Raw genomic sequence first — 538,104 nt, forward strand, 5'->3', positions numbered from 1 at the left:
CAGCAAAAAGCCTTGCTGTTTTGCTAACAGAGAGGTCCTGGGGATATAAGACATATTCACAAACTTTTCTTCAAAAAATATGTGGCAGCCTCAAAAAGAACACTAGAGCACAGTGACGTTGAGCATGTCTTCTACTGAGGGCAAGTGTTATTGCCTGGGATTTAATGGCTCTTACAGATAAATAACAAGAATGTAGGAAAAGTGAAAATGACTGCCATGTGGAGAAAGAAACAGGCACCAAGCCCCAAGGGAATGAAGGCGAGGAAAGCTTGTTTAAAAAGACAGACATCAAACCTAGTGGGGGAGGTGGGGGAGGGCAGACAGAAATCACAGTAACTCTGGGTTTTCTCAGAAAACTGATGTAGCAATTAAAACAAGTAGGAATGGGTTGAAATAACAGCCTTGACAGCTAGAACTAAAGTAGAAATCAGGTGGAGGATGGGGGAGAGGAAAAAGGAAAAGGATCCATCTGAGACACAAAAGATAAAATAAAATGTGTTTGACCCCAAAGAAGAGCACGACAGATATTTTCCAATCAGTTGAGAAGATTCTGAATTTGACAAGATGAGAGACAAAGAGGGGGTGGTTTTTCAGGCTTTCCCCAGCCATCTCAAAGGGCTGGTGGGTGATCACCCAGGAGGATTCTGATCAGAGCCCGCTGTCCTTCGAGCAAGCAGGAGAGGTCTTCTGAGCGGATTCCCCGCTGTTCTCCTGGGTGTTCACAGCAAAATTTCCACCAGAGGCTACCCCTTCACAGAACATTCCTCCACTTCACGACCCACTGCTGGGAAACCACCTGTGTCTAAGTCAGTTCTTCTCTTTTGAAATCTAGAATCTTGCCATTCTTTGCCAATCCTCTGTTCACTCTCCTCCATATTGGATCATAGGATGACAGAATGTAAGGCTTTGTTGGGGGAGGGAGCCTTAAAAATTCATCTTCAGTTAGACACACAAATCCCCTAGGGACTCTTGATAAGATGCAGATTCTAAGTCACAGGTCTGAAGTGGGACCTGAATGGCTGCATTTTCTCTCAAGCTCCCAAGTGATGCCCGTGCTGCTGTTCCCCAAACCATGCTTAGAGAGCAAGACCCCAGACCTAGCTGTCCAATAGAGTCGACCAGCCAAATTAAGTGAAATTGAAGATTCAGCACCTCAACCATACCAGCTACACTTCAAGTGCCCAATAGCTACCACATTGGACAGAACAGAACATTTTCATCACCACAGAAAGCTCTACCAAGCAGCATGGACAGACCAATGGCCACTACAGTGGTCAAATGCTGGTATCCCCTCTCCCACGTTTATATGTTGAATCCTGACTCCCAACGTAATGGCATTAAAAGGCGGGGCCTTTGGGAGGTGATTAAGTCATGAGGGTGGAGCCTCCATGAATGGAATTAGTGCCTTTATGAAAAGAACCCTCAAGCACTCCCTTGCCCTCTTTTTACCATGTGAGGACACAATGAGAAGTTGCCGGTCTGCAACCGGGAAGAGAGTCATCACCAGAACCAACCACGCTGGTCCCCTGATCTCAGACTTACAACTCCCAGAACTGCGAGGAATGCATTTCTGTTGTTTATTAGCCACCCAGTCTACAGCACTTTGTTATAGCAGCCCAAACAAACGAAGACAGCCCCTCAGGAAGACATCCTTCCTCTGTATTGTTGGATAGGGATCCCCAAAGTTTCTGCCTGAGGGACCTGGGAGTTTTCACTTGCACAATATGTTACCACCTGGTTCAGCTTTCTGACCAGCTCATTTTCTGTCTTTGCTGCTCACAACAAGTCAGCCCCATTTTGAAGATGAAAAGGGGTCCAAGACATAACACATTATTTAATTTTAAGTAGCCACTAGCATAAAATAAACATGTCTCACAGACAGCCTGGCAAAGGGGCTCATGTATGGTCTAAGGCAGTTGTATTCCCAGCCTCTTCATCCCTCTCCTATTTGATTCATGGCTCTAGGAAAACCAAGAAATAAGGAGCTCTTGTCTTGTGCACCTCTGTATCCTTTCACTGGAGAAAATATAAAAAACAATCCCTTACTTGCACATGACGTTTGGCAGTTTATAGGCAAATAGAGATTAGCCTGCAGGGTGTTTGTTAGGGGGTGCTCTTGGGATCAAGTCCTGTGGAGGGCAGGAGATGGGAGGAGGATTGAACAGAGGGAGAAGCTGGGCTGCAATGCATTCTCAATGGAGACCTCAGCCAACCCCACACGTAACTCTGGAACTGGGACGGACTGTGGGGAAGGAAGGAAGATGAGGGGCCTTCCCTCTTTCTAAAGGGTGCGGAGAAGATCACCAGTCTTGTTATATCAGAATAACAGCTCGTATGGTTCTTTTCTGGAACTCATGGAATTCACATGTTGGAGGCATGAATCACAGTTCACAAATGTAGGTGGCAAGAAATGAAACTTTTTTCATCATTTTATGGTTCATCATAATTTTTATGATAAGTCCAGTGGTAGATACTGGAATGTGCTTCCAGATCTCCCTTTAAGAATAAAAAAAATTTTTCCTGGCTGCTGGGAGTGCTACTGGCAGTCAGCCCTCAGCTGTCAGACCCTTTGGGGATTGGCTTAGCCAAAGGGAGCCTCCTCACTTAAGGTCAGTTTCCCTTTCCCTGCGACTGCAACCAAGGCCTGATCAATGAAGGGGTGTTCTCTTCCTCCAATTCAGGACAACTCTGAAGGGCCGTCCCAGCTCCAGATCTACCTGAAGGGTTGGCTGAGCTCTCCATTGAGAATGTATTGCAGTCCAGCTTCTTCCTCTGCTCAGTCTTGCTTCCGTTTCCTCCCCTCCACAAGAATTTATCCCAAGAGCACACCCCAGCAAACATCCTGCAGGCTAATCTCTATCTCAGAATCTGCTGCCCAAGGAACCCAACCTGCAAAAAGTTCCATTCTGCTCTCTTGGGCTCTGTCTAATTTCCCAGGCCCTTCATAAACCCAAGGTATCAAGGTGAGGGTGTGATGGTGGGAGGTGAGGGGAGTAATGATGTAGTTTCTCACTATCATCCATCTACAAGGGCATGACTGACATGCCCAACATCCCATCTGACATTCTCTGCCAGCCTTTTGAGACCAACTCTTTATGTGTGTCTTCCATGCTCCTGAACATATGGGAGTAATTCCTCTATTCCCACACCATGCTGGGACTCAGGGAACTCTGTTAGACAAAGCCCCATTTTTCTGTGCACGTCACACAGCCATCTCTTCTCAGAGTCTATTCTCCCAGGCACAACCCCAGAAGTGGTACCCATCTGCTGTTATACCTTACAAGCCAATTTAGGGAGTCTGTTCTTCCTCCTCACCAGGGCTTGGTCTAGGGAAGGGGGCAGGGAAGAGAGCTTCTACCCTTTGTGGTAGATTATCATGGCTACAAATTCTTTTTATAAATACATTTTATTGTGCATACTTAAGGTATACAACATGATGTTATTAGATACATAGGTAGTATAATGGTTACTATATTGGAACAAATTAACACGTTCATCATCTCACATAGTTACCCATTTTCCCCTGTGGCAAGAGCAGCTATTATCTACATTTTTTTTTTACATTCCTCCTCTCAAGAGGTAAGATTTATGTCTCCTCCCCTTTAATGTGGGTGGGCTTTATGACGGCTTTGAACAGTAGAATACAGCAAAAGGAACACTGTGACTGTGACCTTGTATCTATTGCCTGACCCAGGCCTTAAGAATCTAGCAGTTTCCTGACTCTTGAAACAATCTCTGTGGAAGCACTGAGCCACCATATAAGAAGCCCAACCACTCTGAATTCCCCTTTACTGGAGAAGCCATGTTTAGGGACACCAGTCATGAGTCCCCAGCTGAGCCTTCCAGCCACACTGCTATGTGAGAGAAGCCACCTTGGATGAGCCATCCTCTCCAGCTGAATACTGCTGAGTATCCCCAGTTAATGCCACATGGAACAGAAGAATCACCCAGCTGAGCCCTGCCTGAATTCCTAGCCCACAAAATTGTGAAACATAATAAAATGGTGGTTGTTTTCAGCGCTGCCACCCTTTCTCACGGACATCACTGGCTCCTTTCTTCCTTTCCATCTCTATTCATACCCCATTCAATGAATCTTTTCAGGTTGAGGGGCAAGGCTGGACAGAGCAGGAAAATGGAATCTTTACTTTTATTCATCCTGTAGTCTTTCAAATTACTCAGCTCTGAGTTCTTCCCACTCCCTGCCAAAGGTTTGGCTTTTGGAACTCAAAAGCCAGGAGTCTGTCTTACCTACTTTTTGTTGTGTCTTCCCTTCCTGAGGCAAGGAATGATGTAGGGTCTTGCTGGCCCACCTGGGTGTGGGAATCAGAGATCATGAAAGGAAATACAGAGGAAACATGAGATAACATTTAACTATCATACTGCCACCCACAGAATTTTGCTAACTTTAGAGATCAGATCCAAGCCACTTATATTAGAGACAAACCAGGACATGGGAAAATTAGGTTATCAGCACAACATTCAGGGCTGGGAGGCAGGGCTTAAACTTTAGACTTAGGGATTCTGACTTTCAGCCCTCTGTTCATTTGGTAAGTCTTCCAGAAATGCAAGCGTCCAGGCATACTTACTTGATGCTGAATTATTTTTCTTAAAAATAGAATTTACCCTCATACACTGCCAGTGGAAGTATAAACTGGTACAATGACTTTAGTCTGCCACTCCACAAGCAGGCAGATATCTAAGAGAAATGAGTGCATGTCCAAAAAATGTATAAAAATGTTCATAACAAACTTATTCACAATAGCCAAAAACTGTAAAAAACCCAAATGTCCATCAACAGGAGAATGGATAAACAGACTGTGGCATATTTATATTGTGGAATACAATACGGCAATAAAAAAGGCCAAACTACTGAGTATGCAAAAAGATAGGTGAGTCTCACAAGCATTTTGCTAGGCAAAAGAAAAAACACACAAAAGAACACATGTTGAATAATTCCACTTAGAGGGAGTTCAAGAACAGGCAAAAGTAATCTATGGGGATAGAAGTCAGAATGGTGGTTACCCCTGGACTAGGAGGATTGCCTGGAAAGGGGCATGAAGGAACATTCTCACATGATAGAAATGTTCTGTGTCTTGGTGTATGCATATGTGAGAATTCATCAAGCTTAAGATTTGTAAATTTTACTGTATGTGACTTATACCTCAATTTTAAAAACACAAACTAGTGTGTTCGTATATGTATACACACACACACACACACACACACCATATATACACGTATATATACATATTAAAGTTTCCAAGACGAACTCAAGAAATTATTCTTTTGCCTACTTTTCTTTTACTCTCTAATAAAATTTGTTTGTTTTAAGAAATGGGGTCTTGCTATGCTGCTCAGGCTGGACTCAAACTCCTGGGGTCCTGAGTAGCTGGGACCACAGGTGCACCCAGCACGACAAAGTTTTCTTTTTTGTTTTCCTCAAAATCAATCTCCTTTCCTTCTCTCTAAATTTTAATTTTATTAATATCTTTCTATAATTTGCAAAAATGAATTTTAAGCTGTTTGTATTTTCTAAATGGCAGACACACCAGGGATTGTATATTTCTACTCTCAAAACAGCAGGGAATGAGCCTGTTCTGCCTAGACACACTGTACAACCCTCCTCTCTCTCAGATCTTGCTGCCTTCTCAGGATCCAACAGTAGTGGGAAAGATTCTCTTTGCTCTCAGACCTCCATGCTGATTCAGACCTTCATGTAATCATACACCCTGTTCCATCTTCCTGAAAGAACCTGTCTTCCTCCTCCATTTGTCTAACTTCTATACATCCTCCAAAACCCAGCTGTCTTTCCTTTTACTCTTTATCTGCTTTTCATAGCCTCTGTGATGGCATTCTCCCATTGAACTCTAACTGTTTTCACCTCTGTGAATTTCTCCAACTCATGTGAATTTCTCCAGACATGTCTGCATGGATTTCACATCCTCTTCCTAACACACCACCCAGCAAAGAGTGGGGGCTCATTTCATTAGGAGAGGACCCCAAAATGAATGGATAAATCCTTAGATTCAGTTGCAACACTGCTGTTTTACAGGACTTTCATAAATAAAAAAAAATCCAACATTGCAAAAATTAATCTGGAGATTGAGGAAATGAAAGGTTCATAAAAATAAAACTGCTGCGATTGCAACTCTGTAAATGGGAAGCCTCTCCTTTCTATGAAAACTAATTGCCCCCAGTGGGCTGATGGCAAATAATGAGTAATGAAGGATGCTAGAATTATTTATAAAGATTTGGCTCCTGTGGCTTTGATAAATTTATCATGAAATGCCCTTCAGAACCTCAGCCCCAGCAGGAGCTCATTGCTTCTGTGATCACAACTTGAGACACGTTCAAGGTTCTGCCTGGAGCTGGTTTTCAGAAACATCAAAGCTTGCATTTGTTTTACTGTTTTGGATAAGAAAAGTCATAAAATCTTTGAAAAAGTGGAGGACTGATTATTTGGAAGAATATCATATCAGGGACTGCAAATCTTTGAAGCTTTTATGCTAAATCCCCACTTAGTTTTCCTCCCTTCAACTGCTCCGTATGCTGGAAAGGCACGCGAAGACCTGCTTTTGTGAAATTAAGCCCAGGCTTCCAATCTAGGCTGAAATCAGATGGGTATTAGTGATTCTTGGGGATACACAGATAAAATCCCAGGTTAAATAAATTCAGTTCACCCAGGATTCATGATCCCAGAGACCTCTCCAAACTACCTGCCCTCCACCACGCCACTGCCTCCAGCCCCTGGGGCTTTCCTTAAATGTATAAAGTATTTTTAGTAAATAACTTGAAGGAGAAGGAAGTCAGTGAGGGCAATCACCATCTGAGAAGCTAGGACCCCCTCCAGGTAGCTCTGGATGGGCAAAGGTGTTAACCTGGAAATTAACATCTTCCCACAAATTCATGGAAAATGTTATCTTGCTAGCTTGTGAATCTATTCTACTCTGAAAAGTGGACCTCAGCTCTGTGAATCATGAAGCTCCTAATATCCAGGCAGTAGGAAAAGAGGAAACCCTGAGCAGTTGCATGATTGTGATGCCTATTTAGTAGGTTGTTAAAACAGACCTCCTCAGGCCTCGGTTTCAGAGGATGCTTCACCATGATAACTCTTAGGCAGCCAAGTGGGTTTGACTCACAGCTTCTCCATACACAGACCTACTAAGGAAGTAGCAACCCTCAGCTGGATCCAGATGTAGAATTAGATTGGAGTGGGGAATGAGGTAGGACTTGAGAGAAAATCCTTTGGAGGAAGCTGTGCTGAAGCCTCAAGAGCTTGGATGGGGTGTACCTCCACTGCTTCCGGCCTGGAAAGAGTGGGCCTCAATGGGAACACGCAGAGAGCTTCTTCAGGCACCATGGCCTAGAGTTTCACTCTTACCCGGGATATTAGGGGCATGTTTGTGTCTCTTGCGGACCAGATGTGGGCCACATTGAGTTCTGCTCACGGAGACAGCTAGGAGAGTAAGGGTCATAAAAAGTGGGCCAATAGAGCCATCCCAGGATTGTGGGGCACACTGACAGTACCATACTACTGCAGGTACTACACACTACTATGCAGGTCTGCACCTACTATCCTGCCTTCATCCACCTAACCCTGGTGGGGGTCTCCAGCAACAGCTTGCAAGTGGGGGAGAGGTGGGTATGGAAGAAGCAGAAGTCACCCCTCCTTCCTTGAGGAAGATGGCTGCCAACTATAGGCCTTAGCGTGGAGAGCAGTCTTACCTTCGAGTGATAGAGTAATCATGTCTTTTTAGTCTGTATTTTTGGTGCTTTGACTTCTTGGGGTCTTGCTGACCTTGAAGAGACTGTCCCTCTCAAGGATAGCCAATTCCCAGAGATAGTTAAAAAAAAAAAAAAAAAAGGCCAAGTTGGGTGGCTCACACCTGACACCTGTAATCCCAGCACTTTAGGAAGCCGAGATGGGTGGATCACTTGAGGCCTGGCCAACATGGCAAAATCCCATTTCTACTAAAAATACAAAAATTAACCAGGTGTGGTGTTGCACACCTGTAATCCCAGCTACTCGGGAAGCTGAGGCACGAGAATAGCTTGAGCTTGGGAGGCAGAGGTTGCAGTGAGCCGAGATCGTGCCACTCACTCCAGACTCCAGCCTGGGCGACAGAGCAAGAGAAAGACTCCATCTCAAAAAAAAAAAAAAAAAAAAAGATTCCACTCATCTTTGAGTGTGCCTTTCACATGCAAACCAACTCATCCATGGCCCATTTCCCTAGCCACCTCCTTTATTAGGCTTTTACACTGTGGGCCACTGATGACCTAAGGGCCAGGTACTAGGCAACTAGAGATAACCCCTATCCCCCAGAACCCCCTGAAATTACTCAATTCAGCCAACCCACCCTAAACCTACTTACCTGGCTTCATCCATTCCTTCCAGCATCAACTACAATAAAGCCTCTTGCCCACATTCCCCTCTGCTTGCTCTGCCTCCTGACTCACCTTGGTGCTTCCCTGTGTGGCCCTGAGTGACAGTGGAAATGCTCCCTCCTCTTGGGAACTGTGAGTAACAAACTATCTTTTCAGTGACAGTCATGTGATCTGTTGGCTTCACCATACCTAAATAATAATAAACCTACCCTTTAAAACAAGACCGAAGTGTTGATTAATACACTCAATTGGATGCATTCTCATTACTAATCCAAAATGACCATATGACATAAGACTGCATGGGAAACAAATCATTCATGTTTCTGTTCAGGGGCTGGGGAAATTTTCTCACCTGAGAAAAACTTAAAGGGACCATCTGGGACCAAAAACATTCTGTACAATGGAATGTTATTCAGCAATACAAAGGAACAAAGCACTGATACATGCTACACAGATGAACCTTGAAAACATGCTAAGAGAAAGAAGCTAGTCATGAAAGTCTGTATGTATGTTTCCATTTATATAAAATGTCCAGAATAGGCCAGGAGAGGTGGCTCACTGTCACCGTCACTTGCTTAAATACTGTGTTTCAAACCTCTGCCCACTCTATTCCCAGTGCTTTGGGAGGCCAAAGCGGGCAGATCACTTAAGCCCAGGAGTTCAAGACCAGCCTGGGCAACATGGCAAAACCTCATCACTACGAAAAAATGCAAAAATCAGCCAGGTGTGGGGGAAGACAGCTGTAGTCCCAGCTACTCAGGGGGCTGAGATGAAAGGATCGCTTGAGCTGAGGAAGCAGAGGTTGCAGTAAGCAGAGAAGGTGCCACTGTACTCCAGCCTGGATGACAGAGCAAAACCCTGTCTCAAAAAAAAAAAAAAAAAAAAAAAAAAAGGCCAGGTGCAGCGGCTCATGCCTGTAATCCCAGCACTTTGGGAGGCTGAGACAGGTGGATCACTTCAGGTCAGGAATTCAAGACCAGGCTGGCCAACATGTGAAACCCCATCTCTACTAAAAATACAAAAATTAGCTGGGTGTGGTGGGAGCCTGTAATCCCAGCTACTTGGGAGGCTGAGGCAGGGGAATCACCTGAACCCAGGAGGTGGAGCTTGCAGTGAGCCAAGATCGCGCCACTATACTCCAGCCTGGGCAACAAGGGCAAAACTCTGTCTCAAAAAAAAAAAAAGTCCAGAGTAGGCAAATCTATAGAGACAGAAAGTAGATTAGTTTAGTGAGCACCTAGGGATTGGGGAACTTGCTGGGGTGATGAGGAGTGACTGATAATGGTAAGGAGGTCAGTGGAGGATGAAGAAAATGTTCTAAAATTAATTGTCATGATGGTTGCACAACTCTATGACTATCCTAAAAACCACTGAATTGTATGGTATATAAATTACATACTAATTTAATTGAGAGAGAGAGAAGCAAGGTACTTCCCAGTCTTTGAGCCATGCAAGCCTGTGTTGAATACCAGCTTCGTCACTTACTGGTCCTGAGGTTTGGGGCATAGAACCTCTCTAAGGCTCTGTGTCCTTATCTATAAACTAGGGATCTACATACCTACTGTGCAGGGTTGTTGAATAAGATCATGTGTGCAAACTGCTTAATAAGTTTATTAGAGCATAGGAAAGACATTTGGCCTTAGATGCTAATAGTAATGCTAATAATAGTGGATGTGTCTTACACACCCCAGAAGGCTTTCCATTCGCCCATTCATTCAATAAATACAAGGCCCACCCTGTGTCTGACACTGCTCAAAGTGCTGGGGATACATCAGTGAACAAGTCAAAGTCTTGCTGGTATGAAACTGACACTCTAGCAGGGGGAGGAATAATTAACAAACAGGCAGATATGGCAAATACCAGATGGGGACAGAGAGCCACCTCCAGGCCTGCTCCTCAAAGCAGCTCACTTTCGTATTGTGCATATTTGGCTTTTAAATAAGGTTTTGTTTGAATCTACAATCCTCAAGGCTTAAACAATGCCTTTCAAAACCTCTGCCCACCCTATTCCCAAGAAATTGCATGCTCCACATTGGAACATACACGGTATCTCAGGCGTAACTGTTCTTTTCTAATTGATCCTAATGATGTAACTTCAAACAGGCCCCCCTCCCAAATCCTACGAAATTGAATTTTCTGTCACCTTCAGTGAAAATTATGCTTCCTAGCAAATGCAATTCCAACTAGTCATCGAGATTCGTGTCACTAATGGGGCCTCATGTCTTTCTGATTCAGTTTGAATCTTTTGAAAATGCCTTGATTAAATTTGGATCTTCCAAAAATGTCAGTGACTTTGATTCAGAAAGTGTGAATTCTCAGCAAGTTTGCCAAGTGTAGGACGCTTCTCTTCATCACACATTCACTTTCTTCAGTGACTAAGGCCTATGTCTTACACAAATGGGTACATTTTTAGCCTGATGGCTGAGGAGGAACACTCGCCAGAATTAGCTGCCCGTGTCCCTCTGTCTCGCTGGTTCACTGTGCCGTGTAGGTAACGTCATGCCCAGGTCTCCTCAGTCTCCTGAACACGTCTGCAGAGACATGTTCTAAGCTTACTGGGCAGATGCTCCATTAGGAAGAGATGCAGGGACATTGCAGCAACATCTGCCAGAAGTTGTGCTTGGCTGGAAGAAAGCACTTCTCAATTTCCAACAGTCCCTGAAGCCTCCTCTCCCTTCTCATCTCAGTCCTGATCACACGGCAGATGGATGGGCTGGGATTCTCTGCTGTGATGCATTTGGCATTGGCTGACAGAGCAGACACAATGGCAGTGCCCTCTGGGAAGCAACATAAAGAGCTGATTGTTGTATTTTCTGACAGATAATAGGGGAGAAAGATGTGAATAAACCAGGTGCACTTGTCCTTTAACAGACTGATAATGGTGACAGAAAACACCCTAGTGGCCATGGAAACAAAGAGTTGGGACAGGAATAAGAATGGAACTGTGGGGAGATTTCAACAAGTCCCTCTGTGTGTTGCTGGAAGATACTTGGAAATGTTTGCTGCATTTCCTCATGCATCCCAGTTCTTCCTCAGCCCCAACAGCAAAGACTTCCAGCAGGGAAGGGTTGATACAGCAGGGATGGGAGAAGAAGGGAGTCAAAATCTTGGCTTGGCTTTTGAATTTGGAAAGTCAACTTTGAGTTGTAAGAACCCAAAGGAAATTTACAGGTAACCTAGAAACTTCCAAGGCCTGAGATATAGATCAGGGCTAGTTTTGCCTGCTTCAGAAGAGAGGAAGTTTCTCAGGGCAGAGGTGGGGAGAGAATGATAAGGGGCAGCAAGAGAGAAAGAAAATAGGAGCTTCCCTGAAAATGGCCCTGCTCCCCAACCCACCCACCTGTCACCAATAGGGGATGAAGAATACAGCAGAGACCTCAGATGGGTGCAGAGTGGGGTGGGGGATCCTAGGGACCATGCCTAGAGCTGCCAGATAAAATGCAATGTTTGGGGCTGGGCAGGGTGGCTCACGCATGTATTCCCAGCAGTTTGGGAGGCTGAGGCAGATGGATCACTTGAGGTCAGGAGCTTGAGACCAGCCTGGCCAACATGGTGAAACGCCCCCTCTACTGAAAATACAAAAATTAGCTGGGCATTGTGGTGCATGCTTGTAATCCCAGCTACTTGGGAAGCTGAGGCAGGAGGATCGCTTGAACCTGGGAGGTGGAGGTTTCAGTTTGCCAAGATTTTGCCACTGCACTCCAGCCTGGGTGACAGAGCAAAACTCCGTCTCAAAAAAAAAAAAAAAAAAGCAATATTTGGGACATACTTACAATAAAAAACTACTTATCGTTTACCTGAAATTCAAATTTAACCGGGTGATATGTATTTTTATTTGCTAAATCTGGCATCCCGATTTGCACCTCCTTTCTAGGGGAAACCTAAAGAGCCTCCTCACCCCAGCAGGTGAGGAAGACAAAGACAAAGAAGCGATGCTGGGGAGAGAAACCATGGGGTGCCTGGCGGAGCCTGCAACAGGAGAAGGAAAAGCTCTGCCTCCGAGGAAGCATGAGACTCCACTTCTGGGTGAGGGCTTAGAAGTCGAAATGAGGAGGACGCAGTTGCCACCTGCAGGGAGCATTCCATGGGCGTCAGAGGGGTGACAGTTTCATCAGACAACACCAGTAGGGATTGATAGGGTCATGCAGACAAGATTGCACATGCATGCACACACACCATGTGCCTCCACACAAAAACAATAAAAGTCCATACTTACTGAGCACTTGCTATCCCAGGAACTGTTCACAGAACTTGATGCTTACTATTTTCTAAGTGCATTATATTCTCTTCTGTCAGCTCTTCTAATCCTTGCAACAGTCCTATGAGGTAGGCATTTTTATCTCCATTTTCCTCATGAGGGAACAGAAGCAAAGAAGTCATGTGAGTATCCCAGACTCACCTAGTTGGCAGGTGGCAAAACTGGAGTGTGAGCCCAGCAGTTTGGTTCCTGAATCTGTACCCTTAAACTTCCGTACTCTGCAATCTGTATCACTTGGGGTTGAGTGTGACCGCAAGTAACCAAAAACCCCAATTCACAGTGGCCAAAACACAGAATTTTATTTTATTTTGTTAAACAACAACAACAAAATTCCAGAGGCAGGCAGGTCAGGACTGTTGTAACAGTTCCATAAAGCTCCTTCTGGAATTCCCTCTGCGTTCACTGCAGGTGACTTTCAAACTTGTGGTCCAAGAGGGCTGCTGGAGCCTCAGCCATTATATATGTGTTCCAAGCAGCAAGAGGGAGGAAGGAGGAAAAAGAGCAGTTCTTTCCCTCTTCTGGAAAGTCACATATGCCATCTCTTAGTGACACAGTCTCATCTTGCTGCAAGAGAAGCTGGAGTAAGTAATCACTTGGCTGATTGGCAGTGTGCCCAGCTACAATCAGGAATAAAAGAAGAAAATGACTGTTGAGAATTGATAACATTCCCTGTTACACAGCCTCTGGAATTTTAAAGTCCCTGGAATTATAGGTCTGTAGTAGATTTTACCGCTGCCCAAATCTCTCCCCCAGCTCACCATGGATGGAGCCAACAAAGTAGGGTGTGCGGCATCTTAAGGTATCTGCAAAGGGCTGAGGAGGCTGGAGGCTGAGATACAGAGAAGTTCCCAGGAATCTGCCCCCAATTCCTCTACCTCCCATTTTGAAGCAAATCACTGTTCTGATTTCTATCACGATAGGTTAGTTTGCATTTTCTAGAGCTTCATATAAATGGGATCATAGAGCATAACCTCTTTTGTGTCTGGGTTCTCTCATTCAGCATTATGTCTGTGAGATTCATTCCTGTGGGGTGCATCAGTCATTCATTTCTTCTTATTGCTGTGAGGTGTATTCCATTACAGGAATACACCATAATTTGTCCATTCATCTGTTGAGGGACACCTAGTGTGTTTCCAGTCTTGAACTATTATGAATAAAATCTCACGAATATTTTTGCACAATACTGGATGCGGATATTGCTTTTCACTGCTGTTGATTAAATGCCTAGGAGGATAATTATAGGACAGATCGACCTAAGTTATAAGGCAAGTAAACACTTAACTTTTTACGTAACTGTCAAGTAATTTTCTGAAGTGGTTGTAGCATTTCACACTCCTCCAGGCGGTCTATGAGTGTTCCAGTTGCTCCACATGGTGAGTTCTCAGAGGAGTCCCAAGGGCTGGCACCATATCCTTACCTGGGCCTTGAGGGCCTGGTCCTGGCTAGGTCAGCACATGGAGCTCCAGCCTGGGAGGCTGTGGCAGCGTCTCCTGCAGGGCAACCACAGCAATGCATGGGCTGAGGGATTCCAGAGCAGGAGCCCGCTGCAGCAGCCTTGTGATGTGAGGGCAGTGCAAGGCAAAGACATTGCCAGTACCATGGAGATGGTGAGCCCACCACAGCGAGTGCTCAGGAGTCTCCTGCCATCATTGGCATCAGCAGTAGTCTGCCAGGAATGCAGGAACACATCAAGATGTGTGAAGGGGGATTAGGCGATGCATTTTGGACACTCAGGATGGGCACCAAAGGGAAGTAATGGCCCCAGAAGAGTGCCAGCAATGCCTCCCTCGCAAATCCCCACATATTCTAAGCAGCCAGGCTGCAGGACTGCTTCTCATTTGGAGTGGAAGTAATTTGCAAGAGTGGTGGGAGCTGTTTCTCCCAGCTGCAGAAAATATTAACGTCTTGTGGAAGACTCTTTCAGCAGAATCTTAGGTCCATGGGTCACGAAGTCTGGAAAGTTGACAAGGCTTTGGGGTGGTGTGATGAAGAAGCATCTCTCTTTGTATTTTTTCTGATTTTGCTGTCTTCCTTCTTCATCAGAAAACACGTACTCTGCCATGGGCTGTAGCTAGTGACAGCAACATGGGAGCCGACCAAAACACCCCCTGGTGTTAGATGTGGTATAGCCAAGCAGTTATACAAGAGAGCTCTGAAGCCGACTTACTGGGTTCAAATCCCAGCTCTGCCTTACATTATCTGCATGATGTTGGACAAGTTGCTGAGCCTCTATGTGCCTCAGTTTCCCCACCTAGAAAATGAGGATAACAGGGTATGTTTTGCAGGCTTTTCTGAGGAATAAATGAATTAATAGATGTAAAGATCTTACAGCAAGCCTAAACCTAAACATAACAAGCCTCAGTAAATTATGATTCTGGAAGATTGAAGCTTAGCTTGAAAGCTGCTACAATGACACAATTAGTTCTGACAACTACACAAATTTATCAGTATAGAGGAAGAATCTCAGGCACAAATCCAGCCCTTTACCCAAGGCCTACAACCACTAAGTGACAAAGCAGTAATTCCCATTTTACTGGGTAGCTCCAAAGCTTGGGCTCCATTCCTCATGCTCCTCTCCTTTTATTACACGGATTGCCTAAAGCCTTAGGAACGTGGCGCCACTGCCACCTACTGGTGATGCTGCCACATGGCCCATGGCTGGGGCTCTCACTGAAGCCAATGGGACAGAGATGGAAAGGGTGTGCTCAGAACAGAGGACTGCCACAGGGCAGCCTGATCAGTGGAATGCGACAGGGTCCCAAAGGCTCTCTGGAAACCTTGTACCCAGAGGGCTTGGATTCTAATCTGAATCTGATCGCGGGATCAATCTCTCCTTCAAATAAAGGCACTTTGAGATCAATGTTGGCCAAGGTTTGTATGTGTTGCTAACACATTGTAAATCAAAAAATATCTGATATAGTTTGGCTCTGTATCCTCACCCAAATCTCATCTCTAACCGTAATCCCCATATGTCAAGGGAGGGACCTAGTGGGAAGCGATTGGATCATGGGAACAGATTTTCCCTGTGCTGTTCTCGTGATAGTGAGTTCTCATGAGATCTAATGGTTTAAAACTGTGGTACTTCCCCCTTCTCTCTCTCTCTCCTGCCACCTTGTGAAGAAGGTGCTTGCTTCTCCTTCTTCTACCATGATTGTAAGTATCTTGAGGCCTCCTCAGCCATGAGGAACTGTAAGTCAATTAAACCTCATTTATTTATGAATTACCCAGTCTCCAGTAGTCCTTTATAGCAGCATGAAAACAAACTAATACAGAAAATTGGTACCGGAAGTAGGGTTGGAGCCCCCACACAAAGCCCTCACTGGGGCACTGCCCAGTGGAACTGTGAGAAGAGGGCCACCGTCCTCCAGACCCCAGAATGGTAGATCCACCAACAGCTTGGACCATGCCCTTGGAAAAGCCACAGGCACTCAAAACCAGCCCGCAAAAGCAGCCACAGGGGCTGTATCCTGCAGAGCCACAGAGGCAAAGCTGTCCAAAACCTTGGGAACCCACCCCTTGCCTCAGCGTGTCCTGGATGTGGAACATGGAGTCAAAGGAGATTATTTTGGAGTGTTAAGATTTAATGAGGCCAGTGCAGTGGCTCACGTCTGTAATCCCAGCACTTTGGGAGGCTGAGGTGGGCAGATCACTTAAGGCCAGGAGTTCAAAACCAGCCTGGCCAACATGGAGACACCGTTTCTACTAAAAATACAAAAATTAGCCGGTGTGGTGGTGCCCACCTGTAATCCCAACTACTCGAGTGGGTGGCTGAGGCATGAGAATCTGGGAGGCAGAGGTTGCAATGAGCCGAGATCATGTTACTGCATTCCAGCTTGGGTGACAGTGTGAGACTGTCTCTCTCTCTCTCTCTCTCTCTCTCTCTCTCACACACACACACACACACACACACACACACACATACACACACAGAGATTTAATGAGTGCCCTACCAGGTTTTAGACTTGCATGGGGTCTGTGGCCCCTAAGTTTTGGCCAATTTATTCCATTTGGAACAGGAACATTTACCCAATGCCTGTACCTCCATTGTATCTTGGAAGTAACTAACTTTGTTTTTATTTTATAGGCTCATAAGCAGAAGGGACTTGCTTTGTCTCAGATGAGACTTCGGACTTGAATGTTTGAGTTAGTGCTGGAATGAGTTAAGACTTTGGGTGACTATTGGGAAGGTATGATTGGTTTTGAAATGTGAGAGGGAGGTAAGACTGGGGAGGGACCATGGGCAGAATGATATGGTTTGGCTCTGTATTCCCACCCAAATCTCATCTCAAATTGTAAGCCTCATGTGTCAGGGGAGGGACCAGGTGATTGGATCACGGGGACAGATTTTCTCCATGCTGTTCTTGTGATAGTGAGTGAGTTCTCACAAGATCTGATTGTTTAAAAGTGTGCTGCCTCCCCCTTCTCCCTCTCTCCTGCCATCTTGTGAAGAAGGTGCCTGCTTCTCCTTTGCCTTCTGCCATGATTGCAAGTTTCCTGAGGCCTCCCCAGCCATGTGGAACTGTGAGTCAATTAAACCTCTTTCATTTATAAATTACCCCGTCTCAGGCAGTTTTTAATAGCAGTGTGAAAATGGACTCATATAGTATCTGAGACAGGTCTCAATCAATTTAGAGGTTTACTTTGCCAAGGTTAAGGACCATGGCCCGTGACACAACCTCAGGAGGTCCTGAGAACCTGTGCCCAAGGTGGTTGGGTTACACTTCGGTTTTATTACATTTTAGGGAGACAGAAGTTACAGGCAAGGCATAAATCAGAACATGGAAAGTATACATTGGTTCAGCCCAGAAAGCCAGACATCTTGAAGCAGGGGGCTTCCAGGTCATAGGTGGATTTGAAGATTTCTTGAGGTTAGATAAGGGAGGTTGTGAAAACCAAGGTTCTTATCATGTAGATGATGCTACCAGGTAGCAGGCTTCAGAGAGAATAGATAGCAAATGTCTCTTATCAGACCTTAAAAGGTGTCAGACTCTGGAAAAGACCTGGTAAGGGAAAGAGATTCTCTACAGAATGCAAATTTCCCCCACAAGAGACTGTTCAGCAGGGCCATTTTAAAACATATCAAAGAAATATATTTTGGGGTAAAATACTTTGCCTACTCTCTGTCATGTGTTACTATACTAGAGTCACATTGGAATGCTGTATCTTACTGCTACAAAGAGTCTGTTTTGCCATTATTAAGATCTCTGTTTTAATGTTAATTCTGGTCAGTTGTGCCTAAATTCCAAAGGGAGGAGGTTATAATGAGGCATGTTCAACCCTACATTCCCATCAAGACCTGAATCAGGGTTTCAGGTTTCTTTGAGATCCCCTTGGCCAAGAAGGGGTCCATTCAGTCCATTGTGGGGCTTAGAATTTTAATTTTGGTTTACAACATCAACGTGTTAGCTATTTACCAGATTACCCAGCTCTTGTGCAAGAGAAAGGTCAAGGAATTGGAACATGGGACAGGTGAGTTTTGATGAGGATGACACAGTTCAGCAGGGCTCAAAGTACAGGGCCTCACCCAGAAGGTCAGCTTTGGATGGGGGCCCTGAGGCGAAAGCCCCTTTTATAATTTTGCCTTTCTCCACGAACTTCCCCACTTGGGTGGAAGAATGGATAAAAACTCTTAATGAGACAGACAAAGCCCTCTGTGCTTTGGGTCTTGCTGATGTGTCCAGCCTCATTCCTCCCAGCCCCACCTCACACTCTAGGACAGTTCAGCACTTTGGGTGGATAGTTGTGACCTGGACTACTTTTTACAAACTCATTTTCTGGGAAATGCCCTTCACCCCCACTACTAAGGCCCCTATAGTACCTACTCCAAAGAACCTTACACATTGTATCCCATGTGAATGGCATCCTATGTGAGTGGCATCCCTGGGTCACAACCCCTTAGACTACAACAGGAATGGTGCCTCTGGGCCTTGTACAACTTGGCAAGATGTCTACTACTACCACTACCATTCACATGAGTGGACATGTGGACCTGGCCTCCAGACCATACATAGATGACAGGTTCAGTGTGAGCTTCAAAATCAAGTGGGCTGATCAGAGTGCTCTCACCCTCGAAATATGAAACTGATGTAAGAGATTCCAAGCTCAGATTGGCTGGAATCTCAAATAAAGGAGGTGTTGGTGGCAGCCCCAAACTGTATGTTGTGAGTGCCCTGGCCAGTACCACCTTTTCAGGGTGGTACACCCATCCCCCAGGTGCTTATTGGCTGCTAACATGTCAAAGCTGCCCCTGCTCTGGAAAATCTCCTACTGCACAGAGCCCACCCCACCCCAAGCCAATAGCCTCAGAGGTACACAAGGGCAGCCCTCAAGGCAGGACAACTCTGCAGCAAATTTACATCCCAAAGGCCCCTCCACCTGGGTCAGGCCACCGTCCTTGCTCAACTCTGCTCCTTCCCTATCCTCCTTCTTCCCTCCATTACAGGCTTCTCCTAAACACACTACCCCAACAGATGACCCAAATCCCTGTTAGGCTCTACCTCTAGGGAATTCACCCAAGGCAGACATATTCTATCACATAAACTAGAAACAAAGGAAGCCAGCCTGTGGGGAGAGAGTGACAAAGTCTCTCTTCTTTTTTATTTTTATTTACTTATTTTTTTTTGACAATTTCTTGCTCTGTCCCCAGGCTGGGCTGCACTGGTGTGATCACAGCTCACTGCAACCTCAACCTCCTGGGCTTAAGCAATACTCCTGCTTCAGCCTCCTTAGTAGCTGGGATCACAGATGCACACCACCAGGCCTGGCTACTTTTTAAATTTTTTATTGTGTAGAGACGAGGACTCACTATGTTGCTCAGGCTGGTCTCAAACTCCTGAACTCAAGGAGATCCTCCCACCTCAGCCTCCCAAAGTGCTGGGATTATAGGCGTGAGCCACCATGCCTGGCTGGGAGTCTCTTCCTGACCAAACTTTAGACAGGCTCCTCTGAGCCCTCTTTTCAACAAGACCTCAACTTTGGCCTTTGAAAAACTGCACACTCTCAGCACAAATACTTTCATCCACCTCCAAGCTATAAGATGTGCAAAAACACTAATATAGTTTCTAATAGCTCAAGACCACATCCATAGGATGACCCTAGACCTCTTAGTGTACTCACCTCAGAAACCTCAATGCTGCCAGAAGAACTTACTGTTTGCTCCAGACAAAACCTAGTAACAGACAGGCCCCTGAACCTCTCCCCACCTCCTCTGAGCAGTTACTTTAGAAAGCTGCTCACAGTTATGAATCCTTTCTCTTCCCCTTTAAAATGTAGATCTTCCACCACCCAGAACTGTCTTCCCAAAGACATGAGAGCCATCTCTTTGAAATGCAAATCTCAGCGCTCTCCCTCTCCCAACTCAGGGGGCACCTGGCTCTAACTTGTACTGCTGTGGCCTGTAGGAGGTACACATGAGATTAACAAACCCAGTCTCTGCTCCAGCCCCTGCTTGTTTCCCCTCTACTCCCTCATTCTCCCTTTAAAATGCCCAGGCGGCCGGGCGCGGTGGCTCACGCCTGTAATCCCAGCACTTTGGGAGGCCGAGGCGGGTGGATCATGAGGTCAGGAGATCGAGACCATCCTGGCTAACAAGGTGAAACCCCGTCTCTACTAAAAATACAAAAAATTAGCCGGGCGCGGTGGCGGGCGCCTGTAGTCCCAGCTACTCGGGAGGCTGAGGCAGGAGAATGGCGTGAACCCGGGAAGCGGAGCTTGCAGTGAGCCGAGATTGCGCCACTGCAGTCCGCAGTCCGGCCTGGGAAAACAGAGCGAGACTCCGTCTCAAAAAAAAAAAAAAAAAAAAAAAAAAATGCCCAGGCATCTCTGCACAAGTCAAAGCTGAGTTCACTTCACTTGGACCCTCTTCCCTATTGCAGTGAATAAGGTCTATTCTTACCACTCTAGCTAATGTAGTGCTTTGACAAGAGAAAGAAATGGCCATGCAATGAGGAGAAAAGGTGGGAAATGGGGAACAACATTTCCCTGCTTCTAGGTCATTCCAAGGCACTCCTTCATCCCTGCCTTTAAGCCCCATGAGACACTTTGTGACCACGTAATAAGTCCCCCATTTCTTGCTTAAGCAAACTTATGTCAGTTTCTATTACTTGTAACTAATTCAGACTTTATTCATACCTTCCCTCCTCCTGGTGTGCCCCTCTGCTCCCTGATGTCTGCCTGGTTTATACTTAAGGTCTTTCAACACAGCTCCAGCATCAACTCCTCCTTGAAGCCTGCCCTGATAACCTGCTGTGCAGCTCCTGGCATGTGCCTCCATCACACCAGAGCCCCACTAGCACTGTTGTGCACTTTTTGGTTTACAATTACAGAAGTTCTTTGAGATAATACAGAAAACCCACTCAGCCAATAGAACTGAAAAATGTGTGCTTTGATGAAAAACTATGCATTGCTTAGAACGCACTGGTCTGGGTTATCTAATTCTGATTCTATGGAAGATAATTTGCAACTCTGTATCTTATACATAACTGATAGCAATGCAAAATCATTCTTGCTCAGAGACATGTAAATAAATTCTGTGCAGAGGAGAGATGACCCTCCCCTCTATGGAAAAGCCAGTTTTGCATCCCTTTGAACATTCATTTCAATATTTCTAAAATGTATCTATAAATGTATCTGTTCTCCTTTTAACTGGTTGCCATTTTTATAGTTTTCTCATTAACTAGCTAAGTAAAATCTTTAAGATGTGTTCATTTTTATATCTGTATAAGAGTTTTTTTTTTTTTTAAACCAGTCTTTGAAAATTATCCTTTCACAGAATATTGGGGCCTCTGGTTTCAATTGTCATAATAAAAGCTACCGTGGGCCGGGCGCGGTGGCTTACGCCTGTAATCCCAGCACTTTGGGAGGCCGAGGCGGGCGGATCACGAGGTCAGGAGATCGAGACCATCCCGGCTAAAACGGTGAAACCCCGTCTCTACTAAAAATACAAAAAATTAGCCGGGCGTAGTGGCGGGCGCCTGTAGTCCCAGCTACTTGGGAGGCTGAGGCAGGAGAATGGCGTGAACCCGGGAGGCGGAGCTTGCAGTGAGCCGAGATCCCGCCACTGCACTCCAGCCTGGGCGACAGAGCGAGACTCCGTCTCAAAAAAAAAAAAAAAAAAAAAAAGCTACCGTGAACTGGATGCTGAGTGATGGGTTTTACTTTCCTCGTCTCATTTATAGTAGAGATGTCATCAATTTTGTTCACTAGTATATTCTTCAGCCCCTCAAACTGTCCCTGGCATAGAGCAAGCGCTCAAAATCTTACTGGTAACTAAATGAGGAAATCCTCTCAACCATGTCAGGCAAAGCTGCTATTGTCATCCCCATTTTAAAGATGAGGAAGCTGAGACACATAGCTGGCAGATGGCAGTGAGAATTTGAACTCTTGGGGTCTTCAGACAGAACTGAGACAAAAAAATAACCTCATTTAATTTCCTCTTACAGAAGTATGCAAATTGTCTCAAGAAGAATGCCCAACAGACTCCTCATTTCTTTCTGGCCCAAAATTATGTCACATGTCTTTCTGTGAACCAATCACCAGCAGGGGAATGAGACAAAGTTTAGACCATTAGGGTCATGCATGGAGTTGGTGCTGGGTCAAACCCTTGAGAGGGGTCTGAACAAACAGGTGGGTTCACAGCCAGCAGTGTCTACATTAGGCAGTTTGCAGAATGAGAATCTGCCCAGGCCCCACTGGGTTCACCAGCTTAGAATTCATTTTATTTTTGCCTTGTTAAATTATCTTTTGTCATAACTTTTTACAGACATGTCAATTACATCAATAAGATGAATCCATTTTAGGTTCATATAATTCAAAAAGTTTTGACCCATATACACATCCATGTATCCATCACGCCAATTGCAACATGGAGCATTCACATCCCTCCAGGAAGTGCCCTGGGCAACTTCCTTGCTAATCTCCACACCCACCACCAAGCAGTTGCCAACCAGGGTTGCCTGTTCACTTCACGTAAATGAAACCACAGTGTGTGCATTTTTTAAATGCCTGGATTCTTTCACTTAAATAATGCTTTTGAAATTTGTCCATGTTTTCATATGTATCAGTAGTTTTTTCTTTTTTTTAATCACTGAGTAGGATCTTATTGTATGAACATATACCACAAATTGTTTATCCATTTTCCTGTTATGAATATTTGTTATTTCCAGTTAGGGGTTCACAAATAAAGATGCTAAGAACATTCACATACAAGTCTTCTCAGAATCAGTTTTTAAATTGGTTTCATGGCTCAGGGATCCCAGATGATGGGTGAAATTAGTAATCTGGGCCCAATACACATGAGCAGCCCTGTCCCAGTGACTCGTGGAAGACTGTTTCCACCCAGGGACCATTTCTGGACAGGATCCTAGGCTGGCAGGCTGAAATACCATTCTATTTAGGGCATCTCAGGCAGGATAGCAACATCCCAGCTGTAAGTCTGACTCCCTGACATACTGTCGTAGGACTCTTTCCTTAGTTCAGCTAAAGGGGTCCTTATCACACAGCCATGAAAAATTAGGCTTGCTCACAGTTTGAGGGGTGAGAAGGGCAGGGTTTTAATGGATTTTGAAAGGAAAAGAAAGGGAAACAGGGACTTTCCACAAAGCCAGAGTTCTGCTAGTGTGCTTCCTGCCTGGCAGATTGAATCCCAGGTTCCATCCAGGAAGAGGGGGGACCAGGCTCCTCCCCACTGCAAATAGCAAGAGCTTCTGTGGCTCCACCCCAGTGCACACTCCTCCCAGTGAACAGGCTGGTTGGAGTTTTTCTGGGAACCCCTTTGCACTTGGCTGTCTCAATACCCAGGGAGAGCCCTGGGACCCTTCCCTGGAAAGAGATTATGCACCCTACCTCCTGAGGTAGGTATTCAGTGCACATCCACCCACCTCCTGGGGGTCACACACCTTCAACTCAGTTCACCACTGTGGCTGTGGATGCTAGGACCCAGTATTTTTTTCTTTTCTTGTTTTCCTTTACATTCAGCTAGAAAACCTTCACCTGTTTAGTCATTCATTCACTAAATATTTATTAACCACTTGCCAGGCATTGGGAATGTAAAAAAGGTAAAACATAAACAAAAACCAAATCCTGTGTTGAAGGTAGACTGAAGGGCTACTCTCTGGAATGCAACAAGGTAGATGATGTCTAGAGAAGACTGCATGACTGCATTTCTTTTTTTTTTTTTTTTTTTTTGAGGCAAAGCAATCTCAGCTCACTGCAATCTCCGCCTCCCAGGTTTAAGTGATTCTCCTGCCTCAGCCTCCCAAGTAGCTGGGATTGCAGATGTGTGCCACTATGTCTGGCTAATTTTTGTATTTTTAGTAGACACGGGGTTTCACCATGTTGGTGAGGCTGGTCTCAAACTCCGGACCTCAAGTGATCTGCCTACCTTGGCCTCCCAAAGTGCTGGGATTACAGGTGTGAGCCACCACACCCACTCAGAGAAGACTGCATTTCTCAGCCTCCTTGTAATTGTTTTGGGGTCATATGACTTAGTTCTGACTGATTAAATATGGGTACTGTGAAATATGAACAGAAGTGACGTGTAACGTTTCTGGGCTGAGACAATTAAAGTTCCATGCACAACTTTCCAGTCTCTCTTTTCTTGGCCATTGACCACCAGGCCCAGATATAGTAACTAAAAAATGGCGGTGCCTCAGTTAGCCTCAGTTTCTGAGTGACTGTGTAGCAGTTACTGCCAATATTGCACCTGTCACTGCATATTGGCAGATGGGATGCCAATTGGCATAGACTTTTGTTGGGTTAAATCACTGATATTTGAGGGATTTTTGTTACCACAGCATAACCCCCAGCCAGTCTTAATGTAGAAAATTAGTACCAGAAAAGGATACTGTTGCAATGTGCATGGTGCACCTGCCTCTATCATGGTGGCCAGTGTCTTCCTGCTAGTGTCTTCACCTGAGTTAAGCCAAGCCCTCCTTCCACGTCCCTCATTATGACTTCTCAGTCTTTGATTTGGTCAACCTGAGTCCCCTAAAAAAACAACAAAGCCACAAAAATGCTTTCTTTCCTTTCCTTTCCTTTTCTTTTTTTTTTAAACTACTCTGTAACCCAGCACCTAGGCTGGAGTCCAATGGCACAATCTTTGTTCACTGCAGCCTCAACCTTCCAGGCTCAAGCAACTCTTCCACCTCAGTCTCCCAGATAGCTGGGACTACAGGCACACACCACCATGCTTGGCTAATTTTTTTTTTTTTTTTTTTTTGTAGAAACGGGGTTTCACCATGTTGCCCAGGGTGGTCTCAAACTCTTGGACTCAAGCGATCTGCCTGCCTCAGCCTCCCAAAGTGCTAGAATTACAGGTGAGAGCCACCTCATCCAGCCAAAGGTTTCCTTTTGACATGGTACCACCAGCTGGATGTCAGTTTGAGATAACGCTATATAAAAACATTTAGGCCATTACATTCAAGGTTAATATTAATATATGAGCTTTTGTTCCTGTCATAGTGTTGTTAGCCTGTTGCTTTGTAGTCTTGATTGTGTAGTTGCTTTATAGGATTCATGGGATATGTGCTTATGTGTGCTTTTGCAGTAGTGAGTATCATATCATTCTTTTGTTTCCTGGTTTAGAACTCCCTTAAGCATCTCTTGTAGGGCTGGTCTGGTGATGATTAATTCACTCAGCAATTGCTTGTCTGGGAAATACTTTATTTCTTTTTTGTTTATGAAGCTAGTTTGGTCGGATATAAAATTCTTGGCTGGCACTCACACTTTACTTTGGACATAGACATTGGACCTGGACCTTGGACCTTGATTTATCCAATTCCTTTGACATACATAACCTTAGAGCTGGAACTTGGATCTACAACTAAACCTTGGATGTGAATTTGGATCTTAGTTCTGCTCCTTGAACCTCATCCTTGGGCCTGGATTGGGCCAGAACCTTAAACATGACCTTAGACCTGGACAGTGGTCATGGACTTGACCCATGGGCTGATAATATTAAGCATCTGTATTAGTCTATTCTCACACTGTATAAAGATACTACCCAAGACTGGGTAATTTATAAAGGAAAGAAATTTAATTGACTCACAGTTCTGCATGGCTAGGGAGGCCTCAGGAAACTTACAATCATGGTGGAAGGCAAAGGAGAAGCAAGCACCTTCTTCACAAGGTAGCAGGCAAGAGAGAGCATGTGTAAGGGGAAGAGCCCCTTATAAAACCATCAGATCTCACGAGAATTCACTCATTATCACAACAACAACATAGAGAAAACTGTCCCCATGATCCAATCACCTCTCTCCCTCAACACATGGTCCCACCCTCAACATGTGGGGATTAAAATTTGAGATGAGATTCGGGCAGGGACACAGAGCCAAACCATATCATTCCAACACTGCCCCTGCCCCAAATCTCATATCTTTTCACATTTCAAACCCAATCATGCCTTCCCAACAGTCCCCCAAAGTCTTAACTCATTTCAGCATGAACTCAAAAGTCCACAGTCCAAAGTCTCATCTGAGGCGAGGCTACAAGCCTGTAAAATCAAAAACAATTTCGTTCCTTCCAAGATACAATGGGGGTACAGGCACTGGGTAGGTACACCAATTCCAAATGGAAGAAATTGGCCAAAGCAAAGGGGCTACAGGCCCCATGCAAGCCCCAAATCCAGCGGGGCAGTCCTTAAATCTTAAAGCACCAAAAGGATCTCCTTTGTCTTCATGTCTCACACCCAGGGCACACTGATACAAGGGGTGGGCTCCCATGGCTTTGGGCAGCTCCTTCGCAGGCTGGCATTGAGTGCCTGTGGCTATTCTGGGCACACATTGCAAGCTGTCAGTGGATCTACAATTCCGGGGGCTGGAGGACAGTGGCCCTTTTCCCACAGCTCCACTAGGCAGTGCCCCAGTGGGGACTCTGTGTGGGGACTCCAACCCCACATTTCCCTTCCACACTACCCTAGCAGAGGTCCTCCATGACACCTTGATTTCAGATTTCTACCCTCCAGAACTATAAAAGAATAAATTTAAGCTACTCAGTTTGTGGTACTTTGTTACAACAGCACTAGGAAACTAATATAGTTTATTTTCTGAATTAATTGAAGTGATCATACGTTTGCTTTTGGCTAGTCTGTTAATAAGCTGAATTACATTGATCAGTAGAATTTGCAGCAATGTCACTTCTTTTATTCCTGATGTTGGTAATTTGTTATCTGCTATCTTTTTTTTTCAATCTGGTTAGAGAATTATTAATTTTATTGATCTTCTCAAAGAACCAGCTTTTGGTTTTGTTGATTTTCATTGCTGATTTCCTGACTTATATTTCATTTGTTTCTTCTCTGATATTTATTATTTTCTTTTTTTCTGCTTAAAGTTTAATTTTTTCCTTCTTCTTTTAGGTTATTAATGTGATATCTCAAGTAATTAACTGGAGACTTTCAAATTAATGAATTTAGGTGTTTTAGTGATATAAATTTCTCCCTAAATACTGCGTTAGCTGTATCTGACACACTTTGATATATTGTGCTTTCATTTTCATTTAGTTCTAACTATATTATAATTTTCTTTATGATTTCTTCTTTTCCCATGTTCTATTTAGGTTCCAAATATTTGGTATTTTTAAGACACCTTTTTGTTATTTATTTTAAATTTAATTCCAATGTGGTCAAAGAATATACTTTGTATGATTTAAATTATTCTGAATTTGTCTGGACTTGTTTTATAGCAGAGTGTGGTAGATCTTGGTAAATATTCCATGTGCACTAGTAAGAAATATGTATTTCTACTGTTTGGGGGGTGGAATGCCCTATTAATATGAATTACATCAAGTTGTTTGACAATGTTTTTCAAGTCTTCTATATCCCTGTTAATTTCTTTTATTGAGAGAAGGATGCTGTGATAGACAGAATAGTAGGCTCCAAACATGCCCATGCCCTGCTTCCCAGAACTTTTGAATGTATTACTTTACATGGCAAAAGTGACTTTGCAGATGTCATTAAGGTTACAGACCTTGAGATAGGGAGATTATCCTGGATTGTCCAGGTGGGCCCAGTGTAATCACATGAGCTCTGAGAAGAGCCCTTCTCAGATGTGGTCAGAGGAAAAGGTCAGAGAAATGCAACATTGCTGGCTTTGAAGATGGAGGAGGGGGAGCATGAGCCAAGGAATACTAATGGCCTCTATAAACTGGGAAAGACAAGGAAATAAATTCTCCCCCAGAGTCTCCAGAAGGTAATGAGGTCCAGAAAACTTTCATTTTAACCCAGAGAGACCTGTATCATACTTCTGACTTAAAGAACGTTATAAGATCAGTAAATATACGTTTTTTCAAGCCACTAAGTTTGTGGCGATTTGTTTCTGCAGCAATAGAAAACTAATACAGTTACAATCTCTATCGTTGTGGATTTGTCTATTTCTCTTTGCAGTTCTCTCAGTTTTTGCTTCATGCATTTTGAAGCTCTATTATTAGGAGTATAAATTCTTAGGATCATTTGACCTCTTTGTCATAAAAAAAGATCTTCCTTATCCCTGTTATTAGTCTTTGCTCTGAACTCAAATTCATCTGATATTACTTCAATTATTTAGCATGGTGTATCTTTTTCCATCTTTTAACTTTAAACCTATTTTTGTCTTTACATTTAAAGAAGTCTTTTGTAGGCAGATTTTTTTTAATTAATCCAGTTTGGCAATCTCTGCCTTCTAGTTGAGCTGCTTAGATAATTTACATTTAATGTGATTATATAGTTGGGCTTCTATTTGTTTCATCTGTGCCTTGTGACTCTTTTCTTCTTTTTCTACATTTTTAGATTAAGCGTTTTTATGGTTCGATAGTTATCTCCTTGGTTAGCTCATTGTTGTGTTACTTTATGTATGATTTGTGGTTTATATATATTTAATTTATCACAGAATAATTTCTGGTGATATTATACCACTTTGCATGCAGTATAGAACCTTACAATAGAATGCCAGTCTGAGGAACTTGGAAAACCACTCCCACAGAGAAACATCCATTAGATTGGTCAAGATTAGCAAATATAATCATTCAAAGTCTCTGAAGAGTGGCCAAAGGGCTTACAACAAATTGAGAAGCATTTATTTAACAAAATCAGTGGAAACATGGTAAATAATGTAATATAGTAAATAAGGTTTATGCTGCACAATGGGGGAAGAGGCTATTCCTAGAACCCAGGTAATTCCTACGGACCCTTCAGGGCCACCACGTACAGTGTAAAAGTTCAGAGAAGACTACAGTAACTCTATACAAGCAAGGCAATAAGGGTTCAACTCCCTCAGGATGAAGGCTGGACTACCCAACGAGTCAAAATCCATATAAAAGGCTGGTTAAGGCCATAAGAACATGGAATGGGTGCTAGAAGAAGAAATCCATAAGTGAAAACTATGGCCATTACAGAAACAGACACTGAACCTACCACATTTTCTTCCTAAGGGGCCATGTATTAATATATAATGATACAATTTAATTTATTTTCCTCATCCCCTCTTCCTTTACATCACTGTTGTATGGAGTCTGATGGTTGTAGATAATCCTACAATTCAGACCTTAGGTTGTGGAATATTGAAACAAAATAATGACAGAACTACAAGAACAAACATCCATCATGCAGAGATCCAGGATTTTGAAGGGATACAGTTACTGATGAAACACTAGGTTAAGCCTTCTTTGGAGGGGCATACAGTTGACCCTTGAACAATATGGAGGTTAGAGACGTTAACCACTTGCATAGTTGAAACTCCATATATAACTTTTGACTTCCCCAAAACTTAACTACTAATAGCCTACTATTGACTGGAAGACTTACCAATAACATAAACAGTTGATTAACACATATTCTGTATATGTATTATATACTGTATTTTTATAATACAGTAAGCTACAGAAAAATGTTATTAAGAAAATCATAAGGAAGAGAAAATATATTTGATATTCATTAAGTGGAAGTGGATCATCAGGAAGATCTTCATCCTTGTCATCTTCAGGTTGAGTAGGCTAAGGAGGAGGAAGAGAAGAGGTTGGTCTTGCTGTCTCAGGGAAGCAGGGGAGGAGGAGGTGGAAGGGGAGACAGTGGAGACAAGCACACTTGGTGTAACTTTGTGGAAATACATCATAATTTCTGTCTGACATTTTTGCTTTTTCATTTCTCTAAAGATGTTTCTATATAGTATCAATTCTTCTTCCATCATTTGCTTTGGTTTCAGTGCCCCATCATAGAAGGGTCTATGTCATCAAATAAGTCAAATGCCATCTTGTTTAATCAAAATCCTTCTGCCAGATCATCTATTGTCAATTTGTTTTCTGGCACTGCTTCTTCTATGTCTTCTTCCTCATCATCTGACACTGGTTCAGAAGCATTCATCTTCATTAGTCGTCTTCTGTTAATTCCTCTAGTGTAGTGTCTGTCAGCTCTTGAATTTCTCCAACAGCCATATCTCTAAACTCTTCATCCTCTACCTTCTTGCCATATCCACAATCTCTTTTATGATTTCCTTGATTGGCTCTGTCATAAATTCTGTGAAATCTTGCACATATGGACACAGATTTCTCTAGCAGGAATTTATTGTTTTGGGCTTGATAGATTTCACAGCTTTTACTATGACAACAATGACATTTTCAATGGTGTAATTAATCCGTCCAGATTTTCTTGAGGTTCTCTTCCATAGCATTGACAATCCTTCCCATAGAATACTATATGTAATGCAACTTAGTTGTCCTTATGCTTGTCTCATCTAGAAGCTGAATTAGAGACGTTGTGTTGGGGGCAAGTAGACCACTTGGACATCTTCAGTGTTGAACTCATGGGTTCACCCAGAGGTGGCCAAGGAGCATTGTCTGATAGTGAAATAACTTTAAAATGCAGTCTCTTAATGGCAAGGAACTTCCTGACTTTCAGGGACAAAGCATCAATGGAATCAATCCAGAAAAAGTGTTCTCATTGTCCAGGCCTTCTTGTTGTACAACCAAAAGACTGGCAGTTGGAGTTTATCTCTTCCCTTCAAGGCTCTAGGGTTAGCAGCTTTACAGATAAGAGCACTCCTAATCATAAACCTGATTGCATTTGCACAAAACAGTAGCATTAGCCTATCCCTTCCTGCCCTAAATCCTGGTGCCCACTTCTCTTTCTTACTAATAAATGCCCTTTGTGGCATTTTTTTTTGTTTTTACAGAATAGAGTACTTTCATCTGCATAAAAACCTATTCAGGCAGATATCCTTTCTCCTCAGTGCTTTTCGTGATGGTGCCTGGGAAGTTCTCTGCTGCCTCTAAGTTGGCAAAAGCTGCTATTCCTGTTATTTTGACATTTTAAAGGCCAAATCACTTTCTAAAATTATCAAATCATCCTTTTTTGCCATTAAATTCTCAGGCTTTAGATCCTTCCTTTTGCTTTAAGTTGTCATATAATGACTTGGTTTTTTCTTGAATCATATTAGAGTTTATAGGATATGCCTTTTTATAGCAATCCTGCACCCACACAAGAGCTGCATTTTCAACATGAGATAACAACCTGTTTCACAGTAAGTCCAAGGTTTTCACACCTGTTGGCACAGCTGGCACGATGACTTCACTATTTTTACAATAGTCCTTACACTGGATTCATTAATTTTAAAATGGTGGGCAGCCAGAGCTGCAGACCTCAATCCATGGTGCATATTTTTCGACTTTTTCAATTCAACTTTTTCTTGTAATGTCATGCCTTTTCTCTGCTTTTTAGGAGCACTTCCAGCGTCATTAGTGGTACTTTGTATGTGTCCCATGGTGTTATTCAAAGTTTATAATGTTGCACTAACCATGATGAAAAATACAGGAGAACTGCAGGAGATCACTTTTTACTGCAAAATGCAATTTGCTGGAGGGTTGGATTCTTCATGTGAAGGTGCTTAGCATCACACAGTGTTTTAAGCAGATCCTTACAACACTTGAGGTCACTGCAACAGCAACAGGAGGTGGTTACGAGATTACTACAGTAATACAGTATGTATCATGGTTAATTTTATGCAGTTATGATTTAATATTGCATCTTTACTTTTGAATTTATCCTGACTGTGAATAGCAACATGTGCAGTCTGTGTGTGTAAGTTTTAATAAATTTTAACTTTTTATAATAGATTTGTGTATATTTTATCGTAGTAAATGATAAAATAGATGACTATCTACATACTAGTCTTGAACCTTCAAATAAAACTTTGAAACTAGAATTAGGATATGGTCCTGGACTTTAAATCTTGGATATGGACCTCAGACATAAACCTTGAACCTGGACCCCAAGGATAAACTGTGGAACTTTTACCTAGAAATTGGACTATGGCATCAGATCTGGACCTCGGACATAAACCTGAACTGACCTTGAATGAAGGCCTTGGAAGTGAACATAAAATCTCCAACCACCATGACACTTGACTTGGATGTTGGAACTTAAGCTATGCTTAGATTTATCCAGGACCTCAAACCTGACTTTAGACCTACACCTGGGTATTAGACCTGAAACAATTGACTTGGAATTTGAACCTGTACTATAGATCTTGACCTGAACCTCAGACATAGACTTGTCCTTGATATCTGGACTTTATACTTTCACCTTAGACTGGGATTTGGCCAGATCATTGGACCTGACCATGGACCTGGACTTTAAAAACTGGACCTTAAACCTGGATCTCAGGCCTGAATATGAATCTTGGATCTGGATCTTGGACCTTGCTTTGAAATGCACATAGGACCCAACCTAAGGCATGAAACTTTGCTCTTAACTTAGACCATGAAAATGAATTTTGGACCTGGACCTAGACTTTGGCATTGGACCTGGACATTGCACCTAGAACTTACACCTGGCCCTCAAACCTGGGTAAGAATTTTGGACCTGGATCTTGGACCTTTCTTTGAACTCATATTAGACCTGATCTTGGGCCTGGAACCTGAACTTTGGATGTGGATCTAGACCATTGGATCCAGGGTACTGAATCTAGGTTTTGGACTTTAGAAATGGATTTTGGACCTTGAACCTAGACCTCAAAACATGGACCTCCCTATTGCTTTGTAGAAGAAATTATAATGAACATAAGCATTTATAAGCAAAATATCTAAAATTAAAAAAAAAGTCATTCCTCTCAATTACACTGTTGAATTCTAGCAGCATTTGTGAAAATCAGCTAAGACTCACATAGAGTTCACAAAAGTTCCTATTGCAAGTTAGAGTGAGTTAAAGTGAATCTAAACAATATTTGTGTGAAAAGGTCTATTATCACATACTATTATTATCAAAAGTACTTTCTTATTCAAGTTAGAGCCAATTAAGATGAATCAGATAAGTGTGAAAACAAGCAGTTTCCCCAAATATATAAACAAGCCCAGTCTTGTACATTCTTCTCAAAAGTATGTTCTTGCTGAAAATTAAATAAAATCAGGTGTACTTGCTCAATAAGAAAGAAAACAAGTTCAGAATCAGAATCAAAGTTAAAACTTTAGTTCCAACATCAAAATCATGGTCCAAAGTCAAAATAAAAGGTCTAGATCCATGTCCAATTTCTCGTGTATAAGGTCTGGTCTAACGTCCAATGCAAAGCCAAATCCAAAGTTCAAAGTCCTGGCTCACAGTCTAGATCCAGTTTGAAGTTCTAGGTGTGAGGTCCAAGTCCAAGGTCCACATCAAAGTTCTCATAGCCATATCCAGAGCCATGTCAGGTTCTGGTCAAGGTCCTATTCTAAGGTCCAGAGCTGAGTTTGGGTCCAAGTTTCCAGGTTGACTTTGAAGTCCTAATCCCAAGTCCAGTTCCAAGTTGGAGGTCCACATTCAAATGCAAGCTCAATGCAGGTCAAGGTTCATGTCCTGGTAGAAGGCCCAGATACATGTACAGGCCCATCATCCATGTGCAAGTCCAATTTCCATGTTTAAGCTCAGGTCCAATGTCTAGATCAAAACAAGGTCAAAGATCCAGGCCAAAGGTCTATATTCAGGTCTAATTTCCAGGTATAAGTTCAGGACAAAGAAGCAAATAAATGTCAAAGTCTGAGGTCAAGGTCCAAACTTTAGATCCAAGGTCTAAGTTCAAAGCCAAGGTTCAAGGTTCAGGTCTGAGGTTCTGGTCAAGGCCCAAGACTGATTTCCAAGATCCAAGTCCAGTTCCACATCTGAGGTCCAGATCCAAACGCAGGTTTACTGTAGAAGGGCAAGGACAAGGTCTAAACCTCAGGTCCTGGTCTAGGTTTAACTTAATATGTAAATATTAGATCTAGACTCAGGTCCAAGATCCAGGTCTACTGGCAAATCCAAGGATATGAAAAAATCCATGACTAAAATTCCAGATTCAAAATTCATATCCTAAGTCAGTTCCAGGTCCAGGTCAGAATTCCAGATCTGAGGTCCAAATCCAAGTTTAGAAGTCCAGATCTAAGATCCAAAATACAGCTCTAGGTTCCCAGTCTTAATCTAAGACCCAGGTCCAGTTCAAATCCACATTATAAATCCAAGTTCGTTCAACATCTGAGACCAGATCAAAGTCAGGGTCTAAGTCCAGGTCCAAGGCTCAGGCCCACAGTCTTGGTTGAGGATCAAGTTTTAGCACCAAGTTTTAAGCAAGATCATGTTCAGGTCCTCCAGGTCTGAGCTCAAAGATCCCAAGGTCAAATGTCAATGCCCAAGATTCAAGTCCCAAATCCAGGTTCATGACCAAGAATGAGATCTAAAATCAAGTCCCAGCTCATGGAAAAATTCAAATCTAAGTTGAGATCTTATGTTCAGTCCAAGATCTAAATCCATGTAAATAGTCTAGGCCAAGGCCTAAGGTTTGTGACCAGTTCAAAGTCTGAAGTCCAGACACAAGATTCAGATCCAACAATCAGGTCCTGATTCAAGATGCTGGCATAAGACCAATGTCTAGGTCTGAGACATATTTCCAGCACAAAGTCCAGGTCCATATTTCCAGTACAAAGTTCAGGTCCAGGACTTGGTTACTGATCCAAAGTCAGGGTCCATTGCAGAGGTACAAAGTCCAGGTCCAACATCCATATTGATAGTCATGCCCGGGTTTAGGTCTGATGTTTAGGTCTGAGGTTCAACTTAGAGTTTAGAGATTGAAGTCCAAGGACAAGTCAAGAGCTCATGTCCAGTTTCAAGGCACAGAACCAAATTCAGGTCATGATCAGATCAGAGGTATAGGTCCAAGATCCAGCTTCAAAATTAAAGATACTGATCCAATTTCTAAGTCCAAAGAAAATATTTGAATCTAGATCCAAGATTCATAAGGACTAGGACAATGCCCAAGGTCTAGGTCCAGTTCCAAGGTCCAGGTTCAAGATCCTGATACCAAAAACTGGTTAGATTCATCTTAATTTGGACAAATACTGTTTGGATTTGTTTTAATCTGCTTTAATTTACAATAGTAACTTTTAAGAACACTGTGACTTGGATCTAGTTTTCACAAATACTGCATGGATTCATCTTTTGTCTAACTCAAAATAAGAAGTTCCTTTTTAGAGTTATGTGTGATACTTAGCTCATTTTTGCATATTCTACTAAGATTCGTGTCACCAGAGATGAATCTGCTGAGAGGAATGCGTGCTTTTCAGATTTTGCTCAGGTAATGTTTAAGTGCCTCACAGATTATTTTACCAAGCAATAAGTTACTTTGGAGAAGAGTGTTTGAGACTTGTTTACACTAATAATGCTTCATTTTAAAACAACTATACAGTTTTCCAGTTCCACCCAAATGAATTGTCCCATTCTCCTTGGTCCTCTCTCTTACAACTAAAAATCTCTGGACACAAAACAACATAAGCATAAGAAGACTTTGGGCTGGGCATGGTAGCACATGCCTGTAATCTTAGAACTTTAGAAGGCCGAGGAAAGAGGATTGCTTAAGGCCAAGAGTTTGAGAGACCAGCCTGGCCAATATAGCAAAACCCCATCTCTATTTAAAAAAAAAAAAAGTTGGTTCTTCGAAAGATAAACAAAATTAATAAACTGCCAGCCAGACTAATGAAGAAAAAGAAAAGAAGAGAAAAAATCCAAATAAATAAGATCAGAACTGAAAAAGGAAATATTACAACCGATACCACAGAAACACAAAAGATCACAGACTATTATGAACAACTATATGCTCACTAACTAGAAAATCTATAGGATACGGATAAATTCCTGGAAACATACAATCTTCCTGATTGAACTAGGAGAAATAGAAACCTTGAACAGACCAATAACAAGATTGAATCAGTAATTTTAAAAATCTTCCCATAAAGAAAAGCCCAGGACCAGATGGATTAACAGCCAAATTCTACCAAACGTACAAAGAACTAATATCAATCCTCTAGAAACTATTCCCAAAAACGGAGGAGGGAGTTCTTCCTAACTCATTGTATGAGGCCAGCATCACCGTGATACCAAATCCAGACAAGGACACAACAAAAACAACAAAAAAGAAAACTACACAGATCAATATCCCTAATGAGCATAGATGTAAAAGTCCTCAAGAAAATACTAGCCAACTGAATCCAATAGCACATCAAAAAGATAATACACAGCCAGGTGTGGTGATGCACTCCTTTAGTCTTAGCTACTTGGGAGCCTGAGGCAGAAGGATTGCTTGAGCTCAGGAGTTTGATACCAGCCTAGGAAACATAGTGAGACCCTATCTCAACAAAAAATTTAAAAATGAGCTGAGCATGGTGGCATGTGCTTGTAGTCCCAGTTACTTCAGAGGCTGAGACAGGATTGCTTGAGCTCAGGAGGTTAAGGCTGCAGTGAGCCGTGATCATGCCACTATGCTCCAGTCTCAGGGACAGAGCGAGATCTTGTCTCAAAAAAAAAAAAAAAAGTTTTTGGCCGGGAGCAGTGGCTCATGCCTGTAATCCCAGCACGTTGGGAGGCCAGAGCAAGTGGATTGCTTGAGGCCAGGAGTTCAATACCAGTATGGCCAACATGGTGAAACCCTGTCTCTACTAAAAAATATAAAAATTAGCTGGATGTGGTGGTGCATGCCTGTAATCCTAGCTTCTTGGGAGGCTGAAGCATGAGAATTGCTTGAACCTAGCAGGCGGAGGTCACAGTGAGTTGAGATCACGCCACTGTACTCCAGCCTGGGCAACAGAGCAAAACTGTCTCAAAAAAAAAAAAAAAATTTAAAGGTGCACAAATCTCTCATACACTGTTGGTAGGAATGTAAATTAGCACAACCACTATGGAGAACAGTTTGGAGGTTCCACAAAAAACTACAAATAAAAATACCATATGATCCAGCAATCTCACTGCTGGGTATATACCCAATAGAAAGGAAATCAGTATATCAGAGAGATATCTGCACTCCCATGTTTGTTGCAGCTCTGTTCACAATAGCCAAGATTCAGAAGCAACCAAAATGTCCATAAACAGATGAATGGATAAAGAAAATGTGGTACTTATATACAATGGAGTACTATTCAGCCATAAAAAAGAATGAGATCCTGTCATTTGCGACAACATGGATAGAACTGAGGGTCATTATGCTAAGTGAAATAAGCCAAGCCAAGAAAGACAAACTTTGCATGTTCTCACTTATTTGTGGGATCTAAAAATAAAACAATTGAACTCATTGAGATAGAGAGCAGAAGGATGGTTACCAGAGGTTGGGAAGAATAGTGGAGGGTAGGGAGGAGATGTGGGGAATGGTTAATGGGTACAAAAATAGTAGTTAGAAAGAATGAATAAGGCCTAGTGTTTGATAGTGTAACAGGGTGACTATAGTCAATAATAATTGTACATTTTAAAATAACTAAAAGAGTATAAGTGGATTGTTTATAACACAAAAGATAAATGCTTAAGGGAATGGGTATCCCATTTTATATGATATGATTATTATGCATTGTATGCCTGTATCAAAACATCTCATGTATCCCATAAATATATACACCTACTGTGTACCCCCCAAAAGTGTGCAAAGGATATGAATAGTATATATATATATTTTTTGAGATAGTCTCGCTCTGTCACCCAGGCTGGAGTGCAGTGGTGCGATCTCAGCTCACTGCAAGCTCCGCCTCCCAGGTTCATGCTGTTCTCCTGCCTCAGCCTCCCGAGTAGCTGGGACTACAGGCGTCCGCCACCATGCCCAGCTAATTTTTTGTATTTTTAGTAGAGATGGGGTTTCACCATGTTAGTCAGGATGGTCTCGATCTCCTGACCCCGTGATTTGCCTGCCTCAGCCTCCCAAAGTGCTGGGATTACAGGCATGAGCCACCGTGCCCAGCCCCATGAATAGTCATTTTTTAAAAGAAGAATACAAATGGCCAGCAGGTATGTGAAAAAATACTCAACATCACTAAACATCAGAGAAATACAAATTAAAACCACAATGGGCTATCACCTTACCTCAGTCAGAATCACTATTATTAAAAAGTCAAAAAATAACAGATGTTGTCAAGGATGCAGAGAAAAGGGAACTCTTATATGCTGTTGGTGGGAATGAAAATTAGTACAATCTCTGTGGAAAACAGTGCAGAGAGTGCTCAAAGAACTAAAAATAGAACTACCATCTGATCCAGCAATCCCACTACTGGGTATCTACCCAAAGGAAAAGAAATCAACCCATCAGGCCTGCACAGTGACTCATGCCTATAATGTTAGCACTTTGGGAGGCCAAAGTGGGAGGATTGCTTGAGCCCAGGAGTTTGAGACCAACATAGTTAGACCTTGTCTCTACTAAAAATAAAGATTAAAAAATTTGCCAGGCATGGTGGTGTGCACCTGTAGTCCCAGCTACTTGGAAGGCTGAGGCAGGAGGATCTCTTGAGCCTGGGAGGTCGAGGCTGCAGTGAGCTATGATCAAGCCACCATACTCCCGCCTGGGCAACAGAGCAAGATCCTGTCTCAAAAAGAAAAAAATACAAATCAATACATCAAAAAGATACCTACACTCATATATTTATTGCAGCACTATTCACAATAGCAAAGTATGGAATCAACCTAAATATCCATCAACAGATAATTGGATAAAGAAAATGTGGTGTATATATACAACAGAATACCATTCACCATTAAAAAAAGAATAAAACCATGTCTTTTGCAGTAACATGGATGGAACTGGCGGTCATTATCTTAAGTGAAACAAGTCAGACATAGAAAAACAAATATTGAAGATTTTCACTCAGCAGTGGGAGCTAAATATGTGTATATATGGATGTAGAGAGGAGAATGATAGATAATGGAGACTCAGAAGGGTGAAGGAGTAGGAGAGCGATAGATGATGAGAAATTACTTAATGGGTGCAATGTATGTTATTTGAGTTATGGCTACCCTAAAAGCCCTGACTTGACCACTATGCAATCTATGCATGTAACAAAATTGCACTTATACCCCATAAATTTATACAAATAAACAAAAAGAAAAGAGAAATACAGAATGAGAATGATATGGTTTGGCTCTGTGTCCCTACCCAAATCTCATCTCAAATTTTGTAATTCCCAATATTGGGAGAGGGGTCTGATGGGAGGTGATTAGATCATGGGGGTGGATTTCCCCCTTACTGTTCTCATGATAGTGATTGAGTTCTCCTGAGATCTGGTTGTTTAAGAGTGTGTAGCACTTCCCCTTCACTCTCTCTCTCCTACTCCACTGTGGTAAGATGTGCTCGCTTCCCCTTCACCTTCTGCCATGATTGTAAGTTTCCTGAAGCATCCCAGCCATTCTTCCTGTACAGCCTGTGGAACTGTGAGTCAATTAAACCTCTTTTCTTCATAAATTACCCAATCTCAGGTAGTTCTTTATAGTAGTGTGAGAATGAACTAATACAGATAAGTAGATTAAACAAACAGAAAATGGCAAATCATCAATGAATATAAATATACCAATAAAACAACAGATATTGGCACAGTAGATTTTAAAGATGATACAATATACTGCCTACAAGAAATTCATTTCAAATATAAAGACACAGGTACGTTGAAAGTATAAAGGTGGAAAAAATACACCGTGCAAACTTTGAGCCCAATAAAAGGTATATTAATGTCAGATAAGGTAGACTTCAAAGCAAAGAAAATTACTAGATGCAAAGAAGGCCATTACATAATGATAAAAGAATCAATCCACCAGAAAGATATGGCAATGTTCAATGTGTAAATACCAAATAACAGAGCCTCAAAATACACGAGTGATCTGAAAGGAGAAATTGAAAACCCACAATTAGAGTTGAGAACTTTAGCACCCCACTCTCAGCATTTGTTAGAACTACTAGGAAAAAAAGTTAGCAAGAATATAAAAGAACTGAACCACACAACCAACCAAAAGAATCAAACTGACATATATAGAACACTCCACCTAACAAGAGCAGAATATGCATTATTTGTAAGTATTCATGGTACACGCACCAAGACAGACCATATCCAGGGGTGTCTAATTTTTTGGCTTCCCTGGGCCACGTTGGAAGAAGAATAATTGTCTTGGACCACACACAAAATACACTAACACTAATGATAGCTGATGAGGTAAAAAAAAAAAATCACAAGAAAATCTCATAATGTTTTAAGAAAGTTTATGAATCTGTATTAGGCCGCATTCAAAGCCATCCTGGGCTGCATGTAAAAAAAAGGTACAAAAATTAACCAGGTGTGGTGGCACATGCCTGTAGTCCCAGCTAATCAGGAGGCTGAGGTGGGAGGATCACTTGAGCCCAGGAGGTGCAAGTTGCAGTGAGCCAAGATTGTACCACTGTACTCCAGCCTGGGTGATAGAGTGAGACCCTGTCTTAAAAAAAAAAAAAATACATATACACACACACACACACACACACACACACACACACACATACATACATACATATGTTTACACACACAGAGATACACATATATACACACACATATATATGTATAGAACTAAATTAAAATGAAAATATAACATATCAAAATATGTGAGGTGCAGCTAAATGGTTGAGAGGGAAGTATAATACTAAAGGCTCACATTAGAAAAGAGAAAAAGTCTCGAATCAATAATGTAAGCACCCATCTGAAGAAACTTTAGAAAAAGAAAAGAAAAATAAACCCAAAGCAGGCAGAAGGGAGGAAATAATAAAGATAAGATTATAAATCAGTGAAATTAAAAATTAAAAAATAATAGAGAAAAATCAATGAAACAGCCTGCTTGTTTGAAAAATTTAAAAAAGATGATAAGCCCCTAACAAGACTCACAAAGATAAAAAGAGAAAACACAAATCACCAGTGTCATAAATGAAATACTACAATTTTATGCTGATAAATTTGACTCCCTTGCTCTTCCCCCCATCTTGGCTCCTGTGGAGGCCTGCTGGTAACAGGACTTATAAAAGGAAATATGTCTGGAAGACTGTGGTCCAAGGCCATTTTTGCTGGCTATAAACGGGGTCTCCAGAACCAAAGGGAGCACACAGCTCTTCTTAAAATTGAAGGTGTTTATGCCTGAGATGAAACAGAATTCTATTTGGGCAAAAAGGCCCACGGAAACAGTGGCATGGTTCATGCCAAATTCCAAAGCGATCTTCCTGCTAAGACTATTGGACACGGAATCTGAGTGATGCTGTACCCCTCAAGGATTTGAACTAATGAAAAGTCAATAAATAAACGTGGATTTAAAAAAAAATTTACTCCCTTGAAGAAATGGACCAATTCCTCCAAAATCACAAACTACTAAAATTTAACCAAGATGTAATGGGTAATCTGAATAGTCCTATAACCACTGAAGAAATTGAATTCGTAATTTTAAAACTCCTAAAAAAGAAATATCCAGGCTCAGGTAGTTTCAGTGGAGAATTCTACCAAATTTTTTTTTTTAACTTAACACCAACTTTACACAACATCCTCCAGAATAATAGAAGGGGAAGGAATACTTTCCAACTCACTTTATGAGACTGGTATTACCCTGATATAAAAACCAGACAGCAGGCTGGGCACAGTGGCTCACGCCTATAATCCCAGCACTTTGGGAGGCTGAGGCAGGCAGATCACATAAGACCAAGAATTCGAGACCAGCCTGTCCAACACGGCAAAACCCTGTCTCTACTAAAAATACAAGAATTAGCCAGGCATAATGGTGCATATCTGTAATCCCAGCTACTGGCACATCTGTAATCCCAGCTGAGGCAGGAGAATTGCTTGAACCCAGGAGGCAGAGGTTGCAGTGAGTTGAGATCGTTTCACTGCACTCCAGCCTGGGAGACAGAGCAAGACTCTGTCTCAAAAATAAAAAAAAATAAAAAAATAATAAAAAACCAGACTGCAATATTGCAAGAAAAGAAAACTACAAACCAATATCTCCCATGAACTTAGACACCAAAATCCTCAACAAAAATTAGTAAACTCAGTCTAGAAATGTATAAAAATAATTATGCAACAAGACCAAGTATGATTTATTCTAAGTATACAAGACTGATTCAATATTTAAAGAACAATCAGTGTAATTCACCACATAAACACCACGTAATATATATATATATAGAGAGAGAGAGTACTAGAATTTCTAACCACTGCAATAAAAGAAGAAAAATAAATAAAATGTTGCCCAGGCTGGTCTCAAGCGATCTGCCTGCCTCAGGCTCCCAAAGTGCTAGGATTACAGTGGACTGCACCATTGCACTCCAGCCTGGGTGACAGAGTGAGACTCTGTCTCAAAAAAAAAAAAAAAAAAAAAAAAAAAATATATATATATATATATACACACACATATATATACACATATATATACATATATACACATATATATATACACATATATATACATATATACACACATATATATATACACATATATATACATATATACACATATATACATATATATACACATATATATACATATATATACACACACATATATATATATAGTACTAGAATTTCTAACCCCTGCAATAAAAGAAGAAAAATAAATAGATTGAGAAGGAAAAAATAAAACTGTTTCTATCAGAAATGATACAACTGTCTATGTAGAAAATCACAAGCAATCTTTTTAAAAAATCCTCCAAATAAGAAGTGAGTCTAGCAAAGTAGCAGAACACAAGATCAACGAACAAAAATCAACCACATTTTTTTTTTTTTTTGAGACAGAGTCTCACACTGTCACCCAGGCTGGAGTGCAGTGGCGTGATCTCAGCTCACTGCAACCTCCATCTCCCGGGTTCAAGCGATTCTCCTGCCTCAGCCTCCTGAGTAGCTGGGACTACAAGTGTGCGCCACCATGCCCAGCTAATTTTTGTATTTTTAATAGAGACGGGGTTTCACAATGCTGGCCAGGATGGTCTCGATCTCTTGACTTCATGATCCACACACCTCGGCCTCCCTAAGTGCTGGGATTACAGTTGTGTAATGACATTACAGCTGGAAATGACAGTTGTGTCATTTCCAATAGGAACAGCCTGGGCAACGGAGTAAGACCCTTCCTTGAAAAAACGAAAAATAAACCAAAAACCCCCCGCAAATAACAAAGGGAAGAAAAGATAATTTTAAAGTGAAAAAATCTGGGAGATACTACCTTAGCCAAGTGATCAAAGTTAGTATTACCAGTAATGGGACAGTCCTGGCTCACTGCAGCCTTCATGTCCGGAAAGCAAGCATCAATCCTCCCACCTTAGCCCCCCCAAGTAGCTGGAACTACAGGAATGCACCACCACACCCAACTAATTATTGTATTTTTTGTAGAGGTGGGGTTTCACCATGTTGCCCAGGCTGGTCTCAAGCTATCTGCCCGCCTCAGCCTCCCAAAAGTGCTGGGATTACAGGCATGAGACAGGATGCCCGGCCTGCTTATGCTATTTTTAATGTCCGAATAATCCACATAATGGTTTTTGTTTTAGTGTACATGGTTATATGTTACTATTATGAATTAGGAAGAATTTTATATTTGAAACAATTTTTTTTATAGGATCTTGCTCTGCTGCCTAGGCTAGAGTGCAGTGGTGCAATCATAGCTCACTGCAGCCTCAGGGATCCTCCTACCTCAGCCTCCTAAGTATCTACAACTACAGGTGTGTGCCACTGTGCCTGGCTAATTTTTAAAAAATTTTTTTTGCAGAGACAGGATCTTGCCATATTGCCCAGGCTAGTCTTGAACTCCTGGCGTCAAGCAATTTCCCGAACTCAGCCTCCAAAACTGCTGGAATTACAGGTGTGAGCTGCCGTACCCAGCTCGAATTCTTAATTGAAAATGTTGCATAAGCCCACCAATAAAATAAAATAGTTTGTTAATGAATATGTAAATATTTGTGTAATATACATAATTTAAAGCATGTCCCGGTACTCTCTTAAAGTGTCTACATTTGGACACTTGAGGCTATGTGCCTGGGAATTCATTGCAAAATTGCCCTTGAGGTGGTTGAAGTCAGACATTCAGGCAGAGATGATAGTGATGGCTCCAGGGCAGCCTTCAGCCCTGCTTTCAGTCACCCTCCACCCACCACCCCTTCCCCCACATGCTCAACTCAGAGCCCTGGGTCCCAAAACAGATACACTCCATTAACAAGCAAGGGTATGCCCTCCCACTCCAAACGGCCAACAGGCAAAAGACCAGAACCAACAAATATCTGGAGGGATTTGGGTTCTTCTGAGCAGACTCATCACCCACCTCCCTTCTCTTTTCCCCCTGCCCTCCCTCTCTCCTCCTTCCCTTAAACACCTTCATTCCACGGGTGACAACACTGAGGTCCAGAAGGGGCAGAGGCTGAATTAATGGCATGGTCAAGATCACCACAGAGCCAGGACTCAACCTATCCTTCTGGTTTCAGGAGAGCCCTGCAATGGTGTAGGAGGCAGGAATCTTGGCTTAGGATTCACCTGCCCTGGCTTTCAACAGGCTGCTCACTCCAGCCTGGAGCAAGCCACTGTGCCCATCAGGACCCAGCCCATGTAGCTCCTGACTGGGCTTCCAGGAAGGGCTGCGTGGCACAGCCCGTGGTTCCCTGCCCCCTGCAACCTGCAGCACACCACCCTGTGCCCAGGGGTGAAGTGCTCTCAAACAACTGCTCTGGTCACCAATCCCCACCCCAACCCTCAAAGCAAAGTCTCCACCCTCCCTGTTCCTGGACGATTCATTTCATCCTGTTTCCTCCTCCAGGAGCCTGGTTAGAGGCGTCTGAAAGGCAGCTCATCCCTCCTTGGCAAACTCCCTCTCCCACTCTGGAAGACAAAGAGGCTGTTGACTCCTCCCTGGCAGTAAGGAGCACCCAGCCCTTGGGAACTAGGCTCCTGGGAAGGTGGGTTTGCCTCTCCTCCCTTCCCAATGGGTCTTTGGCAAAAAGAAGCAACTCTTCCTGTGACATACCTAAATCACTCCTGCTGCTTCCAGCCAGTTCCCTCCGGCTCCACGGAAAAGCCATTATGCAACTCCAGGCTTTGCGTGCATGTGAAGTGGCTGGTGCTGGTCAGGACATCTGTTCTTCAAGATGGAATGTGTGCCCATTGTCCAGTGCAGATAACCCAGACCCCAGCCTGTAACCCTGAGAGGAAGACGGAAGCTGGCTCCTCTCCAACACGTCACCGCACTGCATGCCTCACCAGAGCACAGATGGTGGCATTCCAAGTGCTGAGGAGCCCCTGACACTTACACAGAGTTTAGCTATCTTCCAGGGAAGCAGGATTTTGTGGGGGCTCTAAATTCATCTATGACTTAAGCAACAGTTCTCTGTTAACCAGACCTTGGGTTACCCAGAGCATGCTCTCCCCTGGCTTCAGCAGCCAGCAGGGAGAGCCTTCTTTGGGAGCCAGGGACGTGGGGGTGCTCCTGGGTTCCCAGACCTCCAGAGAGATCATAAGAAAGTGGGAAAAGAACCTCAAGCTCCAGCCCAGCCCCACACTGTGTGGTGTGTAGCTTGGAGCTCTTTGGATTTCAGCTTCCTCAGAGATGGGCAGACAATCTCTCAGACTGTCCAGCTTAGGGACTGTCTCTTGTTTCTAACACATATGTCATCTATTGGCTCCCCAAAACATACCCTGCTCTGTCCTCTGCCTCCATAGAATACGGGCTAGGAGGTTAAACCATCCTCCAAACCACCAGGGTCTGAAACTTCCAGCCCTTCCCCCAAAACAAAGATATATTGCAGTTCCAGAGGGGGACTATGCTTCTCAGTCCTGGGGCCACAAAGATCCCCCAGCCAAATCTCACCTCCCACATATGGTACAAAAAGGCAAAGTACACATACAGGGCCTAAAGACCGTGACATCAGAGCACAGGAGGGAGGCAGGATAGGAGCTGTGGGAACAGTCCATTCTTATTCACTATGTGAGCTTCCCCAGGTCCCTTAGCCTCTCCCAGCCTCAATTTCTTCAACAATATAATGGGCACAAGTATACACCCCAACAGAGCCCAGGGTGTGGCCCAGAGTCTCCTTAATACTTACTCAGTTCTGCTCCCTGCCCAACAGGTCACTGCTCTGCCCACCCTGTGCTTCTTCTCATGCCACAGGGAAAACTGGACCAGCCACCCCCTTCTCATAGGGAAATCCTGCAATCCCATCATTCGGAGTGATGATCAAGCCCGGACATAGCCTTCATTTATGAAGGCCTGGTCCAGCAGGAATTGTGCACTCCTTTCTCTGAGCCAAAAAGAGGAGTAGGATTGAGTAGCACCTGAATAAATAGAAATTTCTGCCTTTACCCCAGATAAGCAGAGTGGCTTTGCTGAGTATAAGAAACAAACTCTGGGTCCCCTTCATGCTGTTTTCTCCATCCCCCAGTGTAGTTACCTTATTTCATGAGGAGAACCCAGGGTCTTGATAGCTTTGGGCTCACTGTGGCTCCTGGAAAGGGCTGTGCTTGTTTCTGAAAACCAACTGATTGGTTCTCATTATCAATCTAACAAAATCCCAGTCCCTTTCTAGCATGTCCCTGGAGCTCTGTCCTCATGCCTGACCTGAGATCACACCCTGACCCTGACCCACACTCAGCCCTGACCTTGTAGAGGCTGGGACTTCAAAAGGAGTCTGAACCCAGCGAGACAGAAGTATCTACACAATACTGAAACGCTGTTACTAGAGCTTCTCTCTCCCTTACTGGCTTTGACGAAGCAAGCAACCATGTTGGGGAACCTCACATGTCAAGGAGCTCAGGCAGCCTCGAGAACCACGGGCAGCCTCCAGCTAACAGCCTTCAAGGACCTCCAGCAGCCAGCAAGAAAGTGAGGTCCTTGGTCCTATAGCCGCAAGAAACAATTCTGTCAACAACTACATGAGCTTGGAAGCAGACCCTTCCCCAGCTGGGCCTCAGGTAAAACCACAGCCTTGACTGATTCCTGCATTGCAGCCTTGTGAGACTCTGAATTACAGGACCCAGCTGAACTTAGCTGGGTTCTGAATTACAGAACCCAGCTAAGACTCCTGATCACGAAAACTGTGAGATAATAAGTATTCATTGTTTTATGCTGCTAAGTTTGGGGTCATTTGCTACACAATAGATAGCTAATATAGAGCTGTACTGGGAAGTCTTGACAGAACTTCAGGTCATTGAGATAGCTAAGGGTGGTCAAAATATTAGGCAGCCGTTGCGGCAGGGTAGTGTGAAATAGATAACAGCTACATTTTACTGAGCACTTACTATGTGCCATGCACTGTGCTAAATGCTTTCCGTGTGCTAACTCATTTAATCCTCACCAGGATTTAGGGACTAAATCCACATTTTACTGACAAGGAAATTGAGGTGCAGAGAAGTTAAACACCTTGCCCAAGGTCACACAGCTGATGAATAGTAGAGCCAGAAGTCACACCAGAAGTACTTTGCCATAACCCTTCAAGAGTAGGGGAGCTGGGATGTCAGTCTGAGAAATTTTGTTCTTCAGCCAATGGGAGCCCTTGAAAGTGGGGAATAGGAGAGTGGCACAGCCAATATGTGTTTTGGAAAGCCCTTTTTGGCAGGCCAGCAAGGAAGGTAGGGAGCCAGGCTGTGGGGAGACTTGGAGGCTGTGGGAGTTTGCAGAGGATGGAGAAGTCAGGAGGGAGACCCAAAGTGAGTCATGTGGGGATGGGCTGGAGGGAGTAGAGGACCACAGGGCAGAGCTGAGATGCTGACCAAAAGCCACCTAGGTCAGTAAGCATCTTCGGGGTCAGGGCTGGATTAAAGTGACCTAGTGGCCTCTGAGCCTTGCCACTTCCCCACTTCTGCTCAGCAGCCCTATAGCCTGTTCCTCCTCCTCCCAGGGTGTGGTGTGGCTGAGGGAAGCTGTGCCCCCCAGTCAGGCCCTAACCAATTGAATGGTGTCCTCGAATGCTCTTCCCTCCTTCTTCAAAGGCTCCTGGAAAGTGCACTCGAGGGTGAATGTTATTGCCTGGCACTCAGAGGCCAGGTAGGCATAGCTGAAGCCACCATGGAAGTCAGAGCCTGGCTCTCCCAGGGCAGAACACCCACCACGTCTTGAGGCTCAGGTTTGCCCAGGATTCTACTGAGCCCCTCTCTGCAGTTTCCGCACCCCCCACCAGAAATGAAACAAAACCAGTCATTGACAGGAATGAGCCAGGCTTAGGGCAAATGCTGCAATTAGTTTTTTAATCTGGTGATTTACAAACCTCTAAGACATCCGGAGCTCTGAGACTCAAAGCAGCTGATCTCATGCCAGCTAATGAGGGTGGTGGCTTCTAACTGGAGCGCCTGGCAGCTGGCACTGCTGGGTTGAACTGCCCTAAAGCCAAGACTGCATTAGTAGCTGGACCGGCTCTCCTGGTGGCCTCCACAGGAGGAAGTGCCTGAGGGCTCAGTAGGGTGGAGCTAGGCCCAGCCTGCCTGCCTTTTGAAGGCTCCACTCCTAGTCCTGCCCAGGCCTCCCTCCTTGCAGTCCTGTCCTCCCTGGACTCTCAAGCAGCAGCTCCTTTGCTTTTCCTGTGCCTTCTGCCAGGATGCCCTCACTCTCCTCCACCACCCTGCAAATCCCACCACACTTTCACAAGCCAGCATCTCCCTGACACTTTCCAGAATCCCAGCAGAGATGTTGCCTTCCTCCTCTAAGGGTCCCCAGCTGTCTTGCTCCCCTCTGGTGGCCCTGACAACATTTTGCCTCACATAAAAGTGCTATCTCAATGCAGTCTTATTTCTTTCTTGTCTGAGTCATGTAGGGCTGAGGCTCAGTCCAGTTCGTCTTTGCACTGTTCCCCATCCAGCCTACAGAGCTCCATCCAGGAGACCCCCTAAAACAGGCATGAGAGCACTACTGGTGGGGAAAGCAGCCTTGAAAGAAGCCAGTGCACAGGAGGGTATTTTTAACAAGTTAGCAGAGGTTTTCTCTCCTTCCCCTCAAACAACCTGTGGACCTGGATACATCACCCGGGGAAGAGAGGGTGGAGTGGATGGCGCCCTGCCCGTATCCCCTCCACATTCACCTCCCCTAGCAAAAGACACCTGTAACTTTTTACTGCAGGCACCTGCAATTCCCTATCTGAGGGCTTTTTTGGCCACAGGACATGAAAGGACCCACAACCTATGGGAGTTGATGGAGAGATGCCCCAGCTTCCTTGACCTACAGATGGGGATAGCACGACTCTGAGGTGTGTTCCATGCAGCCTCCCAGAGCTGGAGTTCCAGGCACCCATGGGGGTGACCTGGTCCTTAGCCACCCTGCATTGGCTGCCTTCCCTCTTCTGTCCCACTTCCTCATTTCCCTTGAGTGCTTCCTAGGATCACCTCCCGAATAAATTGCCTGTGCTCAAATTCTGCTCTTGGGGTCTATTGCTAAAGGAATCCAAAAGGAGGCAAGGAACACCTATGAGTCCCCCTGGATCACAGATGATCCCAGAGGTCTCTGAGGAAAGTCTCAAAACTGATCAGGACATGTTGACAGCAGAAAAATTTCATGAAACTCAAGAGCAAAGCTCCCTGGGCCCACTCCCCAGACAGAGCCTCAGCAGGGGCAGTAAGAACCCAAAGAGGAAATGGGCATGTGGGGTAGCCCAGAAGAGACTTTCTCTGTCTCCTGGAGAGCTGGCTCCCCAGGCATAGCCAGAAGCCTCAGTTTTCTGATCCCACAGGCACAGCAGGAAAATAGCAAAGAAACTCCAGGACTGAACCATTATGGAAACCCCTTAATAGCTGGACTTACATCAGCCCCCAGAGCTTTGACTCAACCCCCCAGAAAGGCAATAAGTCTAGAAAATCATTGGGATTTAATTTTCTGTCATCGTAGTAGAGCGGGAGCCCAGAATCAGAAATAATTTGGGTTACGGAACATGAAACAGTTTCTTACACACCTGAGTTTAAGGATACAGCAGTAGCTGCTGAACTAGCATTCCTTCCTCTTTCCCTCTTCGTGGTTCATACCTGGTTGTCTAGGACCACTTAGGATGCTGCAGAGTAAGCACTGGAGACAAAGCACTAGTTCCAGGACCCCCTTCCTGGAAGCCCCCACCCCTAATGCATGGGAAGAGCTCTAGAGTTCAGTGAGGTATCTTCCACATTTCTCACTCTCTTTGGGATCTCGTGGGGCTCATAGTTTCCCCAGCACCAAGCCCAAGCTATCCAGGGCCAGGCTCTGCCAGGAAGCAGTCAGGGGCTAGCCCTCTCCATCCATCTGTAGAAATGACTCTTTTGAGGGCAGAGTTGAGAGAGTGTTCCCCAGTCCCTCCTCAGGAGATGGCCAATACCTTCCAGTCCCAACCCTCCTTTCCACTTCTACCCCAGCCTCACCTGGAAGCCACGGTGGCCATGACTTGAGGCTGGAGTTACCCTCCTGTTCCCAAGGTCTGGATGCAGAACATCTGCATAGGCCACATATGCTGGCAGGGCCCCTGCCCTTGTTGGCTCAATCAAAACCAGCCAGGCAGGGAGAGTGTCCAGCTGGGGCCATGAGGCCTGAGAAGGCAACAGATCTGAGTTAAGGCTTCCCATAGAACAGATAATCTTAGCCCTGGGTCGAGTGACATCCAAGAAATGCATGAATAGAAATTTATGGAGTCCAAATACTTGGGTGGTAAAAAATGGCTACTTTATTCCATTTTAACTGAAGGTTAGCATTCTCTTCCATGATGAAAGTAGACAAATAGCACAGTGGTATCAGCAGGAGCTGTGACTTTATCACCAACAGAAATCCCAGCTACTTTAATCTCAAGTTACCATTAGTGGAGATGTCTCAAAATGTCATTTATTCTCATCACTACTTTAAAATCACTGGGGTTACTCAGCCTGCCACTAGATCTTGTTATTTGATACATTAATAAAGAAACACATGGATTACTGCGGCCAAAATATGTTTTTAATATTTTGATAACTGTATTTCAATTGATTTCCTATGTAATTATATGTTTTGTTTCTTGTGCATTTTAAAACATTATCTGGAGAAGATGGTAGATAGGAGACAGGGCTAACGTGCAGCTCCCACATGGACAGACAGAACACCATGATCTTTTGCTCCAAGAACTACTGCAGGAATGTGCAAGGAAAACCAAAATAATTCACAGATTCTTTGAAAGAAGTGGCATGCTGCTGCAAATTCTGTGAAACAGGCAAAAAACTGAGGCCCCAAAGTATGTTGGGGGGGATATCTGCCTCTGAACATACATCCCCACTGGAGAATCTGAAAATCCAGATCATGAGAGGAAGATTTAGCCTTGCCTAGAGCTGAAACAGAATTAGGAAGTTGCGTGAAATATAAAAAGTAGAGGTAGCAGTGGGATGGGCCTTCTAGGCACTCCCAGTCTCCAGCTTGAGCCCAGGGAAGCCATCTCTGACTATTTCTCACAGGGGCCCTTGGGGAAGGCAGCCAGCAGAATTGGGGAGGGATTGCAGGGTGAAGAAAACTCCCAATTGAAATTAGTAGTGGTTTCAACTGGGCACAAATTTTCTTAAGCAGAGTCCAGGGGACAAGCAGGAGCTGCTGCAGGTTTGAGTGTAGGAGCATGGGAGCTGGCTATGGAGTGGGCAGATGAGGAGGGGTGAGGTCTGAAAGCCTGCTTTCTCAGCAGGGTGGCTCACAGCCCGGGGCAAGTTCTGAGTGGGAATATTGCAAGAGTGAGAAAGGCCTCGCCAGCTGCATGGGAGCTGGGTGAGGCCTCTTGCTACCAGCTATCTCCCACTTCCCTGGCAAACTATATGACACAGCAGAGGTAGCCAAGATCCCCTCTGGAACATAGCCCCATAGGCCTGAGAAACACCCCTTATCCCCCCCAGTAGCCACAGCAAGTGCTGCCCAAGAAGAGTCTGAGCCCAGACGTGCCTGATCCTGCCCCCACCTGATGGTATTTCTCTACCCACCCTGGTAGCCAAACACAAAAGACAGAAACTCTTGGGAGCTTTATGGGCCCACCAATCACCTGAGAAATTGAAATACTTACCTTGGCCAATTTAGGGCAAGCTTAGATCCCCCTACTACTACCACAGCTGGTGCTCTCTTGAAAGTGCCACCTCCTGGCTGGAGGTCAACCAATTCAGGCCATTACAGCAACCCATGACAGAACAAACCTGATCCCAGGAAGGAGAAAAAACACCTAATTCCACTGCCTGCAACATCCTGGCTAACCAGAAATCCTGAGTTTGTCCATGTGACAACTTCACTGCTAGCATAATCAGCATTCAAGAAAGGCAGCACACTAAACATATCTATAACAAAAGACTCTCACAGAGTCTACTTCATTTCCCTGCCACCTCTACAAGAGCAGGTGCTGGTATCCATGGTTAGGAGACCTGAAGACAGATTACATCACAGGACTCTTTGCAGACATACTGCAGCACAAGCCTGGAGCCTGGTAGCCCACAGGGTGGCTAGACCCAGAAGAGCAGTAACAATCACTTCAGTCTGGCTCTCAGGAAGCCTCATCTCCAGGGAAGAGGGAGAGCACCACATCAAGAGATCACCCCATGAGACAAGAGAATCTGAACAGCAGGCCTTGAGTTTCAGACCTCTCCACTGAAATAGTCCACCCAAATGAGAAGGACCCAGAAAAGTCATTCTGGTAATATGACAAAACAGGGTTCTATAACACTCCCAAAAGATCACACGTGCTCCCCAGCAATGGACCCAAACCAAGAAGAAAGCTCTGAATTGCCAGATAAAGAATTCAGAAGGTTGTTTATTAAGCTACTCAAGGAGATAACAGAGAAAGGTGAAAACCAATTTAAAGAAATTTTTAAAAAATACAGGATATGGATAAAAAAATCCCCAGAGTAATAGATATCATTAAAAAAATCACAACTTCTGGAAATGAAAGACACACTTAGAAAAATACAAAATACCGTGGCAAGTTTCAACAATAAATTAGAACAAGTAGAAGAAAGAACTTCGGAGCTTGAAGACAAGGCTTTCAAATTAACCCAATCCAACACGGACAAAGAAAAAAGAATTTTTAAAAATACAAGACGCTCAAAGAACACCTGGGAAATTCATTGCAAAAAAAGATCATCACCTAGGCACATAGTCATCACATTATCTAAAGTCAAGACGAAGGAAAGAATCTTAAGAGCTGTGAGACAAAAGCATCAGAAAACCTGTAAAGGAAAACCTATCAAGGTTAACAGTGGGTTTCTCAGCAGAAACTTTACAAGCCAGAAGGGATTGGGGACTCATTTTTGGCCTCCTGAAAAACAAAAATAATTGTCAGCCAAGAATTTTGTATCCAGCAAAACTGAGTCTTTTTCAGACAAACAAACACTGAGAGAATTCACCACTAATAAGCCAGCCCTGCAAGAAATGCTAAAAGGAGTTCTAAATCTTGAAACAAAACCTTGAAATGCACCAAAATAGAATCTCCTTAAAGCATAAATCTCACAGGTCCTATAAAACAATAACACACCAAAAAACAAGGTATTAAGGCAACAACAAACATGATGAATAGAACAGTACCTCACATCTCAATACTAACGTTGAATGTAAATGGCCTAAATACTCCTCTTAGAAGATACAGAATGGCAGAATGAATAAAAATCCACCAACCAAGTGTCTGCTGTCTTCAAGAGACTCATCTAACACATAAGGACTCACATAAACTTAAGGTAAGGGGGTGAAAAAAGATATTCCATGCAAATGGAAACAAAAATGAGCAGGAGTAGCTATTCTTATATCAGACAAAACAGACTTTAAAACATCAACAGTAAAACAGAAAGACAAAGATGGACATTATATAATAATAAAAGGATTAGTCCAATAGGAAAATATCACAATCCTAAATATTTATGCACCTAACACTGGAGTTTCCAAATTTATAAAACGATTACTACTAGACCTAAGAAATGAGATAGACTGCAACGCAATAATAGTGGGAGATTTCAATACTCCACTGACAGCAATATACAGGTCATAAAGACAGAAAGATAACAAAGAAACAACGGAATTAAACTATACCCTAGAACAAATGGACTTAATGAATATTTACAGAACATTCTACCCAACAACTGCAGAATATACATTCTTTTCTTCAGCACATGGTACATTATCCAAGATAGACCATATGTTAGGTCACAAAACTAGTCTCAATAAATTTAAGAAAATCAAAATTATATCAAGTATCCTTTCAGATCACAGTGGAATAAAACTATAAATTAACTCCAAAGGGGATACTCAAAACTATTCAAATACATGGAAATTAAATGATCTGCTCTTGAATGATCTTTAGGTTAACAATGAAATCACAATGAAAATTTAAAAATTCTTTGTGCTGAACAATAATAGTGACACAACTTATGAAAACCTCTGAGGCTGGGTGGGGTGGCTCACACCTGTGATTCCAACACTTTGGGAGGCCAAGGCAGGCAAATCACTTGAGGTCAGGAGTTCAAGACCAGCCTGGCCAACATGACGAAACCCCGTCTCTACTAAAAATACAAAAATTAACAAGGCGTAGTGATGTGCACCTGTAATCACAGCTACTCAGGGGGCTGAGGCAGGAGAATCACTTGAACCTGGGAGACAGAGGTTGCAGTGAGCCAAGATTGTGCCACTGCATTCCAGCCTGGGCAGCAGAGCAAAACTCCATCTCAAAAAAAAAAAAAAAACTCTGGGATACAGCAAAAGCGATGCTGACAGGAACGTTTATAGCATTAAACGCCTACATCAAAAAGACTGAAAGAGTGCAAATAGACAATCTAAGGTCACAACTCAAGGAACTAGAGAAACAAGAACAAACCAACCCAATCAGCCGAAGAAAAGAAATAACAAAGATCAGAGAAGAACTAAACGAAATTGAAACAAACAAAAAAACCCAAAAGATAAATGAAACAAAAAGCTGGTTCTTTGAAAAGATAAACAAAATTGATGGACCGTTAGTGAGATTAGCCAAGAAAAGAAGAGAGAAGATCCAAATAAGCTCAATTAGATATGAAATAGGAGATATTTCAACAGATACCACAGAAATATGAAAGATCATTCAAGCCTACAATGAACACCTTTATGCACACAAACTAGAAAATCTAGAGGAGATGGATAAATTCCTGGAAACATACAACCCTCCTAGATTAAATGAGGAAGAAATAGAAACTCTGAATAGACCAATAACAAGTAGCAAGATTGAAACAGTAATTTTAAAAATTGCTACCAAAATAAAATCCAGGACCACATGGACTCACAGCTGAATTCTATCAGACATTCAAAGAAGAATTGGTACCAATGTTACTGAAACTATTCCAAAAGACAGAGAAAGAGGGAATCCTCCCTAAATCAGTCTGTGAAGCCAGTATCACCTAATACTAAAACCAGGAAAAGACATAGCAAAAAAAGAAAACTACAGACAAATATCCCTGATTAACTTAGATGCAAAAATTCTTAGCAAAATACTAGCTAACTGAATCCAACAGCATCGCAAAAAGATAACCCACCATGATTGAGTGGGTTTCACACCACGGACACAGAGATGATTTAACATATGCAAGCCAATAAATGTGATACACCACATAAACAGAATTTAAAGCAAAATCATATGATTATCTCAATAGATGCAGAAAAAGCATTTGACAAAATTCAGCATCCCTTTATGATTAAAACCCTCAGCAAAACTGGCATAGAAGGGCCAAACTTCAAGGTAATAAAAGCCATCTCTGACAAACCCACAGTCAACATTATACTGAACAGAGAAAAGTTGAAAGCATTCCCTCTGAGAATTGGAACAAGACAAGAATGCCCACTTTCACCACTTCTATTTAACATAGTATCAGAAGTCATAGCCAGAGCAATCAGACAAGAGAAAGAAATAAAAGGCTTTATTGTTTATTCAAAACAATAAAGAGGAAGTTAAACTGTCACTATTCACCAATGATATGATCATATACCTAGAAAACCCTAAAAACCAATTCAAAAAGCTCCTAGATCTGATAAATGAATTTAGTAAAGTTTTGGGATACAAAATTGATGTGCACAAATCAATAGCACTGCTCTACACCAACAACGACCAAGTTGAGAAGCAAATCAAGAACTCAATCCCTTTTATGACAGCTGCAAAAATAAAAATAAAAATAAAAATAAAATACTTAAGAATATACCTGACCAAGGAGGTGAAAGATCTCTACAAGGAAAACCACAAAATACTGCTGAAAGAAATCACCAATGACACAAACTAATTGGAAATATAACTAATGCTCATGGATGGGTAGAATCAATATTGTGAAAATGACCACACTGCCAAAAGCAATTTACAGATTCAGTGCAATTCCCATCAAAGTACCATCATTATTCTTCATAGAACTAGAAAAAAGCAATCCTAAAGTCCATATGGAACCAAGAAAAACCCCACATAGCCAAAGCAAAACTAAGCAAAAAGACCAAATTTGGAGGCATCATATTACCCAACTTCAAACTAAACTACAAGGCTATAGTTATCGAAATGGCATAAAATACTGGTATAAATATAGGCATGTAGACCAATGCAACAGAATAGAGAACCCAGAAATAAAGCCAAATACTGACAGCCAACTGATCTTCAACAAAGCAATGAAACATAAAGTGGAGAAAGGACACCCTATTCAACAAATGGTGCTGAGATAACTGACAAGCCACATGTAGAAGAATGAAACTGGATCCTCATCTCTCACATTATATGCAAATCAACTCAAGATGGATCAAAGTCTTAAATCTTAGACCTGAAACCTACAAATTCTAGAAGATAACATTGGAAAAACTCTTTTAAACGTTGGCTTAGGCAAAGAGTTCATGACCAAGAACCTAAAAGCAAATGCAACAAAAACAAAAACAAATAGATGGAACTTAATTAAACCGAAAAGCTTCTGCACAACAAAAGAAATAATCAGCTGTGTAAACAGACAACCCACAGAGTGGGAGAAAATATTCACAAACTATGCATCCAACAAGGGACTAATATCCAGAATCTACAAAGAACCAAAACAAATCAGCAAGAAATAAACAAATAATCCCAACAAAAAATGGGCAAAGGACATGTATAGACAACTCTCAAAAGAAGATATACAAATGGCCAACAAACATATGGAAAAAATGCTCAACATCACTAATTATCAGGGAAATGCAAATCAAAATCACAATACGATACCACCTTACTCCTTCAAGAATAACTGTAATTAAAAAATAAAAAAAAAAATAGATGTTGGAGTGGATGTGGTGAAAAGGGAACACTTTTACCCTGTTGGAGGGAATGTAAACTACTACAACTACTATGGAAAACAGTAAGAAGATTCCTTAAAGAACTAAAAGTAGAACTCCCATTTGATCCAGCAATTCCACTACTGGGTATCTACCCAAAGGAAAAAAAAAGTCATTACATGAAAAAGACACCTGTTCAGGAGACAGATGCACCAAAATCTCAGAAATTACCACTAAAAAACTTATCCATGTAACAAAAAACCACCTATTCCCCAAAACTATTGAAAAAAATAAATAACTAAAACATTGTCCTAATGAGGGTCCATAGGCTTCAAAAGAAGGTCCATGGCAGTAAAAAGGTTCAAACCCCTGCTGTGGACAGACCCCCATGAAAGAGGGAAGTGATGGCCTCCAGTTGGGAGGGGTCCTCATTCAATCCTTGCAGAGATGGGCCAGAAAATCTTAGAAACCAATGTTCTAGGGCAGGGGCTGGCAGCCAGACTGCCCAGAAAAGGACTTTACTCCATCTTATCTTCTTTCTACTTATTGTTTTAACTTGTACTTATGGATTCTGAACTTTTCCACTGTGCCCAGCAAGGAGCTTAGCAGGTGAGGGTTCCTGGCAGGGTGGAATAGAAACAAGAGCCTGACAGGCACTAGACTTAGCCCCTTGAATTGGGATTTTGGGTGGTGGCCAAGGACTGACAGGGCAGCCCTCAATTTCCCAGTAGGGGGTCCGGGAGTGATAGAGTCCACATTCCAGGACTTTCCTGGAGATGGACCATGTTGGGCTGTCACTGAAGGCTGGTATGGCAGAGCCGAGAAGTGAACTCCCAGGCACGAACTGAAGTGAGTCCACAGCACCTGCCCTGGGGAGTCAGTGGCTGACAGGAGGTCTTTAAGCTGCACAACCTGGACCCCTGTCCTCAGAAACTTTGAGTAGGGAGCAGGGCAGGCAAAACTGGCAAACTATATGAGAGATGCTAGGTTGGTTCCTGTCTGACCTCTGCTTCTTCCAGAGTGTAGCAGATATTTGGGGCCCCTCCTCTGATAACAGCTGCAGCTGCAGGGGCCAGCTCTATACCAGCCCTCAACATCCCACCTCAACAGTCATAGGTCTCTCCTTTTGCCTGTCTCAGGGCTATTTTTAAAAGTCACAGAGTCAGCTGGGGGATGAGTGGGAGATGCAGCCAGGAAGTGCAGGGGAGTTAATTCCCCAGAGTGGGACCCACAGATAAATGGCCCAGCTTCCCACTCACTCTGGGAGGCTTCTGAGGTTCTCGCTGAGTTGGGCCCCCATCTTCTGAAGCAGAGAGCTTGATGGCACACTCCCTGCTCCCTTCCTGCAGCCTGCTAGGGTCACCTCCCAAATAAACTACCTGGACCCAAGTACTTTGCTCCAGGTTCTGCTTCTAGGGAGACCCAAACTGAGATATAGTAATAGAGTTTTTAAGCTGGACACATGACTGCCTCTTATAAAGGCTATATTGCTCAGCTGTGTATTTTAGCCATGGGTGGCCATGTGATTAAGTTTTGGCCAATGGGATGTGAGAAGAGGTGACTGTGCAACTTCCAAATCACTCAGTTGCTAGGAAGGGGCATGCCATCTTCTTCCCCTTTGCCTCTCTTCACTGCCTGGAAAGCAGAAGCAGCAGTGGCCATGTGGACAAAGGTCTTTACCTCCTGATATTCACTCCCTTGTGTAGCCTCCTCCCACATTCAACCAAGAATGGCCTCTGTGATCAATAGAATACGGCAGAAGTGACAGTGTATGACTCTCACAGATAGTCATAAAAGGCACTCTATCTTCCATTTCAGTCCCTGGGGTCTGTCACTCAGGAGAACCAGCCGCCATGACATAAGGACACTCAAGTAGCCCTGTGGAAAGGTCTACATGGAGGAGGAACCAAGGCCTCCTTCCAATAGCCACGTGAGAGAGAAAATGGTTGGGAATAGATAGTACCCCAAATAAACCTTTAGATGACTACAGCCCTAGCTGACATCTGACTGCAAACTCATGACAGGTCTCAAGCCAAACCTGTCCAACCAAGTTTCTTACAAATTCCTGATCGACAGAAACCATAAGACATAATAAATAATTTATTAAAGCCACTAAGTTTTAGGTCAATTTCTTATATAATACTAAATAACTGCTATGGGTTGAATTGTGGCTCTCCTGTCAAAAATTTACATGTTGAAGTCCTAACCCCTAGTACCTCAAAATGTAGCATTATTTGAAGTAAATGTCTTTACAGAGGTAATCCAGTTAAAATAAACTTATTAGAGTGGGCCCTAGACCAGTATGACTGATGTCCTTATAAAAAGGGGAAATTTGGAGACACACAGGGAGAATGCCAACGTGAAAATGAAAGCAGAGATTGGGATGATGCTTCTTCGAGCCAAGGAGTGCCAAAGATTGCCAGCAACTACCAGAAGCTGGATGAGAGGCATGGGATTCTCCTAGTCCTTAGAAACCAACCCTACTAACACCCTATCCTTGGGCTTTCTGGCCTCCAGAACTACAAGAAAATAAGTTTCTGTTGTTTAATCCCCCAAACTTATGGTACTTGGCTACGGCAGCCAGAGCAAACCAGTACAATAACTGATACAGACAACATCCAAAGGATAGTGGAGTAGAAAGACCGAAGAACTCTGGGCCTTTCATGTCACAGCAAGAGCCTCCACACCAACTCTGGCTTCTCTATGCAAAAAAATAAATCCCTGTCTTATTTAAGCCGCTGTTCTTCCCATCTCTAGCCCACGTAGCTGAAGCTATATCCTCACAAATTCAGCATCTAAAACTTCCTCTCGACATGTGCTGTCCTGACTGATTTCACATGGAAATGAATCCCCAGAATAAAGAAATAAATTGAGATCAACACTGTCATCAAGATTGTAAAGACTGTCTTCCTTTCGCACACAGACACTGAGTGTTTCTTCCAGATGGAAAGCAGGTGGGGTTGGGTGGAAGGGGATGCAGGAAGCCCTTACTGTGAAGGAGCAGCACATCCTGGCAGGACTGAGGGGGAGGTCTGGAGGAACCACACTGGCTCTACTCACTCTATGGAGACAGAGCAGAACATCTCTCTAAGGAAAAAGAAAGGGCACCAGGTCCAGGAGAGACTGCCCAGGAGCGGAGGCCAACACAAAGATTCAAAAGAAGTGCTTCTTTCTGTCCTGGGCTAAAACGAACCACACGTACATTCCCATTCCTTCCCAAGATGGCCTCTTCCATTCTGCTGTCCCTGAACAACTTGAGGACTGGGGAGTTGGAGTTGGAACTTGCAGTATTAAAACTCTTTCTGTTTCACTTAACATGAAGCCAACGTATACTGGCCTAAGCAAAGAAGAGATTTATATAACAGAAACAGAAAAGTTCACAGGGCTTCCGGTGCAACTGGATTCAGGAACTCAAACAATGTCATCAGAAATCTGTCTATCTCTATCGCTTGGATCTGATTTCCTTGTGTTTGCTCAAATCTCAAGCAGGTAAATATGCCACAGCAGCAGCAAGCTTGCATTTTCCCAGCTTACTAGTGGAAAAGCAGCTTCTTTCCCACAGTTCCAGCAAAAGCCCCAGGGCTGATGCTCATTGGCCCAGGTTGGGGCATGTGACCATTGGCAAGACTCCCATTGGCCAGGCCTGGGGCAGGTGCTCACTACTGGAGCCAGAGCGGAGTATAAGCCCTACCCAATCACTGAACTACGTGGGTCAAGAGTAAAGGAGCTGTGGCTTCCCCCCAATCAGAAGGGCACTGGATGATGGATGAACTCTGTGTGGTGCGTCTTCACACTGACACCAGGAGGATAAGGAAGTGACTCCCTCAGCTGAGTGGCTGGCATGTGCCAGGCTAGAGCAGCTTGGCTATGGCAGAACATCCAGCCCCACCGTGTGGACGGTAGGGTAAGACCCAGCCCTAGTCTGGCCTCAGACTAAGGGCTCCTCATCCCCAGGCTTCCCCATGCATTGGCACTCCTCCAGACCAGGAGTAAGACATTTCTTTGTTACGCACAGTTCTGTACTTTCTTACTCCGCAGTATGGCCCTCCGCTGGTGGCCAGTTACCCTCAAATGTGGTCTTAGCTCCAGCAAGCCTTCTGCTTTCTACCTTCTCTCCACTCTCCCACCATAGGTTACACACACACACTCATTCTTCCACCACCAGTCCAAGACCTCTCCTCCGACCCTCCATTTCTTCAGAGCACAGTTCCCGCGAAGCCCTTCCTCTGATCTGCACCACCCAGAGAGGCTAAGCTCTGCCTGCAGTCTCCACTCACACCCTACCTCATTCCTACAAGAGACTCTGGTCTCCCTACTTAGCCTGGGAGCTCCCAGGGCAGGAGTTCAGCTTCCTCCTTGCTCCTTCCCCACCCCAATTCCTCCCCATGCAAGACAGAGGACAGACAGGCCTACCCCCAAAGAAGGGGTTAAATAATCTGAAAGTTAGGGTCACCACAAAGCAAAAGAAGCCAGCGGTCAATTCAGGGTGGCTTCCCAGAGTGGCAGCAGGCGTCAAGGTTCACACGAGCTGCAGCAGAGCTGCTAATGCTGTCAGGGTCCCTATCCTTATTCCTCTGGGCCTTATCCCATCTCAGGCAAGAATAGGCCTAGGGGCAAGCACAGCTGGCAAGTGACTCAGGCCTGGGCAGGATCTAGAATAAAGAGGAGGCGAGAGAGGCGTGCATAGCTGAGGCTATTTTTACCCAGACCTGTGCAAACAGAGGCATGAGCTGGTCTGGCCAGTTCCTCCCCTTCCTTGGCACCTGGCCTGGAAGTCCCTTACCAAGTAAGCAGTACCCACTGGGTTGGGAGCCAGAGGGGAGGAATGGGTGGGTAGAGAAAGGGCAGATGTAAGAACTGCCTCCAGGTACCCTAGAGACACAATACCTTGGAAGGTGATAAGTGTTATGAAGAAGAGTAGAGAGTAAAGAGGTTTAGGAGTTGGGGGGAAGGGAGCAGTTTGCAGTATTAAGGAGGGGGACTGGCATTGAGAAGAGAGGTGGGGAGCCATGGGAATACCGGGGAAGAGCATTCCAAGTAGAGGGAGCTGCCAGTACAGACTGAAAAGCAGCAGGGGTCTAGGAATAAATTTTTAAAATAGCAGGGAGGCTGGTATGCCTTCAGGGAGAGCAGAAGACCAGAAGAGAGGTGAAGGATTGTGATGGAGGCATCACTCAGGGCCTGGTAAGCGCTCGGAACTAAGGAGCCACAGGATCTCGCTGATGTTTTAAAATGTGTTCCACAATAGTCAGTCTGAGAGAAATGTGTTAAATAACACCACAGGGGCACAAGCAGCAAACTTTGACAGGAGGATGCCCGTGCGCAGAACCCACAACCCAGTTTCTTCAAAAGAGAGCCTGCAAGGAAAAGAGAAGCACAGGCAGAGAGATTGAGGGGAGTCTCTGTATGAAATTTGAATGTGTGAATCTCTGTATTTAAGCAAACAACTGGTAAAAATAAATAAATTATCAATCAAAGCACTTACAAGGCAAGGAATGAAAATTAAATAATGATTGGATATTGAATGCTATTAAGGAATTTTGGTATTTCTTAGTGTGAAAATTGTGTTGTGTATAATGGTATTGTGGTTATTTTTTAGAGTCCTTATCCTTTAGATGTACACACTCAAATATTTACAGATAAAATGGTAGATCTGTAATTGGATTCAAAATGATCATGGTTGAGGTAGAGGGACAGAGGAAATAAATTAAGTGATGGGTGCATGGAAGATCATTATAATACTTTATTCACTTCATGTATTTTGAAGCTTTCTTTCTTTATTTTTTGTTTGTTTGTTTGTTTTTTGTTTGTTTGACATGGAGTCTCACTGTGTCACCCAGGCTGGAGTGTAGTGGGGTGATCTCAGCTCACTGAAACCTCTACCTCCTGGGTTCAAGTGATTCTCCTGCTTCAGCCTCCCAAGTAGCTGGGGCTACAGGCGTGCACCACTACACCTGGCTAATTTTAGTATTTTTAGTAGAGCTGGGCTTTCGCCATGTTGGCCAGGCTGGTCTCGAACTCCTGACCTCAAGTGATCCACTGACATTGACTTCCCAAAGTGCTAGGATTATAGGTGTGAGCCACCGCACCTGGCCTGAAGCTCTTCTTAACAAACAATAATACTACTCAATCCGGATACTGAGATTGGAGAATGGGGTTCCAGAGATTCTGAGGAAGCAATTGTGGTGAACAGGTGAACAGGTGAGCAGGTGAGGGATAAGTTAAAGATGACCTGAGACTGCAAGCAAAGGGTGAGAGAAAGCAGTCAGGGATGCGCTTGCAAGAAAAGACTTCCCCTTCCTCCCCTGGCTCCAGCATTTGGCTTCCTCTTCCCTCCCAACTCCCTCCTCCCCTCTCATTTTTTTCTTCTCTCCCAACTTTCCATCCTCTGCCCACCCTCCTCATCCTTCCTTCCTTCCTCATCCCTCCTCCCCTATCTCTCCTTCCTCTTTTCTCTTCCTCCTGCCTCTCTATCTTCAGCAAACATCTTCCTGGCCTCCTTCCCAGCCCTGCGCAGGTGGTCCTACCCAGCTGGTTTTTCTCTGCAGCTAGGTTGCCAGGCAGCTCCAGTTTGGTTCCCCTGGTCACCACCACCCCCAGCTTCCCAGGCCTGCTCTCCTTGCTGAGTGCTGCCTTCACCAAGTTTCCTCAAAAGGAGAAAAGAGAGTGCTCCTGGGGCCTCTCCTCCCTCCACAGAGGAAGCACCACCACAGCCTGAGGTTGTCCTGGCCCAGCTTGGAAGGGAATGGAGGTGAGGACCTGGGGAAAGCGTTAGGGACCCAACCTGGCATTGACAGCATGAGATGGTCTTTGTTGTTCTTCTCCCGGAAATGATTCCCCTCACTGCAGAGGAGGGTGGAGGCTGGAAGAAAAGCAGAAGTGACCCTAAGACACTTCCTGTCCAGGCATTTGTTTTCAAGTGCCAAGCCTGGGGACCCAGGAGGAGAAGGGAAGGACTTCCCTGGGATTCCTCCAAACTGTCTCCCTTGAGCAGCACTAGACTCACTACCTGCTCCCCACCTCCCACCTCAGGAAGGGGACTGCAGGGTACACAGGAGGCTGCGCCCTGGACACCAGGCCCCAGCCCCACCAAACCCTCAGTCCCCAAAGCCCCAGACCCTGAACTTGCCAGGACCATGCAGGCTGGGCTACTGTGGGTCTTGGCAGAACCAGCAACCAATGGAGGGCGAGAAGGAAGGAGATCTCTAACATTTTCCCAGAACAAACCACGCAGGAACCCAAGAAAGGCTGAAGTTCTATTTTTTGCCAATCCGGTGTAATGAGAGTATAAAGCCAAAATTAACTTGAATTCTAGAAAATAAAGACAAGCCATATTTCCTGAACCTGAGTCAATGGACTGAGATTCCATCCAAATAAAGGAAAGGCTAGGAGGGAGACGGGTGGCTTCTGGCTCCAGTGAGACCCGAGGCTATCTGCTGCAGACCCCAGATTGCAGGCCACGGTCCCTGTCCAGTGGCAGGGCACCAGCCTACCTTGCCACTGTGGGCAGCCATCAGGGAGAGGGCAGCCACTCTCGAGAGGGCCTTGGGACCCTAAAATAGCCTTGTCTCCCCAGGGAGAGTAGACACACACTCCCACGGCCGAGCATGGGGCTGGCACTCTGGTAATCATCAAAGTAATAAAGATGATAAGAAGAAGCATTTAGTGAGCATGGCTGCTTGCCTGTGGGCACAGTTGGGCCTAGGGTCCCTAGAGGCCTTTATGCTGGATACCTGTGGCTGCAGTGGGGGACAGAGGAGGGATTAGAGCTGGGCTTCCCCAACCTAACTCAGATCTCTTGCTCTCTCTGCCTGGTCTTCAAGCCACAAGCTTGGCCCCAGTCCTAGAACCCATCCTTCAGTCAGGGGAATGACACAGTGGCTGTTGCAAAGGCCCCAGGTCAGAACCCAGGTCTGGCTGATGGGTCAAAAGAAAGTTAAATAGATACTCCCACCCCTGCTCTGCAAGGATCAGGATATGGCTGTACCTGGGTTTCTCTGGGCGTTTCTTCAGGGTCCTGAGGTCCTCGTCAGAGAGGCACAGACCTGGGCTGTGCTCTACCTTCTCAGCCAATGGGAGCCCAGACTCTGGGCCCATCCCTTTCTGGAAACATCTGGTTTATCAAGGGCAGCCACTCTGTGACCAGCCAGGGTCCTCTCCTCCAGTCTCAACTCCCACCTGGCAGGTGAGGCTGCCTCTGCCCACACCCGTCCTGGGCCCAGGTCCCCTCACCTCACCAGGCAGCAGCCAGCAGCATCCTGCCTAAGGCACAGCAGCTGACAACAGACCTGCCTCAAACCTTCCCCAGTGGGGCAGCCGTGGTTTGTCTCCCTTGTCTTAGCTCAGGAACTAGACAACTTTGTACTTTATTGACGCTGCTGTTTAATTTTTGCTTCTATGTTTATGTATGAACATGAATTAAACATTAGACGTTAAATATGTATTAAATTAATTCATAGATTTATATATTTATTGATATCCATGAAATTATAAAATGGAAATGCAGTTTTTTTTTACTTACCATATATTTGCTTTGTTTTAATATCAGCATTATGATACCTCGTAGAATATGTTGGAAAACATTTCATCTTCTTCACTGCTTTCAAACAGTTTGATTACATAGGAGTTATCTGTGCCTTAAAGGTTTATGTAACTCTCTTATAAAACTATCTGAGCTTGGTATTTTTTAGGGGTAAATTTAATGGTTTATATTTCTCTAGAAAAGCACCCATTTCACCTAGATGTTCAAATATATTGGCATTAAGATAGTATTCCCTCATAGCTTTCAAATATACTCTATTCTTGGAACTATGTCCTTTCTCTTGTATATTTCCACTTTCACTTGTGATCAGCCTTGCTAAACCTTTGTCTATTTACTGGTCTGCTCAAGAGGAAAGTTTACTTTATTAATCACTTTGATATTTTATTTTGATTTCATTGTTTTCTGTTTTTATAGTTACTAATTCCTTCTTTCTTTGGATTTAATTTATTATTTTTTTCTAGTATATTTAGCTGTTAACTTATTTCACTAATTTTATCTTTCTTGTTTATTATCAGTGCAATTAAGGCTACAAATTTTCCTCCAGTTACTAGAATGTTCATATCTCTTATTTTAATATTCATTGTTATTCACTTCTAAATAATGTATAATTCCAATTTTTACTTCCTTACCATAATAATTACTTAAAAGGGTGATTTCTGGTGTTTTAAAATTTATTAATTGTCTATGCGTGAAATATTTCCAAACATACAGGAGAAAAGAATAAGAAAATCAAACCCAAATATCCGTCACCCAGTTTTATTAGACCTTAATATAATGTCATATTTGCTGTAGTTTTTTAACATATTTTTTATTTTTTTGAGACAGAGTCTCACTCTGTCACCCAGGCTGGAGTGCAGTGGCATGATCTCGGCTCACTGCAACCTCTGCCTCCCGGGTTCAAGCGATTCTCCTGCCTCAGCCTCCCAAGTAGCTGGGACTATAGGCGCCCACCACCACTCCCGGCTAAATTTTTTTATTTTTAGTAGAGACGGGGTTTCACCATGTTAGCCAGGATGGTTTCCATCTCCTGACCTTGTGATCTGCCCTCCTTGGCCTCCCAAAGTGCTGGGATTACAGGCATGAGCCACTGTGCCTGGCCTGCTGTAGACATTTTTTAAAGAAATAAAATATTCAGTGCAGTTGAGAATCCCCTGTGTATCCCTCCTGTGGTTGGCAGAATTCTAAGATGGCACCCAAGATTCCTGCCTCCTGGTGTGCACACCCTGTATAATCCCCTCCCTGTGAGTGTGGGTGGGCCTGACTTAATCAGGTGAGCCCTTTAAAAGGAGGTTCTAGAGTTCAGAGACATAAGTCAGACAGCTTCAAAGCTGCAGCAGATACTCTCTTGCTGGCCTGTCAAAAAAAGCAAACCTCTATGTTGTGAACTGCCTACAGAGAGAGTCACATGGCTAGAACCTGAGGTCAACCTCTAGCAGCTGAGAATGACACCCAAGTCAATGGCCAGCAAAAAAGTAGGGAATCTTATAGCTGCAAAAAATTGAACCACCTGAAAGAACTTGGAATAACAATGAAAACTGAACAACCTGACTGAACTTGGAAGAAGACCCTGAGCTTCATATGAAAACACAGTCCTGGCTGACACTTTGATTTCAAGCAGAAGACCCAGCTAACCTTTATATGGACTTCTGACTCTAGAAAATGTGAGATAATAATGAGTGCTGTTTCAAGCAGCCACATTTGTGGTAGGAGTTCGAGACCAGCCTGGCCAACATGGCGAAATCCCGTCTCTACTAAAAATACAAAAATTAGCCAGGCGTGGTGGCGTGTGCCTGTAATCCCAGCTACTCGGGAGGCTGAAGCAGGAGAATGGCTTGAACCCGGGAGGCGGAGGTTGCAGTGAGCCAAGATTGTGCCACTGTACTCCAGCCTGGGGCAAGACTCCGTCTCAAAAAAAAAGCTAATACATCTCCCTTATTCCATTCCCCTCCCTCTCTTTGCAGAGGTAACTAATAACATGTCTTTGTGTTTATCATTCCTGGACATGATTTACACTTTTACTGCATAATTAGTATCCATAAAAGTTACATAGTATTGTTTGCAGATAGTATTGTTAACTCTATAAAAGTAACATTGTATCATACATATCATTCTGCAACTTGCTTTGGTTGCTGGACACCATATTTTTAGTTACATATACACATAGAGGGAGATGTGGCTCTCCTTATTCTGAGAACTGAAAAGAATTTCTGAGAGAAGGGTGTTAAACTCTTCCACTAGGACTGTAGATTTGACAGTCCCTCCCTTTTCTACATAACTTGAGGCTATAGCATTAGAGGCATAGACGTTTGGCATTTTTATATCTTCTTGAAAGACTGAGTGGTCTAACAATATGAATTATCCTCTTTGTGCCTTTTGTTTTCTATCTTAAATTCTCACCCATTCCCATTGACTATGATGATTCATTTTTGTAATTATTTCTAATACATGATTTGATGCTTCTATTTATCATATATTTTATTTTTAATCCTCTCATACGAGCAATCTTTATTTTTAATCTTCCCAAACAAACAATCTTTATTTTTAATCCTCCCAAACAAACAATCTTTTATTGGATACATGGAGTTTTCTTAGTTTCATTTTTCTTTTTTCTGGTTATTTGGGAGTTACATACTTTCTTTTTTCCCCAGTGGATACCCTCACATTTTTAACACACACACTAATCTCTGGTGGCATCAATTATGTTAAACTCCATGTTGTGTTTTGTCCTGCCTACAGTATCTCCCTTTTCCAGAATCTCTGCCGAAGGTCAGCTACACACAGGAACGCAGGACTGGGAAGAGGGAGGTTAGCGTGAGAACTTTGAGATCCCCTGTGGAGTTAGTCTGAGTTCTCCCTGGGCTAAGTGGCCTCACCCCCCTCAGGAATTCACTGCCTCAGAAATGAGCTCTGAGAGAGGATGCAGTGCTGTCTGTGGTTATGGGCACCCTCTGAAACTCAGCCCCTCTCTGCCCTTCCTACCTTGAACCTTGTCCCTAACTCTACTTCCTCCCTGCACACGCTGGCCAAGCCCTGCTCTCAGACCCCTGGCTGGAAGTAGATGTGTCTGTATGAACTCATGCCCACACACAAGGGCACACACTCACATGCTCTTACACGCGGACATACATGCACACACACACACGCACACACACACGCACACTGCAGCAAGCATTTGACCAGAAGCTGTGGCTGCTTTTGAAAACAGGGTGGAGCAGTCCTCCCCTTTAGAGTCTCCCACACTCCCAACACCATGACCCCTGATACGGTTTGGCTGTGTCGCCACCCAAATGTCATCTTGAATTGTAGCTCTCATAATTCCCATGTGTTGTGGGAGGGACCTGGTGGGAGATAATTGAATCATGGGGGCGGTTTCCCCGATACCGTTCTTGTGGTAGTGAATAACTCTCATGAGATCTGATGGTTTTATAAATGGGAGTTCCTCTGCACAACCCCTTTTTGCCTGCCTTCTGCCTTTCGCCTTCTGCCATGATTGTGAGGCCTCTCCAGCCACATGGAACTATGAGTCCACTAAACCTCTTTTTCTTTATAAACTTCCCAGTCTCAGGTATCTCTTTATCATCAGTGTGCAAACAGAATAATACAACCCCCTTGCTAAGCTGTCTGGTGACAGACTGCTGACCCCCTGGACAAAACTGAGTCCTGGGGTTTTGAGGGAAGGAGTTCTCAGGTTTTTCCTCTCTGCCCAGAGCAGGAGCTCCAAGGGTAGGACCTAGGTCCCCTCTTCCTCTATCCCCTGGAGCAGGAGCTCTCTCACATACTTCATTCTCCATGCCTCAGTTTCCCCTCTGTGGCAGCTGCAAAGGGGCATCACTTGGATCCACCTCTAGAAAGAGCTTGCCACTCAACTGTGAGGAGGGCAATGAGTTGGAGCCTCTAGCCACATTGCCTTCAGGCTCTTGTCAATAGGTCTATGACTGGGCCTGTCAATGCTCTTCCCAGACAGCCCCAGACATTGACAAAGCACAGTAGGGTTACTAAGGCTTCTATTCCAGCCTTTGCCCTGGAACTCGTTATCAAATTGGCAAAGACTTTTTCAGATCTGCAATGCAGTCTGAGTTTCTCTCTGCCCAATCCTACTTTCTCCTCTTTTGTCTCTCACAGGTCCCCCTGCCATCCAATAAACATTCACACTCCTAACTCCACCTTAGCATTTGCTCACTAGAGGACCTGAACTGACACACCTATAGTTAGCACCACCCTTCCCCGCAACAGAGCTCTAAGCCCCAGCCTCCAGGACCAGGAATAGCCATTTCAGAACTTGTCCTTGAGCTTCATTTCCAAATCTGTTATGTCAGGATGATTCTTTCTCCATCACCTGCTCTCCCGTGAACTTGGTTTTCTTCCTAGATGCAGGTGTAGCACCAACAGAAGATCCCCCACAATCCCACACCCAAGCAGTGCTAGGCTTCCCTGCAGAGGACAGCCCATGTCTAAGACACAGTCACGTCCCCAATCCCCAGATGAGTGCGGGTGTTGAGACGTGAAGGATGAATGAATGATATTCACTGCATGCTGTTATGGAAGGGAGGAAGGGAATATTTCTTCTTTAAATGCCTGCCCAGGCCTCTCCTGCCCTCCACCAAATTACAGCCTGGAGTTAAGGTGCATCTTCTCACAGGAAGAACTGGCCCCAAAAGAAGGTGCACCCTGGGGAGGTGGTGATCACTCCATGTTGCCAGAGCTACCAGCCCCGCTCTATGGATAAAGACCAAAAGTGTAGGTCCCTTCAACTCAGAAGCCCGGAGAAAGCAAATGTTGCCTGCATCCAGACAGCAACGTGGGTGGCTCTGGCAGGGGAATCCTAGAGCAGTGACTCCCCCAGCCAGGTGGTTTCCTCACCATCTCCTAGCCTGGCCTCCAGCGTACAGGTCAAGGCCACTCTGTGGCCCCCCCAGCCCCCTTCCCACTCCACCACAGAACCTCACCACCATGGAGCCCCTGAGCTGGAAGCCTTGAAGGCAGTGAGTGCACGATTCTGAGAGGAGGCGAGGGCGGCACACAGCGCATGGATGAGACAGGCAGGAAGCCAGGCAGGCTCAGAATGAGTAACTGCAGATTCTCTTTGTGCCATGCCTGTTGTCACGGGGGATGGCAAGTGACTCCACTTCTCTCTCTTTCCCGCCACCTCCCGTGTCCTTGGCACCCATGTGATTCTGACATCCAGAAGGGATATGAGATGGTGCTAGAGACTAGGGACAGGTTTTAGGGATCCCAGAGGGGAGACTTCAGAACAGACCCCCCCAGGGAGGAATCCATGCAAGAAGGACATGGGGGAACAGAGAGTAGGAGGCGACTATGGCTCTCCTCCTCAAGCCTGGACTGGGAAGGCAAGGCAGACTCCAGAGGGGCTTAGGCTTTGGACAGGGTGGGGAGATTGGGACCACAGGCTTCCCACTCCCTCAGGTAGTCCGTCGGCCCCCCCTCTGCTTCTGACATCCCTCTTCCTCCAAGAAGCCTTCCCAGATCAACTGGGTGCACAAAAGGATGGCTTCCTCAGCAGATTCTACAGGACTCCCCAAGAGTGGGCCCACGGTTGACCCCCTTCCCCCCAGTGCTTCAGAACACAGGACAGGACATTCGGGAGCAATTAGTTGAAACACAGTCACATTTAATGTTGGTTGAATTTTTTAGGTTTTTGTTTGGTTTTGCTATTTTCTTTCTGCTCTTTTCATTTCTGAATATGTTTTGTGCCCTTTGATAGGTAAGGAAGGGTGGATCCCCCAGGAGAACAATTCTGAAAGAACAAAGAAGTGATGTTTATTCCGAAGAATCTGCAAGGAAACAATTATTTCTGATTCACCTACTCCCTTCCGGGGAGCAAGGCCTGCAAAGGCATCAGATGCCTTCCCAGCCACTCACTGCCTCCAACCTGGCCATCCAGCCCTCCAACAGAGGAGAGGAAGGGTAGTGTGGGCCCCCCTCCAGAGCCAGGGGAAGGCAACCCATCCCCACTGGTAGCCAGTCCCTCTCCCTCCCTCCCCACCCTGCCCACCAGCCATTCACTGGTGGGTCACATGGCAAAGTGAGGTCTGCCTCTCCAATCCTCACACCCATCATATACCCTCAAGTGTCCAAGAACCTTGTCCTCCAGGAGAGCAGGAGAACTTCAACAACCCTGGGGGCATGACACATTAATGATAGGATTTCAGCATCCTGCAGCTGGCTAGGTGCTGTGTGTGTATGTATGTGTTGAGGAGTGAGGGCTGAGGATTCATGACACCCCAAACCCACAGGTTTGCTCTTCACATCTAGGGCTCCTAGGACACCATGCCAGCACAAGTAACTTCCCAGGAAAAAGACACAATTCCACTGTCCTGCCAGGGAACTGAGACCCGAGACGGGGTACACAGGGTCATAAGGAGAGACAAAGACCCCTGATTTCTGAGCTAACAGCAGCCGTCAGGGGTGTGGATAGCTGAGGAGATGGCTGAGGATGATTCAAACACTCCCGCCATTGGGAGATCGAGTACAAACCCAAGAAAGGCTAGGACAGAGGCATCTCCACAGCTCCCAAATCTAAGGAAAGGCCTGTGTCCAGCCTCACTGATTATATCGGGAAGGAGGTAGAAATTGCAGGGAGTACAGTAGCTCCCCAAGTTCCCCTCATGGCAAGGGGATGCTGCCCATCCACCTCTGTGCCCCCAGTGCACAGCACAGGGCCTGGCACACAGAAAGAGATTAATAAATGTGCATGGAAGAAAGGAGGGAGGGGCTCCATGGTGGCGAGGTTCCCTTTAATGAAGGGAAGGAGGAGAGGGAGGAAAGGGAAAAAGAGCAAGTGCAGGGGATGGAATGCTGGAAGGGAGGAAGAAAGAAGAGAAAGAAGAGAGAGTGGAAAGAAAGTGTAAGTACGCCCTGAAGAAAGGGCCAGGGCACTCATCCCTTCCCGGCTTTCCCCCACTCCCCTCAAGCCCACCCCATGGCAGCATCCCAACGTTCCCTCTCTGTAGGGAGGGAAGCCCTGGTGGGTCCTCAGGGAGCTCCTGCGCGCCTGCTGTTCAGCCAAAGCCTAGCGCGGGACCTCCTTCAGGTAGCCGCACATTCTGCTCAGGGCTCTGGGACCCGCTGCCCTCTCCGCCTCTCCACTGAACTCCGCCTCTCCTTCTGTCACACGGCTCCGCCAGCCACTCTATCCTGCCGCCGCGACCACATCTCCAGCCTCGATTGTGCAGGCTCGAGCCCGTAGAAAGAGGGCTAGCAGCCACCTGCGCTTGGTCCACAAGAAGACGCGCTCCCAGGGCGCAGAGCTGGTGACCCCGCTCCCCATGCCAGGGACGAATAAACGAGAAAAGGGGCTGACCCGGTGTCACCCAGCGGCCGAGCAGCCGCCCCTTGGAAGCTCAGCACCAAAGGCAGGCGGCCAGGGTCCTGGCCCCTCTCTGGACCCCAGTATCCCCAGCTGTAAAATAGGGAATGCAGGAGGAGGACGACGTCTGTGGATCGTTTTAGGTCAGCTGCGGAGTCGGCCTGCGGGCTGGGAGCAGACCTCGCTCCCCACGCGAGGGCGCTGGCACTTCAGCCCAGCCTCCCTGGGGAGGTGCCCTGGACGAGACCCGCGAGGGTGCGGACACCTCATCCTCCCTGGAGCAGGTCTCCCGAGGCTTGAAGGGCCAGGGCACCCAACAGGTGCTGAGCGCGCCCCACCAGGTCACCCGGGAGCAGGGAACACCAAGGAACCCAGAGTCGGGCCTCTTTCGAGCCCTCGCTTCCTCTCGCCTGGCTTCTTCGGCGCGAAGGATGAATTGGGGTTGTTGAAAATTGATCAAACAACCCGATCTCTGTCAGCGCCTGGACACTTGCTGGGCCCCAGCTCGCAGCCTGGGAAGATAAGTGGCACTTCCTGTCTCGTAATCGGATTTGCGCGCACGAACCCTCGGAGACGCACAGGTGGGAAATGGGGAGGCTGGCGGGGAGGCCTCCTGGAGGAGGTGGCTCCGAGGGTAGACATGAGGAGCGCCCTGGGATGGGGCTGAGGGTGGATACAGAGGTGGGAGCTTGCGAAGGTCGTGAGCTAAGCATGGAAGGATGGAATGTGTTCGGGTCTCGAGATTCCCGGGTGATGAGCCCGGAGGGGCGAAGGCCTATAAATGTCTCACGACGGAAGACCAAGGTGTGGGATTGGCAAAGAGAGAGCAGAGCTTCCTCACTGGCAGGGGCTCCCCAGCCCCGCCCCATACCTGCGCGGCGGCCCCGCCTCCACCCATCCATTGGCTAGATCCGCCGCCCGTCAGACGAGCCCCCGGGGCCCGCCCCCAGCCCTGAGCTGCGCCTCTTAGCTCTGGGGCCACAGCGCCAGCGCCACTCTGCCAGGCTCCCGGCCATCGCCCGCCTGGTGCGCCGCCCGCCAGCTCTTTGCCCGCGCGGGGCCGCCCGCCGCGGGCTCAGGGCAGACCATGCGCCCGCCAAGTCCGCTGCCCGCCCGCTGGCTATGCGTGCTGGCAGGCGCCCTCGCCTGGGCCCTTGGGCCGGCGGTGAGTGTTCGCCCGGCCGCCCAGAGTCCCGGCAGCCTGGGGGTTGCGGAGGGCGGGGGAGGTGGGGGATGGCGGGAGCCGGGCCGTCTGTGCGCGTGTCTGTGTAAGAGGAATAGGGGACATCAAGCATCTCGACTCGCCTCCTCCCACCGCTCCAGACCGAACCTAGACGCGAGGGCTGGGATATTGGTCGTGCCCAGTCCCTCCCAGCGCAGCCCGGAGCAGGCACAGCATCAGTGGAGGGGCAGCGGGGAAGAGTGGGCCCCAGACTTGCCTTCCTTGTCGTGGTTGTGGGTGCGCAGCGGGGTGGGGCGGCCAGTGGGTGCAGAGTCAGGTACTGCGGCCGATTGAGATGGAAGGTTTGGTACACCGTAGGTGAGAGGGAGGATGTGAGGGGCCGTTCTTGTGTGCTGTGACCGTCTGGAGGTGCCTGTGGGCTGTCAGCATCAGAACCAGTGCTGGGGGCCCCAGGACTTGAGAAGGGGTTCTTGGGATCAGGTGAGTGACAGGCACATCCCTCCGTGTGCCCTCCCACTGAGCAAAGCAAAAAGGTACCAGACCCCAAGGTGGAAGCTGGTGGGCAGTGAGGGGCTAAGGGTGGTGGTTAACAGGAGGGGCCAGGCCTGTACATGGAGAGAGCTGAGCAGGGAGCCAATGCCAACAAGCAGTGGCCTCCCTCTTCCTCCCACTTCTGCTTCCTCTCAACGTGGGTATGTGTATGCCCTTGATACATGTGTACTCGTGTGCCCCATGTGTGGGTGTGATATGTGTTCCTGTGGATGGCTTACCTGGGCTGGGAGGCAGATGCTGATTGAGGCAGGAGATGCATGGATCATCTCACTCTAGAACAGGGGAGACCTCAGCACTCATTGAGTCTACTGAAGCCCATTTTACAGATGGGCAAAGCGAGGTCCAGAGACACAAGAGCCACATCTGTCTCCCACCAGTTAGACCTAGACAAAGGTTGATTTTCTCCCTACCCCAGACTTTGAGTAATCTAGAGTTGCTGCTTAGGCAGGGCCTTAAATGCCCACTCCAAGTTGGCTGGGGGAGGGTGAGGAATCTTGATTATCTAGTTCATTCTCTCCCATGGTCACTTCCCTTACCATCACCTCCACCAGAGCAGGTATCTCTGTGTTTCCATCTAGCGGATGTCTTGAGCACCCTGGGAATGGGAAGCTCATTGCCTGTCCTAGGAGCGGACCTCTGACAATTGGCAGGAGCCTCACCTCCACCCATGACAGCCATGAGACCCACCTCCTGAGCACTCAAAATCTTACCAAGCTCTGTCCCAGAGGCCACAGCTCTGGCACAACTTGCATGAAGCCTTCAGGCCTCTCCAACCACCATCTGGCCCTCCCAACCCCAGGTTCAAGCCACTCAAACTCTTCTTGGATGAACCGGGGATCTTGGGACCACTGTTGTCACCCCATTCCTCCATCCCGAGAAGCTTCTGAGCCCAGGGGCAGAGTGGATTCAGAGAGGTCTCCTTTCACACCAGGCCACTTCTACTTCACACTTCCTGAGACAGCCCAAATCTGTCTCCTCCCTCCAATGCCTACCCTCCCCCTGTCTTTCCACATCTTATTCGTTTAGTGCCCAACTCTATCTCCTCCTCCAGACAGCCTTCCCTGATTGCTCCAGCCAACTCAACCCTTCCCCCTCTAACCCCACCCTTCAGCCCTACCCACCTCCCAGGCTGGGCTATTCTGGCCATCCTATAAGGTCAGGGGCTGGGGTCTCTTACATCCCCATGTTTCTTACAGCCCAGTGCAGGGGCTGGGTCCACAGAGAGAGGAGAAGGGACTCAACCAGGACTGGGTGAGGGCAGGCTGGAGTGAGGGGTCCCTATTTCCCTCCCTGATTCTCCCTCCTCCCCACCAGCTACCAATCGCTCCCTCATGGAATGGGGCAAACCTGCTCTAGCCGGACTCGGTGTGACGGCGGGGTGGGGGGGCGGGGTGACAGGAGTTATCAGAGTCATAAAATGGCAGCTGCAAAGTTCAAGTTGAAGGCCCAAGGCCTTATCACTCCTGTTTATGGTGCCCTGACTTCAGCCTGGGAAGGAGAAATCTCTGAAAAGGGAGGCAAAAAAAAAAAAAAAAAAAAAAAAGGAAAGAAAACCTCCAGTGTCTCAGAGGAGGAAGTCTGCCCCAAGGCCACCTGTCAAGCCTTCCACTGCCCCTGCCCCCCGGACAGCAGGCACAGGGACTCCTCATCCAGAAGCAGAGCTGCTCAGGGCAATGCCCAGTACGAGGCTGGGGGAGGAGGGTCACAGGCCTCCTCGTGGGAAATTCTCTATCTGGTGTGGGAGACCAGACCCAGTGACTTAGGAGAAAGAGTCCAGGTGGATGTGGGGTACAGCCTCCTAGAACTGGGGCAGGGGTTGCTGAGAGGAACAGTCAGGGGAGGCTCCTGGAAGAAGCAGGACTGTGCCCTAAAGAGTTTGACCAGATGGGCCAATCTTTCACCCTAAACCATAAAACAGCCTCTGTTGACAGGACCAATGGGCCTGCCCCCAGAAGGAGGAGTCCCAGGGACTGGGAGAGGCTCGACTTCTCCCCAACTCTGAGGTTGATCAGTGGCCACAAGCTCCTGAAGGCCTTGCCTTGCCACCGGCATCCTGCTGCCCCTGCCACCTGCCTCTAGCCTCTCCAGAGGCGGACCACAGCTGCCCAGGCCCTCTTGGCCCCCAGCAGGCCACCCTGTGAGCTTTGGGAAACATGGCTGCATCTGGGTCAGGCCTCCTCCTCAAGTGAGGTTACCACCTCAGTTAGGCCTGGCCAGGGCTCCCAGGGTACCATGCTGGAAAAGCGAGCCCTTTTGGAAGTTTCTACCCTCCTGTCCTGGTGCACTAAGACTATGCCTTCTCTGAGGTTTGTGGGACATCCTTGGGGAGCCCAGGCTGGAAACAGGAGAGCTGGTCCTCACTCCACTCCATGGCAATGGCTTGACCTTGGGAACATCTTTAACTTTTGTGGAAGGGCCTCGGGTTCCTCACCACAAAAGGGAAGGTGAGAGGCCTCCGCCCAGTGTGCAGGAGAAGTGGGAGGAGAGGGTTAGGCTGGAGCCAACTCTGCCTCCTGAGTGGGACATAATCTACCCCTGGAGCACCAGGGTCTCTGTGAAAGGGGGTTTGTCTTTCAAGCAGGACTTCTGTGAGCTTTGAAGGAGGTAAAGGTTGTGAAGGTGGCTATGTGAACTGTGTGACTGTCATCCCTTCTCCTACGTCCCCAGCTTGGGAGCCCTGTGCAAACTTATACAGCTATTTCTGGCCCCCATCTTCCCACAGGTTCCCAGGGCAGCAGGAGTCCTGGGGAATGGGGGACGTTTCCTCATTAGGTGGCCAAAACATTTTGGGGGTAAGGCTCCAGGCCTAGGTAGGCAATGGGGCCTCTCAGAGCAGATGGGCCTTCACAACGTGGGCAGCCTCAGTGGAAATCCAACATGGGCCATGAGACCAGGGTAGGGGCTCTAACCTGCCACGTGCCACAACTCTGCCATTGCTGGGCCCTTCACTGTGGCTCCTTTGGCCATGGAGCAGGGAATGGGGCCTGGGGACTATGTAAAGCCTAGTCCCTTTCTTAAATCCTTCTGTTCAACCCCCAGATTCTGCCTTCCCCTCTCTGACTTCTTAACACAAAATGATTTTTATTGTACCCATTGAAAATGTCAGTATGTACTCTCTCACATAACTTAGAAGTATTTCCTTTTTTTCTTTTTTTTCTTTTTGAGATGGAGTCTTGCTCTGTCACCCAGGCTGGAGTGTGGTGGTGTGATCTTGGCTCACTGCAACCTCCAGCTTCCAGGTTTAAGCGATTCTTCTGGCTCAGCCTCCCTAGGAGCTGAGATTACAGGCTCCCGCCACCATGCCTGGCTAAATTTTGTATTTTTAGTAGAGACAGGGTTTCGCCATGTTGGCCAGGCTGCTCTTGAACTCCTGGCTTCAGGTGATCCACCTGCCTCAGCCTCCCAAAGTGCTTGGAATTACAAGCATGAGTCACCACGCCTGGCCCCTTAGAAGTATTTCTGAAGAAGAAAAAAACAGTTTAATCTCTCCACCACGTGTATAGTGTTTTAAATTTTTACTTTTTTTGTGAAAATTTTTAAACAAGCAGAGACAACATTATAATGAACGTGCAAATACCCAATTCCGAGGTTTGACAATTGTTAACATCTAACAATTAATATATGCTTCATTTGCTTTTGGGCTGAAGTATTTTAAAGTAAATTATAAACCTCCTGACCTTTTACCCCAAATCATTTCAGAATGCATCTCTAAAACCAAAGGACACTCTTCTATATAACTATGATACTGTCATTACACACCTAACAAAATTGACAGGAATTGCTTAATATCTAATATTCAAATATCCCCAGCCGGAATGTAATGAAGTGCCACAGGATGAGTGGTGATATTATCCAGGGCTTGGTCTTCTCGCAGGAGTTTCATGTCTGTGTCTGACGGGACTGTCCAGCGAGCTGGCAGGGAGAAAGCAGGGTGCCTTGGCAGTGAGCCTCAGGCTAGCCTCCACTGGGAGGACCCAGTCTTTTCGTGCAGCCCCTCTCATGCGGCCCATTATCTCTCAGGAAGTGCCTCCTACTACCTAACTTCAAAACAAGTTCTTCCTGCACAGCAGGTCACCAGAGGAGGGGGAAGAGGCCACCAACCAATCTCCATGTACTAAGGACTCATAGCCTTGTGGCTGCCTGTGCTGGAGTCCAGCCCTCTGCAGGTGGCTCCAACACCAACGTCACCCACAGGCACTGTGTTTATAAGCTGAGTCCTGCAAACTCCAGTTCCCTAGGTGTGGCCAGGATCGTGAACAAGCAGCAGAGGATTTAAACTAAATGCTTAGCCTGTGTTCCTCTGCAAATAAAGGCTTCATGCCCCCAAAAGAAACCTTCCAAGAAGAACCCTTAGATGGGAACAAGCTAAGTGTCTGTGCTTGGGTTCTGCTAATTATGAGAGCCCTTGTCCTGATATCACTCTGAGATGTGGAAAGTTCTTCTTACCCAAAGCACAATCCTGTATCCTTATGTCTCCCCCTCTTCCTCCCCATCCCCATCAACACTCACACAGCAGTTCTCATTCTCTTCTTCTACCAGAGCTCAGCCTTCCCCAAGAGGAAGTGAGGCTGGCAAAAAAAAAAAAAAAAAAGAATTTGCAGCGGGGAGGCTTTGGGCTGTTGGCTAAGGGATGTAAAAATACAAGGAAGAGAAATCAGTACGGGGCGAAGGTAACTGGCAGACTTGAGACCTCTGGTGGGTACGGCTGGCACTTGTCAGTGGGTAGGACCTTCAGCCTACCTGGGGTTATGCAAGGCACTACGGCTGTGGCTAGGCTTGGATGTGGACAGCAGGGGCAGCCTGGCATGAGGACTGGACTAGAGCTTTGGCAGTCGCTGCTAACCCCCCTGGTGCCTGGCTGGTGTCTTTTACATGTGACCCTCAACCCCAATTCTAGAAGTAGGTGGTATTGTTATTGTCCCCATTTTATAGATGAAGTTGAGTAAATTGCCCAAGTCATCCAGCCAGGAAGCAGCAGACAGTCTCATTCTGGAACCTGTGGTCTGAACTAGGCTCTGCCACCTCGTGAAGAGGGGCTACTACTTCCAGGGTGGGCGACGGCGTGTCACATGCTGCGCTGGGACTTTAGATATTTTTAAAATTAGTAAAATATAGAAATCTGAATTGACAGCTCAGTGAATTGTCACATATGTGTACACCTGTGTCACCACTGCCCAGGTCAAACTATTATACATTCCCATCACCCTAGCAGGCTGCCCTGCAATGAGGGGAAGTCTTATTTTGATTTCCTTTAGTGCTCTCTGCAAAGCTGGGAGCATGTTTCTCCTTTCTTTTGTGACTCCTGGATCCCATGATCCAACTTATGTCCTTTACCCACTCCTTTTCTGCCCTTCCTCCTCCCACCTTTTCTCTCCTCTCTCCCCTCTTGCCTCCCAACTACAAGGGCTGCACGTTCTCGCCCACTCACGTGCAAAAGCCAGCAAGGATGGGAAGGTGAGCTGCTGTCCTGTGTGCCTGTGATCACACTGCTTTCTCTCTGGCTCCTCCATTCCCCCTGTGTCTCTTTTTTACCCCATGATTTCAGCAGGGGGCTGGCAGAGTAGAGTAAATAAGTCGTGAGATATGAGATGGTTTCTGTAAAGGGCTAGGGTCATGTGGGAGAGGGTAAATGAAACCACTCCTGAGCCCCCTGTCCTCTACTCCCCATTCCCCTGCCTCCATTAACAGTTGCAGGCTGGAAAAAAATAAAATAGCCCTCTTGACAAACCTCAGAAGCACAAATCATCCATGGAGGCTCTGCATGCTTGGCAATTTGCAGACAGTTCTTTCTCCTGCCTCACCTTATCCAGCCTGCTGCATTCTGTGCTCCTCTCAGAGACCAGCTTCTCCTCGGAGGGACTCATGCTTCCTGCTGTGCTACTTGGCTCCTCCTGCCCTAGTTCTCTGGCCCCAGATGATGAGGCTGGGGCTTCTGATTCGAGGCAGTAGCTGTGGTCTCAGGCTTCCCTTGAGGGGATTGAACATGGCCTACGAACCTGAGCATGGCCCACCCTGTCTTTCAGAGCCCCTTGCATCTAACAGCTACAACTCCCAGCATCTTCACCCATACCCCCATCACCACACCTAGCCTTTGCTCCAGATCTCAGAGAACCCCACATGGACAGGAAAAAGCAGGGCTTTCTCTCTAGCCCCTCACCAATTCCTATGCTTGACTGAGCTCCAAAAAGTAAGCTTAAAGGCAGCCTGACCCTGCCGTTGAGCTGAGGCTAGAGAGTTTTGGTCCAGGCTGGGCTCTCAGCACCTTCTTTGGGGCAGGAGTTCCTAAGCCCAGAAGGGACCCAGGCTGAAGAAGACTGAAGAAGTCCACAGCATCTTCTCCATCCTGGTCTTCTTCTGTCCTCTGCCATGGGGCTAGCGGGATGTGGGAGGTGAATGACAGGGAGTTGGCAGGAGAATCCTGAGTCTAGTTGGAGACAGGGACTAACCAAGTCTTGTTCATTCCACCTGCCCCCTCCTCTCTGTGCCCTCTCTTTATACCCACTGTCCTGCCCAGGCTTCATCAGTTCCTGCCTGGACTGGTGCAGTAGCTTTCAGCCCCACCACCTGCAACCTGAGGGATCTTTGTAAAATGTGTATCCCCCATCCTCAGTCTCCTGCTTCAAGTCTCTGTTGGCCCCCATGGCCTAGGAGTGAAAGCTCACACTTGAAAACTGGCATTCCAGGCCCTTCCCAATCCTACCCCAGTCTACATCTCTCAACTTGTCTCCTGATGCCCCCAGAACTCCTTGCTGCAGCTACACCAGGCTTCTCACAGCCTTGCATGTATTAGGCATTTTCATGCCTCCATGCCTGTGCACACGCTGCTCTACTTTCTGGGGTGCTCTTACTCCACTTCTAATTGTCTAACTTGCACATCCTCCATGACCTACCTCTACAGAATGAGTACAGCATACCCATTCTGTAGGAAGCCCAGACTCCAGCTATATCCCACCCTGGAACACTTCCCTGACATCAGTAGACTTGGCTATATTCAGCCAGGGAATTTTTCAACTCTCTCTGTGTTCCTGAAGTCCAGAGGGATAATGAGGATGTTTAGAATAGGGAAATAAATAAGTGGGAGAGGAAGTCCAAAGTCTGCCTGAATTCCTTAGTGATAAGGACTAGAGGGAGCTGCCCTGGCCCGGTCCCTCAAAGGGCAATGGTTGACCAGAGGGTCCAAGGCGAGGCTGTGTTGAAGGATTGATGCAGTCCAGACCAGCGGTCAGAGACTTAGGTCCCATCTGGGAATGCGCATTTGCTGGGTGACCTCAGGTCCCTCTTTGGGTCTCCATTTCCTCTACCCCTCCCCAGATAGGGCTCAACACTAAACTAAATTGTGACAAAGAGAGAGCTCATCTTCCAGACCACACCCACTGTTTCATAAACACCACAGGCTTCGGTACCCACCCCTCCTTTCTCTCCAAACTGCCTCTAAGGAAGGGCTGTGTGTCTGTGCTGCTGAGGGGGCAGAGTTGGCTGGAGAAGTTGACCCAACACTCTTCTACCCTCAGAGAGTCGCAAGCAGAAGCTGCCAGAAATCCTAGGCGCCCATGGTGATTGGGAAACAAATATTTCTTGGCAAACTATATGGCCACAGTCCTGGCTTAAGAAGGCCCAGAAAGTGAGGGCGTCCATTATCTTGTCCTCAGAGGGCAAGGCTGGACACTTTTGTTTACAGCGACCAACAGAAAACTCAACTGATCCAAGCCATAAAGGAAAGGCATCAGCTCATGTTGCTAGCAGTAGAGCTGGTTTCAGGCATGGCTGCATTCACAGACCCAGACAATATTAAGAGAACCTGATTTTTCTCCATCTCTCTATTCTGCCTTCAGCTGTATAGTTTTTATCCGTGTGTTCCACTTGTCAACAAGAAGACAGCAGAAGCTTGAGCCCTTGCTTCCTTTAAGGTTTCCAGTCCAGTGGGGAAAAACCAAATTCACTTTCTTAATCACTTAATCCAAAGTCCCAGGAGTGAGCCTCCTGGCTCTGAGTAGCCTGACTCAGGCCATGTGTCAGGCACTGTGGCCAGGAATGCTCTGATGGACTTAAGCCTTGGTCACATGTCAATCCCCTGGAAGAGGGTTCATCAGAACTCCATGAACTAGAGGTAGGGAAGGAGGTTGTTTCCCAGACACAGATGAGGACATGGCACCAGAAGAGAGTAAAGGATGGTGGAAGGCAGAAACAAGAGATATCTGCTACCATCCATCCTGTTTTGACGTTACAGTGTTATGAGAGATAAGAATGGACAGGAGAATCAGGAGACGCTGGGAAGGGGCCAGAAAGCAGAAAGAACCCTGTTGCTGGTGGGAGATGGGGTTGGGATGGTACCTTGGTGAGAAATGTGCTCCAAGACAGGCAAGACAGACCAATGATGGGACACAAGGCAGGGTAGCCAGTACCCAGATTCCTCTTCCAGAAGCCACCTCTGAGATCTTCCTGGCCACTATTCCCCCTATACTTGAGGATGAAACAGCCACAAATCCCTTGAGACAGAGTGTCTTGAGCATTTCAGCCTGAGTAACCCTTATGGGAAGGAGAGAAAGCACATGACCCCAAAGAGGAACCACAGACAGTTTCCTTGAAGTCTCCTATCTTTTAACAGTTATACGAGTAACTGTATCATGCTCCATCACACAACTGTGTTACTTTCAATAAGTTTTAAATGACTTACCAGCTAATGTCTTTACCCCCATTGGCTGGTAAAGGTGCAAGATGGAGCTCGTGCTCACTGTGGCTTCCAGGGCAACAGCACTTAGGCAGGTGAGGTCTGGATGCTGGGGAAATCTAAAGGAGTCCTGGAGAGGGAGGCCTTCCCTGGACCTGGACGAGGTCAACCATGGTGCTAGCTGCTTCTGGGAGTGTTGGCCTGCAGGTGACCTGTGAGACAGAGGCTCCACCAGAGAGCCCTCAACAGGAATGAGAGAGCTGTTTGGGGTGGAAAGGACTTGGCTGTGCAGCTTCTTAGGCACTGAGTTGTTCAGCTTCAGCTTGGACCCCTCTCCCTCCGCAGCAATGGATTGCTGGCTGCCAGCTGGGATGCACATCCCAGTAAATGGAGCTGATTTACTTAAAACAATGGTCAAAGTACTAAGCACTTTGGTGCCTGCAGGCCAGGAGGGACCCCCTTAAAGGAAGGTCCCCCACCTATGTTCTTCCCACGGACCCACTTCAAGAATCTCTAAGTCGGCAGGGGAGGTGGTTGAGGCCCACGTAGCCTACAGAGAAACTGAGGCCCAGGGAGGTAAGGACCCTGTCCCAGGGTGGGAGGGACAAGCTGGAGGAGACACTGAGAATGTCTGATTCTGGAGTGGTCTTGCTGGACTCTCTTCTATGGCCCTGGTGGAAACTGACATTCTTCTCCCAGGCAGAGATGAGGAAACTGGTGTGGGGTTGCCGGGGCCAGCAACCACTTTTCTAAAGCCAAAGACGCAGAAGGTGCTGCCAGTCCAACGCTTCCTCCATGGAGGCCTTCACCCACCCACACCCATCTAAGAGTTCCCAAGACCTGTTTTTTCTGGCTATTCCTAGACAGCCATCACCCCCACTCACATGTCTTCCACAAGGTCAGTGACCCCAGTCACACTGGTCTGGCCCACCCCTGATCCCTGGCCAGGGTACAGGGAGGGGAAGAGGAGAAGCTTGGACTTTTCCATCCCTTCTCTTCACCTTCCAGAAGCAGGGGAGGCCTGGTGGGATCCTAGAGGGGCTCTCTTACTTCCTTAAACCTCCCCACCCTCAGTAGATCTGGTATAGCTTGAATTATTTAGAAACTAAAAAGGAGGCAGGTGAGGTCTGGGCAAGGAAGGCCAGAGTCCCCTCCCTAGCCTGGTGACCCAGGGGACTGAGCACAGAATCCTGGAATGACAGAAGCTGGAAAATACAGCTAGACTCCTGGATTCTTCCCAGGGCTGGCCCTGGGAACCAGAGGCCAGGATCCAACTCCACATAACAGAGTAGTAGCACGAGCTGGCCCCACTCATCAGGGAGATCAAGACAGGGACAGACTCTCAAACCAAGCTGGAGAGTGGCAGAGTCCAGAGGGCCAGCTCAGGCCTCTAAGGGGAGGCCCTCTTGCCGCCATCTGGAGTTGTGCCACCCGCAAAGAGACAAAGCAGTTACAGCTGCAGCACTAATGGGGGAGCCATCAAGAAGCTGTGGCAGGGTCCTCGGGGCCGACCCAGGTTTGGGGGCAATGGACAACAGGTTGGGGTCAGGTTCAGGTTTCAGTCTTGGGTTGGTATTGGGGTTCCATCTGGAACTTGGATCTCTTCCAGGGAGAGGGCAGGTGCAGTCCAGAGACTGGGCCTGGTGCTCCTGAGTCTATGGACGAGGCTGATGGGCCCTCCCTGTCTTTGTTCTCAGGGCGGCCAGGCGGCCAGGCTGCAGGAGGAGTGTGACTATGTGCAGATGATCGAGGTGCAGCACAAGCAGTGCCTGGAGGAGGCCCAGCTGGAGAATGAGACAATAGGTGAGGCCCCCATGGGCAGAGAGGGGCTGCATGCCCCCAGGGAGCCCAAGATTCCTCATGTCTCAAGCTGAGATCCAAGTCACGTTCGTTCCACATTTATTGGATGATGGTGAGGAGCGGCTGGGGAGCCAGATGGAAGAAGAAAGGGGCTAACAGGCTTCCACATTCCCACCCCAGGTCTGGGGAGCTCCCAGCCGCAGCTAAGGAGGACATACTAAATTGGGGTTCTGAAAAGTACATGGAGCCAACTCTGCCTCTGGGGGTCCCTATCCCTCTTCTCCAGGAAAAGTGAAGATCTCCATGGCGGCCAGCCCACCCAGGACACAAGGCCCAGGGTGCTATGTGGTGGGGGATCTGTGACCAATGAGGGCAGGCAGGTTCCAGGACCCCCTGGAGCTGGCATGGGAGAATTAGCCCCATAACACCACACTCCAGGATTAGAACATTGTACTGTTAGCATCTCCAGAGGAAGAAGAGGCACATTCAGTCACAATATGTGACCCCCACAGGGACCACATGGAAGCTCAAAGCCATCTTAGTGGTCCCGAGCAAGAAGGGGCACAAGTTTTGTCTGGAAAGATGTGGAATACTCACCACAGCCAATATTCAGCCTGGAAACTGAGGCCCACTCCTCCCTCTCAACCCCAGGCTCTGCCTCTGCTACATCCAGAGGACCGATAGTGACACCACACACACACACACACACACACACACACACATACACACACGCCCAGCCCCTAAGCATACACATACAGGCAAACACACTGGCCTCTCCATCCCAACCCACCCTTAGTGGCCAGATGAACCATCAGCTCATTATTCGGCTGATGAGACAAGTCAAGGTCAGCCCCAGGGGCTGAGCACATGAGGGCCCCAGCCACTCCTCCTCAGGGGGCTGGGAGAGCCCCACCTGGCAGTGTGAAGGGTAGTGCCCAGCTACCAAGACTGGACAGCAGGGCTATCAGGACAGATGACAGCACCCTCCTTTTGACTCAGCAGCCCCAGGTAAGAATGGATGGAATTCTTTGGTACCACTTGAACCAGACTTGGAGGGGTGAGCAGGTTTGGAGAAACAGAGAGTCTGGGAAGGTGGGAGGCACTGAGGCAGACTTCCCATGGGGAGTGGGGCATGGTTGGCAGGTTCAAGTCTTACTGCCAGGGACACCAGCCTGGCATGTCTGGGCTGGAGGCATGAGATGGCTGGGCCCGTTCTGGGCCTCCATCCCAGGCCATCTCCCCGCGGCTGAGCTTACAGTTATGTAACAGCCTTGCTCAGGAGCAGGGAGCATCTTTACGTCTTCCTGGCTCCCTAGTTCCCCTTCCACCTCTCTAAAGCTGACAGTTATGTAACCCCTTCTGGGTCCCTCTTCTTGGCCCTGGTGCCCAGGCTGTCTGCCTCCTGTTCTGTAAGTGAGTATGTGTAGCCTCACAGATGGGCTTTGCCTACCCTTGTCTCAAAGCAGGACAACCCCTTGACTCTAGGGCCCAGAGACTGAGGCATGGGTCACGGGGTGGCTGGGCCTGCCCACTACCTACAGGCCCCACCCCACTCCACCAGTGCAGGGAGCCAGGACCAGGTGCAGACAGGCTTTGGCAGGCCCCAGCGGTGGGATCATAGGCAGCCCCAAGAGGCCCAGACTCTAGACTCCACTGCGCACCTCCCACGCCTGGGGACAGGCCACCCTCGTGATTCCAATGAGGTCACTGCTGGCACAGCGTTCCCGTCGGGTGCCAACACCCTGTCACCAGCAGCCAGGCTGGGATGCAGAGAAGGGCCAGCATAGGTTGTGGCCATGGGTCTGCCCGTGACCTTCTGTAGGGCTCTGTGCGTGTTCATGCACATCTAGGTATGCGCTCCTGGCCCATGTCTGTCTGGAGCTGCGTCTGTGCCTCTGGGGTCTATAGCTCTGTGTCTGACTCTGAGTATCTTTGTGAGTCAGAAGTGTGTGTCTATTTAAGCTTGGGCACATGCCATCTCGACATGCCTAGATGTGTCTGCCCAGTGTGCTGTGTCTCTGTGTGTTGGCTTGTATGTCTATCAGTGTGAATGTCAGTGATACACCCAGACATGTCTGTCTCTCTGAATGTATGTCTCTGTGAGTTGTGTGTCTCTCTGTGCCCATTTGCTTGTGTCTGTGGTCTGTGTTCAGGTAAGTGTACATGTGTGCATGTTTGCATGTGTGCCTGGTGTTCTGTGTACTGGCATGTACATGTCAGTGTGTGTATCTCTGTGTGCACACAAGTCTACAAAATGACACAGCAGAGGCCCCACCTCATCTTGCCTCACCATCCCTTACCCCAAGCTCTGGGTTGGGCTTTCCTGCTGAGGGCACAGCCCCACCTGTGGGCACACACAGCCAGCCTGGGCCCTGTATTTCTGTAGGCCTGGTGACATGTGTGATGGGACCTATGGGGCCTCATTAGGGCAGGCACACAGGAAATACTCCCGTTGCCTAGCCCAGGACAACAGGCCATTCCAGGTACCAAGTATATTCATGGCTGTCACCCCGTCCCCTGCTTCCCTGACCATGTCCCTCATATTGGCCTCTCATCCTGCTCCCCTGCCCTGCTGGCTGCCCTACACCCCAGCACCAGTTCACAGCCCAGCCTTGGTTATGCTGAGATTCCTTGAGGCCAAGTGTGGCCTCCCAAGGGCAGGGCCTGGTTTCCTCTCTTCTGTCCCACTGCAGTGAAGCAGAGCTCAGGGCCAGAGACCCAGCCCCGGATTCACTCCCTGGCCTGTGCTGGCAGCCGGAGGTTTAGAGAGCCCAAAGTCTGGCAGGGACTCAGACACAATAGCCGGCCTACAAAACAGGGCGTGCCCAGTGCTGTCAGAGAGGGGTAAACAAAGTCCAGCAGCAGCAAAATTCCCAGAGAAATGACAGGCCTTCCAACCAAGAGGAGTGGGAATAGACTGTACCGCTTACCAGCAACATGACCTTGAGCTGGTTTTCTAATCAGTCTGTGCCTCCATTTCCTCATCTGTGAAATGGAAGCATTAAATAAGTTATTCATCCAAAGAGGTTAGAACAGTGCCTGGCACATGCAAATGTTATATGAATGTTTGCTGATATTCTTAACAGGGTCTTGAACCCCCAGCAGGGTTTGACTGACCTGAAGTGCCCCTACTCAGCTTTCAGAGAAGCTGGCCCAGAATGGAAGAGGGACTGACAGCCAACATGAGGCCACAAGAGCCCTCAAGACAGGTTGGGGGAAAAGTGGTCAGGGTCCATGACCAAGGAAGGCTGCAATCTCTGGCCAAGCCCTAGGGATCCAGGTGTCCTCCTCAGCCTTCAGCTATAGATGTGGCCTGACTGCTGCAGCCCCAGAAAGTGCCCCTTGCTGCTGCCAGCCCACTCCAATGCACACAGTCCCGAGGCTCTTCCCCAAGTAAACACATCCCTCCACCTCCTCTTCCCAGACCCCCTTCTTGGGAACTTGTGAACCTTCGGACCTGAGCTGGGCTGGGCTGGGCTTGGCCCAGCTGGCGTTGACTTTGGCTCAGGGGTTGGGTTTTCTGAGCAAATCTATGGGACTGGCAGGATTGCAAAGAGACAATTAAGCCTCCTGCATGGGATGGGTCCAGAGCAGTCCTAGTCCCTCACGGGCATGAAGCTTCTGAACAGACTAAATGATGGCATTTGCATGTGCCTATTCAAGCAGACCCCTAGAGACCACACTGTGCATCTTTCACTGGCCAGGCTCTGCAAGGCTGTGGCGGAGAATGCAGCCACAATGCAGGGTTTTCGCTGCACTTGTTCCCTAACTATTCCCCTCCATCACAATTCACAATCCGACCACGTTGGGGGAATCTGTGTTGTTCAAGAACTAGGTGCGGGCTGGGCACGGTGGCTCATGCCTGTAATCCCAGCACTTTGGGAGGCTGAGAGGCAGGTGAATCACCTGGGGTCAGGAGTTCGAGACCAGCCTGGCCAACATGGCGAAACCCCGTCTCTACTAAAAATACAAAAATTAGCCGGGTGTGGTGGTGGGCTCCTGTAATCCCAGCTACTCAGAAGGCTGAGGCAGGAGAATCACTTTAACCTGGGAGGTGGAGGTTGCAGTGAGCCGAGATCATGCCATTGTACTCCAGCCTGGGCGACAGAGCAAGACTATGATGGGGTGATGAGTATATTGGGATGCATCTAGTTCTTTTTTTTTTGAGACAGAGTCTCAAAACATTTTCTAATGCCTCCTTCACTATCATAATATGAAATTCAGGACACGTACCCATCCACTTTATAAAAAATAATGTTCTAGCTATACTGTAAAATAAATATTAAAAGGAAAGTAATTTACAATAAAGTACCATGTACATATTCAAGCATAACCACACTAGATGTAGTCTGAAGGTTGTACCTACAAATATAAATCCTGGGAATGTGAGGCCTACAAATGCAGACTGATGGACACAGGTAGTTGTATCGGTGACTCAAGTATCACAGGCAGCACTGCTATGGGTATCATGATTTTCCAAAACATTGAACAACTCTTAGTGAAGTTCAGAACAAAACAAAATACAATCTTCCCTCCCTTTTCTCAGTGGCTGCATTCCTGGAAAACTCCATGTATGTTAAACTTGTGCAATAAACAGCTTGTGTTGGCCGGGCGCGGTGGCTCATACCTGTAATCCCAGCACTTTGGGAGGCCAAGGTGGGAGGATCACTTGAGGTCAGGAGTTCGAGATCAGCCTGGCCAACATGGTGAAACCCTGTCTCTACTAAAAATACAAAAATTAGCCGGGCGTGGCGGCATGGGCCTATAGTCCCAGCTACTCGGGAGGCTGAGGCAGGAGAATTGCTTGAACCCAGGAGGCAGAGGTTGCCAAGGTTGCACCACTGCACTCTAGCCTGGGTGACAGAGTGAGACTCCATCTCAAAAAATAAGTAAGTAAATGGCGTGTGTTTATACATAAAATGGTGTAAGAGTCTAGGCTCTGGTCATTATGAAAGGTTTTCACCTATACATATGCCCAGTGGCTCATCTGGAAGCCATGCAGAATGTGAGACAATTCATCATTGTGCAGGAGTTGTCTGTCTGGCATCCCTGGTGACTGCCCATCAAATGCCAGTGAGGCCCCCCTATTGCTGCAACAGTCAAAACCACCACTGGCATTGGAAACATCCCCAGGGGGCGCTCCATCCCTCACTAAGGACCAAGGAACTGTAGTCAGGCCTCCTTCCTGCCTCCCTGTCAGGACAGCCCCGTGCAACCTCCGCAGGGCTGTGCCTCCCCTCTCAGACTGGAGGCTCCTTGAGGTGGGAGCCTGGCAGAGGGAGGAAGAGAGTGGGTGCCTATGGCCTCAGGCCCCAGGGCTGGAGGCACCTGCACTGTGCTCACCCATGTGTCTTCTGCCTTACCCCCATAGGCTGCAGCAAGATGTGGGACAACCTCACCTGCTGGCCAGCCACCCCTCGGGGCCAGGTAGTTGTCTTGGCCTGTCCCCTCATCTTCAAGCTCTTCTCCTCCATTCAAGGTAAGACCCCTGGGTTGAAGAGGTGATGTGAGTGGGGCCGGCTGGAGTGGGGACTCACCTCTCAAGGAAGTGGAAAGGCAAAGGAAAGTGGTCAAAGAGGCTGGAGCAATCCGAGGGACTCCCTGGCAGAGGAGGCAATGGTGCTGGGTCTTTAAAGAACTCACAGGATTTGATTAGCTCTTCACATAAAGATAAGCATGTGGGAAAGGCTCACTAAATATTTGCTCAACAATTGATAACTGATTGACTGACAGGTACTTGATTAAATTATGACTCCCATAGTCCTGTTGTCTTGGGCTGGTCTTGATTCAGTCTTTCGATGCCTGGAGCCTATGACCTCTTGGGCTCCATGAAGCCACCACATGACTTTGCTTACACACCTTGTCATGTTCCACTTAAATGAATGTCCACAGAATGAGGCAGAAAAGAAAAGGGGGAGCCCCTTTAGGAGGTGGCTTTCTAGCTAGTGAGTCATTAAAGAGATTCACAATATAGATTCAGTCATTCTTTTGTGCAGTGAATGAAGCACTTACCAGTGTGCCAGGCACTGAGCTGGACAAACACAGTGGAGAGAGGATAAAACAGCCCCCGGGGCTGCTCTCCCAGAGCTAGCATTCTCATTGGAGAGACATTTAGTAAGGAAATAAACAGATGTATCATCAATAATAAAAAGTGCTGGACGAGAGAATAAGGAGAGTGGGGACTAACTTAAGGCAGAGGTTCACAAACAGCCCCTCTCTGAGGAGGTGACACTTCATCTGCAATCTGAAGACCTGGAGGTGAGAAAGAACCACCAGGCAAAGATCCCAGATTGGGGACAACTGAGAGAGAGAATCAACAGCCCGTGGAACAAGCATCCAAGGAAGTTCCGTGAAGGCCAGTGTGGCTGGAGCAGGGAAAGCACCAGGGATGAAGGGAGGGGAGGGACAGGTGCGCCGAGGCCAGACCATGCAGGGCCTTGAGGACAGAAGCGAAGACTTGAGTTTTTTCCTAAGTCCAGTTAGAAGTGGGGGGTTTTAAGCAGGGGACTGACAAAGTCCAATTTAGATTTTTAACGTCTAACTGGTTTCTGTGAGAAGGAAGAATTCTAGGAGTGTAAACAGGAAAACCCAATCACAAGGCAGGCAGGAAATGATGGCTTGAATTCAGGTAGTGAGCTCAGTGCGGGAGAGAAGTGGGAGAGTTGTTTATGGAGGGAATGGGAGTGAGTGAGGCGAGGGAGGAATCAAGCAGGCCCCACCCTAGGCTTAGGTTTAATGAGCCTTAGGGAAGAGAGTGGGACTGGGTGGGGAGCATGGAGGGAGGGGCAGGCCTAGAGTGGGGAGGACTCATGAGGAGCAGAACTTATATAATTATTCAGAGAGCGAACAGAACTCAGGCATCTCTCACTCCAGATGGCCTTTTCCTCCCTGGACCCCAGTTTCCCCGTTTGTAAAGTGGGGATAGGTGGTAGACCCCAGGGTCTCTTTGGGGTAAGCCAGTTTGCCCCCCAGTGCCTGCTGTTGTGACCTCAGTAGTGAAAGATAGAACTTGAAGCCCTCCTGAGGAGTCTGGGAGGGTCACAGCCATGCCATATTCCAGGCCAGTGCCCACCTAGCCTGGTCACCTCCTCCAGGGACACCCAGTGCCTGGGCAGATAAGAGATGAGTTCCTCTGGCAGGTTTCACAGTGCACGCCATCACCAAGCCTGGAAACTAGCCTTCTCTCTGATCCCTGGAAGCACCTGCTAATTGCCTTTCTCCCTGAGACTCTGCTAACTGCATTCCTCCCCATGGCTCTTCCTTCTGTCCCTGCTGGAATGTGTCAAGGCAACTCCTGCCCTTGAGAACCTGGACTCCAGCCCACCATCTAGCTAACCCTGAGGCTGCCGCCATCAATGGGGCCCATACGGTGCCTTTGGACTGACAAGAAAAAGGCAGTCCTTCCTCGGGCAGAGATGACCTCTCACTAGAGCCCACCTAGTGACAAGCAGAATATGCCTACCGGCCAGGTGCCCTTGTAGAGTGAACAACTTGCACAGCCATACTCTGTGGGCCTGGTCTCTGAAAATGGTGGAGAGAAATAAGAGACTGCGATTAGGGACTGAAAACAGAAAAAAGACAGTGTTCTCCTGAGCAAGTAGATGAAGAAGTTGTGGGCAACCGACCTGAAATTCCAAAGAGGGAAGTTTGCAAGTGTGAGGCAGGAATGATGGCATCACCAACTCACACAACAGGCCTGGGAAGAATTATATCCACGGGAAGGGACCTGGTTATACAGGGAAAGCTAAATAAACCTTATAGAAGATAAAAATTGTGGAGAGTTAGAAAAAAGTCATCTACCTAGACTGGATAAAATACCTGAAGGAGGGAGTTTGGCCAGGCAAGGAATTGCTCATTAAGACATCAAAATGTTCATGGTAGCTCACTTCTTTATTTTTATTTTATTAATGTTTTGAGATAGAGTCTTGCTCTGTCACCCAGGCTGCAGTGCAGTGGCACCATCTTGGCTCACTGCAACCTCCGTCTCCTGGGTTCAAGCAATTCTCCTGCCTCAGCCTCCCAAGAAGCTAAGATTGCAGGCACCAGCCACCACACCTGGCTAATTTTTGTATTTTTAGTAGAGACAGGGTTTCACTGTATTGGCCAGGCTGGTCTTGAACTCCTGACCTCATGATCCTCCCACCTCAGCCTCCCAAAGTGCTGGGATTACAGGTGCATACTTCTTTAATCTGTAGTCTGCATATCTTTCATCTGTGTTTCTACCTTCGAATATATATATATATATATATATTTTTTTTTTTTTTTTTTTTTTTTTTTTTAGACAGCGTCTCGCTCTGTCCCCCAGGCTGGAGTGCAGTGGCACTATCTCTGCTCACTGCAACCTCCGCCTTCCGGGTCCACACCATTCTCCTGCCTCAGCCTCCCCAGTAGCTGGGACTGCAGGCGCCCGCCACCACACCTAATTTTTTGTATTCTTAGTAGAGATGGGGTTTTACCATGTTAGCCAGGATGGTCTCGATCTCCTGACCTTGTGATCCACCTGCCTCGGCCTCCCAAAGTGCTGGGATTATAGGCATGAACCACCATGCCTGGCCTCTACTTTCAAATATTTGAAAAGATTTGTTTTAAAATAAATATGGGAGAGCCATTCTGGCTGAGAAAATTCGACATACAGTCTATGTTAACCATGTCTGTGGGGTCTATGGGATACCTCCCCTCCCCTACCACCTGCATCATGATGCTATAAATAAGAAAACCTTGCTGCCAGCCTAGGAAGCTCAAACTTGCTGGCTGGGATGGGACACCACGGCAGGGAATCAGCAGGAGAGTTCCATGGTCAGGTCTGGGTGTTAGCATGATCCTTCCAGCTGTCTCAGGGTGGGGAGCTGACAGGAAAGCAGGGGGCTCCTACCTAATCCAGGGGAGATGAGGTGGTGGTGGTGCTGGGGAAGAAGCTGGGACAGGACTGGTGACTGATGGGGGAGAGGAGGGAGAGGATTATTCCTCAATTCCTGGCTCCAGGCACTGAGTGGAGGATCCTAGCTAGGCACAAGCGGGGGCCATGACTGCTTTTTGAGACATAGTGAGTGGGAGGAGACTGGAAGAAAGGTGGCCCTTGCCACCCTTCTGGTCGTCATGGCTATCCTGAGCTTGTTCAGGTGAAGCCCAGCCCAAGTGACAGGCCTCAAAGCAGACCTGGCAAGTGTCCCTCCCACGGTGGAGCCCAGCCTGGCCCAGGCATGCCCTGACCCCTTCACTGTTGCATGCCCTGACCCCGCCCCCAGTGGAGTGTCCTTCCCAGCACAGGGTTAAAGTCCCTTGCTACCTCCCTCCTGCCCTTCATGTCCCCCTCTACAGATATTGGGCCTGCCGGTTTCCAGGCCCAGACTGGAGGGAGACTCTTGGCTGCTTCTTGGGATCCCATGGTGACTGCCATTTTGATATCCTTGAGAGCAGCTTGCTATGAGGCCTTGACCACAATCCCAGGGCTCTTCAAAGAGACCACCTGGCCCCAGAGATGACCCATTGTCCCCTCCCCTCCTCTCCTTCACCATCTATGGCAGCCAGGGCTCCAGAAAACAGAGTATCCCTTTGGCCGCTGCTGGGAGCCCAGAAAGATCTGGAGTCAGGCAGACCTTGGTCTGCATCCCACCTGCTGCTCCCTTGCTGTGTGACCATGGGCAAATGACTTAACCTCTCTTAGCCTTGGGATCCCCATTTTTTGATGGGATAACAAAAACTACCAATTCCTAGCCCTAACACATTAATGTTTACCCTAACACCTCCGCCACTACACACACACACACACACACACACACACACACACACGGCATGTGAAGCTGCTGTGTACATGCCAGAGTCACCCAGGTTTGCTGGCATAATTCATGATACCAGATGCTTGCCATGTCATTGGGCCTGGCCTCCTCAAGCCCCGGTCCCTCTGGTGAGTAGGGAGCCCAAAGCTCCAGTGTCCCAGCTTCAAGGCTGGGTGATTTTGGCCTTAATCCTCTTTTTTTTTTCCCTGAGTCGGAGTTTTACTCTGTCACCCAGGTGGGAGTGCAGTGGTGTGATCTCGGCTCACTGCAACCTCCACCTCCTGGGTTCAAGCGATTCTCCTGCCTCAGCCTCCTGAGTAGCTGGGACTACAGGTGTGTGCCACCACTCCCAGATAATTTTTGTATTTTTAGTAAAGACAGGGTTTCACTATGTTGGCCAGGCTGATCTTGAACTCTGACCTCGTGATCTGCCTGCCTTGGCCTACCAAACTGCTGGGATTACAGGCATGAGCCACCGCACCCAGCCCTTAACCCTGTTTTCTACCTGCCTGAGCCTTGTAGGGGGAAGTCCTCAAATGAATCAGATTGTGGGTGGGATCCAGGGCCTCAGAGCCTGCAGTTAGCTCCCTGGAACTGGGGCTGAGGAAGAGCCTACCCTTTGATGAGGGGCTGGGCTGAAGGCTCTGGGCCAGGCCCACCTCTGGCTGCAATGATGGGAAGCTGAGAGGGGCGCAGAAGGACAGCTGAAGGCTTTTCTGCTGTCCTAGGAGCCTCTTGCAACAGTGAGGTTGGGAGCCCAGGGCAGAAAAAGGGATGCCAAGGCAGGAAACTGGCCCAGTCCAATGCCCCCTCCTCAACCAAATCCATCCTGCCCTCCCTGGGCCATGCGGTGGAAATAGACCCAGCCCACGGCTGCTCTTTCCTGGCTGTCCCATCCCCACCCCTAGCTGTCCCTCAGTTCTTCATCCATGAAGTAGGGTGACAAGACCTCTTTCCAAGGGTTGCCAGGAGGATTTACAGAAATGGTGAATATGGAATCACCTGGTATATTCCGGGCATACGGCAAAGTTTGGAAATAAACACACGTGCCCAGTGACACTTCCTGAGCTCATAGAACAGCTTGACCCTCCTGCAGCTCTTTATCTGGTCACCGAAATAAGTCCTCAGGTCACCTCCATGCAGGTGAGAACCAAGCTTACCTGGGAAGACTCTGGAGACCAAATCAGCTCTATCCTGTCCTCTCTATGTAGCCTTGGGCAAGTAACCAACCTCTTGGGGCCTCCACTTCTTAACTGTGAAATGGAGTTAACTTCCTCACTGGATGATTGAGGAAATTAAACAGGATGTGCCTAAAGTGCTTGACCAGCACTGACATTTGAAAAGTACTCAAAACCTGTCATTGTGATGAGGCTGACAACAGTGATGCTGCTGATGCTGCTCATGGTGACTATGGCGGTGGTGGTGGTGGTGATGAACGGGTACTGAGATGGGGAAGCGTGATTCTTCTCTGGCTCATCTAATTTCTATTCAACCCATCCTCTCCCTCTCTGGGGAGAGGACACCTCCCCAGTGCTGGAGAGTGGGGAGCCTCAGTGGTACCCCTCACCTCACATACCCCCTAAGCGGTCCTGTCTCTTTGCTGCAGCTTCAAGCCTCTGAGGACAGTGGACAGTGCAGCTTGCCTGGAGCCTCAGCCTCTGCTTGTTTCAGCCCCAAGCTCCTGCCATGCTGTGCTGCCTGATTCCCCCTCACATGCCTTTGCCTGCACAGGTTCCCCAACCCCACCCCTCCTCACCCCCACACTCCTGCTCCCCCTCCAGCAGCACATCTAAGCCCTTCCAGGTGTGAGAAGAAACCCAGCCCCACAGGCCCAGGCAGGCTGACTGAGGAGGACCGGGCAGGCCTGGGCCCCTTCCCCCAGCCGTGGCCTTGTGACAAGGGTCAGCATTCTGCTCACGGCAAGGGTCAGGAATCATTCTGTGACAAGGATCCAGGCAGGGTCTGTGACAAGGATAAGAGTGTATGTTGTACTTGGGGTCAGGTTCAGACCATAACAAAAGGGCTGAGCCCAAGAATGTCTGCTCTGATTCTATCATCGGTGCGGGAGCCCTGAAGAGGCTTCTCCCTGCCCCAGGTGCCCCCACGGTGCCCTGGGTAACTGGGTCAGGGCAGCTGGAACCTGACAGCACCAGGGTTGGTGGGAGTAGGGCTGAATTCTCTGCCTTGTTCCAAGCAGAGACAGCCAGGTCCCCATGCTCCCGGCCTCAGCCTTTGTCCTTGCCCCTGCCCTCCACCCAGGCCGCAATGTAAGCCGCAGCTGCACCGACGAAGGCTGGACGCACCTGGAGCCTGGCCCGTACCCCATTGCCTGTGGTTTGGATGACAAGGCAGCGAGTTTGGATGAGGTGGGTCTCAGGGCACCCCCACCTCACCTGCAGAGCGCCGGGGCCCACCTAGGAGACTTTGATCTCTCCCACCGAGGGGTGTGGTTGCTGTCTGTGTGGGAACAGGACTCCTGGAGTCTGCCCTCCTCTAGCCTCCTCCAGGCCTGCCTTTCTGGGGTCCCAACCCTTGGCTCCCCCTGACAGGGTATGGGAGGAGGCTTTCCCACAGGAGGGGCCCCCAGAGCAGCAAAAGCTGAAGCAGCTCCCCCAGGCTGGGCCACCCTACTGCCTCATGGGAACCTCACTTCAGCCCGGGAGTTGGCAGGGCAGGCAGACACCAGCACCCCATCCCATCCAGAGGGGAAACCGAGTTGCTGCAGGTCCTGGAAGGAACCAGACTTGGCTACCAAATAGCCAGTCAGGAACAGGGACAGAGCCTGTCATTCTCAGTCCCAGGACAGATATCTTCCCCGGAGCAGTTAAAACATGGTCTCTGTAAAGACTGGGGAGCCTGGTAAGGACATTGATGGGGAGGCTGGAGTCCTCAGCTAGGAGCCCCTCACTGCTTTGGGGTGCAAATGCATGTGTGTGTGTCTGTCTGCGATGGCATCTGCCCCACCCTCAGGCGCCCTTCTCAGACCGGGCTTTCACTCCACCCACCCCCGAGGACAGCAATTTCTTCAGAGGCCTTTGAAGCCCACTGGAGCTATAGGCCCTCATTCCCCCTTAACCACTTGCCTCTCCTCAGGCAAGCGTGGGAGGCTGACAGGAAGGAGTGGCTTGCCTAGTGGCTGTCGTGCTGCACTGCACCTGTGTCCATGGGGAGGGCATCAGGAGAGGGGACCAAGCGAGACACCCTCGGGGCCTAGCTTTGCCCTCCTCCACCGGAAAGGCCAGACTGCCCTCATCCCACCGACCCCAACTCCCAAGGGCCCAAAATGGGACATACTAGTGCCAGTGTCTTCTTCGACATCCCGCAACCTCGCATACCTCTCCTCCCTATACAGAGACAGGGCCTCGAGGGGTGTCTGAAGGGCAAGCAGACCCCACCCCTAGGGTGCCCAGCTCAGAGCTGGCACAGAAGGGAAGCCGGGCACATGGCTGGAGACATGAAATTAACAAAAGGGACGTGCAAGGTCTTCATTCTCTCCCTCACCAACTTGTCCCTCGTAAAGAAGCAAAGACAGGAAGTACATTCAACCCCCACCCCACCCTAAGACACAGTCCTGCCCTGTCTGTAGAAACCAGGGCGTTAGGGGTCAGGGGCTCAGCTGCTCTTGGGAGCCCCAGACCTCAGCCTCCTCATTTGCTGAGGCAGGGTTGGGCAGGCAGAGTGTGTAGGGCACCCCACCCCTGCCAATACCCCCTAGATGAGCCTCCCACCCCACCACCCAAGAGCCTCTCCCTGTCCCTCCAACAGCAGCAGACCATGTTCTACGGTTCTGTGAAGACCGGCTACACCATTGGCTACGGCCTGTCCCTCGCCACCCTTCTGGTCGCCACAGCTATCCTGAGCCTGTTCAGGTGAGGCCCAGCCCAAGTCACAGGCCTCAAAGCAAACCTGGCAAGTGTCCCTCCCACAGTGGAGCCCAGCGTGGCCCAGGCGTGCCCCGACCCCTCCACTGTTGCCCCCCAGCAGCACATACTCCCCAGCTCCTGCCAGGCCAGCTTCCCCTGGAGAAGGCAGGTGGCTGAGCTCTTCCATGTGTTGCAGCCTAGTCTCCCCTAGGATGGCCCTGCACCTGGGGACAGGGCACCAGAGAGTGGGGCCTGCACACAGGAATGAGGCTTCTGGGGCCACACACGAGGTTGAGGCCCTTGGGAGCCCAGTTGCACAGGTGGATGGGGTACCTGGGGGTGGGGCTCGTATTTCAGGATGGGATCCCCTTTGAGGCGGGGCCTGCCCTCTGGAGGACACATGCTCCCCTGCCCCACCCTTGCTCAGCACATAGGACAGCATTGGCTGGGGTGGGGATCCAAGGCCCCTTTGGCCTCCCAGATCTGCCCACCCCACACAGGAAGCTCCACTGCACGCGGAACTACATCCACATGCACCTCTTCATATCCTTCATCCTGAGGGCTGCCGCTGTCTTCATCAAAGACTTGGCCCTCTTCGACAGCGGGGAGTCGGACCAGTGCTCCGAGGGCTCGGTGAGGATCCTGGCCCTGGCCCACCTCCCTCAGTCTCGCCGTTATCTTTAACCACTGTAATCTCCTCTTCTCCCCCTGCTTCTCCCTCTCCCTCCTCCCTCTTCCCTCCCACCCCACCCCTCAATCCAAGGATAGCCTAACCCCCACCCAACCCCACCTGGCAGTACTCAAATCACACTCCCCTCCGGCAACAGGAGATGTTGCTCACCCATCTGGGTGCTCACAGACCTGCCGCCGCCAGTGAGAAAAGCAGATGGGAAATGGGACACTTCATGGCCACAGCCCAGAGCACCTGTCCCACCTGTTGCTAACTTCCTATGTGGCCTTGGGGAACTTACAGCCTCAGTTTCCCCATCTGTGCAAGGAATTCCAAGATTCCTTCCAACTCTGCCATCTGCCACCTGCATAGCCAGGGCTCTGCTCACCATGCCACTTTTCCTACTCCCCCCGTCCCCGTGCCATCTGGAGTGGGTCCATACATATGCAGTCCTCCTCTTTTGTTCTGATCCTGACAGCAGGCTGGTTCTGGGCCTTCCTAGGGAAGAGAGGTAAAGGGATCATCTAAGGAATTCATTGCCAGTCACTAAGGGGGCCATCTCCAAGGGATTCTTAGGGACCCTCTCTGAGTGCCCCAAGCTTTGACAGAGAGCTTGAGATCAGCCCCAGCCCCCACTCATTCCTTGTGGTCAGTAACTCATTGCTTCATGCATGACCCCAGAGGCAGTGCATTATATCAGGGGTCAGCAGTACCTTCTCCCCAAAGAGTGAAATGATCATACTGGAATCTCAGGCATTTCAACAAGGGGGAGAGAAAACCTAGGGGACCCACTTTGGCCATTCCCAGAGCTTCTCAGAGGTTCTGTCCCAGGAGCTGTGAGGCCAAGTCAGACATGAGCATTGTGAGCCACAGGACCTGTGGAGGAACCTGCTGCCTCCTGTGCACATGTTACGGATAATTATGGAGACTGGCTTCCCAATTCATTACTGCGAAGCTTTTCTAAGACTAGGAAGAAGCACAGATAACTGTCCTGGTAAAGAGCTGAGTTATGGCCAGACGCGGATTATGGCTCACGCCTGTAATCCCAGCACTTCTGGAGGCTGAGTTGGGCGGATCATGAGGTCAGGAGTTCAAGACCAGCCTGACCAACATGGTGAAACCCAGTCTCTACTAAAAATACAAAAATAAAAAAAATTAGCTGAGTGTGGTGGTCAGCACCTGTAATCCCAGCTACTCAGAAGGCTGAGGCAGAATAATCGTTTGAACCAAGGAGGCAGAGGTTGCAATGAGCCGAGATCATGCCATTGCACTCCAGCCTAGGTGACAGAGCAAGACTCCATCTCAAAAAAAAAAAAAAAAAAAAGAGTTATTCTCCAAAAGCAAATGGGAGGAAGATGGGGAGGCAAGAACTCCTGTAACTGGAGGGACTGAAGCGAGACCTGAGGAAGGACTTTCCAACCAAAGGGAGTGGTGGGGGCAGGGGGAGGCTTCTCTCTGAGGATGTCGCAAACCAAGGGTACAGGAAGGAAGGGTGGGAACCAATGTTTTGGGTACAGGGGGAAGTGGAAGCCAGACAGTTTCCTGGTGGAGGGTGGCTTTAAGCCCTGGCTGACAGACATCTAGGCTTGATCTGAAATGGGGGACTTTCTGGGAGGGGACAGAAGGCCCAGAATACCTTCCAGTCATGCCAAGTGGGCCACCCAGAGCCCTGTGATTGCTCTACTCATGGGTCTCCCTAACTCCTTCATGGTCCTCGTCTGCCTAAGAAACCCATTCTTCCACTCGGTCCTCTGAACCCCAGGAGGAATGGCCACCCCTCCCCTCTTCTCTTCTTCTTCATTTCTACTTCCCCCTCTTCCACCCTCTTCTCAGTCCCAGTCTCCCTCCACACTTCCATCTGGGCCCCACTCCACAGTCCACAGCCCTCCACTCCCCCACATTGAGCAGACTCTTGAAACTCAAGCAAGAATTCTCCCTCATACCTTCCAGCTACCTTCAATACAAATTGGCATTAGATGAATGAGTGGGTGGGGTGGGAGTGTGGATGGGCAGGTTGGTGGATGGCTAAGTAGGCAGCAGGATAAATGGGTTAAGTAAGGAAGATTGGACAGATGATAGGCAGAGGGGCAGGTAGGTAGATATGTGGGTGGATGCACAAGTGGATTGATGGGTGGGTGCAGAGATGAATGGATGGGTAGATGACTGAGTGGGTTGGTAGAAGAATGGAGAGATAGGTGTGTGGGTGGATGGATTGATAGATGGGAAGATGATAGATGATGGATGGACACATGGATAAAAAATGGATAAATGAGTGAGTTGATAGTGAATGTCTAGTGGGTGAGTGGGTAAATAAATGGATACATGGATAGGTGGGTAGATGATTGAATGGGCAGATGGGTAGATATATAGATGGGAAGGTGAATAGATGAATTGATGGATGGATAATTAAAATCACCAGTTTATCCCGAAGTATCAGAGGATCTAAAATTAGGGAAAATGGGAAAACCAATGAGTACATTTTTAAGGGGATAATGCAAAACAACAAAGAGATTAAGTTGGCTGCACTGCAACTGTGTTTGTCCCCCCAGACACGAGTGTGGGCAGTCAAGGACCCTTGACAGCCCCAGTGAACCCCGTCTTTTCTCCTCCCCCTGCAGGTGGGCTGTAAGGCAGCCATGGTCTTTTTCCAATATTGTGTCATGGCTAACTTCTTCTGGCTGCTGGTGGAGGGCCTCTACCTGTACACCCTGCTTGCCGTCTCCTTCTTCTCTGAGCGGAAGTACTTCTGGGGGTACATACTCATCGGCTGGGGTATGGTACCAGGGAGGGCTTCCAGGCTGGGGACAGAGGGGGCAAGGCCTGGAGAACTCCCTAGGGGGAGGGTGCCAACCCAGCTTGCAGTCCTACGTCTTGCTTAGCTGCAGGTCCTGCCTGCAAGGATATCAGCCAAGGGTCAAGAAAGTCCTCAAAATGTCTGATCCCAGGACAAGTCCCTCAGGTTGCAGCTGCACCTAGGGCTGACCTGTGGGACAGATTTTGTGAACATCTTTCCATTTCCCTTTAGTTCCCGAAATACACAGGGCCACTGCTAATCTATAAAGGGCCTCTGTCACAATTAGAAAGAGAATGTCCGTCTAGGTAGACACAGCCCTTCAGGCATACAGCTTCACCCCCTCAGTGGAGCATCCCTCCGTGGTGAACAACCTATGCAACCAAAGACAGCAGACTGACAACCCACCCTTTTCTCTCTCCCTCCCTCTCCCTGCTTTTCTCCAAAATCTCTCCCTCATGCCCTCTACCCCTGCTTCCTGTGCCCTCTCTGCTCTTTCACTCTCCCTGGGCCTGACAGGGGTACCCAGCACATTCACCATGGTGTGGACCATCGCCAGGATCCATTTTGAGGATTATGGGTGAGCTGCTGCCCCACACACTCCCCCGGCCGCCATCACTTGGGCAGGCCCCCTGGGTGGGATGATAATGCCATCTGGCCTTGGTGAGTGGACAAAAACCACAGCTCTCGGGCCAGAGGGGAGGCTGGAGGAGGACCTGGGGAGCAACAGACTCTGGGCCCGGGGTTGCTAAAGTGCTCAGGAGCAGAGCTGGGGACAACTGGGGGAGGTGCTGCTGAGTCTCTCTCTGGCTGAGGACAATCCCTCTCATTCCTCCCCACGGTCTGCTCAGGTGCTGGGACACCATCAACTCCTCACTGTGGTGGATCATAAAGGGCCCCATCCTCACCTCCATCTTGGTAAGATACCCTCCCACCACCTAGAGATGGGGAAACAGGCCCAAAGGGCAGGCAACTTAGCCCAAGGTCACATGGGAAATTAGTATCTAGGTCAGAACTGAAACGTAGCTTCCTAATGCCCAATGCAGGATCATCCCCACCCCTGTCCTACCAGTTCTTCCTTGAGCGTAAGCGGATTGGGAGCACAGTCCTTAGGGATTTGAAGGAGGTAGAGTTCCCGGATGACCTGCCCAAAGGGGAAATGCCAGAGGAGAGGTAAGATAGAGAGAGGGGCAGCAGGACCCTGGGAAAGAAGACAGGCCAGCAGTCAAGGGGCCTGAACACCTCAGCCTTCCCGCTCTGACTGCCCGAACTCGGGTCCCCACCCACTAGGTAAACTTCATCCTGTTTATTTGCATCATCCGAATCCTGCTTCAGAAACTGCGGCCCCCAGATATCAGGAAGAGTGACAGCAGTCCATACTCGTGAGTGTGGGCCTAGTGCCTCAGCCCCCAGTACCTCCATCCCCAGTCCTCAAATCATCCCACATCTCCTTGAAGTCCTCCCACCCCAAACATCCAGAGTCACCAAAGAGCCACATTGTTCTTTCCCACCTCCACCATGGCCTGGCTCAGCCCACCACCATCCCCTGCTCCAGCCCCACCCTCACCAGGCTGCACTCAGAGCCCTGCATGCTTCTCCTGCCCACACTCACCTAGCATCCTTCCCAGGTATGCATCTGCTGCCAAGCCAGGGAGCTCAAGAGGACACCGATGACCTGTGTCTTGTTCATACCATGTGCCCAGTCCCTGGCATGTGCCTCACATGGAAAAAGGGTGCAATAAACACATAGTAGATGAATGCCCTGGGGGAGACCCCAGTCCACCAATGAGACAGCCATGTTCGGGACTCAGTATTCCTCAGTAATAATGATGACACCTGCAGTTTACATGCCAGGCACACGCTAAGGGATTTCCATGCATCATGTCATTTCATCCACACAGTCCCCTGCAAAATTATCTTTACTTTACAGGGAGGAAATGACATACACTCCCTTCTCCTTGAGGGTTTTGGAGCAGGTCACCATGGGCAGGGAGAAGGGGGCACAATGTCCATGGACCAGGGCTTGGAAAGGTGTCAGGACTGTTCCCCCTGCTTGGGAGGACTGGAGGAAGAGGCAGGTTTTTTTGCGGGAGCAACAAGGCTTGAAGACAGAGCTAAAGAAACATGAAAAATATGAAAAGGGAGGCTGTGGGAAGGCAAGTAGGGTCTGCATGCTCACAGATGGGAGTAGGAGATTGAGTATCAGTGCTATTGACACAAGACAAACCTGGGACGTCCCACAAGGCCTTCCAGTCCTGGGATTCTTCTTGGCCTGGCTTCTCTTTGGAGAGTCTGTGCTGTGGTTCTAAGATTCCTGGCTAGAATGTCACAGACTGCTGGATTTAGGATTCTATTCTGGAATCCTGTGATTCTCCCTGATGAGACTAAGACTCACATTCCTGGTGTGACTGCATTCTCTCCTGCCAGGTGTGTAGGCGGAGCTTCCCTTCCTGTCTGAGAAGGAAAGGCTGGGGGGGACGGGGGGGGCATCTGCAGTCTGCTGAGGGGCAGCACATCGGGCCTGTGCACCCTTATCCTCTCCTTTGCCGATGGGACCTTATTTCCCCCAACTTACAATGGTTCAAAAGGGCCTGAATCTGAGGCAAACAGAGCTGGCCATGGTCAGGGCCAGGTCTGTGTGGTGAGACAGAAAGGAAACAGTTGTCAGCAGGCAAAAGGGGTGGGGGCAGTTGGAGATGAAGCTCCTCAAGGAGAAGCTGTCAGCTCCCACTCTACACCTCCCCATAAGCCTTTGATTTAAAGAAAGCCTCCATCTGTTAGCCTCCGGTGTGTGGGATAGTTTTGCAGCCGAAGAGGGGTGGGCATTGCTCAGGATCTTGGCATGGCTGAGAACCAGGTCCAGGAAGGAGTGGGAGGGGCAAGGCCAGCTCCTCTGCCCCCAGCTTGCTGTGGGACCTCAGGCCTTGGGCTAGACTTCCTTGGACTGACTGCTAAGGCAGGAGAGACAGAGTCAGAGACCCTCCCTATCCACACCCCACCTCTCCTAGCCAGGGAGCAATGGGTTCACACTGCCTGGATCAGCTATGAGGTCAGGTGGCTGGGAGGCCTGAACCAGGAAGAGCTCTGGGCCATGGGAGGCGGGTGAGCATTTAGAATGAATGCTGACCCTACTGAGCACACAAAGCTGTGAAGAAGGAGCTGGTCCTTCAGAGCACGCTGGGAGTATATGCACTGGTGTGGGGAGGTAGGAGGAGGGGGATGCAACCCCAGAGAAGGTGGCAACTTCTGGAGAAGCAGACACAGCAGAAAAAACACAGATAGAGGGCGATACTGATTAATTTTGGGTTGTCCCTGGTGATCAGGTATGAACTTGGGTCCCCATCACCCTCCCAAGTGGCCCTGGGCATATGTGGTCAGCACCCAGTTAGAAAGACTTGTTTCCTAGTACGTCTTCTCTCATGGTCTCTCATGGATGCACTATACTTCATAGTACCCAAAACACTTCCAAGTTCATAGTGGGCCTCTGTTTCTATAATTTGACTATGTCGAGCATACACTTACTGCATTATACAAATTGGAAAAACTGAGACCAGGAGAGGAGGAACCAGAATCTCTTGTTGCCTAAGAGATTTTCTACTGCTCTTGATGGCTGAGAGCATCCTCTACTGCAATGATGAGGTAAGCCTCTCCTAGACCAGGGGGCCCAGGCAACAGAACTCCCAATAGTGGATTTCAGCTAACATGTCCCTGTTAGCATCATTCTCACTGGCCTCTCCTTTACCTCTTACCCTCTCTCCTCCAGAAGGGTGAGAATAGAGGGGGTTTCTTTCTCTCTCATGCTTCCCTCCAGGCCAGGAGGGCTGGGGGCAGAAGGGCAGAGGCACTGCAGCTGTGGAACAGGAGCAGACAAGGGCATAATATTCAGAGGAACCTACAGTCCATCCTCATACTTCCTGGTCATTGTCCCCATCTTCTGTGCCTCCAGCTGCCCCCATGCCACACCCTATCATATCCACATGTGTGGACACACATACCCATGGCCTGTCCCTCCCCTGTCTCCAGAAGGCTAGCCAGGTCCACACTCCTGCTGATCCCCCTGTTTGGAGTACACTACATCATGTTCGCCTTCTTTCCGGACAATTTTAAGCCTGAAGTGAAGATGGTCTTTGAGCTCGTCGTGGGGTCTTTCCAGGTATGGGCTGTTGACTTAAGGCTGCATTCTTCCCTGGCTTTTAAGGGAATTCAACCTGGAGTCTTGGCCCTTGCCACTGGATTCCAACCTTTTTACTGTAATAAGTATTAGATAAGCACCTACTTTGTGCTTAGCTCTTTCCTTAACCAGGGGAACACAGGGGCTGGAGCCAGGGGTGGGGCAGGGCTGGGGGCTTCTGGTCTGTCTACCTCACCTCTCCTGTCATCTTCCTTCTCAGGGTTTTGTGGTGGCTATCCTCTACTGCTTCCTCAATGGTGAGGTAAGCCCCTCCCAGTCCTTGGGGCTTAGGCAATGGAACTCCCAGGACCAGGGTCCGGAAACATTGGTGGGATATGTGCAGAGCAAGGACGGGTTAAACCTTGCTGCTCCAAGTATGGTCCTCAAACTAGTAGCACTGGTGTCACCTAGGCCCTTGTTAAAAATGCGCATCTCTGGGACCACCCCAGACCTGCTGGCTTAGAATCTGCATTTTAATAATTATTTTAAAAAACAAACAAACAGCTTTTTACTAAACCCCAGGGGGATTCCTGTGCACAACAGAGTTTGAGAAACACCTAGTTAAGTGGCTGTGTGCAGTGAGTGGGGAGGGATGAGGGCTTCCAATGAAGGTTGAGTTGCTGTGGAGCTCTGGTTACATTGCACAAAAAACCCACTCAAGTGAGCTGGAGACCCAGGATGGGAAGAATTGGAGTACAGTCACCCCTAGGCAGCATCCCTCCCTCTCCCTGGACTGTATTCTAGGATCCTCTCTGCCTCTTACCTCCTGCCATTCCAAGGCCTCCTTCTGAACCTGGCCTCAACCCAGTCCCAAGTTTGCACCGCCCGAGGCAGCATAGGGGTCCCTCCATTTTGATTTCCTAAAGAGAATAAGACTGGCTAGTTCAGAACCCTAAGTCCAGGGCAGCCCAATCAGCAGTGGAAGAGGCTCCACAGCAGTGGGCCTGACCACCTTCCCCTCTCCTAGGTGCAGGCGGAGCTGAGGCGGAAGTGGCGGCGCTGGCACCTGCAGGGCGTCCTGGGCTGGAACCCCAAATACCGGCACCCGTCGGGAGGCAGCAACGGCGCCACGTGCAGCACGCAGGTTTCCATGCTGACCCGCGTCAGCCCAGGTGCCCGCCGCTCCTCCAGCTTCCAAGCCGAAGTCTCCCTGGTCTGACCACCAGGATCCCAGGGGCCCAAGGCGGCCCCTCCCGCCCCTTCCCACTCACCCCGGCAGACGCCGGGGACAGAGGCCTGCCCGGGCGCGGCCAGCCCCGGCCCTGGGCTCGGAGGCTGCCCCCGGCCCCCTGGTCTCTGGTCCGGACACTCCTAGAGAACGCAGCCCTAGAGCCTGCCTGGAGCGTTTCTAGCAAGTGAGAGAGATGGGAGCTCCTCTCCTGGAGGATTGCAGGTGGAACTCAGTCATTAGACTCCTCCTCCAAAGGCCCCCTACGCCAATCAAGGGCAAAAAGTCTACATACTTTCATCCTGACTCTGCCCCCTGCTGGCTCTTCTGCCCAATTGGAGGAAAGCAACCGGTGGATCCTCAAACAACACTGGTGTGACCTGAGGGCAGAAAGGTTCTGCCCGGGAAGGTCACCAGCACCAACACCACGGTAGTGCCTGAAATTTCACCATTGCTGTCAAGTTCCTTTGGGTTAAGCATTACCACTCAGGCATTTGACTGAAGATGCAGCTCACTACCCTATTCTCTCTTTACGCTTAGTTATCAGCTTTTTAAAGTGGGTTATTCTGGAGTTTTTGTTTGGAGAGCACACCTATCTTAGTGGTTCCCCACCGAAGTGGACTGGCCCCTGGGTCAGTCTGGTGGGAGGACGGTGCAACCCAAGGACTGAGGGACTCTGAAGCCTCTGGGAAATGAGAAGGCAGCCACCAGCGAATGCTAGGTCTCGGACTAAGCCTACCTGCTCTCCAAGTCTCAGTGGCTTCATCTGTCAAGTGGGATCTGTCACACCAGCCATACTTATCTCTCTGTGCTGTGGAAGCAACAGGAATCAAGAGCTGCCCTCCTTGTCCACCCACCTATGTGCCAACTGTTGTAACTAGGCTCAGAGATGTGCACCCATGGGCTCTGACAGAAAGCAGATACCTCACCCTGCTACACATACAGGATTTGAACTCAGATCTGTCTGATAGGAATGTGAAAGCACGGACTCTTACTGCTAACTTTTGTGTATCGTAACCAGCCAGATCCTCTTGGTTATTTGTTTACCACTTGTATTATTAATGCCATTATCCCTGAATCCCCCTTGCCACCCCACCCTCCCTGGAGTGTGGCTGAGGAGGCCTCCATCTCATGTATCATCTGGATAGGAGCCTGCTGGTCACAGCCTCCTCTGTCTGCCCTTCACCCCAGTGGCCACTCAGCTTCCTACCCACACCTCTGCCAGAAGATCCCCTCAGGACTGCAACAGGCTTGTGCAACAATAAATGTTGGCTTGGATTGGCTTGGTTCCCCTGGTGGTTGATATTCTCATATGGCCTAAAATGGGACCAGCTTCCAACTTGGAGCCATCTTCCTCCACCCAAAGGATGGGTGATCTAATACATTACTGAAACCAGATGCCTCAACTCTTTTGGCTTTTGACAGAAATCCATATTTTCATATGAGGCATTCACAGTTCTGAGGGCCTTCAGCTCCCATCTTTTTGAGTGGTATCCTCTCTCCTCTGAGTGTGATGAAGACCAGGTCCCCATTGTGTCCCCCCACTCCTTAAATCCAGCCAAGAAAAGACCATTCTAATCTCAGATCAATACAAAACAGCTGGCAGAGCTGCCCAGGGTCCCAGAAATGGTTGAGTGTGAGTGTTTCACAGGCCGCAGACATTGCTGCAAACAAGGGTCTAGGATGACCATGTTGCAATTACCCAGGGCTCAGCTAAGAGGAGGTAGGTAGTGGACAAAACAAATGTCACCAACACAAGTTGAGTGAGCAGAGACAATATGGCACTAATAAAAAGGTTTAGACACAGAGGCAGTATGGCAAATATCATCAGTCAGCAAGAGATGTCTCCAAAGCCGTTCCCATGCTGACCTCCTTGGGTCCCACCTCCTGCAAACTTGCTAGAGGAGCAGGAGAGGGATGTCAAGCTGGTAAAATGTGGTCAGAATGGGCTGGCAAAGGCTCATATCTGCCTGCCCAGCTACTTCAATGCCTTGTCTGACCCAGTACCATTCCAGGACCCATCATCAATGACAGTTCCAACCCAGTATCCTCAGAGGCCAGAGTCAGGGGTGTTCAGGCCAGAATAGAAGTGACTGTGAGCCATGGGCAGAGGCACCCCCAGGGAAATGCCCTTTGATCAGTTGCCCAGCATATCCAGGAGTGGCACGGTCTCTCCATCTAGATTCACACTCCATGCCCTGCCCTGTGCATGGTCAGCCATAGGATCGAGAAGGAGGCGCTGTTCCTAACCTTGACCTCAGGTACCCCCAGGCCTGCTAGAGAGAACATTGTCAGTAGCCCCCACCCCTGCCCAGACCAACAGTGGTGACCACCAGTGAGGTACTGGTGGTGGAGAGCTGAGCTGGGGCATCTAGAACTTCTTTCATTCTTCCCTGAGCGTCTTTTTTTTTTTTTTTTTGAGATGGAGTCTCGCTCTGTCGCCCAGGCTGGAGTGCAAGTGGTGTGATCTTGGCTCACTGCGACCTCCACCTCTCAGGTTCAAGCAGTTCTCCTGCCTCAGCCTCCTGAGTAGCTGGGACTACAGGCATGCACCACCACGCCTGGCTCATTTTTGTATTTTTAGTAGAGATGAGGTTTTGCCATGTTGGCCAGGCTGGTCTTGAACTCCGGACCTCAGGTGATCCGCCCACCTCGGCCTCTCAAAGTGCTGGAATTACAGGTGTAAGCCACGGCACCCAGTCTACTGACCCTGGGCATCTTGCATTCCCGCCACTCCAAGGCATAGGAGTTGAGAGACAGGGGACAGACAGTCTGTCCATGTTCCCCTCATCCAATTGGGGCATGCCACTCTCTCTCTCTCTCTCTCTCCCTCTCTCTCTCTGGTTTCCCTCCTCCCACTCCCTACTTGGTGCCACTCTGAACTGCTTCCAGAGACCCTGTCCACCCCATACTTCTCAGTAAGGTCCAGAAGACCCAGCCCTTGTCATTTAATCCCAATTCTGCTTCAGACTTTCTCAGAGATCATGGGCAGGTCTCCTCCTGATTATGAATCTCTCCATCCACCTGCACAATAGGGAGTGTTCTAGATGACTTTGCTTAGTCCCTGGCTAAGGCACAGATGATTAATGACGAGGGGCTGCCCAGAGCCTTCTGCCACCCACTCTGCCCCCCTGGGCTCAGGGGAAGGACAGCAGCTGGTGGGAGGAGCCCCAAGAAGTTGGGGGCTAAGGCATACACAGAGGATGGAGGCTGTGCAGAGAACAAGGTCAGAGATCTGGCAGGACTCCTTGAGAGATTAACTCAGGCCAGTAGAAGAAAGGAGAAGGGAGAGGGGGACAGAAATGCAGAGGAAAGGGCAGCACCTTGCCTTCCAGGTTAGGACCCTATAGACTGCCTGGGCTGTGTGAAGGCTGGGAGGGGCCCCCACACCACACTGTATCTGCCCCACCCACCACAGTCCCTGATATCCCCCCGTATTCGTGTGTCATGGCTTTGGGGTAAGGCAGACAGCCTGGGTAGGGGACCAGTTGTCAGCCAAGAGGGTGGAGAGTGAATGAAGCAGAGATCCAAGATGTGGGCAACAAAAGGGAGGACATAGGTGGGGCCCTGCTCAGAGAGGTTACTGGGAAGGGCAAAGCTTAGTGATGGGCACTTAAGGATGGCGAGAAGCTGAAACAGTCTCCCAGGCCGGAAACAGCCGTGGAATAATGGGGTTGGCCACAAGCAGGACTTTTCCTGGTCCCCTCCTTCTCCCCCTGCCCCGCCCACTCCCAGGTCCCTTGCCAGGTACCTGTCCGGCCAGGCCAACTCATCTCTATCGCCCCCTGGTGGATGCTTCAAGGACTTCACTAAGATTGACCTTAGTGCCCAAACACCTGGGTGGAGGCCCATTCCTAGGAGGCCAAGTGATCCAGAGGGTGGGCCTCTCTCCTGAGCACCATGCAGAGTGAGATACAAGAGGGAGGAGGCGGTGAGGCAGTGAGGCCGCAGGACTGGTTATCAGGCTTTAGTCTGAAATTAAGGCGACCCGGGGCCTGGCCCTTAGACCCAGGCCACTGACCTCTGCTGCACACAAACCCTGCCTCAGACCCAGCTGTAACCCCCGATAGAGCCCAGCCTCTGACTGGCCACAGGCTGGACCCTAGCCACTGACTGAGCCCTAAGCCCAGTCCCTGAGGGCAAAGCCCAGTTGACTCATGTGGGTACCTCCTGGGAAGACAAGGACAAGGAGCACCCCACCATCCCTGTGCAGAGAGCCACCATCCCCTCCATGGCAGAGGTCACCATCTGGGCGATTCCTGCCACTCCAGGGCATGGGCTGCCCAAGGAGGGTGGCCAGTTTGCCAGCAGTATGGATAGGGGACGGTGTCTCAGGTGAGGGAACATCGAAGTGGTCTCTGAGGGCTAGGTAGGGGTCTCTGGGTCCCAAGAGAACATGATGGGTGCCAGGGATAACTGAATCCTAGAGGGCGGGCATCAGGGGTCCTTTGCAGCAGGAGCACAGTGGAGGCTTCCTAAGTGAGGCCGAGGGGATGATGGTGGGTTTGGGGCGGGCCACTCTGGCTACTGAGAAGGGCCCAAGGGGCAGGCTGGGAAAAGCTGCCAGTCCCCCATCCAGGTGGGGAGGAGGAGGGCTGGGGAAATGATGACCTGGTTTAGGACATGCTGAATGTAATGTCTGCAGGACATCTGAGGAGAAGCTCTAAGGCAATTGGAATCAGGACCCAAAGTGACAGAGCTCAGGTGGCAGGTGGGGACAGAGGGCAGCCCCCTTGGGGAGGGGTGTGTGGGGAGTGTATATCCCCAGGCAACCCCATCTGCTGTGCTGGCAGGAGTGGGGTGAAGAGTCAGAATCAGCCCCTCCATTCTCACCACTCACCCAGGGCCTATTTTAATGAACAATGACCCAGCCTCTCCCAATGTGGGAACAGGAACTGCTCTTATCTCTCCCAGGGGAGGGGGCCGGAGCCACAGCTGGCAGTCATTAAACACCCCAATCAGGCCAGGGATGGCCAAGATATTAATAGGCAGGAGCCAGTGACCCTGGAGACACAGCCTCCTAGGAAGAGGGACAGTAACCCCAGTAGGCTATGGGGATAAGGAAGACAGGTCAGAAGGCCACCCTGGCAATGCCCCAGCCTCTATACAGGACAGACGGGGTAACCAAAGGCCAGAGAAGGGAAAGGACATGCACGAGATCACCAGGAAAGTCACTGATAGAGCCTAGCCTTGAACCCAGTTCTCCAAACTTCAGAGCCCTGCCTCTTCCATTACACAGATCATCATAGGTGAGACCATTAGGGATGCCCTCTGTGGAAACACATGAAGAGCAGGCCTAATCAGTGACACTGATTCTTTGTTTAAAATCTTGATATTTTGCTGATTATATATGTTTTGCGTTAATTTTGATATTTTAAAAATATTAGATTAAAATATTATCTTGATCACTGAGGTTTTTTTGCCACCCCTTTCAATTTTGCACCTGAAGCAAGTATCTTGCTTGCCTCACTCTAATCCCAGCCCAGCTCCCGGGATCCCAGCATCCCCGTGTCCCAGGATATTAGCATGGAAGAAACTCTGGAGAGCTCCAGACTGGTCTTTACGTGTCTCAGAAGGAAAAGATCCTGTCAGGGTGATGTCTACTAGAAGGAGGCAGCTCCAGGGCAAATTCAGTGGCTCAGCAATATCACCGCAGATGTAGGTATTTTCTGTCTGTCCACTCTGCCATCTCAGTATGTGGACTTTCATCCTCAGACTTACCCCCTCATGACTGCACAATGACTGTTGCTGCCCAAGCATCATGTTCCCACAGAACCCCATCCACTGGCAGGGAGGAGAATTTCCTCTATATGTCTCCTTTTATCAGGGACAGTCATCTATCCCAGGACCCACCTTTCGCACACTCTCTTCAGGCCAGGATTAGGTCACATACCCAAACCACAGCTGCAAAGATTGGTGAGGGTTCTATAAGGGAAGTTGATCTACTGAGAAAGAAATGGGGATGGCTGCTGAGTAGGTAACCAACAGAGTCTGACTCTCAGTCTCTTTTTGGACATTTCTTGGGATAAATGTGTGATCTTTCATATTCCTCCACCTGAGCCTAGTGGTGCAGTATATGGGGGAGGGGAGAGATCCAAATCAGTCATGCTTCAGTGTAAGAGACAGAAAACGTTCCGGGTGTTTTGTACAGAAAGAGATTGAGTGTAGGGAATTAAATATAGGAAGGCTTGGAGGGCTGGAAGTTTGGGTGCACCTCTATCCATGGTCACACCATTGCAGCTGCCACCTTGCCGAACATTACTGCCAATATCTCGGTTGCACATCCATTAAAGCTAGTGACAAGAAAGCAGAAGGAACATAGTGTCCTGCTGCTGCAGAAAACTCAGGTCTGCCATATCCCACCCATCAGCCACCACGCTGCAGGAAACACAGCCTTTACTTTTCTCTGCTTCCCAACTGTCTTGGTGGTGCTTCCCTCTGGTAGAGCCTAAGTTGCATCAAATTCCTAGCAGTGAGAGAATTCCGGAAAGGAAGCCTTGAGCCTTCCAACCCCAACAAAGCAGGGGAACATGGAAGGGGCTAGAGAAGAGGCTGAATGCCAATAGATAATTTCTAGCACAGCGGCTCAGGTGGCATTGTAGCCCAAGTCCCAGAAAACAGAGCCTGAGACAAGGGCCTGTGACCAGGAAACAGAAGAGTGAAACGGGGAAGTGAGGAAAGCCAATATAAAGGTGAGTCATCAGCCCGGGCAACATGGTGAGACCCTATCTCTGCAAAAAAATTAAAAAATAAAAAAATAGACGGGTGTGGTGGTGCACGCCTGTAGTCCTAGCTACTTGGGAGGCTGAAGTGAGAGGAACACTTGAGCCCAGGAAGCTGAGGCTGTAGGGAGCCATGATTATGCCACCGCACTCCAGTCTGGTGACAGACCAAGACCCTGTCTCACGATAAAGGTGAGTTATTGCACTGGCCACTACTGGGGCAACAGGACTCAATTCACTGGGACCCTCTGCAGGGCTGGCAGAACACGCCCAAAATCGTCCTCCTGAGGGACAGAGAAGGAAAGCATTAACCACTGGCTCCCAGCCTCTGTTGCTCAAGGTTTGCCCACGTTAGCCCCCTCACTCTTCCAGGCTTGACAGGCATGAACAAGAAGCAGGTTCCTGCAGGCATCCCATCACATAGTCAGAGGAACTCCGGGGCAGAAAGGGCCAGCTATGTGGTAGAGATAGGGTGAGGAGCTGTCAGGATCCCCCACCAGGAAGCTGGCTAAGGTTGGCCAATAGGGAATGAGGCAGAGGACCCAACACAGGTGGCCTCCTGGGGCTGAGAAGAGGAGCCCCACACAAAGGTCCTCGTGCACTAAGGTCTGCATGGACACTCACTGGTCCTGCTGCCAAGGTCTTTGGCTGGGGTACTCATAGCTGCTCTCTTGGCTGCAGCCCCAGGGTCTACCCAGCTGACTTGGCCCCACTGAGGCTCACTCTGGCCCCTCACACCGCTCCAGGCTCAGCCATGCCATCACCCAGCCATGCCATCACCCAGCCTTGGGTGTGAGCTTCCCCCCGCCATGGCCTCTGTGGCACTCACTTCACCATTCACCATGGCAACACCATGACAGACCCACCAGTTCCAACTCCGCCACCTTTCTCATGCCCCAGGGAGCATGCAGGAACTTCTGAGTCCCTTCCAGGCCTCTGGGAGCTGAGGGTAGCTTGGTGGTGTTCACTCAGATCTACTTGGCGTTAAATTTATAGATCCACCATTTTATCTAGAAGGGCCACTTAAGGGGCACAGGTTGCTGGGAGGACTGACTTCCTAACACAGAGTGGGACACACACACCCTCTGTTTTCAGGTTTCAATGTGTCCCTTCAATATTTCCTAGGTAATGAGACCAGGTGGGCTTTCCTCCCTTCCTTCTATCCTCACTTTCTCCTTGCAGAGATGACATACCCCTCCTCCACATTTCCCCAGGTCATAATGGTGGAGGGCTTCAGAGGGATATAATCTCAGGGGCCAGGTAATGAGAACGGTATCTGTTTAATGTTTTCAAAGTATTACCATCATATTTTCATTCAGCAAATAATTACTGTGTGCACAGTTCTAGACACTGAGGATGCAGTGGTGAACATGGCAGAGCCCTTGCCCTCATGGAACTGACCCTCTAATGGTGGAGACAGATAGTAAAAGAGAAAAGTTACAGAAAAAGAAGGCAGGATGAGGGTTAGAGTGAGGGGGGTGCTCTGTTAGTTGGGGTGGCCAGAGGGAATGACAGTGGGGCAAGAGCAGGTCATTCCCCCTCCCTGATGATCAGAGGAATTTAAACCATATGCATCAGAGCTGGGGCTCAGAGATCTTGCAGTCCAGGTCAAAACATCCAGTTCCCTGCCTCTGCAGAAGCAGCCTGGACAGTAGCTAAGGAGAACCAGGTGGCCTGGGGCCTCAGCAGGGTCTGAACTCCCCTAGGCAGGGGCTCAGGGGCTGACCAAGCAGTAAGGAGAGGATGTCTGGCTGGATATGGTGAGGCTTGTTTCTTGGGTCCCTCATTGCAGCAGTGACCCAGGCCCACAGACTCCATCTGGATGTGGAGTGTCCCCCCCGGCTGCCTCCAGCTCAATGTCCTCGGTGCCAAGTGACACAGAACAAGCAGCTCTTGAAAAGACTAATATTTACTCTTCAAACGAGAGCTGGCACAGGCTGTTTCCTGCAACTGGCGTCTGACTCGCCCTGTGGGATGGACACAACAGGAGGCACTCCGGGAGATAGGCAAATGTCCCCTCGGACGCCAGCATTCTGTATGAGACGATGTCTGTGAGATGGGGACAGCATGTTCCAAGGTTCCATTAGACACATCTCATTTCTGCCCGCACACCTCACAGTGGAGAGCTCACTGCCTCTCCAGCCCCTGCTGGACAGCTCTGTGAGAAAGTTCATTCTAATGCTGGCCCTGTGTTCCTTGCCCCGGCCCTTGCTCTGATCCCTGGGGCCTCAGGAAAAGCGCCTGGAATAACCCCCAGGGCTGGGGGAATAAAGGTCCTGGTCACCTTTATTCCTCCCACCCCGACCCGCCTCTGGCTTCACTTCCCCAGGCCCACACTCTGGGCTCTGTGGCCAGAACAGGATATTTCTGGGTTAGGAGGAAGAAATTGCCTTGAGGGCACCTCTGTCCCCCTGCAGCTGTGTTCCTTGTCCTCATGAGAGCCCTTTAGCTGAGTGCCTCATATGGGAAAGTCTTGACCAGGAAACTGCTGGTCAGACGGCTCGAATATGGGAAGGAGAGTCCCTAGTGGCTTGGGGGTCAGAACCAGCTCCCCCTGCCCACTTTCCCCTCTGGAGTCTCTCCTCTATGCTCTTCCCCACCCAAGCCCCCCATGGCTTCCAGAGCCTTCCCTGACCAATATAACCCCAGGCTTGTTTCCCCGCCCCTTCCCCCACCACTGCAGCCCTGTGCAGGCTTAAACACTCTGGCAGCATATGGGGCTTTAGAGCCCCAAAGGCCAGCCTTCTTAACCTTGTCATGTCAACTGCAGGGCTGGGCAAGGCCAGGACAAGATCTCCCAGGGGAAATGCAGGCCCACCCCATTCTCCCAGAGCTCTCATAACTGACTGCTGACACAAGCAACCCTCTTTTTAAAACAATTCCTTATTATCCCTATACCTAACTCCCAAGCTCCTGGTCCCTTGTAAGCAGCCATTCAAGTGTATTTAACATGTATCTTTTCGCATATATCCTCACAAAATATTTTATGGTCTTGTATGCATATATTTCTTATCATATAACGGTGGTTTTTCACTCAGCTCTAAGTTTTGAGGATTCATCCATGTGATGTTACATCTAAATCTGGTACATCTGCCTGCATCGTGGTGCTCCGTGGTGAGCCTGCACACTTTCTTTCCATGATGGATACACAGATTGCTTTCCACCAACACCAGTAAGTCTTCAATGAACATGTCCCCTTGAGGATCTGTATAAGAATTTTCCTGGGACAAATAACCAGAAGTCAAATTTCCACTTCACAAGGTGTGCACTCTTAACTTGGGTAAGTAGGCTGTATTAGTTTGTTTAGGCTGCCCTAACAAAGTAGCACAGTCTGGGTGGTTTAAGCAGACATTTATTTTCTCATGGGTTGGGACTTCAACATGTGAATTTTGGGGGAACAGAATTCAGCTCTTAACAGTGGCATGGCTCTGCAGATTGGCCGTGCCTCTCTACTCACTGCCACCTCGCACGAAGTCCTGCATCTCCACACTCCCTCTTGCACTTAGTGCCATAGAGCTTTGCAAGATTTGCCAAACTCATAGGTGTGAGGTGGTCTTATTGTTGTTTGAATGTGTATTAATGATTTAAAATCTCTTCATATGCTTATTAGCTTTTTACGTTTTCTCTTCTGTTAATTGTCTGCACATTTTCTAGTGGGGTTGCTCTTACTTGCTGATTTACAGGAATTTCTTCTGTTATTAATCCCTTAGTGGTTTCTGGCATCATAAATATCTCCTCCCATTCTTTTAACTTTGCCCATGAAATCCTTATTTGTATATAGTCAAATTCATCAATCATTTTGCCTTAAGGCAGTCCTTTTCCGCCACAAGCCACAAAGATAATCTTCAAGTTCTGCAACATATTCCACAGATTTTGCCGTCCACATTTGACTTAAGAAGTCCTTTTCCACCACAAGCCACAAAGATAATCTTCAAGTTCTTCAATGTATTCCACAGAATTTGCCGACCACATTTGATCCCAGCAATGTCTTGGTGCTGACTCAGCAGAGCCAGGTGGGCTCCTTAGAGCCTCTCCTCCACTAGCACTGCCCAAAGATGCTTGGCAGCTGTCAGGTAGCACTTCTGCTACCTGGGCCCCTTCAAGGGGTAGGCCCCAAGAAAAAAGAAGGCAACTCACCAGCCAGAACTTCTCATCCAGCCCTCCTGGCATAGAAGGAACATCTTTTATTCTTTGTGGGTATTGCCAAGTGGGGGACAGCCACTTGTTTCCTCCTCAGGGGAAACAGAGCTCCAAACTTTACTGTCACTGGCTCCCTAGAACAAGCCTCAGCTTCTCAACCTGAGCAAAAAAGTGGTTAAAGCAGATGGTGTCTGAAAACTATCAACTACCAAATCCCAGCACCCAATAACTCAGATGTTTATTTTGGAAGTCACTGCCTTCCTCCAAAAGATTCTGATTCAGGACAGATGGTGCAGAGACTCTTGGAGAGTGAATTCCCCAATGTGTTTAGAGGATGGTCAGGAGAGGATAGTGCATTTGCTTTCTTTCTGGGAATTTTATTAGCTGCTATAGGAACAGCCTTTGCTAAAGGCCACCTTCCCTTGGCTGGAAACCTGAGGAGGTGGCCGGCAGCTGCGCCCCCTGGTGGCCATTCTGTGGTCAGGCTGGTCCTGGGAGATGAAACTTCACCTTCACAGTAGACAAGAGCCCAAAACGCGGAGCACGGAAAGTGCCTGCTGCACATAGCAGGGCAGGGGCAGAGCCTGCAAACTGGGGAGGCCTCCCAGCCCCCAGGGCATTGTTGTGACTGCTATTTTGGTTGGGGGTTAGTACTAAAGACTATTTGAGCCCTTGCGCCTGTCTAGGCCTCACTGGACAAGATGACCTGACTTTCACTTCTTTCAACAACCCCCTCCCATTATGTCAGGCCCACATCACACTGTCTAGCAAAGGATCCATAACTCGGAATTTTTCACATAAGTGCAAAGACACATGTTAATAAACACTTTAGATTTATTCTGCCATTTCTGAAGCCACCTCATTTAATTTATACATAGGATATAAATGGCTATACATTTTTACACACTTTTATACAAGTTTAGGTTGTACTACTGAGTTTGTTAAAATGTACCCATTATTTACTCAAAATATTTATTGTTACAAGAAAACCGTAAGAAGCTTGTGTAACATGAACAGCAAGTATTGAAAACGAATATGTAAAGTAAATGGTTTTGCCCTGACTAAATCAGCCTCAGTATTTTATGCTTTTAGTAGAAAAGCCCATTAAACAAAATAGAATCCTGGGGGATCAAATCATATGAATGATTCATGAAATAACACTTCTGAAGCAACCCCAGAATCATATAAATGTAAGGGTTAAAGGTCATATGTACTAAGCATGGGTCAGAGGAATAGAATGGATTTGTTAATTTTACCCTAAATAAAAGGCGCTTGTGGGCAACAGCTCTGCCATCAATACACATGGGCAGATGTTTCCGAATCCAGCCATTCCCAGATTTCACTGACATGCCCTTTTCCACAGGCTCCCTGCTGATGAGATTTCCCCAGCAGCAGAAGTTTGACATCACTGCTCCCGGATGGGAGAATCAGAGCTCTCCTCATTTGGGTCAGGGGTGGCTGGCTCACGAGGTTTGGTCCAACCAGCAGAACCAGCTCCTTGGATCCTGGAATAAACCAAACATCAATGGTACCATGCGCTCTGTGCCCAGGGAGTGAAAGGCAGGTCCAGGGTGGGAAGAAGAGGGGCTGCTACCTTTTGGAGTGAAAAAAATGAGGTTTACACTGTAGTATAACAAAATGCCTTTTTGTAAAGGCCAGAAGAAATGGCTGTGCTGTGCTGCCTGAAGCAGAAAAACCTTCATGTACCAGGTGAATGTAAAGCCTTTCTCCTCCCACACACAATGGACTCACCCAGTATTACCCTCCACTACCACTTTTGACCCTCATAACAGCACCCTGGCGGGGGGGCAGATTGATGTTATCACCATTTACCAGATGAGGAAACTGAGGCCTGATGGGCAGTGATTTGTGCACTGCGACATAGGACTCAGTGAAGAGCCTAGCCAGCTGACGGTCAGCTGACTGGTGCACTCTTTCCCTCACCTTCTCTCTCAAGGGCACAGCTACACTCTTTCTCCACCATTATTAACACTCACAGGGCACAGGTAGAGCGTCCCCAGACCTGTGCAATATTCTACACGAAAACATTTGGAATGTGAGCAATGTCTGAACAGGGGCTTGCCAGGCACATCTGATCACCATAAATGCTCCCACCCCTGCCTGTCCTCACTTGTGCTGCACTATGCAAGCAAGCAGCAGGTTCTCAGAAGGCCACTGTCCTGCATGTCACAATGAGTGGCCAACTCCTTCACAGAACAGCAAATAGCAGCCCTGGCTACAAGGTGCAGTGTGCAACCCCCATATGCCAAGGGGCAGCTGCTATCTTCCAGCAGAGAGAGAACCCCCAGCTCTGCTCCCTACCTATGCCCTGCTTCCTGTGCCTCACACAGCCAGCCTTGCTGGCCTGCTGGCTATTGTCTCTGACTCTGAGCTGTGCTGACCACCAAGTGTTACTCCTCTCCAAGACTTGACTCCCAGGCATGGGTGGGAGAGTTGAACCTCAATGCAATCTGCTCCCACTCTGAAGCTCGTCTACCCACCCCATTTGTTACAATTAAAGATGGTTTTCTCATCCCTCCAGAGACTCCAGTTTCAGACTCTGTCTCCAGAGCTGGAATGTATAGGGCAGAGGTAGAAAGAGGCAGGAGAGTTGGAGAACAAGAGCACCTAGAAAAGAACAGAGGAGCTCAAGCTCATTTAATCAAAATGCTTAAATGTTTTAATTCCAGCATTCTCCAGAGTTCACAGAAAAGAGGGATGCAAGCCCAAAAAGCAAAAGCAGGAGCTTATGGTCACATGCCTCCAGCTGCAGGCAGTGGGGCCTCTGGTACTGAGAGGGAATGCCACCCGAATATGCCCCAGCTGTCTCCACCCAGGAAAAGGAAAGCCAGGTACACTTCTCATCACAGTAAGACTAGCCTAACAGGGGAAAACAGATTTACATGTTTCGTTCATTAGCATATTAGGGAAGGGGAAACCTTTTGGGCTCTGGCCCCGTGGTTGGGAAACCCTTCCTAAGAGCATGGAGCCACACTCTGGCCTTGATACAGTAGATGGGACTTAACACACTCTGATGCTCAAGGCCTTGCAGCATCTGATACCAGAAGGCACCTCTAAAGTTTTGTTTTCAACATTATTTCATCTATTCCCAGATCTAGTCCAGTGATGTCAGCTGCACAGGTAGCATTTAACTACTGGGAAAACAAAAGTGCTACAACAACAGTGAGTCCATGGTGGAGTGAGGATAACTCCTGGGATTTGGAACCAGTTTGCTGGTATCAAGGATCACACAAGAGGCTATAAACCTCCAACCCTGAACCAAGTCAAACCTAAGCCTGGGGATTTCCCTCGGATGAAATCACCAGAACTTCTTTCCTATTTTCAGTCTCTTCCTTCAGTGAGCTGAGGATTCTTTTAGCTAGCTGGATTTCAGTCAAACAATGTTTTTGTGGTCATTACTTGTACTGTTTTTCTAGTGCATCTTTTCCCTTTTGTTTGCAAAAGTCAATCTCACCCCATGTAGATGTTAACTGATATCCACACATTCGACCTGGTGTGGATAACATCTCTGGTAGTGCCTCGGTGGTCAGGAAGCATTACCAGGAAGGACTCATCTTCAAGGACCGTTTCTTTACTGCCTGCTGAATATGGATCATAGGCTCAGATGCCCAAAGCACCTGGGGTACAGGTCTACATGGCAACCCAATGCCACATAGGAAAAGAAAACAGTCCATTTTTAAGCCGTTCTTACCGACTTTTTTTTTTTTTTTTTTTGAGACGGAGTCTTGCTTTGTCACCAGGCTGGAGTGCAGTGGCTCGATCTCGGCTCACTGCAACCTCCACCTCCCGGGTTCAAGAGATTCTCCTGCCTCAGCCTCCTGAGTAGCTGGGGCTACAGGCACAAGCCACCGTGCCCAGCTAATTTTTGTATTTTTAGTAGAGATGGGGTTTCACCATGTTAGCCAGGATGGTCTCGATCTCTTGACCTCGTGATCTGCCCACCTCAGCTTCCCAAAGTGTTATTGACTTTTAAAGCTTTTTTGTTCTTCTCATTTAAAACATTTTACCTCCCCTCCTTAACTTCCCATTCTATTTCACCATCTCTTCAAAATTGTCTCCCAGAAAAACTGAAAATTCACCTGCTGGGTATGCAGAAAATTATGCAGATGTGAAATCAGTGTAGAGACAACTTTGGAGTTTATGTCTGAGTATGCTGCCAATATAATTTTCATATTCAGACTTTTTAGAGACAGGGTTTCACTCTGTCATGCAGGCTGGGGTGCAGTGGTGTGATTATAGCTCATGGAAGCCTCAAACTCCTGGACTCAAGGGATCCTCCTGCCTCAGACTCCCAAAGTGCTGGGATTACAGGCATGTGCCATCACATCCGGCTAATTTTTTTTTTTGTAGAGATGAATCTTACTATGTTGTCCAGGCTGGTCTCAAACTACTGGCCTCAACCGAGTCTCCTGCTTTGGCCTTCCAAAGTGCTGGGAATACAGGCATGAGCCATCATGCCTGGCCCATATCCAAATATTTTATGTTTGGTCAAAAATAGAAAATTCTATTATAAAAAATAAAGTTACTATGGCAACATTTTCCCAACATAGTTCCCAGTATATAAACTTATTTTTCTTAAAATGATAACAAGGTAGCTCAATAACAATACAATACCAGTGATAACCAAATATAATTGAATTTTTCTAAAACTACATTCTTACATTCCCTATCCACTCAACTCTTGTAATGGTTTTCCACTTTTAAAAACTATCAAAATAGGATTTTTAAAAATTTATCAAGACCACATAATGCAGTTGAACACTCAAAGTGTTCCATGCAACTGTGGTTGAACTATTCAGATTCCAGACTTCTACCAAGAACAATCCAAAGAGCAAACTCCCAAAATGACCTCCTGCGTGGTACAAAACAAGCCAGGCTGAAATTTCGGGAAACCTAAGGGATCTTATCCAGAACCATATTTTGGAAAACTGTGATCAATCAATTTTTTGACAGTGAAAGAGAGTAACTTTCCAGAGTATGTGTTAATTATATCTCTATCAAGCTTTAAAAAGTTAACAGATACTTAACTCTTGTTCATAAAAAATGAGGCCCTCAAGCTAATTAAGATGACTGGGAAAGGTGCAGAGGAGTAATTAATTTTGGAGGCGCTCTGGGAACAGGTACACAGGGTACAGTAGTCATCATCATTAAAACAACAGGCACTCAGCTCTACTGAAAAGGCTGATGACAGCAGCCCCTCCCAAGCGGATCTGTAAAGTGCCACTGAATCCATGTTCATTCACCTACTCCAGGTTGTGGTCAATTGTAAGTAATCCTGAAATTCTCATTTCTGCTCATGCTGACAAACTTATCATCTAGAAGTACTGGTTATTCAATTAATTTTTAAAATATTCGGATATACCCTGCAAATAAATATAAAACATCTCTGTACCCAAACAGTCCCACCACTATAAAAGGTTACATATAAATTAAATAAACTCAGATTTCTTAACCATTTTCTCAGCTTAAGTTTGCCCTCACCCTAAATGAAGTCCAATTTATATCCAAAATATAATTAAATATTCCAAAGGTATATCGAACCTAAGATATTGAAAAAATGTAAACAAAATTTATCTAGCTTACATTTATGAACCATATTTTTAGGTTTTTAATTCATCCTGTACTGACCCTCTGAAAAAAAAAACTAATCAAGTTATGTTTAGACTGAAAGCTGATTTGGATTTTAAAGTGGTTCCTTGGAGACAACTCTCAATGACTAAAACCAGTGTTATTGAATCAAGTGGTTTACTGTATCATTCAACTTAAAAGACCAAAATATTTCCTTTCTCTCTTCCAATAAAGCTCTTTCTGGATGAGCCCCCAGATCCAGCTGTCCTAGGTAAACGTGCTGAACTGGCTGGAGATCCTGCAGTAATGCTTGGCACAGAACCAAGGCTGGGTATCAAGCAACCTCATGACTTCCACTGCAACTGTTTAACATCCCCAATTCCTGGTTTTTCAGTCCAGTTGGCTGAAAAGGATGGAAACTGGAGTGTAAAGTAGAGAAGCAGAAAGAGAAACATAGATTGATCCTCAAAAGAAAATCAAAGAATCCATTCATCACAGTGTCATCCTCATACTCCACAGTCAGACTGCTTCTCCTGAAGCTGCCTTGTTAGTATCTGATATGAAGACAGAAAAGCCACTCCTATGTGGAAAAGGATTTGCCAGAGGTTCCTCAGCCCGTGCAGGTACATGTTGCCCAGGCAAATAAAGAGCAGCATAAGCACCACCTTCATAGTCCTGGCTGGACTGTAGAACAGGTACAAATAACACTGAAATGAGACCAGAAGAGGAATTCCAATCAGAGATAAAATGGCCACTAGATCATATGCAAAATTCACCTCCCACAGCTTCCATGAAGAGTGTCATTTCTCTCACATTAGCTGATTAAACTGAATTCATTACAGTAAAGCGTGGACCCACTGGTTAGGCTGCTAATTATTGGACGAAAGTGAGGATTTGGAAGATTAAAGGAAAGTGAAATAGATGTCACAGGAAGAATCAGTGCATGGCACATCTGAAAGAAGTTAAAGAAATAGACAGAAATGACCAGGCTGTTGGCAGTAGAGAAAGAAGAGCTGCACATAAGCTGCAGACAGCCAGGCTGCAGACAGGGGACCCTAACGTGACTGACTGGCCCCCCAGTGAAGTTTTTCTTCAGGGAGCCAGGACAGGCAAGCAAGCTGGTGAGAGAAAGCCATGCTTTTACTATTTTGGTTTCTCCTGAGCCACGACTACATTGAGCACCACTCTTCCCTTGGGCACCCTCCTTATCATGTCTTCCAAAGCATCTCTGAGTCAGGGAAAGGTCTCACAGCAGGGAGAGTGACTGGTATTTTGTGTATGACTATCACACATAAAAGGGGCCATTCTTGTTCTGCAAAAGGTGGAAACGGCATTTTGGTTCAATGCTTTGTTTTTTTTTTTTAAAAAAAGGACATCACTGAACATGGATCAATCTGACAAAGGTTCAATCTACAGAGGGAGGGAGTGAGCTATCCAACCAGGAACACAGTTGAAGGAATGAGGTGGAACTGTACAATCCCTGCAGTCCTAAAACATAGCTCTAGGAAACTGCCACTGGCTATGTCCAAGGTCTTGGAGACTTGTTTTCTAAAAAATGAATGCATTTTCATGGGTTGAAAATTTCTTTTTGCATAATCAGGTAATGCTTTTTCATTTTTTTTAGGCAATGTCTTTCTCTGTTGCCCAGGCTGGAACACAGTGGCGTGATCTCAGCTCACCGCAACCTCCACCTCCAGGGTTCAAGCAATTCTCATGCCTAAGCCTCCCAAGTAGCTGGGACTACAGGTATGCACCACCATAATCAGCTGATTTTTGTATTTTTATTATAATAGAGATGGGGTTCCCTAGGCTGGTCTTGAACTCCTGGCCTCAAGTGATCCACACATCTTGGCCTCCCAAAGTGCTAGGATTACAGGCATGAGTCACCACACCTGGCCTGGGTAATTCTTAAGAATAAACCATTCTAGGATGTATGTGGAAGAGAAGGAAAGCGTCCTAAGAACAGAAATTTTAATTTTAAAAAAAGGGAGAAAAAATATGTATTCAGAGACAGTGCTAAAATCCTAGTCCATACGGAGGACAAGGAAGGAGAATTAGAGCCACGCTTTCACTAGAATTAACTCTGCCTATGAGGGACTCAAAATCGCCTCTTTATGCCACCCCTTAGTACACAGCTTATATGAAAATAACTAATCAAAACCCTCTAGTTAATGTTCTAATGTTTGCTTCAGTTCCTAAAGAACAGGTCTGAGTCAGAAGGTATTACTATTTAAAACAACAACAACAACAACAACAAAAAAATCAGCAGTTCTTTGACCTAGTCTTATATATGTATATATTTTTTAAAAAATTTTTTGCAGAGGTCGGGCGTGGTGGCTCATGCCTGTAATCCCAGCACTTTGGGCGGCCGAGGCGGGTGGATCACAAGGTCAGGAGATCGAGACCATCCTGGCTAACATGGTGAAACCCCGTCTCTACTAAAAGTACAAAAAAAATTAGCCAGGTGTGGTGGTGGGCACCTACAGTCCCAGCTACTTAGGAGGCTGAGGCAGGAGAATGGCGTGAACCCGGGAGGCAGAGCTTGCAGTGAGCCAAGATTGTGCCACTGCACTCCAGCCTGGGCAACAGTGCAAGACTCCGTCTCAAAAAAAAAAAAGAAAAAAAAAGTTCAGAGATGGGGTCTTGCTATGTTGCCCTGGTTGGTCTCAAACTCCAGGCCTAAAGTGATCCTCCCACCTTGGCCTTGAAAAGTACTGGGATTACAGGTGTGAGCCACAATGCCTGCCTAGACCTATATTTTAAAAACTACATGTACACAGATGCTACTTTTATAGAAGGACATTTCTGTGCTTGGACTGTCCTAATAATAAGCACAAGGCAATATCTTGCCACTCACTAGTCAGGCCTAATCCAATCCCTATGTAATCTCATCCCTCCCTTCTGGGAAGTCAAATCCAAACTGCTGGTTTCTGTTCTGCTGCTGTCAATAGCCCCTTGGCCTTGAACAAGGGGCTTTCCCTTTATGAGCACAAAGTTCTTCCTCTGTAAAATGAGAGGACTGGCCAGGATGGGCCTAAGGTCCTCCACTAAGGGCTTGGTATTGTCCATGATGTGAACCATGACCTTGGTGGAACAAAAATCACATCTAGAAACTTGCTGATAGATGAACAGAAGAACAAAGTAAGGTCATGGATTTAATCCACTGACCAAAATATCGTTTCACCCACCTGGAAAATGCAGGCTACGAAAGGAACAAGAAAAGCCAGAATGTTTCCAATTTCCTCATGGGCAACCTAAAACAAATACAAGGAACACAAGGAAAGGGATATTTAGATGAAAGGAAACACTGTGACATAAAGCACTTTACTCTGCCTTCTGTCTGGTATGGTTGACAGTACAAAATCCCTGGCTGGGTGAGACACAAGTTCCTGTTTATGCACCAGATCAGGGTTAGCATACAATCGTTTTCAACAGCTTGGTCACAGCATGTGCCTCCTGTCCCCATGTGACTGTGCTAAGTCTGCAACCTGGAATGGGCCGCCAATCCCTCCACCTCTCAGAAACCTAAGCATCTGTTAAGACCTAGCTTTCTCTAATTCCTCCCATCTCCAGGCACTGCCGCCTCTTTAGGATTGCCACCATACACTGTTTTGGGCCATGAGAGCCCCCAAGGCAGGGACTATGTCTTAACCATCTTGCTGGCCAGGTACTAATTCTAATGTATACAAACAAACAGACAGTTGGTAAGTATCTGGCTAAGAGCAATCATAAACAATAAGAGTAGAAACCACAACACACATTGATCAAAGACAGGATGTGGTAACAGGCAGTTACCACTCATAACACAGGCCTGCTGCCATTCTCCAAACAGGTCAGTCTACATCAGTCTCCTGAGGTTCAACAACAGTCATGCTTCAGACTTTACCCACTATATGCATGGGTGTGAGTATGGTGGCACTATCTTTAAAAGTAATATCTATTTGTTGATGCTAATAATGGTTTTATACCTCCTCTTTTTTGTTTTTGTTTTCTTTTTTTGAGACGGAGTTTTGCTTTTGTCGCCCAGGCTAGAGTGCAGTGGCGCAATTTTGGCTCACTGCAACCCCTGCCTCCCAGTTTCAAGCGACTCTCCCACCTCAGCCTCCTGAGTAGCTGGGATTACAGGCATGCGCCACCACGCCCAGCTAATTTTGTATTTTTAGTAGAGATGGGTTTTCACCATGTTGATCAGGCTGGTCTCAAACTCCTGACCTCATGTGATCCACCCACCTCAACCTCCCAGAAGTGCTGGAATTACAGGAGTGAGTCACCACACCCGGCCGATACCTTCTTGAAATACTTCTCAAAATACTTCAAAATTTTAAAACTGTTTTTAAAAAGCACTGAAATAGTAAGTTCCTTTGAAATGAGCAGACCAGTGAAGGAACTTCCTAGTGACATATAATTCTTCGACAAAGACACAAGGAAGGTGGCATCTGCATTATACAAATCAGATTATGGGACAACCTTTTCTCAGGAGAAAAAGAACCTGAACCTTAAAATCAGAGAATGAACCTTTTGTCCTGGGTAAATAATCCAGTCCCTGGAGTGACTCCTGGGGTCCCAAGAGCCACAGGGTGGTCTAATGTCCTTGTAGCAAATTCTCCATTTCTTACCAATATCTTGGCAGGCCCCTCCTGCTTCTTAGGACAATAGACATAAAAGAGCAACCTTCATATTCATTCACTTACTACAAAGAATAAAATTTATAATAAAATTCATATTAGTTTTGAAAAATTATAAAACCTCAGTTTTATAGATAAAATGTATCCCTATCACTTTCTTCTATCATATGTCCTTCAATTTAAACTGTTTTAAAAAAAAAAAAAAGGTTACCTGTAAAGAATGTTCTGCAAGGTGAACTCCTCGAATGAGATTCAGGGCAGCACACATGATGTTGAGAATGAGGGAGAGGATACCCAGGGCTGTCACTGGTTCCATTCGGAAATTAGGAGCTTCACAATGGAAAAAAAACAAGTGTCTAGTGTAAGTAATTTCTACATGAAAGAAAAATAAACGAAGACATTAACTAGACCTACACTAATGATAGGTTCACTATGTTAAACATAGAATTACAAACATATTAATTGTAAAAGCAGCAGAAGTTAGAGGGAAAAAAGCCAAGAAATGATGGACAGAATGGATGTGGGTATTTGAGTAAAGTTTCTTCCAGAAAAAGGCTCTTTTCCAGGCAAGCACAGGTTTTTCAAGTGCTTAATTTCCTTTCTATCTAAAGCAGTGGTTCTCAACCAGGGGCAATCTGCCCCCCAGTGGATATTTGGCCATGTCTGGAGTCATTTCTGGTTGTCACAACTAGAGACAGGCTGCTACTGGCATCTAGTGGATAGAGGCCAGGAATGCTTCTAAACATCCTACAATGAATGCACAGGACAGCCTCCAAAATAAAGAATTATCTGATGCAAAAATGTCAATAGGGATCAGGCTGAAAAATCCTAAAACAATTTTTGGCACACACCTGTAATGCCAGCACTCTGGGAGGCTGAGGCAGGCAGCAGATCACGTCAGCCCAGGAGTTCAAAACCAGCCTGGGCAACATAGTGAGACCCTGTCTCTACAAAAAAAAAAAATACAAAAACTTATCCAGGCATGGTGACGCATACCTGTAGTCCCAGCTACCTGGGAGGCTGAGGTGGGAGGATCACCTGAGCCTGGGAGGTTGAGGCTGCAGTGAGCCATGATTGCGCCCCTGCACTCAAGCCTAGGCAACATAGCGACCTTGTCTCAAAAAAAAAAAAAAAAAAAGTTCAGGCACAGTAGCTCATGCCTGTAATCCCAGCACTTTGGGAGGCTAAGGTGAGAGGATCACTTGAACTCAGGAGTTCAAGACCAGCCTGGGCAACATGGTGAAACCCCATCTCTATTAAAAAAAAAATACAAAAATTAGCCAGGTGTGGTGGTATGTGCCTGTAGTCCCCGCTACTCAGGAAGCTAAGGTGGGAGGATAGCTTGAGCCCTGGAGGTGGAGGTTGCAGTAAGCCAAGATTGCACCATGGTACTTCAGCCTGGGCGACAGAGCAAGAACCTGTCTCAAAAAAAAATTAAATAAGTAAGTAAATAAAACAGTTTCTTATACTACCAGAGAGGACCAAGGCTTTATTTGTAATTGGTTGTCAAATGTTTAAAGCATTTCTATTATATGCCTCAACATTCAACTTGTCCTCTTTCTCTGACAATAACAATATGCGATGTCACGTGCACTTCTAGAGCAATTCACAGCAAATGCAATTTTTAAAATTCTAAAATAATTGGAAAGAGGGAAACATTGATTATTCAGGTTACAAGCTGTTTCTAGAACTATAATTAGAACAAATGCTCATTTTCTCTGTAAAGATAACCACTGAAATTGATTTTGGTTCACACAATTAAATGGTGTCCCTCCCATTCTCTCGCTATACTCCTTTCTTACACTTATATTTCACACACACACAAATACCTCGCCACAATCCAACTTATGCCTATTGTTAGTGTGTTAGAGTTTCCACTGAGCAATTAAAAGTTACTGTTAGAACAGAATATGCTACCTGTAAAGATTCTAGCCTCAGGACAATAGGGTAAATCAAATCACAGTAAAATGTCCTAGAAAGACGGGCAAGGTGACACTTTCTGGATTTGCTCCTCTTGTCTAAGTGTTTAAAAAACAAAACATACATTACAAAGATATGCCTGCATTCATATATGGTAAGGGAAAATCTTGGAGCTCAATTACCCAGTCTTCCTTTTACAAAAATTAAGTTTATTCTCAACATAAACTAGAAACACTTATTGACTGGAATGAGAGCCAATCCAAGTATTGGTTGAAACACATTAAACTAAAACACAAAGTTAAGTCAAAACCATGAATATAATACATCACTTTTAAAATTCAAGAAATGAGTTTAGCATAAAACAGTTAAAAACAAAGTAATTAAGACTATTATAGTGTAGACACTTCTTTTAGCAAAGGATTCAGCTCTTATGCCATTATAGAATTCTTCGAATATAAATATCCAATTGAATTAAATATTAGTTTAATTGTATGTAACTATAAACAGGAATGCAAAAAATCATACTTTGTTATGTGATAAGCATTGAGTGGCTAATAACATTAATGACAAAGGCATGGAATATCAGCACACTGTGATCACGTTCATTAAGACCTCTTCCTTCACATGAGGTCTCTGAAATCCACAGGGATAGAGGGAGATCCCAGGTCTCAGAGACAGCCAGACAGTGAGAACGTTAGAAGCCCTGGCTCCAGCCCCCTGTCCAACGCTCTCATCCCCACTGTCCTCCCTCCAACAAGAAGAGTGGGGGTTTCAGATCTACAACATTTCAGTAAATAAGATGATAAGGATTCTCTCTCTCTCTCTCTCTCTCTCTATATATATATATATATAAATAATAATTGTTTTATATATATTATATATATTTTATATATAATATATATATTATATATATAATATATATAATACCAATCTATACAGTTCAATAAGTAACTTATAGAAAAAGAGAATGAATCTTCTTTATAACATTTAAACTTGTAGTTCTGTCAGAACAACTTGGACTTAAATAAATAAATAAATAAAAACATAAAATTTAAAAATAATAAACTTGTAGACTTCACCCTAATTAAGAAAATAACCTGCCAGCTAAGCGTGGTAGCTCACACCTGTAATCCCAGCACTCTGAAAGGCCGAGGCAGGAGGATGATGGCTTGAGCCCAGGAGTTCGAGACCAGCCTGGGCTGTAACATGGTGAAACCTTGTCTCTATTTGAAAAAAAAAAAAAGAAGAAGAAGAAGGAAAAGAAAAACAAAAGTAACCTGCCAAGTCACTCTTCGGCTCCTGAATTTCATCACAATAGTTTCCCCTCAAACCAATCCACTGTCATAATAGTCAATTTTTTTCTTTTTTGAGACAGGGTCTCATTCTGTCACCCAGGCTAGAGTGCAGTGGCTCACAATCATGGCTCGCTGCAGCCTCGACTTCCCGGGCTCAGGTGATTCCCCTACTTCAGTCTCTGCAGTAGCTGAGACTACAGGCACGAGCCACCACCTCTGGCTAATTTTTTGTATTTTTGATAGAGATGGGGTTTTGCCATGTTGCCCAGGCTGGTTTCAAACTCCTGGACTCAAGTGATCCGCCTGACTTGGCCTCCCAAAGTGCTGAGATTACAGGCATGAGCCTCCACGCCTGGCCTGTAGTCAAAGTTTTTATAACAGCCACCAAGAAACAGGATGGGCCCATATTTTTCTCAGCATATTTTATACTACTCCCTCTCCCCAAAAAATAGCTTTCTAGTGAAAAAAAAAATCAACGTCCATTTGAAATACACAATATCACTTCATCAACATCAGGGAACAACAAGCCACTTACCAGGCTCCAAGTGCATCGGTGTGTGACCATTCATCACCCCATTTGCCACATCTGTGTCCTCCAGAGTGAGAACCGCTGGAGGCTGCAACTTGAGCTCCTCCTGAATTTTTTCCAAGCTGCACTCCATCTGAGAGGAACTTACATAGTTAAAATGCCACTTCACTTTCTGAATGATGCTGTCTGCAAAAAGAGAGCAACACAAGTTAAGCATTTTCATCAGAATGGATATTATAAGACAATACGTACAAAATGAAGTTCACATTTCTTTTTTTTGAAGATAGGGTCTCACTGTCGCCCACTCTGGAGTGCAGTGCAGTGGTGCGATCACAACTCACTGCAGCCTTGACCTCCCAGGCTCAAGTGATTCTCCCACCTAAGCCTCCCAAGTAGCTGAGACCACAGATGTGTGCCACCACACCTGGCTAATTTTTTTCATTTTTAAATTGTTTTTCTGTAGAGACAAGGTCTCACTGTATTGCCCAGGCTGGTCTCAAACTCCTGAGCTCAAGGGATTCTCCTGCCTCAGCCTCCCAGAGTGCTGGGATAATAGGCGTGAACCATTGCACCCAGCTGAAGTTCACATTTCTAAGAGCTAATAAATCAGCCAGATTCTGAAAAGCGTCAAGTTAAACACAAAGGCCAAATGATTGCTAATATGAACACTGTCTGATCAATCACTTCAGAGCAGGATAATTAAAATGTGATTGACTAAAAAGGCAATAATGCATCACAGAACCTCAGTGATGAGAGAGTCGGGGGAAAGGGGCATGCGTCTTAGCCCCTTACCACTTCTGATAGTACGGTACAACCCTAGGCAATTTACAGAATATTTCTAAGCTTGAAAAATGGAGACAGTTATTCCTGACCTGATTAACTCAAAAAAAAAGGGCTTGTTTGAAAAAAAAATACAAATGAATACGTTGTGGAAACTAGGATTATATATTTGAAAAGTATTCATTTTAATTCTTAAATTTATGTTAGTATAAATCCATTATCACATCTGAACAGTTCTTGAAGTTTCATACAAACTGGCAAAGCAAAATCTGTATAATTCTACTCTCAGTGTACTTTGACTCATTCTACTCCCACTCAACAATGAGCAAACATGATGCTGGAAAAGGGGCTCCCATCAGATCAAGCACATGGCTTTAGAAGGAAGGCACATGCAGAGATAAGGGGAGAGAAGAACACAGGTCTACCGAGCTCCAAATCAACTCACAGCCCAGGGATGCTGCAGCTGTGGTCTGTTTTAGACTAGCAGCCCTCTTCAGAGAAAGAAGTGTGGCCCAGAGCACAAGCTTGACTAAGACCTCACAGGGAGACTCAGGGGCAGAACTTTACCAGGCTGGAGCCTGCCTACCAGGGTGACACCAAAAGAGGGTGCTAGCCCCATTCCTGATGGGCTAGCCAGTAGAACACATGAAGGAATGTGAGGGCTATGGCAGGAGTAGCCAGAAAGCCTAAGTGGCAACACTTCCAGGTGCTGGTTCTGCCCCCTGACCATTTATAACAAATGCTGCCAAACCTTTGTTTAAGAACATCACAGAGTCAGCAGCTGTTTACACGGAGAGCACAGACTGTCCCCCAACTGCCATCTCCATTCCTCTTCTCCCAAGAGCTCAAAATGACCCACACCTGACCAAAATAGGGCACACACTGATTATTATGCTGTGTTCCAAAGTCTCTAAGCCTCAACAAGGCCTTTCTGGCAGAGCCTAGAAAAGAAGTATCATTTTTCCAGAGCAAACTTCTGGGTCAAGGAACTGTTTTTTTCTTACTTCCAAACCACCGCAGACTGATATTTTGCTTTAAAAAAAGCAATAAAAAATAATCACAGGAATGTCAAATTACTGTAAGAATTTCTAAACACCAGTTCTCACTTTCTGTGCTTACCTCCTGATGGTAAACACCCTTTGAGCAGTAATGCTCTGGGGCAGGGGTCAACAAAAGTTTCTTACAATGCCAGTTAGTAAATATTTTAGGTTGGTGGCTACATGGTCTCTGTCACAACTCAACTCTGCTGTCGTGGGGCAAAAGCAGCCACAGACAACATGTAAAAGAATAAGCATAGCCACGTTCTGCTTTATTTATAAAACAGGCGGCTGGCCTATGGGCCATCATTTGCTGACCCCAGCTTCAGAGAGCTGTGGGTTATAACCTACACGTTTCACCCTTCCTCCACCCTGCCCCCAGGCTCTGTGGAGATGAAAAGCCAGAGTGTTAAACCTTGACGCTTTCCGGGACACTTCAATTGATATGAAATCTCATGGTACAAGTCTGTTCTTCAATGACATGTTTTTGCATCTCCAGTGGTTTTCCTTGATGGTCAAAGCCAAACCTAAACTGTAAATTCTACACATATAACACCATGGAAGAGAAAAATAAATATGAAAGAGGGTTACAAACCAAACTCAAGAAAAGCGTATGGCCTGGAGGCTAGGCCAATGCAGGTAGTGTCATAGGAAGCTGTGAATTCCCACCACAGGGTCTCCAGGAAGCAGAAGGCCATGGCTGCTGGACACTGGCAGGAGCAGATAGCCATGCAGGCCACGTCCCCGAAAGAAGAAAAACTGAAACAAAAGGGCAATATCTGTATTACCAGGAAACAGCCCCATGTATTCCCATCCCACACCCAGACACAACCTTACCTGAATTCTGCACTTGCTTGGCTTTAAACAGTCCTGTAGCTGTTTGCTGCAGGTATATTGTCTCTTCAGTTCGACCTATTCCTGAGACTGTCTTTCTTCCGCTTCCTTTAAAATGTCTAGTAGTCTTAATCAATGACAGCCTGTGATCACTCTTATTTATTCATGCATGAGGGATGCATATTCTATTGGGGGAATTAGCCTCAGACTTCTCCACATCTATTGAGAAAACGTTTTTCTTCTTTAATCTACATCAACAGATTTCCTAATGTTAAATGATCCTGGCATCCTAAAATAAGCCCTTGTTGGATCTAAGTTCCTACATATTCATAAACATACAACTGCTGGATTTAGTTTGCTAACATTTTAATTGGGACTTTTGTGTCTATGCAAATAAGACTGGCCTATAATTTTCCTTTCTTATACTGTCTTCATCTGATTGTGGTATTTAGGTTATTTTGGTCTCATAAAATAAATACAGGGCTTTTCTTCTTTTTCTACTCCCTTTTGGGCTGTCATGCAATCATTTCAAGTTCAGGGTACAGGGGTTCTAGGTCACCTATCTGTGTGTCTACTGACTCCCACTCACTGTGGAATGTCTCCTCTTGTGTTTTGTCCTTTTTGCTGAGAACTCATCCCTATGGGACTTTTTTTTGTAAGAATCCCCTGAAGCCCAAGTTGTGGCACACTTCTTCCAGTGTGGTTCTGCATTTGCTCTGGCTGGCTACCATAGCAGTGTCATCACTCTGGGACCAATACTGATGTTTCAACCTTGGCTTAGGAATTCCTAGACTTTGGGGAGTATACACTCCAACTTCAACCTTTTACGAGGCGCAAGAACAACATTTCAATTTCTTAGGTGAAATTTATTTTTCCTTCCCACACAAAGCCAAGTAGAGGTGAGTTACCCTGTATCAATGGGAAAATTATTTCCCTCACCTATCACCATTCCATTAGGTTGTGGCCTGACAAGAACTTTCCTTTATGCAAGAGTGTTTTGTTTTGTTTTGTTTTGACACAGGGTCTCACTCTGTCATCCATGCTAGAGTGCAATGGCACAATCTCAGCTCACTGCAGCCTCAACCTCCCAGGCTCAAGCCATCCTCCCACCTCAGCCTCCCGAGTAGCTGGGACTACAGGCGTGTGCCACCACACCTGGCTAATTTTCGTGTTTTTGTAGAGATGGGGGTCTCTCTATGTTGCCCAGGCTGGTCTCGAACCACTGGGCTCAAGCAATCTGCCTGCCTCAACCTCCCAAAGTGCTGGGATTACAGGCGTGAACCACTGCACCCAGCCACAAGGGTCTTGTTCTGACACTCCATCCTATGTAAGCCCAAACCAAGCTCCAATTTTATGGTGACTGAATGCCAGGAGCCTCACTGTCCGCTCACACACTTACTACCTTAATATTCTGCCCCCCTTTCATTTCTAGCATCTTAGGATTTCTTTCTTTCAAGATTAACTACACATTTAAAGTAATTGTCGATATATATTTACCCTCATTTCTGGATGTTTTCAGCAGGACGGTTTTTAGGTTATGTTGTTCTACCAACTTTTTGAAACTGTAACTCCCTATATAAAAACTTTTCCAATCTAAAAAAAAGGACAACTCTCCTCCTTATGGAAGAAATCCTTCAGAAGGGTCTAGGCCACTCTAGGATGGAGGTGTTTCTATTTGAAAGAGGACCCCTGGTGTGGGTTGAGTTTGTCCCCCCAAAAAGATTTACTGATGTCCTAACTCAAAGAAACAGAGTCTTTGAAGATGTAACCAAGATAAAATGAAGTCATACTGGATTAGGGTGGGCCCTCATCTAATGATCAGTATCCTTATATGAAAGGAAATTTGGACACAGAGACAGAAGGAAGAAGACCATGCAACCATGGAGACAGAGCCTGCAGTAACGCATCTACAAGCCAAGGAAAACCAAGGATTGCCAATGACTGCCAGAAAGTAGCAGAGGTTTAGGAAGGATTCTTCCTTAAAGTTTGTAGAGGGAACATGGCCCTGCGATACCTGTGAGAGAACGAATTCTGTTGTTTGAAGCCAGTTTGTGGTCATTTGTTATGGCAGCCTTAGGGAACTAACACACTCCTTACTATTAAAAGCTATGGTACTGCTCACCTGTAAGAAAAGAAAGTCTATTTCCTCTGCGAAAATAATGGTAAATATTTAATTCAAAATTACAAATGAGTAGAACATTTTTTATTCCTTTTTCCAAAATACTACTGAAGTATCCAGGATTTAAATCTGAAGTCTTAGACTTCTTTTTTCTGTGAAAAATAGCCTTTAACAGAGAAAAGCTTTCCTATTTGAAGTACAAATCAGTTAATCACAGCATAGTAAAGGAGAGACCATCAAGGACAGCATGTTCAGCATGTCCAGAGAAAGGGGCTGCACATGTGGGCAGGTGCAACTCAGTGTTTGCTCCTAAACATCCAGAGCCCACATCACCAGGTGACAGCTGCATGTGCCTATTATTTGTCACCCCCTTCAGGACATGGCCCTTCTAGCCTGACATTACCACCTAGCCTGGGGTCAGGCCTGGACTTTTCCTTTTGTTTTTATAATTCTGAGACTGAATTCCCCTAAAAGGACCTCAGCTTAGCAGGTCAACTAAAAATTTACTATTCAAGGCCGGGTGCGGTGGCTCACGCCTGTAATCCCAGCACTTTGGGAGGCCGAGGCAGGAGAATCACGAGGTTAGGAGCTCGAGACCATCCTGGCTAACACGGTGAAACGCCGTCTCTACTAAAAATACAAAAAAAAATTAGCCAGGCGTGGTGGTGGGCACCTGTAGTCCCAGCTACTCGGGAGGCTGAGGCAGAAGAATGGTGTGAACCCAAGAGGCAGAGCTTGCAGTGAGCCGAGATCGTGCCACTGCACTCCAGCCTGGGCGACAGAGCGAGACTCCGTCTCAAAAAAAAAAAAAAAAATTTACTATTCAAGGAGAACAAAAGGGTGCAAGGCAAGGTGGCTCATACCTATAATCCCAGGGCTTTGGAAGGCCAAGGCGGGAGGATCACTTGAGCCTAGGAGTTTAAGACCAGCCTGGGCAACATGGCAAGACCTTGTCTCTAAAAAATAAAAATAAATTAGCTGGGTATAGTGGTGTGTAGACTCAGCTACTTGGGAGGCTATCTATCAATCAATCAATCTATCCAATCTACCTATCTATCTGGAGACAGAGTTCCAGCTACTTTGGAGGCTGAGGTGTGAACATGGCTCACTGTGGCCTCGACCTCCTGGGCTTGAGCAATCCTCCCACCTCAGCCTCCCAAGTAGCTGGTACAGGTGCACCCTACCACACTTGGGTAATTTTTAATTTTTTTGTAGAGATGGGGTCTTATCATATTGCCCAGGCTGGTCTTGAACTTCGCGATCTTCCCGCCTCAGCCTCCCAAAGTGCTGGGATTACAGGCGTGAGCCACTGCACCCAGCTAAGACCCTGTCTCTAAAAAATAAAATAAAAAATAAAAATATAAGGAGAGCAAAAGAGACTTGCTAAGTAAAGGTCTAAAACGAGAAAATAGACGTAAAATCTAACAAGTCATTTTGATATTCTAAAATCTGCCTTGCCCCTGATGCCTCCATAGAATGACTGGCTTCTTGCTCTGAGTCCTAGAACAGGAAATTGTATAACCCATAAGAAGCAGACTTTGGTGCCTAACTGCCTGCATTCAAATCCTGGGCTGACCCATTACTAACAGTGTAAACTTAGTTAAGTTTTTTTTACCTCAGTTTCCTCCTCTGCAAAACAGGTGTAACACTATTACCTACATCATTAGCCACATAAAACACAGAATAGTGCCTGGCATATAGAAAACACTCAATAATATCAGTTATTGTAACCAGGATTATTGTAATCACTTGATTCCTACTTCCAATGGAACATTTTCCCCACTGTATTATAGTTAGTTATATATTTCTCTTGTTACCTTGTTAGACTTTAAGTTCCTTGAGAAAAGAGACCTACTCTCACTTATTTTTCACTCCCCTGCTCCTGTCACATAATAAAAATTTAAAAATGACCAGGCGCAGTGGCTCACGCCTGTAATCCCAGCACTTTGGGAGGCCAAGGTGGGCAGATCACCTGAGGTCAGGAGCTCAAGAGCAGCCTGGCCAACATGGTGAAACCCCGTCTCTACTAAAAAATTCAAAAATTAGCCGGGCGTGGTGGTAGGTGCCTATAATCCCAGCTGCTCAGGAGGCTGAAGCAGAAGAATCACTTGAACCCAGGAGGCAGAGGTTGCAGTGTGCAGAGAGTTTGCCACTGCACTCCAGCCTGGGCCACAAGGGCAAAACTGTGTCAAAAAAATAAATAAATAAAAATTAAAAAGTGAAAAATTAAAACATAAAAAAGTGAAAAAATTAAAAAGCAAAGGTATAAATAAAGTAAAAATGAAATTTTTTTCTTATTTCTTGGCTTTCTAACTCTCATTATTTTCCCTCCCCACATTATAATCTAGTATCTCCTCCCTCCTTACCTTTTCTCTTCCCCTGCATCTGAGTGAAGAAAAAACTACAAAACTAAAGACATGAACCCAGGTCTCCCAATGCTCATGGGCACTCCACTAACAGAAGTTAAGAGGTGGAGCAGCCACGGCTGGGTGCAGTGGCTCACACTTGTAATCCCAGTACTCTGACAGGTCGAGGCAGGTGGATCACCTGAGATCTGGAATTCGAGACCAGCCTGGGCAACATGGTGAAACCCCATCTCTACTAAAAATATAAAAATTAGCTGGGCATCGTGGCATGTGCCTATGATCCCAGCTACTCAGGAGGCTGAGGCACGAGAACTGCTTGAACCCAGGAGGCGGAGGTTGCAGTGAGCCAAGATGGTGCCACTGCACTCCAGCCTGGGTGACAGAGCAAAACTCTGCCTCAAAAGAAAAAAAAAAAAAAAAAAGTTGGAGCAGCCATTCCTGAGGCTCTAAGAAAACCCATTTCTTTTATGATTCTGTTGTAGACACACATGATCTCAGACCACTGATGCTAGATCTACTTTTAATACACAATGTGATCAGCATAAGATTATCACTACATGTAGTTAAAAGTAATCCAAATTTTGCTAATATTCTGAAAAAGTGAATATGATCACTTACTGTATACTAAAGTCACAACCTTCTGCAGAACCTCGACCTGGATACTGGGCCAGTCGCAAGGCTAAACTCTTGAGCCGTCTCCTCCATTCCAAAAAATCTTGGGTGTGGTAAAAATCAGTAGAGGCTGAGAGGGGCAGTCCATCCCTTACCCGTACCACGCAGGCAAAAAAGATCACGGACATGGTCCACAAGAGAAGTCATGAGGACACCTGAGGAAAGCAAGGTCACCTTGTTACTGAGGCTCAAATGACAGTGCCAGAAATACCCCCACCTGTGAAATGCCCACTCTAGGGTTTTTCACCCTCATTCTTACTATAATTGCAAATGTTGCTTTTATTGTTATTTCCCTGGCCTCTACTGCTATATCACTCCCAACTTTCCTCCCTTCATTATCCTCCCTGCCTTTTCTGCAGTTGTAATTCTCTTTTTCTTTTTCTCTAATGAGTCTCTCCCTTTCCAGAATTAAGCCAACTGGGATGATGGGGAAAGGAATAGAGAAGAACGGACGCAGGACCAGAGGGCTCAGGACCAACAGTAGTAATGGCAGGTAGCAGGACACAGAGCAAGACAGCCCTAAAGAGACAGGAAGCACCAGACACTGAAGCAGCGAGGATTGATGTCAGTGACCTGTGAACTTCAGGTCACCCATGGAGATAGGCACTAAGCAGTTTAGCTGCCATATCCTCACTTGCAAGGAGATAGAAGAAGGTGGAGAGATTCTGAGCATCTAACCTAATGCTGGTGACAAGGAAAGCAGAAGGCAAAAATGAAACCTCTAGATCATGTCCTTCTGAATTTCTGCAAATGTTTGATACAGAGTCAGTCTTCAAAGTGATGACTGAATCCCTACATATGGCTAAAGGCAATCATTTAGCAAATCATATTACAGTGATATGTGAATACCATTAAGAAACAGAAAGAAACAGATCTGAACCCTCGTGGTGCCTTGGGCAGATTAGGAAAGGATGCCTCTCTTGGTGGAAACAGGCCTGCACCATTTCTGCTAGCAGAGCCTGGCTGTGTTTTAGCCCTATCTGTTAACACTGCAGGGTGCTTGTTCAGGGCATAACCTGTACATCTGTGAGTGGCAGCCCTGCAATTAGGGATTAGTGAGGTGGCTATTACAGCTCAGATAAGTCTTTCCAATAGGATGTGTCCACACATCGTATTTCACAAATCCTCTACTTGACAGGATCCTCTACTATCAGGCCCTTTACTTGATAGGATGATAACAGGATACCAGTGGACCTCTCTTCCAAAGAACTCTAGGGATGCAACCTTATTTGGCATCTCAGTTCTTCATCTCAGAACCCCAAGATGCACACTACTCTTCATCTCTGTACCTCTATGCATTCTTCACTTGTGTCTGCAATGCCACTCCTTTCATCTCTCCATATCCAAATGCAAATCAAAGACTGTCTCAAATCCACCTTCTCAGACTTGTCCAGCTAGAAGTACTTTCTCCCTCTTTTAAATTCTTAGGAAACCTACCTCTTTGTTCTCTATTTTACTGATTTTGCATTTCCACTACCAAAATATAAGTTCTAAGAATAAAGACCATGTCTGGAATGGATGAATGAATGAATAATTATTACCACAATATACATGTAGAAACTGCAGTGATATAAAAACACAAAGGAGGCAAAAAGAAAAATTAGGCTACCAGCCAACAGATCCTACACAGTCCATTTGACCCATTTCTCCACACCTTCCATTGGGGAGTAAAAATGTGAAAAGCCCCAGGACCCACACATAAAAGCTACTAAGTTTGCAGCACCAACGGCAGGACCAGGTCAACTGCCAGAAGACACTGTGGGTTTTACAGCAGACGCCTAGCCAATGATGAGACCTCAAGGCACCACAAAAGGAATCAGGGGATTCCTTTTGTTCTATCTTCTATACTTTCGTAAGTATTTGAAATATTTAATTTTAAAACATTTTTTAAAAAGAGTTATAGGGCACAAAGCCCTGACAGACATAGGGAAAGGCTACAAGATCAATTTGAGACCAGGGCTTAGGCTCTCAACAATAACTCCAAAAAGAACCATAAGCCAAGATATGAAGACATTGAGGCCAAAAAGAGACAGTCAATGAGATACCAAAACAGTTAGAGACAGGACAGAAACACCCCAAAGCAAAATAAGAAAGGTACTTTTTTGGGAGCTGAGTAAATTGTATGCCCCTCTAAAGGAAAGCAGTGTGCACTGACTCCAACTGTCAATTCCAAACATCCTCTGTAGTTCTGTCTTTATGGAGCATCTACCTTATGCCAGGTATTATCTTAAGCCAATAAAAAAGAAAAGGGTGACATTTCCAAGCGATGGTAATCAGAAGAACTAGTTTTACCACTCTCTAAAGGACCCAAATGACCCCTCCAGGTTCTCTACTTCTCCATCCTATCCTTTGGTGATCAAACTTGCTTTTCCTCAAATATTAGTATTCAAGATAAATAAATACCCCTCTTGTTTTTCAGTTCTATCAAGTTACTAGTACTGCAAACTAGTGAAACTCACATCTATTTTTTAAAAGTCTTTTTTAAATATTTGTGATGGTTTAATGAAGATGACACTGTGATACTAACTTGTTTGTGTGTATTTGTGAGTGTATGTGAATGTACAGGATGGCAGCTGCCTGAAGGGTTAAAAGATTTTATAGGCTGCCACGGAAGAGTATAAGAATGAAGACAACATCCTTGACATTATTTTCCTTTGTAAAAATATACTTTGTATTCTAAAAGATGGAAAAATAATAATACAAAAAGGAAGGGGCTTATCTTTACAGGGATTTGATATTTGTGAATTCAGGTTATGAGCTATTATGAGACAGCCTGTACTCAAATAAGAGATCTGACCACTGCTCAAAACAGAATGAACTTCTGCTTCTGGAAAGATGAAGTAGAAGTACTTTTCCCTACTTCTCCCTTGAAATACCCTGGACATTATATATAAAATAAACATTTAAAAATTCTGACCAGCCTGGCCAACATGGCGAAACCCCGTCTCTACTAAAAATACAAAAATTAGCCGGGCGTGGTGGCACACACCTGTAATCCCAGCTACTCAGGAGGCTGAGGCACGAGAATCGCTTGAATCCGGGAGGGAGAGGTTACAGTGAGCTGAGATTGTGTCACTGCACTCCAACCTAGGTGACAGAGTGAGACCCTGTCTCAAAAATAAAAATAAAAATTCTGAAAGGTGGAGAAGGAAGAAGACTGGCTAGGGACCTTGGGGTCTGAGGAATGACACAGCTGTGAGTCTGCTGAGTTTGTTTTTTCTTATTTGTTTGTTTGTTTGTCTCACATATCACAGACTGAGTGGTGGAGAAGCTAGCAAGAAATGCCAATGGGTACAGACCAAAAAAAAAAAAAAAGCCAAAAAAACTTTGTTCTCTCCAGTCAAAAAAACTAGAAAAGGTAATGCATAGCAAAACAAAAAACTTGCAGGTAAAAAACTGCTCTACTCCAGCCAAACATCACAAAAAAACTGTAGCTACCACACACCTGCCAACGAAGGCCAAGTGAAGAGCCTAGACTTCCACCACTGCCCTACAGTAATGAAGTGCCCCATTCTCCACCTCCCATCCTGCCGGGGTAGCATCAGAGAAGGCCAAGTAGGGGGCTAGAGGGCAGTAATGAGCCATTCTCTCCCACTGTGTCACTGGGTAGACAGAATTCCTATCTCTCCCAGGCAATGATGAGCAGCCCCTTTCCCCCAGGGTGTTAACAGAGGCCACGTAGGGAACCTGGACTTCTACTTCCATTGGGCAGTAATAAGACAGTCCCTTGCTTCCCCTGCTGGAGTGGTGTTCAGAAGGGCCAGCTAAAACAGAAGATTTTAGTAAGATTCAGATCTCAAAACATCCAAAATGTAAGTTTCAATAGAAAATCACTGGCTATACTAAGAACCAGAAAAACCTCAGCTTCAATGAGAAGAGACATTAATTGATGGCAACATCAAGATGACAGAGATATTAGAATTATCTAACAAAGAGTTTAAAACAGCCACCATAAAAATGCTTCAATGGTCAATTATAAACTGTTTCCCAGGCTAGAATACAGCAGTGCAATCATGGCTCACTGCAGCCTCGATCTCCAGGGCTCAAGCAATCCTTCCACCTTAGCATTCTGAATAGCTGGGAATACAGGCACACACCACTACTTTTTTTTTCTGTAGACACAGGGTCTCGCTATGTTGCTCAGGCTCATCTTGAACTCTCAGGCTCATGTGATCCTCCCACCTCGGCCTCTCAAAGTGGCGGGATTATAGGGGTGAGCCACCACACCCAGCCACTTTTAAAAAATGAAAAATAAAAACTCTCAGTAAAGAAACAGAAGATATAAAAACTAAATGGAGATTCTAGAATTAAAAATAAACCGAGGAGGCCAGGCACGATGGCTCATGCCTGTAATCCTGGCACTTTGGTAGGCCAAGGCAGGTGGGTCACTTGAGGTCAGGAGTTCGAGACAGCCTGGCCAACACAGTAAAACCTCGTCTCTATTAAAAATACAAAAATTAGCCGGGCATGGTGGCACACACCTGTAGTCTCAGATACTTGGGAGGCTGAGGCAGGAGAATCGCTTGAATCCGGGAGGCTGAGATGGCAGTGAGCCAAGATCACACCACTGCACTCCATCCTGGGCTACAGAGCGAGACTCCGTCAAAAACAAAAAAACAAAAAACAAAACTGAGGCCAGGTGCAGTGGCTTACATCTATAATCCTAATGCTTTGGGAGGCCAAGGCAAGAGGATCACCTGAGACCAGGAGTTTGAGACCAGCCTGGGCAACATAATGAGACCCCCATCTGTATGAAAATAAATAAAGTAATTAATTAACTAAAGTAAAAAATGCAATGGATGGACTCAATAGAAATATGGGGGGGAGGAGAAGAATGAATGAGTAAACATTAAGACAGAACATAGAAATTACTCAATCTGAACAATATGAGAGGAACTAGATTGAAAAATATTTCACAGAGACTTGGAGACCTGTGAGACTCTAAAAAATGACCAACTATTCATGTTACTTGAGTCCTGGAGGACAAAAGAAAGAAGACAGGGCTGAAAAAGTATTCAAAGAAATAATTTCTGAATATTTCCCAAACTGTGCAAAAGACATAAGCCCAGAGATTCAAAGAAACTGAACAAATCCCAGAAAGGATAAACCCAGAAACCCATGCCAGCACACAGACAGAAGCCCAACTTATGAAAACTAAAGACAAAGAAAAAATCTTGAAAGCAGCAAGAGAAAAATAATAACCTTACCTATAAGGGGAAAACAATTCAAATGACAGCAAATTTCTCATAGAAAACATGGAGGCCAAAAGGAAGTAGCACATTTTTCAAATACTAAAAGAAAAGAACTGCCAACCCAGAATCCTGTATTCAGCAAAAATATCCTTCAAGCAGCCAGGTGCAGTGGCATGTGTCTGTAGTCCCAGCTATACTGCTTGAGCCCCAGGAGTTCAAGTCCAGCCTAGGCAACATAGCAAGACCCTGTCTCAAAAAAAAAAAAAAAAAAAGGAATAAAAGAAAAATTAAAGCATACTTAGATGAAGGAACATTAAAGGAATTTGTCAAGAAGTTCTCTAAACAGAAAGGAAATGATAAAAGAAGAAATCCTGGAATATCAGGAAGAAAGAAAGAACAACAGAAAGGGTAAAAACTTTTAAAAATATGACAGATTATTCTCTCATGAGTTTTCTAAATTATGTTCGGTGAATGAAGCAATAATTATGTCTCATGTGGTTCTCAACATACGTAAAGGAACTATTTAAGACAATTATAAATGGGAGGGTTCAAAGACATAAAAGGAGGTAAAGTTTCTACATTTCATTTGAAATAGTAAAACACATCAGGAGACCACAACAAGTCATACACATACTCACACACAAACACATATACACCCCACTAAAAACTATACAAAGAGATATACTAAAAAACACTATAGATTATAAAATGAAATTATTATTTTTTGAGACAGGGTCTCACTCTGTCACCCAGTCTGGAACGCAGTGACACAATCATGGCTCACTGCTGCCTCAACCTCAAGTCATCCTTCTGCCTCAGCCTCAAGACTCAAGTGATCCTTCTGCCTCAGCCTCCCAAGTAGCTGGGACTACAGACATGTACCGTTATACCCAGCTAATTTTTTAAAAGATATATTTTGTACAGACAGGATCTTGCTATGTTGCCACAGCTGGTCTTGAATTCCTGGTCTCAAGCAATCCTCCCATCTCAGCTTCCCAAAGTACTGGGATTACAGGCATGAGCCACTAGGCCTGGCCTAAAATGTAATTATTTTAAAATGTTCAAATTACCCACAAGAAGTCAAGGAAAAGAAAACAGAGAAATAACAACAATGGCAACAACAAACAGAACAAACACAAAACAAAAAAGGGCAGACTTATTCCCTAATATATATCAATGATTACATTAAATGTAAATGGTCTAAATATGACAATTGCCAAAACAGAGACTGACAGTAGATAAAAGACATGACCCAATTATATACTATCTACATGAAATTCACTTCCAGTATAACAATATAGGTAGGTTGAAAGTAAATGGATGGAAAAAATATAGCATGCAAACATTAATCAAAAGAAGCAAGAGTTATATTATCATCAGATAGACTTCAGAGTGAAGAAAATGTCCAGGAACAAAGAAGGATATTACATAATGATAAAAGAATAAGTCCACTAAGAAGGCATAATAATCCTGAATGTGTTTGCACCAAACTTCAAAGATGTAAATAAGTGAAGCAAAAACTCATAAAGTGAAAGGAGGAACAGACAAATCCATAGTTATAGCTGGAGACTTCAATCAACTGCACCTCAAAAATTGATAAGACAAGTAAACAGAAATCAGCAAAGATTTACAAAAAGAACTAGAAAACACTATCAACTAAAGGATATAATCATGATTTATAATATTGCATCCAACAACAGAAGAATTCCTTTGAAGACCCCACAGAATAGGCTGGACACAATGGCTCATACCTGTAATCTCAGCCCTCTGGGAGGCCGAGGTGGGAGGATTGCTGAGGACAGGAGTTTAAGTCAAGAAACCACAGAATGTCTACCAAGATAGACCATATCCTGGACTATAAGACAAAACTCAATAAATTTAAAATAATTTATACAAAGTGTGTTATATGACCACAGTGTAATCAAATTATAAATTAATAACAGAAAGGTAAAGAAAACCTCCAAACACTTGAAAATTAAACACACACTTTAAAACAATCCGTAAGTTAAAAAGGAAATATAAAGGAAATTAAAAAAATACATTGAACTAGATGAAAATGAAAATATATCAAAATTTGTGTCACACAGCTAAAACAGTACCGAGAGGGAAATCCATAGCACTAAATGCTTACATTCCAAAAGAAGAAAAGTCTCAAAACAGTAATTTAAGCTCACAAGTCAAGAAATTAGAAGAAGAGCAAAATAAACTTAAATCACAAACATGGAAGGAAATAATAGGATAGAAATCAATGAAATGGAAAATTTTAAAAACAGAGAAAAATCAATGAAACAAAAAGTTGGTCCTTTGGACAGAGTGATACTTCATCTAAAAAAAATTACATTTCTATATACGAACAATGAACATATAGAAACCAAAATTTAAATACCATTTATAATCACTCTAAAAAATAATATCAATAAAGCTATAATTTTTTAAATAAAATACTTAGATATAAATCTAACAAAACATATACAGAACTTGTATGCTGAAAACTACAAAATATTCCTGAAATCAAAGTGCTAAATAAATGGGGAGATATATCATGTTTTATGGATTGGAAGAGTCAACAAAGCAAAGATGTCAATTCTCCCCCAAACTGATATACAGGTTTAATACAACTACTGAAAAAAAAAAATAAGCAAGCGAGTTTGTGGCTATAGATAAGATTATTCTAAAATGCGTATGAAAAGGCAAAGAAACTAAAATAGCTAAAGCAATTCTGAAAAAAGAATAAAATAGGAAAAACCATGCTATCCTACTTCAAGACTTATTATATAGCTATAGTAATCAAGATTGTGTGGTATTGTTGGAGGAATAGACATAGATCAATGAAACAGAATACAGAACCCAAAAATATACTTACATAAGTATATCTAACTGATTTTTTACAAAGTGCAAAAGTAATTTAAGGGAGGAAGGGTAGTCTTTTCTATAAATAGTGCCGGGAGTAAAAAGAAAGAATCTTGACCTAAACCTCACATCTTACATAAAAATTAACTAAAAATTTATCATAGATATAAATATGAAAAATAAAACTATAAAACTGGAAGAAAACATAGGAGGAAATCTTCAGGACCTATGACTTGGTGAGGAGCTCTTAGATATGACACCAAAAGCATAATCCATAAGATAATTCGGAAAACTGGACTGCAACAAAATTGAACACTTTTCAATTTTGCTTCTCTAGGAAAGCCCATGTGAAGAGGATGAAAAGACAAGCTAGAAATTGGGAGAAAATATCTGTAAACCACATATCTGATAAGCAACTCAAATCTAGAATGTATAAAGAACTCTTGAAATTCAACAGTGAAAAAACACAAACAATCCAATTTTAAAATGGGAAAAACACACATACAGACATTTCACAAAGAGGATATATGGATGGCAAATCAGAGCATGAAAAGATATTGAGCTATTATGAAAATGCAACTTGAGACCCCAATGAGATAATACTACCTACCCATCAGAACAGCTAAAATGATAAATAGTGACAGTATCAAACACTGGCAAGCATGGAGACAAACTGGATCTCTCATGCATTACTGGACTGTAAAATGGTATACTCTAGAAAAGTCTGGGCCAGGCGCAGTGGCTCATGCCTGTAATCCCAGCACTTTGGCAGGCTGAGGTGAGTGGATCACCTGAGGTTAAGGGTTCGAGACCAGCCTGGCCAACACGGTGAAACCCCATCTCTACTAAAAATGCAAAAATTAGCTAGGCATGGTGGTGGGCACCTATAATCCCAGCTACTTGGGAGGCTGAGGCAGGAGAATCACTTGAACCTGGGAGGCGGAGGTTGCAGTGCGCCAAGACTGCACCATTGCACTCCAGCCTGGACAACAGAATGAAATTTCATCTCAAAAAAAAAAACAAAAACAAAACACAGTTTGGCAGTTTCTTTTAAAACTAAACATGCAATTATTGTACAATCTACCAATCACACTCCTGACATTTATCCCAGAGAAATAAAAATTTGTGTCTACACGAAAACCTCTGTACAATTGCTCATTGCAGCTTTATTTATAACAACCAAACCTGAAAACAACCAAAATGTCCTACAAATAGTGAATGGTTAAACAAACCGCAGTATATTCATTCCATGGAATACTACTCAGCAAAGAAGAAGAATAAACTATGGTCCTGGTACACAGAACAACTTGAATGGATCTCAAGTGCATTATGCTTGGTTATAAAAAGCCCGTATCAAAAGGTTATATACAATATGCATCCTTTTACGTAACATTCTTGAAATGACAAAATTATAGAAATGGAGGGCTGATAAACAGTTGTCAGAGGTTAGGGATGGTAGAGAGGAAGGGAATGGGTGTGACTATGAATGAACAGCCAAAGGCATCTGGTGATGGAATAATTCTGTATCTTGATTGCGGTGATGATTACAGGAATCTACACACGATAAAGTGACAGTACTACACACACACACACACACACACACACACACACTTTATACCAACATCAATTTCCTGGAGTTGCTGTTTACTAGAATTATATAATATGTAATCAATGGGGAAAACTAGGTGAAGGGTACATGAGACTTCTCTGTACTATATTTGCAAATTCCTGCAACTATAATTATCTTAAAATAAAAGCTGGAAAAAAGTATTAACTTAAGATCCTCATGTACTGGTTACTTAAATTATGCTAATACTTTTTTGTTTAAATATAATTTTTAAATATCCCCACCAATATCTTATCTGCTAATTAACTGTAATTTTGATGTTTTATGCATGAACACTGAAGGGCACACTTTATAGTGAATAGCTCCTTTACTACATCACATTTCTAAACTGGAAGGTACTATAATCTCAGGACTCTTTGAAATAAAGCTGCTCAAAGACAACTAGTATTCAACTTAAAACAGGAAAGCGGCTGGGTGCAGTGGCTCATGCCTGTAATCCCAGCACTTTGGGAGGCAGAGGCAGGTGGATCACCTGAGGTCGGGAGTTCGAGAACAGCCTGACCAACATGGAGAAACCCCGTCTCTACTAAAAATACAAAATTAGCTAGGTATGGTGGTACATGCCTGTAATCCCAGCTATTCAGAAGGCTGAGGCAGGAGAGTCACTTGAACCCAGGAGGCAGAGGTTGCAGTCAGCTGAGATTGTGCCATCACACTCCAGCCTGGGCAACAAGAGCAAAACTCCATCTCAAAACAAAACAAAACAAAACAAAACAAAAAACTAGGAAAGCAGGCTGAGCATGGTGGCTCATACCTGTCATCCCAGCATTTTGGGAGGCTGAGGCGGGAGGACTGCTTGAGTCCAAGAATTTGAGACCAGCCTGGGCAACACAATGACACCCCATCTCTACAAAAAAAAAAAAAAAAAGCCAGGCATGGTGGCACACACCTGTGGTCCCAGCTACTTGGGAGTCTGAAGTGGGAGGATCACTTGAGCTCAGGAGGTCAAGGCTGCGTGAGCTGCGACTGCATCACCGCACTCCAGCCTGGGCAACAAAGTGAGACCCTGTCTCAAAAAACAAAAAAAAAAAAAAGAAAAGAAAAAAGAAAAGAAAAGAAAATCAATTCCACAAGGACAAAGGCAGCTTCAGAATGTTCATACAAGAGACACTGGAATGTCTTCCAGATCTTACCAGATCCTTCCACAAGGCAGTGGATGTCATAACCTACCACCTTGCCTGGTACATATTAGGAAGCACTCAGTAAACACTGCTAAGTTAAATGAATGAATGACCTAAGGGCTGCCTTATTTTTGCTCACTGAAACAAGAAATGCAGGTTTACAGATCCCTTGCCATAGTTCTGATCTACAGTTTGAACACTTTTCCACAATAAATCTGTATTTGGAGAGAAAAAGAGAAAGGTTTATACAGATGAAATTTGTCTAAAAGTAGAGTGAAGTAGTAATCAAATACACAGCATCCGTGTTACTAGGTTTTATAAAAACATATTTTAATTTGCCTCCCTTATTTCCTAAATCTTCTTCCCAGCATCTGTTTATAAACTGCTCATGTCATAGATTATCTCTGTTCTATTAACAAAGACTTTATGCCTATGCTGCAGGCTACCCTTGATCCTGTTTTTTCTTCCACCTTTTACCCTTAACCCCTCCTCAAGCCCCTACCACATGCACTGAGAGAGAGAGAGGCTGAGAGAGACAGAAAGAAAGAGAAAAACAGAGAGAAAGAGAGAGATGACTGCACCTTGCAAAATAGGAATTTAGACAAAACAGGCTTCATTTGGCACACAAATATTCAAACACAAAGTGTTCACCATAAAGTATATACAGAATACAGAAGACTCAAATACACAATACAGAAGACAAAACTGAGTTGTGCCACCCTTACTGAATTCACCTTCAGCCACAGGACTTGAGAACTGGTTACCAAATCTGTAGATTCTATTAAGGCTCCAAGTTGCTTGGGGATGGAGTGAAGAGGAGGGTAGAGGTCAGTTTCGTCATTTGTTAGGAACTAAGAGGGGTAGGGAACTAAACTTGATAGGACCTTTTACACTGATAATGTTATTAAATGCTTGTAACTATAAGGTAGACATAATCTATACCGGATAGGTGGGAAAACTGCAGCTGTAAGGCTCAAGAGGTAAAGCTAGATTCAACCCAGACTTCCTTACTTCAAATATTCTAAAGCCTAGGATCTTTCCACCACATCCTTCTTCTACAAATCCAACTTTGGGAATTACAGCTACTCCCTTTCTCTAAAATAATTTCTTCTCCTTAGAGCACTAATAAGCTAATCAGAGACCTGTTGGTAGAGGAAGGAGCCTGAGATTACACTTGTTACAACTGCTCTTTATCCACTGTATTACCTTGAAGTCAGGTTGTCCTCTCTATGATCATGTTACTTTTTGAATTTAGTTGATTTCTAAGTTATTCTAAGAATAAAAAACACTGACTCCAAGATGGCTTCTGTTGCAAATGCAAACACTTAAATCAGAGCTATTAACATTGTCCAAAATGTACTTTCCAGAGGAAACACTATTTGTTTATTTAATTCTATCTGGCAACGTTAAACCATTTCCAGTTGCTTCCATTTTTCATTTTACTAAAATTATCTTTAGTGGGATCAACTCTTCTCTGCAAAATGTAATTAAATATTACCCTATATGTTGGTTCTGAGCTGTATTTTTTTCTGACCATGTCACAAATTTCACCAATTACTTTTCACACTGGCAATAGTCTTCCGTGGCTTTTATTTCTACAAACCTAATTTTTCCCCGAGTGCTTTATCCTTCTGGCTCTGGAGGTACATGTGTAAATCTGTAATGAACACAAAACCTGTAATGGAACGTCCTACACCTAGTGCTCTGAAAAGTTGGTTCAGTGTATCCAATATTTAAAGTCTAATAACACGGGCATGCTAAGGGAAGTTTGCTATTCAGATTAAACAATGCTCTGACGTGAGCTTCGTGAATGGTTAAAGAAACAATCGTCCCCTTTCTCACTCCCCATCTCTTCCAACTGGGAGAAGCCCTTGGCGCCCATCTGTCAGCCCAGGGTTCCTGCAGGCGCGTGCCTTGGGTGGCCCCGGGGTCCGGGAACAGGCTGACGGGAGAAAGGGGACAGAGGACTCCAAGAAGCCCAGTGAAGCCCCGTGGGGAGCCCCATGGTCAAGGCCGGGACTGAGGGCCGGGTGGGCCCTGGGCCGCCTCCACCTCTGGGCCCGCCCTGCGCCACACCCTAACCCGCCTGCTCTTGGCTAACGGGCCGCGGCACCCGCCTCCGCCCGCCAGCCCTCACCTCGCCCGGACGGCGGCCTTCGGAAGTCGGCGCCTGCCAGCTACCCGCCGCCTCCTCAGCAATCTTAGCCGACCGGGAGGGCTCGGCCCAGGTCACCGGCAGCCCAGGCGCAGGTAGGCCGTGGTGCGCGTGCGCGAGTCTTGAGCCACCCCACCTCCCCCCTACCCCGCATTCGCTGCTGCTAAGCGACACCCGCACCCAAACCGACCAATCCCGGCGCGCCTCCACAGCCCCCGTCCCGGCGAAGGCGCGAACGTAGTGGTTCTTAAAGGGCTGCGACCCAAACGGAGAGGGAGTGTGACGGGGGCGCGCGCCTCCCAACTTTCTTCCCACCTCCCGGCTCTCACCGCGGCGGTTTGAGATCCAAGCCTGTAATTCTCACGTCCGGAGGTGAGAAGGAGCCTTCGTGATCTAAGCTCGATTCCTGCCGGGGTAGCAACCGGACTGACGTCTGGAGGCGGGGAGGCTCCGCGTGACAGAGTGATAACGCCCGGGGCGTATGTTCTGCGGTCCGCGCGGCTGGGCGGGAGGCCCGAGATAGGCAAACCAAAGAGCACAACCTACTGCCAGCCTGGATGGGGCGCCAAAGTCCGACCCAGGGGGACACACCCCAAGCTGGGGACCGAGGCACCCACAGATGGATGACTGGCTGGAAGGAGATTAGGTAGGTAGCAGAGTCCGTCCATTTATTCATTTAGCAAGTATTGAGCACCTGCTATGTGCCAGGGGTTGTGGACAAAGCGAGGAATTCCTGACACGAAAAACTATGTTAAGAGAGGAGGCAGGGTGAGAGCACCCTTCAAACAATCAAACACCTGTATAAATACAAACTGCTCTTCAGGGAGGAGCAGGGGTTTTGGGAGAATTTACAGAAGCTTCTAGGCTGGTGTTGGGAATCACAGGAGGCTAACTAGGCAAAGGGGAGAGGAAGTGTGTTTCAGATGGAGAGATTAGCATGTATATAAGAACTCTGTGGAAGGCAGCAGAGCTCCTTTGAGGGATGAAAAGAAACCCAGAAAGGGGGAAATGGAAAGTTAGTGCTTAATAGGTACAGAATTTCAGCTGGAGAAGATGAAACAGTTCTGGAAATGGATAGTAGTGATGATCACACAACAATGTGAATGTACCAAATGCCACAGATCTGCACACTTAAAAATGGTTATGTACATTTTACCACAAAAAGAAAAGAAACTCAGAGTTTAGAGAATAAAGGAGTGGAGTGAGATCCACTAGAGCGAATAGAAGGGGCAGGACCATGTAGGATTTTATGGACCATAGTGGAAAGTTTAGGACCATAGAACACTGGTCAAAATTGCATTTTATAAAACTCACTTTGGCTGCTAAAGTGCAGATCAAAATGGAGAAGTCTCAACAGAGCTATGGTGGGACTGGCCTGGGAGCCAGTGCAGTCATCTGGGCAAGAGAGAATGGAGCTGGAGTGTGGACTAGGGTGAGAGTGAAGAAAAAGAGATCTAAGAAGGCTGCAGAGAAATGTAGGAGCAAAATCAATAGGACTTGGTGATGAGTTGGATGTGAAGGGGCGATGAAGCAGCTTCAAGGATGATGCCACTGTTCAGCCTTGGATAAATGGATGGATGGTGCAGGGATTCACAGATATGGAGAACACTGGAAGAGGAGATAAGATTGATCTTGAGCTCCATCTTAGACAAGTTGAATTTGAGGCACCTTTGAGACTTGGTTAGGATTTTGCGATGATTAGTTTTAGATGTCAACCTGACTAGGTTAAGGGATACTCAGGTAGCTGGGGGAACATTACTTCTGGGTATGTCTATGAGGGTGTTCCCAGAAGATATTGGCATTTAAGTCAATGGACTGAGTAAGGAAGATCTGTCCTCATCTAATATGCGCAGGCACCACATAATAGAACAAAAAGGCAGAGGAAAGGCAAATTCTCTACTCTGGAGTTGGGACACCCCTCTTCTGCCCTTGGCATCAGAATTCCCCGTTCCCCTAATCTCCTAACTCTAGGAGATTAGGTAGTAGAGTCCGTCCATTTATTCATTTAGCAAGTATTGAGCCTTTGGACTCCAAGACTTGTACCAGTGGTTCCCCAGGTTCTCCCGGCTTGGGCCTTGGACTGGGAGATACACCATTCAGCTTCCCTGGTTCTGAGGCCAAGTCTAAGACAGGGTAGTCTTGAACTGAAGCAGTCTACCAGCCTCCCTGGTTCTCCAGCTTGTAGATGGTCTATTGTGGGACTTCTCAGCCTCCATAACTATGTGAGCCAGTTCCCCTAATAAATCCCCTCCCATATATCTATAGATATAGATCTATATTGTAGATATATAGATATCACATTGGTTCTCTCTCTCTGGAGAACCTTGACTAATACAGATGTCAACACAGCAGGTGCATATACAGGTTGCAGGTCAATGTAGAGGTCTGGGCTGAACACAGACTTTTTTTGAGGCTGAGTCTCACTCTGTGGCCTAGGTTGGAGTTTAGTGGCACAATCTCGGCCCACTGCAACCTGCGCCTCCCAGGCTCAAGTGATTCTTCTGCCTCAGCCTCCCAAGTAGCTGGGATTACAAGCATCTGCCAACACGCCCAGCTAATTTTTGTATTTTTAGTAGAGATGGGGGTTTCACCATATTGGCCAGTTTGGTCTCGAAATCCTGGCCTCAAGTGATCTGCCCGCCTTGGCCTCCCTAAGTGCTGGGATTACAGGCGTGAGCCACCACGCCTAGCCGGGACATAGACTTTTGAAAGTCAGCATCATATGGGCGGAAATCGAAGTGGGGCTTACATAGCCAGAGAAAAATTACAAAATGAAAACTGAAGAGAATTGTGATACAGTCTAAGATAGCCTCCAGGGTTCACCACCTCCTGGGATTTATACCCTTGTGTAGTCCCCTCCCACAATGAGTCTCTGATAATGAGGGTAGGTCATAACAGGCACAAAGAAGGAGAAAAACCAGGAGATTCAGGGTTGGTAAAGGCAATTGAAAACCCTGTAGCATAAGTGCTCTTCAAATATGGGGAATTGGGGCCAGGTGTGGTGGCTCACACCTATAATCCCAGCACTTTGGGAGGCCAAGGTGGGTGGATCACGAGGTCAGGGACCAGCCTGTCCAACATGGCAAAACCCCGTCTCTATTGAAAAATTACAAAAATTAGCCGGGCGTGATGGTGGACATCTGTGATCCCAGCTACTTGGGAGGCTGAGGCAGGAGAATCACTTGAACCTGGGAGGAGGAGGCTGCAGTAAGCCGAGATCGCACCATTGCACTCCAGCCTGACCTACAAGAGCGAAACTCCATCTCAAAAAACAAACAAAACAAAACAAAACAAACAAACAAATATGGGGAATTGGGCTCTCAAAACTTGTGGTGCGAGTGCTTTAGAACAGGACCTTACACTCTCTGACTGGTGCAACTGGTGTGGTTCAGGCACCATGGTAGATTGGACAACAGGGGTGAGATGTAGTACCTAAAGTCCTAGCTCTCATCTCCAATCATTGTTCACTTTGGCTCCAGGTTCACAGTCAACTCCAGAGTCTTTCTCTTCCAGTCCTCTTCAGTCCTCCACTCCTAGGGTAACACCCTGGACCACAGAAGAGCTCCACCTCTGAAGTTATAAATGCAGACACCTGATCTTTCATCTGTCCTTCTGCTATTCTCTGAATTCCTTTCATGGTTTCTCTAGCCTGCAGAAACTTCCAGTTCATTTGTCCCTCTACTTTGTTTTATTTATAAGCTCCATCGAGTCTTCATTTCCTTCCCCATCAGCTGAGAGTTCAGGGTTTATCACCTCCATCACATTCTTCCCAATATACTTATATTCCTTGCACAGTTATCTTTCTGGCATAACTAGAAGGATAGTAACACCCATCTGGCAGCACTACAATCCTGGAAGAATCCAACCTTCTGTCTTCTCTGAATCTGCTTCTTGGCTCTAAGTGCTGCTGGACAAAATCTCACAACCACACAGATCAGTGCTACATACATTGTCAACTTCAACTAGGTCCTCAACACCTTTCAGCGCTCCTATTTGCCAAGGCAGCTCTCTCTCCAGCTCTCCCCCAAAATCAACTTCCAAATATCCTGCATGCTCCCCAGATCTCCCACTCTTCAACCCCCCCTCCCCCGCTTGCTCTCCCAGGAACCTCCGTTACTGAAGAAAGAGCAACCATCAAAGTGATGTCCCTTAGCTCCAGACAACTCCTCTCCTTCCAGCTACCACCTTCTTTCCCCTCTCCCCTTTACAACCAAACCTCATGGAAAAAGTGGTCTATATGTGAACACTCCATTGCTTCACCTTCACCTTTCATTATTTCTCAGTCCCCTGCAGTTCTGATACCTGTTTCACCATATCACTGAAAATGCCCTCCTCAAAGACCTAGTCTTTATTCTTCCTTGTTCTTTTGTTGTTGTTGTTGAGACAGAGTCTCGCTCTGTCACCCAGGCTGGAGTGCAATGGCACTGAGGCTTACTGCAACCTCTGCCTGCCGGATTCAAGTGATCCTCCAGCCTCAGCCTCCCAAGTAGCTGGGACTACAGGCCTGTGCCACCATGCCTGGCTAATTTTTGTATTTTTAGTAGAGACAGGGTTTCAACATGTTAGCCAGGCTGGTCTCAAACTCCTGACCTCAAGTGATCTGCCTACCTCGGCCTCCCAAAGTGCTGGCATTACAGGTGTGAGCCACTGCACCCACCCCTTCCTTGACCTTTCAACAGCATTTGTCATTGCTGTCCTGTATGTCCTTTTCAGTCACTGTTTAAAAAAAAAAAAAAAGCCATAACCCCCACTCTCCTGGTTTTCCTCTTCCTATATCTCTAGTCTCTTTCTCCCCTCAGTCTCCATTGCAGCTTCTTTTCCTCTGCCATAAGAGAAACTATCACATTCTCCTTAGGCAGTCTTATCCACTACATAGTTCCAGTCAGTTTCTACAAGTGATGTTTCTCAAAGCTGTATCTCCAACCTAGCCTTTGTCCCTGAGTTTCAGCCCCAAATAGCCACAAGCCTCAACATCGTTTGACATCACCTCACACTGTACATTTCCACAACTGAATATATCACCTTCATTTCCATTCCAGCATCTCCCCCACTGTTCCCTGCCTACATAAGGGGCATCACCAGTTTCTCAGTTGCTTAACCCAGAACCCCAGAAGGCATCCCTAATTTCCCTTTTCTTTCCCTCCCCACTTGATCACTAAGGCCTGCCAAATCTACTTCTAATGTCTTTCAAATGCACACACTTCTTTTCTCATTGCTCCCACTATCTCTGGCCTGCATGCTTGTAGCAGCCTTGTCACTGTTCTTTTTGTTTCTCATCTGGGCGTCTTCCCTAACTTTCACCATGTTACAGCCAATAAAACTCTAAATGCATCTCAGGCTTCATCATTCTTCTGCCTAAAACCATCCATGGCTCCCATTACTCCTAGGAGAGTACAGAATCTGGACACCTGTGTCCTGCTTAACCTCCACTTTGCCTTTATACTGCCTTTATAAACCTTTTCTTCTGGAGGTCTTTCCCTGTATGCTGGAACAGGTTGGTCCCCTATAACACCTGCCTCACCCTAACACCATCTCATTTTTTTTTACCTGATAGAAACTTTAATGATGTTAAAAAACCAATCAGTCCAGGTGCGGTGGCTCACGCCTGTAATCCCAGCACTTTGGGAGGCCGAGGCAGGCGGATCACGAGGTCAGGAAATCGAGACCATCCTGGCTAACACAGTGGAACCCCGTCTCTACTGAAAAAAAAAAAATACAAAAAATTAGCCGGGCGTGATGGCGAGCGCCTGTAGTCCCAGCTACTGGGGAAGCTGAGGCAGGAGAATGGCATGAACCTGGGAGGCGGAGCTTGCAGTGAGCCGAGATCGTGCCACAGCACTCCAGCCTGGGCGACAGAGCGAGACTCCGTCTCAAAAAAAAAAAAAATCAAATCCTTATATAAACCTCACTCAAAACCTTCGCTTTAGGCCAGGCTCTGTGGCTCACACCTGTAATCTTAGCATTTTGGGAGGCTGAGGTGGGTGGTTCACCTGAGGTCAGGAGTTCAAGACCAGCCTGACCAACATGGTAAAAACCCCCATCTCTACCAAAAACACAAAATTAGCTGGGCGTGGTGGTGCATGCCTGTAATCCTGGCCACTTGGGAGGCTGAGGCAGGAGAATTGCTGGAACCCCGGAGGTGGAGGTTGCAGTGAGCCGAGATTGCACCATTGCACTCCAGCCTGGGCAACAAGAGTGAAACTGTCTCAAAAAAACAAAAACAAAAACAACAATAACAACAACAACAACAAAAACCGGGGCCAGGCACGGTGGCTCACGCCTGTAATCCCAGCACTTTGGGAGGCCGAGGCAGACAGATCATGAGGTCAGGAGTTCAAGACCAGCCTGGCCAACATAGAGAAACCCCATCTCTACTAAAAATACAAAAAAATTAGCTGGGCATGGTGGCTTATGCCTGTAGTCCCAGACTACTCGGGAGGCTGAGGCAGGAGAATTGCTTGAACCTGGGAGGTGGAGGTTACAGTGAGCTGAGATTGCACCAATGCACTCCAGCTTGGGCAACAGAATAAGACTTTGTATCAAAAAACAACAACAACAAAAAAACCCCTTCACTTTATTCCTCAAAACATGTATGTCCCAGTTCCCTCCATTTCAGAGCCATAAACATAAAGCCTACAGGTAAGATACTTAATACCCAGGACAGATCTTTGTGTGTATATATACATACCATATGTAGCATTATGTTATATAGTATTATATAAATTACATGAAATTTTGCATAAGATTGGTAAGCAAGTCACTTAAACTTTATGAACAAAAGTATAGGCCGGGCATGGTGGTTCATGCCCATAATCCCAGGGAAGCTTTCACAGGTGGGAGGATTGTTGTCTGGACCATCTCATGTTATTGTCATTCCTCACTTGTCTAAACAGGAATAGGGCTGAGTGGAACTACGGAAGACCTGTATCCTGCTCCTGATGTTTCCTTTTCTGCCCACTCTGTGTCTCTGAAAGCTTTGGGGAATTTTCCTGAGGAGGAAGCCTGATGTGGAGTTAACAGTGCAGGCTTGGTAACCAGGAAGCCCTGAGTCCGCCCCAGCTCAGGTGTTACCTCACTTCTCTCACCGGGTTTACCTCTCTGTGAAATGGGATGAAAGCAGGCCGGGCACAGTAGCTCACACCTGTAATCCCAGCACTTTTGGAGGCCGAAGCGGGCGGATCACGAGGTCAGGAGTTCAAGACTAGCCTGACCAATATGGTGAAACCCCATGTCTACTAAAGATACAAAAAAAAAAATTAGCCGGGTGTGGTGGCAGGCACCTGTAATTCCAGCTACTCAGCAGGCTGAGGCAGGAGAATCGCTTGAACCCGGGAGGCAGAGGTTGCAGTGAGCCGAGATCACACCACTGCACTCCAGCCTGGGTGACAGAGCGAGACTCTGTCTCAAAAAAAAAAGAAAAAAGAAATGGGATGAAAGCTGCCTTTTCACAGGTTTGAATAAAGGGATTGTGGAGAGAAAGCCCAGTAAAGCAGATGAGCTTGCTCAGGATCAGGGCCACCACTCAGGGGAATAAAGCTCTAGGGACCTCCCCTTTTTAGGAGTGTAGGTTCCCAAGATCTCCCTCCTAAATGAAGTGGCCGCTGCTCACTCCAGGGAAAACGAATCTTGTTACCACATCCACCACGGATGGCTAGAACAGGGGACCGGTACCGCATAGCAGGAGGTGAGCAGAGGGCGGATAAGCATTACCGCCGAGCATTCTGCCCCCTCAGATCAGCGGGGGCATTAGGATCAGCGGGAGCATTAGATTCTCACAGGAGCGTGAACCCTATTGTGAACTGGACTTGCAAGAGATCTAGGTTGCGCGCTCCTAATGAGAATCTAATGCCTGCTGATGTGAGGTAAAAGAGTTTCATACCAAAACCACCCCCACCTCCGTGGAAGACAAGAAAAATTGTCTTCCACGAAACCAATTCCTGGTGCCAAAAAGGCTGGGGACCACTGGTCTAGAAGACTACAACCAATTCAGTTGCAGTGGTCACCAGGAGTAACCATGTGGCCCAAGAAGGTATGTCCAGCTTCCTCCTTGCATCTTGCGGCACAACACCTTTGCGGTATGGTGCCTGGGCAGTCCCGGGTTGTTAAGGGTGAGAGTTCTAAAGCCAGGCTGCCCGTATTCAGAGACTGGCTTTGCTAAGGAACCTTGGGCAAGTTACTTAACCTGTTTCGTCATCTGTAAAATGGAGAAAATACCAGTGCTTTTTAGGGTTGCCAACCTAATAAGCATTATTCCTGCCCCAAATAAGTCCAGGCTATGTGGAAAAACGCGAATTTCTCGTTCAGCAAAGAGTAAAGCTAATACCAGAGTTTTCCTGGCCTGCAGATTTGGCCTGGCAGGAGACAATGCCATAGCCAATGTTCATGCTCCAGATGCAGACCTGGAGGCACAGAGTGATGTAGAGAGGACAATGGATCTGAAGCCATGTATCTGGGTGCCAGACACGCTGGGTGAAGCCGAGCAAACCGCTCCTGCAGATAGATTGAGTATGCACACCCAGCACTTTGGGAGGCCGAGGCGGGCGGATCACGAGGTCAGGAGACCGAGACCATCCTGGCTAATATGGTGAAACCCCGTCTCTACTAATACAAAAAATTAGACGGGCGTGGTGGCGGGCGCCTGTAGTCCCAGGAGGCGGAGCTTGCAGTGAGCTGAGATGCGCCACTGCACTCCAGCCTGGGCGACAGAGCGAGACTCCATCTCAAAAAAAAAAAAAGCATGCACAGCCTAACACTGGAGGTGCTGACGCCAGGTAGGTCAGCAGTAGACCCAGCCCCAACCCACAAGTTTCGCTCTCCAGACTGCGCAAGCGCAAAGGATACGAAAACGCCCCCGGCGTTCTGGGGGCTGGGACCGAGGAAAGCGCTGAGTATAGCTCTTGCGCGTCCAGTCACAAATGACGTCCCTTCTGTACCCCGCCCTGTAGGCGGGAGCATCCAATCAACTTCGAGAGCGTAGGCCCCACCTATCGTGGGTCGAGTTGCTTGGCGGTCGTGGTTCCGGAGGTTCCTCGGGATGTCGGTGGCCTTCGTACCGGACTGGCTGAGGGGCAAGGCGGAAGTCAATCAAGAGACTATCCAGCGGGTGAGCATCCACGCGGGCGGGCGGGCGGGCGGAGAGAAGTCGGGATCCCGAGGGGCTGCGGGGTGCGAGAAGCATCCTGTAGTGAGCGGCCTCCCAGCTGACTGTGAAGGGTGCTGAGCAGCCGGGGTGCGGGGTGAGATGGGCACGAAATCAGCACAGGCGCCGGGGCAGGACCCCGGCATGGGGTTCGGTCCCCCGCCGTCCAGACGTCACACTGCACTAACCCTTTCTCTCCTTTTTTTTTTTTTTTTGAGACGGAGTCCCGCTCTGTCGCCCAGGCTGGAGTGCAGTGGTGCATCTTGGCTCACTGAAACCACCGCTTCCTGGCTTCAAGCGAGTCTCCTGCCTCAGCCTCCTGAGTAGCTGGGATTACAGGAGCGCGACGCCACTCCCGGCTAATTTTTGTATTTTTAGTATGGGGTTTCCCCATGTTGGCCAGGCTAGTCTCGAACTCCTGACCTCGTGATCCGCCTAGATCGGCCTCCCAAAGGGCCGGGGTTACAGGCGTGAGCCACTGCGCCCGGCCTGCACTGACCCTTTCTTTCTCTGATCTTTCAGCTCCTTGAGGAGAATGACCAGCTGATCCGCTGTATTGTGGAGTATCAGAACAAGGGCCGCGGGAACGAGTGCGTGCAGTAAGTACCCCCACCCCCGCGCCCCTGACCTGTGGGTAGAGGGGAAGCCTGTGTGATGCGGTGCTTTCTCGAACTAAGAGTCTTGGGTGATTGATCGCAGTTAAGCCCCTCTTTGAACTGAGGAAAGAGAGGCTCAAAGAGTTTGCCAACCTGCCCAAGACCATACAACGAGTACACTGCGGAGCCTGGAGTCAGACGTGGCTCTTTCTTCAAAATGTGAATTATTCTCACTGCAAAGCCTCCTTCACTCAAAGCTATGCCGGCTGATGACAACAGGGATGGGGGTGAGAGCACACAGAAAACTAAGCTCAGGAGATTAGAGCCATGGCCCCTTTCTCATCTTGGATCCCTGCCTCATCCTTTCTCTGTTAAGTGAAGGGGTCAGGCCATTTGACTGCTAAGCTTCCTCTCATTTCTAACTTCCCGTCAGTCTGTTAGTGACACACACACAAAGACAAACAAAGGATTTACAAGTTAAGTCAAAGGTAAATTGTGCATAATAATTTAATGCACTCCCTAAGTAGATACCAAAATGAGAGAAAATAGAGTCTGAGTCTCTTTTCCGAATCTAGTCCAGGTATTACGCCCATTTTTTTCTTTTCTTTTTTTTTTTCTTTTTGAGACAGTCTCCCTCTGTCACCCAGGCTGGAGTGCAGTGGTGCAATCTCGGCTCACTGCAACCTCCACCTCTGAGGTTCAAGCAATTCTCGTGCCTCAGCCTCTGAGTAGCTGGGACTACAGGCGTGTGCCACCACGCCCTGCTAATTTTTATATTTGTAGTAGAGACAGGGTTTCACCATGTTGGCCAGACTGGTCTCAAACTCCTGACCTCAGATGATCCACCCACCTCGACCTCCCAAAGTGTTGGAATTACAGGCATGAGCCACCACGGCCGACCTTATGCCCATTTCTTATAGAAAAATATATTATTTCATTGTTACTGAAGAAATGTTTCACAATCCCTACCCCCTAGAAAAATTACCTACAGTCCCTCACTGAATACCTTAATAGAATAGTAGAGATATCAGTTTTTGGGTAAATCTTTACATCTGACTCTGGCATTTGGTAATTTGATTTTTAAAAGTTTATGGTAAATACCTTCTCCTTTTTCTATATGAAAAATGGTTGCAAAACATTCCATTTGGTACAGTAATTCTCAACCCAAGGGTAAGAAAGTTATCAAAATCTCCTAGTGGGGTTTTTCAATTGCACAGGCCATGCTTTCTGAGCCCTTGTCTGATTTATTTTTTTGGGTGAAGAACTCTACCCCCCCCACCGTAAACTTATGTTGATCATGAAAATGTTTTGTCCCTTCTTGAAGTTGTTGAACAGATATTTTATAAGTACAGTTGGTCCTCTGTATCCATGGGTTCTGCATTGCATTTCAAAAATATTGGGGAGCACAAAACAATGAAAAATAGCAACACAACAATAAAAAAAATACAGTATAACAACTATTTATATGGCATTTAAGTTGTATTAGTTATTATAAGTAATCTAGAGATTATTTAAACTGTGAGCCAGGTGTGGTGGCTCATCCCTGTAATCCCAGTACTGTGGCATTACAGTGGGAGGCTGAGGCGGGCAGATCATCTGAGGTCAGGAGTTCAATACCAGCCTGGCCAACATGGCAAAACCCCATCTCTACTAAAAACTAAAAATACAAAAATTAGCCAGGCGTGGTGTGTGCCTGTAATCCCAGCTACTTGGGAGGCCGAGGCAGGAGAATTGCTTGAACCCAGGAGGTGGAGGTTGCAGTGAGCCAAGATCACGCCACTGCACTCTAGCCTGGGTGACAGAGCAAGACTCCGTCTCAATAAATAAATAAATTAAAGTATATGATATGGAAGGCTGTGTGTAGGTTATATACAAATACTATGCCATTTTTTATAAGGGACTTGAGCTCGAGCATCCTCAGATTTTGATATCTAAGGGGAGGAGGGAGGTGTCCTGGAACCAATCCTCTGTGGATACCAAGGGACAATTGTACTCCTGGTACCAGGCACTGTTTCAGACTCTGGGAAATCCATAGTAAAACAGATACCAGCTCTGCACTCACAGAGCTGACATTCTAGACTCTAGAATCTATAAGGAAATGTATAATTAGGCACATAATAATAAGTGCTTTGAATAAGAATAAAGCAGAGTAAGTGGGGGGAGGAGTGCTATTTTATACATGGTATGTCTGATAAGGTGATATTTGAGTAGAGACCTGGGGTAAGGGAGCCAGCTATGCAGTAGTAAGGCATAGTGAGATAAGTAAGACAGAGAAAGCATCAGGTGGAAAAGCCCCCTAGTAGGAGTGTGCCGGATATCTTCAAGTCACAGAAGGAGGCCACTGTGGCCAGTATTCAGTGAACAAAGGTATAGCCATAAGAGGTGAGATCAGAGGGGGACTGGAGGCCCCCATCATGTAGGGCCTTATTAGGACACAAGAACAGCTCACCTTTACCTGAATGAGATGGGAGCCTTTGGAAGGTTTTGAATAGACATATAACATGATTTTGATTTAAATTGTACAGTAATCTCTCAGGCTGTTATGTGGAGAATAAAGTAGGTGCGCAAAGATAGATCTGGGAGACTAGGTGTCTACTGCAATAGTTCAAGCAAGAAATGATAGTAGCTATGAAAGTAATCAGTAAGAATGGGTGAGAATCTGACTATATTTTCCTTAAATATGTTAAACAAGAAGGTTGATAACACTGAATCATCCAGTCAGTGGATGAGCCATTCCACTAGAGTGGGTAAATTATTTTCCAGTTTTTTGTTCATGGTCGGTAAAAACAAGCCTCTGATTTTTGCCTGTTTTTTTGCCCATAGGTACCAGCATGTGTTACATAGAAATCTCATTTATTTGGCTACCATTGCAGATGCCAGTCCAACCAGCACTTCAAAAGCAATGGAATAATCTTTCAAAAGCAATAGAATAATCTTCCATTTGGCTGTCGTGAGGAGTAATTGAATGTAATCCATCTCTTACAAAATGGAGACAGGGTCTTTACCAACTCAACTGGTTAAAACATGAATGAAACCTCTGTGGCTCTTTCGAAACGTGAAAATGTGAAGAAAGCTACTAACTTAGCTGTATTCTCATGTAAATATTTTTTAAATAATTAAGCAAATCCCTCAATAAGTTGAGCCCAGGTGTCCTCTTTCCTGAACTTGGAGCATGTTTGGATAACAAAGACATCACTGGGATGTTCAAGTCTACTTTTTAGTTTCAACCTGAAGAGGAAACTCAGTAGGTGTTGGGCAGGAATTGGTGAGATTCCTGACTTGATACCTTGCTAAATGGACATGTAACTGTGTGCTCCTTCCTATCAGTTTGTAAATGTGGTCCCCCTGACTGCTGTTTTCAGATTGCTTTGAAATAAAGCTTATTTTTCTATAAAATACTGATGTGGAGGTATAGAAGTTTTCATGTAATAAGTATTCCATTTGGTTTTCAAGAATAACTGTGAGGACTTAACCATAAAGTATATAAAAACAATACTATTATCATTGCCAACAAAATGAATAGTGATTTCTAATTATTATCTAATATCATCTGATAATAGATGATGTTTAATTTTCTTCAGTTATCAGATAGTCTTTTTGTTGATTTGTCTGAACCAGAATCCAAATAAGATTCACATGTTGTATTTTGTTGATGTTCCTTTAAGTCACTTAAAGAATACTTAATAGTTCCTTTTTTTCTTTATTTGTTGAAATAACTAGGTGTTTACCCTAGAATTCTCTCGTGTTCTACATACAGTTGTATCTCTGTAGTGTTGTTAATTATGTGCCACTATCATCCACTTTTCCTGTAAACTAGTAGATCTAGAGGCTCATGCAGACTCATGTTCTAATATTTTTAGCAGGAATATATTAGAAGGTGATAAGTACTTGCTTTTGCATCACATAAGGAGTGACCTGACTTTTAAGTTCCCAACCAGCCTTTCACTTAAATTATGATCCACCCAGCTTTGATGTGGTAATTCATTAGGGATTACATAATGAGGATTTTCTAATTTATCATTCTTTCTGACTTTATTAGCTGTATTCTATAAAAAACTTTCACTCTTGGAGATTTATCTGAAAGATGAGGCAAAGGGATTCTTGTAAGTATATCCAAAATTAGAAGCCCAGGTCCCTGCTCCTTTTTTTGGAGTCAAGGGTTGCAACCTAGGGCAACTGTAAAATACATGTAAATAGTGAAGAGATAACTCATTTTGAATCCCAGCTCTATCCCTTAACCTCTGAAAGCTCTGTTTCCTCACCTCTAAAGTGAGGATAATGAAAATAGCATCTGCCTCCTGAGGTTGTGAGACTGAGATAACGTGGTTGAGAACTGGGCACATGTTAATCTATGTTAGCACTAATGTGCTGAGGGCTCTGGCTCTTTCTTTTTTCTTTTTCTTCTTTTTTTTGGTTTTGTTTTGTTTTGTTTTTGTTTTTGTTTTTTTTTGAGACGGAATCTCGCTCTGTCGGAGTGCAGTGGTGCAATTTTGGCTCACTGCAACCTCTACCTCCTGGGTTCAAGTGATTCTCCTGCCTCAGCCTCCCAAGTAGCTGGGATTACAGGCATGTGGCACCATGCCTGGCTAATTTTGGTATTTTTAGTAGAGACGGGGTTTCTCCATGTTGGTCAGGCTGGTCTCGTACTCACGACCTCAGGTGATCCACCTGCCTCAGCCTCCTAGAGTGCTGGGATTACAGGCGTAAGCCACCGCGCCCAGCCGATCATTTCTGTTTTCTAGAAAATTATTTTGTCTGTTTCCCCACTAGCATTCCTGATGGTTTTCCAGAGTCCTATCCCCTGAAGTTCTAATTGCTGGCATAATCACACTCTAAAAGGCTGAACCCCAGAATCATTACCTGAAAATTCGTACTACCAGTGGTTCTTCTTCATGATAAATCATGGACAAATTAAGCCTGAGTTTGTAAACTCTTTGGATACCAACTTTCTACCACTCTTGGAAGAGATGGAGGAGGTGTCAGTCATTTTGGTTGATACTAGCCCTAGGCCTGCCTTGTCCCAGGAGTTTCTTCACCTTAATCACAGACCAAATTGCATACTTTTATCTTCGAATCATCTAAAATATAATTTCAAATCACAAGACAGAATAAAATAATCTTTGAGAGAGGCAGAACCTTAGAAAGGAGATATTTTATCTCATTTATTTTACAGATGAAGAAAGTAAACTTCAGAGAGATCAAAGTGATTTGTCTCAGGTCACATAACCAGTGGCAGAAAGAAGAGAATTGCTGGAATGTCAAGATAAGAATGAATTCTAGGTTTAAAGTTGTTTAAGTATATCCCAAATTAAATATTTCATTCCTGAGCTCTAAAACCTATTTACATTGAAGCCTGATGTCCTAAACACGGTAATTACAAAGCTGGGTAATGGTCTCCATCCTTTCCTTTCATGAATCCATGTATGAAAGTTAGCTTTATCAAACTATTTCATCTCCAGAAAGGCATGTACATTTCATACTGTTCAAGTCTGTAATTGTCAGCAAAATCAGACCCAAGACCGCTAGCTTCTCAATTCAGCCTACAGACTGCTCCTCTAATAGACACACTGGACTCTCAGGGAGGTAGAATGGGCAAGCTCTAACAAAGGACAGCACTTCTGTGATGGTGTGGAAGTACCAAAGGTTTGACTGTACTTTAAAAAGGTGACATGGACGGCTGGGTGCAGTGACTCATGCCTGTAATCCCAGCACTTTGGGAGGCCAACGCGGGCAGATCACAAGGTCAGGAGATCGAGACCAGCCTGACCAACATGGTGAAACCCTGTCTCTACTAAAAATACAAAAAAATTAGCCAGGTGTGGTGGCGTGTGCCTGTAGTCTCAGCTACACTGGAGGCTGAGGCAGGGGAATCGCTTGATCTCAGGAGGCAGAGGTTGCAGTGAGCCAAGATCGTGCCACTGCACTCCAACCTGGGCGACGGAGCGAGACTTTGTCTCAAAAAAAAAAAAAAAAAGGTGACATAGGTGCAGAAACAGGTCAGAAATGATCTAAGTCAAGCTTGTCCAACCCGCCACCCAGGGGCCACATGTGGCCCAGGACAACTTTGGGTGCAGCCCAACACAAACTCATAAACTTTCAAGAAATATGAGATTTTGTTGCAATTTTAAGCTCATTGGCTATTGTTAGTGTTAGTGTATTTTATGTATGGCTGAAGACAATTATTCTTCCAATGTGGCCCAGGTAAACCAAAAGATTGGACACCCAATCTAAGTGAGCCCAATTTCCAAATTTACTATAAAACTACATTAATTAAAACAGTGTGCCACTTCACATCCATTAGGATGGCAATAAAGAAAACCAAAAAATAACAAGTGTTGGTGATGATGTGGAAAAATTGGAAACTTTGTGCACTGCTGATGGAAATGTAAAATAGTGCAGCTATGGAAAACAGTATGGTAATTCCTGGAAAAATCTTAAATGGAATTAGCTTATGATCCAGTGATTCCATTTCTGGGCATATATCCAAAATAATTGAAAGCAGGTTTCAAAGAGGTATTTGTACACCCACATTCATAACAGTACTATTTACAACAGCCAAAAGGTAGAAGCAATCTAAATATCCACTGACATATGAATGGATAGACAAAATATGATATACACATACAATGGAATATTATTCAGCCTCAAAAAAGGAAATTCTGACATGCTACAACATGGATGAAATGGAAGACATGCTGAGTGAAATCACCCAGCTACAAAAGAACAAATTTTTTTTTTTTTTTTTTTGAGACAGAGTCTCGCACTGTCACCCAGGCTGGAGTGCAGTGGCGCAATCTCGGCTCACTGCAATCTCTGCCTCCCGGGTTCAAGTGATTCTCCTGCGTCAGCCTCCTGAGTAGCTGGGATTACAGGTGCCTGCCACCACGCCCTGCTAATTTTTTGTATTTTTAGTAGAGACGGCGTTTCATCATGTTGGCCAGGCTGGTCTCGAACTCCTGACCTCATGTGATCCACCCGCCTCAGCCTCCCAGAGTGCAGGGATTACAGGTGTGAGCCACCGCACCTAGCCTACAAGAACAAATATTACATGATTTTACTCACATATGAGTAGACAAATACTAGAGTAGACAAATTTACAGAGAGAAAGTAGAAGGGTGGCTGCCAGGAACTTGGGAAAAGAGGGAAATGGGGAGTTACTGTTTAATAATACAGAGTTTCAGTTTTGCAAGATGGAAAATGTTCTGTGGACGGATGGGAGGTACTGAGGGTTGTACAACCGTGTGAAATACAGTTAATGCCAGCGAACTGTACACTTAAAAATGGTTAAAATGGCAACTTTCACATAATGTGTATATATATCTATAGATCTATAGATATCTAGATATCTGTAGATCTATAGATCTATAGATAGATTTTTTTTGTTTGAGACGGAGTCTCGCTCTGTCACCCAGGCTGGAATGCAGTGGACCGATCTCGGCTCACTGCAAGCTCTGCCTCCCAGGTTCACGCCATTCTTCTGCCTCAGCCTCCCGAGTAGCTGGGACTACGGGCGACCGCCACCACGCCCGGCTAATTTTTTGTATTTTTAGTAGAGAAAGGGTTTCACCGTGTTAGCCAGGATGGTCTCGATCTCCTGACCTCGTGATCCGCCTGCCTCGGCCTCCCAAAGTGCTGGGATTACAGGCATGAGCCACCACGCCCGCCCATGTAATGTGTATTTTATAGTTTAAAAAAAAAACTTATAAAATAGTGTGGTACTCAGACACAGATCATTGGAACAAAAATCCAGAAACAGACCCACACATATATGGTCACAAGGCGAAGGTAATTCAATGTATAAGAGTCTTTTCAGGCCGGGCGCGGTGGCTCACGCCTGTAATCCCAGCACTTTGGGAGGCCGAGGCGGGCGGATCACGAGGTCAGGAGATCGAGACCATCCCGGCTAAAACGGTGAAACCCCGTCTCTACTAAAAATACAAAAAATTAGCCGGGCGTAGTGGCGGGCGCCTGTAGTCCCAGCTACTTGGGAGGCTGAGGCAGGAGAATGGCGTGAACCCGGGAGGCGGAGCTTGCAGTGAGCCGAGATCCCGCCACTGCACTCCAGCCTGGGCGACAGAGCGAGACTCCGTCTCAAAAAAAAAAAAAAGAGTCTTTTCAACAAACGGTAATGGAACGACTGTATATCCCAATAGGAAAATGTTGACACTTACTTGACAACATAAGCAAAAATTAATGATATTAGATCATATCATAGACTTACACGTTAAAGACTATGTAAAACATATATGAGAACACAGAATATCTTCAAGAACTTGAGGTAGGCAGAGATTTCCTAGCACAGGAAAAGCACAAACCATTAAAATATAAAACTGACCAATTGACTTAATCAGAATTAAAAACTTCTTTGCCAAAAACGTCAAAACAATGAAACGACAGGCCCAGATTGGGAAAAAGACTTCGCAATCATTTATGTAACAAAAGATTTTCATTCAGAGCATACATATATCTAACAAAACATTTGTATCCAGAACTGTTAAACACGAAGGACCAGATTTAAAAACGGGCAGAAGACTGGAACTGAAACTTCACAAAAGATGCAGAATGGTCAGTAAGCACAGGACAAAAACGGTGCCAGTGACGCTGGTGCCAAAGCGGGAAGGAACGCATTCTTCAGCCTAAAAGACCTAACAGTAGGACACGGACATAACCACTCCCGGCCAAAAAGAACACAGAGCAACACAACGTCTTGGCTAACGAAAACTCAAAGCCTCAATTCACTCAGTTCCTTCACAGCGCTCGGAAACAGAGAAGTCTCGCGGTATCGGAAAATGCGCGGCGCTCACAGCCACACCTGACGAGATGGAGGGCGCAGGCGCATCCACGGCTTTCAGATTGGGCGACTGACTTCAAAGGGGGGGGCAAACAGGGAACGCGCAGGTATAGGAGCGCTGGCTGGAGGCTCCTCGAGAGCTCCCCAGACACGCCCCCGTGCGTACGCCCCCGTGCGTACGCCCCCGCTGCCGCCACCTTCGGTTGACCACCCCCATCTAGACTGTACTCTCGCGGTATTTGTCCCGACTCTCGCGGGGTTTAGCGTGGCATTGGGAGGCCCGGCCTGGGGGAGGAGACGGCGTTCCGTTAGCGGCGTTGGGGTTTGGCTGCAGTGGCAGTGCTTTCTCTTCTGCTCACGGGGACCCGCTCAGGCTGGAGGCCAGCCAGGTGAAGAGCTCGCCCGCATGCGTGCGCGCTGCGTGGGAGCCGCGAGGCCCGGGGCGGGAGGGGGCCTCGTCTTGGCCTCCTGCGCTGTCGCGACGGGCCGGCGTGAGGCACCGTGGCGCGGACTTCGTCTCAGCCCCGCCCTCGCCCCTGCCCTCGCCCCCGCCCTCGCCCCTGCCCTGACCGCTTTTCTCCCCCTCTCTCCCAGCTCTTGCCGCCACCTCGGTCGCGATGGGGGCGCAGGACCGGCCGCAGTGCCACTTCGACATCGAGATCAACCGGGAGCCGGGTGAGCTGGAAACTGGGGAGCGCTGCTGGGGCCGAGGCCTGCCTTGGCGAAGGGGAGGGGTCTACCCTCAGCAACCCTCCCCCGGCCTTTTTGGGAGCGGGTAGGAGGCGCAGGCAACTTTCCGTTTTCTCTTGAGAGAAAATCAGTGGGAGAGGAAGGTGGCCTGGGCACACCCCTAACTCGCAGTCCGGGCCTCTTCCTGCCAAACCCCACACACCCCGCTGCATCTCCGGACTGAGTCCTCGTAGCCAGCCTGGCGCCAAGAAAAGGAGGTGCAGTTCTTTGAGGACTTTTTCTCTCCCAGTGTCTCCGTGAGGCAGACACTCCCGATCCGATTTCCGGTTATCTTGCTTGGTGCTATGAAGTTTCAACTAGTAGGAAATATTGTGTGTTTCCTAATCACGATATATCACTAATATGTTAATTTTGCCTCTATTTTTCCTTAAGAATCTTTAGCTAGAATTTCGTGGTTCCTGGGAAAATGGCTTAGTGAAGATCTTTTGTGATAAACCAGAGCATTTTGTACCAGCAGAATTGCAGCATGCATGCACTTAGCATTAATGTTTGTCTTTAGGGAATCCAGACATTTGTTAGTGTATTTTTTTTAAATGAAACATTTCCTTCTAAAGCATAGTTATTTCATTCTAAGTAGCAGAGCGTGCAGGGTTTCAAACTGTTTTCTTAGCTTTTTTTGTTATCCGTGACAAAAGTTTTAATTGGAGACATATATATATGTGTTGTCTTTGTGCAACATCTTGTTCTGCATATTCTTATGAGAGCCTGCTACTGTTCTAGGGTCTGGAGATAGAGCAGCGCATAAAACAAAGGCCTCTTCCTTTTATAGTTTATATTCTATTGGGGGGAAGACGGACAACTAGGAAAAAAATAACAGTGACTTGTAGTTGGGATACTATTTTAATAAGTTGGTCAGACAAGGCCATTTTGAGAAGATGAGATTTAAGCAGGTATCAGAAGGAGATGAAGTGAGCCGTATTTAAGAAGAGCATTCGTGGTAGAGGGAAACAGCACAGCCCTGAGGTGAGGAGTAGTATACAGTCAGGCGCCAAATGACATTTCTATCTTTAACAATGGTCTTATATATAATACCTTTTTTTGGTAACTTTTTAATGTTTAGCTGTGTTTAGATATACAAATACTTCATTGTGTTAAAGTTGCCTACGGTATTCAGTGGAGTAACATCCTGTACAGGTTTGTAGCCTAGGAGCAAATAGACTATATAGCTTAGGTGTGTAGTAGGCCGTACCATCTAGGTGTGTTTAAATACATTCCATGATGTTCACACAATGACGAAATTGCCTAATTACACATTTCTCAGAATCCGTCCTGGTTATTAAACAATGGAGGACTGTACTTGCATGTTTGAGGGACAGCAGGGTGCCCAGTGTGGCTGGAGTAGAAGAGGAAAGAGAATAGTAAGAAATGGCCTGTAGGACTGACTCAGTGAGGTAGGAAGATATTAAAGGGTTTCGAGCAAAGGGATGAGATAATCCTGGAAATTTGGTTGCCTTCTCTCTCTTTTTAATGTTTTTAGCCTTGATTGATCTTTTTTTTTTTTTTTTTTAAATAAGTGTTACTAGAAAGCCTTGATGGACCTTAATCTTTATTTTGTAGTGAATCCATGCTTTAGATAACAGGGTTATTTTCTATTAAGAATTAAAAATAGCTCACGCCTGTAATCCCAGCACTTTGGGAGGCAGACGCGGGTGTATCATTTTGAGGTCAGGAGTTCGAGACCAGCCTGGCCTACATGGCGAAACCCCATCTCTACAAAAAATAAAAAAATTAGCTGGGCATGGTGGCTCTCTTAGTTTTTGCCTGTAGTCCCAGCTATTTGGGAGGCTGAGACTGAAGGACTGCTTGAGCCTGGGAAGCAGAGGTTGCAGTGAGTAGAGATTATACCACTGCATGTCAGCCTGGGTGACGGAGTGAGACCCTGTCTCAAAAAAAAAAAAAAAGAAAAGAAAAGAAAAATAGTAGATTGCTGAAGAGTAGAAGTATGACCAAGCATGGTGGCTCATACCAGTAATCCCAGTACTTAGGGAGGCCCAGGCAGGAGGATTGCTTGAACCCAGGAGTTTGAGACCAGCCTGGGCAATATAGCAAGACCCTGTCTACAAAAAACAATTTTTTTTTAATTAGCCAGGCATGGTGGTGCTCACCTGTACTTGGAAGGGTGAGGTGGGAGGATGGCTTGAGCTCAGGAGTTTAAGGCTGCCATGAGCTATGATTGCACCACTGCACTCCAGCTTGGTCAACAGAGCAAGATCTTGTTTCTAAAAAAAAAAAAAAAAAAAAAAAAACAGCTTAAGAAAAAGTACAAATAAAAATTTCTGTAGTTAAGTACTCCTTTCCTAGTAAATGTTCAGATCCTAGATTTGCACATAACCTGTGTTGTGAAAAATCTCCAGAATATGTTTGACAAATGTTCAATGAACCTCATTCCTCAACATCCAAGGCAATTCATTGTGATAGATGTGTAGATGTGATTAGCACTCTTGAGAACGCCGAATCATATAAAACAAGGAAATGCAATGCTTACATTGTTCTAGGTTTAATCATTTGATAGTTGGAAATTTCATATGGTTCAGTCTTGTGAAATAACTAGCACTTTTTGAGTATATTAACTAAATAGTGGATTTTACACAACTTTTTTTTTTTTTTTTTTTTTGAGGCGAAGTCTCACTTTTTCACCCAGGCTGGAGTGCAGTGGTGCCATCTCGGCTCAGTGCAACCTCCGCCTCCCAGGTTCAAGCGATTCTCCTGCCTCAGCCTCCCTAGTAGCTGGGATTACAGGCATGTGCCACCACCCCTGGCTAATTTTTTTGTATTTTTATTAGAGACAGGGTTTCATCATGTTGGCCAGGCTGGTCTGAACTCCTGACCTCAAGTGATCCGCCCACCTCGGCCTCCGAAAGTGCTAGAATTACAGGTGTGAGCCACGGTGCCTAGCCTGTGGTTTTTATTAAAGAAATTGGTGCATTTTATCTAAGTTGTCAAGTTTATGTGCTTAGAGTTGTTTGTCACAGCCTCTTTTAATATCTGTGGGGTCTGTAGTGGTGTCTCTTTTCATTCCTGATATTGATAATTCTTCCTTTTGTCTTTTTCCTTTGTCAGTCTGACGAGAGGTTTATTCATTATACATTTTCAGAGAACCAGATTTTGATCTGATTGAATTTTGTTTCTATTTTTGTTTTCAATTTCATTGTTCTCTTTCTTTCTAATGCTTGCTTCAATTTTTATTTTGTTCTTTTTCTAGTTTCTTAATGTTGAAGCATAGATTGTTGATTTGATACCTTTTTTTTTTGAGACAGTCTCAAATGACTTTTAATTTAATTCCATTATGGCTAGAGAACACACATGATTTCCGTTCTTTGTGCACTTGAATGTACATTCTGCACTTGAATGTACATTTTTGTGTAGTGTGTTCTATAAATGTCAAATCCAGTTGGCTATTAGTGTTGGTCAATTCTTTTATATCTTTGCTGATTTTCTACTTGTTTATTGATTACCAGGAGAAGAGTATTGAAGTCTGCAACTATAACAACTGTAATTGTGGATTTATCTATTTCTCTCCTTTTTTTTTTTTTTTTTTTTTTTTTTTTTTTTTTTTTTTGAGACTGAGTCTTGCTCTGTCGCCCAGGCTGGAATGCTGGAGTGCAGTGGCATGATCTTGGCTCACCACACCCTCTGCCTTCCTGGTTCAAGTGATTCTCGTGCCTCTGCCTCCCCAGTAGCTGGGACTACAGGTGTGAGCTACCATGCCTGGCTAATTTTTTGTATTTTTAGTAGAGACAGGGTTTCTTCATGATGCCCAGGCTGGTCTTGAACTCCTGGGCCCAAGCAATCCACCTGCCTCGGCCTCTCGAAGTGCTGGGATTACAGGCATGAGCCATCATGCCCGGCCGTATTTCTCTTTTAAGTTCTCTTAGTTTTTGCATCATTCATTTTGAGGCTCTTAGGTGGGTACATACATATTTAGGATTGTTGTCTTCTTAGTGAACTCTTTTATTATTATGTAATGACACCTTATATTCCTAGTAACTTTCCTGGCTCTGAAGTTTCCTTTGCCTCAGATATGAATATAGTTACTTCCGTTTTATTAGTGTTTACATGGTATATCATTTTCAATCCTTTTACTTTTAACCTTTCTGTATAATATTTAAAGTGGATTTCTTCTGGATAGCAAATAGATGGGTCTTGTCCCACTCTGACAATGTCTTTTAGTCAGTATGTTTAACTGTATACATTTAATATAATTAGTTATGTTTAGATTTGCTTTACTGCTTAAGATTCATAAAAACAGACTGGAAAATGTGTTTTTAGCAAACATTGTAAAGTATTTAGAAGTGATACCAAGAAATTAGTCTTAAGAGGCGACAAAGGATTCAGGCAAATGTTTGAGTACTACTTGTGTCCTTGGTCAAGCCGTTTAACAACCTCTTTGTGAAATGGAACTACTATACAGTTTTGTTCTTAATTTGGTTCCAAAGCTAACAGGACAGGAAAATTTGCTTATATTCAAAATTAAACTAAACTTTAGACTCACATTCAAAATAGCTCATACTTCGAGTGAGGTATATGGGATCTGGTTTGTTCTGAGGGAATAGGAGAAATGCATCTCCGCTCTCAAGGTCACCCTGGGTCATAAGCTCATGAGTAGAGTGACTAGATGCAATGGCCTGAAATTTAAATGACTTGCACTGTATATGCTCATTAACCTGTTATATTATTAACCTAATAATAGGACTCCAGTGTAATAGTGCTTACATAACAAGATTGTTGAGAAGAGTAATTAAATAATGCCATCTTATAGATTGTATTAGAGTAACATGAACTTACTCTAATAGGGTGGATTAAGGAGCACAATTTTAATTAGGCACACTACTGTTTGGTATAACAATCGGATAAGCAGGTGGGGAAGAGTGGCGTGGGAGAGAACAGTTGGATAGCTCTGCTGCTCTGAGTCATTCTTGTTTGTCCTAACTGATTTGAAGGCCACTGTGCTAATGACAGTGCTGGGAATGGAGGCAGAAATGAGGTTTGGTCAGTTGTAGGGTTTCCTCAATGATGTTTAGATTTTATAACGTCCTCTTATAGCTAAAATTTATTATTGATACTCCTAAAGAAAAAAATATTTTTACTGCAACTGGAAACTCCCTTGTCCCCCCCAGTTCCCATTTTTATATGGAAATAGTTATTTTTATATGTGATTTTCGATAATGCAGTGTTTCTTAAAATTCTATCACTGTTCTTGTAGAGCAGTCTGTATTTGTTAAGTATATATAGCACAGTATCTGATTTTTTTTTTAAGTTGCTTTAAGTATTGCATGTGCAGGAGTATGGACACTAAGTCAAGTTAAGGGGCTTTCATATTTAGGTATTGTGCAGGTAGACCTTTGATTTTGGTCCCTTTTGTTCCCAGAGATTGTATCTTAAAGTCCGAGAGACAGTGCTGTAAAGTGAAATCCTGAATTCTTGCTTTCACTCCCTATGTATGTATACTTGTACAAAGAATTGAAGCCTGATTCTTAATTCAGCAATGTTTATTTTATTAAACACCAATTAATCTTTATGTAATCACTTTTTAACATTTTTTAATATTTTGTCTTTACTTTTATTTTAAATTTTTATTTTTTTCTTGGCCAGGCACAGTGGCTCATGCTTGTAATCCCAGCACTTTGGGAGGCCAAGGCAGGAGGATTGCTTGAGCATAGGAGTTAGAAACCTACCAGCCTGGGCAACATAGTGAGACACTATCCCTAAAAAAAAAAATTTCGTTTGGCTTTTTTTTTAGAGACAGAGTATCACTGCGTTGCTCATGCTGGAGTACTGTGGCTATTCACAGGCATGATCATAGTGTGGTGTAGCCTCAAATTCCTGGTCTCAAATGATCCTCCCACCTCAGCCTTCTGATACGTAATCACTTTTGGTGACTGTAGTTTACCCTCATATGAAGATACCTTGTATTAGTTAGGCTAAATGATAAGATTGGTTCTAACATAAAGGTTAAATAACAGTACTTACAACAATATAAAAGTTTTGCTTTTCTGTCACACAGCACTCAGAATCAGCAGATCAGGGCTGTCCATGTGAGGGATCCAGGCTCTTTTTGTGTCGATACTGTGTTACTTTTGACATGGGGTGGGTGCGTGCGGCTCTTAACAGAAAGATTCAAGTTTAATAGATACAGAAGAATTGATGGAATCAGAAGAATCATCATTTTGCAACCCCCATGGTAATAACTGGTTCAGAAAGTAGTCATCAGTGGCCAAACCATAGGTGAAAAGTTGTGCTGTGTGCAAAGTATCCAACAGATTATTTATTTAAAATGGAGGAAAATTCCTTTACAACTAAGATGTGGCTAATATCTCAGTTATAAAGGTACTTTAATGGGTCCGACTGACATGCTTTCTAATGGGGTGCAAAAAAAAAAAGATGGAGACTGTTTTAGATTAAAAGAGGCCAACAAATGAAAACCAAATGGGTATATAATGCTTGAATGAGATTCCTGGATTTTAAAAAATAGATGTATATTTGTCAGTAAACTAGAAGGAACTCAAATGCTAATCAGTTGAGGATTGGTTGAGTAAAATTTGATATAGCCAAACAACAGAATTCCATTCAGCCATTAAAAAGAATGAAAAGGGGGAAAAAACATGTAAAGGGCATTGTAGGGGTAGTTGGGTAAATTTGAATATGGATTATTATGAGGAGTTTTTTCCCACAGTAACAGATTCTTCAAAGCCAACTAAGTGTCCAACAATTCAATTTGATTCTGGACACTATCTACCTGGAGTTAGTGTCATATTCCACAAGTTAAGAGAAATCAGTTCCACAAGACTGCTCCCACTGCGGGCATGCCAATCGCAAGTCCTGAGTCGCTCTTTTTTTTTTTTTTTTTTTTTTTTTTTTTTTTTTTTTTTTTTTGAGTTTCCTTCTTGTCACCCAGGCTGGAGTGCAATGGCGCGATCTCAGCTCACTGCAACCTCCGCCTCCCGGGTTCAAGAGATTCTCGTGCCTCAGCCTCCCAAGTAGCTGCGATTACAGGTGCCCACCGCCACACCTGGCTACTTCTTGTATTTTTTATTAGATACAGGGTTTCACTATGTTGGTCAGGCTGGTCCTAAACTCCTGACCTCAGGTAATCCACCCACCTCGGCCTCCGTGAGCCACTGCGCCTGGCTTCTGAGTCACTCTTACTTCTGACCAACCAGCTGTAAATTAGGGATTCCTACAACCCCCTGCTCAGCTTCAGTAATTTGCTAGAGCAGCTCACAGAACTTAGGAAGCCAGTTTGCTTACTATTACTGGTTTATTATAAAGGATATATCTCAGGAACAACCAAACAGAAGAGATGCCTAGGGCAAGGTATTGTAGGTGCAGAGGGTGGGGAGATGCATGGGCCTTCTGGACATGTCGCCCTCCCTCATTGTGTTCACCAGTCTGGAAGCTCTCTCTAAACCCTGCCATTTAGGGGGTTTTGTGGCTAAAAATATATGTATGTATGATCAATTATTTCATCACGTATGATTGCATATGTGTGATCAATTATTAACTGAATCTCCAGCCCCTCTTCTCTCTCTGAAGGTTGGAAAGTGAGGCTGAAAGTTACAGACCTCTAACCAAGGCATGGTTTTTCTGGCAACCAGCCCTATCCTGAAGCTATCTGGGGGTCTGCCAAGAGTCTCTTCTTTGGATGCGAATGCTAAGGGATTTAAGTGTTCTCTGTCAAGAATCTGAGAGAAATATCAAATAGTAGGCTGGGTGTGGTGGCTCATGGCGGTAATCCCAGCACTTTGGGAGGCCGAGGCAGGCAGATCACTTGAGGTCAGGAGTTCCAGACAAGCCTGGCCAACGTGGTGAAACCCTGACCACTAAAAAGAAGTACAAAAATTAGCCGGGCATGGTGGCGAGCACCTGTAATCACAGCTACTCAGGAGGCTAAGGCAGGAGAATTGCTTGAACCTGGGAGGTGGAGGGTGCAGTGAGCAGAGATCATACCACTGCACTCCTGCCTGGGCAATAGAGCAAGACTCATATATCAAAAAAAAAAAAAGAAGAAAGATCAAATAGAACAAAAGATGCTCCTATCAGTCCTATCACTTAGAAAATTACAAGTTTTAGGAGCACTGTGCTAGAAACTGGGGACAGAGGTCAAATGTAGGAACTGGGGACAGAGGTCAAATGTAATGTTTCATGTTATGCCACAGCTATGGAGTAGATGATAATCACTATTAAATTTCTTTGGTGTAGTAATGGTTTTGGATTTAAGTAGCAGAATATCTTTATTCTTTAGGAATATAAGCTGAAGTATTAATAATTAGGGGTGAAGTGTCACAGTGTCTTTAACTTTCAGTTTGTTCCAGAAGATTGTGTGTTTAGAGAGGGATAAATATGGCAAAACATCTTTGTAGATTTGAAAATTTCAAAACAAAAGTTCAAGAAGGGGAATTGCACATTTATTCTTTCAGACAACCTTCAGGATCATTTTGTCAAGTTCCCTCAGAAATCTCACTGGTATTTTTGAAGGTTGCAATTAAGTTATTATAGGTTACTCTAGGGAATATTGGGCACATTTGCAATTTTGAGTCTTGTCTAAGAACAAGGTATCTCTCCCTTTATTCATGTTGGCATTATGCCTCTCAAAGTTGGAGTTTTGTTTTTATAGATCCTATACTCTTATGGTTATGTAGGTAGAATGTTTCTTGTTGTTTTTGAGAATGTGATTTTTACTGTATTTTGTTCTACTAGTTCTTGTTTGTCATAATATAAATATCAACAACTTCAGTATCTGTTGGTATTTCAGTTGGTTCTTTTGGGCTTTCTAGGTGTATAGCTAATGTTTCAAATGGTGATAAATATGCTCTTTTTTACTTGTAAATCTCTCCTATTGTCCTCTTATCTACTTACATTGACTAGAATTTCCTTTTTTTTTGAGACAGAGTTTCGCTCTTGTTGCCCAGGCTGGAGTGCAAAATGGTGCAATCTCGGCTCACTGCAACCTCTGCCTCCTGCGTTCAAGCGATTCTCCTGCCTCAGCCTCCCGAGTAGCTGGGATTACAGGAGTGAGCCACCACACCCGCTAATTTTGTATTTTTAGTAGAGACGGGGTTTCTCCATGTTGGTCAGGCTGGTCTCGAACTCCCGACCTCAGGTGATCCGCGCCCCCCACCGCCTCCCAAAGTGCTGGGATTATAGGCGTGAGCTACCACGCCTAGCCTACATTGACTAGAATTTCTGAAAGAGCATTAAACAGTAGTGATGCTAACAACTACTTTTGACTTGTTTCCTGCTTCACTGGAATTAATGCTACAGGAGTGTTTCACCATTAACGATAATGCTGATTGTTGATTTGAAAAATATCTGAGAATATGTGTGTCATATAAAGGAATGAATGTTGAATTTCTTTTTTTTAATTTATATTTTTCTTTTTTAAAATTTATTTTGTTGTTTCTGTAGTAGATATGAATGTTGAATTTCACCGTGCACTTTTGGTTTCTATCGTGGGATTTTTTTTTTCTATCATGGGATTTTTATAGGATTTTTCCTTCACTTCAATAAACTATATTAGTAGATTTCCTAATGTTGAATAGTGTCTCTTTTAAAATGAGATTGGCATATGGGGTTTTAAATTTGTTTTATATCATCTCTCCCAGGCTTTGGTTTCGATTTTATTTTGTTTCAAAAAAATTAAGCTTTTCATCTTTTGCTGTGCTCTAGAACAGTTGATATAGTGTTACACTTTAATGTTACTTGAAGATTAGAAGTAATTCATCTATATCTAAAGAATTAATAGCAGCACTCTTTTGGATAGTTAGCAGCATTTTAGTTTCTTTATTGGGCCTGTTTTTTATCTGTATACTATCTTATAATTCTTTTTTCTAAATTTTGGTATTCTTCCTTTTATCTTCCTAAGTGATTAATTTATCTTTAGTTTTATTCATTAATGAAAATATTTATGACTATATGCAGTGATCAGGATAAATAAGTGGTATTTAACACTTTTTGCATTGTCAGACCTGGCAGCTCTAACATCTGACCTCATTTCCTGACATCCTGGCCCTTTGATTCTCTGATCTGCACTAATATCCTCATCATAACTACATGAGCCAGTAAATATGTTCTCTTTTGAGTTTTTGCTTGTACTATCTGCAGGAAACCTTTAGCTGGGTGTTTATGGACATGTCATGGAAAAAGCTTCATGTGGCTAAATAATTAAGTTGTTTCGGCCTTATATTTTATGTTTTTCTGGCTATTTCCTTTGTTTTATATCTTTTACTAGGTTGCTGCCCCTCCCACCAAAGAAGCTTGAAAGATGTAAAATATTGTTAGTTCTACTTGTGAATACCTGTTTAAGTATGCTTAAACCCTTGGCTGGGCATGGTGGCCTGTAATCCCAGCACTCTGGGAGGTCGAGGCGGGCAAATCACAAGGTTAGGAGTTCAAGACAAGCCTGGCCAACATGGTGAAACCCCATCTCTACTAAAAATACAAAAAATTAGCTGGGCATAGTGGTAGGTGTCTATAATCCTAGCTACTCGGGAGGCTGAGGCAGGAGAATTGCTTGAACCCAGGAGGCGGAGATTGCAGTGAGCCAAGATCGTGCCACTGCACTCCAGCCTGGGTGACAGAGTGAGACTCTGTCTCAAAAAAAAAAAAAAAAATGTATGCCTAAACCCTTATTTCCTCTCTGCTTCAGAAAAGTCTACCTATTGATTCCCACTATGAAGTATGAGGATGCGTATTTTCTTTCACCAGTCCAAATCCTTGTTGGTTTTTATTGATTCTCCACTGCCTTCCTCCAACTGAAATTATTTTTACCCTGGGCAACATAGTGAGACCTTGTCTCAACAAAAAATACAAAAATTAGCCAAGCATGGTGGCATGCTCCTATGTTCCCATCTATTCAGGAGGCTGAGGCAGGAGGATTGCTTGAGCCCAAGAGGTTGAGGATGCAGTGAGCAGAGGTTGTGCCGTTGCACTACAACCTGGGGAACAGAGCGAGACTCTGTCTCTTAAAAAATAAAATACATTATTTTTATATCACAGGCATGAGAAAAGTTCATGATATGTTAGTAGAGCAAGGTGCAGTACAGTGTGCATAATCTACCATTTTTTAAAGGAAGAAAAATAAGAATTTATCAATATTTGCTTGTGTATGAAAAGAAACTGGAAAAATACACAGAAAATTAATGAAAGTGAGTACCTGTTGATAGGGTTGGGAAACAAGGCTTCTCATCCTGTACCTTTTTCCACTGATTTTTGAGTCATGAGAACATTTCCTATTCAAAAGAAAGAACATTTTCAGATGGTACATAAAAAAAATTTTGCCATTACATAACTTTGTTTCCTAATACTGATAACATTTAAAACCATAATTAACACTGTTTGCATTGTCATACCTGGCAGCTCTAACATCCGGCCTCATTTCCTTTTATTTTAAAACCATAATTATAGTGATTTAGGTTTAATTTTGTAATGTAATATATTCAGTGCCCAATGCCACTCTTCCTACTAGTTCTCATTCATTAATTTTTTGACTTATATCTCAGGGATATGTATTCAAATAGATATTTCAGGATAAAATGTATTTCCTTTGCTAGGTATAGAATTCTTGTTTCACAGCCTATTCCTTAAAAATGGTAGACTGTGCTCAGTTGTCTCCAGTTTGTAATATAAGGTGTCTGAAGCTGGTCTTCTTTCTTTTTTCTTTGTGAACGATATGATTCTACTGCCTGGATACTAGGAGGCTTTTTTTTCCATTTATGTCTCCAAAACTAAATAGCTTTATTAATTGATATCTTGGTGTTGCTCCACTTACATATTTTTTCCTGGTATGTAGTGAATAATTTTAATCTGTATATTTGGGTGTTCCTTCATTTATGAAAGTATTTTGTAAATCTGTCTTTGAATAATTTTGTTTTGAGTATTATTATTATTAAATATTTATTGAGCACCTAACTGTACCAGGCACTACGTAAGTCTCTGGGGATATAGTGGTAAGTAAAGCAGTCATGGTCCCTATCTCTCTGCGGTCACACACAACAGTCAGACCTAGGTTATATATAAGTGCCCTTAGTTCATACTAATGATAGCTCATATTGTGTAGCAGCTGCATTTCCATGTGTCATTCCTAGCCAAGATGTGAGCTTCTTGAAACTTAGGCACTACGTTCTTCTTGAAACTCAGGCACAACAGTATATAGTACTGTTGGATTCCCTGACATATGGGTAAGATCTCAGTAAATAATATTTGAGTAAATGGCCCGATGTTATGCTGCTCCTGTTTCTTAATCTTCTTCCTAGATTTTGCTCTTGGCCTACCTAGTGTGATCTGTTCTTAACCTTTGCTCTTTTCCTCACCCCTTGCTTGTAATTAATTGTTCTATGGGCTATTCTTTGCCTTCTGTAGTTTATCAACCTCTGCAACATTTTTCTAATTGATGCTCACTTTTCCAACTACCATATCATCTATGTACATAATACATGTCTCCTTTTTAAACCATTGAATCTGCAATTCCAGCGCAACTATTTCTGAAAACAAGGAACAGTATTGAAAGATGATGTTTGATTTTATTCCATCTGTGTACTTGGTGATTTTATTCCTTTCACCTAGTGGCCAAATCAGAATCTACACCATGACATAGACTTTTCCTGTCTGTAGTCAAAGCTTAACATGTGTTGATATTACCTGATTAATCTTAATATTGTTCCCCTGTCTTATTTTTAAGGATCTGCATGTTGGTATTTTCGGATTAAATTTAGAAACTAGTCCTGCTTTGTGTCATTTTTGTCCTTAGCCATGTATAAAAGCAACATACTAATGTTTACACTAACAGTAGATTTTAGTCTTATTATAGAGCTGTGTATCTATTGGCATAACATTAATTCTGTGGACGAAAACTATGTATAAGAATATTATCAATAGTATTGACTGATTCTTGAACTCCTGGTTTCAAGTGATCCTCCAGCCTCTGCCTCCCAAAGCACTGGTATTACAGTGCCCAGCCGGTATCAACTGATTCTAAAAGATTACTAAATTCCACTAAATTATAAATAGTATTTGTTGAGTAACAAATTTTTCTTAGATATTATTTATTTAGTCAGCAGCAGTTTCCAAAGAGGCATCATCAGCAGGTGTTCTTAACTCTTTACAGAGATGGGGTTACTGTCACACTTATTTTTCTCATCAGTTTGGGAGCCAGAGAGACTTACGCAAATTCATTCCAAGTCTGTCCTTTATTGTAACTACAGCTTAATTTTTTTATCTTCAATATGTTTTGTAATCATAGTTTATGCTTGCCATCACCGAAAATATTTACTAACTAAACTAGTGAACCACATTGACTTTTTTTTTTTTTTAAAGACCATACCTTTAGAATATTGTCTATTTTGAGTTTCAGAATAGAAGTATCATCACATGGTAGCCTGTTTTCTATAAAATCATACAATTCAATAAAAAATATTTGTTGAAAACCTGTTAATCTTGCTAATGAGCTTCAGTTCAAGTTAGTATTTGCTGATCTGTATCCTGTAGTGTTCAATCTCAGGATTTAATTTGAAGGGAATTAATACTAGGTTACCTCTTTATAGGTATAAATCATAATGCTGTTTTGTTTTTTTGACCTTGGTTTTTGTTTTTAAACCCTTCAAATTGCATATATACTAGCATTTTAACTTAAGAAAGTCTCAACTAATGTCTGAATATCCATAGTTCAGCCTTTGCCATGCTTTGCAAACCTAATTAGGTTAATGTGTTTTTTTCAGGATTTTAAAATTATTTTTCTTATGTGCCAGGTTTAATCTTGCACCTTGTTATTGAGGCAAAAACAATTCAGTTTTGTTGTATTTTTCCTCTTGCTCTTAACAACATAATGCCATAGAGGAGATAAAACCTCTACTCTATCCTTTGTGCCATGAGGTTCGGAGGGCAAAAGACTTTTTTTTTTGCTCCAGGCTAGAAGAGGGTAAGATATTAGAGGTGAGATTTGTTTTTTCTTTTTTTTTTTTTTAAGATGGAATCTTACTGTGTCGCGCAGGCTGGAGTGCAGTGATGCAACCTCAGCTCACTGCAACCTCCACCTCCCAGGTTCAAGCGATTCTTTTGCCTCAGCCTCCCGAGTAGCTAGGATTACAGGCGCCTGCCACCACACCTGGCTAATTTTTGTATTTTTAGTAGAGATGGGGTTTCATCATGTTGGCCAGGCTGATCTTGAACTCCTGACCTCAGGTGATCTGCCTGCCTTGGCCTCCCAAAGTGCTGGGATTACAGGCGTGAGCCACCATGCCTGGCCGAGATTTTTTTTTTTTTTTTTAAACCACTCTAGTTAGCTATCCCTCTCCGAATATTGGATAGGAATGTAATCACATTTTAACTGTTTTCAAGTGTGTGTTGTACTACTGGAGGGTACACAATTTCCAATTATCTGTTAAGGAGAAACTAAAAACATTTGAAACTTTGAACAGCTTTCATTTTGAGGCATTACAAGATTTTGAAAAAAACAAAACAAAAAACACCCTAATGTTGAAGTTACTGTGGCCCTAAGAAAAGCCCTATGTTTTGATTATTTCGATTATGTCTTCTATCCTGAAAAGTAGCCATCTTACAGGGATTGCAAAGATCTAAGTCTGTTCTGGTATGCAAAGCGGGATGATTTTGAACTTGACACCAGCTAAGCCATTTCCCAGAGATTTATGAGGACTGATCAAAATACATTTATTATACTGGTAAAATGTTTCTATATAAATACAGTGATAGTTACTATTACTGATATTATAGGGTTTTTTTTTAATTCTGAAATGACTTTAGATACACTGCTCCCTGCTTGAAAATCTTGAGTCCTCCTTTTTGCTTGCTTTCCGTCTTTTTCTTCATTCCCTTAGGTTTTAAGAACAGCTACAAAGTTTTGAAATTGCTTTATAGTTTGGCTCTTTTAAAGCTATAGGCTAAGAATGTTGACACAGGAAGGTCTTCCATCCTGCTTTACCCATTAACGATGTCTATAATGCAGTATCATTGTTTCCTCCTCACAGGAACTGACCGATATGGCCAGGAATACAATACAGTCTTAGTGATACAGAGTCATTTTGTGTCTGTTCTGAACATGATTTATGCTTGGTCCACAGTTAATTTTTATTTATTCTGTAAGTCCTTTTGAATAAATAAAAAGGTTTACAATGGAAAAGATCTTGTAGAATAAAGGGGAAAGGAACTGAAGAGTAATTAATTGCAAATCAGAATTACGTTTCTTATTTTATTGATACGCTTTCAACAGGTCCATAAAGTCACAATTATTTTTATAGTAATAGATTATGATTTGCCTTTTGTGCTCTCATTCTCTTGTGAATATACAGTCAGGTTTTCCAGAGATCATATATTAATATGTGATGATATCACTGCCCTGACACCTAATGGAATGTGTGCTTGTGTATTCTTGTGTTTTAAACATTTCTGAGTTTTAACATTTAATATGGTATATAGCAATAGATATGAACTACATAAACAAAAGCTCAGTAATGAGTTTAAAAGAGCCCTGAGACCAGAGTTTGAGAACCATTTTTCTCTGGCATAGTTAAATTGAAGTTGCTGACTTTTCCTTGTAATCTCGTGTTTGTTGTAGGGAAGCATAACCTCTTCTCTTTCTGCTCTCTCAGGGGATAGGATGGGGAGTATTATTTTAAGAGTCTTGCTCTGTCACCTAGGCTAGAGTGCAGTGGCACAATCAAAGCTCACTGCATGATCATAGCTCATTGCAGCCTTGAAATCCTGGGCTCAAGTGAACCTCCTACGTCAGCCTCCCCAATAACTACAGGCATGTGCCACCATCCCCCGCTAATTTTTAAAATTTTTTGTAGAGACAGGGGTCGTTCTGTGTTGCCCAGGCTGGTCTCAAACTCCTGACCTCAGGCAACCCTCCCTGCCTCAGCCTCCCAAAGTGCTGGGATTATAGGTGTGAGCCACCATGCCCAGCTTAAAATGTGAATTTTAAGTGTGATTGGTGCAATTCAGGAAGGTGGCTCTTAACAGTTCTTGCTTAAAGGAAGAAAGCTGAAAATAAAGAGACAGAGATGTTTCTTAACAATACTGGCCAGAATTACTGTCTTTTGATGTACTCTCATCACTGGAAGGGCCCAAGCATAAATCAAACAACTATTGAGAGTATTTTTAAAGAAGATTTATAGTTCAGATAGGGAACTATACTACGAGGAATCTAATAATACAAAGTTCCTTTAAAACACACTTAAAATCCTATAATTTTGGGGCTGGAACCAATTTGGCTGCATGTAAATTTTAACAATAACAAATAAAATGGTGTTCTTGTTCATAGGTATCACCCAGTTAAATGCTTTCCCATTACATCTTTTAAAAAATTAAAATGAATTACAAAAATAGACTTTCTAATTTGTTAGCCCTGTTTCTTTCTCCCATTTAAATGTGATATATTTAACTTGCTTACTATTTTTTTCCTATGTATTTTATTTCAGTTGGTCGCATTATGTTTCAGCTCTTCTCAGACATATGTCCAAAAACATGCAAAAACTTCCTTTGCTTGTGCTCAGGTAAGTGAATTATTATTTCCAATGAGAAGCTGTGGCTTACAGTTTTACCTTGCTGAACAGAATAGATATTTTCCTGGAAGAATAATGGACTCGTGAAATTAGTTTTGTGAATTAAAAAAAAAAAAGAGTTACTTATACTGACTTTTATATGAAATCAGGGAAGCATTTCTTAAGGGGAAGAGATTAGAAAGGAATGATCTCAAAAATGAAAAAGAGAGTAAGAATCTACGTTATATAATGGAATCTTCTCTATACATTTTAATTTATAAAATAATAGCACACATTCAAAACTGATTTGGTAGAATTTTATGAATTTCACTACTTTGAAAAAATTTAGTATTCCAAATTTTACAATAAATTTTAAATAAATAGAAAAAATGGGGAGGGAAACATCTATAATGTTACTTTAAAATTAGAACAAACTGGCCGGGTGCGGTGGCTCAAGCCTGTAATCCCAGCACTTTGGGAGGCCGAGGCAGGTGGATCACCTGAGGTCAGGAGTTCAAGACTAGCCTCGCCAACATGGTGAAACCCCGTCTCTACTAAAAATACAAAAATTAGCCGGGCGTAGTGGCAGGCGCCTGTAATCCCAGCTACTCAGGAGGCTGAGGCAAGAGAATCACTTGAACCCGGGAGGCGGAGCTTGCAATGAGCCAAGATTGCGCCATTGCACTCCAGCCTGGGGGACAAGAGCCAGACTTTGTCTCAAAAAAAAAAAAAAAAAAATTAGAACACACTGAAATTTTAAATTCTTACTTGGATACACATATGCAATTTTTGCACTAACTCCTTGATTTTGTTATTTATTTATTTGGGACGGAGTCTGACTCTTGTCTCAAAAACAGGCTGGAGTGCGGTAGTGTGATCTCAGCTCACTGCAACCTCCACCTCCCAGATTCAAGTGATTCTCCTGCCTCAGCCTCCTGAGTAGCTGGGACTACAGGCCTGTGCCACCACACCTGGCTAATTTTTGTATTTTTTTTTTTAGAGGCAGAATTTCACCCTGTTGGCCAAGCTGATTTCAAACTCCTGACCTCAAGTGATCTGCCTCGGCCTCCCAAAATGTTGGGATTACAGGCGTGTGCCATTGCGCCTGACCTCATTCTTTGACTAGAGTGATAAGTGTGTCTAGTATTATGTCCTATAGCATGTAGAGTCTGTACCACACAATTTTACATTTACATGCTGCTTTGGATTATTTATTTTGGTTTGCGTGCATGTGTGTATGTTAAATTATCATGTCATCTATTTCTTATATCTCTTCCAGTGCCTAGCACACAGGAAAGATTTGACACAGGATTAATTGGTTTGTTCTTTCCATGGAAGGATGTATAAATAATTAAACTTCATTTCTTTTTTTTTTTTTTTTTTCCAGGAGAGAAAGGCCTTGGGAAAACAACTGGGAAGAAGTTATGTTATAAAGGTTCTACGTTCCATCGTGTGGTTAAAAACTTTATGATTCAGGGTGGGGACTTCAGTGAAGGTAGAGCTAAAAGTTGTGTTCCTAATAACTCCATCTATCAGTTTTTAAAGTATTTCATTATTACTTTTAGTTCTAAATATTGTGTCAGTTACAGTATGATATAAAATGTGGTCAGTGAATACTTGTTGGATGAGTGAATATTATAGGTCCAGAATGTATGAAAAAGCAAAGTACCACGTAAGACATTTTATTTTGTTTTTATGCAGTTTATTTTATTAATATTATAGTTACTTAGTGAATTCCTTTACAATGAATGCCAAAGTACTGTCTGATTGCTTTTGTTCTGGAATGTTTTTGGTGTTATTACTGTTTGAAATAAGTAGGTTGTGAAGATGACTTTTTTGATGGTATTTCTTGTAATGGGACTTGACATATATTTTACAGATGAAGTTAATTGAGGACTCTGAGAATTTTGATTATTGCAGCAGTTATAACATTCCAAGGTTTCCTTCAGCGAATTGAAGCTATCAAAAATGATTTCTGTGTTAGTATATTTTTAATGTTCATTATGGCTTAAAGTAGGTGATTATTTGCAGGTAATGGAAAAGGTGGAGAATCAATTTATGGTGGATATTTTAAAGGTAAGGCTTAATATTTTACGGTCTTTTGTTTCAGTTCTGATATTAAAGCAAGTTTGATCATATACTTTTAATGAGAAGAGGTTTACTTATAGTTCACTTTTTGCATGAAACTAATGCTGCATGAAAATACTTTATTTGCATGAATTTGGGGATAAATTATATTGTAATATATAATTTTTAATTGACAAGATTAATTAAGGCTAACTTTATGGTTAAACATGACTTTCAGCATGGAGGTTAGGCAACTATATACATGAAAACTCCTATCTTCCTGCCTAAAACTGTCAACATATTCTTTTGTTTATAGAGAATGTGGTCTTTTGCAAAATGAAAAGGTAAGAGAACGAAGCTCAGTAACACAAACTCCAATTCTGTTCCCTTGCACCCTTCCTAATAAATTTATGGACAGTCTGGGTCAGGTTGTGGCTGGATTTCTATATTGCTTGAAGACTTGGAAAATTCTGTGTATTATTTCATACATGCTTCTGTATCTTTTTTCATTTCCCAATGGGTTATTAATTTCACATCAGAGAAAAGAGTCTAGTTGTGGGGTTTTTTTTCCCCTAAACCAAGCAATTTCTTTGAATAAAAGTTGAAATTTCGTTTTTCAAAGGTTTGTATGTTTTCTTTTGTATATTAGAACTATGACTGTGTTTATTCTCATAATAGTAGCATCTGCATAAATCTAACTATTGCACTTGCCCCAAAAAGCCTTAGAAAAGTCAGTTGCAGAGATTTGTAATGAAATCTAATATTACTAGGTTTTAACGCTATAATAGCTTCAGTGTTATAATAGTCTTTTATATTTCCTTTGGGGGAAAATGGATTACTACTCTTTTTCAGAAGCCTGTTCCCAAGGTAATCACTTTTTAAAGTTTTCTGTGTTTCTGTTTGTTCTGAAGAAGATTTGTTTGTATGAATGTTAAAAGGACATATAAGTTAGTTTTCAAGGATATTCCTGCTGGAATTAAAATAACTCTAAGTGATCTTTATCACAGATTTTTTTTTCCTTTGAACTAGTAGGAAACAGCTATTTAGCTGGTTCTGTTATGTAGCAATTTAAAACTAATGCTGTAGGCCACTTTGTGGTTGTTCCTTGTGGCAGATACTTTTGTACCTTAAAATTGTATTTTGCTATTTAAATTTTTGTTTCACAGGGCTTTCTTCCTTAGATAATTTTGTGATACAATTGAGTATACACATACTTAATTTAGATATGTTCCTGTAACTTAATATAACATAATTTTTTTGTCTTACAGTCTAGCTTCAATTAAGTTGAATAATAAATTTACCGTATAAAAATTAAACACCTAAAAAGATTATTGAACTTCTTCCATGTATAGCACATTAGGCAAGCTAATTGGAAATTTGGAGGAAGTAAGCTAGAGATTTTTCTAAAATTTTATTAGTTTTCCCTGAAAGTTAATAATTTAAATATCATTTAGCCAAAGTATGTTACTACTAAAAGTGACTGTTCTAAGGCTGTTTGTGTGAAGTATTAAATATATGTTCTTTTCCTCAAGGCTTTAATTAGTATCTTTTGGCCTTTTTATGCTTTTGTTATTTGATTAGCTTAAATTTTTCTTTTCTGAGTGTTCAGTCAAGTTATCTGTACTGACCAGAAGAGGAATTTCATCTTTTGCTTTCTATTTATTACTTGAACATTACTTTAAAGTGACTTATAATTGGAGACTGACAAATTTGTGTTTTCTTCAAACAGATGAAAACTTTATTCTCAAACATGACAGAGCGTTCCTTTTATCAATGGCAAATCGAGGGAAACATACCAATGGTTCCCAGTTTTTCATGTGAGTAGGCATAATTCAGAGATGAGCTTTTCTTAAACAGAGAAGCGCTGTTCATAAGAAAGATGGTATAGTTAAACCAAGTTTAATGCTAAAATTCTGTCAGCTTTATTTTTATTATTAATTTCTAATATCATAGTAACTTATAAGGTCTAACAACTGCCTCAGCATTCAGCATATATCCTGAATTGGAAGAATGGGACTTAAAAAATTTAAAACTTATACATTGTTTTCAAAATATGCCGTCATCTTCAGAAAAGATGACGGCATATTTAAGCCCCTGTCAAATTCGAGTGCTGACTTTACCAAAACTAGATTGGAACATAAACTATTGATGAACATGTAAAAATTGTTCATAGACGAGTATTCAGTTACTGTACCCCCTCAACAGGGAAAGCAGTTTGAGTAAACCATTGCATGGTTGTTTTTTCCTCTTACTGTTGCTCTTTGAGGCAATTTTGAGAGAGGTACTATTATTTTCTGATGTTGTATAGAGATAGGTGACCTGCTGTTGAGCGAGCATTTTAAAAAACTCATTTTATGAGGTCTCCATGCATAATTGAAATAACCCAATGTTGCTGTCATTTCCACCAAAATTTATGAGATTGTCACTCAGGAAACTTAAGAATACTAAATTTGCTTTTGAAAAAGCAAATATATTTACATGGATGTGCATTGCACAACCAAAAACTTACCTTTTTATTATCTGAAAATTCTAAATAAATCCTTTGGCATACTTTTAGTTATATTCTTATCTAAGGCTGCTTCAAAACCTATTTTTATCATAATTCTATCATATAAAATGTGAAAGATAACTGTCCAGCATGAGGGTTATTGCTTTTGATTGGAAGTGAATCTCAGTTGTCCTATGTATGTTGGAGAAATATTTCATTAATAATTTATTGAAAACATTTTCTTTGTCATCTTTCTGAATGAATGAGTATGAATGGCGCTTCCCTGTCTTTAAAGGAGTATATTACTGACATACAAAACTCAAATGTTAAATTTGTCTGAAAAATATATTTCTACATGATCTGATAAAGTTCAGATAAGGGGCATTCTGTTCCTAAGAATGTCCTAAAAATGGAAAGCTGATAAAAGATTATGCTTAGAATTATACAGGTAAAAGACCTACAACAGTTGTTCTCTTGTTTTGATCCCATAGGTTATTTGTTATTACTCTTCTTTAACAGAGTGATTTTCTATTCTTAACCTTCTTAAGAGCCAATACAGAGTAGAAAGAAATATTTTCAGAAAGCCTTTTTAATAGTAACTTAATGTAAAAATTGTTTATCCTTTGGTTGAGGTTTCCCATTTCCATTTTTAAGCTTATCTGAACTGTGAACATGAAAAACGTAATGATTCATTGGTCAAGAAGCTACCATTTGAGGGCTCTAAAGTTTCTTTTAGATTTCCTTTTTTATATCAGTACAATTAAAATTTGATTTATCAAGTAGCAGCAGCTTCTTGATATTGTTACATACATTAGCTTGTTCATAAAATGTTAGAGTTAAAACTCATTAAAAATGCTATCGTTAAACATAAACTAATTAAAATTCAGTATACGAGATTCTCCCTTCAAAAACATCTTATTTTTATTTTATTTAGTACTTGCTTCAGTGTTTTCTAGGAATATCTAGTAAAGGCCTTTACTGTTTTCCACATGGCCTAATTTTATATTGGACTACAATTTTTGAGAAGGAATGCCAAATACAAAATTTTGAATCAATAAATTACAATTATAATTTTTATACTTATTTTCAAAGTTAATTTACTTTAGATGGCAGTAAAATCACTGAACTTCTGATTGAAAGAAAATTTTTTAGTTTGAAATTTCCTTCTGGAAAGGGGTTTGCAGTCCCTTTGGAAAGGAGTAAGCAATCCTGGAAGTAATTGAGTATTTAATCCTCCTATATTTTTTCTGAAGATTTTTGTGTCAGTATACTTTCTTTATGCTGGCTAGAAAGATCAGTTCTCAAGAGTTGCAGGATAAAATCAAATTAACTTTCATGTTTCAGAACTAAAACATATCCTTGCATTTATGGGAAGGATAGGTAAAAATGGAGATGGTGGCTGATAAAATAAAAATCTTTGAAACTATGTTTTTACAAGCCCAAAGCCTTTTGGAGTTGAAAGTATTAAAAAAAAGTATGATATGCTATCTTCAGGTTATGTATATGATCACAGATAATAGCTCTGATGGTCACAGAGCTTGCTGATGGCTTCCAAAGGATGGCTCCTGCCTTTTACCTTGTTACCACAGCTCCTCATAGGGCACTTTGAGTGGCAGTTCTGGAATCTGAAAAAGAAAGGATAGTGTAAGAATGGTGGTAAAATAAAAAGAACTGTCTTTATAGTTCCTGCTTTATAGGCTCAATAAGGATTTTTAATACATCCTTGCAAAATTGTTTTTGTAGTTTTTGTTACAAATCTGTTACTTTGCAATTCCTAAGGAGTAGATTTGGTGCTGTTAGTATGGGTATTTGCAAGACATCCCTCAAGGATTCTTATGTTTTGTGCATTAACTACTGTCTTCATTACTTACACATCTAAAAACTCCCCCTTCCTTAGGCATATGTCATTTTTATTCAACATAATTTTGCATATATTGCTTTCTTTGGCTGGAACAATTATATACATGATGAAAATCAGATTTTCTTCTATAAATCTATTTGTAATTTTTACAGTAACTTTATTTCTAGTACTGTATTTGTCATAATGATTTTGCTCTCGGGGGTCTATATAGAAGAAAACTTGATTCTTTTTGGAATAGTACTGCTCAAGAAATGTGGAAGAAGTGATATATGGCACTATACCCATGAATCACTAAAGAAACAGTGGTTTTATTTTGAACATTTTTGAAGAAATTCAAAGATTTGGGACTAAAGTTACCAAGTTAATTTGGTATTTATTTTGTCCTTTGTATTCTTATTTTTTAGGTTAAAGAATAGGAAGAAACCACAATAAAAGCTGGAATTATAAAGTCATAGAGTGGAAAGGGATTTAGAGATTATCTAGTCCAACCTTTTCATTCTGTAGATTATGCTAAATTCTTGAAAAGTCATGTAAAGTCCAGGTTATAGAAATTTTATTTACAATCTGGAAGAAACTGATAGCTAGAAAAAGAATGCTGCATACTTATTCATATTATTAATGCCTTTACTATAAATTTAAGCTTATTTAAGCTCAAAATTTTATTAACCACTCTGCTCTGAATTTATTTTAGTTAAGGATTAGAAGCATCAAACATTTTGCTGGAAAACAAAATGACATTTGGGGAAACATTCTTTCCCCTTTTGCTGTTACTGATAGCTTATTAATTCTGGCTGTAATTTTTTTGTCTTTATATACATTAATCAAAAAGACAAAGATGTTGTATAAAATAGTCATGAAAAAGATTGAGTAAATAGTTTATAGCTTTGTAGTAACTTCTGGGATAGGACACTAATATAGCTGTCAGGAAACCTTGATTTTAGTTTCCTATGTACCTTCAGTTCGTTTTTCTTAAACATTGGTATAAAAATATGGATGTAAAAGGAAGAAGGTATTTTGTAGGGTAGTTGTAAGTTCCTGAATGTGTGGAATGATTTATGTGCAAACATTGTCTTGCCTAATGGAAATAGTCATAATTGCCTAGTTTTCATTAGTCTGAAAAATGTCTTAAAGAAGTATTGGGCTCATCTTAAATCAAGAGCAACAGAAGTCTCTTCATCAGCTGCTGTTAGAACATGAGTCTGCGCAGCCATAGAGTAGGGATCTGCAGACCCTGCAAGAACAGTTCCTGTCACTGGCCACTGTCAGTGGTCATTAATAATTATAACAATGTAAGAAAACAAGATAATATAGAAGAGTCAAACTTTGAACTTTAAACAAAACATGTTTGCTACATTTTAACAGTCATAAATAGGGCAATGGGGGGGCGGGGCATAAGTTTTAGAATATGTTTTATGTCATTTAAGAATCTGACTTGCAAGTACCTGAATGGGAGAGAAGTGCTGATTATTACAAAGTAGTGGAGCAAGGAGAGTTGAGGAGTAGTTGGTTTTAAGGGGTTTGTAAAGCTGTGTTGATGTTTTGGGTAATAAAACTAGATTCGGGGTAGAAATGCTTTTTCTACCCACGTATTCATAAATTTATGTAAGAAGAAATGCTAGTAAGTGTTAATAACCTGAGAAGCTCTAGCTTTTTCCTTCCTTTTTTTGGGGTAATACCTTCATATGTTAATTTCAGATTTTTTCATGAGCAAAGATGTTCGTGAAACTTAGCCATAAACCATATTCTCTGAATATCAAGTGTCATCCCTAACATTCAGGCTTAATAACTTAATGTTTATGTGACTTACGTGCTAGCAATGTGGAAGAAATTTTTTATCTAGTAATGTTTGGTGTGTATTATCTTAACATTAGTGCTGAATTTTAGAAAGCACTTCTATTTTGGTGACTTTTGGAACACATGGGTAGAGCATTGTCAAGTGGCTTGGTTAGTTTCCATTACCCTTATACAAGTGTTGTCATTCTGTACAATTTGGTGCCTCTTCCCTGACAGTGTGATAGTTTCAGGAGTTGAAGGGAAAGCATTGCATGTTAAAAGCTAAAGTGGACAGAAGTTATCTTTATTTCCCTCTTCTGTACTACTTTACACCTACAGTCACTTATTTTTTTTTTTTGCAACATTCATTGAAAACTCCACATTATTTCAAACATTATGTTCTTTTTTGACTTATTCATGTTGTCAATGCCTTTATGATAATTTTAAGCTTATTTTTAAATATTTCAAGATTTATTACATTCAAAACTCTTATAAAGCATTTTGTTCATGGTATAATAGTATTTTGATCTGAGTAGTAATAGATTTATTTGTTTAAATATAGATAAAAATTGGTCAGTGTGTGTTCTCCAAAAAAAAATCTTGATAATGGGGAAAATCAGAGATTAGACAGGAAAAGAAGATATTGTGGCTAAGATTTGACTGCACTTACGCTTTCATCTCTCTTGCCTTTTTATTCTCTGAGAAGGTCCCTAAAATTGTAGTTAATGCTGCTTTATTATTATGTTCAGTGACTTAACTTCAATGTGTATCTAATATCACTGAACAGTAACTAGGGTCCGAACATTTGCTCATTAACTCCTGAAAGTAGTCTGTTGTGATACGTCACCAAACAAAGGTTTCAAATGTAGAAGCATGAAAGGTTCTTTAATTATTTGATGTGAATTAGTTAAAAGTTCCTTGAAATTTTATTTTGGATGATCTTAACTCACTTTTTTCTAATGAAATTTTTGCTTTCAACTGGTAGTAACTGGTCCTGGGCATTCAGATTTTTATATTTATGTATGTATGCAAGATACACTATTCTCTTTTGAGAAAATGTTGTCTTAGCTAATTTCTGGGATTTGTGAAAGGAAATGTAATATGTTAATAGCTATTATTGGCACTCTATGTTACAATATTAAGGATCTAAATAGATTCCCACTTAGCCACGATGCTTTTCTTAAGCATAATTCATCTCTACGTAAATATCCCATATGAAAGAAAATTTAGAGCCCTCCATTTAAAAAAGCTTTCTTGCTCTGCATAAAACTTGAAAATAATTAATTTCAAAGTTATATTGATATTAAAACATAGATTCAGTCTTGTCTTAAAAGTGTATTACAATTTATTTCTTGCCATTTTTGTGTAAAATTTACAGAAAGAGTGTTACACCGTGCGCTCCAAAGGTAATGTCTCATTACTCTAAGGCTCTCTCTCTCTTTGCCTTTATCTCTTTAATTCTGTTGTTATGTGCATTGAAACATTTTAAGAAAAAAAAAAACTTTCTGCTTTATCTGTATAGCAGCAGTACATGTAAAACAAGTGCATTTTATTTTTCATGGTTAATCCTGGGAACTATATTTTAACTTCAGTGGCTTGTTTCCACCAAGTTCCTGTACATCTTCTGGTGGGGGAGTGGGGTTATTAGTTTATAGTATGGTTTTAGTTCTCATTTCAGTGTGGAATTAGTCATTTCTGTATAAGGGCAAAAGGTTCTCTGATAATGGTATAAAACTATAGATTGTTTTTGGAGTAGCAGTGACACTTGTCAATTTCTAAGATTTATAAGGCTTAAATACCTTGCACACATGTTTTTTAAAGTAGATTCAGGGGTCGGGAAAACTGAAAAATCACTGTCTTTAAGTACAAGAGAAAAATGGAAATGCATAAATATTGAAAGGTTTTACAATTTGAAATGTTCTTTGTGGTTTTTTCTTTTTTAGGTATGTTTTCATAAGCATATATAAATTTAAACATTTTTGATAGCCTCTGGCCTTAACTTACTGAGCATGTGTCACCATTGCACAGCTCTTTAAACAGCCGCTTTTAAGATCAATGCAATTTTTCTTTTAATTGAAGATTTTGAAAGATTAAGAGTTAGTGAGATGAGCTCTCTGCCTCTTTTAGTAGAATTGAATAGTCTGGATTGTGGATATTATTTCTCTCCGCCCTTTTGTAACCCTCTTTGGCTAATGTCCTCTGTTCATCCACGTATTAGCCAAGTGCCAGTAACCCTGCTTTACATTGGGATTTCTACTCCTGGAATGTAGGTTGAGAACCCCAGAGGGCTTCTTTTTGTTAAATACTTTTAGTATTCTTAATATGTAATCTAATCCAATTAAAGTGCAGACTTATATTTCTGTATCTTGAGTTGCAGATGCAAGTAATGGACTTTAATCATTCATATCAGGTTTAGGCACTATGGGCAGGCTGAGTTGTCCTTGAAATAGTCATTCGTGTCTTCATTTGTTTTCTGCACTACTGCTATAAAGGACCAAGTTTGCCTATTCTTGGCAGTTTTCATTTGAATTAAAAACTAAACTTGAATGTCATAAAGATAGCTATTCCATCCTCAAATTGAGTCTCAAGTAGTATGTTGCTGCATCGCTACACTACTCTGGAATGTTTTATTCCACCATTTTCTCCAAAGGTTTGCCATAAAGTGGTTTTTACAGCCTTTCTATCAGCCAAGATGGCAAATTGAATTGGGCTCTTTATGTTTTAAGAAAAATTTGCAGGCTTTCCCCAATACTGCAGGATCTGTGAGTCATGGGAGGAACGGATCAAAGAAGGAGAAGGAATGTATCTAATCAGGAAACCATACATCGTTTTTACTTCTAAATATTTGGGGCTGATCCCTTACACTGTAGAAAAATTTACTTTTTTAAAAGCCCTTTTGGCTGGGTGTGGTGGCTCATGCCTATAATCCCAGCACTTTGAGAGGCTGAGGCAGGTGGATCACCTGAGGTCAGGAGTTTGAGACCAGCTTGGCCAACATGGTGAAACCCCGTCTCTACTAAAATTACAGAAATTAGATGGGCCTGGTGGCGCATGCCTATAATCCCAGCTACTCAGGAGGCTGAGGCAGGAGAATCACTTGAATCCGGGAGGCAGAGGTTGCATTGAGCCGAGATCATGCCATCGCACTCTAGCCTGGGCAACAGAGTGAGACTCCATCTCAAAATAAACAAACAAATAAAAATAAAAGCACTCTTTACATCTTTCATATAATAGAGTCACTAGCTTCTGTACCAATTTCTTGTCTTTAGTGTACTTTGGTAAAGTTTTATAATTAAAGCACATTTCTATCTTGAAGTTACCATCCAAGGTGGTTTCTGGATGCTAGTTTAATGATTTAAACACTAGTGGCTCACTAATTCACTAGATAGTTTTTGTTCTGTTTTCTTTTTGCTGCCTGTTTTTATTTTTATAATTACATTGGCATGAATTTCCACTTTTCAATCTTCTAAGGAATATTTGAGATTTTTGCTTTTAAAACTTAATATTTCCTTTAAAATTCTGGAACTTCTTAAGTTGACATTTTAATTTTTTTAAATTAAATTCTGTAGTGCTCTTACAGAACCGAATATTCTTAATGTAAGTATAAGCATTACAAATCCTTGTAGAATAAATATTTTTAGCATTGTTACGAAGGTTAAAAACTGGGTTTTGTTCACTTACATGTCTTAAAATTGCCTTAAAATGAATACAGAAATTTATATGGCAGCTTCTAGTACAGTTGACTGCTTTAACATGGCCTGACATCTAGTGATATTTTTCTCTCTTTCAAATTTCTGTTTTCTAGCTCTTAAATATCTGTTTCTCATTCTTATAAATCAAGATGCTTGTAGTATATAATTCTGAGACTAATTATCTGCTTTTGAATTTTTTCCACTGCAATTCATATAATGTGAAGATCTGTGAAAATGCTATGGGAAAACTAGCTTGGGTTCAAAATATCTTAACCAAATATACCCTGTAGGCTTCCCAAGAGTGACTGTCTGACAGTTGGTGACTGTAGAAGAAGCTGGTTGGGTGTTTTCTGGGCCAAGGAAATTTAAAATGTCTGCAATGTTATCCATCATTACTTTTTGCTGTCAGAAGGGATGGCAGATTGAAGCTTTTCTCCCTATCGCATTTTCAGAGTTGCCGTGTCAGAGCTTCACCTTGGGTGAAGGAAGATGGGCAGGAATTCTGGAAACAGAACTCCTGAGACCTACCTCTGCCTGCCTAAAAATGTGGACTGACTCAGTATGAGAAATAACAAGAAAACATTTAAGTGTTTGGGGCAAATGTTAATCACTTTCTTTCCATAGGGCAAATAGGAGGTGCTTTTCTTATTTAATTACGCTGATAAATTTTGAGGGTTTTTTTTTTTAAGTGTTTTGTTTTGTTGTTTTGGAGTTGAGAGTAACTTTAATTTTTATGTGTATTCATGCTGTGTATTTATGGCTACAAGTCAAACTGATTTCATATGTATGCATACATATAGTCTAATAGAGATGATTGTAATTCATTATAATCTTGAGTTTTTTAAATTAGTAAGATGGCTACTATTGCTGTTTTGGGGTTTTTAAGGTTAGATATATATCATGTTTAACTTTTTCCCCTATCTTTTTATCTTTACTTCTTTGTTCTCTACATGCTGTGTTTAAACCTTTCTGCTCTCTTCACCTGAACACATCGTGTTTGACATCATCTTTGTGTTGATGTTTATTACATAGTACCACAAAGCCTGCTCCACACCTGGATGGGTAAGAGTTACATTCTTACTACATTGGGGAAGTGTTTGGGTGGCCAGCCATAAAGAGAGATTGGACCATGGTTGAGCCCTCAAGGGAGCGCTCTTGATGTCTGGCTTAATCTCATAGCAAAAGCTATTCCTTAGGATCACAGAATATACTTGTTTTGAGACCCCATGGCTCTCATGTGACTGAAGGAGTCAATCTGTGCTCATGGATGGGCTTCTCAGCAATATAATTCTTTTTATTTTTTATTTTTCTCTTCAGTTTTCCAAAATGGGTCGGATAGTAAGCAGTACAATATCATGTGTCCCTGTAAGGAAGGTTCCCAAGTACCAAGCGAAATCTGAATGTTACCAGACTCTTTACCCTAAAATGGTTAAGAACCATTGTTTTAAAGGCAGAAAACTGAGGCCCAGTTTGCATAATCGTTTCCTTTTATGAAGCAGATTTCAAGTTCTCATTCCATTCTAGTTGCTTCATACAACAAACAGTTTGGTTTTATTTTCAGGTCTGTGGACATGTCATTGATTACAGTTAATTGTCTTGATTACTGTTTATAGCTTAATTATCAAACCAGTTGTTTCTTGAATTTGTATTATGACAGGGTGCATGTAGTCTTTGGACTGGTTATTTCTGGTTTTGAAGTAATCGAACAAATTGAAAATCTGAAGACCGATGCTGCAAGCAGACCATATGCAGATGTGCGAGTTATTGACTGTGGAGTACTTGCCACAAAATCAATAAAAGATGGTAAGAACTTTTTTGACAGTAGATGAAGCTAAGATGCAGGTAAAGCATTGCTGAAGACTGTAACTAGATTTGATTAGTGGAACTAGTGGTATAGCAATAGCCCTTGGTGCCCCTGAATCATACCCTACATGTTTAATCTTTTAGCATATCTTGTCAGATCTTACTTTTTCTTATTTCCTTGCCACCAGCCTTATCCACACCACCAGTATTTTGTGTCTGGATTATTGCCGTAGCGTCGTAACTGTTTACCTTGCCTCCGTTCTATAATCTTTTGTCAGCAGCAATAGCCTCCTAACTGGTCTCATTGCTTATATCCTAGGCCCGCTGTGGTCTGTCCTTAACAGCAACCAGAGTGATCCCTTTGAACCATAGTTTGCATTCATGTCACGCCTGCACAGAACCCTCCAAGGACTCCCATCTTCAATCATCCAAAGCAGAAGTCTTTATGGTGGTCTCTAAGGCCCTGGCTGGTCTGGCTCTCTGCTGTCTCTCTAAACTCTTTTCCCTTATTCATTGCCTTCCAGGCACATTGACCTTTTTTCAGACATGCCAACCACTCAGGGATTTTGTGCTGCCTATTCTCTTTGTCTGGAACACCCTTTGTTAAGATATCTGCATGACACTGTCCCTTGCTCTTAAGTCTCTGTTCAAATGTTATGTTAAACTACCCCTAGTCTTCCTATTCCCTTTACACTGCTTTGTTTTTCTGTCTTAGCACTTAATCATTTGTCATATTATGCAATTCTTTTTTTTTTTTTTTTTTTTTTTTTGAGACAAGAGTCTTGCTCTGTCACCCAGGCTGGAGTGCAGTGGCACTATCTCGGCTCACTGCAACCTCTGCCTCCTGGGTTCAGGTGATTCTCCTGCCTCAGCCTCTGGAGTAGCTGGGATTATAGGGATGCACCACCATGCCTGGCTAATTTTTGTTATTTTTAGTAGAGACATGGTTTCACCATGTTGGCCAGGCTGGTCTTGTACTCCTGACCTCAAGTGATTTGCTCACCTTGGCCTCCCACAGTGTTAGGATTACAGATATGAGTCACTGCACCGGGCCTATTTCTTGTTACTTGACCCAACAAGAATATAGGCTTCATAAAGACAAGGGACTTACTACCTTACAATCTTGCCAGTAATTTTATTATAAACTTGAAAAAAACTGTCTACATTTCATTTTTTGTTTGCTGTATGTAAAGCATATTTTATGATATTCAGTAATCACATTTTTTACTCTGAAAGGTAGGCACTGAATTTAGTACTAATGTTTTTATTAATGTTTCTTAAAAGTTTTTGAGAAAAAAAGGAAGAAACCAACTCATTCAGAAGGCTCGGATTCCTCTTCCAATTCCTCCTCTTCTTCAGAATCATCTTCAGAAAGTGAACTTGAACATGAGAGAAGCAGAAGGAGGAAACATAAGAGGAGGCCAAAAGTTAAACGTTCTAAAAAGAGGCGAAAGGAAGCAAGCAGTTCAGAAGAGCCAAGGAATAAACATGCAATGAACCCAAAAGGGTACGTGTAAAACACCAATGTACTCTTACCTAAAAACAAACACTCTGGAATGGGAAAAGTATGTATAATTCTATAAACTCAATTTTATTACCTGTTATTGAAAAAGGATAGCACTTTTTAAACTTTAAATTGAAATCTGGCAAATCTAGGAGTAGGTAGCATAGGCATTTCATTTCAAAGATTTGTGTGTTTTCAGTTTTCGGGTGAAAATAGTCCTAAGAACTCTTTTTTTAAGAGATAGGGTCTTGCTCTGTTATCCAGGCTGGAATACAGTGGCACAATTATAGCTCACTGCATCCTCCACCTCCTGGGCTCAAGAGATCTTTCTGCATCAGCCTCCTGAGTAGCTAGGACTACGGGCGTATACCACTATGCTTGGCTAATTTTTAAATTTTTTGTAGAGACAGGGTCTTCCGCTATGTTGACCAGGCTGGTCTCTGACTCCTGTCCTCAAGCAATCCTCCCACCTAAGACCCCTAAAGTACTGGGATTACAGGTGTGAGCCACAATGCCTGGCCTCCTGGAACTCTTAAAATAAAAAAGTTAGGATCATTTAACAATTTTCCTATCAAAATTCTAGTCTTTGGGTTTTTCACTGGGTTGATATTGTTCTCTTTGTGAAAATCATATAACTCTTTTGAGTGAGACTTGTAAGCTATCGTTAATTATGCTGTTGTTTTAGTAACTAATTTTATGTGCTTTTATTATGAAATGCAAACATTATACATTTTAATCAGTGACTTGGTTTGTTCTAAGTCACTCTGAGAGGAGTGATACCAATGAAAAAAGGTCAGTTGATTCCAGTGCTAAAAGGGAAAAACCTGTGGTCCGCCCAGAAGAGATTCCTCCAGTGCCTGAGAACCGATTTTTACTGAGAAGAGATATGCCTGTTGTTACTGCAGAACCTGAACCGTAAGTAGGATGACTAAACTATTTATTTTTATTTCTCCGATAACACTGTTCCGTCAGCTCATTGCATTCCACACTCATGTATGGAACATGATCCATGTTTGAAGCACATTGAAAGATAGTATGGGAGTATTAGATTAATGAATGATACGTAGGAAATATGGGGGATACCAGATTATTGAGTGATATGTACCCTACCTTTCAGAATTCACATTCTAGCAGGGAGAGGAGGTTGGGCAAGTTGGTCAGGGAAGCCCTTATTGGGGATCTGGAAAGATTTTATTCCTGATCTTCTTGCCTTTGCCTTTTATTAGAGGGGTGAGGTTTTAGTTATCAGAATAGAGAGTTAGTTGAATTCTTTGGATCCATTTGAGTGATGAAGCATGGGTTCCAATTTGAATAGTGCATAATTAATTGCATGATGATTGGAGATACAATTTAGTATCATAAATAAGTTACTTTTGTTAACTTGTTCAACAATTACTTCCTGCATTGGAAAAGTGAATGTGTCGCTTTAGATTTGGTCTGAGAAAATAGTATTTAATGTATTTTGTGTGTTAGACTCAAGTTTAGAATTATTGAAAGAAAATGTTTCATGAACAGAAATATCATAATGGCTGGTGTCATTGATAAGTTCCCTATGAAGAGTTATTTTGAAAGCTGAAAAGTATAAGAGTCCTTATTTATAATTAGCTCTCTGCATAAAGTTATCATTTAGTTCATTAAATATTTTTTAAAGCCTGATATTGTCTTGTTTTAAAAAGCTATTGCAAAATGGCATGTATCTTTGAATTAATAGCTTAACATAATGTGTTTTCATTATTAAAAATTCTAGCTTCTTTGCTTATTTTTAATTTTCATCACAATCTTCTTTTCCTAGGAAGATTCCTGATGTTGCACCCATTGTAAGTGATCAGAAACCATCTGTATCAAAGTCTGGACGGAAGATTAAAGGAAGGGGCACAATTGTATGTGTGATAAGACTTTTTTTGATATTATGTATCTAATAAAAAATTTTTACCTATTTTCAAAGTCCTAGCGTTAATTTTAGATATAATACAAAATCTGTTCAAGGAACTAATTGTATTTTCCATGGTTATGGGAAGGTATTGCTGTTAGATCAAAGTATACTGCTGTGTTTGAATGGGTTTAATTGAGTATGAAAGGAGGAACATGTGAAACCATCAGTGAGTATGCTGAGAAATCATTAAGACTTTAAAAAGGAAAATTTTATGTGGATTACAGGTGAATCTCAGCCTTGCCCATCTCTTTTAATGCCTTGTTTGAAATAACTTCACCTGAACCTAAAATAAAAGTTAAAAACTAAAAAAAAAAAAAAAAAAAAAGAACTTTAGACCATCCTTTTGGTAACTTCAATCATTACCTTTGATGGGATGATCTGAGATTGGGTCTTTTACTTAACTCTGTCACATAGCAGACTGTCGTGGAGAGGCATTTTTTAAAATACTATTGTTTTTGTTTTTAAAGCGCTATCACACACCTCCAAGATCAAGATCCTGTTCTGAGTCAGATGATGATGACAGCAGTGAAACTCCTCCTCACTGGAAAGAGGAAATGCAGAGATTAAGAGCATATAGACCACCTAGTGGAGAAAAATGGAGTAAAGGAGATAAGTAAGAACTTTGAGTATAAGCACAATCCTGTGTCTGTTATATTTTAAATGTTAAAGGGATTGGATACAATTCTGGACTTTTCATTAAAGATTCAGTGAAAGATTCACAGTCAGACTGTGACCAAAGGAAATACATTTGGGACTACTTGATGAAAGTAGTACTGTTAACTAGTTGGGCTTTTAAATCAAAATCCTGTTTTCCTTAACAAAAACTATAAGCCTGTGTCTTTTAATGACCTCTTAGTCAATTTTAGAAATAATTAGGACTTAGAGGCCGGGCGTGGTGGCTCACGCTTGTCATCCCAGCACTTTGGGAGGCCGAGGCAGGCGGATCACGAGGTCAGGAGATTGGGACCACAGTGAAACCCCATCTCTACTAAAAATACAAAAAATTAGCCGGGCGTGGTGGCGGGTGCCTGTAGTCCCAGCTACTTAGAGAGGCTGAGGCAGGAGAATGGTGTGAACCCGGGAGGTGGAGCTTGCAGTGAGCTGAGATCGTGCCACTGCACTCCAGCCTGGGTGACAGAGCGAGACTCCGTCTCAAAAAAAAAAAAAAATAATTAGGACTTAGAAATTATATAGCAGATTCTTTCCTAGCCAGCCAGGTCACTGATGAGTTCATTGGTAAATAGGAAAACCTGCACTCGGTGTTCATGTTGACTGTTGATCGCAGAGACTTGCTTTTTTAGAAGTGTACACATCTCTTACCTTCAGTGATGTCCCACAGTTGAATATTTATTTTAGGAAGGGGATAGGCCCCAGAATAGCTAGTGAAAAATATACTAATGGGACCCTGTGTAATCTTCCATGGTAGTATTCTCTTTTTCTCTGGGGACATCCTGCAGAGTGGTTTGGAATTGTGAAAAGGAGGAAAAGGAATGCATCTGCTGTGTAGAAGCGGCTCAGACACAGTGGTGCTGAGGACTTTCAGTTCTGAGCCTTGACATTAACACTCAGATTGTAACCTGTATCTGTTTTTGTGTACTTTTTCCTCAATTTCTGTTTTAAGTAGTTTACAGTCTTAGGGGAAATCTGGATTACCTGTCTGAGGTGGAGAAAAAACAAGCTTCATGCTAGTTTCAAGCAGCTATCCTGCATCTTCAGAAAATCAACAAATTGTTTGAGACCTTGGTTTGACTCACCCTCAAAAACTGTCCTAGAGGCAGAGGGTTGTGAGCAGATAACAGCCAGGAACTCTTGTGATTTGAGTTCAGCAGTGTTCTTGTGATTAGTTGGTTTGCTTTTCAAAAACATTTTCCTAACAAATGTAAGGTTCTTTGCTTAGCTTAAAAAAAAAATCCTTTTGTAAGTGAATTTGTTAGTAGTTCTTAGTGTGTGTCTCTGAAAGTATAACAAGACCAGGCCTATAACTCTGATTCACGCTTCCTGCGTGTGCTTAAAGTGTTAATGGGGTCAAGAACTTTGTTGTTAACAAAGCTGTGTCTTAAGGTGTAGAAAACATGCTTATAAATCACCGCATGAATATTATGTCCTTTCTATAGGTTAAGTGACCCCTGTTCAAGCCGATGGGATGAAAGAAGCTTGTCTCAGAGATCCAGATCATGGTCCTATAATGGATATTATTCAGACCTTAGTACAGCAAGACACTCTGGCCACCATAAAAAACGCAGAAAAGAAAAAAAGGTTAAGCATAAAAAGAAAGGGAAAAAGCAGAAACACTGCAGAAGACACAAACAAACAAAGAAGAGAAGGATTCTTATACCGTCTGACATAGAATCCTCAAAATCTTCCACTCGAAGAATGAAATCCTCTTGTGATAGAGAAAGGAGTTCTCGTTCTTCCTCATTGTCATCTCATCACTCATCAAAGAGAGACTGGTCTAAATCTGATAAGGATGTCCAGAGCTCTTTAACCCATTCCAGCAGAGACTCATACAGATCAAAATCTCACTCACAGTCTTATTCTAGAGGAAGCTCAAGATCAAGGACTGCGTCAAAGTCCTCATCACATTCTCGAAGTAGATCAAAGTCCAGATCTAGTTCCAAGTCTGGGCACCGAAAGAGAGCATCAAAATCACCAAGAAAAACAGCTTCTCAGTTAAGTGAAAATAAACCAGTTAAAACAGAACCTTTAAGAGCAACCATGGCACAAAATGAAAATGTAGTAGTACAACCAGTTGTAGCAGAAAATATTCCTGTAATACCACTGAGTGACAGTCCCCCCCCTTCAAGATGGAAGCCTGGACAGAAACCTTGGAAGCCCTCTTATGAGCGAATTCAGGAAATGAAAGCTAAAACAACCCATTTGCTACCCATCCAAAGCACTTACAGTTTAGCAAATATTAAAGAGACTGGTAGCTCATCATCCTACCATAAAAGAGAAAAAAATTCGGAAAGTGATCAGAGCACTTATTCAAAATACAGTGATAGAAGTTCAGAAAGCTCACCAAGGTCAAGGAGCAGATCTTCTAGGAGTAGATCTTATTCCAGATCATATACAAGATCACGTAGTCTAGCTAGTTCACATTCAAGGTCTAGGTCTCCATCATCTAGATCTCATTCACGAAATAAATACAGTGATCATTCACAGTGTAGTAGATCATCTTCATATACTTCTATTAGCAGTGATGATGGAAGGCGAGCTAAGAGGAGACTTAGATCCAGTGGGAAAAAAAATAGCGTTTCACATAAAAAGCATAGCAGCAGCTCTGAAAAGACACTTCACAGTAAATATGTCAAAGGTAGAGACAGGTCTTCATGTGTGAGAAAGTATAGCGAGAGCAGATCATCTTTAGATTATTCTTCAGACAGTGAGCAGTCAAGTGTTCAGGCCACACAGTCAGCCCAGGAAAAAGAGAAGCAGGGCCAAATGGAAAGAACACATAATAAACAAGAAAAAAACAGAGGTGAAGAAAAATCCAAGTCTGAACGGGAATGCCCTCATTCAAAAAAAAGAACTTTGAAAGAGAATCTTTCTGATCACCTTAGAAATGGCAGTAAGCCCAAAAGGAAGAATTATGCTGGTAGTAAATGGGACTCTGAGTCAAATTCAGAACGAGATGTCACTAAAAACAGTAAAAATGACTCCCATCCATCCTCTGACAAGGAAGAAGGTGAGGCCACATCCGATTCTGAATCAGAGGTTAGTGAAATTCACATCAAAGTCAAACCCACAACCAAGTCGTCCACAAATACTTCACTGCCTGATGATAATGGTGCTTGGAAATCAAGCAAACAGCGCACATCAACTTCTGACTCTGAGGGGTCCTGTTCCAATTCGGAAAACAATAGGGGAAAGCCACAAAAGCACAAACATGGGTCAAAGGAAAATCTTAAAAGAGAACACACCAAAAAAGTGAAAGAGAAATTGAAAGGGAAAAAAGACAAAAAGCATAAGGCTCCAAAACGAAAGCAAGCATTTCACTGGCAGCCTCCACTAGAATTTGGTGAAGAGGAGGAGGAGGAGATTGATGACAAGCAAGTTACTCAGGAATCAAAAGAGAAAAAAGTTTCTGAAAACAATGAAACCATAAAAGATAATATTCTAAAAACTGAGAAATCCAGTGAAGAGGACCTTTCAGGTAAACATGATACAGTGACTGTTTCATCAGATCTTGATCAGTTTACTAAAGATGATAGTAAACTCAGTATTTCTCCCACAGCTTTAAATACTGAGGAAAATGTGGCCTGTTTACAAAACATTCAGCACGTTGAAGAAAGTGTTCCCAATGGAGTGGAAGATGTGCTTCAAACAGATGACAACATGGAGATCTGCACTCCTGATAGGAGTTCCCCAGCAAAAGTAGAGGAGACTTCCCCTCTAGGAAATGCACGGCTTGATACCCCAGATATAAACATTGTTTTGAAGCAGGATATGGCAACGGAACATCCTCAAGCAGAGGTAGTAAAACAGGAAAGCAGCATGTCCGAAAGTAAAGTGTTGGGTGAAGTGGGGAAACAGGACAGCAGCTCTGCTAGCTTGGCTAGTGCTGGAGAAAGTACCGGGAAGAAGGAGGTGGCTGAGAAGAGCCAGATCAACCTCATTGATAAGAAATGGAAGCCCCTGCAAGGTGTGGGGAACCTGGCAGCACCTAATGCTGCCACATCCAGTGCTGTGGAAGTTAAGGTGTTGACCACTGTGCCTGAAATGAAACCACAAGGCTTGAGAATAGAAATTAAAAGCAAAAATAAAGTTCGGCCTGGGTCTCTCTTTGATGAAGTAAGAAAGACAGCACGCTTAAACCGTAGACCAAGAAATCAGGAGAGTTCAAGTGATGAGCAGACGCCTAGTCGGGATGATGATAGCCAGTCCAGGAGTCCAAGTAGATCTCGAAGTAAATCTGAAACCAAATCAAGACACAGAACAAGGTCTGTCTCCTATAGTCACTCAAGAAGTCGATCGAGAAGTTCCACATCATCTTATCGGTGAGCAATATTCTCTTTCCTTTCTTCTCCCAAGGAGAGTCTGTTATTGTTTAGCTTGGAAGAATATCAGAATTAGGGACAGAATCACTATTTCCAAATATCTGAAAGGAATAAGAAGTCTTGTTTTGTGTGATTCAGAGAGTAGATTGAAAACTTAGGGAGAGGGAATTTCAGGAGGAGAAATTTGGGCTGGGTTTACAAAACTATTACTATCAGTTTAAAGCTCTCTGTCACTAGAAATGAGTTCCCATGATAGGTGGTAAATTCTCCATCTTTAAAGGTGTGAGGCTGCTTCTTGCCAGTCAAGTGATGCCTTAGAAGGGAATCCTGAATTGACAGAATATATAGAATTTGCAGATCATTAATCTAACCTTCCATTTTACACATGTGGAAGTTGAGGGCCAGAGAGACAAAGTTACCTGCCCAAGACATGCATCTTAGTTTAGATGGGGCATAGGGATAAAAATGATCATCTTTAGATTTTTGTTGTTGTTTGAAAAGCAATAAAAGAATTTAAAACACCTTTTTCTCATCTTTGTCACTCTGCACCTTCATGAAAAGGTTTTTTGTTATTGTTATAAATTGCATCATAACTTGTCAGCATAGAATGGATAACAGAGATGAGAATTAAAAACTAAAAATATTTGTGATGGTAATAGGAAGTTAGTAAGCAGTTGTGTTGCATTCTTTTTCTTGTAAATATTTTATGGTTTTACCTGTTTCTTAATTATTCATATCCCTTATTTTATTGTGCTTGATATTCATCATTTGAACTGAAAATACCATAAGAATCTTTGACGTTTGTTTCCTTTCTAGTTATTCATCAGTCTTTCTTCCCTTGCCTACCCAGACTTCCTAAAAAAGGAACCGCCACGTGCCATCTATACTCGGTCTCCCATTTTCTCCTCGGCTGTGTGCTTGCTGCCTTCTGTGCCTTCCCCTCCCCGCATCTCTTAGTTTACTGACTAAGACTTTCAGGTACTTCTGATGGCCAGTACCATGGCGTATTTTCAGCCTCACTTCTGGAGCCCTCTGCTAGCTCTCCTTTCTCCCACTCAGGCCATTTCGTCCCTGTGTTCTAGGCTTCTCTTCTTCCTCATGGCCTTTTCTCTCTGAGTTCCTGTTGATAGATGCAGTTGCCTATTGAGCGACTCCAGCTTCCTGTCTGCTTATGATCTGCCTTAACCATTTACACAGAGACAGCTCTGAGCTATTCGTGATGCTGGCCACTCTTCTCATTTACCTTCCCACCTCTGCCTTGGAGTGGGTGGTATTTCAGTTTGTAATGAAGACAGCAAGGCGTAGAAAGGCTAAGGGACTTGTTCTAGGCTATGCAGCTAACAGGTAGTAGACTGAGATGGATAAGCCTGGGTGCTGCCCTGCCTCCCTGTTTTGGTTACCTGCCTGGGCCTGACACCCCCATTAGGCTGTGAACTCCTTGAAGTCAGGAACTGTGTGTTACTCATCGTTCAGTCACCTCACAGGGTCTGGCTTTATTATTTTTGGTTGAATAAATGACTACAATCTTATTAGAACATAACGTATTCATTTTCTTGCAGATATACTGGAAGCAGGTCATGTCTTCCAAAACATAGTGCATACTGAATAAAACCTATGGTGATATTACATAATGTCACCTGTACACAGAGGTATTGTTCTGTTCCTGAATGACAGGCCTAAAGTAGGGGAGAAGGGTGGGGAGCCAAGTGAATGCAGAGGGGCAGAATTGTACTGCTTACATTTTTGCTTGTTTTATTAAGTATTAGACATAAAAAATGATAAAAGTATAAAAAGCTATATAATACATACTCATGTACCTGCCATCTAGCTTAAAAAATAGATCTTTGGGCCGGGTGTGGTGGCTCACACCTGTAATCCCAGTACTTTGGGAGGCCGAGGTGGGCAGATCACAAGGTCAGGAGTTCAACACCAGCCTAACCAACATGGTGAAACCCTGTCTCTACTAAAAATACAAAAATTAGCCGGGCGTGGTAGTGCGTGTCTGTAATCCCAGCTACTCAGGAGGCTGAGGCAGGAGAATTGCTTGAACCTGGGAAGCAGAGGTTGCAGTGAGCCAAGATCGCGCCACTGCACTCCAGCCTGGGCGACAGAGCAAGACTCCTCAAAAAAAAAAAAAAAATAGAGCTTTGATGTACCAGTGCCACCCCTAGGTGCATGCCTATGTCCCAAAGTTAACCATTATTCTAAACTTTGGTTATAATTTTGTTGTCTTTCTTTATAGCTTTACCCCAAGTGTTTCTATCTTTATACAATGTTATGTTTGCACTTTTTATTAAGTAAAATACTTTTATATATATAGATGTTCTACATTTGCCTTCTTCATTCAACATTGTGTTCTAGAGATATATCCTTGCTGAAACATGTAGCTGTAGTTCATTTTCTTCAGAATATTTCGTTATATATCTCTACCTTAATGTTTTTTTAACCCATTCTACCATTAGTGGAGATTTGGTTTATTTTCTTCTCAGTGTTATTGGTGTTATAAATCAGGCTTCTATGAACATACTTGTGCCAATCTTTTCTTGTTTTTCTTTATTTTCTTCTGTTTGATTTTAACCATGGTTGTTTTGAGAGTTCCTCATTAGCTGACACTGTCATATCCACTGTGAGGAGTTTGTGAGAGGCCTTTCTTCTTGTTGTGTTTTCCCCTTTCTGCCCTACCAGTAATTAATTTTAATATCATGATGAGTCAACATAATTATATATTTTTTCAATTGCTTTAATTGTAGATCAAGAAGCTACTCTAGAAGTCGGAGCAGAGGATGGTACAGCAGAGGCCGAACCAGAAGCCGGAGCAGTTCCTACCGGAGTTACAAAAGTCACAGGTGAGCTTGTGATCTCACCCTGTGATGTGGTCTCCATCATGTCCACTTTTTAAGGCTACATAGGCAGAGGGGGTAGTTGTTGAGAAGAATCATGTCATTACTGAATATACTACTGGCCTATTTTCTCATGTAGTTTTTTCTATGTAAGAGCTGTGGAATTCTTGACTATTCCTCTGTTGGGATCTTATCAGAGTGAGGCAAGAGGAGCAGTAGAAATATTTAAGAAGCCTTGACCCCTACCTCCACCTCCCCCACATGCATCTTCCTTAACCTAAGTTTTACATCTGCATTCACCTCTTGACATGGGTTAGAGATTGGGATAGGAAGATTGTAGAGAGGGGACCAAGAGGAAGAAGTATATATATGGTGGGAAGGGTGGCCCCAGATTTCTAGTTCTCCTAGCTTCTTTCCCTCTTTTGCATCTGAGGTATTTTCTACTGCTGTCACTTCACTTTACTTACAAAGGTCCTACCTGTACAGACCTTTCCCCTAACTCCACCCAGTTTAGAGCCTCCCTAGTGACTATATGCATCTCAGAGAAGAACTGCATAAAACTTGATCTTATGAAATCCAATAGGCTTTTTAAAAAATCCAATATACTTTTGATATGAAAACAAAACAAATGTAGCTGTGGGATTTCACTGTATTTTCACCTTGATGGGCAAATAAATGTCTAGATATTTGGTATAGCCTGTCCTGCCCTGATCTATAAGATGATGGTCCTTCATGTGATTAATATTAGGACGTCCAGCAGGAGCAGATCCAGGAGCAGCTCATATGATCCCCACAGTCGATCCAGGTATGAACAGGGATTGGGAAACCACCAGTGGGGCAGAACTGAAAGATCTTGTTTTGTAAACTGTTTGTTCAAAGTGGTATTTTATTGAGTAACTAAATGCATATATTTGTCTCCTGAAACCATACCTTTTCTAAATGAGGTCTGTTCGACAAGTTTTATCTGTTGGCCCATTGTACTCCAGTGTCAAAAATGACAATATCAAATTGTAATGGCAGGTGTTTATTGAATATAATTGCCTACAGAGATCCACCAGGTTCAAACTAACTCGTTAACTTTGTGATATTTTTCAATGCAGAAAAGAAATTAACATTTTTCTCTTTAATTATGGTAAGTCTCATTTGGGGCAATTGTTAAATGTTTCCAGTACTTGTTTTGGAAATATATCCTCATGCTGTCACCTAGTGCCCATGTTCTAAGCTAGAACACTCCTGAGATCCTAAAAAGAAATAGGAACATATGAGTATCTGAGTGGGAAAATTTAGTGTTTGTTGTTGCCGTTAAAGCAGGTCCTACACCTACGATAGCTACTATAGCAGGAGTCGGAGTCGAAGTAGAAGCCAGAGAAGTGACAGTTACCACCGAGGCAGAAGTTATAATCGGCGGTCCAGGTGGGTCTCTCTCCTTTATCGTCCTTTATCGCACTGTAGGCCACGGTGGGCACTTGATGTGGGAGGGTGATGGGCTGCTAGTGGAAGAGAAAGTGGTATAATCTTCCAAGGACAGAAATACTTCTTCCTTTAAATCTGAACAACCCACAAGCAGCCACTAAAAGTGGCTTTTATATTAAGAGTTGCCAGGTAATATTTGTTGGTTATTATTAATGTTTGAATCTAAAATGGGTTTCTAAATATTCACATATCTTGGACAGACCTTTCTTTTGGAAAGAAAGAAGGCCACCCAAACCATGGCCACTTGCTTAAATAGAACCACTTGCTAGCAGTAGCCAGTTTCTCATTTTTTTTAAATAAAAAAATACATAATATAATTTGCTTCAGCAGCAGGATTGAGGTTTATATGTTGTCAATTATTTAGTAAAATACATTTTTTATGTATTATATGTATTATGTTTAACATATTTTGGCTTCTGCAAAAGTCTTTATGTTAACTTTTGTACTGTCCTTTTCTGGTGGCTTCTGGTCTTGCCTTCCCCTGTCCATTGCAACTGCAATGATGCTTGTAAATATCAGTCTGATCTGGATACTCCCTTGCTTGAAACTCTTCAAGGACTCCCTGCTGCTTTCATGATCAGGTCCAGCCTCCTCAGCACCAACTCCAGCTCACACTCTTTCTGGCTTCCCTCCTTTAAAGTGTTGGGACTTTTCCTTCTGCCTGGAGACACACGTGTCCTCTTCACCATCTCCCCTTTTGCCACTTGAAATGGCCAGTTCCCATCTACCCTGCAGATCTCCACTGTCCCTGGGCAGCCCTCCCTGATGCCTAATCCTAGGATACAGTCCCTCCCATGTGCCTCTAAGACAGCCCTTTGCTCCTACTGTGGCTCCCCTTGCTCCTAAATTACTTGTCTTGCTGACTATTCTATTCTGTCCTTGAACCCCAGAGAACTATACTTGGTTTTGTGTCTTTGTGTGTGTGTGTGTGTGTTCCCAGCATCTTGCAAAATGCCTGGCTCACAGTGAATGTTTTTCAAAATAACTGAATGGGACCCATGACCAGGTCCTCTTGACTCAATATCCCAGTGGTCCTGTTCATGCCCAGGGCCACCCCCACCCCTCATTGGACCCCATTTTGGTTTCCATTCCTTGAGTGAAACTATTTGTGCACCTTTTCCCCATTACTTTTCTCAGGTAATCTATTCAAATATTGATACTCATTTTGGGTAATATGGGGAAACTATTCTGCTCATTGGTTTTTTGTTTTTGTGGTCCCAGCATTTGCATGAATGAATTTCACACAAATTTCCTAAGATGTGATGTTTCTTTATTTTATCTTAATCTTGACATTACTACAACTTGTCATTTAAAACAGCTTCAAAAAGTCCATAGTGTGAGTCGGGCACGGTGGCTCACGCCTGTAATCCCAGCACTTTGGGAGGCTGAGGCAGGTGGATCGTCTGAGGTCAGGAGTTGAAGACCAGCCTGGCCAACATAGTGAAACCCCGTCTCTACTAAATAAAAAAAATTAGCTGGGCGTGGTGGCGGGCACCTGTAATTGCAGCTACTAGGGAGGCTGAGGCAGGAGAATCACTTGAACCCGGGAGGTGGAGGTTGCAGTGAGTTGAGAGCATGCCGTTGCACTCCAACCTGGGCAAAAAGAGTGAAACTCCATCTCAAAAAGAAAAAGAAAAGTCCATGGTGTTGCCATAGTCAGTACCCTACCTCTGTGTTATGCTGCATCAATAGTGCATCAGTTATATGAGTGGCTTGAAAACACTATTGATGTTTTCAAGCCACTCATATAAAAAACAAGCTATAAGAGGAATTCAAAGATTTTACAGTTACAAGATTTTTATATATTTTGTTTTGTTATTACAGGAGTTGTAGATCTTATGGCTCTGACAGTGAAAGTGACCGAAGTTACTCTCATCACCGGAGCCCCAGTGAGAGCAGCAGATACAGTTGAAAACGTCCGGATACAAATTATATCTTATTTGTAAATATCTGGCAACTTAGCTTAAGAAATGTAATGACAGTCTGTTGTTCTATTTCAATATCAGAGGTGAATTTCAAAAATAGACACTTCTTAATTGTTACTGGTTCATTTACATGTGGGGAGAAGAATTTAAAATACAGATATGTCTCCTAAAAATATTTTTATGCCACATTTTACAGTAGCCAACTATGGAAATGAATTTCATTTTCTTGAATCAAGAAATCGTGAAATTTATCTATGTATAATTTGCAATATTATTTTAAGTCTATTTCACTCTATCTTACGTATCCCTTAGAATACAGATTCTTTTTGCCTGTTTTTCCAGTTTTAGCATATATGCTGCCAAGCATAGAACTGTGAAGGAGAACTGTTAAAGGCGGCCAAATATTTATATACTGATTACATAGAGTCTTGTACATATGTGCTCTAAAAACAAACCACCCAGAATTGATACTGTTGGTAACCAGGAGTATAAGGCAGTGGCTCTGGGGTTCTTAATTCATTCCTAACTTCTTTGATACTTCACAGGATTAGGAAAGTGGTCATCATACATCCCACACAGTCTGTATTACTTCAGGCTTGTGGGCAAGGTTAGGAAGAATCAATCAGCCTTAACTATAAATACCTGCACTGTCTCTGAGGACTTACTATTTTATGTTCTTTTTAATCAATACCGATCAGAAGTTTAGGTTATAAAAACAATTCTACTTCATGCTTTGGTGCTTGGTAATTTTTGGTGCGTCTTTAAGCATTACTCTTATATATCATATATTAAAATACCATAAAAATGAAATTCAGACAAAATCACTGGCACCAAAAATGGTTTATTCTGAGCTGTCTTCACTTTGACTATTTGGGGGGCTTCTCTCAAGTACAGATGTGGGTTGGGGTCCCCTGGAGCAGGCAGGATTGGCAGTAAGAGATATTGGCCACTCAAGTCTACTGTGTGTGTGTGCCTCTGGAAGAGTGAAGAATGGACTTCAAAAGTAACATCAAAAATCTAACTGCCACCATCCTGGAGACATTTTGCAGGGCTTTCCTTTCAAGTCTTTCAAGTACAGGATATTACCACAACAGCAGCTGAACTGTTGTAACCAGCATGTTTTTCCTATTTCCACTGTGACCTGCAGCTGACTCAAAGCCTTGCGTGACCTGACCCAGGTGCAAGAGACAGGGGAAGAGGGATAGAGGGTATAGCATAAATTACATATTTTCATGGCTTTGGGTGGTTCCTCCAAAAATAATTGGACCTGTAAAAACTAGTGTGTGTGTGTGTGTGTGTGTGTGTGTGTGTGTGGTTTTTTTTTTTAATCTTTACTTTGAATTTGTTCCCCAAGTGTACTTAATCACCTTAGTGCCAGTTTAATCCAGTTATGCAGAAGAAATTCATATTGGTTGCCTGATGTAGAGCTCAGCACCACCCTACCACAGGCCTTGTCTGGTGTATTTGGGAAGTGGAAAAGAGCCCTCAGTTGGAGGGAGCTGACAACCCTTGGTGGAGGGAGGGTGCCCTTGAATGTATTAAAACTATCACCCAAAGAAGGTATGAAAACAGGGTAAGGTGGTCAGTTGTTTGCCAGGTCAATAGACAGAAAGTACATTAGAAAACAGGACTTAGGCCAAACAAACAATACTGGATACTGAATACAAAACAGTATGATTTATATTAAAGGTTTCCAAAGGTTGCCTGCAAAGGAGAATATTACTACTAGTCAGCAGGAAAAAAATGCATTCAGAACCCAAGCAGAAACTGCCAAATGTAATTAGGTTAAGAAAAGTTACCCTTGGGCAGTGTATTAGTTTTCTATTGCTGTGTGACAAATTACCCCAAATTTAGCAGTTTAAAAAACAATACCCATAGCAGTTCTGTAGCTCATGAGTCTGGCACAGTGTGGCTGGATTCTCTGCTCAGGGTCTTAAAGGCTGAAATAAGGGTTGGCAGGACAACATTCCTTCATGGAGGCTCTGGGGAAGAATCTGCTTCTAAGTTCATTCAGGTTGTTGGCGGAATTCAGTTCTTTGCTGGCTCTCAGCTGGAGGCCCCTCTCTCACCTCAAGGCTGCCTGCATTCCTTCTTATGTGGTCCCCTCCAGCTTCAAACCAGCCTTCCTGCTCTTTCTCATGCTTCATATCTCTCTCCCGTCCTCCTGTTTTAGGGGCATATGATTAGCTCAAGCCCACAGATATATTTTAAGGTTGATTGTGCGATAGAACATAATTGCAGGAGTACTGTCTCATCTCATCATATTCACGGGTTCTGGAGATTAGCTCATTGAAAGTGGGAGGGGCATTTTCAAATTCTGCCTACCACAGGCAATAACTGCCCATCTCAGCTGTAGGTGGAATTTTTACCCAGAAAAGATAGGCCCTAGAAGCCTCATTTCTTTTCTCCATGGAAAAGGACAGCCCTCTGCTGCAGCGTTCAACTTGTGTGTTTACTGACAGAGTGAACTACAGAAATAGCTTTTCTTCCTAAAGGGGATTGTTCTACATTTTGAAGTTATTTTTTAATAAAATTGAATTATGTTGTGTATTGTGCTTCTTAATAGGAAATGCATTATTGGACTGTTTTTGTAACATCCTGTTTATTGCAAATAGCTAGTATCGTTCAAAAACTGTATAAAATACTTTTGTACATATTAGCAATGTCTAATTTGTATACACTTCAGTTAAATTTCCCTAAAACTTGAAAGGGGACCTTGTAGAAATTAAAATATATACTTAGTCTAAGTCTGAGTCTGTTCATGTTTTATCTTTCTGCTGACCCAGCCAGTGAAGACACCTCATCTCCTTTGGCAGCTCCTTTTCTTCTCCTAGCTGAGTGTTAGTGGTGGGTGTAGGAGGTGGAGCTAGAGAGAATGTCAGGCAGAGATTTTAACCTACACAGGTAAGCATTAATGATGTTTGGTCTTCCTCCCCTGGAAAATCCAGATTTCCTCTACACTTTGTTGTCATCTAGTTAAAATGACCTGCATAAAGATGTCTTTGCTGAGGGAGGAATATGTCACATCCCATGTGTGAGTTTCTACCTAGAGACAGTCCATTTACCTACAGCCTCTACATTTCCCTCCCTAACGGCAGCGCACTAGGCAGTGCAGCACATGTCACTCACTCCCAGAGAAAACATTCATGGTGATATTTTTAGTATACACATAAGAATTTGCAGGGGAAGTACAATTAACTTTTGTCTCCTCAGAACTGAAAGGAATGTCTATTTTCTTAGTGAATACAACATAACTTATTGTAGTTAACTTCTCACTGCAGATACTCAGTTTTTAAACTGAGTTAACAGTGGACTCCTTAGTTGGGCAACTCCTGAAATTTGTCAAATCTGGATGCATTCCTTTAAAATGTAAAGAAAATGCAGGATCAAGTTCTGATAGTGGTAAACTTGATAGTTGGGCAGTATTGGGGGGAAAATGTGCCAAGGACTTTGGTCTTGACTCTTCTGAATTAGCTGGGCATTAAATAGGCGGGAAGGTAATTCAAGGAAAATGCCCCTCTTGCAAGAGATTATGGACACTAACTGGGCATCACTGTTTAGAAGAGACGGGAGGTGGCCAGGCATGGTGGCTCACGCCTGTAATCCCAGCACTTTGGGAGGCCAAGGCGGGTGGATCACTTGAGGTCAGGAGTTTGAGACCAGCCTGGCCAACATGGTGAAATCCCGTCTCCACTGGAAAAAAAAAAAGAGGCTCTACTCAGTTTTTCAAGGCAAATGCTGAGCCTTGAAGGAGTGTTGCAAACTAATGTGGTCAGGTGAAAGGATGTGGAAGCCATGCCTCACAAGGTGAAACGGACTGGGTTCAGATTTCCGGAGAACTCTGGTTTTTGGAACAGAGAATCAAGTCTGCTGTTCCCCACAGTGAGGCAAGAGCCTGCAGGCCCATGAGGGCCTTGTGGTAGAATGAGCTGGGAAGACAGCAGGGAGAAGTTCTTTGATGCAGTAAAGGCCCCTCAGGAGTCCAGAGGTGTCAGGGGAGGACGCTGGGTACCCTGAAAGAACACCTGTTCATCTCAGGACAGACTGGGAAGCTTGTCGGGGCCTGGTAAGTGCAAGGCAAGGAGAGCCTGCCCTGGCCACATACACACAGGGCTAGGAGGCTTTAGTGGTCTGTTTTCTTTCAAAGTTTCAGTACAAGGTAGAGATAGTGCTCCCTTGCTGCTGCCTCCACTCCTCACTGTGAATCAGAAGGCCCCAGGTAGGCCTGCTGCCTCTTGGAGACCCCAGACCCACCACTTACTATAGCCCATCAAACTCCAGCTCCCTAGACTGAGCTGAGCTTCACAGCCTGCAGAACCCAGGCTAGCTTGGAGAGGGTTGCATCTCTTCAGCCCAGAGCCTTGAGGACATCAGGGTAAAAGGAGTGGCCACCTATATTTCTAGTGCTTTAGGAGGCCTAGGCAGGAGGATTGCTTGAGGCCAAGAGTTCAAGACCAGTCTGGACAACATAGCAAGACTATTAAGACAAGAACAGAACAAAAAGCAGCTGGGCATGCTGATGCACACCTGTAGTCCCAGCTACTCAGAGGGCTGAGGTGGGAGGATCACTTGAGCCTAGGAGGTGGAGACTACAGTGAGCCATGATTGCATCTCTGCCCAGCTTGGGCAACAAAGCAAGACCCTGTCTGAGAAACAACAAATGGAGTGACCTGAGGTCTCAGGACAAACACCTGCATTCTGCATCTTGAGCCCTGATCCTGGGCCTCCTATGGCTCATAAACCCCTGAAAGAGGGTATACATGACTGGCACACTCAGACATGAGAGACAACCAGGGGTGCTCATCCCTTCCCAGCCTGCAGACGAGTCTGCCTCCCAGTGGACCTGGCCCACAGGGGTTGGGTGTATAGGCTGGCACTTCACCAGCCTCTGGTCACCTAGGACCTCTAGCAACTAAAATCTCCCATCAGGCCAGGTTCCCAGAGAAAGCCTAAGAAGAGTCCCCACTGACCTCAATGCCTCCAGCCTAATTTGGTTTTATTTTGAAGAAGCAGGGGGACTTCTATGAGCAACTATGCTATGGTACAATCGTTAAGGTCTCTGGGCCAGAACCAGGCTGCTTGGGTTCAAGTTCAACTCTGCCACTTCCCAGTTGGGTAACTGGAAGGAGGACAATTTGCTTGACCTCTATAATTCAGCTCATCTGAAAAATGGATGCTAGGGATTCCTCCTCCTAGAACTGTGGTGTATTAAACGTTTAGAAAACCAAGCATACATCAGTGGTTCAGAGGTGGTGGCCCCTGAGGTGGTGACTCTAGGAGAAGTGAAGGAGTCCCAGAGGGTTCATGTGTGGAGCCAGGTTCACTCACTAGGGAGAGGCCCAAGGCCCCCAGAACCAACAGGGCAGGAGAGGATCCTAGAAGCTGCAAGAGAGACGTGAAATGCCAAAGCCATGATGTTTATGCTGTGAGGGAACCAGGCAACCTACCGGTTTGCATGAGGCCCCCAACCCAGGGCAGCTGTAGCCTATTAGTGCTGGGTTCAGTGGAGGCAGAATTCAGGTGTAAACTCCACCCTTAACCCACCCCACACCCTGGGGATTCATGTTTTCCCGCCCTACTAGAACTTTGGGCTTCGGATCAGCGCCTAGTGGGTAGCTTTGAACTTCCCTGCCAGCCCACTGGCCACATGCTGTGCGAGTTGAGTTGCATTGCCTGTATTTTTCTGGCATTGCCCACTCTGCTCTCCCTCTTCCCCAGGCTCAGCTACACACAGCTCCATGCCCTCCGGGCTGACTCAGTCCTGCATTGTTCCCACACACATACGCATACCCACAACCTGGGCTGTTCTTTCTAACTTCAGTGGGGTTGAATCTGGTTTCCCCAACTAAGCCTGGGGACACTCCAGCACTGAGGGTAGATACTTAGGGAAATTGAGAGAAAACCCATGAGCTGTCTTCTAGAGGCAGGGGCATAGCTTTGCTGACCTTGTCAGGACCCAATCCCAAATATGTGAAGGATCACTAAGCTCTGCCCTTGCTGGGTGAGCGTCTCCAGACTCCTGACTCACCCCTGGGGCATGCATTTCTGGCCCAGGAGTCAACTCCCCAATAACTCAGTCCCTCCCTCCAGAAAGCCTGCCTTGACCTCCCTGAAGTGAAGCTCCTACTGCATGCCCCTCATCAGGACCAAGAGAGAAATTCTGCCTCTGCCTAGCTCCACCTGTTCACTCCCACCAACCAGACAACTCCTGATCGATAGGAATCTTGACTCCACTACACCAAATCCCCTCTAGTTCCCTGCAGATGCTAAATTGTCTCCACCTCCTGGCCTTTGCAGGCTTTCTGTCTGGAAAGCCCTTTCACTCCCTCATTGCTCTAGTTAATGTTCAAGTTCAAGCCTCAGCTCTGAGCAGCCCTGTGGGCCCACCAGACAGCTCTTCAAACCACTCCTTCCTGCCAGGTCCAGTGTTGCCAGGTGCCCACAGCTGCTCACAGAGCTCAGGCTCTGCCCTGGGACTCCCCAGCTGATGAGCTGCAGGCCAGAGAAGCAAGAGGGGAACAGCCGAGGCCTTCAGGGAGACTGAGTGCCTCCCCACCACCTGTCCCCTCCCTTCTCACCCAACCTCCAGCCCTTTCTGCAGCTTGACTGCTGGAGCTAAGGCCCCAGCAAGGCCCCATAGGGCCAGCATCACTACCTCAGTCACGCTGGCCACACCCTCTGTCAAGCTTTGGCTTGGCAGTGGGCCTAGCAATGTCCCATGCAGCTCTCTCTGCCAGGCTTCTTCCAGCCCGTGGAGGGGTCCCTTCTCCCCACCTCCCCTTCCCCTGGCTCCTGATGCTGATGCCTAAGTGATTTGTCCCGCTCTGAGCCTCAGAGTCCTTATCCAACCAATGGGCACACAGCCCCTCCCTAACTAACTCCTGGGCCGGTGCTAGGATCCACTGTGAGTCAGATGAGGAAGTGGGCTGGGGAGGAAGAGGCAGAAGGCAGCCCTCAGCGGGCTAGCTGGTCAGAAGCATGTAAGCTGCTCTGGCCTGGCCTTAACCTGGGGCCTCTGGGAGCTGGGCCAGCTGTCTGTGCACCCATGCAGGTACAGGATGTCTGCAGCAGCTGCCAGGGGCTTCCAGATGCCCCAGGTTTGGCCCCTGAGACATTTTCTCCCTAGCTCTGGGATAGCCTTATCCTGAGGCCCTACGTATTCTGGCAGAGAGTGGGGGTGGGGGAGGAGGCCCTTGCAATCTTACAGGACAGACCATCAGGCTGTTTCACAGCACCTGCCTAATACCCTGGTCTCTCCTCCATTTCTCCTCTGGCACCTAGAACCAAGTCACCCTGAGCCAGCGCCAGAGTTCCTGCCCACTCGTGAGTAGGACAACATACCCAGGAGATACTGCTGCAGCTGGACATGGACTTGTATGTAAACACAAGCGCACATATGTGGGGAGGGGTGTGGAATATCAGGATGGGGGCAACATGAGAGTGACCCAGGATGGGCAGTAGTGAGCTTGGGGTAGGAGGAGGGGATGTCCACAGAGGCCTCTCCTCTACAATGGTGGCCCAGTCACCATCCAGACCTTGCCAGGTCTAGTGCCCCGTGGTCCCCACCCTGCTGCCTGCTCAGCCTGGCAGCCTTCCTTTACAGCCTCCTGCCAACAGAGCCAGCCCCCTGCCCCCACGGGTGTCCATGCCAGAGCAGCATTCCGCAAGCCTGGCTGCATCTCCCCAGCAGAGGCTGAGCAAGGGGGCCACTCAGCAGTGGTCAGGTCACACGGCTAGAGGGGCACAGTGGGGCCTGGGCCTCTGGTCCCTACTCCTCTGGTCCCTCTGTCTCCTGGCCCTGGGCCAGTCACCTTAGATGATTTGATCGCTGCGGTTGTAGTCCTGGGATTTAAATCTCCTGCCCTGGGTGGCCCTATGCAGCATGAGGCCGCCAGGTAGGTATGGGTCCACTGGAGCCAAGTCCTGGAGGCACAGAGCAAAATGAGCCCTGCGCCGCCCTGGGATAGGGATGGGGGACTGGACCAGTTGGGGACCCCAGACTCACCCCCAGGTCAGAGCAGCCCAGGCGAGAGGGTGGGGGTGGTGAGCGCGGCTGGGGTGCGGGGTTCAGTCCCTCAGCGTGGGATCCCTCAGGGGAGCGGGTGGAAGCCTTTTCTGTTCGGATCCGGGGCCCGGCGCGCTCAGCTTCCTGATTTCACGGCAGCTTCCTATCCTGGCTCCCCCTCCGTGGCGCAACCGGAGGGCAGCGATGTTTGACTCCCGGACGAACTTCCCGGCAGAAAGGAGGCTCAGCACGGGAGGGTGGGGCCGGGGTCTATCTGCTCGGATATGAGCAGTGGGGACGGGCTGGGGGCTGGAGCTGGGGCTGGGGGTGGAGGGCAGCCTGCGGCAGGGCGGGCTGCACGGGGACCGCGCACACCACGCGTGTCCGCGCCCCCCGCCGGCACGCAGGCGGCCTGGCCCTTTAAGCGTCCAGACGGCGGCCCCAGCTGACGCGCGGGCTCCAATCGGCGCCCCGCGCCCCCCGCCCGCCGCGCCCGAGGCTCTGGGGCCGCAGCTGCTTGGCGCTGGACTCGCCGCGGCCCTGCGCCTCCGCCTGCCTGGCCGCGCCCCCGGGGGCCATGGTCGCGGGGCCCTGCGCGGGGGCGGCCCCCAGCGCGGCGCTTCATGGAGCGGCCCTGGCCTGGCCGCCGGGGGCAGCGCGATCCCGCGGGGCCCTGTGAGCCCCCAGCGCCACGGCACCATGGTACGCAGGGCCCTGCCTGTCCCCCCGCTTATCCGCCCACCTGCCAGCTCTGACCTCCCAGGCACACGGCCCGCGGGCCCGGGTGGAGGGGCTGGAGGGATCTTCCCCCCTCCCCCGGTCTCCCGGCTCCATCTGCTGGGTCCCGCGGGCCGGGAATGCGGCGCTGTGGCGCTGCTCTCGGTGGGGAGGGGGTTAAATTCCTGTGGTGGGGGCGCCGGCGCGCGAGGCTGAGGTCTTGCTAGGCACCGGCGAAGGGGGGCGCTCCCCTGCGCCCGGACGGCGCCGCCCTCGGGCTGGGTAATGGGGGGAAGAGGGAGTCGGATTCCCGCCTGGGCCTTGGGCCACGTGGGCGCTGGAGCCGCCCTGCCTGGGGATTCGGGATGACCCGGGCCAAGGGGGTGTGGGAGGACACCCAGAGCTCCCGTACCAACTCCTGTGTGACCTTGGGCAGATCCCCCGCCCTCTCTGGGTCTATTTCCAAGGGAAAGAGGGGAGGTAAGTGCACAGAGGAGGCTGGCATGGACACTCCCTCACCAAAAGGAGGAGCCTAGAGGTCATGAGCCTGTGCCCCCTTGCTCAGTCTGGGCCCCCCCACTGCTGCCCAGCATAGAAAGAATTGACATGGGAGGGGGGCGCAGATGGACTCCCCAGGTTTCATCATGGGGCCTTCCAGGGAGGCTCTGAGGCAGGGTAGAGAGATGAGGCTTCTCATCAGTGAGGCAAGGTACCCCTCAGGTGTAGAAGGCTCTGACTTGGGTGAGCAGCCTGGAGAGATGTCTGGCACCTGGCCAATCCCCAGCCTGACTTGGGGCAAGGGTTTGAGGGCATGAAACCCCCTGGCAACCAGAGTGCCTGACCACCTCCCTGGTCCTGCATCTTAGCTAGGCTGGAGTGACCTGGACTGCAGCTGGCACAGCCGGATGGGGAGGGGCACGCATTGCTTCCGGGAACCAGCACATCTGGCTGTGGAGGCCAGCACAGCTGGTGGGCATTGTGTGGGAGGGGCCAGACATGGGGGTGGCTGAACCCTGCTGAGGGGCTGCCAATTGTGGACTCGGGCAGCATCTCTGTGCCCAGTCAAGAGAGTCCAATCAGGTCATGAGGTTTAGGGCCCCCCAAGGGCCAAGGATGGTGCTGCCTTGGCTGAGAGTACTACCTTAGCAATGGAGTGTTTGAGAAAGCACTCCCCTCCTTTCCTGCTGAGAGGCCAGAGGGCCAAAGTCAGGCCTCATTTGGCCTAGAGGCCAAAGTGCACATGGGAAGGTTGCCCTTTCCCTGTGGCAGGTGGGCACAGGTGGGCAGTGGAGGGCATTCCATAAAGGGAGAGCAGAGAGATCTGGGGCTCTGTTGCCTGGGGTGGACTTCCCCCAACAGGCCTGGCTTCAGCAAACCCTTATCCAAGCCACTTCTCCTGCCAGTCTTTGGCCCCTGGAGGCCCTAAGGAGCCCCTGTTGCAACCCAAGTTGTACCCTGATCCTTCACTGACCTGCAGGTGCAGTGGCTCTAGGGAGGAGGGAGCAGGTAGAGGGGATAGTGGTGAGTGTGGGGAAGCACGGCTGGTCTCCAGGTGGCGGGATGTTCTCGCTTTTTAAGTCATTAAAGGCTCAGAAATCCAGCCATGTGGGGTCTAGCAAGGAAGGGGTGGTCTTAGCGGAGCTGGGAGTCCAGGGGCTCTGGACTGTGGAACCCTCTCATTCTGAGCCTCGGTTTCTCCATCTGTGTAGTAGGGGTTGGTCCCAGAAGATGAATCAGAATGAGTCAGAGGAGGGAGATGGGAGGGGCTTGGTGCCACGTCCCAGTTAGATTGGCCAGGCCTGGACAGCCTGGGACAGAGGGAGATGGATGGCTTCTTGGCTGGGGTAAGGGGTGTAGTGGAGAACTCAAGGAAGATGGTAGCCTTGGCCAGGGGCCTGGCCAGACTGGGATGTGAGGGAACACAGGATGGCTGCTGCCCTGGCTGCTGGGTGTAGGGGGCAGGGTCCAGGGCAGGCCTGGAGACAGGTGGCCCCTGGTGGCTCAGGGAGGCTCCTGCTGAGGCCCACGGTAGGTTTCTCATTCAGGTGACTGAGAAGTGGAGCTCAACCACCACCACCCCTGCCCAATCCCAGCCTACCCACTGCTCTCCTGGCGATGGAAGGCCTGGCATGGGGAAGGGGGGCGGTAGGCTGTGGATGGATGGGGCCAGGATTCATCCCAGGGTCCCCAGGGAGGCACTGACAGCTATGGAGCTGATGGTTTTGTGGCCATCAAAATATTGTGGCAAGGTACCTCCCGAATGCAGGAGGCTCAGACCTGGTTGGGCAGGCCCTGAGGAGAGCCAGAACTTGGAACCAGTGGTGCTGGTCCAGCTGGGCTGGTGGTTGGTGGATATTAACAACATCTGCACATCACTGTGTGATGGTTCTCGTGCAGGGACTGGGCAGGCTGCCTGTCTGTGCTGCCCACCTTTTGGGGAGGCTGCTGTGGTAGAGCCGGGGTGACTGAGTTGGCTTCTATTCCAGGCAATTCACAGGTGCTGGATGTGGCCCACAGGCCTGATAGTCTGACCCATCAGACATTGAGGGCCTCCGCTAGGGCTCTGGAAGCCCCAGATGGTGTGGCCTCTAAGGCAGGGCTTTCCCAGAGCCTGTGGACATGGACCGTACCTGACCTGGGGTCTGGGGGTCTACCGGGAAAAGGATCTGGGGCAGGCCTTGGGGGCCTCCTGCCTGCAAGCATGGTAGGCAGGTTCCACAGCTGTGTCCTTCCACCCCTGCAGAGCCCCTGAGTGAGAGAGAGCTGCTGGGGGCTAGGCCTGAGGCTGCAGGCAGGGGTTGGGGGCAGCCTGGCCCAAGCCCTGGCTGTGATGAGGAGACCTCACCAGGCAGTGCAGCAGGACCAGAGTGGGGAGAAGGTATAGGCCCTGAGCCTGGATTTCTTCACAGGTTTCAACTTCTGCAGCAGCCACATGGCTGTTGCGATGAGGGGTTCCCTCAGGTGCTACCCCTTGGATTCTGTAGCCAGAGACTGGGCAGTGAGCAGTGAGCCCGGCTTCTGTTCTTGAGGTGTTTGGGGCTGGGCAAGCTTGCTTTTATTGGTATGTGTGAGTGAATATGTGGAGAGAATCCACGGGGCTGAGGAAATGCTGAAGGAATGCCTGTGGCCCTCCTGGGGTGACCACCTGGTCCCGGTGTGCCTGCGATGGTCCTGGTTCTAGCACTGAAAGCCCTGCACCCCAGAAAATGCCCAGGTCCCTGGCAAACCTGGATGGTTGGTCACTGTGGTCTCTCTTTCATCCCCTTTCCTTCCCTTTCCCTTCCTGGGATGACTTTTCCCATTTCCCAGGAGATGACCCAGAGGCCCAGAAAGTGACAGGACCTGATCTTCAGCCTCAGAGGGTCACGAGTGGAGCCTGAGCTCTGAGGCAGCTCACTCAGGCTTGAATCCCTTCCTTGCTAGTTTCGGCTCTGTTGCTGTAAAGTGGAGCCACGAGTGATGGGCTGCCTCCTGGATGGCTGGCAATGCTGGGAGTGGTGCTGGGGGAAGGGCGGGCAGGGGCCCACTGGCCTTGACCCACTCCTGTGCCCTCTGTCCCCGCAGTTGCTGGTTGAGAAGACAACTGACTCCCCGGCGGCTGAGTTCTCGCTGGTGGAGGACGTGGCGCTGCACTTTGCCTGCTTGATGGGCCGCCTGAACGAGCAGCGCCTCTTCCAGCCTGACCTCTGCGACGTGGACTTGGTGCTGGTGCCCCAGCGCAGCGTCTTTCCGGCACACAAGGGTGTGCTAGCCGCCTACAGCCAGTTCTTCCACTCACTCTTCACCCAGAACAAGCAGCTGCAGCGTGTGGAGCTGTCCCTGGAGGCACTGGCACCTGGTGGCCTGCAGCAGATCCTCAACTTCATCTATACGTCCAAGCTGCTGGTCAACGCGGCCAACGTCCACGAGGTGCTCAGCGCCGCCTCATTGCTGCAGATGGCTGACATCGCTGCGTCCTGCCAAGAGCTGCTGGACGCCCGCTCTCTAGGCCCACCAGGTCCGGGCACTGTGGCCCTGGCCCAGCCGGCTGCCAGCTGCACTCCAGCTGCGCCGCCCTACTACTGTGACATCAAGCAGGAGGCCGACACCCCAGGCCTGCCCAAGATCTATGCCCGCGAGGGCCCTGACCCTTACTCGGTGCGTGTTGAGGACGGGGCAGGGACTGCTGGTGGCACAGTGCCTGCCACCATTGGGCCAGCCCAGCCCTTCTTTAAGGAGGAGAAGGAGGGTGGTGTCGAGGAGGCCGGTGGGCCCCCAGCCAGCTTGTGCAAGCTGGAGGGTGGAGAAGAGTTGGAGGAAGAGCTTGGGGGTTCTGGCACCTACAGCCGCAGGGAGCAATCCCAGATCATCGTGGAGGTGAACCTCAACAACCAGACACTGCACGTGTCCACGGGGCCAGAGGGGAAGCCAGGTGCCGGGCCAAGCCCAGCCACCGTGGTTCTGGGCCGGGAGGACGGGCTGCAGAGACACTCGGACGAGGAGGAGGAGGACGACGAGGAGGAGGAGGAGGAAGAAGAGGAAGAGGAAGGTGGTGGCAGTGGACGGGAGGAGGAGGAGGAGGAAGAGGGTGGCAGTCAGGGAGAAGAGGAAGAAGAGGAGGAGGACGGGCACAGTGAGCAGGAAGAGGAAGAGGAGGAGGAAGAGGAGGAAGGGCCTAGTGAGCAGGATCAAGAGAGCTCTGAGGAGGAGGAGGGGGAGGAGGGGGAGGCTGGGGGCAAGCAGGGGCCACGGGGAAGCCGAAGCAGCCGGGCAGACCCCCCTCCCCACAGTCACATGGCCACACGGTCCCGGGAGAACGCCCGGCGCCGGGGTACCCCTGAACCTGAAGAAGCTGGGCGGCGGGGTGGGAAGAGGCCAAAGCCACCCCCTGGAGTGGCCTCTGCATCGGCCCGAGGGCCGCCAGCCACTGATGGGCTGGGGGCCAAGGTGAAGCTGGAGGAGAAGCAGCACCATCCATGCCAGAAGTGCCCACGAGTTTTCAACAACCGCTGGTACCTGGAGAAACACATGAATGTGACCCACAGCCGCATGCAGATCTGCGACCAGTGCGGCAAGCGCTTCCTGCTGGAGAGCGAGCTGCTGCTGCACAGGCAGACAGACTGCGAGCGCAACATCCAGGTGGGCCTCACGTGGCTGGGGGCAGGGCAGAGGCTGTCCAGGTGGGGCTAGGCCATAACTGGGCTCTGGGCACCTAGTGTCTTGCTGACTGCATTACCTAGGTGGTCTGCGGAGACCAGACTTAGCCCCCAGACAGGCTGGCCCAGGCCCAGTTCTCAGGGTGGTTAGAGCTCAGGGGTAACATCAAGCCGAGCTTCCTGGGAGAGGTGGATAGAGTTGGGCGCATGAAGAGATGTGCAGAGGATTGGAACAAACAGTACCCTTGGCCAGAGGGACAAAGGGGACACATGGACTTGGGAGGATGAGAGTGGAGAGTTGTCTGAGCAGACAAGGCCAGAAGACAGGCCACTCTGGGTGGGATGAGTCAGACGGGGTTTTAACAAACACGGGGGCTGTAGGAAGGCCAGCAGGGCCACTGTGTATAGTTTCACAGGTTGTGCACTGCAGCAAGTGAGCACACGATGGGAGGAGGGGTTTGCCCAGAGGGATGCCATCCTCCACTTCCCACAAAAGTGCTGTATGGAGGAGGGGGCAGCCCAGCAGGAGGCAGCCCCCACTTTCAGCTCTTTGGGGATGCCAGCTCCCATGGGCCTGGGAAAAAGGGATTGGGTGAGAAATTTGGGAAGAGCAGAGGCTGCTGGGGTAAGCAGGGGAGCTGAGCTGGCTGCTGGGCCTTGAGCCAGCCTGAGTCTGTTTGTGCCAGCCTCACTTCTCAGGGTGGGGTGGCACAGGGCCAGCCAGGCTCCCACGGGTGGTTTTCACCTCTTCTGGCCCAGGAGAAGGGGGAAAGGTAGCAGGTAGGTGGGTGCTAATTGCCTGCGCTAATTGCTAATTGCAGTGCCCTGTGGAGAAAGTGTTACCCGGGGGTCACCTGCTATCCTGCCCCACCCTTGTGTACCTGTGCCCACTTGCCCGCCTGCTGGGCTGCCCTTTGATGCTCTAACTGCTGCGCACCTGAGTCTCCCTCCTGAAGGAAAAAGAAGCTTCTGCCCCATCCAACCTGAGTACCCTGACCAATTTCTGCCCAAGCCTTGGCCTAGCCTCCATCCCTGTGGGGTGTCCTGCATAGATGGGCAGGACAAGGGTCCAGGAGAACAAATGGGGGGATATGGTCCCCAAGATCCCCCACCACTCTCTGTGCCTGATGGGACCTTGAGCCTCCTGCTGTCCTCCTCAGCCAACGCCTCTGGGACTCATCCTCTTGGCGATATTCATGGTGTCATGGCACAGGTCCCAGCAGGAGGAGGCAGCAGTGATAATGGCTCACTCTGTGGGACCTGTTATCTCTGCGTGTAGCCTCCATACCAGAGGGCGCCCTTCAGCTAGTTGTCTGCCTTACCTCTATAGACAGACAAAGGGTGATGCCTTTGGAAGCCCTTGTTGAAATGAGCCCAGAGTGGGGAATTTCCTGGAAGAGGTGACCCCTGACCCTAGTTAACTCAAGGATGAAGGAGGACACCAGGCTGTGTGTTTGGGGGTGTTTAAGGAGTTTTCATCCCCAACCTTAGAAACATCAGAGCTGGCTGGCTGTTGGCATCAAGGGCTCTCCAGCATATTTCAAGTGGGAAAACTGAGGCCAGACGGGGGCAGTAGCTTGCCCAAGTCCAAGACCCTGGGGACTCAGGACCCAGGGCCTCAAGTCCTCTTATTCTGCAGTGTGTGACATGTGGCAAAGCTTTCAAGAAGCTTTGGTCCCTCCATGAGCATAACAAGATTGTGCACGGCTACGCAGAGAAGAAGTTCTCATGCGAGATCTGTGAGAAGAAGTTCTACACCATGGCCCACGTGCGTAAGCACATGGTTGGTAAGTCTGGGCCACTGGGGGATGGAGCCAGAGGATAGAGATGGACCAGCTTCTGGCTGGTGGATGGGAAAGACTTCACATCCAAGGGCAATGTGAAGGGGTGAGGAGGCCCCTCTCAGCTAGGAGGCCTGGGGAGGTTGGTTCCAGTGGCAGGTGTAGCCTGGACAGGCTCTGGGGCCAGGGCTGGCATGTACAGTTGGGCAGGCTGCACATTGCACAAGGGTGCCTGGACAAGATGGCAGGTGGGAACCGGAATCAAGCTGGCACACTGCTAACCAGGCTGTGCATCCTGGCACGGGCTCGTGTCCACCCAGGGAAAAGAATACCTTTTCCTAATTATACAAAGTGCTGTATGGGCTGGTACAGGCCCTGTGTCAGTTTGATGACAGCTGTGCCTCTGATTCTTTCTTACCTTCTGGTCCTCATAGGGCTTCAGGCCTCTCTGAATGCAGCCTCCCCTCAGGGTTCATGCCTGGACACAGTAAGGAGGTCCCCCAATTGTGTGTTTTGGCCACGCCACTGCCCCAGGCAAGGCTGCCCACCTGCTGTATGTGGGCCTGGCAGAGCCTCATGTCCCTACAGCCCTGCCTTCCTTGCCCGCTCCAAGTCTGGGCCTTGAGGGGGAGGGGTAGCCAAGGCAGACAGTGAGCCCCTGGCCAGGTCCTAATCCCTTTCTCCATGAGACAGTGCTGGGGGCCCTCCAGCATGAACTGACTGGAAGCTGGGACCCTGCGGCCTAGGTCTCAGCCAGGAGCATGCTGGGTAAACCAGGACTGGTGTCTGTGAGCTTGAAGGTGAGCCTTCTGTCTCCAGTGGCCACCTACCAGATCCTTGAAGAGTTTGTTAGTCCTCACCCATCCGTGGGTGCTGGGAGGAGTGCAGCTAACTTCCTCCAGACTGCTGGCTAGGGCCTGAGACCAGGGCCTTTCTGCATATGTCCCCTCTAAAGCCCACCACCCCTGAAGCTCAGGACCACTATGAGTCCCTTTTTATAGGAGAGGAAGCGGAGGTCCAGAGAGACTGAGTGGGAAGCCAGTGGTCGGGCCGGGATTTGAGCTGAAGCCAGGTCCACCCAGGGTCCTTCCATCCTTCCCTGAAGCTTTGGGGGCAAGGCAGCCTTGGCCACTTCCCTTGACCAGAGGCTAAAGAACCACAGAGCCCCAGCATGTCTGAGGCAGACCTTCAGAGCAGATAGGAGACCCAGCCATGGAGGCAGGGGGCCTCTCCTGGGAATCAGCACAGGTCCTGGGACAGAGTATAAGGCCAGCCCCAGAGAAGGGTGGTGGCACAGGGCTGCCCCAGGAGGCAGGGTCTGGGCCCAACGTCGGGGTGCTTGGGCAGGCCCGTAAAACATGATGGCCCTGGTGCCCACCTCGTAGCCCACACCAAGGACATGCCCTTCACCTGCGAGACCTGCGGAAAGTCCTTCAAGCGCAGCATGTCCCTCAAGGTGCACTCACTGCAGCACTCAGGGGAGAAGCCGTTCAGATGTGAGGTGAGCTTCCATCTCCTGCCTGGCCTGCCCGAGGGGTCACCTGGGAGGGGCAGGAATCAGGGAGCGCAGCTGCTGAAAAACAAAGGGCTAGGGGGTGGAATGTAGTGTCCAGAAAGAGAGAGCCCTGCCCTCTGAGGTCTGCAGCCCCTGCCTCCCACTCCCACCCAGCCCCTACTCTTCTCTGGCCCACTCCCATCCTGCCCTTCCTTCCCCAACCCAGCCCCACACACTCAGGGTGGGAAGTGTGTGTGGGCTACAGCCCTAGGAGCAGGCTTTCTGGGGAGGCAGATTCAGGAGCATCCCAGGCCTGGAGCTCAGATGAGACAACAGAGCTGCAGGTGGGGAGGTGGGGGCAGGGGCTGGGCGTCTGATCAGGAGGAAGGATGAGGGACCTCGTGCCTTAAGCATGGGGCTCCCTCTACTCTCTGGCTTTTTCCCACTTCCGACCCCCATTCCCCACCTAAGCCTTGGGTGCTTGTGGCCTCTCCTCTTGTGCCCATGTACTGCCCACCCAGATGCACCTCGGCTTGCCCTCATGTCCCCATCTCCTTGCCCAGGAGCCCCTGAGTGTGTCCCTCCTTGGCCCTGTGGCCACAGGGGAGCTGTTCCCTCCACAAAGGCTGCTCTTCTGCTCTGTGCCTGGGCCTCACCCCCAAACCCCACCCCCAGAACTGCAATGAGCGCTTCCAGTACAAGTACCAGCTGCGGTCACACATGAGCATCCACATTGGCCACAAGCAGTTCATGTGCCAATGGTGCGGCAAGGACTTCAACATGAAGCAGTACTTCGATGAGCACATGAAGACCCACACAGGTGCGGCTGCCCCTGGGGACGGAGCTCGGTGCCGGGCCTGGGACCCCTTCTCAGCCCCGCTCAGGACACCTGGAATAATCTTGGCCACACCCCTTCTCAAGTCTGGGCCTCCGTTTACCCATGCTTCCTGCCTCCCAGGGTTGGGTGAGGCTGGCACAAAATGCCCCAGGGTCGGGGAGGATCTGAGAGCGCCGGGGCTGGGCCCCACTATGGCTCCATGGGAGACGGAGGCTGGCCCCAGACTGGGGTGTGGCGACCCCTCACTGACGCCCTGCTGCCCACCCCCAACCCCCAGGAGAGAAGCCGTACATCTGCGAGATCTGTGGCAAGAGCTTCACCAGCCGGCCCAACATGAAGCGGCACCGGCGCACGCACACGGGCGAGAAGCCGTACCCGTGCGACGTGTGTGGCCAGCGCTTCCGCTTCTCCAACATGCTCAAGGCCCACAAGGAGAAGTGCTTCCGCGTCAGCCACACCCTGGCCGGCGACGGCGTCCCCGCTGCCCCAGGCCTGCCCCCAACCCAGCCCCAGGCGCACGCACTGCCCCTGCTCCCGGGGCTGCCCCAGACCCTGCCGCCCCCGCCCCACCTGCCGCCCCCGCCTCCGCTCTTCCCCACCACTGCCAGCCCCGGCGGGAGGATGAACGCCAACAACTAGCTGCCGAGCTGCACCCGTGCACCCGCTGGGGCCTGGAGTCAGGGCCCACTCCAGGAGGGACCCACTGCCTTCCCGGGGAGCACAGTAGTGCGGGCCTGGGCCCTGCTCCACCTCCAGAAGTGGCTGGATGTACCCTGCCTGAGGCCCCGACGAGGAGGGGTATGCAGGCTGGCAGGCCCCAGAGCTGGTGGAGGGCATCTCACTCCCAAGTGCCCCCCCTTTCTGTGACTCCTTGAAGCCTTTACTTTTTTTTTTTTTTGGAAGTGAAGGAAAAAGAAACTATTTACAGCACTCCCCTCCAGGTGAGGGGGGTGCTGGGGGTCTGCAGCAGAAAGAAAGGGGCCTGGGCAGCAGGTGTGGCCAGTCCCTCTGCCAAGGCCTGTGCCAGAGGGGTTGGCCAGTTGGAGCCTGGGTCAGCCTCAGCAGCCTATCCCCATGTCCTCTATGCCCCTAATTTGCTTCCTCATCTTGGAGGGTTTGGGGAGAAGTTGGCGTGCCACCCCCACAACCCCTGAGGAGGTGTAGACCCAGTCTGAGAGCCGCAAGCACTGAGGCAGGGCCTGAGACTGGACCTGGGTGAGCGTGGGGGGTGGAGGGTGGCGAGGTGCGGAGACTGCAGACCAGTGCTTCACTGTGTGGAGTGGGGCAGGCAGGGGCTGGACCCCAGGGACTTGCCTTCCCCACCCACTCTGCTGCCAGCAGGCCCAGGGATCCCTGACCTGCACCAGGTGGCACCAAGGGTCCTGAGTCCTGGAGATGTCCCCAGAAGCTGCTGTGCCTCACAGCGCTGTGAGCCAGACCCTCCTTGGGCAGACAGGCTGACTGGCAGCACCAGCTTTGGGGGCAGAGTCCTAGGATGAGGCTTGGGCAGTGCTGGTAGGGTTTCAAGGTGCTATTAGTGGGGCAGGGGCAGGGCGGCTGCTCACAGAGCACCCCAGTTCCTCACCAGCTACTCTGGCCATATATCCCACACCAGAAGGAACAAGTGTGGCTGTGTCCATCTCTGCTCCCCCAAAGGCCCGCTCTAGGCCTTATCCTCCCTCTAGGTCCTGCCACAACCTGTCCCTGGCTGGCTCCAGCGTCCTCGTCCCTCCTGGGCCTGTGCACCGGTGGGTGGGGCGCCCATAGCACTGCCGGTAAAGGAGCCTGCATGTTCAGGCCCCTCGGGGGATTGGGGGGACTGGGGAGGCGCAGCCTAGACCCAATTGCTTGCCCCCATGAGGCTAGCACTAATAGGAAACCCTTTTTTGTTGTCATTTAATGTCTTTATTCCTGCCTTTAATATGGGGAGGAAGGTTCCATAAGCTACATGTTTCCTAGTTAAGCTCTTTCCTATTGTGTTTATACAGTTTTGTTTGTTATACTCTTTGCACCTTAAACCCCCACCACTCCCCGACACTATTGCCTTCCCAGCATGGCTGGAGTGGGAAGAGGCTTGGGCCCCGGGGGAATGGTTAGGGGGACTGAACCCCTCTGACCTTATGAGGCCCATGGCACTGGGGCAGGGAGCTGGGGACATTTTAATCATCAATAAACGAAGCACTTTATTCTGTACAGATTTGGGCAGGCCCAAGGTGCCCGAGTGATCTGAGGATTTATAATCCAAGCCACACCACCCTGGTTGTTCTCTGGGCTTGGAGGGTACAGTGCCAGCAGCTTCCTTGCCCAATTGATGTTGGAGCTGTAGACGTACGCTCAGGCGCTCCTGCTGTCCTGGGGGAGAGAAGGTTCGCCCCTCCCCGAGGAAGAAGGCTTCTGGTCAGGACCCCCACCCCAAGGCTGGGGACTCCAGGCTCCTGCTTTACTGTAGCTCTTTTTCTTCCTTGCACTCCTTGATCTTTGGGCTTCCGTGATGTCCTCAGGGTCCCCCCCTCCCTGTTGCTATTTTTAATCTCTAGTCCCAGTGCCTGGCAGCTCTTTGGAGCTGGCTCACATTTTCCCAAAAAAAGTTGATCTCTCCCAGTGGGCTGTAGGCAGGGTCCTCCATGGGTTTCCAACCCCCATCACTGGCACCAGGATCTCCCACAGGCACTGGTGGTGTCATCACCTGCTGGCCCCACTACAGCCTGAGTAGGCCTGAGTGGCCGTGGCCAGGCTGAGACCTGTCAGGCCATACTGACAAGCAGAGGTCAGAGACACTGGTGGGGAGCTGGCAATGAAACCCTGTCCTGGGACATGGGTTTCATGTTCTTGTACACTTCCCCTCTGGGATCAGGTGAGGGGTCCAGACAGCTGACCAGACAGCTTGACAGCTGGTCAAGACGGTCACGGGAGCTCTAGGTGGGCACAACCAACCCCTCTCCTGGGAGGCCCCTGCCCCACTGGGGATAGGAGCCTGTGTCCCTGGTGCTAAGCACTCTCTTCACTTGGGCCATTGTTGGTGGGGGCTCCTTTCCGGCCAGACCACAAGGCCAGAAGCAATAATGGCACCTCAGCAGTTCCAGTATGGATAGGGGTTCCTGTTTTACTAGCTTTTACATCTTTTTATTTAAAACAAAACAACACAAAAAAACAATGTGCCCCCAGATGTCAGAATGAGGCGACTAGGGCACCATACTCACTTTCCAGGGCTGGGGGAAGGGGGACGCAGGATCATCCCCTCCCAAGGAGATCTGTGGGGGTCCCACCGTCCATCTGGACTTCTCAGCCTGTTTGGCTAGAACTCAGGCCTGGAGTCTGGGTCTGCCCCCTCCCCGGCTCCTTGGGGCTCTCTGGTCTCAGGCCAGCTGGCGATGGGTGGCTAGAGTGATGAACTCAAGCCCTGTGGCCACAGTTCTGGGAGCCTTCAACCCTGGCTCATGCTGCCATAGTCTCCACGGTGCCCTTCACAGAGGGCTTGGTAGTGGCAGAATGGCCATGCCCAGGTGTGTGTTGAGACCATTGACAACTGCTCGTGTACAGGCACCCCACAGCCCCAGAGCATGGGGCACAGCAGGCATGCGAGTGAGAGGATGAAGGGGAATAAAGTCAGTACAACTCGTGTCCCTTGGCCCAGCCTCTTCTTTGCACTTGGCCTGCCTTGACTCTTGGACCAGAGCAAGGGGCTGGGCTTTGGGGACCACCCAGAGTCAGGAGATGAGGCAAGGGCAGCGGTGGGGGATGGGGGATGGGCAAATAGGTGGGTCTTGGGTCAGATGCAGAGGGGCATGAAAGAGGAGAAGTCCTGAAGGCAATGGCCACAAGAGGCCAGGGCCTGTGCAGGTGTGGTTTCCCATGAGCACCAGGCATGGAGCCACAGTAGCTCTGGGACAGCAGGGACCGGTGCTCCCACTTATGTGCTGAGCCCTGGGGATGCTGTGATGAGCAGTATGGACTCATTCCTCCCTCGGCAGGCAGGGGAGGTCAGAAGGGGCCAGATAACAGAGATGCTGACTCAGGCACCCGGGAAGACAAAAGCTCAGATGGAAGACAGGTGGTAGCCTCCAGAGGAGCAGATGGCTCTCCCTGGGGAACTCAGAATTGTTTCATGGCACAAGTAGTATATACAGAGAGCACTCACTCCATGCCAAATGGAATTCTAGGCCCCGGGGACACGTGCAGAATGAGCCTCCTTGTGGCACTTAACTCTGTATATGTAGAAAAGGGTCAGACAGGACTGGGAGGGACTGGGAGAGAAGTCTCATGGGTGGATTTGTTGACTGGCCAGAAAGGAGGTGCAGGTTCCTAGGATGTTGGCACTGCCTTTCTGCACAGTCCTGCTATGAATGGAAGAAACACAGGCTTGCTCAAGAGACCCTGAAACAAGGCTGGCTGACAGGCCTGGGGGCCTGGCTGCTCCCCCAACTCTTGTGCAGATTCCACTCATCTCTGTGTTTCCACTCTGTTGACCTCCTCCTATATCAGGTTGCATGACACCTCTTTTTCCTCCAGCCCTCCCCCCACCTCCCTCATTCTCACAGCATTTCCACCTTCACACTCCAGAGTCTTGGACACTGTCATCCTAGGCTCTGGGGCAGAGGCCTCTGGGTGGCTGTGGGATGGTGGGCACCACGATTGGTGTCTCTGGAGCACTCACTTTCCCTGATCTTGCTCTTTGGGACCAAGCAGCTCACTAACATCTCATGTCCTGAAGCATGCATAGGTCAGAGCAGCACTGCCTTGCTGGGGAAGGCCGGACTTTCCTTCTTTCTAAAGGATCAATGAGGGGAGGTGAGGCACCCTGGCTTAGTGGTGCTTTTGGGCCTACCTACCCCCTGATTATGTAGCTTTCTAGAACCAGGACTGGTGAATAAGTCAGGTTAGGCTGAGTTCTGCTGCAGTAACAAACCACCTCCTAACCTCAGTGACTCAACATCTGTGGCTCTGAGGGGATGTTCCAGGGCAGTCATTCTCTATTTGGTGGCCCAGAATTCCAGGCTTTGACCTTGGGGCACCTCCATATCAACATGGGCCTCTAGACTGAACAGAGCCAGGGAAAAGACAGGTTGGAGAATCACACCTTGGCTCTTCAGTGCTGCCATCCAGAAGTGGTGTATCACTGCTGTTTCTGTGTCATCATCCAAAGCAAGTTCTGGCATCATGCCTTACTTCAGGGGGGTGTGGACACGCAACCCTCCTGTGTGGCCGGAAGGAGAGGAGAGCTGGAAAGATCGTTGAGTAGCTGCCAGGCACGGTGGCTCACGCCTGTAATCCCAGCACTTTGGGAGGCTGAGGCGAGCAGATCACTCAAAGTCAGGAGTTCAAGACCTTCCTGGCCAACATGGTGAAACCCCATCTCTAATGAAAAAAAAAAATTAGCCAGGCATGGTGGCATGCATCTGTAATCCCAGCTACTCAGGAGGCTGAGGCAAAAGGATCATTACGATCATTAGAACCTGGGAGGCGGAGGTTGCAGTGAGCCGAGATCACGCCACTGCACTCCAGCCTAGGTGACAGAGCAAGATTCTGTCTCAAAGAAAAAAAAAAGATAGGTGAGTAGCCATATCCTTTCCTACACTTGGGCCTTGCAGTCTCCAGAGGTCAGGTTGAGAGGTATCCAGCCTGTAGAGCTGCTTTCTAAAGTCTCTGGAGGGTCAGCAATAAAATAGAGGAGCACTGCCTCCTAAGGTTCCACTGGCTGCAGATGGGATGAACCTCCTGCCACCACAGATGACAGCCTTGGGACCTGTGGAGAATGGAGAAGAGAATGGGATCCCACACAGGGAAGGAAAAGCAGCTCCAAAGGACCCCACCTTGAACTTCCCCATCACTCCCGCCTCTCTCCAGCTAGAGATAGGGCTTCTGGAAACCCCTGTGGCCAAAACTATGCCTGTGTACCTGGGAAGCTGTGGCCTAAGACTATAACTCTCATGTGTTGGGGACACTTTGTGGTCACTCTTCACCATAACCTTCTGAGACTGCTGATAACCTAAGCAAAGGAGCTCAGAGAGGTAAAGCCACTTGCACACAGCCAGAAAGTGGTGGAGCCAGATGCGAACCCAAGTCTGTCCGATCCCAAAGCCACGTTCTCTAAGCTCTGAACAATGCCACGTCCCCTTCATTCAGCACAGTACTTGGTACACAGTGGCATTCAGGAGAGCATGGCAGTGGGTGGTGAACCAGGGCTATTGGTTGCAAACAGAAGAACCAATTAAATCTCTAGGAGAACCAGAGACTCAGCCTTTGGGGTTATGCAGCCAAAAACAAACCCAAACCACCCTGCACCACTTGCCCTAGGGGAGGCGTGACTGTCATCCCAGCTTGGAACTAACAATGCTGAAGGCTACTCATAAGAAGCTCTGTCTCGACTGCCCCTCCCACCAAAACTAAACCCCTCTCTGCCCCACCCTCAGAGAACACAAGTCTGCAGTATATTTCATTGCTTTCCTCTTACCTGAATCAGTCTTATGTGGGTGTGTCTAAGTGTCAGATCTGTCACGTTTATGCCCTAGTGATGCAGGACAGGCGAGTCTCAAAATTGGGGCTTAGCCTGGGAGAGTTCTTGGCTTCACCTAGGAAAGAATTCAAGGGTGAGCCGGAGGTGTTAGCGACTTTTAGTGAAGCAGCAGCAGAGGTACTGGTACTGTGGAACAGCGCTACCCTATAGGCAGTGTTCCCAGAATAGCAGCTCCGAGGCAGGACTGCAGTCATACTTATACCCACTTTGACTTACATGCAAATTAAGGGGGGATTATGCAGAAATTTCTAGGAAAAGGTTGGTATCTTCCATAGAAAGGGGCAGTAACTTTCAGGTGTTGCCATGGCAATGGTAAACTGACATGGCACACTTGTGGGCATGTCTTATGCAAAGCTGCTGCTTCCACTCCATCCCTGTTTCAGCTAGTCCTCATTAGGTCTGGTGTCCAAGCCCCGCCTCCAGAGTTGAGTCCAACCTCCTACTTCACTAGCTGCAAGGGAGGCTGGGGAAGCAAGTTGTGTTTTCTATGTTGGGTAGGTGGAATGCCCTATGTACTTCATTCCCAATCAGAAAAAGGCTTTGCAAACATGCTGGGTGGCCACAAAGTATAACAAACATGCCCCACAATCTAGCCCTTCACAGCCCAACAACAGCATACACCCTCTTCCATACAACAGGAACAACAAAATGCTATTGATTAACAACCTTCCTCATAATAAATAAAAACGTATTCATCCTCTTCCCAAAAGGGGACACTGTAATTTCTCATCACTGACTGCATCTGGCTCCAAATCCAGGATCTGCTGGTAATTGCCGCTCCTTTCCTGTGATCCCATTTGGTGTTCTGAAATGTGGGGACTGTATTGTTAAATGGAACCATCAGCAACCAGGCTCTTTATAAAACAGAAGGAGACTATGAGGGGAAAAAATTAATATATATACATACATCTTTTCCAGTGTGATGGTTAGTTTTAGGTGTACTCTTAACTGAATGAAGGGACACCGAGATAGCTGGTAAGGGCATGATTTTTGGGTGTGTCTGTGAGGGTGTTTTGGGAAGAGATCACCATTTGAATCAGTAGACTGAGTAAAGATGATCCCCCCTCATCCAATATAAGTGGACACCATCCAGTCTATTGAGGGCCTGGATGGAACAAAAAGGCAGAAGAAAAGTGAATTCACTCTCTCTTCTGGAGCCAGGACATCCATCATCTCCTGCCCTCAGACATCAGAACTCCAGGTTCCCCTGCGTTTCGCCTTGGACTGGGAGTTACATCATCACCTCCTCTTGATCTCAGGCCTTCAGATTCAAACTGAATTACATCACCAGCTTTCCTGGGTCTCCAACCTGCAGAGGACAGATTGTGGAACTTTTCGGCCTCCATAATCACATGAGCCAATGCCCATAATACACCCCCTCTTATATCTCTTTATTCTATTGATTCTGTTTCTCTGCAGAGCCCTGACTTATTAATATACACATCAAGGAAGACAAAACAGGAAGATGTTCCATCCTACTTAGCCACAGGTCATGAGGTCAAGATGGTGCTATTGTCTGAATGCTGGTGTCCCCCCACCAAACCCCAAATTCACCTGTTGGAACCTAAAACACGATGCCACAGTATAAAGAGGTGAGGTTTTTGGGGGAGTGATTAAGTCAGGAAGCTCTGCCTCATGAGTGGGATTACTGGCCCTTATAGAAGAGGTTGAAGGGAGCTACCTGTCCTTTCACCTTGCAAAGACACTGAATTGGCTCCTTCTGCCATATGCGGACAATAGAAGGTGCCATCTATGAAGAAGACAAAACTCTCACCAGATACTGAATCTCCTGGTGCCTTGATCTTGGACTCTCAGCTTTCAGAACTGTGAACAATAAATTTCTATTGTTTATAAACTACCCAGTTAAAGGTATTTTGTTATAGCAGCCTGAGCAGACTAAGACAGAAATTGGTACTTAGTGGGGATGTTGCTATAACGAATAGTTTAAAATGTGAAAGCAGCTTTGGAGCTGGGAAGAGTTGAGTTTGGAGGAACAGGTTAGGAAAAAACCCTATATTGTCATGAATGGACCATGAAGGCTATTCTGGTGAGGGCTCAGAAGAGAACTGTAAAGAAAGCCTCAGTTTTCTCAGAGATTACCTAAGTAGTCATAATCAGAATGTTCACAGACATGTGTATGGTAAAGGCCATTCTGATGAGGTCTCAGATGGAAATGAGGAACATGTTATTAGAAACTGGAGGAAAGGCTATCCTTGTCATAAAGTGGCAAAGAACTTGGCTGAATCGTGTTTGTTTCCTAGTGTTTTGTGGAAGGAGGAACTTATGAGTGATGACATAAGATATTTAGCAGAAGAAATCTCTAAACAAAGTGTTGAGCATGTGGCATGGCTTCTCTTGACTGCTTACAGCAAAATACAAGAAGAGAGAAATGAATTAAAGATAGATTTTATAATCAAAAGTGAAGCAGAACTTAGATTTAGAAAATTATCAGCCTGGCCATGTTGTAAAGAATGAAACAGTGGGTCTGAGAAAGAACACCAAGGGTGTGCCCAAGCAACAGTTTGATAAGGAGAGTAACATGGATTAGTGGAAGCCTATTTGTCAAGGGGACAATGGAGGAATGACCCTGAAGGCATTTTGGAGATCATCAGGGCTGCCTTTCTTCTTATAACAGGCCTAGAGTGCCAAGGCCTGGAGGGCAGAACTGTGTCAGAAGAGGGGCCTTGGGTGCCTAAGGGACCTCATCCCTCACTGCCCTGTGCCAACCCAGACCTCTGCTCCCTGAGGCTGGTATAGCACTCCTCAGCTGTCCAAGATGAAGCTCCAGTGGGCCCAGGTGTGATGTATGCCATAGTGGCTGTCTCTCCAGAGGTCACAGGTGGTAAACCTTGGTAGCATCTGTGAGGTGCCATCTCCACCAGGAAGCACAGTACACAGGCTCTGGAGGCATGGTTTCCTCCACCTGGATTTCAAAGGATGCCCCAAAGAGCCTCAGAGCCACCACAGAGAGCCCCCACTAGGGCACTGGCCAGTGGAGCTGTGGGATCTGGTGAGGATCTTCTTCCTTTGCCCTCACATGGCAGAAGGCCAAAGGGCAAGAGAGCTGAACACTGTGTAAAGCCTCTTTTGTAAGGGCCTTCATCCCTACTCATAAGGGGAGAATCCCCCATGACCTAGTCAGCTCTTACAGGCCCTACCTCCTAATACTATCACACAGGCAACATCTGAATTTTGGAGGGGACACATTCAAACCATAGCAGTAACAACTTGCAAAATTCTAGTGCAGATCACAACCAGGACATTGCCATTGACACAATCCACTTATCTTTCCCCAAATTTTACTTGTATTCATTTGTGTGTGTGTGTGTGTGTGTGTGTGTGTGTGTGTATGTGTGTGCGTGTATGTAGTTCAATACAATATTATCACAGGTGCAGGTTCATATATTCACAACCATAATCAAGACACAGAACAATTCCACCCCACAAAGATACCTGTTACCATCTTATAACTAACTACACACCACAATCCCTTCTGCCACCACCCATTCCATCCCTAGCCACTGACAACCACCAATCCATTCTCCATTAAAATTTTTGTCATGACAAAAATGTTTTATTAATGGAATCATATAGTATGTAACTTTTTGGGGCTGACATTTTTCACTCAGTCTAATTCCCTGAAGATTGATCCAAGTCATTGTGTGTACCAAGAGTTCATTCTTTTTTTTTTAATTGCTGAGTAGTATTCCATGGCTGGTATGTACTCTTTTTTTTAACCATTCGCCCATGAAAGGTGAGAAGGGATGTTTCTACTTTCTTAGTATTACAAATATAACTGCTATGAGCAGTTATATACATGTATGGGTTTTATGTGAACAGAAGTTTTCATTTTTCTGGGATACATGCCAAGGAGGGCAATTGCTAGGTCATATGGTATAGTTGCATATTTAGTCTTTTAAGAAGCTGCCAAAGTGTCTTCTACCGTGGCTGTACTATTTTACCTTCCCAGTAGCAATGTGAGTGATCTGATTTCTTCGTATTCTCACAAGTATTTTGGTGTTGTCATTATTTTTTAAATCTTAGCAACTCTGAGAGGTATGTAGTGATATCTCATTTTGGTTTTAATTTGTATTTCCCTGATGACTAATGATACTGAACATCCTTTCATTAAATTATTTCCCATCTGTATATCCCTTTTGGTGGAATATTGGTTCATGCCTTTTGCCTATTTTCTCATTGGATTGTTTGTATGTTTTAGAATTTGGGAGATCTTTGTATGTCTAGATATTGCAAATATTTTTCTCAATCTGTAGCTTGTCTTTTTATTCTCTTCACATGATCTTTTGCTGAGCAAAAGATTTTTATTTTGGTAAGATCTAGATGATCACATTTTCCTTTTATATGTCATGCTTTTGGTGTTAAGTGTAAAAACTTATTCCATAGCCCTAAATGCTGAAATATTCTCCTGTGTTTTTTTCCTAGAAGTTTTATACTTTGGTTTTAAATATTGTTTAGAAGATGCTCAGTTACTTATTCTCTGAGTCATGTCCAGTACAGGGATTGCCAAGGGTCTCTGTGTTCTTTTTTAAAAAATTATGGTAAAATACATATAACATAAAATTTACTTTCTTAACCATTTTTAAGTGTACAGTTCAATGGGATTAAGTACATTCTCACTGTTGTGCAGCCATCACCACCATCCATCCACAGAGCTCTTCTGATCGTTCCAAACTGAAACTCTGTACATATTGAACAGTAGCTCCCTCCTCCCTCTTGCCCACAGCCCTTAGCAACCACCATTCTACTTTCTATCTCTATGCATTTAACACATAAGCGGAATAATACAATATTTGTCTTTTTTGACTGGTTTATTTCATTTAGCATAATGTCTTCACACTTCATCCATGTTGTAGCGTGTGTCAGAATTTCCGTCCTCTTTAAGGCTGAATAATATATATACCACATTTAGCTTATTAATTAATTCATCAGTGGACACTTGGGTTGCTTCCACCTTTTGGGCATTGCAAATAATGCTGCTATGAACATGGGTATATAAATATCTCTTCAAGGCCCTGCTTTCAGTTCTTTTGGGTATATACTCAAATGTGGAATTGCTAGATCACATGGTAATTTGATTTTTAATTTTTTTTTTTTTTTGAGACAGAGTCTCGCTCTGTCGCCCAGGCTGGAGTGCAGTGGCGTGATCTCGGCTCACTGCAGGCTCCGCCTCCCGGGTTCATGCCATTCTCCTGCCTCAGTCTCCCGTAGCTGGAATTACAGGTGCCCGCCACCATGCCTGGCTAGTTTTTTGTGTTTTTAGTAGAGATGGGATTTCACCATGTTAGCCAGGATGGTTTCGATCTCCTGACCTCGTGATCCAGCTGCCTTGGCCTCCCAAAGTGCTGGGATTACAGGCATGAGCCACTGTGCCTGGCCGATTTTTAATTTTTTAAGGAACTGCCATACTGTTTTCCACAGCACCTATACTGTTTTACATTCCCATCAACAATGCACAACTGATTGAAATGCTCATCTATTCCAGAGACACCCTCATAGACACACTGGAAATAATGTTATATCAGGTATCTGGACATCCCTTAGTCCAGTCAAACTGACACCTAAAATTAACTATCACCATCTATTATCTGCCTTTATGCCAGTGCCACACTGTTTTGATTATTGTCGCTTTGTAGTAAGTTTTGAAATCAGGACGTGGGAGACCATTAACTTTCTTCTTTTTCAAGTTTTTTTTTTTGAGACAATAGTCTTGCTGTGTTGCCCAGGCTGGAGTATAGTGGTTATTTACAGGTGCAATCCCACTACTGATCAGCATGGGAGTTTTGGCCTGCTCCATCTGCAACCTGTGTTAGTTCACTTCTCCTTAGGCAACTTGGTGGTCTCCCACTTCCAGGGGGTCACCATATTGATGCTGAACTTACTGTGGACACCCAATCAGCACTGTGCACTACAGCCCAGAACTCCTGGGCTCAAGCAATCCTCCTCCTGTCTCACCCTCCCGAGGAGCTGGGACTATAGGCACGAGCCACCACACCTGGCTCAAAGTCATTTTAGATGTTTTACATCTTAAGTCCACGATCCATTTCAAGTTAATTTTTGTGTAAGTTGTGAGATTTAGGTTGAGGTTATTATTTCCGCTATGGATGTCTAATTGCTCCAGCACTATTTGTTGAAAAGTTTTGAATTGCTTTTGCATCTTTGTCAAAAATCGGTTGAGCCTATTTGGATCTATTTCTGGGTCCTCTGTTCGGGTCTATTGATCTATATGTTTATCCCTTTGCCAATACCATATGATCTTGCCTACTGTAGCTATATCAGGTAGAGTGATTCCTCCCACTTTATTCTTCTTTGTCAAGATTATTCTAACTATTCGAGGGTCTTTAACTTTCCATATAAATTTTAGAATATGCTTGTCTAAATCTATTAAAAACTTTGCTGGAATTTTGATAGGCATTGAATGAAACTTATAATTCAGTTTGAGGAGAATTGACATCTTTACTATGTTGTCTCCCAACACATGAACACACTCTGTCTCTCCATTTGTTTAGCTCTTCCATTATTTCTTTAATCAGCATTTTGTAGTTTTTGGCATACATATCCTCTATGTGTTTTGCCTAAATATTTCATTTTCTTTTGAGTGACTGTACATGGTATTAAGTTTTAAATTTCATTTTCTTCATGTTCATTGTTAGTAAATAGAAATGCAATTAATGTTTGTGTGTTAATCTTATATCCTCCAACTTTGCTGAACTCATTGATTAGTTCCTGTAAGCATTTTATGGGGATTTTCTGGGATTACTTCCCCTTCATTCCTGAAAGATACTTTCATTGGATATAAAATTCACAGCTGATAGCTCCCCCAGCACTTGAAATATGTTGTACCACTTCCTTCTGGCCTCCATAGTTTTGCTTTTTTTTAGAGATGGAGTCTCACTGTGTCCAGCGAGTGTTAGAGTCCAGGCTGGAGTGCAGTGGCATGATCTTAGCTCACTGCAACCTCTGCTTCCTGAGTTAAACAATTCTCCTGCCTTGGTCTCCCGAGTAGCTGGGACTACCAGCGTGTGCCACCACACCCAGCTAATTTTTGTATTTTTAGTAGAGATGGGTTTTCACCATGTCGGCCAGGCTGGTCTTGAACTCCTGATCTCAAGTGATCTGCTCGCGTAGGCCTCCCAAATGGCCTCCATAGTTTTGGATGATAAATCCACTGTCATTTGAATTGGTGTTTAACTACAGGTGATGTATTGTTTCTCTCTGTCTGCTTTTGATATTTTTTTCTTTGTCTTTAGTTTTCAAAAGTTTAATTATGATGTGTCTTGGCATGGATTTATTTGGGTTTATTCTGTTTGGGGTTTTCTCAGCTTCTTGGATGTGCTGGTTTGTGTCTTAACCAAATTTTGGAAGTCTTCAGGCATTATTACTTTAGTTATTCTCTCAGCCTCATTCTTTCTCCTCTCCTTCTGAGACTGCAATGATATGCAGTGATACAAACACTGATTTTTTTGTTATTGTCCTATGGGCCCCTGAGACTGACTCTCTCTCTCTATGTGTATATATATATGTATACACACACACACACACACATACACACACACACATATATATATATCATTTCTTCCCACAATATTATGTCTTTGTTGTTTAGACTGGGTAAATTCTATTGATCTGTCCTCAATCAAGCACTGATTTTATCTTCTGTCATCTCTCCCCTATTGAGGCCATCTAGTAGGCTTTTATTTCTGTGGTTGTATTTTTCAGTTCTATAATTTCCATTTGGTTCTTCTATATAACTTCTTTTTTGGTGAGATTTTAAATTTTTTTATTCATTCCAATAAAATTTGAATCAATTGTTGAAGCATTATTATGATGGCCACTTTAAAATCCTTGCCAGATAATCCTAACAACTGGTTAATCTCAGTGTTGGTGCCAGTTGATTCTTTTCACATTCAGGTTGTGATATTCCTCATTCTTGGTATGACAGGTGAGTTTCAGTTGTGTCTTAGATATTTTGGCCATCATGTTAGGAGACTCTGGGTCCTACTTAGTTCATTGGTTGCAACATCAGTCACCTTGTTTACATTTATCATGCATATCTCGGTCTGAGGACTGAGGTTCCAGTGGGCTGAGGTTCCAATGACAATTTAATTTTCAGATGCTTTGTGGTGTTCTTTTCATATGCTTGGTTTCTTTGGTGCTGCTGGAGCTCCTGCTGGTTCCTGCTGGTGCTGCCTGAGAGGGCAGAAGGGGTGTTCCCAGGTCAGGCTGCCCAGCTCTCTTGGCAGGGGAGGTGAGTTTCGGGCCCAGTGTGAAAGGAGAGTGCTTCCCCTGGTTGCTAATTGTTAGTGGGGCACCTGAGTAATCTCCCCTCTGGTGGTGCTGGGCTCATGTGGAGTTGTCAGAGGGACTCCTCTTCAAATTGTAAGAGGGCTGAGCCTGTTTTGGCTGCCTTCTGTTGATAGGCTGGGTGTCTGGAAACACCAGGCCTGGGTCATCTTCTTCCACTGAGTGGGGGCACATAAGATATCCTGCCACTGAGTTGTTCCTTTATTCTTAGGGTCCCAAACTAATGCATAATTCCCTTGCCAGCTTTCAGTGTTATCTTCTGATTGCCTCTTGCATTGTTTTCACAGTTCATAGTTGTACTTGACAGGAAGGAGCAGGGGGAAACAAGTTTACACCATTTTGTCCAGGCCAGAAGTCGTCTTTTCAAACATTTAAAAAAGTAGATCACTGTATTAGTCCGTTTTCACACTGCTGACAAAAACATACCTGAGACTGGGTAATTTAGAAAGGAAAGAGGTTTAATTGACTCACAGTTCCACATGGTTGGGGAGGGCTCACAATCATGGCAGAAGGCAAGGAGGAGCCAAGTCCTGTCTTACATGGATGGCAGCAGGCAGAGAGAGAACTTGTGCAGGGCAACTCCTCTTTATAAAACCATCAGCTCTTGTGAGACTTATTCATTATGAGAACAGCAAGGGAAAGACCCGCCCCCATGATTCAATTCCCTCCCACGACACGTGGGAATCGTGGGAGCCACAATTCAAGATGAAATTTGGGTGGGGACATGGCCAAACCATATCAATCGCCAAAGAGCTCATTGGAAACTCAGCATGTGTGAAGGGCCTTGTTAATTAGAGGGCTTCACTGTAGGATGATTTGACCAGGCTTACTGATATCTTTTTGTTTCCTCTTGGGCTGTCAGATCCCTCAATTTCAATTCTCTATTTGGAGGTCATAGCTGACCTGCCAGCTTTCTGGGAGCTGAGTGGGAATAGGGTTTTCCATTTAGAACATGGAGTTTCTTTTAATTACCCAGTGTTCACACTGCACCACTGCCTTCACCTCTGCTGAGTGTCTTAGTCAAGAGCCCTCTGGTTTACCTTCTTTGGAAATGAAACACCTGGCTTCTACCAGGTGGTGGTTGATTCTCCTGTATGTTTAAAGGTACCTGGTGTTGCCAATTCTGGACCTTCTCTGTGGATTCTGAGGTATAGAAGAGTTGCATCTGGGCTTCCCACTGCTGACTTAGAGTCAGGACTGCTACGCTGCTCATCACACATCACCTGCTTTCCAGAATCCGTGGTGGTATTGTTATGTCCCTGTAGAGTATGTTGTATACTATGTTCCTGAGAGTTTATGCTATATATTTTTTTCTCTTTACCATCTACTTTAATTGTAGTGAGCTTTCAAAAGGAAGCAAAATTAAAATGTGTATTTTATCTGCCACCATTAACTGGAAGGCTTGCCTCACTTCTCCTGCTACAAAATGAGATCTTCGATCAGAAGCAGGCTTGAATTTGGTTCCATGAAAATGAGTAAGGCGTGAAGTCTATGGATAGAGGGATTAGCAGAAATGTGGCAGGCAGAGAAGGCAAATCCAGATTCAGAATACATATCAGTAAAACTTTAGTAGAATGACCAATTTCAATTCTTAGGAAACCCACAATCCATTAGTCACTCCCAAGGATCTCTGTAGGTCAAACCATCTGATTACCACCCACTCCAGCCCTGCTGCTTATTACAGTAACCATGCCCATTTTGCCTTTGGTGCTTATGAGCCATTCCTTGGCCATTGTCAACCCTAAGATCCCATTATCCTCCCTGAAAGCAGGAAGGCCACTTCATAGGCAAAGGCTCCCACCCACACCCTTGACAGGCCAAAGTTGCCAGCATTTCTCACCAACAAGTTCCTCAGTGATGGGCAAAAGTGTCCTCTAAGCCCTCTCAGCAAACACAGGTGGGGATGGATGACATACCTAATAAATCCACTCCAACATTCTGGGCTGCCTGTTTTTGGATCCTTTTATGTAATGTAAGAGCATTTCCAGCATCTCAACTTCTTGCATCATAGGCCACCTTTAACCCAGAAGTCAGTGAAGAAGCAAGCAGGCCATTAGAAATTCTCTCGACTTCTCAAGCTCACCCTTGAGCACCTGTTGCTGGTATACTCCTGAAATGATTTTCAACATCACACAGCCCTCTTAGCAGTAGATCACAGAATCTTCACTGGCTAGTGTGGTATCAGACAGATTACAGAAACTTCAGGAATGCTCGAGTCAGGATTGCAGGATACATAGCCCAGACAATGGCCAAACCACAGCCAGTAGGGACAGATCCCTCAGCTTGTATGGTGGACAGTGGAAAGTAGACTCCAGAAGTTCCAACACTGCTGTCCATCAGCCCTTCGCCAAAATATGGATGCTGCAGGTTCCTGCTTCCTGTTCCAAACTGAAGTTTTGGGATGGGCGCATACAATGGGTTGAGCTCAGTGGCATGTCTGTGTTCCTGGGGAAGCTGGGAAAATAAATTCTGGTTTCTACCACAGGGAAGAAGGACTACTTATGTGGGAACTGTCCAAAACATAGGAAGACTATTTAGGAGATGCAGGAAGGCCACCAAGTGTGACAAATATCTGCCACCCAAATATCCTGAGTTCAAGCAATTCTCCTGTCTCAGCCTCCCGAGTAGCTGGGACTATAGGCACACGCCACCATACCCAGCTAATTTTTGTATTTTAGTAGGCACGGGGTTTCACCATATTGATCAGGCTGGTCTCGAACTCCTGACCTCAGGTGATCCACCCACTGCCCTGGCCTCCCAAAGTGTTAGGATTACAGGCGTGAGCCACTGCGCCCGGCCCCATTTTGTGTTTCTCTTAAATGACCCTGTGATATACTAAGATTCCTAATGAAGGCAGAAGCTATCAGTTAAAAATATGAGTAGACAACCTGGATGAAGCTTAAAATAATTATACTAAGTGAACGATGTCAGACAAAAAAAGTACATACTGTATGATTCCTCTTACATAAAACTTTAGGAAATGCAAATGAATTATAGTGACAGAAAGCAGATCAGTGATTGGGCTGGGGTGTGTGGGAAGAGATGGAGGAGAGATTTTAAAAGGGGATGAGGAATAGTTCGTGGGTGACAGATGTGCTCCCTGTCTTGATTGTGGTGGTGGTGGTTTCACGGATGTGTATACATATGTCAAAACTTATCCAATTGTACACTTTAAATATGTGCAGTTTATCACATGCCACTTATGCCTCATTAAAGTTATTTTCAAAATATTAGACTGCTTCCTATTTGCTGGCCATCTAAATTTCAATTTCTGTAAAATGGGAAAAATAATACCTACCTTATAATTTTGGTGTGAAGATTAAATGAGTAAAAATTAAAAGGATGAAATGAGATGACATCTTCCCTTGGATTCCACTAAAAGTCTTGGAGTCACCCTTTCTCCCCTCTTTTTCTACACCCACATGCAACCTCTGGGTTGATTAGAGTGGGTGGAGATAGAGATGAAACAGGGTTGGCCGTGACTTGAAGACTTGACAGTTACTGAAGTGGGGAGATGGGTACATGAGAGGTCAGAATATGATCCTCTCTACTTTTGTATGTATTTGTATTTTCCACAATAATAATTTAAAAATAAACAGTGAGGCTGGGCATGGTGGCTCACACTTGTAATCCCAACACTTTGGGAGGCCAAGGTGGGAGGATCATTTAAGGCCCGGAGTTTGAGACCAGGCTGGGCAAAATAGTGAGATTCCATCTCCACAAAAATTTTAAAAATTAGCTGGGTGTGGTGGTAGGTGCCTGTAGTCCCAGCCACTCAGGAGACTGAGGTAGAAGGATCATTTGAGCCCAGGAGATCCAGGCTGCAGTGAATTGTGATCACACCACTGCACTCCAGGCTGGGCAACAGAGCGAGACCCTGCCTCAAAAAAATAAAAATAAAAAATAAAACACAGTGTTTCCCGGTTTCAACTCAGAGGAAAACCCAAGTCCTGATGCTGGCCCACGGGGGTCAGCATGATCCCCTACCCTAACCTCTCCCCTTACCTCCTCCTACTCACCTCCTCGTTCACTGCTCCAGCCCTATTGGCCTCCGTGCTGTTTTGGGAACGTGCCAGGCACTCTCTTGCCTCAGGACCTTTGCTCCAGCTGTTCCCCCACTGGGAATCCTCCACGGTTTGACCCCTCTCAAATGTGATCCTCTCGGTGAGTCCATCCTGACTACTCCATTTAAAATCGTTACCACCTCCTCCTCCCACTTCCCATGCGCCTTCCGTTTCACTTGTCTCCACAGCCATAACCATCATCTGATGCCCCGTATAACTATTTATTTATTTCTGTCTCCCCTACCAACCTTGCCCCGACCTCCTGACGAATGTAAGCTCCATGAAGACCGGAATTCCTGCCTGATTTGCTCACTGCTGACTCTTCAGCATTTAAAGCAGTGCACAGGTTCTTGATGAATGAATGAGCCACATACACATGTTCTACTTGAATGCCTGGTAGGCAGTGAGCACTATGGGATCCATCATAATCTAAAAATATTTCATTAAGTCATTTGATAAATCTAAGTAAATTGTTCAGTCAGTATCTTCTGGCCTGGTCTTTGAAAATGAGACTACGATTGATGAACGTTTTTGTTAATTCACGAGAGGCAGCAAGGTAGGGAAGGGTTCCCACAGTCTTTGTAAGAGGGCAGATCTGCTTCAAATCCTGGCGCAGCCCATGTCCGCTGTGTGACTTGGCCAAGGTGCCTAGCCTCTCAAGCCTCGTCTCCTCACTGGCTGTGCTTGCTAGCAATGCCCTGCAGTCCAGGGCTGGGCTGGAAGCTCACCACCTGCCCTCCCTGAGTGAGCCCTTGCCTTTTCAGCAAGAGGGACAGGACCACCTCCAGAGCTTGCTCAGGTGCTGTGTCCCTCTGGGACCTGCTGGTGGGGTGAGCAAGTGATGATCAGATGCACCATTTAAAAGGGACAGAGGCCAGGCGCGGTGGCTCACGCCTGTAATCCCAGCACTTTGGGAGGCCGAGGCGGGCGGATCACCTGAGGTCGGAAGTTTAAGACCAGCCTGGCCAACATGGTGAAACCTCGTCTCTACTAAAAATCCAAAAAAAAAAAAAAAAAAAAAAAATTAGCCGGGAGTGGTGGTCAGCGCCTGTAATCCTAGCTACTAGGAAGGCTTAGGCAGGAGAATTGCTTGAACCCTGGAGGCGGAGGTTGCAGTGAGCTGAGATTGCGCCATTGCACTCCAGCCTGAGCAACAAGAGCGAAACTCCGTCTAAAAACAAAAGGGACAGAGAGTGATATTGCTGAGATCACAAAAGGGAGGTGACTCAGTCCTAGCCCAGCCTGCTGTCATCTCTCCTATACCCACCCCCTCCCCCACTCCCCCGCCTGACGTTATAAACAAGTGACTCAGAGGAATGATGGGGGTGTGTCTCATAATAGTTCATTCCAATGTCCTGGGGGCTAAATTTAACACACAGCTGCAGCCTCTGGCACTTTGGGAACAAGTTAATCTTGGTGACTGAGGCTGATGTGTGTGTGTGTGTGTGTGTGTGTGTGTCTGGTGGTGGGGCGGGGTGGGGAGGGTGTGGGGAGGGGTGTCAGTAGTCTAGAACAAGGTAGGCATCAAGACTGGCTGTCCTGGGCTTCAACCCTGGTCCCTCAGACCATAGACAAGGTGCAGGGGCCCCATGGCCAGGCAGTCTCAGGTCTGGCCTAATATGCACCAAGAATAGTGAGTATAGATAGCTAAAGTCCTGAAATATTAAACTTGTAGTGTTACTTTTTGAACACTAGAATTCAGAATGTCACTCCCTAGAATGTTAAAACCCCGGGGGTTTAAAAACCTAGAATAGTAGAATCCTAAGAAATTAATTTGCTAGCACATCTGACACCTTAGAAGTGTTAAAACTAATAGTGTACTCCCAGGACACAGTACCTTGGTGCTTCTAAACTTCCAGCAGAGTTGAACTGAGGTCCTTAGCATCTAACTTTGCCACCTCCTCATTGTGTAGGAAGGGAAACTGTGGCTTAACAGAGCGACATGCCCTGCCCCAGGCCTCATAGGAAAGTGGCAACCTTGTTTACCTAAGGTACCTTCTTGCTTTCTTGCAAGGAGGAGGGACAGAAAGAGGAAAAGCTCTTCCCATTTTAAAGGTGAGGCAACGGGGGTGGTGTCTTATGTCTGTAATCTCAGCTACGAGGGAGGCTGAGGCAGAAGAATGGCTTGATCCCAGGAGTTCAAGTCCAGGCTGGACAACATAGTGAGACCCTGCCTCTTAAAATAAAGGCAGGGCAACAGGGCCGCCAAAAAGTGAACACCATGTCCAACTTCTGACCAGAAAACCCAAGCACCCTGTATCCAGGGGTAGCTGGAGTGAGACATATTCCGGGGGGGAAGATGGAGGCACCAGGACAGAAGTTCCCAGAAAGCATGAAGGAAGGGAGACCCTGGAAGAGAGGCTCCAGTGCTTTCCCGTCTCTGGACTGAGGGTCAGAGCTTAGGCCACCTTCTCCCCTAGGGGCATCTCCTGACCAAAGAATCCAGAGTCAAGACCTCTCCGTGCTCCATTTAGAAATGAGGCAGCCAGGCCCTCATCTTTCAGAAGGGCCCAGACACCCCACCCCCGTCCCATAAGCCCCCGGGGCTGAGTCAAGTCTTTCTCTGGGAGGGGGCCTCTGCCCAGCTGTCCCCTGTGCGTCATGTGCAGGAGGCCAGGCGGCTCGCCTTACAGGGACCCGGCCACCTCTATATATAGCCCCTCGAAGACAGCTGCTCAGTCTAAGCAAACCCCAGCAGGAAAGCAGGGGTACAGAGAGGAGCCCCCTTGGCACCGCCACCGCACCCTAGGCCACCCACCATGGCGCTGGGCTTGGAGCAGGCGGAGGAGCAGCGGTTGTACCAGCAGACGCTCCTGCAAGACGGGCTCAAAGACATGCTGGACCATGGCAAGTTCCTCGACTGTGTGGTGCGGGCGGGCGAGCGCGAGTTCCCGTGCCATCGCCTGGTGCTGGCCGCCTGCAGCCCCTACTTCCGGGCGCGCTTTCTAGCCGAGCCGGAGCGCGCGGGCGAGCTGCACCTGGAGGAGGTGTCCCCGGACGTGGTGGCCCAGGTGCTGCACTACCTGTACACATCAGAGATCGCGCTGGATGAGGCGAGCGTGCAGGATTTGTTCGCCGCGGCACACCGCTTCCAGATCCCTTCCATCTTCACCATCTGCGTGTCCTTCCTGCAGAAGCGCCTGTGCCTCTCCAACTGCTTGGCCGTCTTCCGTCTCGGCCTCCTGCTCGACTGCGCGCGTCTCGCCGTGGCTGCCCGCGACTTCATCTGCGCTCACTTCACGCTGGTGGCGCGCGACGCTGACTTCCTCGGACTCTCGGCCGACGAGCTCATCGCCATCATCTCCAGCGACGGCCTTAACGTGGAGAAGGAGGAGGCAGTGTTCGAGGCGGTGATGCGGTGGGCGGGTAGCGGCGACGCCGAGGCGCAGGCTGAGCGCCAGCGCGCGCTGCCCACCGTCTTCGAGAGCGTGCGCTGCCGCTTGCTGCCGCGCGCCTTTCTGGAAAGCCGCGTGGAGCGCCACCCTCTCGTGCGTGCCCAGCCCGAGTTGCTGCGCAAGGTGCAGATGGTGAAGGATGCACACGAGGGCCGCATCACCACGCTGCGGAAGAAAAAGAAGGGGAAGGATGGAGCCGGGGCCAAGGAGGCTGATAAGGGCACAAGCAAAGCCAAAGCAGAGGAGGATGAGGAGGCCGAACGTATCCTTCCTGGGATCCTCAATGACACCCTGCGCTTCGGCATGTTCCTGCAGGATCTCATCTTCATGATCAGTGAGGAGGGCGCTGTGGCCTACGATCCAGCAGCCAACGAGTGCTACTGTGCTTCCCTCTCCAACCAGGTCCCCAAGAACCACGTCAGCCTGGTTACCAAGGAGAACCAGGTCTTCGTGGCTGGAGGCCTCTTCTACAACGAAGACAACAAAGAGGACCCCATGAGCGCATACTTCCTGCAGGTGCCTGACCAGCCTTGGGAGCCGCCAGCTAATGCTGGGCTCTAGGCACTGTGGACAGTCTTGGGGCCCAGAAGGGGCTTGTGTCTACACAAGTGAATGCCACTGGGTCTAGGGTGAGATGTAGACTGGGGAGGTTGACTGATAGCCACCTACTTGAAGGTTGAAGACAGTCAATAGGCAGCTGCCAAAAAGCAGCATAACTTTGGTATCTTAATTTCAGGGGTGTGGTAGCCCCAAGTTGGCATATGTTGGAGGCCCTGGCCCTGCACAGGGGTTGGGGTGGGGCACAGTAAGGAGCAGCAAGGTCGGTGTGAGGATCCTGGGCAGGGCCTCTGCGTGAAGGCCAGGCCCGGAGCTCACAGCAGTGTCCCAGACAAAGGAACAATCCTGTATGGTCCTCCCATTGTACAGATGAGGAAACTGAGGCCCAGGAGGTATCAGCAGAGTGGAGTGCCAGGTCTGAGTTGGGGTGTGACTGTGAGATCTCAAAGGGCAGAGACAGTTTCCTGGAGACTGGCCATATAAGTTTGAGCCTTGCCAGTGGGGTGGGATTTGGAGATGTGAAGGGGAAGATGGCAGTGTTTCCGGCCAAGGAACGGTAAGCAAGGGATAGAACTGGGGCTGAGCCTGGTGAGTGGTGTGCTCAGGGAGGCCTGATCAGCAAGAGGGGTGACAGGCGCTTGGTGCCAGGGTTAAGCTCACAGGCCTTACGGTTGCACTGGGGGATGAGGGCAGCTTCACCAGCTACTAGCTCAGCAGTGTGGGCACATTGTTTATTCTCTCTGGGCCTCTGTTTGTAACTGGGGATATTCTCCTTCCTGCATGATAAGGTTGTTGGAAGGTTAAATGATGCTTATAAAGTGCTCATCAGCAAGGTGCTCAGCCCTCAGAAAACTTTCCAAAAAGATGAACCCCTAGTATTAATATCTTAATTATAAAGCTGTGGAGGTGGACAAGGCTGTGGACTGTAGATTTTACAGGGCGAAAAGGCAGGGCCGTATTTGGAAGTTTCCTGAACAGTGGGATGGGGTGGAGAGGAGGGGGCAGGCAGGCCTCAGTTGGGAGTTGTTCAGCCTGGGAAAGCAAGGCCATAGCTGGACCTCCCTCACAGAGCTCCCCCTCATTTCTGTGCTGTGGTGCCCTACCGCCTGCTATAATGGTGGTTGCCAGGAGCCTGCCTGGGTGTGGGGGACGCTCATCTGCTCTCAGCCTGATGGTAGGAGGGGCACTGTTTCTCAGGGCACCTCCAGGCTGTATTGGCCCTACCTGGGTTCCCGACCTCCTCCGTGATCTGGGGCAGTGGGACTGAGTGGGGCTGGGCTGAGGCTGGGGGAGTGGGGGGCGGTAGCTGACTGGACACCTGGCCTGCAGTTTGACCATCTGGACTCAGAGTGGCTGGGGATGCCACCGCTGCCCTCGCCCCGCTGCCTCTTTGGCCTGGGAGAAGCTCTCAACTCCATCTACGTGGTCGGTGGCAGAGAGATCAAGGACGGCGAGCGCTGCCTGGACTCGGTCATGTGCTACGACAGGCTGTGAGCATGGCTGGGGTGGGGCTGAGCTCCGTGGGGGTGAGTGGGGCATGGAGGCCGCAGCTGGTCTAGGGCCTGGGGTGGGATTTGGAGCTAGAGCCTTGTGCTTAGAGTGAAGGTGGGCTTGGGTAAGGGCGGGGAGGTTGGGGGGCAGGGTGGGATCAAAGAACTGAGAGGCCTCGGAAGTTCCAGCAATGGATCTGACGCATCTCGAATATGTGTTAGGTGGATGGGCGGATGGGTGCAGAGACAGGGACTGAGCCGAGCCTGGATGGGTGCCCTCCCCCACCCCCACTCCCGTCTCCTCCAGGTCATTCAAATGGGGTGAATCGGACCCGCTGCCTTACGTGGTGTATGGCCACACAGTGCTCTCCCACATGGACCTTGTCTACGTAATTGGCGGCAAAGGCAGTGACAGGTGAGGCTGGGCCTGGAGTGAGTCTGTGGAGCAGAGGTAGAATCTCCCAGAGGCTGTCAGGGGTTTGTCCTGGCTGCCCCGGCAGGTGATTGCAGGGAGGCGTGGCTGGGCTCCTGCTTCTCTCCACCCATCCCCACCCTCCACCCCACAGGAAGTGCCTGAACAAGATGTGCGTCTATGACCCCAAGAAGTTTGAGTGGAAGGAGCTGGCACCCATGCAGACCGCCCGCTCACTCTTTGGGGCCACTGTCCATGATGGCCGCATTATCGTGGCAGCTGGGGTCACCGACACAGGGCTGACCAGTTCTGCCGAAGTGTACAGCATCACAGACAACAAGTATGAAAGCTTGTCCCTTCCGCCAAGGACAACTGCATGGCTTTGGGCTTCTGTCAGCCCCAGCAGGAGCTGCAGTCCCTGTCTTGGGTCTCCAGTGTTGACTTTGGACATCAGTATAGAAATAGGCTTTCTCTCCTGATCAGCAGTGAGGTGGGGAGGCGGGGCAAGGGTTATGGCCAGCCTGGTCTGCAGGAGGGGGCTCCCAGGGCTGGGGGAGGGGATGCCAGGTTCCTCATTCAGGGACTCATACCAGGCAATGGCCTGGTGCAAGGGATATAGCAGTGAACAAGACAGAAGCTGCCCTGCCTGGGACATCAGAAAAGAGAAAACTGAACTGAGAGACAGTTGGACTCAGCTCGCAAAAGGGGTGAGGGTGGTGGGAGGAGGTTGCCCCAGACTAAGGAAAGGTGGTGCTGAGGCAGTTTGGAGAAAAAACTCAAGGCCTATAGGAGGGAAGGTGTTGCTCCAGCTGGGTGGAGGTGGGTGGGTGATGGAGTTGGGATGGCGGTGCTGGGGCTGGAGCGGGGGCCAGCAGGAGAGGGACTGTATCTCATCTGTGTTCTACTAAAGTACTTCATGGCAACTGATATAGAGAGCAGATTAGGGATTTCCCAGGGGTCAGGAAGGTCAGGGGTGATAAAGGCCTGGAGCTGGGGGCACAGCGGAGATGGGGTTGAGGGGATGCACCGGACAAAGACAGGCCAGGGCTTCTTACACTGTGATGGGCATGCAAATCTCCTGGGGATCGCCTTAAAGTGCAGATTCTGATTCTCGGTATGCGGAGGGCTGAAAGCCTGTAAGTCTGCATTTCTAACGCACCCCCAGGAGATGCTGACGCTGCTGGGCCATGAACCACACTTTGAGTAGCAAGAGTCTAGGAGGTGGGAGAAACAGGGCTTAGCTATTGATTGGATGTGGGGGTGAGAGGGGGAGAAGTACATGCTTCTGAGTGAGGGTGGGAGGCCATTTACTGGATAATCATTGGGATTGGGTAGGGAAAGTGAGGGTCCAGTTAGGACATGTGGACTTGAAGTACCTGGGGGTGTCCAAAAGGACCCCACCCGGGAGAGAGAGGGCTGAGCTGGAGGGAGAGATCTGGGGGTCAGTAGCACACGGAGGGGCCAAGCTCCCTCAGGAGAGAGAGTGTAAATGGGAGGAGCTGAGGTCCAAGCCCTGATGGTGGAGGCAGCTGCATTATCCAGGAAGGAGGCCACGAAGGTGAGGCCGAAGAGATGGGTGAGGAAAGTCACGTCAGCAGGGCTGTGTGCTGTAGGACCTCAGTGCGTGTGCAGTGACTGTGGACCTCAGGAAGGTCAGTTTTGGAGGATGGGACTAAGGCCCAAGGCAGGAGCCAGGGTAGCGAAGATACATTGAGAACAACTGGGCTGTGAAGGGAGAAGAAGGATAGAGCAGGTGTGCAAGGTGGGTGGGGCTGCAGGGGCCGCTGAGGGGCAAAAGGACTGCGTCCAGGGCAAGGCTGGGGGCCTGCTAGGGGCTGGGGTTGTGAGTTGGAGGGTGGAGTTAGTTCAGGAGAGGAGTAGGGGCAGTGGGGAGATCCATGGTGGACTTTGCTGGACAGGTTGGATAGAATGGCAAGAGGACAAGGAAAGGAAAGTGGAGGAGCAAGAGAATGGGGAAGGAAGGGAAGACCAGAGGGACAGGGAAGGGGAATGGGGTTGGGGGCATGGGTGCCTGGGACTTGGATTGCAAAGGGTTGCAGTTGGAGCTGTGGGTGCTGGGTGGCAGGGACAGTCACTGGGCTTGCCGAGGCATCCCAATGATGCACCTTCTCACACACCCCCAGGTGGGCACCCTTCGAGGCCTTCCCACAGGAGCGTAGCTCACTCAGCCTGGTCAGCCTGGTGGGTACCCTCTATGCCATTGGTGGCTTTGCCACACTGGAGACGGAGTCTGGAGAGCTGGTTCCCACAGAGCTCAATGACATCTGGAGGTGAGTCCCACCCTGGGGAGGCAAGGGGGCATCATGAGCAAGGCTGACACCCCATAGCACCATGGTGGGGTACCAAGGCACTGGGCAAGCTCCTCTGGGGGCAAAGCGGATCCCTCTTCTAGGGAGTCCTGTAGGGAGGAATAGCCAACATACCCTGCTTGGCCGTTTCTCACCAGTTTGTTGGGAAAGTCTGGGCTTGCACAGATGACACCATGCCCCACTGTGGAGCAGCAACAGTGTTGCAGATGGGAGCAGACCCAAGCTTAGGTCATAGACTCACAGAAACAGGGCCCAAATAGCAGCCGGATTTTCTTCTCTCCTGCCTTCCGGGTGCTTGGTCTGGAGGGAGGGCTGCCACTAGGGCTGGGAAACAGTTGGAGCCCTGGCCTTTCAGAACCATTGCTCTCTATGGCTGGTCCTTTGTGGGGGTGGGAGAAGGAAACTTTAGCCTCTGGGGCATCTCCTTCCTGAACCTGCAGCCATCTGCACTGCTGCAGGCAGCCCCTGGGGAGCAGTGCTGCCGGAGGCTGAGACGTGAGACTTAGTAGAAATGGAGCATGGAAATTCTCAAGGAGAGGACATTGATGGGGTGGTGTGGGCAGTGTAGACCTTCCTGGAGGGGAACTTTGAGGAATATGGGAACACCCCTTGAGAGGTGATCTTTCCTGGGGAGAAAGACCCTTCCTGGAGTGTGGGGTGGGTGTTCCTTGGGGTGGGTCTTGTGGGGGGTCTCCTTTCCCAGAGCCTGGGGATTTTCAGGAGCAGATCTCCCTAGAGATGGGCCAAGTGCCCTCAGCCACCCCTCTCTGCTGCGTTCCACTCTGGACTCAGCTGACCAAGCTCTCCATCCTTGTCCCCACTCTCTCTCATCCCCAGGTATAACGAGGAGGAGAAGAAATGGGAGGGTGTCCTGCGGGAGATCGCCTATGCAGCAGGTGCCACCTTCCTACCAGTGCGGCTCAATGTGCTGTGCCTGACTAAGATGTGACCAGCTCAGGCAGACTGAACTAAGCACCCCTCCCATCCTGCGACCCTCACTGGCCTGGCCTTGTGGGGGCTCCAGAAAAGAGGCTAGGAGAGGCCAGAGTCTACCTGGATCCAGTTATGGTGCCTCAGGGGCTGCGTCAGCCAAGGAAAGGGAAGTGCTGCTTAGTCCTGGACTTTTGGGCAAGGGTGAGAAACTAGAGGCTTCTCCAGTGTTGCCATATCCCCCTAGGTTGTCTTGATCCATGAACCAGAACCACAGGGCGGTATCCCAGGCCGTGTGCTGGCCCTGCCCCAGCCTAGCTGAGTGTGCTGGCAAAGTTCCCCACAGGACTCAGCCTTCTCGTCTGTCCGATGGGAGCATCCCCATCAAGTGCAGTGTACAGTGCAGATATGTCTCCTTCTTTAGGAAGAATAAAGTGCCTTCTGAGCAAGCAGCTCAGGGTCTGCATCAGTGCTCCAAGAGTCAGTGAGCAGGTGTGTTGAAGACTTGGGGCTTCAGTGTTCTGCTGTTGGGCTGCCAAGGTCGATGGTCTCTGCTCTCCATCTGGTGTCCCCTCCACCCTATGGGTGGGAACCCTCCCCTGCCTGAGGCCTAGAGCCTCCAGCTCCTCAGCCACTATGGACGTGGAGCCAGGGGACTGTGGGAAGAAGGGTCAGGGAACAGCCAAGCTGTTGTAGAAAAGTCTTTTATTCTATCGGTCAGGCCCCATCTGGCCCAAGAATAGCTGAGCAGAGCCCATCCCTCTACCCGCTCCCTCCTACTCCGGCTTCTCTTTGTCCTGCTTCTGCTCCTCCTCCAGTGCCAAGGTTCGCTCACGCTCCTTTACCAGCTGGACGCCACAGTAGGTGACAAACAGGATGGACAGCGTGGTCTGGGGGAACCCTGTGTGGGGAGGGAGTCATAGATGCTCAGGAGCAGCACTGCATCCTCAGCGACTTTTGTCTTCCCACCCCTCTCCCCGCTTGATGGGCCCTCCCTTCTGAGTCCCAGGGGTGATGAGGGAGATAGGAGGCATTTTGGAAGGTCACGGTCCTTGAGGCTGATGCCTGGCACCTTCTGTATCCCCACACCCCTGTCCCTCACCTGTGAGTAGCAGGCGCCGGGCAACCAGCTCTGTGAATTTGAGGCTGTTCAGGCTCACAAGGTTGTACATGATGATGGCCCAGAAGTTCATGGCTCCAAACAGGGCCCGGACCCTACGGGACATCTGCACTGACAGAGAGGCCTATCCGGTCCAGGAAAGCATGGGCAGCGGGACAAGAGGCCAAAGGAAAGAGGACATGGTGGGTCAGCAGCCTTACCCACCTGGCCAGTCAGGTCTTGGGGCTATGTCTGGGTCTCGGAGAGCCCCAGGTCAGCTCTCCCTCCTTGTTAAACATGGGGAAACAGGTCCAGAGAGAGGACAAGGCCTGACCAACATGGCAAGGCCCAGGTGCTCCATTCCTCATAGAAGGGAGGGAGGGGCAGATTCCTACAGAGTGAGCCATTGCTCTGACAACTAAGAGGGTGGTGGTGAGAAAGTTCTGGATTAGGGGCCAGGTGTTTGGACAACTCCAGAAAGCAGCAGTGCCCCCCCGCCCTCTATGACCCAGCCAGTCCCAGCCCCAGGTCTTCCCTGCTCACCTCAATTCGTGCTAGGGGCCCCCACTCTGCCAGTTTTTGCATCCAGAGCTCAAAGTTGAGGCCAAAGCAGTTAAGGAATGACCACAGGTAGACAATGTCACAAGGCCCAAGCCACAGTGTGGTGATGGCAAATGTGGCCACTGTGGCTGCCAGCTCTGGGATCACAGCGGAATGCTCCCCACCAATGTGGTTATACACATATCTGCAGGAAAGATGGGAGAAGGGCCACTGGGAGTGTGGGAAAGGGCAGGGATGAGATGGGAGAGGACACACAACAGGGCGTCCTCCTCAACACTGTCACCCTGGGTGCATTCAACATTCCTGACCTCACGTAGCAGCTCCTCCTCCAACCAACTTCAAATTGTGGCAGGCTCAGCCTGGGACATTATAGCTTCTCTATCTCTGTTCGTTTACTTCCCAAATGATCTCATCCAGACCCAAGATTTCAAGTACTAGCTCTATGACGATGACCCCTAAATCTGTGTCTTTAGCCCAGTCTCTCCTGATTTGTATATGCAATTGCTACTAGCCATGTCACTTGATTGACAGATTCCCCTATCCCTGCTCAAACCCAGCTCCGTCCTCATCTCAGTGAATGGCACCACCATCCATTCAGTTGCTCAGGGTATAAGCCTTGGTGCCATCTTGGATTCTCAGTTTGCCTCATCACCCACATCCAAGCAAGCCAGCAAATTCTGTTGGCTCCTCTCAGTCCTGACCACCACTCACCTCCTCTACCACCACCACCCTAGTCAAGATGATCACTCTTCTCACATAAATTATTGCAAGAGCCTCTTAAGTGGTCTTCTTGTTTCTGCTTTTGCCCCCATGGTTCATTCTCCACACAGCAGCCAGAGGCATCTTTTAAGAGTGTAGCTCAGGTCACATCACTTCCATGATTAACCTCTCTGAATAGCTCCCCATTACAATAGGAATAAACTCAGTCTCTTTACTCTGGCTAGAAGATCCCAAGTGGTCTGGTTTCTGTTCCCTTCCTGACCAAATCAGCCACCATGCTCCCCCAGTTCATCATGCTGGCCTCACTGGCCTTTCTTACCTTTACACCCACACAGTTGGTTTGTGTCTCAAGGCCTTTGCCCTTGTTGTTCCCTCTACCTGGTATTCTCTGCTCCACATCTCCTTATCACTCAAATCTCAATTCAAATATCATCTCCTCAGAGAAGCCTGCCTAGACCCCGACTAAAGAAGCTTCTACCCTGTTGTCAACTTCTATCCCATTGCAATTTTATTTTCTTCATAACACTTACCACTCTCTAAAATTATCTTATTTATGTTTGTTTACCTGTTTATGGTCTGTTTCTCCCCACTAGACTGTAAGCTCCATGAGTTCAGGGTCTTTGCCATGTTCACTGCTGTATCCCCAGTGCCTAGAACAATGCCTGGCACATAGGTGCTCAATAAATATTTGTTAAATAAGTTCTGTGGAAGACCCAGGAATAACCAGCCTCTCCATTCCTCGACCTCCTCATTTCCAATGGCTTTTTCTCCACTCCACCTCAGCCACCCACACCCATGGCCATGCCCCAACTTTGTCACCACTTGAAAGTTCACTCCTTTCTAATTCCCATTCTTTGCCCAACTCCTCTTGACCTCCTGGCCCCCCAGCTTCAGTTCTTCAATCCCATTGATCTTGTGACCCTCCCACCTTCACCACCGTCCTTAGCAGGCTTATATCCAATGAGTCATGACTATAAATAATCTAAAAACCCTTATTCCTGACTTCTTCCTTGTCATCCATCTGGGAGAGCCCAATCACTTACTTTCTCCTCAGCTACACCCAGGCAGCTAAGCCCCATGGGGGAAATCTCACATCTTCACATGCTGGAGTTCATAAGCCCACCACCTCCAATACCACCTGGGTACTCAGTGCCAAGATTTCTCTAGTCAGCTGCTTCTCCCTTGCTCTGCAAGGGCCACTGTATTCTTATCTCCCCACAAGTATGAGTGGAGAGATAGTATGAGTGGGGGGATCCAGGCTGGGTTGTGGGGGTAAGCATATATGTTGCCTCTCTCCACGTCCCTGTCCTGGCTTTCTCAGCTGATGGCCGTGCCTCCTGCTTCATGGACAAGGCTGAAGCCTTCAGGTGGAATCCCTTACTTGTCTACATTAACCTGCTTTCCTCTGCATCCACACTGGCTTCTCTTCCTCCTCCTCCCACTGAAGCCAGGCCTCCGCCTGGAACTAGACACCCTCACCTCCTTCCTCTTCAGGGACCTCACTCCATCAATCACCCCTGTATCCTGCATCCCCAGCTTCTCTGTTGAATAATTCTTCTTAGCATGTCCCATTCTCTCCTATCTTTAACACATCCCTCTTCTCCCTCAGCCACTCCTGTCTTCCCCCTGCAGTCCCAGGCTTCTTCCAGGAGTCATCACACACTTCTCTACTCCTCAGTTGACTTTCCCTCCTTACCTGCTCCTGCCTTGCCCATGAAAGGCTGAAAACCTCCATGTCACCAGCACTAATCCTCGGTCTCCAGCTTCCTTGAGGCTCAGTGGCATCTGACCAAGCTGTCCCCACCATGCCTGGATGGTCTTCCCTTGGCTTCCAGGGTGGCACATGACCTTGATTCTTCTCCTGCCCCTCCAACTACTCTTTCCAGTCCTTTCTGCTGGCTCCTTTTCCTTCCAAGCAGAGCTCTTGCAGGCTGAATCTCGGCCATCCCCGTCTCTCCTCTTCTCACACCACTCCCTCTCCTGAGGACTTACCCACTCCCAAAGCCTAAAAACCACCTGCCCACACTCAGGACGCTCTGAGTTCCATCAGTCCTCTGGACCCTCAGAAACCCAGACCCTCAGACCCAACCACCTCCCTGAACCTCCACAGGGATGTCTCCTAGATTGCGACTATACATTTCTTAAACTGAAGCCCTCTCTGGAAACTGCCCTCCATCCTCCCAGGCTGCAGACAGCAATTTGAGCGTCATCTCCTTCTCCTTCCCAACACCCACAGTTCATGGCCACGTCCTGTTCAGGCTGCTGACTGTGTGACCCTCCTCCCACCACCTCTCTCCACCTCGAGGGCCCTCACTTAAATCCTAACTTCTATATCTTTCACCCAGACCTCTGCCAATACCTCCTCACTGCCCTCTTTGCTTCCCCTGGCCCAGGGGTGATCTTTTAAAATGTGGACCCATCTTGGCACTGCCCTGCTCAGACACCTGGCAGGATGGCTGTGACCACCCCCACCCCACTCCTACTCACTTGCAAAGCCAGTCGTTGATGCCACGGTCAAAGTGCCTGTAAGAGGAAAGCAGATGGGCATGTTGCCATCAGGCGCAGAGCTCCCCAGGCATGGGGGAAGAGGCTAGGGGAAGGTGTGGTCCCAGGGGGTGAGCCTCCCCCGTCCTGGCCAGCACTCACGTTTCCGCAAAGACGTAGAGTGCGGTGATGCACTTGGGAGGCTGGGGTGGGTCCAGGTGGTCGAGGCATGCCACAGTGTTGACAACACCAAAGAGGACGGCCGCCTTCACCCAGTCATACACCAGGTTTGAATAGGCTAGGCCAGCTGGGGGCAGGGCACTGTCACTGCCTGGGGTCCAATCGCCTGGGGCCTGCCCCCATGAAGACCCTGTCCCACCACTTCCTTGGGGAGACACCAGGCTCTGCCCGCCCCACGGAGACCCCCCCATATTGTGGAAATCAGTCATGCCTGGTGAAGTGGGTGGGGTCCGTGGGATGCTGCTCTGGCCCCACAGGATGAAGCTAATGCCAAGACCCATGCATTAGAAAGAATAAGCCCCTGCTCCCACGCCCTCAGGTGCTGTGCCCTGCGTGCCTCAGCTCCCCTGACTGTGGCACCGTGGGGGTGCAGAGGGTCTGTTTTCCTGGGGCGGCAGCCCTGCCCCCATTTCTCTTCTGTGGACCCACCGAGGGCACTGTCTGGGAGGCGGTTGGCGAACTTGAGGTCGCTGGGGATAGTGAGGATGTAGAAGAAGTGAAAGAAGATGTCGACGGCCATGATGGCCACCACGCTTAGGCCTGCCTGGGCTCGGATGTGCCACAGCTCACCCTCGCGTCTCACTGGCTCCACCTGGCTCACCTGGGGGGATGCGAAGGGTCTGAGGGAAGAGGCAAGCCCTGCCTGGGGAGCCCTGTCTGAGGGGGGCTCACCAACTACTTGGGGCAGGAGGAGCCATGGCTTTATCCAGGAGTCCTGCCTGAGGGTGGAGACAGAGGTCACCCTGGAGTCTGAGGAGGATTCACAGCCAGCCATGGGAGACCCAGTTCTGTCCTGGGAGCCCCATTTGAGTGGGAAGGGAACATTCGTGGCCTGGGAGTCCTGTCTGAGAAAAGAGACATGTCTCCACCCTGGGGTCCCTGCTGGAGGGGAAAGGTGGCCCCATCCTGGGGTCTGAGGAGGGAGGGGAGACACGGCTTCATCCTGGAATCATGCCTGAGGATGGGGATACAGCCTGCTTGGGGAATTCTATCTGAGATGGAAACCCCAATCTGAAAAGGGAGATTCAGCCCTGTTCTAGAAGCCCACAGGGTGTCCCCTCACCTGAGCATGGAAGCGATCAAAGGTCATGATGGGCCCGAAGAAGAAGAAGGGCAGGTAGAAGTTGTACTTGAGCAGGTCAGCTAAGGAGTAGTGGCGGTCAGGGTGGGCACAGCTCTCCAGTGCAAAGCTGGTGCAACGCAGCACTGTGAAGCTGCTGCCCCCATGAAACAGCACCTCTTGAAGATCAAAAGTGCCTGTTACAAACCCGCTCTGGAGGGGGAAAGAACAGGCCACCAGCTCACTAGGGTGCCTCCTGTCTCTGGAAAACCTATTCCCCACTCCCTAGCTTCCCACAGGGGCCCAGCCTGGTCCTGTCCCTTCCTCTCTTCCAGAGCCAGTTAACTTTGGCCACTGCTCTATCCCAGCAATGCGAGGAGCAGGGGATGATCTGGATAGTTCCTCCTGTGATGCAGGTGCTCACCTTGTGGCCAGGACATACCCAAAGGCTTGAAGACAGGTGGAAAGTGAAGGGAATACTTGGGGATACTTGGGGTGCAAGGACTTTGGATGAAGTGAGAGGTTTGGGATCTTATCCCTACACCCTCTACCCCTGCACCAGTTCACACCTGCCAAGAGATTAGGGGGTCCATCTTGAAGGAGGCCAGGCTGGCCAAGCCAAGGCCAAGACAGAGCCAGGGCTGGCCCAAAAGCGAGGCCACATAGAGGCCCACACAGTGACCAAGCAGCAGCAGCAGGTACCAAGGGCCCATTGTGCCCATCACAGCCAAGGCCCCGTACACAGCATACATCCAGGAGCGGAGCTGTGGGCAGGGAGAAGGCTTCAGTTTCGCCATATAAATGGGGGCGTGACCCCAGGAGGGGGTTCCCACAACCCTTGTGGTGAAAGAGGAGCTGGCAGGGAGAGGCTGGGTGGCCCAGGTCCAGCTCACCTTTGGGGCAACCATCGTGCAGAGTTTAGCAAACAGCACATGTCCGGAGAGGGCAAAGATGATGACGTTGCGAAAGGAGGTGAACCACATCACCCACTCGAAGTCAGCCACATCCTGGGGCAGTCCGGGGCAGAAGGAGGTGGGGCAGGTGAGGGTGGGAGAGGGGACAGGACGAGCTGGAACCTGGGCTGGTCAGAGCCCCAGCACCTTTCCCAGCCTTCATGTTCTTCTTTTATTATTATCATTTTTAAATTTAATAATAATAATTATTTTTTACCACTAGCCAAACCCAACGTGTCCTCTTTATGCAAACACAAGAGCAGTGCCTGCAGGTCTCCACACTCCTCTGTGAAGGAAGTACCGAGGCAGGAGGGTAGAGAGGAGTGAAGGGCACCATGGGGGCTGCCGGGTCGCTTGAAGCTCCCCCTCTCCTCCGCACGTTGCCTGCCATTCCCCCTTTACTGCTTTGTTTCTGGGAAGGAGGTGCTGGAGGCTCCACTGAAGCACACTCCACTAATGCGACCTATTTCCCAAGTGAGCAGGGCCCGGGCAAACTTGATGTCCCAGGAGGATACAGGAGGGGCCAGTAAAGAAGCTGAAGGCACTGAAGCTCAAGCCAGAGGCCCCAGAGCTGTGAGAAGCTCTCTGTTACTTGCCAACATCTGGAACAGCAGAGAGCAGAGAAGGGTTCGGGATGGGAGGGACCCTGGGATGTGGGGGACCTACCATCTTCCGGCCAATGTACTCCCAGCCAGGTCGCACAGACTCCCGGAAGGCCTTCCTGTGGGCCCCATCTGAGAACAGAGTGTGGCCTCAGGGAGAGGGGCCTTCACATCCCCTGCCCCACCTTCCCCCGTGGACAAGGCTGCCCCACCCTGGGGAGCGAGGGCATCAGGAACGGGGCACGGGTCTGAGTCTCTTTGGTGCTGCATCTGCTTCTTTCTGGGTCTCGCTGTGTGTCTGGGTCCAGGACTCTGTGTGTGTGTGTGTGTGTTGGGGTGTGTGTGTATATGTCTGTGTGTTTGTGTGTGTGTCGGGGTCCAGGTCTCTGTGTGTGTGTGTGTGTGTCGGGATGTGTGTGTGTGTATGTCTGGGTCTAGGTCTCTGTGTGTGTGTGTCTGGGTCCAGGACTCTGTGTGTGTGTGTGTGTGTGTGTGTGTTGGGGTGTGTGTGTATATGTCTGTGTGTTTGTGTGTGTGTCTGCATCCAGGTCTCTCTCTGTGTGTGTGTGTCTGGGTCCAGGTCTCTGTGTGTGTATGTGTGTGTGTGTGTGTTGGGGGGTGTGTGTATATGTCTGTGTGTTTGTGTGTGTGTCTGGGTCTAGGTCTCTGTGTGTGTGTGTGTGTGTCGGGATGTGTGTGTGTGTATGTCTGGGTCTAGGTCTCTGTGTGTGTGTGTCTGGGTCCAGGCCTCTGTGTGTGTGTGTGTGTGTGTCTATGTGTGTGACTCTGTGTCCATCTCTCTGTCAGTGTCTCTGCATCTCTGTGTTCCTGTGACTGAACCTGGCTCCACCCAGCCTCCAGTGACTATCTGAGATGGGAACCCCGGGCTGAAAAGGGAGATCCAGCCGTGTTCTAGAAGGAGTACCCTAGGTCTGGAGCCTGTAACTTTCTGGCTTTGCTGGTTGGAACCCTGAGGCCTCCAGGGGAAGAAGGGTCCTGTCCACCTGCCCCGGGGCACAGCCATTACCTTGTGAAGCCTCAAGGAGGCCCCGGCCAGCATAGGCCAGGGCCCCACTCAGCACCAGAGAGTAGAGGCCCAGCTCAGCCGCCGGCAATGCTGTCTTGATGCCCATAGCCTGGACAGGGCTGGGGAGACAGGTTGGGTGAGGGAATTACAGTCTCCAGCCAAGCCTAGCCCCACCTCATGGTCCCACCACCCCAGTGGGGACCCACTCTGAAGAGAGATTGCCCCTCCAGCCCCTTGGGGACCTTGTACCATCACTCTGCCTGCCCCTGTGCCCCCCACAGTTCACAGGCCACCGAACACCAGTGCCCCATCCCAGCTGCTGCTCTTGCCCCCACCCCACCCATCAAGGCTCTTGCCCGCAGAGCCCTCACTCGCAGCCTGCCTCCCTCACCTTCATTTACATCTTCATACCTTCCAGAGGCACCGGCCCCACCCTCTGCCAAAACCGCTCCTGCCAAGGCCCCCATGACCTGCGTGCGGAGAAACCCCACCTCTATCACTACAGTCAGGTTTCTGCCTGCAGGGTCCCCACCTCGATCAGTGAGTCTCCCTTAGCTCCTCACAAAGCCCCAGCTTCTCTAAGACCCTTTCTCTGACTCCCACTCCCCTCCCTGAGATCCCATGACCACCCCAGGTGCTGCCCCTAGAGCCAAGCCTCCATCCTCGCATTAAGCCTCCAGCCTGTCACTGACCCCCATTCCCCCAACAAGTCCCTGAGCTCCAGCCTGTCACATCCCAGTCCCTGCCTGTGTCCGTGACCACACTGCCCCACTCTCTCAGCGCTCTGTGTATTCAGGCCCTGGGCACCAGCTGGAGGCTGTGCTATTTGAGGAGGTGCCCAGGAGTAGCGGATGTGGGGCCAGGCGGGGCCAGGCGGGGCCAGGGAGGGCACTGGCTGCTGTCCAAGGTGCTGACCAGAATCAGGCCCCGGCTGAGTCTCACCACTCCCTCCAGCGGGGGCCTAGCTTGTCCCCTGGAGAACTGCTGGGCCGTACTACGGCTCAGCTAGCACCTTTACCCTTCCTATCCCGCTTCAGCCTGGCTCAGGGGCTTCCCAAGGACTCCATGGATACAGACATAGGACCCAAATTAAAGGGAGGAAGCAGGGAACATGTCCAGGCAACTCTTGGGCTGACGGGGCCAAGAGGTGGCTGATGTGGCCCTTTTGCCCACCCTTGATCCTCCCCTAAATCTTCATCCCCAGCCCTGTAGCCATCTCCCCTGGGCCCCCCAGCAGCCGACGGTCTCCTCGTACAGATGGAGGGGTCATGGGCCAGATAGGGGCAGGGACCTGTCAAGGTCACATGGCAGACCTGGGACAGACTTCTGCCTGCCTCCCTTCAGGATTGGGTTTCTCAGTGACCCCCCTCTGGAATCTGGGGTAAGAGAAGACCACCACTGCCCCTGCCCACAGCAGAGGCTGCCAGCCTGATGGCTGTGCTGTCGGCCTGAGGGTGGAGGCACCTCCTCATCAGTTGGGTGGGGGTGGAGAGGCCCTGGGGATCAGGTTAATGGAGCAGGAGCTTGAAACCGGAGCATGGTGAAGAGCCCGTGAAATAGCTTTGTCAGCTGCCTCCCACTCGCCACTTTCCAATTTTAGCTCCCCATGGCCGGTGCGGGGTGTCCCCAGTGAGGCCTCTGCAAGGAGCTGGCCCCCAGCCTGGGGCCTCTCCTGATAGACCCCCAGACCAGGGCTGGCCTGTGGACACGGGGGCATACCCTTTCCCCTGGTCCTGCCTGCCCCAGATGCCCCGGGGGTAAAGCCCCTTTTGGGGCCTGTGATTTGGGATGAGGGCCTGGGGTGTGCCCCACAAGTCTCAAGAGCCCCAGAGTAGCTGCATCCCCAGCTGGCACTGACCTTGAGGAGGCCGCAAGGGACCCTGGCACACTGCCCACCTCAGGCTCTGGGGTCCGGCTTCCAACTGTCCGTCCGTGCGACCGGCTGAGCTCTGGGGCCACGGTGGGGTGTGTCCAGCCCTGGGGTCCCCACCCCCTTGAGGTTATGAGCGGTGAGTGGTGACAGCGGGAGGAGGAGGGGGAGGAGGAGGTGGCCTTCCTGGAGCGGAGCTGAGCAGAGTGGAGCAGAGCCGAGTGCTGCAGAGCTGCTGGCCACAGGGAGCCGCAGGGAGGATCCTTGAAGGGGGGCGGGTGCTGGGTGGGGGGAGGGTGTCCAGTAGCATAGGCTCAGACAGGGACACCTGGGCCTCTCTTCAGCCTGCCTCCCCTGGCTCCTAGAGAGCCTGTGCCTCTCTCTCACTGCTACCCAGGACTTCCCTCTTCCAGGAAGACTCCTGGTGGTCCCACCAGCCTCTCCAGGCTTGTAAGCCCTGCCCCCACCACAGACACACACAGTCACAACATGCAAACACTTTCATGCTTGGGCTCCAGGGACTCCAGCTCCTACCTTTACATATGACCTCCTAAGGGCTATCCCAGGGCAGACTTGTCTCGCCCCATGACCTGGTCCTTTTCATTATGCCGTGAGTCCTGGCTGGCCATGCATCAGTGCCTGAGGGAGGGCTGACTTGCCTGATGGGACTGGAACTGGCATGGGACATGTGGCTGAGAGGGATCCCCATAAGTCAGCCCTGTCCCATAGGGAGTGTCCTGGATGGAGGGGTGCTAGCAGGGTCACTTGGCAAGGCTTGTGGGTACTTGGAATGGCTGGTATCCTCTCGGTGGCAGAGTGGAGGCAGACAGGAAGACAGGTGTGTTCCTAACCAACTGGGAGTCCTGGTAGGACAGGGCCCTCATTCTGGAAGGGAGCATCCAAGGCCTCAGCCCTGGATACCTGAGGGGAGGGGCATCCTGAAGGTGCCCCTGAGATTAAGAACCTCTGACAGTGCCCCTTCGGTTGAGGCCAAGTCTCGGGCAGCTGTATGTGTCTGTGCTATCTAGGGGGACCTGTTCACCTGTGTGCTTGTGGGGAGGCTCTCGGGGGTAGAAGGAGCTTTGTGGCTGTGATCAGTCACAGGACAGCTCCTGGAGCCCCTGCTGATCCTATGACCCCAGCTTCAGGCTCAGTTGAGGAGGCAGGAGGGAGGTGCTGCTCCCCACCCATCAGGGCCCAGGAAGGGGAGAGACTGCACTTAGGCAGGGAGCTGCCTCCCGAGCACATAGACACGCTGGCCTGGAGAACAGCAAGGAGACGCCCAACCTACACACTCCACACAGGACACAGAGGCCCGTGTCTGTGGTCCCCGACCCTGAGAAGCATGAATGGTGACTACTGCACAGTGTGGGTGCTGGGTTAGAGCTGTGGTGGGTAATGGGCACTAGAGAGGCCAGCATCAGGAAGGGAAGGATACCTGAGCCAGACTTCAGGGTTAAGGAGGGCTTCCTCAGGGAGGGGTAGTCAAAGGTTGTTAGGAGTAAGTTAATCATAGTAGCCAGGATGTACATGGATTAACTTTTTAATGTCACCACAGCCCATAGGGAAGATGTTGCCACTGTACGCAGTTGGGAGAAGAAGGACCTGGCACATGAGGAAGCCAAGTAGTTGGATCAGCCCTGTAAGCTCCTGGCACTGACTGCCCTGCAGGGGCGACAACCCCGTGCACCCACACTGGGGCCCTCACGAGGCTCCAAGAAAATGGCTCAAGGGAGCAGACAGGGTGGTTTGACCCCAGAGTTAAGAACACAGGTTCAGCCAATTTACTTGACCCTGAGCTGGTGTGACCCACTTCTTAGGGCCTCAGATCCTCAGTTGTAAAATGGGCATACCGCTGGCCCTGGCCCTCACTGGGGTGGCAGGGGGCATCCGGTGATTCACTCCATGACAAGAGCCTTGCTCATAAACAGAGGCTATTAGAGAGCCACAGACACCCTGACCCCCAGAGGCCCAGAAAGGCTGGATTCACACTCAGAAGTGAGGCCTTCCCTGGGTGACCCACACACAGCAGGGTCTGCAGGGAGTGTGGTGTGCGGAAATGGCAAGAGGGGTGGAGGGCTAGGGAAGTCCCATGGATCTGTGGTTGGACAGCCTGAGGCCAGCTCCACTGTGTCTGAGGGGGGTGGCAGGGGAGGGCACCTGGCAAGGCCAGCCCACGTGAGGGACAGGAAGCTGACTGAGCTAAGACCAGCACTTGGCCCTGGGGCCAGCTTCCCAAATGCCACAAGGGCCACTAGGAAAGATATGGTGGGGAGTGGGGACAATTCTCTCAAATCTGAGTCCCTTTTCAATTTTCAGACTTTTTTTGTTTGGTTGTTGCTCAAAGTAAAAATGCGAGGAAAGTATCCTGTGTGTTTGCATGTACGTGTGCAACTGTGTTTTGTATCAGTTGTGTGTGGGTCTGTGTGTACGTTTTGTGTTGTAGGTTGTTCATGGCATGTGTTTGCTGTGTATGTGTATCCTGTGTATTGTGTGTGCACATGTATCGTACATACGTGTGTATATGTGTGTTGTGTGTGTGCAAGGCTCACAGATATAGGAGAGTCAGTGTACGTAAAGGCACACCTGTGGGGAGAAGGTGGGCAGGCCGACTTCTTTGTGCTCAGGGCTGGCTGTGGGCTGGCTGGGGGTGGGGAGGAGAAGCTTGTTCTGGCCCCTGGGTGTGGGGGTGCAGAGGAGCACACCCACTGGAGGTCACCCTGCCCTGGGCTCCTGGGAGCAGGGGAGGGGCCCAGTGACAATGTAGTGTGTTTAAGCCTGAGCCAGGCTGCAACCTTGCCCAGCTCAGCTGTGGTGCCCCAGAGGCCCCTGTGGGGACAGTGGCCAAACTACGTCCACAGCTCAGCCAGGTCTCACCTGTCAGTGCTGGAACCTGAGCACCAAGACCTGCAGCACCTGCCTGGGGTGTGGCAGGGAGAGCCCTCACTTGAGGCAACTTCACCACTTAACTCTTTACTTGCCCCTGCCCCTCAACCCGCCAGGGCACCTGCACCCTCCCCTCCAACTACCTCCTCGTGGATCTGGCCAGGGCCCTTGGTGTCTTATCCAGCACACCTGTTGCCCACCTGCCTGAGGGACAGGGAGGTCATCCTCAGGGTGCCCAGGACAGATGGTGCTACCCAGGAGAGGCACTGGTACTAACCTGGACAGACCAGCTGCCTGGCTGTGCACCTGGCCCACCTAAGTTAGGTTTCTCAGGGTCCCTATCTTTGACCCCTTTGATGACCTCCTTCCCTTGAAAATCCTTCTCCCAGGCTCTCCCCACCTTCCCTTTACTCCTCCTTGCTCCTTTGCCTCAGGGAGATGTGAAGCCCCCTCTCTACCCAGATCTGATCAAGGAGGTTGGGAACTTGGGAACTGCCACAGGGATGGGGTGGGGATGGTGGGGGAAGCCCTGTGGTGCTGCAGCCCGGTCCTGCATCCTTCCCCACCCAGCTCCATCATGGCGTTTCCCACACCTCTGATTGGACTGGAAACTCCCTGAAAGGAGGAAGCAAGTCAGATTCACCTCTAGGTCCCTCCCAGGCCTGGAGAGGCTGGCATGCTGTTGGCACTCACTGACTGCCTGGTGGCCGACTGGCTGGATGGAATGGTGACCTGTGACCAGTCTGTCTCTCTCCTCAGCTGATCTGAGAGTTCCTGGAGGCCAGGGACTGTGTTTGCCTCACCTCGGCACCTCTGTGCCTGGGGCAGAGGAACTGCTCAACAAGTTCTGGTTGAACAAATGGAGGGAACACTAAGAGCGAATAATTATTAAGCGCTTACTGTGTGCGAGCAGCTGCTGTAAGCAATGGACACTTTATCTCAGTGAACCCTGCAGAGGGTTCCAATGAGGGAATGGAGCAGACCTGATCTAACCAAGCTAGGGGTGGGGAGGTGCCCGGTGGTAGGTGCCAGCAGACATGACAGGCACTCCCGCACATGGCACCACAGCAATGCTGTCAAGGTTGCCCGTGGAATCTGAAAGCTGAAACACTCATCTTTATATACAGAGTTGGCCAAAGCAAGACACCAGCAAATCAGTTTACCCAAAAATGTGCAAACAAGATTTCCTGTGCCTGCCTGTCTGCAGTTTTTCTTTCCCCTCTCTCTTATATAACTCTTGTTGAAATCAGTCTATAGATACATGTTCCTTGTACAGAAATAAACAGAGAGCTAATAATTAGTGAAACGTCTTTGGGTTATTCTTTGACATACATATTAATAACAGCCCCCTGAGGGAGGATTCTATTATTGTCTGCATTTTATAGATGAGAATGTGGAGGATCAGAGAGGTTAAATAACTTGCCCAAGGCCACACAGCTGGTAAGTGGGGAGAGAAGTATGCCCCAGGCAGCCCCACCTGTCCAGACTCCATGACCTAATGCTCCTTCCTTTCTCAGGCATAGCCCAGGAAGGGCAGCAGAACCACCCTGAAGTGGCTGGAGTGTGGGTCACACCATCTCTGCACTTCCCTGAGGTGATCTTGAGGAAGGATGGCTGATCCTATGCCTGCTTCTCACTCCCTGGGACTGCACTGAGGCCAGAGCCTGTACCCCTCATACTCAGATCACCCTCTGGAGCTCCTCAGGGCCTGCAGGAGAAGGTGCTGACTCCTCTGTGTTCAGACTCTACATCCAGCCCACCCCTCGCTGTCACACACTGTCCCCTCCAAGCACAGACCCTCTCTCTCCTGGCTCTCTGCCTGGCCGTTTTCCTTCACAAGGAACCAGAGAAAAACTCTTCCTTCCCAGAGACCCTTAGGACCCCACCAGAATCATCAGTTCATCCCGGTGGCCTTTGCTCTAACTTGCTGTGGGATCTCTAGATCCGTGTGACCCCATGCAGGGTCAGGGGCTCCCTGAGGAGTGGGGGCCAGCTAGGGTCCCTCCATAGCCCCATCCCCAAGGAAGGGGCTGAGAAGACAGGGTCCCAGGAGCCGCAGTGGCTTTTCCAAGGAAGGAGCTGACAAGATGCTCGCAGGAGCCCCAGTGGCTTTTCCTGGGGAAGGGGGTGTTTTCACAGTATGTGCACCTGCATTTGTGCATCACTGCACAAGCAACACACAAGTGGCTATGTCTTCACGTGTGGGAATGTGTGTCCACATCCACATGTGTGTGCTCATCTGCACCTGTGTGTCCATGAGTGTGCACACATGGAGGTGCCTGTGTGCACGTACAGTTGCATGCTCCTGAATTGAGGTATGTGTGTGCATCTGCATCTTTGTGTGGGGCTGTGGGTGCACCTGTGTGGCCAGGGTGTCGGAGTTGGGGTGTGTGGCTATGAGTGACCCTCCTTGGGGCCACTCCTTCCTGTAGCTATAAGTGCATAGTTACAGCTGAGAAAGGGCAACACTGACAGTCATAGAGGCCTGCGGATCTTAGGGTGCCCCTGCAGCATCCCTCCAAGTTCACCATGGCGAGGGAGGTGCACTGTACCTTTGACTGGAGCCACTACCTCAAAACCCTTCTGCCTGAAGCTCCAGCTGAGCCCCACCTCGGCCCTCTGCCACCAGCATCCATCAGCAGTCTTGGTGAGCAAACAAAGATGCCTCTTGGAGCTGCTGCCTAGGGGTGGGGTTGTTCAGTGGTGGGTGGGTGCGCCTACCCTGGGTAATCTCTGAACGGCAAGACCCTGGTTTTGGGGTCAGGCAGACTGCAGTTAAATATTAGCTCAGCTTCTTTCTGTGAACCTCAGTTTCTTCATCTGTCAAATAAGACAACAAACCCCTGGGTCATTAGAGGACTGAATGGGGTCAGGTTGCCACAGTAGATGCTCACTCACTGGGAGCTGCAGTGATTATGAAAATACTTATTATTATTACAAGTCCAAGGGTCTGCACCTGAGGAAGTGTCCTGAGGAGTGGGCTGACAAACTGGTTGAGAGCATAGTGCCCCAAGTCTGTGTAGGGTGTGGACGGCTACAGATGGAGCCGGGATGGGGGTGAGGGGATAGGGCAGGGCTGAGTGGCATGGGGGATATGCCCACTTAGGGTAACCAAGGGCTCTTCTGTGTGTGAAGCCATGGGGACATCCAGGGCTAGTACCTAGGATGAGGGCGATGAACACCTGCCCGAGGGACTGCATCTGTCCATTCACAGCCGCCTTGCCATCCCAGAGCTCTCGCCTCTGCCAGTGGGCTGCTGGGCCTCCCTGCTGCTGTAACCCAGCCAGCCCAGGGTCTCCTGCAGTGTCCCACCAGGGCTTCTCTTCTGCCTTCCTGGCCTGAGACATTGGTTTTGGTCATCCTTAAGGAGCCTCTTCTGGTAGAAGTGGTTGAGCTGGCTGCCCTGGGCTGGCTTCCCGGAGCAGATGGAGTCCTCAGACAGAGTCTTATCCTCTCAAGACCTGAGGCTGCCCACCCGGCCAGGCCGACACTGGGCTGTCATCCTATTGCTTGCCTGTCTTCTGCTGCCGCAGGGCCTGCAGGAAGACACTTTTCACCTGGCCCAGGATCTCATGGTACATCCGGAAGTCCTCCTCCTTTCCCCGCAGGGCACTGCCCAGGGCAGCCTTTAGCATTTCATTCTCCTCCACCTGGATGGCCAGCCTGGACCACAGGAGACAGTGCTCAGTGTGGCTGGAGCTGCACACAGGTGTGCGTGGGTGACAGAGGGCCCTGGGAATGTGGTTGCCAGCATGGCTGCTCTTCAGGCTCAGGCTTCCCTCTGACCCATCCCCTCCTCTCACTGACTCTTGTGGGTACCATGGATTCCTCTCTATGGGCCTGGCTCCCTGCAATGTAAGCTACCTCAAGGCCCCTTACAAATTGAGTTCCAATTTGTAGAGGTTCCCGTCTTTCCCTTCCCATGGCTGCGTGGGGTCTTAAAAGGTTTAACGTAGTGAGAAACTGGTTCAGTGATCCATGCTTGATAAAATTTCTCTTGGACTATGGGTCATTGGGGTTTGGGCCGGGCCCTCTGTCCTCTGAAGGCCAGTCCCTGAATTGCAGGCCTAGAACCCAGGACCAAACAGGACAAGCCTTCTGGGCAAATGAGTCAAAAGTGCAAGGGGAGGGACACAGTCCCTCTGCCCATGGAGGCACCTCTGCTCAGACAACCCTACCCTTTCAGGAAGGCGGGGCAGGGGAGCACCTGGTTGTCAGCTCTTCCATTTGGGATTCCACGGGCACATCGGAGAGCTGGGCAAAGGATGGGTCCTTCTTCTCGCTCCCGGTTGGGTTGTGCCTGTTGTTAGAGGTGGGCAGACCTGTGGGGCAGCAGCAACCACTTTCTGTGAGGAGGCCACAGCCCTGTGCTAGCACCCTGCTTCTCCTCCCGCCATTGCCCACTGCCTGCTCTTCCACATGGTGAAACGCTACACCGCCTTCGGGGTGCAGGGCAACTCTGAGCTCTGCCTCCCTCCGAAGCCCTCCCTGATGCCTCCTCTGCATGCCTCTGCCCCTGGCTTTGGCCTCTGCTACAGCCCTGACTCTGCTCGCTTTGTACCAGGGTGGTTCCTCACCACCCTGTCTCCATCTTTATACTTTACAAGTTTCTGGTAATTTGTTTTCTTTTTTTTTTCTTTTTTTTTTTTTTGAGACAGAGTCTTGCTCTGTCACCCAGACTGGAGTGCAGTAGCGTGATCTCAGCTCACAGCAATCTGCGCCTCCAGGGTTCAAGCGATTCTTGTGCCTCCCGAGTAGCTGGGACAACAGGTGCCTGTCACCATGCCCAGCTAATTATTGTATTTTTTGCAGAGACAGGGTTTTATCATGTTGGCTAGGCCTCCCAAAGTGCCAGGATTACAGGCGTAAACCACCATGCCCAGCCTGGTAATTTGTTTTCAAAAAGAGAAACCAGCTGAGCCTGAGGTCTGGCCTGCAGGCTGAGCCCGAGTCTAGACTGTCACTGTACCTGATGCCCTCATACCAGTGGTCCCCATCCAGGCCATCAGCTTCATACTAGGAAGCAGGGGATCCAGGGTCCTGGAGTTGAAGGGTACAGAATGTTCACAAAAAGGAGACAAAGTGGCCCACGGTGGGGTGGTCCCAGAACTTTGGGAGGCCAAGTGGGGGCAGATTGCTTGAGGTCAGGAGTTCAAGACCAGTCTGGCCAACACGGTGAAACCCTGTCTCTACTAAAAATACATAAAAATTAGCCAGGCATGGAGGCATGCACCTCAAGACTAGTCTTGTGTAAACCTGTCTCATTGCTGGGGAGGCAGCAGAGTGGCTCTGCCCTCTACAGGGGCTGGACTGAGTGTTCTTCAGGGCCTTTCCTGGCTCCAGGGGACACTGCTAAGCTGCCCTTGGCTTATTCCACGCATTGAGCACCTCCACATCCCCAACTAGAGCTGCCCTGGATGGGAAACTGCTTGTTCAGCCTGATGGAATTTTCTAAGCCCTGTGACACAGGGAATCAAAAAGAGCCTCAGCCGGGTGCGGTGGCTCATGCCTATAATCCCAGCACTTTGGGAGGTCTAGGGGGGTGGATAATTTGAGGTCAGGAGTTCAAGACCAGCCCGGCCAACATGGTAAAACACCATCATTACTAAAAATACATAAATTAGCAGGGTGTGGTGGCGAACCCCTGTAATCCTAGCTACTTGGGAGGCTGAGGCAGGGGAATTGCTTGAACCAGGGAGGTGGAGGTTGCAGTGAGCTGAGATCGCACCGCTGCATTCCAGCCTGAGGGACAGAGTGAGACTCTGTCTCCAAAAAAAAAAAAAAAAAAAAGACAAAGCTCAACTGGTGGTGGCGAACTTGGGCAAAATCACAGCATCAGAAAACCTCGGGACTGAAAAGGCCCTCAGAGGTGGTGTGACCCACAGTAAATTACTTGGTATCAGAAGACCTGGCTTTCGCCCTCTGCTGAGAGGCCTCAGGCAAACTATCAGCCTCTCTGAGCTGGTTTCCTTAGCTGAAAAAAAGGATAATAGTTTATGCCTCTAGAGCTTTGGCAGCCTCAGTGAATTCTATTTGGCTCTCAAGGCCCTGTGTGATTGGACCACTCCAGCCTCCCTGCCTCCTCCCTGTTCCTCCAAGCATCCAGCTAAGCTTCCAAGCACCGACACTTGTCTTTCCCTCAGGGATCGGCAGGCCACATCCCCTCCCAGTTCCTCCATCTCTGCTCAGATGTCTAGCTCCCCTACTGGAGTGAGACTGCCATGGGGGACTGAATTATAAATCTAGCCTCCTCATTTTACGGATGGGCCAGGGGGAGGCGGGTAAGTGGTGCTCTGCTCACCAGAGGGGCAGGATTTTGCCCATGTTAAAAGCCAGTAGGCAGCAGAGGCCACCTGGACACTTTCCCTCAGGCAGCTGCCCTCACTGTCCAGCAGGGAACAAAGTGACTTGCCTGCTGTGGCTTAGCTCTCCCTGGTTGGAAGTCCTGCTGCCCTACAGGAGGTAAGCCCCAGCCTGGAGAAGCCACACTCCTAGGGAACATATTCCTGAGAGTCCAAGAGGGTCAGCAAGGCTAAGCCCCAGAGACCCTTCCTTCCCGGCCTGGATTCTCAGAAGCTCCTGGCCCTGCTGGTGGGAGAAGAGAAAGCAAGTGGCCCCAACACCCTCTTTATGCCCTACTTCTGGCACACCCTTCTGAAACGTTCTGACCTCATCTGGGCTGAGGACTGAGACCAAGGGTCTGACCATCCTTGGCTGGGGAGGGGTTGGGGGGCTACTGGGGTGTTGAAAGAGGGTGCAGTGGGGGCAGCAGCACCTCCAGCATTCCAGCCTGGAGGGGGCTGGGATGGGTGGGATGGGAGGTCAGACAGAGGCAGGCCCAGCCCCTCCACATTGGAGACCCTTCCTCCCTGGGAGTCAGCCATCCCAGAAATGGCTTCTGGCTCTGGCATCCTCCAGCTCGCCCCAGCCCCACAGGATGCTGATGCTGCTCATCTGAATACTGCACCTTGAGAACCACTGTGTTCGAGCGATAGACTTTTCAGTTAAGGATAGCATTTCCCAGCTTCCCTCTGCACCTGGCTATGCCCAACTGTCTGGCTGATGGGATGAGAGCAGAAGTGACATATGCAACCGTAAAAGGTAAGGAGAAGTTTGTCTCCTTCCCTTCTCCCCTTCCTGCTGCTGATGGGAAAGCTCAGGCAGTCATTGTAGACCAGAAGATGGAAGCTGCATGTTGAGAACAGTGGAGCCACAAAACAGAGGGAGCTTGGGTCCCCAAACCTCTGGTGAGGCTACTTCCTGCTTATATCAACTTGACCATTGCAGGAGGCACAAAGGGACTCCTCCCCTGCTTCAGCCACTGTTGCTTGGGCTTCCCCAGCAGACCAGCTGTGCCCCATGACCACTTTGAATGAAGTCAGCTTAGGATAGAGGGTTGAGGGCTAGGGTGGCTGGGGGCATTCAGCACTGCCACCTCATGCTGAGGGCTTACAGGTGGCCAGGCCAGGGCCACACGAGGCAATGGAGCTCTGGGGCTCCTGCTTCTGACTGAGAGGCCTGGGGAAAAGAACACCCCACAGTGGAGGCAGGCAGAGCTCCACCCTGATGGAAGCTCTGCTTCCCACATGCTCACTGATGGGCTGAACAGTGCAGCTGCCTGGCTCCTCTGTTAGCAGCAACACTGCCTCCACCCCCTGCACTGAGACTACTGCCCTGGCCCCTACCTGTTTTGGTCCTGGGAGCTGCTCTCTGGGAGGCTGATGCCTTCCCTGGCTCCAGGCGTATCTTCTCCAGATGTTGCTCCAGCACCACGGTGCGGTGTCGCTCCTCCTGCAGCTTCCTCTCTGACTCCAGGAGCTTGCTGTTGCTCTCCTCCACCCTGGTGATTAGAGAGGAGGGGATGCTACATGCCCTGGCAGGCAGGGGCAGGCCCTACCCCACTTGCTCAGGCCCTTAGAGAGATGGGCACATCTTACATTGGTAGTGATGGGACCTCTTCATTTTCATTGCAGTAACACAGGAACATGCATTTAAACACCATATGGTTCTCTCCAAGGTTAAAATTTAAAAATTATCAGCCCACTCCCAGCCCCATCATTCCCAATTCCTGCTCTCTAAAAGCAATCACTTATAACACTTCTAGCTGTTTCTTTTAATATTTACTGCCATATTTCTACAGATGCTTATGTTGCTATTTTTAGGTTTATATAAGGTTTAAATATAATCTTTTGACTTCCTGTCATGCAAAATAAGAATTTAGTTTTATTTTAGTACTCTCCTCCTACGAAACAGAATCACCTGTATACGTTTTTGGATGAATTGATATTAGGTATCAGTTTTCTATCACAGCTATAACAAATTACCATAAATTTAGCAGCTTAAAACAACACAAATCTATTATCTCACAGTTCTGTAAGTCAGAGGCCTGGCAAGCTCAGTGGGTTTCTCTGCTTCTGGTTTCACAAGCCGAAATCAAGGGGTTGGCTGACCTGGGCTCTTATCTGGAGGTTCCGGGGGAAAATCCACTTTCAGGCCCATTCAGAGTGTTGACAGAATCCAGTTCCAGGTAGTTGAAGGACTGAGGTCCCTGTTCCCTGCAGGCTGCTGGTCAATTTCACCTTCTAGGAGCCACCTTGCCCCCTCCATCTTTAAAGCCAGCTAGATACCCTTAACACACTTTGAATCTCACTACCCTCTCTGACTTCCTCCACAGCAACTCTCTGAATAATCCCAGACGGAGATATTTCTCTGCTTTTAAGGGCTCAAAAGATTACATTGAGCCCACCAGATAATCCAGGATAATCTTTCCATTTTAGGGTCCATAACAATAATCATATCTGCAAAATCTCTTTTTCATGTAACATAAAGCACTCACAGGCATAACAGCAGGGAGCAAAGGGCATAGACACCAAAAGCCTGTCTACGTTAGGACAATTAGTTAGAGCCATGACGCACAGTGTCATATGTCCTTTCTCATTTAATTGTTCGCTTTTCTTGGAGTTAGTGATTATCTTAAGCTTATTGTTTTGTTTTCTACATGCCTGTCATAAATGTTATTTCACATGAAGCACTTGTTTAATCCCACTGGAGCTTGAGCTTAGGTCCTTCCTGTGGCTAGGTGTGCCATTTCAGACTTCTATGATACTAAAGGTTCATTTAGTGAGAAAGCCAGAACTCCCTGAGATCTAACCCAAGCCAAGAGTTACATGCACACCTGAAAATTAGAGGGGCAGCCTTGAAACTGACAGTGTTGGAGGAAGTGATCTTTCCACCTTGGTGAAGGGTCAAAAGGAACAGAATGACAACAATTTTGAACAGTATACAACTACTAATAAAAAGCTGTATAGTAACACAGTAAACAGCTACTAACACATATTTAAGCATATTCCTTGAGATTTTATTTGCAAAAGCAAAAACCCAAAACAACCTAAAGGCCCATCATCAGGGGACAAACAAGTAAGTGGTAACATATTCATACTATAGAACGTGATAGAATATGATAGAGCTGTGCTGCCCAACACAGTGACTGCGAGGTTCATGTCCACATGTAGCCATTAAAATTAAAGTTCAGGGGCTGGGCCCGGGGTCCCACACCTGTAATCCCAGCACTTTGGGTGGCCGAGGTGGGTGGATCACCTGAGGTCAGAAGTCTGAGACCAGACCAGCCTGGCCAACATGGTGAAACCTCGTCTCTACTAAAAATACAAAAAAAAAAAAAAAAATTAGCTAGGTGTGGTGGCATGCTCCTGTAATCCCGGCTATTTGGGAGGCTGAGGCAGGAGAATCACTTGAACCAGGGAGGTGGAGGTTACAGTGAGCTGAGATTGTGCCATTGTACTCCAGCCTGGGCAACAGGAGCGAAACTCTGTCTCAAAAAAAAAAAAAAAATTAAATTTCAGGCCACGCACGATGGCTCACGCCTGTGCTTTGGGAGGCATAGGTGGGTGGATCACTTGAGTCCAGGAGTTCAAGACCAGTCTAGACAACATGGTAAAACCCCATATCTACAACAAAAAATACAAAAATAAGCCTGGCACGGTGGCGTGTGCTTGTAGTCCCAGTTACTTGGAAGGCTGAGGTAGGAGGACCACTTGAGCCTGGGAGGCAGAGGTTGCAGTGAGCCGAGATCGCACCACTGCACTCTGGCCTGGGCAACAGAGCGAGGCTCTGTTGTAACAAAAAGAAAAAAAAATAAAGTTTATGAAAATTAAATTAAAAATTCATTTCCTCAGTCACACTAGTGACATTTCAAGTTCTTAAACTGTATTGGTCAGTGCAGATACTGAACAACTCCATCATCACAGAAAGTTCCACTGGTCAGTAGTGGAGTGTGTTAGTTATCATGAGAGTGGGTTTCTGATAAAGGATAACTTTGTCCCCACTTCAACTTTCCCCATGCCATTTCCCTTCTGCCTTCCACCACGGGATGCGGCAAGAAGGCCCTTGTCAGACGCTGGCACCTTGATATTGGACTTCCCAGCCACCAGAGCTGTGAGAAATAAATTTCTTTTCTTTATAAATTACTCAGTCTGTGGTATTCTGTTATAGCAACACAAAATGGACTAAGACACATCCTTGGACCCAGCTGGGTAACATACCTGAACTCCAGGACAAGGAGAAAAATCTTATAACAACAGCACAGCTAATACTTTTTTTGAGTGCTTTCCACATACCAACTACTGTGTTAAGGCACTGCATAAGCATTATTATGTTTAATTCTGTAAGTAAACAAGATGTACTAATATTACTTCAAGAAGACACAGAAAATCTAAATTTGAAAAAAGGTTGTCAAAGATCTACCTCCAAAAAAAAAAAAATCAGGTCAAGCCAGGTTCTCAAGAAAGTTCTATCTAACCTCCAAGGAACCAATGATTTTTGCTATTCTGACAATTCCACAATATAGAAGAAATAGATGGCTTCCTATAAGTTTACAAAAAACTTGATTTCCCAGTTAATAATAGGGTAAATGTATTAGTACTGCTGCATAACAAGTTACCACAAATAGTGGCTTGAAACAATAAAAAATTTCCAAAAAACATAAAGAGCTACTACAACTCAACAACAGGACAAACAACCCAATTAAAAAGTAGGCAAAAGACTTGTGTTTCTCCAAAGAAAATATACAAATGTCCAATAAGCACATAAATAGATGCTCAACATCATTAGCCATTAGGGAAATGCAAATCCAAACCACAAAGAGATATCACTTCAAACCTACTAGGATGGCTATTATTGAAAAAAAGGAAAATAAGTGTTGGTGAGGATATAGAAAAATTAGAACCCTTGTACACTGCTGGTGGGACTATAAAGTGGTGCAGCCATTGTGGAAAAGTTTGGTGGCTCCTTAAAAAGCTAACCATAAAATTACCCTATGATCAAACAATTCCACTTCTCAAATTGAAAACGGGGACTCAAACAGGTACTTGTACAGCAATGTTCTTGTAGCATTATTCACAATAGCCAAAAAGGTGGAAACAATCCAAGTGTCCATCAACAGATGAATAGATTGACAAAATGTGGTACATGCACACAATAAAATATTATTCAGTCATAAAAAGGAATGAAGTTCTGACATATGCTACCATACGGATGAACCTTGGAAACACTGTGCCAAGTAAAATAAGCCAGACACGAAAGGGTAAATATTGCATGACTCCACTTATACAAAATATCTAGAATAGGCAAATTCATAGAAAAGAGGTTACTGGCTGGGCATGGTGGCTCATGCATGTAATCCCGACACTTTGGGAGGCTGAAGCGGGTGGATCACCAGAGGTCAGGAGTTCAAGACCAGCCTGGCCAACATGGCGAAACCCCATCTCTACTAAAAATACAAAAATTAGCTGGGCATGGTGGTGGGTGCTTGTAGTCCCAACTATTTGGGAGGCTGAGACAGAAGAATTGCTTGAATCCGGGAGGCAGAGGTTGCAGTGAGCCGAGATCATGCCATTGCACTCAAGACTCGGCAACAAGCGAGAATCCATCTCAAAAAAAAAAAAAATAAGTAAAGAGGTTACTAGATGCTGGGCTTAGTGGGTGGCGTATGAGGAGCTATTGCTTAATAGTAATAGAGTTTCTGTTTGTGGTTATGAAAAAGTTTGGAAATAGAGATAACGGTTGCACAGTATTGTTAATGTAATCAGTGCCACTGAATTGTATACTTTTAATGGTTAAAATGACAAATGTTTGGTGTATATAGCTTACCACAATTAAAACATACATATACCACACAAATTTATTATTTCACAGTTTCTGTAGGTTAGAAGTCCAAGGTTGGCCTAGCTAATTTGTCAGTGTCTTACATGGCTGAAGTCAAGGTGTCAGAAGGAGTTGCTATCTCATCTGATGCATGGGATCCTTTTCCAAGCTCACTCAGGTTGTTAGCAGAAGTTAGTCCCCTGTAGTTCTAGGACTGTGGTCTCCATTTTCTTGCTGGCTAATGACTTGGTTGGTTGTCAGCTCCTAGATTTTTCTCCCTATTCTGGAGTTCAGGTATGTTACCCAGCTGGGTCTAACGATGTGTCTTCGTCCATTTTGTGTTGTTATTGCATAATACCACAACCATCCACCGCCATGTTGTTCTCTCCAAAGCACAGTGGTTTTGTCAGAGGCGTTTGAACAAGAGCAACTCCATCTTAAATAGGAGCTGGGTGAAATAAGGCTGAAACCAACTGCTGCATTCCCAGATGGTTAAGGCATTCTAAGTCACAGGATGAGATAGGAGGTCAGCACAAGATACAGGGTCATAAAGACCCTGCTGATAGAACAGGTTACAGTAAAAAAGGTGGTCCAAACCCACCAAAACCAAGATGATGATGAAAGTGACCTCTGGATGTCCTCACTGCTACACTCCCACCAGCGCCATGACAGTTTACAGATGCCACGGCAATGCCAGGAAGTTACCCTATATGGCCTAGAAAGGGGAGGCATAAATAACCCACCCCTTGTTTAGCACATCATCAAGAAATAACCATAAAAACGGGCAACCAGCAGCCCTGGGGACTGCTGTGTCTGTGGAGTAGCCATTCTTTTATTCCTTTACTTTCTTAATAAACTTGCTTTTGCTTTGTGCTGTGGACTCGCCCTGAATTCTTTCTTGCATGAGATCCAAGAACCCTCTCTTGGGGTCTGGATCGGGACCCTTTCCTGTAACATCTTTCTGGTGGCCACTGAAGGGACTAAAGTGAGGAAACCCCCAACTCAAAGGTTAACTTTGCATAAGTGTTGGGGTCCTGTAACATCTTTCTGGTGACCACGGAAGCGACTATAGTGAGGAAACCCCTGACCCAAAGGCTAACTTTGGGTAAGTGGTGGGATCCAGTAACATCTTTCTGGTGAACCACAGAAGGGATGATACTGAGGAGAACCCCCCAACCCAAAGGAAATAGACTTCAGCACTGATTGGATGACTTTGGGTAAGTGGGGTACATAAACCCAGGTAAAGGATGGGATTGGGTTAGAGGCCCAACTTAGGGGAGTTAGCATCTCTCCTAAGACAAAGTGGGTCAGAGGCCCCTCTTAATAAAAAACAAAGATGCTTGACTGACCTTGGGTTAGAGGCCCAACTTAGGAGGGTTAGAGTCCCTTCTAAGATGTAGGGAGTTAGTGGTCCTCTCAGTAAAGTTCCTCTCGGTAAAGTCCCTTTCAGCTAAAAATGGGTTTGGCACTCCGGGATGTTAACTGCTATTCTCTTTGGATTAATCTGTCTTGCACTCTTCGCTGATGGCTGTGGGTGACAAGATTAGGCACGTACAGGACTGTGGGACATGGGGAGCTTTTTCTTCCCTAAAAGGGAAAGCTGAGAGCAGATGGGACTGCTGGAAAAGATCCCTTCACTTACTGACAAGCAGCCGCCTGAACTTTTCAGTGTCGCTGCAATGGGTGGGTCTTTCTCTGGCCTCTCTGAGCACCTCACCTTCCCCACTCTGCCTCAGGCAGTGCTTTCCTCTCTCTCTCTCTCTCTCTCTCTCTCTCTCTCTCTCTCTCTCTGTGCAGACTGGTAAAAATCATTGTTTATCTCCTGTAAAGTTTTAATTAATTAGAAAAAGGATTTGTGAGGCTAGTCTTAAGCTGCAGCGAATCTGGTGTGCTTTACGTGTTTTTCTGTATTGTTCCATCATAAAGAGGGGTACCTTATGATGGAACACAGGCTTAGGACACCCATAAGCCTGCTTTTCAAGACGGCCCAGCAAACTGGTCAGTTACAAACTTTGCTGCAGATCCCTGAAAAACCTGGATGAGGTTTCCTTCTTGTCTTGTAAATCCTTGGGAGCTTGACCTTGTAACCATGTGGCCATGCTTTCTCTTTTCACAATGGCAGCCTGGGTTCAGGGTTCCATTCCCAGCTTAGGGGATGACTCCTTTATCTTCTGTCTATATGTATATGTATTATGTGTGTGATGTTTATACATGAAAGAACTTTAATTGGTTTGAAAATAATAAGAGCTTAAATATTTTATCAGAAAAATAAAAAGCATAATGTCTTTTAGTTCCTGTGACTTAAGTAATTTTTGGGAAATAGAGTTTTAAAGATTATTGGTAAAATAAAAATATCTTCAAAAATGTAAACATTTAGTCTAAATTATGCAGGTCAGATATTACATTTACTAAATTCTTTAAGATCATAAACTGCTTCTTTGACTTTTGAAAATTGTTCAATTTACCTACTTTGGAGCATTAGATTCTACATAAGGCCTGGGGACATGTGGAATTAGCCATGCCCCCTAGCTATGCAAAGATGGTTATAAAGAAAAGAGATTTTATGTAAGAAAGGATGTTGTATGGTAAATTCTCGTCCTAAAGTAAAATGACTAGTTGTTTAAAAAAAGGGAATTTACGCAAGAAATGTTGTGTAATTTGAAGGTTGTTAGGCCTCCTAAATGCCTCGTAAAATGCCATTATGACTCTTAACTGTATGACTTACCTGCTTTACAGCTAGGTAAGGCCTGGGACACATTAGAAGTTAGACGCTGGAAAGAGTCAGACCTTATCTGCACTTCTGTTTGCTGTCCTAGGCTCCATACTAGTACATAATTAAAATCCCAAACTTACCAAGGTTTTCACCAAAAGTAAAAGTTGCTAAGAGTTAACACTGTAACATGTAATTGAGACTACTGAAGAAACAGTTTTACATGCGAGGTGTGTAAAGAAAGTGAAATGTGTTTTTGGTGAAAAATTATAAGAAGTCATGGGAATGTGGATTTTTCTTGCCTAGATTAAAGGTTAAAGGATTGTTTTAAGTTAGAATAAAACTAAAGGTTTAAGCAAGGGGTGGAAGGTTTGTGAAAAATTAATTGTAAAAGACATTCTGTGTGTGAACATACTGACTAAAGTTAAAGGGGTATTATTCAGCTTTTCCGTCAATTAAACATTGGAATAAAAGCACAACAGGTTTTTCTTAGAGCAAAAACCTGCCTATGATCTCTTTAACAAAAATTTGTAAAGGGTTATACAAAGTTTGTAAGAATCTCACCTTATGTTCAAACTGATTAAGATTAAATAAATTTATCTATAAGGTTTTATTAAGAATTGGATTTGACATCAATAACGCACTAATGCTACAGTAACATTTGGCTTATCGGGTATAAAAATCATATAGAAAGCATTGTCAAATATGAAATAGTGTTTGGCTTTCGTCAGGCTATATTTGTATAAATGTGTTACTGGTATATGTTCCAAAATTATTTTTAAAACTCCTATAATTCTGATATGACTTAATGTGTTATTAATAATTATTACATAAAATCATTGTGTGCCACAGAGGCAACCAAAATTTCCTAGTCAATTGTGGATTTAATAGTGGCTGTCCTAAGACTTTTTATCATCTACAATTGTTGTCCTGTTTTAATCCTCTTTAGAAGGTGGTTTATAATCAACTACAGGACTTTGACAGATGTTCTTGAATGCAAGTTTCTGATAACTTTGGAAATTGTAACATTAGAATAGAGGAAAACACTTTCAGGACTCATAGAGAGCTGAAATGTTCCTGAATATCAAACAGAAGTTAACTGCATGTACTAAACTGAAGAAGTCTAAAGTAATCTTTTTAATTTTGTTTCAAACGTTGCTGATCCTTTGTTTTGTTTTTCAGAGTCAAGGAAACTTTTCAGCTATTTACAGCTTTTAACAATTGAGTAAAGCATACTCCTGTGAACAAAATTTGGAACATATTTGTTTCTCTCTACCTGATTTCTCCACAATTTGGAAACTATGTGTGAGTATTCTTAACTTATGGCAACGTAGTTATTTGCATAATTGCAATACAAATCTGTTTTCTTTTGCAACAGGACACAATTGGAGAAATTGGTTATTTTACCAAAACTTTGACTTGAATGGTGTGCTTTCCTTTAAGGAATCAAATTTGACTTGTAGAGCCAATAAAAACCCCTTGGGCAACTGACCTTGTTTATTCCTGTGAGCCAGCCAGTGATCTCTGACTGCTGTCCAGAAGAAACACGAGGGATGGGTCATGTGAAAATCTGGAACAGTATTCTAATTCTGGGCATGTATTGGAATTGGCTAGCAACCCCATATCAGCTTGGTTCCAACAGTTGGCCAGTTCATGGAAAGCCTTCTAATTTAGTTTACTTGGGATAATTTTACTTACCTTGCTTTACTGTTGTGGAATATATTGCTGTTGTACTCTTTGTATAGGAATGCAGGATAAGCTTACTGAATACTTTCTTAAATTGAACACTTATTAATCTTCCAGATATCACCTTTTGTTGGACTCAAGAGTTATGAATGGCCCTCACCATACTGATGCTTTCTGACTGAGCTCCTCACTACCCTGAACACAAGAGGGAGGAATATCATCGCCCCTATTCAGCCTGGAGAAGTTACAAAAGATGGATCTTCGTCCCTCTGCAACCCTTAGGATTAATGGTTCTCCTATAAAAGGGATGGGGGGAAAATGTCAGAGGCATTTGAACAAGAGCAACTCCATCTTAAAGAGGAGCTGGGTAAAATAAGGCTGAAACCTACTGGGCTGCATTCCCAGATGGTTAAGGCATTCTAAGTCACAGGATGAGATGGGAGGTTGGCACAAAATACAGGTCATAAAGACCCTGCTGATAAAACAGGTTGCAGTAAAGAAGCTGGCCAAAACCCACCAAAACCAAGATGGCAATGAGACTGACCTCTGGTCGTCCTCACTGCTACACTCCCATCAGTGCCATGACAGTTTACAGATGCCATGGCAACATCAGGAAGTTACCCTATATGGCCTAGAAAGGGGAGGCATGAATAATCCACCTCTTGTTTAGCATATCATCAAGAAATAACCATAAAAATGGACAACCAGCAGCCCTGGGGACTGCTGTGCCTGTGGAGTAGCCATTCTTTTATTCCTTTACTTTTTTTTTTTTTTTTTTTTTTTGGAGACGAGTCTCGCTCAGTCACCCAGGCTGGAGTGCAGTGGCACTATCTCGGCTCATTGCAAGCTCCGCCTCCCAGGTTCACGCCATTCTCCTGCCTCAGCCTCCCGTGTAGCTGGGACTACAGGTGCCCACCACTACGCCCAGCTAATTTTCTTGTATTTTTAGTAGAGACGGGGTTTCACCCTGTTAGCCAGGATGGTCTCGATCTCCTGACCTCGTGACCTGCCCATCTCGGCCTCCCAAAGTGCTGGGATTACAGGCGTGAGCCACCGCACCTGGCCTATTCCTTTACTTTCTTAATAAACTTGCGTTTACTTTGCACTGTGGACTCCGCCTGAATTCTTTCTTGCAGGAGATCCAAGAACCCTCTCTTGGGGTCTGGATCAAAACTCCCTTTCCTGTAACAGTTTGCAGGAGAATGTCTTCAAGGCCAGCAAGAAAATACTGCTTCCACTCTGGCTTCCTCTGTCTCTGACAGCTAGACTCAGACTAAAAGGACTCATATGATTAGGTCAGGCCCACTCAGAGAGCCTCCTGTTTGATTAACACAAAGTCATCTGATGAGTAACCTTAAATAGCTCTGCAAAATCCCCTTGGCCATGTAAGTTAACATAATTGTGGCAATAATATCCTACCATATTCACAGGTTCTGCCCACGCTCAAGGGAAGAGAAGTTTATAAGGCATGTATATCGGGGGTGGGAATGTTAGAATTCTGCCTACCACAGTAAAAATAGAGGAAAAAAGAAAGAACATTAAATTCAATGGCATTGTAAGAGAGTAACACAACATAGTTCCAAGAACACTAGAGCTGTAAGATTCAACATCGGAATTAGGTTAAAGGAAAAAATCAGGTAATCCTTCCAATAGATACTGAAGAAGCACTGGTAAAATCAGTAGCTATTCCTGACTTTAAAAACTCAAAGTAAAATGAGAATAGAAGGAAACAACACAATAAAGTATTTTAAAATCAGAAACTAATAACCCATCAATAGAAGAATGGTAAATAAATAACAGTGGATTTATACAATAAAATATTCTGTAACCATAAAAGGAAAACGTACTGACATGAAAATGCAATATACTAAGTAAAATAAGTAGCAGAAGATTATGCATACTATATGATCTAATTAAAAAATTTACAACAAATTAAAAATTTAAAAACAAATAAATATAAGGTTAATATAATTCAGCCACTTGACTGAAAACAAAAAGGAATATGTGGCAGCTATTGACTCAACTGTGGGGGAGGGGCTTTCACTTTTCTGTTATGAATTTCAATAATGTATGCATTTTGTTTAACTCCATTTATAATAGGGGAAATAATAAACCAACAGCAAAACATCATATAAAATAGCAAACCACATTGTGAATTCCCACAAAATTTTAGGAATAAGCAAACTCTTGATTTCTCTCCTTCTCCCCTATAACGTGCCTTCCACATCTCAATAAATATTATCCTCACTCATGCAGTTGCTCAGCCCAGATACCCGGGGGTCACCCTTGCCTTCTCTTTCTTCCTCATCTTCAGCTTCCAATCTATCAGCAGGCTCTACAACTTTTCCTGCAAATATGCACCAAAACCAGCTCTTTCTCTGTCCTCGCCCCCTCTCCAGACCTGAGGCTGCTCCTCCTGCCTGGGATCTACAGATGTCCGTAAGCTTCAAGACCTCTTGCACACTTTGGTATTCTGATTATTCTCTTTTGACCAATCTCTGGTCTCACTGATTTTCTTCAGTTGTTAACAGGCCTAACTCAGCTAGATCCTAATTTGTCAATGTATTTGATTGCGATTCTAATAGTTCTCCAAACTCATGTTCATCAATCTCATGAAATTCCAAATATTTTGAAAGATTTACCTTTTTGCTTCATAATTGATTTTCATTGTATTTCAAGAGTCTGACCAAAGTGACCCAATGCCAATGTGAAGTGAAGAATATTAAATAGTCAAATGATGACTGTTTTAATATTAAAAATTTTGCTTTCATGGGGACTGTAACTGTGGGGGTGCTGGTAAAAAATACTCAGATAAGGAGGTTTCCCCCTACCTAAGAATGCTAAGAATGAATTTAGCATAATGACACAAAATCTTCATGAAGACAAACATACATAATATTACACATTATATACATAATACCATATATATGATACATAAAGTGTTCTTTTATAAGTCAAATAAAAATATAAACAACTCTAAAACATGTGCAATGGCATGAATAGGTAGTTAAAAGAAAAAAACATAAAAGTTATGTGGAAAATATACTTATCCTCACTTTTGGTCATAGCAAAGCAGATAAAAACAAGGAGATATTAGCATTTCCTTGTTAGTTTGGCAAAAATGTTAAAGATTAATAAAACATAGTAACTGTGAGGGTATGGGGAAAACAGTTCACATTATTGGTAAGAATGTAAATTGATTCATTTTAAAAGGCAATTTGTCATGATTTGTGAACATTTTAAATGTGCATATTCTTTGATTCAGCCATTTCTTTTTTAGGAATTTGTGATACAGATATACTCCCATAAAAATGTAAAGATGCATTTAATGTAAGTCTATAAAAATATAAAAATTAGCCAGGCATGTTGGCATGTGCCTGTGGTCCCAGCTACTCCAGAGGCTGAGGTGGGAGGATCACTGGAGCCCGGGAAGTTGAGGCTGCAGTGAGCTGTGATCACACCACTGCACTCCAGCCTGGGTGACAGAGTGAGACCCTGTCTCAAAAAAAAAAAAAAAGAGGACTAAGATAATATCCATCTACAAGTTCAGGAAAGTAGTAAGGAAGCCTGCAGTCTATCAGGGCCTTGGGAAATGGGGAGGAGGGGAGGAAGCACCAATCATGTGAAACTGAAACACAAGGGCAGCATTCATGTGTTCAGGGAATCTAAGCCAATAAATTCACATAAAGTACCAATCAGAGACCACTGAAACCCTAAAAGCTTCACAGAGACAAATGCAGAACACCTCCACAGAAACACGGTCATCACCTAAGAACTCCTACAAGGAAAAAAGCCCCACTGAAGATAAGCTCATAAAATCACAAAAATTGAAACCACACAAGGAAATAATTTACTACAAGGGGAGAGCCGACAGACATTACTTAGGATCCTAATTAATGAAGATGGTAGAAAACTCTAAAGGGAATAAGTTCAAAATTATTTAAAGGAGAAAGGCAAAAATTGTAATGAAAGAACAAATGCTATAAGAAAGAGAACAAGAGGGTTTTGTTGTTGTTGTTTTGTTTTTGAGACGGGGGTGTTTTGCTCTTTTTGCCCAGGCTGGAGTGGAGTGGCGTGATCTTGGCTCACTGCAACCTCCGCCTCCCAGGTTCAAGCAATTCTGCTTCAGCCTCCCAAGTTGCTGGGATTACAGGTGCCTGCCACCACACCTGGCTAATTTTTGGATTCTTAGTAGAGATGGGGTTTCACCACGTTGGCCAGGGTGGTCTTGAATTCCTGACCTCAGGTGATTCACCCACCTCGGCCTCCCAAAGTGCTGGGATTACAGGCATGAGCCACTGTGCCTGGCTGAGAACAGGAGCTTTTACCGAAAAATACAGTTATCAAAATAGGTTTCATGGTAGATGAAGCACAACTGAAGATATTTAGTGATCTAGAAAGCTGATTTGAAGAAATCACCCAGAATTCAGCCCAAAATAGTAAGGGTAAAGAGATGTGGAGGAAAGAATAAGTCTAACATATATGGACTAGGAATTTTAGATTAAAAGAATAGGGAGAGTGAGGAAGAGGCAATATATGGACAGCAGTCCTTGGGAATATATAAAGTCCTTGGATTGAAAAAGAACACTAACTTCTGAGTAGATAAAATTACGTATAACATATTTACATATATTTACATATGTATACTTTACATATACATACATACAAATATACACACATATTTACATGTATATATAAAATATATATTTACATATATGTAAAGTCACACATATATACATATATACATATATGGGCATATTACATATATACATATGTGTGTGTGTATACGTATATGTATATACGTATCACAGTGAAATTTCAAAGCTTCAAAGACAAAGAGAATAATCTGAAGAAGCATCGGAGAGAAAGGACAAATCTATTAAGGAATGACAATAAAACTGATAGCAGATTTCTTTTTAGCAATAGTAGATGATAAAAAACAATAGGATAGCCTGAAAGTGCTGAGAAAAAAATACCCATCTATTTAGAATTCTATGCCCAAATTTCTCTTAAATTCTCATTCAAGACAGGCAAAATAAAGACATTTAAAAATAAACAGGCCAGGCGTGGTGGCTCATGCCCTTACTCCCAGCACTTTGGGAGGCTGAGGCAGGCAGATCACCTGAGGTCAGGAGTTCGAAATCAGCCTGGCCAACATGGTGAAACCCCATCTCTACTAAAAATACAAAAATTAGCTGGGCGTAGTGGCTCACACCTGTAGTCCCAGCTACTCGGGAGGCTGAGGCACTAGAACCACTTGAACCTGGGAGGCGGAGGTTGCAGTAAGCTGAGATCATGCCACTGCACGCCAGCCTGGGTGACAGAGAGAGACTCGGTCTCAAAAAAAGAAAAGAAAAATAAATAAATAAATAAATAAAATAAAAATAAACAAATACTCAGAGAGTTTACTATTTACATGGCCTCACTGAACTAAAGGGCATCTCAGTAAGAAGGAAAGTGAACCTAGAAGGAAGATTGAGATACAAGAAGTAACAGTGAGTGAAGACATTTTCAAACATGTTGGCAAAAGGAAACGAATATTCACTATTCAGTATTCAAGACTTACTTTGGAGGGTTTAATTTCAGGGTTTAAAAAAAGAATGTGGAAGAGAAATATTAGGAAACAGTAACATGAAAGGCACAAACGGAGAAATCAAAGTTAAAACATTCTAAATGTATTCTTTTGCTTAAAGTGATAGTAGCAAAACCAACTAACTTTAGATTGCTGAGTTTGATGTTAAAAGTTAAGGGTGACCACTAAAAGAACAGAGATAGAATATCTAACTTCCAAACTTGCAAAGAAGTAAGAGAAATAAAACTTGATCAGTCCAATATAAGGGAAGAAAGGAGAAAAAAAGGAACAAAGAAAAATCATGGCAAATAGAAAATATTAATTAAAGTGATTAAATATTACCAAAATCAAAGTGGATTAAACGATACTGTTCAAACACAGAAATTCCCAGATTAAATTTAAGAACAAAGCCGACTACGTGCTTTTTAAAAAAGAGACATATTTAGTGACTTTTGTCATGGTGGACTAACCAACTCCTATTGTAAGTAACTAGAAAAATTGATAAAATGTAAGAAAGAACTTGTTTTCAGACAATGGACAACAGGACGACACACACTGGATACAAGACTTGAGGAAAGGAAGGACTTGAGCTTGGCTCGCCCTTGGCCTTGGCTTTCTGCCTGAGGCACTTTCCACTGCAGGGTGGGGTGGGGGCAGCCACGCAGAGCACCCTGGGATGCTGGGATGAGCACACAGGATTAGGGAACTGGGTGGGGGAGGGCAACTGAGGCAGCTGGAAATTGTAGGGCAGAGTAGAGGAGAAGGGAAGCTAGGCAGAGAAAGACTCCCCCCCACCCTCCCCTGTGCAAGGCTGGGACAGACTCTGCAGATAAAGAAAGGAGTAGATATTGAGGATCTCTGAGAAACGAAGGTCCTGTACTTTGGGATAGTTAAAACATTAGTTAAAACGTTTAGTTTTACTTTAAAATAGTTCCTTTGGTTTAATTGGCCAATCATCAGTTTTGAAAGGAATCATCATTTTTGATGATTGGCCAATTTAGTTATAACAAAATGGTTTTAGTTTAAAACATTTAGTTTTAAACCAAATAGATTTGAGGGAATTTGAGTGCAGAAGGTACCTGGGTTCCCTTTTCTTGTTACAGCCCAGGGACTTAGCAATAACCTCAAGGAAAAAAGGCAACAGGTGTTGGTTGATGGGCCTGGCACAGCCTCACAGAGCCCCAACACCCCAGGATGACACAGAGTAGCAGGAGGAACCCAAGGACCCAAAAAGGGCCAGCATATTCGCAGACAGAGAGTTGCATGTATGTGACTGGGTGTGAGCACCTCTTTACATTTCATACCCCAGGTGCCCTGCTTGCCTCACCCAATCCTAGCCCTGTGTGGAGAGGCCCTGAAAATGAGATCTCACATGGAGACAGAAGCCACATGAAGGAGAACTGAGGCATCCCTGCTGAAGTGCCAGCTGCATGAGACCAGTGAGTGACCCCAGCTGACATTATGTGGGGTAGAATTACCCAGCCAAGCCACAGAATCGTGAGAAAGCACAAACCATTGTGTTTGAAGCCACTAGGTTTGGGATGGTTTGTTATGCAGCAATAGCTAACTGAGTCACCTTTTTCACACACCCCCAAACTCGGATGTAACTCAAGAGAAATGAGAGAGAAAGCCTGCATTGAGTATGTTTCTACTACTTGATAGACTAAAGACTTGTACTATCCATTACATTCCAATTATAGAAAAAGAATCAATGTTGCTTTTCTCATATACTTGAGTATGTCTGAAATTCACATCATCTCTATGTACTATGTGAAAGCAAAGCTGACCACTCACTATTTAGGTAGCAGGCATCCTTTGTTTTGTCCTTCCCTGCACCCCTAGCTCCTTCTTTTGCTATCAGTACCCCCATTTTCCCTTTGGCAAACTACCTTTCCTGCATTCTGTGAGCACCCGGAGGAACTTCAGTCAGAGTGCCCTCACATGTGGGGTGGATACGGGCGCAGCACTGGCCAGTTCAACCTTCTCTCCCAGAACCCATGGGCACAAGAGCTAAAAGCCATTTGGCCATGCCATTTCAGTGGCCCAGGGAACTGCCTAGGGTTTCCTGCTACCAAAGATGCCTGCACCTTCTCAGGCTCCTCTCCTGCTCTCTGCATTGGAGTCTGCCAGTACCTTCCAAAAATCTGCCTTTCACTGAATTCAGCCAGAATTGCTTTCTATTGTCTGTCATCAAAGAGCCTTGACTGATACATGATATAGCCTGTTAGGGCAGAAACTCAGTGGTGTGCTTAATATTTTTCAGTGTGGAGGTCACATGGTTGAGCCATGTGTTGGCCTGGACACCTGCAATTCTTGCCAAAAGGATCATTTGAGCGAGGAGCACTGATTTATCTGAACGGAAGTCTGTCAACAACCCTTTAGAGAAAACCATACCTCCTGGTCCAGTGCCTCAGGCCTCGTGCTTCCCTCCCTGCCTCCCCAGCTATCAGCACCTCTCTTGTTCTTTCCAATTCCAGATGTCAGTCTAGCTTGTGTTTTCTTCCCACCAAACCCTCCAGCAGCACCAAGCACAGTGCCAGGCTCATCACAGATTTTAATTATTGATGGATTGATTTGACTGATTTACTTCTGGGTGTCTCTCCCCCGAGACTCCCAGCAATGTCCACATGCCATACAACAGTCCCATTGGGTGCATGTAGAATGGGGCTGTTCCTAAGGGCAAAACACAGTGTGACGACAAGGCCCCAAGGTTGTGGGGCGCATGAGTTGTGGCTAGGAATGCCCTGGACCAACACTGGGAGCCGAGCTCTCAGGTGAGGAGGACCCAGTCATAAATGAGGCCTGGCCCCAGTCCCCACCACATGCAGGCCTATGGGAGAGATCCCTGGGTGCCATGTGTTACCGTTTCTGCAGGACAGTGACAAACTCGGTGAGCCGGTCACGCTCCACCTCGGCAGCCTGCCAGAGGGCCTTGATCTCTGACACTTGTGCCTGCCAGCCTTTTTGTTCTGGGGAGTCCGAGAACCTGGGACCAGGGTGGAGGGCAGAGGGCAGAGGTCATCCGAGGCCTAGAAATAACACTTACCCCTGTGATGGTTGGAGGGACTAGAAGGACATTCAGGGCGAATGTCAGCCAGAGCAAAGGAAGCAAACCCAGTCCCTCTAGGTCCTCCCCTGCTGGCTTCTTTGCCCACCATTCCTGGTCCTGCTGAAGTCCCTAGGCTCCAAAGCTGAACCTACCAGAACTAGAGTTACACTGGTACCTCTGTCCATCCAAGCCCTGTGGGGGCCTGGAATTAGTCTGGTGCTGTGGCAGGTGGCTCTTGGGGACCTGGGGTGCCCTGGGTATCTGTGTGGCCTTTGGGGCCTGGCTGCCCTACCCAGTGTCAGGTGTGCCCAGTCTCTGTGTCCCTGCCAGTCTCTCCCAGCCCTCCTGCATCTTCTGGCTTGGTCCCCAAGCCCAGCCCACTTTCCTGGAGCCTGTGCATTTGGCTTTGTGACTTGTTCAATTTTCTCCAGCCCTAAGCCAACCCATCACTGCTTCCCTCTTACCTGCTGGCTGGAGCCAGGACAGAAGGTAAACTCTGCCCCCCAACTTCAACCCCCCAGAGCCCACATGTGAGTTCCAAGCTGCTCTCCGCTGTGCCCCCACTTTTCCCAGTGAGACCCTGAGCTTACTTTTCTAGCAGTACAGGGCATAGGGAAGGCTGCAGAGCTGGGCAGTGTACTGAAAACTGGGCTGGGGCATGTGATCCTGAGGGCTGACTTCTCGGTGGTCTTGGGCAGGTCTCTTCCTCTCTCTTGGCCCCAGTTCCCCCACTAAACATTGAGAGGGGTGGTTTAGATGGGCTCCGAGAACTGCAGACCCCTCTGTGACTCCTAAATATGCTCTAAGGCCTTGCTACTACAAGTGGTCTCTGAATCGGTGGCTCTGGCATCTCCTAGCAGCTTGTTAGAAATGCAGAATCCCAGGCTTTACCCCAGACCTGCTGAATCAGAACCCACACTTGACCTGGCTGATCAGCAGGGGCTCTGTGTGTGCACTGCAGTTTGGAAAGCCCCATTCATTTCCCCAGTTCTAGAATGTGGGAAGAGGAGGAGCAGGAGCAAAGGGCCGATTCTTCACTCTGCCCTCCTCCCAGGCACCCCACCAGAGTCACCTGAAGGGAATGGGTTCAAACCATGCCAGCCCGAATAGACATACTCTCTGGGATCACTCTGCCCTGTGAATTCCTGTCCTGTCACCTGTGGGAGGGGACTGTAAGCTCCATGAGGGTAGGGCCCACACATGGTCGAGTTTAGTAAGTATTTGTGTGTTGTGGAAGAAACAAGCCTGACAACCAGCAGTCTGGGCAGCCAAGGCACAGAGCAGCTCCTGTATTTCTGTGTGGCACAGAGGTCACAGCCACACAGGCCTGGAAGGGGCTCGAAGGGGTCATCTTGTCCATCTTCCTGCTCTCTTTACTGTGACTAAAACCTCAGAGAGGCAGAGCCTCCCCAATCTCCCTGTGCTGTGACAAGACCTCCCACCCTAAGGAGCGTGGCACATGCCTTGTGGCTCAGTGTCAGCCCACTCTCCCCAAGTGCCTTTATGACCCCAGCCTGATGGGTGGGGCAGCTTTGGCCCACAGACCCTATGCTGCCAAGTGTCAGCAGCATGCTGTCCCCCACTTTTCGGGGATAGCAGCCCAGAGAAGGACCAGTTTGCCTGGAGCCACAGAGATGAGGGACTGGGGCCACTTGGAGGCTTTGCCTGGAACCTGAGCTGACCTGCCTGAGGGGTCAGGGTGGGGAGTGTTGACAGCAGGAGCATGGCTCCAGTGGACAGTGGGCAGGGCTCGGGACAGGGCTTAGAGGCAGGACAACGCTGTCCTTTGTCTATGGGCTGGCAGTAGGAACAAAGGGCCCATTTACACCCTCTGGCTTGATTCTGTCAACAAAGAGGGGGCCCAAGGTCTGAGGGGATATCAGTGGGAACCCATATCATGTGAAATTCTCCCCTTAGAGGCTGATTCTCAATGAGCAAGAGAAGATGAGGGAAGGTGCTAGAAGCCAGGCCCAGGAAGGTTCCTCAGGTTAATTCTCACGTAGCAGGTAGGAACCCTAGCCTGGGAGTCAGAGGCCAAGATTCTAGTTCTGAAGCTGCTTACTCTATCATCTTGGACAGGACTTCCCTGATCCTCCCTGTCTTTATGTAACCTTGGAAGAGTCCCTGGACTTTGCCTGGCCTCAGTTTCCCCTCCTTTTAATGGGATGGCAATACTGGTTGAGCAATCAAGAATGGGAAAAAACTGTGAGAGTCCGGGGGTCGGGGGTCCATACCTAGGTGAGGTCCTGTGGGGACTGGGCAGGGAAGGCCTCGTGAGAGCAGATTCCACCAGTGTGTGGCCCAGGCTGGTCACAGAGCTGTGTAAAGGCGGAAGGGGCCCATCAGCCTGGGAAGGCAGACCAGGCCCTACTGGGCCTCACCTCTGCATGTGAGGTGGAGCAGTGGCCAGCAGGGGTCCAGGAAACCCTTGCAGCAGTCCTGTGGATTTGCTGCCCTTCTTTCCAGAACTCTTGTTTGCTCAAAATGAGACAGAACAGGAGACACCAGAGCCTTGAACAACCCAACACGGGTCTGTTTGAAGGCCCCAGGGGCAGAAAACTTTTGAGGCCAGCTCAGAAAGGCTCTTACAGAGAGCTGCAACCAGCATGCTCTTGAAGTGATAAAATCTGGGCCTAACCGGCTCATTTCTGCAGACGCAGAGCTAATGTCATAGGAGAGGCCCACGTATTGGAAGAACAACAGCATAGTCATCTTAAAATTGCACCTGTGGCTTCCCATCAGAGGTAGCAAGAAACAACCTTTCTTCCGAATAATTAATGTTCACTTTCCAACCCCTCCCTCCCATTGTTTTCTTACCGAGAAGATCCAAGCCTGCCAACATGATCGCCTGCTGAGGCCGGGGACTTGGTCAGGCCTGGGTCCTCCAGGAACTGGGTATAGGCAGGGCTGACCTCGCGGCCACTGGACCCCTCACCCACTCCTTTATTCCGAAGATACTGTAGGAACAGATGTGGGTTCCATCCTCAGGGCTTTGGCTCAGAGGCCTAGAGAAGGCAGGAGGGGATCTTGGCTTGATTTCGGGGCTTTCAGAGGATATGAAAGAGGCTTCTTTTCAGGAGTGAAAAGCGAGGCCTGTTTGGTGAAGGCACTACTTGCATGATAATGACATCTAATAATGCCTCTCTTCAGAAAGAAAGCTACATGGTGTGAGGACGGTGACTGGGCCAGGAAGCTGTTCTACATTCAGGTTCCAGAGGGAGGTGCACGGCCCTGCATGCGGGGCAGGTCAGAGACTGACGTCTCTGAGTGGGTCCGCTTCTCCAGGCGGCCCCACCCACATGTGGTTGAACACCAGGTGTGACTTGAGGCCAGCTGCCTTCCTCAGCTGGAACACCTGGACCTTCCAGACACCTGCAGCCAGAGAGGCTGGCAGGGACTCAGTGAGGGCAGGCAGCCTTGGGTGGAGGCTAAGCCTGCCAGGCCCCCACCCCTCCCTCAACCCCTTCCTCTTCTGGATACCTGCTGGGGCTGGACTGGACAGGAACATTAGAGGACCCCCAGCAGGAGGTCAGGCCACCAGAGTGGACAACCGGTGTAAGCCCCTAACAACCTGGCTTGTCCCCCAGCCCCACCCATTTTGAGAAAACTCGAAACGTGTGCCGACTTAAGTCTGGTGGGTAATGCTTGGCCCCCATTCAGCTGGTGACCTCGGAGGTAGGAACAGTCTTCTCCTGTGTGCCTGGAGAAAGGACAGTGGTGAGGTGAAGATGCTGGAATCTTCCCCTTCAGACTTCCCTCCCCAGTGAGCCAGGATGGGGAGCAGGGTGAGTCCCCATTCACTGCCGTATGTGCTCTGTTCCCAGACTTCCTTGTGCCCCCAGGCTCCCCTTCAGCCTCACAGCACTATGTCACAGCCAGTCCTGGGGCCCCAGGCTACCCTGGCCTGTGGGAATAGAGGCTACAGGACAAACCAGGCTGGTCAGCCAATGCCAGACTGAGGCAGGGCCGAGGGGCTCTTGGGCTCTCACCTCTGAACAAACCACGGATCCCCAGAAACAAAGAGCAGGGCTGCTTTGCAACATGCCTTTGGCTGAGCCAGTCAATTTCCCAGTGGGCCAGAGGCTGCAAGGCTCCTTTGTCACTGGGAGACCTGCATGCCTGTCAAGAAATTCTCCCCAAGGACACCACCCAGCCCCACCACCACCCCAGGGAGGTGAAGGTGCCTGACTCCTAGCAGCCCCAAGCTGTGCCCTCAAGGCACCTGCCAAGACAAAATATCTTTACAAGCTCATGCCTTAGACAAGCATTTATTGAGCATCTACTGTGTGCTTGCTCCAGTGCCAGGCACTGAGGCACCACGGTCTGTGCTCCCTTACAGAGAGTGCAGGGGAGAAAACAGGAAAATGACTACACAGCGTGAGAGAAGTTTGGTTTGGGGATGCATAGGGAGTTAGGAGAGTGCCTAGGAGGGGAACACAACACAGAACAGGGGTCCTGGGGCTTCCTGGAGGAGCTCCTGACTAGGTAAGACCTAAAGGCTGAGGGGCAGCCGGCCAGACCGAGGCCGTGGGGGAGGAGGGGAGGGAGTGTGCTTCACGCTGCGCGTAGCCCTGGAGTGCGGAGCAAGCAGGAGCTGAATGGTGCCTGGGTAGCAGAGTGTAGGGAAAGGGGAGGGGTGAAGAGAAGATGCAGGAGGGGTGGCAGCAAGAGTTAGTCACATGGTGCCTAGAAGCTGAATGAAGTGTGGCTTTCCTTCTCTCATCCTGCTGCTGGAGCTACTGCCACCATCTTGAATCCTGAGGATAAGGCCACAGCTGGGGATGGGAGAGGGTAAACTGGAAGGTGCCTGGGTCCTTGAGAACCAGGTGAGGTCGAGGGTGACAGTAAGCCATGAACAGATTTTAAGTAGAGCAAGGACACAATCAGGTTTGTGTGCAGAATGGGTTGGGGAGCCAGATAGAAGCAGGTGGCCAAAGTGGAGCCAGGAAGGATGAAGTCTGGCCTGAGCTAAGGCAAGTGGAAAGAAGTGGAAGGAGCTGGATGGACTTGCCCGGCTTGAAAATGGGTTTGGGCGCTGCCAGTGCCCTACTCACGTGCACATTGAGTTGTCCGATCTCCATCTCCAGCTGTCGCACTTTGGCCTCCCGCTCAGCTACCATGGCCTGCAGCTGGGCGACTAGGCTGTTGCTCCGCTGAGCCTCGCTGTTCAGTTGCTGGTCCAGGTGGTGCTGGGACACTCGCGTTTTCTCCTCCTGCAGACTCAGGCTGCCTAGGATCTCCTGTAGCTGCTTCAGCTGGTCCTGGGGGGCCAGGCAGGAGGGCAGGTGGAGTCAGTCATGGCCCTTTGGGCCGGGGAGGACAAGAACAGACTGCCTCCCTCACCCCAAAGCAGGCTGCAGGAACCTAACAGTGGGATCCTGTTCCCTCGAGAGGCAGGAACACCTTCCTTGCCTGCCATCAGGGGATGTTGAATCAGGCAGGTGGGGACCATGTTCTTTTCCTGTCCTCAACTTCCTTCTCTGAGTTTGGGGCCAAGAAGATCCAAGGGGCTCTCAGACAACAGAAAGTAGATCAGATGGTGACTCCTCACCCGGTGGGGGAGATATTTAGCTAAAAGAAAAGCCTGATCCTGCTTGGCTGGGAGACTGCCCTTGGAGGCAGTACCTGGACCCCTGCCAGGGATCCATTAGCACCTGACTGAAGCCTCATCCCAAGGAAAAGCCCTCAAGGAGACTCCTGGGCAAAGGCTTCCTGCCTAGGGCCAACAGAAAGGACAATGTCAGTGATTTGGAACAGGTGGGGGCTGTTGTCTTCACCTCAGAGTGGAGGAAACTGAGGCCCAGAGAGTCCAAGGGCATATTGCTGGTGAATAGCATGACTGGGACTAGTTTGCAGCTCTCATCATGCCACTTTCAATGACAAAGAATGGTGACATGCAGGGACCTCAGAGGACATCCAGCCCTGCGACTTATTTTTAAAACTGGCTGCTGAGCCTCAGAGGGGATGCGACTGGCCTATGGTCACACAGTGAGATACTGACAGAGGCAGGCCTAGATTTCTGGTCTTCTGTGCCCCGCTCACCACCCTATCATGTAAAGTGATCATGAACTAAGGTAGGTGCCTGAGCCAGCACCCCCCAAACACCCCAGCCAAGCCAGACATGATCACCCGCCCCGGGCCTGCAGGCACAACTTGGAATCTGACACCAAACTTTGGTGCCTCGGGTCCCACAGAGAAAAGTCCAAGCTGTAGGGTTAGGAAAGCAGTATGGCCTTACTAATCAAGGAAGTTTTTGTTTTTGTTGTTGTTGTTGTTTTATACATAAGTTGTAGGGTACATGTGCACAACGTGCAGGTTTGATACATAGGTATACATATGCCATGTTGGTTTGCTGCACCCATCAACTCATCATTTACATTAGGTATTTCTCCTAATGCTATCCCTCCCCCAGCCCCCCACCCACCGACAGGCCCTGGTGTGTGATGTTCCCCGCCCTGTGTCCAAGTGATCTCATTGTTCAATTCCCACCTATGAGTGAGAACATGCGGTGTTTGGTTTTCTGTCCTTGTGATAGTTTGCTGAGAATGATGGTTTCCAGCTTCATCCATATCCCTGCAAAGGACATGAACTCATCCTTTTTTATGGCTGCATATTATTCCATGGTGTACATGTGCCACATTTTCTTAATCCAGTCTATTACTGATGGACATTTGGGTTGGTTCCAAGTCTTTGCTATTGTGGATAGTGCCGCAGTAAACATACGTGTGCATGCGTCTTTATAGTAGCATGATTTATAATCCTTTGGGTATATACCCAGTAATGGGATTGCTGGATCAAATGGTATTTCTAGTTCTAGATCCTTGAGGAATCGCCACACTGTCTTCCACAATGGTTGAACTAATTCACAGTCCCACCAACAGTGTAAAAGCATTCCTATTTCTCCACATCCTCTCCAGCACCTGTTGTTTCCTGACTTTTTAATGATTGCCCTTCTAACTGGTGTGAGATGGTATCTCATTGTGGTTTTGATTTGCATTTCTCTGATGGCCAGTGATGATGAGCATTTTTTCAAGTGTCTGTTGGCTGCACAGATGTCTTCTTTTGAGAAGCGTCTGTTCATATCCTTCGCCCACTTTTTGATGGGGTTGTTTTTTTCTTGTAAATTTGTTTGAGTTCTTTGTAGATTCTGGATATTAGCCCTTTGTCAGATGGGTAGATTGCAAAAATTTTATCCCATTCTTTAGGTTGCCTGTTCACTCTGATGGTAGTTTCTTTTGCCATGCAGAAGCTCTTTAGTTTAATTAGATCCCATTTGTCTATTTTGGCTTTTGCTGCCATTGCTTTTGGTGTTTTAGTCATGAAGTCCTTGCCCATGCCTATGTCCTGAATGGTATTTCCTAGCTTTTCTTCTAGGGTTTTTATGGTCTTAGGTCTAACATTTAAATCTTTAATCCATCTTGAATTAATTTTTGTATAAGGTGTAAGGAAGGGATCCAGTTTCAGCTTTCTACATATGGCTAGCCAGTTTTCCCAGCACCACTTATTAAATAGGGAATCCTTCCCCCATTTCTTGTTTTTGTCAGGTTTGTCAAAGATCAGATGGTTGTAGATGTGTGGTGTTATTTCTGAGGCCTCTGTTCTGTTCCATTGGTCTATATATCTGTTTTGGTACCAGTACCATGCTGTTTTGGTTACTGTAGCCTTGTAGTATAGTTTGAAGTCAGGTACTATGATCCCTCCAGCTTTGTTCTTTTTGCTTAGGATTGTCTTGGCAATGTGGGCTCTTTTTTGATTCCATATGAACTTTAAAGTAGTTTTTTCCAATTCTGTGAAGAAAGTCATTGGTAGCTTGATGGGGATGGCACTGAATCTATAAATTACTTTGGGCAGTATGGCCATTTTCATGATATTGACTCTTCCTACCCATGAGCATGGAATATTCTTCCATTTGTTTGTGTCCTCTTTTATTTCATTGAGCAGTGGTTTGTAGTTCTTCTTGAAGAGGTTCTTCACATCCCTTTTAAGTTGGATTCCTAGGTATTTTATTCTCTTTGAAGCAGTTGTGAATGGGAGTTCACTCATGATTTGACTCTCTGTTTGTCTGTTACTGGTGTATAGGAATGCTTGGGATTTTTGCACATTGATTTTGTATCCTGAGACTCCTGAAGTTGCTTATCAGCTTAAGGAGATTTTGGGCTGAGATGATGGGGTTTTCTAAATATACAATCATGTCATCTGCAAACAGGAACAATTTGACTTCCTCATTTCCTATTTGAATACCCTTTATTTCTTTCTCTTGCCTGATCGCCCTGGCCAGAACTTCCAACACTATGTTGAATAGGAGTGGTGAGAGAGGGCATCCTTGTCCTGTGCTGGTTTTCAAAGGGAATGCTTCCAGTTTTTGCCCATTCAGTATGATATTGGCTGTGGGTTTGTCATAAATAGCTCTTATTATTTTGAGATACGTTTAATCCAGGAAGTTTTTATAGTCAGATAAACCTGCTTTGAACTCAGTTGTATGGTCTTAGATGAGTTATCTAATGAATTTGAGTCTTAGTTTCCCCATCTGTGAAGTGGGATTAAAATATATGATCCTAGAAGTTATCTTAGGGACTAAGCATTATAACATGCCCAGAAGAGGAAGGGTTCTGTGCCACTGCAGAGATAAGAACTGGTACTGGCTCCTCTTGTCCCTTTCATTCCTTGCTGAAAAATAACCCAGGGTATAATCCCACCTCCTTCCCCCAATACATTTCTGTCTCTTTTGGGGTCCATAGGCCCAGTGCCTTGTGCCTGGTGCTGCTCCATCACAGCCCCCTACCTGCCCTCAGGCAGCCTCCCTGAGCTGCTCCTGTCCCTGGGGCAGGGCTTTGGTACTGGGGGCCATCTGGAGGCAACGGGCTTTGGGGTTACACAGGTGGCATTGAGGGGTGAGTGAGGGCTCACTCTGGCCATGGCTGGGGCCCATCCTTTGAGGAACCACCCCTGGCTCTCGCCCTGCCTGAGTGGTGGGGCCATACCATGAGGGCGTCGATGAGCTCGTCATCATGCCGGCCCTTCTCCACCAGGGTTCCCATCTGACTCTTGAGGGTCTTCATCTCACTTGACAGCAGCTTGTTCCGAGACCTCATGCCCTCGAACTTCTTTTTTAGCTCTTCAAGCTCTCTCTGGAGGACATCCCGTTCACTGGCAAGTTTCTGTAATTAGAAAGTGAGGGCATGGGCAGCAGGGCTGTGTGGGACCTTGGCCACATCTGCTCCCTGGCTCCTACTCAATGGCAAGGCCCGGGGCTGGGGGTGGGGGTGCTTGTTGAATGCCACAGAGCAAGTCACTAGAGCCAGGGCCCTGACTCCCAGCCCAGGCCTCTCAGGGATATCAGGTGGCCAGCAGCCTCCCACCCTTCCCCTAGCACATGACAGCACTAACCCATGACAGCACTCCTAACCTCAGCCTGAGACACAGACTTCCTAGCACATGAGAGGAAAGCCGCCAGCCAACTGCGTGTGTCCTCCAGAGAGCACAGCCAGTCCTACCCCTAAGCCCCTCCCCAAGCAGGGGAAAAGAGAAAAGCCATACTTTAGAAAAAGAGTGCTGGGCTAGGTTCCAACTGCAGCACCTTGCACCACCAGGAGCTAGAATGAGAAAGGAGGGTCTTTTCTCCCACTTCCTCCATGATTATTTGGCACAACCCCTGACAGCACCTTGCTTTGTCAGCTACCAACTGGAAACTCACATGCAGCACACATCTTCGGAGTCTCTCATTCAATCATCCCTTCATTCTCGAGGGTTTCCTGAGGGCCTACTATGGGTTTCCTGAGGTTTCCTACTATGGTTTCCTGAGGGCCTACTATGGGCTTAGTATTGTTATAGATGCTGGGGGACAGCAAAAAGCAAAACAGTCCTTGTCCTCAAGGAGCTGATAATCCTAATGGAGGAGACAGATAATGTCAAATAGTGACAAATGCTAATTTGAAAGTAGGAAACAGGAATAGCGAGAAGGATATGGTCAGGTAAGGCCTTTCTGAAAAGGTGGCATCTGAGCAGAGACTGAAGGAGATGAAGGGAAGAGCAAAGGCCCTGGGGTAGAAGGTGTGTGGCTGGAGCACAGTGAGTGAAGGGGCAGAGGTTAGATTAGGCAAACCCATAAAGACAAGATGGAGACATTGGGGAGGAGCTTGGGCAGTGGGTGACATCACCTGCTTGATCCTGAGGGTGAATTGTTGCTGGAAAAGTATTTTCATATCCTTGATGAAGTGAATTATAGAAATGCAAAACAAGTAAAACATGAATCTATAGGACACAAGCCCTTTGCAGGGAGGCAGCCATTACTCACCTGTTGCTCTCCTGCCTACACACTCCAGGCTCTTATGGGTGCCTGCCAGAGGGAATGCATGCAGGAAGCTGTTTCCTTCCACCCGCTATTGCAGCTTATGGTCAGCCCAACTGTTCAACATAATCTGTTCTGCACTAACATGTAAGTTCAAGCTAGGTGCATTTCAAACCCAGCATTTCCAAATCTCAACTCCCTTTCTCTTCTTGAACCCACCCTGTCTCCCTTACCCACCCACTATACTCCCTAGAAGTCCTTTATAACTCTTCCTCCTCATCTCTCTTCCAAGTCCAATCAGTCCTTGAGCCCTAGAAAGTCTGTCCTCACTGTCCCAGGTGTCTGGCCCTTCCATGACAGTCCACTATCTTGGCAAAGATCTTTGGTCATGTCTCCAGGATTACTATTCTGCCTTCCATTCCTCTTCCAACCCATTCCTCCTCTTGCTCCAACCATGTGACCTTTCCAAAATGCACAGCTGACCACCTCCCTCCACAAATTAAAACCCTGTCGTGGGCTCGGCGAATGGCTCACACCTGTAATCCCAGCACTTTGTGAGGCCGAGGCAGGTGGATCACCTGACGTTAGGAATTTGAGACCAGCCTGACCAACACAGTGAAACCCTGTCTCTACTAAATATATAAAAATTAGCCGGGCATGGTGGCAGGTGCCTGTAATCCCAGCTACTTGGGAGGCTGAGGCAGGAGAATCACTTGAACCCCGGAGGCGGAGGTTGCAGTAAGCCAAGATCACACCATTGCACTCCAGCCTGGGCAACAGAGCGAGACTCTATCTAAAAAAAAACAAAAACCGTTTGGTGGTTCTCCACAGCCTTCAAGATACAGGCCAAAAGTCCTGGCTGGCATACAAAGCCCAGCAGGCCCTGTCCACTTCTGTGGTCTCACTGTTTCCCTCCTCACAGCTGATGGTCTACAGCGCTGGGAGGTGCAATGTGGTCATGGTTACAGCATTCCTAACACAGGGCCTAACCCAGCGTTGGTGCTCACAGGCAAAAGTCTCCAGATGAAAAGGCAAGTCCTCACTGTTAGGTAGCTCACTGCCAGGGCCACTACGTGGGCCTGTTGTATGGCCTGCCTGCACCTCTTCATGCTGCTTCTGTTACCTTCTTTAAAGTGGCCCCTACTCCCTACTCTCATTGCAAGTTTGGGGAGGCTAACTCATCCCCTCAAACCTTGGGGCAGGTGTCTGAAGCTTGACCAATCAAAACACCCTGTACTCTTGGCTACAGTGATGGGCTCAAGGATGGTCACATAACCCAGGCTAGACCAAAGACACTCAATTCTGGGACTTTGTTGGAACTATTGGGAAAGAGAAACCCTTTGTCTGTAGAGGCTGCATTGGAGGAGAGAAGCTGGGACTACCCAGGGTCCTTGTGGAAGAGAGTGAAGCCAACCCAGGAGAAGGTGCTGAGAGCAAGGCCCCGATCTGCACCTGAAGCTAGGCCACCTCTGGATTGTTCGTTTACATGGGCCAATGACTTCCCTTTGTTGCTTAAACCTGGTAGAGTTAGAGTTCTGACACTCCCAACGCAGCCAGTGAGATGCGGCCCCTGGTGTTGAGTCCAGCCTGCCTACCTCTTTCATCAGCCTGGAACTTTCCCCCTTTAAGCCCCATCTAACCCTATCATACTTCTGGGGCCATGACCCTCCCCCTCTCCCTTTTACAATGAGAATTTCAGGTATAGCACCTCCAAAACAGCCAGGATGGGGCCACGAAAAGTTCATTAAATGGGCTCACAGTGAGGTCCCAGTCAGGCAGCTCAAGTTGGTTTGACAGGACATGAGGAACATGCAGAGGTGACCCAGGTCCCCAGGTGTCTCCTGCCTAGAAGGGGTGGCTCAGACTTCTGACCACATGTGCCTCAGAGCCCTTGCAGGCACCATCATGATCTCTCGTTCCCACATGCCCAGCTGACCTCCTCAGGCACGCGTTACCTCCAAGCCTTCCTGTTTTTCCCTTTCCAGGCTGCGGATCCTCAGCAGGTTTTTCTCCTGTGCCGACAGCTTCCTTGGGTCTGGATAGACAGACAACTCATCACTGGCTGTTCCCGCAGACTGGCTCCGGGCCTGGCCCAATTGCTTCTCAAGCTCTTGAACCTGAGGATGGTAAAACTCGTCGTTCCACAATGGGTCTTCTGCCAGCCTCTTCTACTCAGAAGTGTGATAGGAGACCCCACAGACTGAAGATGGAACCACCTCTCTAGATGGCTGTGGTAGCCCCATCTGAGGAGGACTAGGGGTGGGGGACAATCTGAGCTGGCATCTTGAGCAACACATTGGAAGACACCAGGAAAGTTCAGCTTAGAAAAATGGTGAATGAGAAAAATCACCCTATCTCTGAGGGGCTGTTTGAGGCTGGAAAGCAGACCTATGGCCCCAGGAACCAGGGATGGATAGGATGGCAGGTCTCAGTTCAAGAAAGAATATTTATTTATTTATTTATTTATTTATTTATTTATTTATTTATTTATTTTAGAGACAGGGTCTTGCTCTGTTGCCCCGACTGGAGTGCAGTGGTGCAATCATGGCTCACTGTAACCTCTGCCTCCCGGGCTCAAGCAATCCTCCCAGCTCAGCCTCCTAAGCAGCTGGGACCACAGGCACAGGCAACTGTGCCTGGATAATTTTATATATATATATACACACACACATATATATATACACATATACACACACACACATAAATATATAAATATAAATATATATATATATAAAATTTGGTAGAGACGGGGTTTCACCATGTTGCCCAGGCTGGTCTTGAACTTGAACTCCTGGGCTCGAGAGATCTGCCCACCTCAGCCTCCCAAAGTGCTGGGCAAGGAGGAACTTTCTAACAGACAGACCACCTAAGACTGGGTGGGCTTCTCGGAAGATGGCAGTCACTTACAGGAGATACTGAAGAGGGGAAGGCAGGGTTTGGAAACAGACTGCCTCAAAGCCTCACAGATTGTGTGACTGCGCACAGGTAACTCTCTGAATCTCAGTTCCCTCATCTGTAAGATGGGCCTAAGAGTAACACTGCCCTGCGTAACACTGTTATGAGGATTCAGTATTGTGAAGTTGTCTGAGCCTGGGAATCCTCTGAGGTTCTTCTTGGACTGAAATCTTGGTGCTTACTCCAGATCAACAAACTACAGTTCTAGCGGAAGGGACATGGAATCTGCATTTTAAATGCTACAGGTTATTTTTAGGATTAGGTAACTTTGCAAAATCCCAAGATGGTCTAGGTGAAGCTGTCAACACAGCCTGGCACATGTGGGCCTTCAGCAAGTGGCAGGTAGATGTCATCCCACAGAACAATGCCCTTATCACCCTTATAACGCTAGGGTAGAAGCAGACAACTCCTAGGGTCCTTCTGACCCTGGTTTCCCTATCAACACAACCAAATGACAAAACAATGTTGGTAAACTTGAGCCAGGAAAGGAAGCACAATTCGCTAGGCTCCCTGGCAAAGGGCAGGAGCACAGCTTTGAAGGCACCCACCAGTGCCCTCGTGTGGCGCTGTGAGGCAATTCCATTTAATCATTAAAGAATACTGTTACCTTTAAGAATTTGACATACAGGGCCGGGCGTGGTGGCTCATGCCTGTAATCCCAGCACTTTGGCAAGCCGAGGTGGGCGGATCACGAGGTCAGGAGATCGAGACCATCCTGGCTAACACAGTGAAACCTCGTCTCTACTAAAAATACAAAAAATTAGCCGGGCGTGGTGGCGGGCAAATGTAGTCTCAGCTACTCAGGAGGCTGAGGCAGGAGAATGGCGTGAACCCGGGAGGCGGAGCTTGCAGTGAGCCGAGATCGCACCACTGCACTCCAGCCTGGGTGATAGAGCGAGACTCCGTCTCAAAAAAAAAAAAAAAAAAAAAAAAAGAATTTGACATGTAACTTAATGACAATAAGAAGTAAGTTGTTTTGTGCTTATTATGGTCAGGCACTGTCCTAGGTGCTTTACAAATGTTATTTTATGTTACCCCATTTCACAGGTGTGAAGATGAAGACATAGGAAGATGAAGGGGTTTGCCCAAGGTCAGAGTTGGCAGACCGGTGGCCAAACGTAAACTCAGGTCTCTTGAACCCCAAGGCCATGCACTATCATCTATTAGCTTCTTGGAGTTTTTCCCCCTTTATATTGGCTTCAAGGATCCCATGGGAGACACTGAAGATAAAAGCCACTGTGACCCTCGAAGTCCCTGGGAACAAGGGTGATATGCTTGGCAAATGGTGGAAGTCATACACCTTCTCACATGTTTCTCAGTTTGAAGGGACAAAGGGAAAAGAACCACACCTAACTTTTATACAGTGCTTCCTCCATGCCAGGCCCTGTGCTGAGCATTTTACAAGTATTGACTCAATTCTCCCAACAATCCTGTGGGGTAGGCATCGTTATTATCCCCATTATACAGATGAGGAAACTGAGGCACAGAGCTAAAGGAACTTGCTTAAGGTCACACAGCTGGTGAGTGGAGAGCTGGGATTTGAATCTGAGCAGTGTGGCTCCAGAGCCCCTGCTGTTAGCTGCTTTTGGTATGCTCCAAAATATTCAGACAATAAAGAGGGAGACAAGGCTAAATTTTTATTGGGTAATTAAACTTTCAAAAGACTACAAGCATCTGGACAAAACTGGAAAAAGCTTACAATTACAACAGTCACGCAAATCTACATAAACTAAGAAAAAAAAAAGATGCCTGGAGTAAAATAAATCAAACCAAAGGCGTTGGCATTTGTTAAGCTCCAGTGCCTGGCATGTGCTAAGTGTTATATAAGAGCTTGTTCATTAAATAACAAATTAAAATCAGGCTGGTTGGCGAGAAGGTAAAACAACAACCCCGCACGAGTGCACTGTGAGACCTAAAGGCCTTTTTTGGGTACTGTGTGCTTAGGTCTCTAAGGGGGTCAGGGCAGCTCTTTCTGGGGTGTTTTAAATCCTTTGTTCAGGCCAGGAGAAGTCTGATGACTCACTCACCTTGCTCTGCAAAACAAGAATTTGTTGAGCCCGACCCCTCCAGGTCCCTGGCGAAGATAGGAGCTGCTGAACGTTGATGTCTTCCCCAACCTCTCTGGCCAAAACCTGAAATAAGGCAGGGCCTTCAATGTGGCCAAAAGAGAGGGCTCCACCAGACCCTGATGCTGCTACGTATTTAGAAGCATATTCAGAAGCAGTCTTCACCTACACGATCTTCTTCCCATCTCAGAGCATAGCCCTCAAAGGTCAGTTTTCCATGTCCCAAGGGCAGCTCTCCCTGGGAAAGTAGTAAACCCATCATCCCTGGCATTTCTTGGCAATGCTTAGAGCAGCCAAGAAACTGCCAGCAATGCCCAGATAGGGCCCCTTGCTCTTGACATATTCTGGGATGACTGAACCACAAAGCTGACCAACTCCTGCTTCCTTAACCCACTCACCTGTCACCTAGTGCTGAGCTAATTCTGGCTATAGGAAGTACATCACCACAGGACCCTAGCCTTTGTGAAAACCCACGGACAAGTGGACCTCTGAGTGCAGCAAAAGGTGGGCTACTGAATGTCAGTTGGGGTGCTGTGGTCCAAGAAGGACCCAGCTTTGCGGTTGTTGAAGTGCAGCACTCAGGCCCAACCTCAAGGCTTTGAGGCAGAAACAATACGCTCCAGCTTGTGACCTGGGCCCCTCTGAAGCCTGTCACAGAAACCCGATCCAGCGTACCAAGTCTCTGGCACTTGTTTCCACAATAGAACACTGTTTTGGAAATCTTGGCCAGTCTGAGTGGTTCCAGCAGGGAAGACAAATGCCAGAGAATTCGCTATGTAAATAAAAATAAATAACGAACCAGCTGGGCCTGTGTCCCAAGTCTGAGCATTTTCCTTTGAAAGGGTCCTTTAATACACAAGTAACCTATTCATTTTCTGTTACAGATAGCAGAGAAGAAGGCAGGTGTTGGCAGGCTTTCAAGTTAAGTAAGGGTGACATTAAGGGGAGACCCAGGATCTACTGGGGCACAAGTAGTGCAGGGAAGGCTTAATGGACTCTCCCTGGGTGGACAGTGCTGTCCTCCTCAGTCTAGAGCTGGGCAGGCACCACAAGGGCAGGTATGCTGCGGGGGTGGGGGTGGCAGGCTCAGGTAGCCAGCGACTCTGCCCACCAAATGGTTATGGACCAAGGGCTGGTGGGAGGAAGGACTGGAACTGGAGCCTGACCCAGAGCAAGCAGTGTGCTCAAGGGACTGAGCACTCATGGCTCCAGAAAGGAATCCACTGTGCCAGCCGTGCTCTTCCCAAGTCCAGCCCCAGCCACACAAGAAGCCCCAAGCCCTGGCTCTGAAAGACCTTCTGTGCCATCCGCAGCTCCTGCTTCACAGACTGGATCTGGTTTCGGAGGTCACTCATCTTCAAGTTGGTGGCCACCAGCCTGTCCTGCAGGGCCTTCACCTCTGGGGTCTCCAGCTGGTTGGGAAGGACAGGAGAGAAAGTAGTCATTTATTGCCTACATGGGAATAGTAATCATAGCCCCCATTTATCCAAGTCTGTGCCAGGCACTGTGCTAAGTGTTTGACATGGAAGAACTCATTTAATCCTCATAAACCCCTGTGAGGTAGGTTCTCTTGTAAGCCCCTTATAGATGCAAAATGGAGGGTGGTGGAAGGTAAGTCCTCTACTTGAGCTACCTGGTTAATAAAGGTGGAACCTGGATTTGAATCCTGGCAGCTTAACTTTGGGACTGAGCTTTTTGCAGAGTGTTGCACACACACATGTGGGTGTATGCCTTACCCTAGAGGTGAAGCATCTGGAGGAAGCGGCAGGCTCCACGCCTCCCAGACACTTCCTGGGTGTGGACCCACTGCTGTGCTCAGAGACTGGCATCACAGCTAATCCATCTTCACTCAGAATAAAGAGGAAACCACGTTATTCCCCGAAGGCAAGCCCAGCGTGGCAGGAGAGCCATGGCATCCTAATTCAGGATCTGCCTCTCCCAGAATCGTCAGCTTGGGCCTTGGTCTTTTGACAGCTGAGGGGCCTTGGGCTCTCTTTCCTAGCAGTGACCACTGAATAGAAATAAGGACCCATTTTAATTTCCAAATGCTCATCTCTGTGGCTTGAAGAACTACAGCAACCATGAAAACTGCCTGCTGAAACTCTTAGCAATGTCTTTTTTTTTTTTAACCCAATGTTTTATTTAAACTATCTGGATGGAAATTTTTCTTAAATGGGCTGACTACTTCTCTGTCTTCAATAGACACTCCTGTGACTCATAGATATTTGACAAAGGGACCTTCAAGGTCAGCCCATTTAAACCCCTTCCATAATGATGAAAATAAGGCCCAGAGAGGGGAGGTAATTTGCCTTCAGGCATACAGCTGGTTGGGGTGACACAGGTGGGATGAGAAAGAATACTTGTCCTTCCCCTGCCCTGGCTGACTCTTCCAATTTAAGCTGCTGTTAATGCTGGGCATTGTGGCCACAGGAACGTTGGTTGTCAGGCTGAGCATCCCATCAGGCAATGACGCTGAGGCCCTCTGCTGCTGCCCCAACAGGGCAAAGCAGCTGAACTTCAGGAAGCAGGGCTGGTACTACAGTGGCTTTCTGACCTTTCTCTAGCAGGCACAAACAAAATCTCCTCTGAATGCTAGTGTGAAAGACAGATCCAAGTATACTGGGTCCGGGAAGTTCCATGGACCCCAGAGGCTCTGGGCAGCCCAGCTGAAAACCACTGGCCAAAGAAACTAGACATGAACACCTGGTCCAGAAACTCTGGCCTCATCCAGTGTCCTCATCTATGGAATGAGTATACAAATACTTTCCTGCTCCGCTTCCTCAGAGCACCACCATCAGGCTAAAGAGAACAGCCAACGTGAACAGAATGTGCCAACTCGGAACTTATATGAAACATAATCTCAGCTCACTGCAACCTCCGCCCCCCCGGGTTGAAGCGATTCTCCTGCCTCAGCCTCCCGAGTAGCTGGGATTACAGGTGCCCACCACCATGCCTGGCTAATTTTTGTATATTTTTTAGTAGAGATGGGGTTTCACCATGTTAGCCAGGCTGGTCTTGAACTCCAGACCTCAGGTGATCCACCTGCCTTGGCCTCCCAAAGTGCTGGGATTACAGATGTGAGCCACCGTGCCCGGCCATCCTTTTTTTTAAAGTATATTTTCTTCTGTGTTCTTCCTCCTGTCTGGCCGCCTGCCATCCCTGCATACTCTGTTGGGTGCCTGCCTCTTCTCCTGTTGAATGTGTGGCTTTGAATCTGCCCTGGGTTGGGAAGCAACACCCCTCCACCCCCTGCCACGCCCCGCCCTGCCTGTCAGATCTCTAGCGCCATGAGCCCCAGTGGCCCTGACAGTGGGGGTGCTGAGAGCTGTGGGAGTACATGTGCTTCCATATGGCTGCAGTGACCCTGCAGCATCTCTTTGATCTGCTCAGAGCATGGAAAAAGCATACAGATTGGATCTGGCTCTAGAACCTGGGCAGTGATGCCCTGTCCAAGCCTCATTTTCTCATCTGTAAAATGGGGATATGTAATGCCAATCTCCAGGGAACCTGAGAGGGTTGCTAGGACAACGCATGTCAAGGGTGCTGTCTGGGGCAGGTCCTGATGGAGGGCAATGCTGGCAGGCCTAGCCTGGCTTGAGTGGGCAGCTGACAAGTGGGCTGAGGGCTAGATGGTGTTCTGGAGAGGGCTGGATCAGGCCCCGTCCTCCTAGCTTAGGCAGTTGAGCTAATCCTACCTCTAAGCCATTTCAGAGTTCTTTCTTCCCAGAGTGAAATTCCACAGGCTTTGTGGGGGACCTGGGTATGGGTACGCTCCCTCCCCTACCCGAGGCTGTTTTCTTTGAGAAAATAACTAAAGCGCAGTACATGGGGAGCAGATGATGCCAACGCTACTCACATCACGGCCTCCTGAAGCCCCAAGCAGAGGGAAGGGTGTTCAGCTCCACTCTGGAATGTGCTTTGGAGGCCTAGGGTTGGAATGTGGATTGAGCCTGCAGGCCTCTGGAGTGTGGCTCGGGCTTGGGCCGCCCTGAGCAGCCTATGAGGGGAAACATTGCTTTTGCTCTCGCTCTGATCAGGAGATGCCAGGGAGAACACGTGGTGCTGATGAATTGAGACCTGCGGCCCATCACACACTCTTCTCTCAGAACCTGGAACCTCCCAGGCTCCCTGTGGCCACAGAATAAAGTCAAAACTCCTGCTCCAGCTGCCATTCAAGGGCTCCCTCTATGGGTGACTTCACCCCAGCTTTTTTGGCTTTCGTTCCCCTTTTCTCCCGTGTGAGCTCTGGGCTGCAGTCAAATGTTATCCAGCTGACACTCAGTTCACCTTCCCCATCTTCCTTCTCCAGTAAGGCCAGCTCAGGGACGCCCTCCTCCGTCCCACCTTCCAGCTGCAACCTTAATGGAGGGTGGACTCCCCTGTGAGCTTAGAGCACCGGGGCCATCTCTGAAGGCCCTGTCCACATCCTGCCTTCGAATGACTTCTCATTCCTCCTCTGGGATTCTCCATAGACAGAGCCTCTGTTTTTTTGGTGGTTGTTGTAGTTGTTTGTTTGTTTGTTTTGAGACACAGTCTCACTCTGTCACCCAGGCTGGAGTGCAGTGGCGCTATCTCAGCTCACTGCAACCTCTGCCTCCCAGGTTCAAGCGATTCTCATGCCTCAGCCTCCTGAGTAGCTGGGATTACAGGCGTTCGCCACCATGCCTGGCTAATTGTTGTATTTTTACTAGAGATGGTGTTTCACCATGTTGGCCAGGCTGGTCTCGAACTCCTGGCCTCAAGTGATCCATCAGCCTCAGCCTCCCAAAGTGCTGGGATTACGGGCATGAGCCACCTCACCCGGTCAAGGCTCTATTTTTGATTCTCTGTGCCACAGGGCTTAGAAAATCCCATCAGGCTGAACAAGCAGTTTCCTATCCAGGGCAGCCCTAGTTCGGAATGTGGAGGTGCTCAATGCGTGGAATAAACCAGGGGCAGCTTAGCAGTGTCCCCTGAAGCCAGGAAAGGCCCTGAAGAATACTCAGCCCCTGTAGAGGGCAGAGCCCCTCTTCTACTTCCCCAGCAATGAGACAGGTTTACACAAGACTACTCTTGAGGAGGCACATTCACCTCGGAACCTGAGGGCCCATCCCCGCCGGAACCTGAGGGGCCCATCACTGCACAGCGAGGACTGAATTATCCTCAAGGAAGGCACAGGGCAGTCTGATCCTGAGGTGCAGGCAGCAGGGAAGATGGGGCTAGAAAACAAGCACCAAATTGGGAGTCCCGGGGCTTGGCTGCCTCTCTCACCAACTGGCCTGGCTTCCCAAGAAAACCCTTGGTGAAGCCTCCTGGAATGTTAGACTCTGATGATATTTACTATCTGATTTGGGGATAAACCAACCCACTAGGTCAGACTGACTTCCTTTCATGGAGCTGCAATTCCCACCTCTTGAGTTTCATGAACTGTCACTGGTTTAGTAAAATGGGCTCTGGGGAATAAGTCCCCATTTCCAATAGCCACTTTTACTCTGTAGATTTGGAGCCCCACGAAAGGGAAAGTGTTCATAATATGAACTGCCCCATAAAGAACAGGATTCCACTGGGCAGTAGTGAGCTCCCTGTCCCTGGAGTAAGGTGGAGTCTGGATGTGTCCCCAGTGAGGATGCTGTACAGGAGATGGCTGGGCTGACAGTGGGAGGTCAGTTGGACCAGGCCTTCCCTCTTGATCCTCAGGCTCTAGTGTTCCAGGGTTCTCAGGCTCCTCCCAGCCTTCCTTTCTGGAGACAGAGTTGGAGCTACACCCTCCATAGCTTCCGACACGACATTCTTGGCCTCAGGCCATACACTCGGTACTGTTCTCTGATGTCTGCTCTGAGGATGCAGCAATGGTAGACAATGGGCACCTGGCTCGGCAGCGGGGTTGGGGGTTGGGGGTGGACCTCGGGTAGAGGTACCTACACACCTGTGGAGGAGGGGAGGCCCAGGCCCATGGCTGCCTCACAGACTTCCCAGCACAGAAGAGAATTCATACCAATGCTCTGTCTCCCATCTGGGCCCTCGGTGGCTTGGCTCCTGCGTCGGTGGCCCCCTTGGCTGACAGCCTGGTCAGGGCTGTCTGCAGCTGAAAAAGCAAACCTCGTGCTTAATACTCTGCTCAGCGATTGTGCAGCCCAAGGAAAGCACTCTGGTGCCATTGTGTGTGTGGTTACCTATCTTGGTGGTGTGTCCTTTTAGCTCACTTTAGGATCATTAATGGCAGCATTCTCCTTTAGAAACCGCTCTGGAATGGAGAGGGTTTAATTGATTGTCTGACCCATTCCCTAATCGTACTATAAAAGTAGCCCAAGGGTTTACTAACAGCTTAATAAATAATAATGGTACACTTATAATCTGTCTCCTGAAGTTCCAACAATAGTCTAGGAGGCGGGGCAAAAAAGAATGATGGATTTCAGGTTACAGATGAACAGATGAGGCCAGAGACACCAAGAAGCCTGTTGGAGGGCAACAGAATTGGATTTAAAATGCAGCACCACCATATACTGCGTGACTTGAGAAAGCCTCTTAACCTTCCAACTTCAGCTCTCCCGGCTACATATGGAGAAGCTAGGGAGGTTCCCTCTTGCCCATGCTAGGAGTCCCCTCCAGAGGGAGAATGACCAAGGCCCCTCACTTCCCGCTCCAGCTCCTGGATGCGATTGGTCAGCTGCTTCACCCTGGTTTTTGCACCCTCTGATTCTGCCATCAACAGCCGGTTCTTTTTTGATAGCTCCACAATTTTGGTGGCGACCACGTCTCCGGCTACACCGGCTGTCCCTAAAATGAAAGGAATGGTGAGGTCAATTAAAAACACAGGCATACACATCAAACTCATGCTCCACCACTAACAGCACCAGGGTCTTAAAAGCTAAAGCTGCTTGGCATGAATGCTCATAAAGGGGCACTAACTTAGGAGGGTCACCATATACCTAGCAGCCCTGGGACCCAACTCCAATGAGTGGAAATGCAGCCACTCAGAGGTTCAGTATGTTCTAGGAAAATGATAAAAACAGAAAGCAGAGTTTTAATTCTGTGAGACTCAGGTTTATCACTCCGATGCTTCATGTAATCCTCAGTGATAGGATTACATCCATATCCCAGTAATTTTGCTGTGCCCTCTAATGAGCAGGATGTAGTCCCCTTGGGCCTTCTATGACTCTGGGCTCAACCATTTGGCTTGCTTTGGCCAATAGCATGTTAACAGATAAGGTGCAGATAAGGTAGAGGCTTGAAAAGCACTCGTGCAGTTAAATTCGCTGTGTTTGCTTATGCCCTCTCCACAGGAAGAACATACCTGGCTGGCTGGTCTCAAGAATAGAAGAGAGACATGTTGAACAAAGTGGAACCAATCTAGCCAAGCCTGGCCTAGATCGGCCAATCCCCAACCAACCCCCAGATGTTTAAGCTAAATAAATGCTTACTGCTGCTGAGATTATGTGGTTGTTTCTTAGAATTTGGTGGTAACGCCTACCCAATAGAAAGGCATACATTCATTTAGCAAATATTTATTTTCTACCAAGTGCTGGGTCCTCTTGGTGTTAGGGATTCAGTGGTGGATAAAAAAGACTTATGGGGTTTACATTCAAGTAGGGAAGACAGATAATTTAAAACATCAAAGAAATAAATATGTATTCTAATATGTAGCAGGAATAAGTGCTAGGAAATACACTGGAGCTGGGCAAGGGGGTAAGAACGAGGGAGATGATGCTATTTTAGATGGAGTGGCCAGGAAAGGCTCTCTGAGGAGGTGATGTGTGAAGAGAGACCTGAGTGAATGAACTGAGGGCTCAAACCATGAAGAGTGCTCTCACCTAGGAAGAACATTCTAAGCAGAGGAAATGGCAAGTACAGAGGTCTGGAGGTGGAATGTGCTTAGAGTATCTGAGGACCATCAAGGACTCCAGAGTAGCTGGAAGGCTACTTGCAGTGGGCAAAGGAAGGAGGCTGTGGAAGGTGGCTGGAGGATGTGAATGGGGAAGTTGTATGGTATGGGAGCTGTGTGGAAGGCAGGCACCGGGAGCTAGTCCAGCATCGTCATCGACTAGGTGGGTAGCCCTGACAGTCCCTTGCCCTCTCTGGAGTGCAGCTCCCCTATCTGTGCAATGGCAGAGGTGGTCAGATGGTCTGCAAGTTTCCTGAACACTTCTGACACCATAGCAGGGAGTAACTGGCAGTCCTATTTTTTAGTCCTGCTTTTTAACATGACCATCATATGCCTCAGAACAAGAAGAAGGGTGACAACTGGTGGAAAGCAAACAGGCACTTTATGGCTTTCAAATCACCTCAGCCCAGGCTTGCTCCTGCCAGCCTGGGCGAGGCAGTGAGTGGGGCAACTAGGAGTAGCTGCCCTTGGAATCTCATGTCTGCTGAAGAAGACAAGGACACACCAAGAGAAAAGGCTCAGAGCAGACCTGGAGCCCTGGAGTATCTAGAGGGAGACAGGCCCCATTCAGCACCAAGATGGCACACTTTGCTCCCTGGCTCCTTTAATAGGTTGTGTGTCAGGAGGGTAACGGGGGTGGTGATAATAAAGGATCACTGTGAAAATCATGAACTCTAGCAGTTAAAGAAATGCAGTTTCAGCAGAGGTCTGGTTCTGGTTAAGATGGAGTAAGCGCACTCTACCCTGTCTCTTTTGCTGAATACAACCAAAAGCCCTGGATAGGATGTGTGAAGCAGCTACCTGAGGGTTCCGGACATAAATGGTAGCAAGCATATTGGGGAAGGAAACCGGACCTAGAATTACAAATGGTCCAGTGGTACGTTTCCTCCCAGGACTCAAATCAGCACAAATTCTGGAACTGGCTATCAGAAAGAGGTTCAAGAGAAGGTCTTTCTAGTCCAAAGAGCAGGAAGTGGGGCTCAGACAGAATGGAAAAAATCCTCTGGGTATTTTTTTTTCCTATTCTTTCCCAACCCTGTCTCCAGGCAAGCTCTACTGTTGAAGCTGCAACCCCTTGATAAATGGGGGCGGCAGTGGATGGGCAAACACAGAAATGCTAACTATCTGGCTAAATAGAATAGTTTTCCCTTTGGGTTCTTTAAAATACATATAATAGTTGAGCAAAAAGTATAACATTGACTGATGGGATTTTCAATATATATAGATATAATACATATAAAAACTGCAATAGAAAGGGAGAGGTAAAGGGACCTGAATGGTGGTAAAGTTTCTACATTCCATTTGAAGTGGTAAAATATTAGTTCTACGTAGACTATGAAAAGGTAATAAATATTTTGTAATCACTAGATCACTAAAAAACTGTACGAAAAATATAGTAAGCAAACAAAACCCAAAGGAATCACTAAAAATCCAGCCAAAAGAAACCGATCTATCAACTCTCAGTAGCCTGTCACTTGCAGCTCAGTTTAAAAACATAAATGGAGGCCAGTCGCGGTGGCTCACACCTGTAATCCCAGGACTTTGGGAGTCCGAGGCGGGCAGATCACAAGGTCAGCAGTTCGAGACCAGACTAGCCAACATGGTGAAACCCTGTCTCTACTAAAAATACAAAAATTAGCTGGGTGTGGTGGCACACACCTGTAATCCCAGCTACTCAGGAGGCTGAGGCAGGAGAATCACTTGAACCCAGGAAGTGGAGGTTGTGGTGAGCCAAGATCGTGCCACTGCACTCTAATCTGGGCAACAGAGCAAGACTCTGTCTCAAAAAGAAAAAAATTAAAAACATAAATGGGCTTGTCAGATTTTCTCTCCAAAACGTGAGAATGAAAATCAGAAATGGTGACTTCAGAGTGAAGACTGGATTTAAGTGGTTTTCAGGGACGCTTAGGGCTGGCAGTCAGATGAGGCCACAACCAAGTCTGGGCTTTGGCAAAGCTTGCAAGAGACAGTTAACAATGAGAGGGGCTGGGGAAGAGGGAGTAACCCCAGATCTGCTTCCCAGGTCTGCTGGGTGGAGATGTATCTCCTGCTCCCCCTGGAGCCCATCAGCTTCTCTACAGCCTTGCAAAAGTGCAAGTGGCCCCTTCCACAGCTGAATCTGTAACCAGGCTGAGTGTAGGCTTCCTTAGCCAGGCTTTGTGTTTTTTGTTTCAGACAGAAAAGGCCAAAGAATGGAGGGAGGTGCATTAGGCTACCATGAGTCTTTAGGATACCAAATTCCCCTTGCTTTGTAATTCAGCATTGACTGACCAGAGCTTTGGTCCTATGAACGTACCTATCCTCAAACGCATTTACTCTCAAAGGCAAGGACAATAGTCTGGTAGATGCTGAGTCAGCCCTGTTGCTCTCCGTGATTGGTGACATCTATAATACTTTCTTATTTATTAGCCATCTGCGAATTGCTCAATGGGTATATACATAACACAGGACAATCAAGTCCAAAGTCCTCACTACATCAGCAGGGCAAAAGTCAAACTCATAACCACAGAGCCAATGTCCAGCTCACAACCATGATCAAAGGTCATTCCCAGACCTGCAAAGCCAAGGTCCTCACCAGACTCATGGGGCCACCATGAGGTCTCCACCAACACAGCCAAGGTCTAGCCCAGACTTACAGGGCCAAGACCCAGCCCACACCTTGTTGGTGGTTGGGTCCCATGATATCCTCCTAGAACAGGTGACTCATCTACCTTTCTGGAGCAGCAACAGCAGGTGCTGTAGAGTTCATACCTGGCTCTACTGGGGCTTTTTTTTTTTTCAAGACAGGATCTCTGTTGCCCAGGGTTCAGTGCAGTGGGGGTGATCATAGCTCACTGCAGGCTGCTGGGCCTTTTTTATGTTCACAACATAACATGTGAGCCAGTGCACCAAGGAGAAATGGATCCTGCCAGCCCCTTTACATGCTGCGAGCATGATGGCAAACCCTTGTCATGAGTCCCAGCTGGATCACCAACATTGCCTATGATGCTTGCCTGCTGGCCCTTCTGGCCCATTTTTAAATCCCTCATTGCTCCCTGTGCTCCCATTTTCTGGTGGGCTGGCCTCCCTGGGGCTGCTCTTTTCCTCTACCCTCTCCCTCACTTCCAGGACTCCTCTGGACAAGCTTGATCACAACTGACCCTTGGCACTCTCTTGGGAATCTGCTCTCTGGAACCTGCTGTCTGCCCTATCTGAAGTCCCTGGACTGCAGGGCAAGGACTATCACAACAATGGTGGAGCTACCTGTGAAGGCAAATCTGTCCTCTTCTATTTTCTTTTTGAGGTGTTTGATTTCAAAGTCCCTTTCCTTCAGCAGCTTATACAATCGCCCGTTCTCGTCCACCGTTTCCCTGAGCTCATTTCGAAGGTGTTCAATCTCATCTTCAAGCACCCTACAAGGCAAAGGCAGAATTAATGCTCCTCCAAGGCAAAGGCCCTGGTGGGCAGGGGTCAGGCCTCCACTGCCTAGGTGGACAGATGGACACGCAGATGCAGACACACTGACGTGAAAGAAGAAAGATTTCAATGTCGTTCATTAGCTGGCTTAAATAGGGAGTTATAAAAAAACCCACTCATAATTCATATTTCTTTTAAGCATCCATGGAACATGCATAAAAATATATTACAGGGCTGGGTGTGGTGGCTCATGCCTCTAATCCCAGCACTTTGGGAAGCCAAGGCAGGAGTTTGTGACTAGCCTAGGCAACAAAGAAAGACCCTGTCTCTAAAAATAAAAGAAAACAAAATTAGCCAGGCATGGTGGTGTACACGTGTAATCCCAGTGACTCTAGAAGCTGAGGTGGAAGGATTGCTTGAACCCAGGAGCTTGAGGCTGCAGTGAGCTATCATCCTGCATTCCAGCCCGGGTGACAGTACAAGACTCTGTCTCTTAAAAAAAAGTATTATAGGTTATAAAGGGAATCTTAGCAAATTCTAAATAATAACATTATACAGACTATTTTCTCTAATGGCAAGTGACTGTTTTAGAAATCAATAATAAAAAATAGAAATAAAACAAGAAAACCCAAAACTCATCATATGCTTGGAACTAGAAAAACACCCTATACTCCTAAATTATTTATGGGTTAAGAAGAAATCATAATATGTATTATAAAGCATTTAGAATGGATTGACCACAGAAGCTGTATCAAAACTTGTTAAATGCAGCTATAATTAAGGCTCTAAGCTTCCTTCTATCACTTTAGCTGCATTTTACAAGTTTTGCTATAGCTCCGGTGGTACACACACACACACACACACACACACACACACACCCCTGAGAGATTTCAAACTTGCATTTACCTCTTCTCAAAGCTATTTTTCGAGTTTGGCTCCCCTGCGTGGAGAAGGCTGAGGCCATCTGAAACCTCCAAGGGCTCCTCTTGGTCGTCAGCTCTGCTTTTGAGGCTCAGTTCTTTTTCCCTCTTTTTCTCCATCTGCTTCTGTAACCGTTTGTGCTGCATCTCCTGCATTGCCTTGAACTGGAGCCGCAAAGTGTTCTGTGAGCTTTCATCTGCTGCCATCCTGCCCTAGGCATCAGAAATGAAGCCTCAGCTGAAGCAAACTCCACACCGAGCGCTCAGCACACAGTCCGCCCTGTCTGCAGCCCCAGCCTTGGAGTTTACTGCTTCGCGTTGCATGTATGTCCACGCAGAAGCTTGGAAGCTCCACCCTCACCTCAGATCACTAGAAACCCAAGGTTGAACTGAGCATCCTCCCCAGTTCCTGAACATGCCACCAGATTGCACATGGCATCAGAATAGTCTCCATCACTCAGACTCAACACTTGACTCTTGCCTGTCCCTTAAATCAATGGTTCTCAACTCTGGTTGAACATTGAAATCCCCTAGGAACTCCTAAATAACAATGCCTGGGACCATTTCCAGACCAGCTAAATCCCAGTTTCTAGGAACAGGGCTTGGCCATCATTTCTTCTTTTTCTTTTTAAATTCAGGTATAATTCACATGCAATAAAGTACATAAATCCTGACCATACGGCTCAGTGAATCTTTCCATAGACATATACCTCTGTGGTGACCACCCAGATCAAGGTACAGGGCACTTACGGTCCCTGAGCAGGCTACTTTGTGCCCCTTCCAGTGAATCATCCCCCAAGGTAACCATTATTCTGACCGCTACCACCTAAGATTAATTTTGTCTGGTTTCTTTTTAGTCAGTCTATCAAAGAATAATTTATGTACAATAAAATCCACCAGGTTGGGTGCAGTGGCTCATGCCTTGCAATCACAGCACTTTGGGAGGCCAAGGTGAGTAGACTGCTTGAGACCAGGAGTTTGAGACCAGCCTGTATAACATGGCAAAACCCCATCTCTACAAAAAATTGGTTGTGGTGGTGCATGCCTGTAGTCCCAGCTACTTAGGAGGCTGAGGTGGCAAGATCGCTTGAGCCCAGGAAGTGGAGGCTGCAGTGAGCCATGATTGTGCCACTATATTCCATTGTGAGTAACAGTGAGACCCTGTCTCCAAAAAAAAAAAAAACACAAATTTTATGTGTACAAATGAGTTTTGACAAATATATTCACTTGTGTAAACCACCTCCACCATCGTGAAAGAACATTTTCATCACCCCAAAATCCTCCTTTGTGCCCTTTTGCAGTCAATTTCCAGCCAATCCCAATCCCAATCCCAGGCAAACTCTGGTCTGCTTTTGTTCACTACAGTTTTGCCTTTTCTGGAATTTCATATAACTAGAATCATACAGTCGTTAGCCTTTTGTGTCTGGCTTCTTTTTTGCTCAGCACTACCTTTTTGAGATTCATCAATGTCATTGCACACATTATAAGCTCATTCGTTTTTATTACTGAGTAATATTACCTTGTTTAAATAAACAAGAATTTGATTATACATTCACTTGTTATTGGACATCTGAGCTGTTTCCAGTTTTGGCTATTATGAATAAAGCCGTTATGAACATTCATGTATAAGAAGGTATTTGTGTGAATGTATGTTTTTATTTCTCTTGGGTAAATACATAGAAGTGAAAATTCTGGCTTATATGGTAATTTATGTTTAACTTCATAAGAAACTGCTAAACTGTTTGCCAGAGTGGTTGTACCATTTTACATTCTTACTAGCAATGGGAGTCCCAGTTGCGCCATCCTCGTCAGCATTTAGGCTAGTCAGTCTAAATTTTAGACTTTCTCATTAGTATGTAAAATGGTATCTCAGCCGGGCATGGTGGCTCATCCCTGTAATCCCATCCCTCTAGGAGGCCGAGGTGGGTGGATAAACTGAGGTCAGGAATTCGAGACTAGCCTGACCAACATGATGAAACCCCATCTCTACTAAAAATACAAAATTAGCCAGGCGTGGTGACATGTGCCTGTAATCCCTGCTACTCGGGAGGTTGAGTCAGGAGAATTGCTTGAACCCAGGAGGCAGAGGTTGCAGTGAGCTGAGATCATGCCATTGCACTCCAGCCTGGGCAACAAGAGCAAAATTCTTGTCTCTAAATAAATAAATAAATAAATAAATAAATAAATAAATAAATAGGCAGGGCACAGTGGCTCATGCCTGTAATCCCAACACTTTGGGAGGCTGAGGTGGGTGGATCACCGGAGTTCAGAAGTTTGAGACAAGTCTGGCCAAAATGGAGAAACCCCATCTCTACTAAAAATACAAAAATTAGCTGGGTGTGGTGACACAGGCCTGTAATCCCAGTTACTCAGGAGGCTAAGGCAGGAGAATCACTTGAACCTGGGAGGCAGAGGTTGCAGTGAGTCAAGATTGAGCCATTGCACTCCAGCCTGGGCGAGGTTGCAGTGAGCCAAGATTGCGCCATGGCACTCCAGCCTGGGCGAGGTTGCAGTGAGCCAAGATTGCGCCATGGCACTCCAGCCTGGCCGAGGTTGCAGTGAGCCAAGATTGCGCCATTGCATTCCAACCTGGGTGACAGAGCAAGACTCTGTCTCAAAATAAATAAATAAATAAAATATAAATAAATTAATTAATTAAAATAAAATAAAAATAAAATGGTATCTCAATGTGTTTTTAATTTGTATTTCTCTGTTGACTAGTTATGTTGAGCATCTTTTCATGTGCTTGTTGACCATGTGTATATCTTCTTTTGTGATGTGTCTATTCACATTTTTTGCCCATTTTTAAATTGTATTAGACAATACAATTTACAGTCACAATACAATCACTCACTGTTACTGAATGATCAGTTTCTTGTACATTCTTGATACTTTGTCTGTTTGAACTTCACATAAATGAAATAATAGAGCACAGACACTGGAATTATTAAATGCTCCCCTCACGATTTTAAAGTGTAGCCAGTGGTAAGCATCCCTGCCTTAAACCAACCTCAAGCCACATCATCTACCTATCATCCAATTAATCATAAATCTTGTTTATTTTCCATAAATGTCCTAAAATCTGCCCCCATGTCTCCATTCCCACTGATACCAGGCTCATAACCACCTTGGGGTATCTGCACTTGCTGTTACCTCTCCAGGAATGTCCTTCCCCCAGACATCTACCTTACCTACTTCCTCTCAAATGTCACCTTATCACAGAGGTCTCCTCATATCCTATTGTAGAAGGCATCCCTGCCCTCGCTCCCCATGCCCTTGCCCTGTTTTGTCTTCCTCCATGGCACTGAGAGTCATCTGACACATTATATTTTGATTTGTTTACTTGTTGACTGCCTCTCTCCCTCCCCACCAGCTTCACAATGGCAGGCACTGTGTTGTTCATTGCTGTATCCTCAGTGCCTGTAGCAGGGCCTGGTATATGGCAGGCATGGAATGAATACTTGCTGAACAAATGAATAACATTTGCTGAGGGACAAGTTTCTCTAAACCACAGCTCTGAGCCTGACAGACTCCTGTGCAAAAAGCTTCAGCAGATGCCCCTTAGCCACAAAGCCAAGTCCAATGGCATTAAGCGCTTTGGATTTGGCCTCTGTGTCCTTCTAGCCTGTTTTCCCTTTCATAATGCTAACTTCTAGCTAGTTGTGTTGACTTGCTCCTCTGTTCCTATACCTCCTTCTCCCCCCAAGGCTTAAATCTTGCTGGTCCTCCTACACCCAGCATGAATACCATGGTCCTTTTCTGACCCGCCAGGAGGAATACTCTACCTACCCAAACAGCTTCAACTGCTCTATCTGTACCTTCTTAATATACTTATCTCCATCTCACACACAGGGGTGGTCCCAGAGCCTGTACCCAGTTACTCTTAAACTTGCTTCAATACCAAATCCCCAGGATACAATCTAAAAATGCTGATAACCAGGCCCACCCCTAGAGAATCTGATTTAAATTAGTCTGGAGTGGAGACCAAGCATGGGATGGTTTAACTGCTGCCCAGCTGGTTTTAATGTGCTGTGGGCTGAGCCCAGGGTTTGGCAAAGGTCAAACAAAAGCAGAAGCTGGTGTTATGTTGAAATTCCTTACCAGGCAGCTCTGCCCAGTAAGAGGAACTATAAAGAATTAACTCTGAAAACCTGTATTGTGCACACCCGCACATTCCAAAAAACATGTTTGGCCTTTGACCCGCTCCTAAGAGAGAATCTCTGAGCCCTTGGACCATCCTTCCTGATGAGAGTGTTTTTCTTCACCTGGGGACCTTGGGCCATTCCAGTCCATGTTAATTAACAATGTGATTCATTGCCAGGTGCAGGGTAGGCTGGAGGGGGCTGGAGATCGAGTGACTAAGGTCAACTGTACCTACGTAACCATCTCCTAATAAAAACCCTGGACACCAAGACTCAGGGGAGCTTCCCTGGCTGGCAGTACTCCATGTAAGTTGCCACGAATTGTTTCTGGGAGAAGTAAGTACTGTCAACATGACTCCACTGGGAGAAGACAACTGGAAGCTTGCACCTGGTGTCTCCTGGACTCTGCCCTATGTGTCTCTTTGCTGATTTTGACCCGTATTCTTTCATTGTAATAAACAATACATGTGAGTATAATAGCTGGCCCAAAGGCTATATCCTTTGTTAAAAGATAAACGTTAGGCCAGGCATGATGGCTCACACCTGTAATCCCAGCACTTTGGAAGGCCAAGGTGGAAGCACAGCTTGAGCCCAGGAGGTTGAGACTACAATGAGCTGTGATCGCGCCACTGCACTCTAACCTGGGTGACAGTCAGACCCTGTCTCCAAAATAAAAAAAGAAAAACTTTAAACAAATCAAATTTAACAGAATTCAACTGAGCAAAGAATGATTCACAAATCTAGCAGCCCCCAGAACCAGAACAGATTCAGAGTGACTCCAGGGCTGCCACCTAGTCGAAAAAGATTTATGAACAGAAAAAGGAAAGTGATGAACAGAAAGCACAAGTGAGGTACAGAAACAGCTAGACTGATTACAGCTGGCTGTTTGCCTTTTTTGAATACAATTTGAATAGCTGGCTGCCTGTGATTGGCTGAAACTCTGTGACTGGTACAAGAGTAGATTGCAGTCTGTTTAAATTCCTAGTCAGGTTACAGTTTACTACGTACAGAGAAACCTTTAGGCTGAACTTAGAATATATAAGAAGGCAGCTTTAGGCTACAGTTAGTTTAACACATCCCACAGACATTTTTGTTTGGCTCTTACAGAACACTATGTTAGGATTTGAATTTGTTGCCAACATTCAAAGAATTGTAGTTTCAATATCAGATTTCCAGTGTCAACAAAAACAGTCAAACTCTGTAAAATATTTGAAGAGATGTACTTTTTTTTTTTTTTTTTTTTAGATGAAGTCTCGCTCTGTCACCCAGGCTGGAGCGCAGTGGCACAATCTTGGCTCACTGCAACCTCTGCCTCCTGGGCTCAAGCAATTCTCCTGCCTCAGCCTTCTGAGTTGCTGGGACTACAGGCATGCACCACCACACCCAGATAATTTTTGTATGTTTTTGTAGAGACATGGTTTCACCATGTTGGCCAGGCTGGTCTTGAACTCCTGATCTCAAGTGATCCACCCACCTCAGCCTCCCAAAGTGCTGGGATCACAGGTGTGAGCCACTGCACCCAGTCTGAAGAGATTTATTCTGAGCCAAATGTGAGTGATCATGGCCTGTGACACAGCCCTCAGGAGATCCTGAGACCACGTGCCCAAGGTGGTCAGGGCACAGCTTGGTTTTATACATTTCAGGCAGACCTGAGACATCAATCAAATACATTTAAGATATATACCGATTTGGTCCAGAAAAGCAGGACAACTCCAAGGTTGGGAGGGGGGAGCTTCCAGGTGATAAGTAGATTTAAAATTTTTCTGATTGGTAATTGGTTAAAAGAGTTACTATAAATAGAAAGGAATATCTGGGTTAGAATAAAAGAGATAAAAGTTTTGATCATGCAAATGAAGCCTCCAGGTAGCAGGCTTCAGAGAGAATAGATTGTAAATGTTTCTTATCAGACTTAAGGTCTGTGTTGATGTTAAATGTTGGTCAACTTTTCCTGAATTCCAAAAGGGAGGAGGGTATAATGAGGCGTGTCCAACCCTTGCTTCCCATCAAGGCCTGAACTGGTCTTTCAGGTTAACTTTGGAGTGCCCTGGCTGAGAAGGAAGTCCATTCAGATGGATGGGGGGCCTCTGAATTTTATGTTTAGTTTACACCAGCTTCTTTTATAAAAGTTTACAGATCTGGCAATGCTGGGCCCATCGTCCCACACGGACAGCAGCTGCTATGCAGAGAGTTCCTTTGGTGCATAATAGGTTCTTTCCATTAAACCACTGTCCCTGCCACCTCCAGATGCTGCAGCTGGCACATCAGCTGCCCATTATCACTGCACATAAATGTTGTTCTTTCTCTTAAACCTGCTGGATTCACTTTTATTTCCCATCAGCCACAGCAGATGTTTTGGGTTTGTGGCTCCTGCTGTGGATTAAGCCCAGTGGCATCTCAGAGGCTGGCTTCAGCCACTCCTCTACCTGGGAGGCCTTCCTCCCAGGCCTCCCCATCCCAGCCCTTTACCTTCCCACTAACTCCCAGTTAGCCTCTAGGATTCCCCTCAGGGCACTCTGTGGACTCCCAGAATCCCTAGGGCACCCCTTGATCACTAAACTTAACCTCAGTGTATTATAATTATCTATTATTTTATTTACATTACTTCCCTTTACAAAGAGACCTCTTAAGGGCAGGGGTCCTAATACCTTATTCATTTGCTAAATCTCAACATCTTGCCCAGAACAGGCCTTCAACTGTCATTTGTAGAATTGTCACTGAATGAATGAACACAGTAACTTGTAAAGCTTTTCTCCTTTTCTACTCCCAATTTGCACTTGAAGTCACTGAGGAACTGGTACTCATTGAATGTACACTGTGCCCCAGGCAAATTACTTAACCTCTTTGCTTTCGTTTCCCATTTGTAAAATGGGACTCTGATACTTACGAACTTCACAGGGAGTTTGTGAGATTAAGTGGAAGAATGCATGGAAATAATTATCATTATCACTGTATGAAAAGTGGTGCTCTTGGCCCAACGGAGCCTCTGGGATAGACAGTAATGCCTGCACTGAGAGGACACCTGTGGTCCAGACCGGCCCCCAGAGTATTAGTATCTAATCTGTGCTATTCATGAGGCCAGTGGAGATTTGAAATTAATTATCTGGGCTGTGGCCAGGGTGTCTATTTTTATTTTTATTTTTTTGAGATGGAGTTTCACTCTCGTTGCCCAGGCTGGAGTGCAATGGCACGATCTCGGCTCACAGCAACCTCCATCTCCTGGGTTCAAGCGATTCTCCTGCCTCAGCCTCCCGAGTAGCTGGGACTACAGGCATGCACCACTACGCCCAGCTAACATTTTTGTATTTTTAAAGCTTCCCAGGTGAGCCTAACGTTCAGCTGGTTTGAGAATGAGAGGTGTTAAGCACTCTGAGAGGCTGTCTGGGGAGAGAGAAGCTGCAGGAGAGACAGGCATCTCAGTCAATTTGAAGCTGAATGCAGAAGAAATTCACCTGGGTGGGGAAGGGACGGTGCCTGAGTGGGGGGCAACGGGCTCTCCTGCCAGAACAGCATGTGCAGAGAATGTGATGAGTGTGGGGAACTATGAAAGGTTCAGAATGGCCAGAGGGCAGGGCACATTTGGGGAGGCACCAGAAGAAGGGTCTGATCTGCCCAGCTAAGGAGCCTGGACTTTATCCTGAGGCGCTGGAGATGTTCAGAGGGTGCACACAGGATCAGCTTTGCCTTCTGCAGAGCTGGAGGCAAAGGGCCTAGCTAGGAGGGGGTCTCTGGGAAGCCATGTGGGCCTAAATCAAAACTGTAGCAGTGGAGATGGAGGAGGGGGAAGAGGAATTGCTGCCAAATGGAAGGGACTGAAGGCAACTATGCAGAGAAGGAGAGGGGAGAAACCTAGGCGGTTTGGGTTTGAGTGACTGGGGAGACAGCAGGCCCTGACAGAGGAGCAGTTTTCCACGCTGCAGACAAGGTGGTGGACTTTGAGATGCTGGGTGGGCAGCTGGCTGGCTGAGATGCTGGGTGGGTCTGGGGTTCAGAAGGGAAGTCTGAGCTGGAGCCTCAGGTAGTTGAGACCTAGAGTATGAACAAAGCAGCATGAGGAGAAGGTGTAGAGTGAGGAGGTGGGAGAGAGGGAAGGAGAGGGAAGAGGAAGAAGAGACAGCTGGAAGCAAGTAACAGCCTGACGGGTTCATCTTGCCTGCTGTTCAGAAAACCAATGCACTAAAAACAGCGAGTTTTGCAGCAAAGAAAGAGTTTGATGGGCCAGTCAAGTGAAAGGAGGGGAGGTAATTCTCAGATCTTCCTCTCACTGCAGTGAGCCATGATTGCACCACTGCACTCCAGACCGGGGAAAAGAGCGAGATCCTGTCTCAAAGAAAAAAAAAAAAAAACAACCAACCAACCAAACAAACAAACTTCCTCTCCAAGAATATTAGCAAATTGAATCCAATGATGTATTTGAAAAATTATACCACATGACCAAATAGGAGTTACTTTAGGTATGCAAGGCTGGTTTAACATTAGAAAATCAATTAACATAAACCTATCACATCAACAGGCTAAAGGAGAAAAGTCACACAATCATATTAGTAGACACAGAAAAAGCATTTGACAAAATCCAATGCTCATTCATGATAAAAGCTCTAAGTAAACTAGGAATAGAGGGGAACTTCTTCAATTTGATTAAGAACATCTACAAAAAACATACAGCTACCACCATACTTAGCAGTGAGAAACTACACGCTTTACCCCTAAGACTGGGAACATGACAAGATGTCCCTTCTCTCTACTCTCTTTCAACATCATACTAGAAGTTCTACCTAATGGAATAAGCCAAGAAAAGGAAATAAAAGATATATATTTTGGAAAGGAAGAAATAAAATTGCCTTGGTTGCAGATGACTGATTGTCTATGCAGAAAATCTCAAAGAATCTATTAAAAAAAAAAAGAACAAAAAAACTCCTGGAACTTATAAGTGATTGCAGCAAGGTTGCAAGAAGTAAGGTTAATACACAGAAGTCAAATGTTTTCCCACATACTAGCAATAAGCAATGGAAAGCTCAAGTTAAAAATGCAATGCCATTTATATTAACACAAACATTGAAATACTTAGGTATAAATCTTACAAAATATGTGTAAGATCTATATTAGGAGAAATATAAAACTCTGGGAAAAGACTATAAACTATAAAACTCTGATAAAATCAAGAACTAAACAAATAGTTATCTCATGCACATGAATAGGAAGAATGAATATTGTTAAGATGTCAGTTCTTCCCAACTTGATCTATAGATTCAATGCAATTGCAATAAAGAAATCCCAGCAAATTACTGTATGGATATCGACAAATTGATTCCAAAGTTTATGTGGAGAGGCAAAAGATCCAGAATATCCAACACAATATTAAAAAAGAACAAAGGTGGAAAACTGACACTACCTGACCTTAAGACTTACTAGGCTAGGCGTGGTGGCTCACACCTGTAATCCCAGCACTTTGGGAGGCCGAGGCGGGTGGGTGGATCACCTGAGGTCAGGAGTTCAAGACCACCCTGGCAAATGTGGTAAAACCCCGTCTCTACTAAAAATACAAAAATTGCCAGGTGTGGTGGTGGGCACCTGTAATCCCAGCTACCTGGGAGGCTGAGGCAGGAGAATCGCTTGAACCCAGGAGGCAGAGGTTGCAGTGAGCTGAGATCGTGACATTGCACTCCAGCCTGGCCAACAGGAGCAAAACTCCATCTCAAAAAAAAAAAAAGACTTACTATAAAATGATAGTAATTAAGACAGTGTGGTATTGGTGAAGAAACAGACAAATGAATCAATGAAACCAAATAAAGAGCCCAGAAATAGATCCACATAAATAGAGTCAACTGATCCTTGACAAAGAAACAAAGGCAATGGTGCTGGAACAACGAATATCCATATGTAAAAAAGTGAATCTAGACACAGACCTCATCCCTGTCACAAATATTAACTCAAAATGGGTTATATACTGAAATGTAAACTGCAAAACTTCTAGAAGGTAATACAGGAGAAAATCTAGCTGACCTTGGGTTTGGCTATGAGTTTTCATATATAATACCAAAAGCATGATACATGAAACAAAAAAAATTGATAAATTCAACTTCATTAAAATTATAAACTTCTACTCTGTGAAAGATACTGTTAAGAAAATGAAAAGAGGCCGGGAATGGTGGCTCATGCCTGTAATCCCAGCACTTTAGGAGGCTGAGGCAGGCGGATCACCTGAGGTCAGGAGTTTGAGACCAGCCTGGCCAACATGGTGAAACCCTGTCTCTACTGAAAATAAAAAAATTAGCTGGGCATGTTGGTGTGCACCTGCAGTCCCAGCTACTCGGAAGGCTGAGGCAGGAGAATCGCTTGAACCCGGGAGGTGGAGGTTGCAGTAAGCTGAGATCACTCCACTGCACTCCAGCCTGGGCTACAGAGAAAGACTCAAAAAATAAAAAAAAATAAAAAACAAGAAAATGAAAGAAAAGAGAAGCCATAGAGACTGGAAGAAAACCTGCCAGACACATATTTGACAAAGGACTACATCCAACATATACAAAGAATTCTGATAACTTAATAATAAGAAAATACCCCAGTTAAAAAGTGGGCAAGGCCGGGCATGGTGGCTCATGCCTGTAATCCCAGCACTTTGGGAGGCTGAGGTGGGTGGATCACCTGAGGTTGGGAGTTCCAGACCAGTCTGGCCAACATGGTTAAACCCTGTGTCGACTAAAAATATAAAAATTAGCTGGGCGTGGTGGCAGGAGCCTGTAATCCCAGCTACTCAGGAGGCTGAGGCAGGAGAATTGCTTGAACCTGGGAGGTGGAGGTTGCAGTGAGCCGAGATCATGCCATTGCACTCCAGTCTGGGCAACAAGAGTGAAACGCCGTTTCAAAAAAAGAAAAAAAAGAAAAGTGGGCAAAAGATCTGAACAAACTCCTCAACAAAAAAGAAATATGGATGGCAAATAGACATATGAAAAGATGTTCAGCATCATATGTAATCAGGAAATTGCAAATTAAAACAAAAATGAGATACCATTACATACCTATTAGAATGGCTAGAATCCAAAACATTGACAACATCAAATGATGGCAAGAATGTGAAGCAACAAGAATTTCTATTTATTGCTGGTGGGGATGCAAAATGGAAAAGCCACTTTGCAAGACAATTGGGTAGTCTTTTTCAAAGCTAAACAGTCTTGCCATATGATCCAGTGATCATATTTACCTAAATGAGTTTAACAATATATCCACACAAAAACCTGCACATGAAATGTTCATAGTGAGAGGTGACAGCATGCTGGCAGCCCTCGCAGCCCTCGCTCACTCTGGGCACCTCCTCGGCCTTGGCGCCCACTCTGGCGGTGCTTGAGGAGCCCTTCAGCCTGCTGCTGCACTGTGGGAGACCCTCTCTGGGCTGGCCAAGGCCGGAGCTGGCTCCCTCAGCTTGCAGGCAGGTGTGGAGTGAGAGGTGCCGGTGAGAACTGGGGCTGCGCGCAGCGCTTGCCGGCCAGTGAGGGTTCTGGGTGGGTGTGGGCTCCGCAGGCCCACACTCCAAGCAGCCGGCTGGCCGCAAGCCCCTGGCAGTGAGGAGCTTAGCACCTGGGCCAGCAGCTGCTGTGCTCAATTTCTCACGGGGCCTTAGCTGCCTCCCCGCAGGGCAGGGCTGGGGACCGGCAGCCCGCCATGCCTGAGCCTCCCCCTGCCACCGTGGGCTCCTGCGCGCCCCAGCCTCCCCAACGAGCGCCACCCCCTGCTCCGCAGCACCTGGTCCCATCAAAAGCCCAAGGGCTGAGGAGTGCGGGCACACAGCGGGACTGGCCGGCACCTCCGCCTGGGGCCCTGGTGCAGGATCCACTGGGTGAACCTAGCTGGGCTCCTGAGTCTAGTGGGGACTTGGAGAACCTTTGTGTCTAGCTAAGGGATTGTGAGTGCACCAATCAGCACTCTGTATCTAGCTCAAGGTTTGTAAACACACCAATCAGCACCCTATGTCTAGCTCAGGGTTTGTGAATGCACCAATCGGCACTCTGTATCTAGCTAATCTGGTGGGGACTTTGAGAATCTTTATGTCTAGCTAAGGGATTGTGAATACACCAATCGGCACTCTGTATCTAGCTCAAGGTTTGTAAATGCACCAATTGACATTCTGTATCTAGTTGATCTAGTGGGGAAGTGGAAAACTTTTGTGTCTAGCTCAGCAATTGTAAATGCACCAATCAGCACCCTGTCAAAACGGACCAATCAGCTCTCTGTAAAACAGACCAATGGGCTCTCTGTAAAATGGACCAATCAGCAGGATGTGGGTGGGGCCAGATAAGAGAATAAAAGCAGGCTGCCCCAGGCAGCAGTGGCAACCTGCTGAGGTCCCCTTCCACACTGTTGAAGCTTTGTTCTTTTGCTCTTTGCACTAAATCTTGCTACTGCTCACTCTTTGGGTCCACACTGCTTTTATGAGCTGTAACACTCACCGTGAAGGTCTGCAGCTTCACTCCTGAAGCCAGCAAGACCACGAACCCACCAGGAGGAATGAACAACTCCAGACGCACCACCCTAAGAGCTGTAACACTCACCGCGAAGGTCTGCAGCTTCACTCCTGAGCCAGCGAGACCATGAACCCACCAAAAGGAAGAAACTCTGAACACATCTTGACATCAGAAGGAAGAAACAAACTCCAGACACGCCACCTTTAAGAACTGTAATAACACTCACCGCGAGGGTCTGCGGCTTTGTTCTTGAAGTCAGTGAGACCAAGAACCCACAATTCTGGACTCAATAACTTTATTCATAATTACCAAAAATGAGAAAAAAACAAGATGTACTTCAATAGGTGAGTAGATAACCTGGTACACTCATACCGGTGAATATTATTCAGTGATGAAAAGAAATGAGCTATCACGCCACGAAAAGACATGAAAGAAACCTAAATGTGTATTGTTAAGTGAAGAAGCCGGTCTGAAAAGGCTACATGCTGTATAATTGCAAACTGTATAATATTCTGAAAAAGGCAAAATTACAGAGAAGTAAAAGATACCAGTGATTGTAAATCCCTTCTAAATGAAAAATATCAGTGGTTTCCAGGGGTTGGTGGGAAGGAACAATGAACAGTAAAGCCTAGGGGGTTTTTGGGGAGGTGAAACTGTTCTGTATACTTTACTGGTGGATACACAGCATTACACATTTAGCAAAACTTGTAGACCTGTGCAACCTTAAGCAATGAACACTGGCCAGGTGTGATGACTCACACCTGTAATCTCAACACTCTACGAAGCCAAGGTGGGAGGACCACTTGAGGCCAGGAGTTTGAGACCAGCTTGGGCAACATAGCAAGACCATAGCTTTACAAAAAATAAAAAAATTAGCTGGGCATGGTGGCATGTGCCTGTGTTCCCAGTTACTCAGGAGGCTGAGGTGGGAGGATTGCTTGAGCCCAGGGGTTGGAGGCTACTGTGAGCCATGATCATGCCACCGCACTCCAGCCTGGGTGACAAAGTGAGACCCTGTCTCAATACAGCAGCAGCAACAACAACAACAGATGAACTCTAATGTAAACTATGGACTTTAGTTAGTAATAACATACCAGTATAGTTGTATCAATGATAACAAATGTACCACACCAATGCAATGTGTAAGATGTTAACAACAGAGGAAATGGGAATACGGAATACATAAAGGAACTGTTTTTTGTTTAATGCTTCTAAAAATCTGCTTTAAGTCTATTTTCTTTTAAAAGTAAAGGCTAAGCCGGGCGTGGTGGCTCATGCGTGTAATCCCAAAACTTTGGGAGGCTGAGGTGGGTGGATCACCTGAGGTCAGGAGTTTGAGACCAGCCTGGCCAACATGGTGAAACCCCATCTCTACTAAAAATACCAAAATTAGCCAGGCATGGTGGCGGGCGCCTGTAATCCCAGCTACTCGAGCCCAAGGCAGGAGAATCGCTTGAACCTGGGAGGCAGAGGTTGCAATGAGCCAAGATCGCGCTACTGCACTCCAGCCTGGGCGATAGAGCGAGACTCCGTCAAAAAAAAAAAAAAAAAAAAAAAGTAATAATAAAAAAAATAAAGTAAAGGCTAGAGCTGCATGGAAAGAACTCTTGGCTCAGGTAGGACTTAGAGCCAGGGAGTAGGAAGAGTGGCATGCACTCTGGAGTCCTATGAGGAAGCAAGATCCCACAGGATATGGGACCATAGGTGACAGGGACCAGTGAGGAAGGATTGAGACCCCTTGCCCCATCGGCCTGCCACTTTTTTCATTGTTTTTCTCTTCCCCTCTCCTTCTCTTTCTTCTTTTCTTTTACTGTGTTCTTTTCGAGTATTCTCAACAACAGTCTAGGGGCCTGGAGGTGTGGGGAGGCCGCCCACGGATGCCTAGTTTGGCGCTCTGTGCACTGCTAGCATCTTCGTAGGGATGGGTTTGGGATGGGAGCGGGGTGATGCTCTGGTTCTCAGGGCTGGACTCCGGGCTTGGAGGGGAACTCCCTCTTGCGAGTCCCCAGTCCTGTGGGGGCTGGGCCTGGAAGGGGAACTGGGAGATGCGGAAGTGCACGCCGTCGGGTCGCATCTTTCAGTGCGGTGCGAGAGGGCCCAGTGGCAGAGGCCCAGCAAACAGCGCTTGTCAGGCGGACCTGAGTTCGAGTTCTGACTGTGCCATCTACGCTATGACTTTGGGGCAGGCGACCCACCCTCTGCGCCTCATTAACCCATGTACTGCATGGAAAATAAGCGTCTGCCTGGGTTAGAAGAGGGCTGTGTGTGAAGATTCAAAGGACGAAGGGGAAGAGTCCTCGCTGGGCGCCCAGCACGCGGTGAGCGCCCGGCCAGTGGCAGCGCGCTCGGGCTGGGGTTGCGCTCGGGCTCGGTTCCGCGCCCCCGGCAGCTGCGGGCTTTCCCAGCTCCGGCCCGGGCCCTTCCGCTCTCCCCGGCACTTACAGCGGTCTCTCTCCACTTCTCCCTTCTAGGACCGCGGCGGCTAGGTCACCTCCTCCGGACGCCGACACGCGCTGCCCTGGCAACCGTCACCAGGGAAACAAGCGACGTCACTTGCGCGTTTTCAACGCTACTCTACGGGGGCCGAGGGGGCGCCAAGAGTTCTGAAAGTGACAGAGGCGCTGATGGCGCGCTGGGCTGGATCCAAGCGAGCACGATCTCGAGTGCGCTGGAGATTTTAAATCTTCTGGAGTATATTTTTAAAAAAGTTTTGTGGACCAAACGTTCTGCACAGAGATGCCCATTCCGCTCTCCTGTTGGGGAGTTAAAAAGCGAACGATCTCACCATGAAATTTAAAGTAGCCATTCAGATATATTTGAAAAATGTAAAACAGTGTGGGGAAAGGCCATGTTATGATGGTGAGTGAAGGAAGCAGGACGCAATATAGCAATGCTAAATAAATAAAGTTGTGTTTATTTCAAACTAGGCACTAAAACAAGACCGAAATAGAAATATTAAAAGTGGTTATATTTGGGTGGTGGAATAGCAGTGCTGTGTTTTTATTTTTACACTTTAGAGAATTTTTAAAATAATGAACATCGTTTATTTTCATAAAGGAAAATACTTGTTTTTTTTTTTTTAAATGGCACCTTCCAATGTAAGACACTACTATATTTCAGGGCAATATGGGGGTGGGAGGCAAATTTCTAGGAAAGATGATTCAAGGGAGATTTCTTTCTATCTATCTATCTATCTAATCTATCTATCTATCTATGATAGAGTCTCGCTGTGTCGCCCAGGCTGGAGTGCAGTGGTGCGATCTCAGCTCATTGCAACCTCCATTTCCCAGGTTCAAGCGATTCTCCTGCCTCAGCCTCCTGAGTAGCTGGGATTACAGGCACCCGCCACCACACCTGGCTAATTTTTTTATTTTTAGTGGAGACGGGGTTTCACCATGTTGACCAGGCTGGTCTTGAACTCCTGACCTCAGGTGATCCGCCCACCTTGGCCTCCTAAAGTGCCGGGATTACAGGCGTGAGCCACAGCTCCTGCCCAAATATTTATCCAGGACTTCATAATTTGAAAACCTTGGCAGTTGTTTTTCTATTTTTTTTCCTCATAAGGTGAATGAATACCCATCCCATAGACATGCATACATAAGATACGGCACTAGACTGCCATCAGCACTGCAGGTATAAACCCGAAGTTTCCTGATAAAGGAAAAATGGATCTTTCCCGTTGGTCTCCAATTGCTGCCTGGTGAGCTGAGGGTGGGAGACGTATAATATACAGGTGGCAGCAAAGAGAGACAGGATAAAGAGTAGGATTCAGGTAGATGTGAGCCTCAAAGGATTAGGGTTTTTTTTAAATGGTGTGTGTAGTGGGGAGTATCATTCGTTTGCCTCATGACCACGATGGGACTATGTGGCATAGGAAAAGGAATAGCCAGGTCTACTTAGAGGGCTTCTGGAAAGCATGGATCCTAGCAGAAAGCCAGGTTTTCATTAAAATAAGAACATGCTGTGAGAAAATTAAGGATGCAAGAGAATTTCAGAACCGACATTCTAGAATGTATGTATTAGAAAGTTTGGGAAAGGGGTAACATTTGCTCCAGCAATCCAAGGATTATTTTTGACGAGGATATCATTTTTGCAGTAACCCATTTTTTAAAAAGCAGGGATGATTTTCCTCTAGGTTTGTTACTTTTCCACGGTCACCACTAAGGCTCTCATGCCATTTTTTTTTTCTGCCCAAAATTCTTTTGAGAATTTTCTTTAGTTTATAAGCTTGACATTTTATCATCCAAGAAGCTGGCGAATCCAATCTGGGTCACCAGTATTTCCTCATGTACAGTATACAGATGTTTGTTAATTCCAGCCCACTTTGTTTCTCTAGCCAGAAGTATCTGTAGGACACTGCCCTTTGTTTTTTGCTTTTTAATTTGAAATTATATTGAGATTTTTATAGAATCACATGCAGTTGTAAAAAATAATAGAGATCCCCTGTATACTTTTCCAGTTCTCCACAATGATATTTTGCAGAACTTTAGTATAATATTACAACCAGGATATTGACATCGATACAACCTACTCCTCTTAGATTTCTCCAATTTAACTGTACTTTTCTTTTGATTTATCACGTGTCAGTTTGTGTATCCATGACCATCAAGATATCAAATACTAGCCGGGCATGGTGACTCATGCACGCCTATAATCCCAGCATTTTGGGATGCTGAGGCAGGCAGATCACTTGAGGCCAGGAGTTCAAGACCAGCCTGGTCAACATGGCAAAATCCTATATCTACTAAAAATAACAAAAATTAGCCAGGCATAGTGGTGCTTGCCTGTAATCCCAGCTACTTGGGAGGCTGAGGCATGAGAATCGCTTGAACTCAGGAAGTGGAGGTTGCAGTGAGCTGAGATCGCGCCATTACACTCCAGCCTGGGCGACAAGAGTGAGACTCTGTCTCAAAAAAAAAAAAAGATACCAAATACTATCACAAGGATCTCTCTGTTGTGATTTTATGACTATGTACACTTCCCTCCCTCCTCCTGCCCTAGTCCCTAACCCTTTACAACCACCAGTCTGCCCTCCATTTCTAAAATTTTGTCATTTCAAAAATGTTATATAAATGAAATAACTCAGCATGTACACTTTTTAGGATGGATTTTTTTTTTTTTTTACTCAGAACAATTCCTTGGAGATTCATCCAAGTTGTTGTGTGTATCAATAATCCATTCCTTTTTATTGCTGAGTAGTTCTAGTATGAATGTACCAGTTTGTTTAACCATTTACCCACTGAAAGACATCTGGGTTGTTTCCAGTTAGGAGCAATTATGATTCAGCTGCTATAAACATTCATGTATAGGTTTTTGTGTGAACATAAGTTTTCATTCCTATGGAATAAATGCCCAAGAGTGCAATTGCTGTGTAGTATGGTAACTGCATATCTAGTTTTAGAAGAAATTGCCAAACCTGTTTTCCAGAGTGACTGTTCCACTTTACATTCTTACCAGAAATGTTTAAGTGACACAGTTTCTTCACATCCTTGCCAGCATTTGATGTCACTATTTTTATTTTAGTCATTTTAATAGGTGTGTAGTGATATCATTGTGGTTCTAATGTACGTGACGGATAATGATATTGAACATCTTTTTCATGTGCTTATTTGTCATCTGTATATTTTCTTTGGTGAAGTGTCTGTTCATGTCTTTTGCCCAATTTCTAACTGTCGAGTTTTGAGAATTCTTTATATATTCTATATACTAGTCCGTTGTTGGATACGTAGTTTGCAAATACTTTCTCCGAATCTGTAGTTCATCTTTTAATCCTCTTCACTTGGGCTTTCACAGAACAAAAGGCTTTGATTTTGACAAGGTCCAATTTATCAATTCCTTCTTTAATGGATTGTGCTTTTGATTTCAAGTCTAAGAAAGAACTCTTTGCCTAGCCCTGGGTCCCAAAGATTTCCCCCCATTTTTATAAAAGTGTTAGAGTTTTATGCCCATGATTTATTTTGATGTAATTTTTATATAAAGGTATGAAATTTAGATCAAGGTTCTTTTTTGCTTTTTTGCCTATGGTGTCCAGTTGTTCCAGCACCATTTGTTGGAAAGCTATGCTTCCTCCATTGAATTGCTTTTGCACCTTTGTCAAAAATCAGGTTAGCTATCTCAACAACAAAACCCAATTCAAAAATGGGCAAAGGACTTCAATAGACATTAATCCAAAGAAGATATACAAATGGCAAATAAGCACATGAAAACATGCCCAACATCACTAACCATTAGAGAAATGCAAACCAAAACCACGAGATACCATTTCACACCCATTAGGATGGATATTATCCAAAAAATGGAAAATAACAAGTGTTTGCCAGGATGTGAAGAATTTGGAACCCTTATGTAGAGCTAGTGGGAATGTAAAATGGTATATCCACTGTAGAAAACAGTTTGGTGGTTCCTCAAAAAGTTAAACATTGAATTACCGTATGATTTACAATTCCACTTCTAAATATATGCCCGAAAGATTTGAAAGAAGGGACTTGGCCAGACACAGTGTCTCATGCCTGTAATCCCAGCCCTTTGGGAGGCTGAGGTAGAGGACTGCTTGAGGCCAGGAACTCGAGACCAGCCTGGTCACCATAGCGAGACCTTGTCTCTACAAAAAAAGTAATAATAAAAAATAAAGAAGGGACTCAAACAGGTAATTGTATGCCAGTGTTCATAGCAGCATTATTCACGATAGCCAGAAGGTAGAAACAACCCAAGCAACCTTCAACAGATGAATGAGTAAACAAAAGGTGGTATATATACTCCACAGAATATTCAGCCTTAGAAAAGAATGAAATTCTGAATTCTGGATGAACCTTGAAAACATTATGCTAAGTGAAATAAGCCAGACACAAAATGGCAAATATTGTACGATTCCATGTATATTAGGTACCTAGAATGAACAAATTCATAGAGACAGAAAGTAGAATAGAGGATGCTAGGGAGTGGAAGAACGGGGCAAGTAGAGAGGTTTGGGGGTTTTTGTTTGTTTTTGAGACAGGGTCTCGCTCTATCGCCCAGGCTGGAATGCAGTCGTGCAATGACAGCTCACTACAGCCTCAACCACCTGGGCTCAGGTTATCTTCCCACCTTAGCATCCCAAGTAGTTGGGACCACAGGCTCGCACCACCACACCGAGCTAATTTTTGTATTTTTTGTAGAGATGGTGTTTCGCCATGTTGCCCAGGTTGATCTCGAACTCCTGGGCTCAAGCGATCTGCCTTGACCTCCCAAAGTGCTAGGATTATAGGTGTGAGCCACCACATCCAACCAGAAGTTATTCTTAAAGGGCATGGAGTTTCTGTTTGGGCTGATGAAAAGACTTTAGAGGTGGATGGTGGTGATGGTTACATAGCATTTTGAATATACTTAGTTCCACTGTATTGTACACTTAAAAATGGTTAAAATGGTAATTTTTATATGTATATTTACCACAATAAAGGTTTTAAAAATCAGCTGTGCATACTTGTGTGGGTGTAATGGCTTTTTTTCCTAATCCCTAAATTAGGTTCTCCCCACAGTTCCATGTAGTTCCAACTTTAAAGTGGGACTTTTACCCATGCTTATTTATCTTAATGATAATAGTCACCAAATATATTTCCCATCACTGAAATTCTCTCTCCCACCAATAAGTAAACATAACATAAACAGTGGCCCTACTCTTACTATGAGAAACAAAAATGAATTGAACAAAGTCAGAAGTGGGAATACCTGAGTTTTGACCTCATTAGTCAAGTCACAAACCTCAACTTTCTTCTTAAAACGGTAATAGTACCTTTATTATCATGATAATCAAATAGGTCATGAAAGTGCTTTGTAAAATGTGAAATTCTCTTCAGTTATCTTTATTATTTTAGTAGTCACATATATTAATTACTACAGATTTAGCTGTTTTGCCTGGTAATGGAAGTAAGTTCTGCTACAGCTTAAAACCAAGGCCTCATTTGGCTCTCTCCATTTCACAGCTCTCATTCTAGACCTCAGCTTTGCAGGCCCCAAATCCAATTTAGTTATTATACCATGAGTATCTCTTGGGGCTAGACTTACACCAGTCACGTGTAACTGACATACAAACCAGGAACACTAAGTCTCTCGTTTATATCTGTGGGTTGTGACCCATGTCCAGAGACTCTCCCTTCCCAGCATCAGGCACCCACAAAGCCAAAAGAGTCATCAGAAAGATATTGTGAGCATGGATTCAGAACAAACAGAAACAAACTGCCTAGAGGGTATTTTTGGCCCAGGGTTAAGCCTTATTAAATTATTCCACTTCACAATCAGGAGCCCTACATAGATAAAAATTGTTCATTTTCTACAAAAAATTAGCCGGGCGTAGTGGCGGGCGCCTGTAGTCCCAGCTACTTGGGAGGCTGAGGCAGGAGAATGGCGTGAACCCGGGAGGCGGAGCTTGCAGTGAGCCGAGATCCCGCCACTGCACTCCAGCCTGGGCGACAGAGCGAGACTCGGTCTCAAAAAAAAAAAAAAAAAAAAAATTGTTCATTTTCTCCAGGTTCAAGCCCCTTTGTGCTGGAAGTTCTGCCTGTACAACTTGCCATGGATTTGGGCTTTGGTAGCTACTAGCCTCCCAGAGTCCTCCAGCACATTTTGTGTTTAGCTTAACACCATTTGGCTACAGTCAATCTTATTTTATCCACGGAACTATTTTGTCTAAGATGTGTTTGTATAGATGTGGTCCCACTCATCATATGTTGACTTTATTAGAAAACTCAATGTTCTGCCAAGATTCGTCAATCCTTAGCTCCAAGGGACCTCTCTGATAGATGAGATCTACCCTGGCTCTCCACCAAGCCTTCAGCACAAGGTTGCTAATATATTTATTTTATCCTCAAATTTCTCATTTCCATTCTTGGCTCACATCATAGTCTTTCAAAACATTTGGGTGAGTCACCTGATCCTAGTAATTATTCATTTCTCTCATTAACTAGGTCCGCAATGCCTTGTGCACTTAATAGTATTTAATTTACCACTTCCACAGTAAAGACCATTTGTATGTGGGAATCTCTTCAGCTTCCTTTCTATAAAGGCTGAAACAATTAGCTAGGTGTGGTGGTGTGCACCTATAGTTCCAGCTACTCAGGAGGCTGAGGCAGAATTGCTTGAGCTCAGGAGACAGAGCTGCAGTGAGTTATGATCATGCCACTGCACTCCAGCCTGGGCGACAGAGCAAGACCCAGTCTCAATTAAAAAACACATATATATAAGCCAGGCACAGTGGCTCATGCCTGTAACCCCAGCACTTTGGGAGGCTGAGGCAGGCAGATCACTTGGGCTCAGGAGGTTGAGACCAGCCTGACCAACATGGTGAAATCCCATCTCTACAAAAAATACAAATATCAGCTGGGTGTGGCGGCCCATGCCCGTAGTCCAACTACCTGGGGAGCTGTGGTGGGAAGATCACTTGAGCCCAGGAGGTTTGAGCTCAGGGGATGACAGCGGGAGATGGGGTTATCATTGACAGAAATGAGTGAGCTAGGAAGAGGCACTGTGGGGAAGACAACAGATAGGGTTGTAGACAAGGTGAGATTAGGTAAGGACCATAACTCAAAGATGTGATGGCAAAATTTTAGTCAGTCCTAACACTTCAGAGTTGCATTCAGGATAGGAAAAGACCTAACACCAACGTTGTAAGAAGCTCAGAATACTACTGCAAGGACCTGTTCTTAGGTTTCTCTGAGGGGATCAACTGGACACCGGCCTCCACCGTAGACTCACTTATTACTGCTGAATTCAGGGGGAAATTTTTCTAACTTTTGTCTTGCTACAAACAAATTCTTTCTTTTGCTTCGTTCAGTGACTAAGGGGGAAGTAGGCAAGGAAACTAGATTGTATGAGCAGTGTTAGTTCTTCCATGAACTCATATCAGGTAAATCATTCACTGATAAAAGTAGCAAACCAGTCAGGGTGCATGTCCCAGCTGCCTCTCTCAAATTTCCCTATTCTATTCAAACAGCTTTCAAATGGGACCAAGTGTATAAATAATATTTGGCAGTTCCACTCTGACATGAGAACTTTAAAATACTTTATGTTCATTCAGTGTTGTTCTGGTCTGGTAGTTATGATGTGATAAAACTATAGATGTACATGGGGATACAACCTAAATTTCAAGTCCCTGAAACTGAGCAGCAGTTCCTCATCTCTGAGGCAAGAGACATGGCCTACATGACCAATACTCCTTCCACTCCAAAAATCTGTCTGTGATTCAGAAGTCGAGTGTTATTTAGGGGGCTTTTAAGTGTGGAGTCAAATTCCAACTCTTACCACCAGATGTCACTGTTGTTCAGTAACTAGAAATACATACCTTCTAGGGACAGTAGGATCCTGAATGTAGAAGCCCCAAACCTTTTAATTCTAATTAATTCAACAAACGCTGAACACTTATGTGTGCCACGTGCTTTGGATGAGAAAGGCCATCATGCCCTCAGACAACTGGAGGAGAGGCATGGAAGCAATCACACACACCAACACTCCAATAACATCCAACATTAAGCCATGGACTCTAACTCTCAATGAAAAATCAACATACTATCTCCGTAAAGTAGAACATTGTTTCCTCAGGGAGAATTTCTCCAACCCCAACCCTGGGTTAGGTTCCCCCAGCCGGATGTTCCTGTTGCATCCTCTACCTAATAATTATCATCCTTTATTGTGTTGGGACTCAGAAACAAATACCCCAAAATACGATGCTTTGACATGCTGGACTGAAGATGCAGCCTCAAGGTCTCTCTGACCTCCTACCCCCTCCCCGCCATGAAGCTGTTCTGTGAAGTTTCCTTATCTGCTTAAAGTCTAGACCTGCCAAAGGCGGGGGGAAAATTACTCCTGGTCCTTTCCGTTTTTTGTTTTTTTTTTTTTTTGAGATGGAGTCTCGCTCTGTTGCTCAAACTGGAGTGCAGTGGCGTGATCTCCTAGGTTCAAGCAATTCTCCCACCTCAGCCTCATGAGTAGCTGGGACTACAGGTGCATGCCACCATGCCCGGCTAATTTTTGTATTTTTTTTAGTAGAGAGGGGGTTTCACCATGTTGGCCAGGCTGGTCTCAAACTCCTGACCTCAAGTGATCCGCCTGCCTCGGCCTCCCGAAGTGCTGGGATTACAGGTGTGAGCCACTGCACCGGCACGGAGTTTTCATTAGTTTAATTCATATTGCAGGAAGAGAGACAAATCTGTCAACATATCTGGACAGACTTGTCACAAACTATTATCTGCCCTGTAGGCCAAACAGACTTTGTCTTAGGCCATCGTATGTTCTTTAAGTCCACTGAATCCCCCTAAAAATAACTCATTATCCCTCAAATTGCCACATTTCCTCCATCTCCCCTTCCCCTATGAAGAAGGATATATAAACATCTGTACCCTATTGGGTTACTGAGTAGTCATTATGCCATTCCCCTGTGATATACACATTAAAATAATTGCATGTTTTTTCTCCTAATAATCTGCCTTTTGTCAGTTGATTTTTCAGTAAACCTTCAGAGGGTGAAGGTAAAGTTTTCCCTTGGCCCCTACAATTGTAATCACTTATTTAATGCCAGCCTTCCCTGCTAGACTATAAATTCTGAAAGCAAGGCTCATGTGTCTCCTGTGCTACTGCATTCCCACAGTTAACACAGTAATAATGGAAACAGCAACCATTTATTGAGCTTACTAATGCACTGGGTGCTATGCTAAGTAAGCCCTTTATAGTCAGTATTGTATTTAATCCCAACAACCCTACGCCACTGATACTGTCCCCATTTTATAGATAAGAAACCATGGCTGCTTGGTTAGGAGTGGCAGAACCATGAACCCAGCTCTCATTCAATAAAAAATAGTATCACATCCACTTGAACCACCTAATGTACCATTTACCATTCTTTTCAGGCACACAATCCCACAAATTTCTCATGAACACTCATTAACATCTTAACCCTTCACTTGTTCTTCTCCCCCTATCCTCTGCCATTTGTCTAGATCAATGACTCTCAAATTAGTTATTTAAACAAAACCAAGAGTATTCATCTATTAAATAGAATGAAAATTTTCTGAAAATGTAGTGAAAACTGACCCAGAAAGGTCAATACCAAGACCTGTTAGAGTTATTGGACTTGATAAAGGAATAATTTGAGCAGCCAAGCAAAAAATCAAATCACTTATGTAAGAAAAATGTCACATGACTTTAGGCTTCTCTATAGCAATACTTTAATATTCCAAAGAAAAATATGAACTGAGAATTGTATTATCTAGCCAAATTGTTTTTACTGTGTAAAGGCTACAGATAAACATATTTGACATGGCAAAAATTTAGGGAAATTGTTCCATGAGTCTTTTTTAAGGAAACTATTAAATCATTAATTTCAGCTGACCAAGAGATTAATGGGAATGTTTTGAGTTTCAAATACATTTAAACTGTGGAACTAAGAAATGTGAGGATGACAACAGAATGTAAATATTATATGTCCTCACAAGGTAGGAATGATACAACAAAAATTGAGAGAAAAGGAAAAGAAAGTGGAAGTTCACTGATACAATAATAGTTGGGCACCAGAGTGTATCAGCTAAAGCTAAGCTGACAAGTCAAAGAGAAGTATAATCACATTTAACATACAAAAGTAGGTCAGGTGTGGTGGATTATGCTTGTAATCCCAGCACTTTGGGAGGCTGAGGCAGATAGATCTCTTGAAGCCAGGAGTTCAAGATCATCCAACATGGTGAAACCTCGCCTTTACTAAAAACACAAAAATTAGCCCGACATGGTGGCGCATGCCTGTAATCCCAGCTACTCGGAAGGTTGAAGCATCAGAATCGCACGAAGCTAGGAGGTGGAGGGTGCCGTGAGCTCAGATCACACCACTGTACTCCAGCCTCAGCAACAGAGCAAGACTCTGTCTCAAAATAAACAAACAAACAAACAAACAAACAGTATAAGAGTAAAATCCAATAATATATCGACCAGAACTGGTTAGTAGAGGAGGAGGGAAGGAAGAAATATGCTAGGCTTAAATATTGCTCAAAAGGAATTATTGGTGACTGAAAATAAATAGAAGAGTGTTATAATTATATGGATAATCAGCTGGGCGTGGTGGCTCACGCCTGTAATCCTAGCACTTTGGGAGGCCGAGGCAGGTGGATAACCTGAGGTCAGGAATTCAAGATCAGCCTGGCCAACATGGTGAAACCTCGTCTCTACTAAATATACAAAAATTAGCCAGGCATGTTGGTGCATGCCTGTAATCACAGCTACTCAGGAGGCTGAGGCAAGAGAATCACTTGAACCTGGGGGATGGAAGTTGCAGTGAGCCAAGATCGTGCCACTGCACGCCAGCCAAGATGACAGAGAATAACTCCGTCTCAAAAAAAAAAAAAAAAAATTTATATGGATAATCAATAGAACAAAAATTACCCACAAAAGGAAAAAAAATAAAACATACCATAAAGTAAAATATTTTTAAAATCGTTGAAACAGAAAGGAGAACATGATTAGAGAACAACAACAAAAAAGACAATTTCCTGAAACTTGTTCTCAAATTTGTTCCTCTACAGAAAGCTTTTCCTCATGAAATAAATAAAAGACATTTGACATGGGTCACTTACTTTAATAACAATACATATACCATGTTAACACCATGGAATGCAAATTCAGATTAGACAAGAGAATTTCACAAGTGTGATAGCCTTCTGTATATTATATAAAAGTTTGGGTATACTGTCTGGCCAAACCAGCTTGCTCATAAGTCATTAACCAAATCCATTATAGGTAATTTGTTCAGTTCAATGTTTACAATTCTTATGGAAAAAATTAGCAACACACACATTTAAAACGTGTTCATTTACCTTTGCGTGAGTGCTTAAAATACATATTTCTATTTCAAGATGACATTTAAAAATTATTCTAATATATCAGCAGCAAAAATATAATTTGCAATTACAAAAAACTAAACTAGAATCCTTAAATTATTCTCATGTTTACAGTTGTGATTCTTTAATAAATACTATTATGCAGCTCTATTGTTTAAGCTTTCTGGATTTGGTTTAAACACATGCATATATATTGTCAATTGTGGGAAGCTTTACAAGTTATATTCCATGCACTTTTTGGACAGAGTTCTAACAGAGCCAGCCAGTCCACAAAACAGGCAGACAAAAGTTGAATTAACTGGGGCAAATAGGACTCTTATGCAACATCCAAAATATCTGACATTCTGCAGCAAACAGGGAGTACCTTCAGGATTGGCCTGTTATCTTCTTTAGAACTAAGTTCATCTTAAAAATTTAAGAAGGTGGACATTTCAACACCATCAAGTGCATTTAGGTGACATGTTTAAGTTAACTTGACTTCCTTGAATGACCTAGTTAGTAAACTAGTCACTAGTAATTCGGTCACCAAGCAAATCAAGCCTGCAAGAAAGGAAGCCAATATTCAAAATGCCATGTTACCATCTAAACCCATACAAATTAGTTTATTTCCAACAATAATAGGTAACTTTAATAATAAGACATCTAACTAAAGCAAGCTCCTCCAACAAGACCAAGACAGCATCTCTTCTTCTAAGGCTTAGGTTTTGCCCAGAATTCCCGATACATGGAATAGCCCATACCTAAAGAAAAAGAATGCTAGTTAAGCATTTCAGTATTTTCTTAAATATTCAAAAATAAAAACCAGTTCATAAAATAGCTGAAAGTAGCACCACTGCTAGCATGGAATATTTACAAGGGGAATAAGACCCTAGGAAGCTTATACTCTTGCCTTCTTAAACATCTTAAATCTCTAAAACTCTTGTTACATACAGTAGTTTCCCAAGTAGCAAAGGGCTGGTATGGCTACTTCACATGTTACAATATTTCTTTGAAAGAACAATCAATATTTATCTGGTAACTTTGAAAGGAATCACTCTTGCTACATAATACCAGATAAAGTCAATGAATTATAAAGCCAATAGAAGAAGCATGTAATACCTAAACTTTAAGAATCTCTCCTTTAAAAACACAATAAAATAGCAATTGTATGTCTCTCCCAGATAACAGATGTTACTATCAACCCCAATTACATGTCTAGGCTCTTCAATGAAATTATAAACTCAGTGATTGACAGGATTTTTTTTTTCTTTAAAATCTTAGTAGGATATATCATAGAAAAACTATGTCACTACTTGAATTATCTTCATTAATTCATTTTTTACATGAAAATGAGTATAAGTGATATTCTCCAACTGCTAAAAGGTCAGCTAAAAATATTTACCTATTTTGTTTGTAAAGAAATACCTTAATGAGAAACGAAAATTTGAAATTTCCTATAGGAACCTACCAACAGTCATTGCTCCTACAACAAAGCCTTGGGCTGCCACACGCATGTGGATCAGATGAATGGACATTTTAGTATTTCCCCTGCTCTTCAGTTTATATAATCCATATGCAACAATTGCTGCAAAACCCGCTATTCCTGTAAAACAAAGTAACAAGTATGTCAGATGCATGAGAAGGGACCAAGATGACTTTACCATCAGTCAATGTACATTCTATTATTTTTATGAGGATTCTTTATCAGATCATTAATTAGCTAACATACAAATTGAGTTTTTCATGTTTTCCCCTATCAAAACCAAAAATCTTTAAGCAAACAACAACAGATCCAGAAAGTCAGGATTATCTTTAAAAACATGGGTTTGTGGGGCCAGTAGATAAACTCCTTTAAAAAACTGCTAGGGAATTAACAGGAACCTAGATTATGATTATCAGAACGAAAGTGTGCCAAAGGTCTTGACTTAGAGAATGAATTTATTCCATTTCCTCTCTGTCCTATTTCCCTCCCTCAAGGTAATCAGTTAATATACCAGAGACAATCCTACACACTACTACCACTGAGAAACATTGCCTGAATATTTCAAACTTTGGGATATTGTACTGGGAAGAAGTAAATAAAGGAAAAGAATAGAGCAATATTAGTTTCAGTTAAAAGGATTATGATCCTAGAGTTCTATACAGAGCCAAACTCTCATTCATTTTGAGGGCAAAAGCATTCAGGACATGACCTTCCATGTTTTCTTTTTAAGATTTATTATTTTATTTTTTAAGAGATGGGGTCTTGCTCTGTTGCCCAGGCTGGAGTGCAGCCGCACAATCATAGCTCACTGCAGCCTTGTTCTCCCAGGCTCAGGTGATCCTCTTCGCTCAGCCTCCCTAATAACTGGGACTACAGGAGGGCTGTCTTTCCCAAGCTGCCACCCAGGTACTGATACAAAAACCTAGAGGAAAATATCCAGTCAAATAAAAACAGTGAGTCAAAATGGACAGTTCAAGAAATAAAGACATAATGGTTAAGATATAATGGTGAGCAATAAAGACAGAAAAATCTGTACTGGTTCCTTGAAAATGACTGGTATAATATAGCAAAATTAAGAATCTGAAATTAGGCTATGATTATCACAACAAAACGTGTGCTAAAGGTCTTAGGGAATAAATTTATATTCATTTTAATACAGGAAATAGATGAAAAAAACACATCCTAGTTTGACAATGTAAAGATAACCACCAGCAAGCAGTGTAAGAATAGCCGCAGAACTTCCAAATCATAAGGAGGAAAAAAAAATTAGGGCTGGGAGCAGTAGCTCACACCCATCATCCCAGCACTTTGGGAGGTTGAGGCAGGTGGATCACCTGAGATCAGGGGTTTGAGACCAGCCTGGCCAACAGCCTGGTCATCTCTACTAAAAATACAAAAAATTAGCCGGGCATGGTGGCATGCGCCTGTAATCCCAGCTACTTGGGAGGCTGAGGCAGGAGAATGCTTGAACCTGGGAGGCGGAGGTTGCAGTGAGCCGAGATCACACCACTGCACTCCAGCCTGGGCGACAGAGCGAGACTCCATCTCAAAAATATATATATATATATATATATATATAAATTTTTAAAGTCATAAAACTTTAAAATAATCTAATATAGCAGCAAAATAAATAAATGGAGCAAAAATTGTTAGGAACACAAGATTAGCTCTATTAGAAGACAACAAAATGGGAAAATCTGTCTCTTTCAGAAAACAACAGAATAAGAAGCCCCAAACTAAAGCTACAGAATTGCACGGCACCATTAAATAAACTTACTTAAATTCTTAAAAATAAATAAAATTTAATATTTTAATTTAAAACAGAGATCCCACATTCTTTAAAATGTCTATGAAGCTTTGACAAAACCAATCATTTATTAGGCCACAAAGAAAATTCCAACTTCCAAAAAGTCCTTCTTCCTGGATGACTACCATAAGGCCAAAACTTAGCAATCAAAACGTAAAACAACCACACACATACCCCCACCTCTAACCACTGAGAAGCTGAGCACCAATAACTAGATTTGGAGGTTAAAGTAAAAACTGAGAGATTAGGAAGCTATCAAACATTATTTGAAAAATAAAAACAGTACTGGTTCTTAGAACAAATAAAATTGTAAAACCTCTAGGAAGTCTGATCAAAGAGAAAATAAACATACGACATTAGGAATGAGGAAGTGGATATAATCACAAGTGATAAAGAGATTTTTAAAAATAAGAGATGATTGCTCTTTGCCAATTAAATTTGAAAATCTAGGTGAAATGAATGATTTCTGAGGAGAATACAAATTCCTAAATTTGATTCAAGAAGTTGTAGAAAACCTTTCTATACCAATAACCATAGAAAGAATTAAATGGGCAATCCATGCTTTATCCCCAAAAGATAAAGACCCCAATAGTTTCATTAACAAGGTCTAATAAAAATTATAAGGGCATTCTCAATTCATGTTATTTAAAGTATTCCAGGGCATTAAAAACATAGCAATACATTTTTTTCCAATATATTTTCCAAGAAAACAAATCCCTGATACCAAAACAAAATTAAGATAACATAAGAGGCTGGGTGCAGTGGCTCACACCTGTAATCCAAGCACTTTGGGAGGCCGAGGCAGGTGAATCACTTGAAAACAGGAGTTCGAGACTAGCCTGGCCAAAATGGTGAAACCCCGTCTCTACTAAAAACACAAAAATCAGCCTGGTGTGGTGGCGGGAGTAGTCCCAGCTACTCAGGAAGCTGAGGTAGGAGAATCACTTGAACCCAGGAGGCAGAGGCTGCAGTGAGCCGAGATCCTGCCACTGCACTCCAGCCTGGGCGACAGAGCGGGACTGTCTCCAAAAACTAAAAAATAAAAAAAAAAGCCATGAGAAGAGAATTACAAAGCAATATAAATTATAAACATAGATATAAAATTCCTAAACCAAATACTAGCTTATCAACTTTAAAATGTATTAGAATAATATTATCAACCATGATCATTAGGTTTTTACTTTGGGAATTTTTTTTTTTTTTTTTTTTGAGACGGAGTCTTGTTCTGTCACCCAGGCTGGAGTGCAGTGGTGCAATCTCCGCTCACTGCAACCTCCGACTCCTGAGTTCAAGTGATTCTCCTGCCCCAGCTTCCCGAGTAGCTGGGATTACAGGAATGTGCCAACCACACCCGGCTAATTTTTGTATTTTTAGTAGAGATGGGGTTTCCCCACATTGGTCAGGCTGGTCTCGAACTCCTGACCTCATGATCTGCCTGCCTCAGCCTCCCAAAAAAGTGCTGGGATTATAGGTGTGAACCACTGTGCCTGGCCTACTTTGGGAATTAACCATTGCTTTTACATAAGAAAATCTTGGCCAGGAGCAGTGGCTCATCCCTGTAATCCTAGCACTTTGGGAGGCTGAGGTAGGAGGATTGCTTGAGGCCAAGGGTTTGAGACCAGCATGGGCAACAGAGTGAGACCTGTGTCTACAAAAAAAAAAAATTTTAATAAAAAATAAATTAAAAAAAAGAATTCACTGGAAGAACATCCAAGAACAAAAAAAAAAACGAAAAATCTCTTAAGATTCACGAAAGATGAAACTATGTGAACATCTGAATAGTAAAAGTAAATTAGAATATAGTTCAGACACCAAAAGCAAATACAAATTGTACTTAGTGTTAAAACACTATAAATATTCCATTTTTAATTTTTATCTATTTATTTATTTATTTAGAGACAGGGTCTTGCTCTGTCACCCAGGCTGTAGTGGCATGATCATGGTTCACCACAGCTTCGACCTCCCAGGCTCAAGCAAACTCCCATCTCAGCCTCCCAAGTAGCTGGGACTACAGGCGTGTGGCACCATGCCCAGCTAATTTTTAAATTTTTTTTGTAGAGACAGGGTCTCACTGTGTTGCCCAGGCTGTCTTGAACTCCTAGGCTCAAGTGATCCTCCTGCCTCAGCCCCGCAAAGCACTGGGATTACAGGAATGAGCCAAAGTGCTCAGCCTTATTTTTTATTAAAAAACGAAAAAGAGATAAGAAAAAAAAGTTCCCTTTAAAGATCAGAATAAGACAGGGATACATGTGAATACTGCTGTTGTTGCCTGGATATCCTAAACAATTTTAAATCACATAAAAAAAACTATACGCATAATTAGGAAGAAACTCTACTGGTTTGCAGATCATCTAACTGTGTGTATAGGAAATCCAAGAGAATCAAATGAAACACAACTAGAGGCCAGGTGCAGTGGCTCACGCCTGTAATCCCAGTACTTTGGGAGGCTGAGGCAGGTGGATCATTTGAGGTCAGGAATTCGAGACCAACCTGGCCAACATGGCAAAACCCTGTCTCTACTAAAACTACAAAAATTAGCCAGGTATGGTGGCAGGCGCCTGTAATACCAGCTACTCGGGAGGCTGAGGCACAAGAATTGCTTGAACCCGGGAGGCGGAGGTTGCAGTAAGCTGAGATTGTGCCACTGCACTCCAGCCTGAGCGACAGAGCAAGACTCCGTCTCGAAAGAAAGAAAGAAAAACAACTAGAACCAATAAGAAAAAAGATTACTTTGATGAATACATTAAAAAGCATATCTAGAGAAATTAAATTTCTAGACCTAGAGAAAACAATAAAATCATATTTAAGGACACAAAAGGTTTGAATGAAAATCAGTAGATGCACCACATTCTAAAATTTCCATTCTCTCCAAATTTATAAATTCAATGTAATCCAAATGTAAAAATGAGACATTTTTCCCGTTTTGGACTGGGCAAGCCAGTTTCTTTTTCTTTTCTCTCTTTTTTTCAGACACGGCGTCTTCCTATGTTTCCCAGACTAGAGTTCAGTGGGTATTCGCAGGCATGATCATTATACACTACAGCCCTGAACTCCTGGGCTCAAGTGACGCTCCTGCCTTGGCCTGCTGAGTAGCTGCAATTAACAAGCTAATTTCAAAGTAAACAGGCAAGCTCTTTTTAAGAAGGTAGAATAGTGAAAGTGTACTGGCTTATGAGGTATCTAAACATACCACTAAGTTTCTGGCAGACAGATCAAAGCAACAAAATACATACAGTAGTTGAGTAACAAATCTCTCATATGTTTAGTATATGACATAGTTCACATTTCAAATAAGTGGAAAAAGAATGCAAAACAGATACCCAAATCACTGTGATAGAAAATTAAAGTATCCATACGGAAAATAAGTTAGATTTTGCCTCATGTCATACCTACAAATAAATTCCAGATAGATTAGTATCTCAATGATAAATGCACAACATAAGGAAATACAGGAACCTAAGTAATCCCAGGATCATGAAGGCCTTGCAACATATTAAGAAAACATTAATACCTAAAATACATAATTATAATTTAATTAGAAAAAGACATCCTAGTTAAAACAGAAACAAAAGCAAAAACAAAAAAGCTAATTCACAGAAGAGAAGCCTGAATGACCAATACATATGAAAAGATGCTCAAAGAATGATAATATCTAGTGCTACTGAGAGTATGGGAAAACCAGCCCATCACAGCCTATTGGTGTAAATCATTGTTTTGGTACAATTAAGTATATAAGGATATTTAATTTTTACACACACAGTCTTCCAACAGTTTGTAAAATCAACATAATGGGAACAACTCCTATGTCGTCAATACAGCAATGGTTAAATCAATGTAGGGTTTATGTACTCCCAAGAAGGGATATGTATAAATGACAACCCATTAAAGAGCAGAAAATTTTATATTTGTATCTTATCCTTTTGAAATGTCTTTCTGCGTATTTCATAATGACTTAAATGACTTAAAAGTCATAAATGACTTAAAAATAGGTAAACACACAACACACTGGCAGGAAGTACGTGCTCAAATTATTTTTTACTGAGGGAATATACAACCAAAAAATTTTATAGATCACTGTTACAAAACATTGTATATCTACAAAATTAATGATTCAATTATTAAAAATATAAATGTTCCTATATGCATTGTTATAAAAAGATAATGAACAAGGCTAAAGAAAAATATTTCATCTAAAAATAATTATAAATAATAGTTTATGGTAGTACACAGAGAAGAAAACACTGACAGACTGTGCAGACTGCTGTTGTCTTTCAGAGTCGGGATCATAGGACATGGTACCTTTCTGTTTTATGTACTTTTGCAACTAACTTATTAATTATATGGTCAGAAGAAAAATTCCTTCAAGAGACTTCAAAGTCCTTTAACTTCTTGGAGAGCCATCTAAAAGGATGCTCAGTAGTTTAATTGTTAATAATGAAAAATTAGAAATCACATAAATTTCTACCAAGAGGATTATAATAATGTTATATACAACAGTAATTTATATCATATAAATTAAGTCATTCTTAAAAGTGGAGTTTTGGCCGGGCGCGGTGGCTCACGCCTATAATTCCAGCACTTTGGGAGGCCGAGGCGGGCGGATCACAAGATCAGGAGATCGAGATCATCCTGGCTAACACGGTGAAACCCTGTCTCTACTAAAAGATAGAAAAAATTAGCCAGGCGTGGTGGCGAGCACCTGTAGTCCCAGCTACTCGGGAGGCTGAGGCAGGAGAATGGCGTGAACTCGGGAGGCGGAGCTTGCAGTGAGCCAAGATCCTGCCACTGCACTCCAGCCTGGGCGACAGAGCAAGACTCCGTTTCAAAAAAAAAAAAAGTAGAGTTTTAGGCCAGGCACGGTGGCTCACACCTGTAATCCCAGCACTTTGGGAGGCCGAGGCAGGTGGATCACCTGAGATCAGGAGTTCGAGACCAGCCTGGCCAACATGATGAAACCCCCATCTCTACTAAAAATACAAAGAAATTAGCTGGCGTGGCGGCGGGCACCTATAATTCTAGCTACTCAGGAGGCTGAGGCAGAAGAATCGCTTGAACCCAAGAGGTGGAGGTTGCAGTGAGCCGATATCGCGCCACTGCACTCCAGCCTGGGCAACAAGAGTGAAACTCCTTCTCGGAAAAAAAAAAAAAAGTCGAGTTTCGAATAACATAGTTAAAAACATGAGATAAAAATTATAATACATATATGCATCTTAGTATGATCCTGAATTTGTGAAGATAAAAAAAGAAAAAACAACTGGAGAAATATGTACATCAAAATGGTAACAACAGTTATATCTAAATGGTGGCATTAAAGGTAATTTTAAAATTCTCTGTAAGATTAAAAATTTTTAAACTTTTTCTTAAGATTAATTTATATACTATAAATTTCACCTTTCATCTGTTTTAACTGCATATTAAATGAATTTTAATATGCCTGCGAGTCCGACCTCTGGGGGATAGGAGACTGAATAGCTAATTTCAGTCACAGCTGACACCTCAATAAAACCTGGTTACCAAGGCTTGGTGGGCTTCCCTAGATGGCAAGACTTAGCATGTATTGCCACATATCACATCAGTACTGAAGAATTAAATGCACCCCCTCTCCCCCTGTGGGACTCCCTGGGAAGGGGACACCTAGAATTTTGTGTCTGGTTTATCCTACACTTCATTCTATATGTCTTTGTTGACTTTAACCTATATCCCATTGCTGTAATAAACTATGACTGTAACAAGCATTTTTGAGTCTTATGAGTCTTGGCCCAATCATCTAACCTGAGGATGGTCTTGGGGTCCCCCAATACAACATTATGCACTGAAATAAGACTCAATAAAATAAGAAGTCTCAGCTGGAGTGGCAGCTCACGCCTATAATCCTAGCACTAGGCTGAGGGCAGGCGGATTGCTTGAGCCCAGGAGTTCAAGACTAGCCTAGGCAGTATCGCAAAACCCCGTGTCTATACAAAACTACAAAAATTCGCTGGGCGTGGTGGTGCACACCTGTGGTCCCAGCTACTTAGGAGGCTGAGGTGGGAGGATCAAGAACCTGAGAGGTCGAGGGATGGGGGCAGTGAGCTATGATCAAGCCACTGCACTTCAGTCTAGGTGAAAGAGACCCTGTCTCCAAAAAGAAAAAAAAAGTCTGAATACATACAGAAGAATCTTTATGATGAGATTTATATCATGCCAATCTCAGCATATTTCAACATAAGAAAAAAATGGAAAATACATTCTTTCAGGATATTGCTAAATGAACAAATTATCACGGCTCTACCATATTCAAGACTACTAAAATGTCAGTCAAACTTACCAACGGGTACGAATGGTGCCTCTTTAGCTTTTCGAATGAGTTTTGATCCCTGATCTTCCTCATATGAAGGAAGGGAAACACCTGTGTCTGTTGACATAGTGATTGCTTGAAGAATCTCCCTGAGAAAGAATTTCTATGAGGTTCTGTAATTAAAAGCATCTGAACATTATTAAATATCTGGATGTATTTAAAATATTCCTAACTTCCATGAGAATCTTAGTATATGTTATCCATAATCCTAAAGTTAAAAAATATTTTTAGAAATTAACTGTATTTTTAATGTACAGTCACTCTCAAGGGAGAGTTGTATACACTTATTCCCCCTATTATTTTGCCGTTTCCCCTGTACAACCCATTCATTTTTAGCACCATGTTAATTAAAAATAGTGAAAAATTTTAAATTGATGTTACTTTTATCAATTAAAATAGTAGCTACTAATTTTCTGGCTATCTTCATCCTTAATCAACTATTTAACTTGACAATTTTAAGTTACTCAAACCAAACTGACAACTCCTATTGAACCTTCAATATCATGTTGGAAATCCTACTTAGCACTTTTCGGTGTAGTTAAATGCAGTCTTTATTGCTTTCAACTGCTGATTTATTTATTCCAATGTGCTTCCTTGCTTCAATTTTCACTTCAGATTAGTTTCCAGTCTATTACAGTAATCTGTTATCCATGGTGGTTGCCTCTGGGGAAAAGATTATTCTGAATAGCCAAAGTTTCTACCTAGCTCATTATTTACTCATTTTAAGAACAAAGCTTTTATTTTAAATATTGGTAGAAATGTCTCCTTCATAGCCTTTTAGATTTTTTTAATGACCTATGATTAGTTTTTTTTCTTTTTTGAGACTGAGTCTTGCTCTGTTGCCCAGGGTGGAGTGCAGTGGCACGATCTCGGCTCACTGCAACCTCCATTTGGCACACACCACCGTGCCTAATTTTTTTGTATTCTTTAGTAGAGACAGGGTTTCACTCCTGACCTCACGTGATCCACCCACCTCAGCCTCCCAAACTGCTGGGATTACAGGTGTGAGCCACTGTGCCAGCTTATGATTAGCTTTTTTTTTTTTTTTTGAGATGGAGTTTCGTTCTTGTTGCCCAGGCTGGAGTGCAATGGCGTAGTCTTGGTTCACTGCAACCTCTGCCTCCCAGGTTCAAGTGATTCTCCTGCCTCAGCCTCCCAAATACCTGGGATTAGAAGTGCCTGCCACCATGCCTGGCTAATTTTTTTTGTATTTTTAGTAGAGATGGGGTTTCACCATCTTGACCAGGCTGGTCTCGAACTCCTGACCTCAGGTGATCCACCTGCCTCCCAGTGTTGGGATTACAGGCATGAGCTACCACACCTGGCCCTATGATTAGCACCTTTTAACATCACTGCAGCACAAAACTGAATTACCCTCAGGGTCTTCTTAATATCTTCTAAGCTTCAGATCTGCCTTCATTTACATACCTTATATCCCCTAGGCTTCCTTTTAAAACTCTACCCTCTTTTTATAATTCCTTTAAATGGTATCCCAAAGGCAAGATCTAGCCTGATAGTGTATGAGTAAGGGGATAGGAAAAAAAAAAAAAGGATTCATTTTCATTATCACAGGGATCAAAGGCTCCTTTCCTCCTTTTCAGTCATCTCCGTGAATAGCCCTTTTATCACAATGAGGCATTAACAAATGCTATTTCATTTTAGCCACAATAACAAAGTATACTTTCTTCACTGAACTATTTTGAATTGCAATAAACTTTACTCACAGATAAAATAAGGGCCTGAAGCATAGTGTAAGCATACAAGTCTCTAATTAGTGTCAATTACAATAAACTTAAAAGTCTATGCCCATCCTAACACCCATATAAAATCTTACTTTCACTTCTGGGTTTTTCATGTGCATTATGCTCCCTTTGATAAAAGTACCTCTCATTCAACACCTTGCTACTCAAGGGGAGTCAGTGGCAGTTAAGGTCCTCAACAAAAATGCAACTCCGGAGGGGGTGGTGTGCTTAGTTTAGAAAGTGAATTCATCCCTATAAGCCTCACCTTCATTGAGAAGACTCAACTGTCATCTGACATAGAAGAAAATCTTAGCTAAATAAAAGAAAATTTAGATTGGACTTAAACCTTCTTTTTGTACTCCATTACTTCTTAACTGAATAAACTCCTAAGTAATGAGCTTTATTATATATAAGGTTCAATAAGCTCAAGGTTCAAGATACTCACTATATATCTGAATAATACAATATAAACACTAAAGTAATTAATCGTTCAAAAATTAGTTGTTGTTTTTTTTTTTAAAAAAAAAAGAGAAATCATGTAACCGCCAAACAGGTTCACCTTGCCCGCTGGCTAGACAGAGCTGATTTACCAAGACAGGGGAATTGCAATAGAGAAAGAGCAATTCACCCAAAGCCAGCTGTGTGGGAGACCAGGATTTTTATTATTAGTCAAATCAGTCTCTTGGAGCATTCAGGGATCAGTTTTTAAGGATAATTTGGTGGGTGGGGGAAGGCCAGAGAACAGAGTGCTGATTGGTTGGGTTGGAGATGAAATGGGAAGTTGAAGCTGTCCTCTTGTGCTGAGTCAGTTCCTAGGTAGGGGACATAAGATCAGACGAGCCAGTTTATTGATCTGGGTGGTGCCAGTTGGTCTATCAAGTGCAGGGTCTGCAAAATATCTCAAGCACTGATCTTAGGAGCATTTTAGGGAGGGTTAGAATCTTATAACTTCCGTCCCTCTCCCTCTCCCTCTCCCTCTCCGTCTCCCTCTCCGTCTCCCTCTCCCTCTCCCTCCTTCTCCGTCTCCGTCTCCGTCTCCGTCTCCGTCTCCCTCTCCCCACGGTCTCCCTCTCATGCGGAGCCGAAGCTGGACTGTACTGCTGCCATCTCGGCTCACTGCAACCTCCCTGCCTGATTCTCCTGCCTCAGCCTGCCGAGTGCCTGCGATTGCAGGCACGCGCCGCCACGCCTGACTGGTTTTGGTGGAGACGGGGTTTCGCTGTGTTGGCCGGGCCGGTCTCCAGCCCCTAACCGCGAGTGATCCGCCAACCTCGGCCTCCCGAGGTGCCGGGATTGCAGACGGAGTCTCGTTCACTCAGTGCTCAGTGGTGCCCAGGCTGGAGTGCAGTGGCGTGATCTCGGCTCACTACAACCTCCACCTCCCAGCCGCCTGCCTTGGCCTCCCAAAGTGCCGAGATTGCAGCCTCTGCCCGGCCGCCACCCCGTCTGGGAAGTGAGGAGTGTCTCTGCCTGGCCGCCCATCGTCTGGGATGTGAGGAGCCCCTCTGCCCGGCCGCCCAGTCTGGGAAGTGAGGAGCGTCTCCGCCCGGCCGCCATCCCATCTAGGAAGTGAGGAGCGCCTCTTCCCAGCCGCCATCACATCTAGGAAGTGAGGAGCGTCTCTGCCCGGCCGCCCATCGTCTGAGATGTGGGGAGCGCCTCTGCCCCACCGCCCCATCTGGGATGTGAGGAGCGCCTCTGCCCGGCCGAGACCCCGTCTGGGAGGTGAGGAGCGTCTCTGCCCGGCCGCCCCGTCTGAGAAGTGAGGAGACCCTCTGCCTGGCAACCACCCCGTCTGAGAAGTGAGGAGCCCCTCCGCCCGGCAGCTGCCCCGTCTGAGAAGTGAGGAGCCTCTCCGCCCAGCAGCCACCCCATCTGGGAAGTGAGGAGCATCTCCGCCCGGCAGCCACCCCGTCCGGGAGGGAGGTGAGGGGGGGTCAGCCCCCCGCCCGGCCAGCCGCCCCATCCGGGAGGGAGGTGGGGGGTCAGCCCCCCGCCCGGCCAGCCGTGCCATCCGGGAGGGAGGTGGGGGGGTCAGCCCCCCGCCCGGCCAGCCGCCCGGTCCGGGAGGTGAGGGGCGCCTCTGCCCGGCCGCCCCTACTGGGAAGTGAGGAGCCCCTCTGCCCGGCCAGCCGCCCCGTCCGGGAGGGAGGTGGGGGGGTCAGCCCTCCGCCCGGCCAGCCGCCCCGTCTGGGAGGTGAGGGGCGCCTCTGCCCGGCCGCCCCTACTGGGAAGTGAGGAGCCCCTCTGCCCGGCCAGCCGCCCCGTCCGGGAGGGAGGTGGGGGGGTCGGCCCCCCGCCCGGCCAGCCGCCCCGTCCGGGAGGGAGGTGGGGGTGTCGGCCCCCCGCCCGGCCAGCCGCCCCGTCCGGGAGGGAGGTGGGGGGGGTCAGCTCCCCTGCCCGGCCAGCCGCCCCGTCCGGGAGGTGAGGGGCGCCTCTGCCCGGCCACCCCTACTGGGAAGTGAGGAGCCCCTCTGCCCGGCCAGCCGCCCCGTCCGCGAGGGAGGTGGGGGGGTCAGCCCCCCGCCCGGCCAGCCGCCCCGTCCGGGAGGGAGGTGGGGGGGGTCAGCCCCCCTGCCCGGCCAGCCGCCCCGTCTGGGAGGTGAGGGGCGCCTCTGCCCGGCCGCCCCTACTGGGAAGTGAGGAGCCCCTCTGGCTGGCCAGCCGCCCCGTCCGGGAGGGAGGTGGGGGGTCAGCCCCCCGACCGGCCAGCCGCCCCGTCCGGGAGGGAGGTGGGGGGGGTCAGCCCCCCGCCCGGCCAGCCGCCCCGCCCGGGAGGTGAGGGGCGCCTCTGCCCGGCCGCCCCTACTGGGAAGTGAGGAGCCCCTCTGCCCGGCCACCACCCCGTCTGGGAGGTGTGCCCAACAGCTCATTGAGAACGGGCCAGGATGACAATGGCGGCTTTGTGGAATAGAAAGGCGGGAAAGGTGGGGAAAAGATTGAGAAATCGGATGGTTGCCGTGTCTGTGTAGAAAGAAGTAGACATGGGAGACTTTTCATTTTGTTCTGCACTAAGAAAAATTCCTCTGCCTTGGGATCCTGTTGATCTGTGACCTTACCCCCAACCCTGTGCTCTCTGAAACATGTGCTGTGTCCACTCAGGGTTAAATGGATTAAGGGCGGTGCAAGATGTGCTTTGTTAAACAGATGCTTGAAGGCAGCATGCTCGTTAAGAGTCATCACCAATCCCTAATCTCAAGTAATCAGGGACACAAACACTGCGGAAGGCCGCAGGGTCCTCTGCCTAGGAAAACCAGAGACCTTTGTTCACTTGTTTATCTGCTGACCTTCCCTCCACTATTGTCCCATGACCCTGCCAAATCCCCCTCTGTGAGAAACACCCAAGAATTATCAATAAAAAAATAAATTAAAAAAAAAAAAAAAAAAAAAAGAATCTTATAACTTCCAGCTGCACGACTCCTAAACCATAATTTCTAATCTGTGGCTAATTCATTAAACCTACAAAGGCAGTCTAGTCCCCAGGCAAGAAGGGGGTTTGTTTTAGGAAAGGGCTGTTACCATCTTTGCTTTATTTTTCTATTTTTGTTTTATGAGACAGGGTCTAGTTGCCACGCAGGCTGGAGCACGATCTCGATCTTTGCTCACCGCAACCTCTGCCTCCGAGGTTTGAGTGATTTGTGCCTTAGCCTAACAGCTGGGATAACAGGTGTGCACCACCATGCCTGGTTTTTTTTTTTTGTATTTTTAGTATAGATGGGGTTTTGCCATGTTGGCCAGCCTGGTCTCAAACTCCTGGCCCCAAGTGATTTGCCCGCCTCAGCCTCCCAAAGTGCTAGGATTATAGACGTGAACCATCATGCCTGGCTCCATCTTTTTTTGGCTAGGTCAGATCTCTTTCACTGTCTCAGTTATAATTTTGCAATGGTGGTTTCAATCACAGTGTAATTAGTTGTCAAAAGCCTAACACAGACAAGGTCTGAATTTAGAGAGAGTGATGTATTTTAGCTAAAGGAGGTTTGGCACGTTTCACAGAGAAACACTTGAGACTGGCTTTGAAGAAACTGCATAAATGGACTGGATAGAGAGATTAAACACTGTATTTATTTTAGGCCAGTATGTTTACTAGTTGCCTTCATATCTAATCATGAACTTCTCGGGCAGGTGCGGTGGCTCATGCCTGTAATCCCAGCACTTTGGGGCACCAAGGTGGGCAATCACTTGAGGTCAGGAGTTCGAAACCAGCCTGGTCAACATGGTGAAACCCCCATCTCTACTAAAAATACAAAAATTAGCTGGGCATAGTGGTGTGCATGCCTGAAATCCCAGCTACTTGGGAAGCTGAGGCAGGAGGATCGCTTGAACCCGGGAGGCAGAGGTTGCAGTGCGCTGAAATTGTGCAACTGCACTCCAGCCTGGGCCACAGAGAGACTCTGTCTCAAATTTTAAAAAATAAAAGAAAAAGAAAAAGAAAAAGAAAAAAAAAACATGACCTTCTCAAAGGGGAAGTTTATCACAAATCCTTTCATTTCCCTTCCCAACCCCACATTCTGACCACATTAAATATTTTTAAGATGCTCTCTATACCTCTAAGCCTTTGCACAAGCTGATTCCTCTACTTGTGAGAGTTTCCCTCCCTTTCCATCCCCTTCAGATACTCTTTCCTAGCTAACTCCTCCCATTTTTTTTTTCAGGTTTGGTTTTTCTTTTTTTACACTGAGTCAGAACATTATTTTAATAGTTACAAAACTTTTTTTTTAACAGAATCAGTATAAAATAGCAGTTGATTTCTCCATAATTATCAGAATTATTTATATTTGAGGTCTTGCCTAAGTGGGGCTGAAATCAACAAAAGGTCTTGGACTACTGGCTCAGAAATCATCCTAGGAAGCCCGCCCTGTTGACATTTGTCATGCTTAGCTCTTATGAGATGACCCGGTCCTTTAAAAAAAAAAAAAGTATCTCCGTTTATTCTGTTTATTTGGAGGTTTGAAGTGAATTCGGCAGCATTCATTAAACTCCTTCCAGCTCCTGTCATTTATCATTCTGACTACATCCATTTCAACTTTGCCTGCTCTGTTCTGAGTTGCTTTAACAATATTAAATCGTCCAAATTCTTTTCTCTCTCTTCTCAGAGGTTTTTTACTACTGCTGAGGTCTGGGCTATATAGTTTTTTATGACTCTGTCCCTACTGGCATGAGCTGCCATCAAAGACTCAAAGTTGTTTACAGGTTTGGCTGGCATCAATCTTCCCTGCAAAGGAAGCTGTTGGAACTGTAGTGTTTAATTAATGTACTAGTCTGTATCAACTGTCCACATCACCTTGAGTAATTCCTGGAACTCGGCGAACTCCTCACAGTTCACACTGCCACTGGGTGCCACCATACTGGACTCAGGTTCACATCTTAATTGACCTCCTCTCAGAAATTTTTGTCTCTTTAAGTTCGTAAGTGCTTTGGTTATGCAGTCCCATAGGACCTTGTACTTTCCTTATAACCCTTATAAGCACCAGTTTGTCTGTTTCTTTTGCTAGAATCCTTCAAGTCAGGGACCAATACCTGCTCTGCTTGTATCCAACTCCACTGCCTGGTGCAATACCCTATATATAATATGTACACTACAAATGTTTCTTGAATACATTTAAAAGTTACATTTCTCAACAACTGAAAGCATTCTTAGGTTATTCAGTAATATTGAGTACAAAAAAATAACAATCATACAGATTTGTAGAGTTTAATCAGTAAGAAAAATGCCTAACTGTATGTACCTAAGTGCTTATTTCTTTTATGTTTCTTATATTGTACCTATGAAAAGAGAAATAACCTGAGGTCTTAGTTCCTTGCAACACAGGGGACAAAACTATTATATACCATAATCCACTTTTAAAAACTAAAAACTTCTGCAGATATAAAAGCATGTTTTCCCCTTTTTTGCCTGAATCATTTCTAAACTAAAAAATCATTTGGGAATTGTCTTTAAAAGCAAGAAAGTTGGTAGCCGGGCATGGTGGTGCACACCTGTAGTCCCAGCTCCTCAGGAGGCTGAGGCAGGAGGGCTGCTTGAGCCTGGAAAGTGGAGGTTGCGGTGAGCCATGATCCAGCCACTGCACTCCAGCCGGGGCAACAGGCAAGACCCTTGCTGAGGGACCCAACAAACAAACAAAAACAGGACATAAATCGTTTTTTAAAAATAGCAAGAAAGTTGGTAGTTTTTCTTATAATTATCTCACATCTGGCTGACTCTAATTCTCCAACAGGTCAATGGAGCAAAAGGTTTTTTTTTTTTTCTCCTTTCAGGAGGGAGGGGGTTAGTTGTCTCTTTCCTGTATATAAATCAAGAACAGAAGAAAACCTATTTCTCCGTTCTTCATCTATGATACAGACTCTGAAGCTTGTATGGATAGGGCATTTGACCTGGGTTTCAGAAAGTAGCCCCTGCGGTAAGCATCAGGGTGTGGGGAACAAAATGGTCATTATTTGCTTGAAACGACAGATGATAATCTGTCTGTGATTCCAGAATACCTTATGTGTACATTTCAGAATAAAATTAGTAAGGATTAATATTTAAAAATCCAACACATATCAGTTATTTGTTATTCTGTAGTCAAAATATTATAATTCCCATATAGTACATATCTAAAATACTCTCTGAATACAAAATTTTGATAACTGTCTAATTACCACGTAGAAGTTTCCAAAGTATTCATGGTTTATAGCCACCTGAATTGAAAACTGGTTAAGTATCAGGAACAATAAGTTCTAATCATATAATTTGAGAGTAACAAATCAGATGAATAATCCAAGCCAATAGCCTTATTTTACAGGTGGGGAAAGGGTTGTGAGAGGGTTATACGAATTGCTCAGTACAAGGAATACATGTCTGGTGGGGTAGGATTAGAATCCAGCTCTTCTGATAGAGAGTCCTGGGTTCTTTTGATTGACGATATATTGCCAAAGCATCAATCTTACGCTGCTGATGTAAATTAGATTAAATTGGCAGATAAGAATTCTGATTAGAAAATTTAAGAATCCATTACTCAACAGAAGCCCACGTTGTTCTCTTTGAATGATATATATAAAAAAATCATGCCTAAGGTAAACGGAATCTTCTTCAGTGACTTAACTCATCTAACAATTTCAATTGTGATTTGAAAAGACTTTTTTCACTACACCACTGCCAGACTTTCCTTCATTATCGTTTTCTCATCCACCCACAGTAGTTGTCCCAGATTTCTGTCAGAAAGTTGAATAGACGCTAAAAAAGGCACCAGTAACCAGATATTTAAAGTCAGTTTGGAGAGCACAAATTAATTCTGTACGCTTAGTAAGACACGACTGAAGACCTTTCCACAGGGAACCTAAAGAGGCATTAAGGGAAGATGAGCCGTCCAGCATCAGGAGACGTAACAGGTTGAATGAAGGATCTTTCTTCACAGTCATTTTGTCACGGGAATTACTATCTAAAGCAACGCTGGCTTCAAACTGATTTTGCATCAGTCGCCCATCAGCTTGTTTAAAATGGCTGCCAAGGCCCCAGCATGGAGATCCGGATTCAGGTGGTCTGGGGCAGAGCTCAAGGAATCTTTAAGAAGCCCCTTCAAGTGACTCTGGTGCACAAAGAGAACTCCTAGTATACAGGACTCCAAATATGTGTGTCATGCTGGAGCTTCATGACCAGGTTGTCACCGCTTCAACCTGTTAGAACTTTCCATCCAAACCTGTCTTACTCCAAAGTGCCTTTGTACTTCCGGAAGCAGGGATCCCTGTCGTGGGGATTACTCCGAAGAGGGAAATAGCTGCTTCCCACTCCGGGAATTTAAGACAAAGGCGAATATCACTGCTGCATCATGTCGGCTGCTCCTAATTCTGCCCTTACGCTGTGCTTTGTAATCTCTAACCCGCCGACTCGGCAGGAGAAAAATTTAATTCGGTCACAGAAGCACTACACAGGACCCTAGGCCTTATCACTTTCCCAGGGTGGAGGAAACACCAGGTCGGGGAGAAAAGCAAGACCAGGACTGGAAGGTCCTCTGCTAGTACGCCCTCCCCTCAACCTCCCGACCTTCCTCGCCGCCTCTCTTCCTGTGACCTTGTCGTGACTCCGTGACCGGAGCGCTCGCTCTCCTATCCCGCCTCGCCTGCCGCTTAGCCCGCTCTTCAGAATGTTCCAAGCTCCGGGGAAGCTCCCGCTCCTCGCTCCCCGCCGTCGGGCCCAGTCAACACCCTCCTGGCCCCCGTCTCTCATTACCACCCCATCAGCGAGTCTTCCCCGCTCGGCAACTCACTCCACAAGCTTCTGCTCCATCTCCTCGCTGGCTCCGTCTCCCCTCACCCGAAGGACCCTAGGCCTCGGCTCCCGACTCCTCTCATCCGCCCATGCTCGAGGCCGGGCCTGAGCCCCGGCAACTCCACCTCTCCTCCCTCATTCGAGACACGGACTCCCAGCCCCCACCCCCAAAGTCCTTTCGGCCTGGCCAAGCGCTGCCCCACTTCTTCCCGCCCCGCGGCCCGAGTCCCTGGCTCGCAGTCCCCCGGCTTGTTTCGCTTACCTAGAGCGAGAAAACCTCTCACACCCCAACCGGCTTCCGATCCCTGCAGGCGCACCCAGTCCTCCCGGCTTCTCCCCACCCACAGCCGTCCCAGCCAATCAGAGGCCAGCGGCCGCAAAAGGACGCGTGCGTGTGCGCGGCGGGTGGGGCAGTGCAGAGCGGGTCCTGGATTGGCTGGGCCGGTGAGTGCTGGCCCACTACCCCGGCTCTAGCGTACTGGCGGAGACAGACGTGAGAGCTCGGCGCCTGGGGTTCGCGCCCGGGCACTTGAGGGGCTTTGGCTCCTGGCCCAAGGACTCCTCAGATTTCTCCTGCCCTTTTCCCCTCGGGCAGCGGAGGCGAGCACCGCGAACGCCGTGTCCCGAGCGCCGCCGCCTGCGGACGCCTCACGGGCCGGGAAGGGATGCGGGTGAGGGGTTTCGGCTGCGGGTGAGGTTGTGTTCCCCGACCCACCCGGGTCCGACTGCTTGTTCTCGCCGTTCAGTAACGAGATGCAGACAGACTGGGAAAGAACGGAGTTTATTTCTGCAACAGGTTACAGGGAGAAGGTCGGAGTAACTCACCAGACCAACTCAAAATTATTAATACAAGTTTTTCTAGTGCTTAAATACATTCAGTGCATTTACAAGTCGAAAGCCAAAGTGTTTCACTCAAGCCAATCTTTAACGGTAATAGGGTCAGGTGTCTAGACAATTGCTTCAGAGCCTTGGAAATAATCTAAAGTGGGTCCTGGTACAAGGTGTGCAAGAACAACTCCATTATTTTAATTAAACTCTAGGGGTTGAAAAAGCTCAGGCGGGATCCTAATGGACTTGTCTTTACATTCTAGCCTTTCTCCTAAGGCACCAGTTTCTCCAATGTTTAACTTATACATGCATCAGAATGACAGTGAGGCGTTGGTGAGAGCTGCTCTGGTTGCTAATGGAGATCTGGCCTGCCACAGTGGGAGCAGAGCTTGCCCAGTGCGCCGGGACGACTGCGGGCTCCATCCATTCCGCTCCCAGGGCGGTTGTCGGCCAGGACCGTGAGCTGTCAGGTCCCCCGCGGGATCCTTCCTGGAGCTTACACTATAGTAGGAGGCAGCCAGTACTTGCAAGCACGGGGTCGCGGGAACTACGACCTCACCCAGGCCAGGCGACCTTTCTCTCAAGAAGGAGATGTCAGAGGCCCCTCGTGACAGCGAGCTTCCGGGGACAGGGCTCCTAATGTGTTTGTCAAGTAAATAATGAGTAATAATCCGGCCAATTGGTGGGTCAACGAAAAAAGTCAAACTCTAAGATATTTGAAGAGATTTATTCTGAACCAAATGTGAGTGACCGTGGCCCCTGACACAGCCCTCAGGAGGTCCTGAGAACATGTGCCCAAGGTGGTCCAGGCACACTTGGTTTTATACATTTTAGAGAGGCATGAGACATCAATCAAATACATTTAAGAAATACATTGGTTTGGTCCAGAAACGGGGGACAACTCAAAGGCGAGAGGGGAGGGGGCTTCCAGGCTATAGGTAAATTTAAACATTTTCTGGTTGATAATTGGTTGAGTTTGTCTGAAGACCTGGGATCAACAGAAAGGGAATGTTCAAGTTAAGATAAAAGATTGTGGAGACCAAGGTTCTTTTGAAGTCTTGTAGTGGCTGCCTTTAGAGACAATAGATGACAAATGTTTCCTATTCAGATGTTTGAAAGGTGCTAGACTTTTAATCTCTTTAGGATTGGGGGGCCTGGAAGAAAAAGATCTAGCTATGTTATAGGGATTCTTTACAGATGAGAATTTTTCCCCGCAAAGGACAGCTTTGTATGGCCATTTCAAGATATGGCAAAGAAATATGTTTTGGGGTAAAATATTTTTATTTTCTTCCTTGTCTTATAATGTTATGCCAGAGTCAAGTTGGAAAGTAAGTCACGATATATAGAGTTAAATAAAACCCATTTGATGATAACTTATTATTTGTGGGGCATGACTCCCCAGACCCCTTAGATAGGAATTTGGGCATGATAAAAAAAATCAGAGCTTAGTCCTCAGATGCAAAGCATCTACAACTGCACCATGGAGAAATCTGTGATTAAGTTAGAGTTTCTTGATATAACCACAAAACAAGGCAGACTACCAAGTGCTCGTCATACAGATAGGAACTAAATGTCATGGGCTCAGGATTTTGAAAATCGTTCATCTCATAATTAAGATACATGTAAGAAACATTTCATGCTATGGATGATTAAGAACTTCATACTTCGCTGGGCACGGTGGCTCACGCCTGTAATCCAAGCACTTTGGGAGGCTGAGGCAGGCGGATCACCAGGTCAGGAGATCGAGACCATACTGGCTAACACAGTGAAACCCCGTCTCTACTAAAAATACAAAAAATTAGCCGGGTGTGGTGGCGTGCACCTGTAGTCCCAGCTACTGGAGAGACTGAGGCAGGAGAATGGCGTGAACCCGGGAATCGGAGCTTGTAGTGAGCCAAGATCGCACCACTGCACTCCAGCCTGGGTGACAGAGAGAGATTCTGTCAAAAAAAAAAAAAAAAAAAAAAGAGAGAACTTCATACTTTGATTATATGGTAGCTTTCAGCTCCTTGAAGGCACATATTTTGTCTGGATGATCCTGGTATCTCCTTGAATGCTGCCTGTGTGCTCAATAGAAATTCAATAATGGTAAATGAAGAAAGATGTAAATGCTGCAATAACTGGAGGGTTTAAAAGATAAGTAGGGATAGTCAGGAACTATAGGATAAACCCCACTGCCTTCAATATGAAGGTCAACCGGAAGTCATTAGTCTCTTGATTCTGTAAACACAAAGGCTAATGGCAGCAGTGACCAAAGCATATTCATTTCTGAAGGCAATGTATATGCCTCAAACTAACATCAGCTAACTTGTTAATTTCCAGAGAATAAGATATACTGCCCCATCAGCGGAGAGCAACTAGTTGGCAACATACTAGCCGTGACCTTGGATTTGATTTCTCAAAGTGTCACTTTTTTCACTTGTAAAATGGGGGGTAACATGAATGATGGTTAAAGAGGAAATATATGTAGCATGTTAGCCCCATGCTTGGCATGAAAAATGTTAGCTATTGCTTTAAAAATTCCTTGCTGTGTACTGTGCAAAAAGAGTCAGACCTTGCCCTTGAAGCTGTAAGTATAAGCACCTTTTAAACCAATTACTATTAGGGCTCCCAATCCAGACCCCAAGAGAGGGTTCTTGGATCTCCTGCAAGAAGTAATTCTAGACGAATCCATAGAGTACAGTGAAGGCAAGCTTATTAGAAAAGTAAAGGAATAAAAGAATGGCTACTCTATAGGCAGAATACCCCCAAGGGCTGCTGGTTGCCTATTTTTATGGTTATTTCTTGATTGTATGCTAAACAAAGGGTGGATTATTCATGCCTCCCCTTTTTAGACCATATAGGGTAACTTCCTGATGTTGCCATGGCATTTGTAAAATGTCATGGTGCTGGTGGGAGTGTAGCAGTGAGGATGACCAGAGGTCACTCTCGTCGCCATGTTGGTTTTGGTGGGTTTTAGCTGGCTTCTTTACTGCAACCTGTTTTATCAGCAAGGTCTTTATGACCTGTACCTTGTGCCAATCTCCCATGTCATCCTATGACTTAGAATGCCTAACCTCCTATCTCATCCTGTGACTTAGAATGCCTAACTGTCTGGGAATGTAGCCCAGTAGGTCTCAGCCTTATCTTACCTAGCCCCTATTCAAGATGGAGTTGCTCTGGTTCAATCATCTCTGATGATTGATTGGTATAAAGGTCAAATAGCTAGTAAGTAATAGAGGTAGAGGACTGTAAACTAGGAATTTTGATTCCGCTATATTTTAGGAATATAGTATCGCTCAACAGCAAGTAATTTTTAAGACATAGAAAGGAAATACATTTTTATATATAAGCTGGACTCTATTCATAATATTAAAAAATAAGGATTTAGACAAATTATAGGATGACAGATCCACATAGATAATTTAAGGAAGTTAGATATGCACTCTATGGCTACAACTGTGTGGAAGATGCACATTTGTCCCCCAAAATCTCTTTATTGAGGCTACTGGTATACACTACTTGGTAGAATTGTCATTAGTCTGACCCAGTTTGAATGACGGTTGAATTTAGGAGAAAAAAGTCCCATCTTTCGACAAAAGTGTACCAGCCCTGTCAGTTTAAGGGAGAAAACATAAACAGAGGCAGTGTAGGGGTGGAAAGGGGATGATCCCTTTCTTTCCCATCATAAGCGTTACAGCTAACACTCCTATAACAAAAGACAGGTTAACAAGAGAAAATTACTAGCCTGGACAACATGGCAAAACCCCGTCTCTACAGAAAATACAAAAATTTGCTGGGTGTGATGGTGTGCCTCTGTAGTCCCAGCTACTCAGGAGGCTGAGGTGAGCAGATCACTTGAGCCTGGGAGGTCAAGGCTGCAGTGAGCCAAGATTGTGCCACTGCACTCAGCCTAGGCCATAGAGTGAGACCCTGTCTCAAAAAAGAAAAGATAAAAACAAAACAAAAACAAGAGAAAAACATTATAAATGTACTGTATTTGATCAAGGTTTGTTTTGTTTGTTTGTTTTTGAGACAGAGTCTTGCTCTGTCGCCAGGCTGGAGTGGAGTAGCGTGATCTTGTCTCACTACAACCTCCGCCTTCCGGGTTCAAGCAATTCTCCTGCCTCAGCCTCTCAAGTACCTGGGACTACAGGTGTGTGCCACCACACCTGGCTAATTTGTTGTATTTTAGTAGAGATGGGGTTTCACCACGTTGGCCAGGATGGTCTTGATCTCCTGACCTCATGATCTGCCTTCCTCAGCCTCCTATTGATCAAAGTTTTACATGATGCAGGAGCCTTCAGAGTGAAGACCCAAAGATACAGGTGACTCTGTCTCATTATATGCTTAGGTTTGATGAAACAGGGACAGTCGTGTAGAAATGTGATTGGACAACAAAGGATATGAGCTAATGGTAATAGAAAACCTAGCAAGACCTGTCTGTTCAGATTCTTGAACTTTCTTTCGATTGTAGCATTTCTCCTTTCAGGATACAGTACGGGATCCTTTCTGGAATGGAGGTCTTATGAGCTGCTATTGAACACGGCAGGTGAGAGAATTTCTTTATGGCCAATTCTTAGACAAAAAGTAGGGGAAGCGGTTGGGCACAGTGGCTCACGCCTGTAATCCTAGCACTTTGGGAGGCCAAGGCGGGTGGATCACGAGCTCAGGAGTTTGAGACCAGCCTGACCAACATGGTGATACCCCATCTCTACTAAAAATACAAAAATTAGCCAGGCGTGGTGGCGTGCACCTGTAATCTCAGCTACTCAGGAGGCTAAGGCAGGAGAATTGTGTGAACCTGGGAGGCAGAGGTTGCAGTGACCCGAGATCGCGCCACTGTACTCCAGCCTGGGCAACAAAGCTAGACTCCGTCTCAAAAAAAAAAAAAAAGTTGGGGAAGCTTAGAGGTTCTGGTTTCTGTAATCAGCCTTGGGGAAGAGGAATTCTATTTTCTATGACTTGCTTCAGGAGAGAATGAGGGTATGACAGATAGACAGGAGGGTAAGACAGGTTGGTTAGAAACTTTGCTTCTGAGGCTGCTTCTGAGGCCTTCACTTTGGGGTATCATTTTCTGAGCCCCAACAGCAGGAAAGAATAAATAATAGGAAATTAGAAAACAGTATTGACATAGATATTTCCTGAATTCTAAAGTGATTCATTGTTTAAAAAATAACATTTTATTGGAATTAATTGCAGAATATCTTTCAGTCTGTTGGTAATGCGATTAAGTTGCAGAATATCTTTCAATCTGTTGGTAATGTGATTGGAATGATGAGTTAGGAGTCAACTAACCATTTCAAACAAATTAACTTTTTGTTGAAATTGTTTAAAAAGACTGGGTGTATTGATAAACTGATGTGGGATATGATAAGATTTCTCTTCAAATAATCTGATCAATCTTTTATTCTTTAATTCATAGTACCCCCCCCCAATTTTTCTCCTTTTTCGCCTTTTTTCCTCTTTGCCTTTGTTAAATGCCCAGGCACGCCACAATACCACGTTTTATCAATACCAACTTACATTCCTTTCCTTATTAAAAAAAAGACTAACTTTCTAGCTCATTACAAACACCCTTTCCCCTTTCCCTCCACTTTTTCTTTTACATGCTCACCCTATCTAAAAAAAATCGAATGTTTAGCCAACCAAAATTAGTTTAAATTGTACGACCCGACCACTACCAATAAAAAAAGAATACAAAGGCAAGACTTGCGTCAAAAATAAAGGCCCTCGTGCCCCTTTGTTCAAGTGCGCTCTCATGGCAACTGGCCGAAGAGACACCCCTCTGCGCAAAAGTAAAATTGCTTCATTAAAAATCCTTTGTTCGAGTGTTCAATTTCCTTAAAATTGTAAGGGTGATTCCTAACACCGACTTCATTTCCTCATTCCTTTTTTGAGATAGAGTCTCGCTCTGTTGCCCAGGCTGGAATGCAGTGGTGCAACCTTGGCTCACTGCAGCCTCCACTTCCCAGGCTCAAGCGATTCTCATGTGAGTAGCCGGGATTACAGGCATCTGCCACCACACCCGGCTAACTTTTGTATATTTAGTAGAGATGGGGTTTCACCATGTTGGCCAGGCTGGTCTTGAACTCCTGACCTGAAGTGATCTGCCCACCTCAGCCTCCCAAAGTGCCTGGATTACAGGTGTGAGCCACAGTGGCAGGCCCTCATTTCCTCATTGTTTTGAAACAAGGCACATACATTTTCTGTAGGGAAAAGAAAGATCAGACTGTTACTGTGTCTATGTAGAAAAGGAAGACATAAGAAACTCCATTTTGATCTGTACTAAGAAAAATTGTTTTGCCTTGAGATGCTGTTAATCTATAACTTTAGCCCCAACCCTGTGCTCACAGAAACATGTGCTGTATGGAATCAAGGTTTAAGGGATCTAGGGCTGTGCAGGGTGTGCCTTGTTAACAATATGTTTACAGGCTGTATGCTTGGTAAAAGTCATCGCCATTCTCCATTCTCGATTAACCAGGGGCATAACGAACTGCGGAAAGCCGCAGGGACCTCTGCCCAAGAAAGCCTGGGTATTGTCCAAGGTTTCCCCCAACTGACACAGCCTGAGATATGGCCTTGTGGGAAGGGAAAGACCCAGCCGTCCTCCCCAGCCTGTCACCCGTAAAGGGTCTGTGCTGAGGAGGATTAGTAAAAGAGGAAGGTCTCTTGCGGTTGAGATAAGAGGAAGGCCTCCATCTCCTGCATGTCCCTGGGAATGGAATGTCTCGGTGTAAAACCCGATCGTAAATTCCTCCTATTCTGAGGTAGGAGAAAACCGCCCTGTGGCTGGAGGCGAGATATGCTGGCAGCAATGCTGCTCTGTTACTCTTTGCTACACTGAGATGTTTGGGTGGAGAGAAGCAAAAATCTGGCCTACGTGCACATCCGGGCACAGTACCTTCCCTTAAACTTATTTGTGACACAGATTCCTTTGCTCACATGTTTTCCTGCTGACCTTCTCCCCATTATCACCCTGTTCTCCTGCCGCATTCCCCTAGCCGAGATAGTGAAAATAGTAATCAATAAATGCTGAAGGAACTCAGAGACCGGGGCCTGTGCAGGTCCTCCATATGCTGAGCGCCGGTCCCCTGGGACCACTGTTCTTTCTCTATACTTTGTCTCTGTGTCTTATTCCTTTTCTCAGTCTCTCGTTCCACCTGACGAGGAATACCCAGAGGTGTGGAGGGGCTGGCCCCCTTCAGTTTTCTTTCCCTCAGGGTTGTATAGTGCATAACGGCCCTTGTTTGGCTAGGAGTATTGTAATGGGACTGCATTTGTTGTGCCAAGCCCTTACTGAAACTAATGTGATGGATACAATTTATTTCCTAGATAGTCATACTTTCTAATATTGCTTTATGAGAGAGACAAAGTATAAATGTTTAGGAAAGGTTTAAAGCAATGCATTCTAAATTTTTTTCTGAAGATTGAGTCTCAGTGTTAGGTATTAAAAGGGGCCTTAAAGCTCATCTAGTCCATTTCCTTTCTTTTAATGAAAATACAGTTTTTGAGAATGTAAGTGGATGTTTTAGATGACACACTTACAGGCAGAATCTGAATAACTCTGCCTTCCTGAGAACTAGCCCAGTGCTCTGTTTGCTTGCTTACCTCTCCAGGTCATGGAATCAGACCTCTTAGTATTCCATGCAGCTTAAAACTGAAAACCTTTAATAAAAGTGGTTGGGCAATTTTCAGCCTTTTTTTTTTTTTTTTTTTTTTTTGAGATGGAGTCTGACTCTGTTGCTCAGGCTGGAGTGCACTGGCATAATCTCATCTGACTTCAACCTCCACCTCCCAGGCTCAAGTGATCCTCTTGCCTCAGCCTCCTGAGTAGCTGGGACTACAGGCATGTGCCACCACATCCGGCTAATTTTTTTGTATTTTTAGTAGAGACAGGGTTTCACCTTTTTGGCCAAGCTGGTCTCAAAGTCCTGACCTCAAGTGATCCACCTGCCTCAGCCTCCCAAAGTGCTGGGATTACAGGCATGAGCCACTATGCCCGGCCTTCAGCTTTCTTTTGGTTCTAATCATATATGTGGTAAAGTGATTGATTTAGACAGTTATGTTAATGTGAACAGTGCTGTTAATGTTATTGAATTTGATTAAAATAAAGCTCCATAATTTATTTTATTTTATTTAGCATTAGGGCCTTTGGGACAAAATATGAATAACGAAAGCAAGATAATTTGCAAATAAGAATTAGTCCAAGAGCTATAGTATGTTTTGGGTTTGTTTTTGGGTTTGATTTTGATCTGTTTTTAAATAAGTATGTTATAGTATCTAATATTAACTTAAAATCTTGGTTCAGTTTGCCCTACATAATCTATTCTAAAAATATATGTATTGGTCTGTTCTCGCAATGCTAGAAAGAACTACCTGAGACTGGGTAATTTATAAAGAAAAGAGGTTTAATTGACTCACAGTTCTGCAAGTTGTATAGGAAGCATGGCTAAGGAGGCCTCAGGAAACTTAACAATCATGGTGGAAGATGAAGGGGAAGCAAACCTGTCTTATATGGTGGGATCAGGAGAAAGCAAGTGAAGGAAGAAGTGCTACACACTTTTAAACAACCAGGTCTTGTGAGAACTACTATAAGAGAACAGCAAGGAGAAAGTCCACCCCCGTGATCTAATCACCTCCTACCAGGCCCCTCCTCCAACACTGAGAATGACAATTTGACTTGAGATTTGGGTGGGGACACAAACCATATCATACAAATTCAAGAGTTTGTAACTTGGTACAATGTGCCTTTATTATTTTCTGCATCATGTGCATACTTCACTGGTTCACAGCATAAAGACTGAAAACTGCCATATTTATTAGGAAGTTGTATTTTGTTTTTCAAGCTCTGTTGAGGAATAGATGGAATTTGTTCCATGGTGAGCTGTTTTTAAGTTTTCGCAGTATCATTAATGACCCCAGTCTCATTCTGGGAAACTTGAATTCTCCTTGCAAATTCTAAGAAGTTCACACTTTACCCAAACTTAATGTAATAACGAGAGACAACATCTGTTTATGCCTAGTTATTTGAGGTTTTGTTGCCTGTTTGTGGGAGAAATTCTCTCCTTCTGATTAGTATGCAGAAACTAAAATCTTGGTGAATGATGGTGATAAATATCTGAAACATAATCAGATGATTCAGTCAATTTTTGGTGAAGATTATTCTGCTACACTTTATACCATATCATGTTACAAGAAAATGACAATGACACACTTACATCTTTCATAATACAGACATTATAATTGGTAACAAACATGCAACATCTATTATTCCATTCTTCGTATTGGGCGTCATTTTGAAGTATAATTGATGCAGAAGACTTAACACATTATTTGGGTTTTCAGGTATTAAACCAACCCACCTGTAATTTATAGAAAGAAAGGCAGCACAAAAAGTGTCTGCCAGCTTTGCTATTTTCCCCTCTTCAGAGAGCCTCTGTGACTTTTCATGCTGCAAATAGCTGTCTACACATGATCGTATCTTCCATAGGAGAAACAGGCTTCTAAATTCAGATGTCTGTTTATGCTGAGGCCCAACTAAAAGCTACATTACCTTGTTCTTGACATCCTTTTTAAAAAGTACTGTGTGATCTTTGTCGAACTTTGTTTAAACAAAGGTTAAACCTTTTGAGAAAATTGGTAATAATTACCGGTGTTTTTATACCAGATTTGGGAGTCACCATCAGCAATTATTGAATACGTACATTGTGCCAAGTACCTGTACTAGATTCTGAACTTAAAGACTCAGTCCCTGCCATGAAATAATTTATAATCTAAGTAGGTAGAAGGAACAAGTATATAGAAATAACAAAGACAGTTTATAAGTACTTTGAATGAAATTTCAGGTAGATATCACAGTAAGTGGAGCAGTTTCAAAGGCTTCTTGGGACTGGGGCTTAAGTGGGCCTTGAAGGATGACTAGGATGTAAATAAATTGGGAGGATATTTCAGAAACAGCAAACAGAGGGCAGAAGAATAGAGGCAGACTCTGGGATTGTAGCTGTGTCACAGAGGACAGCAAGTGTGAAAAGGCAAACATTTGTGACTAGAGCAGAGTCAGAGAGAATAATGAAAAGTGAGTCACTGTGGGGAGGACCTTCCATGTTAATTAAAGAACCTGGACAATGTTCTATTAGGTGCCGCCTGAAGACGTTGGAGCAGGATGTTGACAAGAGCAGAGGGCATTTGAGGTTATTGGAAGTGAAATAGAATGGATTAGAAAGGGAGTGTCAGCCTTAGCCAGAAAATTTAAAACTATTCAGTAATAACCCATTACATACTGTGTATTGAGACCATTTTCCCCTTGGTCTTAAGGATGTAGAGGTAGTTACATGCAGTAGTGTTATCTCTACTTCTTGACAAGGACTGCCACTTTGAGGCAGCAATAATCTTTAAAGACCAGTCCCCAGGGAGAATTGGCTAGGGGCCAGGCCATCAGAAGATTCCATGTCAGAAAATTGCCCTAACAGGCTATTCATAATGTGTTCCAATTTAGTACCCTTTACACTGCAGAGTCATGGAATAGTACTTAAGCTGTTCATTTTAGACAAAAATACACTTCCCAGACACATTAATTGCATGTTTCAAAGTTGTATTTAAAACTTGCCTAAAAGGTAGGAGCTTTTAAGTAAACAAAAAATTTTCTCTTGGCAAAAAGTAACCAGACTCTTCCTTGATCTGCTTATTCAAATCTATCAGGTGTTTTATAAGAAACACTAATATTTTTCCAGAAGGACCAGCTGGCATCATATCCGACCATGTTCTGCTAAGGTGACAATTTTTCTTTCTCACACTTTATGCATTCCAGAACATTAATTCTCAAGGGAGGTACCTGGTTCATTCCTCTACCCTTTAGGAAGAACAGCTCTAAAATGAAAGCTCAAAACTCTCCAGAGGGAGAAAAGTCACAGCCACTTTTAATTTGGTATGAGTCAGGCTCCACAGGCTCTGGGGTTTGCTTTGCTGCTTACTAGTTATGTGACACTGAGCAAGTTAATTAATCATCTTGTACCTCTGTTTCTTCATTTGTACAATAATAGGTCCTACTTAGTAGGACTCTGGGGAGTGTTAAATGATATATAAAACCCCAACATTAACTGGCATATAGTAAGTGTTATATGTGTTAATTGTTACGACATTCTGTGGGTTTTTTTGTGTGTTCCTGTAGATACTACTCAGCTAACCTATAAACACAATTGATAGTTTCGTGTGTGTGTGTGTGTGTGTGTGTGTGTGTGTACTTTGCATTTTAAAATGTCTTTTGGTTACTGAGGGTTTCCATAAAAATCATAAATATAAGATGCTCACCATCAATATGGTGTACTTCAGCAAAGAAGAAGCTAGGAGCTAGAAACCACCTTTGATCTCTTTAGTTTACATAGTGTCTTACCTTTTATATTGCTGGTTTCATCAACTGGTTCCCATTAGCAACCAAAGTGGCAGCAGGATTTGTGTGTTTATGTAGTGATAATTTTTGTAGTGAACAAAAATATTATACTTTAAATATTTTAGTCTTGAATTGACTTTTCCGCTGAGGAAACTCAGTGGAAAAAGTCAATGAACTGAGGCACTCAGTTCATTTTTTTTTTTTTTAAGGTAGAGTCTTGCTTTGTCACCCAGGCTGGAGTGCAGTGTGCAATCTCAGCTCACTGAAACCTCTGCCTCATGGGTTCAAGTAATTCTCATGCCTCAGCCTCCCGAGTAGCTGGGATTACAGGTGTTTGCCACCACACCTGGCTATTTTTTTCTATTTTTAGTAGAGACAGGGTTTCACCACGTTGGCCAGGCTGGTCTCAAACTCCTTACCTCAGGTGATCTGCCCACCTCAGCCTCCCAAAGTGCTGGGATTACAGACGTGAGCCACCATGCCTGTCTAGCACTCAGTATTTTTTATTGCTGTTGGGGACAGCAGGACACTTAACAAGTACTAATGAAAAAAAAATTTGGTAGAGTGGAAAAGGCACTGGCTTTGGGCCCCTGGATTGCTACCAGGCCTGAAGTCAAAAGACACGGCTTTGAATAACAGCTTAAATGCTTATGGACATTATGACCTTGAACACGTTATTTAGCCTCACATTTTTCATCAACACAATGGGGATACTAGTAAGTATATGCCTTATAGGATAGCATTGTGTGATCTAAGTGACCATACATAAGGCACCAAGAAGAGTGCTTGGGATGTAATAGAGCCTCAGTACATGTTAGATCCTCTCACCAAACCAGGCCCCTTCCTCTTGCTGCTATCTTCTTAAGCATTAACCAGCAATGCAACCTCAAGCAAGTCACTTTTCTTTTTTAGACCGTGAAGTTTTCTGACCCCTTCTCTAAATCAATTCTCTCATTTATTCTTGTTCAGCCTCGACTTCCATTCCCCTGATATCCCCACTAACCGTTTTCACAGAGAGCATTGAAAAATTCTCTCAGCTTCCTCCTCTCTTACCCTACCTGCGTCTCCATCAGTCGTTTCTTCTGGTTTTGGGTACCCTCCTCCCACTGAACACCCATCAAACCCTATGCTCTGGATTCCATCATTTTTTGCCATTGAATCTGTCAGCTTTTTGCTCTCTCACCTGTAATTTCAGCCTCTCCTCGCCCCTGCATCCAGGCTTCTCATACTCTTCCATTTAAAAAAGATTCCTTCCTAGATTCTTCATCCTTTCTCCAGCTATTGCTCTCTTTTCTTTCTCCTCAGTTTAGGAGAAAAAAGTGTACATATCATCCCACATCTTCCCCCCAACCCAGCTCTCTCAACCCACTGGTTTCCATTCTTGTCACGCTACTGAAACAACAATAGTAAAGGACATAATTCAATGGACATATTTCAGTTTCTCAGCCCATATCTTACTTGACTCTTCTATCATATTTGACATTATGAATCTTCCATTGACACTCTTCTTCTCATTCTCCTTCCAGTCTGGTCATTCTTTCTTAGTTACAGTGACTGAATTTATTTCCTGTGTCCCTTAAATATTGGTGTGCTCTAGGGTTCTGTGCTCTCTTTCCTTCTTACTCTCTGCCCTTCTCTTAGAGTAATCTCATGTACTTTTATGGTTTTTTATTCTCATCTGTATGCTGATGTTCTTTTCTCTCCTCTGTCTGCCACACTTCTTGCCTGTGTTCCAGAGCTATCTATTCAACTGTGTTGGACGTCTTCACTTTGGTATTCCACAGACTCCATGTGTCCATAAATGAGCCGTGTTAACCATCTCTCTCCTCCCCTCTTCTCTGCTCTCTACATCTCTCTCCGCACAAGCCTGCACTTTCTCCTAAATTCCCTGACGTGTTTGATGGAACAACTGTCCATCCCATTCACCAAACATGAAAGCTGGGTCAATCCCTGATGCCACTTCCTCCTTTCTTCACATCCAGCCAGTGACATCTGAGCAGAGAACTGAATGACCAGGGGTCAGCTCTATGAAGATCTAGGGGAAGAGCTACAGCAGACATGAGACTGAGTTTTCACTTTCATAGTGATGTGCTCTGAGCAAACTGGCCCAGAATTGGCTGCTTCCTACAAGCAGTAATGTTGAGAGGATCATTTACACAGGAAAGCACTTAAACAGATCAAATAAGGAAAGACATTGGCATAATTTTTTTGAGACGGAGTCTCACTCTGTCACCCAGGCTAGAGTGCAGTGGCGCGATCTCGGCTCACTGCAACCTCCATCTCTCGGGTTCAAGCAATTCTCCTGTCTCTGCCTCCAGAGTAGCTGTGATTACAGGCAAGTGCCACCACACCCAGCTAATTTTTGTATTTTTAGTAGCGACAAGGTTTCGCCATGTTGATCAGACTGGTCTTGAACTCCTGACCTCAGGTGATCTGCCCGGCTCGGCCTCCTAAAGTGTTGGGATTACAGATGTGAGCCACCATACCTGGCCCATAGATTGTTTTTACTGACAACATTTTCAAACAAAATGCTGTCAGGTTGTCACTAAAAAATGGATCTTGGATTCTTTGCAGCTCCTCAAATTCCTTTTTGTTCTTTCTGTTAGTTCTTTGCTGGGGTGTTGGTGGGGGAAATGGGGGGCAGGTGGGATGGTGGGCACAGAATTTTCCTGACTAAGCCGAAGCTCTCCTGCCTCTTTTACTTGTTCTGAAGACTTTTGAATTTGAGATTAACAACACAACCATCACCTCTTAAAAGTCTGTATAACTTTATCTTGCATATATTTTGTTATTAAATATGTCTTTTAGTAGAGAATGAGTAGGAAGACTTTGGTCTTTATAATATTCAGTTTTATGTGGGTTATATCCTGATTTTTAAAGTTAGAAACTCATAATTTTATGTAATTCTATGTAACTAAAAAGATTGATTTGTTTTTATAATCTATATTTGTATAAGTATGGGACTAGATTACACAAAACAACATTGATCACTGGAACTAAGAGCTTTCTTTTGACCACAGGCAAACAGCTCTTTCCAGTAGAAAAGAGCTGGGCTCCCTCACTGTTTCCTGGCTCTTTCCAGTAGAAAAGAGCTGGGCTCCCTCACTGTTTCCTGGCTCTTTCCAGTAGAAAAGAGCTGGGCTCCCTCACTGTTTCCTGGCACACGGTATGATATTGAGTTCCATGATTATGCATGTACCTTGGGTTACAACCCCCCTGGCGGCAGAACCTCTATTGTGTCCTTCTTTGTATTGCCCACAGAGCCTGTTGGTGACCTGCACACAGGAGCCCTCCAGTCAGTACTGATTGAATTACTCAAGGCTGCCTCTCTGCAAAGTTGAGGTAAGCAGCTGAGTTCAATGATGCTGGCTGCATTTTCAGCTATTGGGGCTGCAGTAGCTAGGCAGGGGCTGCAGGCCCTTCTGGCTTTTTAGCCCTCCTGCTCACCCACCATTTACACAGTCTTCCTTTCAGAGCCCCCCTTTCTCCTCCTGCACTTCCTTGAATATTGACTGCCTCTCTGATTTCCCTCACTTTGTCTCTCCCAAATATTAGGGCTGTTTTTATGGTCTGCTAATTCTGTGAGAATGAGGTACCTCTTCTGGGAGGCACTGCCACACTCAATGGCACTGCAAACAGGTTTTTATTGGCTCATCTCCAAGCTCTCCAAGTCATTCTGCCCTCATACTGATTATGAGACACCATCTGTTTATCTTGATTGCATAATAAATTGAGGACTCATAAATGTAGTTGACATCTAAATTAGATCCAAATCACAGTAAGAACAGGATAATGGTCTCCTTTGTCAGAGATGGATGAATAATTACTTTTATAGCTCTGGAAGAAAAATGGGTTATGCAAACAGATACTTCACCCAAATTGGTTTCCTGAGTGACTCTCCGTATGTTGATGTTTTTGCTCAGGGACAGGAACCTGCCTACCCTGTTTCAGGGAAAACCAGAAAAGAAATATAATCTGCTTTGGGAGTCTGAGGCGGATGGATCACGAGGTCAGGAGATCGAGACCATCCTGGCTAACATGGTGAAACCCCATCTCTACTAAAAATACAAAAAATTAGCCAGATGTGGTGGTGGGCGCCTGTAGTCCCAGCTATTCTGGAGGCTGAGGCAGGAGAATGGCATGAACCTGGGAGGCGGAGCTTGCAGTGAGCCCAGATCACGCCACTGCACTCCAGCCTGGGCAACAGAGCAAGACTCTGTCTCAAAAAAAAAAAAAAAAAAGAAATATAATCTGCCCAACCCAACAGTCAAATGTTAGCCACCAATGTCCTTGTGTTACCCTGCTTTCTGAGGGCCAGAAGAGATTTTCAAAGATTATGAGCACTAAAATAACAGTAAAAAAAAAAAAAAAAAAAGCTAGTAACCTTGGCCTGTTGCCTAGTACAATATAGCTGATGAGAAGGAAATCACAAGGCAGTGGGACTGGGCTAAGGTGCAGCTTGTGAGTTCTCTAGGAATTGGGTGGGTTATTGCTTAAGGACAGTTCATCAATAGTTTTTTTTTTTTTTTCTTTGAGATGGAGTCTCACACTGTTGCCTGGGCTAAAGTGCAGCGGTGCGATCTCGGCTCACTGCCATGTCCGCCTCCCAGGTTCAAGTGATTCTCCTGACTCAGCCTCCCGAGTAGCTGGGATTACAGGTGGCTGCCACCATGCCCGGCTAATTTTTTAAATTTTTAGTAGAGACGAGGTTTCACTATGTTTGCCAGGCTAGTCTCGAACGCCTGACCTCGTGATCCACCCGCCTCGGCACCCCAAAGTGCTGGTGCTAAGATTACAGGCGTGAGCCACCATGCCTGGCCTCATCAATAGTTTTAAAAGACCTGTTACGATTTCTGGCTAATTTGCTTTTACCGTTAATTCAGAATGCTTGTGATCCACAGGCTATAGTGAGTGAGTTGTCCCTGGCATCCCTTTTCCTTACATACGTGTTCCACTAGAAGCAAGAAAAACCACATACAGCTGCTCAGTCTGCAATACGCCAACAGCACACGCACACAGGAGTCCTGTTTAGCTCACTTCCATTTCCTACGTGCACTGCTGCACACTTGACCTACACACTTGACATACGAAAGTGTCTCTGATCATTTAAACAACTCTACAAGTGTGTATTATTACCCCCATTTTATACAGGAGGAAACTGAGGTTCCGTGTGGTTAGGTAACTTGCTTGGGTTTCCATAGAGGCAGAGGTAGAATTTGAACCCAGTACTGTTTAGCTCATGCCCTTTCTGGAACACTCTCTTGCCTCTCTATCTTTTCTTTTTGCTGCCTATGCTCAGATTGTTCTCTCTCTTATAGAATATATATATGTTTTTGTTTTTTTTTTAGAGAGAGTCTCGTTCTGTCGCCCAGGCTGGAGTGCAGTGGCGCTATCTCGGCTCACTGCAAGCTCCGATTCCCGGGTTCACGCCATTCTCCTGCCTCAGCCTCCCGAGTAGCTGGGACTACAGGGGCCCACTACCACGCCCGGCTAATATTTTGTATTTTTAGTAGAGACGGGGTTTCACTGTGTTAGCCAGGATGGTCTCGATCTCCTGACCTCGTGATCCGCCCGCCTCGGCCTCTCAAAGTGCTGGGATTACAGGCGTGAGCCACCACGCCCAGCCAGAATATACTTTTCAATCTTCTCTTTCCCCTGTCAGAATCTTTATCAATCAAAACTTTTGTTTTGAAATACATATATGTATATATTTACAAACACATACAACTTAGGTTTACATCTATATTTATTTATATGCATTGACTTCTAGGTATTTATAGATAGATAGAGACAGATATAAATAAATAAATAAATAAATAAATAAATAAAATATGGAAAGATATACTCCTCAAATAGTAATGGTGGCTTTATCTGAACAGTAGAATACTTCGTGATTTTTATTTCCGTTTTTAAAAATATATTTATGAAACTAAATTTATATTATTGCTATAATCACAAAACAATTTTTAAAACCTTTCACATCCTTTTAAGTTCACATGTCACTACCTGAATAGAATCTCTTCCCAGTCTCTAAATTAAAGCTCTCTGTCCCTCTTTTGAAACACACTCCCTTTTCCTAGTACTTGTATTTTCTTGAGTCACTTCTAGCATTTTGCTTTGTATTCTGTGTAGCCTCAACTTCCCAGGGCCCACTAACTCAGAGAGGGAAGAATACAACAGGCACAGTTAAAAATAAAAACAGGCTGGGTGCGGTGGCTCACACCTGTAATCCCAGCACTTTGGGAGGCCAAGGCAGGTGGACTACTTGAGGTCAGGAGTTCGAGACCAGCCTTGCCAACATGGTGAAACCCTGTCTCTACTGAAATGCAAAAATTACCCAGGCGTGGTGGTGCACGCCTGTAATCCCAGCCCAGCTACTTGGGAGGTGGAGGCAGGATTGCATCACTGCACTGCAGCCTGGGTGACAGAGCAAGACTCCAGCTCAAAAAAAAAAAAAAAAAAAAAAGAATAAAACCAGTAACAGAATAATTGTTATTCCAATCTGCCCCCCTTCCCCAGTCATGAAAGCTAGGATCTTTTTGCTGTATCCACCAGATCTCAGGCTTGTGTCTCTTCCCCTCTCTGTAGTCTTGGCTGTGTGTCCACCACAACACTGTTCCTTTGATGTGAGTCAATCATTACGCTCACTCCAGTGTTTGTTTTTGCATGATGCTGTCCCCTTCCTTTCACTTGGTTCTAGGCTAAGCCCCATTATTCCACCAGGCCCCACATGGTCTAGGCTGTGCCTCCTGTCTTCACTTTGCTGAAGTGGCGGGACAGTCTTCTCCTATCCAGGTTTCACTTTTAAAAAGTTATCCCTTCCTCTTGTTTTCTTCATCTCCGATAAAGCCTAGCATGGAGTGACTTTTGCGTTTGAGTTTTTCCTTTTGTTTCTTACAGCATCCCCTCCCCTGCCACCTTGCCTAGGGGAATTTGTACTGAACTTGGTCAGGAGTCAGAGTAATCTGTCTCAATATCTCCCTCTCCTCAATCAGGGGCTCCAGACAAAAGGATGCTCAACTGCTTTCTCTCCTGTCTGGGAGATCAGGGTGTGACCTTCATTCTATAATTTATTCAAGTGTCTCTCTCCTGTGTAGCCTGTCAGCCTTCGTGTCTCCAGTCATTCTCTTCCTAGACAGACTTGTCTGGGATGTTCAGAACTGGAAGTTTGGTGGCTTGCCCTGACATGTCCAATACTCAGTAAGCAAGCAGAACTTACCCTCTTTGGGCTCTCTGCACTGTGTGCTCTTCTAAGCCATGCAATCAACTTCTAAGACCATAAGAGGGGAGCTAAGCACCATTCAGCTTTGTATATGCCCTGAGGGAACTAACACAGTTGCATAGGATGGCAAGAAACCTATACATTTTTGCGGAATGAATTAATAAAATCTATTGACTTTTGTGCTCTGCTTTTCTCCCTTAACTTTATTGCAGCAAGCAATCAAATAAAGGTAATTAGTCCTAGTTTGTTCTACACTAAGTATATCACACTGTGATTCTGATTTCATAACTTAGATCTGAGTTTTAGAACACTGAGACAATCACAGTCGTCCCTTCGTATCCACAGGGGATTGGTTTCACATCTGACCTCATGTGATAGGTTGCAGTCAAAACCCAGTCAAAACTTTGTTTCATGCACAAAATTATTGTATGAAGTTAACTTCAGACTATGTGTATGAGGTGTATATGAAGCATAAATAAATGTGTTTAAACTTGGGTCTCATCCCATAGATATCTCATTATTTATATTTTGAAATATTTCAAAATCCAGGAAATTCCGAAATCCAAAACACTTCTGGTGCCAAGCATTTTGAATAAGGGATACTCAACCTATAATACCTAATATAATGTAAATGCTATGTAAATAGTTGTTATACTGTATTTTAAAAAATTTGTATTTTTTTATTGCTGTATTGTTATTTTTAAATTTTTTTAAAAAATATTTTCAGTCCTTTGTTGGTTGAATCCATGGATTTGGAACCCATATGAATACAGAGGGCTGACTATATACATAAAATTTGGCCTCTTAAATTATGCAATTTAATATAACCACAAAGTTGCACACTCATCACACTGTCTAAAATCAGAACATTTTTCATCATGCCAAACATGAGTGACACACATTAGCTGTCACTTCCATCTCCACACCTTCCCCCTGCCCCATGAATCTATTTTGGGTATTTGCCTATTCTGGACATTTCATATAAATGGAATCGTACAATATATGGACTTTTGTATCAGATTTCTTTTACATTGTATAATGTTTTCAAGGTTCATCCATGTCATAGCATGTATCGATACTTTATTCCTTTTAAATGGCTGAATAATATTTCACTGCATGGATATACCACACTTTGCTTATCCATTCATCCATTGGTAGACATTTGGGTTGTTTCCAATTTTGGGCCATCATGAATAATGTTGGGAACATTTGTGTATATGTGTTTTCCTAGGGACATATGATTTCAATTTTCTTGGGCATATACCAGACCATATGTTTAAGTTCTTAAGGAATTACCAAAATTGTTTTCCAATGTGGCTGTGCCATTTTACATTCACAGCAGCAATGTATGAGGGTTCCAGTTTCTCCATGTTTCTCTTTTTGAATTATAGCCATCCCAATGGATGTGAAGTGGAAAATCAATTGGCCATGGATACCTGGGTTTATTTATGGACTCTCAGTTCTATTCGATTGATCTATATGACTATTCTGATATCAGTACTACACAGTCTTGATTACTGTGACTTTGTAGTAAGTTTTGAAAAAAGAAGTGTGAGTCCAACTTTGTCCTTTTTCAAAGTTGTTTTGGCTATTCTGGGTTCCTTGCATTTCCATGCGAATTTTATAATAAGCATGTCTGTTTCTGTAAAAAATGCAGTTGCAACTTTGATTGGGATTGTGTTGAATCTGTAGATCAATGAAGGGAGTACATCCCTCTTAACAACCTTTAGTCTTCCAATCCGTGAACATGAAATGTAATTCCACTTACTTAGGTCTACTTTAATTTCTTTCCATGATGTTTTACAGTTTTTAGTGTATAGGCCTTGCACTTCATTTGTTAAATTTATTCCTAGGTATCTTATTTTTTCTGATGTTATCGTAGATATAATAGTTTTCTTAATTTCTTTTTAGTTTATAGAAATACAGTTGCTTTTTGTATATTGATCTTGTATCCTGAATGTTGCTGAGATAACTTGTTAGCTCTGATGTGTGTGTGTGTGTGTGTGTGTGCGTGTGTGTGTGTGTATTTCTTAGGATTTTCTATATACAAAATCATGTAATCTGCCAATAGAGGAAATTTCAGTGCTTCCTTTCCAGTGCAAATGCTTTTTATTTTTCTTGCACAACTGCTCTGACTAGAAATGCCAGTACAATGTCAAATAAAAGTGGTGAAAGTGGGCATCTTTGTTTTGTTTGTGATCTGAGGTAGGGAGGGGGAAGATTTCAGTCTTTTACCATTAAGTGTGATGTTAGCTCTGGGTTTTTTTTTTTTTGTTTTTTTTTTTTGTAGATACCATTAATCAGGTTGAGGATGTTCCCTAGTTTATTGAATTTTTTTTTTTTTTCAATCAGGAAAGGTGGTGAAGATTACCAAATGTTCTTTCTGCATCTGTTAAGGTGATCATGTGGTTTTTGTCCTTTATTCTTTTCATATGTTGTCTTACATTGTTTGAGTTTCGGATGTTGAACGGTTTAACCTTGCATGCCTGGCAAATAGCTTAACTAGTCATGGTGTATAACCCGTTATATCTGTAGTTGGATTTGGGTTGTTAGTATGTTGTTTAGGGAGTTGTGTGTGTCTGAGAATCTATATATGGTCCATAAGGGATATTGGTGTGTAGTGTTCTTTTCTTGTGATGTCTTTGTTGGGTTTTTGTATCAGAGTAATACTGGACTCATAGAATGAGTTGGGAAATGTTTCTTCCCCTTCTGTTTTTTGAAAGAGTTTGAGAGGATTAGTGGTAATTCTTTAAACATTTGGTAGAATTTACCAGTGAAGTCATCTGGTTCTGGGCTTTTCTTTGTGGGACATTTTTTGATTACTAATGAAATTCCTTTCTTTGTTATAGGTCTATTCAGATTTTCTTTTTCCTCTTGAGAGAGTTTTGGTAGTTTATGTCTTTCTAGAAATTTGTTCATATGAATTATCTAATTTATTGGCATACAGATGTTCATAGTATTTTCTTATAATCTTTTTTTCTATAGTGATTCTCTCTCTTTTATTTCTGATTTTAGCAATTAGAGTCTTCTCCCTTTTTTCTTAGTCAATTAGTTAAAAGTTTGTCAGTTTTGCTGATGTTTTCCAAGAACAACCTTTGGTTTTGTTGATTTTCTCTATTGTATTCATATTCTCTCATTCATTTGTACTCCAATATTTATTTTGTCTTTATTTTTGCTTGCTTTCAGTTTAGTTTGCCCTTCTTTTTCCAGAATCATAGGCGAAAAGTTAGTTTACTGAATTGGGGTCTCTTTTTAAAAATATCTGTATTCACATTTCTCTCTAAGCATTGCTTTTACTATGTCCCATAAGTTTGGTACATTTTATTTTTGTTTTCATTCATCTCAAAGTATTTTCTAATCTCCCTTGTGATTTCTTCTTTGACCCATTGGTTATTTAGGAGTGTGTTGTTTAATTTCCACATGGTTTTGAATTCCCCAAATTTTTCCTTCTGTTATTGATTGAGTTTAATTCCATTATGGTTGGAGAAGATATTATATATGGTTTCAGTTCTTCTGAATGCATTGAGACTTGTTATATGGCCTAACATATTCTCTGTCCTGGAGAATGCTGTATGTGCACCTGAGAAGAACATGTATTTTGCAGTTGTTGGGTGGAGTGTCTTACTTATATCAGTTTTAGGTATTCACTTTTCACCTGGTTAAACATTATTCATTCTTTGAGTCACAGGTCCAAAGGATTTCTTGTGTCAAATATTTCTTAATCCATCTCCCTAAGTAAAATGTAGTTTCTTCATTTGAATTTCTATAATTCTGCCAACACCTATAACTGTATTATAACTTTTATTCCAATTCAGTCTTTCTAAATTCTGATGTTATGGGTTTCTTTGTGCAGAGCCATGTTGTAACTGTATCTCCATATCACTGAAACCTTACTTCTAGTGGTAACTTTAAAGCATGTCATCGAAAGGCTGAAAGAATCTGCTGGTTATTGAGCACTTTGTCAATCCAGAGCCATAAACTACCTACAATGGATTATGGATAAGGAGAAGCAAGGCAGTGTACTCTGCCTCTGGGGAACCTACATTTTAGTTAAGAGATCTACGAGATACCAATGTAGGAAACCTTTAAGACAAGATTTGACCAAGTGCCAAGATGAAGGCACTAGGGGATTGGACTTGTTCACTTTGTCTCTCTCCCCATGCGTGGGAAAGAGGCTTGTGGAATTGTGAGGCTGGAACAGCCCTCAGGGTTTCTGATTTCTAGTCATCATCCAGCCTGTGCGTGGACACTCTCACCCACAGGGAGACGCCCCCACACTCCCATTTAGGACTTGTTGATGGTTGTTTGCTAACTTTGGGCAGAGCAAGAAAAATGAATTGCCCTTTAGCTACCACACACCCTTCAGTCTTCTCCATAAAATAAACCATAAGCCTGCAAAATCATGTGTAAAGTCAACAGGGAAAGGAAAGAGCTGTAGTCATAAATTCTAATCCCAGGAGGATATGTCAAAGGATGCTTGCATTATATATATATATATATATTTTTTTTTTTTTCTTTTCTTTTCTTTTCTTTTCTGAGACAGAGTCTTGCTCTGTCACCCAGGCTGGAGTGCAGTGGTGCAATCTCTGCTCACTGCAATCTCTGCCTCCAGGGTTCAAGTGATTCTCCTGCCTCAGCCTCCCAAGTAGCTGGGATTACAGATGCCTGCCACCACGCCCAGCTGATTTTTGTATTTTTTAGTAGAGATGGGGTTTCACTATGTTGGTCAGGCTAGCCTTGAACTCCTGACCTCAGGTGATCCACCTGCCTTGGCCTCCCAAAGTGTTAGGATTACAGGCGTGAGCCACCGCGCCTGGCCAGCTTGCATTATATTTTGATTTCAGATAAGGAAAGTCAGATCAAGTGACTGTGAGAAGGTCACTTCTTTCTTCTCCCTTCCTTCCTTCCACAATGCAGCCCCTAAAAGTGGCAACATCTTGTTTTAAGGGGAACCAAAAGGAATGTTTTCTGAGACTTATTATTCTCCTAGTGCCTACCTGTCTGTGAATGTTCTGGGAAGGTCTGAGGATGAGATTTGGAGATATGGAGATTTGGAGCGGCGAATTTATCTCACATGCCAGTTAGACACTTTATTCTGTCTAATTCAGGACAAAGACTGATGATTTGGGGGGCTAATCAGGGGATTCTTTTCAAGAATACAGTGTGATGAAGAAGGTTATCAAGACAGACTGCAAACTCTTTTCTCTAGTAACCTCTGAAAATAGAATCATAATGTGAAGTACAATACCTGCAATTATGGTAGCACACATTAAATGAAATAGGAGGATAATATAAGAGCAGGCCCATAGTTGTATATATTAGTGGACTAAATGAGTGATATCTTTATTGTGATCATCATGGTCACATTTATTGACAGTCAGTTTAGGGCAAAACACTCCTGGGAGAGGGGAGCATCAAGCCATCTGAAATTGGACGGAATTAAAGAGTTAGAAAAGGAACAGAGCAGGTGTCCTGGTATAGAGTGGACTTGAACAGGGTGAAAGAATGGGCGATCTTTGGATGGAGAGAAGGGGAGAAGAAAATGAGGGTGAGTAAAAGGCCACAGAGGTTGGAATGTGTAAGATACACATTTCATCAATGCAAAAATACCAGAAGGTGGCAAACGTGGACTTTGGTAGAGGCATGGCACAGGAAAATTGCTGTTCATAAGTCCACATAGGTGTGTCAGCTTCCAAACAATATTAGCTCACTAGATGCAAATGAATTATCCACATTACTCTGTTCCAGGCAATAGCCCCTATTGAGCTAGTGACAAAGGTAAACCATCTCTGACTCATCAGAAATTCTCTTCCCAAAGAAGTGAAGGGAGAAAATGGGAGTGGTAGGCCAGGAATGAGGGGCAATTCTGGTTGGCCCAGGGTGAGTCACTTTCCCTAATGTTCCTACCAGGAGATCAGGCCATGAGCTCTTGGCTCTGCTGCTCATTCTTGTCACCTTTCCCCCATATTCTAGCTCCCTCGGGTCACTCATCCTATCACTTTTCCGATAGGGCCGTGGAGTTGTACCCTCTCTAATTTTATAGATAGGGACCCTGTGGCCTAAAGAGGATTGGGGCTTGCCCTTCTTCCTATAGCACAGTTGGGACTAGGAGAGGGACCTCTTGACCATCAACCCCTTGCATCTGCACTCTGTCCTCTGCCATGTGACGTAACTCTTTTAGTCTTCATGCCAACTGAGAGGCAAATGAGACACAAAACAGAACATGGGAAAACTTGAAGGGGCTGTACCTTGACTGCAAAGGGCACCGGGGTACATGCGTAGAGGCAAGAAGAGTTTAGGGGCAGCAGGTCATCCTACATGACCCTATTCTCAAAAGAAAATCAGCCCCCATAATCCAGTTTCAGGTCTCATATTCCAAAACCTAAACTCTGAACTAACAAACATTGTGATTCTTTCATAGATGTCTAATATTTACTAAACAAATATTGGGACTTGTTTTCAATACCCTCTTTCAAATACCCCTTATAACAGGGTTCATATTTCTCTTCCTGAATGTTATGAGGCTTCCTCTTTCCTGCCTAACTGTCCCAAGGCCTCTCCTCCTCCAATGACCATGTGGCAATCATAGAGGGGGTCTTAGATAGTATTCCTGTATCAAAGGAAGTATGTCTAAGGAATTGGAGGATGCTGGTCGTTAGCCTCTGATTGATAAGCACTTCTTATTTATTTAATTTTTTTTTAAAATAGAGATGGGGGTTTCACCCTCTTGGTCAGGTTGGTCTTGAACTCCTGGCCTCAAGTTATCTCCCTGCCTCAGCCTCCCAAAGGGCTGGGATTACAGGCATGAGCCACCACGCCCAGCCTTTGATTGATAAACTCTTCTTTCCTCTTCCTTCATTCTGTAATGCAACCCCTAAAAGTGGCAAAATCTTGTTTTAAAATTTTGTCTGTCCCCTCCCCCAAATTTGGCATATTGAAAACAAGATATGGAGCAATAGTGACTCTGAGAGGAGAAGAGGTGTAGTGCAGGACACAAGAAGCTCCCCGCTGGTGAAATCCTGTAATGTGTTTCTTTCAAGTCCCCCTCCCTGCCTTTGTCTCCTGGTGATGAGGTGTAAGTTCTGCCTTTTTTCTTTTCTTTTTTTTTTTATTTTCAGAAAGTCTTTGTTGCTTCAGGCAAGCATCAGAAACTGAATCTGCTGGGGTGTTGGTTGGACTGTGTGGCCTCTCTTTATCCCTCTCTTCCCAGACCCCTCAAAATCAGGTGCATTCTATATCCCCTTAGGCTAGATAGACATTCTATGGATGCTCCGGTCTGCATGAGGAAGGGAACTCCAACCTCCCCCAAGTCAGTTAATTTTAAACATTTTGGTCTTTTTTCTGTATAATTTGGGATTGGTGTACCAGAAATGACTAAAAACCTGTGGTTTTCTGAGAGTGATCCTGGGACTATAATTTTCTGAAATTAAACTTCAGGCAAAAAAAATAAAAAAAAAGAGAAGAAAAGAAAAAGAAAAACAGAAACTCTCATCGTGGCCAGATGGAGCCAGAGATTTGTGAGAAGACGAGGCTTAAAGAGTAAAAGGCTATCAGTGTGCGAGATGGGTTGAAAAACAAAAAATAAAAGGTGAAATCCGAGACTGCCACGCTCACCTAGGAGAAGTTGCAAAACCTCCTTAGTGATGTTGGGAAAATTCTTTTCAGTGAAAAGTCTCTTATGGACCTGTTAAAAATATCCCAAGAGCAAAACAGCAGACCCCCCACCTTTAAAGGAGGTGTACCTTTTGTCACTTAATGCCTGCCTGTTTCAAATCCAACCTTCATTGCTTTGTGACGTTAAAACATTTCTTCTTTGCCAGCTGGCATGATGCTAAACTTTATCAGCAGGGGGCGCTGGAGGGCTAATTTCATTGGCCAATGGCAGTGGTTTCTTGCCCTCCAGCTTCAGTTGCCCAGGATGCTGCTTGCCAGTTTTGACCCATAGTTTCCTGCCTGCTAGCCCCAGCTGCTGAGTGTGGATGAGCTCCATCTAGGGCAACCCAGTTGAACATCTGTGCCATCCAGTAGCTGCAATCGCACCCTCTCAAAGGAGGTCTGCATCCTAGCTTTGGGGCAGGGCTCCCTTCTCTTCCAAATTAGTACTTTTGTAAGTAGTCTCCCTCTGCCTAGGATGTTCTTTAGAGTTCTCTTCAATTCTCTTGTAGTAGTTACTTCTCTTCAAATAGTCAATACATCTTTATATTAAACTTTCCCTGTTCAACTTACTGTGGTTACTGTCTCCTGACTCTCCTTTCATGGACCATGATGCCAAAAATGCAATTACTAGTAGGTGAAAGGTTTGATAGTTTCAAAATCAAGTGAACATAGGGAAATACATGGGCCTTAATATCACTAGAAATTTAAAGAGGCAGAACCAATTTATTCAGCCAGAAATTATGTCTATGAATTTTGTACTTAGAATTGGTATTAAATCATTGTATGGTTTAATGGTAGTGAAATGAAACACAAAACTTTGGAGACTGAGATTTTTGGAAAGATAGAGATGACCCTCCCCTTTCCTCTAGTGGCAACTGCACCAAGAACAGCCTAATACCAGAAAGCCTCCATCTCTTAAGATGTCATGACCCTTAATTGTTAGAAATTCATTGCCATCAGGCTAGGCGTGGTGGCTCATGCCTGTAATCCCAGCACTTTGGGAGGCTGAGGTGGGCAGATCACTTGAGTCCAGGAATTTGAGACCAGCTAGGCCAACACAGTGAGGACCTGTCTCTAATAAAAATACAAAAATTGGCTGGGTATAGTGGTGGGCACCTGTAATCCCAGCTACTCAGGAGGCTGAGGCATAAGAATCACTTGAACTGGGGAGGCAGAGGTTGCAGTGAGCTGAGATTGCGCCACTGCACTCCAGCCTGGGTGACTGGGCAACAGAGCAATACTCTGTCTCAAAAAAAGAATAAAAAAAAAAGAAAGAAAAAGAAAAAGAAAATGTAGTGCTATCAAATTAAGAAAATGCAAAAACCTGCACCAGTTCATCTATCAGATTAGGGCACTCCATCACCGCATACGGAACGCACAGCAATGAAATACTCTAGACCAGTGCTGTCCAATAAAAACAGGTGAGCCACCATATGATCCGTATGTGTCATTTTAATTTTTTTTTTGAGACAGAGTCTCACTGTCGACCAGGCTGGAGTGTAGTGGCATGATCATGGCTCACTGCAGCCTCAACTTCCTAGGCTCAAGCGATTCTCCCACCTTAGCCTCCTGAGTAGCTGGGACTACAGGCACATGCCACCACACCTGGCTAATTTTTCTATTTTTATTTTTTTGAGATAGGGTCTGACTCTGTTGCCCAGGCTGGAGTACAGTGGCACAATCTCAGCTCACTACAACCTCTGCCTCCTGGGCTTAAGTGATCCTCCCACCTCAGCCTCCCGAGTAGCTGGGACTACAGGCATGTGCCACCACACCCAGCTAATTTTTGTGTTTTTTGTAGAGATGAGGTTTCTCCACATTGCCTAGGCTAGTCTTGAACTCCTGGGCTCAAGCGATCTGCCCGCCTTGGCCTCCCAAAGTGCTGGGATTACAGGCATGAGCTACTGTGCTTGGGTTAATTTATAAATTTTTTTGTAGAGATGAGGGCTCACTAAGTTGCCCAGCCTTAAATTTTCTAATAGTCAACATTAAAGCCCTAAAGAGAAACAAGTGAAATTAATTTGAATGATGTATTTATTTAACCCAAAATATAAACAAATTATCTCAAGATGTAATCAACATAACAATGAGATATTTTGTTTATTTTTATTTTTTATTTTTTAAAGTATTTTTTATTTCAATAGGTTTTGGGGGAACAGATAGTGTTTGATTACATGCATAAGTTCTTTAGTGGTGATTTCTGAGATTTTGGTGCACCCATCACCCAAGCAGTGTACACTATACAATTATTAATTATTAATGAGATATTTTACATTCCGTTATTTGTACTGTCTTTGAAATCTGACATGTGCTTTATGCTTGTACTTCTCAGTTCAGACTAGTCACATTTCAGGTGCTTCATGGCCAAATATGGCTAGTGACTACTGTACTGCCCAGTTCTAGAATAGGATTTGACCACACATACTACTTAGTGGGAATGACGATTTGAGAGATCATTTAAAAAAAAAACTGCATTACAAAACCAGACTTCTGTGGCTTTATTGATCATATTAATATTGTATTTTAAGGCCATTTTCTTTTATTGGATACAGATAAACATATTAGTGATTATGTGTGTTTTTTTAGAAACCCAGATTTTCAACCCTGTGTTGAGCAAGTCTTACAAGAGCCATTTTTTCAACAGGATGTGTTCACTTTGTGTCTCTGTGTCACATTTTGGTAATTCATGCAATATTTCAAACATTTTCATTATTTTTATTTTTATTTTTTTTGAGACAGAGTTTCGCTCTTGTTGCCCAGGCTGGAGTGCAGTGGTGCGATCTTGGCTCACCATAACCTCCACCTTCTAGGTTCAAGCAATTCAGCTCAGCCTCCCGAGTAGCTGGGATTACAGGCATGCGCCTCCACGCCCGGCTAATTTTGTATTTTTAGTAGAGATGGGGTTTTGCCATGTTGGTCAGGCTGGTCTCGAACTCCTGACCTCAGGTGATCCACCTGCCTCGGCCTCCCAAAGTACCGGGATTACAGGCGTGAGCCACTGTGCCCAGCCACATTATCATTATTATACCGCTATGGTGATCTGTGATCAATGATCTTTGATGTTACTATGCAATTGTTTTGGGTGTCCATATAAGACGAGAACCTAATGGATAAATGTTGTGTGTTTTCTTTTTTTTCGGTAGGGAAGACAGGGTCTCACTCTGTTGCTTAGACTACAGTACAGTCACACGATCATGCCTCACTGCATCCTTGACATCCTGGGCTCAAGTGATCCACCCACCTCAGCCCCACAAATATGTAGGACTATAGACTCGAGCCACTATGTCTGGGTAATTTTTTTTATTTTAATTTTTTAATTAATTAATTAATTTATTTATTTACTTATTTTGAGATGGAGTCTCACTCTGTCGCCAGGCTGCAGTACAATGGTGTGATCTCGGCTCACTGCAACCTCCACCTCTCGGGTTCAAGTGATTCTTCTGCCTCAGCCTCCTGAGTAGCTGGGACTACAGGTGCGCACCACCATGCCCAGCTAATTTTTTGTATTTTTAGTAGAGATGGGGTTTCACCATGTTGGCCAGGATGGTCTCGATCTCTTGACCTCGTGATCCACCTGCCTTGGCCTCCCAAAGTGCTGGGATTACAGGCATGAGCCACTGTGCCCGGGCAAATTTTTTTTTTATTATTATTTTTTGAGACAGTTTCTCACTCTGCTACCCAGGCTGGAGTGCCAGTGGCCCGATCTCGGCTCACTGCAGCCTCTGCCTCCCAGGTTGAAGTGATCCTCCTGCCTCAGCTTCCCGAGTAGCTGGAACTGCAGGCACGCACCACCACCCTTGGCTAATTTTTGCACTTTTTTGGTAGAGATGGGGTTTTGCCTTGTTGGTCTTGAACTCCTAGGCTCAAGCGATCCACCCAACTCGGTCTCCCAAAGTGCTGGGATTACAAGCATGAGCCAGCACGATCGGCCTGAATTTCTTAATGTTTTCCTTCACTGGGCATTTAGGACCTTGTTAAAGAAGGCCTTTCATCTCCAGAGCCCATGAAGATGCTCTCCCATAGCATCTTCTAGGCTTTAAAACATTCAGAGCTTATTTGCTGTGTGGTGTTGGTGAGGGCTCTAATTTTTCTCCCCGCAACCCAGATAACCAGGGTCACCCAGTTAACAGAGCTTTAGAGTCCACGTTGCTTTCCGTTGCTCACGTCTTCACTGACTGCTCTGTTCATCTGCCTATCTCAGAATCACACCCTTTCTCCAGGACCACTCTCCTTCTGCTGGAAGTACGTTCTTCAGTGAGTTCCTTGAGTCTCACTCTCCTGAGTTTCGTGTTGTGATAAATTCTGTTTCCCATCTGGAAATGCCCTTTACCGTGAGCAGATTCTTGAACAACCATCAATTTCAACTCCTGATTCTAATTTGATGGTGAAGAGTCCCAAGTCACACTCACTGTATCCCATGGCTTCCGGCTCCCACTGTGGCCACTACGAAGTCTACTCTCAGTCTCAGCGTCTGCTCTCTGTAATCTGTGCTTTTTCCTTGGCTGCATTAAAGATCTTCTCTTTGCCTTTGGTGTGCTGCAATTTCATTATGATATGGGTGTGGATTTCTGTGCTTCCTGATTCTGCGTATTCAACCTCCACTGAAATGGGTGACTCGTGGTTCCCAGGTCCCTCCTTCCTCCTTCTGCCCACCCGAGCCTGGGCATCTTACTATGGGGTACAGTTGGGTGAAGGAGCATCATAGAAGCACCCTAGAAGAGATGATTGGTGCATTAGAAGCTGTCTGCCAGGTCTGAGTTGTGTTATGCTTATTCTCTGGGTAGTCTGAGGCAACCCCTGAGAAAGGCAGGTATTACTACAGTCAGAAGAACTGCTCCAGGAATGCATTCCTCCCCAGAAAAATCTCATATCTAAACTGAGAGTAATTCACGTATTATGGAACAATTTTCCAAACATATATATAAATTACAAACCACACCTCTCTCCCACCTCCAAAGTTGTGATGAGATAAAAGCAAAACTGTAGCACCAGCAAAACTAAATAAAACTTTGTAATAAGGCTTTAAGTGCCCTGAATCTCTTCCAAGGATCAAGATGAACCCTAGAGCTGCAATTCCACAATCCACCAGATCCTGGGACTCAGGCCATATCAACATGGTTATCTAGCTGGCATTCCAACCCCAAGAGGTTTCTTACTTGTCTGTTGCTTTCTTATTATCAAGTCCTCACTTAGGTTCTGTGTTCCTTTGCAGCCCAGACCACCCTAGACTCCATACGGCACCTCTATTCCAGCAGTATACCAGGGTCTATTAAAAGAAATCCAGAGAAACAACTCAGATGGAAAGGGCCCTGTGGCGTTCTGTTGACCATTGTCATGACTCTGTGGGGCTCTAGACCATTCTTGAGGATAGGAGGGTGACAAGCCACAAGGTGCACAACCAGCAGTGCACAAGGTGAACTTGAATACAATTCAGAGTCTGCCAAAGCCCTGCGACAGTTTTAGCCAAGAAAGGAAAGGGAGTTACTGTGTGGCATTCAAGATGGACTGAGTGAAGACTACAGATAAGTTTCCTAGGACTGTGTGGAGATGCCAGATAAATAACCTCAGGACTAGTGTATGAAATGGGCTGGGCTAATACTGACTGCTGGACTCTTAAGTCATCATCTTGCTTACTGTCATAGTTTACTGGTGCCTACCAGGAAGGTCCTTCTTCCCCACCTCTGATCACCGTGTTTCTCTTTCAAATGTCTTTTGCAGTGGTTGTCTGACAACTCAATGGTTGGTGTAACACAGGATTTGGCATCTTCCTTAAAGTTATCTGATTGTGTTTATTTCACCCTTGGGACATAATGTGCAAGACCCTAGGATGCTGGAAACATGGCTCTATCCAAGCCCCGAAGGCCTGAGAACCAGGGAAACGGATGGTGTAACTGTCAGTCTAAGGCCAAAGGCCTGAGAAGCAGGGGGGCCACTGGTATTAAGTCCTGGAGTCCAGGGGCTGGGGAGCCTGAAGTTTTTTTTTTTGGAAGATTGGGTTTCACTCTGTCGCCTAGGCTGGAGTGTAGTGGTGCAATCTCAGCTCACTGCAGCTTCACCCTCACAGGCTCAAGTGATCCTCCCACCTCAACCTCCGGAGTAGCTGGGACTACAGGTGCATGCCACCATGCCTGACTAATTTTTGAATATATATATATTTAGAGATGGGGTCTCACTGTGTTGCCCAGGCTGTTCTCAAACTCCTGGGCTTAAGAAGTCCTCTCTTCTCAGCCTCCCAAAGTGTTGGGATTAGAGGCATGAGCCACTGCGACCAGCTGGGAGCCTGCAGTTCTGACAGGAGACTAAGAGTGTATTCCAGCTCCAGCAGATAGATGGATGCAGATCACCTTTTCTCTGTTTTTGTTATCTCCAGGTCCCTGGCAGATTGGATGGTGCCCGCCCACATTAGTCCACTCATACTCTCATGCTGATCACCTCCGGAAACACCTTCACAAACACACCCCACAATAATGCTTTATGAGGTTTCTAGGTATTCCTTAACTCAGTCAAGTTGACATCTAAAATTAACTGTCACACTATTAAATATACGCTGTAGGCAATACATCTATAAAAGGGAGTATACAAAGAGGAAATCAGCCCCCATCTCCCTGGACTTCCATGCCATTTATTTTGAAAGTTAAATTCTGAATTAGCAGAAATCCTTAACATTTGACTTTATGTACAGAAATATGACCCTCTTTATGTATTTTCAGTGTTTACTGGACACTGAAGATACATAAATTTATATTATCAGAAACCTCTTTCAAATAGCCTTCCAAGGTTTGCTAATACAGACTCATCAATCATAGGCCTAAAAGTAAAACCTAAAATTATAAAATTTCTAGGAGAAAACATAAGAGAAAAAAAATCTTTATGACATTAGGGTAAGCAAAGATTTCTTAGTTAAGACACCAAAAGCATAATCCATAAAAGAAAAAGTCAATTACTTGGACTTCACCAAAATTAAGAATGTGTGCTCTTCAAAAGACACTAAGAGAATAAAACACAAGACACAGACTAGGAGAAAATATTTGCAAATCATATATCTGATAAAAGACTTTTTATAAAGGATATGGAAATAATCCTCTGAACTCAATAGTAAGAAAACACACAGCCCAATTTTGTAAAAAATGGGCAAAATATGTGAAAAAACACTTTCATTGAAGAAGATATAGGGATGTCAAGGAAGCATATGAAAATACGTTCAATGTCATTAGTTCATAAGGAAATGCAAACTGAAACCACAATGAGATACTACTTCACATTCATTATAATGGCTAAAAGTAAAAAGACTGACCATACCAAGAACTTAGGAGAATGTGAAACAATTGTAACTCTCATATTTTGTGGGTGGAAATGCAAAAATGGTATGGTCACTTTTGGAAAAACAGTTTGACTGGTTTCTTACACAGTTAAGTATACGCTTACCATTCAACATAGTCACTCTATTCCTAAGTATTTACCCAAGTGAAATGAAAACCTATGTTCACACAAAGATCTGCACGTGAATGTTTGTGGCAGATTTATTTGTTGATTACAAAAAAACTGGAGACAAACCAAATGTCCCTCAGCTACAGAATGGATTAAACTGTGGTGCATCTGTAAATGTTGCTAGAGGGAATGTAATTTGCTGCAGACACTTTGAAAAACTGTTTGGTAGTATTTGCCAAAGTCAAACGTCCTCGAAACATACCCAACAGAAAAGACTTGAATAAGAATGCTCATAGCAGCACATTTGTAATAACTCTGGAATAAAGAGTCTGACTCAATTTTTGATGTTTTACTATGACAGCTTTCAAGCCCCATCACTCCCCTTTCTCATTTTCTCCACACCTGGACATGCCTACAGGTAGCTCATGGTGCTCCCTTCCTTGGTGCAGACGGGCAGTTCAAACCACACAAACTCCAGCCTGTGGGAGAGGGATCCTTCATCCTGGACGCACCTGCCCTCTGCCCAGCCACTATAAAAACCAGAGCCACGTGCCCCTTCTTTTGCTTGAGTGTGGGCCCTGCTGTCCCCAGAAAGCCTCATTACGTGAGTAGTAACTCTTTTCAAATCCTCCTGATGAGTGTGTGGCATCATCAGTCTGGAGCTCCGAATCAATCTTGGGTGGTTTGAAGGGCTGATAACTCCCATCAACAGTGCAGCAGCAAAGCAAACCCCAAATTGGAAACTACTCAAATGCCAAGGCAATAGATGAGGATACAAATACATTTTTTGCATATTTGCCCAATGGAGCCTTTGAAGCAATGAGAATGAATGAACTGCAACTGCACGTCATCTCGCAAACATAATGTTGAACAAATGAAACCAACACAAAAGAATATGTTCTATACGACCGGTTAGCATTTTTAGAAGCTAACTTGTAATGTTAGAAGTCAGGAGAGTTGCTACCATACTTAGGGTGGTAGGTTACTGGAAAGGCGCACAAAGTGAGAACTTTTTGGTACATCAGGCTGTATTTGAAAAGATAAAAATAAATCTGAGTGAGATGGGAGAGGCAGGAGAGGATGATCGGATGCTCCAGCTCTCTGAGTGAAGTTCTGACTCTGCCCTGTTGGGCTGCGGTGTTTAGAATGTGAACCAGTCCCATCCAGTGGACAAATGTAGAAGTGCATGTAAAGGCTTAAAATATAATAGCAAGATGTCTGGTCTGTCTTGGGAGTCTCTGATAGTCGCAGCTAATTTTGGGTGTGGGTGCAGATCCTGGGCTCAGAAATGAAATAGAGCAGGCCGGGCGCAGTGGCTCACGCCTGTAATCCCAGCACTTTGGGAAGCCGAGGCGGGTGGATCACGAGGTCAAGAGATTGAGACCATCCTGGCCAACATGGTGAAACCTCGTCTCTACTAAAAATACAAAAAAAATTAGCCGGGCGTGGTAGCTGGCGCCTGTAGTCCCAGCTACTCGGGAGACTGAGGCAGGAGAATGGCGTGAACCCGGGAGGCGGAGCTTGCAGTGAGCTGAGATCGCGCCAATGCACACCAGCTTGGGCGACAGAGCGAGACTCCGTCTCAAAAAAAAAAAAAAAAAAAAAAAAAAGGAAATGAAATAGAGTATCCAAGAAGAGTCTGAGGCCAGACTTTCTGTCCTGCTACAGAGAGCTGGGTTCGCCAGGCTGAGGGAGACAAATGACTTCTCTGGTGGGAGGGATAGGAAGCAGAGAGAAAGGTGGACCCTATCCCAGCTGAGGGCTCCACTATCCCCACGCATTGTTTGCCTCACTAGGAAGTCCAGCTGGGTTAGGAAATCACCTTTACTCAGGTGCTAAATGCTAATCTCATAAGGTAGGTAGTAATGCCCATTTTTCAGATGAGGGAACTGAGGCCTGGGTAACTTGACTTGTAAGTGGCAAAACTAACGTTTGAATTCCAGTCCGTCTGGGTCCAAAACCCATTTCTAAATTATGATACTCTATGTTGAGTGTCTTAACCTTTTTTTTGTTTTGTTTTGTTTTTTGTTGAGACGGAGTCTCGCTCTGTCGCCCAGGCTGGAGTGCAATGGCGCAATCTCGGCTCATTGCAACCTCCACCTCTCTGGTTCAAGCAATTCCCCTGCCTCAGCCTCCTGAGTAGCTGGGATTACAGGCGCATGCCACCACGTCTGGCTAATTTTTTTGTATTTTTAGTAGAGACAGGGTTTCATCATGTTGGCCAGACTGGTCTCGAACTCCTGACCTCAGGCAATCCGCCCACCTCGGCCTCCCAAAGTGCTGGGATTACAGGTGTGAGTCAAGGAGCCTGGCCAAGTGTCTTAACCTTTTTTGTGCCATGGCCCCCACCCCTACCCCCAGCAGTCTGGTGAAGCCTATGGGGCCCCTCTCAGAATCATGTTTTAAAATGCATAAAATAAAACACATATGATTATCAATTCTACTGAAGTTTCTAAGAATGTCAATCCCATTGAAATAGTTACCAAGTTTTAAAAAAATTATAGTATAGCGTGTGCTATTTATGTGTATCTTTATTAATGCCTTAAATACAAGATCTAGCAGTGGGTCTGAATTTCCAGGAAGTAATGAATGTAAATATTTTTAGATGTCTGTTCTGATGGTAATGTGAAATGAAACTATCAGGGATTTCACTGGTGACAAAGTCATGGGTGACATTCCAATGAAAGAAAATACTGAATTTCCATTAGAGGTTAGTGAAAATAAGGATGTAATCTTATTCTCATGTAAGCTCAGATCTCTTGCATACCAGGTATGGGTCCTTTGGGGATCCATGGACCTTAGATTAAGACTCCTTTAATTGTTGCCTCTGACTCCTCTCCCTTTGCCCCTGACTATTCCCAGGGCTTTGCTGGAAACCTGCCTGTGAGCTGACAACTAGCAAAGAGTGCTAAGTGTTTGTTAAACAAGGCAAGATCACAGTGTTCAGCAGACACGAAAGGCCTCAGATGGGCTGTTGGACCCAGAAATACACACAGGAATAAGATGCAGCCTTGCCTTCAAGAAGTCCCCAGCCTAGTAGAGGCAATGTCTCTATAGGTTATGATTTACCTCCAGATGAATTAAACAGGCAAGAAGTGAGTGCTTTGGGAACATACGAAGAGTAATCCAATGGGCTGGGTAGTCCAGGAACGTGTCCTCTACGGGATGATACTAGGGTTGAGACTGGGATGGGCAGCTTTAGAAGGGGCCAGGAACACCTAGTAGTTAGGCACACAGGCTCTCTCATCAGCCTGGATTCAAAACCTGGCTCCATCACTCCCTAGCATTGGGATTTTGGGCAAGTCTTCCTGATCTCTCTGTGCCTCAGTTCCTCATTTGTAAAATGGAAATGACCCTACCGCTTCATAGGGTTGGTTGGTGTGAAGATTAGATGAGTTTAGGTGTTGTCGGCCACAGTGATGGCACTGATTGTCATTGGAGAGGTAGACAGAGGTTGAGGCCTTTCTGGGCATTAGAAACAGCACAAACTGTGCAGAGACAGGATGGTTTTCTTGTGAAAGGAACTGGGCAGAGAAAGTCATGGGTTTGATGAGTTAAGGTGGAATGGACAAACATGTTTTATTTTTCTAGTTATGTTTTTATTTGTTTGCCTTGGGAAATAACATCAAATGTGTGATTTTACTGATAATATTCCATAAAACAGGACTAGAGTGAGTATTTAAGTTTTAAAGAGTGGTGAGTTGATTTATAGAAGATATATTTATACAATAATACATAGTATAGGTGGTAGAGGGATGTGGCAAAAAATATGAAGGTGACAGCAATGCCTCATTTTAATCACTGGATTAGGAGATAGGAACCCTCTTCACCTTATGAATTTTTCAAAGTTCCTCTGGCTCAGTCCAGCAATTCCTGAATCCCTGAATGGGACAGAGGCTGACAGCAAATGCACAGTGTTTGGGAAAAGCCCAGAAATTCTGTCCACACCCAATTCATTTCTGAATACACTCAAGGGCAATATTTGAAATTGAAGGTCACCACCCAGAAGCAGGTTATGAAATCAGTTAATTACATGGTGGCTCACACCTGTAATCCCAACACTTTTGGAGGTCGAGGCAGGTGGATCATTTGAGATCAGGAGTTTGAGACCAGCTTGGCCAACATGGTGAGACTCCATCTCTACTAAAAATACAAAAATTAGCCAGGTGTGGTGGTGGACACCTGTAATCCCAGCTACTCGGGAGGCTGAGGCATGAGAATTGCTCAAACCTGGGAAGTGGAGGTTGCAGTGAGCCCCAAGATTGCACCATTGCCCTCCAGCCTGGGTGACAGAGTAAGACTCTGTCTCCAAAAAAAAAAAAAAAAAAGAAAGAAATCAGTTAATGAGTCATGTCTAGCTATTTATTTATTTATTTATTTATTTATTTATTTATTTATTATTCATTATTTTTTGAGATGGAGTCTCTCTCTCTCTGTTGTCCAGGCTGGAGTGCAGTGGCACAATCACGGCTCACTGCAACCTCTGCCTCCCAGGCTCAAGCGATTCTCCTGCCTCCCGAGAGTAGCTGGGATTACAGGTGCCCACCACCATGCCCAGCTAATTTTTGTATTTTTAGTAGAGACGGGATTTCACCATGTTGGCCAAGCTGGTCTCGAACTCCTGACCTCAAGTGATCTGCCCCCCCAGCCTCCCAAAGTGCTGGGATTGCAGGCATGAGCCACCATACCCAGCTCATGTTCAGCTTTTAAAAACTATGAAACAGAAAGGAATAGAAACTATCCTTTTCATTGGTAGTTGGGTAATATTATTTTGTGAAACTTTTTTTTTCAGGTGTGTGTATGTGTACAATAGACTGCCTGGTAAAATGCATTTCCTATTGTGGGATACAGACAAAAATAACTGCTTAGATGGAAACAGGCCTGGATTCTCATCCAAATTCTCCTCCTCCCCTGCTGTCTAGCAGGGTGGTCTCCATACTCTGTGAGCCACAGAAACAGGTTAATTTTGCTGGGTGGCTAACTGAGATGGCAAAGTGCTATGTTTATGCCTGGTGTTCTGATTTAGCCAAAGTGTTCCTGAGCCTATTTATATGCCCAGAACTCTCCATTTAGAGGGAATTGAGTTCTTTAGGAGAGAGGACTGGGATCAGGCCAAACAGGCCATGAACCCATGTTCCCTTTTCCAGATTCCAAGCCCACACCCAGAGCTTCTGCTTCCAAACATTCCATCACTTTTCCAGTTACAACATTTCCATATCTTTCATGACTTCCTCATTTTGTAGCCACACTTCCCACTCTGATATGTGATGTGGGTGGGGCACGTGCTCATTCCTGGAGCCGCCTCCCTGTTGTCCCACCTCTACCTCTCCGGGAACCCGCTGTGCTGTGGGACAGGAGGAGACCTAGCGGACAGCCTTTGGATAAAGCAGGTAGATAAGCATTGGAGGGGAAATAGCCCTGGAGCAGACTCTGAGACAAAGATTTGAGTGTAAATTTTAGGTTGAACTATATGAAATTGCCATTTTTATAGGTCAAAAATCTCAAATATTGGCAATGTCATATGGTCCCACTAACAGTTTATCTGGAAGTTGGAGACATGGGCAGGAGAGTGGGGAGGTGAGGCAGAGGAAGGAAGGCAGCCAGTGAAGAGTGTGTTAGCAAACCAGCTTCCCCTGTGGGTGGTTGGACTTAATCCCCCAGGAGAAACTCGGGGAGACAGTGCAGTGCACACACCTTGGAGTTATTCCACCCAAGGGCAAGGGAGGTGGGGTATTTAGGCACCAACTGACCTCAGTCATTGGTTGAGGGTTCTTGGTGGGGGGCAGGGAACATTATGTCCTGGAATTTCTGGCATGCTGCACTGGTGGGCAGGGGCAAGACAGGCTTTGTTAGCCAGAGCAAGGCCACAGACAGAGCAGTGTGGGTACTCACAGCTGGAAGTCAGCCAGTGTGTGCCCAGCAGGTGGGAGCTCTGGTAGACGAGGGCCACCAATGGTGCCTGCTACAGGAGCTCTGCCAGGGGATTCCAAAGGTGCCTTCAGTGAGCACCTCTGGCCACACACTCATGTAGATGAGAAAATATGATTGTAGTTTTCTAGAAGAAGCTATTTTCTATTTTGAGACCCCCATTCTACAGGATATGGAAACTTAATTGCAGTCACTGTGAGGGTCACCACTCGCCCAGAATTACATCAGTTCCAGGAAACTGGTTACTGCCCAGGTGCAGGGGAGCATGGTGCCACCTGGTTCTTGGTGGCACCTGTCCACACGGGCCTCCACTTAGACATCAGCATCCTGCCTCCCTGTTGGACATCAGCCTATGTGTCCACACTCAGGGTAGTCCACTAGCACCTTCAGGCCTGGCAGCCCATTGAAGACTTCATTTGATTGCTTCAGGCTAGGGCATGGGATGGGGCTACCTGTGGCCCTGTTCACCTTGGACTCCCCATGTGCCATGTCCCTGTGCCCCCTAAGTCCCGCAAACACCAGGACCGTGGCCATAAGACAGGGCACGGTGTCCCTCTAATGTTTAGACTGACCTGCTTCCCTGCTGCCTCTTACCTTCTCAGCCTGGGGAATGCTTTTTTAGTTTGGTATAGAATAGAAAGAGAACCTTAATTTTCTCAAACTCCTGTACTCAAAGACCAAGAAAAAATTCAAAGACCCTTCCTGAGTCTCACTGTTTGAGCAGAAGAAAAGTGAATGGTGGGAAAACACCAATTAACACTTGATTGATTGATTGATTGAGACAGAGTCTCATTCTGTCACCTAGGTTGGTGCAGTGGCATGATCTCGGCTCACTGTAACCTCCACCTCCTGGGCTCAGGCAATTCTTGTGCCTCAGCCTCCTGAACAGCTGGAACTACAGGTGCATGGGACCATATCTGGCTAATTTTTTTGTATTTTTGGTGGAGACGGGGTTTCACTGTGTTAGCCAAGCTGGTCTTGAACTCCTGACCTCAGGTGATCCACCCACCTCAGCCTCCGACTGACATTTTAAAAAACGTAATAGTGCCTTAACCCCTAGGGAAACCCTGGCCCCACCCTTAACCATAAAAAGAAATTGGTCAGGCATGGTGGCGCATGCCTGTCATCCCAGCTACTTGGGAGGCTGAGGCACGAGAATCACTTGAACCTGGAAGGCGGAGGCTGCAGTGAACTGAGATCGTGCCACTGCACTCCAGCCTGGGCGACAGAGCAAGACTCCGTCTCAAAAAAAAAAAAAAAAAGAAAAAAGAAAAAAAGAAAACAAAAGAAAAGAGAAAAACAACATCATAAAACTACAAAATGTATCTGGGGAGAGGGGAAAATATCTGATTCAGAAGGGAAAATCCTGTAAACTAACTGGGTGGAGGCTGAGGGTGGGGGTGGAGGTAGTCTGGTCCAAATCCCAGTGCTGCAATTTGGAAAAGTTACCTAACTCTCTGTGCCTGATTTTCCTCATTATAACATCGGGTTCGTGGGAGGATTAGACAAATTAATACATGTAATGCACTTGAAACAGTGTCCTGTCCAGCCCAAGTGCCATGTAAGCATCAGCATTATTGTTCGGCCCCTAGTGCCCTGTCTGGAATGAAACCCAGGACAGGCCCTCAGGAAGGGCTTCCTGGATGGACAGATGGGGTGATAAAGTGAAGGGGTGGTCAGGCAAGGTCCCCAGTTCTCAACTGTTGATTAGCTGTCAGCTTTCTCAGTTTCCAGAGACCTTGAAAATATTTAAAAGAAAATAGTTCCCAAGAAATGAAACTGGCTCCAGAAAGCTGACAGCTCATCCTGTCCATGACACTTACCCACTTCCAGGGTCACCTGCAAACACCAACTTCCTAGCCTTACAGTATGTGATCTTCTTTGCCTGGAACCCGAGGGTGCATCCAGCTGCTGCTATTTTTGTCCCTGGCTTTGGGCTGAACTAATAATGTTATGAGAAATTTTAAGAATTTGTGTTGGGCTGCATTCAAAGCTGTCCTGGGCTGCATGCGGCCTGTTGGTTGGATAAGCTTGCTCTATAGTCACTTTACAGACAGGGAAACTGAGTCCCAGAAAGCCTCAGGTGGTGGAGTCTTTGTATAAGAAGCGGTAAGACCACTGTTAGGTAAGAGCAAGTAATTCTAGGAAGGCTTTCTACATCAAAGCCTGCATTCTCCCAACAAACATTTACTGAGTGTCTACTGTGTGTCCAGTGCTGGCTGGGCTATGCAGTGGGGGATGTTCAGATGAGCAAGCAATAATTCTGTCCTGGAATCACTAACCAGATCTGAGGTGGAGGGGCTGGGGAGCAAAAAGGAGCAAATAATTACACAGAATATTCACAAAGACAATGAGCAAAAGAGCACCGGAGTAGGAGTCAGAAAGTCCATGTGGCTGCTATCAACTGTGTTTCTGGGCAAGTGACGGGGTTTCTGAATCCTGGCAACCCTGTCTGCAAAATGGATGTGATAACTTCAGCCTGGCCTAACCCACAAAGCAGATGTCTGGAGAACCACTCTGTAATTCTAACATGTAGTAAATATGTAAGTGAAGATATTTTGATAAATGAATACATATATTGATTTCAAACAAATGCATTTGTAGCAAGGCAAGGGACTGGCAGTTGGGGAAAGGATTATACATAACCCCTTAGCTGAAGGGTGCCTTGGGCAGATGTACAAAAGAGGAGATAACACAGTCTGAGTGGCCAGCGGGGGCCAGGCTGGGGACAGCACAGAAAGAGGAAGTGGAAGAGGTGAGAGGAGCATCATTTCCTTCCTTTTGTGCCGTCAATGGAGCATGTTAGGAAGATCTGAGGTTCTGGCATAACAGCAAATAAAAGTGAGTAAATGTGGGCTCTAACCAGGCTTCTAAATTGGAGGGCAAGTTTGTAGCCTAGGAATTCAAAGTTTTAAGGCCCTAGAGAAGGACTGGACTGACTCTCTCATGAGTTAAGCCAGAATGGGGTGAATTTTGCCCAAGGAAGACAGAGAAATAAAAGAAAAAGAAACAGTGAGACAGAGGATGAGGCAGGGCCAACCCAGGGCTCTCCCATCAAAAACCAGGCTGTCAAGAGCTGCCAGACTCAAGAAGGGGCAATCAGAGCATGAGCTTGGTGGTGCTGGAGGGAGGATGCCTGATGGAGAGCAGGGGTGGGGGTGGGGGATCTGGGGCTACCTGGCCAGGCTCAGCCCTTCCTGGAACTCTTTGCCTGTGGAATTAGGACTGACTCCTCCGACTGCAACCTGCCCATTCCAGGAAAAAGCCCAGCCCTTGTTGGGAAGATGCCTCAGTGAGTTTCAGGGAAACGGGAAACCTAGTTGCTCACACAAAGGCTCAGAGGTCTCCCAACCACCTGCCCTGCATACCAGGGAGTGTCTGACGTGCTATGGCTGGGGGGTGACACTGAGGGAGTGACTTAGCCGTGGGCCACATCTCATTAGGAAAAGCAGCTTAACAGGAAACAGATGGGTTGAAATATTTTAAAAGAGGATGAGACAATTTGAACAGCAAGATAAATAATGAGAGTAACAGGATAAAATAAATACCCATGAGTTCATACTAATATAAATACTTAAGAAGAAAGGCTAACTCTTTTAAAAAAAAAAAATTTTTTTTTTTTTTTTTTTTTTTGAGATGGGGTCTCCCTCTGTTGCCCATGCTGGAGTGCACGGCACAATCTTGTCTCACTGCAGCCTCCACTTCCCGGGCTCAAACAATCCTCTCAACTCAGCCTCCCAAGTAGCTAAGACTACAGATGCATGCCACCACACCTGGCTAATTTTTGTGTTTTTTGCAGAGATGAGGTTTCGCCATGTTGCCCAGGCTAGTCTCGAACTCTGAGACTCAAGCCATCTACCTGCCTTGGCCTCCCAAACTGCTGGGATTACAGGCAAGAGACACTGTGCCAGGCCCAGCTCTTTCTTATAATAGAATTCTAATTAATACATGTAGAAAGAATTCTAATTAATATATGATGGAAATAGAATATCACCATTTGGAAAAAACCACAGTAATAATTACTGTTGGAAAGTATAAATGGATGCAAAAATTAGTGGACAAAAGCATGATGAGAAATAGGATATTTGTGTAGTCTCAAAGTAGCAAGATACTTACTAATTACAAAAGGTAAATAGTAATTTCACAGTGGAAGAACTTGTTAGATACCACATTTTTCAAGTGATCAAAGTTAACATTGCCAGGAAAGAGACATCTTTAAATTATGTACCTCTGATACGTATACTGAGGACATAAGATCACTTCTGTGTTGTTCCTGCCCAAAATACACAACCTCAGTCTAATCCTGAAGAAACACCACACTGAAATTTAGGGACATTCTACAAATGAACTGGCCAGTACTCTTCAAAACTGTCAAGGTCATGAAAGACAAAGCAAGACTGAGGAACTGCCCCAGAATGAAGAGACAAAGGAGACATAAGAACCAAGCGCATTCTGGTTTAGATCCTGGGCCAGAGAAAGGACATTAGTGGGACAACTGTTGAAATTTGAATAAGGTGTGTAGATTACTCAATAGTATCATGTCAATGTTAATTTCCTTGTTTAGATTCTTAGTCAGTACTGTGATTATGTAGATGTGTTAAAAGTAAAACCTTAGAGGCCGGCTGCTGTGGCTCGTGGCTAGAATCCCAGCACGTTGGGAGGCTGAGGCAGGTGGATCACTTGAGCTCTGGAGTGGGAGACCAGCTTGACCAACATGGTGAAACCTTGCCTCTATTAAAAATACAAAGATTAGCCGGGCATGGTGGTGGGCACCTGTAATCCCAGCCACCGGGCCGAGGTAGGAGAGTTTATTGAACCTGGGAGGCACAGGTTGCAGTGAGCCGAGGCCGAGCTCACACCATTGCACTCCAGCCTGGGCAACAGAGTGAGACTCTGTCAAAAAAAAAAAGCAAAACCTTAGGCAAAGTAAATGGAGTTTAATTGAGCAAAGAACAATTTGAGAATCAAACTAGATTAGGTTCAGAGAAACTTGGGTGCTGCTGCATGTGGAAGAAGACTTATGGACAGAAAAGGAAAGTGATGGACAGAAAATGGAAGTGAGGGACAAACAGCTGGATTGGTTACAGCTTGGCGTTTGCCTTATTTGAACACCATTTGAATGGTTGGCCACATGCGATTGGCTGAAACTCTGTAATTGGCACAAGAATAGGTTATAGCCTGTTTATACATTCAGTTTGGTTACAGTTCATTATGTGTGGAGAAATCTTTACGCCAAATTTAAAATATGTAAGTTTTATATATTAAATGTATAAAATACATGTCTTATATATTAAAAGTATATAAAAATATATGTTTAGCCTTAGGCTAAATGCAATTTAACTGATGTTAATATTAGGGGAAGCTGGCAGACAGGTATCCAGGAATCTCGTGCTTTATTTTGCAAGTCTAAAAATTATTTTAAAATAAGGATGTACAAAAGGGGGGAGGTGAGGGAGAATAAAAAAGGAGCCCAGGTCCTAGAACTTAGCTGTTCTGTGGGAGGGACCGAGGACCCTGTGGCTCTTGTTGGGCAGCTCCTTGGGTCTCTCTATTGGAAACTAGTGTTTGGCCTAGAGAAACTTGGAGGCCTCACTTGAAAGGTCCCCTGCTTCCTTCTGCCTGAGTAAAAACCCATCATAGTCTTAATGTCCATTCTTGGTAGCCTGTGGACCCCAGAGAAAGGCAAATGTCTAAGTCCATATCCATCTTCTTGGGACATTCCGTTCTCTGACGCCTGTCTGAGGGACTATCTGTACCCCCAATAAACTTGCAAAAACCGAGGCCCAGAGAGGTGAAGCCACCATCTCTAGGTCACACAGCCAGTAAATGCAGAGCCAGGTCCAAGCCCAGCTGTGTGTGACTCCAATGCCATGCCTTTAACCACCTGACATTACTACTCTATTATTGCTCAGTCCAGGTGGAGACAACAGGCATTCACCAAGCACTTGCTGTGTGTCAAGGGGGCAGTGGGACTGGAGGTGAGGGTGGCTGAGGTACTGATCCTGGACCACAGGTGCTGTCCTGGGAAGGCAGACCCTCATACTGCTAAGCATATGTCAGGTAATGCATCATATATCCACAGTCATTCATTCATTCAGTCTCTGCTCTTGCCTGTCCCTGGGCTCTGGGTGGTGGGTCAGATATGGTCCTTCCCCTGAGAGCTCCTGACCCAGCAGGGGAACAGATAGTTAAATAGGCAGCTAATCATACAGAGATGCCATGAAGGGGAGTCGGGGAGAAGGGAAAGAAAGAGGGAAGATGATTTGGAAAGTCTGGGAGATGAAACTATTGGTGACACAGTGGGTGTAGCAGACACAGCCCTGCTCAGTGGGAGTTATGGCCAGAAAAAGAGATTGGGTGGAGTTTAGAATTGGGGCAGAATGGGACTGAGATCTTGCTGAGAAGGTATCCAGGATGAAGAAGCTGAAGGTGATGTTGGGAAGGCCCTTCAGGTAGACACAGGGTAAACAAAGGCCTGGACCTCTGGGATGGGCTGTTAGTGTACTTGACCCAGCTACTAGGGAATCATTCCAGAGAGGGGATACATGCTTTCCAAACACTATCTTTGGGGGATGCTCTTTTATGGGGTGGGAGTCATCTGAGCTTGACTCTTATCAATGAGAGAAATAGCTCATGGCTATGCAGCTGAGATGAGGGCTGGGGCAAGGGCAAAGGGATTTTTTTTATTCCAGTTGAAAGCAGGATATACATAGGCTGCTGTCCAGAGAGGGGATGAGCGCATGGAAAGGAATTACACTCTGTCTGCACTTCCCTGAGGAAGAGGCACCTGGCGCTGCCGCTCTCCTCCCAGGCTTGTGGTGGACATTCTCAAGCAAGTCATTCTGGCTCCGGTAGGTTATAGCCATACTCGGGGTGTGGGGTGGGGGTGAGACTTCCCAGGGGACACAGGGAGAGACTGAACCCAGTGGCTTGGGGAGTGGGCACAGGTGCTGGGAAGAGGGAGGTGCTAAGTCAGTGCAGAGCTTTCTCTCCAGGGCAGCTGTTGGAGCAATTGCTTCCAGCACCTGGAGAGTGATGGGTCTTCTGACCTCTTTCCCTTCCTTGACTCTGGCTCTGAGAATCTGCTTTGCAGATTCTGAAAACCCCTGAGAGTTGGTTCTCCAACCTGGCTGGGGGAGCTCAGGCATTCCTTTCCATCTCTGGGCCTCAGTGTTCCCGGCTGTAAGATAATGGGGCAGATGAGATGGTCTTTAAGGGCCTCTCTCCCAGGGCCAAAGTTTCACAGCTCTGTGGTCTCTTCTTTTGCACATGTCCACCCTCTCCCCATCCTGCTCCTTTCCCAAATTCTTGGCCCCCTTCCTTCTGCCCAAAACAGTTCCAGATTCAAATAGTCCCTGGATCTCCTCCCATGCATCCCAGCCTGAATCAAATGTCATTTAATCAGCGAGTTTATTCATTTTAGGGGCTGGAAGAGAACCAATAGTATATGCCAGGCCCTTAGTTTACCATAATAACCCTGCAAGGGAGGCAGATTATAGGTGAGAAAGCTAAGTATCAGAGAGGTTAAATAATGAGCTCGGAGTTGCACAGCCATTAAGAAGTGAGTTAAGCTATATTCTGTCTGTTCTACCCTGCCTATTCTGTCTATTCTACCATGCTGAGTGTCCTGCCTTTCCTGGGGATAGTGGGGTTTCATTTTCATGCTGAAATACACACGCAAGGAGTTCTCATGGGAACATTACAGGCAACAAGTACAGAGGCAAAAAACAAAACATCAAAAAACATTCTGGGAAAGACATGAAAGTCTCACCTTCTGCAGCAGCAGCTCCTTGAAGGGTCGGGCTCTGAAAGTGCTTACTTTTTGTTAGCTGAAATAAGTTTTGGGAGGAGGGTTACTCTTGTGATTTTATATATGTCACAAACATCTCTATCTCCTGACCAGGCCAGGAAACATTGAGTGATGTGGGGTCCCAGGGAGCGTGGGGAGCAGGCAGGCCTCACATATCTCAGGAGAAGCAGACAGCTATGTCTAGCTGGAAGCTGCAAGGGGACTCCTGCCCTGCTGAGGAATGGACAAGGCCACTCCCTTCCAGCCAGACTTTGTGTAATCTGGTGTACCAGACGTGGCTCTGGGCATGAAAACAGACAAACAGGATACACTAAGATGTTCCTGTGGGTTATTTTTGCAGTGGTAGCATCTCAGGGGACTTTTGTTTTTGTTTTTTGGCCTCTTTTCTATTTTTCCACTGTATTTCCACATTTTACATTGAATATATATTATTATGGCAATCAGGAAAAAATAACATGTTAAAAAAGTAAGGAGAGAGAGTGTGCCGTGATCTGGAATCAGAGGCCAGCTGATTCCTCTGGCCAGCTGTGCCTGGCTTACAGTGTGGCCCTGGATTTCCTGGGAAACTAGAGAGGCGATACCTGTTCACCCCTTCACGAGGGAGCCAGGAAGACACAGCAATGACTGGGATAAAAAAAGGTATCTGGAAACACAAAGCCCTGTGTAAGTGTCAGGGCTGGTTTCTATTATCTTCATTGTGTTTTATAAATCACAATCTGAATATGCTTCCCATGCAGACCATCCAGAAGGCAGCTGTTCATCCTGCAAGCCCGAGGAAGGGGTGCACACAGGCTGAACTCCCAGTGTGTGATTTGGGGCTCCAGCTCTGGAGCCAGCTGCAGGAACTTGGTTTCCAGTTCTGCCATATACTTGCTGTGTGTCCTTGGGCACTTTACTCCCCTTCTCTGAGTCTCAGTTCCTCATCTGTAAAATGGGGCCCATTTTATAAGGTTATTGTGAGAAGTCAGTGCATTATTACATATAAAGCTCAGGGAAGGGGATCTACAACCTAGTTGTTATTATTGTTATTTTTTTGAGACAGGGTCTCGCTATGTTGCCCATGCTGGTCTCAAACTCCTAGGCTCAAGGAATCTACCAATCTCAGCCTCCCAAGTAGCTGGGACTATAGGTGCATGCCACTGCACCTGGCTGTGCTTACTATTTTCTTTGAGTGGTATTGTAACCTAGCATTTAAGAGCATGGACACCCATTTCAAATCCTGGCTCTACTACTCAATTGCTCTGTGATCTTGGACCAGTTCTCTAACTTCCCTGTGTTTTAGCATCCTCAGCTCTAAAACAGGGCTAATAATAGTATTTACTTCTATCAGGTAAATGTGAGGATTAAATAAATTAATATATTTAAAGCCCTTACCCTAGATTGTATTTTAAAGGAGGATATGATTTCCACATTCAAAGGAAGCCAGCAAAAGTATTTTCCACTAGAAGTGATCTCAAACGGTGTCCTTGGCTTCATATTTCAAAGGCTGGTGTGGCCTCTGGAGATCACATTCAGTCTTGTTTATTTGATCAGTTTGCATGTTGAATCAGCTGCACTGTGAACAGTACACTCAGGATGGGTGTGCTTTCAGCCCCTGAGGGACCTACACATGACCCTGTCCATAGGCTTCTTGGCTGTAGGTAGGGCGGCCGTGAAATTGATGTCTAAGATGGAAGAGGGGAGATGGTGGGAGACACAAAAGAGGGTTCGCTGAGTCAAGCAGGGTTTGGTCAAGCTCTGTGGGGGCCTGATCAGGGGAATGCTGGTGAAGGTTTGACAAGAAGCTCTGGGCTGGGGGCACAGGGGAGGTAGGATGGCAGAGGAGAGGAAAGCCTTGATTTATAGCATTTGCCATGGTGTAAATATTCCCAGTTTCAGGTTACCAACTTAACATCACTGAACGCAGAGTTGGTTAATTCCATGATCATTTGTTTAATGCCTCCCAGATGCCATATGACTGGCTCTCAGCACACCACTGGCTTTGAACCTTCCTGCCACTAGTTGCCGAGGCCAGAAGTCCCACTGTCGGAACCTCAACCTTCGAATTTAAGTTTGATCCATTTTGAAAGGGAGTGTGGGGGGGAAGGGGTCGTCACTTCCACCTCACGTTGTGAGGGCCATCCAATCCCCGGCCCCCCATTTGCTAATCTGAGGCTGTGGACAATTGGGCTTCACCTATCCACACCTGTTTCTTTATCTGGAAAGTGGGGATTATAATCACTTTGCTTCCCAGGACTATGGTGAAGATAGGATGAGAAAATTACATGTTAGTGTTCAACTCATAGAAGGAGCCCAACTAACATGCTGCATCCTCATCACAATATCTTTCCTCTTGTTGCCTCAACTGCGACTTTCCTGAGAGACCTAAGGGAGGTGAGCCCTGGATATCTCCCAGTGAGGGTAAGATCCTGGGCAACCAGCAAAGACTGAATCATACCTTTCTTTTTTTTTTTTTTTTTTGAGATGGAGTTTCACTCTTGTTGCCCAGGCTGTAGTGCAATGGTGTGATCTCAGCTCACTGCAACCTCTGCCTCCTGGGTTCAAGTGATTCTCCTACCTCAGCCTCCCAAGTAGCTGGGATTACAGGTGTGCACTACCATGCCCGGCTATTTTTTGTATTTTTAGTAGAGATGGGGTTTCGCCACGTTGACCAGGCTGGTCTCAAACTCCTGACCTCAGGTGATCCACCCACCTTGGCCTCCCAAAGTGCTGGAATTACAAGCATGAGCCACCACACCCAGCCTTCAATCACACCTTTCTCAGTGACTCCTTTTTGTAACTGCTAGGTAGAGCAGAACAGAGGCTAAGGATGAGGTGGGACCAGGGACAAGGTACCATGTGCCTGGAGTCTGAAGACTTGGATTTCAGATGCAACTTGACTAGTGACCCTGGTAAAGTTGCTTTGCTCCTGGGTTAAATGGGACTGATGGTTCCTTCCCAATTTGCCTTATAAGGCTGCTGCAGTGCATATGAAGGTGTCTGGCCAGCTGTAACATGCATATGGGAGTGCTGACTGCTGCTGTCATTGTTGGCATTATTGATGAAAGTGATAGGAGGGAATGGTTGCTCCAGAGGTGAGGGAGACCTGGAAAGATTCCCAGAGTGAAAGATCAGGGGTAAAGGCCTGATTGCTGTTGCCACTGTTGTTGGCATTATTGATGAAAGTGATAGGAGGATGGTTGCTCCATAGGTGAGGATGACCTGGAAAGATTCCCAGAGTGAGAGATCAGGAGGGCAAAGGCCTGATGGCTGTGGTCATTCTTGTTGGCTTTACTGATGAAAGTGATAGGAGGATGGTTGCTCCAGAAGTGAGGATGACCAGAAAAGATTCCCAGAGTGAAAGATCAGGAGGCTAAAGACCTCGAGTGGGAAGGGAATAGAGTGTTCCATGTAGAGAGAGAACAAAGGTGGCCTGGACTAGCAGGTTCTGCTGACTCTGACCTCTGGCTTTGATTGAAACATTCATCAGACTTGGTTGTTTGCTGAAACAAAAGTCAGGGGACTTCGAGAAATCAAGTCAAGATCAAGGTCCATGTCAGCAGCTCAGAAGAGCTGGTGTTTAATCAATGTCAACTCCTGAGTAATAAGCCCTGATAAGACCCGAGTATACTCCTCACATCCTCCTTCTGCAGCAGCTCACAGGCTCCCAGCACCAGCCATGTGCTAGGAGTGTCCTTACTGCTGCCCAGAAAAGGGAGGAGTTGAAGGCCAGGAGGCCCCTGGTGCAGAGGAGAGGACAGGAAGACCAGCAGAAAAAGGCACTGGGTAAAGTTCCTAAGGTTGATCAGGAACAGAGTTGGGCCTTAGATAAAGCCACTCAGGCTGAGCTCCTGGGGTGGGGGCAGGTCATGTGTGGTTTCCACAGCATCTGGTCCAGATGCCATCGGATAGGAGCCCAAGGGTGGGGCAGAAGCTCACAGAGTGGGAGGACTCCAGGGCTCCCTCAGGAGAGGTTCTGTTTCAGCAGCACTGAATAGTTCCATCAGCCATGAGATCATGGTATCATAGATACTTTGGGTCAACTGAGGACCCGAGTCAACATTTCTTTCGAAGTCTGCCTGAAAAAAGGGGATAAAACTTTTATCAGAAAGGGCTAAGGAAAATGTTTGCAATACATATGAAAAAAGCTAACATCCTCACTATTATAAGACCTCATAAAATGAGCATCCCACCCATTAAAAGAATAAATAATTTACAGAAGAAATACAAGGGGGTATTGAACATATTAAAAAGTTCAAGCTCATGCAAGTAAAATATTAAAAAGTAAAATTCAGAAGTACGGGGTAGAGCTGATTTGCATTTCTCAGTTTGTGGCCCGTGACCATCAGCAGTCTACAGGCCTCTCTTCAGTGGCTCTTCACGATTGCCTGCTTGGACCACAAATTCCTTTTTATCTCCTTCCTCTCTCCTCCTCAAGCCCCCTTCCCCATTGGTGAATGCTCTTTGTTCAATATGAAGTCTCTCTCTCTCCCTGTCTTTCTCCTGGAACACACTACAGGTTTGAGCCTAATTCTTAGTTCATGACATACTTGTATCACTGGTTTATGTGAAGCTCTCATCAAAAAATTATTTTAAATAATGCAATAAAATCCTGGGATGTCACTGCCTTAGAGGACACTTAACCGTGGACAGTGACTTGTCCCATCTCCATGGTCCACCCCAATCCCATGCTGCTGGCTTCTGCCCAGGCACCTGCCGTCTTGAATTTGGTGCCTCTCATTCCTATGCCTTCCTGTCATCTATTTGTACTCCTTCAAAGTATATATGTTTTGTTTCATTTGTCTTAATTTTATTAAAAGAGTATCTTGTACATATTTTTATGGGACTTAGAGATAAGTGGGCTGATTCAAGAGGAGAGACTCACAGGGTGGTGGTGGTGAGGATGATGGGGAAAGAATCTGCAAGGTATCCCATATTTCAGTCTTAGGTGACTGAGTAGTTGGTGGAGTCATTCAGTTAGATAGGCCTAGGAAAGAAGAAAGGGGCTGGTGGGGAGATGATGAACTCAGTTCTGGGCAAAGCAATAATTTAGGCTCGCATTTATTGAATGTCTGCTGTGTTCCAGTCAGTTTTGTAGAACTTAAAGTGCTCTGCATGTATTATTACATTTAAGCATAACAAGAACCTCACAAGACAGGCACTGTTATTATTTTCATTTTAAAGATAAGGAAACTAAGAGGGAGAAAAGTTTAGTAGGTTCTGAGCCCATCAACATGATGGATCACACCTTTCTGCTGCGAACAGAAATATTGGATAAAATGTTTAAAATATTAAATATTTGTCATTAAAAATATTGATATGAAACTATTTACAAATAAAATATTTAAAAATTCTCAAAAAGCAAGGGAAATCCTCAGGTGACAGGAGTAAAGAAAACCCAAAGCCAGGGTGGATGCATTGGACATTTATGGATAAAACAAGCCCCACTGGCATCTGCCATTACTGAGGCTTGAGTAGGCGGTTTTCCCCTCGCAGTGTAAACAAAGCCACTGGGAAGTTCGAACTGGGCAGAGCCCACCGTAGCTTGGCAAAGCCACTGTAGCCAGACTGCCTCTCTAGATTCCTCCTCTCCGGGCAGGGCATCTCTGAAAGAAAGGCAGCAGCCCCAGTCAGGGGCTTATAGATAAAACTCGCATTTCCCTGGGCCAGAGCACCTGGGGGAAGGGGCAGCTATGGGCGCAGCTTTGGCAGACTTAAATGTTCCTGCCTGCCGGCTCTGAAGAGAGCAGTGGATCTCCCAGCACAGCACTTGAGCTCTGCTAAGGGACAGACTGCCTCCTCAAGTGGGTCCCTGACCCCTTTGCCTCCTGACTGGGAGACACCTCCCAGCAGGGGTTGACAGATACCTCATACAGGAGAGCTCTGGCTAGCATCTGGCGGTGCCCCTCTGGGACGAAGCTTCCAGAGGAAGAAACAGGCAGCAATATTTGCTGTTTTGCAGCCTCTGCTAGTGATACCCAGGCAAACAGGTCTGGAGTGGACCTCCAGCAAACTCCAGCAGACCTGCAGCAGAGGGGCCTGACTGTTAGAAGGAAAACTAACAAACAGAAAGGAATAGCATCAACATCAACAAAAGAGACATCCACACAGAAACCCCATCTGAAGGCCACCAACATCAAAGACCAAAGGTAGATAAATCCATGAAGATGAGGAAAAACCAGTGCAAAAAGGCTGAAAATTCCAAAAACCAGAACACCTCTTCTCCTCCAAATGATCACAACTCCTTGCAGGCAAGGGAACAAAACTGGATGGAGAATGAGTTTGATGAATTGACAGAACTAGGCTTCAGAAGGTGGGTAATAACAAACTCCTCTGAGCTAAAGGAGCATGTTCTAACCCAATGCAAGGAAGCTAAGAACCTTGAAAAAAGGTTAGAGGAATTGCTAACTAGCAAAACCAGTTTAGAGAAGAATATAAATGACCTGATGGAGCTGAAAAACACAGCATGAGAACTTTGTGAAGCATACACAAGGATCAATAGCTGAATCAATCAAGCAGAAGAAAGGATATCAGAGATTGAAGATCAACTTAATGAAATAAAGTGTGAAGACACAATTAGAGAAAAAAGAATATAAAGGAACGAACAAAGCCTCCAAGAAATATGAGACTATGTGAAAAGACCAAGCCTACGTTTGATTGGTGTACCTGAAAGTGACGGAGGGAATGGAACCAAGTTGGAAAACACTCTTCAGGATATTATCCAGGAGAACTTCCCCAACCTAGCAAGACAGGCCAACATTCAAATTCAGGAAATACAGAGAACACCACAAAGATACTCCTCGAGAAGAACAACCCCAAGATACATAATTTTCAGATTCACCAATGTTGAAATGAAGGAAAAAATGTTAAGGGCAGCCAGAGAGAAAGGTCAGGTTACCTACAGAGGGAAGCCCATCAGACTAACAGCTGATCTCTCTGCAGAAACTCTACAAGCCAGAAGAGAGTGGGGGTCCAATATTCAACATTCATTTTTTTTTTTTTTTGAGACAGAGTCTCACTCTGTTGCCCAGGCTGGAGTGCAGTGGCGCGGTCTTGGCTCACTGCAAGCTCCACCTCCTGGGTTCACGCCATTCTCCTGCCTCAGCCTCCTGAGTGGCTGGGACTAGAGGCGCCCGCCACCATGCCCAGCTAATTTTTTTTTGTATTTTTAGTAGAGATGGGGTTTCACCGTGTTAGCCAGGATGGTCTCGATCTCCTGACCTTGTGATCTGCTCACCTCGGCCTCCCAAAGTGCTGGGATCACAGACGTGAGCCGCCGCGCCTGGCCTTCAACATTCTTAAAGAGAAGAATTTTCAACCCAGAATTTCATATCCAGCCAAACTAAGCTTCATGAGTGAAGGAGAAATAAAATCCTTTACAGACAAGCAAATGCTGAGAGATTTTGTCACAACCAGGCCTGCCTTACAAGAGCTCCTAAAGGAAGCACTAAACATGGAAAGAACAAACTGGTACCAGCCACCACAAAAACATACCAAATTGTAAAGACCATTGACACTATGAAGAAACTGCATCAACTAATGGGAAAAATAACCAGCTAGCATCATAATGACAGAATCAAATTCACGCATAACAATATTAACCTTAAATGTAAACAGGTTAAATGCCCCAATTAAAAGACACTGACTGGCAAATTGGATAGAGAGTCAAGACCCATCGGTGTGCTGTATTCAGGAGACTCATCTCACGTCCAAAGACACACATAGGCTCAAAATAAAGGGATGGAGGAATATTTATCAAGCAAATGGAAAGCAAAAAAAAAAAAAAAAAAAAAAAAAGCAGGGGATGCAATCCTAGTCTCTGATAAAACAGACTTTAAGCCAACAAAGATCAAAAAGACAAAAAAGGGCATTACATAATGGTAAAGGGATCAATGCAACACGAAGAGCTAACTATCCTAAATATATATGCACCCAAAACAGGAGCACCCAGATTCATAAAGCAAGTTCTCAGAGACCTACAAAGAGACTTAGACTCCCACACAATAATGGGAGACTTTAACACCCCACTGTCAATAGTAGACAGATCAGCAAGACAGAAAATTAACAAGGATATTCAGGACTTGAACTCACCTCTGGACCAAGTGGACCTAGTAGACATCTACAGAACTCTCCACCCTAAATCAACAGAATATACATTCTTCTCAGCATCCTGATACCACAACATCACACTTATTCTAAAACTGACCACATAATTGGAAGTAAAACAGTCCTCAGCAAATGCAAAAGAATGGAAATCATAACAAACAGTCTCTCAGACCACAGTGCAATCAAGTTAGAGTTCAAGATTAAGAAACTTGCTCAAAACTATACAACTACATGGAAACTGAATAACCTGCTCCAGAATGACTACTGGGTAAATAATGAAGTGAAGGCAGAAATAAATAAGCTCTTTGAAACCAATGAGAACAAAGACACAATGTACTAGAATCTCTGGAACACAGCTAAAGCAGTGTTTACAGGGAAATTTATAGCACTAAATGACCACAGGAGAAAGCAGGAAAGATTTAAAATCGACAGCCTAACATCACAATTAAAAGAACTAGAGAAGCAAAAGCAAACAAATTCAAAAGCTAGCAGAAGACAAGAAATAACTAAGATCAGAGCAGAACTGAAGGAGAGAGAGAGATGAAAAACCCTTCAAAAAATCAATGAATCCAGGAGCTGGTTTTTTGAAAAGATCAACAAAATAGATAGACCACTAGCCAGACTGATAAACAAGAAAGGAGACACGAATCAAATAGACACAATAAAAAATGATAAAGAGGATATCACCATTGATCCCACAGAAATACAAACTACGATCAGAGAATACTATAAACACCTCTACACAAATAAGCTAGAAAATCTAGAAGAAATGGATAAATTCCTGGACACATACGCCCTCCCAAGACTAAACCAGGAAGAAGTCGAATCCCTGAATAGATCATTCACAAGTTCTGAAATTGAGGCAGTAATTAATGGCCTCCCAACCATAAAAAGCCCAGGACCAGGCAGATTCACAGCTGAATTCTATCACAGGTACAAAGAGGAGCTGGTACCATTCCTTGTGAAACTATTCTAAACAATAGAAAAAAGAGGGAATCCTCTTTAACTCATTTTATGAGGCCAGCATCATCCTGATACCAAAACCTGGCAAAGACACAACAAAAAAAGAAAATTTCAGGCCAATATCCCTGATGAACATCGATGCAAAAATCCTCAATAAAATGCTGGCAAACCAAATCAAGCAGCACATCAAAAAGCTTATCTACCACCATCAAGTCGGCCTCATCCCTGGGATGCAAGGTTGGTTCAACATACACAAATCAATAAATGTAATCCAGCACATAAACAGAACCAATGACAAAAACCACATTATTTTCTCAATAGATGCAGAAAAGGCCTTCGATAAAATTCAACACCCCTTCATGCTAAAAACTCAATAAACTAGGTACTGATGGAACATATCTCAAAATAATAAGAGCTATTGGTGACAAACCCACAGCCAATATCATACTGAATGGGCAGAATCTGGAAGCATTCCCTTTGAAAACCGGCACAAGACAAGGATGCCCTCTCTCACCACTCCTGTTCAACATAGTATTGGAAGTTCTGGCCAGGGCAATCAGGCAAAGAGAAAGAAATAAAGCGTATTCGAATAGGAAGAGAGGAAGTCAAATTGTCTCTGTTTGCAGATGACATGATTGTATATTTAGAAAACCCCATCGCCTCAGCCCAAAATCTCCTTAAGCTGATAAGCAACTTCAGCAAAGTCTCAGAATACAAAATCAATGTGCAAAAATCAAAAGCATTCCTATACAACAGTAACAGACAGAGAGCTAAATAATGAGTGAACTCCCATTCACAAATGCTACAAAGAGAATAAAATACCTAAGAATACAACTTACAAGGGATGTGAAGAACCTCTTCAAGGAGAACTACAAACCACTGCTCAAGGAAATAAGAGAAGACACAAACAAATAGAAAAACATTCCACGCTCATGGATAGGAAAAATGAATATCGTGAAAATGGCCATACTGCCCAAAGTGATTTATAGATTCAATGCTATCCCCATCAAGCTACCACTGACTTTATTCACAGACTTAGAAAAAACTACTTTAAATTTTATATGGAACCAAAAAGAGCCCATATAGCCAAGACAATCCTAAGCAAAAAGAAAAAAGCTGGAGGCATCACGCTACCTGACTTCAAACTATACTACAAGTCTACAGTAACGAAAACAGCATGGTACTGCTACCAAAACAGATATATAAACAAATGGAACAGAACAGAGGCCTCAGAAATAACATCACAGGTCTACAACCATCTGATCTTTGACAAACCTGACAAAAACAAGCAATGGGGAAAGGATTCTCTATCTAATAAATGGTGTTGGGAAAACTGGCTAGCCATATGCAAAGAACTGAAACTGGACCCATTCCTTACACCTTATACAAAAATAAACTCAAGGTGGATTAAAGACCTAAACATAAGACCTAAAATCGTAAAACCCTAGAAGAAAGCTAGGCAATACCATTCAGGACATAGGCATTGGCAAAGACTTCATGACTAAAACACCAAAAGCAATGGCAACAAAAGCCAAAATTGACAAATGGGATCTAATTAAACTAAAGAGCTTCTGCACAGCAAAATAAACTATCATCAGAGTGAACAGACAACCTATAGAATGGGAGAAATTTTTGCAATCTATCCATCTGACAAAGGGCTAATATCCAGAATCTACAAAGAACTTAAACAAATTTACAAGAAGAAAACAACCCCATCAAAAAGTGGGTGAAGGATATGAACAGATACTTCTCAAAAGAAGACATTTATGCAGTCAACAAACATATGAAAAAAAAGCTCATCATCACTGGGCATTAGAGAAATGCAAATAAAAACCACAATGAGATGAGATACCATCTAACCCCAGTTAGAATGATGATCATTAAAAAGTCAGGATAAAACAGATGCTTGAGAGGATGTGGAGAAATAGGAATGCTTTTACACTGTTGGTGGGAGTGTAAATTAGTTCAACCATTGTGGAAGACAGTGTGGTGATTCCTCAAGGATCTAGAACCAGAAATACCATTTGACCCAGAAATCCCATTACTGGGTATATACCCAAAGGATTATTAATCATTCTACTATAAAGACACATGCACACATATGCTTATTGCAGCACTGTTCACAATAGCAAAGACTTGGAGCCAACCCAAATGCCCATCAATGATAGACTGGATAAAGAAAATGTAGCACATACACAGCATGGAATACTATGCAGCCATAAAATGGATGAGTTCATGTCCTTTGCAGGGACATGGATGAAGCTGGAAGCCATCATTCTCAGCAAACTAACATAAGAACAGAAAACAAAACACTGCATGTTCTCACTCATAAGTGGGAGTTGAACAATGATAACACATGGACACAGGGAGGGGAACATCACACATCTGGGCCTGTTGGGGGATTGGGGGCTAGGGGAGGGATAACATTAGAAGAAATACCTAATGTAAATGACAGATTGATGGGTGCAGCAAACCACCATGGTATGTATATACCTATGTAACAAACCTGCACGTTTTGTACATGTATCCCAGAACTTAAAGTATAATAAACAAAATTTTTTAAAAAAGCCCCACTGAAGCTAAGCTGTCATTAAAGAAATTATAAACCATACATGAGGAAGGGTCAGGAGACACATTAAATAGATGAATTGATATCCCTAAAGAATAAAGAAGAATTTGAAAGACACTATAGGTCTTTTTAAATGAAGAAACAAAACCATAATGAAATAATTAAATACTCTGAGAACACCTGAAGGTTAGTCACTTATCCAAGAGTAAGTGTCCCAGAGTAAGTGGGATTCAGTTATAAGACAAAGGTGAGGGGATATCTTGGTGACATAACTATTAAGTGGTGCAGATGGCTCCCTAAGCTTTTGCTCTTACTTGCTGGACTGCAGGTACTGATGTAGATTTGAAGAGTCTATTGGACATCCCAGGGCAGCAGCAAAAGTGGGTTTAGAGAAAGGTAGAGAATGCTAGGTCTCACCATATTTTCCCCCCGCAGCACTACAGGACGTCGGGACTGGGCATTTCCTTCCAACATGGCCGCCACTGCCTCTCCGCAGCCACTCGCCACTGAGGATGCCGATTCTGAGAATAGCAGCTTCTATTACTATGACTACCTGGATGAAGTGGCCTTCATGCTCTGCAGGAAGGATGCAGTGGTGTCCTTTGGCAAAGTCTTCCTCCCAGTCTTCTATAGCCTGATTTTTGTGTTGGGCCTCAGCGGGAACCTCCTTCTTCTCATGGTCTTGCTCCGTTACGTGCCTCGCAGGCGGATGGTTGAGATCTATCTGCTGAATCTGGCCATCTCCAACCTTCTGTTTCTGGTGACACTGCCCTTCTGGGGCATCTCCGTGGCCTGGCATTGGGTCTTCGGGAGTTTCTTGTGCAAGATGGTGAGCACTCTTTATACTATTAACTTTTACAGTGGCATCTTTTTCATTAGCTGCATGAGCCTGGACAAGTACCTGGAGATCGTTCATGCTCAGCCCTACCACAGGCTGAGGACCCGGGCCAAGAGCCTGCTCCTTGCTACCATAGTATGGGCTGTGTCCCTGGCCGTCTCCATCCCTGATATGGTCTTTGTACAGACACATGAAAATCCCAAGGGTGTGTGGAACTGCCACGCAGATTTCGGCGGGCATGGGACCATTTGGAAGCTCTTCCTCCGCTTCCAGCAGAACCTCCTAGGGTTTCTCCTTCCACTCCTTGCCATGATCTTCTTCTACTCCCGTATTGGTTGTGTCTTGGTGAGGCTGAGGCCCGCAGGCCAGGGCCGGGCTTTAAAAATAGCTGCAGCCTTGGTGGTGGCCTTCTTCGTGCTATGGTTCCCATACAATCTCACCTTGTTTCTGCATACGCTGTTGGACCTGCAAGTATTCGGGAACTGTGAGGTCAGCCAGCATCTAGACTACGCACTCCAGGTAACAGAGAGCATCGCCTTCCTTCACTGCTGCTTTTCCCCCATCCTGTATGCCTTCTCCAGTCACCGCTTCCGCCAGTACCTGAAGGCTTTCCTGGCTGCCGTGCTTGGATGGCACCTGGCACCTGGCACTGCCCAGGCCTCATTATCCAGCTGTTCTGAGAGCAGCATACTTACTGCCCAAGAGGAAATGACTGGCATGAATGACCTTGGAGAGAGGCAGTCTGAGAACTACCCTAACAAGGAGGATGTGGGGAATAAATCAGCCTGAGTGACCAAATTTTGGTCTGGTGGGAACAGATGGGAACCAGCTCAATTGGGTGTCCACTCAAAGTGCTCTCTCCAGGGGCCTCAGTGACTGTGTTGCTAAACCCAGTGGTCAGTTCTCAGTTCTCAGCCATCAGCAGCATTTGCTCGCCCCGCCTTCTTCCTCCACTTTCTTCACTTGCTTCCAGGATACCACGCTTTCTTTTCTGAATTGCTACAATCTTTCTTCCTTCCTTCCTTGCTTCCTTCCTTCCTTCCTTCCCTCTCTCCCTCCCTCCCTCCCTCGCTTCTTCCCTTCCTCCTTTCCTCCCTTCCTACTTTCCTTCCTTCCTTCTGACAGGGTCTTGCTCTATTGCTCTGTCACCCAGGCTGGAATGCAGTGGCGAGATCTCCGCTCACTGTAGCCTCCTCCCCCTGGGTTGAAGCAATTCTCATGCCTCAGCCTCCCAAGTAGCCAGGACTATAGGCACCTGCCACCATGCCTGGCTAATTTTTGTATTTTTTTTCTTTCTTTCTTTCTTTTCTTTTTTTTTTTTTTTTGAGACGGAGTCTCACTCTTGTTGCCCAGGCTGGACAACAATGGCGCGATCTCGGCTCACTGCAACCTCCACCTCCCGGATTCAAGCGATTCTCCTGCCTCAGCCTCCTGAGTAGCTGGAACTACATGCGCGTGCCACCACGCACAGCTAATTTTTATAATTTTAGTAGAGATGGGGTTTCACTGCGTTGGCCAGGATGATCTCGATCTCTTGACCTTGGGATCCACCCGCCTTGGCCTCCCAAAGTGCTGGGATTACAGGTGTGAGCCACCATGCCTGGCCCTAATTTTTGTGTTTTTATTAGAAACAGAGTTTCACCATGTTGGCCAGGCTGGAGAATTGCTGTAATAGTTTTCCAACTGGCCCCTGTCCTTCCTCTCTCTTGCTCTCCTCCCATCTCATCTGCACCTAGCAGCCAGAGTGATCCTGATACTCTCGGCCTTTACTTCCGCCTCCCTCAGAGCAGCAGCCTGTCAAAACACCAGATTACAACAAATTTAGTTTAAAGGTCTCAATTAGCGTTATTGGCAATTCTAGAATCAGGCAACAGACTCATTGAATCAGGAACAGATTCACTCCATAAAATACAGAGAGTGCTGCAATGAGCTGGGTAGAAGAGGTTAGTTTTATAGACAGGAAGGGGCTGTCAAAGGCAGAAAGAAATGAAGAACAAAAAAAAAGATTGATTTTTTTTTTTTTGAGACAGGATCTCACTCTGTCATCCAGGCTGAAGTCCAATCCCACAATCATGGCTCACTGCAGCCACCACCTCCTGAGCTCAAGTGATCCTCCCATCTAAGCCCCCAAGTAGCTAGGACTACAGGAGCACACCACCACACCTGGCTAATTTTTGTATTTTTTGTGGAGACAGGGTCTCAGTATGTTACCCAGGTTGGACTGGAAACCCTTGGCTCAAGCAATTTGCCTGCCTCAGCCTCCCAAAGTGCTGGGATTACAGGCGTGAGCCACTGCACAGGGCCAGATTCATCATTTCAAAGTTACTTTCTATATGCGGCCGGAACAGGGTGGTTGACATCAGTTTTCTTCAGGTTACTTTTTAATAATGATTAAAACGGGGAACTTCATTATCATGAGCATGGTTACTGTCTGCATTATTACGCCAACTGAAACTGTCATGTTTGGGAATTTGGCTGTTAACTCTGTCTCCAGGAGTCTCAAAGGTCAGATAACAACTTAGTTTTGGTTTGAGGACATGGAACTTTAATACGACAGATTCCATTTTGGTTTGGTCTGGTCAGCTGGGACCTAGTGCAGGAGGTTAGTCCAAAACAATGGCCTTCCATAGTTTTTACTTAACAAGCCCAACTCCTTACGGTAATCCTTTAAGGCCTATGTGATCTGCCCTCACCCTGGCTACACTCTTTGCCCTTATGTCCACCAGCCTCCAGTGCTCCAGACACAACTGATCTCAAATACTCCTGACACATCCCCCTGGGGATTCCTCTTCCTGGATTGCTCTCCTCTCAGCTGTCTGCTTGGCTCACTCTCTCACCTTCTGAGGTCTTAGCTCAGATACCACCTTTCACTCACCTGTCCAACCTATTTAACACAAACTGGCCCATCTCTGACGCTCCTGATCTTCCTGATGCTCTATTTTTAAATTTTTTCAATAGTGCTTATTTCTTTCAGACATTGTATATGTTTCTCCTATTTGTGATGTTCAGTGGCTACTGTCCCCACCCACATTGTCCCAGGTGAATTCCACAAGGTAGGGATCTTGGTTAGGCTCACTGCTGTACCCAACCCCCTAACACAGGGCCTGGTGTGTAGGTTTTCAGAAAGTATCTGTAAAATGCATGGGTGGAGGAGGGAGCATTTTCCTTCTGGCACTGCTGGGGAAAAAGAACCTAAGGCCCTCCACTCACCAGGGTTCCACATTCTCTGTAGTCCAGCTGGGAAATGCTATTAAAAGGACCATTCTCGTAGCCTTGATGGTGGACCCAGCATCTGGCAATCAGGAGGGCCTTGAAGTACTCTGCCTAGGGAATGTCCCAGGACCATATACAGTCTGCAGAAGGAGGCAGTGAACACACTTGGCCTAGGCCCCATCTCAGGAGCCTTCACATCTCCCTGGGACCTGCACAATCAAGTCCAAAATCTTTGTCTGATGTCAAGGCTAGGGCTTTTGCAAATAGGATCCCATACATCTTCCAGCCCTCATACTCCTCCACTCCCTTTTCATTTCCTGAACATTCCAACTTCTATGCCTTTGCTCTTGTGGGCTCCCTCATGTAATTAGGATAATTTCCAGCCAGGTATTCCCTCACCCTTGTTTTACAACTGAATCCCACTTTCTCTGGGACTCCACTGCTTGGTCACTCTGCCCTGTGCTTTGAGAGGAGGTTGGGTGGAGCATGGGACATGGGCCATTTACTGCCTTCACATTTCCCTGGTCACGGTGATTTTTTTAGGGGTGGGCACATGACCTAGGTAGAGCCAATGAAGTGCAATATCACTAGAACATGTGAGAAGAGAGGCATGAAACCGAAGCTGAGAGGGTTTGAGATCTGGAGCTACTCCTTCCTCCACCCAAACTTCAGAAGGTGAAGGAGATAGTGCATGTGAGTGAGCAGATCCCGAGGGCACTGTTTGAGCCTCAGAATCAAAGCACTTCTGAAGCTAGTCCCAATCTTGGATTCGACAGTTACAAGAACCAATAAATTCCTTTCCTTGTGGAGTCATGTTGTTTTGTTACTTGCAACCTAAAGATTCCTGACTGATATACTGTGCCCAGTGCTTTTCTCTTCATATCTCTAATGCTTGGCATTCTCCCTGCCCCCTGACACATCCACTGAGAAGCCTTTCCCCAGGGAGCTGCCTGCCCACATGGCATCTCTCTCTCCCGAGCTTCTAAAGCACCCACTGCTCTTCCCACCTCATAGAACTACCTGGTGCAACCTGCCCACGTCCCAGCATGTCTGCCCTGCACAATTGAACGTGGAACCTGGCACACAGGAAAGGAAACTTTTTGGTGGATGGAATGGAGGGTAGGAGAACAGACGGCTGGGTGAATGTAAGCTCCATGAGAGCAGGGACTTTGCCATGTGTAAACTCTGCATCCCCTGTGCTTCAACACATGCTCAGAGCATAGTAGACTTTTTTTGGAATGAATGGATAAGTTTTTTTGTTTCGTTTTGTTTTGTTTTTTGGAGCGAATGGCTGATAGAGGATTGAGCAGGCAAGCAGTATTCTGCCCGCTATTTCTTCTCTTCCCCTGAGCTTTTGATGGCATAGTTATAGCACATGTGTCACATGCTATCTGGCAGTCTCTTGATGTAGCACCAGTTGCCCTGTGCCTTCCCCACATCCAATCTCTCTCAGCTCTGCCTTTAGTTCTCTCTCCTCAAGGCCCCCAATTCCCCACCATGAGGAAGGACTCTGAGCTTCCTAGTTCCCTGGGAAATGAAGCTCTAGATCTGAAGGTGGATGTTTGTTTGAGGACGCGGAGGATGGAATTCTACTTTAGAGCTCCGGAAATCTTGTCCTACAAGGAACTTCTGTTCGTATGCCAGCCTGGCTGGTGAGATACAGCCTGAGCTGCACCAACAGGGTCTAGGTGCTCAGAGGCCCTGACTTTGTGCCCATGATGCACAGATAGGATGTCAAGCAAGGGACACCCAGCAGGGCTTGTCACACCAGCATTGGTGGATTTGTGTGTGTGTGTGTGTGTCTATCTGTCTGGGAAGTACGTGTGCTATGTGGGCTGTGTGTAGTATATATGGTTGTGTATGTGGTTATGATGCAGCTGTATCACTGTGTCCAAGTGGGTCTGGTTATGTGCCTGCAACTTTCCTATTCTTTCTTTTTTTGAGACGGAGTCTTGCTGGAGTGCAGTGACATGATCCCAGCTCACTGCAACCTCTGCCTCCCAGGTTCAAGCAATTCCTGTGCCTCAGCCTCCAGAGTAGCTGGGATTACAGGCATGAGCTAACTTTTGTATTTTTGTATTTTTAATAGAGACAGGGTTTCGCCATGTTGGCCAGGCTGGTCTCAAACTTCTGAGCTAAAGTGATCTGCCCACCTCGGCCTCCCAAAGTGCTGGGATTACAGGCATGAGCCACTTCGCCCAGTCCTATTTGTCTTTCATGCCTTTCTCTGTGTATGTGTGAGTGTGTACTTGCCGCAAAAGGCAGGAATATAACAAGTAGTGCCCTGAAGCCTATGTCCAAAGGAGAGGGCAAGAGCTAGCTGCAGGTACCTGGTTCTCTGTCACTGTCTTAGGTGCAATATAGTTTGAGAGCAGCTCAGCAGCTCTCACAGCCCAGGCCAGGATAAAGCCCTCTCCACCCCAGCCTTACTTCCGGGTTTGGGCCTTGGTCCCTCCTGTTGCTCTCTGTCTTCCCAGAGGCCTGACAAAGTCTGGCTCCCTGACTGCACTGCTCAAACCTTTCCCAGGGGTCTCAGGAAAGCAATCAGAATTCCTCTGACCCTCAGGCTCTGAGGCAAGGTGGACTCTTCCCATGGGCCAACCTAGGGAGAAGTGTAGAAGTTGCTTTGCCTGTGGGCAGGGCTGCTGCCTGTGCTGAACGCCACGAAATGTGATGTTTTGACTCCAGTTAATTCTCTATGAGAAAAGCATCTCTTTTCTTTCCCAGGTGCCTGAAATTCCACCATTGGAAAGCCACCCCGATCTTGCTTTATTATAAACTATCTTCAGAGAGAACGCATTTAGTGGGCTTTCCTCTGAGGTCCTGATGAGGAAAAGGATGAGAGGAAGAAAATATTTGGCATAGAAATGAGGAATTGGGGACAGAATGACCAGGTTGGGTGGGTGGTGACTAGAGGCATCCTTGGCGGTCGCAGTCTTCCTCCTGCCTCAAGGCCTCTGCCAGGGTTGGCTGCAGCAGTCCTCATGCAGGGGGCAGAGAGCTATATGGCCCATGGGCCCCTCCCATGCAAGCAGGCGGGCATGGGGCATTGGGATCCCTGCCCACACTCCAATCCTGGGGGGCTCTTGCTTCCTGGGAGGCCTGTTGTTATGCTGGATATCCCTGACTGTGGGATGGTACACTTGCATTCACCTCACACCTCACCCGCTGAGGCTTCTCTAGGTCCCAAGCATCTCCTCTGGAGCTCTCAGACAGGCCACAGGGTCCATTAAGTTCCTATCTGCACATGGTCACTCTCAGTTGAGACCTTCTGGTCCTGACTCAGGGAACTCCAGCCCTCAGCCTCACCCCAGCCAATCCATAGGCCACTCTCCTGGCCCATATTCCTTTGGGTGTGAGGCACAAAAGGAGACACAGCACCAAGGTCTAGGGAGGGCCAAGGAGGTGTGTTAAGGCTCTGTTCCTGCTTCCCCACAGCCCCAGCCCCATTGTACTGGGCACAGGGCCTGGCTGGGCAGAGATGTCATTGGTACATTTCCCATGGATAGTCTTCCACCTTCCAGCCCATTTCTCCTCCTTCTATGCCCCCTACTCAACTCTTCTCCTTGTGCTCCTGGTCCTTGTAGAATAGGATGGGATATCTCAGCTTCTCCTAACCAGGCAGAGCTCTATCAAGCCCTAGGCAGACATCAGCATTTGCGGGCAGCTGACCTCAGAGAAATGCAGGCCCTGGACCAGGGTCACATAGCTAGTTGGAGACAGACTGTCACCCCAGCTCAGGCCCTTGCCTACTCTCCTGGCAGAGCAGAACAGGCAGCCAGCCTCAGGAGAAATGTGAGGCTGCCAGAGATGTAAGATAAAAGTAGCAGAGAGAAGTTCCACTGGCTGGTCGCTGGGTCGGGGGGTCCATGCAGCCTGGGCCCACCTCCTCCAAGACACTCTATCCAGCTCCCACAGTCATTCTTCCTCCTGTCCCAGCTCCAGCTGGAGCCCTGCCATCAGCCAGCTGCAGCTATGGCAGCCACCCCCTCACCCTCTTGTAGCACTGATAAGCACGCTGGGAAGGGGGATTGTCTTCATTTCATAGATTGGAGGGCTGAGGCCAGGAAATGATTTGAGGACTGAAAGTAAATTAGCCGAGACTGGAAGTCAGGTTTCTAACATTTAATCTCCACTTAGGGAATTGGAGGTCAGAAATGAATAAAATACCATGCCCCAGTAGGCTCCAGTCTAGGGAAGTGGGCAGCAGGCAGAAACCAAGACACAGAAAGCAACGACACATAACAGATATGCTATGATACAAATGGTGCTGCAGGAGCTGCACAGTTCGGAGGCCATTTCTGGCCAGAGGATGGGATGCGTGAAATCCAGGAAGGCTTCCAGGAAGGAGTAGCTGGCACTGGGATGGGCAGGAACAGCAATGTCTCTACTGATGGTTTCATTGGAGAAAGCTGGCAAAGTTGAGAAGTTTGGAGACTAACCGTGACAAAATTTAAACATCAGGTATGTGAAGGCAAGGGGGACCAACTGTGACAAAATGTAAACGTCAAGTGTGTGAAGTCAAAGGGGAACCAGGAAAGTAAAAGAGTGACAATCAGCAGTGCTTTTGGCAAAAAGGCCTCTGGCAGCAGTGTAGAAGAGAAACGCAGAGATCACAGGTATAAGAATGACAGTAGGAGAGGGGAGGAGGGTACATATTTCAGAGGCATCACAGGGGGGTGTACTGATAGGACGGGGGCCTGCTTGTATGAAGGTGAAAGAGGAGGAGGGAGAGTGTCTCTGGGAGATGGGGTGAATGGTAGTGTTCTGAGCAGAGAGAGCAGGGAAATCAGGAGGAGGAGTGGTTCAGGGAAGAGGCAGGGGTTCAGATGCCAAGTTCTGCATTGGCCAAGCTGAGTCAGAGGTGCTGGGAGACTCCCATGTGGGTCTGGGGATAGAAGAAAGCTCTGAGTTCAGCAATGATCATGGAAACCAAGGGAGGGTTGACAGCACCCTGAGGTGGGGGAGACATGGGCACTGAGGAGGGATCTTGAATGATTCCTACATTAAAGACATCCTGACTGGGCACAGTGGCTCATGCCTGTAATCCCAGAACTTTGGGAGGCCGAGGAGGCCGGCCAAAATGGTGAAACGCCGTCTCTACTAAAAATACAGAAACTAGCCGGGTGTGGTGGTGCGCACCTATAATCCCAGCTACTCAGAAGCCTGAGGCAGGAGAATTACTTGAACCCGGGAGGCAGAGGTTGTAGTGAGCCAAGATCACACCACTGCACTGCAGCCTGGGCAACAGAGTGAGACTCTGTCTCAAAAAAAAAAAAAGGTATCATTTCTCTAGACCTGTGCTATCCAATAGGGCAGCCACCTGCCACACACGGCAATTAAGCACTTGGAATGTGGCTAGTCTGAACTGGGAAGAACTGCAAAAGTACAGTACATACCAGACTTTGAAGACAGGATGAAAAAGGGAAGGTAAAAACTATTACGTTAAAATTTTTAATAGTGATCACGTTGAAATGCCAATATTTTGGATATATTGGATTAAGTAAAGTATATTATAAAAATGAATTGTTTCATTTTACTTTTTAAAAATGTGTTTACCAGGAAACTAAATTAGCTGGGCAAGGTGGTAGGTGCCTGTAATCCCAGCTACTGGGGAGGCTGAGGCAGGAGAATTGCTTAAACCCAGGAGGCAGAGGTTGCAGTGAGCAGAGATCGCACCGCTGCACTGCAGCCTCGGCGACAGAGCAAGACTCTGTCTCAAAACAAACAAACAAAACCAAAAAACCCCACTACTCATGTAGCTTGCTTCATATTTATGTTGGATGACACTGTTCTAGAACCTGAATTCCATAGGATGTGGGATAAGTGTTGCTGAAAAAACTAAAGCAAGCTGGGAGAGTGGAGGCTGATGTTTGCAAGATGCCATGTTACTCGTGTCTGGGGGGAACCAGTCTCTGTACTCAGGACTTCTCAAGGCAGGCATCATCTCCCAAACCAAGTTGCCCACAGATACTCCCCCTTCCTCTGGACTTCCTGTGAGAGGAGGGTTCGGCAGAACCCACTCTGAGAGATGGTATTTTAAAGAGAATGATAAGCCTGTCAGATGACTAGGCGGGGAGAGAGCGAGGACAGGCAGAACAGAGGTAGGGGGTGCCACAGGACCAGAGGGAGGGGTGGCCAGTGGGGTCTTGGGGCTGCAGAGGGGTGAGAACAGGTGAGAGATGCAATAGAACTCCTCTGGCCAGGTTTGCAGCTGGCTTGGCCAAGCTCACTCTGTAGGATGCAGGCGGTAGCGGAAGCGCACATCGTGGCTGGGCTGCATGGTGCCAAAACCCCAGCGCTGCGGGTCAACATGGGGTAGTGGTGTGTCAGGGTCCACCAACTCTAAGTCAAAGTGTGTGACCATAAGCAGGATAAAGAGCTTCACCTCACTGAGTGCAAAGAACCTCCCAGGGCAGATGGAAACGCCCGAACCCCAGGGCATGGTGTAGTGGTGGATCTTCTTGCCTGTCTTGAAGAAGTCCACTTTCCGGCTGCCATTAGGGTTGAGGAAGCGATCGTACTTGAAGACGGTGGGCTCAGGGTGGATGTCAGGGTCCATGTGCACTGAGAGGTAGGGAAAGAGGGCCAGGATGTCTCCATGGCGGAACAGATACTCCTGCCCACTGGACATCTTCAGGGTATAGTCTTCATGAACCAACCTGAGGAGGGTGGGTGCAGCCCTCAGCCGCAGCGTCTCCTCCACCACGCTGTCTAGAACTGGGGTGTGTTGCAGGGCACCGAGTTTGAAGGCAAAGGACTGCTTGGTCTCCAGCCTGGCCTCACCCAGGACCTGGGTAGCTTCCTCCCTCACAGCCCGAATAGCTTCTGGGTGCTTCAGGAGGTACAAGAGGGCCCAGAAAGAGGTAGGCCCCGTGTTCCCCTGGGAGGCCCAGAGCATCATGAAGTTGAACTTGTCCTGCATAGCTGAGGGTACCCCCTGCTCCCTCAGAAACTGAAGCATGTTGCCCAGCCAGTTGCTGATGCCCTCCTTCTCCTGGCTGTGGCTCACGGAGAGCATCTTGTGAAAGAGACGCTGGAGTCGGCCCACTTCTAGCCACTCCCGGGGCCACAGCAGGGAGTAGACAAACCTTGGGAAAAGAAGGTCAAACTTGCGGAACTCCATGAATAACTCTCCTGCCTGTAGCAGGTCCTGCTCCTTGTCCTTCGTGTAGCCGAACAAGCTCAGGTAGCCAGCTGTGAACAAGATGTAATAGCAGAAGCGAAAGAGGCTGTCCTCATGCCAGCAACTGGCATCCAGACTCCAGCCTTTGGACGTCAGCATTACAAAGGACAGGCTGTCCAGCATGGTCTCATTAAGATCCTTCAAGCCATCCCCCCTCAGATGCTTGGTGCTGGCTGAGTGTATCATCTCATGGTCCCCTTGCACTGAACGGTATCCAAATACCTTCAGCACCAGTTTTTTTGCATATTGCCCAAAGTCTAGTTTTCTCTGTGTGTCCTTGAGGATGGAGCCAAAGGAGAGGGGGTCCATGACGAAGGTGAAGTACTGGCCCCCTAGCTGCACTGTGAACACATCCCCATGCTTGGTCCTCATGCGCTTCAGAAATTCAAACATATTCTTCCGGAAAGCCATGGCATGGCCAAGCCAGGGCACGGTACCCTTGTCCAGAGGGGGCTCCCATGGCCTGCGTTGTCGGAGCATCCCTGGCAGGCACAGGTATCCAGCAATGACCACCAGCAGAGCTCCCAGCACTGGACCCCAGAGAACCATGGCTATGCTCCTGCGGATTAAGCTCTCGACACGCACACTGTTCCCTGGGTGCCAGAGAGCTTTGGGAGGCCTTGGAAAGTCCAGGATGTAAAGGTCTGAGCACCTGGACCTTGCCCTGTGGCCGCAAGTTATGGCAAATAACACTAGTGAGACAGTACTTGGAAGCAGCAAAATGTTCCCCTGGACTTAACACTTGGCTGACTGGTCACGTAGGGGAGGAGGAGGTAACCAGGAGAAAGCTCAGAGAGAAGCTTCCAGCTATGGTCACAGCTGCTCACCAGCTTCATGCTTTGCTCTGACCTTTTCAGACAGCTCTTGCACCTTCTCTCTAAGCCTGCCTTGAGCCCACTCCCACCCCCATAGCTGACAGACTATTTATACCCCCATTTACTCATGCTTTTATTTATTTGCCAGTTCAGTTGGTAGAAATGAATCAAGCACTTACAAAATCTCACTTCCACTCTTTCCTCATCTTTAGAAGACTCAACAAATGCCTCCATTCCTACTTGGCCCCCTTGGTCAAGTAAGTTAACCTCACTGTGGCTCCACTCCCTCATCTGTGAAGTAGGGATAATTACAGTGCCTTGTAGGTGCTGTTGTGAGGCAAAAAGAGATAACACCTGAAAAGCACTTAGAATAGTGCCTGGCTCATGCTAGTGCTCCATATATGTTAGTTAGTATCCTAAAGCCTTTTCTCTTACCTTTGCCTGCTCCCCTGGACCTCACAGCAGCCCGTGCTTATCTCCTCATTCTTTCCCTAGTCTGTCTTCCTCTCTGGTCTCAAAGATGCTTGCCAAGGGGGCATGACCTTGTTGAAGTCATGTCTGCTCCTACCTCCATGTGCACAGAGTACACAGTCAAAGGCAAGTGAAGAATGACTGTATGCCCTTCCACAACAGCTCTGACCCCTAACCCAAAAAAAGAGGCATTGATGCTGGGGCTTTAGATGCTGAGAAGGCTGAGATGGTGGAGGGGGTGTTGACTCCATCTTGGGGTATGAGTGTGAATGAACTCATCTGAGGAGGCCACAGAGCCTCCCAGATGATGACTCTTCAAGCAGAGGCTGAGCCCTCAGTCTCTGAGCCTCTCACCCGGAGCCCTCTCACCTGCCCAACTGCTTGCCTATACACTTCTCTGACAAGAAGGCAGAATCCTGGAATTGTAAAATGTCAGAGACAATAGAGACCTCACTCAATCACTTCATACTTCATTTCACAATGAGGATCTAGGTGCAGAACGCAGTGGGGACCCTCTTTGACAGCTGCCCTGGCTTGGGGCCTTGAGATAAGCTAATCATTGACTAAGGGCCTTCTGAGACATGTCAGCCCAGGTCCCTGCCAGCAGCTCAAGAGGGAGAAAACTGTACCATTGACGCCAAGGCATTAGTCAAGCAGCCTGGCCCATTGTTGCTATAGGTGAGGTTCAAACTCAATTCAATCAGTTCTGATAACCTCCAAATTACTTTTTAACTTCCTAACGACCTGAGAACAGGGACTTCGGCTCTTCAGACAAAAGAGGGTATGGAACTTCCATATCCCCTCTGGAGTGAGCTTCCTTTGCCTATGAGCTTCCCCTTGGCAGGGAGTTGGAACTGTCCACACTCTGCTTCCCAGAATCCCTCTTTAATTGTTCAGGACCACCACAGTACTTGGCATCATCAACTCTCCTCAACCTTAGAATTCGGTCTGAAACTGGGCCAAATCCAATGAACTGAACCGTGTCCCCTAGTTTTTAATGGATGAACCATTATTTCACATTCATTCTTACCTCATTCATTAACCCACACTCATCTATTCATTCCCTCCTTCCTTGGAGAAGCCCCATCTATCCATTCACTAGATATTTATTGGGCACTTACTGGCAGAAATGTTGCTACGATCTGGGATTATAATCATGAATGAGATAGACACAGTCCCTGCTCTCTTGCAGTTTATGGTCTAATGGAGGGAGAAAGATATTAAATCACTGCCCAAAGTAATTATACACATATTTCTCATTTAATGTGCTTTGCTTTATTGCACTTCACAGATACTATGTTTTTTACAAATTGAAGGTTTGTGGCAACCCTGCATTGAGGAAAACTATTGGCACCATTTTTCCAACAGTGTGTGCTAACTTTGTGTCTCTGTGTCACATTTTGTAATTCTCACAATATTTCAAATTTTTTCATTATTATCATTACAGCTGTTATGGCGATCTGTGATATGTTAGTACTGTAATTGTTTTGGGGCACCATGAACTGGGCCCATATATGATGCAAACTTAATTGGTAAATGTTGTGTGTATTCTGACTGTTCCACTGACCAGCTGTTCTCCCCTCTTTCTATCTCTCCTTGGGCTTTCCTGTTTCCCAAGACACAGCTATTTTGAAATTAGGCCAATTAATAACCCTACAATGGCATCTAAGTGTTCAAGTGTAAGGAAGAGCTGCGCTTTAAATCACTTTAAATTTCACTTTAAATCACAAGCCAGAAATGATTAAGCTTAGTGAGGAAGGCCAAGATAGGCTGCAATCTAGGTTTGTTGCACTACACAGTTATCCAAGTTGTAAATGCAAAAGAAAAAATTTCTTGAAGGAAATTAGAAGTGCTACTCTAGTGAATACATGAATAATAAGAAAAACAGCTTTATTGCTGATATGAAGAAAGTTTTAGTGGCCTGCATAGATCAAACCAGCTACAACATTCCCTTAGCCAAAGCCTAATCCAGAGCAATGTTTTAACTCTCTTCAATTCTATGAAGGCTGAAAGTGATGAGGAAGCAGTTGGAGAAAAGTTTGAAGGTAGCATAGGTTGGTTCATTAGGTTTAAGGAAAGAAGCCATCTCTATAACATAGAAGTGCAACGTGAAGCAGCAAGTGTTGATGAAGAAGTTGCAGCAAGTTATCTAAAAGATGTAGCTAAGATAATTGATGAAGATGGCTACACTAAGCAACAGATTTTTAATGTAGATGAAACGGCCTTATATTGGAAGAAGAGACCATCTAAGGACTTTCCTAGAGCAAAGTCAATGCCCTGCTTCAAAGCCTCTAAGGGTAGGATGACTCTCTTTTTAGGAGCTAAGGTAGCTGGTGACTTTCAGTTGAAGCCAAAGCTCACGACCATTCTGAAAATCCTAGGGCCCTTCAGAATTATGCTAAATCTACTCTGCCTGTACTCTATAAGTAGCAAGGCTAGGTGTGGTGGCTCGCGCCTGCAATCCCAGCAATTTTGAAGGCTAAGGCAAGTGGATTGCTTGAGCCCAGAGCTTGGAGCCCAGCCTGGGTAACATGGTGAAACCCTGTCTCTACAAAAATTAGCCAGGTATGGTGGTGCATGCCTGTGGTCCCAGCTACTTGGGAGGCTGAGGTGGGAGGATCACCTGAGCCTGGGAGGTTGAGGCTGCAGTGAGCCAAGATCATGTCACTGTACTTCAGCCTGGACGACAGAGTGAGACCCTGTCTCAAAACAAACAAAACAAAGCCTGGATGGCAGCTCATCTGTTTGCAGCATGGTTTACTTAGGCCCACTGCTGAGACTTACTGCTCACAAAAAAGATTCTTTTCAATGTATTACTACTCATTAACAATGCACCTGAGATCTCTGAGGAAGATGTTCGAAGAGATGAATGTTGTTTTCATGCCTGCTAACACAACATCCATTCTGCAACCCATGGATCAAGGAGTAATTTCAACTTTTCAGTCTTAGTATTCAGAAATACATTTCGTAAGGCTATAGCTGCTGTAGATGGCGATTCCTCTAATGGATCTGGGCAAAGTAAATTGAAAACCTTATGGAAAGAACTCACCATTTTAGAGCCACTAAGAACAATTGTGATTCATGGGAGGAGGTTAACATATCAACATGAACAAGAGTTTGAAAGAAGTTGATTCCAACCCTCATGAATGACTTTGAGGGGTTCAAGGCTTCAGTGGAGGAAGTCGCTGCAGATGGGTGGAAATAGAGAATTAGAATTAGAAGTAGTGCCAGAGGATGTGACTGAATTGCTGCAATCGCCTGATTGAACTTGAATGGATGAGGAGTAACTTCTTACGGATGAGCTAAGAAAGTGGTTTCTTGAGATGGAAACTAATCCTGGCGAGGATGCTGGGAACACTGTTGAAATGACAATAAAGAATTTAGAATATTACATAAAGTTAGTAAAGCAGCAGTAGAGTTTGAGAGCATTGACTCCAATTTTGAAAAAAAGTTCTATTGTGGGTAAAATGCTATCAAACAGCATTCCATGCTACAGAGAAATCTTTCCTAAAAGGAAGAGTCAACTGGTGCGGCAACCTTGATTGTTGTCTTATTTTAAGAAATTGTCACAGCCACCCCAGCCCTCAGCAACCACCACCCTGATCAGTCCAGGGTGAAGACAGGAATCACTGAAGGCTCAGATGATCATTAGCATTTTTTAGCAATAAAGTTTTTTTTAAAAATTAAGGTATATATATGTATTTTAGATATAATGCTTTTGCACACTTAATGGTGTATAGTCTAAACATAATTTTTATATTCCCCGGAAACAAAATTCGTGCGACTCATTTTACTATGGAGGTTTGAAACCCAACCCGCAATATCTTCGCGGTATGGCTGTAATTGTGACAAATGCTGCAAAGAAGAGCAGAGCATGAAGGGAGGTGGCAGTCAGGAAGGCCACACTGATTGGGCCACACTGATTCAGCGGAGGCCTGGAGGACCACAAGACCCAGTCAATGTGTGTTGTGTGTGGTGGAGGTGCTAGCGGCCGAAGAGGGGTGCTGGTCAGGGGATGCAGCAGGGTGGTCCCAAGGTACCGAGAGCATATCCACCCTGGGGCCAATGAGCCCAGGGCACTCGGAGAAGGGGGAAGAATCTCCACAGGGTGCAGAACCGGCAGGCTCTGTGCGGGTTAGGACTTTGACACATCGGTGGCACTGAACCCCTCTCACGCCAGCCGGCCCAGCCACGCTTGTGTCCGGGGCCAGCCCACGGGGGCCACGCAGGGCTGCCGGATGGACAGGCAGGGAATACGGGCTCTTCCTCGGGAGGAGACTGGCTTGCCCCTGGGAAGTCAGCCCACGGGACTGCCCTCCTCTCCCTCCCGAGGGGCTGGGGACCAGCAACTCAAGCCAACACCGGGAGCGGGCGGCACGTCCCCTCCTCGCCCCTTCGGTCCGGGAACTGTCAGGGGCCGGGGCGGGGTTACGATGGTGGGCTAGGGGGCCAGGTAGGACCAAAGACACACGGAGGCGGCCTCCGGGACAGCCAGAGGGCCCGCGGGCGCTCGGGAAAGGGGCGGGTGCACTTCCGGCCCCCGAAGCCTCAGCGAGGGAGTCTCCGGGAGGCGCGGCGGGGAGTAGGCAGTGTGTTGCTGACCTCTGGCGGTCGCTCTGCGGCACTTCGCACCTTCTTTGTGCTCAGGAGCGGTGAGTGTCAGTTCGGCGGCTGAGCCCCCAGTAAGGGCGTGGTTCCGGGCCAACGGGAGGACGTGCTGATGGCGCTGCTTTCTTCCTTCCCCACCGCAGCTGTTTCCGACTCGCGCGCTGAACCCACCACTACCCCTCGGCCCACGCCCCTGGCAGTTTTCACGGCATAAGCCCGGCAAGAGCATCATTTTGGTTGTCCTGGGGGGTTTTGGGGGTTAGCTCCTTTATTGCTAACCTCATTTGCACATTCCATGGTGGGCAGGACAGTGGATTGAGTTTTTTACACTGGGCCCTAGTAGTTCCATGTTCCTGTCTGATGTCATGACTTCTCATTCTATATATGGCCCAGAATTTTGAGCAACTGGGCACTGACCTGAGGATTCTATTTATCTGCTGTGGTTCCTTTACTGGGGTTCTCCGCTGTGGGTTCTCTAGTCCGGATGCACTAGCTCTTCCCTGAGTCTTGTTTGCCCCTTTTTCTAATTCTGGATGATATTGACTGCTCCCCCAGTATGTGCCACCTCTTGCTCACTGCCTCGCCCCCAGCAGTAAGTAGTACCATTGAAATGGAAATACAGGGGAGAAATTATTTCACCCTGCCTTTAGAGCAGGTAATAATCGTTTCACTTAGGGCTTATGTATGGCTCCTTTTTGTTTCTTTCTAGCTTTCCAGGTTCCTTCTGTTTTTCCTGGAGGGGAAGGAACCCCCTCCATGGCAGCCTGGGTTCTTGACAGCCTGACTCAAGGGTCACTATGCTTACTGCTAGCCTGAATCACATATACCAGGTTGTCGTAGAACCAGTGTAGGACATAAAAGGCAAACCTGGGTTCTTGTCCCAACTTTTCCACCAATTTATGGCATGACCCAGAACATTTTGTTTTACCCTTCTGGACCTTTATTCTGATGTGTCAAAATAAGAGGTACTGAATTTGACGTACTCGCCAGCAGTGAGATGCTATTATAAAGGTATTGGGTTGTACATTCACTAATTTGCCAAGAGATAACGAGGGCATATAGTGTGAGAGGGTGGAGGGATAGGGTGGGAATTGGAATGATTGGCATTGAGCTTCTAGCCAGGGGATGGCTCTATGCTGATCATTTCCATCGCCACCAACACCATCACCATTCTTATTTTGAGAACTTACCTTGAGCTAATATTACACGAAATTCACGTATTTTGCCATCTAACCCTTATATCAACCCGGTTCAGAGATTCCGTAGAAGAACTCACAGGACTCAGAATACAGTTGTAATCATGACTAAGATTGATTACAACTGGATTGCTGGTCCCTAGCCCCTTGGGAGGGTGGGGAGGGCAGCCACGTGGGCTGAATTCCCACGGGCAAGCCAGCCTCTGCCTGAGGAAGAGCCAGAATTCTCTGCCTGTCCATCTGATGGGATACATAACCAGATCATAAGGGAAAAAGACATAGGTGGAGTCTGGAGGAATCTATGTGCAGGATTCCGAGTTCTTTCTCCCTGCCAGGAGAGATCACACAAAGCTTACTCCTCCTAGCAATGGAAACGCAGCAACATATGTGCCATGTTTCTAACTAGGGAAGCTCAAAAATTAGTCAGTGCCCAAGGTTTTTATCGGGGGACTGGTCATGTAGGCACCTTCTGCCTAGCACATACCAAAATTCCAGACTCCTAGAAGGAAAGCAGATATTCATTATAAATCATGTTTGTACAAATAGTCAAGGCATAACGAACTACTCTTATTGGTTAAGTGTTGACTGGACGCACTTTGAAAGTGAAGTTCCCAGACACTAGCCAGGGGCCTACCTTGCAAGCAGGCCTTTTTTTGGGTCTCTGACTTGCTATGTTAGTGATTTTATGCACCCAACCATATGAAGCAAAAATGCCCTCATTTTACAGAGGAGAAAATTGAGATTTCAAGGGCTGGTAACTTGTCTAGAGTTGCACAACTAGCAAGTGGTACAACCAAGAGTCTAATCACTCTGTTTACTTCAGAACTTCAGCTCTTCATCCGCTGCCATATTGCCAGTCCCAGGGCCTTCCTCAAGTCCTTTGTCTTTGTTCTTTCTGCCTGAAATGTTCTTTCCTTAGCTATTTGCATGACTGGTGATATGGTTTGGCTGTGTCCTCACCCAAATCTCATCTTGAATTGTAGCTCCCATAATTCCCACCTGTTGTAGGAGGGACCCAGTGGGAGATAATTGAATCATGGGGGCGGTTTCCCCATACTGTTCTCGTGGTAGTGAGTAATTCTCATGAGATCTGATGATTTTGTACTGGGAAACCCCTTTTGCTTGGTTCTCATTCTCTCATCTGCCACCATGTAAGACATGCCTTTCGCCTTCTGTCATGATTGTGAGGCCTCCCCAGCCACGTGGAACTGTGAGTCCATTAAACCTCTTTTTCTTTATAAATTACCCAGTCTCGGGTATGTCTTTATCAGCACTGTGAAAATGGACTAATACAACTGGTTTATTTTATTTATTCATTTTTTAAGAGATAAGATCTCACTATGTTGTCCAGGCTGGCCTCCAACTCTTGGCCTCAGGCAATCTGCCTGCCTCAGCCTCCCAAGTAGGTGGGACTACAGGGATGTGCTGTATGCCTCGCTTGGTTTCTTTCAATTATTCACTGCCTCAACTCAGATTACACCTTATAGAAAGGCCCTCCCTGACTACTCTATGTAAAGTAGTCTCTTTTTAAAGTACTTTGTATCATTAACCTATTTTAGTTTCATCAAAACATTTATAATTATGTGAAATGATCTAGTGTCTTTCTTTATTCTCTATATCAATTTTCATCCAGTCGCAGTGGCTCACACCTGAAATCTCAGCACTTTGGGAAGCTGAGGCGGGCTGATCACCTGAAGTCAGGAGGAGTTTGAGACCAGCTTGGCCAACATGGTGAAACCTGTCTCTACTGAAAATACAAAAATTAGCCGGGTGTGGTGGCGCATCCTGTAATCCCAGCTACATGGGAGGCTGAGGCAGGAGAATCACTTGAACCTGGGAGGCAGAAGTTGCAGTTAGCTGAGATCGCACCACTGCACTCCATTCTAGCCTGGGTGGCAGAGGAAAACTCTGTCTCAAAATAAAATAAAATAAAATAAAATAAAATAAAATAAAATAAAATAAAATAAAATAAAAAGAAAAAGTCAATCTTCCTCAGTGGTGTGCTGGTAAATTGGCACTGTAAGAAAAAAAAGTCTTGATTGGTAGAGTTGGCCAGTTTCATATTGTAAATACATTGCCCCTGGCCAATTTCAGGCACCCATATAAGGTCACTGAAGGAGGAGTTGGAAAGAGATGTGCATCGTCAGCATGGAGTCCTGATAAGTAAGCAACAATGAGGAAGGGACCTTAGGTAGGGGAGAACCCCAGGTGGGGAAGAACAATGAACAGTTGTTCTGAGAGATGGCTAATCACAAATAACCTGTGGGCACAATGACTTGTCCTGTCCGCAAGTGGCCCCAAGAGCAGAACCTTATAAAACTTCCCTCCAGCCCCTGCCTCATTGTAGACAGCCCATTTCCTGCTGTGCTGCCTGTTGCAACTTTGCAACATATTTTTATACTTTCTGTAATAAATCTGTCTTTCTTTACCTACAGCTGTCTTGGTAAATTCCTTTACCACCTGCACCACCAGCCCCAGATAGTTGCTACCTGTGATAATCAGCTTTCCTGAGTCAGTGTGTGCTGGCACCACAATAAACTCTTTAAAATCAAGGACTATGTCTTGTCCATTGCTGTATCCTCAAGACCTAGCACATTGCCTGGCACATAGTAAATACTCTATAAATGTTTGTTGAATGGACGAATAATTCTCCAATTCCATCTCTGATTACTGTTGCAGGCATTCAGTCTTATTTTAGAGATGAGAACAATGGGGCTCAGAGTGTGAGGAACTCTCCCTTGGGCACACATTTATTAAGTGGTAGAGCCAAACATTTAATACAGCCAGTTTGTGCCAGCTTTACTGCTAAGTGGGTCAGAGAAACCTAAAATGGGAGAAATTGGAGCTAGAGAAACAAGTTGTCCATATACAGTTCCATAGTTCATAGCAACAAATAATTTATTGCAGGCTTAAGCATATGCAAGGTAGTATCTTAGTCTCAGGGAGACAAAGATTGATTGGATTTTTAAATCATCCTTCAAGGATCTCACTGATTAAATGGGATAAGCACGTAATATCAAATGTACAATACTAAAGCAGTATGAGCCAAATGCCAATGGATTCTGAGAGCAGTGTCACATTTTGTTGGGGGAAAGGGAATAGGGTCAGAAAGGGGTTTATAAAAATAAGCCATTTGAGTTGGGCTAATAAGAATATATAGGGTCAGGTTGTGAATGGAAAGGTAAGGTATTTCAGGCAAACGCTGATGAGGATTTTTTGCTCCTTAGTTCAGCTAAAATCTGGTTTCTGGTCTCACGACTGGGAAAAATTAGGCACATGGACACATTGAAAGGTGAGGAGAGTGGAATTTATTGATAAGAAGCTCAGAGAAAAAAAAGAGGGTCTTGCCAACAGGCTCCCACCTCACAGATTGAATACCAGGCCACCACACACCAGCTGAAGAGGCCAGGCTTCTCCCCACCGCATAAGGTGTGAATTCCCGGTGGCTACACCCCAGTCTCCCAGTGCACAGGTGGGCCCTTAGTCTGAGCCACTCCACATTGATTTATTTCCCTTACTGCACATGTGTTAAGGGACAGAATTCTTCGCTGTGGGCATGTTAGGCAAGCCCCCTGTGCACAATGACCTGAGCAGCATTTGGCTGTCTCATTTCTATCAACTCTGTGGAGAAAGGCATCTAAAGAGGTGGTGAGATGTGCTTGAAGAAGAAAGTCCAGTTCATCTGATATGTCAATGCAGGTACAACTCAGGCAGGCCTGAAGACTATAACTCTAATGAACATGCTATCCAGGAAACTAACCTTCAATCCACATGCACACCAAACCCTCAAGAAAATTAGAGTTGTTAGTAGTTACAGTAGTCCTGCCTTGTCTGCAGGGGATACATCCCAAGATCCCCAGTGGATGCCTAAAACCATGAATAGTACTGAACTCTATATATACTATATTTTTTTCTGTACATATACATATATATCTATGATAAAGTTTAACTTATAAATTAGGCACAGTAAGAGATCCACAACAATAATTCATAATAAAAGAGAACAATTATAACAATAAGTTGTAATACAAGCTATGTGAATGTGGTCTCGTTCTAAAACTATTTTATTGTACTGTACTCACCCTTCTTATTGTGATCTGTCAATGTGATAACTGTCATGGCTACCAAGTGACTAATGGTCAGGTAGTATATACAGTGTGGATATGCTAGACAAAGGGATAATTCATGTCCTGGGTGGTGTGAAAGGAAAATAACAACTTGGGACCCCAATTCACTATGCTGAAAGGAAAAAGTCAAGCTAAAAGCTGAGTCATGCAAGAAGTTGCCTTTCCTTTTGTTCCTAAGCAGATAGTTACAGATAAAAGGTAAAAAATCTCCACAGGTAGCTACTCTATGTTCACCTTATCTTATGTAACCTGCAGATTTACTTAGCATGAGATGAATACATAATTAAATATTCCCCTACCTGCTCCTTTTCTCTTACATGTGGATTCAGTAATGACCATAACCTCTGTCTTTCCCCTGCAGCCTGCTTTTCCCTTTTAAATATTGAAGACTTCAACATCATCTTTGGAAAAAGACACATACCTGTCTCCTGGGTTATGTCCTTAACCTTGGCAAAATAAACTTCAAAATTGATTAAGTCCTTTCTCAGATACTTTTGGTGTACAGTGGGATGGAGCAGAGTGGTGTGAAATTTTATAATACTACTCAGAACAGCGTGCAACTTAAAACATGAATTATTTTTGGAATTTTCCATTTAATATTTTCAGGCCATGGCTGATTGTGGGTAACTGAAACCACAAAAAGTGAAATTGCAGGTACGAGGGGACCAATGCATTTGCAAGTGTAAATGATGTGATCTTAATGCCATAGTTTCTAGAGTAGCTTGGAGAGTCTAAGTCCCCCCACCCCCTGCAACCCAAGGCAAGGAGAACTTTGTAAAATACTTGGTTGAACTTCCACTGCATTCCACTGCAATCAAGCAGTATCTTTAGCAATCATGCACCTTCATGGGGAATTTGAGGGCCAGGAAAGCATGACTTTCCATGAAGAGATTGGATTAGTATCCTTTGTCCATGTGTGATGTTACCTTCCTGTCGATCGCTATCATCCTTGTGACAGTTGTGCAGTAGGATCTGGCAAACAGTTGGAAAGATGGCTTGGTGCCTATTCTGGGGTGTCTTGAATTCACCTGAGGCATGGATCTCATTTGACAGGCGGTGGAGAACTACTGAGGACTTCTGAGCAGAGAGGTTGGTGGAAGAGGAAGCACCAAAAATCCATCTCATCACCTAGAGAGCATTGTACTGGCAGAACTGTCTAAAGTGACTATTTTGGAACTCTGGGATCAATTTGAATACTTGCAGCTTCCAAAGGAAAGGTTGGTTGGTAAATTGTGGCTAATATTGGTTGATTTCAGCTTGTATTGGATACCCACCCATAAGTCCCATGGCAGGCAGCCATGACATGTTTCTGACATGGCTTGCTGAAGCCAGAGTGGGAAATTAGGACTTTGTCCTCCAGATATTGGGGCTCTGTGTTATAATTGCTGATAGCTGCTTCTTATCAATGAGGTGTAGCTACAGAGGCTGGCTGCCATTGGTTCACCTCCATTGGCTGAAGCAGTCTCTAGGGCATTAAAACATTAAAAGGAGCTGCACCTTTGGGTTTTTTGTTTGTTTGTTTTGTTTTGTTTTTTTTTGATGGAGTCTCGCTCTGTTGCTCAGGCTGGAGTGCAGTGGTGTGACCTCGTCTCATTGCAACCTCCGCCTCCCGGGTTCAGGCGATTCTCCTGCCTCAGCCTCCTGAGTAGCTGGGACTACAGGCATGTACCACCATGCCAGGCTAATTTTTTGTATTTTTACTACAGATGGGGTTTCACCGTGTTAGCCAGGATGGTCTCGATCTCCTGACCTCGTGATCCACCTGCCTCGGCCTCCCAAAGTGCTGGGATTACAGGCATGAGCCACCTCTCCGCCTGTTTTGTTTTTTTTTACATTCAAAAACAACTGTGTGTATGGGGGAATTTAGAAGCCATGTGTGCATACCCAGGGAAAGACATAGGTTCAGAAAAGACCTTAAACTTTCACCTCAGGATGATCCCTAGCACAGACACTCTAAAATATTTCTTAAAAGTCAAACCCTGGGATAAGTGGGATAATATTATTTCCAGAATTATCACAATGTAAAATTCAAATGTCCAGTTTCTACAAAAAAAATCACAAGGCATACAAAGAAACAATAAAGTATGGCTCATTCAAAGGAATAAAAGAAATCAATAAGAAATGTTCTTGAGGAAGCCCAGATAGTGGACTTCATAGACAAAGACTTTAGAATGACTGTCTTAACCCATTTCTCGTTTAGAAAAAAATTGCAGCTCGCCGCCAGTACTCATTTAATTTTACATAAACACACTCTTTGAGGCTGAAGCAAATCAGACTGATCTTCAATGTGAAAATAAAGTATAAAAACTGTTCTTGGAGTTATTTCCAAACAGAACTTTTTTCTAATCCTAATGTAACAGAAATGTATATGATGACAGTATTTAATAAGTGGGCAGAATTTGGGGGTAAGGTTAGGACTGTAATCCATGAGTTATTGTGGTGTATTCACTGCACTGCAAGGGCCACTGGGGAATATTTTCACGGCAAATGGGAAATGGGTTAAAGATACTCAAAGAGCTAAAGGTAATCATGGACAAAGAGGAAAACAATGTACGAATTAGAATCAGAATATCAATAGAGATAGAAATGATAAGGAGAAACCTAAAGGAAACTCTGGAGCTGAAAAGTATCATAACAAAAAGGGAAAATACACTGGGATGGGGGTGGGGGTGGTTAAAAGCAGATTTGAGCAAGTAAAATAAAGAATCTGCAAACTTAAAGATAGGATGATTGAAATTATTGAACTGGAGGAACAGAAAGAAAAAAGGATGAAGAAAAGTGAACAGAGAGGCTGGCAGATAAATTCATCAGCTTGTTCCTTTGCCTGTGGACACTGCCGAAGAAGCATCATTAAAGTCTCTTTTCTCCCTGCCATCATGTCTAAGTCAGAGTCTCCTAAAGGGCCCGAACAGCTGAGGAAGCTCTTCATTGGAGGGTAGAGCTTTGAAACAACTGATGAGAGCCTGAGGAGCCATTTTGAGCAATAGGGAATGCTCACAAACTGCATGGTAATGAGAGATCCAAACACCAAGCGCTCCAGGGGCTTTGGGTTTGTGACATGTGCCACTGTGGAGGAGGTGGATGCAGCCATGAATGCAAGGCCATGCAAGGTGGTTGGAAGAACTGTGGAACCAAAGAGAGCTGTCTCAAGAGAAGATTCTCAAAGACCAGGTGCCCACTTGACTGTGAAAAAAATATTTGTGTCCTTAAAGAAGACACTGAAGAACTTCACCTAAGAGATTATTTTGAACAGTATGGGAAAATTGAAGTGATTGAAATCATGACTGACCAAGGCAGTGGCAAGAAAAGGGGCTTTGCCTTTGTAACCTTTGACAACCATGACTCCATGGATAAGACTGTCATTCAGAAATACCATACTGTGAATGGCCACAACTGTGAAGCTAGGAAAGCCCTGTCAAAGCAAGAGATGGCTCGTGCTTCATCCAGCCAAAGAGGTCGAAGTGGTTCTGGAAACTTTGGTGGTGGTCGTGGAGGTGGTTTTGGTGGGAATGACAACTTTGGTCGTGGAGGAAACTTCAGTGGTCATGGTGGATTTGGTGGCAGCCATGGTGGTGGTGGATATGGTGGCAGGGGGATGGCTATAATGGATTTGGTAATGATGGAGGTGGTGGAAGCTACAATGATTTTGTCAATTACAACAATCAGTCTTCACATTTTGGACCCATGAAGGGAGGAAACTTTGGAGGCAGAAGCTCTGGCCCCTATGGTGGTGGAGGCCAATACTTTGCCAAACCACAAAACCAAGGTGGCTATGGCGGTTCCAGTAGCAGCAGTAGATATGTCAGTGGCAGAAGATTTTAATTAGGAAACAAAGCTTAGTAAGACAGAGGAGCCAGAGAAGTGATGGAAGCTACAGGTTACAACAGATTTGTGAACTCAGCCAAGCATGGTGATGGCAGGGCTTAGCTGCTACAAAGAAGACATGTTTTAGACAAATGCTCATGTGTATGGGCAAAAAGCTTGAGGAGTGTATTTGTGAATAATTGCATAACAGGTTATTTTAGTTTCTGTTCTGTGGAAAGTGTAAAGCATTCCAACAAAGGGTTTTAATGTAGTTTTATTTTTTGCACCCATGATATTGATTGCTAAATGCAATAGCCTAATGGTGATGCTGAATAAATGTCTTAAATTAAAAAAAAAAAAAAGGAAAAGTGAACAGAGCCTAAGGGACCCAGGGGACACTATCAAGCAGACAAACATATGCATAATGTGAATACCAGAAGGAAAGAGAGAAAGAAAGAGGCAGAAAGACTAGTTGAAGAAATGTTCCCAGACCAAACTGAGGGTCGGGCTGCTATTTCTCGCTGCCCAATAACAAGATGCAAATGAACTGGGGAGAAAGAGAGTTTTTTTATTTCTGTAACCGGTTACAGGGAGAAGGCCTGGAAATTATTGCCAGACCAACTCAAAATTACAAAGTTTTCCAAAGCTTATATACCTTCTAAGCTATATGTCTACGTGTAAGTGTGCATTCATCTAAAGACATAAGTGATTAGCTTCTTTTAATCTATAACTAAGGTCTGAGTCTTGAAGACCTTCCTCTGGAGCCTCAGTAAATTTACTTAATCTAAATGGGTCCAGGTGCTGGAGGTAATTACCCTTATCTGGTCTCCTGCTAAATCGCAGAGGTTTGGGGAGTTCCTTCAGATCCCCGGTAAAACTTTTTTAATTCTAAATGGGTCCTATTAAGAATTCCTTTGTTATTTTGTAATGCTTTAAGGCCCAGGAAAGGCCTAGGCAAAACCCTTGGTGGGCATTTCTTACATTCCAGCCTTTGTATAAAGGGCATTGGCTGTTTCAGCTTTGAATATTTAACTTAACCACTTAGTACTAAAACAGTTGTTATGGAGGCCTGCATTAGTGAGACCTGGCCTGCCACAGAAATAATGCTTGAAAACTTCCTAAACTCAATGAAAAATACAAATCTACAAATTCAAGATGCTCAACAAACTCCAAGTAAGATAAACTCTGAAAAACTATCATTTTTTTAAAAACCAAAAGAAAATAACAAGTGATAGTGAGGATGTGGAGAAATTGAAACCCTTGTGTATTGCTGGTGGGAATGTAAAATGCAGCCTCTGGAAAATGGTATGATTCCTCAAAAAACATAGAATTACCACATGATCTGCTTCTGGGTATATATCCAAAAGAAATGATGGCAGGAACTCAAGATATTTGCACACTTGTGTTCATAGCAGCATTAGTCACAAAAGCCAAAAGGTGGGAGCAACGAAGTAACCAGTGACAGATGAATGGATAAAATGTGGTATATATGCATCAGTGGAATATTACTTGGTCTTAAAAATGAAGGAAATTTTGACACTTCCTACAACACAGATGAAACTTGAAGATATTATGCGACATGAAATAAGCCAGTAACAAAAAAGACAAACATTGTATGATTCCTCTTAAATGAGTTTCCTAGAGTGATAAATTTATAGTGACAGAAAGCATGGTGTTTGCCAGAAGCTGAAGTGTGGGGGAAATGGGGATTAAGTGTTTAATGGGTATAGTTTCACTATACAACAAACAGGTTATAAGAGACAAAGAAGTATATTATATTGTAAGTGCCCAATGGGTTCACCCTGCCCACTGCCTAGACAGAGCTGATTTATCAAAAGAGGGGAATTGCAATAGAGAAAGTAATTAATGCAGAGCCAGATGTGCAGGAGACCAGAGTTTTGTTATTACTCAAATAAGTCTCCCTGAGCATTCAGGGATCAGAGTTTTTAAGGACAACTTGGTGGGCAGGGGGAAACCAGTGAGCTGGGAGTGCTGATTGGTCAGAGATGAAATCACAGGGAGTTGAAACTGTCTTCTTGCGCTGAGTCAGTTCCTGGGTGGGGGCTACAACACCAGCTGAGCCAGTTTATTGATCTGGGTGGTGCCAGCTGATGCATCAAGTGCAGGGTCTGCAAAATATCTGAAGCACTGGTCTTAGGTTTTACAATAATGATTTTATCCCTAGGAGCAATTTGGAGAGGGTCAGAATCTTGTAGTCTCCAGCTACATGACTCCTAAACCATAATTTCTTTTTTGAGACTTGTCACCCAGGCTAGAGTGCGGTGGTGCAATCTCGGCTCACTGCAACCTCTGCCTCCCGGGTTCAAGCAATTCTCCTGCTTCAGCCTCCCAAGTAGCTGAGATTACAGGCGCCTGCCACCACATCCAGCTAATTTTTGTATTTTTAGTAGAGACGGAGTTTTACCGTTTTGGCCAGGCTGGTCTTGAACTCCTGACCTCAAGTGATCTGCCTGTCTCGGCCTCCCAAAGTGCTGAGATAACAGGCGTGAGCCACTGTGTCTGGCCCTAAACCATAACTTCTAATCTTGTGGCTAATTTGACAGTCTTATGAAGGCAGTCTAGTCCCCAGACAAGAAGGAGGTTTGTTTTGGGAAAGGGCTGTATCATCTTTGTTTTAAACTATAAACTAAGTTTCTTCCAAAGTTAGTTCAGCCTATGCCCAGGAACGAACAAGGACAGCTTGGAGGTTGGAAGCAAGATGGAGTTGGTTAGGTCAGATCTCTTTCACTGTATCAGTTATAATTTTGCCATGGCAGTTTCAATATATTAATAAAATATTCCATACAGCAGGCAAGTAAAACAGCTATAAACATTACACACCTAATAATAGACCCTCAAAATACATAAAGCAAAAATTGACAAAATTGAGGGGATAAATATATTTTTATAGTAATAGTTGGAGACTTATTTACCCCAGTTCCAATAATGGATAGATCATTCAGACAGAGGATAAGAAAATAGAGAATTTGAACAATGCAATAAGCCAACTAGACTTAACAGATAAATATAAAACACTCCACCCCAAAACAGCAGAATACATATTCTTCTCAAATGCTTATGGAACATTCTTCCAGAAAGACCAAATGTTAGGCCACAAAACAAGTCTTAATAGATTTATAAAGATAGATATTATACATATCTTCTCCATCCCAAACAGGATAAAGATAGAGCTCAATAGTAGAAGAAAAAAAAAAGTCATCCAAATTTGAATGGAAGAGGGAAAATTATATTCTCAGATAACATGATCCTGTATACAGAAAATCTGAGTCCAAAAGATAACTAGTAGAGCTAATAAACTAATTTAGCAAAGTTGCAGCATATAAAATCAAAACAAAAATCAGTTGTGTTCCTATATAGCAGGTATGAACAATCCAAAAAGGAAATTAAGAAAGCAATTTTATTTCCAATAGCATCTAAAAGAATTAAATACTTAGGAATAAATCTAACCAAGCTGGTGAAGGGCTTGTATCCTGAAACTACAAACTATTACTGAAAGAAATTAAAGACTTAAATAAATGAAAAACTATCCTATGTTAATGAATAGGAAGGAAGACTTAACATTGTTAAGATGTTAATACAGTCCAAAGTGATCTACAGATTCAATGCAATCCCAATCAAAATTCCAATAGACTTTTTCACAGACATAGAAAAGCTGATTCTCAAATTCATATTTAATTGCAGGGGGCTCCTTTGTCTTAGTATTTTCCTGCTGCTATAAAAAAATACCTTAGACTGGGTAATTTATAAACAATAGAAATCAATTGCTTGTAGTTCTGGAAGTACAAGATCAAAGTACCAGCAGATTTGGTATCTGGTGAGGGCCCATCCTTCATAGATGGTGCCTTGTTGCTGTGTCCTCATATGGCAGAAGGGGTTGGAGAGCTCCCTTCAACCTTTTATAAGGGCACTAGTCCCATTCATGAGGCTCTTATGACTTAACCACTTCCCAAAAGGTCCTGCCTCTTAATACCATAACAATAAATATTTAGTTTCATCTGCTGGGCATGTCCTCATGCCTGTAATCCCAGCACTTTGGGAGGCTGAGGCGGGTGAATCACTTGAGGTCACGAGTTTGAGACCAGCCTGGCCAACATGGTGAAAATACCAAATATAGCTGGGCCTGGTGGTGCGTGCCCGTAATCTCAGCTACTAGGGAGACTGAGGCAGGAGAATCACTTGAACCTGGGAGGCGGAGATTGCAGTGAGCCAAGATTGCACCACTACACTCCAGCCTGGCCAAAGAGTGAGACTTCGTCTCAAAAAAAAAAAAAAAAGATTAAGTTTCAACATGAATTTTGGAAGGACACAGCATTCTGCCCCTGGCCCTACAACATTCATATCCATCTCACAGGCAAAATACATTCATTCCATTCCAATAGCTCCATAAGTCTTTTTGTTTTTTCATTTTTAAAAAAATTTTTTGTGGAGATAGGGTCCCACTATGTTGCCCAGGCTGGTCTCGAACTCCTGGCCTCAAGTGATCTTCCTGCCTTGGCTTCCTAAAGTGCTGGTATTACAGGAATGAGCCGTTGTGCCCAGCCACTCCCATAAGTCTTAACATGTCCCAGCATCAACTCAAAAGTCTAAAGTCCAGACTGTCATCTAAATCAGATATGAGTGAGACTCAAAGGTGCGATTCATCCTGAGGCAAAGTCTCCTCCAGTTATAAACCTGTGAAATTAAACAAGTTATGTGCTTCTAAAATACTGTCAACCAAAGAATAATGAAGTTCATACATTTGATAAGGAGACCTTTATTTCTCATAAAGGATTGCAGCTTACAGGGTGGCCATTCTGACAGGCTGGGAGGCATAGCCTCCAGCCAGAAGCCAGAAACACACTTTGAGGGAGGTGAAAAGGAAATAGGAATTTATGCTGAGCAAGACAGCCAAATATACATATTCAGTAATCTATAGGAAGAGTCATGAGTAGTTTTGAGGAGACACTTGCACATGCACAATTGAACTTTGTTCTCCATGGGACCCATATTCAAAAAATGGCATCATTAGCATGATCTGAAGATGAAGTTTTTGGCCCTCTGATGTCAAAAGGTGAAGCAGAGGATGTGCTTCACCCTTACTGTGCATTCTCTGTAGAATGGCCAGAACCACTCAATGGTTGGTGGTTTTTAATCAGTCAAAAAAGGAGTGATAGCATTAGGCAGTTGGTTGATATCAGAGGTGGAGTATTTTGAAAGGTCTGGTTTCTGTTTACTTTTAGGGAAGAAAGCCTAATTGTGGTTAGCAAGGGAGTGGGTATAATGAGGTTGGTCTAATCCAACCTCATTAACCCCCCTCATCTAAACCCCAAGTGGGGTTTTCCAGGGAACCACTAGACAGGTCAAATAATGACAATTTTCCAGGAATGAGGCTTTGAAGGAACTCCAACCCCATCTTCCCCCTCTGGTGGCTGCCAGGCTGCTGATTTTCACTATGATTGTGGGCTATTGGTTTTCAAGGATACTGCAAAACTGGAGAGGGGGGATGGGAATAGGGCAAGTTAAAACACCACAAAGCTTGTTGCTTCTACCAAGATTCAGCTGTTTTCTTGAATAAATCATCTCTAGGTTGCTACAAGCCTTAGGTTAACTTCTAGAATCCTGGAAAAGTTGATTCTGACAATTTTTTTTGCTAGTTTTCTAATCACTTTTTTTAGAAGAGAAAATTTTTAGAGGTCCCTATTCTGCCATTTTCACCATTATGGTGACCATAACGTCACCATAACAGCCCTTGTTCAAAATTCCCTGGTTCTCTGGAGTTTTCTCCTTTATATCAAGAAGGTAGACAAGTACTGTCCCCTAGGGACTGGGGGTTGTTGTTTCTGTGAAAGAACAAAGGCTTTCCACAAGCAGCCCCAATGCTTCCTCCCTTCCTACCTGTTGCAGAAGAATTGCCCTGCTTGTTTAAACATTACTTTTGCATGTTGCCTACAGAGGATGAAATTTTCCTACCTTTCTCTGTCCCCCTTCATGCCATCCTCAACACTCACTTAGATCTCAAAGGCTGCATGCAGGGAAAAAGGAGCCCAGTCTCTTTAAGGCTATTGGCTGGGAACAGGGTCCTCATTTACCTAAAAGGACATGGGGAATGGGAACATGAGAGGATAGGAAACCATTTCATTGCAAGAATGCTCCAGACAAAGGTCACTACAAGGTCTTGTAGACAGAGATACAGGCCAGCCCAAGGCCACAGGTTCAGGAGACCAAATTATCCATAGAACAGAGATGAAGGCTGATCCCCAAAATGGGATGGGATCAGGGTTAGGGGTACACAGTAAGTACCAGTTCATTCCAGAGTCCCAAGGATGAATGGGGCAGGGTGTACTCTGCTCATTCTGGTTTGCCATATGGCAGGATTAAGGGAATGAGGGGGGATGTCCTCTTGTTCCCTTCTCTCCTTTGTTCTCTCTTCACAGGTGGGTAATCGTGCCTCCATAAAACAAGATGGAACCAAAGTTAGGGGTACCTGGTAAGCACTGGTTCATTCCGGAACACGTAGGTTGAATGGGGGAATGCCCTATTCACTCTGGTCTGCCATAAGTGCAGGAACCCCAAGGATGAATGGGGATACCCTGTTCACTCTGGTCTGTGTATGTGAAGGAACCCCTAGGAACCCCTAGAATGAATGGAGGATGGCCTCTTCACTCTGATGCCATAAATGCAGGCAAAAGATAGAAGGGAAACAAGGGGGTATCTTTTTTTCCCTTCTCTCCTCTGTTCTCTCTTCGCAGATGGGCAATCACATCTCCATACCACAGGACACACCCCTTGGATGCATCCTCAAGAACTGGGAAAAGTTTGACCCACAAGCTCTAAAAAGGAAAAGGCTAATTTTTTTTGTCACACAGCCTGGTTCTGATATGGACTTGGGGACCAGCAATCTTGGCCAGAAAATGGAAGTATTAATTTTAATACTATCCATCAACTAGATTCGTTTTGCTGCCAGCAGGGAAAATGGACAGAAATCCCTTATGCACAGGCTTTCATGGCCGTAAGAGACAACCCTGACCTTTGTTGGGCTTGTAAAATGGACCCAGTGATGATAGCAGCCATCACCAGGCAACCTCCTCCAGTAGATTTGGGAGACCCTTTATCAGATTTGCACAGGGCTCAAGCCCCAGAGGAACCAAAGGTGGAATTTAGTTCAAACATTGCCTCTTTTATTCCCATTATATCCAAGTCTCCCAGTCCCATAGCCTTCCCCTCCCTACCCAGGGCCACCCTCTGGATACCACCCCCTTAAGTTATCCCCACTTCAGGAGGTTAGCAGCCCTATTGGGTCAACTAGAGTCCAGACTCCATTCACTATGTAAGACCTGAGCCAGATTAAAATGGAGCTATGGAAGTTTATGGAAAACCCTGACTAATGCATTGAAGGGTTCCATTAACTAGGCTTAACATTTGAACTTACTTGGGAGGACTTCACAGTCACACTAGGCCAAACTCTAAGGGAGAACATGACTCCATTATGGAGGCAGCCCAGCAATTTGCAAGTGCAATGCACATGACTGACCCTGGTGGCTACCTTGTGAGGGCCACTGCCCTTCCCCAGGTTGGCCCCCAACTGGGAATACAATACCCAGGGGGGTATATGGGCAGTGAACCACATCCCCATAATGGGGATGAAGGATAGCAGAGGAAAGCCTGTAAACTACAATAAATTGGCCTTAATAGATCAAGACTCTCTTGAAAATCCCACTACTTTCTTAGAGAGGCTACATTAGGCCCAAGTGAAACATACTAACCTTGACCCAGACACCCCAGAAGGATGCCTTCTTTTGTATCCCCATAGACCCATCTTCCCAATTGCTATTTGCCTTTGAATGGGAAAATGAAAAAGGAAGGAGCCAACAGCTCACCTGGACTGTGCTTCTGCAAGGTTTTAGAGATAGTCCCCATTTGGTTGGGCAAGCCTTGGCTAAAGATTTTCAAGACCTGACTCTTGAGGGGGCAGATGTGTCCTACAGTATGTGAATGACCTGCTAATCTCCTCCCCCACAAGACAACTGGGAATCCAACATCTAGTCCAGACACTACATTTTCTTGCAGACAGAGGGTACAAAGCATCCAAGGCCAAGGCACAGCTTCTCAGACAAGAGGTCCAATACGTGGGGATAATCCTGATCCCTCGAGAACATAAGTTCTCCCCAGAACGGATACAGGCCATCCTTAAAATACCTATCCCAGCCACCCAAAATCAGCATCAGGCCTTTCTAGGGATCACAGGATATTGCAGACTTTAGACTGGGTTATGGTGGGATTGTTAAGTCCTTATATTAGACTCTAAAAGAAGGGACTGATAGGGACTCACTTCTCTGGGAAAAAGATCAGGAGCAAGCCTTTAGGCAGCTAAAGACTGCTCTCTCATAAGCCCCAGCCCTTGGGCTACCCATACTAAGCAAACTGTTTTAGCTTTTCATCACCAAAAGCCAAGGTGTAGCCTTAGGAGTCCTAACTCAAACTGTTGGGTCAATCAAATGTCCTGTAGGTTACTTTTTAAAGAACCTAGACCCAGTAGCACACAGGTGGCCACACTGCCTCAAGGTAGTGGCTGCACAAGCCCTCCTACTGGAGGAGGTCCTCAAAATCACCATGATACAATCAATCCAGCTCCTGATGTCCAACAAATAAGCCCCTTACTGGACATAAAAGTGCCACAATGGCTCACTGACAACAGATTGCTAAAGTATCAAGTGTTGTTAGAAATCCCACAGGTAACAGTTGAGTGGTGCTCCACCCTCATCCCAGCCTCCTTACTGCCATTACCAGGAGAGGATGACTCAACACATTCATGTTGTGAGATACTTAACCAAATTTATGCCAGATGGGAAGACTTAAAGGATCAGCCCTTGGACAATCTGGTCAAAATATGGTTTTCAGATGGGAGCAGTTTTGTTCAGAATGAAACTATATATGCAGGGTACACAGAGGCTAAAGCTCTATCCTTGGGGACCTCAGGACAACTAGCAAAACTCATCTTTTAACCACAGGCCTAACACTAGGGGAAGGGAAAAGAATAACCATTTATACAGATTCCAAATATGCCTTTTTGGTGCTTCATGCCCAAGCCACTATCTGGAAGGAAAGGGAGTACCCAGCAACTTGGGATACTCCTACTAAGTAGGGGCCCCAAATCTTAGAGCTACTAGAGGCCATTCACTTGACCCAGGAGGTGGCAGTAGAGAGGGTTCTGGAAATGGCAGGCACTCATTGGGTAATGGTCAAGCTATCATAAAACTGTCCCTCTGAAATGAGAAGTGGCCATGACTGGGACCAAGACAGAGAGGAGTTCTGCAACAGATAGAAAACATCTGGAGCCAGCAAATCACAATTCCCTGATCAGGTTTTTGTTTGTTTTTGTTTTGTTTTGTTTTGTTTGGGGTGGAGTCTCACTCTGTCACCCAGGCTGGAGTACAGTGGCACGACCTCGGCTCACTGCAACCTCTGCCTCCCGGATTCAAGTGATTCTCCTGCCTCAGCCTCCCCAGTAGCTGAGATTACAGGCACCTGCCACCACACCTGGCTAATTTTTTAAAATTTTTAGTAGAGACAAGGTTTTGCCATGTTGGCCAGGCTGGTCTTGAACTCCTGACCTCAAATGATCCACCTGCCTTGGCCTCCCAAAGTGCTGGGCGTGAGCCACCGTGCCCAGCCCCTGATCTGGTCTTAAGCATGGGGCAAAAGTAGGGGGGGAAATGGTGGTGTTTGACTGGTATATGACCTTCCTCTGGAGGTGATCAACCAGTAAGGGAAAATCGCTCCAAGTGAGCATGCACACAACCTCAGTAAACACACTGTGCATGTGGCTTCTCCCAAGTACTAGCAGGCCACTGCACATGTCACAACTGAGCAACAGCCCACCCCAATGGAGGGATCAAGGGAGGAGAAGAAAAACCCCGGAACCAAAAGCCAGTTTATAAAAATCCTGAGCCAAAGGCTGAGGGGGGCACTTGATCTCTCAAGTTCCCTACTTGGCCCTCTTCCAAGTGTGATTTGCTTCTTTTAATAAACCTTTGCCTCTGCTTTAAAATTTGCCTCGGTCTTTCAGTTGAAATCTTTCCTCTGAGAAGACAAGGGTTGGGATCAGTGCGGATTCGCCACTGTTTGCAGACTCACTGTCAGTAACACTTTCACAAGGTTCAGGAGTGGGAGAAGGCCCTGACTGCAAGAGACATAAGCACATAATTAATTATTCTCTATTTTTTCCCCTCCTATGCTTAACCCTGGGAAACTGAACTACTGCAGTTTGACAGTAGGAAATAAGAGCCAGGGGGCGGGAGACTGACACCGTGTGTGTGTGTGTGTGTGTGTGTGTGTGTGTTGCCACCCAGCTGTGCTAATTGGATTTGGGCAATTATAGATAATGATTATAGTGATCATAAATCATAAATATGAGAAGGCAACTCCTAAGGTGGTCTTGGCATGGCTCACATTTCAGAGGGTAGGAGACATTCTAGGATGCTACAAATTATGTAAGAAAGGAACTACTGAACTAACTAGAGATGAGTCTGAGTGTATGGTGTGGGTAAGACACAGGAGAGTTGGGAAATAGGTGGAGTGATTGTTGCAGAGACTAGTCACATTGATCACGTAGCTGTGGAATGAGAGGAACGACAACCCTGATTGGTAAGAAGAGAACATCTTAGACTCTGGGTTGTCAGGGCAGAGGTGAACCGCCCAACAGGTTCTCCTTGCCTGCTGCCTAGACACAGCTGATTTATCAAGACATGGTAGTTGTAATAAAGAAAGGGTTTAATTCATAAAGAGCCAGCATATGGAAAACTGGGGTTTTTATTATTACTCAAATTACCCTGAAAACTTGGGGGTTGGGGTTTTAAGGATAATTTGGTGGGTAGGCGGTTGGAAAGTGGAGAGTCCTGATTGGCCGGGTCACAGATAAAATCATAGGGAGTTGAAGCTGTCCTCTTGTGTTGAGTCAGTTCCTGGGTGGGGGCCACAATACCAGATGGGCCAGTTTACCAGTCTGGGTGGTGCCAGCTGATCCACTGCGTGCAGGTTCTGCAAAACATCTCAAGCACTGATCTTAGGTTTTATAAGAGTGATATTATCCCCAGGAACAATTTGGGGAGGTTTAGAATCTTCCAGCCTCCAGCTGCATGACTCTTAAACCATAATTTCTAATCTTGTGGCTAATTTTTTAGTCCTGCAAGGGCAGTCTAGTCTCCAGGCAGGAAGGGGGTTTGTTTGGGAAAGGGCTGATACCATCTTTGTTTCAAAGTTAAATTATAAACTAAGTTCCTCCCAAAGTTAGTTTGGCCTGTGCCCAGGAATGAACAATGACAGCTTGGAGGTTAAAAGCAAGATGGAGTCGGTTAATTCAGATCTCTTTCACCGTCATAATTTTCTCAGTTATAATTTTTGCAAAGGTGGTTTCAGAAGGAAGGTCAATTAACTTCTCTTCGCTACTATCTGCAGGATATCTGGCCAATTTAACCTAGACTTCTGCTACCACTATCAACTTGACCACTGGCCAACAAACAATCTTAATTTTAAAACTATCAGAATCTTCCCAAAGCCACTGGCTCCAGAAGGGGAACAGCCTCACTAAGATATAACATAACAAGGTTAACTTTCTGAAAGTTGATATTATTCCCTTTAGCCTCATTCTGTTATCACTTTTGTACATTTTTCACAGACCACTTATTGTTCTAAATTCTCTAGCATGACTGATAGTGGATAATTGTATTGTTTTGGATTTCCTGCTGGTCAGTTCAGGTGCGATATGTGCCATTACCAACACCTCTTGCCTCGCCTGCATTCAGCCGTATTAACTAGCTTGGTTCTGGATTGGGAACATATCTACCATCCAGTGGGCCTGATTAAACTATAGGGACTCGTAATCATGGTTACTCTGATTTGATGTTGCCTAGGAGAAATGGAGTGGATCTGGTCCAAGCCTTTATCAGTACAATTAACTAGAGTATCTGATGAACCTAAGTGGCAGCTTATGCGCCTGAGAATTCTAAACCATATGTGTGATAAGTTGGGAGGTAGAGTTGTAGGTGAATGACTCTGCTGTGGTACCCTGGCTATCTTGCACATATCTACATAGGCCACACAGGAAAAGGCATGAACAGCAGCTAATCTAAGTCTTAGCAGATTGTCTTGTGATCCTCCAGAACACAAGGGGATGAGAGGAGCTTTACAAGGTCATCCCTCACTCCCTTCCCTATCTCCTATGGGAGGCTGTCATGAGACAGTTTGTCATTGCCTCCAAGGTTCTGATGAAGCATGAGACTTTCGTCCCCCAGAAGGAAGTAATGTTGTAGTCTGCAGTTATATCCTGAGGAGGGTGGGTCCTCCCAGGTCCACAATTCCACCTCCCAACCTACCACACATATGGTTAAGAATTCTCAAGAGCATAAGCCACCACATTGGTTCATCACTCAACCCAATGTGAGTTGTCGGATACCCCATTTCTGAGGAGCCAATATTAGACTGCAAAAAGTAGTGTTATAGTCTACTTTGTTGCAGTCTAAAATTGGCTCCTCAGAAATGGGGTATCCGACAACTCATTGCAGGCATCCAGCTCCCTTTTGTTTCATGGCATTCTTTTTAGCAGGTAGGATGAAGACCTGGAGAGCTGGCCTGTTTGTCTACAAATAATACATTGTATGAGTCTAAAAATGGCTTATCATATCTTTTTTTTTTTTTTTTTTTTTGAGACAGAGTCTCACTCTGTTGCCTAGGCTGGCATGCAGTGGCGTTTTGGCTCACTGCAACCTCTGCCTCCCAGGATCAAGCGATTCTCCCGCCTCAGCCTCCCGAGTAGTTGGGATTACAGGCGCATGCCACCACACCCAGCTAATTTTTGTATTTTTAGTAGAGAAGGGGTTTTGCCATGTTGACTGGTCTGGAATTCCTGACCTCAGGTGATCTGCCTGCCTCAGCCTCCCAAAGTGCTGGGATTACAGGTGTCAGCCACTGCACCCTGCCTATTTTATCTTTATTAGCCAAATCAGTCAGGCCATGGCTTTGCCTGCTGTGTGTGTTTGACAGAAAGGTCAATGGAATGAGTAAAAATATAGGTAAATATAATAGACTACCTATTCTTCTCCTTTTCAGATTTCTAAAAGTTTTGAACAAAAACACTATTCAGAGCCATAAGAGACCTTCCTTCTGGTGGACGATGACTTAGTAATCGTGCATCTCCAGGGCTCCTTTTTCTGAGCTAAAACCCTCATAATTGTTTTGTCACCCAGTCCAGTTTTCTCCATCTTGTCACCAAGAAAATCTTAAGAGACTTCATTGTATGCTCAACCTACCTAGTGATCTTCCCCATGGTAAGAGTTACTGCTTCCATCTCAGTACTCACAGACTATCAGGTAGTGTCCATTTATGAACCTCTCTATCATCTTCTTGCATACAAACAAGACTGGGAGCCCATCTGAGGTCTCTTTTGCTCTGTGACTTTTCACAGGTATGGTATCTGTAAGTGCTTAGTACCTGGGGAGCTATTCAGGCATCAGAGCATCTGAGCCTGTGGACTTGAATTCCATGTTTATCTTCCTACCTTATTCACCCCGAGACATTGAATATACAAATGGGCAATGGCCATACTACATAGAAAAACAGGACTGTGTCACACAATCTGTAGCAACCAGTCCAGGAAGCCAACCCATTTTCTATGGTAACCACTCTAGGAAGTCAAACCACTAAATCACTATCTGTGGCAACCAGTCCACTAATCAAAACAATAACCCTGGTAGCAATTGACCCCAAACAGCTGGGATTTGATCTCTTCCTTCCTTCCTCCCTCCCTCCCTCCCCTCCTTCCTTCCTTCCCTCCTTCCTTCCTTCCTCCCTCCCTTTTCCTTCCTTCCTTCTTCCCTTCTCCTTCCTTCCTCTCTCCCTCCCTTCCCTCCTTCCTTCCCTCCTTCCTTCCTCCCTTCCTTTTCCTTCCTTCCTTCTTCCCTTCTCCTTCCTTCCTTTCTTTTTCTTTCTCTCTCTTTTTCTTTCTTTCTCTCTCTCTCTTTCCCTCCTTCCCTTCCTTCCTTCGTCTCTTCTTTCTTTCCCTCTCTCCCTCCCACTCTTTCTTTCTTTCCCTCCCTCCTTTCCTTCCTTCCTCTTTCCTTCTCTTCTCTTTTCTCTTCTTCTCTTTCTTCTTTCCAGGTTCTTGCTGGAGTGCAATGGTGCAATCACAGCTCACTGCAGCCTTGACTTCTCAGGCTCAAGTGATCCTCCCATCTCAGACTTCTGAGTAGCCAGGAGCTGGCTATTTTTCTTTATTTCTTTCTTTCTTTCTTTTTTTATTTTTGTAGAGATGGGGTAGCAATTTGATTAAAAACTATCAGATTCCCTACTTTTTCCCATACTACTTCCAACTTAGGACCAAACAGAGAAAGCCAAAAATTTCCCCCTACCAATTACATAAGATTCCCTGCTTCTAGTTAGCCCGCCTGTAGTTTCCCCATGCCAGCAACTTCCAATAAGGGAATACCTGAAGCCATTCCTTTTTTCCACTGTGAAGCTTTCCCCACTCTTCTGCCTGACTTTCAGTCTGCTGAATGCAAGTGATGAGGGCTGACTCTCTTGTCATATATAGCAAGCTCTGAATAATAGTCTTTGTTCTCATTTGAATAATCTTTATTTTCACACTTCTTAAAAAATTTAATTTCCTGGCATGTTGCATAATGTTAGGTAAGCCATTTTCTCTCTTTGGGCCTTACTTTCTTCAACTGAAAAACTGGTTCAACATTTATTCATTCTTTTATTCCGTAAGCCAAAAATAAAATTCAAAGCCCTCTGACCATATGAATGGATCTCTCCTCTTGGCTAAGGGCATTCCAAAGTTAACGTGAAAAACTGGTTCAGGCCATAATGGGAAGGAGGAGTTGGACATGGCTCATTATGCTCCCCTACCTTTTGAAATTCAGGACCAGCTGACCAGCATTAACATCAACACAGACCTTAAGACTGATAGAACAGCCTCTTTAAGTCTCACAGACTATCCGGTAGTGTGATAATGATGAGAAACATTTGCAGTCTATTCTCTGAAGCCTGCTACAGGCTCCATCTGCATGATAAAACTTTGGTCTCCACAAGCCCTTATCTTAACTGAGACATCCCTTTCTATTGATTCTAAGTCTTTATACAATAACTTAACTCTTTCAACCAATTGCCACTCAGAAAATCTTTGAATCCACCTATGTCCTGAAAGCCTCCTCTTCCAGTTGTCCCACCTTTCCATACCGAACCAACGTACATCTTACATGTATTAATTGATGTCTTATGTCTTCCTAAAATGTGTAAAACCAAGTTGTAGCCCGACCACGTTGGGCACATGTTCTCAGGATCTCCTGGGGCTGTGGCACGGGCCATGGTCACTCATATTTGGCTCAGGATAAATCCCTTCAAATATTTTACAGTTTGACTTTTCGTGGACAATTCTACAAATATTCCTTGGCAGTTAAAGAAATAACTCCCCAGGAGGTGCTAGACATCGGGCGCATGTTAGAGGCACAAAGATGAGAATGTTAAAAGACATAAAATACAGGTCTGCTCTGGGAATGCAAAAACTGGTAAAAGGAGAGATAAAAGAGCAGGTGCAGTCTAGTGAAGTACCCGCTACCTCCTATCAGCAAATATCTGTCCACCTAGGGTGCAGCGAGCTGGAGAGGAAGGGGTGGCCTAGAGCGCAGGGGAAGGATTCCTCCCCAGCCGCCTGCACCCCTACCCCGGTAGCGGTCCCTGGGATCGTCCGTGTCTCCAGGAGAACCGGACCGCTCTCCCCTCCCTCCCCGAGCGAGAAAGGAGGACCACAGAGATGCGGCGCCCTCCGCCGTCCTAGAGCAACCGGAGCGGCCCGAGCCCCGGCCTCCCGGATGCTGGGGCCTGGCGGGTGTGGAGCACGGGGAGTCGGGCGTGGGGCGGGCAGGGAGTGGAGTCGGGGTCTTACTCCGGTGGCTGCAGGGCGCAGGGTAGCCGTGTCAGGCCTGCCCAGGTGCAGAGCGCTCTTCCGCGACCCCAACAGCCTCTGGTCCGGTCTGGCGCGCCCTCGCTTTCCCAGAGGGCGACCTGGGCTATGGCGGCCGTGGCGCTGGCGAGCGGGACACGCCTCGGCCTTGTCCTCGAGCTGCTCCCGGGACAGCCCGCGCTGCCCCGGGCGCGCCGGGTGAGTGCGGGGCCGGAGCCTGGAAGCAGTCTTGGCCCTGCCCTGGGTTCTAGGCCCGGAGACGGGGTGGTGCGGCGGCTGGGAAATGGGGGTACAACCCAGAGTGAGGGGCCTCGAGGGACAGGCAGCACAGCGGAGTCGACACCCCTGGACCTGAGCCTCAAGGAGAGCAGACGTGCAGCGGCACGGGGTTGAGCCGACTGCTGGGGCAGAGCGCACAGAGTGCTGTCGGGGGCGATGAATGGCCAGAATTTCAGAGCTGCCTTTACAGAGCTGGTTATGTTTGAGCTGGGTATTAGGTTGAAAAGGAATTTGCAATGCAGGAGCAGGAAGGAAGAACTGGATATTCAGGCAAGAGTAGCCGCAGGTGCAAGGACACAGAACAGGGTGAGGAAAGAGTTTGGTTTCCCAATGCAATGGTGAGAGGATCGGAGATGAGAGTGGTGGTGGCTGATGATCCTGGCCAGGAAAGCTGGGTCTGTGAGTAGTGAATGGAATTGTCTGTAGTGCAGAGGAATGTGGACTCTATTAGGCAGACAAAGTTGAGCCAGCCAAAGCCTTGGAGCCCTGGAGTGCTGGATAAATAGCTGTGGAGACTTTCTAGTGCGCAAGGACTGAAGTGCAGTGGACCAGAATGGGCTCCTCCACAGTGTGGAGACTGAGACCCTGAAGGAGGCAGTGGCTGAGAATTACGGGAAGTCCCAACGGCTGGAGGTCAGCAGTATTTGTTTCTTAAGAGGATGAGAGAAAGAAGGTGCAGGAGCTGAGACTCCTAGAGATATAGAAAATGGGGACATGGAGATTGGGACGTGGGTAAGCAAGTGAGGTGGGATCTTTGTGAGAGTGTTGCGGGTGGTGGGGGTGCAGGGAGTAAAGTCACAACGAGGATCTGCCCTGTTGAGTACAGTGTTCAGAGCAACCTGAATGTTCTGAGGAGCCCTAGCTGCCTCTGTGGCTGGTGGCAGTGACTGGGGAGGACAAAGGAGGAAGAGTCCTATACAGGGGCAGCAGGGATGGCAGGAATGGGGACGGAAGGCAGTGTGGCATAACAGGCAAGAGCCAGAGTCAAACAGGCCTGGGTTCTGTCTCAGTTCTGGAACTTTGGGGGAAGTTAATCCCTCCGAGTCTCAGTTTCCTCTTCTAAAAAACGGATCTGATAGTAGGCTATGAGACATAACAAAGAATATATGTCAAGTGCTTGGCACAGGCTTAATAAATGATAGTTGTTATCAAGGGTGGGTGACCTCTGAAGGAGGACACATTGTGGAGAGAGGATGGGACCTAGAGCACAGATGTGGTTTGGGGTATAAGGATGAAACAAGAAAACTTTTGCAGACTCATGAAAAAGAGGAGAAAATGTTTGCTGAAATAAAGATGAAGAGACATGAGAAAATTGATGGCTGATGCCTTGTCTCTTTGTACATAGGAGGCAAAAATCTTCTGCTGATAGAGTTCCTGTAGACATTCAGAATCCAGAATCCCCACAGGCACCCCCACAGTACCTTTTGATGCCCTGTCTCCCCTTCCTCTTGGCCTGGTCCTGGGGTTGTCCTAGGGCATTTAAACACATGTTGTTTCAGGAGTCAGTGACCTTCGAGGATGTGGCCGTCTACTTCTCTGAGAACGAATGGATCGGCCTGGGCCCTGCTCAGAGAGCCCTGTACAGGGATGTGATGCTGGAGAATTATGGGGCTGTGGCTTCCCTGGGTAAGGGTCTCTCCCTTTGGGCCCTGCCTCCACCCTTGAGAGTTTGCTGGCTCCTTTTTTCTCAAAGGCTCAGGAGTTGTTGATAACCCTCAGCTCAATGGCAGCTTCAGGCTCTTGGATTTTTAATGACCTAACCTCAGCAGCCGTTGGAAAGTAGGAAGTCCTGGTATCAGTTTGGGCCTTATACAGGACTTCCTTGCTCCAGAGTGAGAGGTGCCAAACCCCTACCCTTGTGTTGTGGGTATAGTGAGAAGAGAGCAAATTCATGGTGCTCCACTGAGCCTTCAGTTCCCTCCCCTCTCGGTTTGCAAGATCCAGCCTAATTCCAAGCATCCTCATGAGGATGTCTGAACTTGAGAGCTCTAAGAGGGAGAGGACAGGTAAGAATTGAGGACTCAATTCCTCAATGAGTGAAATCATCCATTTGCTGACTCAAACAGTTACTGAGTCGTCTGTCAACTTCCTGACCTTTGTAAGTCTCCTGGCCCCTCTCTTGTCCTTTCCCCTGGAATTCCTTTTCTTGTTCTTCCTAGTTATTTCCGTTTTTTTCCCCTCCTACCCCTGAAGACACTGGCCTGGGAGGAGCCTTGGGATTACTGTGTGCCATGCCACTCACCTGCCTGTCCCATTTCTTTCCTTTTAAGCAGCATTTCCATTTCCCAAACCGGCTCTGATTTCCCAGCTGGAGCGAGGGGAAACACCCTGGTGCTCGGTTCCTCGGGGAGCTCTGGATGGAGAGGCCCCAAGGGGCATCTCCTCAGGTGAGTGAGGGCACACGTGCCGGTCATCTGACCAGTTTTCTTGTCATGATCTTTAAAATGTCATAGATAGGTGTTTTTTTAATCTAGTGTTGTAGACACTAGTGGGATTGCATTTCTTCTCTGTGTTCCCATAGTTTTATGTCTTCTTTTTTTAAAAAAATTTTTTTTAGTATTTATTGATTATTCTTGGGTGTTTCTCAGAGAGGGGGATTTGGCAGGGTCATAGGACAATAGTGGAGGGAAGGTCAGCAGATAAACATGTGAACAAAGGTCTCTGGTTTTCCTAGGCAGAGGGCCCTGCCGCCTTCCGTAGTGTTTGTGTCCCTGGGTACTTGAGATTAGGGAGTGGTGATGACTCTTAACGAGCATGCTTCCTTCAAGCATCTGTTTAACAAAGCACATCTTGCACCGCCCTTAATCCATTTAACCGTTAGTGGACACAGCACATGTTTCAGAGAGCACGGGGTTGGGGGTAAGGTTATAGATTAACAGCATCCCAAGGCAGAAGAATTTTTCTTAGTACAGAACAAAATGGAGTCTCCTATGTCTACTTCTTTCTACACAGACACAGTAACAATCTGATCTCTCTTTCTTTTCCCCACATTTCCCCCTTTTCTATTCGACAAAACCGCCATCGTCATCATGGCCCGTTCTCAATGAGCTGTTGGGTACACCTCCCAGACGGGGTGGCGGCCTAGCAGAGGGGCTCCTCACTTCCCAGATGGGGCGGCCGGGCAGAGGTGCCCCCCCACCTCCCAGACGGGGCAGCGGCTGGGCGGGGGCTGCCCCCCACCTCCCGGAGGGGGCGGCTGGCCGGGCGGAGGAGCTCCTCACATCTCAGACGGGGCGGCCAGTCAGAGACGCTCCTCACCTCCCAGATGGCGTGGCGGCGGGGCAGAGACACTCCTCAGTTCCCAGACGGGGTCGCGGCCAGGCAGAGGCGCTCTTCACATCTCAGATGGGCCGGCGGGGCAGAGGCGCTCCCCACATCCCAGAGGATGGGCGGCCGGGCAGAGACGCTCCTCACTTCCTAGACGGGGTGGCGGCCGGGCAGACGCTGCAATCTCGGCACTTTGGGAGGCCAAGGAAGGTGGCTGGGAGGTGGAGGTTGTAGCGAGCCGAGATCACGCCACTGCACTCCAGCCTGGGCAACATTGAGCACTGAGTGATCGAGACTCTGTCTGCAATCCTGGCACCTCGGGAGGCCAAGGCTGGCAGATCACTCGCAGTCAGGAGCTGGAGACCAGCCCGGCCAACACGGCCAAACCCCGTCTCCACCAAAAAATACGAAAACCAGTCAGGCGTGGCGGCGCCCGCCTGCAATCCCAGGCACTCGGCAGGCTGAGGCAGGAAAATCAGGCAGGGAGGTTGCAGTGAGTCAAGATGGCGGCAGTACAGTCCAGCCTTGGCTGGGCTTTAGAGGGAGACCGTGCAAAGAGGGAGAGGGGGAGGGGGAAGGGGAGAGGGAGAGCTTTTATATCTTCTTGAGTTCTTGTTTTATTCATCCTGGCTCCTCTGTGTGCCATCTTCATTAACCTGTTTTGCCTCTTCCCCATCGCTGATATTATGGCTACCATGTATCTTTGCCCCATGAGTTTCCTGTTTACTCTGATCTTGGGTGCCCTTTCTACTTCCTGGCCTGTTTACAGTCTTCCAGCTTGGGATATAATGGCCATCTTTATCATTAGAAACCAAGAACTCTCAACCCTCAGCCAGATAGTTCCTATTCCTCAGGGGAAAACCCTGGGATTACTTTAGGCCCAACAGGACTTTCTTACTCTTAGTTTCCTAGTGATAACTGTGTTTCCTGGTTGCCTCCTTGGCCCCATTTCATCTTCCCATAGGGCTCTTATGTGGGCGCAGTGTGACTTGAGCTGTGCTCCAAATTTCCTCATTCTCACAGTTCCTTGTTCTGTCTTTTCATATTAGAATACTCTTGATTGCAGGTATTAAAACCCAATTCAAACTGGCTTAAACAAAAATAATTTGTTGTTTCATGTAACTGGGAAGTCTGAGGTAGAGTGGGCTGCAGGTATAGTTTGATCAGAACTACATTCTCTGCTCTGTCTCCGTATGTGTTGGCTTTGTCTACAGTCTGGCTCCCCTTTTGGTTGTAAGGTGATTGGTGGTAGTAACAGGACTCTGCTGCTTCATACCTAGGTGAAGAAACCTGGCAGGCCTTCCTTAGGCTTTAAACATTGTGAATCAAAGTGCCAAGTATACTCTAATGGACTACCTTAAGTCATATGCCAGCTCTAAATCAATCCTGTGGCAAGGTAACTACTGTGCACTGATTGACTTGGTCTGAATTGCCAATCTCTGAATCAGTCTCTCATGTAGTGAGTGGGATGGGATTAACCTGCTTAGCTTAGCCAAGTCAGAGCCTACCCTAGGAAGTGGAGTTGGGATACCCAACTCCCCACTCCAGCCCCCTACAAAGGGCATAGCTACTTTACAGTGGGGAGTAGTGGAAGGGGTATGGGGAGACCACCACAGCGTCTTCTGCATTCTTAGTGCTTCCTCTCCTCACCACCTAAGGGAATTTCTCATCTTTGCTTTTCTTTGCTTTAGGTAGAAAACCAACAGCTAAGTTACTCCTTGAGCAAAATTCTAACTCTCTGACGTGCAGCTGACTTCCTTGGCACATACATGTCCCTACTCAAAGTCCACTTTTGTCTTACAGAAGTTAGTACTCAGAGGATACATAGTCCCTGGATTTGGCAACAGAAAAGGTTGTCATTTGAAGGTGTAGAATTGATCTGTTTCTTAGGAGGTTTTGGATGAAGGTTACAAAGAGACAGTTCTAGCGAAAGCAGAAGTAAGGTGTATTACAGTAGATCTCTGTGAACAGAGGTGTCTGTTATTGAGTAAGAAGTGACTTTTGGAAATGGCTGAGTGAGGGTGTGAGTCCATTTCTTATGGATGCCATAGAGAGACCCCATCCATTGAATCTTTGTGGAATGGAAAGCAATAAATGGATAGGAAGGAAACTAGGAGATTACGGTTTCCCAGAATAGCCTGGCTAGACAGGAAGTCCTCATGAATAACTATTTGCAATTCCATCCTATCCTGATTCTATTCTATGTGAATTTGATTTCACCTCCTAGGGATAGGTGAAGAAGAGGCCTTCATCTTTTCTATTTCTTCTTGACGTTTTAAAGTGAGTGATATGTTTCATATCTTTGGGAACTGATGGAATTACAACTTCTCTGTTCCAGTATTTTCTATCCTTTATATAAATATATAAAAATATAAAAATATATAAATATATAAATTAAAAATATATGTATATATAAAATATATAATCATATAAATAAAATATATATAAATATATAAATAAAAATATAATATATATCTTATATATTATATATAAATATAATTATATATAAAATATATGATATATATAGTCCATCTCTCTATTATATATGATATATATCATATATAATTATATATTATATATGATATATTAAATATATATAATATATATTTATATATTATATATTATATATATTAATATATATATAATATTTTTGTATATTATATATTATATGTTATAATATATATTTTTATATATTTAATATATATTTATATATTATATATTTGTATATTTAATATATAAATACATATATTTATATATTTAATATAAATATATATATAAATACATATTTTATATATAAATATATTTATATAAAATACAAATATTTTTCTATAAAATATATATTTATATATTTTATATATATATAAATATATATATATATTTTTTATATATATAAATATATATATATTTTATATATATAAATATATATATATATTTTTTATATATATAAATATATATATATATATTTTTTGAGACACAGTCTCACTCTGTCGCCCAGGCTGGAGAGCAGTGACACAGTCTCGGCTCACTGCAACCTCTGCCTCCCGGGTTCAAGCGATTCTCCTGCCTCAGCCTCCTGAGGAGCTGTGACCACAGGTGTGTGCCACCATGCTTGGCTAATTTTTTTTGTATTTTTAATGGAGATGGGGTTTCACCATGTTGGCCAGGCTAGTCTTGAACTCCTGACCTCAGGTGATCCACCCACCTCGGCCTCCCAAAGTGCTGGGAATACAGGTGTGAGCCACCACGCCCAGCCTATCCTTATTATTCTGTACCATCAAATTTCTGCTTATCTATGTTACCAATCTTTTCACCCACCTTTATTCTCTCCCTACCACTTCCATGTCTGCTCTTTTCCTGATGGGCCTCACTCTTCTGACTGAGTCAGCCTTATTTGTATCTTGACCCTGGCAGGATATCCATTTCTAAAGCCTGCTGGGATTTCCCATCCTGAGCAGGTGGAAGAGCCATTAAACCTGAAACTGCAAGGAGAGGGTCCAAGCCTGATTTGTCCGGGTAAGTGAGAGGGAAATGAGCATTCTTCTCTCAGTCACATCTTTTCCTATCTTTCTTTTATAAGATGTAAAAGTCCATTTTGCCATTCATGTTCTAAACAAATATGGGGACCAGATCCTTAAATCAACCAATTAAGAGAAAACTTAAACCCTAAGCTTCCAACTTTCATTAGGACAAGCTCAATTAATTAAATTAATTAAATTAGGATGGGTCTTTTGCGTTAGACTTAAACTGAACAGATGGCCTGCCCCATCTAGCTGCTATGATCACCCAATATTTTTAATGTAGATGCTGTATTTTACTCATTGTGTTAGTTGTTAGAGATAAAAAAAATCAAGTCATATATGGCCCTTATCCTGGAAGGACTCACAGTCTCATGGGACATGATACATAAATGTATAATTACAGAAAAATGATGAAACTGTAACAGAATGTGAATAAGACACTATGAGAACAAAGAGGAGGGAGTCTTTTCCGAGTTCTGCCTGGAGTAGTTTGAGAAAGCACTTCCCATGGTTTCATGGTGAACTTGGTGCTTGGATTGAAAGAGAAGACTATACTTCCTTTTAGTGTTGAAAAGTATGAGGAAGCTCATTCTTGCTACTGTCTGCTGCATGTGACAAGCCCAGGTTCTCAGGTATACCACTAAGGATTCCTTATTTCTGAACAGGTCCTCTGCCCTAAGTCCTGGCCTGTTCTTCTCATGGTATAAACTGTACTCAGCTACCTAGGAGGAATTCTGACTTTGTTTTCCTTAGATTCAATTCACCTGTTTTCTGAGAGCCTACCCTGGTCCTTGGTTTGGTGCCAGGAATCATAGCCCGCAGGGATTCTATCTAGTTGCTGTCTTTACTTTTGGTTTCTTTCTGTGTATTAGCCTTGTTTTTGCCATTTTCAGCTGGGACAGGGCCACTGAGACATGGGTGGCACTTGGAGAGAAGTGGACGTATTAATACCACTTGGTGACCTTAGTCGCTGTGTCATGGATAATGATGACATTTGAAGCTCCAATTTCTTTTTTCAGAGGGTGTGTTGAAGAGGAAGAAAGAAGATTTTATTCTGAAGGAGGAAATTATTGAGGAAGCACAGGACCTCATGGTCCTATCAAGTGGACCCCAGTGGTGTGGATCCCAGGAATTATGGTTTGGGAAAACCTGTGAAGAGAAAAGCAGGTTAGGGAGATGGCCTGGTTACCTCAATGGGGGACGTATGGAAAGTTCTACAAATGATATTATAGAAGTGATTGTCAAGGATGAGATGATCTCAGTAGAAGAGAGTTCAGGGAATACTGATGTCAATAACCTCCTTGGTATACATCACAAAATTCTAAATGAGCAAATATTCTATATATGTGAGGAATGCGGCAAGTGTTTTGATCAAAATGAGGACTTTGATCAACACCAGAAAACTCATAATGGAGAGAAGGTCTATGGATGTAAGGAATGTGGGAAGGCTTTCAGTTTTCGATCACATTGCATTGCACATCAGAGAATTCACAGTGGGGTGAAACCCTATGAATGTCAAGAATGTGCTAAGGCCTTTGTTTGGAAGTCAAACCTGATTCGTCACCAGAGAATACATACTGGAGAGAAACCCTTTGAATGTAAGGAATGTGGGAAGGGCTTTAGTCAGAACACAAGCCTTACGCAACATCAACGGATCCACACTGGTGAGAAACCATACACATGTAAGGAATGTGGGAAAAGCTTTACTCGAAACCCAGCCCTTCTTCGACATCAGAGAATGCACACTGGGGAGAAGCCTTACGAATGTAAGGACTGTGGGAAGGGCTTCATGTGGAACTCAGATCTTTCTCAGCACCAGAGGGTCCACACTGGGGACAAGCCTCATGAATGTACTGACTGTGGGAAAAGCTTCTTTTGCAAGGCACATCTTATTCGACATCAAAGAATCCATACTGGGGAAAGACCCTATAAATGTAATGACTGTGGGAAGGCCTTCAGTCAGAATTCTGTCTTAATTAAGCACCAGAGGCGCCATGCTAGAGACAAACCCTATAACTGTCAGATCTCTCACCTTCTTGAACATTAGAGAGTGCATAATGGTGATACTTGTTTATAATTCTTATGCTGCAGGAACCCTAGAGACAAAATGAGATGACCATTCACAATTTGCTGTAACCCTTAACTTAAATAGCCAGTATTATCTTGCCCTTTTGAACATTTACCATGTACTCTAGCAAGACTGGTCCCTCTGTTCTATGATGTTTTAACAAGGCATCATTTAGTTGGGCAGCTACTCTGTATCAGGTGCTAACCACTTTACATACATTAATTTGCATAACAATCCTATTAAGGTAGGTGCTCTTCTCCCCATTTTACAAATGAGAAATCTGAGTTGAAAGAGGTTATAAAACTCATTCAGGGTTGCTCAGTTAGTAAGTTATAGAGTTGAAATTGGAGCCAGGCCTATCTGACTGCAGAGTTTACTGTTCTTTACTTAATTGTACATATTTATGTCTCTGCCCATTTTTATTTGCTTATTTTCCTGTGCTTTTAGTTTCCCTTCATCACTCAGATCTAGCTCCTTCAACTAAGAAGATCTCTCTTCCTCTTCTACTTGTAATCAGTACCACCCAAGTTAGTATTTAATTATGTGCCATCTTATATTTTTCTAATAGTCTCATGTCTTTTAATCTTAACCCCAGCTAAATGACTCTGAGGACCAACAGTACATTTCTTTTATGTTTTTCAAATCCTGAAACATTAATCTTTGACTAGATATAACATGCTCATGATAAAAAAGAATTGAAATAGTTGAAAAGGGTGTTCAGTGAAAAGTAAATTTCCTTGTCATTCCTATCTCTTGAGTTCTCCCCAGAGGCAATCACTGCTACTGGTTGTGTATCTCTGTAGATACTCTTTGTATACAAGTGTTTATTAGTATTGCTTTTCATAATTCTGTCTCACTGAAAACCTTATTTGATGGAAGCAACATTGCAGTTAAATTGTGAACTCTAAGACCTTTTCTTCAGAAGTTGCTTTCCTTTTGAGGCCACCAAAGTAATTTAGGGAAACAGCAGAGGGTAATCCAGGTCTTTTTTTTTTTTTTTTTTTTTTTAGACAGAGTCTCACTCTGTTGCTCTGGCTGGAGTGCAGTGGTGCTATCTCAGCTCACTGCAAGCTCCACCTCCTGGGTTCATGCCATTCTTCTGCCTCAGCCTCCCAAGTAGCTGGGACTACAGGTGCCCGCCACCATGCCTGGCTAATATTTTTTATTTTTAGTAGAGACGGGGTTTCACCATGTTAGCCAGGCTGGTCTCGATCTCCTGACCTTGTGATCCACCTGTCTCGGCCTCCCAAAGTGCTGGGATTACAGGCCTCAGCTACCACGCCTGGCCAATCCAGGTCTTAAGAGACCTCATTGCCTTTGTTTTATGAGATATCATTCTGGGATTGGGAATATGTAAACTCAACTGGAGATTTTTTTTCATAAAAATTTATATAGTTCCAGCCCTCTCATTGCTTCCTATCCTAAATCCTCTTCCAGTCTGTCCATCCCTCACTACCATGATAGTCTACATTCTGATAAGCTGTGAGGCCACTGCCAAGGGAGGGAGAAATGGTCACTTTCTGGTGGTGGTTAATGCTTTGTTAGATAGCTTCATCCAGTCAATAGTTGAAAAGTTTTCACATAATCCAGTATTGGCATCAGAGCCAGAAATGCCCTCCCTAGGTCCAGGACCAAAGATAAAACAAACACGAGGAACATGTAGCGTCTACACAGGAAAGTAAAGAATTATAGAATTAACTAATTCTACTTGAAATCAGGAGTTTTATAAAACAACATTTTTAGACGTGGTCATCTTTTATTGGTTTCCATCATCTCTTCCCCTTCTCTCTGGGAACAGTTACCCGGGTATTCTTTGGGAAGCTATCCTTTCTCAGCTATGTGGTTTGGCACCACCACCATCTTCATGAGTGGACCCTGTTTGGCTTGTGTCAATCAGTTTATCCCATCCCCTTGGCCACAGAGCCATTGTGATATGAGGAGATACTGGCTCTTCTGGAAAAGAGAGGCTTTTCTTCATCGAGAGCTACCAGAGGAGATATTATCTGTCCTCTGTGTGGCACATAGGAAAATGTGAGACCTAGAATTATAGCAACTTTTTTTTTCTGTTAAAAGGGGAGATTCTCAAGCTTCCAGGTGCTACCATATGGAGCCTAAGGATAAAGCCAATACCAAAGAAAACAGTGACTAAACAGAGAGAAACTAGGTCCTTGGTGACATCTTTTGAGCCACTAGACCAAGCTTTACCTGAAGCAGAGCTACCTCAGAACTTTTCAGCTATGTGAGCCAATAAACATCTGTCAAACGAGTTAGAGTTGAGTTTTCTGTTATTTGCAACTTAGCCACACTAATACTGTTTTGTGTTTGAAATCACTGTTTTCTCATACAGCTCCTCAGTGTCACCTTTTCCTCTTGCTCAGTAGTCTCATAAGCTTCTCAGTTTTATCTCATCTCAGTTGCTTGGAAGTTGAGCATCTAAATAGGTGGCTTTTGCTGGGTGCAGTGGCTTACGCCTGTAATCCCATCACTTTGGGAGGCCAAGGTGGGCAGATCACCTGAGATTGGGAGTTCAAGACCAGCCTGACCAACATAGAGAGACCCCGTCTCTACTAAAAATACAAAATTAGCCAGGTGTGGTGGCACATGCCAGTAATCTCAGCTACTCAGGAGGCTGAGGCAGGAGAATTGCTTGAATCTGGGAGGTGGAGGTTGCAGTGAGCCGAGATTGTGCCATTGCACTCCAGCCTGGGCAACAAGAGTGAAACTCCATCTCAAAAAAATGAAAATAATAAATAGGTGGCTCTCATGACCTAAGGTTAATTTCATGCATACTACTAAGTGATGCTTTAAGTCATACCATTAGTGCAGGAATTTTTGCTCCTTAGTTCAGCTAAAATCTGGGTTCTTGTCTCATGACCAGGAAAAATTAGTCACAGGGACACATTGAAAAGTGAGGAGGGCAGAATTTATTAAGTGAAAAGGAAAACTCTCAACAAAAAGAGGGGTCCTGCATGCAGGTTTTCCATCTCACTAAACTGAATACCAGGCCACCACACATGAGCTGAAGAGCCTAGTCTTCTCCCCCTGCATGAATTCCTGGTGGCTACACCCCGTTCTCCCAGTGTGCAGGCAGGCCCTTAGTCTGAGCCACTCCACATTATTTCCCTTACTGTGTATGTGTTAAGGAACGGAATTTTTCATCATGGGCATGTTTAGGCAATCCCCCTGTGCACAATGACCTGGGCAGCATTTGGCTGTCTCCTGATTCTATCATTCCCCCCTCTAAAGAAGTACATCTAACTTAGAATAAGGATAAGGATAAGGGTAGTGATCGATCTTAACTGGTTCCTGCTGATGGGGGCACTGTTTTGGGAAAATAGCAGTGAGATCTCCCTCAGAGGCCTATCTAAGGGTCCCTGGTAAAAGGTGGCCATCATTTGAGGTTCCAATTGCATGAACATTCAGAGTTCAATGGCCTGAAGGTGAGAAGAGACAAACCAGGTTATTAGAAGACAATCAAAATGAAACAAAGCGGGGATGGTAAGGACAGCTAAAAAAAATCCTAAGGCTGCTGACACACCCAGATAACTGGTAGCTATAGTTATGCCTGCTAAGATTGGGGTGTTTGGGGCTTGGCTTTCGTTAGCTCCCTTGGTCTTATTTTCCCAAAAAAGAAACCTCCAGGTTATGGGCACCTTATTTAGTCTAATCATCTGGCAGGATTTGCAGGGTAATTGCCCAGAACTAGAATATTGATCCAGATTTTTACATTACTCATCCCTTTTGCTGCTTCTGAGCTGCAGCCAGAGATTGCTGGTTGGTTCACAGGAATAAGCAGTGTTAGTTTAAAATGTGGGCAAAAACTTAAAAACAACGAATGAGTCTAAAATCTAATGACAAATATATAAGTCTTGAAACATAATTTCTCTCCAGTTCTCATTTTTGTTAAAAATAAATCATGATAGGACTGAGTTGTTTGCAAAATAAACTTTAGTCTTGTATTTGGTCTGATTATTTGCATAAAGTGCAGCAAGAATAATTACGTTTACATAGGCTTTTTAAATTGGTTTTGATGGAATTCTGTTCTGCAAGGAATCTTAGGACTTTTAAAGCTGAGCCCAGCCATGAGTTTGTACCCTCAAATACCTATGAGTTGGGTGAATTCCTCTCTTCTTGGGGTCCCAAGAATATGGGGTTCCTGGGCCTTTTAGAATATGACATTCCTTACTTACTGCAGGTTAGGAAACCTGTATGGGGACTGTGTAGACAAGGTATGAAGTCAGTTTTCCCAAGGGGCTTTTATCGGCTCTGTTAAGTCAAGCTTGATTCCTAAAAGGGAAGCTACCCTTCCAATCAAAGCCTTGGTAAAACAACCAGTTTCTCCAATTGTGTCCTGTTGCAAAAGAAAGTGATTCTTATTGCACTGATGCAAAAAAAATATACTGCTATAAATTAAGAATACTTGCAACTAGTTTCCAAATTCTGAAGAAGCAAGTAGGAGAGAAACAAATATGCTCCAAATTTTGATCACAGGAGTATACCTTACTCAATTATTAAAGGCTGTAAATGGCTCAAAATAAATTTCCTTAATTCTGAAAACAAAACAAGGAACAGCAATATTTCAAGCAAAAACTTTTAAAAAAGATTACTTCAGTTTTCTTTTAGTTCAGTACATTCTGTTAACTCTTGTTCTGTTTAATATTCATGAACATTTCAGCTCTTCATGAGTCCTGCATGTTTTCCTTTATTCCAATGTCACGATCTCTAAGGTTATCAGAAACTTGCATTTGAGAGCACCTGTCAAAGCCTTATGGCTGATTATAAATCATCCTTTATCAAAGGATCCTTTATCAAAGAGGATCAAAATAAGACAATTGTGTATGAATGACAAAATGTCCAGGGTAGATACAGTTAAAAACATTGACAAAGAAAATTTGGTTATCTCTGTGGTTTACAATAACATAATAACCTTAATTATGATATTATGATATTGATACAATATCATAATAACCTTAATTATGATATTGATAGCATATACTCAGACATTAGAACTGTAGACATCCCACACAATTTTGGAACATATTAATATTCACTAAAATATAATATGAAGATTAAACATCATTTTGGCAATTCCGTGTACATGTCAAATAATCCTGTTTACCTCTCTTCTGGATGCTCCAGGGGCCCTCTGTAGCATCCAACAGCAAGGGGTAAGAAAGACAACCTTGAAGCTGAAATTTGATTTTGGGAAGCCTGTTACATATATTAGATGTTTAAAACACTTGATGTTATGAAATAGAATTCCAGGCCCTGCATGGTGGCTCACGCCTGTATTCCCAGGACTTTGGGAGGTCGAGGTGTGTGGATCACCTGAGGTCAGGAGTTTGAAAGCAGCCTGGCCAACATGGTGAAACTCCATCTCTACTGAAAATACAAAAACTAGCTGGACGTGATGAAGGCACCTGTAATCCCAGCTACTCGGGGGACCGAGGCACGAGAATTGCTTGAACCTAGGAGGTGGAGGTTGCAGTGAGCCAAGATGGTGGCACTACACTCCAGCCTGGGTGACAGAGCAAGACTCCATCTTCAAGAAAAAAAAATAGAATTCCAGGTTACTGTAAGTAATTATTTTTGCCAAAATGATAACTCAAAAATTTGAAAAAGCAAAAACTTTTCCTTAGCCTTTACTATCACATGAAAATCTGTTCAAGAGAGAGAAAGCCAAATTTTACCCTTGCATTTGTTTACTATTAATGTCAGCCCCAATTTAAAAAATGAAATCTTACAGGCCATTCTATCAAATCTTAACCAGTTTGACCATGAGGTAAGATTCTTATAAACCTTTTATAACCTTTTACACAATTTGCTGAAGAGCAGATCAGTGCCTTAAGAAAACCTTGTTGTGCTTTTATTTCAATGCTCAATTGTACAGAAAAACCATAAATACCCTCTTGAATTTAATGTTCACACACAGAATTTCTTTTGCAAGATTAACTTTTAGAAACCTTCCATAACTTGTTTAAACCTTTAGCTTTATCTTATCTAATTTAAAACAATCCTTTAACCCTAGGCAAAAATTTACATTTCCATACCTTATAATCTTTTACTAAAAACACATTTTACTGTTCTTACACACCTTGCATGTAAATCTATTTTCAGGAGTCTCAATTACATGTTATAATGATAACTCTTAGCAATTCTTTTTTTTTCATATTTTTTTATTTTATTTTATTTTATTATTATTATACTTTAAGTTTTAGGGTACATGTGCACAATGTGCAGGTTAGTTACATATGTATACATGTGCCATGCTGGTGTGCTGCACCCATTAACTCGTCATTTAGCATTAGTTATATCTCCTAAAGCTATCCCTCCCCCCTCCCCCCACCCCACAACAGTCCGCAGAGTGTGATGTTCCCCTTCCTGTGTCCTTGTGTTCTCATTGTTCAATTCCCACCTATGAGTGAGAATATGCGGTGTTTGGTTTTTTGTTCTTGTGATAGTTTACTGAGAATGATGATTTCCAATTTCATCCATGTCCCTACAAAGGACATGAACTCATCATTTTTTATGGCTGCATAGTATTCCGTGGTGTATATGTGCCACATTTTCTTAATCCAGTCTATCATTGTTGGACATTTGGGTTGGTTCCAAGTCTTTGCTATTGTGAATAGTGCCGCAATAAACATACGTGTGCATGTGTCTTTATAGCAGCATGATTTATAGTCCTTTGGGTATATACTCAGTAATGGGATGGCTGGGTCAAATGGTATTTCTAGTTCTAGATCCCTGAGGAATCGCCACACCGACTTCCACAATGGTTGAACTAGTTTACAGTCCCACCAACAGTGTAAAAATGTTCCTATTTCTCCACATCCTCTCCAGCACCTGTTGTTTCCTGACTTTTTAATGATTGCCATTCTAACTGGTGTGAGATGGTATCTCATTGTGGTTTTGATTTGCATTTCTCTGATAGCCAGTGATTGTGAGCATTTTTTCATGTGTCTTTTGGCTGCATAAATGTCTTCTTTTGAGAAGTGTCTGTTCATGTCCTTCGCCCACTTTTTGATGGGGTTGTTTTTTTCTTGTAAATTTGTTTGAGTTCATTGTAGATTCTGGATATTAGCCCTTCGTCAGATGAGTAGGTTGCGAACTCTTAGCAATTCTTAACTTTAATGTAAAACCTGGTAAGTTGTTTTACTTATGTTCTAGGGGCAGGTCAGGCTTGACTCTTTTCAGTATAGTGAGAGGAGTGGTTAATTCCATATGTCCCCAGGCCTTACCAAGCTGTAAAGCAGGCAAGTGGAACAGTTCTCAAAAGCCAAAGAAGTACTTCATAACCTTAAAACATTTAGCAAACCTAGTATCTAAACTGCATAATTTAGACTACATGTTTACATTTTGAAGACATTTATATTTTACCAATAATCTTTAAGACTGTTTTTATTTCTCAAAGATTAAAGTCACGTGAACTAGGAGGCATTACAGCTCTTACTTTTCCTTCAAAATATATTTGATCTAAGCACTTATTTTTCTTTATGCCAGTTAATTAGAGCTCTTTTTAATAGACATCAAACACAACACATATATAACTACATATACAGAAGAAGATCAGTAGCTATAAGATTTTTTGTTTACCAATCTCCTAATTGGATTATTGGCCTCTGGGTGGACCCTTTAAGAGCATGGCCAGGAAATCATGCTGTTTCCAGGGCCCAATAAACAGGTATGGCTAGAAGACAAAAACAGATTTTGAGAGGGATCTATCTGCTTTTAATTCCTTGGGTTCATGAGGAAAACAGAGGTTTCTCCCAAAATGGAATCTGTGTCGCCTTTCCATTTTTCCCAAGGAGTTCAGGCTTTTAGAGATTATCTTAGGGCCTCTCATGCATGCATTAAGGGTGGCAAGGCAAAATGGAGAAAAATAATTCAGTTGACAGAAAAAAAAATCTTTTTCCAGCAAAACAAGATCCAAGAAGAGAAAAACATAAAGGCCTTTTAAATATACCTAGATCTCAGATATCCACTTTTGTTTTTTTAAGATGGAGTTTCCCTCTTATTGCCCAGGCTGGAGTGCAGTGGCACGATTTTGGCTCACTGCAATCTCCGCCTCCTGGGTTCAAGTAATTCTCCTGCCTCAGTCTCTGGAGCAGCTGGGATTACAGGCCCAGCTAATTTTTGTATTCTTAGTAGAGATGGGGTTTCACCATGTTGGCCAGGATGGTCTCGAACTCCTGACCTCAGGTGATCTGCCCACCTTGGCCTCCCAAAGTGTTGGGATTACAGTCATGAGCCATCGTGCCCGGCCTTGGATATCCACTTTTAATTAAGCTGAGCGCTCTTTAATAAAGTCCTTTTAAATTCCTTATTACCTGACTTTAGCCATACCAAGCAGCCAATATTTCTGGCTTTTGATCTTTATCGAAAGTAACTTCACAGGTCAAACCAACAAGTCTCAGTTAAGGCATGCAAAGCACACCAGGTTGGTTACAGCTTAAGATTAACCTCATAAATCCTTTTTCATTAAACAAAACTTTACAGAGAATATAAACAGTGATCCTTAGCATTCCTTTTACTGGTTTGCACAGGGAGAGGGAGGCCAAAGGCCTGACTGGTAAAAAAAACTTTTACCCTTTTGCTGGCATGCCAGGCTTCTGGGTCCCCATCCCCCAAGTTCAATTCCAAGCCAACTAGATTGAAGATGAATGGCTTCTCATTTAGAAAGAGGGAAGCAGGTGTCCCTGTTTCCTTTCTCTTCCTAGCAAATGCCTGGGGTGTGTGAGGAAGAGAAGAAACAAGGGCCTTCTTTACTTCTTCCATCCGTATATCCCTAAGTTCCACTGACCACGAAAGGGTGCTGCCCATGGGTGTCAGTGTGGCTTTCACCCATGTTAACGGGTCTAGGTGGTGGGATTGTCCACTCTTGCCTATGCACACCCTGTCCCCCTGCTGTCAGTAGCCTTCAAGTTTATAAGCTTGGAATTGAGTTTGGGACAGAAATATGTCTCAGGGGTTACACGGACTCCTTAGCATAAGCCAAATACTAAGGTGAAGCTGTGGAATTGAGCCCTCCTCCAACAAGGGAGAGAAAAGGGTGTCTTGTGAATTTGGGTCCCGGCCTAGTAAAATGTCTTCTAAAAGGAAAAAAAATCCTCTTGCATAAAAGTTAACTCCTGACAGGGTAGAGGAAAGATTAAAAAACAGCTTAAGTACAGGGCTGTGTTAACTGCCAACAGGGTGGAGAAAGGAAAAAAACAAAAACAAAAAACAGCTTAAGCGCAGGGTGGGAAAGATACCTGGGGGAATATCCTCTTATTCTTATGACAGTGGGTTTCTCCAACAGGGGGAGAAATATTTTATTGCTGTTGGACTGAGCTGCACACCTCGGCTGGGGGAGGGGAAGACACTGTGGGTGCGTGGCAGGGAATGCTGGCCAGCCAGCTGCATGGGGCCCTTGGTCCATGTGCCCCAGCCCCAACTGGGAGGAGAGTGGGGTCGGGGAGCTGCCCCTCACCTGTCCATCCTGTGCGCATACCTGTGGTCATTAAGGTGGGGGTGGAACACCCCCAATATTGTAAAAGAAAAGATAGGTAACATTACAGTCCCCCCACAAAGTAAGGAAAATACCATAGAAAAGACTGGGTTGGAGGAGGCTGACATTCCCAACCTCTGCGAGTGGCGGTCGGGGGCAGGAAGACTGCAGTTTCCTCTACCTTCAGAAGATGTCTCCATTTCCAGAGGATCGTGTTCATCCTGCAACCATTCCAGTGTGACAATGAGTAGGAACAGCGTCACTGGAGCTGCAGAAGTGGAGAGGAGGGCCATTTCACTATTATACCCTGCTTTTCCACTTGACCCTAGTTTGGGGCCTAGGGCTTGTGGTTTGCTGGTCCCAACCTTCCACTCTTCTGATGCTTCTCTTGGAAACTTTAATTCTGTGAGAGACAGGAAAAACCAAAGTGTTTTTCCCAGTCTCATACCACTTAACACAACACTTCACCTCTGATCACCAAAATATGTAGGGGTTTCACTCCACCAACAACCAGTTTTCCAGCAAACACCAACTAGATGTCCTATGATTTGATTCAATTCAACACTACCTAGAGTAGGGTTAGTTCCCACATATTAACTCCCTCACGACTGCCTCCCACTTCAAGTGCCAATCACAAGTAGTAGGTTGTCACTTATTCTTCTGAAAAACTGGCTATAAATTGGGGTTCACATGACCCCCTTCTTGGATTTCACAGTTTGGGGCTCCATTTTTTTTTCTTGGCTTATAAATCCTCTATCCATTGACTCCCCCAGTCTCCTCTCCTGTGATCATGTGATCTTGTGATTATGGGTCTGGATCCATGGAACTTACAGTATTCTCAGGTTTCTACCTAGATTCATCTGTGCTTCACCTCAGCATTCTGATGGGTGCCTGTTATCTCCCTTTTGTGAGCGTAGAGTCATGCTACCAATGTACAATGTTAAATGTTAAAATAGAGCCTGGGGTAGAGGTTCTATTCAGGAGTTGTGATCAGTCCAGTCTTGCTGATGTACTGCCTTTAGCTCATGAGAATCATACTTTTCTCAATGAAAGGAATTAACCCAAAGGTTGACAGTTATGTCTTTTATAGGCAGGCCTCAGGTGAACTTGGGTTCCTTCAAACTTCTGTTCACTTGAGTTTTGAGGTAAGTCAATGGAGGCATTTCATTGAATCTGTGTCCAAAGGCGAAGATGTATCCATTTGTATTCACCAGCAGGATGACGTTTGAGAGGTCCCAGGTAGGATGAGATAGATGCACAGAAGTGCACCTGGCCTGAGAGGACAGGATGAAGCCTGGAAACAGAGTGGTGGCAGCAAGAGATGCCCTTAGGACATGGAAATACATGAAGAGCAAACTAAACCATTTATATGGGAATCTAATCCCTTATTGAACTAATATTTGAATATATTGGCAAAACATCAAAATGTGAGAGGTTCTAACCAGCATTTATAGATTATATAATTGATAAATTGGCATCCATTGATCACAGGGTCAAACTAAAGGCCAAAGTTGTTTATATCTCCTGCAGTAAGCCTTTCACAGGCATGTGAAATCATATTATAAACCTCTAACCATAGACCCCAATATCTGTGTCTCACTTCCTGCACAATAGAGGACATTGCCACCTAACAGCTTCCTGCCACTACATAGTAAAGGCCTTTGCTATGATTTTGCTTCACTTCTTTGCCTCCTGGCTTGGTACTTTCCCATATGGCTCTGCATGGTGTGGCATGCCCCTCCTCTTGGGAGCTGTATGTAATAAATTCTTTCAAAGGCAGTTGTTTCTTTGTCTGTCAATTACTATAACCAATTAAAACAAATCCCAGGTATATTTTTAACACAGGGAGAACCCCACAATGTATAAATTATTATGCCAAGTAATAGAAAGTGCTATGAAGGACAACAAAACAGGTAAAGGGGATAGAGAGGGATAGAGCGATCAAAGACAAACTCCGGTGAGGGAACATTTGAACCAGAGACTAGAGTAAGATAGGGAGCAAGATGTGTTGATGAGTGAGAGCATAGCATTCTAGGTAGAGGGAATAGCAAATAGGAAGGCCCTGAGGCAGGAGGGAGCATGCTTGCAGTGTGTAAGCAGAGAGAGAGAGAGAGAGAGAGAGAGAGATTGAGACGGCAATGCTTAGGAGTGGGATGGGTTCAGAGTATGGGAGGTGGACTGAATTGTGTCCTCCAAAAATTCATATGTTGAAGCCCAAACCCCTGGTACCACAGAATGTGACTGTATTTGGACACAGGGCTTTTAAAGGGTAATAAAATCAAAATGAGGCCATGAGAGGGTGCCCTAATCCAATCTGACTGTTGTCCTCATAAGAAGAGGAGATTAGGGTGCGGTAGCTCATGCCTATAATCCCAGCACTTTGGGAGGCTGAAGCAGGAGGATCAACTGAGCTCAGGAGTTGGAGACCATCCTGGCCAACATGGTGAAACCCCGTCTCTACTAAAAATACAAAAATTAGCCAGGTGGTGGTGGGCACATGTAATCCCAGCTACTCAGGAGGCTGAGGCAGGAGAATTGCTTGAACCCAGGAGGCAAAGGTTGCAGTGAGCCGAGATCACACCACTGCACTCCAGCCTGGGTGACAGAGAGAGACTCTGTCTCAAAAAAAAAAAAAAAAAAAAAAAAGCAGCGATTAGGACACACAGAAAGACACCAGGAGTGCACATGCACAGAGGCATGGCCATGTGAAGAGACATCAAGAGAGCAGCCATCTGCAAGCCAAGGAGAAAGGGCTCAGAGGAAACCAACCCTGCCAGCACCTTGATCTTGGACTTCCAGTCTCCAGAACTGTGAGAAAATAAATTTCTGTTGTTTAAGCCACCCAGCCTGTGGTAATTTGTTATGGCAGCCCCAGGAAACTATTATAGGAAGAAATGACATCAAAGACAGAGGCAGGGGTCAGGTCATACAGGACCCACTAGGCTATGGTAATTGCTTTGGATTCTGCTGTAAGTATGAAGGAAAGTCAATGGCAGATTTTGAACAGGGGTGTGTGGCCCAAGATAGCTCACTATTGCTGAGTCCTGACTCACATGCTCATTGGTTTTCACATTTTGTGGCCATGTCTAGATGCAAAGGCATCTGGGAAATGCCTTTATTCTGAACATTCACCTGACCAGTTAAATACAAGGATTTTATTCTTGTTGTTTTATCTCTGTCAACAAGGGAAAAACATTTTGAGGGACAACTAAAAGTCTCTTAGAGGCACCAAATGTCTGTAATGCCTGGAACTGTGAGAATAATTTCTGTAAGTGGGATGGGTAGGTTGAGTTTTTAATAGGTTTATTTAGGAGAAGGAAGTTATTTAGTTGTAGGTCTTAGTAAAGATTCATGGAGAAAGTACATCTGAACATTTGGCAGTGGGGATATGGATAGAAAGAAAGGAAGGGCAGGCAGGCATTGCAGACAGAACAGGCACAGGCAGGAACATATTTATGGCACAGATGAAATTTAAGTGTGGCTGCAGTGAAATGTGTGGGCAGGGAGGTAAGGGAGGTCAGGTTGGAGATGAGTTGGGACATACTGTGGAGTCCTGAATCCTTACGTGAGGGATTGGAGAAACTGAATTAGGCACTGAGTGTGTTTGAGCAAGGAATTGGTAATGTTTGGTTTTCACTTTGGCAGTATATATAGACAAAAGGAGTATGGAGAGAGGTGATCCCATTTATTTTTGGAAATGTTTAATGAGCCTTCAAACGTGTTAGCCTCAGATTTTGCCATAGCCTTCAGGCTTCCCTGCACTGGGGTGAGTAGATACAGTGATAGTTGGTGAGTGTATGTGAGTTTACTAGATACTTATTAGTCTGTCCCAGCAGCCAGATAACCAGGAAATGCTAAGACCACACTGCATGCTACATAGTGAAATAAGGAGTCTGGCTCCATTTTTGATGTTGATTGCTGACAGATTTCAAGCCCCATCACTCCTCTTTCTCCATCTGCTTCATATCTGGGCAAGCTGATAAAAAATACCTCAGGTGCTGCTTTCCTTACGTGTCCCATATGGAGAAACCCTCACTTCAGCCCCACCTTCCAAACACCATAGAACCCGAAACCAGAGCCTTTCCCCTGCTCTCTCAAGCCATTCAGACCAGCTTGGGAGCCTGCCATTACTCATTATGGGAGTAGTAAATCTTTTTCTACCTGCTTGGTGTGAGCATGATGTCTTAAATCTAGACATCCAAACCAAATTTTGGGTGAGAGACCAGACTGTGTCTGTGGGGTGACCACAATACATAGTCTACAGACTACTATATATGTGGTCACCCTACACTATATTTCTGTATTTTACAAGTGCCTATTGTGACACAGTATTTCACAAGTGCCTATTAAGTGCCAGATGCTGAGGACAGAACAGTGAATTGACTGTGTTTGAGTTCATATTGTTGTCAGGAGGAAAAGGCAATAAGCAAAAGGAATAAATCACATATACTTGAAGGAAAAGAGTTGTGAGTGCTGGGGATGGGTTTGCTATTTCTTTTTTTTTTTTTTTTTTTGAGACGGAGTCTCACTCTGTTGCCCAGGCTGGAGTACAGTGGCGCGATCTCAGCTCACTGCAACCTCCACCTCCTAGGTTCAAGAAATTCTCCTACGTCAGCCTCCTGAGTAGCTGGGATTACAGGTGCCCACCACCACACCTGGCTAATTTTTGTATTTTTAGTAGAGACGGGGTTTCACCATGTTGGCCAGGCTGGTCTCAAACTCCTGACCTCAGGAGATCTGCCTGCCTCGGCCCCCCAAAGTGCTGGGATTGCAGGTGTGAGCCACCGCGCCCAGCCTGGGTTTGCTATTTTTAAATGTTTGTCAGAGTAAGACCTCCCTGAAAAAGTAAAACATTGAAAAATATCCTGAAGGACATTTTCTTTTCTTTTCTTTTCTTTTCTCTTTTCTTTTTTTGAGACAGAGTCCTGCTCTGTCGCCGAGGCTGGAGTGCAGTGGTACGATCTTGGCTCATGGCAAACTCCGCCTCCTGGGTTCAAGCGATTTTCCTGCCTCAGCCTCCCAAGTAGCTGGGATTACAGGCACATGCCACCATGCCCAGCTAACTTTTGTATTTTTAGTAGAGATGAGGTTTTGCCATGTTGGTGAGGCTGGTCTTCAACTCCTGACCTCATGTGATCCACCGGCCTTGGCTTCCCAAAGTGCTGGGATTACAGGCAAGAGCCACTGTACCTGGCCCTTGGATATTTTTACTTAACATAAAATTTTGGGTTTACATTTCTTTTCTTTTAGCACTTTAAAAATATTGTTCCATTTATGGCCAGGCATGGTGGCTCATGCCTGTAATCCCAACACTTTGGGAGGCTGAGGAGGGTGATCACTTGAGGTCAGGAGTTCAAGACCAGCCCAGCCAACATGGTGAAACCCTATCTCTACAGAAAATACAAAAATTAACCAGGCGTGGTGGTGCATGCCTGTAGTCTCAGCTCCTCGGGAGGCTGAGGTGGAAGGATCACTTCAACCTGAGAGGCGGAGGGTGCAGTGAGCCAAGATCATGCCACTGCACTCCAGCCTGGGTGACAGAGTGAGACCTTGTCTCAAAAACACACACAAAAAATTGTTCCATTTAAATTCTTTTCTTGTAGCACTTTAAAAATATTGTTCCATTTAAAATTAGAGTAATGTGAATCATTGTTCCCCTATAAATAATGCATTTTTTTTTCTGTCTGCTTCCAAGTTTTTTCTTTTTCTCAAATACATTTCTTTTTTTGAGATGGGGTCTCACTTTGTTGGCCAAGCTGGAGTGCAGTGGTGAGATCATGGTTTACTGCCTTGACTTCCCAGGCTCAAGCAATTCTCCCACCTCAGCCTCCTGAATAGCTGGGGACACAAGCATATGCTACCACTCCCAGCTAATTTTTAAAATTTTTCTGTAGAGACAGGATCATGCTATGTTGCCCAGGCTGGTCTCAAACACCTGGACTTCAACAATCCTCCCACCTTGGTCTCCCAAAGTGCTGGCATTACAGGCTTGAGACACTGTGCTTAGCTTTTAAATATTTTTTATTCTGTAGTTTGATTATGCTGTATTTAGGCCTGGGTTTGTGTTTATCCTATTTGGAATTCACTAAGCTTGAATCTGTAGGTTTATGTTTTTCCATCAAATTTGGAAAGTTTTCAGCCTTCATTTCCGCAGATATTCATTCTACACCACACTCTTTCTCTTCTCCTTCTGAGACTCTGATGACGTGAATGTTAGACCTTTTGATGTTGTCCTCATAGGCCCCTAAGGCACTTTGCATTTTTCATCTTTTTTCCTCTGTTTTTCAGATTAGGTAATTTCTATGAATCTATCTGCAAGTTCACTGTTTTTTTCCTCTGTCCTCTCCATTCTGCCATTGAGCTCATACACTGAGTTTCTTGTTTTTTTTTTTTTTGTTCTACAATTTTCATTTGGTTCTTTTGTTTTCTATTTCTTTGGTGAGGTTTTCTGTCTTTCCATTCATTTCAAGAGTGCCCACTCTTAATTGTTTGAATATTTTTGTAATAGCTGCTTTAAAGTCTTTTTGAGATAATTCTAACATCTGTGTCATCTTAACATTAGCATCTGTTGATTTGTTTTTCAATGAAACAATATTTTTTCTGGGTATTTTTTTTGTACGCCAAGTAGTTTTGTATTGTATCCTAAGCATTTTGAATGCTATATTATGAGACCTCGAAGCATGTTTAAATTTTAAGTATAAGTGCTAATTTTTTAAAAAGCAGTAATTCAACCCTGTTGGGTTCAGGGTGCAAAATCTGGCAATTTTTCTTTGATTTTTTAAAATCCTAATATCAGTTCATTTTTCAAAACTTTTTGTAATACTATCCATATCTGTTCCCTGTGCAGGCTACCGAGTGGCCATTCTGGGGCTTGGGAGGTAATGTATTCCATATTTAGTTCTGTCTATGCTGTTTGGGGTCAGATCCATGCATGTGTAGCTCAGGAATAAACCCAGGAGTTTATAAATAACTTTAACAAATTGTTTTACTGACCTCAACCTTCTCTGAAATTTCGCTAGTAGTTTCTGGTCTATTTGTGCCCCTCTTTTCTTTTTTTCTTTCTTTCTTTTTTTTTTTTTTTTTTTTTTTTTGAGACAGAGTCTTGCTCTGTTGCCCAGGCCAGAGTGCAGTGGCACAATCTTGGCTCAGGGCAACCTCCACCTCCTGGGTTCAAGCGATTCTCGTGCCTCAGCCTCCCAAGTAGCTGGGATCATAGGCGCCCACTACCACACCCAGCTAATTTTTGTATTTTTGGTAGAGATGGGGTTTTGCCATGTTTGCCAGGCTGGTCTCAAACTCCTGGCCTTCAGTGATGTGCCTTCCTCAGCCTCCAAAAGTGCTGAGATTACAGGTGTGATCCACCGTGCCTGGCCCTTGCCCCTCCTTTCTGATCCTCCAGGTAAAAGCTGAGGTTTTATCTAGCCCTCTCTGCTATAAACTTTTTGCAATTGAAACTGTATGCTACTCCCTTATGGTCACAGTAAGCAGTGAGAGGACCGAGAAACAAAAAAAGCAGCTTGAGTTTCTCTCACCCTCTTGAGATCACAGCTCCTCTGATCAGAGAGAAAGATTCTTACTCTCTCTGAGTTTTAGGTTTTGGACAACACCCATTAGTCTTGCTTCTATCCCCAGCACAGATTACTTGGGACTGGGGCATGGAAGTACAAAGAAAAGAAATCAGAGGATTTCTATTCTCTTCCAGAGCATCAGATGACTCCTTTCCATGCCTTGAGCTATTATAGAACTTGAGGGCTTCTCCCTTACTTCTGTCTCTGCTGATGCACACTTCCAGAATTTGGGCTATGTATAGTTCAGGCTAGGGAATATGAGAAGAAAAAAATGGTAAACTCACTGTCAATCTTGTGGTACTTTCACTTCTGTTCCTCCTCGAACAGCTTGCTCCTATTTACCTTTCAGAGTCAAATACCTACTGTATGCATCCTACCCAAGGTTTAGACCTGCATTTAATGGAAACAACTAGGTAGAATAGGCTAATTATATCTTACCTAGAACCTCATCCATCTTTTTACTTAACATTTTCTATGTGTTTATATTTAAAGCATGTTTCTTGTATGCAGCATGCAGTTGATTCTTGCTTTTTTTTAAAAAATCAAATCTTACATTCTCTTTTTTTTTTTTTTTTTTGAGACATAGTCTTGCTCTATTGCCCAGGCTGGAGTGCAGTGGTGTGATCTCGGCTCACTGCAACCTCTGCCTCCTGGGTCCTGGTTCGAGCAATTCTCCTGCCTCAGCCTCCCAAATAGCTGGGATTACATGAACGCGTCATCATGCCCAGCTAATTTTTGTATTTTTAGTAGAGACGGGGTTTTACCATGTTGGCCAGGCTGGTCTTGAACCCCTGACCTTGTGATCTGCCCACCTCAGCCTCCCAAAGTGCTAGGATTACAGGCGTGAGCCACTGTGCCAGGCCTCTGTCTTTTAATTAGTGTGTTTAGAGCATTTACTTTTAATATAATTATTGATATGACTGAATTAAAATCTATCATTTGCTAATTGTTTTGTATTTGTTCTATCTGTTCTTTTTTTTCTCTCTCTCTCTTTTAAATCTTCTTTTGAATTGAGGATTTTCTGTGATTCTGTGTTACCCCCATAATTGATTTGTTATTTCTACTGAAAAGTTTAATGCATATTTTCAGAGCTTACAATATATATCTATAATTAGAGTCTATTTCCAAATAATATCACTTCTCATGTAGTGTATGGGTTTTGCAACACAAACTGCCAAACCTCTCCCAACATTTGTGCTATTTTTTGTCATGTCTTAACTTTTACATGTGGTATTAACATAGTACCTTGATATTATTTTTGCTTTTGACAGTGACTTATCTTTTAGAGTAATTTTTAAATAAGAAAAAAGTAAGTTTTATATTTATTTTCATTTCTTGACATTTCTAGAGGTCTTCATTTCTTTGTGTACGTCCAAGTTTTTGTCTGGTATCATATTCATTCTGCCTGAAGAATACCTGTTAACATTTTTTATGGTACTGATCTGGTGGCAATGAATTTTGTTTATCTGGAAAAGTCTTTATTTCTCCTGCATTATTGAAAAATATTTTTGCGGGATATAAAATTCTGGGTTGACAAGTTCCTGACCTTTCTCTGACCTACTATCAGCACTTTAAATATGTTACTACATTATCTCTGGCTTGCATGGTTTCTGATGCAAAATTGGTTATAATTCTTATTTGTGTTTCTCTGTATGTAATGTGTCTTTTTTCTCTGGCTGCATCCAAATATTCGTGTATGTATATATATTTATATACACATACTATACACGTATAGTATACACCCATATATGCACATACACATACATACACACAAATACGTATAGCGGCTAAGGCAAAAATGAAACAGGCATACTTTTTCTTTCGGTAGATCTTTATTGTGAAGGCTTGAGTTGATCTAATCAGGAGTTAAACTGTGTTTAGGTGTTTTTGTTGCTATGGTTATCCACAGGCTTCAAATTCTTCTAGTATTACCTTAAGTTTAGTGTGTGGGATGGTTTGCTAAAGGAGATTTTCTCAATGTTTGCACCACTCTTACCTTTAGGCCTTCCCTTCATTCCTGTACCTCAGAGAGGGGTCTTTCTCCATGTTTTTATCCTTCTTTTAGCAGTAGATTGCTGTTCTTATTGACTCAGCATTTGATATTTTGGTGGTGGTAGAAGGGATGGCATTTTCTGTTGTGATTCAGCTTTAATCTTAGGTAGGCACTGTGTCTCTGAGACTTAAGGGTGGGGTCTATTAAGTGATGTTGCCCTATCCTCAGCTGTAGGACACCTCCATGGTCTGGAACCAGGATGCAATTCTACCGCTATTTCGTGAATGGAGAGCTTTTTGTTCTCTTTATTCCCTTCAGTTCCACTGGATCTTAACCAGTCCCTAAGGGTGACAAGATTTGCTTTTTCATCCTCAGAGGCTTAGGGCTTTTGTTCTGTAGGGGAAATAGGAGAGAAGGACCTGGATGGGGATTCATGTCTTTTCTAGCGGGAAGGTTTTCATAAGATTCTTCTTGCCTTACCTTCAATTGTATGTGTGTATGTGTGTGTGCACACATTTGATGATGTCCATAGAGAAGAATATACAAGTGGGTGGAAATTCTGCTTGTGTCTGTGGTTCACAGGAGTTCTGTAGTCTCTATATTCTCAGGCTAGCCAACACTTGGACCTCAGCAACTCATTAAACATTTTAGCTGATTTCTCCTTAACAGCTTACATGGCATCCAATGGCATCTGTCCTATGTAAACAAGTGCTTACAACCATCTCTTCTTGAAAGTGCCTGTCTTACATCAGATTTTAGATTAAGTCGTTTGCCCCCAGATCTTAGCTTTCTGATGTGTTCAAGAGAAAATTTTAGATTATCTGGCTGTTTTTTGTTGTTGTAAGGGTGAGGCCATGCACTTTTCAGTTTTCTACATCGTGAGAAGGTGAATTTCTTGATTTTTCAAAAAGAATCACACTTTTAAAAACCCTGAAAAATAAAGAAAAGAGACTGAGCTACCAGAACGGCAGTGACTTTGGGTGGCTCTCACTTATGCCAGGCACAGGGTGAATTCAGGGCTCTGGGCTATGAGGGGTCGACTGCAAACCCCTGCAGCAGATGTGAGCTGCATGTGTGGGCCCCTGTGTCAGCCTGTGCTCATTTGTCTTCCTACAGTGATACTGCATGTGATACACAACACCCAAGGACAATGGAGGTGGGGGCAAATGTCCCTTATTCTTCACACCCTTCGCTGTTGGCATCAAAGCAGTTACTCTACCTTCTCCACAGGCTTTGGCACAGCATGTCAGGAAGTTCTCTGGGGTGGCCACACCTATTTCCTCTAAGTGCTTTCAACAGGTTTTTCATCATGATAGGTATCCTTTCTTACCTCTGATTGATGTAGTCATGCTGTTTTCCTGGGACAGTGTTAAGCTCTGCTGGACAGGGGATGAATATTTCTTGGGTAAACTGACTGCTCTCACTTTGCCCATGGTCCATTGCTAATCCTCTCTGCTAGTGGTAATGTATGGAAGTGAGAGGCGTCAGCAACATTGAAAGACATCACATTCTAGGAGTGCAATCATTACAGCAATTCAAGAGAAGTCCTGGTTGTATAATGTGTGATTCGTTCATTATGCTATAACAATCCAAATGCTAAATTTAACAAGATCAATAAAACGTATAACCATTCACATTTTCTTGCATATTCTGGGTAAGACTTGTAGTTGCAGTTATTGTAGCACAGTAATAAAGGCACTGGAAGCCAGTATTCAAGGTTGGTACGATGATGCAGCGTCATGAGCAAGGTGCCTCAACTCAGAACTGGGCTCTGGAGGAACGCCAAGAGCCTATCTCGCCAGCGTGCCCTTTTCCTCACGGGAATTAGGAGGGAAGCACCAAGATGTGGGGTCCTCCACGAGTCCTAGAGAGAAATCCAGAGAGTGTATGGGTTCACCAGTCAGTGTGATGACGCACTTCCGGGGCCGCCTTCGTTTTTGTCGCGCGAGGTTTTGGTTTGTGAGGATCGGCGAGTGGCGCCCACCATCTCTGCTTGCTGAAAAGCTGCAGAGGCCGCCAGGAGCCCACGGTGAGCGGGTCTGAGGAGGACGGGAAACAGCCCCGAGGGAGGCGGGTGTGGCTACTGCTGGTACTGGGGTCCTCATGCCGATCCCCGAGCTTGGCTCTGTAGCGTCGAGATGCGGCGCTGGCAGAGGCCTGGAACGCTGGCCGCAGGCTCCCACCCCCCTCGTTTCCCTGTACCCAGGGCAGCCTGTGGCCCACTCAGAGTCGGATACTGACACACATTCGCATGTTAACTTCGAAGCCCACAAAAAGTTTTAACTGTCCACACTCCAGAATCTTCTATCAACAGAACATGCCCCTCGGTCGCTCCAGCCCCCTTGTCTTTGACCCGGATGCGGAAACCCCAACCCTACCCCTCAGCTTGTCAGTTTCCACGTTTTCAGTTGGTCCCTGAAAATCAGTTGGTGATCAGTTATTTTCGCCTGCCATAGTGTACACCAGTCTTGAAACTTGTTACTGTCGTAGAGCAACCAAAAATTTGAGAATACCGAATTGTATTCCCTACCCGTCCCCAGGATGTCCCATTTTGGAAAATATGGAGCCCTGCGATCTGGATTGGCTCATAAGAATGTTAAATCTAAAAAGACTGATCGTATCCGTCATGCACCTAATGTGTGTCCAGTGTTTAACATAGTTTCCTATGTACAGGATTGGAGATGTCGAAAGATTTCTTGACCTCTTAACATTGTTCATTATATTCTTTTCTTTAGATTCTCTGAACTTTTACTCCACTGTCATAATTTAATTGTCAAGGTTCATAGGATAACATTCGATGTCCCTGCCATTAGTCAACTATGTTGGGAGTGTGATTTGTTCTCCAATGTGGCTTGTTATTTATGTTTCATCTCCACTTAGCTTTCCCCATAGGAAGACACTTCCATAGGGAGTGTTTTGTGTTTTGTAGGGTGACCTCTGTTGTAGTTCTATTTCCAGATGATTTCCCTTTCGCAGATTGTCAGCTGTGCAGATCAGACCTTTTTGCTTAAGTCCTTTTGTTTGATACGCTAATCCTATTAAGTATCCACTGTAAGGGACATTTACTGCCGATACAATGACAGTATCATGATTTTAGAGAATTAGATTCCACAATTACAAGGGTTAACTATTTACTTAGTATGAATCACTGCTTTTGTTACCCTTTCTTGGACAGAAACCATCCATGAATTTAGCAGCATTACTTGTGTAGGTTTACATTGTGTTTTCTTTTAAAGTACTTCTCTTTACACTCATAAATATTTCTCCTTACTGGACTCCCTGTTAACTTCCAAGATGCCTTTTCTGGCGTCTCCTGACAGCTGTTTCTCTGACACCTTCAGCTTCCTCTACCTTCCTGAATGGCTTTCTGGATTCACTAAGAAGAGTCATTGGAGGGAGGGGCAGTGCACTGGCTTTATAGTGTTTTGTCTGATGCTGTTGCAGTACCCTAAGACTTACAGCAAACTGCAGATATGGAGTTGGAACGGAAGTTGTTTTTAAGGTCTATGAGTATATGCACTTTTATGTGTTTGTTTATATGCTTTTTGAATATCTCTGATCCAACTGTTGGCAGCTCTTTGTATTTCAGGTGTTGTCTTTAATGCATAAATATTGATGATTCACTCTTGAAAGGCAAAAGACTTACTTCCTAATGATGAACTAATTAAATGACCCAGAATGAGAGTTGGAACTAGTTTAGAAATGAAATTGTTTTGTTTCCTTATACTATAACATTTGGAACTTGAAGTATTTGGGACATGTTATGAAGTTGATGGATTCTTTTAATATGGTAATGTTTTCTTTCTCATCACCCACTCCAAACACCTTTATAAAACTGAATGAGTATCTTGTATTTAGGGGAAAAATAGTAGTAGGGAGGCATCAAAATATTTCTGATAACTATTTTCAAAGTCTGTTCAACTTTCATTACTTCAGTCATAGAAACTCTTGTTCTAATATTAAGTAGCATAGGAGGAAAAACATGCTGAGGTCTTACAGTGTTTAATGGATTTCTTTTATATAACTCATTCCTATCTGTACTACATAACTCATTCTTATCTGTACTGTATGGATTTCAGGGATCTTAACTGTTTAGAATTCCAACTTTCTTTTCTGCCTATAACACTCTGTCCACTGTCTACCTTAGTTTCCTTTTCTGTTTCCTGTCCTGTGATGTATTCTATGGATTAGCTGAAATTATAGTTTTCTCAGTCCACTTTTTCATCACTCATTCCGTGGATGATTCTACCTCCTTTTTGCATTTCTCTGTATGCCTGCTATCTCGCCTTTGTGAGATTGATAATAAGCAATAACTAATGAACGGTTATTGATATAGCCTTCAAAACAGATGGGTCAGAGGTTGTTTGTAGGACTTATGGTCAATAAAGTTATTATCGTTAATGTTTTTTTTCTTTACCTTCAGCACCTGAGACTTTTACCTTTACCCAGAAAGGAATAAAAGAGGTCAGATGATGACAGCTGTGTCCTTAACAACCAGGCCCCAGGTGAGCTGTTTTTTTCTATCTCTGTACATATCCCTGTGTGTATATACATATGTGTTTATTAGATACATACATAAAAATATCTATATTACACATTTACATATATATAACATACTTTTATATATGTGTGTATGTGTACACACACACATTTCTCATTGAGGTTTAACTTACACAACACAAGTCTTAACAGTATAGCTCACTTTTTAGAACTATGTACACTTGTATGACCTCACTCATAGAAACACATAGAACATTATTAGCACCCCAAAAGGCCCCTTCATACTGCCTCCCAAGCAATCCACTGCTCATCCCAAAGTTAACCACTATTCTGACCTCTGTTACCATAGGAAAGTTTTGTTTGTTCTTGAACTTCGTATAAGTGGAATCATTAAACATGCATTCTTTTGTATCTGCCTTCTTTTGCTCAACGTTATGTCTGTGAACTTCACTGACGTTGTTGCACACAGCAGTGATTTGTTCTTTTTCACTACTGAGTAGTTTTTCATTTTGTGATAATAGCACATTTTATTCATTCTATTGTGGATGGACTTTTGGTTGTTCCCATTTTGGGCTACCATGAATAAGAATGCAGTGAACATTCTTATCTTTTTGTGGACATAGATGCTTCTTTCTCTTGGGTATGTCTCTGTGAGTAAAATTTTAGCTCATAGGGTATATATACATTTGGTTAGTTTAGTAGATACTGCCCAACAATTTTCCAAAATGATTATTCCAATTTATATTTCTGTCAGCCGTGTACAGTTGCTCCACATCCTTACCATTACTTGTTGTCACTCGTTTGCAGTATCTCATTGGGGTTTAAAAAATCTTCTCATCTCTAGTAAGCAGTGATGCTGAGCACCATTTCATAGGTTTATTGGCATATCCTCTTATGTGAACTCCCTGTTCAGATATTTTTTCGTATTTTTTATTACACTGTACCTTTTTTTCTCCTAAGTTGTATTGTTTCTTATTTATTGTAAGTCCTTTGTCAGACATATGTGTTATTAAGTAACTTCTCCCAATCAGTGGCTTGCATTTTCACTCTCCTAATGGTATCTTTTGATTATAGATTTTACTTTCAATGAAGTCCAGTATATCAGTTTGTTTTGTATAAGAAATCTTTTCTTACTCAGACATCATCAAGATGTTCTTCTGTGTTTTCTTCTAGAAGATTTATTGTTTTACCTTTATACTTAGGTGTGTGATTCATCTCAAATTAAAGGTGTGAGGCATGGGTCAAAGTTCTTTTTCCCCCCATATACATATCCAATTGATTCAGGATTATGTATTGAAAAATCTGTCTTTTACCCACTGAATTGCTCTAGTTACTTTGTCATACATTTGGTGAACATATATGTCTGTGTCTGTTTTTAAAATCCCTATTCAGTTCTATTAGTTGAATTTTCTGTCTGAACCAGTATTCCATGACACTCACTGTTGGTGAGTTACATGGAATTTTGCAACACAACGTAACATGGAGGGCTTTTCTCCAAGGTAATTAAAAATACATAAAAATGGTAATTGATAAAACATTCTTTGGCACTTGGCTCATAGGTTCCCTTAATCTCATACTCCATGTTAAGACCATTTCCACTAGAGCTCTATTTCTGAAATACAGAGCTTGACTCCAGGGCTTAAAAACTTGAAATAGACACCTTTTTAGGCCTATCTTGAGCCTTATGCACCAAGTTGGTCTAGACCCTAGCCTTTCTCAAGTAAGCAGTATTTTCCTGCGTTTCTCTAACCTCACTACCTCTGCATGAAGACAGGCTGCGGGTGGGAGTTCATTGACTGATCAGAGAGCTTTGTGCTTGGGGTAGTGGGCAAGGAGATAGGCAAGAACGAAGGATTAGAATGAAAGTAGAATTGGAAAATGGAGTAATATGAGTAACCCAAATAATCACTGGGATATATACAAATTAGGGAGGGGCTTAGAGCTAAGCTGACAGCTATGTTCGGGGGTCAGTTCTCCTTCCACAAGTGCACTTCTGTGATCGGGCCCAAGCCCAGCTTCTATGCAGCAGCTTCAGCGTCTGTGGAGGTCACATGTTTAGAAGCTCATAGCGGAGGTGTACTTGTTTCTCACTGGGAAAATATGCTGAACTCTGACTGGCTACTTTAATTCTGCATCTTCTTCCTCCACACCTAAATTTTACACAAAAACTCTGTAGGCACGTGAAGGACCCAATACTGAATACGTATCATTTGTAGATGCCCTTCTCAGGTCTCTCATTGGCAGATTTGACCATCACCAAAGTACTGAGGTCTGGGAAAGTAGGAACTTGTCGTTTCAGGAATCAGTGGCTTTTGAGGACGTGGCTGTGTACTTCACTACGAAGGAATGGGCCATCATGGTGCCTGCCGAGAGGGCCTTGTACAGGGATGTGATGCTGGAGAACTATGAGGCTGTGGCCTTTGTAGGTAAGGCCTCTCTGCTGCTGGTTTCTGCTTGGGCCCTCAGGTTGAAGGGCTCTTTTATAATTATTAGCTGACCCCAAATAGCGATGTCAAAGGTTGCCAGGTATAGAAAGCCCTGGTGTCTATTGACTTGCGAAAGGCTTTCCTTCTTTTTCTAGCGTAAAAGCTACCCTCCTTCCCTACCTGCCTCAGAGGTGATTCTGAGTACAGTAGGGCTTGAGCTATATCTTGATACCCTTAGCCTAGTATTGAACCTCCAATTTATCTTAAGAGAATGCAGCCACTTTGTCTCCCTCTGGGAGTTACTCCTAGGAGCCATTTGTCTTTTTCCCATAGTGAGAGATTTTCATCCTCTGACAAAGAAGGTAAAAAATCTTGTTGCCCTTTAAATAGAAATCTGCCTTCCAGGGTGTTTCAGGCTTCCTTGGAAGAACCATCCTGACTCTTCTTCCCAGGATCCCTCCCAGTACCTCTTTAGGGTACCTCTCGTATAGCTCACCCGGGAATTACTCTCCTCACCTCCCTTGCTTGTTCTTGTAGCCACAGGCTTAAATTTGACCCCTATGACTATGCTCATTATTGTGTTATGTTTTCTTCTTTTCGAGCAGTGCCACCCACTTCCAAACCAGCTTTGGTCTCTCATCTGGAGCAAGGGAAAGAGTCCTGTTTCACCCAGCCACAGGGAGTCCTAAGCAGGAATGACTGGAGAGCAGGCTGGATAGGTGAGTTAAGCAAGAGGGTTCTTCTCCAGCTTTGTCTCTTCCTTTGCCTTCATTTCATCAAAATGAAAGGTGTGTGTTCTCTGTGCCCAGCATCATGGAGTACACTGGGATCCTCGATCACATTTTTTCTGACCGGTGTGTTATTCATAGCTTCCCATCCCTTTAAAGCGTAGTACACAACACTCTTCTTCTGTATTTCACACACTGGGATGCTTTTATCCCTTGGGGATATGTAGAACAGTTTTTCTAAATACTTTACTGGTTATTTGTGATCATTTTTTTCCAGTTTCTCCAGTTTTACAAAATTGATAAACTTGGTGCAGTATTATCTTGTTCACTGACCAACAGAACAAGTAGAAAAATTTATTTTTGTTTTTCATGAGAACTAATATATTAACAATTTTAAATAATTTTTTATACTGAAATATTTTAAGCTTACAGTTGTTATGATTTTCCTCCTCTCTAGGATACTTGGAACTAAGAAGATATACTTACTTAGCTAAAGCAGTGTTACGTAGAATAGTATCAAAAATTTTTCGAAATCGTCAATGCTGGGAAGACAGGAGAAAAGCTTAATTCTTGACATTTAAATACCAGTTTTCCAAGTAAGGAGTTGATGTAAGAGCCACCTTAAACGATGTCAAATACACATTTTCTTTTTCTGTAGACTGGTAGATTTAATGTTTTTCATTCATTAAAATAACTCATTTTGATGTACAAAGCAGGCTCTCATGTCCTTTTTTAAACAGCTTTGTGGAGATATAATTCACAAATTATATTTAAATACAATTATATTTAAATACAAATTATATTTAAATACAATTATATTTAAATACAAATTATATTTAAATACAATTTACCCATTTAAAGTATACAATTAAGTGGTATTTAGAATATTCACAGAGTTGTGCAGGCATGCCACAGTCTACTTTTAGATCTTTAGAAACCTCTATCTGTTAAGAATCATCACCATACCCATCCCCAACTCTTGGTTTTAGGCAACTACCTATCTACATTTTGTTTCTATAAATTTCCTTGTTAGGGATAGTTGGTATTAATGCAGTCATACAATACGTGGCCTTTTGCCACTGGCTTTCACTTAACGTAATGTTTTCAAGGTTAATCCATTTTGTAACATGCATCAGTATAGTATACAAGTTACAGTGCAAATATGTTTTCTCATGGGTACATACTCTAGATAGATACTTGTTGGATCTTACAGTAACTCTTTGTATAACATTTCGAGGAATGCCAAAACTTTTTCCGAAGTGGCTATACCAATTTACATTCCCTCCAGCAATGTATGAGGGTTCCTAATTCTTCACATCCTCACCAACACTTAATATTGTCTACTTTTTTGGCTGTAGGCATCCTGGTGATGTGAATTGCTGTCTCATTGTAGTTTTTATTTGCATTTGTCCAGTGGCTAATGACACTGAGAGTCTTTCAATGTGCTTACTGGCCATTTATGTATCCTCTTTGGAGAAATGTCTTTTCAAACTCTGCACATTTTAAAATTGGTTACTTTTCCTTTTATTTTTGTGTTTTAAGGGTTCTGACATCTGGATACTAAATCCATATCAGATACATGGTTTACAAGTATTTCATCCCATTTTGTGAATTGTCTTTTCACTTTCCTAATACTGTCCTTTGAAGCACAACAGTTTTGAATTTTGATGAATTTCCTTGCATTTTCTATATACAAAATTATGTCATCTGAAAATAGAGTTTTACAAACTCTTCCTTTCTAATCTGAATGCCTTTTACTTTTTTTCTTGCCTAATTACTCTGGCTAGAACCTTTAGCGCAATGTTGGATACAAGTTGCAAGAGTGGACATTCTTGTCTTATTCTTAATCTTACGGGGAAAGCATTCAATCTTTTACCAGTAAGTATGATGTTAGCTATGATTTTCTTATAAATGCTCTTTATCAAGTTATCAAGTTGCCAATTTGTTGAGTTTTTGTTGTAGAAGAGTGTTAAAGTTTGTGAAATGATATTCTGTGACTGATAAATTTGGTTCTTTCCTGTATTAATATGGTATACATTACATTGATTGATTTTGGTGTGTTGAACCCCACCCTCCATTCCTTGGATAAATCATAGTCAATGATGTACAAGCCTTATACTGCTGGATTTCGTTGGCTAGTCTTTGGCAAAGACTTAGTTAGTGACATTATGATTCATGAGTGAAGTTATTTTGGGTGGTGGGTTAGATATGCATTCTCCAAATCCAATACTATTTTCTCTAACTATTGTATGTATATTATCTTTCCCAAGTAAGTTACAGGCTTTCTGACAGCAGGAATAATGTAATACTTTTCTCATTTATGCCATAACACTTTATACAGAGTTATTTGATATTTTTTGTTGTTTTTCACTTAATTAAGAGATTCTCTCCTAACTTTATGCCTCCCAATTATGTCTCCATTCTTTCCCTACTGTATCTGAGCCCTCTGTTTCATGTTCCCATCCTTATTGGTTGTCGGTATTTTTACACTACTACTCATTCCCATGGCCCATGACCTTCCCTTTTTGATTCCTCCTATCTTCTTAGCTACCTTTTCATCTTGAACTCTCTTTGGACTTCTAAACTCTGATAAAGCTTTCTCTTCCCTCTTGGGATTCAGGACTTTTCCTTATCTCACTTTATTCCCTAAATGCTCTAAAGGCATTTCAGGTGTGGTGGCTCACATCTATAACCCCTGCTACTTGGAAGGCTGTGGCGGGAGGATTGCTTGAAGGTAGGAGTTTGAGACCAGACTGGGCAACATAGTAAGACCCCCATCTCTGAAAACATACCATTAGCCAGGTGTGGTGTTACATGCCTGTAGTTCCAGCTACTCAGGAGGCTAAGGCAGGAGGTTGCTTGAGCTCAGGAGTTCAAGGCTTCAGTGGGCTGTGATCACCCTACTATACTCAGTCCTGGGTGACAGAGTGAGACCTTGTCTCTTTAAAGAAGAGCATTTTATAAGGACACGAAAGCTGTGTAATAATAGGACATATTAATCTTACTTGCTGATTAGTTCAGGCAAACTATGGCCCATAGGCCAAAATCTGTCCTACCACCAGTCTTTTTGTGTATGGCCTGTGAAATAAGAATGGTTGAATTTTTTAGTGGCTGAAGGAAGTCAAAAGAAGAATATTTTGTAACACATGAAAATTATTTGAAATTCAAATTTCAGTGTCTATAAATGAAGTTTTATTGAAATACAGTTATGTTCATTCGTTATGTATTGTCTATGGCTGTATTCACATTACAATGATAGGATTGAGTACTTGCAACAGAAATTATATGGCCTGAAGAGCCTAAAACATTTACTATCTAGTTATTTACAAGAAATGTTTGCTAACTTCTGGTATACTTCCCTCTGGCATTGCTGAGAGGTGGTATTTGTATGTATTTCTTCTTCTCTAATCAGGTGGAAAAGCCTCGGCTGAGAATGAGCATCTGACATCAAAACAAATAATTTCTGATAAACACAAATCTTGTGGCATGGTATCAGGTGAATATCTGAGAGGGGGACCTGATATTAAAGATAATTTGCAGATCAGAGGGCAAGTTAGAGAGACATAAAATAAATTTCACAAGGGATGAAATGAATAAAAATGAGAAAGATTCTGTGAAGGAGATAATCAGTAATGAGAAACTTCATATAGAAAATACAAGCCATTCACAAAAGAAATCAGAAAGAAATATTAGTGTTAGTTCTCAGCATGAAACACATCTGCAAGGACCAGGTATACAGATTTTCTATAAATTTGATGTGTGGGACAAACATTGCAGTCACAGTTCAGACTTTTTTCAACGTCAGGAAAACTACACTAGAGCTCCCCCAAATGCCGTCTCCACTTCTCTCCTCCTTTCTGTGATCTTTCCTGGACTTACATAGGCCCTTTGCCCTTTGTAAATTTCATACTGCCTTTTACATTCAGTCTTACATGGACCCTCCTCCACTTTGCATTGTTACCTTTCTGTAGATGGCCACAGCACGCTTGCTGCTCAATTTTACACCCTGTGGTGGACGTAGGTTTCTGTTTTTGTCTGTTGTAGCAAGGGCAAGAAGCAACGATTAGGTGAAAAAAGGTCAGGAAATATGAAAACATTTCCACTGTAAATGTAGAGCATGACCATTTGAGTACATTATAAGAATGGCAGAAATGAGTGATTTCACTCAACTCGGGAAGAGAAGGATTCAAATAGAAACTGAAGATATTGCTGCCAGAAACGGACTTTTTAGAGAGGTGTTTATGCCTTGACCTCATAGGAGGCTGTAACACAGTAGTAAATGGGAACTGGTCCTCAGTTTTACTTTTTCAGGGTTGATTTCATCTGGGGTGCCACATTGAATGAATACTAGCCACTGAGTTCATTTGACGTTTCACAGGAGACTGAATTGTTAAACAAAAAGTCAGTTTATGGCTGGGCATGGTGGCTCAGACCTATAATCCCAGCACTTTGGGAGGCTGAGGCAGGAGGATCACTGGAGGCCAGGAGTTCAAGACCAGCTTGGGCAACATAGCAAGACCCCCATCTCTACAAAAAATTAAAAAATGAGATGGGTGTGGTGGTGCACACCTGTAGTCCTAGCTACTCTGGAGGCTGAGGTGAGAGTACCACTTGAGCCCAGGAGTTTGAGGCTGCACTGAGCCGTCGTCATGCCATTGCTCTCTAGCTTGGGTGACAGAGCAAGACCTTGTCTCCAAAAAGTCAGTTTGTTATTTTCCATATGGGGACTTCTTTTCTAGGTCCAAAGGAATAATTTGCTGTCTACTTTTCATGTGTCTGTCTTTTCTTCCCTCCATAACTGGGTCAAGCAGTGTTATTTATGAAAAAGGTGTATAAGCTTTTGTAGGTTGACTGCTTCCAGATGACATTTTCAGTAACAGGGTCATGAATTACCTCCCTTTCCCTTGTCTCCCCTTTGCAAATGTTACCCTTTGTTGTAGGCAAAGGTTATGCTTTGCAAAGGTTACCCTTTGTTATAGTCAAAGGTTACCCTTTGTTATAGTCAAAGGCTATGCTTGGCCAGAAGCTACAGTTTAGAAAAATGTAAGCGAGTTAGATGTTGATGACTTTGAGCCAGAATAGTCACAACCTATTTAGAGACCGTTTTATCCAAGGTTAGAAAGTATGAACTCAGAACAAGTTCTTGTAGCTGAAAGCAGCATTGTCACTTAGAGAAATGGTCTAGAGGAGACATACTGTGAGCTGAGAAAAGAAAGAACCTCAGTTAATGGAGTCCACAGATTTATTTAAACAGCAAAGAGGTTTGGGAACCCCAGGATGAGGAGCATCAATCCAGAGAGCAAGAAGAAACATCCCTGGAGGGCCAGGCTGTGGTATTTATGGCCTGAGTGCATTATTGGTAACTACATTGCAGATGATGGATGATGGGTAATGCATCCATGGACTGTTTCTAGATATCTGGCAAAAAGGAAACTTGTCCTTAGATCTGTTCATAAGATTGAGAGGTTACCAGGCCAAGAAGAAGATAAAGGAGACTGAGTACTCACATGAAACAGTCTCACCCACCTGTATATTAAGCTCAGACCAACTGGATTATGTTAATCTCCTTTATTTGTAATTACCAGCCTGCATGGAACTCCTTGTGTCTGGGGCATATTGGGCCATCCAGACATAGTAGGGAGCTGAAAATATTTAGCATGATGTCAATTGAGGGTTACTCTAAGAATTAATGTTGAAGAGGTGAACAGCATTTAAATTACTAAGAAGCTGGTATGCCATGCTAATGAGATTGACTTTATTCTTGCCAGGGGAAGCTGATCAGGAGTTTAAAGCAGGGCTATACGTATAGTTGATCTGCTTTCTAGCAAGGTCATTGACGGCATGGGAAGAATTAAGGGTTGGTAAAACAGGAGCCAGGCAAAATAGATAGACCAGCAGTTCCGAGTTCCCACCAGCAGTTCCAAAATGGGAGTCTGTGGACTAGGGAAAGTCCATGATAAAATTTCCACTAATTTGAAGTTAGAAAATGAAGGAAATGTGGTAGAAATCTATGTATATATGAGGTGTATATGTATACATAAGATGACCCACAGTTCTTGGAAACTTACACATTGTCATTCTTTCTCTTTTTGGCATAAAAATTATCTTTTATGAAGTAATCGTAAGCCTTGTATGCTTTTGTTATAGTTATGCATTGGTTTTTGATGCCCTTTATTGGAAAATAAGATGATGGCCATGCCATATTTCTGTTCCTTCTGTCCACCATTCATGTTTTAAAAACTGTTTTGTGAAATAAAAAAGATAGCTAACCAGTCTTGTATTAGGGTTCTCTAGAGGGACAGAACTAATAGGATATATGTATACACAAAAGGGAGTTTATTAGGGAGAATTGGCTCACACAATCACAAAGCAAAGTCTCATAGTAGGCAGTCTGCCAGCTGGGGAAGAAAGAAGCCAGTAGTGGCTTAGTCTGAGTCTGAAAACCTCAAAAGCAGGGAAATCGACAGTGCAGCCTTCATTCTGTGGCCAAAGGCCCAAGAGCCCCCAGCAAACCACTGGTGTAAGTCCAAGAGTCTAAAGGCCAAAGAACCTAGAGTCTGATGTTCAAGGGCAGGAGGAACAGAGGGAAGCATCCAGCACAGGAGAAAGATGAAAGCCAGAAGACTCAGCAAGCAAAGATCCCACCTTCTGCCACCTGGTTTGTTTTAGCTGTGCTGGCAGCCAGTTGGATGGTGCTCACCCACATTGAGGGTGGGTCTTCCTGTCCCAGTCTACTGACTCAAATGTCAGACTCCACTGGCAACACCCTCACAGACACACCCAGAAACAATACTTTACCAGCTGTGTAGGCATCCTTCAATCCAATCAAGTTGACACCTAATATTAACTATCACAAGTCTGCTAAGTTTTTCTGGATCATCTTTGGAAAATTGAGTGGGGGTTAAAACCAGGACTTTCCATACTGCCTCTGGTTAAGGATTAGTCTCCCACTCCCCCTACCGATCTTTCAGAGACAAATAAATGCTTCTGTTGCACATTACTAACACATAGCTCATGCCTCATGTAACTCATTGAATGGATCCCAAACTGGTATAAACCTTGTGTGAAATGAGATCACTGATCATATGCTTGGATGTCCTGGCAATGTAAAATGCTATATAAATTTTTAAACATTTATCCTCAATTTCTGTACTTACAGACCAGTGAGAAAGAGTCCACAGATGGACACTAGCCCACAAACCACCCTTTGAATTGTAGGGCATTAGACTGTCTTATGGGTCAAATCAGGAGTCTGTCAGGTTAGTGGGTTGAACAGTTGAAAAGAATTTGTTGGCCCTACAGTCAGAGTACGTTGGGGCAAAAGGCACTGCTTTTCCTGGGATCTTGGGAGCTAAAGAGAACTCCATTAAGCCCTGGAGAGATAAGTAGTGTGATTGGACAAGAACTTGGGAGTGTAAAATTCTCAGAGGGATGACTGGAGCCATCAAGAACCCTTCTTAAATAACGTGCTTTTTTTGTTTGTTTGTTTGTTTTGATACTGAATCTTGCTTTGTTGCCCAGGCTGGAGTACAGTGGCGCAACCTCCGCTCACTGCAACCTCTGCCTCCTGGGTTCAAGCGATTCTCCTGCCTCAGCCTCCCAAGTAGCTGGGATTACAGACACCTGCCATCATGTCCCACTAATTATTGTATTTTTAGTAGAGAGAGGGTTTTACCATGTTGGCCAGGCTGGTCTTGAACTCCTGACCTCAGGTGATCCACCCACCTCAGCTTCCCAAAGTGCAGGGATTACAGGTGTGAGCCACCGCACCCAGCCTTAAATAAGGGTTTTTATTGTGTAATTGTGTTTTATGTCAACTGTAATTTGTATTTCCCAGGTTGTTGCACTACAGTAAAGATAGGCTCTTAAATGAATTCGGAACATGTTGTGTAGGGGCTGCTGTGAAAAAAGTCTACAGAGTGAATTAAGGCAAAGTTGGCTAGGAGTCAAGCTTAGAAATCTCCAGTTTGGTACCCCCGCTCCCCGCCGGAGTGTCCAATTTGGTTTCATGGCCAAATCTCGATGTCCAGTTGTGATAGCATCAGTAGCTCTGCCTGCTGCTGGCAACCTTGATTATCCTTAATGGGGTGCAGTGCACAATAGGCAAATGGTGGTGGGAAGCAGGTTGTAGAGAATGTTCAGAGTAAATTGCTGGCATGGCCTGCCATTTGCTACTGAGACCCAGATGTTTTGACGCCTCCCTTATGTGAGCAGTGGGCCTGTTATAAGGAACAGGGCTGTCCAGAAAGTCCTCTTCTCAATAATAGAAATAACACGTAGTTACACTACCATTTATTACATTCTTACCATGAACCAGGTCCTGTGATATAGACTTTATATGCTTTGTCTCAGTCCTACAGTAAGTGTGAGGTAAGGGGTTATTACTGTCAGCATTTTACAGATGCATACTGGGTATGAGTGGTCAGAATTCAAACCCAGAGAGCGATGCCAGGATCCATATGCTATTGTGATTGCACCACCTTTCTCACTCAGGTACCCCTATTGGTGCTTTGTAACCTAAGCTAGAATCTTTGAGGTCAGGGATCCCAAGCTTCTCTTTCCTACTTCTGTCCCTGCAGTGCTGAAAGATATCCTAAGATCCTGCTCCCACACATATACGGGCTGTAGCCAGCTACAGTCTTTGTTTATCTTCCCATGCTCAGGATTGGAAGTGGCTGAAGATCTTGCTCCTGAGCCTCTCTGGTGAGAGATCAGAAACTGAAAGGAAAAATGGGAGTGAGAGAGAGAGGGCTTGGGGAGAACAACTGCAGCCTTGATCACAGCTTGGGGTGGGGAAGAGGGTTAGCGTCCAGCCATGTTTGTTGGGAATGGATGGTACATAAATGAATCTGTGTGTGAGGATCACATTGTATATGTAGCAGAGTCAACTGTTGAGATACGCAGGTGTGCGAAGTAGGTGGTAACCACTTGGACTTGCTGAAACTTGAATTAATTTTAAGCAATACACTTGGATCTCAGTTTCATTTGATTATGACACTTGTATTTTGTAGTCTGAGACTACGTAATTCATAGTGTGTTCATGTATTATGAATCTTTTTTTTTTTTTGAGACGGAGTCTTGCTCTGTCGCCCAGGCTGGAGTGCAGTGGCCTGATCAGCTCACTGCAAACTCCGCCTCCCAGGTTAACGCCATTCTCCTGCCTCAGCCTCCCGAGTAGCTGGGACTACAGGCGCCCGCCACCACGCCTGGCTAATTTTTTATATTTTTAGTAGAGATGGGGTTTCACCATGTTAGCCAGGATGGTCTCGATCTCCTGACCTCGTGATCCGCCCGCCTCGGCCTCCCGAAGTGCTGGGATTACAGGCGTGAGCCACCGCGCCTGGCCCTCATGTATTATGAATCTGATAGGACAATGAAAAATTTATCACAGTGTTGTACCAATAAATTATAACTACTTTAAGCAAAATTTAAAGAAAAATAGACCTCCATACCTCCAATTCTGATACTCCAGTAGATCCCCATTTTTATTTCTCTATGTCCATTGCTAACCCTTGTTCATATGTATACATAATTGAATCATAACAGATAAACTGTTACGTGTTGTTTTCTTTTCATTACTATTATCTTAAGCATCCTCCCTTTCCCCCAATTCTGTATACCCTATAATTACTGTTTGTGATGACCCTTCTTTATTACCCTTGTGAGTACGCTTCTTTATTCCCTTTCCAAACTGTGAATTGTTTTAGGGTAGAAACTGTGTCCTTTTTTTTTTTTTTTTTTTTTTAAGACAGAGTCTCGCTCTTTCACCCAGGCTGGAGTTGGAGTGCAGTGGCATGATCTCAGCTCACTGCAGCCTCGACCTCCCAGGCTCAAGCAGTCATCCCACTTCAGCCTCTCCAGTAGCTGGGACTACAGGCATGCACCACCACACCTGGCTTAATTTTTGTATTTGTTGCAGAGATGAGATTTTGTCTTGTTGCCCAGGCTGGTCTTGAACTCCTGAGCTCAAGCAATCCACCCATCTTGCCTTCCAAGGTACTGGGATTGCAGGCATGAGCCACTGTGCCCAGGCAAGACTGTGTCTGAATTACATTCCCCGCCCCGATATCCATCCAGTTGGTGTTAGTTCATTTTTATTAAAATGCATTGATGGGCATTAGGACGTGTCTGTCTGTGAGCTGTTGTAAATAGTGTTGTTGTCAACAATGTCATGAATATGGTGTTTTTTCCCTTTCTTTGGAATGATTTGCTTGAAATAAATTCCCAGGAATGAGATTAACCAAATCCAAAAATATAATTATTTTATGTTTTAAAAACATACTGCAATATTGCCTTTTTAAAAGATTGTACCAATTTACTCTGCTATTAGAAATGTATGAATACAGTACTTAATTTCAATCTTATCAACAGTAAATATTATAATTTAAAATTAAAAAAACTAATTGGTATAATTGTTTTTATTTCTGTTTCTTTACTGTAATTGGTGAGATTGAATTTTTTTAGTTTACTAATTTTAATTCCACTGTGAAAAATTTCTCTTTGTGTCATGTGCCTTTTAATATAGTAAATTCTTAGTGTTACTCCTGAGAATTTGAGATCTTTAATGCAATATATAAAAACCCATTGTTGGCCAGGTGTGGTGGCTCATGCCTGTAATCCCAGCACTTTGGAAGGCCAAGGTGGGGCGATCACCTGAGGTCAGGAGTTCGAGACCAGCCTGGCCAACATGATGAAACCCTGTCTCTACTAAAAATACACACATGCACACACACCCACCCACCCCCCCCCCCCCCCCACACACACACAATTAGCTGGGCCTGTAACCCCAGCTACTTGGGAGGCCAAGGCAGGAGAATCGTTTGAACCAAGAGGCGGAGGTGGCCATGAGCCGAGATTGCGCCACTGCACTCCAGCCTGGGTGACAGAGCGAGACTCCATCTAAAAACAAAACAAAACAAAACACCCATTGTTAATCAATCTTCAGAAAAGTGATACCTCATTTCTACTTTATGCTATATTTAGCAAATATAACTTGATTTAAAAGCATCTAACCACCTGGAATTTTTTTTTAAATACCTAAAAGTATTCCCATAAGTAAATAAGTATTCTGAGACCCATTGGTTTATGATGGCCCTCATAATCATGTGTTTAAATTCTAACATAAAATAGGATTGATTTCCAGGCTTTCTATTTTGCTCCATTAATCACTGAATCTTTTTTTTTTCTTCACAGCAGTATGTTAAACTATTATTAGTTACTTAGAGATTCTTTTAATTTCTGGTGGGACTATTATCCATTCATTGAGTATATTTCAAGTACATTTGTTTCAGCATTCTCTGTACTTTATTAAATATTTAAAATACTTCGTAATTTTAAAGTGTAAGAATACATACCATGTAACCGTCACCCAGATTTAAAAAATGTTAATCTGGTATGCACTCATTTATTTTTCCACACTCTTTTGCTTTTTTCCAACTACTTAAACATTTTTAGAGCACTTTTAGGTTCACAGCAAAATTGAGGGGAAAATACAGAGATTTTCTATATACCTGTTACTCCAACACATGCGTAGCTTCCCCAGTTATTAACATCTCTTACCTGAGGGTACACTTACTGCAATTGATGACCCTACATTGACACATCATTATCACCCAATGTCTGTAGTTTACCTTAGTGTTTGCTCAGCTCTGTTGCCCCGGCTGGAGTGCAGTGGCACGATCTCGGCTCACTGCAACCTCTGCCTCCTGGGTTCAAGTGATTCTTCCGCCTCAGCCTCCCCAGGAGCTGGGAATACAGGCATGCTCCACCATGCCTGGCGAATTTTTTGTATTTTAGTAGAGATGGGGTTTCACCATGTTGCCCAGGCTGGTCTCAAACTCCTGAGCTCAGGCAATCCACCCACTTCGGCCTCCCAAAGTGCTAGGATTACAGGTGTGAGCCATCGTGTCCAGCCTTGTTATAATTATTATTATATATATATGTATAAATTTTAGTACCATATAGAATATTTTCACTACCCTAAAAAAAAATCCTCTGCCCATACACATTTCTCATGGTTATATTGAGCTCATCAAATCTTAACATTGAAAAAGTGAGAGGGAACATTGTGTAACATTATGAATATGAAGCATTATTGCGAAGTTCTTTTTCTCCCAATTTTACTGACTGACTTCTCCTTTACTTCATCTTTTATTGAAGCCAAGAATCGTGTTGATTACTGTGGGAATAGATCTCCACTGAGGAAAGAGCGCAGAGACCCTGCCTCACAATTATGAAGCTCAAAGAGCACTTGCCAGTTGTGAGGTCAAATTTGTGACCCCAAAAAACTAGTTTCTTCTTCCTTCCAAACAGAGGTAGATTTATAAAGTGGATTGGAGGGAGAGTTTGGGGAAAGTGATCCCTGCTACCTCTCTCCCTTCCTGGATAATTCAGGGGAAGAAGTGAGATGGGAGACCTAATCCTGTCAGGTCCTCAGGTGAGGTGACTGAACTGAGGGCCAAGTTCCCACATCTCTGGAGTTTGCTTATTATGAGCATCAGAACCAACAGGCTATGCTTCTGCAAAGATGTTGGGAAGAAATGGCAGGAGAGGCCATTTTTTCTTTTTGGTGGTGGTGGTTGTTGTTTGAGACAGAGTCTCGCTCAGTCGCAAGGCTGGAGTGCAGTGGCATGATCTCGGCTCACTGTAACCTCTGCCTCTCAGGTTCAAGTGATTCTCCTGCCTCAGCCTCCTGAACAGCTGGGATTACAGGCACCTGCCACCACGCCCAGCTAATTTTTGTATTTTTTGTAGAGATGGAGTTTCACCATGTTGGCCACGCTGGTCTCAAACTCCTGACCTCAGGTGATCCACCCGCCTCAGCCTCCCAAAGTGCTGGGATTACAGGCGTGAACCACTGTGCCCTGCTATGAGAGACCATTCTTTGCTTGCCATGTCTTAGCCATGATTGTTTCTGCTAAGTGGAGTTTGGCATGGTGGGGGGTTACAGTGTTTCCAGTAGGCATAAGGTAGGCTATGGAAATGGGATCCTAAAGTGGTTTGGAAGACCTACAGACCTCTGTAGTGAGAGGAATCTGTTAGAGCTGTTGGGGTAGTGAGAACAAGTGGCTTGCCTCAGTAGGACTGCCTATGCCAAGAAACTGCTCAGATCTAATTGGAACATGAGTCTAATAAGACACACCATGAAAGAATCTGCATTGCAGGCTATATTAGTCTGTTTTCACACTGCTGATAAAGACATACCCGAGACTGAGTAATTTATAAAGAAAAGAGGTTTAGTGGAGTCACAGTTATATATGGCTGGGGAGGCCTCACAATCATGGCAGAAGGCTAAAGGCATGTCTTACATGGCAGCAGGCAAGAGAAAATGAGGACCAAGCGAAAGGGTTTTCCCCTTATAACACCATGAGATCTTGTGAGACTTATTCACTACCATGAGAACAGTATGGGAAAAACCGCCCCTGTAATTAAATTATCTCCCACTGGGTCCCTCCCATAACACGTGGGAATTATGGGAGCTGCAATTCAAGATGAGATTTGGGTGGGGACACAGCCAAACCATATCACAGGCCATCCATGTGAAGGAGCCAGCCACCAGACCAACAACTTGAAGGAAGGGGAATCCCTGAAATACAGTTTGAGCTGGAGAGTTATTGAGATGATACATAAAACAATTTCTTGACAGCACCATGTTTACTGGATTAGACTTTAATAAAGTTTTTTTTTTTTTTTGCTCCAGGCAGACTGAGGTCTCAGAAGTGTCTGTGCAGTTATAACAAAAACGGTAGTTTACTTTTACTGAGTTTTGTAGCACAATGAGAACTGAAACAACATTAATAGCAATGCTAGGAAGTGAGTTACGTTTTTATGAACTTCACTCCACCCCCAAAGTTGCAGCTAATAGAGATGTAATAGACCAGTTCTGTGTTTTAAAATGCCATTCAGAATGTTTCAGCTTAAGATGATGAGTTGAGCACAGACATCCAACTCTCTAACTCCCCACCCTTGTGGCCTGATATTGACCTGAAAAGAATAAAAGACTACATAAAGAGAAGAGAGTGAATCTCAACATACCACTTGTCTGAATCTGTTAGTGCTGCTATAACAGAATACCTGAGACTGGGTAATTTATAAAGAACAGAAATTTTATTTGTCATAATCATGGAGGCTGGGAAGTCCAATTAAGGCACTGGAAGTTTTGGTATCTGGTGAGGGTGTGGTCTTTGCTTCAAAGATAGAACCTTGAACGCTGCATCCTCTGGAGGGGAGAAATGCTGTGTACTCAGAAAGTGGAAGGGCAAAAGGGAACCAAACTTCTTCCATCAAGCCTCTTTATAATACCATTAATCAATTCCCTCATGACCTACACACCTCCCAAAAGACGCCACCCCAACATTGTTGCTTTGGGAATTAAATTTCCAACACGTGAATTTGTGGGACACATTCAGACCATAGCACCACTTTATTGCTTCTAATTGATGACTTTCTTCAGGCTGGTGTAGATGGGTCTGACTGAAGTCTTCTTTGAGAAAGACTCAAGACCTTTTCTGAGAAAGTTTACAGTAATTAGAGTATATCCACACAAGATTTTACTAATGTCCCTGAGTTTGGAGGCACTAGATAGGGCATGCTAAGTGACTATGGAGGAATCAAATGAGAATGTCAATACTTGTTGCAAAAGCCCAGTAGCAATAGAAGCTCTGCTAAACAAAGCCTAAGAAGGATAGGTCTTTTCTCTAACATGGAGGAATAGTAAAAGGAAAGAAACTACATACAACAAGGCCTAAGGTCAGTATGTGGTGGATCGGTGGCATCAAATACAAGAGAAACCACTGTGCTTCCTCAGTGATAGTTTTTGCCAAATTCTTTTTTTTTCCTGGGAGTGGGCCAGATTTCTTTGTATGCTTTGTAATTTTTTGTTGTTGTTGAGAACAAGACATTCTGAATATTAACTCCAGAGTGGTAACTCTGGAAATTTGATTCTTTTACTACTTAAGAATTGTTTATTTTTGCTTGTTGAGTGCTGCAGCCATCCATTTGTGACTTTTCTGAACTATTTTTTGCAAGATGTGTATTCCTTATTTGTGGTCACTGAAGTTTCTCATCCATTATGGGTGGTCAGCCAGTCACCAAAACAAGACTGCCCAACCCCCCGGCCCCCGGGCAGTCTGTCCCTTCATTGAGCACTAACCTGGTTGTTTTAAGTATCTGATCAAGTTCCAGATTTCTGAATTAGTTGATTCCAATTGCTCTTTCCAGCCCAGTGGTTGCTTTGGTGGAGAGACCAACTCCTAGAGCTTCCTATGCCGCCATTTTGTGTGGTCACTTGTCCTCAATAATGTTTTACAGTTTTATGTGTAGCATTTTAAAGACCTTTGATGGATTTATTCCTAGATACTTGACATTTTAATGCTATTATAAATTGCATTGTGATAGGCAGAATAATGCCTCCCCCTAAATATATCCATGCCCTAATCTCTAGAACCCATGAATATATTGCCTTATACATATTACACATGGCAAAAGAGACTTTGTAGATGTGGTTAAGGTTAAGAACCTCGAGATGGGGAGATTATCCTGGATTATCTGCATGGGCCCAACCTAATCACCTGAGACCTTAAAACTGGAAATCCTTTCCTGACTATAGTCAGAAGGGTATGTGACTTCGGAAGAAGATGAAAGTGATGCAATGTTACTGGCTCTAAGAATGAAAGAAGGGATCCATAAGCCGGAAAAGGCAAGAAAATAGATCCTCCACTAGAGGCTCCAGAGATCAATACAGCCCTGCTTATACCTTGATTTTAGCCTGATGATACCTGTGTCAGACTTCTAATTTATTGAACTGTAAGATGATAAATTTGTCTATACATTTAAAACATTTTTAAAGCAATAAGTTTGTTATAATTTGTTATGGCAGTGACAGAAAATAAAGTGGATTTTTAAAAATTTAATTTGGCCAGTGTTAATGTAGAAATATAATTGGCATTTTTATATTGAGTTTATATCCATTTATCTTACTAAACTACTAATTCTCATAATTAATTTGTAGATTACTTTAGACTTACATCATTTGTAAATAATCACAGTTTTGTTTCTGTCTTTTAAATCCTCATACTTTTTATTTATTTCTCTTATTAAACTAGCTAGAACCTCTGGTACCGTGTTGAATAGCAGTGATGATAGTGGGCTTTCTTGCCTTATTCCCAATCTCAATAATTTCATTATTAAGTATGATCTTTACTGTAACTTTTATTATTATTATTATACTTTAAGTTCTAGGATACATGTGCACAACATGCAGGTTTGATACATAGGTACACATGTGCCATGTTGGTTTGCTGCACCCATCAACTCGTCACTTTTACATTAGGTATTTCTCCTAATGCTCTCCCTCCCCCAGCCCTACTGTAACTTTTAATAGATATTCTTTATGAGATGAAGGGGAATCCCTCTGTTTCTAGTTTTAGCAAGGTTTTTTCCTTTCTTTTCTTTCCTTCCTTCCTTCTCTTTTCTTTCCTTCTCTTTTCTCTCTTCTTTTCTTTCTTTTTTTTTTGAGACAGAGTCTTATTCTGTAGCCCAGGCTAGAGTGCAGTGGTACAATCACAGATCACTGCAGCTTCAGTCTCCCAGGCTCAAGCAGTCCTCCTGCCCCAGTCTCCCAAAAGTTGGAACTATAGATACGTGTCACCATGCCCAGCTAATTTTTTTTTTATTTTTAGTAGAGATGAAGTCTCACTATGTTTGTTGTCCAGGTTGGTCTTGAACTCCTGAGCCCAAGCGATCCTTCCTCCTTGGCCTCCCAAAGTGCTGGGATTAGAGGTGTGATCCACTGTGCCCAGCCAGTAAGGTTTTTTCCTTAATTTATAATTAGGAAAGAAAAGAAGGCTGAATTTTATCAGATGCTCTTTTGAAATCTATTGCGATGAACATAGGATTTTTATCCTTTAATCTATTAATGTAGCCAATTACATTGATTGATTTGTTATGTTAAATCTTTCATCCCTGAAATAAACTAATATTTGTAATGATATATTAGCTCCCTCTCCCCTTTTTAAAATTTGATGTTTGATTTACTATTTGTAAATATGTATACTATATAGTATTATACAGCAAACTTCCCTGTATTTACTACTTTACCTGCATCTCCAAATTTTGTTACCTTCGTAACAAATATGTATACTATATTGTATAGTATAGACTATTTTGGCATCCATGCTCGCGAATGATATTGGGCTCTAAATTTTCTTTTTATACTGTCCTCATCGGGTTTTGTGCTATCAAGATTGTGATAGCCTCATACAATGAGTTGGGGAGGATATACCTTTTTCTTTCATTCTCTGGAAGACTTTATGTAACATTGGCATTGTTTTTTCCATATTAATTTTGTGGAAGCCCAATTGAATGCTTCTGGGCGTGGAGATTTCTTTGCAGGAAGATTTTAATTACAGATGCAGTCTATTTCATAGGAAGATTTCAGATTTTAAAAATTTTCTTTCTGTTGTATTTTTCTGAAAAAATTTTCATTTCCTGTTAAACTTGTAAATGTAGTGGCGTAAAGTTATTCATATTATTTTATTTTTAATTATTATAGAATCTGCACTTATGTCTTTTTCATTCATGAAAAAGAGGTTATTTGTGACCTCTCATTTTTCTTGATCAATCTCACTAGAAGTTTATCCATGCTATTTGTCTTTTCAAAGGACTTTAAATTTAACTTTAATCTTCTTTATTGTATGTTTGTTTTCCCTTTTATTAATTTTTGCTCTCATCTTTACTAACTTCTTCCTTCTATCCTTTGTTTTTGCTTTTCTTTTTCTAACTTGGGCTAGTGTTTAACTGTTTAGTTTTCCACCTTTTTATTTTTTAATATATGAGTTTAGGCTGTAAACTTCTCTGTATTTACTACTTTGTCTGCATCTCCAAATGTTGCTATCTTCATTTTCATTCAGTTCCAAAAATTTTCTAATTTATATTATGAATATATTCTTTGATCCATTTGTTATTTAAAAGTGTATTTCTTAATTTCAAAATACATGAGGATTTTCTAGTTATTTTTTGTAACTGATTTCTAGCTTGGCTGAATACTTTTAAAATAATATACTCTTATGATTTCAGTCCTTTGAAATATGTTGCGACTGTACAATGGACACTTAATTTTAAGAAATGTTCCATACTTTAAAACAACATATATATTTTGCAATTTTTGGTTGCAGTATTCTATAAAGATCCATCAGGCCAACTTTGTTTTATATTCTTCAAATCTCTTATACCTCGACTAATATTTGTCTGTTTGTTCTATCGTTATTTTAACCTCTCCTATTGCTTCTGGATGTGTCCGTGTTTCCTTGTTTGCTTGGTAAACTTGGAGGCCATGTTTTCGAGTCTGCAGAGGGCCTAATGAGTTGGAGCTGGCATGACTGAAATGTCAGTGGATGGGTAGGCTTCATGCCACTGTCTGTGGTCCTGAAATGTCGTGCTCAAGATCCATTTTTAATTTTTTCTCCTAACCTGGGACAGCAGTGGTTCCTATGGATTCTTGCAGGGATTCTGAGACTGGGTAGGGGAAAGGTAACAAGTTGGGGAGAAAGGAGAGAGGAGAGAAACAGACAAGGGATCAGGAAAGCAGAGTTGCCAAAGGATTACCAGGGAGAAAAAAGAGAGGTTGTTATTTTGAAATGTTTTCAAATATTCCTGGTTGACAAAAAGGAAATTATTACTTTTGCAGAGAAAGTTTTGAGGGCTTTCCCCTATTGCTTCCCACAATACCCTCAAATGCTACCCTTGTGAAGATGGGTATTTTGTATCCCTCAAACACAACAGAAAGCTCAGCTTCTTGCTCTGTGAAGTCCAGAGGTGACCCTGCTCAGACTCCATGCACAGCATCCTGTTCTCTTTGGCTAGAATTCCTCTCCCCAACCCCCCATTTATAGTCCATCTGGAGAACTACTCATCCTAAACACTCTTTTGGCTCAGAAGCCCTGGAGGCCTTAGCTCATCAACTCAGGCAAGTTGAATTCCTCTTTCTCCTCCAGGTATCAAGAGAAGCCTGCTAACTCCTTTCTCATAGCTCTGGTTATATTATTCATGTTCATGACTGTCTGTTGCCCACCTAGAGATACTTGCGGGCAGAGGACTGGTGTTCTAGTCATCTTTGTCACCCTAGCCCCATACACAATTATTGGCACATAGGAGGTACTTAATATGTATTGAATCGAGTGAGTGAAATGATTTCTGAAGTCAGTGGATATATCATATATTGGACAGTTGAATCACTTTTATATTAGTTTGCTCAAAAACATTTATTAAGCTCATTCTCCATGCCAAGCATCATGTTTGGTGCTAAGATTACATCTTTGAACAAACTGTCCTCATATTGTTCAGGAAAACCCCTAAGTAGATAGGCAGCCATATATGGTAGAAGACAGGAACTGTGACAAGAAATATATTTTTATAAATCCCACATTGAGAGTTCAGCTGGCAGTAAATAGGAGTAGGGTGGGGTTTGTGCAGGTTAAAGTCTATAAAATGCCATGGCAAGAGGTTGAATTAGAGCCTGATTATGAAGTTAGGAGGCCCAAAACACAGTGGGCACATATTCACAGATCTTGTTGAGGAACAGATGGAGGGATCAACTGTGTTCACTGCCCTTTATTTATCTTATTTCTCTCTCCACCCCTGTGAAGCCAAGACATTATACAGTAGCTAGGAAAGACTCACGGCTGAATCTGGGCATGGAACAACTTCCATATGGAATGTTGGCCACTTGGTGGTGCTATTTGCTTCTTCAAATTCTCGTTATTTAAAATATTTCTTTCTTGTACCGTTGATTCTGGGATCAGCCTGGATGTGTCAAACACTGCCTGCCAGGCTTAGAGCTCAGTGCATTTCTTCCCTTTTATTCCTGCTGATGGGATTGCTGGCCATGACCGGTGAGAGGAATCAAGGAACCCATTACTATGAGTTCTCAGGATTCATCTTCAAATCTCAAATGATGTGGTCAATTAAACCAAATTAAAAACAAGCTCTTGTTAAAAGCAAGTTAAAAACAAGCTCTTGACCTTGAGAAGAAATGATTGGTATTAGGAAGACTGTTGAGCTGATACTGCCCTTCATTCATTCTCTACCCTGGTGCTTGGATACAGGAGCAAAGTAAGAAAATAATCACAGCTTTATTGAGGGCTCTATGAGCAAGGCTTGGTGAGGATGGAAGAGAATGGAGCTATCAGTTGATGAGAACCTACTAGGTGTTGAGCTCCTTACATTCATTGCCTATTTAAAACTTTCTAACAACTTCATGTGTAAGCGTTGTCCCGATTTAAAAAAAAAAATAGATGTGGAAACTGAACCTGGAGAAGGTGTGTAATTTGTCCAAGGTTGCACAGGCAAAGGGGCAAAATTCAGCTTTAAACCCAGGACTGTTTCCACAGCTCCAAGTTCCCTTTATTCATGGGATTTGTAAGATGGAGCCCCTGCCACTGTAGCATTTATAACTTACTTTGGAGAATAAGATTCCTGAAAGTACGTTTAATAAAAAAAAAAGATGTCCAGCTATGTACGGCAGCTCACGCCTGTAATCCCAGCACTTTGAGAGGCAAAGGGGGGAGGATAGCTTGAGGCTAAGAGTTTAAGACTAACCTGGGCAACATGGCAAGACCCTGTCTCTAAAAAACAAAATTAGCCAGTTGTGGTGGCATGCACCTGTAGTCCAAGCTACTCAGGAGGCTAAGGTGAGAGGGTCGCTTGAGCCCAGGAGTTTGAGGCTGCAGTGAGCCATGATGGCGCCACTGCACTCCAGTGCAGAGTGCAGGCTACAGAATGAGACCCCATCACAAAAAAAGAAAAGAAAAAAGACGCCAACAACTTAATATTAATGAAAGATATCTTTGCTGACATGTAAATGGTCACAATATATTGTTAAGTGAGAAAAAGCAAGCTTGAGACTAGCAAGGTAGTCTTTAGCAGAGGCAAATATTGAGATTTATTGTACCCTCCACCCAGATCAAGGTAGCATAGAAGGCTTCCTCAAGTTTTCTTACAGTCAGTCTCCTCCCAAGGGTTAGATATCATTATGATTTATATTACTATAGGTTAGTGTTATCTATTCTACATATAAATAAAATCATTTAATATGTACTCTTTTATGTTTAGATGCTTTCACCACAATATATCTGTGAGATTTATCCATGTTGTATGCAGCAGAGGCTTTTTAAAATTGCTGAATACTCTTCCATTGACTGAATATACCACAAGTTGATGGATATTTGGTTGGTTTTAGGTTTGGGACTATTGTGAATAAAGCTAGTATGAACATCCTTTTATATGCCTTTGGGATAACTTATTCAGTACTCCTTTTTGGAGAGAGATATATTATGTATATGTATCTATTTACATATGTATATGTAAATAGATACATATACATAATATATGTATATGTATGCTAAACATATGCCTACCCTATAATAAAACAATTCCATTCACATATATATGTATTTGTATATATGTAAATATATAGCCTGTATGAAAAAGCAAGCTTGAGACTAGCATAATTAATTTGGTCGTAATACACACTTTTTTTGGTCATAATATACACATACGTAATATACACATACATATATATGGGAATGGAACTGTTATAGGGTAGGCAATTGCATTTTTTACATATTGAAGGTTTATGACAAACCTGCATTGAGCAAGCCTATCAGCGCCGTTTTTCCAACATCATCTTCTCACTTCATATCTCTGTATCACATTTTGGTAATTCTTGCAATATTTTAAAGTCCTTCATTGTTATTACATCTGTTATAGCAATCTGTGATCAATGATCTTAGTTGTTAGTATTGTAATAGTTTTGGAGCACCATGACCCTCATCCATATAAGACGGCAAAGTTACTCAATAAATGTTGGGTGTGTTCTGACTGCTCCAGGAAGCAGCCATTTTCTCCATCACCCTCCCACTCCTCAGACCTTAATAATATTTAAATTAGGCCAACTAATAACTATAAAATGGCCTCTAAGTGTTCAGGTGAAAGGAAGAGTCACACATCTCTTACTTTTAATTAAAAGCTAGAAATGATTAAGCTTAGTGAAGATGGCATGTGAAAAGTCAAGACAGGCCAAAAGTTGAGCCCCTTGCCCCAAACAGCCAATTTGTGAATGCAAAGGAAAAGTTCTTGAAGGAAATTAGAAGTGCTACCCTAGTGAATTCACGAAAGTGAAATAACTTTTAGTGGTCTGGATAGAGGATTAAACGAGACACAACATTCCCTTAAGCCAAAGCCGAATCCAGAGCAAGATCCTAACTCTCTCCAGTTCTATGAAGGCTGAGAGATGAGGAAGCTGCAGAAGAACAGTTTGAAGCTAGCGGAGGTTGGTTTGTGAGGTTTAAGGAACAAAGCTGCCTTCATAACATAAAAGAGCAAGATGAAGCAGCAAGTGCTGACAGAGAAACTGCAGCAGGTTATCTAGATCTAGCTAAGATAATTGATGAAGATGTCTACACTAAACAACAGATTTTCAATGCAGATGATACAACCTTATGTTGGAAGAAGAGGACTTTCATAGCTAGAAAGGAGAAGTCAGTGTCTAGCTTCAAAGCTTCGAAGTGCAGGCTGACTCTCTTAATGAGCTGATGCAGCAGGTGACTTTAAGTTGAAACCAATGCTCATTTCCTATTCAAAAAAAATCCTAGGGCCCTTCAGAATTAAGTGAAATCTGCTCTGCCTGTGCTCTATAAATGGAACAACAGCTAGATGACAGTACATCTGTTTACTGAATATTGTTTTACTGAATATTTTAAGCCTATTTTGATATCTATTACTCAGAAAAAAAAGATTTCTTTCAAAATATTATTGCTTATTGACAATGCACCTAGTCACCCGGGAGCTCTGATGGAGATGCACAAGGAGATGAATTCATGTTGTTTTCATGCCTGCTGACAAAACATCCATTCTGCAGCCCCTGGACCAAGGAGTAATTTCAACTTTCAAGTCTTATTATTTCAGACATACATTTTGTAGGACCATAGCTGCCATAGACGGTGATTCCTCTGATGGATTTGGACAAAGTAAATTGAAAACCTCCTAGAAAGGATTCACCGTTCTAGATGTCATTAAGAACATTCGTGATTCGTGGGAGGAGGTCAAAATATCAACATTAAGAAGAGTTCGGAAGACGTTGATTCCAACCCTCATGGATGATTTTGCAGGGACTCAAGCCTTCAATGGAGGAAGTCACTGCAGATGTGGAGGAAATGGAGAAATAGAAGTAGACCCTGAAGATGTGACTGAATTGCTACAATCTCATGATTGAACTTGAATAGATAAGAAGTAGCTTCTTATGGATGAGCAAAGAAAGTGGTTTCTTGAAACAGAATCTCCTCCAATTTTGAAAAAGTTCTACTGTGGGTAAAATGCTATCCAACAGCATTGCATGCTACAGAGAAACCTTTTATGAAAGGAAGAATCAATCAATGTGGCAAACTTCATAGTTGTCTTATTTTAAGAAATTGCTACAGCCATGCCAACCTCAGCAACCACCACCCTGATCGTCAGCAGCCATCAACATTGAGGCAAGACCTTCCACCAGCAAAAGATTATGACTCGTTGGAGTCTCAGATGATCATTAGCATTTTTATCCATAAAGCATTTTACAATTAAGGTTATACATTGTTATTAGGTTGGTGCAAAAGTAATTCCGGTTTTTATCATTACTTTTAATGGTGCCAACCTATAATATTTTAGACATAATACTATTGCACATTTAATAAACTACACTATGGTGTAAACATAACTGCATTGTGCTGTTCGCTTTATTGCAGTGGTCTGGAACTGAACCTGCAGTATCTCTGAAGTATGCCTGTTGTAATGATTTATACTGTCCCTAGCAATGTTTGAGAGTTTTTAATTGCTCCACATTCTCCTTCTCATTAGTCATTTTAGTATCAACCATTCTGGTAGGGATATAGTGGTAACTCATTTTAGTTTTCATTTATATTTGCCTAATGACTAATGATGTTGAGTACTGTTTTTTAATGCTTATTGGCCATTTGGATATTCTGTATATGACATGCCTGTTCAAATTTTTGGCACCCCTTTTTCCCCCATGGAGCTGATTGTCTTTAAAAAAAAATGATTTGAACTTTTTAACATATTCTGGATAAAATCTGTGAATACATACTGTGAATATGCCAGTCTGTGGCTTGCCTCCTCACTCTCCTAATTAATAGTGTCTTTTGATGCAGAAAAAAACTATTTATTTTAATGAAGTTTAATTTAGCAGTCTTTTCTTTCTGTTTCCTTTTTTTTTTTTTTGGTACAGAGTTTCTCTGTGTCGCCCAGGCTCGATTGCAGTGACGCCATCTGGGCTCACTACAACCTCTGCCTCCTGGGTTCAAGTGATTTTCATGCCTCAGCCTTTGGTGTAGCTGGGACTACAGGCACCCGCCACCATGCCTAGCTAATTTTTGTATTTTTAGTAGAGGCTGGTTGTGAACTCCTGACCTCAGGTGATCCGCCTCGGTTTCCCAAAGTGCTGGAATTACAGGCGTGAGCCACCGTGCTTGACCAAATTTAGCAATCTTTTCTGATTAGTGCTTTTTGTGTCCTATTTAAGAAACCTTTGCCTACAGCAGGGTCATAAAGCTGTTTGCCTGTGTTTTCTTCCATAAGCACTATCATTTTACTTTTTACACTTATGTCTATGATTTGCCTCAATTTAATTTTTATTTATGGTGCTAGGGGGTGGACAAAGTTCATATTTTTCCCATTGGTCTATCGTAATTTTTGAAAGATTATAATTTTCCCATTGAC

At 45.2% G+C, this 538,104-nt stretch overlaps 13 protein-coding genes, 10 long non-coding RNA genes and 4 pseudogenes across 82 annotated transcripts, besides 53 other annotated features; 14 read left to right on the forward strand and 13 right to left on the reverse strand.

Moving 5' to 3' along the window:
* Positions 1-28,665: 28,665 nt before the first annotated feature.
* On the reverse strand, positions 28,666-44,937 carry LOC124909371 (uncharacterized). Its single transcript, XR_007095891.1, has 2 exons — positions 44,850-44,937; positions 28,666-31,536 (listed from the first exon to the last, which is right to left on the reverse strand). It is a non-coding gene; the product is annotated as an uncharacterized LOC124909371 (long non-coding RNA).
* Positions 40,863-41,171, forward strand: RPL35AP8 (ribosomal protein L35a pseudogene 8; annotated as a pseudogene).
* Positions 60,555-108,824, forward strand: VIPR1 (vasoactive intestinal peptide receptor 1). 12 transcript variants are annotated; one of them, NM_001251882.2, is made up of 14 exons: positions 60,555-60,934; positions 84,007-84,205; positions 85,005-85,110; positions 90,479-90,586; positions 97,143-97,249; positions 98,649-98,752; positions 99,247-99,379; positions 102,035-102,188; positions 102,727-102,787; positions 103,059-103,125; positions 103,498-103,589; positions 106,231-106,360; positions 106,599-106,640; positions 107,346-108,824. In NM_001251882.2, the coding sequence occupies exons 3-14, from the start codon at positions 85,050-85,052 to the stop codon at positions 107,535-107,537; spliced, it is 1,251 nt and encodes a 416-aa protein (NP_001238811.1). In that variant the 5' UTR covers positions 60,555-60,934; positions 84,007-84,205; positions 85,005-85,049; the 3' UTR covers positions 107,538-108,824. The 12 variants fall into 12 exon arrangements, 10 of the variants coding, with proteins under 10 accessions (NP_001238811.1, NP_004615.2, XP_005265494.1 ...); NM_004624.4 differs by lacking the exons at positions 60,555-60,934; positions 84,007-84,205 and adding an exon at positions 73,899-74,069; XM_005265437.3 differs by lacking the exons at positions 60,555-60,934; positions 84,007-84,205 and adding an exon at positions 73,899-74,069 and having other exon boundaries at positions 98,652-98,752.
* Positions 61,399-61,658: an enhancer, noted in NCBI's record as "active region_19745". NCBI's record gives its function as "activates an Ori minimal core promoter by ATAC-STARR-seq in GM12878 lymphoblastoid cells {active_cell/tissue: GM12878}" and the evidence as "EXISTENCE:reporter gene assay evidence [ECO:0000049][PMID:35858748]".
* LOC124909372 (uncharacterized) lies at positions 61,722-62,565 on the forward strand. Its single transcript, XR_007095894.1, has 2 exons — positions 61,722-61,821; positions 62,319-62,565. It is a non-coding gene; the product is annotated as an uncharacterized LOC124909372 (long non-coding RNA).
* Positions 72,397-72,970: an enhancer, noted in NCBI's record as "H3K27ac-H3K4me1 hESC enhancer chr3:42542633-42543206 (GRCh37/hg19 assembly coordinates)". NCBI's record gives its function as "activates a minimal SCP1, AML or CMV promoter by ChIP-STARR-seq in naive H9 embryonic stem cells {active_cell/tissue: H9 hESC(naive)}" and the evidence as "EXISTENCE:reporter gene assay evidence [ECO:0000049][PMID:30033119]".
* Positions 73,498-73,597: a silencer, noted in NCBI's record as "silent region_14243". NCBI's record gives its function as "represses an Ori minimal core promoter by ATAC-STARR-seq in GM12878 lymphoblastoid cells {active_cell/tissue: GM12878}" and the evidence as "EXISTENCE:reporter gene assay evidence [ECO:0000049][PMID:35858748]".
* Positions 73,658-74,157: a silencer, noted in NCBI's record as "silent region_14244". NCBI's record gives its function as "represses an Ori minimal core promoter by ATAC-STARR-seq in GM12878 lymphoblastoid cells {active_cell/tissue: GM12878}" and the evidence as "EXISTENCE:reporter gene assay evidence [ECO:0000049][PMID:35858748]".
* Positions 78,613-78,907: an enhancer, noted in NCBI's record as "tiled region #5178; K562 Activating DNase matched - State 8:EnhW". NCBI's record gives its function as "activates a minimal TATA promoter and a strong SV40 promoter by Sharpr-MPRA in K562 cells {active_cell/tissue: K562}" and the evidence as "EXISTENCE:reporter gene assay evidence [ECO:0000049][PMID:27701403]".
* Positions 95,900-96,070: a silencer, noted in NCBI's record as "fragment chr3:42566136-42566306 (GRCh37/hg19 assembly coordinates)". NCBI's record gives its function as "represses an EF-1alpha promoter that drives an FKBP-Casp9 reporter gene in an ReSE screen in HepG2 liver carcinoma cells {active_cell/tissue: HepG2}" and the evidence as "EXISTENCE:reporter gene assay evidence [ECO:0000049][PMID:32094911]".
* Positions 102,152-103,862, reverse strand: VIPR1-AS1 (VIPR1 antisense RNA 1). The gene is made up of 3 exons (NR_046654.1): positions 103,820-103,862; positions 103,277-103,351; positions 102,152-102,214 (listed from the first exon to the last, which is right to left on the reverse strand). It is a non-coding gene; the product is annotated as a VIPR1 antisense RNA 1 (long non-coding RNA).
* Positions 104,635-105,136: an enhancer, noted in NCBI's record as "H3K4me1 hESC enhancer chr3:42574871-42575372 (GRCh37/hg19 assembly coordinates)". NCBI's record gives its function as "activates a minimal SCP1, AML or CMV promoter by ChIP-STARR-seq in primed H9 embryonic stem cells {active_cell/tissue: H9 hESC(primed)}" and the evidence as "EXISTENCE:reporter gene assay evidence [ECO:0000049][PMID:30033119]".
* Positions 111,179-111,680: an enhancer, noted in NCBI's record as "H3K4me1 hESC enhancer chr3:42581415-42581916 (GRCh37/hg19 assembly coordinates)". NCBI's record gives its function as "activates a minimal SCP1, AML or CMV promoter by ChIP-STARR-seq in primed H9 embryonic stem cells {active_cell/tissue: H9 hESC(primed)}" and the evidence as "EXISTENCE:reporter gene assay evidence [ECO:0000049][PMID:30033119]".
* Positions 111,681-112,180: an enhancer, noted in NCBI's record as "H3K4me1 hESC enhancer chr3:42581917-42582416 (GRCh37/hg19 assembly coordinates)". NCBI's record gives its function as "activates a minimal SCP1, AML or CMV promoter by ChIP-STARR-seq in primed H9 embryonic stem cells {active_cell/tissue: H9 hESC(primed)}" and the evidence as "EXISTENCE:reporter gene assay evidence [ECO:0000049][PMID:30033119]".
* On the reverse strand, positions 119,225-172,334 carry SEC22C (SEC22 homolog C, vesicle trafficking protein). 11 transcript variants are annotated; one of them, NM_001201572.2, is made up of 7 exons: positions 172,216-172,334; positions 140,121-140,329; positions 134,779-134,942; positions 132,373-132,552; positions 128,834-128,952; positions 127,186-127,251; positions 119,225-119,913 (listed from the first exon to the last, which is right to left on the reverse strand). In NM_001201572.2, exons 2-7 carry the CDS (start codon positions 140,300-140,302, stop codon positions 119,872-119,874), a joined length of 753 nt encoding a protein of 250 aa, NP_001188501.1. In that variant the 5' UTR covers positions 140,303-140,329; positions 172,216-172,334; the 3' UTR covers positions 119,225-119,871. The 11 variants fall into 11 exon arrangements, with proteins under 11 accessions (NP_001188501.1, XP_047305126.1, XP_047305124.1 ...); XM_047449170.1 differs by lacking the exon at positions 172,216-172,334 and adding an exon at positions 158,667-158,818; XM_047449168.1 differs by lacking the exon at positions 172,216-172,334 and adding an exon at positions 158,667-158,818 and having other exon boundaries at positions 119,225-124,704.
* Positions 152,690-153,516: an enhancer, noted in NCBI's record as "H3K27ac hESC enhancer chr3:42622926-42623752 (GRCh37/hg19 assembly coordinates)". NCBI's record gives its function as "activates a minimal SCP1, AML or CMV promoter by ChIP-STARR-seq in naive and primed H9 embryonic stem cells {active_cell/tissue: H9 hESC(naive and primed)}" and the evidence as "EXISTENCE:reporter gene assay evidence [ECO:0000049][PMID:30033119]".
* Positions 152,979-153,308: a silencer, noted in NCBI's record as "silent region_14245". NCBI's record gives its function as "represses an Ori minimal core promoter by ATAC-STARR-seq in GM12878 lymphoblastoid cells {active_cell/tissue: GM12878}" and the evidence as "EXISTENCE:reporter gene assay evidence [ECO:0000049][PMID:35858748]".
* On the forward strand, positions 153,096-168,190 carry SS18L2 (SS18 like 2). 2 transcript variants are annotated; one of them, NM_016305.4, is made up of 4 exons: positions 153,096-153,214; positions 162,065-162,222; positions 162,781-162,857; positions 165,678-168,190. In NM_016305.4, the coding sequence occupies exons 2-4, from the start codon at positions 162,154-162,156 to the stop codon at positions 165,763-165,765; spliced, it is 234 nt and encodes a 77-aa protein (NP_057389.1). In that variant the 5' UTR covers positions 153,096-153,214; positions 162,065-162,153; the 3' UTR covers positions 165,766-168,190. The 2 variants fall into 2 exon arrangements, with proteins under 2 accessions (NP_057389.1, NP_001357229.1); NM_001370300.1 differs by lacking the exon at positions 153,096-153,214 and having other exon boundaries at positions 162,116-162,222.
* Positions 153,509-153,638: an enhancer, noted in NCBI's record as "active region_19746". NCBI's record gives its function as "activates an Ori minimal core promoter by ATAC-STARR-seq in GM12878 lymphoblastoid cells {active_cell/tissue: GM12878}" and the evidence as "EXISTENCE:reporter gene assay evidence [ECO:0000049][PMID:35858748]".
* On the forward strand, positions 171,868-219,991 carry NKTR (natural killer cell triggering receptor). 13 transcript variants are annotated; one of them, NM_001349125.2, is made up of 19 exons: positions 171,942-172,034; positions 172,240-172,320; positions 188,826-188,900; positions 190,276-190,383; positions 190,920-190,964; positions 191,272-191,299; positions 192,685-192,772; positions 198,456-198,483; positions 201,802-201,831; positions 202,427-202,572; positions 203,857-204,079; positions 204,836-204,991; positions 205,869-205,956; positions 206,477-206,622; positions 208,124-211,006; positions 213,757-213,852; positions 214,595-214,651; positions 215,155-215,259; positions 217,144-219,991. In NM_001349125.2, the coding sequence occupies exons 11-19, from the start codon at positions 204,066-204,068 to the stop codon at positions 217,229-217,231; spliced, it is 3,633 nt and encodes a 1,210-aa protein (NP_001336054.1). In that variant the 5' UTR covers positions 171,942-172,034; positions 172,240-172,320; positions 188,826-188,900; positions 190,276-190,383; positions 190,920-190,964; positions 191,272-191,299; positions 192,685-192,772; positions 198,456-198,483; positions 201,802-201,831; positions 202,427-202,572; positions 203,857-204,065; the 3' UTR covers positions 217,232-219,991. The 13 variants fall into 13 exon arrangements, with proteins under 13 accessions (XP_024309307.1, NP_001336054.1, NP_001336055.1 ...); NM_001349126.2 differs by having other exon boundaries at positions 205,873-205,956; positions 215,158-215,259; XM_006713171.3 differs by lacking the exons at positions 191,272-191,299; positions 198,456-198,483 and having other exon boundaries at positions 208,124-210,162; positions 210,244-211,006.
* Positions 172,036-172,245: a silencer, noted in NCBI's record as "silent region_14246". NCBI's record gives its function as "represses an Ori minimal core promoter by ATAC-STARR-seq in GM12878 lymphoblastoid cells {active_cell/tissue: GM12878}" and the evidence as "EXISTENCE:reporter gene assay evidence [ECO:0000049][PMID:35858748]".
* Positions 183,566-225,644, reverse strand: ZBTB47-AS1 (ZBTB47 and NKTR antisense RNA 1). The gene is made up of 3 exons (NR_125400.1): positions 225,250-225,644; positions 195,020-195,068; positions 183,566-183,623 (listed from the first exon to the last, which is right to left on the reverse strand). It is a non-coding gene; the product is annotated as a ZBTB47 and NKTR antisense RNA 1 (long non-coding RNA).
* Positions 202,308-203,156: an enhancer, noted in NCBI's record as "OCT4-NANOG-H3K27ac hESC enhancer chr3:42672544-42673392 (GRCh37/hg19 assembly coordinates)". NCBI's record gives its function as "activates a minimal SCP1, AML or CMV promoter by ChIP-STARR-seq in naive and primed H9 embryonic stem cells {active_cell/tissue: H9 hESC(naive and primed)}" and the evidence as "EXISTENCE:reporter gene assay evidence [ECO:0000049][PMID:30033119]".
* Positions 203,157-204,005: an enhancer, noted in NCBI's record as "OCT4-NANOG-H3K27ac hESC enhancer chr3:42673393-42674241 (GRCh37/hg19 assembly coordinates)". NCBI's record gives its function as "activates a minimal SCP1, AML or CMV promoter by ChIP-STARR-seq in naive and primed H9 embryonic stem cells {active_cell/tissue: H9 hESC(naive and primed)}" and the evidence as "EXISTENCE:reporter gene assay evidence [ECO:0000049][PMID:30033119]".
* Positions 209,349-209,578: an enhancer, noted in NCBI's record as "active region_19747". NCBI's record gives its function as "activates an Ori minimal core promoter by ATAC-STARR-seq in GM12878 lymphoblastoid cells {active_cell/tissue: GM12878}" and the evidence as "EXISTENCE:reporter gene assay evidence [ECO:0000049][PMID:35858748]".
* Positions 209,789-209,868: an enhancer, noted in NCBI's record as "active region_19748". NCBI's record gives its function as "activates an Ori minimal core promoter by ATAC-STARR-seq in GM12878 lymphoblastoid cells {active_cell/tissue: GM12878}" and the evidence as "EXISTENCE:reporter gene assay evidence [ECO:0000049][PMID:35858748]".
* ZBTB47 (zinc finger and BTB domain containing 47) lies at positions 224,187-238,836 on the forward strand. Of its 3 annotated transcripts, XM_047449234.1 has the most exons (7): positions 224,187-224,295; positions 224,526-224,618; positions 229,531-231,084; positions 232,741-232,888; positions 234,268-234,383; positions 235,053-235,197; positions 235,493-238,836. In XM_047449234.1, exons 1-7 carry the CDS (start codon positions 224,290-224,292, stop codon positions 235,852-235,854), a joined length of 2,424 nt encoding a protein of 807 aa, XP_047305190.1. In that variant the 5' UTR covers positions 224,187-224,289; the 3' UTR covers positions 235,855-238,836. The 3 variants fall into 3 exon arrangements, with proteins under 3 accessions (XP_047305190.1, NP_660149.2, NP_001397675.1); NM_145166.4 differs by lacking the exons at positions 224,187-224,295; positions 224,526-224,618 and adding an exon at positions 224,953-225,139; NM_001410746.1 differs by lacking the exons at positions 224,187-224,295; positions 224,526-224,618 and adding an exon at positions 225,761-225,951.
* Positions 224,927-225,568: an enhancer, noted in NCBI's record as "H3K27ac-H3K4me1 hESC enhancer chr3:42695163-42695804 (GRCh37/hg19 assembly coordinates)". NCBI's record gives its function as "activates a minimal SCP1, AML or CMV promoter by ChIP-STARR-seq in naive H9 embryonic stem cells {active_cell/tissue: H9 hESC(naive)}" and the evidence as "EXISTENCE:reporter gene assay evidence [ECO:0000049][PMID:30033119]".
* Positions 225,574-225,933: a silencer, noted in NCBI's record as "silent region_14247". NCBI's record gives its function as "represses an Ori minimal core promoter by ATAC-STARR-seq in GM12878 lymphoblastoid cells {active_cell/tissue: GM12878}" and the evidence as "EXISTENCE:reporter gene assay evidence [ECO:0000049][PMID:35858748]".
* Positions 225,974-226,053: a silencer, noted in NCBI's record as "silent region_14248". NCBI's record gives its function as "represses an Ori minimal core promoter by ATAC-STARR-seq in GM12878 lymphoblastoid cells {active_cell/tissue: GM12878}" and the evidence as "EXISTENCE:reporter gene assay evidence [ECO:0000049][PMID:35858748]".
* Positions 227,633-227,927: an enhancer, noted in NCBI's record as "tiled region #3469; HepG2 Activating DNase matched - State 12:CtcfO, and K562 Activating non-DNase unmatched - State 12:CtcfO". NCBI's record gives its function as "activates a minimal TATA promoter and a strong SV40 promoter by Sharpr-MPRA in HepG2 and K562 cells {active_cell/tissue: HepG2 | K562}" and the evidence as "EXISTENCE:reporter gene assay evidence [ECO:0000049][PMID:27701403]".
* Positions 230,589-231,499: an enhancer, noted in NCBI's record as "H3K4me1 hESC enhancer chr3:42700825-42701735 (GRCh37/hg19 assembly coordinates)". NCBI's record gives its function as "activates a minimal SCP1, AML or CMV promoter by ChIP-STARR-seq in primed H9 embryonic stem cells {active_cell/tissue: H9 hESC(primed)}" and the evidence as "EXISTENCE:reporter gene assay evidence [ECO:0000049][PMID:30033119]".
* Positions 231,500-232,409: an enhancer, noted in NCBI's record as "H3K4me1 hESC enhancer chr3:42701736-42702645 (GRCh37/hg19 assembly coordinates)". NCBI's record gives its function as "activates a minimal SCP1, AML or CMV promoter by ChIP-STARR-seq in primed H9 embryonic stem cells {active_cell/tissue: H9 hESC(primed)}" and the evidence as "EXISTENCE:reporter gene assay evidence [ECO:0000049][PMID:30033119]".
* Positions 235,371-235,420: an enhancer, noted in NCBI's record as "active region_19749". NCBI's record gives its function as "activates an Ori minimal core promoter by ATAC-STARR-seq in GM12878 lymphoblastoid cells {active_cell/tissue: GM12878}" and the evidence as "EXISTENCE:reporter gene assay evidence [ECO:0000049][PMID:35858748]".
* Positions 236,266-236,766: an enhancer, noted in NCBI's record as "H3K4me1 hESC enhancer chr3:42706502-42707002 (GRCh37/hg19 assembly coordinates)". NCBI's record gives its function as "activates a minimal SCP1, AML or CMV promoter by ChIP-STARR-seq in naive H9 embryonic stem cells {active_cell/tissue: H9 hESC(naive)}" and the evidence as "EXISTENCE:reporter gene assay evidence [ECO:0000049][PMID:30033119]".
* Positions 237,373-255,057, reverse strand: LOC124906232 (uncharacterized). Of its 2 annotated transcripts, none has more exons than XR_007095893.1 (3): positions 254,071-255,057; positions 241,667-241,784; positions 237,373-240,958 (listed from the first exon to the last, which is right to left on the reverse strand). It is a non-coding gene; the product is annotated as an uncharacterized LOC124906232 (long non-coding RNA). The 2 variants fall into 2 exon arrangements; XR_007095892.1 differs by lacking the exon at positions 254,071-255,057 and adding an exon at positions 251,968-252,690 and having other exon boundaries at positions 240,888-240,958.
* Positions 238,326-238,862: an enhancer, noted in NCBI's record as "H3K4me1 hESC enhancer chr3:42708562-42709098 (GRCh37/hg19 assembly coordinates)". NCBI's record gives its function as "activates a minimal SCP1, AML or CMV promoter by ChIP-STARR-seq in naive H9 embryonic stem cells {active_cell/tissue: H9 hESC(naive)}" and the evidence as "EXISTENCE:reporter gene assay evidence [ECO:0000049][PMID:30033119]".
* On the reverse strand, positions 247,445-247,747 carry RN7SL567P (RNA, 7SL, cytoplasmic 567, pseudogene; annotated as a pseudogene).
* Positions 254,449-254,950: an enhancer, noted in NCBI's record as "H3K4me1 hESC enhancer chr3:42724685-42725186 (GRCh37/hg19 assembly coordinates)". NCBI's record gives its function as "activates a minimal SCP1, AML or CMV promoter by ChIP-STARR-seq in naive H9 embryonic stem cells {active_cell/tissue: H9 hESC(naive)}" and the evidence as "EXISTENCE:reporter gene assay evidence [ECO:0000049][PMID:30033119]".
* Positions 254,951-255,450: an enhancer, noted in NCBI's record as "H3K4me1 hESC enhancer chr3:42725187-42725686 (GRCh37/hg19 assembly coordinates)". NCBI's record gives its function as "activates a minimal SCP1, AML or CMV promoter by ChIP-STARR-seq in naive H9 embryonic stem cells {active_cell/tissue: H9 hESC(naive)}" and the evidence as "EXISTENCE:reporter gene assay evidence [ECO:0000049][PMID:30033119]".
* Positions 254,951-255,567: a biological region, named in NCBI's record as "Sharpr-MPRA regulatory region 14812".
* Positions 255,273-255,567: an enhancer, noted in NCBI's record as "tiled region #14812; K562 Activating DNase unmatched - State 8:EnhW". NCBI's record gives its function as "activates a minimal TATA promoter and a strong SV40 promoter by Sharpr-MPRA in K562 cells {active_cell/tissue: K562}" and the evidence as "EXISTENCE:reporter gene assay evidence [ECO:0000049][PMID:27701403]".
* KLHL40 (kelch like family member 40) lies at positions 256,793-263,800 on the forward strand. Its single transcript, NM_152393.4, has 6 exons — positions 256,793-258,026; positions 259,398-259,558; positions 259,866-259,973; positions 260,125-260,310; positions 262,115-262,261; positions 263,138-263,800. Exons 1-6 carry the CDS (start codon positions 256,875-256,877, stop codon positions 263,247-263,249), a joined length of 1,866 nt encoding a protein of 621 aa, NP_689606.2. The 5' UTR covers positions 256,793-256,874; the 3' UTR covers positions 263,250-263,800.
* Positions 259,316-259,540: a silencer, noted in NCBI's record as "fragment chr3:42729552-42729776 (GRCh37/hg19 assembly coordinates)". NCBI's record gives its function as "represses an EF-1alpha promoter that drives an FKBP-Casp9 reporter gene in an ReSE screen in K562 erythroleukemia cells {active_cell/tissue: K562}" and the evidence as "EXISTENCE:reporter gene assay evidence [ECO:0000049][PMID:32094911]".
* On the reverse strand, positions 263,919-274,054 carry HHATL (hedgehog acyltransferase like). Of its 12 annotated transcripts, none has more exons than NR_027753.2 (13): positions 272,723-272,777; positions 272,368-272,446; positions 271,977-272,095; positions 271,014-271,081; positions 270,288-270,401; positions 269,964-270,158; positions 269,398-269,607; positions 268,764-268,935; positions 268,257-268,401; positions 268,098-268,133; positions 264,873-265,074; positions 264,333-264,474; positions 263,919-264,131 (listed from the first exon to the last, which is right to left on the reverse strand). NR_027753.2 is itself a non-coding variant. In XM_011533969.3 (13 exons), exons 2-13 carry the CDS (start codon positions 272,441-272,443, stop codon positions 264,007-264,009), a joined length of 1,584 nt encoding a protein of 527 aa, XP_011532271.1. In that variant the 5' UTR covers positions 272,444-272,446; positions 273,835-274,054; the 3' UTR covers positions 263,919-264,006. The 12 variants fall into 12 exon arrangements, 11 of the variants coding, with proteins under 11 accessions (XP_011532271.1, XP_016862425.1, XP_016862424.1 ...); XM_011533969.3 differs by lacking the exon at positions 272,723-272,777 and adding an exon at positions 273,835-274,054 and having other exon boundaries at positions 272,388-272,446; XM_017006936.2 differs by lacking the exon at positions 272,723-272,777 and adding an exon at positions 273,835-274,054.
* Positions 267,680-268,282: an enhancer, noted in NCBI's record as "H3K27ac-H3K4me1 hESC enhancer chr3:42737916-42738518 (GRCh37/hg19 assembly coordinates)". NCBI's record gives its function as "activates a minimal SCP1, AML or CMV promoter by ChIP-STARR-seq in naive H9 embryonic stem cells {active_cell/tissue: H9 hESC(naive)}" and the evidence as "EXISTENCE:reporter gene assay evidence [ECO:0000049][PMID:30033119]".
* Positions 272,770-272,839: a silencer, noted in NCBI's record as "silent region_14249". NCBI's record gives its function as "represses an Ori minimal core promoter by ATAC-STARR-seq in GM12878 lymphoblastoid cells {active_cell/tissue: GM12878}" and the evidence as "EXISTENCE:reporter gene assay evidence [ECO:0000049][PMID:35858748]".
* On the forward strand, positions 273,797-278,021 carry HHATL-AS1 (HHATL antisense RNA 1). Its single transcript, NR_146957.1, has 3 exons — positions 273,797-273,985; positions 275,405-275,488; positions 277,303-278,021. It is a non-coding gene; the product is annotated as an HHATL antisense RNA 1 (long non-coding RNA).
* On the reverse strand, positions 275,374-344,509 carry CCDC13 (coiled-coil domain containing 13). Of its 9 annotated transcripts, XR_940385.1 has the most exons (17): positions 344,432-344,509; positions 329,381-329,607; positions 328,322-328,470; positions 323,831-323,973; positions 323,192-323,281; positions 318,513-318,629; positions 317,179-317,283; positions 314,152-314,313; positions 310,890-311,066; positions 306,963-307,169; positions 304,726-304,865; positions 304,143-304,226; positions 301,723-301,845; positions 284,418-284,572; positions 280,940-281,054; positions 279,893-280,395; positions 275,374-279,552 (listed from the first exon to the last, which is right to left on the reverse strand). XR_940385.1 is itself a non-coding variant. In NM_144719.4 (16 exons), exons 2-16 carry the CDS (start codon positions 329,599-329,601, stop codon positions 280,236-280,238), a joined length of 2,148 nt encoding a protein of 715 aa, NP_653320.3. In that variant the 5' UTR covers positions 329,602-329,607; positions 344,432-344,509; the 3' UTR covers positions 277,012-280,235. The 9 variants fall into 9 exon arrangements, 8 of the variants coding, with proteins under 8 accessions (NP_653320.3, XP_005264955.1, XP_011531720.1 ...); NM_144719.4 differs by having other exon boundaries at positions 277,012-280,395; XM_005264898.4 differs by lacking the exon at positions 301,723-301,845 and having other exon boundaries at positions 277,012-280,395.
* Positions 301,701-302,200: an enhancer, noted in NCBI's record as "H3K4me1 hESC enhancer chr3:42771937-42772436 (GRCh37/hg19 assembly coordinates)". NCBI's record gives its function as "activates a minimal SCP1, AML or CMV promoter by ChIP-STARR-seq in primed H9 embryonic stem cells {active_cell/tissue: H9 hESC(primed)}" and the evidence as "EXISTENCE:reporter gene assay evidence [ECO:0000049][PMID:30033119]".
* Positions 303,553-303,847: an enhancer, noted in NCBI's record as "tiled region #2509; HepG2 Activating DNase matched - State 5:Enh". NCBI's record gives its function as "activates a minimal TATA promoter and a strong SV40 promoter by Sharpr-MPRA in HepG2 cells {active_cell/tissue: HepG2}" and the evidence as "EXISTENCE:reporter gene assay evidence [ECO:0000049][PMID:27701403]".
* Positions 303,553-303,847: a silencer, noted in NCBI's record as "tiled region #2509; K562 Repressive non-DNase unmatched - State 22:ReprW". NCBI's record gives its function as "weakly represses a minimal TATA promoter and a strong SV40 promoter by Sharpr-MPRA in K562 cells {active_cell/tissue: K562}" and the evidence as "EXISTENCE:reporter gene assay evidence [ECO:0000049][PMID:27701403]".
* On the forward strand, positions 303,831-316,414 carry CCDC13-AS1 (CCDC13 antisense RNA 1). Its single transcript, NR_046732.1, has 4 exons — positions 303,831-303,914; positions 312,231-312,343; positions 314,182-314,322; positions 316,199-316,414. It is a non-coding gene; the product is annotated as a CCDC13 antisense RNA 1 (long non-coding RNA).
* Positions 304,377-305,062: an enhancer, noted in NCBI's record as "OCT4-NANOG-H3K27ac-H3K4me1 hESC enhancer chr3:42774613-42775298 (GRCh37/hg19 assembly coordinates)". NCBI's record gives its function as "activates a minimal SCP1, AML or CMV promoter by ChIP-STARR-seq in naive H9 embryonic stem cells {active_cell/tissue: H9 hESC(naive)}" and the evidence as "EXISTENCE:reporter gene assay evidence [ECO:0000049][PMID:30033119]".
* Positions 305,063-305,746: an enhancer, noted in NCBI's record as "OCT4-NANOG-H3K27ac-H3K4me1 hESC enhancer chr3:42775299-42775982 (GRCh37/hg19 assembly coordinates)". NCBI's record gives its function as "activates a minimal SCP1, AML or CMV promoter by ChIP-STARR-seq in naive H9 embryonic stem cells {active_cell/tissue: H9 hESC(naive)}" and the evidence as "EXISTENCE:reporter gene assay evidence [ECO:0000049][PMID:30033119]".
* Positions 307,119-307,804: an enhancer, noted in NCBI's record as "NANOG-H3K4me1 hESC enhancer chr3:42777355-42778040 (GRCh37/hg19 assembly coordinates)". NCBI's record gives its function as "activates a minimal SCP1, AML or CMV promoter by ChIP-STARR-seq in naive H9 embryonic stem cells {active_cell/tissue: H9 hESC(naive)}" and the evidence as "EXISTENCE:reporter gene assay evidence [ECO:0000049][PMID:30033119]".
* Positions 317,934-318,434: an enhancer, noted in NCBI's record as "H3K4me1 hESC enhancer chr3:42788170-42788670 (GRCh37/hg19 assembly coordinates)". NCBI's record gives its function as "activates a minimal SCP1, AML or CMV promoter by ChIP-STARR-seq in naive H9 embryonic stem cells {active_cell/tissue: H9 hESC(naive)}" and the evidence as "EXISTENCE:reporter gene assay evidence [ECO:0000049][PMID:30033119]".
* Positions 318,435-318,935: an enhancer, noted in NCBI's record as "H3K4me1 hESC enhancer chr3:42788671-42789171 (GRCh37/hg19 assembly coordinates)". NCBI's record gives its function as "activates a minimal SCP1, AML or CMV promoter by ChIP-STARR-seq in naive H9 embryonic stem cells {active_cell/tissue: H9 hESC(naive)}" and the evidence as "EXISTENCE:reporter gene assay evidence [ECO:0000049][PMID:30033119]".
* CCDC13-AS2 (CCDC13 antisense RNA 2) lies at positions 341,868-344,891 on the forward strand. The gene is made up of 2 exons (NR_122070.1): positions 341,868-342,333; positions 344,461-344,891. It is a non-coding gene; the product is annotated as a CCDC13 antisense RNA 2 (long non-coding RNA).
* Positions 344,230-344,389: a silencer, noted in NCBI's record as "silent region_14250". NCBI's record gives its function as "represses an Ori minimal core promoter by ATAC-STARR-seq in GM12878 lymphoblastoid cells {active_cell/tissue: GM12878}" and the evidence as "EXISTENCE:reporter gene assay evidence [ECO:0000049][PMID:35858748]".
* Positions 344,520-344,689: an enhancer, noted in NCBI's record as "active region_19750". NCBI's record gives its function as "activates an Ori minimal core promoter by ATAC-STARR-seq in GM12878 lymphoblastoid cells {active_cell/tissue: GM12878}" and the evidence as "EXISTENCE:reporter gene assay evidence [ECO:0000049][PMID:35858748]".
* Positions 344,892-354,163: 9,272 nt separating the features above from the next.
* On the reverse strand, positions 354,164-375,746 carry HIGD1A (HIG1 hypoxia inducible domain family member 1A). 3 transcript variants are annotated; one of them, NM_014056.4, is made up of 4 exons: positions 375,692-375,746; positions 365,413-365,531; positions 357,284-357,418; positions 354,164-356,576 (listed from the first exon to the last, which is right to left on the reverse strand). In NM_014056.4, the coding sequence occupies exons 2-4, from the start codon at positions 365,507-365,509 to the stop codon at positions 356,527-356,529; spliced, it is 282 nt and encodes a 93-aa protein (NP_054775.2). In that variant the 5' UTR covers positions 365,510-365,531; positions 375,692-375,746; the 3' UTR covers positions 354,164-356,526. The 3 variants fall into 3 exon arrangements, with proteins under 3 accessions (NP_054775.2, NP_001093139.1, NP_001093138.1); NM_001099669.2 differs by having other exon boundaries at positions 365,413-365,555; NM_001099668.2 differs by having other exon boundaries at positions 375,428-375,746.
* MIX23P4 (MIX23 pseudogene 4) lies at positions 371,855-372,535 on the reverse strand (annotated as a pseudogene).
* Positions 375,702-375,921: a silencer, noted in NCBI's record as "silent region_14251". NCBI's record gives its function as "represses an Ori minimal core promoter by ATAC-STARR-seq in GM12878 lymphoblastoid cells {active_cell/tissue: GM12878}" and the evidence as "EXISTENCE:reporter gene assay evidence [ECO:0000049][PMID:35858748]".
* Positions 376,783-377,580: an enhancer, noted in NCBI's record as "NANOG-H3K4me1 hESC enhancer chr3:42847019-42847816 (GRCh37/hg19 assembly coordinates)". NCBI's record gives its function as "activates a minimal SCP1, AML or CMV promoter by ChIP-STARR-seq in naive H9 embryonic stem cells {active_cell/tissue: H9 hESC(naive)}" and the evidence as "EXISTENCE:reporter gene assay evidence [ECO:0000049][PMID:30033119]".
* On the forward strand, positions 380,701-438,542 carry ACKR2 (atypical chemokine receptor 2). The gene is made up of 3 exons (NM_001296.5): positions 380,701-380,788; positions 390,887-390,967; positions 435,722-438,542. Exon 3 carries the CDS (start codon positions 435,759-435,761, stop codon positions 436,911-436,913), a length of 1,155 nt encoding a protein of 384 aa, NP_001287.2. The 5' UTR covers positions 380,701-380,788; positions 390,887-390,967; positions 435,722-435,758; the 3' UTR covers positions 436,914-438,542.
* Positions 394,653-394,947: an enhancer, noted in NCBI's record as "tiled region #10622; HepG2 Activating DNase matched - State 5:Enh". NCBI's record gives its function as "activates a minimal TATA promoter and a strong SV40 promoter by Sharpr-MPRA in HepG2 cells {active_cell/tissue: HepG2}" and the evidence as "EXISTENCE:reporter gene assay evidence [ECO:0000049][PMID:27701403]".
* LOC124909373 (uncharacterized) lies at positions 404,987-423,703 on the reverse strand. Its single transcript, XR_007095895.1, has 2 exons — positions 423,631-423,703; positions 404,987-407,215 (listed from the first exon to the last, which is right to left on the reverse strand). It is a non-coding gene; the product is annotated as an uncharacterized LOC124909373 (long non-coding RNA).
* Positions 407,873-408,167: an enhancer, noted in NCBI's record as "tiled region #4247; K562 Activating DNase matched - State 5:Enh". NCBI's record gives its function as "activates a minimal TATA promoter and a strong SV40 promoter by Sharpr-MPRA in K562 cells {active_cell/tissue: K562}" and the evidence as "EXISTENCE:reporter gene assay evidence [ECO:0000049][PMID:27701403]".
* Positions 407,873-408,167: a silencer, noted in NCBI's record as "tiled region #4247; HepG2 Repressive non-DNase unmatched - State 23:Low". NCBI's record gives its function as "weakly represses a minimal TATA promoter and a strong SV40 promoter by Sharpr-MPRA in HepG2 cells {active_cell/tissue: HepG2}" and the evidence as "EXISTENCE:reporter gene assay evidence [ECO:0000049][PMID:27701403]".
* Positions 426,723-427,017: a silencer, noted in NCBI's record as "tiled region #10602; HepG2 Repressive DNase matched - State 5:Enh, and K562 Repressive non-DNase unmatched - State 7:EnhWF". NCBI's record gives its function as "represses a minimal TATA promoter and a strong SV40 promoter by Sharpr-MPRA in HepG2 and K562 cells {active_cell/tissue: HepG2 | K562}" and the evidence as "EXISTENCE:reporter gene assay evidence [ECO:0000049][PMID:27701403]".
* On the reverse strand, positions 443,448-447,135 carry CYP8B1 (cytochrome P450 family 8 subfamily B member 1). The gene has a single exon (NM_004391.3). The coding sequence runs from the start codon at positions 447,070-447,072 to the stop codon at positions 445,567-445,569; it is 1,506 nt and encodes a 501-aa protein (NP_004382.2). The 5' UTR covers positions 447,073-447,135; the 3' UTR covers positions 443,448-445,566.
* Positions 446,398-446,574: a silencer, noted in NCBI's record as "fragment chr3:42916634-42916810 (GRCh37/hg19 assembly coordinates)". NCBI's record gives its function as "represses an EF-1alpha promoter that drives an FKBP-Casp9 reporter gene in an ReSE screen in HepG2 liver carcinoma cells {active_cell/tissue: HepG2}" and the evidence as "EXISTENCE:reporter gene assay evidence [ECO:0000049][PMID:32094911]".
* Positions 452,233-452,527: an enhancer, noted in NCBI's record as "tiled region #13936; HepG2 Activating DNase unmatched - State 4:PromP, and K562 Activating DNase unmatched - State 1:Tss". NCBI's record gives its function as "activates a minimal TATA promoter and a strong SV40 promoter by Sharpr-MPRA in HepG2 and K562 cells {active_cell/tissue: HepG2 | K562}" and the evidence as "EXISTENCE:reporter gene assay evidence [ECO:0000049][PMID:27701403]".
* Positions 452,566-452,615: a silencer, noted in NCBI's record as "silent region_14252". NCBI's record gives its function as "represses an Ori minimal core promoter by ATAC-STARR-seq in GM12878 lymphoblastoid cells {active_cell/tissue: GM12878}" and the evidence as "EXISTENCE:reporter gene assay evidence [ECO:0000049][PMID:35858748]".
* Positions 460,537-461,859, forward strand: HNRNPA1P22 (heterogeneous nuclear ribonucleoprotein A1 pseudogene 22; annotated as a pseudogene).
* Positions 460,856-461,356: an enhancer, noted in NCBI's record as "H3K27ac hESC enhancer chr3:42931092-42931592 (GRCh37/hg19 assembly coordinates)". NCBI's record gives its function as "activates a minimal SCP1, AML or CMV promoter by ChIP-STARR-seq in naive H9 embryonic stem cells {active_cell/tissue: H9 hESC(naive)}" and the evidence as "EXISTENCE:reporter gene assay evidence [ECO:0000049][PMID:30033119]".
* A 15,538-nt stretch (positions 461,860-477,397) lies between the features above and the next one.
* On the forward strand, positions 477,398-490,590 carry ZNF662 (zinc finger protein 662). Of its 2 annotated transcripts, NM_207404.4 has the most exons (5): positions 477,398-477,424; positions 479,278-479,404; positions 480,049-480,165; positions 484,457-484,558; positions 485,583-490,590. In NM_207404.4, the coding sequence occupies exons 2-5, from the start codon at positions 479,371-479,373 to the stop codon at positions 486,608-486,610; spliced, it is 1,281 nt and encodes a 426-aa protein (NP_997287.2). In that variant the 5' UTR covers positions 477,398-477,424; positions 479,278-479,370; the 3' UTR covers positions 486,611-490,590. The 2 variants fall into 2 exon arrangements, with proteins under 2 accessions (NP_997287.2, NP_001128128.1); NM_001134656.2 differs by lacking the exon at positions 484,457-484,558 and having other exon boundaries at positions 477,398-477,697; positions 480,052-480,165.
* A 14,909-nt stretch (positions 490,591-505,499) lies between these two features.
* On the reverse strand, positions 505,500-508,041 carry KRABD1-AS1 (KRABD1 antisense RNA 1). The gene is made up of 2 exons (NR_122033.1): positions 507,013-508,041; positions 505,500-506,612 (listed from the first exon to the last, which is right to left on the reverse strand). It is a non-coding gene; the product is annotated as a KRABD1 antisense RNA 1 (long non-coding RNA).
* KRABD1 (KRAB domain containing 1) lies at positions 507,642-514,048 on the forward strand. Its single transcript, NM_001205272.2, has 5 exons — positions 507,642-507,711; positions 510,106-510,187; positions 512,482-512,608; positions 513,214-513,327; positions 513,794-514,048. The coding sequence occupies exons 2-5, from the start codon at positions 510,152-510,154 to the stop codon at positions 513,901-513,903; spliced, it is 387 nt and encodes a 128-aa protein (NP_001192201.1). The 5' UTR covers positions 507,642-507,711; positions 510,106-510,151; the 3' UTR covers positions 513,904-514,048.
* The last annotated feature ends 24,056 nt before the right edge of the window (positions 514,049-538,104 follow it).

This window comes from Homo sapiens, chromosome 3, assembly GCF_000001405.40.
Source record: "Homo sapiens chromosome 3, GRCh38.p14 Primary Assembly".
Lineage (NCBI taxonomy): Eukaryota > Metazoa > Chordata > Mammalia > Primates > Hominidae > Homo > Homo sapiens.

Excerpts from the sequence above, each read along its gene's own strand:
- SS18L2 (NM_016305.4), top strand. The coding sequence starts at position 162,154 with ATGTCGGTGGCCTTCGTACCGGACTGGCTGAGGGGCAAGGCGGAAGTC. Across the intron at positions 162,223-162,780 it reads ATCAAGAGACTATCCAGCGG|CTCCTTGAGGAGAATGACCA; the intron begins GTGAGCATCCAC and ends CTGATCTTTCAG. Across the intron at positions 162,858-165,677 it reads CGCGGGAACGAGTGCGTGCA|GTACCAGCATGTGTTACATA; the intron begins GTAAGTACCCCC and ends TTTTGCCCATAG.
- KLHL40 (NM_152393.4), top strand. The coding sequence starts at position 256,875 with ATGGCGCTGGGCTTGGAGCAGGCGGAGGAGCAGCGGTTGTACCAGCAG. Across the intron at positions 258,027-259,397 it reads TGAGCGCATACTTCCTGCAG|TTTGACCATCTGGACTCAGA; the intron begins GTGCCTGACCAG and ends CCTGGCCTGCAG. Across the intron at positions 262,262-263,137 it reads GAGCTCAATGACATCTGGAG|GTATAACGAGGAGGAGAAGA; the intron begins GTGAGTCCCACC and ends TCTCATCCCCAG.
- HIGD1A (NM_001099668.2), bottom strand. The coding sequence starts at position 375,447 with ATGGAGCAGAAGCTTGTGGA. Across the intron at positions 365,532-375,427 it reads ATGGAGCAGAAGCTTGTGGA|GGAGATTCTTCAAGCAATCA; the intron begins GTGAGTTGCCGA and ends ATTCTTTCTCAG. Across the intron at positions 356,577-357,283 it reads TGTAGGAGCAATGACTGTTG|GTATGGGCTATTCCATGTAT; the intron begins GTAGGTTCCTAT and ends CTTTTTCTTTAG.
- CCDC13 (NM_144719.4), bottom strand. The coding sequence starts at position 329,601 with ATGGCAGCAGATGAAAGCTCACAGAACACTTTGCGGCTCCAGTTCAAG. Across the intron at positions 311,067-314,151 it reads AAAAACAGGAAGGCTTGGAG|AAACTTGCCAGTGAACGGGA; the intron begins GTAACGCGTGCC and ends TTCTAATTACAG. Across the intron at positions 284,573-301,722 it reads GTCACTGTCCTGCAGAAACG|GGTGGAGGAGAGCAACAGCA; the intron begins GTAACACATGGC and ends TCTAATCACCAG.
- NKTR (XM_024453539.2), top strand. The coding sequence starts at position 172,263 with ATGGGGGCGCAGGACCGGCCGCAGTGCCACTTCGACATCGAGATCAAC. Across the intron at positions 192,773-201,801 it reads AATGGTTCCCAGTTTTTCAT|TACCACAAAGCCTGCTCCAC; the intron begins GTGAGTAGGCAT and ends TTTATTACATAG. Across the intron at positions 202,573-203,856 it reads CACAAAATCAATAAAAGATG|TTTTTGAGAAAAAAAGGAAG; the intron begins GTAAGAACTTTT and ends GTTTCTTAAAAG.
- SEC22C (XM_047449168.1), bottom strand. The coding sequence starts at position 140,302 with ATGTCCGTGATCTTTTTTGCCTGCGTGGTACGGGTAAGGGATGGACTG. Across the intron at positions 132,553-134,778 it reads ATACGCTTTTCTTGAGTTTG|ACAGCATCATTCAGAAAGTG; the intron begins GTTTGTAACCCT and ends CTCTTTTTGCAG. Across the intron at positions 127,252-128,833 it reads TTGCAGAACATTCTTTACAG|GTTGCCCATGAGGAAATTGG; the intron begins GTAACCTTTTTT and ends TATTTGTTTTAG.
- CYP8B1 (NM_004391.3), bottom strand. The coding sequence starts at position 447,072 with ATGGTTCTCTGGGGTCCAGTGCTGGGAGCTCTGCTGGTGGTCATTGCT.
- ZBTB47 (XM_047449234.1), top strand. Across the intron at positions 224,619-229,530 it reads CTGCAGCTGGACATGGACTT|TTGCTGGTTGAGAAGACAAC; the intron begins GTATGTAAACAC and ends CTGTCCCCGCAG. Across the intron at positions 235,198-235,492 it reads GCACATGAAGACCCACACAG|GAGAGAAGCCGTACATCTGC; the intron begins GTGCGGCTGCCC and ends CCCAACCCCCAG.
- ZNF662 (NM_001134656.2), top strand. The coding sequence starts at position 477,608 with ATGGCGGCCGTGGCGCTGGCGAGCGGGACACGCCTCGGCCTTGTCCTC. Across the intron at positions 477,698-479,277 it reads CGCTGCCCCGGGCGCGCCGG|GAGTCAGTGACCTTCGAGGA; the intron begins GTGAGTGCGGGG and ends ATGTTGTTTCAG. Across the intron at positions 479,405-480,051 it reads TGGGGCTGTGGCTTCCCTGG|CATTTCCATTTCCCAAACCG; the intron begins GTAAGGGTCTCT and ends CCTTTTAAGCAG.
- ACKR2 (NM_001296.5), top strand. The coding sequence starts at position 435,759 with ATGGCCGCCACTGCCTCTCCGCAGCCACTCGCCACTGAGGATGCCGAT.
- VIPR1 (NM_004624.4), top strand. The coding sequence starts at position 73,992 with ATGCGCCCGCCAAGTCCGCTGCCCGCCCGCTGGCTATGCGTGCTGGCA. Across the intron at positions 99,380-102,034 it reads ACCAGTGCTCCGAGGGCTCG|GTGGGCTGTAAGGCAGCCAT; the intron begins GTGAGGATCCTG and ends CTCCCCCTGCAG. Across the intron at positions 103,126-103,497 it reads CCATCCTCACCTCCATCTTG|GTAAACTTCATCCTGTTTAT; the intron begins GTAAGATACCCT and ends CCCACCCACTAG.
- KRABD1 (NM_001205272.2), top strand. The coding sequence starts at position 510,152 with ATGATGACAGCTGTGTCCTTAACAACCAGGCCCCAG. Across the intron at positions 510,188-512,481 it reads CCTTAACAACCAGGCCCCAG|GAATCAGTGGCTTTTGAGGA; the intron begins GTGAGCTGTTTT and ends TTGTCGTTTCAG. Across the intron at positions 513,328-513,793 it reads CTGGAGAGCAGGCTGGATAG|GATACTTGGAACTAAGAAGA; the intron begins GTGAGTTAAGCA and ends CCTCCTCTCTAG.
- HHATL (XM_011533969.3), bottom strand. The coding sequence starts at position 272,443 with ATGGGGGCCTTGGCAGGAGCGGTTTTGGCAGAGGGTGGGGCCGGTGCC. Across the intron at positions 270,402-271,013 it reads AGTACATTGGCCGGAAGATG|GATGTGGCTGACTTCGAGTG; the intron begins GTAGGTCCCCCA and ends GGACTGCCCCAG. Across the intron at positions 264,475-264,872 it reads GGCCCCTAGCACGAATTGAG|GCCTCTCTGTCAGTGCAGAT; the intron begins GTGAGCAGGGAA and ends TGGACCGGATAG.